Source organism: Thalassophryne amazonica, chromosome 20 (assembly GCF_902500255.1).
Source record: "Thalassophryne amazonica chromosome 20, fThaAma1.1, whole genome shotgun sequence".
Classification (NCBI taxonomy): Eukaryota; Metazoa; Chordata; class Actinopteri; order Batrachoidiformes; family Batrachoididae; genus Thalassophryne; species Thalassophryne amazonica.
In genome coordinates, this window is record NC_047122.1 from 63,967,736 (window position 1) to 64,544,451 (window position 576,716).

The 576,716-nt window shown below is 41.2% G+C and overlaps 7 protein-coding genes and 2 long non-coding RNA genes across 16 annotated transcripts; 4 read left to right on the top strand and 5 right to left on the bottom strand.

The window, feature by feature from the left end:
* Window positions 1–21,381: 21,381 nt before the first annotated feature.
* On the top strand, window positions 21,382–88,277 carry LOC117501614 (solute carrier family 66 member 2). Of its 2 annotated transcripts, XM_034160533.1 has the most exons (5): window positions 21,382–22,200; window positions 23,957–24,090; window positions 34,307–34,357; window positions 49,021–49,237; window positions 87,273–88,277. In XM_034160533.1, the coding sequence occupies exons 1-5, from the start codon at window positions 21,998–22,000 to the stop codon at window positions 87,481–87,483; spliced, it is 816 nt and encodes a 271-aa protein (XP_034016424.1). In that variant the 5' UTR covers window positions 21,382–21,997; the 3' UTR covers window positions 87,484–88,277. The 2 variants fall into 2 exon arrangements, with proteins under 2 accessions (XP_034016424.1, XP_034016425.1); XM_034160534.1 differs by lacking the exon at window positions 34,307–34,357 and having other exon boundaries at window positions 21,385–22,200.
* Window positions 88,278–104,457: 16,180 nt separating this feature from the next.
* Window positions 104,458–235,612, bottom strand: kcng2 (potassium voltage-gated channel, subfamily G, member 2). Of its 2 annotated transcripts, XM_034160532.1 has the most exons (3): window positions 235,382–235,612; window positions 165,565–166,459; window positions 104,458–105,719 (listed from the first exon to the last, which is right to left on the bottom strand). In XM_034160532.1, the coding sequence occupies exons 2-3, from the start codon at window positions 166,336–166,338 to the stop codon at window positions 104,889–104,891; spliced, it is 1,605 nt and encodes a 534-aa protein (XP_034016423.1). In that variant the 5' UTR covers window positions 166,339–166,459; window positions 235,382–235,612; the 3' UTR covers window positions 104,458–104,888. The 2 variants fall into 2 exon arrangements, 1 of the variants encoding a protein (XP_034016423.1); XR_004558050.1 differs by lacking the exons at window positions 104,458–105,719; window positions 165,565–166,459 and adding an exon at window positions 191,051–191,516.
* Window positions 235,613–264,420: 28,808 nt separating this feature from the next.
* On the bottom strand, window positions 264,421–348,817 carry ctdp1 (CTD (carboxy-terminal domain, RNA polymerase II, polypeptide A) phosphatase, subunit 1). 3 transcript variants are annotated; one of them, XR_004558158.1, is made up of 14 exons: window positions 348,342–348,817; window positions 342,227–342,310; window positions 341,069–341,162; window positions 336,457–336,585; window positions 334,028–334,178; window positions 330,889–330,979; window positions 330,212–330,378; window positions 327,941–328,981; window positions 323,771–323,912; window positions 323,347–323,577; window positions 320,536–320,689; window positions 301,763–301,971; window positions 266,083–266,309; window positions 264,421–266,030 (listed from the first exon to the last, which is right to left on the bottom strand). XR_004558158.1 is itself a non-coding variant. In XM_034160992.1 (13 exons), exons 1-13 carry the CDS (start codon window positions 348,617–348,619, stop codon window positions 266,138–266,140), a joined length of 2,940 nt encoding a protein of 979 aa, XP_034016883.1. In that variant the 5' UTR covers window positions 348,620–348,817; the 3' UTR covers window positions 264,421–266,137. The 3 variants fall into 3 exon arrangements, 2 of the variants coding, with proteins under 2 accessions (XP_034016883.1, XP_034016882.1); XM_034160992.1 differs by having other exon boundaries at window positions 264,421–266,309; window positions 327,941–328,978; XM_034160991.1 differs by having other exon boundaries at window positions 264,421–266,309.
* Window positions 348,818–355,312: 6,495 nt separating this feature from the next.
* On the top strand, window positions 355,313–366,375 carry adck5 (aarF domain containing kinase 5). 2 transcript variants are annotated; one of them, XM_034161543.1, is made up of 15 exons: window positions 355,313–355,429; window positions 358,504–358,595; window positions 358,697–358,849; window positions 359,045–359,120; window positions 361,170–361,370; window positions 361,450–361,590; window positions 361,921–362,034; window positions 362,109–362,240; window positions 362,327–362,410; window positions 362,481–362,562; window positions 363,777–363,855; window positions 363,948–364,039; window positions 365,569–365,821; window positions 366,071–366,187; window positions 366,254–366,375. In XM_034161543.1, the coding sequence occupies exons 1-15, from the start codon at window positions 355,406–355,408 to the stop codon at window positions 366,354–366,356; spliced, it is 1,743 nt and encodes a 580-aa protein (XP_034017434.1). In that variant the 5' UTR covers window positions 355,313–355,405; the 3' UTR covers window positions 366,357–366,375. The 2 variants fall into 2 exon arrangements, with proteins under 2 accessions (XP_034017434.1, XP_034017435.1); XM_034161544.1 differs by lacking the exons at window positions 355,313–355,429; window positions 358,504–358,595 and having other exon boundaries at window positions 358,798–358,849; window positions 361,175–361,370.
* A 2,214-nt stretch (window positions 366,376–368,589) lies between these two features.
* Window positions 368,590–401,631, bottom strand: cpsf1 (cleavage and polyadenylation specific factor 1). Its single transcript, XM_034161538.1, is given in 38 exon segments — window positions 368,590–368,756; window positions 368,835–368,973; window positions 369,655–369,784; window positions 370,035–370,077; window positions 370,079–370,191; window positions 370,280–370,327; window positions 370,899–370,965; window positions 371,337–371,513; window positions 371,606–371,758; window positions 372,867–373,008; window positions 373,748–373,832; window positions 373,921–374,011; window positions 374,214–374,330; window positions 374,415–374,567; window positions 377,981–378,127; window positions 378,369–378,458; window positions 378,654–378,860; window positions 383,055–383,235; window positions 383,330–383,469; window positions 388,305–388,483; window positions 388,649–388,790; window positions 389,606–389,788; window positions 389,913–390,008; window positions 390,399–390,479; window positions 390,633–390,707; window positions 390,797–390,870; window positions 393,713–393,764; window positions 393,892–394,029; window positions 394,290–394,377; window positions 394,453–394,546; window positions 396,026–396,136; window positions 396,229–396,368; window positions 396,563–396,709; window positions 396,914–397,065; window positions 397,243–397,323; window positions 398,956–399,089; window positions 399,958–399,985; window positions 401,488–401,631. Coding segments are annotated over 38 exon segments (4,410 nt in total). The 3' UTR covers window positions 368,590–368,708.
* Window positions 401,632–404,938: 3,307 nt separating this feature from the next.
* parp10 (poly(ADP-ribose) polymerase family member 10) lies at window positions 404,939–420,670 on the bottom strand. Of its 3 annotated transcripts, XM_034161542.1 has the most exons (12): window positions 420,572–420,670; window positions 415,511–415,686; window positions 414,551–414,793; window positions 414,236–414,466; window positions 413,334–413,511; window positions 412,439–413,279; window positions 412,079–412,291; window positions 410,987–411,125; window positions 409,910–410,914; window positions 407,458–407,585; window positions 407,170–407,344; window positions 404,939–405,827 (listed from the first exon to the last, which is right to left on the bottom strand). In XM_034161542.1, exons 2-12 carry the CDS (start codon window positions 415,683–415,685, stop codon window positions 405,529–405,531), a joined length of 3,627 nt encoding a protein of 1,208 aa, XP_034017433.1. In that variant the 5' UTR covers window position 415,686; window positions 420,572–420,670; the 3' UTR covers window positions 404,939–405,528. The 3 variants fall into 3 exon arrangements, with proteins under 3 accessions (XP_034017433.1, XP_034017432.1, XP_034017430.1); XM_034161541.1 differs by having other exon boundaries at window positions 411,002–411,125; window positions 412,439–413,511; XM_034161539.1 differs by having other exon boundaries at window positions 412,439–413,511.
* A 26,948-nt stretch (window positions 420,671–447,618) lies between these two features.
* LOC117502223 lies at window positions 447,619–471,088 on the top strand. Its single transcript, XR_004558234.1, has 3 exons — window positions 447,619–447,630; window positions 449,821–449,825; window positions 471,009–471,088. It is a non-coding gene; the product is annotated as an uncharacterized LOC117502223 (long non-coding RNA).
* On the bottom strand, window positions 449,012–505,978 carry LOC117502222 (CMP-N-acetylneuraminate-beta-galactosamide-alpha-2,3-sialyltransferase 1-like). The gene is given in 7 exon segments (XM_034161256.1): window positions 449,012–449,282; window positions 450,389–450,508; window positions 451,363–451,408; window positions 457,255–457,434; window positions 492,862–493,055; window positions 505,645–505,715; window positions 505,718–505,978. Coding segments are annotated over 7 exon segments (1,002 nt in total). The 5' UTR covers window positions 505,935–505,978; the 3' UTR covers window positions 449,012–449,108.
* A 71-nt stretch (window positions 505,979–506,049) lies between these two features.
* Window positions 506,050–519,581, top strand: LOC117502224. Its single transcript, XR_004558235.1, has 3 exons — window positions 506,050–506,178; window positions 508,173–508,179; window positions 519,569–519,581. It is a non-coding gene; the product is annotated as an uncharacterized LOC117502224 (long non-coding RNA).
* The last annotated feature ends 57,135 nt before the right edge of the window (window positions 519,582–576,716 follow it).

The window sequence follows — 576,716 nt, forward strand, 5'->3', positions numbered from 1 at the left end:
TTTTGAGACATATTGCTTTAAGTTTTCTGTCTTGACGCTTTGATGTCTTCCTTGGTCTACCAGTATGTTTGCCTTTAACAACCTTCCCATGTTGTTTGTATTTGGTCCAGAGTTTAGACACAGCTGACTGTGAACAACCACATCTTTTGCACACTGCGTGATGATTTACCCTCTTTTAAGAGTTTGATAATCCTCTCCTTTGTTTCAATTGACATCTCTTGTGTTGGAGCCATGATTCATGTCAGTCCACTTGGTGCAACAGCTCTCTAAGGTGTGATCACTCCTTTTTAGATGCAGACTAAAGAGCAGATCTGATTTGATGCAGGTGTTAGTTTTGGGGATGAAAATTTACAGGGTGATTCCATAATTTATTCCTCAGATTTGAGTGAGTCCATATTTTTTCCTTCTGCTTGGTCTAAAAAAAGTAACCTTACTGACTGCCACAATTTTTTTTTCCTGATTTCTTATAGTGTTTCTTAAAGCCAGAAAGTTGCCATTTGAAATAACTTAGTTTTGAGTCATGTCTGTGATCTGCTCTTTTTCTACAAAATTAAACAACTCAATGAACATCCTCCGAGGCCGTGATTCCATAATTATGCCAGAGGTTGTAGATGCCTTACTCTTTTTTCCGAATACACCATGGGTTACAAAGTAGACTGAGCTGGAAAAATGTTGGTCGTCAAACCTTGGAACTTTCAAGCAAAAAACAAATAGTGCGCATCCTTTGGCGGATATAATAGAGCCGATATATCGGCCGGCCAATATTATCACCCAATATAAGCCCTTTTCAAGTACACACTATCGGCTGAAATTTTGCCGACAGAACGCCAATAATTTCTCATAAACAGACCAGTTACTGAAATAATGTTTGTGTCGGCAATGTAAAATGTCCTTGCACCATTTGTCCAGTAGATGGAGCTGTGACTCCATCAACTGAGAGCTGCTTACACCCCTGCTTAAATGTGTTCATCACTGGCCCCCGTAGTTCGCCATCACACTGCACTGATCGGCTGACAAAAGCATAAAAGTAAATTTATAAGGATGTTGTTTGTAATAACTTTGCGATTACATTTTTACGTAATTATTGTATGGCCTTGCCTTACAATATAAAGCGCCTTGGGGCAACTGTTTGTTGTGATTTGGTGCTATATAAATAAAATTGATTGATTGATTGACCCCATTTCTCCCATTTCGGTTCAACTCAGTTTTGATTAACTCAGTTTATGTAGTAATGTGTCAAATGTGCTTCATTGCGTCGGTCACGCTTTTTTATTAAGCCCACGTTGTGTAGAGCTTATTTCTAGCATGAAAAACTTTCATTTACTGCTAAGAGGTTGAAACATTCAGATTCACTGGTCGTTCGGAAGGGTTCTGGGAATTACTGCCATTCGCTATTAACCCTCTGGGGCCAACGCCATCATATACGATGGCTGGGGCCAAGCTTTACTAAATTGTAAATGACTTTTTAATGATATGAGATAGAAGCGTTTTTTTTTGTTTGTTTGTTTTTTTGCTGAAAAGTTGACTCAGCAGGCTTTCAATCCAACATCGGCCATCTTGGTACTTCTCATAGAAGATGTGTGATGATGTGCATAATATGAGTGTCCAATCGGAATTGGTTCCGTCACATGGTTTGCCAAAATCCAATCATAGGGCAGATTTACCTCACGTGATATGGCAGAGATCATTTTCAGGAGTGATATCTTACTAGTTGGCCCGTTTGAATAGCCCCCCTAACTGCTCCAATTGCATTTTTTGAACTTGAAAATTCTTCTCTGTTATAAAGTTAATAAATATTAGGACAAAGCTTCAGCTTTTAGCTCATACCTTTTTTGTTAAGGGTCCAAAAAAGAACATTTTATTCATTAAAAAAATAATAATAATATTGGCTGATTTATCGGCTATTGGCAAGTCAGCCAATTTATCGATTATCTGCATTTTTTTTTCATCCAAATATCGTTATTGGCATTGGCCTCAAAAAATCCATATCGGTCGGCCTCTAGTATATAAGTACCTATATGCGGTAGGGAGAATCATCAAAGGTGAGCAGAGCCCTCATTGATTTGATGAAAAATGTTTTCATTTGATTAAAGTTGTTTAGAAAAGTGAAACTGTCCTGTAACTATAAAACATCACTGGTTTATAGCTGCAGTAACGTGAAGCAGATTATGTGATTCAGGGGAATAGAATCAACTCAGTTCATGCTTTTTTTTGTCAGTTTATATTTTCAGTAACAAAACAAGAGCAAATTATGTGTTATTTTGTGCTTTTGGTTCACTGAGAACTAGTGAAAGGTTAAGAAATGATTCAATTTGTACACTATAATAAGAGTGATTAATTTTTACCCTTTAAGCCTCATCTTGTGCCCCCCACCCCTCCACCCCAAGGCCGTGAAAGAACGTCTGTGACGGAACAAAGCTGAAAATCAATTTTCTATTCCGGAGGATATAAATGTGTGACAGCAGAGAGAAAGTGATGTATGGTACTGAGGTCCAAAAATAACCAGTCGGGGTAAAATTAGGTGCCGCCTGCCTTTGGCGCGATGAACAGAATATTGGAGTTAGGTTGTTGGATGAGCTGTGAGAACATGTTTAATGTAACAGCTGGTGGTCATTTGTGTGTTTGTTTGTGTGAAGGGAGAGCGAGCGAGGTGACAGGGATTTTCACTTCAAAGGCACAGCACAGATTAAAGCGCACCAGGAATCAAAGGCCCTCAGGTCTCAGGTGGTCAGCCGACACACAGGTGGAGCATGCATGTGCACATGGACATGCGTGTGCACGTTTGTATGACATAGCAGAGAGCATGTGTCTATTTCTACCTTTTATCTCTCAAACGCAGTTCTTCTCCTATCTGTTCTGTCAACGATGCATGATTCCTTTTTTTTTTTTTAATGGAAGAGCTGCTGTCAGAAATAGAGAATTTCATACAGGCATGATGGTTATCTGTGGGAACTACTACCGGCGGAGTGTTTGACCCACTTTGTAAACTCAGTAACACACACATACACACACACACACACACACACACACACACACTGTTATGGATTCATCTACACCACCAAAATTGGATGGTTCCAATTTTATGCCTGTTTGTCTTCAGACACCAAGTGCCAAAAAGCAATGACAACTTGTGCATAGCAGAGATAACCAATGTTCTGTGAAAAATGATCTGAAAAAGTATTCAGAAACTGAAAAAAGTTGAAAAACAACAAAAAAGTGACAACACCACAAAAAAATTGGATTCAAGTGCATGAGCTAAGAACATCCTCCTGACATTTCATCGCATCTAATTTAGATTTGAAAAGCCACTTCTACCAGGACTTTGACCTTGAAAATTTTTTCCAAATTAAAATATTGTGGAATTGGAAACTAGTGTCAATGGAGGTTTGCGCTCTACAAGTGTGGTGCTCTGTCTGTTAAGTACTTTGATATGTGGGAAAGTGCTATGAAAATAGTTATTTAAATACTGGATTTAAATTTTCGCATAATTTCTGTTAAGTACTTTGATCCGCGGGAAAGTGCTATGAAAATAGTTATTTAAATTTTAGTATCATTTCTGTTAAGTACTTTGATCTGTAGGAAAGTGCTATGAAAATAGTTATTTAAATACTGGATTTAAATTTTAGTATAATTTCTGTTAAGTACTTTGATCTCTGGGAAAGGGTTATATGAATAGCATTATTTTAGTATTGTTACATACCTCTGGATTTGACAGTCGTACAGTCTTAATTCTGTCAAATTATTTATGAGATATAAGTTGCAATAGGCTCTGCTCAAACATTTTATCAAAAACTGATGTATTACCAAGGTGGTTGTAACAGTGTATAAATTAACTGTTACAACTGTTGACAATTAATTGTATATTTTGTTTCCCATTTATACAACCAAGTTATGAGGAATCAGATGACACAAATAAATCAGTAAATAGAGCATTTCTTTTTTTCAAATGCAATTACGGTACGGTACGGTACATGATCCTGGCCAAAGTGACATATCTTCTTTATGTAATTCAGTGATGATGTATTTCAATTTTCAGTTTCAATTTATTTTCATTTATATAGCGCCAAATCACAACAGAGTTGCCTCAATGTGTATTATCTGTCCTGCTAAATAGATGTTGGTTCAAAATGCATTTTTCAATAAATAAAAGCTTATTTTTCCAAATTTTCTTGATATCTGAAATTTGTGTTGTGAAAGTGTAGGAACACGGACCCACAACAGGGGCGCAAATGAACGGACAATGGAGGAGTCAAATAACACTGTTTTTACTGTGTGAAAACAGGCACAACAACACAGCCGATTACAATATTGAGACTGAGTCCAATTACAACGGTGTCGTGTGGGCAGGCTCGATGATAGGAGACGTCTGTCCAAGTCGAACCGGAACCAACCCGATTTCCTCTGCCACCGAACCCTGGGAATACTGGAGCCGCCAAGTCCCGAAATCCCAGGTGGCCACTGCCTCCGCTCGTCGGATCCGGTACTGCTGGCAAGGAACAAACACAGTCAGGTGTGGATGCGGCTGCACCCAGCAACACGGAGGGTGGAGAGTCCACCTCCACCTCTCGTTAACAACAATACAGGAGTGTAGGAAGGTGAGTACTTATCCAACTGTTGTCCAGTAGTCAGCTGTCCTACGAATACTCAACAAGAAATACAACAATGGTTATTTATATGTTTGGGCAGAGATTGTTACCTCTTTGATAGGCGATATCTCGGCAAATGAGGTGGAGATGCCGTCCTGCTGATATACCTCCCTGTTGATTAGAATCAGCTGTCTCCAGTGATGGGTGACAGCTGTCATCCTGGCTGCTCCTGAAGGCGGCAGCGCCCTCTGGTGCCTGGAGCCCGCACTCCAGGCAGGGCGCCCTCTAATGGTGGTGGGCCAGCAGTACCTCCTCTTCAGCGGCCCACACAACAGGACCCCCCCCCTCAACGGGCGCCTCCTGGCGCCTGACCGGGCTTGTCTGGGTGGCGACGGTAGAAGTCGGCCAGGAGGGCCGGGTCCAGGATGAAGCCCTTCTTCACCCAGGAGCGTTCTTCGGGGCCGTACCCTTCCCAGTCCACCAGATACTGAAAACCCCGGCCCATCCGTCGGACGTCGAGGAGCCGGCGTACGGTCCAAGCCGGTTCTCCGTCGATGATCCGGGCAGGAGGTGGTGCCGGACCCGGAGTGCAGAGGGGTGAGGTGTGATGAGGTTTGATCCTGGAGACGTGGGACACTGGATGAATCCGCAGTGAGGCCGGAAGCTGGAGCCTCACTGCGGCGGGATTGATGATCTTGAGAATCTTGTACGGCCCAATGTAGCGTTCCTGTAGTTTCGGGGAGTCCACTTGTAGGGGAATGTCCTTGGTGGACAACCACACTTCCTGCCCAGGCCGATACGTGGGGGCCGGGGCCCGCCGCCGGTCTGCATGGTTCTTCGCCCTCGTCCGGGCCCTTAACAAAGCAGAACGGGCGGCACGCCACACCCGACGGCATTTCCGTAGGTGGGCCTGGACCGAGGGCACACCGACCTCTCCCTCAACCACCGGAAACAACGGGGGCTGATACCCCAAGCACACCTCAAAAGGGGAGAGGCCGGTGGCTGATGACACTTGACTGTTGTGGGCGTACTCGATCCAGGCCAGGTGGGTACTTCAGGCCGTCGGGTGCGCGGCTGTCACACAGCGTAGGGTCTGCTCCATTTCTTGGTTGGCCCGTTCTGCTTGTCCGTTGGTCTGGGGTGATACCCGGACGAGAGACTGACCGTGGCCCCCAGTTCCCGGCAAAAGCTCCTCCAAACGTGCGAGGAGAACTGGGGACCGCGATCGGAGACGATGTCTGATGGTATCCCATGCAGACGGACGACGTGGTGGACTAGGAGGTCCGCTGTCTCCTGGGCCGTTGGTAGCTTCGGGAGGGCCACGAAGTGGGCCGCCTTGGAGAATCGGTCCACTATCGTGAGGATAACGGTGTTTCCCTGGGACGGCGGGAGACCCGTGACAAAATCCAGGCCGATGTGGGACCAGGGGCGATGAGGGACGGGCAGCGGCTGTAGCAAACCCGAGGTCTTGCGGTGATCGGCCTTGCCCCTGGCGCAGGTGGTACAGGCCTGGATGTAACCCCGGATGTCGGCCTCTAGGGACGCCCACCAGAAGCGCTGCCGGATGACTGCCACGGTCCTACGCACCCCAGGATGGCAAGAGAGCTTAGAACCATGACAGAAGTCCAGGACTGCAGCCCTAGCCTCTGGTGGGACATAGAGTTTGTTCTTCGGTCCGGTTCCGGGGTCCGGGTCTCGTGTCAGGGCCTCCCGGACGGTCTTCTCCACGTCCCAGGTGAGGGCGGCCACGATAGCGGACTCCGGGATGATGGGATCCGGGGGATCCGACGACTCCGTTTTGACCTCATCTTCATGTACCTGGGACAAAGCATCCGATCTCTGGTTTTTGGTCCCAGGACGGTAGGTGATTCGGAAGTCAAAACGGCCGAAGAACAGTGACCAGCGGGCTTGCCTGGGGTTCAGCCGCTTGGCGGTCCTGATATACTCCAGGTTCCGGTGGTCAGTGAAAACCATGAATGGCACGGACGTTCCCTCCAACAGATGTCTCCACTCCTCAAGAGCCTCTTTCACCGCAAGGAGCTCTCGATTGCCGACGTCATAGTTCCGTTCGGCTGGGGTCAACATGCGGGAAAAATAGGCACACGGGTGAAGGACCTTATCGGTCTTCCCGCTCTGGGACAGCACGGCTCCTATCCCTGAGTCCGAGGCATCCACTTCAACCACTAACTGGCGACTAGGATCGGGCTGCACCAGAACAGGTGCAGACGAGAAGCGCCGTTTCAACTCCTTGAACGCGGCTTCGCAACGATCCAACCAGGTGAAGGGGACTTTTGGTGAGGTCAGGGCTGTCAGGGGGCTAACTACCTGACTGTAGCCCTTAATGAACCTCCTGTAGAAATTAGCAAAGCCGAGAAACTGTTGCAACTTCCTACGGCTTGTGGGTTGGGGCCAGTCTCTCACCGCCGCGACCTTGGCCGGATCAGGAGCGACGGAGTTGGAGGAGATAATGAACCCCAAGAAGGACAAAGACGTGCGGTGGAACTCACACTTCTCGCCCTTCACAAACAGCCGGTTCTCCAACAACCGCTGCGGGACCTGACGTACATGCTGGACATGGGTCTCAGGGTCCGGAGAAAAGATGAGTATATCGTCTAGATATACGAAGACGAACCGGTGCAGGAAATCCCGCAAGACATCATTAACCAACGCTTGGAATGTCGCGGGAGCGTTTGTGAGACCGAACGGCATGACCAGGTACTCAAAGTGACCTAAGGGGGTGTTAAATGCCGTCTTCCACTCGTCTCCCTTCCGGATCCAAACCAGGTGGTACGCATTTCTAAGATCGAGCTTGGTGAAAATTTGGGCTCCATGCAGGGGTGTGAACACTGAATCCAACAGGGGCAACGGGTATCGGTTGCGAACCGTGATCTCGTTCAGCCCCCTATAATCAATGCATGGACGAAGTCCGCCGTCTTTTTTACCCACAAAAAAGAAACCTGCGCCCATCGGGGAGGTGGAATTCCGGATCAACCCGGCAGCTAACGAGTCCCGGATGTAGGTCTCCATTGATTCGCGCTCAGGCCGTGAGAGGTTGTACAGCCTACTGGACGGGAACTCACTGCCCGGAACCAAATCAATGGCACAATCATACGGACGGTGGGGGGGAAGAGTGAGAGCCAGATCCTTGCTGAACACGTCGACAAGGTCGTGGTACTCCACCGGCACCGTCCCCAGATTGGGCGGGACTCTGACCTCCTCCTTAGCTTGGGAGCCGGGAGGAACCGAGGAACCTAGACACACCCGATGGCAGGTCTCGCTCCACTGAACCACTACCCCGGACGGCCAATCAATCCGGGGATTGTGCTTCAACATCCAGGGAAATCCTAAAACCACACGGGAGGTGGCCTGAGTCACAAAAAACTCGATCACCTCCCGGTGATTTCCTGACACCACCAGAGTTACAGGTGGTGTCTTATGCGTGATTGGAGGGAGTAGGGAGCCATCTAGTGCCCGAACCTGTACAGGCGAGGTAAGCGCCACCAGAGGGAGCCCTATCTCCCTGGCCCATCTGCTGTCCAACAGATTCCCCTCAGAGCCCGTGTCCACCAGTGCTGGGGCCTTCAGAGTTGAGTCCTCATAAAGGATCGTAACTGGGAGTCGTGTGGCAATGTGGGTGTGTCCCACGTGAATGTCTCGACCCACCCCTAGCCCAGTCTCTAGGGGCGGGCGTTGGAGTTTAACCGCTCGGGGCAGTCTCTCATACGGTGCTCTGTTGTACCAAAAACAAGCTCCCTGGGCCCGTCTCCTCTGTGCATCTGGTGCCCTAAATGTTGCCCTACTCGTGTCCATAGCTTCGTCAGCAGGGGGAGCTGTGACCCCACGGAGCGCAGGGGCCGTGGAGCGTGGGGAAGGCGGAGCGCGGTCGGAACCGGAAGGGAGAGGGACGGCGCGTGCCCGGCCACGCCCTTCGTCTCGTTCCCGCCGACGTTCTTCTAACCGGTTGTCTAACCGTATGACAAGATCGATGAGCCCGTCTAAATCCCGCGGTTCGTCCTTAGCCACCAGGTGCTCCTTAAGAACCAAAGACAGTCCGTTTACAAAGGCGGCGCGGAGGGAAGTGCTATTCCAGCCGGACCTCGCAGCCGCGATGCGGAAGTTGACTGCATAGGCAGCTGCGCTCCGACGCCCCTGTCTCATTGACAGCAGCACGGTTGAAGCAGTTTCTCCTCTATTAGGGTGATCGAACACGGTTCTGAGCTCCCTTACAAACCCATCATATGTCAGAAGGAGCCGTGAATTCTGCTCCCAGAGCGCTGTAGCCCAAGCGCGTGCCTCACCGCGAAGCAGGTTTATTACATAAGCTACTTTGCTAGCATCAGTCGCGTACATGACGGGACGCTGTGCGAAGACGAGCGAGCACTGCATAAGAAAATCTGCGCACGTCTCCACACAGCCTCCGTACGGTTCTGGGGGGCTTATGTAAGCTTCAGGGGAAGGTGGGGGAGGTCGTTGAACGACCAGTGGAACATCGCTGTTACGCACAGGGTCGACGGGAGGGAGAGCCGCAGCGGCACCCGGGGGGCGCGCTTCCACTTGTGCGGCGAGAGCCTCCACCCTGCGGTTCAGGAGGACGTTCTGCTCGGTCATTAAATCTATCCGAGTCGTGAAAGCGGTGAGGATCCGCTGCAACTCACCGATCACCCCTCCCGAGGACGCCTGCGCGTCCCGTTCTTCCATTGGCCGTTCAACAGCCAGTTGACGCCCCTCGGGATCCATGACGCGTGCCGAGATATCCTGTTGTGAAAGTGTAGGAACACGGACCCACATTATTATATATATTATATATTATCTGTCCTGCTAAATAGATGTTGGTTCAAAATGCATTTTTCAATAAATAAAAGCTTATTTTTCCAAATTTTCTTGATATCTGAAATTTGTGTTGTGAAAGTGTAGGAACACGGACCCACAACAGGGGGCGCAAATGAACGGACAATGGAGGAGTCAAATAACACTGTTTTTACTGTTGTGAAAACAGGCACAACAACACAGCCGATTACAATATTGAGACTGAGTCCAATTACAACGGTGTCGTGTGGGCAGGCTCGACGATAGGAGACGTCTGTCCAAGTCGAACCGGAACCAACCCGATTTCCTCTGCCACCGAACCCCGGGAATACTGGAGCCGCCAAGTCCCGAAATCCCAGGTGGCCACTGCCTCCGCTCGTCGGATCCGGTACTGCTGGCAAGGAACAAACACAGTCAGGTGTGGATGCGGCTGCACCCAGCAACACGGAGGGTGGAGAGTCCACCTCCACCTCTCGTTAACAACAATACAGGAGTGTAGGAAGGTGAGTACTTATCCAACTGTTGTCCAGTAGTCAGCTGTCCTACAAATACTCAACAAGAAATACAACAATGGTTATTTATATGTTTGGGCAGAGATTGTTACCTCTTTGATAGGCGATATCTCGGCAAATGAGGTGGAGATGCCGTCCTGCTGATATACCTCCCTGTTGATTAGAATCAGCTGTCTCCAGTGATGGGTGACAGCTGTCATCCTGGCTGCTCCTGAAGGCGGCAGCGCCCTCTGGTGCCTGGAGCCCGCACTCCAGGCAGGGCGCCCTCTAATGGTGGTGGGCCAGCAGTACCTCCTCTTCAGCGGCCCACACAACAATTTGTATCAATTATTTGTATGATCAGTTATTTTATATGTTAAATTAACATAATTGTTATGAAAGTCATCTTATGCAGTCCTTCATTCTTTCTACTGCAGTGGCCTCAGGTTTCTCTCCACAAATTATTTTCAAGAATTACTCTTTATGCAAAGACATTATTGGTTTAATATGAACAGAAATAAGTTTATGACCTATTTAATATGGAAATATGGCAAAGTTGGTCTACATATTTCAAATTTGTATAGACATTGCCAGTGCCTGACTTACAACATGATCATGTAAAAATAGAAGCATTCTTTTTAACATTAACTAAATACCCATTCAATGCTACTTGCAAATTATCTCATAAAATGTGCAGATTATAAACTTCATCAGATTTTGAAAAATAACATTTAAACAACAAAGACACCTTCAATGCCACCCATCTTAAAACTTTAGACTAGATATGTCCTGTCAGTTAATGAATTGTACAGCCAATGACACATATTGTCATGTTTATCCAAACATGTACAAATGCATGCATTTATGTTGTATGTAACAACTTAATAAATACATAAATAACAATAAATATATTTCTAGAGGAAGAAATAATTGCCTCATTAACGCAATCATTTGGTGTAAATATTCAAATGAACCTGTTTAAAGCAACAAATACGGTAATACAAGTGCACTGAGGTCATAGTTATTGATGAACAGTGACCATAATATGTATCCTGACTAACAAATTAGATTTATAAGCAATTGAATATGCAAAATACAGCTTTGCCCCAAAGCTCAGTGGATTCTACAGGGAAAATTATGTAAAAACCCACCAAGAAACCTTTGACCCCCCGACCGCCAATAAGGTCTACATAGGATCTGCCCCATCTACATCCCATCTGTTTAGATCAGCCACATCCAAACCCAAAATTATACGTCTTTCCAGAATAACTGACTGCTTTTGACACAACTTTTATCCATCTGATCAGGAAACTAAATGTTACAAAATCAAATAAATAAGCTACGTCTTTTAATTTGTACATTATGGTGACAATATGGAACTTTAGTTACTTGCTAACACCGTTCCTGCTTGAATGTTTTTCACAGCAATTAGAAGGTTGCGGAGGAAAAATGCTGACAGTTAATCACAGACACGTCAAGTATGTAGGTGTTCTGATTTGAAGAGCAGCATGAAAATGAAAACACACTTCCTTTGAAAGGCAAGCGCAAAGACTAAATGACTCACAGAATCTCAGTGACAGTTATTTTAGACATTCTGATGGTGTCTAAAATGTTGTATGGAGTTCTCTGTTATTCTGGACCTGAACTAATTGGGCGTTTGGCAGTTCCTCCCTTTCATGTTAAGGTGTTCATTACTGCTTCATTACTTCATCTACAATTAAGCAGATAAAGGGATGAGAGTTCAATTCAAGTGTAGAATTTGCATGTGAATGTGTTGCTGCTGACTGTTGGTATGAACTCAAACATCTGTCGCTGACGGAGAACTGGAACCATCATTACAATTTAAAAAAAAACAGAAAACAAACCGACCAGAAAGACAGTGAAAATAATGTGGGTCTAAATCAGCTAATCAGTACGAAAGAACAGGATGTGAGCTGAGGAACATCAGAAAACCCAGAATACTACATAAAAAAAGCTTTGGTGGTTTAGAGAATAACTATTCTGCCATTTTAAAAAGAAAAAAAAACCTTCCCAACAGCAGGCCAGATCAGGAACACCCTCCGGGAAACTGGGGTAGCTATGTAGAGGTCAAGAGAAGGTTCCACCAAACCGGCATGAGACAAAGATCAACATGTAAGAACAGAATGACAGCAGGAGAAAAGTGTTTTTGAAGGAGAGGCACCACTGATGAGTTCACGTGTTTAAGGAACATGCTGGAGGTCACGTTATGGAGTTAACGTGTCACTGCAAACACAATCGTTTACATTAAGGAGATCATATAATCACCAACCACTGTGTTTGTGTTTTAAGGAATCTTTGTTAAGAGGTGGGACATGGGCCAAAGAAGAACCCATTAAAATTTGGTACAAATGCAAATCAAGGAGCGAACCTTGACTTTGATCAAAACAGTCAGGATCAAAGGTCAAAGAAGAGTGATCAGGATTCAAGAACAGCAATAACTGACTGGAATCAAAGATCAGAATGCAGGCTCAAGGATTTGTGATAAGGATCCAAGTTCTGCCATCAGGATCAAAGATTCAGAACATGATCAAAGGATTGTAATCACAGAGCAGCAATGAGAAGCAAAAGTCATTGATAAGGATCAAGGTCATGATTTGGATTGTCAGTTCACAGGTGTACTGTCACAGTCGACCTGTGTGAGCGTCGTCTTCCTCATCCAGCAAAACATTTATGTGACATATGTTCAGATGTCATTGAAGTTTGTTTGGATGGTTTTTTTGACACCATATCTGGTCATGAATATTTAAGAGTTGTGTCCATTGTTTGTTTTCTGCTTCAGTTTAGTCCTTTTGGGGGTTTTTTGTTTGTTTTTTGCCACTTTCAGATGTGTAAAATAACCGCTTGGCCACATTAGCTAGAGAGGCACAGCAACCAGCTGCCATTCATTTTCAGTCAGGATGGGACATTTACAAATCAAATGAACTTTGGTTCTGTGAAGAAGTCAAGCACGGAGGAAAAGCTCATAGTGACCGTGTCCGGTTTCTCTTCCATTTATAATGTAACGTTAAACAACGTGCACGTTAACCCCAAGTAACCACAAGCTGGTCATCCCCACAATGAGGCAAATGGCTTACGTTGTGAGGGAACACAGACCAAAACACTGATCATGTCACATGCTTCTCTGAGCATCATCTGGTGGATAAGTGACTAATGGTTCAAAGGAAAAGGCCACGGGAACGCCCAGTAGATAACTGAGGTCAGGAGGTGAGGATGCAGGATGCAGGGTCAGTGGATACGGGCACGTGGTGCCAGGCCTAACCTGGAGGAATCCTCTTTAATCTACGCCATTTACTTTCTCAATATGAATGGTACAAATGTATCAGATGAATGTGCACGCCCACATGCACTTGGTGCATACAGCTCAGAGCACCCAGTGTGGGCCACAGGGCCAATTCTCTCGACCTCCCACTCACGGCCCTCCACACGCCCACTCAGCTCTCCACTGTGGGCGGCCTGAGCTCCGCTGGCTGCTTCTGAGGCCATAGCAGCCAACGGGGCGTCTCTCACAGGGTCACCGTGCAGAGCAGACTGCATCAAACGATAAACGCACTGCATGTACACACACACTGTCATGGTGCTGCCACGTAAGGACGCTCAACTGCACATTGGGAGCAACTTGGGGAACCTGGCACAAAGCTCCTTCATGATTTTCCAGTGTGATGCAGATTTGAACCCCGTCACAAGTCCACTACTTTAACCACCTGACCATCACCTTCTCATGGAAAAGTTCCCATCCAAAGTTACTCACCGACTTCCCCTCCAAAGTCTTAAACATCAGTTTAATACTTTTGTCTTCCTGCTGATGTTGTCTGTCTCCCAAATAAACACACACACACAGAGTATCACACATTATCACAAAAATACAAACACACACACAAGCTGACAAGTGTCTGTTCTGGTGCAGGCTGCCATAGCAACACTTTAACAACATGAGAGAGAGAGAGCGAGAGAGAGAGAGAGAATAACAGTGCGGATGGTTCGAGCTTGAAATAAAAACACACAGGGATGATTTTGCTCTTATTTGTGAATTCTTGCTGTGAATCGTCTCAATGACCTAAAACGCTCCTTTGAAGATGCTGCCATCTACAGGAGAAATGCTGCAAGTACAACAACCACATGACCTCCCATCATAACTACTTTCTTCTTCTTGGGGTCGTGACCTTGAATGAGGTTAACTAATATGCAGGTCTTGATGGGAAAGTATTTATTATATTTTAGATTCCAGTCAATATCATTGATTAGGTTTAAGTTGCCTTCTTCCATGTCAACCTATTTGTTGAAAATAGCAAATATAAAACACAAAAGTCAGTTCAAAAATAACTTTAAAATTCCAAATGCATGATTTATTTCAAGCGTAAGTTTTGCTATGACCTGTGCAGCTCAGCTGGCATCATGACATCATGTGATTATTGTGTCTGTTCACTCCAGGTGGCGCTGTTCCACCATGATAAGTTGAAGAGCGCCCATTCAATATTATTTCACTTTGAACTTTTTGTTGTAAAAACACAAGGTATCATGGACAGCATACGGCTGGAGCACCAATCAGCATAGACACAAAGAAATAATAATTATATACTTATTTTAATGTGTCCTGAAGGCACATCCACATGGTATCTCTTTGGTTTAAACCCTTCCCAAAGTATTCTAGTTATATTAGTTTCATTTCCATTCACTTCTTCAACAGAGTCTCTGCAGATGATGATGTTTGCATGGAGATGGACGATCTGCTGTAAGAACACTCAACGGGAGCAGCCAAAAGAAGATTTCAAATATTTATTAAATCTCTGGAGTGCCGACAAACAAAATAAAGAGTCTGTCTCTTTGCAGAAAAGACAAAGGAGACAAAATCTGTGAGGTGTCTGAGCAGCATGTTAAAAAGTGTTCAGCCGCACTTTAACGTGGTCACATGCTGTCAGGTCAGAGGTCCCACTCCGGTTGTTCTGATGTCTCCACGCCGTGGACTTTTGTGGTTCTCACTGATGCTCCTCTTGGAAAAGGAACAGGAGCCGTCCTCCATTTCTAGGTATTGCACAGGACAGAAGTCGTCTCACGGGTATCGACGTGCCAAAGTGCGGATCGAATCGGTCACTTGGAAACGGTCTTCTGCTCATCCGTGCCGGCTTGTGCCATAAGCTCACCCACATTCTTCTCAAGGTCGTCAATACGTGCTCCCATCTCATCTAGTGTCAAGGTTAAGGGGAGCGTCTGTTCTACACGCTGGGAAGAAAAACCACAGCGACCAACTTCACTTTGCAGGTCTTACAGCTGGTTTTTACCTCTGCACTGGTTCATTCTGGAAGACATACAGAAGACAAGCTGACTGATGTTACCGCAGTGGTCAGGAGTCATGTTGGATCCCAATTTCAAATCTGGTGCCGATGACGGCCGTAACTAGTATGTATACCAAGTTGACAAAGATGGATCAAGAAGTTACTGTAATGCTTCAAAACGTGCCCTGATTTGTTATTTGTTACGGAAGGTGCTCTGTGGAATACCTCCATATGATGTTCAAATTGACCGTCATTTTTGGAAGCTATGCTACGTGCTTCCAGTGTCTCAACGAAGCTCCAAACCTGATGTCCTGGCATAAGCAGGTTCAAAATTTCAACCATACCTCTGCTTCTGGACCACGGCTTTGCACATTTTCAGAATATTACGTACCGCGCCGTTTGACACTCTGAAATATTCCTGAATTGGACTTGGACCATATCAGAATTGTGCTACTGTGCAACACTCCAGGAAGTGCACAAAGCTGTAGTCTGGAAAGGGAACTATATTGTTCACACTTCCAAACTTTATTACACAAAAACTAAACTTTATCCAAGTCCTTATTCTACTGTCCATCAGGACGCCAGTCTGCCAAAGGAGATAAAAAGATAAATAAATAAATCTGACTTTGCCCCAGTTGGCAAACTCTGCGTAACAGTTGCACAGTAGCACTATTCAAATATGGTCCTGATTTTGGAATATTTCAGATTGGTGTTGTGAACAGAACAAGTCCCGTGGATCAGGGTTCGGGTGCACGACTGCATCTGGAGAAACTCGTGGAAAAGGGGCGGAGCCGGGGAATCGTCAGGTGATGACAATTAGCCAATCAGAGGCATTCTTTTTCGGTACCTGTAGCCACTGTCTTTATAAAAACTATATTGTGTTGAACTATTACGGAAATTATATATATATATATTTATATATATATATAAAGGATATTTTTTAGCTCCAGCTGTTGAGATATGATCTGGAATCGCCCCTGAAGTCGCTGCATCGTTTGTTCCATCTAAAACGAGACCAAAAAATGAATAAAAATCATGTTGCGTGTCACTTGTGTATGAAAAACACAGATTTACGGGATTAAACTGAACTCACCGTCTGCGTCATCTCCTTCGCCGGGTTCATCTCTGTTTTTGACATCCCACCTTCAATAACACACAAATGTGTGTCATTTATAACGCTAAATCCCGACCTTACAGGCTGACGAAACTGATTTATTTAAAGAAGACGTGACACAAAAAAACAAACAGCATGTTAGCAACGACTTTCACAACTTCAAGCAGGACAGTTCCGTCAGACTGAAAACGAGATGCATCCGGTTAAATGGTTCAGAATTTCACAATAAAAGCATGCACGCTTTCTGTTAGAAAATCTATTCCCTTCAAAATGAAAGCCACACACACACACACACACACACATATATATATATAGAGAGAGAGAGAGAGAGAGAGAGAGAGAGAGAGAGAGAGAGAGAGAGAGAGAGAGAGAGAGAGAGAGAGAGAGAGAGAGAGAGAGAGAGAGAGAGAGAGATGGTTTTGATTCTGAACAGGATTCAGTCCCAGTTGTTGAGTACAAAATTTAATTCTGTCTGGTGAGGAAAGGTTTACTGAGCTTGATCTTGCACATGATGCTGTGATCCTTGTGGAGTCAAAGTCCTGAATCAAGATCAGTGCTTTTAATGACTTGCTGCAGTGACATTCATACTGTATCTCCAGGTCCTTGGATATTGTTGGACGCCTAGGCAGAGCTCGTAGAATCACGAGGTCCTTGGACCAAGGTGTTTGGCGAAGATGGCACCATTGCAAAGGAAGGTCCAAGTCTTTCGATTCCTATTGCTTCCTGTTTTACGGAATAGTTTGCAAGACTTGGTTCCTAACCAGAGGCATATCACTTGGGTTAAATAGGTTTGATACTTTTATTGTGAAGGCAGACTTTAATAACTTCCCTGTCCCATTCAGTCTCACTCTCATTGGCTTGACTCCAACATCCGCATTGGTTGACATGCAGAGTTGCAGGAAAAACGTCTGGTTGACTGCAGCAAGTAAACCGCTTTATGACGTCAGTAAGTGTCTGTCCCTGCAGATATTTTAATTTGCATTTCGTTGGATCCATTCATACGTTACTTGGAGTGTGTCGTGTAAAAAATGTGGCCTGTGGTGTGTTTGCAGCAGCTCCATTCACCAGATTATATGAAATATTCAGGAACATATATACTGTATATAATATTACTTCTTAGAAAACAGTCGAACCTCATCTGCACTGGAAGAGAAGTAACCTGAGTCACAGCAATCACATTAACACATTCAAATGAGATGTGATCAACATCACATGAACTGATTTATTCATATATTAATTATTATTATTATTGTTGTTGTTATTAATATTGTTGTTGCTGTTGTTGTTGTTATTGTTGTTATTATTGTTATTATTATCAGATTCAGGCCACTTACAGATGTACATCTTCAGCAGATCTGATACAGATTTGACCTGTGGCAGTGTGACCAGTTAAGTCGGATTTGCATGTGTACATGATAAATCTGATGTTACCCTGCATGTCGGCGAACCATGTGTGTGAGTGTGTGCAGAATAACTCAAACACAGCTTGACTCATTTACTTCTAACTTGGTGGGCATATTGCTTGGATAAAATTCTAGAGGTGAATACCTTTTGGGGTACTTCGGTCAAAGGTAAAGGTAAATATAGTCAGAAAAACACTTTTTATGTAATGTCTTAACAACCGAGATGGCTACTTGGATAATCCAAAGCATATATTGATCAGCAAACTATTTGTAACTGATTGGTATGAATGAATTCATAATGAAGTCACATACAATGGTGTCAAAAACACCATTGTATACATGTTTAATGGCGTATAATGGTACTTGTACCTTTATATCATGATGTGTACCAAGCACAGGATCGCGCTATATATATATATATATATATATATAGAGAGAGAGAGAGAGAGAGAGAGAGAGAGAGAGAGAGAGAGAGAGAGAGAGAGAGAGAGAGAGAGAGATGACTTTCATTCCCCTTCTGTCCAGAGCATATCGCCACCTTTCCAGGCTAGACTCAACCTGCTCTCTACTCTCACTACAGATCACGTCATCTACAAACATCATAGGCAATGCAGACTCGTCTGATCTCAATAGTCAACCTGTCCATCACCATTGTGAACAAGAAAGGACTCAGAGCTGATCCTTGGTGTAATCCCACCTCCACCTTGAATGAATCTCTCATTCCTACTGCGCATCTCACTGCTGCCACACTATCCTTGTACATGTCTTGTACTACCCTCACATACTTCTCTGCCACTCCAGACTTCCCCATACAATACCACAACCCTTCTCTTGGCACCCTGTCATATGTTTTCTCTAAATCCACAAACACACAATTAAACAGTCTGGTTAGAAACTCCACTGCCATCTCTCCTAAACATTTCTTGGCCTCCACTGGAATGTCATCTGGACCAGTTGCCTTTCTACTCTTCATTCTCTTCATAGCTGCCCTCACTTCATCCATACTTATCCCTTGTACTTTTTGATTTACTCTCTCCACAACAACCAGCCTTTTCTCTCTCTCATTTTCTTCATTATATCATCTCCTCAAAATATTCCCTCCACCTTCTCAACACACTTTCCTAAACACTTTACCATGTGCATCGTTTACCACCCTAACCTGCTACAAAACTTTTCCAGCTCTGTCTGGCCAATCAGTACAAGTCCTTTTCACCTTCCTTCCTGTAAACCTTTTGTACAGCTCAGTATATGCCTTTTCTTTAGCATTTGCCACTTCTCGTTGTTCTCCAAAACTGGCTTTATAGTCCAGTCATTTTATGGTTTGACCCAGAACAAATTGCAACAGAAATGATTTTGGTGGCATTTGAACCGTGAAACTGTTTTATAAAACATACTAAAAGTCTAGAACAGGGGTGGCCAAGTTCGGTCCTCGAGAGCCACCTTCCTGACACTCTTAGTTGTCTCCCTGCTCTAACACACCTGAATCCAATGAAAGACTCGTTAGCAGACTTTTAATGAGCCTTTCATTGGATTCAGGTGTGTTGGAGCAGGGAGACAACTAAGAGTGTCAGGAAGGTGGCTCTCGAGGACCGAACTTGGCCACCCTGGTCTAGAAAGATAAAAATGGGGAACACTCCCAAAATCCAAGATGGCCACCCGAAAACATGCAAAAATTTGGTTTATGAATGAATGAATGAATGAAATGAATGAATGAATGAATGAATGAAAACTGTTTATTTCGAACATTTGATACAACAACAATTACAAGATAGATCAGTAAAGACAACAACAAAAAAGTTCCTACTGTGTACCCAACATGTCCGAAAAGGGGTAGGGTGAAGCATCAGCTTATTTATCCCTACCCCTTCTTCCCCACAACCAGTAATACCCTTTGCCACATATACACATAAATTCCTACACACCTAAACCGAAATAACTAGTTATCCCAAATAACTCAAAAAATATCAATATTTAAGCACATAAATGTATTGATGTTAAATATAAACTTGGGTATTGTGGACATTTTGATACCAAAATTAAGTCTCTATCTGTAATGGTTCTTGAGATACAGTCTATTTGTAGTTTTACATACACTCAAGGACGGCAATTTGGTTTGTGTCCTATTACGTTAAAAATATTGCAGTTAAGGCCCAGAAATGTATTGAAGTTGAATATAAACTTGTGTATTGTGGACATTTTAGCACCAAAAGAATGGCTGTAGCTCTTTGAGATACAGTACATAAGCCATCTACACTTGGCTAAAAATGGTGAAATTGTTATGTTGAAACCAAGTAACTGTTCTGAAATGTTCATTTAAAGAATGTAATAATAATATTCTTAGTGCTTGTCAGCTGCACTAAGTTTTTTAATGACACAGATGTAATCACACACTAATTTTACAGTAAAACCAATGAAGCATGATAATAATAAAAGTTCAGGTGAAATCAGTATTGTGTACATCATGACACTTGAAATTTTACTTGTTCAAATTTCAGTCTCATCATCCTGGTTATCATTGAGTTGGCCTGCATTTGTACACCCTGTACCTCTGCAGTTGCCACACGCTGCTGAGCAATCTAAGTTAAGTTTGCGACATGTACATCACAATGTACTACAGTCAGTACTGTAGTTACATCTCACAGCATGCAGAAGAGAATCTGGTGCTGCTTGCAAGTCGGTCATGATTGGGACAACTTGACTGTCAGAAACTTTCCATCCCCATTCTTGCAATGGCATGTTGTCACCTTCATCTTCACCTTTCCATTCCTGAACTTGCAAGTAAACTCTCAGACTATGAAACTTGGCAGCTGCCGAAGTGGGTGGCAAACACTGTGGCTACACATGAGTTGTCTTTGTTGCAACCTTATCACAAAAGCACCTGTATCTGAGAGAATTGAGGCTTTCTCCAGGTTGTCCACACAGCAGTGGTGTCACCAGTGTTGTGCATTGACATCCACTCTATTATACATAATATATGAGTAACTTCTCTATTCATATTCCAGTGAAATATTGACTCAAAAAGCTTATTATTACCTTCTACCTTCTTTAGATGACCATTTCAGAAATGGTACTTAGTTTTCAACATAACAATGCTCAGTTTTATCAATTTTTGTCGAATGTAAATGTATTTTTATACCATATCTCAAAAACTGTAATAGCTACAGCTGAAGCACCTGATGTAGCTATTTTTTTTTGGTGCCAAAATGTCCACAATGCACAAGTTTATATTCAACTTCAATATATTTATGGGCCTTAACTGCAATATTTTTAACGAAATAGGACACAAACCAAATTGCCATCCTTGAGTGTATGTAAACTACATATAGGCTGCATCTCAAGAACCGTTACAGATAGAGACCTAATTTTGGTGTCAAAATGTCCACAATACCCAAGTTTATATTTAACATCAATACATTTATGTGCTTACATATTGATATTTTTGAGTTATTTTGGAAAAAACTAAAACTTTGCATGTTTTTGGACGGCAATCTTGGATTTTGGGAGTGTTCCCGATTTTTTATCTTTCTAGACTTTTAGTATGTTTTATAAAACAGTTTCAGGGTTCAAATGTCACCAAAATCATTTCTGTTGCAATTTGTTCCGGGTTGACCCCCTTTTTTTTTTTTCATAAAATGACTGGACTATTAGTAGAAACCGAAACCTCGTTTCCTGGTGTGAATTATCTTCCTCATGTCGAGCATCTTTGTTAAACGGTGACGTATAAGGAAGTAAGCTATGTTGTTAACGTCGAAGTACAGTTTATTACTCGGAGGGTTCCTCTAAAGAAATAGTTTTTAATATTGTACAGAATCAATTAAAAAAACTCGCGTCATCTTTCAACTTTCGAGCTTTTTAAAAATACGCTTCCGGGAGTCCTATAATTACAGCTTCTTTTTATTTTAAATATTTTTAATTAACGCTAGCTGCTAGCATCACAGCTGAGGTGCTGAATGATGGTTTTCTTCACCCGGTCAGTAATTCAGTGATGATTAATTATGTCTCCTGCTTTACTTCACTGCTGGGTTGGTGATGTCGTGGCACTCACTCCTTCCTTTTCTGAGTGAACAATGGAGAGAAAATTCTCTGTTCATCCTGTCACAGAGACTCAGGAGAGGATCAGGACCTGGTAGTGGTTCCTCAGGTCCAAGGGACTGGACACCAGACCTGGTAGTGGTTTGTCAGGTCCAAGGCACAGGACACAGGACCTGGTTGTGGTCCCTCAGGTCCAAGACACAAGACCTGGCAGTGGTTCCTCGGGTCCAAGGACAGCAAACGATTGACTGGGGGTTTTTTGGATCAGGAGAACATGGAAGATGAGGCGTTTGAGCAGATTGTGTCCGTGTTTAACCAGTTGGTGTCGTGGATCGCTGGTGGTGCCATGGTCTTTGGAGGAGTTGTACCTTACATCCCCCAGTACAGAGACATCCGCCAGACCCAGAACGCGGAGGGCTTCTCCACTTATGTCTGCCTGGTCCTCCTGGTGGCCAACATCCTGCGAATACTCTTCAGGTACTCACTAATTTCCAAAACTCTGCAGACTGGACACACTTGGCCAGGTGCTGTTGGACAGTGACAGAACTGTTTAATTAGGTTCTGTTGGTCTGAACCCCTTCCAGCTGCTGTCAGATCCATAAGTTGTTGGACACTGATGATTTTTTTTTGCAATTTTGCCTCTACACCACCACAGTGAAGTTTAAAAGAAGAAAGTGGCTGTCCATACGTACCTTATTGATTCTGTCATATGTAACTGTATTGATGATATAAAATTCTGTAGCTGTATGTAGCCGTATTGAAGATTGTCAATACAGCAACTCAACAGAATTTTGTATTGATCAATGGTAAATGGACTGCATTTATATAGCACTTTTCCATTGGCATCAGACGCTCAATGTGCCTTACAAATAAATAATGCCTCACTTTCACCCAGATGTGAGGGTGCTGCCATACAAGGGGTTCACTACACACTGGGAGCAACTAGGGGATAAAGACCTTGCCCAAGGGCCTTTAGTGATTTTTCCAGTGAGGCTAAGATTTGAACTGAGGATCTTCTGGTCTCAAGCCCAATACTTTAACCACTAGACCATCACCTCCCCAATCATTAGACATATCACCTCCCCATAGTATTGATGATACAAAATTCTGAAAATGCAGATAATAAAATATTAGAATTAATAATTATTATAATAATATTGATAATATCCTGTCATACATAGCTTGGTTAATAATATAAAACTCTGTCGTACGTAGCCACACTGATTTTCGCTTTAAATTTTATTTATTTATTTTATTTAAATTTTATTTATTTTATTAATATCCATCAGTTGAAAACTATATCACCAAGGAAACTTTTATTAGGTTTAAAATAGACAATAGGTATAGGTGGAAAATCCTGCAAAAACCAACAAATTACCAGTTATACTTTTACAGATATGGCCCCTTCGAAGTTTTTTTGGACTGTCCTGGAAGGAAAATGATTTGGAGTGTGAACCTAATATTTTATGATTTTTCATATTGGGCCTACAGTCCACAAAAGATGTGAAAATAAAGTAATACGGAAAACGTTTTCTTTAAAGTTTGGTTTCATATGGAATGACCCCCTTATCCAAACCCTTTATCGGAACCCTAATCATAAGATAAAACAATTTGCAAGGATGCTAAGCGGCTGAGACATGTTTAGAGTCTCATTTCAACAGTGGAAGCACCCTTCCCATAGTGGTGATCAGATTCAGAAGTAAATGTATATAAATATGTCCGACAGTTTTTAAACTGAAACACTGACTTTGTCTTGGCTTTCATTAAGCAGTACAAACAGTACGGTACTGTGTAATGAATTTATCTAAAATTGGCAGCTCTCAAAACTGAGTGACCATGCAAAGCAAGAGACAAGTGCAGGAAGCCATAAAGTCATCCATGACAACTCTGAAGGAGTTCCAGACTTCTGTGGCTGTGATTGGAGAAACGGTGCATGGTTGCAACTTTTGTCTATTGCATCAACAGTTGTACAGTTTCATGGTAGAATTGAATTTTCTTGAAAAGATGTAAAACACAGGAAGACTCAAGCTGAGATGTAATGTTTTCTTGTATAAATATCTGCTAATGCAACTGACAAAAGTTGCAATATATACATTTTCTGCAGAAGGTTGTAGCTGCCGCTCTAGCTGACTCCAGCATTACTCGATAATGTACCAAATCAAATGTGTTGTTCTGTCGATTGACTGAGTGGCGCTTCGTGGCAACGCCCTGTTTTGTGTTTGTCTTCCATCAGGTTTGGTCGTTACTTTGAGACGCTGCTTCTGTGGCAGAGTATTGTCATGATTGCCACCATGCTGATCATGCTGAACCTGTGCACCAACGTCCGCACGGCCACTGAACTCACCACCAAAAGACGCTCCTTCATAGGTCAGACCCCCTCACCCCCAGCCTGTTTGCAGTGCACATAATGTTTTTAATACAGTGTGTGCGCTTTTCACTACAGCTGACACACGTCTGTGAACAGATGCACGGTGCGTGTGAGTGAATGTGTTTGAGTGCATAAATGTGGAGTGACCGCAGTGAAAATGACAGCTGGGCCACTCCTTCCATTTGTGGTGTTTGAACACTTCAGCTAAATCCACTTTAAAACAGGATGAAGTGATCAATTTATGATGTTGCAAACCTATAAAAATATCACCAGTTTTTTTTTTTTTTTTCTTTCTTCATTATTACATTTCCCATTTTCACTTAGTAGTCAGCTAGTCAATGTTCTGCCGGGTGGATTTTCCAACAATGAACGGAAATGTTGTTGAAAATGCACCAGTTCAATCACATTTCAAGCTTATGCCATCATACTTTTGTTTTATTTTGCAATTTTAACCAAATAATTAAAGAAATAAATATAGTTCTCATTTTTGTCGCATCTAAGTGCAAACAGCAGGGAGATCAGCAGTCAGCTGCTTTCTGCACTCTGTGAAGCTGCAGAACACTGAAACCAGAGATCAGAGCAGATAGAGACGCACTCTGCTCTGATTTAAAGGAAAAAAAATCAGGCATATATATATATATATATATATATGTGTATATGTATATATATATGTGTGTGTGTGTATATATGTATATACAGTGAGGAAAATAAGTATTTGAACACCCTGCGATTTGCAAGTTCTCCCACTTAGAAATCACGGAGGGGTTTGAAATTTTCATCTTAGGTGCATGTCCACTGTGAGAGACATAATCTAAAAAAAAAAAAAATCCGGAAATCACAATGTATGATTTTTTTAAATAATTTATTTGTATGTTATTGCTGCAAATAAGTATTTGAACACCTACCAACCAGCAAGAATTCTGGCTTACACAGACCTGTTAATTTTTCTTTAAGAAGCCCTCTTATTCTGCACTCTTTACCTGTATTAATTGCACCTGTTTGAACTTGTTACCTGTGTAAAAGACACCTGTTCACACACTCAATCAATCACACTCCAACCTGTCCACCATAGCAAGACCAAAGAGCTGTCTATGGACACCAGGGACAAAACTGTAGAACTGCACAAGGCTGGGATGGACTACAGGACAACAGGCAAGCAACTTGGTAGAAGACAACAACTGTTATGATTATTTATTTATTTATATATGTCCCCTTGTGTACAGCACTTTGTTTCAGCTTCAGCTGTTTTTTTTAAAGTGCTTTATAAATAAAGTTGATTTTATTTATTAGAAAGTGGAAGAAACACAAGATGACTGTCAATCTCCCTCGGTCTGGGATTCCATGCAAGATCTCACATTGTGGGGTAAGGATGATTCTGAGAAAGCTCAGAACTACACAGGAGGACCTGGTCAGTGACCTGAAGAGAGCTGGGACCACAGTCACAAAGATTACATTAGTAACACATGATGCTGTCATGGTTTAAAATCCTGCAGGGCAGCAAGGTCCCCCTGCTCAAGCCAGCACATGTCCAGGTCCATTTGAAGTTCACCAGTGACCATCTGGATGATCCAGAGGAGGCATGAGAGAAGGTCATGTGGTCAGATGAGACCAGCATAGAGCTTTTTGGAATCAACTCCACTTAGCATGTTTAGAGGATGAGAACAACCCCAAGAAAACCATCCCAACCATGAAGCATGGGGGTGGAAACATCATACTCTGGGGGTGCTCTTCTGCAAAGGGGACAGGACGACTGCACCGTATTGAAAGGAGGATGGATGGGGTCATGTATTGCGAGATTTTGGCAAACAACCTCCTTCCTTCAGTAAGAGCATTGAAGATGGGTCATGGCTGGGTCTTCCAGCATGACATTGACCCCAAACACACAGCCAGGACAAGTAAGGAGGGGAAGCATTTCAAGGTCCTGGAGTGGCCTGGCCAGTCTCCAGACCTGAACTCAATAGAAAATCTTTGGAGGGAGCTGAAACTCCAAACCTGAAAGATTTAGAGAACATCTGTATGGAGGAGTGGAGCAGAATCCCTGCTGCAGTGTGTGAAAACCTGGTGAAAAACTACAGGAAACGTCTGACCTCTGTAATTGCAAACAAAGGCTTCTTTACCAAATGTTAACATTGACTTATTTGCAGCAGTAACATACAAATAAATTATTTAAAAAATCATACATTGTGATTTCCGGATTTTTTTTTTTTTTTTTTTTTTTAGATTGTCTCTCACAGTGGACATGCACCTAAGATGAAAATTTCAGACCCCTCCATGATTTCTAAGTGGGAGAACTTGCAAAATCGCAGGGTGTTCAATCAATCAATCAACTTTTTTCTTGTATAGCGCCAAATCACAACAAACAGTTGCCCCAAGGCGCTCCACATTGCAAGGCAAGGCCATACAATAATTATGAAACACAGTCTACGTCTAAAGCAACATAACCAAGGGATGGTCCAGGGTCACCCGATCCAGCCCTAACTATAAGCCTTAGCGAAAAGGAAAGTTTTAAGCCTAATCTTAAAAGTAGAGAGGGTATCTGTCTCCCTGATCTGAATTGGGAGCTGGTTCCACAGGAGAGGAGCCTGAAAGCTGAAGGCTCTGCCTCCCATTCTACTCTTACAAACCCTAGGAACTACAAGTAAGCCCGCAGTCTGAGAGCGAAGCGCTCTAATGGGGTAATATGGTACTACGAGGTCCCTAAGATAAGATGGGACCTGATTATTCAAAACCTTATAAGTAAGAAGAAGAATTTTAAATTCTATTCTAGCATTAACAGGAAGCCAATGAAGGGAGGCCAACACGGGTGAGATATGCTCTCTCCTGCTAGTCCCCGTCAGTACTCTAGCTGCAGCATTCTGAACCAACTGAAGGCTTTTTAGGGAACTTTTAGGACAACCTGATAATAATGAATTACAATAGTCCAGCCTAGAGGAAACAAATGCATGAATTAGTTTTTCAGCATCACTCTGAGACAAGACCTTTCTGATTTTAGAGATATTGCGTAAATGCAAAAAGGCAGTCCTACATATTTGTTTAATATGCGCTTTGAATGACATATCCTGATCAAAAATAACTCCAAGATTTCTCACAGTATTACTAGAGATCAGGGAAATGCCATCCAGAGTAACGATCTGGTTAGACACCATGCTTCTAAGATTTGTGGGGCCAAGTACAATAACTTCAGTTTTATCTGAGTTTAAAAGCAGGAAATTAGAGGTCATCCATGTCTTTATGTCTGTAAGACAATCCTGCAGTTTAGCTAATTGGTGCGTATCCTCTGGCTTCATGGATAGATAAAGCTGGGTATCATCTGCGTAACAATGAAAATTTAAGCAATACCGTCTAATAATACTGCCCAAGGGAAGCATGTATAAAGTGAATAAAATTGGTCCTAGCACAGAACCTTGTGGAACTCCATAATTAACTTTAGTCTGTGAAGAAGATTCCCCATTTACATGAACAAACTGTAATCTATTAGACAAATATGATTCAAACCACCGCAGCGCAATGCCTTTAATACCTATGACATGCTCTAATCTCTGTAATAAAATTTTATGGTCAACAGTATCAAAAGCAGCACTGAGGTCCAACAGAACAAGCACAGAGATAAGTCCACTGTCCGAAGCCATAAGAAGATCATTTGTAACCTTCACTAATGCTGTTTCTGTACTATGATGAATTCTAAAACCTGACTGAAACTCTTCAAATAGACCATTCCTCTGCAGGTGATCAGTTAGCTGTTTTACAACTACCCTCTCAAGAATCTTTGAGAGAAAAGGAAGGTTGGAGATTGGCCTATAATTAGCTAAGATAGCTGGGTCAAGTGATGGCTTTTTAAGTAATGGTTTAATTACTGCCACCTTAAAGGCCTGTGGTACATAACCAACTAACAAAGATAGATTGATCATATTTAAGATTGAAGCATTAAATAATGGTAGGACTTCCTTGAGCAGCCTGGCAGGAATGGGGTCTAATAAGCATGTTGATGGTTTGGATGAAGTAACTAATGAAAATAACTCAGACAGAACAATCGGAGAGAAAGAGTCTAACCAAATACCGGCATCACTGAAAGCAGCCAAAGATAACGATACATCTTTGGGATGGTTATGAGTAATTTTTTCTCTAATAGTCAAAATTTTGTTAGCAAAGAAAGTCATGAAGTCATTACTAGTTAAAGTTAATGGAATACTCAGCTCAATAGAGCTCTGACTCTTTGTCAGCCTGCTTTCCCGACTGCACGGGGTCTGCCAGGGGGGAACTAACGGCGGCTAAGCTACCTTGGTCCGCACCGACTACAGGGGCCTGGCTAGCTGTAGAATTTTCCACGGTGCGGAGCCGAGCCTCCAATTCGCCCAGCCTGGCCTCCAAAGCTACAAATAAGCTGCACTTATTACATGTACCGTTACTGCTAAAAGAGGCCGAGGAATAACTAAACATTTCACACCCAGAGCAGAAAAGTACGGGAGAGACAGGAGAAGCCGCCATGCTAAAACGGCTAAGAGCTAGTAGCTACGCTAAGCTAGCGGATTCCCAAACAGGGAATCCGACACTAGACAGGCTGTGGAGCAGCACAGGTAACGCACAACAACAGTGCTAAAAAATAAAATAAAATAAAAATAAAAATCCACTGGACAGGCTGTGGAGCAGCACAGGTAACGCACAACAGTGCTAAAACAAAATAAAAATCCACTAGACAGGCTGTGGAGCAGCACAGGTAACGCACGACAACAGTGCTAAAATAAAATAAAAATCCACTAGACAGGCTGTGGAGCAGCACAGGTAACGCACGACAACAGTGCTAAAATAAAATAAAAATCCACTAGACAGGCTGTGGAGCAGCACAGGTAACGCACGACAACAGTGCTAAAATAAAATAAAAATCCACTAGACAGGCTGTGGAGCAGCACAGGTAACGCACAACAACAGTGCTAAAAAATAAAATAAAAATCCACTGGACAGGCTGTGGAGCAGCACAGGCAACGCACGACAACAGTGCTAAAACAAAATAAAAATCCACTAGACAGGCTGTGGAGCAGCACAGGTAACGCACGACAACAGTGCTAAAACAAAATAGAAATCCACTAGACAGGCTGTGGAGCAGCACAGGTAACGCACGACAACAGTGCTAAAACAAAATAGAAATCCACTAGACAGGCTGTGGAGCAGCACAGGTAACGCACGACAACAGTGCTAAAACAAAATAGAAATCCACTAGACAGGCTGTGGAGCAGCACAGGTAACGCACGACAACAGTGCTAAAACAAAATAGAAATCCACTAGACAGGCTGTGGAGCAGCACAGGTAACGCACGACAACAGTGCTAAAAAATAAAATAAAAATAAAAATCCACTGGACAGGCTGTGGAGCAGCACAGGCAACGCACGACAACAGTGCTAAAACAAAATAAAAATCCACTAGACAGGCTGTGGAGCAGCACAGGTAACGCACGACAACAGTGCTAAAACAAAATAGAAATCCACTAGACAGGCTGTGGAGCAGCACAGGTAACGCACGACAACAGTGCTAAAACAAAATAAAAATCCACTAGACAGGCTGTGGAGCAGCACAGGTAACGCACGACAACAGTGCTAAAACAAAATAGAAATCCACTAGACAGGCTGTGGAGCAGCACAGGTAACGCACGACAACAGTGCTAAAACAAAATAAAAATCCACTAGACAGGCTGTGGAGCAGCACAGGTAACGCACAACAACAGTGCTAAAAAATAAAAATCCACTGGACAGGCTGTGGAGCAGCACAGGCAACGCACGACAACAGTGCTAAAACAAAATAAAAATCCACTAGACAGGCTGTGGAGCAGCACAGGTAACGCACGACAACAGTGCTAAAACAAAATAGAAATCCACTAGACAGGCTGTGGAGCAGCACAGGTAACGCACGACAACAGTGCTAAAACAAAATAAAAATCCACTAGACAGGCTGTGGAGCAGCACAGGTAACGCACGACAACAGTGCTAAAACAAAATAAAATCCACTAGACAGGCTGTGGAGCAGCACAGGTAACGCACGACAACAGTGCTAAAACAAAATAGAAATCCACTAGACAGGCTGTGGAGCAGCACAGGTAACGCACGACAACAGTGCTAAAACAAAATAGAAATCCACTAGACAGGCTGTGGAGCAGCACAGGTAACGCACGACAACAGTGCTAAAACAAATAGAAATCCACTAGACAGGCTGTGGAGCAGCACAGGTAACGCACGACAACAGTGCTAAAACAAAATAGAATCCACTAGACAGGCTGTGGAGCAGCACAGGTAACGCACGACAACAGTGCTAAAACAAAATAGAAATCCACTAGACAGGCTGTGGAGCAGCACAGGTAACGCACAACAACAGTGCTAAAACAAAATAGAAATCCACTAGACAGGCTGTGGAGCAGCACAGGTAACGCACAACAACAGTGCTAAAACAAAATAAAAATCCACTAGACAGGCTGTGGAGCAGCACAGGTAACGCACGACAACAGTGCTAAAACAAAATAAAAATCCACTAGACAGGCTGTGGAGCAGCACAGGTAACGCACGACAACAGTGCTAAAACAAAATAAAAATCCACTAGACAGGCTGTGGAGCAGCACAGGTAACGCACGACAACAGTGCTAAAACAAAATAAAATCCACTGTGTTCAAATACTTATTTTCCTCACTATATATATATATATATATATATATATATATATATATATATATATATATAGATATATATAGATAGATATATATAGATAGATAGATAGATGTGTGTGCATGTATATATAGGACTGTGCAAAAGCTTTAAGCACATTTAATGCATCATAAAAGCATTAGAAGTTACAAAAGCCTGATAAGTATTCAGAAATAATGTGTGATGAATTTCAGCTTTAATAATAATCAATATGAAAATTGTGCTCTATTTGCGTGTGATTTTTCAGTATATAAGTCACACCAGATTATAAGGCTACAGGACCTCAAAAACTATTAAGAAAAATGTGACTTAAAGTACGTAATTGTGTTTTACAAGTACATTTATAAAGAATTTATTATTATGGAATAAGAAAAATATAGCTCACATATTCACTTTTGTTGGAACTGATTTTGTGTTGACACGCCATTAAAAAAGGAGGTTGGATCATCGTGGTGGGGGCATCAAACTTTTATTATCACTCTGGGATGCCTAAAACTTTCTTGACACTACCCATAGAGAATGTTGCCATGGTGGCCTTGAACCGGGGACCTTCGCTTTGGTAGGCAAATGCAAAGTGCTTGCACCATCATTCCTCCCTCACAGTTCAATATGAATCAGAGTTTGAAGGCCACGGTAGGGTTCAGATCATGGTATATTCCTGTCTGGTTTCTCCTGAGAAGTAGAGAACAAAAGACTTCCACAAAATAATAAAGATGGAATAATTTTTGTGGAAATGTTCAAAAACTAGGTGGAGGATCTTTAGCTTCCACATCCTGAATGTTCTGCTTGTAGGTCTTACATTGGCATTTTGAGTAATTTCATTAAAAACAAATGTCTGAACATGACACATGTAATTCAGACTTGGAGTTATAGAACATAACAGGTGCTGATGATGTAATATGTTAAGAGTTGAGATATATATATATATATATATATATATATATATATATATATATATATATATATATATATATAATCAGAAGAGAATCAGAATTGCCTTTATTGTCATTGTAATTTGCATTACGAGATTTGAGTGCAACTCCAAAAAGGTGCTTTCCGTGGTGCGAGTAATTTTTAGCCAAATAAAAAATAGTGAAATTTAACAGTAAATTATTCAGAGTATATGTACAACTAATATAAACATAAGGTAAAATAAAATTAAATGAAATGTGGACCAAGTAGAATGTAAAATGAGAATTATATACAACTGTGGAATCATATTGCATGGGAATATTGCACATGGTTTACAGATATTGCACAAGAAACTTGAAAGGTGCGGATTAGCGTAATTTGTTTTTATTCAGAATTGTGATCGCTCTGGGGAGAAAGCTGTCCCTAAGCCCGTTTGTCCTAGTTTTGATTTATCTATACCATTGGCCGGAGGGTAGTAGGTCAAACAGGTGGTTGCTGGGGTGGGATGTGTCTTTGCAGATGCTGGCAGCTCTGCTGAGGTAGCGAGAGCTGGCAATGTCTTCTAGACTGGACAGAGAGCAGCCAGTGATCCTCTGGCCGTTTTGATCACCCTCTGCAGCGCTCTCCTGTCTGCTGCTGTGCACCCCCCGTACCACACTGTGATGCAGTACATCAGGATGCTCTCGATGGTGGCTCTGTAGAACAACACCAGCAGCTCCTCCTCCAGACTGTTTCTCCTGAGCACCCTCAGGAAGTGGAGTCGCTGCTGGGCTTTCTTCACCACCACTGTGGTGTTGGCAGTCCAGGAGAGGCTGTCAGAGAGCTACACTCCCAGGAAACTGATGGAGCTGACCCTTTTCACACAGTCCCCTTGGATGTAGAGCGGGGCTGGGTCATCCCTGTTCTTCCTGAAGTCCAGGATTATTTGTTTTGTTTTTGTGGTGTTCAGCGCAAGGTTGTTAGCTGAACACCACACTGTCATTTGATTTACCTCGTCTTTGTAGTCGGTCTCATCCCCCCCCCCCCCCCCCCGAGATGACCCCAATCACGGTGGTATCATCCGCAAACTTTATGATGGTGTTTGTGGGGTGGGTCGGAGAGCAGTCGTGTGTGTGTAAAGGGTGAACAGGCGGACATGCGCACTCCACACAGAAAGGCCACAGGTGGGAATCGAACCCATGACTTTCTTGCTGTGAGGCAACAGCGCTAATATAGATAACAGAGTTAATCTCAATATGCTTACAAGTGCAACAGCAGGAATGCCAGATCTGCATCCATTTTGCACACTTTATCCTTTCATCTCTCACTATTCTGAGAAAGCCCAGCCGGGGTTGCCTCATACGTGTGTGTGTGTGTCCCCTCGCTTGGTCACACGCCCTTGTTCTCTTCGCCTCTTCCTCTGACAGTGATTTTCTTTATTTTTTCCTTAGCTCTGCCATAATGATCAACATGTAAGGAACAAACTCTCCGTTGGCTTGTTCTTAAAGCTGGTGCCTCGACAGGGGTGCAAGTATATATTGTTGTAGTGCCATAAATTGGTTCATGTTTCTCGCTAGACCCAAGACTCTCAAAAGACACTGGGTTGATGTCCCTAAAGTTGCATTCTGATTTTCTGCTACAGAGAGCGAGCCTCCATTCTCCCCAAAACAAGTCATTCAGTGATTACAATTACTCTGAAGCTGCAAAATTCAATCAATCTCCCTGATCTGAATTGGGAGCTGGTTCCACAGGAGAGGAGCCTGAAAGCTGAAGGCTCTGCCTCCCATTCTACTCTTACAAACCCTAGGAACTACAAGTAAGCCTGCAGTCTGAGAGCGAAGCGCTCTATTGGGGTGATATGGTACTATGAGGTCCCTAAGATAAGATGGGACCTGATTATTCAAAACCTTATAAGTAAGAAGAAGAATTAAAAGTATAAGACCATTGAGCTTTATAAGATTTAAGGCATGAGAAGAATTTTCACTGGCACCACTATAATTTTATATATTAGCCTTTAAATAGGGGATTCATAATATGACATTACTGATATGATCAAAATTTGTGTTGTCTAAAAAAAATAATAAGTTCCCCTGGCATGTGTCTGGGATTCCTGTAAATCAACACTGTACCGCCTTACAAAGCTGTCAAACACTACATGTTGAAACTTTGAGTTTTATATCTTTGCGTAACTTTTCATAGTCACAGGGGCGTGTTCATCGTGGTGTGATTACATAAATCGAAGTCAAACCAAAAGAGCACAAGTTCATGTGTGGAACCATGGCAGCAACATGAGGGAGGGTATCATTGGTCCTGTGTGACAATAATAACATCTTTGCTTCTATTGGTGGCACAGCAGGTCTGATTAAAAAAAAAATAAAAAAAAATGGGAATGCCAGTTCTTTTTTTTATGGCACTTTGGATCCATGAATATTCAAGAGAACCAGTTTGAGAACTAGAACCTTTTTGATGCAGTGAAGCTAGACAGGGAGTTCCACCAGTCCGTACGTGGCAGATCGCGGTTTACCTCTGGCTTTGCTGTAAGAAATAAGAACCAAAGCTCTTTCTGTCTTTCCTTTTTTCCCCTGTTTTTTTTTTGTTTTGTTTTGTTTTTCTTTCTTTCTTTTCTTTTTGTTGTCTGTAGCAACAGACATTAAGGATGAGGATGTCAGAATCCCTAAGAGGCTCTTTCTGGGTATGTACAGAATTTGATGTCTGCCCTCAACCTTCAGTTGTAGATCGTCTGTGTCTCATGCATGTTGCAGTGTGCGCTCCCTGCAGCTTAGCCAAAGCTAACCGATGACTAACACCCCTTTCAGCATGATTACTATGAATCCATGAACTCAACATTTGACTTATTGAGTGCATTTTTGCTATGTTACTTTCACTGCATGTTACCCTGCACAGTAGCATCCGTACAAATGATGGATAGGTTTTGCAAAACCTGTGTGGATGTGAGTTTTGCATGTATATTTGTGTGCTGCATGCATAAATCAATTTTAGTAGTTTTCAAAGTAATCACATAAGAAGCTTGTGTATTCTGAACTCACATAGTCATTAGTTAGAAACGATTAACACTAATCTGGTATAGATTTTGTTGTCATTGTAAGAGTCTTGCTGCCCTCTAGCGGTCAGTTGCCTAAACTAAAGTGTATTTTTTGCATTTTGAAATGACAGCACACTCATCTCCCAGCTCATAATGTAAGTTGGCTGGTGTATTTCACAGCTGTGTAAATATGAATGTCATGTGTCATACTACAGGCTGAATTACTTTGAAGTAACTTACTGTCAATTTGTTGTCCCTGTTGGGATTTGACGTAAAATTGTTGACACTTGAGACATTTTTGGGATTAGGCGTGGGGTAGCTAGTTTTTGGTTTCATGGTATTCTGCAGGTTTCAAATGACACAGTTCCGAAAGTGCTCTGTTAATAATCATGGTTCAGTCAGTGAGCTTCTCATAGCTAAATCCTTCTGTGGTGATCAGGGTTTTGTATACTTCTCTGTAATTTGTCTATTTTGTTTTGATTTTAAGGCTTATTGTGCTTGTATACTTGGTTGTAGTTGTGTACCTAACATGATTACCCGCATGGCATGAAACAGCCAATCACTCACTCACCTAAAACCTGTCATGGCTGAGGCCATGTGGGAATTTCAGTTGTTAAAAATAAAATAACAAAAAAAAAAAAAAAAGAAGAAGAAAGCCACCTAAAGTGCAAAATATGGTTCTGAAGAGCGACTGTAAGAGCAGGAAATACATGGCTCTATATCTGCACACCTATAGGAAGACTACCAGTAACTCCTTGCTGAATTCAAGGTAATATTTGAAATCAACTTCATCAAAACTATGGATTACTCTTCCCAGACATTCCCAAACCTAAGAACGCCACGGTCCATGTTGAAATCTTACACTTTTCTGTGGCCCAACAAAACCTGTAATCACAATTTGATCCATATGTGACATTAAAGTGAAGTATTTCTTCATATATATGTGTTAAATTAGCTCAGATAAATGATGGGTTTGTTTTATTACTTCTTTGAAAAATAAAATGGAAATTGTTGACTCATAACAGCAATGTTTAAATGAATCAACAAGCTGACTGTAATAGTGCAACGGAATGAGTCCTGCCAAAGGGAGAAAATTGTTGAGAACTTCACTGTTCCAGTTGAATGTTTTGGAAAGTCATTGTCAGTCATATAACATGTAGAAACATTAAAGTTCTGCATTAACAGCAGGTATGACACCAGTCTTTTCTGATCCAGGCCTTATTAATATCAGCCAGTAACCATGCTTGATGGAGCCTTGCTCCTTCCTTTCTTTGTGCCGGCTGTTGCACACATTTACATTGTGGTATCAGCTGATGGAACAATCCAGCATCATCTTAATCACTGTGGGCGATCTCTTTAAAGTGGGAACTTGGATAAAATCATATATGCTCAGCTGTGTTTTTGCATTTGAGCATGCTTTCACGTACTAGCTTTATCCCAAAGTACAGGGTGACACCCCCCCCCCCACCCCCCAAAAAAAACAGAACCCAAAAAAATTGTAATAAATCCTATCCAGTCGTCTTCCCCAACATGGAAAAGACGATTTACCCGGAGGCCTATATCGCCAACAAATCATACCATTTGGAGCATCATTTTGAAAGAACATGACTTTTATGTAAAGCGACCAAGATACCTGAAACTTTGGGGAATGTTCATACACAGACTGAAGTTTGTAGGATTTATTACAATTTTTATGGGTTCTGTTTGTTTTTTTTTGGAAGGGGGGGCGGTCACTGTATATCATTTTTATATTTCTTGAGCAACTGTAAGCTTTTGATGTTTTAAAGGTTGTGTGAATGGGAGCAGAAATGGCAGAAAAGGTCTGATTTACTGGGTCCAGATTGTCAGGTGTGCTGCTTTTTGCTCACACACACACACATCGGGTGTTTTGCATGGAAAATAAAAACTAGATGCCTACAAATGTTTCACTACGGTGTTGATGCAAAATACCGGACTTGCTTTTTATGCTTGATGTGTTTCACGGCAAATGTGATGAGCTTTGTTAACTATTTGTACTTTAAACAGTGAATGTCTACAAGCTCAGGTTGTCCTAAATTACAAATACTCAACATCAAATGACTGATATGACTAAAAGCCAATGCAGACTCAAGATTGGTGTGGTCTCTCTGGCAGTAAAGAAATAGCTGTTTTACTTTATATGAGCACTAGATGGCAGTGGGGAATCGCATATGGAGTTGGGTTAAAAAGTAGCTGGACAGTCAAAAAAGTCACTGTCTAAATATTTATGGACCTGACTGTACATTATGTGTCTTTGGTCAGTAGTTTATACTTTTGTTATAGGTAGCACAGTCTGTTCTGACTAATGCGCACTAGATAGATTAATATCAAAGTGCCTTTTTTTTGCTGTTGACTTTTAATTTATTAATGCAGTACTGAACATACCTTGTTCATGTCTTCTTTCTGTAATTTTCAGCTGGGTTGTTGTTTTCTGGCAGATGGTGAGGTGTTTAATGTTTGTCCGTCTTCAAGGTGTGATGTTCTTGTCTTCAGGTTGCTAATGTTTGAGCTTAACACACAAGCAGGATTATCGATCAGTGAGCTCTGCTAAGCATCATTAGAACTGACAGAATGCCCCGTTCTCTGATCACAGCTCATTGGTCTGATAGCTGAAATATCAAAGGTGACAATGCTGTAACCGTGTGTGGATGAAAAGAATGAAAATGCTGAGGTAGTAGAAGGAAACGTTCACCAGTGATGCTGAGCTGTGGATTAGTTACATACCCTTGCTCACAGCGTTTGGTCGTCTTCGAGACTCAAAGATGGAAATTGTTCAGAGCGAGTTACTGAGACTTTTTGCAGTAATTGATCTTCTTGTTATCTAGTCAGCAGGACTGATGCTGAACCTGTACTTTTGTCTGTTTGTGCACTTTATTCTTTTTTCATTTTGCCTTAATCACACCATATATTTGTTCTCAATGCAGTGCAGAGGCACAGACAGCGCCATTATCACAGCAGGCAGTTCCATCAAAACAGCTTGACAGTTGTACCAAAGAAGAAAAGCACAGTGCAGCTACAGACGGGTGACAAATCACAGGAAAAACCTGAATAATGGAGTGGAGAGACGCTGTGAATGCCCTCATTCATAGTGCCACAGTGGTCGTGGTAAAGTGGTTTGAATATGAAAATTCCACAGACGTTCTAGACTCAGTTGAACATCCTATGGGAGACTTTGGGCAGATGAATTGGAACTCCTTATCACCACCACAAAAACACCAAATGAGAGAATATCCCTCGGAAGAGTGATGTTCCATCTCTGTAGTAGAGTTCTAGAGACCTCCAGAATCAATGTCTGGTTGTTCTGGCTGCACATGGTGGCTCGATGCTTTACACTTTAGGACTTATCTTGCACCCCATGCAGGAAGCACACAGCACAGTGTTAGTGTTGCTACTAGTTCCAGCTGACACTGTTGTACTTGCTCTCATCACTGCACACTTAGGCATGTTGTGTAGCAATGGTGCATTACTGTTATGACACAGCAGATATCGATTGTGTTGTAGACCAACAAGAACCTGATCTTCGTGTCCACCACAGAATAGTTCTGCCTAAATTTATGCACCTGTCTAATTTTGTTTAAAGAATTATTGCACACTTTCTGTAAATCCTATAAACTTCATTTCACTTCTCAAATATCACTGTTTGTCTGCTATATGATATATTTAACTGAAATTGCTGATCCAGACAACCAATCATTTATAAAGGAGAATCATGGAAATCATCAGGGGTGCCCAAACTTTTACACGCAACTGTAGGTAGGTTCACAATGCTCGTACACACAGGAATACCTATAGGAGCATCATACAATACTGCAAAGACAATGAATTGAAAACAAACACCACCAAGATGGGTGTTGCCCCAACATGGTCCCTGTAAATGGACTGCATTTATATACCACTTTTCCATCTGCATCAGACATTCAAAGCACTTTACAAATAATGCCTCACATTCACCCCGATCAGTCGTTCAAAGCACTTTACAAATAATGCCTCACATTCACCCCGATGTGAGGGTGCTGCCATACAAGGTGCCCACTACACACCGGGAGCAACTAAAGAGTGATTTTCCCATCAAATTGGGATTTGAACCGAGGATCTTCTGGTCTCAAGCCCAGTGCCTTAACCACTAGAGCATCACCTCCACTAAATGATCCGATCCAGTGCTTTGACACTTTGCATCCAGATCTGTTTTCTCACCAGAACAGCTCTAACTAGATTTACTACTTAAATAGCACGTGACTCTTCGAGGCAGTTACAGATGCTCATCTGATTGGTTTAATTCATGTTGCACCCAAAACATACCAGTGATTAAGTAACTAAATACAACACCTTTGAGTCATCTGTGTTACTTTGCGGTCAGCTTACACTGTGTACATAGCAAAGGGGAGTTGGACACGTCCAAGTGCACTTATACTGTGTGCTATAGATCAACAGTGGATCTTTTTTTGTTGTTGATTTTTTGTTGGTCACTCATTGTGATCATTACCATTAATGCTTCACCATTACCATTTGTGCGTCACTGTGTGTGCTTTGTACCTGAGATAACCTCATATAATGTTTTTGCACCAGACAGTCAAACACAGATTAAGAAGTAAATTTCCCTTCCTGAAATACATTTGCTCAACCACAGTCACTCTGCTGGCCAATTCTGCACTGTAAATCTTGTGTTGTTCCACAGGTAGTCGTTAGTTTTCAGACAAGGGAATAATCTAATTGTTGTAGCAGCCCAGTGTGATTTATACAGAAGAGTGCCGGCTGAAAGCCTTAGAAAAGAATAGAAGATGCCATTATTTAGCTGTGTTAGAAAAGTTTATCGTCCCTCATGAGGAAAAAGGGTTTTAAATGAAAACCTTTAAAGTTAGAGAAAATGTTCTGACACTGATCACTGTGTATGACTCCCTTTTTTATTGAGCATTGTAGAGCAGGTGGATAAGGAACTGGCCTGTCAATTTGTAGACCTGGGTTTGAATCCTGCTCATGCTACCTGTCTGTGTCCTTGGACAAGACACTTAATCTGAGTCTTGTCTAGTCCACCCAGCTCAAAAAAAATGGGCACTGACCTTGGCATAAGGAAGTGACAAGGGAAGTAAATCTTTCTTCAAGTTCAGCACTTTTACCACGTACAGATACACTTCTGATGGCCAAATCCAGGGACTCGCTGTGGATCAGTGGATCTTAGATTTGATCCCGGGCAAATGAAAACCCAGACATTCTAATTCTTGGCTCAGTTTCTCAAGTGCTGCAATCAGGGAATCATCTGATAATCTCGCATGCAAACATTAGGGCGCCTGTGCTTTCTGCATATCTGTGATGCAGAGATGATCAGTGTCTGATCCTGGAATACAGACATTTTAATGACAATTCAGACAAAGAGACAGGATTTTTTTTTTCCTATTTTTTGGGGTTCCATGTAATTCTTCCAAAATTTGTCCCAACAGGATTTGAACCTGGAGCCTTACAGTACTGCTTACAGTAAATCAGATATTTCTGTTGATGCAATTACTCCGTTCTTAATGACAAGCAGAGGCTAAAGTTCCAACTTTCACTCCTTTCTTCCAGAACACAAATCACCAAGTCTAAATGGCAGTGCAGAAAAAAAATGCTATTTGTCTTGGTAATAAAAGCCTCTTAGTCAGTGTGACACAGCTCCATGTCCATATTTTAGAAAATCAATCCTAATGAAATCTGATGTTCAATTTCCTGGACTCTTAATATTTGTCCTCATTACTCTTGTCAACAAATATATCTTGTCACCTTTTTCCTTACGTGAAGCCTAATGAATCAGTTTTCAGGGAATGTGGAGTTGTGTAACGACACCCTTTTGCTTCTGTTTATGTTTGTGCATCTCCCAAGAGTTGTGAGTGACGTTGAGGCCTGATTTCTACTGTCCCTGTAGACGAGCAGTGTCTGGTCCAGACTGCTCTGTAAACAAGTGATTCAAAGCTCCAGCTATGACCTACCTCTTTCTACACATGTACCACAACTCTATGTGCTGCACACTGGCACTAACAGCAGAACGTTCTGTCACTGCAGGGAGTCCATTGTGTACACCTTCAGTCTTTCCCACACAGAAATGCTGGCTGCCACAGAACAAAGAATGCCTCAGGGTGCATGAAGTAGGCGCAGTATTGTAAGGGCTGTATGGCAGCATATGGCCAAGGTGCAGCGGTGTGACTAGCGTCCCACACGGTCAGTGTCTGTGTGGGCCTCTGTGTGACGCTGTTATGCTTACACAAGTTATTATTTTTGCACTTGTTGCTGCAAAGTGTTTTAGGCACATTTGAATTTGCTTCTATCTGAAGAAGAGACAATATAAGACCAGTATGAAGGAGGAGCTGTCCATGGTGCTGATATGATGTAGAGCACATTCATGTGGAGTTTTGCATTTAAACAGCTGTAAGTAGTGGTCCATATTTAAAAATACAAAAAAGACAGCATGTAAATGTTACAAACAATGTTAGAAATGTCAGATATGCTTTAATTGTGACAGAATTCATCATGTACATTGAAATTTTTAGTATGTTTAATGTGAAGTCAGATTTTCATGTGTGTGTTTATTGTGATACAGATTCAATGTAAGATTTCGTGAACCTCCACGCTGTCAGTTATACACTCAACAAAAATATAAATGCAACACTTTTGGTTTTGTTCCCATTTTGTGTGAGATGAACTCAAAGATCTAAAACTTTTTCCACATACACAGTATCACCATTTCCCTCAAATATTGTTCACAAACCAGTCTAAATCTGTGATAGTGAGCACTTCTCCTTTGCTGAGATAATCCATCCCACCTCACAGGTGTGCCATACCAAGATGCTGATTAGACACCATGATTAGTGCACAGGTGTGCCTTAGACTGCCCACAATAAAAGGCCACTCTGAAAGGTGCAGTTTTATTACACAGCACAATGCCACAGATGTCGCAAGATTTGAGGGAGCGTGCAATTGGCATGCCGACAGCAGGAATGTCAACCAGAGCTGTTGCTCGTGTATTGAATGTTCATTTCTCTACCATAAGCCGTCTCCAAAGGCGTTTCAGAGAATTTGGCAGTACATCCAACCAGCCTCACAACCGCAGACCACGTGAAACCACACCAGCCCAGGACCTCCACATCCAGCATGTTCACCTCCAAGATCATCTGAGACCAGCCACTCGGACAGCTGCTGAAAAAATCGGTTTGCATAACCAAAGAATTTCTGCACAAACTGTCAGACACCGTCTCAGGGAAGCTCATCTGCATGCTCGTCATCCTCATCGGGGTCTCGACCTGACTCCAGTTCGCCGTCGTAACCGACTTGAGTGGGCAAATGCTCACATTCGCTGGCGTTTGGCACATTGGAGAGGTGTTGTCTTCACGGATGAATCCCGGTTCACACTGTTCAGGGCAGATGGCAGACAGCGTGTGTGGCGTCGTGTGGGTGAGCGGTTTTCTGATGTCAATGTTGTGGATCGAGTGGCCCATGGTGGCGGTGGGGTTATGGTATGGGCAGGTGTCTGTTATGGACGAAGAACACGTGCATTTTATTGATGGCATTTTGAATGCACAGAGATACCGTGACGAGATCCTGAGTCCCATTGTTGTGCCATACATCCAAGAACATCACCTCATGTTGCAGCAGGATAATGCACGGCCCCATGTTGCAAGGATCTGTACACAATTCTTGGAAGCTGAAAATGTCCCAGTTTTTGCATGGCCGGCATACTCACCGGACATGTCACCCTTTGAGCATGTTTGGGATGCTCTGGACCGGCGTATACGACAGTGTGTACCAGTTCCTGCCAATATCCAGCAACTTCGCACAGCCATTGAAGAGGAGTGGACCAACATTCCACAGGCCACAATTGACAACCTGATCAACTCTATGCGAAGGAGATGTGTTGCACTGCATGAGGCAAATGGTGGTCACACCAGATACTGACTGGTATCCCCCCCCCAATAAAACAAAACTGCACCTTTCAGAGTGGCCTTTTATTGTGGGCAGTATAAGGCACACCTTTGCACTAATCATTGTGTCTAATCAGCATCTTGGTATGGCACACCTGTGAGGTGGGATGGATTATCTCAGCAGAGGAGAAGTGCTCACTATCACAGATTTAGACTGGTTTGTGAACAATATTTGAGGGAAATGGTGATATTGTGTATGTGGAAAAAGTTTTAGATCTTTAAGTTCATCTCATACAAAATGGGAGCAAAACCAAAAGTGTTGCGTTTATATTTTTGTTGAGTGTAGATGTAATTGTCTTATTTCAAGATATATACACATTGTTATAAAAGAAAAACACATATACAGTAGTGTTCAGAATAGGGCCATCACAACTAGTCGACTAGTCACGACTATGTCGACTATTGGAACCTTCGACAACTAATTTATTAGTCGACGAGTCGTTTATTTTATTTAAGCCTTTGTTTTTCTCTCCGTTCATAATTTTAGGCAGTGAGCTGTCCTGCTGTCGTTTGGACATTCAAATTTTGGGAAAGACGGCCGATTAAAACAGTGGCCGTCTTGTTCAAAGCCATTTAAAATGCGCAGTTTACTGACGGAACTGTCGGTGGGGGGGGGGAGTGTACGTGCATGCCCGCGCGGAGTCAACTGGCTGCAGACTGCGAGCGAGGGAACCATCAGTGCATTTGAGACAGCGAGCGCAGAGCAGAGAGAGGATTTTAACCTGAGAGAACATGTAAAAAAAAACACAACAAAACCAAACCATGGAGCTGCCTTTACTTCTCTTTCCACTTTCTCTACCCGTGCGGTTCTGATGCCACCGTCCTGTTCACACCATATGCGCAACGTATACTGAATTTATGAGATCATGAGATGAAATAAACGGTTTATGCAGATGTCACATAATAAAACAAAAAATATGACTTTCATTTATAAGATCACATTTAAAACACTTAAAATAGAGGAATGTGTCAATTAACAGGTTAGTATCAAATTCCGAGACAATGTATAAAAAATTCTTAACATTAAAAGAAGATAAAAGAAATAAAAGATAAACATCAAGACCTGCTAAAATGGAGCAGTAGACAGGAGCCTCTGACTCTACTCCAGTCCTTTTTCATTGCATGTCACATGGCAGTGTGCCACATCACCACAGGTTTCCTCAGTTTTCACCACAGATTTCACTGTTTGACATTCTGTATTTTACTGGCTATAAATTTTACTGGCTAAGGCTGCTGCACTGCTGGAGCATAAATACGCTAATAACAAGAAATGGACAATACAGTATCTGCTTTACTGTGATAAAAATTGTATGTCCTCAGTGGTCAGTGTTTTTGGGTTTTTCCAATGTGATCATATGTGTCCAGTACAGGCTTATGTGATGATGAACAGGAATATGTTGTCAGATATAAATCCTTCACAGGATACAAAGATTTTATACTAAGTAGCTCTTAGATGCACCTTAGATAAATTACTAAATTATTAAATTTTTCATTCCTACTACAGATTTTGATCTTCTGAAAACCTTGATGAATCAGTGATGGTTGGGGCGGAGACACAGGCAGTGAAGGGAGTGGACACAAAGTTGAATGTGGGAGGAAATGAGAATGCTGAGATTGAAGTGGAAAGATGGACAGAATAAGAAATGAGAGAATCGGGCTTCGGTAAAGGTAGAAATATCTAAATGACAGGAAATTCAATTGAGCTGTGACTCTTAACTGGAAATGGATGGAGGGTTTGGAGATGCGATGAGAAGAGATGATGAATATGCCAATAAAAGAATGATGAGAGTAGAAGTAAAGAGGAAGAGGGTAAGGCTGAAGTGGAGGTGAATGGATTGACTAAAAGAAAACTAGGAAAAAAGGAGAAGGCGTGTGAAGGAGGTTTATGACTAGAATGAACATCAGACACATGGGAAAAGATGAAATGACAAGGGGATTTCTCTTAAATTATGTACTGGAATGCTTTACTTTGCAAGGCCTCTGGTTCATCTGTCCGTCTGTCTGTAAATGTTGCTGTTTTTACCTCATAACTCCATAACATTTAATGCAGGGGTGGTGGCCAGGTGCACTTGGTTTCAGTGCGGAAGGATCCCTGTTCAATCCCCACCCCTGCTACATTTCTCTATGTAATGTGGAGTTGCATCCCCATTACATGACTGACTGACTGATTTCACCTGCTCAAAGTGATCAGTGAAATCACCTGCTGCACTGGGTGGTTACACAGAAAACCTGCACCCTCTCAGCCCTTTCTGACACCAGTTTGAGACCTCTGATCTATGGAGTATTTGTGTCGAGTTTGGTGCTTGTATCACCATTTGAAAGATTGTTTTGGTTATCTGCTGCACTATGACCTGCATCTCTTTAGAAGTGAGAGGAAGGCGGTGCACCCGGAGGGAACCCATGGGGAAAACATGCAAACTCCACACAGAAAGGACCAGGTGGGAAGCGATCCCACTAAGTGCTAACCACTAAGCCGCCCATGTTCTTTGTGCTTTTAAAGAAACTGACTTGCATTAGAGAGAAACGTTGTGTTATAACCAGCCACCTGTTAGAGATGGCCACATTTTGCTTTTCTTCATCTTGTGGATGAAATATTTTGGTGACAGTGACAAATGGAAAAGTCACGGACTTGCAGGACAAGCATTGATTCTAAAACTTTTTGTGTTATATTTGTAATTCCCTTTCTTGCATCACTTGGAACATTCTGTCAAATGATTTGTGTCTCTTGTGAAGCAGTGCGTGCCTTCAGTAGGCAGGTAGGCATTTAATGCTACTTTGTTGCCCCGATTACTTCTGTTTTTGTTTCTCTGTTATCTGTCAGAGGCAGGCTGGTAGTTGTTGGCCCCCACACAGTCGTACAACTCTGCTGCCAGCCAGGTTCCACACCACGTTTCTGCATCCTCAGCAGTGTTATATAGTGCAGCTCTCACAGTGTATTCTTTGTGGTTATTATACAGATTTGCATTCATTTATGTCTGGCTGGTTTAGTTTGACACATTAGTTACGCTGCACTTCTTCATGATTAGATTGGAATGTGTAGTATAGTGTGCCGCATGCTCACACAACGGCCGATAGGTGACCTGGTTGGAGTTTGTCTTTTGGATTGATTCAATTGCATTTATGGGATTTATTTAACTTCTCCAAGGAACAATTGGATTGGCCCATTGTTGCAAAGCTGGATTACCTTGCTGTCACATGTGCCTGCCATGCTGATTTGTTTAGAAATGTCATCTAAATGTCACAGTTCCTCACTGCTAACTGGCAAATTAAACAATATTTTATCGAGGCATCAGCTCAAATGTCATAAACCTTTATATTGCCAAGTCGCATAAAAATGAATTGAGTTTTTTTTTTTTCTCTTCTCCGCACTGTACGTCTGTGGGTTACGCAATAAACGTCTTTAGCATGTTTTGATGTGTTTGTTATACAAGACAGGCCTCTCGTTTCATCCGGAGCTAACAAATTCACGCCTGCCTGTTTATGACAGAGCAGTGCAGCGATATTTTTTTTTTGCTGTCATCCATGATTAAATTTTCTTATTTAACACTTGTTCAGTCTGCCTGGATCTCACACTGAACTCACAGATCCATCCACACTGCTTACACAGCTGTTGTGCCAAGAAAACCCACTTTTATTTGCATTAAATGAGAAGTTCACCCTCTGTAAAATCAAGGAATCATGCCCAATCCAAGAGAAGTAACAATACTTCAATATTACGAAAATCTCAAGTTCTTCAAGTTCATGACAACTAAAGTTCATGTTAATAGCAGTCTCTCACACACACACACACACACACATGCGCGCTTTGCTCATTGACTCCCTGTCCAAGTATCCAAAGTCAGTCGCTTCTAACCTGATTTTTGCTATGTTTAGCCTCTTCCCCTTCAGCATTCTCACTGTTGGAATCTTGGCGCAGATCTTCCCAAACTGGTATGGCTGTGCATTGTCATCCTAAAAACAGAAACTTTTTGATCATTGTGGTGAAGAAAGCTGCTGTGCAATAGTCCTGGCAACCCTGACACACGTGTAACATCAGCACTCCTGATCAAGTCATGTGACTATGGAAAATGTCCACATCCATTGTATCTGACGCACCAAACTGTTTGTGTTTATACACTCACATGCCACTTTATTAGATACACCTTGCTAGTACCGGGTTGGACCCCCTTTTGCCTTCGGAACGGCCTTAATTCGTCATGGCATAGATTCAACAAGGTGTTGGAAACATTCCTCAGAGATGTTGGTCCATACTGACATGATGGCATCACTCAGTCACCCATTCAGCCAGTCTGTCCATTCACCTCTGACATCAACAAGGCACTTTTGTCCACACAGCTGTCGCTCACTGGGTGTCTTCTCTTTTCTGACCATTCTCTGTAAACCCTAGCCATGGTTTTGCATGAAAATCCCAGTAGATCAGCAGTTTCTAAAATACTCAGACCAGCCCGTCTGGCACTAACAACCATGCCACGTTCAAAGTCACTTAAATCCTCTTTCTTCCCCGTTTTGATGCTCATTTTGAACTTCAGCGAGTTGTCTTCACCATGTCTAGATGCTTAAATGCATTGAGTTGGTCACATGTGATTGGCTGATTAGCCATTTGTCTTAAGAAGCAATTGAACAGGTGTACCTAATAAAGTGACCAGTGAGTGCGATTAATAACAACTCAGTGTTTGAAAAACAAATTTTAAAAAAATGTTGCAAATTAGTTGTCGTACAATGGGTGGAGGCAGACTGCAGAACACTTATAACTTAGTAAGTTAGTTATTATTTTGTACTGCTGAAGGAGCCGTATGTGAGATAATCGACAGTTAGCAGACTGGAGGTCAGTGTTACTTCTGTTGCTTCTTAAAGGAAGCCAGTTTAGAGTTCCAGGATCGAATCATTCATTGGTTTTGTAGTCACTGGCTAATATAAATGAGGCCACTTGTTTGAATCATTCATCGTCATGCTCTCAGTCCATTACTACCATACCCATATCAAAGAAGGCTTTAACTTGGGTGACTGTCACCCTGTGTCCCTTACTCTAGCTGCCTTCCAAAGTTCCCCCCCTGAAGACTTTGTATTGTCTGTATTGGAAGTGTGCCACATCTTGTGCAGCCCAACAGCATATTTGCAGCAGTGACACATAGTTCTTTCTGAATACGAGAGGGGGATTGTTGGAGTTGTGTGGAACTTTGCAGCTCAAGTGTGAAGATCCTCATTTGGTTCTTGTTATTCCAGTAATAGAGTTTCTATTTCCTTTTTTTAATAGTTGGAAAGAGCTTTAAAAAAGTGCATGAAGAAAATATTTCTTGCATTGTTGCAAATTGTGAGGAGATTTGATTGCATGCTGGTGTAAATCACTGTAATCTCCCACTGACTGACACAGCAGGAGAAACTGCTACAGTTAATATTGGAAACTGTAACTGAAGCATGCACTTTGTTATGATGCATCCATGATGAAGTTTTCCAAAATATTTGTAGATTTTATTACAACTATTTTGTTCAAAATTTGTAGGCTTTGGAAAAGTCTAGGCATGTACTTTTTATAAAATGCAAAATATAAAATTAGTGAGTAGATAGATAACCCAAAAAGAATAAGTGCTATCATGTTGTAGTAACTCACCAAAATTGAAAGGATATCTCATATAGATGTGTCTTTTTCCTGCTGGGTGGTGAGCGGGTGCTGGATTCATGATGGAATAGAAGCAGGTGTGGTTGTTAGTTTGAGACGTGGAGTGTTTCTACAGAAAAAAGCACTAAATTGAAAAAGTACATGTTACTTTCTGATTCTGCAGTTTCATTCTGAAATTGAAAGAATGCTGTCATACCTCCACACAAACCTGTGGAAAGGATTTATGAATTTTGCCACAAAAGGAAAAGAAAGCAAGGCAGATGGATCGGTGAGGTACACAGTGAATGGAATCCATAAGAAATAGTTATTTTCAGATTAACAGCAGTTACATTCCAAAAATCAAATAACATGAACATAACTCCACACAACCCCACGGAAATGATTTTTTTTACAGGCTACTCTTTGTTTTGTGTCTCTCGACTAATTATTATAGGATACGATGAATGTCACAACCTCTCCAGAATGGCTTTACAACTTTTGTAATTAAGTCATAGATTTATTTTTTATTTATCCCAACTCAGGAATGAAACTTTACTAACTCAACCAAAAACAATGCTATAGTGTGTTTCTTAATAAAAATAGTTTTACTTTAATGTGCAGCCTTCCTGTAAAATTACACTAATCTACTACCAGCACCAGCGTCGTCTCTCAATGGTTTTTATGCGGTTTGATGGGGGAAACTCTTCATCTCTGTGTCCTAATTTCTGGCATCTTCATGTTTTATACCTTTTTAGATTTTGACTGGAGTTACTTCTGGTTGTGGAGTCGCTTCGTGGACTATTTGCAGTGCGTGCTGGCCTTCACGTTGCTAGCGGCCTACATCACCTACCTCCTCTTGGATTCGGCATTGTTTGTGGAATCCCTGGGTTTCCTGGCTGTCTTCACAGAAGCAATGCTGGGCACACCGCAACTTTACTGCAATTATCAGAACAAGTCCACTGAGGGCATGAGGTACACATCAAATACAGCTGTTTGTTTGTTTGTTTTTGTTTTTTAAATCTAAAGGCTACAGTGTACATCCGACAAGAACTGTTGGCAGGTAACATGAATTTTAGTTTATTTTTTGCATTTAAGCCTAATTACGATTTCCGATATTACGATTAAAATCATGACTGTATGTATTTTTGATCAAGCTAATGTCGTGAGGAGTGCTGGTTTATTCTTCTTCCGTTTTTGTTAACCACAGGCATATATTAGAATGTTGTTGTACAGACGTCTGAGTAATGGCTTCACGTTTAAGAAAGACTGACATATGCCTGTGAGGCATTTCTGGCACCAATGTATCAGGAGTATTTTCTGGAAGGATAAAGGTTGTGACAGCCATTTATTACGCAATATGGTGGTTTAACTTTTGGGGTTTCATGAAACATCAATATGGAAATGAGACACCTGATTTGACAACTGCAGCTGATGCATAATATTAGCTCATTAGTGTTGTTTTCGCTGAAGTTAATAGAAATTTGATCATAAACCTGATTTTCAAAGATTATTCTGTTTCAATATTCAGTTTCTCCTTCTGCAGCCACAAGCTGGAAGAATGCTTTTCCGCATAGTATCTACTTCATTTATTACATCTCTTAAATAGTTCAGTAATCATCAGTTTCATAATTAAAGCTGTACAGCCTTTCAAATTTCATAAAACTGAGTGTCTACCAAAATCCAAACGTTATAATGTCTGTTTATTTTTGTAACATGTTGCAAAATTACAGCTCATTTTAATGAGAACATATTTATCTGGGGGAATTCCATAGTGAATATTTTCTTTTCCTTCTAACGCCATCGTGCAGATGGACTGCAGGAGGAAGCGTGTGCATGCATGCAAATACCACACCAATAACTTAGAATTGAACGCCACTCCGTTGCATGATGGGATGTTACAATATTTCTGTTTTATTTTTTGGTACTTTTATTTAAGCAAAAATTAAAATCAGTATTTTGGGATCCTGTTTAAAACAATGTTTAAACTTTATTTTTGCATACTTGGGTGGAGGCAGGGGGGGGGGATCTTAGGAAGTTCCTATTTGCAGTAATTTAACTGAGCACTATTTACCTACATTCTGTGACTATAATGGGTTTTAAAGGGTCTACGCAGAAATGTAGCCTAGGGGCCTGTGGCCACTTTAATCTGCACCATCCGCAACTCAGCATGAGCTAATATACAGTAAATGTCCACCAGGTACACAGATTATATTCAGGAGCGACAGAGATCAGTCTTCATGAGGCACAAAGGAGCCAATAGACTACAGAAGAATATAGAGTGAACTGAAATCAGAATAGCACGTCTAAGCTGAAGCCTATCGCATATTTTTTTTCATTGTGTGGCTCTTTTGTGTGGCTGTTCAACATCTCTTGTGGCTAATTGAAATTGCCACCAATAAGCCACGGTGGCTAATAGTTTTGAGCCCCAGATGGCACTCCATCAAGAACAGTCATTCATCAATAGCTGATATAACCACATGGTCAAGGGGAAACTTTAGAAAAACATTTGTCAAGCAGTAAAACATGGAGTTACAGTCACAAATGTCACTGAAAACTTTATTGTGTAAAAAAGGAAGCCTTAGGTTCATGCTTTCCAGAAGCAGCTTTGGTTTCTCTTGATTCATAGGCATCTGGGTTGTAACATCACACAGTGGAAATGTATTTTGTGGTTGGACAAATCAGTATTCCAGATCTTATTTTTGGGGGGCAGAAATGGATGCCATGTGCTCTGGACCAATATTGAAAATTATTATTCAGACTGTGATTAGCAAGAAGTCCAAATTCCAGAGTCTGTCATGGTATGGAGATATCAGTGCCCTTCAATCAATCAATCAATCAACTTTTTTCTTATATAGCGCCAAATCACAACAAACAGTTGCCCCAAGGCGCTCCATATTGCAAGGCAAGGCCATACAATAACCATGAAAAACCCCAACGGTCAAAACGACCCCCTATGAGCAAGCACTTGGCCACAGTGGGAAGGAAAAACTCCCTTTTAACAGGAAGAAACCTCCAGCAGAACCAGGCTCAGGGAGGGGCAGTCTTCTGCTGAGACTGGTTGGGGCTGAGGGAAAGAACCAGGAAAAAGACATGCCGAGAAGGGGGGCAGAGATCGATCACTAATGATTAAATGCAGAGTGATGCATACGGAGCAAAAAAAGAAAGAAACAGTGCATCATGGGAACCCCCCACAGTCTACGTCTAAAGCAACATAACCAAGGGATGGTCCAGGGTCACCCGATCCAGCCCTAACTATAAGCCTTAGCGAAAAGGAAAGTTTTAAGCCTAATCTTAAAAGTAGAGAGGGTATCTGTCTCCCTGATCTGAATTGGGAGCTGGTTCCACAGGAGAGGAGCCTGAAAGCTGAAGGCTCTGCCTCCCATTCTACTCTTACAAACCCTAGGAACCACAAGTAAGCCCGCAGTCTGAGAGCGAAGCGCTCTAATGGGGTAATATGGTACTACGAGGTCCCTAAGATAAGATGGGACCTGATTATTCAAAACCTTATAAGTAAGAAGAAGAATTTTAAATTCTATTCTAGAATTAACAGGAAGCCAATGAAGAGAGGCCAGCACGGGTGAGATATGCTCTCTCCTGCTAGTCCCCGTCAGTACTCTAGCTGCAGCATTCTGAACCAACTGAAGGCTTTTTAGGGAACTTTTAGGACAACCTGATAATAATGAATTACAATAGTCCAGCCTAGAGGAAATAAATGCATGAATTAGTTTTTCAGCATCACTCTGAGACAAGACCTTTCTGATTTTAGAAATATTGCGTAAATGCAAAAAGGCAGTCCTACATATTTGTTTAATATGCGCTTTGAATGACATATCCTGATCAAAAATAACTCCAAGATTTCTCACAGTATTACTAGAGATCAGGGAAATGCCATCCAGAGTAACGATCTGGTTAGACACCATGCTTCTAAGATTTGTGGGGCCAAGTACAATAACTTCAGTTTTATCTGAGTTTAAAAGCAGGAAATTAGAGGTCATCCATGTCTTTATGTCTGTAAGACAATCCTGCAGTTTAGCTAATTGGTGTGTATCCTCTGGCTTCATGGATAGATAAAGCTGGGTATCATCTGCGTAACAATGAAAATTTAAGCAATACCGTCTAATAATACTGCCCAAGGGAAGCATGTATAAAGTGAATAAAATTGGTCCTAGCACAGAACCTTGTGGAACTCCATAATTAACTTTAGTCTGTGAAGAAGACTCCCCATTTACATGAACAAACTGTAATCTATTAGACAAATATGATTCAAACCACCGCAGCGCAATGCCTTTAATACCTATGACATGCTCTAATCTCTGTAATAAAATTTTATGGTCAACAGTATCAAAAGCAGCACTGAGGTCCAACAGAACAAGCACAGAGATAAGTCCACTGTCCGAAGCCATAATAAGATCATTTGTAACCTTCACTAATGCTGTTTCTGTACTATGATGAATTCTAAAACCTGACTGAAACTCTTCAAATAGACCATTCCTCTGCAGGTGATCAGTTAGCTGTTTTACAACTACCCTCTCAAGAATCTTTGAGAGAAAAGGAAGGTTGGAGATTGGCCTATAATTAGCTAAGATAGCTGGGTCAAGTGATGGCTTTTTAAGTAATGGTTTAATTACTGCCACCTTAAAGGCCTGTGGTACATAACCAACTAACAAAGATAGATTGATCATATTTAAGATTGAAGCATTAAATAATGGTAGGACTTCCTTGAGCAGCCTGGCAGGAATGGGGTCTAATAAGCATGTTGATGGTTTGGATGAAGTAACTAATGAAAATAACTCAGGCAGAACAATCGGAGAGAAAGAGTCTAACCAAATACCGGCATCACTGAAAGCAGCCAAAGATAACGATACATCTTTGGGATGGTTATGAGTAATTTTTTCTCTAATAGTCAAAATTTTGTTAGCAAAGAAAGTCATGAAGTCATCACTAGTTAAAGTTAATGGAATACTCAGCTCAATAGAGCTCTGACTCTTTGTCAGCCTGGCTACAGTGCTGAAAAGAAACCTGGGGTTGTTCTTATTTTCTTCAATTAGTGATGAGTAGAAAGATGTCCTAGCTTCACGGAGGGCTTTCTTATAGAGCAACAAACTCTTTTTCCAGGCTAAGTGAAGATCTTCTAAATTAGTGAGACGCCATTTCCTCTCCAACTTACGGGTTATCTGCTTTAAGCTACGAGTTTGTGAGTTATACCACGGAGTCAGACACTTCTGATTTAAAGCTCTCTTTTTCAGAGGAGCTACAGCATCCAAAGTTGTCTTCAATGAGGATGTAAAACTATTGACGAGATACTCTAGCTCCCTTACAGAGTTTAGGTAGCTACTCTGCTCTGTGTTGGTATATGACATTAGAGAACATAAAGAAGGAATCATATCCTTAAACCTAGTTACAGCGCTTTCTGAAAGACTTCTAGTGTAATGAAACTTATTCCCCACTGCAGGGTAGTCCATCAGGGTAAATGTAAATGTTATTAAAAAATGATCAGACAGAAGGGAGTTTTCAGGGAATACTGTTAAGTCTTCTATTTCCATACCATAAGTCAGAACAAGATCTAAAATATGATTAAAGTGGTGGGTGGGCTCATTTACTTTTTGAGCAAAGCCGATAGAGTCTAATAATAGATTAAATGCAGTGTTGAGGCTGTCATTCTCAGCATCTGTGTGGATGTTAAAATCGCCCACTATAATTATCTTATCTGAGCTAAGCACTAAGTCAGACAAAAGGTCTGAAAATTCACAGAGAAACTCACAGTAACGACCAGGTGGACGATAGATAATAACAAATAAAACTGGTTTTTGGGACTTCCAATTTGGATGGACAAGACTAAGAGACAAGCTTTCAAATGAATTAAAGCTCTGTCTAGGTTTTTGATTAATTAATAAGCTGGAATGGAAGATTGCTGCTAATCCTCCGCCCCGGCCCGTGCTACGAGCATTCTGACAGTTAGTGTGACTCGGGGGTGTTGACTCATTTAAACTAACATATTCATCCTGCTGTAACCAAGTTTCTGTTAGGCAGAATAAATCAATATGTTGATCAATTATTATATCATTTACCAACAGGGACTTAGAAGAAAGAGACCTAATGTTTAATAGACCACATTTAACTGTTTTAGTCTGTGGTGCAATTGAAGGTGCTATATTTTTTCTTTTGGAATTTTTATGCTTAAATAGATTTTTGCTAGTTATTGGTGGTCTGGGAGCAGGCACCGTCTCTACGGGGATGGGGTAATAAGGGGATGGCAGGGGGAGAGAAGCTGCAGAGAGGTGTATAAGACCACAGCTCTGCCTCCTGGTCCCAACGCTAGACAGTCACAGTTTGGAGGATCCAAAAAAATTGGCCAGATTTCTAGAAATGAGAGCTGCTCCCTCTAAAGTGGGATGGATGCCGTCTCTCCTAACAAGACCAGGTTTTCCCCAGAAGCTTTGCCAATTATCAATGAAGCCCACCTCATTTTTTGGACACCACTCAGACAGCCAGCAATTCAAGGAGAACATGCGGCTAAACATGTCACTCCCGGTCTGATTGGGGAGGGGCCCAGAGAAAACAACAGAGTCCGACATTGTTTTTGCAAAGTTACACACCGATTTAATGTTAATTTTAGTGACCTCCGATTGGCGTAACCGAGTGTCATTACTGCCGACGTGAATTACAATCTTACCAAATTTACGCTTAGCCTTAGCCAGCAATTTCAAATGTCCTTCGATGTCGGCTGCTCTGGCCCCGGAAGACAATTGACAATGGTTGCTGGTGTCGCTAACTTCACATTTCTCAAAACAAGAGTCGCCAATAACCAGAGTTTGATCCTCGGCGGGTGTGTCGTCGAGTGGGGAAAAACGGTTAGAGATGTGAACGGGTTGACGGTGTACACGGGGCTTCTGTTTAGGGCTACGCTTCCTCCTCACAGTCACCCAGTCGGCCTGCTTTCCCGACTGCCCGGGATCTGCCAGGGGGTAACTAACGGCGGCTAAGCTACCTTGGTCCGCACCGACTACAGGGGCCTGGCTAGCTGTAGAATTTTCCACGGTGCGGAGCCGAGCCTCCACTTCGCCCAGCCTGGCCTCCAAAGCTACGAATAAGCTGCACTTATTACAAGTACCGTTACTGCTAAAGGAGGCCGAGGAACAACTAAACATTTCACACCCAGAGCAGAAAAGTGCGGGAGAGACAGGAGAATCCGCCATGCTAAATCGGCTAAGAGCTAGTAGCTACGCTAAGCTAGCGGATTCCCAAAAACACACAAAGTAAATAATGTGCAAATAATCCAAAGGTGATTCAGCAGAAGGAGTGCCCCAATCAAGGCACCAAACAGGCCATGAAGCAGCACAGGCAACGCACGACAACGGTGCTAAAATAAAATAAAAAAAAAAATAAAAACGAAAGCGTTAGCAAGCTAGTTAGCCTGCCAACGCTAATAAAAGTTAGCTGATAAAAGTGCTCCGTCGCGATGTTTCGACCGTTAGAGGTCTTCCTTAGGCGTTGGAGCACAGTAAAAAGTTAAAAAAAATTAAAAAGTAAAAAAGTAAAAAAGTCTTGAAAAAGACTGTTAGTTCAAGTCCAAAGCAGCAGGTAGCAGTCTCTGTGTAAACAGTCCCAACAGAGAGCCCTCCAAATCCAACCTACTACCCGAACCCGAACAAGACTCGTGGAAGGCTGGTAAGTGAACGTGGAAATACAACAAACTGCCCGAATTTGAGAGTTGTTTAGAAGCTCCCAAGTTGCTACTCATTACATGAGATGCAAAGAGCAAGAGCCCTTGGCAAAGATAATTTCCAGCTCTGTAATGGCAGCATTAGTACAGAAAACTACATTGAGGTTTTAAAGAAGCATATGCTGTCTTAATATTTTCCACTGATATCTGTGCATTTTTCAACAAGACAGTCTAAAACCACATTCTGCACACATTACATTGGCATGACTCCAACAAAAGAGGGTACGGGTATTGGACTGGCCTGGTTGCCTGCGGTTCTGACCTCTTCCCAAATGAGGATTTGTGCAGCTCTTTAATGGAGATGTCTACTATATCAAATTCAATGAACTTGACCACACAGAAAAAGAAATATTTTGGGCTCATACTGTCTGCAATAAAATAAAAGTCAAAGTAAATGCAGGAATCCCTGCATCTTTTTTATTTATTTGCATTTCCCGTACCATCCCAGCTTTTTTCTGATTTTGGGGTTGGAGATTCACAGAGCACACAGGCCTGATGAAAAGCTTTTCTTCGTGTTTGTCCTGCCTCTGAGCACTATGCATCTTCTCCAGTGCTTGACTTTCTGCGGCAGAGAGCTAACGGAGCTCCAGCAGGGCCACTTGTCCACTTAAATCAGCCATGACCGCCCCCATGCTGGGCCTTTCCTTGCCCTCACTGTCCCATGCTTTATTATCATTTTTGCACTTCCTATCACAGCAATACCTCATCTAGACATTACCCGGAGGATCTGTATGTGAGAATGCAAATGTGTGAATCAGTTGGACCAGACATTCATCTCATTTAACCATGCCAGCTCCCTCGTATGAAGCCACTGTAATGTGTGATTGAGCCCCTGTGGGACATGAGCGGGTTGTCCTCCCGGGGAGTTACTGTCCACCAGTGCAAAATAGAAAGACCGTAAACATCCGAGCGTGAAGAAGAGCAATTTACAAACCTTTCACCAGAGAGACAATGAGATTTCAGAAATTGTCTCAGTAAGGGTTGATGCCGAAATTGTTAGAAAAATTCAAGGAATGGTGAGAAACTGTTGTTTCAAAAAATGTCAACATGACTATGTGAATGCAGTCTAATCCAAGCAAAAGTACAGGTGATCAACAGACTAAAATTACTCAGAATGCAGTACCATCAGGTCATTGAATATAGCGGCCAGAGTGGAAACCGTAAAACATGGTCCTAAAATATTAGGTTGTGTGAGGCTGTATGTGGTTTGAGTGACTCAGGAAGCATGCAAAGATTTTATACCTTCATTTGCCTGGAGAAGCCATGACCTGAGTCTGAAGCACAGACTCAAGGCTGATGTTGATTGACGATTTGGTTTAAAATACAGAAAAGATTATATTTGACTATTGTTGCTTGTATCATTACTTGGCTGCTTGTGATTTGGAGCACAACAGGAGCAGTGGATAGTAGCCAACAACATTAGCTGTTTTTTTTTTTTTCTTTCAGCTGTTCCCGTTAGGGGTCGCCACAGCAGATCAATCATTTCCAGCTCACCCTGTCCTTTGTATCTTCCACTGTCTCACCAACTGCCGGCATGTCCTCCCTCAGCACATCCACAAACACCCTCTTTGGCCTCCCTCTTCTCCTGCCTGGTGGCTGCATCCTCAGCATCCTTCTCCCTATATACCCTTGGTCCCTTCTCTGCACATCCCGACCATCTCAGTCTCACCTCTCTGACTTTGTCTCCAAACCGTCCCACCTGAGCTGTCCCTCCGATATGTTTATTCCTAATCCTGTTCATTTTTGTCACTCCCAAAGAGAATCCTAACATCTTCAGCTTTGCTTCCTGTCTTTTTGTTAGTGCCACTGTCTCTAAGCCATAAACCATAGCTGGTCTCATTACTGTCTTGTAAACTTTACCCCTTTACCACAGATATTCTTCGGTCACAAATTGCTCCTGCCACCTTTCTCCACCCACTCCACCCTGCCTGCACTCTCTTCTTCACCTTTCTATCACAGTCTCCATTACTTTGGAAAGTTGACCCCAAGTATATAAACTTATGTACTTTCACCACTTCTACTCATTGTAACTGCACTATTTTGTCGGGCTCCTTCTCACTCAGACACATGTACTCAGTCTTCTTACTCCGACTGACTTTCATTCCCCTGCTCTCCAAAGTATATCTCCACATTTCCAGGCTAGACTCAACCTGCTCTCTACTCTCACTACAGATCACATTGTCATCTGCAAACATCATAGTCCATGAAGACTCCTGTCTGATCTCATCTGAGTCATATTTGTTTGTTTGTTTTAAGCTGCTGTGTTCTTGTAAACTGTGAATATGAAGTTGTGCACCTAAAGCAAGCTATCATTAAGCTAGGCTGAAAATGCTGAATAAATAAATTAAACACAACTTACTAATGTAGGACACACATGTGGAGTCAATAACTTGGTTCATTCTTAAAATGAACAGAACACTAAAAGATGCAGAACACCATAACTAACTTATGAGGTGAATGGCAAAAAAATTCTTGTTCTGGTGAAGGAAAAAACCCTTTCACCACAGATTGGTGGATAAAGAACACCCACTAAGAGGTAGATGTGTCTTTGTTAAAGTCATCAAACCAAGAAAGATTTCACCAGGGAAACGTCAGCAGGTCTACCAAAGTATGTAAAACATTGATAAACCTCAATACAATAATAATTTGAAAGGGCAGGTCAAGCCTGATGACATGCACCAATACCTGCAACCACCCAGGCAGACATTCGGTCCATTCCTACCTCCCGAAGTAACCATCTATCTGCCACAGCCAGGGGAAACGTGGTCATCCTTCTCCAGCCACTTGGGTTCTCAACTCTGAGATACCAGCATGCTGGATCATTCCCACACTACATGGCCAAAATGTTGCAGCTGACATTACTGCACAATGCAAGTGATACACCTGAACTTAGTCTCCCAAAGTTCATTTGACGTAGTCATTCCTTGGGTGCCCAAGGAGCCATCAAAGACAAAAGCATGTATTTGTTGACTTGGATCACTGGTTACCCTCCAAGTCTCATTTAAGTATCCTACAGAAAATGCTGCAATTTTTACACCTCTCACCTGATTTGTTTTCTTGAATGAAAACTGGAAGTCTGTACTTGAAGGTCATCATAAGTACTCATTTGTACTGTAGTACACAACAGTTCTGCGAATATATGTGGTTTGTTGGCACTTCCCCTGTTGGCTTCTTAGACTCCTGTGAAGTTCTCATAGGGGCAATAAATTATAAATTATATTATTTGCTTTCAACCACAATATGCTGTGGCCAACAACTAAAATGGCAACAACTCCGTCGATGTTCAAATATTTATGGACCTTGCTTTAATTCATTTTAGTGTAGAGTACTGTGGCTGCCATAAAAGCCTGAAACTACTATATGTTTCCCGTCAATTGCAGATCATGGAGCAAAAACCTTTAATATATGTATATTTTGTTAAATAGCCCTTGCATTCTTATTCAAAAGATCTGCCATCAATACCACTCACATTTAAAGTTGGTGTTTTAGGTAGCTTAACTATTTTATTTCATTTTATAGCACCCAAAAGAGTGAGTGTGTATGTATGTATCTATGTTAGCAAGATAGAGCAAGATATCATAAGGCCACCAAATCAGATTTTGATCAAACTTGATAGGTACATTGGGTCTATATATATATGGAAATATTTCAGAGATTTATATATTTTATATCGCAAATGTGTTTTTATGCTCACATGAGGTGGTTTTTCCATGTGATTCATAAAACTGCAATGGAAACACTTTTTTGCTATTACAGGTCACATGTCAAACAGAAAAAGTCACATAATATTCTAAGTATAACGTGATGCTAAAATACCCTCGGCTGTATGAGCATGGTCGTCTTTCTAATTTGCAGTTGTCTAATTGGTATTCCAGTGCAACACACACACACACACACACACACACACACACATATATATATATATATATATATATATATATATATATATATATATATATATATACACACATTTATTGTTATTTAAATTAATTATTCAGATCCTGTTGTCTTATGTACAATTTTTACATGTTCAGTCAAGCCCCTCTATTTTATCACATGATAATTTCACAAGGACCACAATGGAGCGTTTATGTTTTATTGTGTTATCAGTGTATCATTGATACATTCACCTCTGTTTGTTTATATTGATGTTGTAGAATCAACTCAATCAATCAATCAATTGGACAGAGGGAGAAACTGAGAGCTTCTTCAACACTGTAAGAGATCTTTTTATGGCAGTATTGTGTTTTTAAAAAAACAATGTAATGGAAATATTTAGCAGGACGTAGCCTTCCACCATCACCATGGTTTTGGTAGAGTCACAAAACTCAGCGGTCACATTGGAAATGCATGACTGGAAATACTGTTTTTTTTTGTTGTTGTTTTTTTTTTTTTTGTCAACATTCTGAAATATCTCTTAAATCTGTAATGGAAACTCAGCTGGGGTTTGTAAACTTGACTGTAACATTTCCCCTGCATGTCTGATACTAAGAAATGTTGATGTGGAATTGCTGTGAGCACTTTTGTTGTGATCATTCATTTTTAATAGCTGTGGGAGCAAACCGATATGACACAAGCATCGCATTCCGATCAGTGAGGAAAAAACCTTCCACAGAAGGGACAGGACATTGCCATATCCAGCTCTGTTTACTGTGTGCGTGCTACCTTTCCTCTGTGCACAACCTGTTGAGTCTAGCAGGCTGTTGCTAGGTTACTTTGCTTCAGTGATCTGTTCAAGGTTTAAGTGTGTGTGTGTGTGTGTGTGTGTGTGTGTGTGTGTGTGTGTGTGTGTGTGTGTGTGTGTGTGTGTGTGTGTGTGTGTGTGTGTGTGTGTGATGGGAAGGAAGATAAGGAAAATCCTTCAAATTGAGGTAATGCCACTGGCCTTCACGTGTTTTTAAATGCAGTTTTATGTTAGTTTTGCTGTTTAGGTTTGGCACACAGGAGGTTAAACGTGTGCACAATGCATTTGCAGCAGGGTAAAGACAAAAACCAGACAGACAGCAGAGAGTCCTTTCCTGTAAGTGACTGGAAGAGAAAACAATCCAACCACATCCTTCGGAGGGTAAACATCAATCTGACATCCTCCCAATTAATGTCCCAGGCAGCGCACGCCACCGTTTGAGTGCAGGAACATTTTCAATGTCAGATATATTCAGGCCCACAGTAAGGAGCTGCACCAACACTTCCCTTCTCCAAGTAAGTAGGCAGAGCAGGACACAGCTGCCAGTACAATGAATCATACCGATGTCGTCTGTGTGGATATATGGCAGCCCGGCACAGACACACACACACGCCTTCAGACAGTCAGTGGCAAAGCTGTTTTAATAATGAAATATAGACAGAGTCCAGAGGAAGGATGGTGAATATTGTCCAGGGGGGACATGAACACATTATTGGAGACACCTAGCAGGCTTAAGCCGGTCTCTCATCGGCAATATTTGACACCCAATTGTGTACACTTTTGCCGCAAAAAAATAATCAGCTATCCAATCAAGGCCTGAAAATCGGTGTAATTTGTGGTAAAAGTAGCATCATAGAACACTCTGAGCAATCAGGAAAATTTAAACCTGTTTTAAAAAAATTGTGTCGACGCATCGTGAGCCACAAAACATGAATATCAGATGTAATTTTATAGATAGCAGTAAAATTTAGCATAGGTCAGGGCAGGTGAGTGGTGCAGAGTGGAGAGGACAGATTTGGGTTCGGAGAGTGGTGCAGCATATTAGAAGAAGCTGCAGCGTCAAGCCTGAAACACATCTCACTCCACTTTTACTTCCCAAAGCAGTGCCGGACCAGCACACATCATGTGTTTTACTTTAATTTTACAGATAGCTTTGTTTGTTTGTTTTTTTTTTTTGTTTTTTTTGTTAATCAATCAATCAATTTTTTATATAGCGCCAAATCACAACAAACAGTTGCCCCAAGGCGCTTTATATTGTAAGGCAAGGCCATACAATAATTATGTAAAACCCCAACGGTCAAAACGACCCCCTGTGAGCAAGCACTTGGCTACAGTGGGAAGGAAAAACTCCCTTTTAACAGGAAGAAACCTCCAGCAGAACCAGGCTCAGGGAGGGGCAGTCTTCTGCTGGGACTGGTTGGGGCTGAGGGAGAGAACCAGGAAAAAGACATGCTGTGGAGGGGAGCAGAGATCGATCACTAATGATTAAATGCAGAGTGGTGCATATAGAGCAAAAAGAGAAAGAAACAGTGCATCATGGGAACCCCCCAGCAGTCTACGTCTATAGCAGCATAACTAAGGGATGGTTCAGGGTCACCTGATCCAGCCCTAACTATAAGCTTTAGCAAAAAGGAAAGTTTTAAGCCTAATCTTAAAAGTAGAGAGGGTGTCTGTCTCCCTGATCTGAATTGGGAGCTGGTTCCACAGGAGAGGAGCCTGAAAGCTGAAGGCTCTGCCTCCCATTCTACTCTTACAAACCCTAGGAACTACAAGTAAGCCTGCAGTCTGAGAGCGAAGCGCTCTATTGGGGTGATATGGTACTACGAGGTCCCTAAGATAAGATGGGACCTGATTATTCAAAACCTTATAAGTAAGAAGAAGAATTTTAAATTCTATTCTAGAATTAACAGGAAGCCAATGAAGAGAGGCCAAACCAAGAAAGATTTCACCAGGGAAACGTCAGCAGGTCTACCAAAGTATGTAAAACATTGATAAACCTCAATACAATAATAATTTGAAAGGGCAGGTCAAGCCTGATGACATGCACCAATACCTGCAACCACCCAGGCAGACATTCGGTCCATTCCTACCTCCCGAAGTAACCATCTATCTGCCACAGCCAGGGGAAACGTGGTCATCCTTCTCCAGCCACTTGGGTTCTCAACTCTGAGATACCAGCATGCTGGATCATTCCCACACTACATGGCCAAAATGTTGCAGCTGACATTACTGCACAATGCAAGTGATATACCTGAACTTAGTCTCCCAAAGTTCATTTGACGTAGTCATTCCTTGGGTGCCCAAGGAGCCATCAAAGACAAAAGCATGTATTTGTTGACTTGGGGCTGAGGGAGAGAACCAGGAAAAAGACATGCTGTGGAGGGGAGCAGAGATCGATCACTAATGATTAAATGCAGAGTGGTGCATATAGAGCAAAAAGAGAAAGAAACAGTGCATCATGGGAACCCCCCAGCAGTCTACGTCTATAGCAGCATAACTAAGGGATGGTTCAGGGTCACCTGATCCAGCCCTAACTATAAGCTTTAGCAAAAAGGAAAGTTTTAAGCCTAATCTTAAAAGTAGAGAGGGTGTCTGTCTCCCTGATCTGAATTGGGAGCTGGTTCCACAGGAGAGGAGCCTGAAAGCTGAAGGCTCTGCCTCCCATTCTACTCTTACAAACCCTAGGAACTACAAGTAAGCCTGCAGTCTGAGAGCGAAGCGCTCTATTGGGGTGATATGGTACTACGAGGTCCCTAAGATAAGATGGGACCTGATTATTCAAAACCTTATAAGTAAGAAGAAGAATTTTAAATTCTATTCTAGAATTAACAGGAAGCCAATGAAGAGAGGCCAATATGGGTGAGATATGCTCTCTCCTTCTAGTCCCCGTCAGTACTCTAGCTGCAGCATTTTGAATTAACTGAAGGCTTTTTAGGGAACTTTTAGGACAACCTGATAATAATGAATTACAATAGTCCAGCCTAGAGGAAATAAATGCATGAATTAGTTTTTCAGCATCACTCTGAGACAAGACCTTTCTGATTTTAGAGATATTGCGTAAATGCAAAAAAGCAGTCCTACATATGTTTAATATGCGCTTTGAATGACATATCCTGATCAAAAATGACTCCAAGATTTCTCACAGTATTACTAGAGGTCAGGGTAATGCCATCCAGAGTAAGGATCTGGTTAGACACCATGTTTCTAAGATTTGTGGGGCCAAGTACAATAACTTCAGTTTTATCTGAGTTTAAAAGCAGGAAATTAGAGGTCATCCATGTCTTTATGTCTGTAAGACAATCCTGCAGTTTAGCTAATTGGTGTGTGTCCTCTGGCTTCATGGATAGATAAAGCTGGGTATCATCTGCGTAACAATGAAAATTTAAGCAATACCGTCTAATAATACTGCCTAAGGGAAGCATGTATAAAGTGAATAAAATTGGTCCTAGCACAGAACCTTGTGGAACTCCATAATTAACTTTAGTCTGTGAAGAAGATTCCCCATTTACATGAACAAATTGTAATCTATTAGACAAATATGATTCAAACCACTGCAGCGCAGTGCCTTTAATACCTATGGCATGCTCTAATCTCTGTAATAAAATTTTATGGTCAACAGTATCAAAAGCAGCACTGAGGTCTAACAGAACAAGCACAGAGATGAGTCCACTGTCCGAGGCCATAAGAAGATCATTTGTAACCTTCACTAATGCTGTTTCTGTACTATGATGAATTCTAAAACCTGACTGAAACTCTTCAAATAGACCATTCCTCTGCAGATGATCAGTTAGCTGTTTTACAACTACCCTTTCAAGAATTTTTGAGAGAAAAGGAAGGTTGGAGATTGGCCTATAATTAGCTAAGATAGCTGGGTCAAGTGATGGCTTTTTAAGTAATGGTTTAATTACTGCCACCTTAAAAGCCTGTGGTACATAGCCAACTAATAAAGATAGATTGATCATATTTAAGATCGAAGCATTAAATAATGGTAGGGCTTCCTTGAGCAGCCTGGTAGGAATGGGGTCTAATAAACATGTTGATGGTTTGGATGAAGTAACTAATGAAAATAACTCAGACAGAACAATCGGAGAGAAAGAGTCTAACCAAATACCGGCATCACTGAAAGCAGCCAAAGATAACGATATGTCTTTGGGATGGTTATGAGTAATTTTTTCTCTAATAGTTAAAATTTTGTTAGCAAAGAAAGTCATGAAGTCATTACTAGTTAAAGTTAATGGAATACTCAGCTCAATAGAGCTCTGACTCTTTGTCAGCCTGGCTACAGTGCTGAAAAGAAACCTGGGGTTGTTCTTATTTTCTTCAATTAGTGATGAGTAGAAAGATGTCCTAGCTTTACGGAGGGCTTTTTTTTATAGAGCAACAGACTCTTTTTCCAGGCTAAGTGAAGATCTTCTAAATTAGTGAGACGCCATTTCCTCTCCAACTTACGGGTTATCTGCTTTAAGCTACGAGTTTGTGAGTTATACCACGGAGTCAGACACTTCTGATTTAAAGCTCTCTTTTTTAGAGGAGCTACAGCATCCAAAGTTGTCTTCAATGAGGATGTAAAACTATTGACGAGATACTCTATCTCACTTACAGAGTTTAGGTAGCTACTCTGCACTGTGTTGGTATATGGCATTAGAGAACATAAAGAAGGAATCATATCCTTAAACCTAGTTACAGCGCTTTCTGAAAGACTTCTAGTGTAATGAAACTTATTCCCCACTGCTGGGTAGTCCATCAGAGTAAATGTAAATGTTATTAAGAAATGATCAGACAGAAGGGAGTTTTCAGGGAATACTGTTAAGTCTTCTATTTCCATACCATAAGTCAGAACAAGATCTAAGATATGATTAAAGTGGTGGGTGGACTCATTTACTTTTTGAGCAAAGCCAATAGAGTCTAATAATAGATTAAATGCAGTGTTGAGGCTGTCATTCTCAGCATCTGTGTGGATGTTAAAATCGCCCACTATAATTATCTTACCTGAGCTAAGCACTAAGTCAGACAAAAGGTCTGAAAATTCACAGAGAAACTCACAGTAACGACCAGGTGGACAATAGATAATAACAAATAAAACTGGTTTTTGGGACTTCCAATTTGGATGGACAAGACTAAGAGTCAAGCTTTCAAATGAATTATCTCTGTCTGGGTTTTTGATTAATTAATAAGATGGAATGGAAGATTGCTGCTAATCCTCCGCCCCGGCCCGTGCTACGAGCATTCTGACAGTTAGTGTGACTCGGGGGTGTTGACTCATTTAAACTAACATATTCATCCTGCTGTAACCAGGTTTCTGTAAGGCAGAAGAAATCAATATGTTGATCAATTATTATATCATTTACCAACAGGGACTTAGAAGAGAGAGACCTAATGTTTAATAGACCACATTTAACTGTTTTAGTCTGTGGTGCAGTTGAAGGTGCTATATTATTTTTTCTTTTTGAATTTTTATGCTTAAATAGATTTTTGCTGGTTATTGGTAGTCTGGGAGCAGGCACCGTCTCTACGGGGATGGGGTAATGAGGGGATGGCAGGGGGAGAGAAGCTGCAGAGAGGTGTGTAAGACTACAACTCTGCATCCTGGTCCCAACCCTGGATAGGCACGGTTTGGAGGATCTAAGAAAATTGGCCAGATTTCTAGAAATGAGAGCTGCTCCATCCAAAGTGGGATGGATGCCGTCTCTCCTAACAAGACCAGGTTTTCCCCAGAAACTTTGCCAATTATCTATGAAGCCCACCTCATTTTTTGGACACCACTCAGACAGCCAGCAATTCAAGGAGAACATGCGGCTAAACATGTCACTCCCGGTCCGATTGGGGAGGAGCCCAGAGAAAACTACAGAGTCCGACATTGTTTTTGCAAAGTTACACACCGATTTAATGTTAATTTTAGTGACCTCCGATTGGCGTAACCGGGTGTCATTACTGCCGACGTGAATTACAATCTTACCAAATTTACGCTTAGCCTTAGCCAGCAGTTTCAAATTTCCTTCAATGTCGCCTGCTCTGGCCCCCGGAAGACAATTGACTATGGTTGCTGGTGTCGCTAACTTCACATTTCTCAAAACAGAGTCGCCAATAACCAGAGTTTGATCCTCGGCGGGTGTGTCGTCGAGTGGGGAAAAACGGTTAGAGATGTGAACGGGTTGGCGGTGTACACGGGGCTTCTGTTTAGGGCTACGCTTCCTCCTCACAGTCACCCAGTCGGCCTGCTTTCCCGGCTGCTCGGGATCTGCCAGGGGGTAACTAACGGCGGCTAAGCTACCTTGGTCCGCACCGACTACAGGGGCCTGGCTAGCTGTAGAATTTTCCACGGTGCGGAGCCGAGTCTCCAATTCGCCCAGCCTGGCCTCCAAAGCTACGAATAAGCTACACTTATTACAAGTACCGTTACTGCTAAAGGAGGCCGAGGAATAACTAAACATTTCACACCCAGAGCAGAGAAGTGCGGGAGAGACAGGAGAAGCCGCCATGCTAAATCGGCTAAGAGCTAGTAGCTACGCTAAGCTAGCGGATTCCTAAAAACACGCAAAGTGAATAATGTGTAAATAATTTAGAGGTGATTCAGCAGAAGGAGTGCTTTAGTTAAGGCACGTAAAGATTACACTGGGAAACAAATCGTAATCTAGATAACTAGATCAATCTAACTGCGCAGATTAAACAGCTAACAGATAGAGAAAAACACCGCTGTGCTCCGGAACAGGAAGTGATACAATACCGCAGTGAGAGCCAACCACCAGTTTAATGCATCTTTAAATAAATAATTTCTGCTTAAATGTGGATTTGGCTGCTCAAATCCACATTCCTTTTAAAGTAGTGGAGGTGCTGATTTTCATCCCGGGCGCTTCACACTTGGCTGCAAACCTCCCCAGTGCACGCTGAAGGTCCTGATTTGACAAAGCCAACAGAACCACATTGTCCGCAAACAGCAGAGACGAGATTCTGTGGTTCCCAAACCAGACCCCCTCTACACCCTGGCTGCGCCTAGAAATTCTGTCCATCAAAATAATGAACAGAACCGGTGACAAAGGGCAGCCCTGGCGGAGGCCAACGTGCACTGGAAACAGGTTTGACTTACTACCGGCAATGCGAACCAAGCTCCTGCTGCGGTCGTACAGGGACCGGATAGCCCTTAATAAAGGACCCCGGACCCTGTACTCCCGGAGCACTCCCCACAGGGTGCCCCATGGGACACGGTCGAACGCCTTCTCCAGATCCACAAAACATGTGGACTGGTTGGGCAAACTCCCATGAACCCTCAAGCACCCGATGGAGCGTGTAGAGCTGGTCCAGTGTGCCGCAACCAGGACGAAAACCACACTGCTCCTCCTGAATCCGAGGTTCGACCATTGGTCGAATTCTCCTCTCCAGTACTCTGGAATAGACCTTACCGGGGAGGCTGAGGAGTGCGATCCCCCTATAGTTGTAACACACCCTCCGGTCCCCCTTCTTAAACAGAGGGACCACCACCCCGGTCTGCCAATCCAGAGGCACTGTCCCCGATCACCACGCGATGTTGCAGAGGCATGTCAGCCAAGACAGCCCCACAACATCCAGAGACCTAAATACTCAGGACGGATTTCATCCACCCCAGGAGCCTTGCCACTGAGGAGCTTTCTAACCACCTCTGTGACTTCGGCCTGGGTAATGGTTGAGTCCGCCTCTGAGTCCCCAGTCTCTGCTTCCTCTTCGGAAGACGTGACGATGGGATTGAGGAGATCCTCGAAGTACTCCTTCCACCGCCCGACAACATCCCCAGTCAGGGTCAACAGCTCCCCACCCGCACCGTAAACAGTGCTGGTGGAGAGCTGCTTCTGCCTTCTGAGGCATCGGATGGTTTGCCAGAATCTCTTGGAGGCCGACCGATAGTCCTCCTCCATAGCCTCCCCGAACTCCTCCCAGACCCGAGTTTTTGACTCTGCGACCACACGGGCTGCGGCACGCTTGGCCTGCCGGTACCTGTCAGCTGCTTCTGGGGTCCCACCTACCAACAAAGATAAGTAGGACTCCTTCAGCTTGACGGCATCCCTTACTTCCGGTGTCCACCACCAGGTTCGGGGATTGCCACCGCGACAGGCACCAGAGACCTTGCGACCACAGCTACGAGCAGCCGCATCGACAATGGAGGTGGAGAACATGGTCCACTCGGACTCCATGTCTCCAACCTCCCCCGGGATCTGGGAGAAGCTCTCCCGGAGGTGGGAGTTGAAGACCTTGCCTACAGATGGTTCCACCAGTCGTTCCCAGCAGACCCTCACGATACGTTTGGGCCTGCCAGGTCTGACCGGCTTCCTACCCTCCCAGCGGATCCAACTCACCACCAGGTGGTGATCAGGCAACAGCTCTACCCCTCTCTTCACTCGAGTGTCCGAGACACATGGCCGAAGGTCAGATGATACGACTACAAAGTCGATCATCGACCTCCGGCTCAGGGTGTCCTGGTGCCACATGACTTATGGACACCCTTGTGCTCGAACATGGTGTTCGTGATGGACAAACTGTGACTAGCACAGAAGTCCAACAACTGAACACCACTCGGGTTCAGATCGGGGAGGCCGTGCTTCCCGATCACCCCCTCCAGGTCTCACTGTCGCCGCCCACGTGGGCGTTGAAATCCCCCAGGAGAACAATGGAGTCCCCAGTTGGAGCGCTATCTAGTACCCCTCCCAGGGACTCCAAGAAGGTCGGGTACTCTACACTGCTGCTCGGCCCGTAGGCCGAGACAACGGTGAGAGACCTGTCCCCGACCCGAAGGCGTAGGGACGCGACCCTCTCGTTCACCAGAGTGAACTCCAACACTTGGCGACTGAGCTGGGGAGCAGTAAGCAATGCGACCCCAGCTCTCCGCCTCTCCCCATGGGTGACGCCAGAAAAATGAAGTGTCCAGCCCCTCTCCAGGAGTTGGGTACCAGAGCCCAAGCTGTGCGTGGAGGTGAGCCCGACTATCTCTATTTGGTATCTCTGTATCTCTCAACCTCCCGCACAAGCTCAGGCATGACATTCCACGTCCCAACAGCCAGGGGCTCTCTGCACCCGACCCCCGTGGCCCCCTCTGCAGGTAGTGAACCCACAGGAGGGCGGGCCCACGTCACTCTTTCGGCCTGAGCCCGGCTGGGCCCCATGGGCTAAGGCCCAACCACCAGGCGCTCGCGCGCGAGCCCCTACCCCAGGCCTGGGTCCAGGGTGGGACCCCGGCTCCGCCATACCGGGCGACGTCTCAGTCCTTGATCTTTTACTGGTCATGGAGGTTCTGAACTGCCCTTAGTCTGACCCGTCACCTAGGACCTGTTTGCCTTGGGAGACCCTACTTGGAGCACAAAGCCCCCGACAACATAGCTCCTAGGATCATCCGGGTACGCAAACTCCCCCACCACGATAAGGTAGCAGCTATCAATCAATCAATCAATTTTTTTTATATAGCGCCAAATCACAACAAACAGTTGCCCCAAGGTGCTTTATATTGTAAGGCAAGGCCATACAATAATTATGTAAAACCCCAACAGTCAAAACGACCCCCTGTGAGCAAGCACTTGGCTACAGTGGGAAGGAAAAACTCCCTTTTAACAGGAAGAAACCTCCAGCAGAACCAGGCTCAGGGAGGGGCAGTCTTCTGCTGGGACTGGTTGGGGCTGAGGGAGAGAACCAGGAAAAAGACCTGCTGTGGAGGGGAGCAGAGATCGATCACTAATGATTAAATGCAGAGTGGTGCATACAGAGCAAAAAGAGAAAGAAACACTCAGTGCATCATGGGAACCCCCCAGCAGTCTAAGTCTATAGCAGCATAACTAAGGGATGGTTCAGGGTCACCTGATCCAGCCCTAACTATAAGCTTTAGCAAAAAGGAAAGTTTTAAGCCTAATCTTAAAAGTAGAGAGGGTGTCTGTCTCCCTGATCTGAATTGGGAGCTGGTTCCACAGGAGAGGAGCCTGAAAGCTGAAGGCTCTGCCTCCCATTCTACTCTTACAAACCCTAGGAACTACAAGTAAGCCTGCAGTCTAAGCGCTCTATTGGGGTGATATGGTACTATGAGGTCCCTAAGATAAGATGGGACCTGATTATTCAAAACCTTATAAGTAAGAAGAAGAATTTTAAATTCTATTCTAGAATTAACAGGAAGCCAATGAAGAGAGGCCAATATGGGTGAGATATGCTCTCTCCTTCTAGTCCCCGTTAGTACTCTAGCTGCAGCATTTTGAATTAACTGAAGGCTTTTCAGGGAACTTTTAGGACAACCTGATAATAATGAATTACAATAGTCCAACCTAGAGGAAATAAATGCATGAATTAGTTTTTCAGCATCACTCTGAGACAAAACCTTTCTAATTTTAGAGATATTGCGTAAATGCAAAAAAGCAGTCCTACATATTTGTTTAATATGCGCTTTGAATGACATATCCTGATCAAAAATGACTCCAGGATTTCTCACAGTATTACTAGAGGTCAGGGTAATGCCATCCAGAGTAAGGATCTGGTTAGACACCATGTTTCTAAGATTTGTGGGGCCAAGTACAATAACTTCAGTTTTATCTGAGTTTAAAAGCAGGAAATTAGAGGTCATCCATGTCTTTATGTCTGTAAAACAATCCCGCAGTTTAGCTAATTGGTGTGTGTCCTCTGGCTTCATGGATAGATAAAGCTGGGTATCATCTGCGTAACAATGAAACTTTAAGCAATACTGTCTAATAATACTGCCTAAGGGAAGCATGTATAAAGTGAATAAAATTGGTCCTAGCACAGATCCTTGTGGAACTCCATAATTAACCTTAGTCTGTGATGAAGATTCCCCATTTACATGAACAAATTGTAATCTATTAGACAAATATGATTCAAACCACCGCAGCGCAGTGCCTTTAATACCTATGGCATGCTCTAATCTCTGTAATAAAAGTTTATGGTCAACAGTATCAAAAGCAGCACTGAGGTCTAACAGAACAAGCACAGAGATGAGTCCACTGTCTGAGGCCATAAGAAGATCATTTGTAACCTTCACTAATGCTGTTTCTGTACTATGATGAATTCTAAAACCTGACTGAAACTCTTCAAATAGACCATTCCTCTGCAGATGATCAGTTAGCTGTTTTACAACTACCCTTTCAAGAATTTTTGAGAGAAAAGGAAGGTTGGAGATTGGCCTATAATTAGCTAAGATAGCTGGGTCAAGTGATGGCTTTTTAAGTAATGGTTTAATTACTGCCACCTTAAAAGCCTGTGGTACATAGCCAACTAACAAAGATAGATTGATCATATTTAAGATCGAAGCATTAATTAATGGTAGGGCTTCCTTGAGCAGCCTGGTAGGAATGGGGTCTAATAGACATGTTGATGGTTTGGAGGAAGTAACTAATGAAAATAACTCGGACAGAACAATCGGAGAGAAAGAGTCTAACCAAATACCGGCATCACTGAAAGCAGCCAAAGATAATGATACGTCTTTGGGATGGTTGTGAGTAATTTTTCTCTAATAGTTAAAATTTTATTAGCAAAGAAAGTCATGAAGTCATTACTAGTTAAAGTTAAAGGAATACTCGGCTCAATAGAGCTCTGACTCTTTGTCAGCCTGGCTACAGTGCTGAAAAGAAACCTGGGGTTGTTCTTATTTTCTTCAATTAGTGATGAGTAGTAAGATGTCCTAGCTTTACGGAGGGCTTTTTTATAGAGCAACAGACTCTTTTTCCAGGCTAAGTGAAGATCTTCTAAATTAGTGAGACGCCATTTCCTCTCCAACTTACAGGTTATCTGCTTTAAGCTGCGAGTTTGTGAGTTATACCACGGTGTCAGGCACTTCTGATTTAAAGCTCTTTTTCAGAGGAGCTACAGCATCCAGAGTTGTCTTCAATGAGGATGTAAAACTATTGACGAGATACTCTATCTCACTTACAGAGTTTAGGTAGCTACTCTGCACTGTGTTGGTGTATGGCATTAGAGAACATAAAGAAGGAATCATATCCTTAAACCTAGTTACAGCGCTTTCTGAAAGACTTCTAGTGTAATGAAACTTATTCCCCACTGCTGGGTAGTCCATCAGAGTAAATGTAAATGTTATTAAGAAATGATCAGACAGAAGGGAGTTTTCAGGGAATACTGTTAAGTCTTCAATTTCCATACCATAAGTCAGAACAAGATCTAAGGTATGATTAAAGTGGTGGGTGGACTCATTTACATTTTGAGCAAAGCCAATTGAGTCTAATAATAGATTAAATGCAGTGTTGAGGCTGTCATTCTCAGCATCTGTGTGGATGTTAAAATCGCCCACTATAATTATCTTATCTGAGCTAAGCACTAAGTCAGACAAAAGGTCTAAAAATTCACAGAGAAACTCACAGTAACGACCAGGTGGACGATAGATAATAACAAATAAAACTGGTTTTTGGGACTTCCAATTTGGATGGACAAGACTAAGAGTCAAGCTTTCAAATGAATTAAAGCTCTGTCTGGGTTTTTGATTAATTAATAAGCTGGAGTGGAAGATTGCTGCTAATCCTCCGCCTCGGCCCGTGCTACGAGCATTCTGGCAGTTAGTGTGACTCGGGGGTGATGACTCATTTAAACTAACATATTCATCCTGCTGTAACCATGTTTCTGTAAGGCAGAATAAATCAATATGTTGATCAATTATTATATCATTTGCTAACAGGGACTGAGAAGAGAGAGACCTAATGTTTAATAGACCACATTTAACTGTTTTAGTCTGTGGTGCAGTTGAAGGTGCTATATTATTTTTTCTTTTTGAATTTTTATGCTTAAATAGATTTTTACTGGTTATTGGTGGTCTGGGAGCAGCCAAGTGAAACATTAGCGGGGAATTTTTTAAAAATGTGCCAGGGAAACAATTTTTCTCTCCTTCCTTCACTTTATTTAACAACAGAACATTATTTGGAAACTTAAAATACTTAAAAATCAACATATCGTCAAATGTCCATTGGCTGTTGAAATATAAAATAATAAAGAATAAAACAGTTTATAATAAAGAACAAAAATAATTATTTCAAATGACAGTGATTTATCAAAGTGCTGAGATGCCATAAAACAACATTGAAACATATAATTGTTATAAAATATATGGTGAAAAAAGAGGTATTTTTGTTGCTGCAAATGAGCAATTAGCATAACCAGTTAACCATAAAACCTAAATCAAAAACTGTAGCCTGACTCATTATATGTGCAACATTCTCTGTATAACTTGTCAACTATGTGGTCATTTCACAATTACACATGTGACTCATGTCTCTTTCTCTAAAATTGTATTGTAGCATTATTATTTATTAGTATTACTATTATTATTGTTGGTATTATTATTAATATATAAATAAAAATAAATTAAATATTATAATTTGTAATATATTTGACTCTTTTATAACAACAAATGCTGAACCATTAATTATTATACAGAAAACAAATGCACAAACATGCTGAAATGCCAGCAGCTTAATGCTAACTTTAACATTGAAAACACCATAGACATGTTAACGCATTAGTATCGGCGTTAGCATAAAATACATCTATCAACTGTTTTAGAAGACCATAACAGGTCAGTTTAACATAAAAAAGGTAAATGTTCCTCACAGATATATGCTCTTTAGGGTTTTAGTGGAGAAAAATTAAGATAAAGCAAAATAAAACAAATGAAACCAACGAAGCAGCAGCTCAAAGCACTCCTTCATTGGTTCAAGATTCAGAGCAAAGCTCGGCTGATTATATGGAATAAACAAAACCTTTGCAGTAAAACAAAGTTATTTAGCTACTAATCGATGACTAAATTAGTTGACAACTATTTTAATAATCTATTTTAATCGATTAACTTGATTAGTTGTTTCAGCTCTAGTTAAAATCTCTCTGTACTTTTAAAGATAGGTACAACTACAAATGTCATATAATACCAGAAAAAGTGTAAGAAAGTTAATACTACATACTATAGTGTAAATGTTACTTGATTAGTACACGTGTCTCCAGGCCACCTGTGTCCTTTTCTCCTTGTACATCTGAAGTTGTACTCGGAAACACATCTGGCATAAAAGTTGTGTCAAATCAGTATGCAGATCCATACCAGATCAGCCGAAAGAAAATTCAGTCAGTGATAATGTCAACATTGAGTTGAATTATCAGTGACAGTTGGGTTGTCATCTGCCCATCTTGATTAGATTTGTTATGTTGGATATCAGACTGTTTAATTGAGTTCTAAACATGTTTGTGTCTGTTTCTGACAGTTATCCCACAGGGGTTAACCACACAATAGCATTGAGTTGATGAAGTTTTTACAGAGTACAGTCTTAATCTGAGCTGTTTGTTGGCTTTGGGAGTTTGCCGACCCCCACCCCAAATTTCACAGAAGATCGATTGAAAAAGCACAAGCAGACGAACAATAAAGGAGTAATACCAACAACAGCAGAAAAACTGCAAAATTAGTTTTAAAAAGTGCCACTCCTATAGAGCAAGTTGTAAAAAAGTTAGTTATATAAACCCTGCAGCTGCACACTGTTCACTTTGTTGCTGATCTGACAAAAAAAGACAATGTTTTTTGCAGCTCAGAGACTTTATATTTGAAGTAAATGAAACGATCTATACCAATAAAGACATAGAGTTTCCAGCCTCAAAACGCTACAAATATTTGCACTATTTGAGGTTCCAGCTCCAGTAATACATAAAATGTTGGCTATTATCAGGTTAGTTTGGACTGCTTCAAATTGTAAGCCACATAACTTCATTGTCCTTCCACACATTTTCTCCCAACGTCCTTTGATTTGGACACCACAGTATTTCTTCAGGCTATTTCCCAACTCTAAAAGCCTCTTAGTCGGTGCCTGATGATTCGGTGCTACTTTGATATTGAGTTTTTTTTTGTTTGTTTGTTTCAGAGCCATGTGCTCCCATATATCTGTGTAGTTCACCTGAATTCTTGAAGGTTCATTGAATAAAAGCTGTAGACAGACAGCATTTTAAAAATTAATAGCTGTCATATTTACAGGCATTTCTGCAGATTTGTAGAAGCCTGTGTAGAATGGGGAAAAATTACAACTTCCTTGGCAACACCGACTGTTCCTGGCAACTTCAAATTCAGGAGGTTTGAGTATAAAATAGGATTTGGCTTTATACCTGATAATCCCAAATGGCTAACTGCACATTGTGTTGGATTGTATTCATAGTAACAAGTTCAAAAGCAGTCAGCCTTTTTGTTACAGTACTGTAAAAAAAAAAAAATCTTGGCAGTTCTTTTTGATCTACTGCAGCTGCCATTCCCATTCTGGTGACTTGATGCTGTTCCAAAAGGTCTGTAGGTCTTTGCCAGTCAGTTCATCTTGGCCAAAAAATGTAATTTGCTGCCTTCAAGAATCAGTCGGTAACACAACATAAAAAGAGCTCCAGCCTTTGAATCATAACTCACATTGGCTTTCTGCAGCTGTTAATTCTTATCAACAATCATGAACATAAATTACTGAACAGGCTGCAAACAGTAACAGTGGCTTTATTGGCCACTAGGACCCAGGACCTTACATGCAACTTGATACGCCCATTTATTTTATGTTCATTGTTCATGTTGAAAGATGACAACATGGCCCAAAATAGGAGGTTCACTGGTCCTCATCTCTGTCTATTAGAACCCAAACGTTTAGCACATATTATATAGTAGTTACAAAGTTATGAGGGGCGATTGAGAAGTTTTGAGCCTGATCCAGGTTCAAATCCCAGCCTGACCGGAAAATCATTAAGGGCCCTTGAGCAAGGTAATCCCAGAGTTCATCCCGGTGTGTAGTGAGCACCTTGTATGGCAGCACCCTGACATCGGGGTGAATGTGACGCATTACTGTAAAGCACTTTTGAGCGTCTGATGGAAAAGCTCCATATAAATGCAGTCCATTTACCATTTACAGCTGTGTCCTGCAGCACACACCAAAAGATGTTGGGATGCGGAAGCATTTACCACTTTGTAATGTTGCTGCTCCTTCTCACAACACTCAGAACAGTTTAGCAATGAAGATACCAAACAATGCAGCTCTTCGTGCGTTATTTTGTCCCATTCTTTCTGTAAACATGTCTTCAGGTGTGCAGCAGTATGGGGCCATTGTTGCATTTTTTTGTTTAAAAATCCTCCCCACATTCTCTATTGGAGACAGGTCAGGGCTGCAGGCAGGTCAGTCCAGTATCTGTACCCGCTCTTTCTGTGGCCATGTGCGCAGAATGTGGTTTTGCATTGTCTTTTTGAAAAATCCATGGACATTCCTGGAAAAGATCTTGTCTTGAAGGCAGAATATGGTGCTCTAAAATCTCAACATACTTTTCTGCATTACCACTGACATTGCAAAAGTGTAAATTACCTTTGCCGAGGGCAGTGATGCAACCCTATGCCATGACAGATGCTGGCTTTTGGACTTGCTGCTGATAACAGTCTGGATGGTCTTGTTCATCTTTGGTCCCATACACATGGTATCCTTTTCTTCCAAAAATGATCTAGAGTACTGATTCATCTGAGCACAATACATGTTCTAATCCAGATGCCCCAAGCCCAGAGAAGTCAACGCTGCTTCTGGATAAGATTAACATAAGGCTTTTTATTTCCACAGTGAAGATTTTTTTGAGGCATTTGTGAATGTAACTCCATGATGTAGCGCTTGACAAAAGTTTCTCAAAGAAATTTCTTGCCCATGTGATTATATCAGCTATTGATGAATGACTGTTCTTGATGCAGTACTGTCTGAGGGCTCGGCGATCACAGGTGTTCCGCTTCGGCCTGCACCCTTGCCCTTTACAAACTGAAATCCCTCTAAATTCCTTGAATTGTCTAATGATTTTATCCATTACAAAGAGAGAAATATGCAAATCCTTTCCCACCTTTGAGGAACACCCCCCCCCCCCCCCCACACACACACACACCCATCTTCAACCGCTTAGTCCAATTAAGGGTCGCGGGGGGCTGGAGCCTATCCCAGCAGTCATAGTGCGCGAGGCAGGGTACACCCAGGCCACAGGGCCACAAACAAACACAGTCACACCCACTCGCACACCTACGGACAATTTAAAGATTCCAATCCACCTACCCGCGGGTCTTTTGATGTGGGAGGAAACTGGATCACCCAGAGGAAACCCACGCAAACACAGGGAGATCATGCAAACTCCACACAGAAAGGCGACAGGCGGGAATTGAACCCATGACCTTCTTGCTGTGAGGCCACAGTGCTAACCACTAAGCCACCGTGCTGCCCTCTTTGAGGAACATTGTTTTTACACATTTCATTCATATTATCATGTATTTATTGACAAATTGTAGATCCACTTTGTCATTGATTCTGAACCCCTCCACTGTGAAACTGGTGATGCAGTGTGATTTCGTTAGGACAATCTCTCCAGTCACAGCCACCGAAGCTTGGAACGTCTTCAGCATGGCTGTGGTTGTTTTGGTGGCTCCCATCACTAGATGTCACACTGCTTTTGTGGACATCCACATGTACCTTACTGTGCCGTACTGTTTCTGTGATTATGTTAACAGAACTCCACAGGGTTTGTTCAGCTCTGTCAGCAGCTGCTGGCGAACAGTGAATTTGGCACCTAATACACTTCTATCATCTGCTGTTTTTAGTCCAGTATTATGTATGTCAACTATTTTACTTTGCAATTTCTAACCACTAAAGATTTTTTGCATGCATATCCAGTATGCATGTGATACTCTGTCCTGCTTTCTTCTTTTTTTTACTCTGTGGATAACATATTTTCCTACATGCCCTTTAAAATGAAAGCATTTTAAAGTCAAAAGAGTGGCAGCTGCACGTTTAAAGAAGTGCATTGTGAAAGGCGGCACTCTGCCAAGCATTAGTAGATACTGGGATAATTTTAAGTTTGAGTATGATGGTTTACCATTTGCGCTGTTGTAAAGCTTTTTTGTACGGAGTTGTGAGGATGTTGTACCTGGAAAAGAAATGGCTTGAAAAATAAGTTGTTGCTTTTTGTAATGAGACTTTGACATTCGACCGGTTCTGTACAGAATTTGATGACTTTATTAGATTAGATTAGGTTCAACTTTGTCATTGTGCAAAGTACAGTACAGTACACAGAGTGCATGTATGCAGTTGACATCTAACCAGAAGTGCAACAAAAAAGCATTAAATACCAAGTGCAATCGATTAATATGTACAGTGAGGAGTGAGGTAGACAATCAGGATGGAGATGCTGTTCTCCTGGTACTGCAAACACTTTTTGTTTCAATCTGGCCAATGATAACATCTGGCAGCCCATAGAGATGTTATCATCTCTATGGGTTCATTACCAGCTACTTGCCACTCAGTGAATGGAACAGTCTGGCTTTGCAGTGAAGAAGTCAACAATTAATGGAATCCTACCTGTACAAGTATGCAACCATGAAGCAAGGACTTTTACAAAGCATTTGAGTCCATTGTCCGGGCTGCTCTTTTGAACATCTTGAAAACTTATAGTATCTGCACTAAGTTCTTAGAGATGATGCTTGGGTTATATAAAGGCACTGTAAGTGCTGTGCAGAGCAGGAGCAAAATCCCTCACTATCAGAGATGTGTTCGACTCCCACACTGTTCAATGCTTGCATGGTCTGGGTTTTGGGTAGGGTTGTGGAAACTAACAGGTTCACTGCCTTTCTTAGCAAGAAAAGGTTTACTGACCTGGACTTCACGGGCAGTACTGTGATCTCTGCAGAATTGATGGATGCTCTGATTGTTGCACTTGAGAAGTGCAACAGTGAGGAGTCAGAGTGTTTGTCCCGGATCAATAGTAAGATCCAGGTTTTCGATGGCTTCCTGCACTTCGCCAACAGAAGTGTTTCTGTTCGCAGGGAAAGAGTTGAAATTGTAGAAACATTCACGTTTCTGTGCAGTGGCATTCACGTCTCTGGGTTGTCAGCATTTGAGATCGAGTGATGTCTCAAAAGACTTTATGGAGCCAGAAGGTCATTGGACAGAGGTGTTTGATGATGCCAATACCTGGTTTCCCGATCTTTGTGACACTTGAATTCTAATTTTGACTTATTAGGCAGAACAGCCATTCGGAATGTTGATCCCAAATTTTGAGCTTGACTTTTAACCAGTTTTTCATAAAACCAACTTGCTTTCTCCTTGGCAAACCCTCAGTCATTCTACCAAGTTTGGTCCAAATGGGATAAAAATACAGTTATCTTGGGTATTACAAGATCTTTGCCCATGTCCAAATACACTCAACAAAAATATAAACGCAACACTTTTGGTTTTGCTCCCATTTTGTATGAGATGAACTCAAAGATCTAAAACTTTTTCCACATACACAATATCACCATTTCCATCAAATATTGTTCACAAACCAGTCTAAATCTGTGATAGTGAGCACTTCTCCTTTGCTGAGATAATCCATCCCACCTCACAGGTGTGCCATATCAAGATGCTGATTAGACACCATGATTAGTGCACAGGTGTGCCTTAGACTGTCCACAATAAAAGGCCACACTGAAAGGTGCAGTTTTGTTTTATTGGGGGGGGATACCAGTCAGTATCTGGTGTGACCACCATTTGCCTCATGCAGTGCAACACATCTCCTTCGCATAGAGTTGATCAGGTTGTCAATTGTGGCCTGTGGAATGTTGGTCCACTCCTCTTTAATGGCTGTGCGAAGTTGCTGGATATTGGCAGGTACTGGTACACGCTGTCGTATACGCCGGTCCAGAGCATCCCAAACATGCTCAATGGGTGATATGTCCGGTGAGTATGCCGGCCATGCAAGAACTGGGACATTTTCAGCTTCCAAGAATTGTGTACAGATCCTTGCAACATGGGGTTGTGCATTATAATGCTGCAACATGAGGTGATGTTCTTGGATGTATGGCACAACAATGGGCCTCAGGATCTCGTCACGGTATCTCTGTGCATTCAAAATGCCATCAATAAAATGCACCTGTGTTCTTTGTCCATAACAGACGCCTGCCCATACCATAACCCCACCACCACCATGGGCCATTCGATCCACAACATTGACATCAGAAAACCGCTCACCCACACGACGCCACACACGCTGTCTGCCATCTGCCCTGAACAGTGTGAACCGGGATTCATCCGTGAAGAGAACACCTCTCCAACATGCCAAACGCCAGCGAATGTGAGCATTTGCCCACTCAAGTCGGTTACGACGACGAACTGGACTCAGGTCGAGACCCCGATGAGGACGATGAGCATGCAAATGAGCTTCCCTGAGACGGTTTCTGACAGTTTGTGCAGAAATTCTTTGGTTATGCAAACCGATTGTTTCAGCAGCTGTCCGAGTGGCTGGTCTCAGACGATCTTGGAGGTGAACATGCTGGATGTGGAGGTCCTGGGCTGGTGTGGTTACATGTGGTCTGCAGATGTGAGGCTGGTTGGATGTACTGCCAAATTCTCTGAAACGCCTTTGGAGATGGCTTATGGTAGAGAAATGAACATTCAATACACGAGCAACAGCTCTGGTTGACATTCCTGCTGTCAGCATGCCAATTGCACGCTCCCTCAAATCTTGCAACATCTGTGGCATTGTGCTGTGTGATAAAACTGCACCTTTCAGAGTGGCCTTTTATTGTGGACAGTCTAAGGCACACCTGTGCACTAATCATGGTGTCTAATCAGCATGTTGATATGGCACACCTGTGAGGTGGGATGGATTATCTCAGCAAAGGAGAAGTGCTCACTATCACAGATTTAGACTGATTTGTGAACAATATTTGAGGGAAATGGTGATATTGTGTATGTGGAAAAGGTTTTAGCTCTTTGAGTTCATCTCATACAAAATGGGAGCAAAACCAAAAGTGTTGCGTTTATATTTTTGTTGAGTGTACTTTATGGACATCAATCAATCAATCAATCAATCAATTTTTTATATAGCGCCAAATCACAACAAACAGTTGCCCCAAGGCGCTTTATATTGTAAGGCAAGGCCATACAATAATTATGTAAAACCCCAACGGTCAAAACGACCCCCTGTGAGCAAGCACTTGGCTACAGTGGGAAGGAAAAACTCCCTTTTAACAGGAAGAAACCTCCAGCAGAACCAGGCTCAGGGAGGGGCAGTCTTCTGCTAGGACTGGTTGGGGCTGAGGGAGAGAACCAGGAAAAAGACATGCTGTGGAGGGGAGCAGAGATCGATCACTAATGATTAAATGCAGAGTGGTGCATACAGAGCAAAAAGAGAAAGAAACAATATCATCTGCGTAACAATGAAAATTTAAGCAATGCTGTCTAATAATACTGACATAACTAAAAAAATTTCATTGTTACACTGTTTTGGAAAGGTGTCAATCATTAGGTTGTTGTTTGTTTTGTTTTATACTTAGTAGTTTTTGTTATTCCACACTTCACGTTTGGCAAATTTTTCAAACCAGTGCAATGCTGGATTCCGAGCCGAGTTTTCCGCCCACCATTTACCATGTGTACTAAAAAGGTTCACCTGCATCCATAAATGATGCAAAGTGAGATTGAATAACATATTCAATCTCACTTTGCACGCGTTGCACCAGTGAGGCTGGGAGATTGACAGGCAGAGTCGAGGGATGGGGGGTTTAACTTTTAAACCCAACCGGAGCATTCTTTGCATTCATGCGTCGCATTGATTAAAGGTTTGTGGAAACAAAACTAAGAAGAAGACAGACTCCTGCTCCTGTTGTGTTTATTGTTATTATCCACTGTTTCACCTGCTGTTGCAATTGCAGATTTTATTCTGTGTTGCGTTGAGCACAGCTTGTTCCATCAAAGGATCTGCAGGGGTTTGGATATGTGATGAATTTTTGTAATGTATTTACAGGAAACACTCGTGTCCGCCAGGGGTTATTGCTGCCCCGATTAAGAGATTACAGCTGTGAGTGGCCTTTCCACCAACAGCAACATCATCTTCCAGACAAATGTCCACTGCAGAGCATTTGTCTGTCTCTGCACAAACACAGGCGGTACAGCGACAGTCAGTTCTCCAGCTCTGCCTATTCAAATAGCACTGAGCAACCAGGCTGACAGCAAAAAGGACCAGATTTAAAAAAAAAGAAAGTCCCTGCAATGTGTTTGTGGTGCTGTTGTTGTTGTTGACAGGTTGCTTTTGCAAGCACATCTGAAGGGTGTTCTGCGTGTGTGTTCGTCTGTATGTATGTGTGTGATTCTAACAAATGAAGTCCAACACATATTCAGTGACTTGGAAATGTTCATGTATCCATCCCCTGACTTGTTTATAGAAAACAGGCTGTAAAAGTGTTTATTTCTATGAATATTTATATTCAGTTTGTTCAGTAACATCTGGTAGAATGGAGGGACTTTCTTTAAAAGAGGCTGTAATTCCTAAATTGATGAAGGCAATATTTGGTTCAACCTCTAGAACAGGGCTATTCAACTGGCGGCCCGCGGGCCAGAACCGACCCTTTAACAAGTTTGGACCAGCCCGCGGCCCATTTACCCATAAATATTAATAAATACAAGATCAAAAGCCGCTACAAAGCACATTCGGCAATTTTCGGCATTTTATGACTCTTTGTGGCGCTTTGCGGCATGTTGAATCCTTTACGGCACCTCAGCACTGTTTCCAAACAGCCCCACCTCATGTGAAGGCATTGCGGGCACTCGAACAGTTGGTGGTGGTAATGTACCGTATTGGTTTGCAAACCGCCAGTAAACTTGAACAAAGAAGAAGACGACAACCGGGCGCATTCAAAGGAGAAGAGACGTAAAGTTGACAACGAAAATAGAAGATTTAATAATGACTGGCCTGGTAAATATGTGCACATAGAAAATGCCGAAGGCAATCCTATGTGCCTGCTGTGTTCTGACTGTTGCTCGGTGAATAAGGAATATAACGCGCAGAGGCACTTCATTACAACTCACTCCCGTTTTGACAGTGAATATTCACCGGGTTCTGATGCTCGTCAAATAAAAATAAAAGCACTTGATATGAACTACAAGCGAAGCACTGCAATATTCTCCCGTAGCTGCACTCTGCAACAGAAGACAACAGCAGCATCCCTGCATGTTGCGGGTTCAAGAAAATGCCGTTCATTGACTCCAGCAGCAGGTAATGACTTCAATCAAGTCAATCCCTCTGTCAGATACAACAGCTGCAAGACGACTGGATGTTTTAGCCACAGACGTTTTCGAGACTCTTCTTAGTCAGTTGAAGAAAGCTGAATTCATGTCGCTGGCTGTGGATGAGTCAACTGACAGCTCCAACTTTGTTTGTATGTGCGGTTTTTCAACGGTGACTGTTTCAAGGAGGATCTGTTGGGCCTAATTCCACTGGAAGGACAAACAACAGGGGAAATAATTTTCCAAAAGATTATTGCTTTTTAAAGACAATGGACTGGACCTGGAGCATATTAACCTGCTGGTTACAGATGGAGCTCCCTTGATGGTAGGAAGGGTCAAAGGACTGTCTGCACGACTGTCTACTGTTGCACCAAAACTACAGTCTGTCCACTGTCTCGTTCACCAGAGTGTCCTTTGCTCTCAGCTTAGTGGTGAGTTGAAAAGTACCATGGACTCTGATTGCTGCAGTGAACTTTATCAGAGCAACATCTAGTCTTCAGCACAGGTTGTTTCGCAGACTACTTGCTGATATGTCAGCTGAGCACTCTGACCTACTTTTACACAATGTCAGGTGGTTAAGCCAGGGCAATGCACTTCAGAGAGTCTGTGAACTGAGGGAGGAAATTATCACCTTTCTATGTGAATGCAAGCCCAAGAAGGCTGAAACATTTCTGACAAAAATGCTGGATGAGAAATTTGTCTCAGAAATTTGCTTTTTAAGTGATATCATGCATCATTTGAATGGTCTTAATCTGAGTCTTCAGGGGAGGGATAAACCAGTGGTTGATGTGCTTGAAAAGATGACTGCTTTTATAAAAAATTAAAAAAAACTAGACATTTTCGCATGTGATCTTAATGACAGCCTGCTGCACTTTCCCCACACTCAGTGACTTCATTAGTATATACTTTTGATGTTCTGTTAAATAAAAAGGGAAAAAGAAATGCAATAGCATTTGTCTCAAATGTACATCTAAGAGTAATAGTACAGGTCACGAGAATGTCCGGCCCACAGATCATAGTATTCTGACAAATTTGGCCCCCGGAAAAATATAGTTAAATAGCCCTGCTCTAAAATAAAAGGTGAAAGTTGGCACTACAAGCACATCTTAATTGTGTGAATTAAACTCCGTTGTGGTGGTGTGCAGAGGCTAAATTACAAAAACGGTGTCACTGGCCAAATACTTATGGATCAGACTGTAAAGCTTTGTGTTTGGACCCTGGGGCTTGGTTTTCCTTTTTGTTCCCCTCGTCTTCCGTTGTTCTCTTTAAACTTCCTGTGCCGTCTCATTAGTTGAGCTGTGAGTGCCAGGAAGAGGACAAAACAAATGAGTTTTCCTTTCACAAATCACAGGGGGACTTTTCCGCATTGTCTTCTGAAACATGTCCTGGATCGTCTCGCGTGTCCTCTCAGTGTGAACCAGACACGTTTTAATTTGTTTTATGGCTGGAGATGGACCACAGGATATGCAGTTGATGCTCTGAGAAGATTGATTATTTTAATCCCCCTCTCTTGGTTCTTCTTTTGGATTATTTGTTTTGTATCTTTTATGCTTTTCCACACCTGATATTACATTTTCCTGACCTTTCTTGCACCTGTCATTAAGGGTCTGTCTGCTCAGCTTATAAAAATAGATTTTCTCATTTGTCCCTTGAGGTATTGCGACATGGAGCCACTTTTTGTTGTATTCAGTGGGATTTTTCGCTGTGAGAACATTGGAGTTGAATGGGATTTTGTTTGTCATGCTAACAGCATTAAACAATAGTGTTCCCATAAATCTGTAAATTCCACAAACTTCATTGGACTTTGTTGCTGTTGTTCTTATGATCACCACAAACACAGTCTCATTTAGCTCTTTTGTGTTGGAGGCGAGGCTGAAATCTGGGAGGTGTATTTCCACATCTGTCCACACAAAACCAAAACGATGTGCATGACTTCCGCTGCAGTTGGGGAATATTTGTTACAGTTACACATTTTCTAGCATATCTCTTCAACCGAGAGGGCTGTAGAGGTGATCTAAAGCTTCTGCTGACCAGCTAATTGTTTGTCACTACGTGGTATACCTGATGTCAACTTTCTTTACTTATTTACTTTGCTTAAAAAATGAAATTTCCTAAGGTCGTTGATATTTGATACGTCTCTCGCTTTATTTGACTGTAGCAGTTGGGCAGTTCTACAGTAACAGAATTACAATGAGAGCATGTTTTTAATAGTGAGCTAATGTATGTCATTGTCATTCTGTTTGAATAGAATTGCCCAGTAACACTCATATTTCAGTTGGTTTCCACAAAGATGACTGGACTAATTGATTTCTCCAAGAGACAATACTTTTTAAATATTTGTGTTGCAAGAAAAGTGGGTTAATCCCTGAATGAGATTTTACAATATGCTAATAAAATGTGCCTAATCTGTCTCTATATGGGCTTTAAAACATCATTTTTATCCAAGGTCAGCATATCGCCATCGGGTATTGCTTAGACCTGGTGTCTGTCCGTCTGTCTGTGCTCAGCATAAGTCCAGTTCTATTACTGCCAGTCTTCAAATTCACAGGGAACATTCTTGGGACACAGAGCTTGGACAAGTTCAAAGATGGCTAACCTTGACATATTTTAGGAGGTAAAAGTCACATTCTGTTTTGAATCTGTTCTCCTTTGTTTTTGAGTGGTGGGGTATGAGAGCCAATCAAAGTAGAGCTGCACCGTGATGTCAATGGCTGGTATTTTCAAAACCACTTTGCTTTGTGTTTATATGCGTGTCTCATATATTATGTAAAAGCTAGTGAGAAATAGACACTTCTAAAACCAAAAATGATGTTTTTGGAACCTGATAACACATCTTGTTAGCATGCACACTAATGTCCGCTAACTCAAAGCTAATTTCTTATGGAGTTAAATTTGTCTGATTAATACCAGCAAATACACAGAGGGTGATCTACAAATATTCTTTAATTTGCATAATTTCCACTTTGCTCATGTATGCACATGCAAAGCCTCCTGCAGACGCTGTTAAAACGAAAATATTGTTTTTGATTGACTGATTAATAGAAGGGGCTTCATTGAATATGTACAAATTGTACGTAAGACAACAGGATCTTAATAATTATAAAGAACACAAGGCTCATACGGCCGAGGGTATTTTAGCATTGCGTTATATTATATTGTTTTATATATACAGCATATATTCCATAACTCTGTGTAGGTTCATAGCTATTCAGATGAAGAACAGAAGCTTCCTGAAGTTGAGTCAAGGCAATTGGACTTCTTGTTTAGCTGGGAACAAAAAGTCCAGTTGCAACTAATCTTCTGGAAAAGTCTAGAAATTACATACTATTGTACTTAACTCTGTTTAACTTGTCTTTTCCGCCTTTTTTGCACACAGCAAAAAAATTCAAATATGTTGCTTTCAAAAGTTTTAAGAGACCAGTTTTCATGTTCACAGCTCAGTGATGCAGGCTGAGAGCGGAACCACAACACGCACACAATGGAACCCTGAAGTTGTCTCTACTATGACTGTCGTTCTTCTTCATATTATTATTATTATTAGTAGTATTATTATTATTATTAATATTTCACTCTCTTACTTCCTAGTATCAAGATGGTGCTGATGTGGACCAGCGGCGACACCTTTAAAACAGGCTACTTCCTGCTTACCAAGGCTCCCGTGCAGTTCTGGACATGTGGCCTCCTGCAGGTTATCGTGGACTTCGCCATCCTGTTCCAGGTTTACTACTACAGCCGTTACCCACAGAAACCAGTGTCCCACACGGTCTCCCACACCACCAGCGCCAAAGCTCTCTGAAAGCTTCACGAGGACGGCTGCGCACGTTGAACTCCAAAACAGCAGGGGGCGCTGTGGACACATGCAGTGTTAACACTCCGGTATGAGCCTTGCTCCGTCCAGACAGATAAGACCGGAACACACACAATCGGTAGTATTTGTGTCTATAGCATTTCTTCTTCTGCGCGGCGCTTATTAAAAACTAAAACACGTCGTTTTGTTTATTACCGTGATGATTTATTCTCAGTGCGCACACTGTGCTTGTGTTTTAATAAGTGGACTCCAAACGGGATATATCCTTGAATAAACGTGCATGTGAGGAACGTTATGCACATATATGGTTTGTAGGAACTGCACATGTTTGCACTGAAATCTGTACCTGGGCTAGCGCTATGATATGCTAATGCTTAACCAAGCCTTGAGCCACACGATGTATCCACGAATTGTACCAGCGGCATTAAAAGCCAAATTCACATGACAAAAAGTTTCATCAAAGGTCATTTGACTCGTTAATAACCCCAAAAACTAATTCACATGACCTGTGTGTGGCCGTGACAGACATTCTTAGCCACTGTGGCTAAAAGCATGCAAGTTCTTTTAACCACTTGGCGTTTCTCTTGGCATTTTGGTGCTACTCCATTGTGCTCCAGGAGATGTACACAAGCTTTCCTCGTCCACACATGCTGATGATTGTTGCATGGAGCCGTTGCCTTAAACACACATCCAGTCGAACACAAGTGTGCTGCACTATCAGCAATACAAATGTACCAGTCGGTCAGAATTCTGAACACACAACGCAGCTGAATGTACAAAAACAGCATTGAGTTTTCTCAACACTGTGGAGAAGCGCTGGTCAGTCTGCCACTTGGACATGTGGCAGCCATCTGCTGTGACACACAGGCACAGTATTATGAGGATATGAGGGAAAACGGGGTGATGGATTGAGGTGAGAAACTGATGATACAACCACATGTGACAATGGGAAGACTCAGGAAGCATAACGTGTGGTTTAGAGGAACTTGGTCACATCGTTACCTTTTTTCTGTGGTGAAGTATATTGATGGATTAAATCGAGCTTCTTACAGCCATCATTGCAACGTTTTGTCCAAAGCATCTGGAAGATGCAGTGAAGCACATAAACAGCAGGGGGCAGCGTGACCGGACGCAGCAGTAATGGCAGAACAGTTTTCTCAAGAGCAGCAGCAGTGGCACGTGTTCCTACGATCCCTGAGATCAGTGTGACCTGCTCGTGTTGGACCGGATGTCTTAACATGATGTGGTGTTGGTCCTGGTCTGCACCATATTGTGTATGTTTTTTTTAATATATATTTAATTATCACACATACAGAAAGCATGTGCACGATGCTATTCCTGTTATGCAGTGTTATATGTTTGCTCCTTCATGAAGGAAATGGAGATTTAGGAAACATACTAAGGGTGCTTTCACATCTCTCATTGCAATCTGTGGTGACTGGGCATTATTCATTTTGTTTGGTGTGGGGAGGTGTGAGCACACATTCAATCTCTGTTGTGCCGCAAACCGAGGTCCGCCTGGAAATGATGGACTTGGTCCAGGTCCTAGTGGACCAGAGTACAGTCCATTTATGGAAAGAACACAGTCCAAACCAACAGCTTGAAGATCCAAACTACTGTATTTTCAAGAGTATTTCTCTTTTTTTCCCTCTTTTTTTCTCTTTTTTAACAATAACATAATAAAAACAAACATGTTTGTCATTATGTTATTATTTGTAGTAGTCGTAATAGTAATAATTCTAAATTATAACTACTAATAATAATAATAAATTATCATTATGATTAATAACATAATAAAGACAAACGTGTGTCTTTATTATGTTATTATTTGTACTAGTCATAATAGTAATAATTCGACATTATTACTACTACTAATAATAATAAAATAATAATAAATTATCATTATGATTAATAACAAAATAAAGACAAACGTGTGTCTTTATTATGTTATTATTTGTAGTAGTCGTAATAGTAATAATTCTAAATGATTACTACTACTAATAATAATAATAATAAAATTATCATTATGATAATATAATAAAGACAAACATGAAACTCACAGTCGAGATTTAGACTTGTTTTTTTAGATATCGATCTCTGTATTGATAATGTCAATCACATTCTTTTGTATTTAACATTTTTATGCTATAAATCAAACAGGAATTTGTCTGTTACTCAGCCAACATTCCTAACGGGAAACAAGGGCGCTCAGGAATTCCCTTTAAAATAACAGTTTGCTTTTTAGACAAACTGATTCTCCTCGAAGTGAGTGAAACGTCTTCACTTCCATTGTGTTTGCTCAAGGTAAAGTGAAGCGGCCAGCAGATCTGATTCTGTCCTCCTTTCTTCTAGAAATACAAAAGAGCGTCTTTTTTTCCTTTTTCCAAGGGGCACAAGAATGAGATCCTACGAATGTTGGTTTTGTTACTAAAAGTCAAAAGCAGATTTGAGGACACGGATCTTTTATTTATTATTCCAGATGTTGATGATTACCTGAAAGTCCAAGTGAATATTTATTTTGCCAACTTCTTTTTTTGTTTCGTGATCATGCAGATGCAGATGTATTCTGTGTTTTCTTGATGAGACTGTTTGATGCTGATGAGGATGACTGTTGTTACTTTTTTACCAAAGCGGTTACGTGGGGTTTAGGGGTTGTTGCCTGCATCTGTTCAGTGAGATAACCGAGATGAGAAGGTTGTCAAAAACTGTTTGACCCAGAAAAAAACATTTCCAGAAAATGTAAAATAAATGAATAAAAATGTACATGAGGTTTGTTACCTCAAAGATTATTATATTGTTATTGTTATATTGTATAGTACAGATGCCAAAAAAAGTCAATCCTGGGATAGGTTCAGATAGGCGGCGCTAGGAAATCCTCAAGTGTCTTTTTTAGTTATGGTTAAGATGGTTTATTTTACTAGTTAACCGAATTAAGAAAACCTTGAAAAAATGTTGAGGCTGGCCTCAAGCAATTATTGTTAAGGTGTGTTCACATTATGCCAGTCTTGCCTTCCACGTGCCACATTCATCTGTGCTGATGTCAAAGTGTTGGTGGCGCTATGGAACATTTCTTAACCTTTGCTTCCACTGTGAAACACGCCATGATGTTTTGTTTTGTTTTTTCTTGTTGCACAGTTCTAGAAGCTGACAATTCTTTTGTGGGCATAGTCATCGCCATACTCATCCTCATTGGCTGTGTGCACAAAGGTCAGCTTGGTGCTTGTTCAACGTTCATCACATGTGACAAACAGGCAGATTTTAAGCTGTAGATGTAACTTCAAAAACACACACGTGTTGAAAAAGGCAAAGTGTCTGCTTGGCTGCATTCATATTAAATCCTTTCTTCGGGGTTATACGAACGTGACCATCTTATGAGTTTTAGAACATAACTGCTGTTAAACTGATTATTTGTCTGATTTAGTATATTTCTGTACCAAAACACTTTTTCACACACCCCATTCACTGCGTACCTTGCTAAACCATCTTTCTCTGCCTCTTTATTTCATGGCTAAATTCATACAAAAATCCTTTCTACAGGGTTGTGCAGATGTAGAGTACCGTGCAAAGGTTTAAAACTTTCCAGAGTTAAAATTAAAGTAGGTTTTGATGCCCCCCCCCCCCCCCCGTCCCCCTTTTTATTGGCATGTCAACAACACAAAATCAGTTCCAGCAAAAGAGAATGTGTGAGCTATAATTTTTTATTCCATAATAATAATAATAATTTCTTAGTAAGTGTACTGGCCAGTAGAATACCACACAAACACAGTTGCAAATGATTGTGCTAAAAAAAAAAAAAAGACACCAAACAAGGCAAAGTAAACAATTTTTTTTAGATAAGTTGTGAAAGTCAAACCAAAAGTAGTCAAAATGGCCAGTTATAACCCTGGACTCCAGAAGTCCAGGGTATAGTTTTTGAGGTCCTGCGACTTGTACTCTGGTGTGAATTATATACCGAAAAATCACACGTAAATAGAACCCGATTTTTATATCGATTATCAGTAAAGTTAAAATTCATCACACATTTAGTTTATCAGTTTGTCATCATTTTTAATGCTTTGATGATACATTAAATGTGCCTAAAACTTTTGCACAGTACTGTATGTTCGTGTTACTTCAGTTTTAGAACATAACCGCTTTCAAACAATTAGACAATAACTTCTCTGTTATAACTTGTTTGTTACATCTCTGAGCAGAAACAGCCTCTCTCTTGCTGAAAACCACACCTGCACCTAATCCATCATCAATTCATCATCCATTACTTTTCAGCAGGTGGCAGGCATGCCAGTGAGATATGACATTGGCAAAACAATGTTAATCACATTTACTGAGTTTGGCCCTGTTTATCCATCAACTGTTTATCATTTTACAGCGTACAAGTCAATGTGTAGCAAAAAAAAAAAAAAAAAAAATGTTGAAGTGCTGTAATGTGAACACAGCTTTGTAGTTTGGGTCAAATCTAGAGAAAAAGATGAAGCCAGTAAGTCAAAGATGTTGCTTCAGCTTATTTTCAGGTACAAGATACTGTTCTGTTTTAGGGGTGGAGATGTAGACTTTGCCATTCACCCATTAGCCACCCAGGTGTCCCAGCATGCAGTGAGGGAGAAGTGGGCGTGTTCCAGAAAGAGATTTTATTTTATATATATATATATATATATATATATATATAATCTACACACACATACTGCAGAATGGTGCAGTTTGCACCTGGGTACAGATTTGTATTCTGGGTTAATGTGAATGATTTACTGATTTATTGGTTGATAGTTTTTTGAGCAGGATCAAAGTGACACCTCAGAGTTTAATTATTCACCGTTTCATTCCAGGAATCAGGTTTTACTTATTTTTTTGGTTGATTTACTGTTTGGTTTTGTTTTTTTTATATGCATTTGTATTTTCCCACAGCAACTGCCAATCTTTACATTATGTGTGAAATATTTTGTTGTACCAAACAACTTTATATGATATTACCATTATATTTTTCACTGTTTTCTAAGTTGCATTGTATCTTTTTTTTCTTTTAAACTTCCTGTTATATACAGAATCCATTAATGTTGGAAATAATTAAGTGTAAAGCATCGGGGGAAAAAATTGAACATGGGTTTGTACCAAATAAAGAGCACATGGAAAGAGATGTTTGAGTCAGATATATTTCTTGTGAAGGCGTCTGTCTGCCTGCGGTTTCATCAGTAATGCAGCTCTGTGTGAAATCTGCAGAATAAAGGCCACCACGTTCCATCTGAGGCAATAATGATCACACAAAGTGTACCATGCTGTTTTCACAGCCTGCTCTCTCCTCCAGTGCAGAGAGGAGACATTATACACATAATGAATGGACCTGCCACAGAGGAGGTTAAAAAAACAAAAAACCCAACATTAAAATCCATTTTCTAAATGCAGAACCGCATTCAGTGTCATTAGCTGGAAAATGTCTCATAGATTACAAGAGAATCTCCAGCAGATGCTCTGGTCTTTTATTTTTCCTGTTTTTTTTTATTAATTTACATTAATAATGTGCAAAATAAAATATAGATATACATTTTAAAATCTAAACACAAAATATGAATACACCAACCATATATACACTCATGACCAGTAACCTTCATGACCAGTAAAAAAATCAAGGACCGAGACATCGCCCGGTATGGCGGAGCCGGGGCCCCACCCTGGAGCCAGGCCTGGGGTTGGGGGTTGGGGCTTGCGCGCGAGCGCCTGGTGGTTGGGCCTTAGCCCATGGGGCCTGGCCGGGCTCAGCCCGAAAGAGCGATGTGGGCCCGCCCTCCTGGGGTCGCATGGCTTATTGCTCCCCAGCTCAGTTGCCATGTGTTGGAGTTCACTCGCCTTCGGGTCGGGGACAGGTCTCTCACCGTTGTCTCGGCCTACGGGCTGAGCGGCAGTGCAGAGTACCCGACCTTCTTGGAGTCCCTGGGAGGGGGTACTAGATAGCGCTCCGACTGGGGACTCCATTGTTCTTCTGGGGGATTTCAACGCCCACATGGGCGGCGACAGTGAGACCTGGAGGGGGGTGATCGGGAAGCACGGCCTCCCCAATCTGATCCCGAGTGGTGTTCAGTTGTTGGACTTCTGTGCTAGTCACAGTTTGTCCATCACAAACACCGTGTTCGAGCACTAGGGTGTCCATAAGTGCACGTGGCACCAGGACACCCTGAGCCAGAGGTCGATGATCGACTTTGTAGTCGTATCATCTGACCTTCGGCCACATGTCTCAGACACTCGAGTGAAAAGAGGGGCAGAGCTGTCGACTGATCACCACCTGGTGGTGAGTTGGATCTGCTGGGAGGCGAGGAAGCTGGTCAGACCTGGCAGGCCCAAACGTATCGTGAGGGTCTGCTGGGAACGACTGGCGGAACTCTCTGTCAGCGAGATCTTCAACTCCCACCTCCGGGAGAGCTTCTCCCAGATCCCGGGGGAGGTTGGAGACATGGAGTCCGAGTGGACCATGTTCTCCACCTCCATTGTTGATGCGGCCGCTCGTAGCTGTGGTCACAAGGTCTCTGGTGCCTGTCATGGTGGCAATCCCCGAACCCGGTGGTGGACGCCGGAAGTAAGGAATGCCGTCAAGCTGAAGAAGGAGTCCTACTTATCTTTGTTGGTAGGTGGGACCCCGGAGGCAGCTGATGGGTACCGGCAGGCCAAGCGTGCCCCAGCCCATGCGGTCACAGAGGCAAAAACTCGGGTCTGGGAAGAGTTCGGGGAGGCCATGGAGGAGGACTATCGGTCGGCCTTGAAGAGATTCTGGCAAACCGTCCGACACCTCAGGAGGTGGAAGCAGCTCTCCACCAGCACTGTTCATGGTGCAGGTGGTATGCTGTTGACCCTGACTGGGGATGTTGTCGGGCGGTGGAAGGAGTACTTCGAGGATCTCCTCAATCCCATAGTGACGTCTTCCGAAGAGGAAGCAGAGACTGGGGACTCAGAGGCAGACTCATCCATTACCCAGGCCGAAGTCACCGAGGTGGTTAGAAAGCTCCTTGGTGGCAAGGCTCCTGGGGTGGATGAAATCCGTCCTGAGTACCTTAAGTCTCTGGATGTTGTGGGACTGTCTTGGCTGACACACCTCTGCAACATCGCGTGGCGATTGGGGACAGTGCCTCTGGATTGGCAGACCGGGGTGGTGGTCCCTCTGTTTAAGAAGGGGGACCGGAGGGTGTGTTCCAACTATAGGGGGATCACACTCCTCAGCCTCTCCGGTAAGGTCTATTCCAGAGTACTGGAGAGGAGAATTCGACTGATGGTCGAACCTCGGATTCAGGAGGAGCAGTGTGGTTTTCGTCCTGGTTGCGGCACACTGGACCAACTCTACACGCTCCATCGGGTGCTCGAGGGTTCATGGGAGTTCGCCCAACCAGTCCACATGTGTTTTGTGGATCTGGAGAAGGCGTTCGACCGTGTCCCTCGGGGCACCCTGTGGGGGGTGCTCCGGGTGTACGGGGTCCGGAGTCCTTTGCTAAGGGCTATCCGGTCCCTGTACAACCGCAGCAGGAGCTTGGTTCACATTGCCGGTAGTAAGTCAAACCTGTTTCCAGTGTACGTTGGCCTCTGCCAGGGCTGCCCTTTGTCACCGGTTCTGTTCATTATTTTTATGGATAGAATTTCTAGGCGCAGCCAGGGTGTAGAGGGGGTCTGGTTTGGGAACCACAGAATCTCGTCTCTGCTGTTTGCGGACGATGTGGTTCTGCTGGCTTCGTCAAATCAGGACCTTCAGCGTGCACTGGGGTGGTTTGCAGCCGAGTGTGAAGCTTCCGGGATGAAAATCAGCACCTCCAAATCCAAGGCCATGGTTCTCGACCGGAAAAAGGTGCTTTACCCTCTTTAGGTTGGTGGCGTGTCCTTGCCTCAAGTGGAGGAGTTTAAGTATCTCGGGGTCTTGTTCACGAGTGAGGGACGGATGGAGCGTGAGATCGATAGACGGATCGGTGCAGCATCTGCAGTGATGCGGTCGCTGTATCGGACCGTCGTGGTGAAGAGAGAGCCGAGTAGGGGGGCAAAGCTCTCGATTTACGTTCCGATCCTCACCTATGGTCATGAGATTTGGCTCATGACCAAAAGAATGAGATTGCGAGTACAAGCGGCCGAGATGAGTTTCCTCCGCAGGGTAGCTGGGCGCTCCCTTAGAGATAGGGTGAGGAGCTCGGTCACTCGGGAGGAGCTCGGAGTCGAGCCGCTGCTCCTCCACATCGAAAGGAGTCAGTTGAGGTGGCTCGGGTGTCTTTTCCGGATGCCCCCTGGACGCCTCGCTGGAGAGGTGTTCCGAGCACGTCCCATTGGGAGGAGGCCCCGGGGAAGACCCAGGACATGCTGGAGGGACTACATCTCACGGCTGGCTTGGGAACGCCTTGGGGTTCCCCTGGAGGAGCTGGGGGATGTGTGTGTGGATCGGGAGGTCTGGGCGGCTTTGCTTGAGCTGCTTGAACTCCGGAAGAAAATGGATGGATGGATATATACACTCACTGGCCACTATAGTAGGTACACTTGTTCAGTTGCTTGTTTACACAAATCAAGTAATCAGCTAGTCACATGGCAGCAACTTAATGCATTTTCGGCATCCAGACGTGGTGAAGACGACTTGCTGAAGTTCAAATCGAGCATCAGAATGGGGAAGAAAAGAAGATTTAATTTACTTTGAATGTGGCATGGTTGTTGGTGTCAGACGGACTGGTCTGAGTGTTACACAAGCTGCTGATCTACTGGGATTTTAACCCACAACCATCTCTAGAGTTTACAGAGAATGGACCAAAAAAGAGAAGACATACATTGAGAGGCAGTTGTGATGACGAAAATGCCTTGTTGATATCAGAAGACAGAGGAGAATGGACAGACTGGTTGACTGGGCGACTGTGTGATGCCATCATGTCAATATGGACCAACATCTCTGAGGAATGTTTCCAACACCTTGTTGAATCTATGCCATGAGGAATTAAGGCAGTTCTGATGGCAGAAAGAGGATCTGACCTGGTACTAACAAGGTGTACCTAATAAAGTGGCCAGTGATTGTATATATGCATACACACACCAATCAGCCTTTGCACTGTGACCACCTGCTAATTGTGAATTGTGTGGGTTCCTCTTTTGCCAAAAAGAAAACAGCCCTGACCCTTTGAGACGTGGACTACAAGTTGCCAGGTTGGGGCGTCCACTGATCGGACTCGTTTGTCCAGCACATTCCATGTCTCCAGTTCACCAGCTTTCCTTCCTTGGGCCACTTTTGGGAGATACTGACCACTACTCAACCAGGAACATCCCACAAGAGCTGTAGTTTTGAAGTAGCTCTGGCCCAGTCATCAGACCATCATAATTTCAAGTCTGGGAGCATTCACTGGTGCTTCACTTCACTGTGTCCACGACACCACAAAACCGCATTGGGTTCCTGGATGGCAGCCGCCCATACAGGCAACTCGTCCATTCCCGCATCTCTAAAATAACCATCTATTTGTCACAGCCAGGTTAAACGTAGGTATCCCCTTGGGGACTTGTCCAGCTGCTGGGTCTTCACCACACTCTGGATTATGCACAGAGAAACATGCCACATGGCCAAAATGTCGACACAGTCATTCCAGCAGTAGCCAAGGATCTTCTGAAGAGACCCAGTACCAACGACATCTAGTCATCGCCTTAGCTAGCACCAGGACTCTAAAGATTTGAACCCTCATTCTCTTGCAAAGATATCGGCATCACAAACACCTCTGTCCAGAGATCTCATGACTCCATAAGCTCCTCTCAGGCACTTCTCCATCTCAAAGGCCAAGAAGCCAGAGACATAAATGTACTTACTGCTGAATATATCCCAACCCAGTGACACATGCCAATAAAACAAGATAACCAATGTTACTTACTTCGGCTGTCAGTGGTCACGATGTTGTTACGGCTGACCATGTGATTGGCTGATTACCTGACATTGACCTATATATATATATATATATATATATATATACATAATATTGTAATACTTGTATGAGCTCTTGGTGCAGAGCTTCTGCCATAATTTGAGGGTAATTACATCCACATCAGGTGACGACGAAAGGAATTAAAGGCAATTTTAGTTTTTAAGGGATCCAAAAGTAATTGGACAAGTGGCTCCATTGCTATTTCACAGCTTGTTGGGTCTCATTACCGCATTATTTCAGTGATTTAATGGAACATTGCTAATGAGATAATGATATATTAACACACTTAGCCATGAAGCAGCTCAGTCAACAACCATCTACTTTTAACAACTACTTTTAATTCCTGTATATATATATATATATATATACACACACACACACACACACACAGTGTCATGTATTAAGACACTGAACAAAAAATGTTTTATATTGGTTGTGGAAAAATATAAATGCAAAAATATAAATGCAACACTTTTGGTTTTGCTCCCATTTTGTATGAGATGAACTCAAAGATCTAAAACTTTTTCCACATACACAATATCACCATTTCCCTCAAATATTGTTCACAAACCAGTCTAAATCTGTGATAGTGAGCACTTCTCTTTTGCTGAGATAATCCATCCCACCTCACAGCTGTGCCATATCAAGATGCTGATTAGACACCATGATTAGTGCACAGGTGTGCCTTAGACTGCCCACAATAAAAGGCCACTCTGAAAGGTGCAGTTTTATCACACAGCACAATGCCACAGATGTCGCAAGATTTGAGGGAGCGTGCAATTGGCATGCTGACAGCAGGAATGTCAACCAGAGCTGTTGCTCGTGTATTGAATGTTCATGTCTCTACCATAAGCCGTCTCCAAAGGCGTTTCAGAGAATTTGGCAGTACATCCAACCAGCCTCACAACCGCAGACCACGTGTAACCACACCAGCCCAGGACCTCCACATCCAGCATGTTCACCTCCAAGATCGTCTGAGACCAGCCACTCGGACAGCTGCTGAAACAATCGGTTTGCATAACCAAAGAATTTCTGCACAAACTGTCAGAAACCGTCTCAGGGAAGCTCATCTGCATGCTCGTCGTCCTCATCGGGGTCTCGACCTGACTCCAGTTCGTCGTCGTAACCGACTTGAGTGGGCAAATGCTCACATTCGCTGGTGTTTGGCACGTTGGAGAGGTGTTCTCTTCACAGATGATGCGAAGGAGATGTGTTGCACTGCATCAGGCAAATGGTGGTCACACCAGATACTGACTGGTATCCCCCCCCAATAAAACAAAACTGCACCTTTCAGAGTGGCCTTTTATTGTGGACAGTCTAAGGCACACCTGTGCACTAATCATGGTGTCTAATCAGCGTCTTGATATGGCACACCTGTGAGGTGGGATGGATTATCTCAGCAAAGGAGAAGTGCTCACTATTACAGATTTAGACTGGTTTGTGAACAATATTTGAGGGAAATGGTGATATTGTATATGTGGAAAAAGTTTTAGATCTTTGAGTTCATCTCATACAAAATGGGAGCAAAACCAAAAGTGTTGCGTTTATATTTTTGTTGAGTATAGTTGTTAAAAGTAGATGGTTGTTGACTGAGCTGCTTCATGGCTAAGTGTGTTAATATATCATTATCTCATTAGCAATGTTCCATTAAATCACTGAAATAATGTGGTAATGAGACCCAACAAGCTGTGAAATAGCAATGGAGCCACTTGTCCAATTACTTTTGGATCCCTTAATAACTAAAATTGCCTTTAATTCCTTTTGTCGTCACCTGATGTGGATATAATTACCCTCAAATTATGGCAGAAGCTCTGCACCAAGAGCTCATACAAGTATTACAATATTATGTGATTTCAACTCAGTACTGAAATAATATAGTAGCAAAAACTTGAATGTCCAAATACATATTAGACGTGTACCCGGTCTGCATTTTACAGCCTGACTGCCCGTTTATGCAGTTGAAACAAAAACTGTAGAAGTGGTCTGGAACTGGAAAAATAATGCCAAGAACAAGTTCTCCTGCATTTCTTTTGGCAACACCTGAATGTTCTTCACAATAAAACCATTTCAAAGCCAAAGCAGGGAGATGCTGCACAATGAGAGCTTTATTTTGAAAGGGTAACAGCGATGTGCTCCACCTAACAGTGGCGTAATTGGGGAAACTTCCTGGTGAACCTTTCCATGTTAAGGGGTAAAACTAACTTTTCATTCATTCATTCATTCATTGGCCAAAACTTTCCTGAAAACAGACGTGTAACTACTCATTTTGTTGTTTCACCCTTTGAACATCCAAAATAGATTGTATTATGTATAGCGACGTGTTATAATCCATTAATATAAAGAATCGAATAGGGGGTTACCTGTTGGGGTGAAATACAGTGGGGACCTTGTGTGCCTCATGGTCACTATGGTAACCATGAAAACCCAATATGAATATGAATCAGCTAATGGGGCTCTGGTGAAACAAGAAGTCCTCAATGGTGGATCAGGCAGAGGAGGTGCTTTGTTGTCACCCAACAGTTTGTGAAGGTGCATGAAGGTCCTTAGACCTCGATCATCGGACCGAGCTAAGGATCTGTCAAGGACCATGTGTTTCTCAGTGTGCAGAAACATTTCCGCGTTAAACAAACTCAGGCACAGGTGTCTCTAGATCTACCATGGATGTAGATCTCCCATCCAGGAATCAATCAAGAGATGATCTTCCTCGTCACCGAGGGATTGCCACAATGATGGACAGTAAGCTGGTTTGAGTATTCTGGTTTTCTCACATCATTCGTGCAGCTAATGTTCTCGAGAGCACAAACGAGTCTCACTCAGACTTTGTGTTCATTCTGAATAATCCTAATAGCTGCATTACGAAATTCATGAAAAAGCTTCTTCTCAGAATTATCTCCAGAACATTTCCCCTAAATGTCTTAATGCTGTAAGATGTACCAGTATCTCGGACGCTGCCTTCCCTTCAGCCACTCCTGCGTTCCCTCAGAGCCTCTTAGCAGCTCGAAGACGTCTGGCAAAAACAGCATTTGATTTTAATCCATTGACATCTAGTCATCGCCTTAGCTAGCACCAGGAGGGATGTCTTTGGAACATCACACCAGGCAGCTCGTTAAGAACTGTTTTTTCCAAATTCGAAACATTTCCAAATTACGCAAAATGGTGGCTTTTAATGAGCTAGAGATGATTGTGCATGCATTTGTTTCTTCACGACTTGATTATTGTAACAGTCTCTTTACATGCTTCAGTAAGAAAGAGCTGGCCCACCTGCAGGTAGTGCAAAATTCTGCTGCACGACTTCTTACCCGCGCCCACAGGAGAATGCATATTACTCCAAGTCTTTACATTGGCTCCCTGTTTTTTACAGGATAAATTACAAAATCCTCGTGCTGACCTTTAGAGCTCTACATGGGCAGGCACCGGAATACATTAAGGACCTGATCCAGCCTTATGTTTCCAGCAGGAGTTTGAGGTCTTCCAATCAGAACCTGCTGATGGTTCCCCGAACTTGTTTTAAAACTCGAGGGGACAGATCTTTTAAAGCTGTGGCCCCTCGCCTCTGGAATGAGTTTCCCTGTTCTCTTCGCTCACTGGATTCTGTGGATGTTTTTAGACAGCAACTAAAGACATTTTTTTTTTAAACTGGCATTTTAGTGTCAATTTATTTTATTGTTCTATATTTGTATGTGTTGTTTTTATTGTCTATATCGTGTGAAGCACTTTGTGACCTTGGTCTGTGAAAAGTGCTATATAAATAAAGCTTACTTACTTACTTACTTACATTCTTGGTCAGAGGCCTTTTTAGCTTTTGGATTTCTGAAAAGTTGCCACTCATGACAGTCAGCATTTTTAGTTCATATCACAAATTCACACCCTGAGGATGAGCGTCATTTGAGAAATACTGTATAATAAAAATTATATTGAACATGTTCCACTCTGGGACTTACGCATTTAAAATGCATGAAATGAAAATTGGTGATTGGAGGAAAAAAGTGCACAGTGCATCTTTTGCATCACTAAACGTCATGGTGACGTGTCACAGAGAAGAATTTTTACCTTTACCTGTTACCTGAAGGCACACAGGAGGGTGCACCCAAGATTGGATCAGTTTTCACAGATGAAGATCCTCGGCTCCACTTATTCCACTCCAGCATGAAGCTGTTGACTGGCAATGCACCGGACAAAAATTGCACCATCCACAGTTTGTCTAGTTGCAGCTTCAGAAGCCGACATATGGTGTGTTTTTCTTGCACAGTCAGTTTTTGAGAATTGCCCAATCTAAACAGAGTACCGTACTAATTAGGGAATAACCCTGTTGTGTTTGATGATTTGCGGATGTTCATGCTGGAATTTACGGTCGCAAATTGAGTTTTATGTAAAACGGATATTTGCAACCATAAATTCCAGCATGAACGTCCACAAATCATCACACACAACAGGGTTATTCCCATTCTAATCCAATCCCATCGTTTGCACCGTTGATTTTTCTGTAAGCAATTCGGTCAGCGAATTGTTGTGAAAGGGTGTGGTCAGTTCACCAAGGTTATACCATAGCAACAGCGTCTTCAGGCCACACTGGAAATTCTGTGAGCAGACCCACAGATTTCTCCATCTCGTCAGCTTCACTGAGTTAAATCCATGGTAAATCCATCAATTAATCCTGTTAAATTGATTAAATCCATGCATTTCAGCATCGTCGTCGCGTAGTTTGTGTCGCTCTCCATTATTGACACCTGCACAGCAACACGGTCAGGGCGTGGAGTAATACATCAAATGTGAAACGGTCAAATATTTTTCAATCTACTCAATATTTTATGGTCTGAAATCTCACACGATTGACCTATCAGGTTTGCAGAACAAATGTAATTGGATTAGAATTGATGTTAAAGAAGTGCAAGACATATTCAGTGACTTAGAAATGTTCATGGATCCATCCAGTGAATTATCTAAAGAAACCAGGCTGTGAAAGTGATGATTTATGTTAATAATACTAGTATTCAATTGATCCAGTTACGTATGGCCTTTGAAAATGAAGGTTGCATTTAACCAGATAAAAGCCCATTGAGATCAAGACCTCTTTTACAAGGGTAAATGTTTGAAATGCCAAGTGTTCCAATACTTTCGGAGGGCACTGTACTTATATAGACTTTTAGCTTTAATACAAGGGGTTCAGCAAAAAAAGCCACACTAACCATGAAAGAATTACAGTAATTTTAATGCATACATTTTCTTAATTAAAAGAAGACCTGAAAGTTCAGCTGCAAATTGCCAGAAGGTGCATCTGACATGCAAACCTTGATGAAGAATGATGTTTTGGTGAAAGAAAATCCTCCTCTGTACCACCTCATCATGAAGCTGTATAACTGGTGATACAAAATGCAAAACATGCACTATGCACAATTTCTCCAATCACACCCAGAGAAATCTATAACTTCTGGGTTGTCTGGGTGTCTTGGTGGCTTTCCTCACTCTTCTCCTTCTTGCACAGTCACTCAGTTTTTGAGAACTGTCTACTCCACACAGATTTACCATCGAGTGTCATACTGTTTGTATTTCTTTATAACTGATGTAAATAAAGTCCAAGACATATTCACTGACTTGGAAATGTTCATGTATCCATCCCCTGACTTGTCTGAAGAAAACTGGCAATAAAACTGATTATTTACAGGTATTATACCAAAGCATTCCATTACTTTTGCAACCCATCATCTTTGCTTTTATATTGTTTAATTAAGTGATATCAAGTTGTAATTTGCTTTCAGTTTGAGTTTAAGGTAGATAAGTTTAGAACTGCTTTATTTATTTGTTTGTTTGTTTTGTATTTGTAGGGCACTGTATGGATCCATTGTTTCAATTTAACTCCATTATGGTTCTGAAAATTGTGTTGTCTAAATACATATGGACCTAAGTGTGTATGTGTGTGTGCATGTCAGTAACCACACCAGACCAGCCTTCCCCTTATGCATGTCTTGATAACATGCACTGCCAAAAATGTTTGTCAGGAGCACAAACAAAGTTGTGGAAACAATTTGTGTGGCATGCGTACGCAATAGCATTTGGAGTTCTCTCTCTCGCTCTCTCTCTCTCTCTCTCTCTTTCTCTCTCTCTCTTTCTCTTTCTCTCTCTCTCTCGCTCTCTCTTTCTCTTTCTCGCTCTCTCTCTCTTTCTCTTTCTCGCTCTCTCTCTCTCGCTCTCTCTCTCTCTCTCTCTCTCTCTCTCGCTCTCTCTCTCTCTCTCACACGTGTGTGTGACACACACACCCTAAATGTTGGAACTAAATCATCTCAGAATAGATACAAACAGATTGTGAGTCAGGATGGAGGAGGCAGTTCTCAAATCTGAGTGACTGTGCAAGAACAAGAAGTAGACTAGCGAGGAAAGCCACCAAATAGTCCATGAGCCAATCATCAATTTTCACCTAATCGGTAGCATTTAAGGTGATGAAACGACACTTAGAATCCAGCCTCAGTGTACCACGGTCTACACAAAAATGTATGACAGCCATCCCAGGGTGGCAGCTGTAGCCAGGTAGGTGTCAATGAAGGGTTACACAGAGGTCAAGATTTAAAAATGCTCCAATAATTTTGAAATCTATACCACATTATTTGTCTGATCATAGCGATTCCAAGAAAGGTATAGTTTGGACTATCTGTGACTGAATGTTCTGGAGTTATGGGGTAAAAACAGCAAAAAATTGTGACAAAGGTCAGTTTCAGTTTAGACAGGGGTCAAAAGTTAAATTTGAGGCTGGATTCTGTCGTTTCATCACCTTAAGTGGTACTGAAAACCTGCTTGGCCCATGGACTAATAGCAAGGACAACTCTGAAGGATTTATCAGCTTCTGTGACTGCAATTGGAGAAATTGTGCACAGTGCAACTTTTGTAGCCTGCAACCTGCGTGGTGGGAGATGATCATCTGCAGCTCCACAGTCACGTGTTGCATTTTAATGTGCACAAGCCAACATAAAGGTTTCCTGTTTGAGCAGCAAAAAAATATGGAGTTTTAAAAAAACGAAAAGCCCTCACACGTGCGTTACATTACAGCCTCGTATTTATTTATAAATGTGATATCGCAGTTTGACTTTTTTTTTTTTTAAAGTCTAAAACATTTCCACAGTACGTCGTCACACAGTAATTTGGGGAAATTTATGCATAATACGGCCCATTTAAAGAACATTTTCTTTTTTGTTAAAAATCAGTTCATTAAATGTTGAGTTTTTTTTCCAACAGTCCATCAGACACACATGGATGCTTCCTGTAATTTTCTGGGAGAATTAGGAAACATTTGTTTTGTTTTGTTTTTCAACTTCACTGTTTTTTTTAATATATTTTGATAATTGTGTCAATCTTTTGAAAGCTGTGAAAGAGACGTCTGTAGCTCCTCTGAAAGCTCAAAGCTTAGATTCGCTCTGGTGCCCAAAACAAAGGCACCGAGCTCCTGAAAAGAAAATCCTAGTTCACAATCCTCCAACGTTCCGACGCCGACAGGCGAAGCAGTTAGTTTTGCGTGGACCTGACCTCCGCTGCCCTCTGAGAGACCACAGCCATCGACTTCCGTCTCTGCGTCACAGACGCTGCAGCCTCGGCGACACCGTGGTAGCTGTCCGTCTCCTGCGAGTCGTCGCTGTTCTGGGACTTGGTGCTGTCCTGTGAGTCCGGCTTCTGCCTCAGCGCTCGGTTCTGCTCCTCCTTCAGCTCCACGTAGGAGCGGGAGAAGGTGTGAAAGATGGATGTCACGGGGAAGGCCATGAGCAGGATCCCGCTCAAGATGCTGCTGAGCGCAACCACTTGACCGGGGATGCTTCTCGGCACCATGTCGCCGTAGCCCACCGTCGTCATGGAGATGACCGCCCACCAGTAGCTGCCGGGGATGCTGGTGAATTCCTGCTTGGCCCCCATTTCACTCTCTGCTAGAAACACCAGCGGGGAGTAAAGGGCCATCGCTACACACAGGAACAGCAGCAGCAAGCCGAACTCTCGCGTGCAGCGCCTCACGGTCAAACCCAGTGTCTGCAAGCCCAGGGAGTGGCGAGCCAACCTCATCACGTAGAAGATCCGCAGAGCCCGAAGGACACGGAGGACAAGTCCCACCTTCTCCAGGTAGCTGTTCCCCGATCCTGCAGGTCTCCCTCCCACCGACAGAGAGTCCACGATGATGGTGACGTAGTAGGGCAGGATGGCCACCACGTCGATGACATTGAGAGGCGTACGTAAGAACATACACTTGCTCTGTGTCTGGATGAAGCGCAGCAGGAACTCCAGCGAGAACCAGGCGACGCACACCGACTCCAGCACGAAGATGTTGTAGCACCTCTGGGAGCACTCACCCTGCGGAAACAAACACACAGAGGCCGACACTGAGGACAGTTTCATGTTACGGAGAGTGAGTGGCGCCCGCCGTCAGTGTGACGCGCCAGCGCTCTGAACGATACGATGCTCAGATAAAAGCCACACAGTGAAACGTGAAATCCATCAGAAAGACAAGACTTCGAAGCCTGGATTCAGCATGTGGAATCAGCACCGATGGTACAAATGACCTCACAAATAAAAGCATGATGTTACAAAAAAGTGTTTAAAGATTTATGAAGCTCACACAGAGAAGAATAAAGCAAGAAGAGAAAAAGTCTTGATTAAAAAAAAATATATATATATATATATATATATATATATATATGGCTGTGTGTGTGTGTGTAATCTAGCACTTATAACCATCTGTTTATTAAGATCATAATCACCTGCAGCAACAAATATAGTCATAAGTTTCATCAGTTTAGAATGAGCCCTTCAAATCCAACACTGACAAGTGACAAATCTATAAATCTATAGGCTTCTTGGGGTCACCATGCTTAACACGCATAAAATGTTTGGTGAGAGTCGGACAAATAGGAAAGAAGCTGTTGAGCTCACATGATTCTTTTTTTTTTTTTTTTTTTTTTTTTTTTTTTGCAAAGTATGCTCTGATGTCCTTGACCTTTGACCTTTTGACCAAAAGCCAAAATAATTCTTCGGGTCAATATATGTAACATACTAAATTTGGTGTCAATCAGGCAAATAGGAAAGATGTTACTGAGCTCAGAAGACTTTTACAAAGTACACTCTAGTTAGTGGCCTTGACCTTTAAACCTTTTACTCTAAAAGGCAAAAGAATTCTTGGGGTCACTATACCTAACAAACATACTAAATTTGGTGTCAATTAGGCAATTAAGAATGGATGGAGCTTTTGCGCTCACAAGATTTTTACAATGCATGCTCCAGTAATATTGACCTTTAAAAAAATCTTTTTTGAGAAAATAACAATTGGTCAAAGTATGAATATACGAGGGCTGTCCGTAAAGTATAGGTCCTTTTTATTTTTTTCAAAAACTATATGGATTTCATTCATATGTTTTTACGTCAGACATGCTTGAACCCTCGTGCGCATGCGTGAGTTTTTCCACGCCTGTCGGTGACGTCATTCGCCTGTGAGCACTCCTTGTGGGAGGAGTCGTCCAGCCCCTCGTCGGAATTCCTTTGTCTGAGAAGTTGCTGAGAGACTGGCGCTTTGTTTGATCAAAATTTTTTCTAAGCCTGTGACACACATCGAAGTGGACACGGTTCGAAAAATTAAGCTGGTTTTCAGTGAAAATTTTAACAGCTGATGAGAGATTTTGAGGTGATTCTGTCACTTTAAGGACTTTTCACGGTGCGAGACGTCGCGCAGCGCTCTCAGGCAGCGTCATCAGCCTGTTTCAAGCTTAAAACCTCCACATTTCAGGCTCTATTGATCCAGGACGTCGTGAGAGAACAGAGAAGTTTCAGAAGAAGTCGGTTTCAGCATTTTATCCGGATATTCCACTGTTAAAGGAGATTTTTTTAATGAAAGACGTGCGGACAGGTCCGCCTGTCGGGACGCAGCCGACGCGGCGCGGCGGCACAGGAAAAACACCCCCGTGTTGATAACCATTTGTTAAAATCCAGTTGGCTTTTGATGGCTTTCAGTGGAGTGAGTATATGAGAAATTGTTTATCAGCTGGAGATGTTCTAACTTGTCCTTAAGGCTTCCAGCAGAGGTGTTTTTCCTGTGTCGCGACGCTGCAATCCGCCCGCACGTCTTTCATTAAAAAAATCTCCTTTAACAGTGGAATATCCGGATAAAATGCTGAAACCGACTTCTTCTGAAACTTCTCTGTTCTCTCACGACGTCCTGGATCAATAGAGCCTGAAATGTGGAGGTTTTAAGCTTGAAACAGGCTGACGACGGCGGCTGAGAGTGCTGCACGACATCTCGCACCGTGGGAAGTCCTTAAAGTGACAGAATCACCTCAAAATCTCTCATCAGCCGTTAAAATTTTCACTGAAAACCATCTTAATTTTTCGAACCATGTCCACTTCGATGTGTCTCACAGGTTTAGAAAAAATTTTGATCAAACAAAGCACCAGTCTCTCAGCAACTTCTCAGACAAAGGAATTCCGACGAGGGGCTGGACGACTCCTCCCACAAGGAGTGCTCACAGGCAAATGACGTCACCGACAGGCGTGGAAAAACTCACGCATGCGCACGAGGGTTCAAGCATGTCTGACATAAAAACATATGAATGAAATCCATATAGTTTTTGAAAAAAATAAAAAGGACCTATACTTTACGGACAGACCTCGTAAAAGAATTCTCATTTTGAATATCTGAAAAACTAAACAAATGGAATTCTGTGGAAGAAGAAAAAAAAATCAAAACAGAATCAACCACAGTAAATTAAAAGTAAAAAGCTACATACTAAATATGTATTATTACTAATAATAATAATAAACAATACTGAATAAACACACCACACTCCGGCTCAGTCCAACCAATGTGGAGCTAACAAGAATCACAGAAATGCAGATCCTTGCAAAAATACATTGAACCACAGATTAACTGAACTGCAGATTAACAGATCCTCATATTATTTGAACCACAGATTAACTGAACTGCAGATTAACAGATCCACATATTATTTAAACCACGGATTAACTGATCCGCATTTCTGAACTACAGATTAATTGAACTACAGATTAACTGAACCACAGATTAACACAACCGCATATTAACTGAACTGCATATTAATTGAACCACAGATTAACAGATCCGCATATTAATTGAACCACAGATTAACTGAACTGCAGATTAACAGATCTGCATATTAATTGAACTACAGTTTAACTGAACTGCAGATTAACAGATCTGCATATTAATTGAACTACAGATTAACTGAACCACAGATTCACACAACTGCATATTAACAGAGCCGCATATTAATTGAACCACAGATGAACATAACCGCATATTAACTGAACCGCATATTAACTGAACCACATATTAACTGAATCACATATTAACAGAACCACAGATTAACAGAACCACAGATTAATTGAACCACAGATGAACATAACCGCATATTAACTGAATTACATATTAACTGAACCGCATATTAACAGAACCGCATATTAACTGAACCGCATATTAATTGAATCACATATTAACAGAACCACAGATTAACTGAACCACAGATTAACTGAACCACAGATTAACTGAACCGCATAATAATTGAACTGCATATTAATTGAACCATATTAACAGTGCCGCATATTAACTGAACCACATATTAACTGAACCGCATATTAACTGATCCACAGATTAACTGAATTGCAGATTAACTGAACCACATATTAATTGAACCACATATTAACTGAACCGCATATTAATTGAACCACATATTAACTGAACTGCATATTAATTGAACCATATTAACAGAGCTGCATATTAACTGAGCCATATTAACAGAGCAGCATATTAACTGAACCACATATTAATTGAACCACAGATTAACTGAACCGCATATTAATTGAACTGCATATTAATTGAACCATATTGACAGAGCCGCATATTAACTGAACCGCATATTAACTGAACCACAGATTAACTGAACCGCATATTAACTGAACCGCATATTAACTGAACCGCAGATTAACAGAACCGCAGATTAACAGAACCGCAGATTAACTCCACCTTCCTGATGGTTATGACTTCCTGACTTCCTCTCATTTATTATTTCTTTTTCCACTTTTTTTTTTTTTTTTTTTTTTTTTTTTTGCACTGTTTATATTGATGTCACAGTTAATTGGCTAAATTTGCACTGCAAAAAAACGATGCCTCAGACTGTGTCAAGACTTTCACTCCCTCGTCTGTGCACAGGCATCTCCATCAGCGTCAAGTCAACATGTGGTAATCAGGACTGGCGTGATTTTTGGACAGCCCCACAGAGAAGACAGACTGAGGTGCAGACCCCTCCCCACCCGTGCTTACTGACCTTGTTACACCGTGCACCTCCTGCTGCTGTGTGAATATGGCCAGCTTCACCAACCACTCATTTACTTTCGTTTTACATCTCGGGGGTAATAAAAAAAAAATGAACCGTAAACATGCAAAACGTAGTGTTATACGAGGTCTATTAGAAAAGTATCCGACCCTATTATTTTTTTCAAAAACCATATGGATTTGATTCATTATTTTATTTATTTTATTACAGAGATTAGAGCATGCCATAGGTATTAAAGGCACTGCGCTGCGGTGGTTTGAATCATATTTGTCTAATAGATTACAATTTGTTCATGTAAATGGGGAATCTTCTTCACAGACTAAAGTTAATTATGGAGTTCCACAAGGTTCTGTGCTAGGACCAATTTTATTCACTTTATACATGCTTCCCTTAGGTAGTATTATTAGATGGTATTGCTTAAATTTTCATTGTTACGCAGATGATACCCAGCTTTATCTATCCATGAAGCCAGAGGACACACACCAATTAGCTAAACTGCAGGATTGTCTTACAGACATAAAGACATGGATGACCTCTAATTTCCTGCTTTTAAACTCAGATAAAACTGAAGTTATTGTACTTGGCCCCACAAATCTTAGAAACATGGTGTCTAACCAGATCCTTACTCTGGATGGAATTACCCTGACCTCTAGTAATACTGTGAGAAATTTTGGAGTCATTTTTGATCAGGATATGTCATTCAAAGCACATATTAAACAAATATGTAGGACTGCTTTTTTGCATTTACGCAATATCTCTAAAATTAGAAAGGTCTTGTCTCAGAGTGATGCTGAAAAACTAATTCATGCATTTATTTCCTCTAGGCTGGACTATTGTAATTCATTATTATCAGGTTGTCCTAAAAGTTCCCTAAAAAGCCTTCAGTTAATTCAAAATGCTGCAGCTAGAGTACTGACGGGGACTAGAAGGAGAGAGCATATCTCACCCATATTGGCCTCTCTTCATTGGCTTCCTGTTAATTCTAGAATAGAATTTAAAATTCTTCTTCTTACTTATAAGGTTTTGAATAATCAGGTCCCATCTTATCTTAGGGACCTCGTAGTACCATATCACCCCAATAGAGCGCTTCGCTCTCAGACTGCAGGCTTACTTGTAGTTCCTAGGGTTTGTAAGAGTAGAATGGGAGGCAGAGCCTTCAGCTTTCAGGCTCCTCTCCTGTGGAACCAGCTCCCAATTCAGATCAGGGAGACAGACACCCTCTCTACTTTTAAGATTAGGCTTAAAACTTTCCTTTTTGCTAAAGCTTATAGTTAGGGCTGGATCAGGTGACCCTGAACCATCCCTTAGTTATGCTGCTATAGACGTAGACTGCTGGGGGGTTCCCATGATGCACTGTTTCTTTCTCTTTTTGCTCTGTATGCACCACTCTGCATTTAATCATTAGTGATCGATCTCTGCTCCCCTCCACAGCATGTCTTTTTCCTGGTTCTCTCCCTCAGCCCCAACCAGTCCCAGCAGAAGACTGCCCCTCCCTGAGCCTGGTTCTGCTGGAGGTTTCTTCCTGTTAAAAGGGAGTTTTTCCTTCCCACTGTAGCCAAGTGCTTGCTCACAGGGGGTCGTTTTGACCGTTGGGGTTTTACATCATTATTGTATGGCCTTGCCTTACAATATAAAGCGCCTTGGGGCAACTGTTTGTTGTGATTTGGCGCTATATAAAAAAAATTGATTGATTGATTGATATGTTTTTACGTCAGCCAAGCTTGAACCTTCGTGCGCATGCGTGAGTTTTTCCACGCCTGTCGGTTACGTCATTCACCTGTGAGCAGGCTTTGAGTTAGGAGCGGTCCACCCCCACGGCGGATTTTCATTGGCAGGAAATGGCGGAATGATTTGGGCTTTTTTTCTATCAGAATTTTTTCAGAAACTGTTAGAGACAAGCAGCTGGAAACCATTTGACAAATTTATCTGACTTTCGGTGAAAATTTTATGGGCTTCACAGAGAATAAGGACTGTTACTACAGCTTTAAGGACGCACCACAATGGCGCACGGCGCGCCGCACTCCGAGCTGCCATCAAGAGGCAGAAACCACCACATCATTTCTAAACGGATGGCTGTGTGGAGCTGGGACCGTCGTGAACAATTTCTCTGGTTATCACAAGAGCTGGACATCAGCCATTTTCCGGCAGATTTCACTTTTAACAAGAGATTTTGTCATGGAAAGCCGCGCGGAGGCTTCGCGCGTCACGACTGATTTGCTGATCAAGCAAGACAAAGGAACACCTCCGTTTCGGAGTGCCAGGGGACAAGTTGGGACATGCCCAGCTCTCCACAATTTCTCTTATACAACCCCTGGCAAAAATTATGGAATCACCGGCCTCGGAGGATGTTCATTCAGTTGTTTAATTTTGTAGAAAAAAAGCAGATCACAGACATGACACAAAACTAAAGTCATTTCAAATGGCAACTTTCTGGCTTTAAGAAATACTATAAGAAATCAAGAAAAAAGATTGTGGCAGTCAGTAACGGTTACTTTTTTAGACCAAGCAGAGGGAAAAAATATGGAATCACTCAATTCTGAGGAAAAAATTATGGAATCACCCTGTAAATTTTCATCCCCAAAACTAACACCTGCATCATATCAGATCTGCTCGTTAGTCTGCATCTAAAAAGGAGTGAACACACCTTGGAGAGCTGTTGCACCAATTGGACTGACATGAATCATGGCTCCAACACGAGAGATGTCAATTGAAACAAAGGAGAGGATTATCAAACTCTTAAAAGAGGGTAAATCATCACGCAATTTTGCAAAAGATGTTGGTTGTTCACAGTCAGCTGTGTCTAAACTCTGGACCAAATACAAACAACATGGGAAGGTTGTTAAAGGCAAACATACTGGTAGACCAAGGAAGACATCAACGCGTCAAGACAGAAAACTTAAAGCAATATGTCTCAAAAATTGAAAAATGTACAACAAAACAAATGAGGAACGAATGGGAGGAAACTGGAGTCAACGTCTGTGACCGAACTGTAAGAAACCGCCTAAAGGAAATGGGATTTACATACAAAAAAGCTAAACCAAAGGCATCATTAACACCTAAACAGAAAAAAACAAGGTTACAATGGGCTAAGGAAAAACAATTGTGGACTGTGGATGACTGGATGAAAGTCATATTCAGTGATGAATCTCGAATCTGCATTGGGCAAGGTGATGATGCTGGAACTTTTGTTTGGTGCCTTTCCAATGAGATTTATAAAGATGACTGCCTGAAGAGAACATGTAAATTTCCACAGTCATTGATGATATGGGGCTGCATGTCATGTAAAGGCACTGGGGAGATGGCTGTCATTACATCATCAATAAATGCACAAGTTTATGTTAATATTTTGGACAATTGAAAGGATGTTTGGGGATGATGAAATCATTTTTCAAGATGATAATGCATCTTGCCATAGAGCAAAAACTGCAAAAACATTCCTTGCAAAAAGACACATAGGGTCAATGTCAATGAGCAGATCTGATTTGATGCAGGTGTTAATTTGGGGGATGAAAATTTACAGGGTGATTCCATAATTTTTTCCTCAGAATTGAGTGATTCCATATTTTTTTCCTCTGCTTGGTCTAAAAAAGTAACCGTTACTGACTGCCACAATCTTTTTTTCTTGATTTCTTATAGTGTTTCTTAAAGCCAGAAAGTTGCCATTTGAAATGACTTTAGTTTTGTGTCATGTCTGTGATCTGCTTTTTTTCTACAAAATTAAACAACTGAATGAACATCCTCTGAGGCTGGTGATTCCATAATTTTTGCCAGGGGTTGTACTCACTGGGCTGGTAAGCATTGAAAGCCGAGATAGGCATGTCCCAAGCCTCCGCGCGGCTTTCCATGACAAAATCTCTTGTTAAAAGTGAAATCTGCCGGAAAATGGCTGATGTCCAGCTCTTGTGATAACCAGAGAAATTGCTCACGACGGTCCCAGCTCCACACAGCCATCCGTTTAGAAATTATGTGGTGGTTTCTGCCTCTCGATGGCGGCTCGGAGCGCGGCGTGCCGTGTCCCATTGTGGGGCGTCCTTAAAGCTGTAGTAACAGTCCTTATTCTCTGTGAAGCCCGTAAAATTTTCACCGAAAGACAGATACATTTTTCTAATGGTTTCCAGCTGCTTATCTCTAACAGTTTCTAAAAAAATTCTGATGGAAAAAAAGTCCAAATCATTCCGCCATTTCCTCGCAATGAAAATCCAACGAGGGGGCTGGACCACTCCTCCCACAAGGCGTGCTCACAGGCGAATGATGCAACCGACAGGCGTGGAAAAACTCATGCATGCGCACGAAGGTTCAAGCTTGGCTGACGTAAAAACATATGAATCAAATCCATATAGTTTTTGAAAAAAATAATAAGTTCGGATACTTTTCTAATAGACCTCGTATTTCCAATCTGAGCGGGAGAAATGTCCTGTGTCCTCCCCATTTTGGGTGAAGCATCACTACAAACTGCACTAAATAAAATGTTTTCTGCACGACAGTGCCTCAGACACAATTCACTCATATATTCACTAAGGCCAGTCTCCGAGGACATCCTGATTCCAACATATTTTACAGAACTATCCCACAGGGCGCCGTACTGCTATGATTACCTACGATCCAAAAAAGTGCAAAAACAGGATGAAAGGGCCTAATCCGTCTTGCATCCAAACAGACTGCCTTATACAGTGCAGACCTGGCAACTGGCTGGAAACGAAAGGAGCTGCACCCTCTGCTAGACATGACCAAAAAGCGCTGCTTCTGCGACAGGTTGGTACCCCAATGAAGCACGATCAAACCAGTTTCATCCATACACTGTTGTTGGAGTTATTCTGTAGATACACTGTTTTATTTTATCATGCATGTTTTGTGTTCTCTGCTCTGGTAGAATGTAGTTCTCTCTGCTCTGATAAAGTGTATTGTACTGATGTGATGGGTGAAGGTTACTTAAGATATGTGACATGACGTGTTTCTGCAAGTTGTGGTATCTCTGTGTGCACGCTAAGCTCTTTTTAGGACATGTGAAGATGACTCATGCAGGACGCAGCCGAAGCTGAGCAGTAAGATAAAGAATAGAGAATTGAATGTTCCAACCACAGTGTGATTGTGATACATCAGTCCTTTTGTCAGAAGAAGTGTGATTAATCGTTAGATGTCTTAAACACATCTTAACCGAGCCCAAGATTAAAAAGGTTCTGAACATCCTGAATGTATTGTGCAATCAGCAGTTCTGCGGCAACAGCTCATGCGCTATCACTCTTCCCCTCAGGAGCTGTACCGCCCATGTATGTAGGGAAGTCCTAAATAAAAAGAGCGGGAGCGCAGGCCAGACTTTAGTGTAGCTTTGGTGTACAGCCTGACTGCACTCCTCGCGAGCTTAAATTGAATTCTATCTCTCACTTGTTTTATTGCCTGGTTGTCTCTTCCTCTTATCAAAGGTACAGTATTCTAAACCCGACAAAGACTGGGGGCTCGTCCGGGATCCCAACAGACCTGACGGATCCAGCGAGCGTGATCGACACCAGAGAAATCCTTGGCCAAGGTAACTCAGACCCTTTGACGGGACTGGCTCAATCCGTTGGCTGGGATCTGAAAGGTTGACGGGATCACCGAGAGGGAAAGAGACTGACGGAGTGTGAGTATAGAATTTGATTCTGATAAAATTGTTGTTGTGAATGGTGGCAGTAGGCTGCGTAAAATAGAAATGTTGAAATAGTGAAATAGTGACAGAAAGTCACGGTTAAACAGGGAAATAAGTGCACAGTGAAAAGGCAGTTAAACCTCGCAGGGATGGTGGAGTCCCCTAATGCAGGACATTAGTTAAATTCCACGGGAGGGCGAGCTCCCCTGACCTAAGAATACGCGTACGGTTATTAAAAGTGTTTCTATGTATTTGTGTAAATAAAATAACTGTGTGTGAGTGTAATAAAGGTGACTGAGTGAGAGTGTGGAGTCACTTCGACTCCCCTCTATGAAAATCTCACAGGAAAGTAAGTAGTAAATTTTGAGAAGAAGCAAAGGCAAGGCCTTCCCGTGCCCTCCGGGGTGGCGAAAGGGAACGCACTTCTCAGAATAGTTGATTACTACCCTGTGATTGTAACAACACCAGTGGATTAGGACCCTGTAGGGGCAAAACCATCACTGGTCTAAAACGTTCTGAAAACACAAAATGGGAAAATCTAACAGTAAAAATGAGAGGCCTAAGTCCCGGGACGATCTAAAAACAAAAGATTGGATATACATGAATAAAATTGATCCAAATTCAACAAAACACTTAGATAAGTGGATAAAAGATCATGGATTTGATGGACGCCTGCAGAAAGAGTCATTAACTAAACTAAAGAACAGTATTGAGAAGAAATGTGGAACAAGTGAGAAAAAAAAAAAGAAAAAGAAGGTCAAGGTGAAATTGTAGCATGGGAAAGAGAAGTTGAGAAACGAAAGAAGGGCCTTAGAGAAGCAAAGGAAAGATAGAAAGAAACAGTAAATGATAAGAAGGAGCAGGGGAACGTGATGTTTCACAGACAAGAAGATAATGAGACAGGGCCTGCGGCTCCAAAAGTAGAAATGGTAGTAAAATTGGATACTACAAAACACAGTCAGCCAGAAGCTGAAATAAAGGAGAATAAACTCTATCCAGATTTGCCACAGGGACAACCCCCATCATATGTAGACCCTACACAACACGTCATGAGAACACGATCCAAAACACCAAAAGATGAAGAAAAACAACCTGGACCATCAGCCCCACTGGCTGATCAGGAACCAGGTGGATCAGGAGTCTATCCAATGATTCATGTGGCAAATCCACATACGTCAGGACCAAGAACTATTCTTGTGTACCGAAGTTGGACACAAGCAGACGTTAAGGCAGCTGTGGAAGGTGTAACTCCCCCACGAGAAGATGTAGCCCAGTACATTATTGACATAACCGCTTTGGTTAAATCCTACAATCTTAGAGGGGATGAAGTTCAACAAGTCATAATGGCAACTGTGACAAAGGATTGGGCTGATGTAAAAGGAGATTGGGATCCTGCAGAGGCAGACCACACTCCATTAGCCCATGATAGTCAGGAATTGGAAGATCGATTGGCCGCACTACTGCTGAGAATTAAGCAGAAATACCAGCAGAAGTCAAATTACACAGAAATAAATCGCACAAAACAGAAAGATGATGAACCATTCGAAGACTATCGACATCGAATGGAAAAAGTTTTTAAAGTGCACAGTGGTCTTCTACCACTGAAAAATGATAGCGTGTATGAACAACAATTGAAAAATGCACTCCATGCCAACTCCAGATCAGATATCCGAGCATGGGTAGACAAACACATGATAACGCTCCCAACAGCTGGGTTACAAGAGTATGTAGACCACGCCATACACGCAGAAAGAAATCTGAAAACAAAAAAGGCAGCCCCAAAAAGGAAACAGGTGACTACCTTCTATTCTGATGAGTCTGAATGGCAGGAAGGCCAAGTCTTTTTTTCAAGGCAGAAAATTCAGACCACCTCGTGGGCGGGGCCGTTTAGAGGCCCACCCCGAGGACGTTTTCAATCAAACCCCCAGAGGCGGAAGCGGAATTTGTGCAAATCAAAGTCTGGTGTCTAGCTCGGCTCTAGCCCTACCAAATTATGACAAACCATTTGTTCAAACTGTCGATTGCAAAGGTCATTTTATGACTTCTGTATTGACGCAGCAATATGGAGAAAGGCTTCGCCCAGTTGCCTACTATTCTTCCAAATTAGACAGTGTTGCTTGTGCACTTCCTCCGTGCGTACGTGCAGTAATAGCAGCCTCTATGGCTATAGAGAGTTCTGCCGGAGTTGTGCTTTTCCATTCATTAATACTAAAAGTACCCCATGCAGTGTCAGCATTGCTGCTACAAACAAATATGACATTTCTGTCTCCAGCACGTCATCTTTCTTGTATGGCTACGCTCCTATCTCAACCCCATTTGACTATTGAACGCTGCACAACATTAAATCCTGCCACACTCTTGCCCATCCCAGTGGATGGAGAACCACATGACTGTGTGGAGGAAGCCCAACGAGTATCTAAATGTAGACCCGATTTAAAAGATACATCTCTTTCAGAGGTCACAGTGGTATTTGTGGACGGCTCCTCAAAGAAAAATCATCTAGGAGAAACGATGACTGGGTACGCGGTAGTGACACATGATAGTGTCCTACAAGCTGTCAAGCTACCTGCTAACATGTCGGCACAAGCGGCCGAACTGGTAGCTCTCACCGTAGCCTGCCAAATTTTCAGAGATCAATCTGTCACAAGCTATACTGATAGCCAATACGCATTTTCCACGGTGCATGTGTTCGCTCAACAGTGGAAAAATCGTGGAATGGTCACTTCAACAGGGAAGCCTGTCACACATGCCACTCTGCTCACCAAATTATTAGAAGCAGTCCAGCTACCCAGTCAATTGGCTATTTGTAAATGTGCAGCGCATACAAAAGGGATTGATCTTATTTCCCAAGGTAATGCGTTCGCTGATGAATCTGCAAAAGCTGCTGCTGAAGGCCATCTTCATGTGGTTGCTGATCCTAACACACTTACAATTGATAAAGCAACTGAAGTAACACCTGATCTCTTGGTAGAAATGCAAAATCAAAGCCCGGACAGTGAGAGGAAATTATGGGAAAAACATGGAGCCGTCAAACACAAGGACGGTCTCTACATGTGACCCCTTAACAAACCTGTGTTGCCCAAAAATTTGTATAAATGGGCAGCTATTTCAAGCCATGGTGTTTCCCATGTCTCGACAGGGGGGATGATTAAACAAATCGAAACAGTGTATACAACATTTGGATTTAATAATTTTTCAAAACAATTTTGTAAAGCATGCATGATATGTGCAAAACACAACGTGCAAGGGAATTTGAGACCTCTACGAGGAAAGTTCCCTGAACCACAATATCCATTTCAGACCATACACATGGATTATATTCAATTGAACAAAAGTGAAGGGAAAGAATTCTGTTTGGTCATTATTGATGCATTTTCAAAATGGGTCGAGATCTTCCCCACAAAACATGCAGATGCATTAACAGTGGCAAAAGCACTGTGCAAAGACATAGTACCTAGGTATGGTATACCAGAAAAAATATATAGTGACAATGGACCGCATTTTGTAAACCAAGTTGTGAGAAACATTGGACAACTGTTTTGCATAAACCTAAAAAACCACTGTGCATATCACCCCCAAAGCGCAGGACTAGTGGAAAGAATGAATGGGACAATTAAAAATAGGCTAAAGAAGGCGATGGAAGAAACAAACAGACCATGGACACAGTGCGTGGACTTAGTAAAAATGTAAACATCACAAGTACAGCAGGATTAACACCATATGAGACCCTTTTTGGCCGACCGTACAGATTACCTCAGTTCAGAAATCCATGGGAAATACCAAAAAGAAGCAAACCTAGCTGATTATATGAGAAAGATGCTGGAAAAGCAAAAGGACAGGACCTCAAACATTGATGATCCCATCTCTCCACAGGACGACCCTAAAGTGGTACCTGGAGACTGGGTACTGATAAGAAGCATCAAGAGGAAACACTGGCACTCACCTAAGTGGGAAGGTCCATTCCAAGTACTGCTCACTACACCCACAGCTTTAAAAATAGGAGAAAGACAAACGTGGATACATTTAACACATTGTAAGAAAGTGATCTCTGTAAACCCAGTGTAAGTACGGAAAGTGAGCAAGTCTGATAATAGTGTGTGGCTCTGGTGTTAAGATCCAGGGCAGACACGAAAATCAGCAGAAGAAATTACAAGCCACTGACCAGAAACTTAGGACACTGACTTTAGGGAGATCCTGACTATGTCGCGCCATACACCATTATGGATGAAAACAGCATTGTGCTGCTGGGCATTAGTGTTAGGAGCCATAACAGTCACTATATGGGGAATGCACGTGTGGACACCATTAATGAAAAAGGGAATTGACTTTGGGGAAGTAGAGAACATCATAACCAGAACAGACGAAACTACAAGTGGAAATTCAATCCGCCACGTTAAACGATATGTGGTTACCTCAAAGGCAGTAACCTGCTACAATCATGGGAGGCAGATACTATGCAGACTAAATCCTTGTGAAGACCAGGAAACATCCTACCAATGGTTTTATGCCTGTTACACCACGCCCAGGATCTATTATGTTGTACAGATACCCTTTTTGGCCCTCAGACAAGATAGCTGGATTGGTGATCCTGGACAATGGCTGGCTTATGATTTCTACATGACTACGGGTTTTCCCCGTGCCAGTCATTGGTGGGGAAATACCTTTCTGACGAATGGCTACCCGTCCGCCTGGCCACAAAATTCCTATGGGTGGACAGACAAAGCGTATAGTTGGAAAAATATCATATCAAACCTAACAGTCAGCGGCCGAACCAAAACAGTGACATTCACAATAAACTCGTTAAAATTCCTGATAAGCAGACCAATCGAACGGATATGTCACACGTTTGCACTGTGTGCATACAAAGCGGGGTATGATCCTTGCTGGAAGATTGTGCTATGGCCAAAGACACCAAATACAAATGCCTCAAGAGACACCACGAATCAAACAATACTTCTCCCCGGACCGGGGTCTGTAAGAGCCAAGCAGGCCCGCTTGCATAAAGGGCCTCTGTCAGCAGATGATTGGTTTTTGGTAACTACGGGAATTAGCGGACAAAATAACAATTGGCTCCTGATGGCGGAGCAAGCAGTAAAATCCACAAAACAGGATTGCGTAGTATGTATGGGGCCCCGACCAATTTTACAGGTGATTCCAGCAGCGATATCGGACGACTGCCTATTGGTGGTAATGAAAAATACAACAATACACCGAAACCACAATTGTTCAGTATGGGACCACATTTACCCCGTTGCGGCTGCGGTAAAAAACAAACCAATATTCTCAGAAAAGGTAGCTTTGGGAAATTTCTCCTGTATCAAACTGCCCGGAACAGGGAAACCACTGGGAAATCTGAACGAGACTAAGTGGTGTAGTCGAATAATACAGATAAACGGTTCATTTGTACCAGTCAGCCGAAGTGACGTGTGGTGGTGGTGTGGAGATAATAGAATTTTTGACAGATTGCCTAGGAATGTGTCAGGCTACTGTGCTTTAGTGTCCCTACTCCTCCCAGTAAAAGCCATTCCCATTTTAGCCAAGGACTTGCTGACGCACCTAAAGTCTGTGGTGCCTGAAAATTGGCATAGAGTAAAAAGAGATTGGAAAGGAGTGGGAGATCCAACATATATTGACGCAATAGGAGTCCCCAGAGGAGTGCCTGATGAGTACAAACTGGCTGATCAGATAGCAGCTGGATTTGAATCCTCCATCTGTTGGTGGTGCTCAATTAATAAGAACGTAGACAGAATAAACTACATCCACTACAACGTGCAGAAATTGGGAAATTGGACAGAGGAAGGTTTTAAAGCGGTACATTCCCAACTGGCAGCCACCTCACTGATGGCCTTCCAGAACCGCATAGCCCTGGACATGCTACTCACTGAGAAAGGAGAAGTCTGTGCAATGTTTGGAGAACAGTGTTGCACATTCATACCGAACAACACAGCAGCCGATGGAAGCCTGATCCAGGCCATTGAGGGCCTGCGGACACTGAACAAGAAGATGAAGGATCACAGCGGCGTTAATGCCAAATTCTGGGACTCGTGGCTGGACGTGTTTGGGAAGTATCGCACTTTGGTCTCCTCTGCGCTTATATCTATAGCAGTTTTTGCTGCAATTCTGACCTTGTGTGGATGCTGTTGTATTCCTTGTCTACGTGGTCTAGTCAATAGAATGATAACCACTGCTATCTCACCAGCCAGACAGGATTCAGCTCAGGCATACCCCCTTCTGGGTAACCATCCAGGCGATGACGATGATGAAACTGATGAAGAAGACGACTACGACCACTATCTTCCAGATCTGTTCCCTGATCCAGGTGATTATGGTGAACCTGACGATGACCTCAACACCAACGATAAGACCTCCCGAGTGTAAATGTATTCTTACCATTGTTTAATGACCCTGCAGCTGAAAATCTGAATAAGAAGTGGTTGCTTAGTAACAATTGTTTACTTTTAGGTGAAGATGTAATACCGTTGGAATGCATGATAAACAGGGGGGAAATGTTGGAGTTATTCTGTAGATACACTCTTTTATTTTATCATGCATGTTTTGTGTTCTCTGCTCTGGTAGAATGTAGTTCTCTCTGCTCTGATAAAGTGTATTGTACTGATGTGATGGGTGAAGGTTACTTAAGATATGTGACATGACGTGTTTCTGCAAGTTGTGGTATCTCTGTGTGCACGCTAAGCTCTTTTTAGGACATGTGAAGATGACTCATGCAGGACGCAGCCGAAGCTGAGCAGTAAGATAAAGAATAGAGAATTGAATGTTCCCACCACAGTGTGATTGTGATACATCAGTCCTTTTGTCAGAAGAAGTGTGATTAATCGTTAGATGTCTTAAACACATCTTAACCAAGCCCAAGATTAAAAAGGTTCTGAACATCCTGAATGTATTGTGCAATCAGCAGTTCTGCGGCAACAGCTCACGCGCTATCACTCTTCCCCTCAGGAGCTGTACCGCCCATGTATGTAGGGAAGTCCTAAATAAAAAGAGCGGGAGCGCAGGCCAGACTTTAGTGTAGCTTTGGTGTACAGCCTGACTGCACTCCTCGCGAGCTTAAATTGAATTCTATCTCTCACTTGTTTTATTGCCTGGTTATCTCTTCCTCTTGTCAAAGGTACAGTATTCTAAACCCGACAACTGTAAAAAAATAAATAAATAAAAAAAATAACTTAAATTAACGGTGAAATTCTGTGAAATCACAACATAAAGAAACTGTAGAGAGAAAAACAATGGAGTGGTGTTTAATTTACAGCAATAATATGTCAAATGTGGAACCAAACTGAAGTGTAAATTTAACAGTACAAATATGTTAAAATAATAATATACCATTGTATATTTTACAAATGGCTGTAGTTTAAACATAGAAAAACCATAATACCAAAAACTGTCCAATACAGTGAGATTTTACAGATGAGAATTTTCACAAATACAGTAAAATACTGATAATTAAAGGTTTGAAAAAAGAGGTGATGTGTCTGTTTAAACTATATTTTGAGGGTAATTAAACATAAGGTGACCGTTTTGCAGAGATTTTATGTTCTAAATAGACAATAAAATTACAACAGGTTTATACTATAAAATTTACACGTTTTATGTAAAACCATTACATATTCTCTATAAGTTTTACAAAATTATCCTGGTAACCACAGCTGGCAGAATTTTTCCGTAAAAGCAAGGGAATTTTTTACAGTGTAGTCGCTACGAATACCCCATTTAAAGAAAGTGGAACTTGATTTATCCCGTCAGGACTATGAATACCTGGAAGTTACCACATACTCTGGTGCCAGTGATGACTGTAAGTATTACACATACCGAGTTTGTCCAAGATTGACGAAGATGGATCCAGAAATTAAGCTGTGATGCTTCAAAGTGTGCCTCAGTTTTCTATTCGGGATTCCGTGCAATCACTCCATTACACCAGAGGTCTTAAATTCAACAATCAACAGGCCATTGATGAGCCGTATCAGAACTCATCCTATATAGTCTCTGAGGCCATTACATCACGATCAGAAGACTTTAATAATCCCAAATTTTGGGGGGCGGGGATTTCTTACAGCTTGTTGCACAAATAAAGACACCAGTCAACACAAAGATCCGTGTATATAAGAAAAGTAAGTATATACGAATAAAACAGAAACCAAATGTCTAAATACGACCACCATAACATCCTGATAACATTGTTCATAAAAATGATATGTTGCACATTCTGAGAGTGAAACAATTTTGCACATGTGAGGAGCTGTAGACGAGTTATTATTCCACATCTGAGTAGTAAGAAACGGAGTACTGGGAGATACAATAAGGCGCAGGGCAGGGAGGGAACAGCTATTGTGTGGAGGAACGGCAGAGGGAGGAGTTGTAGTCTGACACCGGTGCTCATCCCGGACACCAGAACATGAATCAGATGAGGGTGCAAGGCCATTTGGGGCTCATTCCTGTGCACTTTATGGGATAATCGGCAGGAAAGCCGGGACTGTGTGCAAAGAGTTGGGTTTGCCGCGCGCGCTAATGTTAGCCATTATGTCGTCCATATATGATGTCAACTGAACATGATGGCACCTGTCTTTCCCTATCTACTCCACCGCAGCAGATCATCCGTCTCTGTCACACCAACCAGCTGCCTGGCGACTTCATCCTCAGCATCCTTCTCCCTATATACCCTCCTCCCTCCTCCACACGTGCATTAAATGAAGCCAATGTTGAAAATAAGCAAGAGGAAATATTTGTATATTTTTGTATAATTGTTATTTGCATACTGAAGCCATGGCAATGGCGCGGATGGGCGTTACTGGCTGTTTGCAGGCTACCACACAAATTTTTGTATCTCAATAACCAATATTGCACTTTCAGAAAACCTTCCTGTGATGGCGTAACTTGTATGATAATGTTATGAGCTCTGCTGAAATGCAAGAATTCCCAAAGTATGTCATAGTTCATGATGGAAAAATACATTTTGGAAAATTTTAAACATTCCACCAGTTACAATAAGATCTGACTCATTCATGTCATTTTTTTTCTAAGATAAAACAAGAATGACAGAATAATCTTGTTCATTTCACTCCCCTGAACCCTCTAGGGATTTCCAACATATGGACAAGTTTCCAAACGTTGACCTTCCTGGATCCATGTCCATGAAAGTGAGAAGAGTGATTTATCGTCCATCACCCCATGTGTGGTGGATGTTGACAGTGCGGTGAAGCAGTGGTAGTGCTCTTTACCTCTCAACAAAATGGTCCCCTGGTTCAAAGCAACTCATGGCCTGAGCACCAAATATAGTGCTCAGGCCATATAGTTGCCTGAGCACTATATATATAGTTGCGTTACATCAGGACGGACGTCCAACAAAATCAACATGGGGATCTGTGCAGCAGGGGGGGAAAAAACAACAAAAAACGGGAGTGGCCAACAGAATAAGACCATGACCATGTGGTGAACACGCATCAGTACACAAAATATTGTCAGATTATTCGACACACACCCCGTGGGTGCTGTAGACAACATGCACCCACGTTTTACATTCAGATCCTCAGAACACCTCCGGAGTCTGTCAGTACTTTGTGTGCTAGTACGAGCTGCAGACCGGAGGCAGGTCAGTCTCAGGCCCCTTGGAGTGTCATCTGTTTGTAAGTTCTTGGCATCATCCACTGTGGCTACGCGGTCTGATGCATAGCGCCACTTAGAAGAAAAACACTGGGAAGCCCGGACTGCAAAGGAAGGTTTGTTTCTTGGGGTCCCTTTTATGGACTGCAAGCTGACGTCTGCACACATCTGCATCTGTGATGCCTTCACCAACAGCCTGATGCCAGGCATCAAGAGCCAAAGCTAGAATCTCCCAACTTTCTAGAGTGGCATTGCGAGATTTTAGCCATCTTGTATCAAAAGGGAAATTCGACATGCTGCAGGATGTGGGATGTGATCCTGCCAGCTGATGCCAAGGCGGTTTATAACGGCAATAACTGCCATCTGTCCATGAAATTCTCCTCTTTCTGAGAAATGCAGTCTAGTAATGAAGGGTGTCATATTATGGACAATGTAAAACCCACACTTTGGGATGGATGGATGGATGGAGTATTGGAACTTGAAAACTCATCATTATGATGAAAAGTATTCCATCTGCAGAAGGCAAACTTGCTGTAATTACCTGCTTGCTGATACGTGATCCAGGGGAAACAAGGACATATTTTCTATTAGTCACAGTCGCACGGTGACGTGTGCGTTGCAGAGATTTACACTGAAAATGAAATTCACATTGGAGCATGATCTCTCAGCTGCAGCACAGCTACACCAGCTGTCTTCTCCATCACAGTGGCCCCTGTGGATCCGTATGCACTCGGCATTATTGAGTGACATGATGAACAATTGGAAACTAAAAAAACATGTATTTGAAGATTTAAATCAATTTTTTTGAAGAAAATAGGCTGGCACCATAATGTCCACAGCTTACTTTGGTACCAAAAAAAAAAATCCTGAAAATTAGTGCTCCAGTCCATTATATCTGCATTTGGTCATTAATAAATTGGCTTATATTTTTGAGTTCCTAAGTTTGTTAATGTCCAGTCATGATGGTAATAATAATGGTTGACTTTGTTGTTATACTGTATTACTGATCTAATTTTAATGCAAACTTTCTGAGCAGGAGGACTTTCCTGACGTGAAAGATGTTGGCATCAAGATTAGGTTTTCCAATTTAATAGCGTAATTTTGGACTTTACTGGAGTATTTCTGCATAAAAATAAACCATGATAGCCAATGGGGCCGAGCACAATCAGTGACTTGGAAATGTCCATGTGTCCATCTCCTGACTTGCCTGAAGAAAACGGGCAGTAAAAGTGTTTTGTATTTGTAATAATCACTAAATCTAAATTGTTCAATTACTTGTGGCATCTGAAGATGGAAAGACTGTTAACACGAGCAATTGACATCCGCCAATCCAGATCCGAAATGCAGCGGAGTCTTCCTTGCCCTCATATGTATCTGTGGTGCAAATTTGGTGAGAATCTGTGAAGTAGTTTTGACGTAATCCATCAGGTGACCCTGAACCAACCAAGTGAAATCTTGATTCAGAATCCAGATTCAGATCTGGATCACCTCCAAAATTTAATGGAGTCTCCCTTGGCCTAATAAGTATCCCTGGTGAAAATTTGGCGAGAATCTGTGAAGTAGTTTTGACGTAATCCGTTAAAAGCGTATATGGAGCACAGCGGTGTTTTCCTGTATCTGTTAAATCTGCGCAGTTAGATTGATCTAGTTATCTAGATTACGATTTGTTTCCCAGTGTAATCTTTACGTGCCTTAACTAAAGCACTCCTTCTGCTGAATCACCTCTAAATTATTTACACATTATTCACTTTACGTGTTTTTAGGAATCCGCTAGCTTAGCGTAGCTACTAGCTCTTAGCCGATTTAGCATGGCGGCTTCTCCTGTCTCTCCCGCACTTTTCTGCTCTGGGTGTGAAATGTTTAGTTATTCCTCGGCCTCCTTTAGCAGTCAATCAATCAATCAATCAATTTTTTTATATAGCGCCAAATCACAACAAACAGTTGCCCCAAGGCGCTTTATATTGTAAGGCAAGGCCATACAATAATTATGTAAAACCCCAATGGTCAAAACGACCCCCTGTGAGCAAGCACTGGGCTACAGTGGGAACAGTAGCAGTAACGGTAATTGTAATAAGTGTAGCTTATTCGTAGCTTTGGAGGCCAGGCTGGGCGAATTGGAGACTCGGCTCCGCACCGTGGAAAATTCTACAGCTAGCCAGGCCCCTGTAGTCGGTGCGGACCAAGGTAGCTTAGCCGCCGTTAGTTACCCCCTGGCAGATCCCGAGCAGCCGGGAAAGCAGGCCGACTGGGTGACTGTGAGGAGGAAGCGTAGTTCTAAACAGAAGTCCCGTGTACACCGCCAACCCGTTCACATTTCTAACCGTTTTTCCCCATTCGACGACACACCCGCCGAGGATCAAACTCTGGTTATTGGCGACTCTGTTTTGAGAAATGTGAAGTTAGCGACACCAGCAACCATAGTCAAATGTCTTCCGGGGGCCAGAGCAGGCGACATTGAAGGAAATTTGAAACTGCTGGCTAAGGCTAAGCGTAAATTTGGTAAGATTGTAATTCACGTCGGCAGTAATGACACCCGGTTACGCCAATCGGAGGTCACTAAAATTAACATTAAATTGGTGTGTAACTTTGCAAAAACAATGTCGGACTCTGTAGTTTTCTCTGGGCCCCTCCCCAATCAGACCAGGAGTGACATGTTTAGCCGCATGTTCTCCTTGAATTGCTGGCTGTCTGAGTGGTGTCCAAAAAATGAGGTGGGCTTCATAGATAATTGGCAAAGCTTCTGGGGAAAACCTGGTCTTGTTAGGAGAGACGGCATCCATCCCACTTTGGATGGAGCAGCTCTCATTTCTAGAAATCTGGCCAATTTTCTTAAATCCTCCAAACCGTGACTATCCAGGGTTGGGACCAGGAAGCAGAATTGTAGTCTTACACACCTCTCTGCAGCTTCTCTCCCCCTGCCATCCCCTCATTACCCCATCCCCGTAGAGACGGTGCCTGCTCCTAGACCACCAATAACCAGCAAAAATCTATTTAAGCATAAAAATTCAAAAAGAAAAAATAATATAGCACCTTCAACTGCACCACAGACTAAAACAGTTAAATGTGGTCTATTAAACATTAGGTCTCTCTCTTCTAAGTCCCTGTTGGTAAATTATATAATAATTGATCAACATATTGATTTATTCTGCCTTACAGAAACCTGGTTACAGCAGGATGAATATGTTAGTTTAAATGAGTCAACACCCCCGAGTCACACTAACTGTCAGAATGCTCGTAGCACGGGCCGGGTCGGAGGATTAGCAGCAATCTTCCATTCCAGCTTATTAATTAATCAAAAACCCAGACAGAGCTTTAATTCATTTGAAAGCTTGTCTCTTAGTCTTGTCCATCCAAATTGGAAGTCCCAAAAACCAGTTTTATTTGTTATTATCTATCGTCCACCTGGTCGTTACTGTGAGTTTCTCTGTGAATTTTCAGACCTTTTGTCTGACTTAGTGCTTAGCTCAGATAAGATAATTATAGTGGGCGATTTTAACATCCACACAGATGCTGAGAATGACAGCCTCAACACTGCATTTAATCTATTATTAGACTCTATCGGCTTTGCTCAAAAAGTAAATGAGTCCACCCACCACTTTAATCATATCTTAGATCTTGTTCTGACTTATGGTATGGAAATAGAAGACTTAACAGTATTCCCTGAAAACTCCCTTCTGTCTGATCATTTCTTAATAACATTTACATTTACTCTGATGGACTACCCAGCAGTGGGGAATAAGTTTCATTACACTAGAAGTCTTTCAGAAAGCGCTGTAACTAGGTTTAAGGATATGATTCCTTCTTTATGTTCTCTAATGCCATATACCAACACAGTGCAGAGTAGCTACCTAAACTCTGTAAGTGAGATAGAGTATCTCGTCAATAGTTTTACATCCTCATTGAAGACAACTTTGGATGCTGTAGCTCCTCTAAAAAAGAGAGCTTTAAATCAGAAGTGCCTGACTCTGTGGTATAACTCACAAACTCGTAGCTTAAAGCAGATAACCCGTAAGTTGGAGAGGAAATGGCGTCTCACTAATTTAGAAGATCTTCACTTAGCCTGGAAAAAGAGTCTGTTGCTCTATAAAAAAGCCCTCCGTAAAGCTAGGACATCTTTCTACTCATCACTAATTGAAGAAAATAAGAACAACCCCAGGTTTCTTTTCAGCACTGTAGCCAGGCTGACAAAGAGTCAGAGCTCTATTGAGCTGAGTATTCCATTAACTTTAACTAGTAATGACTTCATGACTTTCTTTGCTAACAAAATTTTAACTATTAGAGAAAAAAATTACTCATAACCATCCCAAAGACGTATCGTTATCTTTGGCTGCTTTCAGTGATGCCGGTATTTGGTTAGACTCTTTCTCTCCGATTGTTCTGTCTGAGTTATTTTCATTAGTTACTTCATCCAAACCATCAACATGTTTATTAGACCCCATTCCTACCAGGCTGCTCAAGGAAGCCCTACCATTATTTAATGCTTCGATCTTAAATATGATCAATCTATCTTTGTTAGTTGGCTATGTACCACAGGCTTTTAAGGTGGCAGTAATTAAACCATTACTTAAAAAGCCATCACTTGACCCAGCTATCTTAGCTAATTAGCTAATTATAGGCCAATCTCCAACCTTCCTTTTCTCTCAAAAATTCTTGAAAGGGTAGTTGTAAAACAGCTAACTGATCATCTGCAGAGGAATGGTCTATTTGAAGAGTTTCAGTCAGGTTTTAGAATTCATCATAGTACAGAAACAGCATTAGTGAAGGTTACAAATGATCTTCTTATGGCCTCGGACAGTGGACTCATCTCTGTGCTTGTTCTGTTAGACCTCAGTGCTGCTTTTGATACTGTTGACCATAAAATTTTATTACAGAGATTAGAGCATGCCATAGGTATTAAAGGCACTGCGCTGCGGTGGTTTGAATCATATTTGTCTAATAGATTACAATTTGTTCATGTAAATGGGGAATCTTCTTCACAGACTAAAGCTAATTATGGAGTTCCACAAGGTTCTGTGCTAGGACCAATTTTATTCACTTTATACATGCTTCCCTTAGGTAGTATTATTAGATGGTATTGCTTAAATTTTCATTGTTACGCAGATGATACCCAGCTTTATCTATCCATGAAGCCAGAGGACACACACCAATTAGCTAAACTGCAGGATTGTCTTACAGACATAAAGACATGGATGACCTCTAATTTCCTGCTTTTAAACTCAGATAAAACTGAAGTTATTGTACTTGGCCCCACAAATCTTAGAAACATGGTGTCTAACCAGATCCTTACTCTGGATGGCATTACCCTGACCTCTAGTAATACTGTGAGAAATCTTGGAGTCATTTTTGATCAGGATATGTCATTCAAAGCGCATATTAAACAAATATGTAGGACTGCTTTTTTGCATTTACGCAGTATCTCTAAAATCAGAAAGGTCTTGTCTCAGAGTGATGCTGAAAAACTAATTCATGCATTTATTTCCTCTAGGCTGGACTATTGTAATTCATTATTATCAGGTTGTCCTAAAAGTTCCCTAAAAAGCCTTCAGTTAATTCAAAATGCTGCAGCTAGAGTACTGACGGGGACTAGAAGGAGAGAGCATATCTCACCCATATTGGCCTCTCTTCATTGGCTTCCTGTTAATTCTAGAATAGAATTTAAAATTCTTCTTCTTACTTATAAGGTTTTGAATAATCAGGTCCCATCTTATCTTAGGGACCTCGTAGTACCATATCACCCCAATAGAGTGCTTTGCTCTCAGACTGCAGGCTTACTTGTAGTTCCTAGGGTTTGTAAGAGTAGAATGGGAGGCAGAGCCTTCAGCTTTCAGGCTCCTCTCCTGTGGAACCAGCTCCCAATTCAGATCAGGGAGACAGACACCCTCTCTACTTTTAAGATTAGGCTTAAAACTTTCCTGTTTGCTAAAGCTTATAGTTAGGGCTGGATCAGGTGACCCTGAACCATCCCTTAGTTATGCTGCTATAGACGTAGACTGCTGGGGGGTTCCCATGATGCACTGTTTCTTTCTCTTTTTGCTCTGTATGCACCACTCTGCATTTAATCCTTAGTGATCGATCTCTGCTCCCCTCCACAGCATGTCTTTTTCCTGGTTCTCTCCCTCAGCCCCAACCAGTCCCAGCAGAAGACTGCCCCTCCCTGAGCCTGGTTCTGCTGGAGGTTTCTTCCTGTTAAAATGGAGTTTTTCCTTCCCACTGTAGCCAAGTGCTTGCTCACAGGGGGTCGTTTTGACCGTTGGGGTTTTACATAATTATTGTATGGCCTTGCCTTACAATATAAAGCGCCTTGGGGCAACTGTTTGTTGTGATTTGGCGCTATATAAAAAAATTGATTGATTGATTGATTGATAAAGTGAAATCTTGATTCGGAATCCAGAATCCGGATCCAGATCACCTCCAAAGTTTAATGGAGTCTTCCATGGCCTAATATCTATCTGTGATGAAAATTTCATCTAAATTTGTGCAGTAGTTTTGACATAATGCTGCTAAACAGTAATCCTTCAAAGCCTATATTAAGTAAAGTTTGATCTAGAAACCAGATCCAGATCACCTCCAAAATTTAATGGTCTTCTGTCTCCTAATATGTATCTGTGGTGAAAATTTTATCAAAATCCATGCAATATATTTGACGTAATCCTGCTAACAGGCAGACAAATACATGCCAATGATGTTAATACACTCCCTGGCAGATGTAATAAAAACAGCTATAATTTCTATATGGTTAAAGCCGTACCGCCTTTCAAATTTCACAAAACTGACAAAATTTAGTTTCTGAAATCCAAGCATTATAATGTCACTTTATTTTTGAAATGTGTTGCAAAATTGCAGCTCATTTTAATAAATAGAACATATTTACCTGGAGGGAATTCCATAAGGAATTCCATTTTATTTTCCTTTTAATAATATCTGCAAGGAAGATGTGCATGTGCGCATGCATGAGCTTTCAAAATTATCAGAAGTGACCTCGCGTGATGCACCTGCACAGGGGGTGCACGCTAACATCCGGAAGATATCTTGTAAATCCCTTCAGATGTGTTATTTGGTTTCAAAAACAGCATTTTTAGATTTAGAAGAAGTGTTTATTTCTTGATAACGTTTGCAAAATATATGAGAAACATTCGATTTATAGAGAAATAAGCTGTTTCAGAGAATTTTCTGTCATCTTTGATTATTTTGTTTCAGCGAACAACCAGCTGATATCACTGTGCATCTCTACTCTGATTGGCTATCACACAGCATCCCTTACGCAAGTCAGGGGAAGCCCTCCGCGTGATCTATGACGTCGCTATCATAAACTTTACGGGTCACTACCATAAGTAGTTCAAGGGAGGTGATGGTCAAGTGGTTAAAGTTTTGGGCTTGAAACCAAAGGATCCTCGGTTCAAATCCCAGACTGACCGGAATATCACTAAGGGCACTTGGGCAAGGCCCTTAATCCCATAGTTGCTCCTGGTGTGTAGTGAGCACCTTGTATGGCAGCACGCTGACATTGGGGTGAACGTGAGGCATGATTTTGAGTGTAAAGCGTTTTGAGCGCCTGATGCAGTTGGAAAAGCGCTATATAAATGCAGTCCATTTACCATTTAAGGCTGTCTGTTCATCTGAAATTTTTCCCTTCAGGGGAATTATTTAGTAATTTTTTCCAGACAATGTGAATTTTGATCATATTGGGAATGTGATATTATGAATCCCCTAATTAAAAGCAAAATAAAGAAAATAATAGTGGTTTGCCAAAGAAAATTCTCACTCACTCACCTTCAACCATTTACTCCAAGTGATGGTTGCAGGGGGCTGGAGCCTATCCCAACGGTCACAGGGCGTGAAGTGGGTTCACCCTGGACAGGACGCCAGTCTGCCGCAGGGTCACATGCAGACAAACAAATACATTCACATCTACGTACAATTTACAGTTTCCAATCCTGTTAACCTGCATGTCTTTGGATGTGAGAGGGAACCCACACAAACACGGGGAGAACGTGCAAACTCCACACAGAAATGCCACACGTGGGAATCAAACCCATGACCTTCTTGCTCTGAGGCAACAGTGCCAACCACTAAGTCACTGTGCTGCCAAAAAGAAAATTCTTTTATGACTTCAACCTTAAAAATTTGAAAGGCTGTACGGCTTTAATGCTGCTGCCCAAATACTTATAGACCTGACTGTTTGACTGATTTTTTGTTTCAATTTCAAACTGTTCAACTCCAAACTGCTTGCAGGACACACAATCGATTCACAACTCATCCTGCTCCATTTCTTTTCTCTTTTTTTTTAAGCACATTTCAACTGTTTCTTTGCACCATTGTGCCTGAAATACTGTGAGATAAAAAAAAACCTCCACTCTGCAGACACGGCGTCACTTCAAAGTGCTTAAACTCTGAAGTCAACACAAATAAATGTAACCCAAAGTGGTAAACGTGCTCAGTCATGTCCACAGTTGGACACCGGCCCGTCCCTCGGCGGAGCCGTGTGTATTTGGCTTTCTGGCTGAATGCACTTCCTGCTCGCTCCGCCATCCTCCTCACTGATGCACACGGAACCACAGAGGATCAAATTAAAAGCTCAGGATTATCCGACTCGCTGATCAGGGGGACTCTGACCCCGTCAGCGTGGAAGACAAGCGTGTAAAAACCAAACGCAGCAGGAAGCGACGCCTCACCTCTGACCCCGACACACTTTGGAGCAGGTGTGATCCGCAGCGTTTGGCACGCCGATGTTATGTGTCGACGCGGGTTGAGGAGCGGACCTGCGTCAGACGGAACCCAGCGCTACAAACAACCAGAAAAGCGGTTCCAAAAACAATATATTTATTTCACCCACTGGTGCATAAAAAGTGTAAAAACTGAAATAGCATCCTTCTGGTGGAGTGAAGGCTGGCACGCTCTCCAGCACCCAAAAGGATCGAAGCCCGGCGCTCCTGGACCCACTACCACCGCCAAACACCCCCCAGGTGGACACGACAAACCGACTCTCTGCGAAGCATAGAAGAGGTGAGGTAAGTTAGCAGTTACAACTAATATCCTTCAAAAGACACACACTATCAGCAACACATACAGGTCTGTATTTTAAGCTTTATGCAAATAAGCAGCTTCTCACAACAGGTGGAGGACCACTTGTCCGCACGCCACAGCAGTGAGAAGCGAGCTGCACAATCCTCATCACAATTCAAGTATACTGCGTAACAAAATACCAAGTTACTATCAACAATTAGTCAAACACTTAATCACCTTTGATGTGTGCTGACAGCATGTGTCCCTCACCCTTCCTTGCTTCACGGGCTCGATGTGTCAAACCCAGGCGCGGTCCTCAGCGTCTCACAAACGAACATCACAAGGTCGAGTTCCCGGCAGTTCTGCTTGAATCACACATGACTTAAATGCAGAACGCCATCCAATTATCTGCTTCAGCTGAAAGTCTTTAAGGTTGCATGTGAGCACCAGTCACAGGTGCTACACATGATGTTGATAAGGGTGAAGGATTCTTCAGCCAGCACCTTCTCCACAGACAAATCAGTTCTCATGCCACCTGGAGAGCAAAGAAAAGAAAAGAACACCAAAATATCCAGCCACACCCCCCAACACACAACAGCCGAGCCTTTAATGGCTGAATTGATTAACCGGTCTCATTTCTTCACCTCGTGCCGAGTGTGTGCTTGTTCTGATGCCCATATTGAGTTTCATCACTTTACCCTCCTCTCCAGAAAGCTCTTCATGCACTTTGCAAAATAAGAATCTTATTTCCCAACACTAATGTGATTGTGAGTAAACCCTGAGGATTTTTTTAAGGTAAAGACGACTTCAAACCAATGAGAGTGTTTGATGAGATGGAATTCTATATTTCAGAGGAGGGTCCACTGGTCCTAGGGTCCATTAGTCCTAGAGTCCACTAGTCGTAGGGTCCACTGGTCCTGACATCTGTATATTATTTGATGGTGTATATTACAACCCAAAACTCATTTTAAAGTCCAACCCTAACCTAACCCCTAACCCAGATTAATGGACCCTACGACTAGTGGAACCTGGTAAATGGACTGCATTTATATAGCGCTTTTCCATCTGCATCAGACGCCATCTGCATAAGTGCTTTACACACTAATGTCTCACATTCACCCCGATGTAGGAGTGCTGCCATACAAGGTACTCACTACGCACCAGGAGCAACTAGGGGATTAAGGACCTTGTCCAAGGGCCCTTAGTGATTTTCCAGTCAGGCCGGGATTTGAACTGAGGATCCTCTGGTCTCAAGCCCAACGCTTTAACCACTAGACCATCACCTCCCCTAAGGACTAGGACTAGTGGACCCAAGGACTAGGACAGTGGACCCTGGGACTAGTAGACACTAGGAATAGTGGACCCTAGGACTAGTGGAACCATAGGACTAGTAGACCCTAGAACTGGGGGACCCTAGCACTAGTGGAAAGTTCCCAAATTTCACAGGGGTAGAACAATGCATGAGCTCCACGATACAGTACGTATCGCACTACATAATTACATCGCTGTTCACACGCATAATGGAGGAAGTAATCTGTAGTGAATGCTTAACGTTTTATAAATCATTTACGATTCTTCTGCAAGAGGTCGTTATTACTTTCGCCAAGGACGTAACAAAATCATCATCATTTATTAATTTATTTGTCTGTCTGTTAGCAGGATTACATCAAAATTATTGCACAGATTTTGATTCAATTTGCACCACAGATACATTTTAGGCCATGGAAGACTTTTGGACGTGATCCGGATCCAGATTGGCAGACATCAGAAATGTCAGATTGCTCTTGATTTCTCCATGCAGTCATTGACTTTTCATGGTGTCACGATACGATACAATTACCAGGACACACGATGTGCCGTTCCACCCTGCACAACAAAAACTGGTGTGTTATCATCACTGCAAAATATGCATTTGTTCATTTAATTATTAAATGTTAGATTTTGTTGTTGGCAGGTTTTCGTTGTTGTCCTTAAACAAGAGATGATTCAATGCCACTGGATCCATCAGTAACAGCGGCCGGTGGCAAAACGTGAAGTAAAATTCCAGCAATGCTGCCTCCTTCTTCTCACAGGTCTGGGTTTGGAATTGACCAGGATCAAGACAAGATCCAGGCGTTCAATAACTTCATTGAACTTTTACAGACATTCACTTATCTCTGCTGTGACGTTCATGTCACTGGGTCTTGGCCTTTGAGAGTGAGGGAGGTCTGAGAACTTACAGAGTCATGAGGCATGGGGGGGTGTTGGTGTTCCCGTTCCCGATATCTTTACAGGAATATGAAAGTCTAAGCCATTAGGGTCCCGACACTAACCAGTAACAACTGGATGTCTTTGACCTCCTGTAGGTCTCTTCAGGGGATCCTTAGCTATCACTGGAATGACTGTAGCTGTGTCTCTACTCAGGGGCCACATCCTTTGAAGGCTGTGTTCTATAAAGACCTGGCCTTCTGAGACAGCGGAGGCCGAACCAACCATTCTGAAATGTGACCCTTGACCCATGAAGCACTTCACGATTGTATCATTGGCTTATCAGATGCTCAAAGCGCTTTGAGCGTCTGATGCAGATGGAAAAGCACTATATAAATGCAGTCCATTTACCATTTATCCCACCCCTTCCCACCAATGCTTACCAACCAAGAACGTAGTCTTCCAAGGGGATTTTCTCAGCAATGTACAAAGATTTTTTATACACAAGTGAGAAAACAGACGGCACAGCAGCGGAATGAGGATAAACGATCACACACTGGTCTAAATGTGACCAGATAGTGGAATATATAAATCAGCTCAGCAGAACCCCAAACTCCTGCTGCAGGCAGCAGTGGGGAGATGGCTTACTTATGACTCTGAGACTTTGACTGGATATTTGCCAGGACAGCTTCAGCGCACACGCAAGATCATGGATCAAAGTTTCCAACGCTGCAAAAAAAAAAAAAGTGTGAAAGAAATTGAATCTACAAAGAACTCAGTGACAAATCTGCTGATTTTTTGTGCGACCATGAGCTTCTTTTGAAAAGATAAACTCAGCAAAAAGTACTGGATGATTGTGTCACTCCCTTGTCACTGAGCCTGCAGGCGGTGCATGCCGCGAGTGCGCGACGGAACTGTCGGCAGTTTGCTCACTGCTGTTTTACACACATCTTCTAATTATAATTATCCACTTTCATAATTATATATGGTGCTGTGAGGTCAATGAATGATGTTTTCTCTATTTTTTCATGCACATGCACACACACACACACACACACACACACTGTACTGACCTCAGTTCAAGCTGTTTTGCTAATTGCCAACATATATTTATTCCAGTGTCTTCATAGGATAACAGAACTTAATTTCCAGTCGTTTCTTCTCTTTCTCAGACAAAAACAAAACAAATCCTTTACAGTGGCAACAAACAAACCCGCAGCGTTCAGAATACATTTCTGCATAGTTACGTATTTCGTCCATAAAATCAAATAATCACATTTACAAACAGCGCACGTGCGCAAGTGTGATGGAGTTTGTCTGTCTGCATGTGATGCGATAGACTGGCGTCTTCTCTCAGGTGCTACCCTGCGTCTCTCCCTAGGACTGCTAGGACAGGCTGCTGCACCCCTCCTCCAGGTGAGCCTTGATTGGAAAAAGCAGATATAGAAAATAAATGAATTAATGAATTTTTCAAACTTTAAAGCTCTTTATTTGCTCGTAAATGTTACCGGATTGAGCTACATTGGTGTTAATCTGTTTGTAGTCAATGGCCTCTTGTGATAAAGCCAAATTGGCCACAGTGTAGTTAGTGTTTCAACGGTAACCCAACCTAGACTAAGGACAGCTGTTGGGTATTGACTATGCTGCCTCGGGAGAGATTATAACATATTAATAGGTGTCAGTATTTGCATTATACTTTCTTGCAGATATCAGGTGTCCCTACACCAAAAATGCCTCTTGCACAACAACCTCATGATTCCAGAAGCCCATCCTCGTCATCTCTTATCCTCACTGGCCTCATGTCCCAGACACATGAACGTCACGGCTGAAATAAGTGAAAATTGCAGTAAAATGCATGCAGTATTGTTTCGTATCCACAGAATATGCGCTGAAAAATGCAAAAACAAAACCACAACTAACGTGTTTCTGTGTTATTGAGAATGTGAAAACAACAAGAAAATTCTGGGTTGTTAGACGGCAAGTATTTTGTACACAGTGTTCATCAAGGACTTTCTTTAATCAAAGACTCTCTAGTCGGGAATCTTAAAATGGCTCATAGCACAGTTATTGTTACATCTGATGCTAAATTTTAACCACTGGTCTAGTGAGGTTTGGGTTATAACTTAGCCGAAGACTTTTTAGTTCCGCTTCATGAATCTGGGCTCCGCCTCTTCTGTGCAGTACAAAATTTAAGATGTGGAAAAAATGTGATTTAAGTTAACTTCGAGCTTCCTACAGGTTCCCCATTGTCACAGACATCCATGTATTTCCTTTTCATCAATTTGTTGTTGGGGGGTACTATTTGTCTCACACAACACAATTTTCAAAAGTGTGTCAAGCTAACTTTAACACTGGTGCAAGGTTGATACAAACAGTATATAAGAAAATGCTACACTGAGCTGGCCGTATTTTTCTGATAACACTAAAGTACCGAACAATTTGCTGCTTCGTCGTTGTGAATCTCACACCGTGACTCACCTGAGGGGTCGGTTTCAGCAGAGTTGCGGTTCAGGGCACAATGTAAACAAACCTTGTGAAGTGTGGACAATAAGACAGCATCAGGGCACAACAGAAAGTCGCTGAATCGGCGCCATCCACATCCTCGTTAGCCATTGTTTACATGCGCTGTGAGACGCTGGCACTCTGCTGGTGCCACAGTACATTCTGGGAAGCACAGGAGGCTGTCAGGGGGATTATGGGAAACATTAAAGTACCAAATCACAAAGCATCTTTTGAGTGTTCATTCATTTTTTCCTTCATTTTGAGCATATGCTCCATTTTTCTAACAGCCCTGGATTACTGATCTCAGAAGAGCTTCTCAATTGCTGAAATCAAGACATCTATTGATTTCACAAAAACCACAGCATCGTCTGTAAAGGCAAAGACAATCAAGCTTTCTTGTTCAAAAAGGCACCTGGACACTGGATCTGGGTGCTTTTTTCTCTCCCATGTCCAGCAGCGACTCACTTAAACCTCCTGTACCACCACTTATCAGGGACTGGGTCTTGTGTCTTGATTTCCTCCCTGTTGATCCCACATATGTATATACCCGTACACTCACTGATGGAGTCGGAAATGGTTCAAGCAGAAGAGCTTCAACGGTTTAGTCAGTACAACACAATTTCCAAAGGAGTCAGCTCATGTGATCCACAAAGTGCTTGTTTCATTATGCAGCCATTACAGTCAGAGTTTATTTGCTTTAACACTTAGCAGCAAACCTAATGAAGCTCAATGGAGCTAAACGTGATTTCCTTAAAAGAAGAAGAGCGAGGGAATAAACATCATTAATGATATTCGACTTGAGCGGGACTTTAAAGCACATTCTCGAGTGTTTCAGACTCCTTACTTGTTGTAACTGTATATCCCCGGAGAATCCTCTCTCAATATCCATCATAATGCTCATGGAGCAAACTTAAGAGCTTCTTTCATGGTTATATTTAAAAAAGACATTTCACAAATTTTTATTATAAATGAACAACTGTTCAGTTAATGACAGTAGTGTAGATGCTGCCATGGTAACAGAACTCCTATATGAATTAAAGTATTCCTCCCTCATGTATTGAGTGGTTGTGCAGCAGCACCACAGGGGAGGAGCCATTACGGTAAAATAAACTGATGCATTTCCTTTATTATTTGAACAGAAAATGAGGATAGAAATCTATTTTGTTTGTTCTTGCTCATTTAATCTTGCATCTGTATGTGTAATTCTTGAAGCACTGATCTTCTAATGTTTAAACATACAGTTATATATATATATATATATATATATATATATATATATATATGTATATATATATATATATATATATAATTATACAGTAGTGTTCAGAATAATAGTAGTGCTATGTGACTAAAGAGATTAAACCAGGTTTTGAGTATATTTCTTATTGTTACATGGGAAACAAGGTACCAGTAGATTCAGTAGATTCTCACAAATCCAACAAGACCAAGCATTCATGATATGCACACTCTTAAGGCTATGAAATTGGGCTATTAGTAAAAAAAAAAAGTAGAAAAGGGGGTGTTCACAATAATAGTAGTATCTGCTGTTGATGCTACAAACTCAAAACTATTATGTTCAAACTGCTTTTTTTAGCAATCCTGTGAATCACTAGTATTTAGTTGTATAACCACAGTTTTTCATGATTTCTTCACATCTGTGAGGCATGGAGTCAACCAACTTGTGGCATCTTTCAGCTGTTATTCCACTCCAAGATTCCACAATTCATTCACATTTCTTGGTTTTGCTTCAGAAACAGCTTTTTTGATGTCACCCCACAAGTTCTCAATTGGATTTAGGTTCGGGGATTGGGCAGGCCACTCCAAAACATTAATTTTGTTGGTTTGGAACCATGATTTTGCTGGTTTACTAGTGTGCTTGGGGTCATTGTCTTGTTGAAACACCCATTTCAAGGGCATGTCCTCTTCAGCATAAGGCAACATGACCTCTTCAAGTATTTTGACATATCCAAACTGATCCATGATACCTGGTATGCGATATATAGGCCCAACACCATAGTAGGAGAAACATGCCCATATCATGATGCTTGCACCACCATGCTTCACTGTCTTCACTGTGAACTGTGGCTTGAATTCAGAGTTTGGGGGTCGTCTCACAAACTGTCTGCGGCCCTTGGACCCAAAAAGAACAATTTTACTCTCATCAGTCCACAAAATATTCCTCCATTTCTCTTTAGGCCAGTTGATGTGTTCTTTGGCAAATTGTAACCTCTTCTGCACGTCTTTTATTTAACAGAGGGACTTTGCAGGGGATTCTTGCAAATAAATCAGCTTCACACAGGCGTCTTCTAACTGTCACAGCACTTACAGGTAACTCCAGACTGTCTTTGATCATCCTGGAGCTGATCAATGGGTGAGCCTTTGCCATTCTGGTTATTCTTCTGTCCATTTTGATGGTTGTTTTCTGTTTTCTTCCACGCGTCACTGTTTTTTTTGTCCATTTTAAAGCATTGGAGATCATTGTAGATGAACAGCCTATAATTTTTTGCACCTGCATATAAGTTTTCCCCTCTCCAGTCAACTTTTTAATCAAACTACGCTGTTCTTCTGAACAATGTCTTGAACGTCCCATTTTCCTCAGGCTTTCAAAGAGATTGTATGTATTGTTGTACTATTATTTCTGTCTGAGTTATTTTCATTAGTTACTTCCTCCAAACCATCAATATGTCTATTAGACCCCATTCCTACCAGGCTGCTCAAGGAAGCCCCTACCATTAATTAATAAAATATGATCAATCTATCTTTATTAGTTGGCTATGTACCACAGGCTTTTAAGGTGGCAGTAATGAAACCATTACTTAAAAAGCTATCACTTGACCCAGCTATCTTAGCTAATTATAGGCCAATCTCCAACCTTCCTTTTCTCTCAAAAATTCTTGAAAGGGTAGTTGTAAAACAGCTAACTGATCATCTGCAGAGGAATGGTCTATTTGAAGAGTTTCAGTCAGGTTTTAGAATTCATCATAGTACAGAAACAGCATTAGTGAAGGTTACAAATGATCTTCTTATGGCCTCAGACAGTGGACTCATCTCTGTGCTTGTTCTGTTAGACCTCAGTGCTACTTTTGATACTGTTGACCATAAAATTTTATTACAGAGATTAGAGCATGCCATAGGTATTAAAGGCACTGCGCTGCGGTGGTTTGAATCATATTTATCTAACAGATTACAATTTGTTCATGTAAATGGGGAATCTTCTTCACAGACTAAGGTTAATTATGGAGTTCCACAAGGTTCTGTGCTAGGACCAATTTTATTCACTTTATACATGTTTCCCTTAGGCAGTATTATTAGACGGCATTGCTTAAATTTTCATTGTTACGCAGATGATACCCAGCTTTATCTATCCATGGAGCCAGAGGACACACACCAATTAGCAAAACTGCAGGATTGTCTTACAGACATAAAGACATGGATGACCTCTAATTTCCTGCTTTTAAACTCAGATAAAACTGAAGTTATTTTGCATTTGCGCAATATCTCTAAAATTAGAAAGGTCTTGTCTCAGATTGATGCTGAAAAACTAATTCATGCATTTATTTCCTCTAGGCTGGACTATTGTAATTCATTATTATCAGGTTGTCCTAAAAGTTCCCTGAAAAGCCTTCAGTTAATTCAAAATGCTGCAGCTAGAGTGCTAACAGGGACTAGAAGGAGAGAGCATATCTCACCCATATTGGCCTCTCTTCATTGGCTTCCTGTTAATTCTAGAATAGAATTTAAAATTCTTCTTCTTACTTATAAGGTTTTGAATAATCAGGTCCCATCTTATCTTAGGGACCTCATAGTACCATATCACCCCAATAGAACGCTTCGCTCTCAGACTGCAGGCTTACTTGTAGTTCCTAGGGTTTGTAAGAGTAGAATGGGAGGCAGAGCCTTCAGCTTTCAGGCTCCTCTCCTGTGGAACCAGCTCCCAATTCAGATCAGGGAGACAGACACCCTCTCTACTTTTAAGATTAGGCTTAAAACTTTCCTTTTTGCTAAAGCTTATAGTTAGGGCTCGATCAGGTGACCCTGAACCATGCCTTAGTTATGCTGCTATAGACGTAGACTGCTGGGGGGTTCCCATGATGCACTGAGTGTTTCTTTCTCTTTTTGCTCTGTATGCACCACTCTGCATTTAATCATTAGTGATTGATCTCTGCTCCCCTCCACAGCATGTCTTTTTCCTGGTTCTCTCCCTCAGACCCAACCAGTCCCAGCAGAAGACTGCCCCTCCCTGAGCCTGGTTCTGCTGGAGGTTTCTTCCTGTTAAAAGGGAGTTTTTCCTTCCCACTGTTGCCAAGTGCTTGCTCACAGGGGGTCGTTTTGACCGTTGGGGTTTTTCCGTAATTATTGTATGGCCTTGCCTTACAATATAAGGCGCCTTGGGGCAACTGTTTGTTGTGATTTGGCGCTATATAAATAAAATTGATTTGATTTGATTGTGAACACCCCCTTTCCTACTTTTTTTTTTACTAATAGCCCAATTTCATAGCCTTAAGAGTGTGCATATCATGAATGCTTGCTCTTGTTGGATTTGTGAGAATCTACTGAATCTACTGGTACCTTGTTTCCCATGTAACAATAAGAAATATACTCAAAACCTGGATTAATCTTTTTAGTCACATAGCACTAATATTATTCTGAACACTACTGTATATATTATATATACGTGAATTATTCAGTATTTAGTGTAGATTTATACCTGCCATACAGAGAGGGTGCAGCTCAGCCGAAGTCTTGTATGCTGTGGATACTTGGTGAATAAAAGCTTCTGATTCTGATTCTGATGTTGAAACAAAGTTTTTTTTTTTTCTTCATTTTATTTTAGGTGTTGAAAGAGCTTAAATAACTTCATGAATGCAAGCTTAAAGTGTAGCTTGGCAACTTTAATTTGAAGTTATTTGCATCCAAATTGGGTGAATGGTGTTTGGAATGACCATATTTCTTGTGTGACGAACATTTCTAAGGATCAATGAGACAAGCAGCCTTTGAACTTCACAGCCTCATTATTTTATCAGCTTTAATGTCTCGAAGTGATTTTGAATGTTACATATCTCTTGGAGTTTAATTAATCACTTGTGAAGTGTCGTTATCTGGATTGTCTCTTCTTTTGGTTTCTAAATCATTAGATGCTGCCTGAGGTAAAAAAAAAAAAAAAAATCCCTGACACACCAGAGAAGGGTCACTCCAGGGCTCCAAATACTCTGTCTTCAACACATGTCGACGTAGATCAGCAGAGGCCGACGTTTGGCGACAAAGTAGCATAAATGCACTTTTATCATAAAAGTCAGCATTCACCATCAGAGGGTGGGCGCATTGGTAGCGCACTCCGTGGAGCAGCGGCGTAGCTTGGCAGACCTGATGGTCGACTTATCGTTTGTGACGTCACATGATGTAGCCTATATAAACTCATCGTAACTTGGCAATAGCGTTACTCAGTACTGGTGCATCATCGAGACAGGTTCTACACATTCCTTCACATTTCTTGACATTTCTTCATGCGCAAAGGTTCCAGAGAATGTGGTGTGCCCGACGTTGGCCAATGGTGACCAGCAGAGGGGAACAGCGTACTAGCGGAGGTGACAGTGTTAGCAGAGCTCAAATCTTGCCGGTGTTTTAGCATGATTTCAAGCATGTTGAAAATTTTTCAAGGACCATGACAAATTTCAGTGTTGCCCAACTGACTTTGACTTATCTCCTGCAGAGTCTGGTGTACTTCCGGTGTACTGAATGCAGCATTATGAGCTACTTTAGTTATGTGTTCTTTTTGACTTTCTCTGTTTTTGTCCAATGGTTTCACCTCCTGTTTTTACCCAAGGCCAATATATGGCCATCAGGTATTGCGAAAATTTTGCATTCATCCATCCATCCATCCGTCTGTGCACAGTATAACTCCAGTCCTATTACTGCCAGGGTATTCAAATTCACAGGGAGCATTCTTGGGACACAGACCTTGGCCACGTTCAAAGACGGCTAACCTGGACCTATTTTAGAGGTCAAAAAGTCACATTCTGTTACCTATTTTTATGCTCATATGGCTGAGAGTATTTTGGCATTACGTTATATTTACTTTTACTTTGGTTAAAGAACAAGGAAGTTCAAACCTCGACCCTTTAATGATTTATCGCATTCTAAAATTGTGCTCAGAAGGCTGGATGTATTATAAAAAGTGAAAATCCTGCTTAAAACACAAATCATCGCCATCAAGATGGATAATGTATTTCTCAAAGCATCATTACAGTAAGTCATCAAGACTGACGGATATTAATCTGGTGCCTTTTCAGCAGTGATCGAGACAAAATTCTATTTCTTGGTGCACACTTATCATGTGTCCACACTCTGCTCCTCACCCCTTCATACTGATATATAACTATGGTCATGGTGCAGTTTAAAACGGCAGGGATTTTCATCAAAACGGATTATATATGGCTGTGAGGCAGAGTCACCTAATGGTTGATCCACCGCTGGGGCTCTGGCTCCAGATAAATGGAACCTGAACACTTTCCAAAGATGCTTACGTGAGCAGAGCAAGCAGCTCTGAGGACAGAATATACAAAAATCGACAAGACACTTGACAGGCTTAATCCTCTATTCATCCAGGGAGTGGAGATGAGAGACCATAAAAAGTGAAACGCAATATGTCTTTTATTTTGCCATTGTTCTTTTGTTTCTCACTAATGTGTGAGAGAAAGAGAGTTTCTCTGCCACCGAATCCTCCAAGAGCCACATTAGATTAGACAGTCGGGCTAAGTGCTTTCAATCGTAGCCAAATCCTTAAAAACATTTAGTCAATGTCAAACTCACTTCTTGGGCTCAAGTGTCCAAACTCTAGAGAGACGTTGGCACTGCCAAAACAAAATGAAATATGTCAATTAGGCCAGAATCTGCAGGCCTGGCAGCGACATAATATAACTAAACAAACTCATAAATTAAAATGTTACTTTGGACAACTGGCACCAAGACTAATTTTCTTGATATACTCCTGTTTGGATGCCTTGTTCATTTGTTTAATTATTTATTGTTTCCTTCATGATCTGTAAATACTGTAAGACAAATATACTATGTTATAATCTAGAACGTGCTTCAGGACAGAATAATATCTTCATTACCAAAGATCTGAGCAAGACAAGAATTGGGGTATGAACCCAAACTGAAAGAGTTCTGTGGAATTATGAGGGTTCATAATTGTAGAAGTTGATAAGTAAACATGCCAGTAATTGTGAAACAGATCCGACATTGTGAATACGCCAGTCTTTTTTTTTTTTTATTAGACTTTTAAGGATTTCTTACACGATCCTAGATCGATACACATCTGATCTTGATGTACACCATGTTGGATTTCACAGATTGTGCCTTTCAAAAGTTAAAGAGAGAGTGTGACATTTTTCAAACAGGGCTCTATTTTTTAGAAGTTGTGGAGTTCATGTTTTCACTTTTGAAAAAAGTTAATCAGTGTGTTATTGATTCAGAACACAAACACTGTCAGGGTCTAACTGGCTAATTGCCATCATGGCATGGAGCAAGCTAAAAAAACTCATTAAACTGCTACCTGTTGCCATTGAATAGGCCAAACATGTCATCAGAAGAGTCTGGTAGCGGGGAGATGGTCCGTACGGAGGTAAACTGCTTCACAACCAAAGTTATTTTCAGATACTATTAGCATTAGTCCCCTGGGCAGCACAGTGGTTAGCACTGATCCTTCACACCAAGAACAACCTGGGTTCAAGCCTGTGTTAGGATGCGTCAGGACTGAACCCAAAAATGCAGACACTGAGCAGACAGGTGTAGGGAAAAAAGTCAAGAGCAGTCCAAAGAAACAGGAGCACAGGATGATAATAAGCAGCAAAACCAGGGCAAGCAGACATAAACAACACAGGAAAACCAAAATGACAGGAACACAATGAACCAGAAAAACCCAGCAACTGAGAACTACACTGTGACAAACTTAAATAGTGACACAAAGACAAGTAGACAAGCGTCGGATGGTGTGACTGGGAATGTCAAACAGCTGTGAGGGAGAACCGGTGACAGAGACATGACTACACACACACACACACAAACACACACGCACAGGGCTGACAAAGACAGGGTGAAACAAACCATAAAGAACACTGGGGATGAGTTGAACCTAAAACACACCATAAAAAATAATCAATATAAAGGGAAACCACAAAGTAACTAAGTACAAAACCAAGGAAGAAAGGCAGAAAACTAAAGTGGAACTCAAGACTGGCTAAAGTGTGTAAAATAAGAAAACAACACAACTAACACGTAACTGCTCTCCTTGTCTAAATGAAAGCAAAACAGAGATTGTGGTCTTTGGTGACCTTGACCTTTCTGCCCTTGGTTCACTCGCCTCCTACTGTCGTTCATCTGCTAAGACCCTTGGTGTTTTTATAGACAGCTCTTTTAAATTCGAGAAGCAGATCAACACAGTGGTCAAAACAAGCTTCTTCCAACTTAGACTTTTAAGTAAAATCAAGCGTTACCTGCCCCCAAATCAGCTGGAACAGGTTGTGCACACCTTGATCACATCTCGTTTAGACTACTGCAATTCTTTGTATGTTGGTCTTAATCAGTCGTCTCTGCATCGTCTCCAGATGGTGCAAAATGCAGCTGCGCTTCTGCTCACTGGAGCCAAACGGCACCAACACATTTCTCCTGTTTTATCTTCACTGCACTGGTTGCCAGTTGCTTTTACAATTGATTTTGTTGCTTGTTTTTAAATCAATTCGCCCCATTCTATTTATCTGATATGCTGTCATTGCACACTCCAGGAAGAGCTCTGCGCTCCGCGGACCAGAGTTTACTGGTCTGTCCCAGATCTAAGCTAAGGACCAGGGGAGACAGAGCCTTTGCTGTTGCGGGGCCTAAGCTCTGGAACTCTCTGCCATTGAATGTCCGACTGCCTCCTTCAATTGACTCTTTTAAAGACATATCTTTTTGCACTGGCTTTTAATACAAGATGAGCTGAACATCTTGTTGTTTTATTTTGCTCTTGTATTTAACTTGATATAATTTTAATTCCTTTTATTGTACAGCACTTTGGGGCAGTGTTGACCGTTTGTAAATGTGCTTTATAAATAAACCTGACCTTGACCTTGACCTTGTACATGTGGAGATGGATGCTGAAGGGTATTTGTAATTACAAATCTGCTTTGTATGACTAAATGTGTAAACATTTACAGCTCTCTTCAAGCTGTGAATGGGGTCAAACTGCAATTTAATAAATCATGCTCTCAAACTGGACGGCACAGTGCCTTAGTGGTTAGTACTGTTGTTGTTGGGATCGCTTCCTGCCTTTTCCTTTCTGTGTGGAATTTGCATGTTCGCCCTGTGTTTGCATGGGGTCCCTCCAAAGACAGGTTAGGTGAATTAGAAACTTTAACTGTAGGTGTGCATGAGAGTGTGAATGTGTTTGTCCGTCTATATGTGGCCCTGAGATAGACTGGCATCCTGTCCAGGGTGTACCCCGCCTCACGCCCTATGGCTGCCGGGATGGGCTCCAGAACACACACACCTCCACCCCCAGTGACCCTTGATTGGAGTAAGTGGGTGTAGAAAATGAGTGAATGCTCTCAAACTGCAGATCTTGTTCTTGAATAAAGAGTGTAAATAATGTAACCTTCATACTTCTCAGCACTCTACTTGTTTGCACTTTGTGGGACAGCCAGAACAGCAACAACGACAGCTAGGTGAAGGTAAAGATACCTATAATGGTTAATAAATGTATAGGAATTTTAAAATGTTTTCCAGTTAGTGAGGTAAACGGGCATGTTTAGTGACAACAAGAGGAAGTTTACTGTTGAGTTCTTTGTGCCTCAATAACAATAACAGTAATTAGCCCATTAGCTTCTTCTTACTAATGTGATGTTTGTTTCGTAAACAAATAATGAGTTGATAAATCGATGTTGCCTTTTGTTACATAACAAAATAGCACCATGTTTTGAAAAAAGTCACTTCTACACCGGTGTGAGATGTTTTTTTTTGTTTTTTTCTTCTTCATGACACATTTTGGACAGATGCGACTAATACTCCAGTGTGACATATTTCTTGAAAATATGGTGGTTAACTAAGTTCATCCAATAACATTTGCAGAGACTTACATTTCACCACATAGGGCACCTTTGGTGTTATAACGCCTCACCAGACTCAAGACTTTAATGTTAGAAAAGGGACTTTTGTTTTAACTTACCGTCTCTCACACTCTGATACATATAGAAGTGGTCGTACAAGCATCTGTCTAAAACGTGGTGACGCCGCGTGACAAATTTACCCTTCCAAAAGAAACAACACTTTGGTTGTTTGAACCCCGAATAGGTTTTAGAATCCTGGTAGAATCCTAAACCTATAGAAAATTAGGTATAGTGGCCAAGAGTGATAGTCTGTGCCAAATTTCACTGACACGTACTGCAGAGGAATGAAGTAGACACTCCAGCATAACAATAACACTCAGACATGGTATGTGCTGTAAACAGACAGCGAGTAGCAGGATACGTTGAGGAATCACTCAGCACCACTTGGGAAGGACCTCTCTACACTGAGACAGCATTTTCTCAAGTGGGCATCTGAAACTTGGTCTAGTAAAGACAGCGCGCTCCGTTTCCACTTGGCCAACTGTTGTGCAAATGTCACTGTGAAGTGGTTAACTGTCAGAGTACAGACACACACGGACAAACAACGTGAGACTCGTTGCAAGACATGGGGCTATTTAACCACACAGAGCGGTCTGAAAACACCACAGTTCCAAAATCTTTAAGATTTACCATCTTATGGCATTAGCGCCAAAGATAAACCCAACAAAAGTCCAATAGGTTTAGGTTTAGCTAAAATATGTGTGTTAATGTTATTTTGAAATAAATTCAATTAAGAATCAGAGAAGTAGCTGCACTGGCTCTGTTAGCAAAATAAATACCTTATGCTAGCTAACAAGGCAGATGCATGGCTAACTGGCAAGCTAACATCAGCTAGCTATGATGTTTTCTAGTTTTATCACGTTTTACAGAGTTTGATAGCTTATGGATTTAATTTTTACTGTTTCTTACAAAGCTCTTTGCGATTTTTATCTGTGATAACTGTAAATAAATCTTATTGACGGTACTTCCTAAATTCTACAGAGCCAATGAGCTTCTTAACAAAACACATTATGCTTTTGGCTCATGAAAGATTCAAACATAAATAATATTATTTCTGTCTGATGTATAGCGAGTAAATTAATTTCAAAATACATGAGTTTATAGTATATAGTTGTTTTCCAAATTACAATACAGTTAGTTAAATGATGCTGTGCTTCTGTGGCACTTTGGATTTAATTAATTACTTTCAACAAATTTCAGTAGTTAGCCCCCTGATTCCACATCAATAAATAAAAATAAAACAAAAAATCTGTAAATTTTATATATATATATATATATATATATATATATATATATATATATATATATATATATATATATATATATATATATAAAATTTACGGAAAGTATATATATATATATATAATTTACGGAAAGTATATATAAGTTACGGAGAAATACCCCCAGGGATCCCCGAGAGGGGGGGAGGATGAGGATCCTACTCGGACGGACCAAGGAATGACGATACTAGGCAATGGAAACACGACAATAAGTGCAGAATGCTTTTGTGGCAAAGTGTGCAAAAACCTACGTGGCCTGAAGATCCACCAGGCCAAGATGGGATGTGTGCAGATGGTGCAGGTGTCACAGCGTGCAGGGACCCCCCCTGGTGAGACGCAGGAGGAGCTAGGCCCGGAGTCAAACCACAGTGCTCAGAACCTCCAGGTGTCACAAACACCAAACCCACACAGACCACCAGAACATCGTCGGGTTAAATGGCCCCAAGCAAATAAAGAGCAGGAATGGTGCCAGTTTGATGAAGACATCAATTCCATCTTGGAAGCAACAGCCAAGAGGGAAGTTGATCGACGTCTCCAGACCATGACTACCATCATCATCAGCTTAGCAACTGAGAGATTCGGCCTGGAGGATTAGAAGGTGGTAAAGCTTCCCTATACCAAGAGCAACCGAGCAAACAAGATCCAGCAGCTCAGGCAGGAATTGAGGGTCCTGAAGCGGCGGTTCAAGGAGGCAAATGAGGAGGAGAGGGGACCTCTGGCAGAGCTGCGAAGCATACTCCGTAAGAAGCTCATGACCTTGAGGAGGGCTGAGTGGCATAGGAGGAGGAAGAAGGAAAGAGCCAGGAAACGCACTGCCTTTCTAGCAAATCCGTTTGGGTTTACAAAACAGCTGCTGGGGCAGAAGCGCAGCGGCCAACTTACCTGCCCTAAAGCAGAGACTGACCGCCACCTGGCTGCAACCACAGATACATGCAGGGAGCAAGAGTTGGGCCACTGTCAGGCCTTGATTGACCCACCTGTACCAACACTGGACTTTGATGGGAGGGAGCCCAGCTGGAAGGAGATCCAAGAGGTGGTCAAGAAGACAAGATCAAGCTCAGCCCCAGGACCTAGTGGGGTACCTTATAAGGTGTACAAGAACTGCCCAAAGTTACTCCACAGGCTCTGGAGGATCCTGAAGGTGATCTGGAGGAAAGGAAAGGTTGCTGAACAGTGGCAGTTTGCAGAAGGGGTATGGATTCCAAAAGAAGAAGAGTCTAAGAACATCGACCAGTTTAGATCCATCTCCCTGCTCAGTGTTGAAGGGAAACTATTCTTCAGCATTGTCGCCAGGCGTCTGACAGACTACCTCTTCAGGAACTCCTACATCGACACCTCAGTCCAGAAAGGAGGGATCCCGAAGATAACGGGGTGTCTGGAACACAACGGGGCAGTCACCCAGCTGATAAGGGAAGCCAGAGAGAACAAAGGTGACCTAGTCGTGCTGTGGTTGGACCTCACAAATGCGTATGGGTCCATACCTCACAAGCTGGTAGAAGAGGCACTTCACCGGCATTATGTTCCAGCCAAGTTTAGAGACCTCATTCTGGACTACTACAGCAGGTTCAGTCTGAGGGTCTCAGCAGGGTCCACAACATCGAACTGGCATAAGTTGGAGAAGGGAATTATTACTGGATGCACAATTTCAGTGATCCTCTTCCCACTCACCATGAACATGCTGGCGAAGTCTGCCGAGGTTCAGTGCAGAGGGCCCCTAACTAAGTCCGGCATCAGGCTGCCTCCCATCAGGGCCTTCATGGACGACCTGACTGTGACAACACCAAATGTCCCAGGGAGCAGGTGGATCTTGAGGGGGCTGGAGGAACTAACCACCTGGGCCCGTATGACCTTCAAGCCTGCAAAATCCAGATCCCTTGTGCTGAAGAAAGGAAAGGTTACCAACAAGTTCCACTTTACACTTGGAGGCACCCAGATTCCATCCATCACCAACAAGCCAGTGAAGAGCCTGGGGAAGGTTTTTGACTGCAGCCTGAGAGATACAGCAGCCATCCAGTCGACCAACCAGGAGTTAGAAGGTTGGTTAACCACTGTGGACAAGTCAGGTCTCCCGGGCAAGTTCAAGGCCTGGGTGTACCAGCATGGTATCCTCCCAAGAATTCTCTGGCCCCTTTTAGTGTACGAGGTACCGATTTCCACAGTCGAAGGCTTTGAGAAGAGGGTCAGTAGGTTCCTGCGGAAGTGGCTGGGTCTGCCGCAAAGTCTGAGCAGCATCGCCCTGTATGGGAAAAACAACATGCTGAAGTTCCCCATCAGCAGCCTGAATGAGGAATTTAAGGTGAGCCGCACTAGGGAGGTGCTGCAATACAGAGAGTCATGTGACCCAAAAATCTCTCAGGCTGGGATAGAAGTCAGGACCGGGCGGAAATGGAAGGCAGCAGAGGCTGTAGATGTCGCTGAATCATGGCTGCAGCACAGAGCTCTGGTGGGGACAGTGGTGCGGGGAAGAGCAGGCCTGGGCTGCAGAACAACACCTCGCTACGACAAGGCAAAGGGGAAAGATAAGAGAGTACTGCTCCTGGAGGAAGTGCAAGCGGTAGTTGAAGAAGAGAGAGCAGGCAGGATGGTGGGAATGCGGCAGCAGGGAGCCTGGACGTGATGGGAGCAGGCAGTGGAGCGTAAAGTCACTTGGACCGAGCTGTGGAGAGTCGCGCCCCAGTGCATAAAATTTCTGATCCAGGCTGTCTATGACATACTGCCAAGCCCGTCCAACCTGTTCTTGTGGGGGAAGGTGGAGTCTCCAGTGTGTGCTCTGTGCCAGAAGAAAGGGACCCTGGAGCACATCTTGAGCTGCTGTCCGAGAGGCCTGAGCGAGGGGTGCTACCGTTGGCGGCATGACCAGGTCTTGAAGGCCATAGCAAACACCATCTGCATGGGGATTACGCAGTGCAAACGTCTTCACCCAGTGAAAAAGACCATTTCGTTCGTCAGAGCTGGGGAAGAACCAATAGCTGCCACCAGGACCTCTTCTGCTGGCCTTCTAGCATCGGCACAAGACTGGGAACTGAAAGTGGACCTAGGAAAGCAATTAAGGTTCCCAGAGAATGTAGCCAAAACATCTCTAAGGCCAGATGTGGTGCTGACCTCAGTGAGCTCCAAGCAGGTGGTGCTCCTAGAACTTACGATCCCCTGGGAAGATCGTATCGAGGAGGCCAATGAGCGGAAGAGGGCCAAGTACCAGGATCTGCTGGAGGAGTGTCGTCGCAATGGATGGCGAGCAAGATGTGAGCCCATTGAGGTGGGATGCAGAGGGTTCGCAGGCCAGTCCCTCTGCAGGGTCTGCACTAGCTGATGTATGTTACAAGTATATATATGGTTTGCTCAGCCCTGCTGTTGACCAAGGCAGGGATGTACATCTGGAGCTGGTCCCCGGGCGCCTAATGGCGACTTCTGCTCCTACTGGCAAATAGGATGGGTTAAATGCAGTAGCCACATTTCATTGTGCAGGGAGGATGTTCTTCTGTACTGTGCATATGACAATAAAATTTCTTTGAATCTTTGAATATATATACAGTTTTTTTTGTTTTTTTTTGTTACACAAACTGTTATACAAGCTGTTGTTATACAAACATATCCACAAACTGTGGATATGTAAAGATATGTATGTGCGTACATCTGTATTGTTCCATTAAAATATCGTACCAGCCCATGTCCACATCTATGTATATATTAAAAACTAAGTGGCCCCTGTGTATGTGTGTGTAACTTCAATCACGGAGAAACTGTGGAGAGCTGACGTTTTCCGTTTGGTGTGTTTATGTATATTGGGCCAAGGATGAACACCGTAATAACGGAAAGTTGATAGGACTAATATTTTTGGAGAAATTGGGGATACTGTTGTCAATTAGGGATGTTGATATCACCATGAATCAGTCCCTGGTAATCAGACAAGCTCATCTCAACCTTGCCAGTAAAACATGACATCAATTAAATGTGACAAATAATAAATACAATTTTTCACAAAACATGCTCATTTTAATTTCCTGCACTTTCAATTAAAATCATTATAGAAACTTTGCATAATTTATTACCACCCTTGAAAAGTGTCAGCTACCCATTTTATAAACACGACCCAATCTAGAGCTCATGGATCCCCACAGGTCTAACACTAGTAATTGTTCATTAACATAAAAGGAATAAATAAACTGTCACTCCAAGAGCTTGTCCCCCCCCCCCTCCCCCCCGTCATGGTCTCACTGGTTTGCATTTGTTCAGATGTCCCTTGCAGGCAGACTCTTCCTCTCCTGAGCAGGTTTTGATCTGCCTGGTTCGGGTTGTCTTATATGTCCGAGCGTATCTGAAAACAACTCACCTGTTGACTCTAAATAGAACCTAGTGGACTGAAGAACTGCTCTCGTGCTGCACGAGCAGCTGACACTGCACCACAGCTGTCATCTCCCTCGCCCTACAGTCGCCCACAAACTGGGTGTCAGTGATGTGGCGAGTTGAGCCTGATCCCAATTCCTGTTACCCTGGTGTTATCCAAGACCGAAGCCTCCACCATCACACTGCTGTAGGTGTCTGTAAGACTGCTGTCAGTCTCTTGAAATGTGGACTGTTCAACCAAATACTGTGGGGGGTTGTCATAGTCACAAATGATTGATATATGGATTGGTGCTGTGCAATATGTATTTCAGAAAAACAAGCTGCTCCACGGCACAAAAACAAAAAATGTTTCAGAGTATGAAAAAAATAATCATGTCATATTGTGTCTCACTCACGTTATATTTTAACCACTTCATTTTGCATCTCTCCCACACACATTCCCTTTTTTCATTTTTAGTCCTTTCCCTACTGTGACATCCCAGGATTTGAACCACAGACATTCTTTTTGCAAAGCACTTGCATGGCAAGCATGTGACTGTTCTGTTACTGATCAGAGAGACCGTTGTACAAATAAACACATTACCAAAACAGTACGGTGTACAACCCTGGTTACTGTCCTGGGGGGTGCCGAAGGTTTTTGTCTGCTCTGAGGTTATCAAAATGAATTAAATTCTATTAAAATACTATAAAGACATTTTGGTGATACGGTACTTTAAGGATAAGGGCGTAGATAGTACAGCAGCCCCCCCCAACCCATCGATCCACCCATTCATTTTCTACACCCGTTTACAACAACAAAGGGTGATGGGGGGGGGCTGGAGTCTATCCCAGCAGTCAGGGTACACCACGGACATGACACCAGTCTGTCACAGGGCCACATATAGACAAACAAATACATTCACACTCGCTGCAGAATTCCCAGACGGGATTGCGGGAAATGGATCATTACTCTTAGCTTCATAGTGGAGTAGAGCAGAGAAGGATTTTCTTTCATCAAAACAGATCAAATCCAGGCTTGCATATCAGATATACCTTCTGGCAATTTGTAGCTAAACTTTCAGGTCTTCTTTTTAAGAAAATCCTCCTCTATACCACTTCAACATGAAGATGGATAACTGGTGATACAAAATGCAAAGCTTGCACTGTGCACAATTTCTCCAATCACAGCCACGTAAGCCTATAACTTCTTCTGGGTGGTCTGGGTGTCTTGGTGGCTTTCCTCACTCTTCTCCTTCTTTGCACATCCACTCAGTTTTTGAGAAGTGTCAATTCCATGCAGATTTACCATAGAGTGCCATATTGTTTGTATTTCTTTGTAATTGATGTGAATAAAGTCTGAAACATATTCAGTGTCAGCTTTACCCTCAGAGGCCTCGTCCACAACCACCACAAAAGACTCCAAACTGTCACTGATGTTAAAGGGGGCAAAACACAGTATTAAGAACAGGGTTATGTAAACTTTTGATCAGGTTCATTTAGGTAGTTTGTGTTGTCATTTTGATTTAAAAAGAGGGGAAAACACTGTTGTTTGACAATAAATGGCTTCACCCAACCACTAACCATGAGTGAAAAAGAAGTTTTTGTGTTGTGATTCATAATCTCTTAAAAATGGCCAAAAAAAGCAAAAATTCTGCCAGGGGATGTAAACCTTTGAGCACAACTGTGTGTGTGTGTGTATATATATATATATCAGTATACTGTACGGATTTCATATTTAAACATTTTTTGAGGTGTATAAGATGTATTTTTTTCTTTTATTGTGTTGTACAGTAGCTCTGCGGGAGCGCCCCCAATTTCATTGTACACTCCCCTGTTATGTGTGGGACGCAGCTCGGAGAAACCGACCAGCGTTTGAAGGACCCAGTATGAATAAGCAGAGCACGGTACAAAGGCTAACTGAATTTAATACATAACAGTGATACAAAAAAATAACAAAAGAAAGTGCGGTCTGGCGTGGTTGAGCTCCCAGCAGCGCTAACGGTCCGGAGCCAGAAGCTGTTCGGACCCAAGGACCCCGCCGACACCCCCCAGGTGGCCGCAACAAACCGAGTCTGTGAAAGAAGGAACCATTATGTGAGTCCACACTCTACACACAGAGAGAACACTTAAAGGTGTACAAACAGCAAACACTTCCTGGCTTGATTACTAATCAGCTTCCCAACCTGCAGGCATGGAACATCCAGTTCACAAAACTCCACTGCAGTGGAAGCCGATACATGACTAACATACAGCTCAATATAAAAAGGTGTGAGGGACACCACATTTACTGACTGTATAATGTTAGTCACAAAATCTACGTACCTCAGGAAGTGTGCTGACGAGCGTGAGACCTCACCCACTCCTCTTTCACAGACCGTGCATCAAACCCTGGACGTTCTCTGCATACACTGATGATGAGATGGATCCCGAGACGACGATCTCACCCGTCTGGTCACAAGGTCGAGTCTCTGGCAAATACACACTGTGCACTCCAGTCTTAAATGCCACCATGTTCCAATCCATATAGATGCACCTCAGCTGTGAGTCCTGACGAGCCGCAGGTGATCAGGGTGAGGTCCTGATAACCTCAGCAACACAGCCACTCAGTCCCAAATGCAAGCCACCTGGAAGGAAAAACAAAAGACAGAAACAAAAAGGCAGCCAGGGCCCCCCAGCCATACAACACTCCCCGTACAATGACAATAAAGACTATTTCTAAACACCAATCTGACACAGTCATGGTACCTGTCTTCTGTATCCTTGGACAAAACACATCTGCATCAGCTGGGGAAGTAACCTGAGAATCAAACCAATGTCTGCGTATTGGTAGCCCAACTTATCCCACTGAGCTACCTAACTACATTCTACATCCTATTTCTGAAAGTACCATATCACCAAAATCTCTTGCAAGGGTCGAATCATGACACTTTTAGTGCAAAGAGAAAATCTATAAATCAGATCACTGACCACAGGCACTTTAGTTTACAAGCTTTTCTGCTACCCAGCATCTTCACCTGGATCTGGACAGCAAATACTTGGGCAGCATCATCCCAAACAGAATTCACAATGCTAATTCCAGAAAACCCCCTAGGATGGATCTCCCTAAGTAAAACCTTTGTAACCTGCATTAAAATTAGATCAGGCATTCAAGAACCAAGCAGGACTTTGACACAGGACCTCAGGTTTACAGTACGTATGGAGAGTTGGGCATCAATGAAGTCAGCACAGTCTGGTTGACCAGTTGAAAACAACCATCTTGTGGTGGTCTCGTGTTTCTATGACCTGGTGTCTCGTTCAAACAAACAAGAGAAAAAGGTGTGAATAAAGATGGTTGAGTTCATCTGTTGGTGTTGTTTGTTTGTGGGTATTTTTATGGGAATGGGATCTTTACATATCTCCTGGGACTGTGCGACTCACACAGGTCTGGTCCTGGTTCTTGACTTGGTCTGGACTCATTGTCTTGGTCTCAATACACTCTGATCTTGGTAATGGATGTGCTCTCAGTTTGGGTGGTCTTGACTGCAGCCTGGTGTATACTAGAGCAGGAATTGTTGGGCTTGTTTCATGACTGATTTTTCTTGACAGGCTTGTGCATTTGACAGCAGAATCAGCTTGTCCCTGCCTGCTGATGAACGTAGCGTATAACTGACAATGAGAAGCTGCAGGGCTTCACTTCAGTCCCGATCTGCTCTGTTGACATCAGTCAAGAGGTCAATTAATGTGAAGCAAAGTCGATCTGGAGCGTGATCTCCAGGGCTCTGTGAAGTCGACATGAAAAGACTCCGGGAATGACATTGTCAGCTTTCAAATGCCGTTTTGCTCTACTTGTCACACGCGGTGACGTGTGTAGTTAGCTGGAGCAGAAGCCTTTAGGAAGCAACATTCTTCATCCTGAAAGATGAAAGTTCAGTGCAGCGAAGGTGCTTCAGTTTGAGACATAATTAGAGACCAGACAGCGTAGGTTAGATGTATCAGCTTTTTATTTCAAATTTCTTACCTAAGGAGTTCCAGCGTTTGCGTTGTCAGCTGCGTTTTGATGGTATTGCCATGACAGTAGTTGTTGTTATTCTTGGAGTATATTGATACTGCAAATTAGTCATTTCCCAACAGGGTAAAAATTTCAGCATCTGGCCGTAAGTGCCCTGAGCATTTTTTTTTTAGATGGTAATATCAAATGTACGTTTATTAAGCCTTTGTGTGCACGGCACCACAGTTAAAGTTTGCATCGCCCATTTTTACTAGTCCACCAATAAAGTGAGGGTAAATAAGCTTGAAGACTACAACTTCACATCTACACAGTAAATTTACTCTGCCAGGATAACATTTGGTCCCAGTCCAAACAGAGTAAAATATACTCTACTATTGAGTGAAATCAGCTCTACCGTCTTGACAAATCAAGTGTTTCTACTCTAATAAGAGTTTATTTAGCACTGTGATAGAGTATATTTAACTCCATTTGGACTGGGACCAAATGTTATTCCAGCAGAGTAAATTTTACTCTGCAAAATTGACTGGGTTGGTTTGCATATTCATCATAAGACGTAATGATAAAAAGTAAGCCCCTTCGGCTGCTCCCTTGTTTGCACTCAGATGGTTTCACATTAATTTGCTGGACGCGGCTCCAACCAGCAACCTCCGGTGCTATGAGATAAAGTCAATGCGGGAGTGACAAAACCTGCAGTTCTTTGAAAGACCTCTTGGGGCTGGTTCCAAAAACGAGTCAATCTCCACAGACCCCCATGTTAAAATGCTACAGCAGAAATAAATGCATTTGCAGCCTGGTACAAAATAAGGTTTTGGTCTTTATAATTAGTTTCCCTATTCATGACAACTGTACAGGGGCGGGAGGGAGATTTTCATATATCTCCTCACCTTAAGCTATTTTAAGACATAAAGTTATGAGTAATTAGGGGCATGGTCACTTTGAGTGACAGCTAGTGTGCCGGTGGATTAATGGCCCCGCGAGAAGTGGCTGCTAGCTGCTGTGGACTTGACTGTGTTTTTCCTTTTGGGCATTTTATTACAAATATCTGAGATAATACAGCTTACTGTGAAGTTAACTGCATTAACAGACCATCTAACAAGTCAGTGCTCTTGTAAATTTTAGTATTATTTAATTTAGATGTTAGCTTCATTAGTACTAACTAGCCAGTATTCACCAAGGTCCACTGTGAGAGACATAATCTAAAAAAAAAATCTGGAAATCACAATGTATGATTTTTTAATAATTTATTTGTATGTTACTGCTGCAAATAAGTGTTTGAACACCTGTGAAAATCAATGTTAATATTTGGTACAGTAGCCTTTGTTTGCAATTACAAAGGTCAAACGTTTCCTGTAGTTTCTCACCAGGTTTGCACACACTGCAGCAGGGATTTTGGTCCACTCCTCCATACAGATCTTCTCTAGATCTTTCAGGTTTGGAGTTTCAGCTCCCTCCAAAGATTTTCTATTGAGTTCAGGAGACTGGCCAGGGCACTCCAGGACCTTGAAATGCTTCTTACAGAGGACCCTCCTTAGTTGCCCTGGCTGTGTGTTTGGGGTCATTTTCATGCTGGAAGACCCAGCCATGACCCATCTTCAATGCTCTTACTGAGGAAGGAGGTTTGTTTACCAAAATCTCACAATACATGACCCATCCATCCTCCTTCAATACGGTGGCAGTTGTCCTGTCCCCTTTGCGAAACAGCACCCCAGATGTATGATGTTTCCACCCCATGCTTCATGGTTGGGATGGTTCTTGGGGTTGTTCTCATCCTCTAAACATGGTAAGTGGAGTTGATTCCAAAAAGCTCTATTCTGGTCTCATCTGACCACATGACCTTCTCCCATGCCTCCTCTGGATCATCCAGATGGTCACTGATGAATTTCAAATGGGCCTGGACATGTGCTGGCTTTAGCAGGGGGACCTTACTGCCCTGCAGGATTTTAAACCATGACAGCATCATGTGTTACTAATGTAATTTTTGTGACTGTGGTCCCAGCTCTCTTCAGGTCATTGACTAGGTCCTCCTGTGTAGTTCTGAGCTTTCTCAGAATCATACCTTGCCCCACAAGTGAGATCTTGCATGGAATCCAAGACTGAGGGAGATTGACAGTCATCTTGTGTTTCTTTCCACTTTCTAATAAATAATCATAACACTTGTTCTCTTCTACCAAGCTGCTTGCCTGTTGTCCTGTAGTCCATCCCAGCATTGTGCAGGTCTACAGTTTTGTCCCTGGGTCCTTAGATACAGCTCTTTGGTCTTGGCTATGTGGACAGGTTGGAGTGTGATTGATTGAGTGTGTGAACATGTGTCTTTATACAGGTAACAAGTTCAAACAGGTTAATACAGGTAAAGAGTGCAGAATAAGAGGGCTTCTTCAAGAAAAATTAACAGGTCTGTGAGAGACAGAATTCTTGCTGGTTGGTAGGGGATCAAATAGTTATTTGCAGCAGTAACATACAAATAAATTATTAAACAAGTATACATTGTGATTTCTGGATTTTTTTTTTTTTTTTAGATTATGTCTCTCACAGTGGACATGCACCTAGATGAAAATTTCAGGACCCTCCATGATTTCTAAGTGTGAGCACTTGCAAAATCACAGGGTGTTCAAATACTTATTTTCCTCACTGTAGGTTCCACTGGTCCTAGGGTCCCCTGGTCCTAATCTCTTTATATTATTTGATGGTGTATATTACAATCCCAAACTGATTTTAAAGTTCACAAATAAATGTAATACTTTCAAATAGCGAACAAACCAGATCCAGTTTTGTTCAATTTACAAAAATAAAACACAATTCTATTTTCATTCACCATTACTCACCTTAGTTGTACTGTTGTCTATAAATCTGTTGAATTAAAAATCAACAAATCATGGTAATCCCCATAATTGAAAGGGTTTCTTTTTTAATTGTCATTAAAGACCTACTTACTTAACCTACTTTAGTACAACATACGAGGTCTATTAGAAAAGTATCCAACCTTATTATTTTTTTTCAAAAACCATATGGATTTGAATCACGTGTGATTACATCAGACATGCTTGAACCCTCGTGGGCATGCGAGAGTTTTTTCACGCCTGTCGGTTCCGTCATTCGCCTGTGGGCAGTCTTTGAGTGAGGAGTCGTCCACCCGCTCGTCGATTTTTTTCATTGTTTAGGAATGGCCCAGAGACTGTTGCTTTGTTTGATAAAAAATTTTTCAAACTGTAGGCACAACTGAGTGGACACCATTCAATAAATTCAGCTGGTTTTCGGGTAAAAATTTTAACGGCTGATGAGAGATTTTGGACGGTCCACGGTGCCTGACGGCGATCTGCGCTTCGAGGCGGCAGCGTCTCACGTTTCAAGTTGAAACTTCCACATTTCAGGCTCTGTTGACCCAGTAAGTCGTTCAGAGAACAGAGAACTTTCAGAAGAAGTCGGCATGAGGAGTTTATTCAGACATTCCATTGTTAACGGTCATTTTGTAATGAAAGAACGTGCGGGCAGAGTGCATGTCGGGCTGGACCCGACCGCGGGGGGTCGCGGCAGGAAAAAACACCTCCGTTGGAAATCTTAACGGGCAAGTTGGAACATGCCCAAGCTGTTAAACAATTTCTCAGTTACTCACTTGTTGAAAGCCATTAAAAGCCGCCTGAATTCTACAAATGGTTTTCAACACGGAGGTGTTTTTCCTGTCGCGGTGCACACAGATTTGCCGAGTCGTCACGGAAACGACTCGGCGAATTTGCGCGTACGTCTTTCATTAAAAAAATGTCCTTAAACAGTGGAATGTCCGCATAAATTCCTCATGCCGGCCTCTTCTGAATCTTCTCTGTTCTCTCACAGATGTCTGGGTGAATTAAGCCTTAAATTAGGATGTTTTCAGCTCGAAACAGGCCGCCGACAGCGCCTGGAAGCGCTGCAGGACGTCCCGCTCCGTGGGAAGTCCTTACACCGACAGAAACACCCCATAATCTCTCATCAAGCCGTTAAACTTTTCACAGAAAACCAGCTTAATTTCTCGAATTAGTGTCCACTCGGATATTCCTCACAGGTCCAGAAAAAATTTTGATAAAGCAACGCGCGCCGTCTCGAGCAGCGTGTGAAACAAAGGAATTCAGCCGAGAGGGCGGGACCACATCTCACTCAAGGCCTGCCCACAGGGAAATGACGTCACCGACACGCGTGAAAAAACTCACGCATGCGCACGAGGGTTCAAGCATGATTGGTGTAATCGCATGTCATTCAAATCCATATAGTTAAAAAAAAATAAAGGGTCGGTTTATTATCTAAGAGACCTCGTATAGTCTACCATAAATGTAAAAACAACTTCAACATGCTCTCCTGAAATACTAGGAGTAGTGGGAACTTCCCGGTATTCATAGTTTGGCGATTGTAACTATATTGATATTTGGCACCATTTAAAGAGGCAATATGCCAGTCATGGTTTTTAATAACTGCACCCAAGTCACCCAACCCAGTCCACAAAAAAATATGTGTTAATCAAACACCCAATCCAAGGTTACGTAGTCTTTTATCCTTAGCTAGCTTGATAACTTAGAGACAGGTCAGTGTGTTTGGGCTTCATTCATCTTGCCCAGGTGCCAGTCTTGCTGATGCTTTGCCCCTTTACCCATTTGTGGGTTGACTCGGAAGTTAGGCCGGCATTATGCCACTGCCAAGATGGCGAGTTCTGGAGTCACCCCATTTGACCTTCAAACCACTGTTTCCAAAAACCTATGGATGCAGTCACGGAGGGTTTGTCCAATCTCTGAGCATCTCAAAGTCAACACCATTCGGGAAAATACCTGAGTTCCCAAATATGGAACTGAAGCAGAATGCAAAGACAACTTTCATTCACTTAAAGATTTTGGGAATGTACACCCGTCAGTTTTGTGTATGCACCATATCAGTTATTACATAAGTTGAGGAAAACATGACTGTGGCGTGTCTGGCAGAATGCATGTTGCAGGGAGAGTGAGAAGAGATGCAGGGGAAAGCTTCTGCATCTGTCACGTCGATTTACACACAGATCAGGAAGACTGAATGTGGGCTGCCGCATGAATATAATCTGAATTTTACTATAGCAGCTCAGAAGAACAAGAAGGAATGGATCCCTGAGGCTGACGAGGAGAAATGGTGTGTACATTGTTATTGGGTTTCTTACTGATTACCATTAATGCATATTAACACTATTATTTAGAATTTTGTTAAGATCTCTGAAATAAAATACACCTAAAATGAGCATCTCCCAGGGAGAACTGCTTTTTGTGCTGAGATGAGTAGGTGCAAACTTTTTTTTTGTATTTTTTGTTGTCAAAATGTTACAACATAGCAAACAGCAACCGTTCCTAAGGTTATAACAATCCTACCGCATGCCATGTACCAGATTGCAGCCATGAAGCTGTGACTGGTTGAATCAACAGACAAAATTTATTGTCCTCATGATCTCTCCAATCACAGCGGTTTGGACAGAGGACCCCAGTGCAGAGAACCACAATGATGGTCAACAAAAGTTGGTTTATTGTGCACAGGCACTTAATGACAACAGTTGCCTTGTCAGCAACGGTTGTCAGGGGTAGATGAACGGCTCCATCACTTACTCAGAGCGAGGTCGGGAACACATGAGATACAATGACAATAGGCAACGGTCACTTAGGAGGCAGTAGCAGAAGAATTATCTGAAAACACATGCAGAGGGTCAGTGCACAGAGGTCAATCACAAACAGGCGACCAAATCAAAAAGACGGCAGGAAACAACAGAATGGCAACGTGGGTCTATAACACAGAGGCAAACAATGTCAGCGGCGCTGTGAAGAAGTAAGGCACTGTGAGAGGTTACAAAGGCCGGCAAATAATTAACCACAGAAGTGCAGAGGCACATGAACCACGAAACATGTAACAAGAAGAAAAGCCACAAGGCACAAACACAAAAGAGATGTCAGAGTAAATGCACCAGAGATAATCTGAAACAAGAGAGGATACCAGAGGACACAGGCAAAAGCTAACGCAAGGGAGAATAACGCTAGCAAACACGAAGAGATCTGATATTTACTAGAGAGCAATGAACACACAGTGATAATACTACATGGAACTAGAATAGCACATCAGAATCGGACCCAAGAACGTGACCCATGACAGAAATATAGTCACCAATACCAATGGAATCAATTCAGGTGTGTGCTGAGACTACCTGTCTGTACCCTTAGAGAAAACAATACCATCCACCTGTCTGTAAGTGGGGGCCGGCCTTGGCTGGGGACGTTATATGCAATGAACAGATGTCCAATCCAGGGTACCTTGGAGACCCTTATCTGCTTCACATGGCAGCATCCGGGGACAAACACAGGGCCTGTCCAGAACTTCTTCCAATTGAATGAATGCTTGTATTGTATGTAGATAACTGTTTTTAAAGGCTATGAAAAATGCAGTAATTGTATGACCTTGTAGATACTAACAGTCAGACTCTGGCTTGAGTACCATATAAATATTCCTAAAAATATGTAAACCAGTGATTTAAAAAGGTCAGGTCAGGTCTGGGAGCATGTAACTGCACTGATCACGTATAAGTCTCACGACCATAAAGTAAAACAGGAAGCACCCGGACCCAAAAGACTTGGAGCTTCATTCTTCTGTAAAGGTATTGGCATCTCCAAACACCTCTGTCCAGTGACCTCATGACTGTAAGCACTTCAAAAGTTGAACTCAAAGGCTGAAAAAGAAAATGATCTAAATAGTCTTGTTAAACCAGATATATGAAGTGTTTGGTTTGCACAAATATATTTTCCTCAAGCCTACAGTTCATATTCATGTTCCACGTCGGCCCAACTTGAAGAAGAACATTTAGGCATTTTTGTGGTTTGATGTAATGTTTGGTCAATCAGCATTTCGAGACATACTTACTTTAATACTTGAAATACGGATTGATATAGTGTTTAAATATTTTAATTTTTATAAACTTCAATTTATTTTAAAGGCAACTGACCCAAACAATGACTTGACTCCAGTTGCTTGATTCTCATGAAAGTGACTTGAGACTTGCTTAAGACTTGAAGGTAAAGACTTGTGACTTACTCTCGCTTCTGGTGACAAGACTCAAGTGAATATTATCAAGTCAATAGGATTCGTGAGTCTTTGCATATGAATTAGCAGGTACTGTCTCAGTGTTGTTACTGAGTCGAGTAGCGGTGTGAACTCACCCTCTCCTCTTCCGCTCTGAGGTCTGGCATGGTGCTAACACACAGCGTCACAGCAGTGATGGCTACAAATAACACTGACAGGCAGGCAAAGATCTTCCCTGGCAGTCCAGAATGGGGGTTCTCCACCATGTCTCTCAGTCTCCGCATGCAGTCCCCCGTTTGTCCCTCCTCCTGGCTCCCGGCCGAAGGAGGCGGTTGGCTCTCCTCACAGGACTGCGGCGAGGTCAGCTCAGCGTCCTCCTCTTCGAGCCTCTGCTGCTCCTTGTATTCCTCTTGCCTGAGCCGCAGCTTTCTGAGGCAGCACCAGTCCAGGTTGGTCTCCTCGACCCCCCAGTAGAGCAGCTCCTCCTGAAAGGACAGGGCGCACATTTCCCTCAGCAGCCTCAGTTTCCCCGCTGCCAAGAAACTCACGATGGTGCGGAAAGCCGATGGGCTTCTGTCAAAGAAGTATTCGTTGCGACTGCCGTCGTAATCATCACACACGTCCATGATCTCCGCCTCATTGCTGCAGCTGCGGAGCTTTCCCAGGCGCGTCAGCGGGAACTCTTCCAACGTGGACCAGGGGATGCAATACTTGATCCCTCCAACGTTGATAATAGCCGCCCCATCATCAACTTCCTGCTGGCAAGCCTGAGGCTTTTGCAAGAACTGGACACGCTTGTAGAACACACCCTTCTTGGAAGTGACCTCCTGTGGATTCTCCACGTGTTTAAAGCGGAAAGTGGTGAACTGGTGATCTGTGTTACCTGCCAAGAAAGCCACCTCCTGGTACATCCCTGCAAGTCCGTCGGGGGAACCTGTCCTGCACAGTGCGATGGGAGGGGGGAGGGTACGGGGGGCTCACGTGGTAGGTGAAGAGACTGGGACCTTGTCACCCATTCAGCATGTTATGTCTCTGTGGGACAAAAAAAAAGACAAGTCATTGATTCTATTCTATTTATTTAAGTGCACACTTAGTGTAGTGTCCTGCGGCACATCGTCAACAAGAAACTCACGTGGCTGGTTGGAGACGTGTCAGCAGATCATTCATTCATGTCATTTCATGTCTGTGACCATGGGTCATCTACCAGAGGAACAGACGGATCTTATTTGCTCAGTGGTAAAGTCCCTGACTGGTAATCAGAGCTTTTGGATGGTGTGGGTTCGCATCCAGTGGGTCATATGTTCTTTTTTTTTCACATAAGTGGCACGATGTGGTCCCACAGGTACCGGCTGTTTTTGTATATTTCCTCCACATAAACGTCACAATGTGCCACAGCTGGCATTGTGGGTTCCTGCCTGAAAGACACCGGTGCATGCACAAACTCTCACCCCGTGTTCGTGCATGCCTGCCCATCGGCACGATGTTTCATAGTGCGCTAATTTCAAACTGTTTCACCATTTTTGTCCAAACGCCGTCCAAACTTCACACGATGTGTGAAGGGGCCATAACATTAGTTTGGTAGGTTCACTTTCTTTGACTCTGTTCCAGTATGCACTGTAATAGAAGAAGGAAAACTAAGGTCTCTTTCTTCTAAGTCCCTGTTGGTAAATGATATAATAATGATCAACGTATTGATTTATTCTGCCTAACAGAAACTTGGTTACAGCAGGATGAATATGTTAGTTTAAATGAGTCAACACCCCCGAGTCACACTAACTGTCAGAATGCTCGTAGCACGGGCCAGGGCGGAGGATTAGCAGCAATCTTCCATTCCAGCTTATTAATTAATCAAAAACCTAGACAGAGCTTTTATTCATTTGAAAGCTTGTCTCTTAGTCTTGTCCATCCAAATTGGAAGTCCCAAAAACCAGTTTTATTTGTTATTATCTATCGTCCACCTGGTCGTTACTGTGAGTTTCTCTGTGAATTTTCAGACCTTTTGTCTGACTTAGTGCTTAGCTCAGATAAGATAATTATAGTGGGCGATTTTAACATCCACACAGATGCTGAGAATGACAGCCTCAACACTGCATTTAATCTATTATTAGACTCTATCGGCTTTGCTCAAAAAGTAAATGAGTCCACCCACCACTTTAATCATATTTTAGATCTTGTTCTGACTTATGGACTTTTTTTGCTCCGTATGCATCACTCCGCATTTAATCATTAGTGATCGATCTCTGCCCCCCTTCTCGGCATGTCTTTTTCCTGGTTCTTTCCCTCAGCCCCAACCAGTCTCAGCAGAAGACTGCCCCTCCCTGAGCCTGGTTCTGCCGGAGGTTTCTTCCTGTTAAAAGGGAGTTTTTCCTTCCCACTGTGGCCAAGTGCTTGCTCATAGGGGGTCGTTTTGACCGTTGGGGTTTTTCATGGTTGTTGTATGGCCTTGCCTTGCAGTGTGGAGCGCCTTGGGGCAACTGTTTGTTGTGATTTGGCGCTATATAAGAAAAAAGTTGATTGATTGATTGATTGATTAAACCCTTTCAGGGACATGTGAGACAACACTCATCAAAAACACATAAAGACATTTCATCTCTAGGTTACAGACCCTATCAACACAGTCCCAGCAAAAAAACATCTTGGGTTTCAATCTGTCATGCCCCGCCCTATTCTGGGCTCCTATTGTGCATTTCCATCTGCCCCAGCTTTGTATTATTAATTGTTATTTTTATCATGTGTGTATTCTATGTTTGCTTTGTTTCTTTGTTACTTTTTACTTTGGATCATTTCTTGTTTTCTTCAGTCAGTTGTGTATTCATTTATTGTTCAGTAATTTATCACTTGGTTATTTAGTTTCTCTCTATTGTAATATTTGCTGTGCTTAATGTCAGGTTTTGTTTCCTGTTATGGTTCTTGCCACTGCTTTTCTTATGGTTTGTTTTACCACCTTGTTCTCTTAGTCAGCTTCTGTTTAGTTTTAGTATTTTTCTCTAATTATGCTTATTTAGTTTTATTAGGTTATCACTTGTTTATTTTGTTATCAGTCATGCTTTCTTTTCCAATTTTGCTTTCTGTTATAAGTAGTCTTAGATTAGTTGTTCTGCCTTAGTTCATTGTTCCCTGTAGTCCTTCACATCATTGCTCCTGCCCCATGTCTCTCACCGTGTTCTGTCTGCCGTTTCTCTCACTTTGTTTGCTTTGTGTTTTTATTTCACTCCTGCTCACATATCTCTGTCTTGTCATCTCTCCATCTTGTGTTGTCCTCCCCATCTTGCACTATGTATCATCTTGGATTCACCCGGCCACACCCCTATCTGGAGACCTCTCCTCACATGTGCAGCTTGTTTGTTAATCACTTCCTGTTCCATTTAAGTCCATTGTGTTCACCTCCTCACTGCTAGTTCATTGCACTTCACCGTCTTCGTCCCAGCTCTATTTTTGCCTTGCCTGATTTGTCAGTCTGTGTTTGACCCTGCTTTGTTTTTGGACCACGCCTTTGTCTTGCCCTCTGATTATCATGACATCGTGTTTTGGATGACCTTCGCTTGTTGAATGACCACGCCCCAGCCTGTCGATTGTCTGTACTGTTGCCACGCTGACTGACTATCTGTGTACCGTACCTTAATCTGAGTTTTTTGGATAAAGCCTTTTTCATATATACCGCTGTCTGTGAGTCCTGCATTTGTGTCCAGCCACCCAGTGTCTGTGGTCGTGACACAATCCACTATAAATATATATATGTATGTATGTATAGCCCGCATTAGTGGTATTTACATCTCGATGTGTTAAACAATACAGAACATAGCACATTATGTTTCAGACCACCAAAATTTGAAATGCTCAAAAATATTGGCACATGTGACTGACAGATGTTTCTTTCTTATGGTTAGACATTAAATACAAACCACTGCAAAAATTATGAAATCAACACATGTAGATGGTGATCAGCTAGTTGTTGTGTTTTTTTCCTAACTTTGTACTGTAAAGTGTCCAATGGGTGCTGTGCATTGGGTACGCCTCCCTACCAACACCTAAAGATGTCCTAGCAGTAGACCCTGCAGCCTTCGTGTGTTAGCCTCTTTGTTCGAGCATTCGCCTGCAGTGCTCAAGGTTGTGAATTTAAGTCCAGTCCTGCACAGAAATAATGCCAGTGACATTGGTGGTGCGACCTGGAGGACAGTGAGTTTTTTGAGGATGAGGGTCATAGTGTCCAGCACTGACACTCATTGCTAAGGCATTGGGCTTTACCCTCCTTGTTAGAGCATCCAGCTCCTATGCCTGAGGTCATAGGTGTGAGTCCAGTGGAGGACATGACACAACACAGGCTACTGCAGCAAATAAACAAACCACAGATATGATACAAAACCATTTTAGTTCAATAGAAGAACATTCTGATTTTCTAAAAGCTGCCTCAGAGAAACTCTTAAATACCTAAAACAAGTAAGGGTGGCTAAGACCCAGTAAGTCCAAAACCACAGATTTTTTTAATTGAGGCCAATGTGCACTTGGCTGCTTAGGCAACAATCAGTGTGCAAAATAGTAAATAATCCAGACCATTTCCATTTCACTTAAGGAAATCTATGCATTTTCCTTTAAATTCCCATTTCAGACTGTATATTGCTCTATTACCAAAAGCTGGACCTACCAGGTTTTGCATCTGAATCTTTCAAGTATTGGCACAAGTCTAAAGAAGTGCACCAGTCTGCAGTTAAAATCCTTACAGACCTTAACAAGCTGTTTGAGATGGCTAATTTAAAGAAACATGACCCCAACAGAAGAGTCCTCAATTGAAACAAATGAAAGGAATATACAGTGTGCCTTGAAAATCGAAAAGTATAAGATGAATGGGTACATACAGGAGTCAATGTTGGAGGCAAAACTGGAAGAAACTGGCTGGATAAAACGAGATTCATATGTAGAAAAACTTAAAAAAAAACAACAACAAAAAAAAAAAACAGCACTAACACCTAAACAATCAACTCAATCAATCAACTTTTTTTTATATAGCGCCAAATCACAACAAACAGTTGCCCCAAGGCGCTTTATATTGTAAGGCAAGGCCATACAATAATTATGAAAAACCCCAACGGTCAAAACGACCCCCTGTGAGCAAGCACTTGGCTACAGTGGGAAGGAAAAACTCCCGTTTAACAGGAAGAAACCTCCAGCAGAACCAGGCTCAGGGAGGGGCAGTCTTCTGCTGAGACTGGTTGGGGCTGAGGGAAAGAACCAGGAAAAAGACATGCTGTGGAGGGGAGCAGAGATCAATCACTAATGATTAAATGCGGAGTGATGCATACAGAGCAAAAAGAGAAAGAAACAGTGCATCATGGGAACCCCCCAGCAGTCTACGTCTAAAGCAGCATAACCAAGGGACAGTCCAGGGTCACCTGATCCAGCCCTAACTATAAGCCTTAGCGAAAAGGAAAGTTTTAAGCCTAATCTTAAAAGTAGAGAGGGTATCTGTCTCCCTGATCTGAATTGGGAGCTGTTCCACAGGAGAGGAGCCTGAAAGCTGAAGGCTCTGCCTCCCATTCTACTCTTACAAACCCTAGGAACTACAAGTAAGCCCGCAGTCTGAGAGCGAAGCGCTCTAATGGGGTAATATGGTACTACGAGGTCCCTAAGATAAGATGGGACCTGATTATTCAAACCTTATAAGTAAGAAGAAGAATTTTAAATTCTATTCTAGAATTAACAGGAAGCCAATGAAGAGAGGCCAACACGGGTGAGATATGCTCTCTCCTGCTAGTCCCCGTCAGTACTCTAGCTGCAGCATTCTGAACCAACTGAAGGCTTTTTAGGGAACTTTTAGGACAACCTGATAATAATGAATTACAATAGTCCAGCCTAGAGGAAATAAATGCATGAATTAGTTTTTCAGCATCACTCTGAGACAAGACCTTTCTGATTTAGAGATATTGCGTAAATGAAAAAAGGCAGTCCTACATATTTGTTTAATATGCGCTTTGAATGACATATCCTGATCAAAAATAACTCCAAGATTTCTCACAGTATTACCAGATATCACGGAAATGCCATCCAGAGTAACGATCTGGTTAGACACCATGCTTCTAAGATTTGTGGGGCCAAGTACAATAACTTCAGTTTATCTGAGTTTAAAAGCAGGAAATTAGAGGTCATCCATGTCTTTATATCTGTAAGACAATCCTGCAGTTTAGCTAATTGGTGTGTATCCTCTGGCTTCATGGATAGATAAAGCTGGGTATCATCTGCGTAACAATGAAAATTTAAGCAATACCGTCTAATAATACTGCCCAAGGGAAGCATGTATAAAGTGAATAAAATTGGTCCTAGCACAGAACCTTGTGGAACTCCATAATTAACTTAGTCTGTGAAGAAGATTCCCCATTTACATGAACAAACTGTAATCTATTAGACAAATATGATTCAAACCACCGCAGCGCAGTGCCTTTTAATACCTATGACATGCTCTAATCTCTGTAATAAATTTTATGGTCAACAGTATCAAAAGCAGCACTGAGGTCCAACAGAACAAGCACAGAGATAAGTCCACTGTCCGAAGCCATAAGAAGATCATTTGTAACCTTCACTAATGCTGTTTCTGTACTATGATGAATTCTAAAACCTGACTGAAACTCTTCAAATAGACCATTCCTCTGCAGGTGATCAGTTAGCTGTTTTACAACTACCCTCTCAAGAATCTTTGAGAGAAAAGGAAGGTTGGAGATTGGCCTATAATTAGCTAAGATAGCTGGGTCAAGTGATGGCTTTTTAAGTAATGGTTTAATTACTGCCACCTTAAAGGCCTGTGGTACATAACCACCTAACAAAGATAGATTGATCATATTTAAGATTGAAGCATTAAATAATGGTAGGACTTCCTTAAGCAGCCTGGCAGGAATGGGGTCTAATAAGCATGTTAGTGATGAGTAGAAAGATGTCCTAGCTTCACGGAGGGCTTTCTTATAGAGCAACAAACTCTTTTTCCAGGCTAAGTGAAGATCTTCTAAATTAGTGAGACGCCATTTCCTCTCCAACTTACGGGTTATCTGCTTTAAGCTACGAGTTTGTGAGTTATACCACGGAGTCAGACACTTCTGATTTAAAGCTCTCTTTTTCAGAGGAGCTACTCTGCTCTGTGTTGGTATATGACATTAGAGAACATAAAGAAGGAATCATATCCTTAAACCTAGTTACAGCGCTTTCTGAAGACTTCTAGTGTAATGAAACTTATTCCCCACTGCAGGGTAGTCCATCAGGGTAAATGTAAATGTTATTAAAAAATGATCAGACAGAAGGGAGTTTTCAGGGAATACTGTTAAGTCTTCTATTTCCATACCATAAGTCAGAACAAGATCTAAAATATGATTAAAGTGGTGGGTGGACTCATTTACTTTTTGAGCAAGCCAATAGAGTCTAATAATAGATTAAATGCAGGTTGAGGCTGTCATTCTCAGCATCTGTGGGATGTTAAAATCGCCCACTATAATTATCTTATCTGAGCTAAGCACTAAGTCAGACAAAAGGTCCTGAAAATTCACTAGAGCACTCACAGTAACGACCAGGTGGACGATAGATAATAACAATAAAAACTGGTTTTGGGATATCCAATTGGATGGACAAGACTAAGAGACAAGCTTTCAAATGAATTAAAAAGCTGCTGTCTAGGTTTTGATTAATTATAGCTGGAATGGAAGATTGCTGCTATCCGCCGCCCCGGCCCTGCTACGAGCATTCTGACAGTTAGTGTGACTCGGGGTGTTGACTCATTTAAACTAACATATTCATCCTGCTGTAACCAAGTTTCTGTAGGCAGAATAAATCAATACGTTTGATCAATTATTATATCAATTACCAACCGGGACTTAGAAGAAAGAGACCTAATGTTTAATAGACCACATTTACTGTTTTAGTCTGTGGTGCAGTTGAAGGTGCTATATTATTTTTTCTTTTGAATTTTTATGCTTAAATAGATTTTTGCTGGTATTGGTGGTCTGGGAGCAGGCACCGTCTCTACGGGGATGGGGGTAATAAGGGGATGGCAGGGGGGAGAGAAGCTGCAGAGAGGTGTTATAAGACCACAGCTCTGCCTCCTGGTCCCAACGCTAGACAGTCACCGTTTGGAGGTCCAAAAAAATTGGCCAGATTTCTAGAATGAGGCTGCTCCATCTAAAGTTGGGATGGATGCCGTCTCTCCTAAACAGACCAGGTTTTCCCCAGAAGCTTTGCCAATTATCAATGAAGCCCACCTCATTTTTTGGACACCACTCAGACAGCCAGCAATTCAAGATAACATGCGGCTAAACATGGCACTCCCAGTCTGATTGGGGAGGTGGCCCAGAGAAACAACAGAGTCCGACATTGTTTTTGCAAAGTTACACACCGATTTAATGTTAATTTTAGTGACCTCCGATTGGCGGTAACCGAGTGTCCATTACTGCCGACGTGAATTACAATCTTACCAAATTTACGCTTAGCCTTAGCCAGCAATTTCAATGTCCTTTCGATGTCGCTGCTCTGGCCACGGAAGACAATTGACAATGGTTGCTGGTGTCCGCTAACTTCACATTTCTCAAAACAGAGGCGCCAATAACCAGAGTTTGATCCTCGTGCGGGTGTGTGTCGTCGAGTGGGGGAAAAAAACGGTTAGGAGATGTTGAACGGGTTGACGGTGTACACGGGGCTTCTGTTTAGGGCTACGCTTCCTCCTCACAGTCACCCAGTCAGCCTGCTTTCCCGCTGCACGGGATCTGCCAGGGGGTAACTAACGGCGGCTAAGCTACCTTGTGTCCGCACCGACTACAGGGGCCTGGCTAGCTGTAGAATTTTCCACGGTGCGGAGCCGAGCCTCCACTTCGCCCAGCTGGCCTCCAAAGCTACAGAATAAGCTGCACTTATTACATGTACCGTTACTGCTAAAGAGGCCGAGGAATAACTACAACATTTCACACCCAGAGCAGAAAAGTGGCGGGAGAGACAGGAGAAGCCGCCATGCTAAATCGGCTAAGAGCTAGTAGCTACGCTAAGCTAGCGGATTCCCAAAAACACACAAAGTGAATAATGTGCAAATAATCCAGAGGTGATTCAGCAGAAGGAGTGCCCCAATCAAGGCACCAAACAGGCCATGAAGCAGCACAGGCAACGCACGACAACGGTGCTAAAATAAAATAAAAATAAAAAAATAAAAACGAAAGCGTTAGCAAGCTAGTTAGCCTGCCAACGCTAATGAAAGTTAGCTGATAAAAGTGCTCCGTCGCGATGTTTCGACCGTTAGAGGTCTTCCTTAGGCGTTGGAGCACAGTAAAAAGTTTAAAAAAAAATTAAAAAGTAAAAAAGTAAAAAAGTCTTGAAAAAGACTGTTAGTTCAAGTCCAAAGCAGCAGGTAGCAGTCTCTGTGTAAACAGTCCCAACACTGTCTAAGAAACACGATATTTTGTAAAGATGAAAGGTCAGTGATGAGGAAGAACTCTGCAGTAATCAAAATGATGCTTTTGTCTGGTGCTATTCTCATGGAATACAAAGTTAAATGCATGAATTCTGCACTCGTTTATGATACGGGGTTGCACGACAGGTAAAGCACACATGTAGGCAGAAATATTTTGCACACTTTCCTCATTCCAATATTTGACAATTTTTTTTTTAAATTTTTATGTGGCATGAATATGCATGAGACAGCGAAATCTTTAAAAACTTGGTTGATCCAGCAAAGCTGACCTGTCAACCGCTGTGTGAGACAGTTCCGAGTGTTTCTTGTGTAAAGTCCATGTCTCAAAGAATTTAGACTCTAATAAAAGTTCGGTGTGATTATTTCTGTTGATGAATCCAGAATTTTTTCCTCATCGACAATTCAATCATTTCTTTTACCTGTACTTCATCTGGAAAGATGAGTGCTATTAATGACAACTAAACTTCTAACATAATTAGAGAACCTGACCCAGAAAGATAAAAGGTGGACTATGAGAGGGCAAAAAGAATTTTAGAAATGAATGGAAGCTGATGTTGGCACATCTGAACATAACTAAAGACAACATTTTTCATTAAAATCAGCACCTTCGGACAACACCACATCAAAATTCATGAAAAGCATTGACAACACGTCAACTTTTCATTGTGCTAATGACTTAAAATTTATTGAAGTTTAAAGTTAAGGGAAGAAAACTTGTGGAAAATTTGCTTCTTTTGAATTGTTTTTAAATAGGTTGACATTTGGGCCACCAAAAATGTACTCTGGCCACCAAATTTAATAGATTGATGGCTCGTGGGGCCAGTGCTTAATAATACCAGAGTATATTCTGAAAACAAAGAAACCACTGGGTTTTCTGAAACACAGCGACTTGTTCAACCACCTACAAGATGAACAACAGCTCACCAGCAGCAAGAATCAGAAAGACAAGATTATAATTTTCAAAAAGCACAGAGAGGAGCCACATCGGTTCTGGAACAAATACCTTATGAAACGTTGAGACCAAGATTAACCTCAAAAAAAGTGATTGAAAGGCCACATATCATGTTATTAACTTTAACATTCATCTATTCCCAAATTTCTGCTCACCCACAAGCTGAGAGGTCTTCTACAAAAGGAGGTGTTTTCCAAGTTAAACAGAACTAGAATTACAGTAGTGTTCAGAATAATCGTAGTGCCATGTGACTAAAAAGATTAATCCAGATTTTGAGTATATTTCTTATTGTTACATGGGAAACAAGGTACCAGTAGATTCAGTAGATTCTCACAAATCCAATAAGACCAAGAATTCATGATATGCACACTCTTAAGGCTATGAAATTGGGCTATTAGTAAAAAAAAGTAGAAAACTGGGTGTTCACAATAATAGTAGCATCTGCTGTTGACGCTACAAACTCAAACTATTATGTTCAAACTGCGTTTTTAGCAATCCTGTGAATTACTAAACTAGTATTTAGTTGTATAACCAGTTTTTCATGATTTCTTCACATCTGCGAGGCATTAATTTTGTTGGTTTGGAACCAAGATTTTGCTCGTTGACTAGTGTGCTTGGGGTCATTGTCTTGTTGAAACACCCATTTCAAGGGCATGACCTCTTCAGCATAAGGCAACATGACCTCTTCAAGTATTTTGACATATCCAAACTGATCCATAATACCTGGTATGCGATATATAGGCCCAACACCATAGTAGGAGAAACATGCCCATATCATGATGCTTGCACCACCATGCCTCACTGTCTTCACTGTGAACTGTGGCTTGAATTCAGAGTTTGGCGGTTGTCTCACAAACTGTCTGCTGCCCTTGGACCCAAAAAGAACAATTTTACTCTCATCAGTCCACAAAATATTCCTCCATTTCTCTTTAGGCCAGTTGATGTGTTCTTTGGCAAATTGTAACCTCTTCTGCACATGTCTTTTATTTAACAGAGGGACTTTGCGGTGGGATTCTTGCAAATAAATTAGCTTCTCACAGGCATCTTCTAAAGCCCCGTTTACACATAGATGGTAAACTCTCCCGGAAGCATCCCGGCAGAGAGTATGCCCCCTCCGGGCCGTTTTAGGGATCACACGCCGTAGTTAACTCCGGCACACGGGGGCATGGTTTGGTTCCGGCTTCACCGGGAATCCTCGAAAAAATTATTCAACATGTCGAATAATTCCGGGAGCGCTCCCAGAGAAGTGGCCTGATGACGGAGACAACGCAAACAACGGCGTTTGATACTTTTAATCGCCGTGTCATCCCGCCCCTTCCTGTAGTGCCGCAGTTTACACCGCCGTAATTGGCTGCCGGCGTTGTATCCCTAACCAATGGCGTGTAAAACGGCGATAGAGCCCACATCGGTGTACTCAAAGCCGTTTTAACCAGCGACAGAGGCAGACAAAACGGCGGTGCTAGCGGACAGTACGCTGTTCTAAACGCCACCTCCCAGTTAACGGCGTTCCAAACGGCCGCTAGGCGGCGGTCAGTATAAAACGCTAGCGCACTGCATGCAGGTGTCTCACTCGCGGCCAGCTCCAGATATTTTTGCAGAGAAGCTCCAAGATATACCTCCTAAAATAAATTTGGCAGCGGCAAGGACTTACCAAGAGGTCTGGTTTAGGGGTAGCCCTGTGGTGGAAACGAGCAACACATTGAGGAGGGGAAAAAGAGAGAAAAGAAAAGGCTGAGAGGTGAGCTCCCTGTCACTCCCTCCCCCTGCACTGACAGCTGCTTCAGCCTATTATACTCTGGGGCGGTGCCTATAAGCAAAAGTTCCTGGAGTAATGCAGGATTTGCCTGGATAAATCCAGCGGTACACAGGGCATGCAAAGGGAAAGATAAGAGAGTACTGCTCCTGGAGGAAGTGCAAGCGGTAGTTGAAGAAGAGAGAGCAGGCAGGATGGTGGGAATGCGGCAGCAGGGAGCCTGGACGTGATGGGAGCAGGCAGTGGAGCGTAAAGTCACTTGGACCGAGCTGTGGAGAGTCGCGCCCCAGTGCATAAAATTCTGATCCAGGCTGTCTATGACATACTGCCAAGCCCGTCCAACCTGTTCTTGTGGGGGAAGGTGGAGTCTCCAGTGTGTGCTCTGTGCCAGAAGAAAGGGACCTGGAGCACATCTTGAGCTGCTGTCCGAGAGGCCTGAGCGAGGGGTGCTACCGTTGGCGGCATGACCAGGTCTTGAAGGCCATAGCAAACACCATCTGCATGGGGATTACGCAGTGCAAACGTCTTCACCCAGTGAAAAAGACCATTTCGTTCGTCAGAGCTGGGGAAGAACCAATAGCTGCCACCAGGACCTCTTCTGCTGGCCTTCTAGCATCGGCACAAGAGGAACTGAAAGTGGACCTAGGAAAGCATTAAGGTTCCCAGAGAATGTAGCCAAAACATCTCTAAGGCCAGATGTGTGCTGACCTCAGTGAGCTCCAAGCAGGTGGTGCTCCTAGAACTTACGATCCCCTGGGAAGATCGTATCGAGGAGGCCAATGAGCGGAAGAGGGCCAAGTACCAGGATCTGCTGGAGGAGTGTCGTCGCAATGGATGGCGAGCAAGATGTGAGCCCATTGAGGTGGGATGCAGAGGGTTCGCAGGCCAGTCCCTCTGCAGGGTCTGCACTAGCTGATGTATGTTACAAGTATATATATTGGTTTGCTCAGCCCTGCTGTTGACCAAGGCAGGGATGTACATCTGGAGCTGGTCCCCGGGCGCCTAATGGCGACTTCTGCTCCTACTGGCAAATAGGATGGGTTAAATGCAGTAGCCACATTTCATTGTGCAGGGAGGATGTTCTTCTGTACTGTGCATATGACAATAAAATTTCTTTGAATCTTTGAATATATATACAGTTTTTTTTGTTTTTTTTTGTTACACAAACTGTTATACAAGCTGTTGTTATACAAACATATCCACAAACTGTGGATATGTAAAGATATGTATGTGCGTACATCTGTATTGTTCCATTAAAATATCGTACCAGCCCATGTCCACATCTATGTATATATTAAAAACTAAGTGGCCCCTGTGTATGTGTGTGTAACTTCAATCACGGAGAAACTGTGGAGAGCTGACGTTTTCCGTTTGGTGTGTTTATGTATATGGGCCAAGGATGAACACCGTAATAACGGAAAGTTGATAGGACTAATATTTTTGGAGAAATTGGGGATACTGTTGTCAATTAGGGATGTTGATATCACCATGAATCAGTCCCTGGTAATCAGACAAGCTCATCTCAACCTTGCCAGTAAAACATGACATCAATTAAATGTGACAAATAATAAATACAATTTTTCACAAAACATGCTCATTTTAATTTCCTGCACTTTCAATTAAAATCATTATAGAAACTTTGCATAATTTATTACCACCCTTGAAAAGTGTCAGCTACCCATTTTATAAACACGACCCAATCTAGAGCTCATGGATCCCCACAGGTCTAACACTAGTAATTGTTCATTAACATAAAAGGAATAAATAAACTGTCACTCCAAGAGCTTGTCCCCCCCCCCTCCCCCGTCATGGTCTCACTGGTTTGCATTTGTTCAGATGTCCCTTGCAGGCAGACTCTTCCTCTCCTGAGCAGGTTTTGATCTGCCTGGTTCGGGTTGTCTTATATGTCCGAGCGTATCTGAAAACAACTCACCTGTTGACTCTAAATAGAACCTAGTGGACTGAAGAACTGCTCTCGTGCTGCACGAGCAGCTGACACTGCACCACAGCTGTCATCTCCCTCGCCCTACAGTCGCCCACAAACTGGGTGTCAGTGATGTGGCGAGTTGAGCCTGATCCCAATTCCTGTTACCCTGGTGTTATCCAAGACCGAAGCCTCCACCATCACACTGCTGTAGGTGTCTGTAAGAATGCTGTCAGTCTCTTGAAATGTGACTGTTCAACCAAATACTGTGGGGGGGTTGTCATAGTCACAAATGATTGATATATGGATTGGTGCTGTGCAATATGTATTTCAGAAAAAACAAGCTGCTCCACGGCACAAAAACAAAAAATGTTTCAGAGTATGAAAAAAATAATCATGTCATATTGTGTCTCACTCACGTTATATTTTAACCACTTCATTTTGCATCTCTCCCACACATTCCCTTTTTCATTTTTAGTCCTTTCCCTACTGTGACATCCCAGGATTTGAACCACAGACATTCTTTTTGCAAAGCACTTGCATGGCAAGCATGTGACTGTTCTGTTACTGATCAGAGAGACCGTTGTACAAATAAACACATTACCAAAACAGTACGGTGTACAACCCTGGTTACTGTCCTGGGGGGTGCCGAAGGTTTTTGTCTGCTCTGAGGTTATCAAAATGAATTAAATTCTATTAAAATACTATAAAGACATTTTGGTGATACGGTACTTTAAGGATAAGGGCGTAGATAGTACAGCAGCCCCCCCCCAACCCATCGATCCACCCATTCATTTTCTACACCCGTTTACAACAACAAAGGGTGATGGGGGGGGGCTGGAGTCTATCCCAGCAGTCAGGGTACACCACGGACATGACACCAGTCTGTCACAGGGCCACATATAGACAAACAAATACATTCACACTCGCTGCAGAATTCCCAGACGGGATTGCGGGAAATGGATCATTACTCTTAGCTTCATAGTGGAGTAGAGCAGAGAAGGATTTTCTTTCATCAAAACAGATCAAATCCAGGCTTGCATATCAGATATACCTTCTGGCAATTTGTAGCTAAACTTTCAGGTCTTCTTTTTAAGAAAATCCTCCTCTATACCACTTCAACATGAAGATGGATAACTGGTGATACAAAATGCAAAGCTTGCACTGTGCACAATTTCTCCAATCACAGCCACGTAAGCCTATAACTTCTTCTGGGTGGTCTGGGTGTCTTGGTGGCTTTCCTCACTCTTCTCCTTCTTGCACATCCACTCAGTTTTTGAGAAGTGTCAATTCCATGCAGATTTACCATAGAGTGCCATATTGTTTGTATTTCTTTGTAATTGATGTGAATAAAGTCTGAAACATATTCAGTGTCAGCTTTACCCTCAGAGAGCCTCGTCCACAACCACCACAAAAGACTCCAAACTGTCACTGATGTTAAAGGGGGCAAAACACAGTATTAAGAACAGGGTTATGTAAACTTTTGATCAGGTTCATTTAGGTAGTTTGTGTTGTCATTTTGATTTAAAAAGAGGAAACACTGTTGTTTGACAATAAATGGCTTCACCCAACCACTAACCATGAGTGAAAAAGAAGTTTTTGTGTTGTGATTCATAATCTCTTAAAAATGGCCAAAAAAAGCAAAAATTCTGCCAGGGGATGTAAACCTTTGAGCACAACTGTGTGTGTGTGTATATATATATATCAGTATACTGTACGGATTTCATATTTAAACATTTTTGAGGTGTATAAGATGTATTTTTTTTCTTTTATTGTGTTGTACAGTAGCTCTGCGGGAGCGCCCCCAATTTCATTGTACACTCCCCTGTTATGTGTGGGACGCAGCTCGGAGAACCGACCAGCGTTTGAAGGACCCAGTATGAAATAAGCAGAGCACGGTACAAAGGCTAACTGAATTTAATACATAACAGTGATACAAAAAATAACAAAAGAAAGTGCGGTCTGGCGTGGTGAGCTCCCAGCAGCGCTAACGGTCCGGAGCCAGAAGCTGTTCGGACCCAAGGACCCCGCCGACACCCCCCAGGTGGCCGCAACAAACCGAGTCTGTGAAAGAAGGAACCATTATGTGAGTCCACACTCTACACACAGAGAGAACACTTAAAGGTGTACAAACAGCAAACACTTCCTGGCTTGATTACTAATCAGCTTCCCAACCTGCAGGCATGGAACATCCAGTTCACAAAACTCCACTGCAGTGGAAGCCGATACATGACTAACATACAGCTCAATATAAAAAGGTGTGAGGGACACCACATTTACTGACTGTATAAATGTTAGTCACAAAATCTAACGTACCTCAGGAAGTGTGCTGACGAGCGTGAGACCTCACCCCCTCCTCTTTCACAGACCGTGCATCAAACCCTGGACGTTTCTGCATCCACTGATGATGAGATGGCTCCCGAGACGACGATCTCACCCGTCTGGTCACAAGGTCGAGTCTCTGGCAAATACACACTGTGCACTCCAGTCTTAAATGCCACCATGTTCCAATCCATATAGATGCACCTCAGCTGTGAGTCCTGACGAGCCGCAGGTGATCAGGGTGAGGTCCTGATAACCTCAGCAACACAGCCACTCAGTCCCAAATGCAAGCCACCTGGAAGGAAAAACAAAGACAGAAACAAAAAGGCAGCCAGGCCCCCAGCCATACAACACTCCCCCGTACAATGACAATAAAGACTATTCTAAACACCAATCTGACACAGTCATGGTACCTGTCTTCTGTATCCTTGGACAAAACACATCTGCATCAGCTGGGGAAGTAACCTGAGAATCAAACCAATGTCTGCGTATTGGTAGCCCAACTTATCCCACTGAGCTACCTAACTACATTCTACATCCTATTTCTGAAAGTACCATATCACCAAAATCTCTTGCAAGGGTCGAATCATGACACTTTTAGTGCAAAGAGAAAATCTATAAATCAGATCACTGACCACAGGCACTTTAGTTTACAAGCTTTCTGCTACCCAGCATCTTCACCTGGACTGGACAGCAAATACTTGGGCAGCATCATCCCAAACAGAATTCACAATGCTAATTCCAGAAACCCCCTAGGATGGATCTCCCTAAGTAAAACCTTTGTAACCTGCATAAAATTAGATCAGGCATTCAAAGAACCAAGCAGGACTTTGACACAGGACCTCAGGTTTACAGTACGTATGGAGAGTTGGGCATCATGAAGTCAGCACAGTCTGGTTGACCAAGTTGAAAACACCATCTTGTGGTGGTCTCGTGTTTCTATGACCTGGTGTCTCCGTTCAAACAAACAAGAGAAAAAGGTGTTGAATAAAGATGGTTGAGTTCATCTGTTGGTGTTTGTTTGTTTGTGGGTATTTTATGGGAATGTGGATCTTTCATATCTCCTGGGACTGTGCGACTCACACAGGTCTGGTCCTGGTCTTGACTTGGTCTGGACTCCTTGTCTTGGTCTCAATACACTCTGATCTTGGTAATGGATGTGCTCTCAGTTTGGGTGGTCTTGACTGCAGCACTGGTGTATACTAGAGCAGGAATTGTTGGGCTTTGTTTTCATGACTGATTTTTCTTGACAGGCTTGTGCATTTGACAGCAGAATCAGCTTGTCCCTGCCTGCTGATGAACGTAGCGTATAACTGACAATGAGAAGCTGCAGGGCTTCACTTCAGTCCCGATCTGCTCTGTTGACATCAGTCAAGAGGTCAATTAATGTGAAGCAAAGTCGATCTGGAGCGTGATCTCCAGGGCTCTGTGAAGTCGACATGAAAAGACTCCGGGAATGACATTGTCAGCTTTCAAATGCCGTTTTGCTCTACTTGTCACACGCGGTGACGTGTGTAGTTAGCTGGAGCAGAAGCCTTTAGGAAGCAACATTCTTCATCCTGAAAGATGAAAGTTCAGTGCAGCGAAGGTGCTTCAGTTTGAGACATAATTAGAGACCAGACAGCGTAGGTTAGATGTATCAGCTTTTTATTTCAAATTTCTTACCTAAGGAGTTCCAGCGTTTGCGTTGTCAGCTGCGTTTTGATGGTATTGCCATGACAGTAGTTGTTGTTATTCTTGGAGTATATTGATACTGCAAATTAGTCATTTCCCAACAGGGTAAAAATTTCAGCATCTGGCCGTAAGTGCCCTGAGCATTTTTTTTTTTAGATGGTAATATCAAATGTACGTTTATTAAGCCTTTGTGTGCACGGCACCACAGTTAAAGTTTGCATCGCCCATTTTTACTAGTCCACCAATAAAGTGAGGGTAAATAAGCTTGAAGACTACAACTTCACATCTACACAGTAAATTTACTCTGCCAGGATAACATTTGGTCCCAGTCCAAACAGAGTAAAATACTCTACTATTGAGTGAAATCAGCTCTACCGTCTTGACAAATCAAGTGTTTCTACTCTAATAAGAGTTTATTTAGCACTGTGATAGAGTATATTTAACTCCATTTGGACTGGGACCAAATGTTATTCCAGCAGAGTAAATTTTACTCTGCAAAATTGACTGGGTTGGTTTGCATTCATAAAGACGTAATGATAAAAAGTAAGCCCCTTCGGCTGCTCCCTTGTTTGCACTCAGATGGTTTCACATTAATTTGCTGGACGCGGCTCCAACCAGCAACCTCCGGTGCTATGAGATAAAGTCAATGCGGGAGTGACAAAACCTGCAGTTCTTTGAAAGACCTCTTGGGGCTGGTTCCAAAAACGAGTCAATCTCCACAGACCCCCATGTTAAAATGCTACAGCAGAAATAAATGCATTGCAGCCTGGTACAAAATAAGGTTTTGGTCTTTATAATTAGTTATTCATGACAACTGTACAGGGGCGGGAGGGAGATTTTATATCTCCTCACCTTAAGCTATTTTAAGACATAAAGTTATGAGTAATTAGGGGCATGGTCACTTTGAGTGACAGCTAGTGTGCCGGTGGATTAATGGCCCCGCGAGAAGTGGCTGCTAGCTGCTGTGGACTTGACTGTGTTTTTCCTTTTTGGGCATTTTATTACAAATATCTGAGATAATACAGCTTACTGTGAAGTTAACTGCATTAACAGACCATCTAACAAGTCAGTGCTCTTGTAAATTTTAGTATTATTTAATTTAGATGTTAGCTTCATTAGTACTAACTAGCCAGTATTCACCAAGGTCCACTGTGAGAGACATAATCTAAAAAAAAAATCTGGAAATCACAATGTATGATTTTTTAATAATTTATTTGTATGTTACTGCTGCAAATAAGTGTTTGAACACCTGTGAAAATCAATGTTAATATTTGGTACAGTAGCCTTTGTTTGCAATTACAAAGGTCAAACGTTTCCTGTAGTTTCTCACCAGGTTTGCACACACTGCAGCAGGGATTTTGGTCCACTCCTCCATACAGATCTTCTCTAGATCTTTCAGGTTTGGAGTTTCAGCTCCCTCCAAAGATTTTCTATTGAGTTCAGGAGACTGGCCAGGGCACTCCAGGACCTTGAAATGCTTCTTACAGAGACCCTCCTTAGTTGCCCTGGCTGTGTGTTTGGGGTCATTTTCATGCTGGAAGACCCAGCCATGACCCATCTTCAATGCTCTTACTGAGGGAAGGAGGTTGTTTACCAAAATCTCACAATACATGACCCCATCCATCCTCCTTCAATACGGTGCAGTTGTCCTGTCCCCTTTGCAGAACAGCACCCCCAGAGTATGATGTTTCCACCCCCATGCTTCATGGTTGGGATGGTTTTCTTGGGGTTGTTCTCATCCTCTAAACATGGTAAGTGGAGTTGATTCCAAAAAGCTCTATTCTGGTCTCATCTGACCACATGACCTTCTCCCATGCCTCCTCTGGATCATCCAGATGGTCACTGATGAATTTCAAATGGGCCTGGACATGTGCTGGCTTTAGCAGGGGGACCTTACTGCCCTGCAGGATTTTAAACCATGACAGCATCATGTGTTACTAATGTAATTTTTGTGACTGTGGTCCCAGCTCTCTTCAGGTCATTGACTAGGTCCTCCTGTGTAGTTCTGAGCTTTCTCAGAATCATCCTTGCCCCACAAAGTGAGATCTTGCATGGAATCCAAGACTGAGGGAGATTGACAGTCATCTTGTGTTTCTTCCACTTTCTAATAAATAATCATAACACTTGTTCTCTTCTACCAAGCTGCTTGCCTGTTGTCCTGTAGTCCATCCCAGCATTGTGCAGGTCTACAGTTTTGTCCCTGGTGTCCTTAGACAGCTCTTTGGTCTTGGCTATGGTGGACAGGTTGGAGTGTGATTGATTGAGTGTGTGAACAGGTGTCTTTTATACAGGTAACAAGTTCAAACAGGTTAATACAGGTAAAGAGTGCAGAATAAGAGGGCTTCTTCAAGAAAAATTAACAGGTCTGTGAGAGACAGAATTCTTGCTGGTTGGTAGGGGATCAAATAGTTATTTGCAGCAGTAACATACAAATAAATTATTAAACAAGTATACATTGTGATTTCCGGATTTTTTTTTTTTTTTAGATTATGTCTCTCACAGTGGACATGCACCTAAGATGAAAATTTCAGACCCCTCCATGATTTCTAAGTGTGAGCACTTGCAAAATCACAGGGTGTTCAAATACTTATTTTCCTCACTGTAGGTTCCACTGGTCCTAGGGTCCCCTGGTCCTAATCTCTTTATATTATTTGATGGTGTATATTACAATCCCAAACTGATTTTAAAGTTCACAAATAAATGTAATACTTTCAAATAGCGAACAAACCAGATCCAGTTTTGTTCAATTTACAAAAATAAAACACAATTCTATTTTCATTCACCATTACTCACCTTTAGTTGTACTGTTGTCTATAAATCTGTTGAATTAAAAATCAACAAATCATGGTAATTCACCATAATTGAAAGGGTTTCTTTTTTAATTGTCATTAAAGACCTACTTACTTAACCTACTTTAGTACAACATACGAGGTCTATTAGAAAAGTATCCAACCTTATTATTTTTTTCAAAAACCATATGGATTTGAATCACGTGTGATTACATCAGACATGCTTGAACCCTCGTGGGCATGCGAGAGTTTTTTCACGCCTGTCGGTTACGTCATTCGCCTGTGGGCAGTCTTTGAGTGAGGAGTCGTCCACCCGCTCGTCGATTTTTTTCATTGTTTAGGAATGGCCCAGAGACTGTTGCTTTGTTTGATAAAAAATTTTTCAAAACTGTAAGGCACAACTGAGTGGACACCATTCAATAAATTCAGCTGGTTTTCGGTAAAAATTTTAACGGCTGATGAGAGATTTTGGACGGTCCACGGTGCCTGACGGCGATCTGCGCTTCGAGGCGGCAGCGTCTCACCGTTTCAAGTTGAAAACTTCCACATTTCAGGCTCTGTTGACCCAGTAAGTCGTCAGAGAACAGAGAACTTTCAGAAGAAGTCGGCATGAGGAGTTTATTCAGACATTCCATTGTTAACGGTCATTTTGTAATGAAAGAACGTGCGGGCAGAGTCGCATGTCGGGCTGGACCCGACCGCGGGGGGTCGCGGCAGGAAAAAACACCTCCGTTGGAAATCTTAACGGGCAAGTTGGAACATGCCCAAGCTGTTAAACAATTTCTCAGTTACTCACTTGTTGAAAGCCATTAAAAGCCGCCTGAATTCTACAAATGGTTTTCAACACGGAGGTGTTTTTCCTGTCGCGGTGCACACAGATTTGCCGAGTCGTCACGGAAACGACTCGGCGAATTTGCGCGTACGTCTTTCATTAAAAAAATGTCCTTAAACAGTGGAATGTCCGCATAAATTCCTCATGCCGGCCTCTTCTGAATCTTCTCTGTTCTCTCACGATGTCCTGGGTGAATTAAGCCTTAAATTAGGATGTTTTCAGCTCGAAACAGGCCGACGACAGCGCCTGGAAGCGCTGCAGGACGTCCCGCTCCGTGGGAAGTCCTTACACCGACAGAAACACCCCATAATCTCTCATCAGCCGTTAAACTTTTCACAGAAAACCAGCTTAATTTCTCGAATAGTGTCCACTCGGATATTCCTCACAGGTCCAGAAAAAATTTTGATAAAGCAACGCGCGCCGTCTCGAGCAGCGTGTGAAACAAAGGAATTCAGCCGAGAGGGCGGGACCACATCTCACTCAAGGCCTGCCCACAGGGAAATGACGTCACCGACACGCGTGAAAAAACTCACGCATGCGCACGAGGGTTCAAGCATGATTGGTGTAATCGCATGTCATTCAAATCCATATAGTTAAAAAAAAAATAAAAGGGTCGGTTTATTATCTAAGAGACCTCGTATAGTCTACCATAAATGTAAAAACAACTTCAACATGCTCTCCTGAATACTAGGAGTAGTGGGAACTTCCCGGTATTCATAGTTTGGCGATGTTAACTATATTGATATTGGCACATTTAAAGAGGCAATATGCCAGTCATGGTTTTTAATAACTGCACCCAAGTCACCCACCCAGTCCACAAAAATATGTGTTAATCAAACACCCAATCCAAGGTTACGTAGTCTTTTATCCTTAGCTAGCTTGATAACTTAGAGACAGGTCAGTGTGTTTGGGCTTCATTCATCTTGCCCAGGTTGCCAGTCTTGCTGATGCTTTGCCCCTTTACCCATTTGTGGGTTGACTCGGAGTTAGGCGGCATTATGCACTGCCAAGATGGCGAGTTCTGGAGTCACCCCATTTGACCTTCAAACCACTGTTTCCAAAAACCTATGGATGCAGTCACGGAGGGTTTGTCCAATCTCTGAGCATCTCAAAGTCAACACCATTCGGGAAAATACCTGAGTTCCCAAATATGGAACTGAAGCAGAAATGCAAAGACAACTTTTCATTCACTTAAAGATTTTGGGAATGTACACCGTCAGTTTTGTGTATGCACCATATCAGTTATTACATAAGTTTGAGGAAAACATGACTGTGGCGTTCTGGCAGAATGCATGTTGCAGGGAGAGTGAGAAGAGATGCAGGGGAAAGCTTCTGCATCTGTCACGTCGATTTACACACAGATCAGGAAGACTGAATGTGGGCTGCCGCATGAATATAATCTGAATTTTACTATAGCAGCTCAGAAGAACAAGAAGGAATGGATCCCTGAGGCTGACGAGAGAAATGGTGTTACATTGTTATTGGGTTTCTTACTGATTACCATTAATGCATATTAACACTATTATTTAGAATTTTGTTAAGATCTCTGAAATAAAATACACCTAAAATGAGCATCTCCCAGGGAGAACTGCTTTTTGTGCTGAGATGAGTAGAGGTGCAAACTTTTTTTTTGTATTTTTGTGTCAAAATGTTACAACATAGCAAACAGCAACCGTTCCTAAGGTTATAACAATCCTACCGCATGCCATGTACCAGATTGCAGCCATGAAGCTGTGACTGGTGAATCAACAGACAAAATTTATTGTCCTCATGATCTCTCCAATCACAGCGGTTTGGACAGAGGACCCCAGTGCAGAGAACCACAATGATGGTCAACAAAAGTTGGTTTATTGTGCACAGGCACTTAATGACAACAGTTGCCTTGTCAGCAACGGTTGTCAGGGGTAGATGAACGGCTCCATCACTTACTCAGGCGGAGGTCGGGAACACATGAGATACAATGACAATAGGCAACGGTCACTTAGGAGGCAGTAGCAGAAGAATTATCTGAAAACACATGCAGAGGGTCAGTGCACAGAGGTCAATCACAACAGGCGACCAAATCAAAAAGACGGCAGGAAACAACAGAATGGCAACGTGGGTCTATAACACAGAGGCAAACAATGTCAGCGGCGCTGTGAAGAAGTAAGGCACTGTGAGAGGTTACAAAGGCCGGCAAATAATTAACCACAGAAGTGCAGAGGCACATGAACCACGAAACATGTAACAAGAAGAAAAGCCACAAGGCACAAACACAAAGAGATGTCAGAGTAAATGCACCAGAGATAATCTGAAACAAGAGAGGATACCAGAGGACACAGGCAAAAGCTAACGCAAGGGAGAATAACGCTAGCAAACACGAAGAGATCTGATATTTACTAGAGAGCAATGAACACACAGTGATAATACTACATGGAACTAGAATAGCACATCAGAATCGGACCCAAGAACGTGACCCATGACAGAAATATAGTCACCAATACCAATGGAATCAATTCAGGTGTGTGCTGAGACTACCTGTCTGTACCCTTAGAGAAAACAATACCATCCACCTGTCTGTAAGTGGGGGCCGGCCTTGGCTGGGGACGTTATATGCAATGAACAGATGTCCAATCCAGGGTACCTTGGAGACCCTTATCTGCTTCACATGGCAGCATCCGGGGACAAACACAGGGCCTGTCCAGAACTTCTTCCAATTGAATGAATGCTTGTATTGTATGTAGATAACTGTTTTTTAAAGGCTATGAAAAATGCAGTAATTGTATGACCTTGTAGATACTAACAGTCAGACTCTGGGCTTGAGTACCATATAAATATTCCTAAAAATATGTAAACCAGTGATTTAAAAAGGTCAGGTCAGGTCTGGGAGCATGTAACTGCACTGATCACGTATAAGTCTCACGACCATAAAGTAAAACAGGAAGCACCCGGACCCAAAAGACTTGGAGCTTCATTCTTCTGTAAAGGTATTGGCATCTCCAAACACCTCTGTCCAGTGACCTCATGACTGTAAGCACTTCAAAAGTTGAACTCAAAGGCTGAAAAGAAAATGATCTAAATAGTCTTGTTAAACCAGATATATGAAGTGTTTGGTTTGCACAAATTATTTTCCTCAAGCCTACAGTTCATTCATGTTCCACGTCGGCCCAACTTGAAGAGAACATTTAGGCATTTTTGTGGTTTGATGTAATGTTTGGTCAATCAGCATTTCGAGACATACTTACTTTAATACTTGAAATACGGATTGATATAGTGTTTAAATATTTTAATTTTTATAAACTTCAAATTTATTTTAAAGGCAACTGACCCAAACAATGACTTGACTCCAGTTGCTTGATTCTCATGAAAGTGACTTGAGACTTGCTTAAGACTTGAAGGTAAAGACTTGTGACTTACTCTCGCTTCTGGTGACAAGACTCAAGTGAATATTATCAAGTCAATAGGATTCGTGAGTCTTTGCATATGAATTAGCAGGTACTGTCTCAGTGTTGTTACTGAGTCGAGTAGCGGTGTGAACTCCACCTCTCCTCTTCCGCTCTGAGGTCTGGCATGGTGCTAACACACAGCGTCACAGCAGTGATGGCTACAATAACACTGACAGGCAGGCAAAGATCTTACCCTGGCAGTCCAGAATGGGGGTTCTCCACCATGTCTCTCAGTCTTCCGCATGCAGTCCCCCGTTTGTCCCTCCTCCTGGCTCCCGGCCGAAGGAGGCGGTTGGCTCTCCTCACAGGTACTGCGGCGAGGTCAGCTCAGCGTCCTCCTCTTCGAGCCTCTGCTGCTCCTTGTATTCCTCTTGCCTGAGCCGCAGCTTTCTGAGGCAGCACCAGTCCAGGTTGGTCTCCTCGACCCCCCAGTAGAGCAGCTCCTCCTGAAAGGACAGGGCGCACATTTCCCTCAGCAGCCTCAGTTTCCCGCTGCCAAAAACTCACGGATGGTGCGGAAGCCGATGGGCTTCTGTCAAAGAAGTATTCGTTGCGACTGCCGTCGTAATCATCACACACGTCCATGATCTCCGCCTCATTGCTGCAGCTGCGGAGCTTTCCCAGGCGCGTCAGCGGGAACTCTTCCAACGTGGACCAGGGGATGCAATACTTGATCCCTCCAACGTTGATAATAGCCGCCCCATCATCAACTTCCTGCTGGCAAGCCTGAGGCTTTTGCAAGAACTGGACACGCTTGTAGAACACACCCTTCTTGGAAGTGACCTCCTGTGGATTCTCCACGTGTTTTAAAGCGGAAAGGGTGAACTGGTGATCTGTGTTACCTGCCAAGAAAGCCACCCTCCTGGTACATCCCTGCAAGTCCGTCGGTGGAACCTGTCCTGCACAGTGCGATGGGAGGGGGGAGGGTAGGGGGGCTCACGTGGTAGGTGAAGAGACTGGGACCTTGTCACCCATTCAGCATGTTATGTCTCTGTGGGACAAAAAAAAAGACAAGTCATTGATTCTATTCTATTTATTTAAGTGCACACTTAGTGTAGTGTCCTGCGGCACATCGTCAACCAAGAAACTCACGTGGCTGGTGGAGACGTGTCAGCAGATCATTCATTCATGTCATTTCATGTCTGTGACCATGGGTCATCTACCAGAGGAACAGACGGATCTTATTTGCTCAGTGGTAAAGTCCCTGACTGGTAATCAGAGCTTTTGGATGGTGTGGGTTCGCATCCAGTGGGTCATATGTTCTTTTTTTTTCACATAAGTGGCACGATGTGGTCCCACAGGTACCGGCTGTTTTTGTATATTTCCTCCACATAAACGTCACAATGTGCCACAGCTGGCATTGTGGGTTCCTGCCTGAAAGACACCGGTGCATGCACAAACTCTCAACCCCGTGTTCGTGCATGCCTGCCCATCGGCACGATGTTTCATAGTGCGCTAATTTCAAACTGTTTCACCATTTTTGTCCAAACGCCGTCCAAACTTCACACGATGTGTGAAGGGGCCATAACATTAGTTTGGTAGGTTCACTTTCTTTGACTCTGTTCCAGTATGCACTGTAATAGAAGAAGGAAAACTAAGGTCTCTTTCTTCTAAGTCCCTGTTGGTAAATGATATAATAATTGATCAACGTATTGATTTATTCTGCCTAACAGAAACTTGGTTACAGCAGGATGAATATGTTAGTTTAAATGAGTCAACACCCCCGAGTCACACTAACTGTCAGAATGCTCGTAGCACGGGCCAGGGCGGAGGATTAGCAGCAATCTTCCATTCCAGCTTATAATTAATCAAAAACCTAGACAGAGCTTTTATTCATTGAAAGCTTGTCTCTTAGTCTTGTCCATCCAAATTGGAAGTCCCAAAAACCAGTTTTATTTGTTATTATCTATCGTCCACCTGGTCGTTACTGTGAGTTTCTCTGTGAATTTTCAGACCTTTTGTCTGACTTAGTGCTTAGCTCAGATAAGATAATTATAGTGGGCGATTTTAACATCCACACAGATGCTGAGAATGACAGCCTCAACACTGCATTTAATCTATTATTAGACTCTATCGGCTTTGCTCAAAAAGTAAATGAGTCCACCCACCACTTTAATCATATTTTAGATCTTGTTCTGACTTATGGACTTTTTTTTGCTCCGTATGCATCACTCCGCATTAATCATTAGTGATCGATCTCTGCCCCCCTTCTCGGCATGTCTTTTTCCTGGTTCTTTCCCTCAGCCCCAACCAGTCTCAGCAGAAGAACTGCCCCTCCCCTGAGCCTGGTTCTGCCGGAGGTTTCTTTCCTGTTTAAAAGGGAGTTTTCCTTCCCACTGTGGCCAAGTGCTTGCTCATAGGGGGTCGTTTTGACCGTTGGGGTTTTTTCATGGTTGTTGTATGGCCTTGCCTTGCAGTGGTGGAGCGCCTTGGGGCAACTGTTTGTTGTGATTTGGCGCTATATAAGAAAAAAGTTGATTGATTGATTGATTGATTAAACCCTTTCAGGGACATGTGAGACAACACTCATCAAAAACACATAAAGACATTTCATCTCTAGGTTACAGACCCTATCAACACAGTCCCAGCAAAAAAACATCTTGGGTTTCAATCTGTCATGCCCCGCCCTATTCTGGGCTCCTATTGTGCATTTCCATCTGCCCCAGCTTTGTATTATTAATTGTTATTTTTATCATGTGTGTATTCTATGTTTGCTTTGTTTCTTTGTTACTTTTTACTTTGGATCATTTCTTGTTTTCTTCAGTCAGTTGTGTATTCATTTATTGTTCAGTAATTTATCACTTGGTTATTTAGTTTCTCTCTATTGTAATATTTGCTGTGCTTAATGTCAGGTTTTGTTTCCTGTTATGGTTCTTGCCACTGCTTTTCTTATGGTTTGTTTTACCACCTTGTTCTCTTAGTCAGCTTCTGTTTAGTTTTAGTATTTTTTCTCTAATTATGCTTATTTAGTTTTATTAGGTTATCACTTGTTTATTTTGTTATCAGTCATGCTTTCTTTTCCAATTTTGCTTTCTGTTATAAGTAGTCTTAGATTAGTTGTTCTGCCTTAGTTCATTGTCCCTGTAGTCCTTCACATCATTGCTCCTGCCCCATGTCTCTCACCGTGTTCTGTCTGCCGTTTTCTCTCACTTTGTTTGCTTTGTGTTTTTTATTTCACTCCTGCTCACATATCTCTGTCTTGTCACTCTCTCCATCTTGTGTTGTCCTCCCCATCTTGCACTATGTATCATCTTGGATTCACCCGGCCACAACCCCTATCTGGAGACCTCTCCCTCACATGTGCAGCTTGTTTGTTAATCACTTCCTGTTCCATTTAAGTCCATTGTGTTCACCTCCTCACTGCTAGTTCATTGCACTTCACCGTCTTCGTCCCAGCTCTATTTTTGCCTTGCCTGATTTGTCAGTCTGTGTTTGACCCTGCTTTGTTTTTGGACCACGCCTTTGTCTTGCCCTCTGATTATCATGACATCGTGTTTTGGATGACCTTCGCTTGTTGAATGACCACGCCCCAGCCTGTCGATTGTCTGTACTGTTGCCACGCTGACTGACTATCTGTGTACCGTACCTTAATCTGAGTTTTTTGGATAAAGCCTTTTTCATATATACCGCTGTCTGTGAGTCCTGCATTTGTGTCCAGCCACCCAGTGTCTGTGGTCGTGACACAATCCACTATAAATATATATATGTATGTATGTATAGCCCGCATTAGTGGTATTTACATCTCGATGTGTTAAACAATACAGAACATAGCACATTATGTTTCAGACCACCAAAATTTGAAATGCTCAAAAATATTGGCACATGTGGACTGACAGATGTTTCTTTCTTATGGTTAGACATTAAATACAAACCACTGCAAAAATTATGAATCAACACATGTAGATGGTGATCAGCTAGTTGTTGTGTTTTTTTTCCTAACTTTGTACTGTAAAGTGTCCAATGGGTGCTGTGCATTGGGTACGCCTCCCTACCAACACCTAAAGATGTCCTAGCAGTAGACCCTGCAGCCTTCGTGTGTTAGCCTCTTTGTTCGAGCATTCGCCTGCAGTGCTCAAGGTTGTGAATTTAAGTCCAGTCCTGCACAGAAATAATGCCAGTGACATTGGTGGTGCGACCTGGAGGACAGTGAGTTTTTTGAGGATGAGGGTCATAGTGTCCAGCACTGACACTCATTGCTAAGGCATTGGGCTTTACCCTCCTTGTTAGAGCATCCAGCTCCTATGCCTGAGGTCATAGGTGTGAGTCCAGTGGAGGACAGACACAACACAGGCTACTGCAGCAAATAAACAAACCACAGATATGATACAAAACCATTTTAGTTCAATAGAAGAACATTCTGATTTTCTAAAAGCTGCCTCAGAGAAACTCTTAAATACCTAAAACAAGTAAGGGTGGCAAGACCCAGTAAGTCCAAAACCACAGATTTTTTTTAATTGAGGCCAATGTGCACTTGGCTGCTTAGGCAACAATCAGTGTGCAAAATAGTAAATAATCCAGACCATTTCCATTTCACTTAAGGAAATCTATGCATTTTCCTTTAAATTCCCATTTCAGACTGTATATTGCTCTATTACCAAAAGCTGGACCTACCAGGTTTTGCATCTGAATCTTTCAAGTATTGGCACAAGTCTAAAGAAGTGCACCAGTCTGCAGTTAAAATCCTTACAGACCTTAACAAGCTGTTTGAGATGGCTAATTTAAAAGAAACATGACCCCAACAGAAGAGTCCTCAATTGAAACAAATGAAAGGAATATACAGTGTGCCTTGAAAATCGAAAAGTATAAGATGAATGGGTACATACAGGAGTCAATGTTGGAGGCAAAACTGGAAGAAACTGGCTGGATAAAACGAGATTCATATGTAGAAAAACTTAAAAAAAACAACAACAAAAAAAAAAACAGCACTAACACCTAAACAATCAACTCAATCAATCAACTTTTTTTTATATAGCGCCAAATCACAACAAACAGTTGCCCCAAGGCGCTTTATATTGTAAGGCAAGGCCATACAATAATTATGAAAAACCCCAACGGTCAAAACGACCCCCTGTGAGCAAGCACTTGGCTACAGTGGGAAGGAAAAAACTCCCGTTTAACAGGAAGAAACCTCCAGCAGAACCAGGCTCAGGGAGGGGCAGTCTTCTGCTGAGACTGGTTGGGGCTGAGGGAAAGAACCAGGAAAAAGACATGCTGTGGAGGGGAGCAGAGATCAATCACTAATGATTAAATGCGGAGGTGATGCATACAGAGCAAAAAGAGAAAGAAACAGTGCATCATGGGAACCCCCCAGCAGTCTACGTCTAAAGCAGCATAACCAAGGGACAGTCCAGGGTCACCTGATCCAGCCCTAACTATAAGCCTTAGCGAAAAGGAAAGTTTTAAGCCTAATCTTAAAAGTAGAGAGGGTATCTGTCTCCCTGATCTGAATTGGGAGCTGGTTCCACAGGAGAGGAGCCTGAAAGCTGAAGGCTCTGCCTCCCATTCTACTCTTACAAACCCTAGGAACTACAAGTAAGCCCGCAGTCTGAGAGCGAAGCGCTCTAATGGGGTAATATGGTACTACGAGGTCCCTAAGATAAGATGGGACCTGATTATTCAAAACCTTATAAGTAAGAAGAAGAATTTTAAATTCTATTCTAGAATTAACAGGAAGCCAATGAAGAGAGGCCAACACGGTGAGATATGCTCTCTCCTGCTAGTCCCCGTCAGTACTCTAGCTGCAGCATTCTGAACCAACTGAAGGCTTTTTAGGGAACTTTTAGGACAACCTGATAATAATGAATTACAATAGTCCAGCCTAGAGGAAATAAATGCATGAATTAGTTTTTCAGCATCACTCTGAGACAAGACCTTTCTGATTTTAGAGATATTGCGTAAATGAAAAAAGGCAGTCCTACATATTTGTTTAATATGCGCTTTGAATGACATATCCTGATCAAAAATAACTCCAAGATTTCTCACAGTATTACCAGATATCACGGAAATGCCATCCAGAGTAACGATCTGGTTAGACACCATGCTTCTAAGATTTGTGGGGCCAAGTACAATAACTTCAGTTTTATCTGAGTTTAAAAGCAGGAAATTAGAGGTCATCCATGTCTTTATATCTGTAAGACAATCCTGCAGTTTAGCTAATTGGTGTGTATCCTCTGGCTTCATGGATAGATAAAGCTGGGTATCATCTGCGTAACAATGAAAATTTAAGCAATACCGTCTAATAATACTGCCCAAGGGAAGCATGTATAAAGTGAATAAAATTGGTCCTAGCACAGAACCTTGTGGAACTCCATAATTAACTTTAGTCTGTGAAGAAGATTCCCCATTTACATGAACAAACTGTAATCTATTAGACAAATATGATTCAAACCACCGCAGCGCAGTGCCTTTAATACCTATGACATGCTCTAATCTCTGTAATAAATTTTATGGTCAACAGTATCAAAAGCAGCACTGAGGTCCAACAGAACAAGCACAGAGATAAGTCCACTGTCCGAAGCCATAAGAAGATCATTTGTAACCTTCACTAATGCTGTTTCTGTACTATGATGAATTCTAAAACCTGACTGAAACTCTTCAAATAGACCATTCCTCTGCAGGTGATCAGTTAGCTGTTTTACAACTACCCTCTCAAGAATCTTTGAGAGAAAAGGAAGGTTGGAGATTGGCCTATAATTAGCTAAGATAGCTGGGTCAAGTGATGGCTTTTTAAGTAATGGTTTAATTACTGCCACCTTAAAGGCCTGTGGTACATAACCAACTAACAAAGATAGATTGATCATATTTAAGATTGAAGCATTAAATAATGGTAGGACTTCCTTAAGCAGCCTGGCAGGAATGGGGTCTAATAAGCATGTTAGTGATGAGTAGAAAGATGTCCTAGCTTCACGGAGGGCTTTCTTATAGAGCAACAAACTCTTTTTTCCAGGCTAAGTGAAGATCTTCTAAATTAGTGAGACGCCATTTCCTCTCCAACTTACGGGTTATCTGCTTTAAGCTACGAGTTTGTGAGTTATACCACGGAGTCAGACACTTCTGATTTAAAGCTCTCTTTTTCAGAGGAGCTACAGCATCCAAAGTTATCCAAAGATACTCTATCTCACTTACAGAGTTTAGGTAGCTACTCTGCTCTGTCTTGGTATATGACATTAGAGAACATAAAGAAGGAATCATATCCTTAAACCTAGTTACAGCGCTTTCTGAAAGACTTCTAGTGTAATGAAACTTATTCCCCACTGCAGGGTAGTCCATCAGGGTAAATGTAAATGTTATTAAAAAATGATCAGACAGAAGGGAGTTTTCAGGGAATACTGTTAAGTCTTCTATTTCCATACCATAAGTCAGAACAAGATCTAAAATATGATTAAAGTGGTGGGTGGACTCATTTACTTTTTGAGCAAAGCCAATAGAGTCTAATAATAGATTAAATGCAGTGTTGAGGCTGTCATTCTCAGCATCTGTGTGGATGTTAAAATCGCCCACTATAATTATCTTATCTGAGCTAAGCACTAAGTCAGACAAAAGGTCTGAAAATTCACAGAGAAACTCACAGTAACGACCAGGTGGACGATAGATAATAACAAATAAAACTGGTTTTTGGGACTTCCAATTTGGATGGACAAGACTAAGAGACAAGCTTTCAAATGAATTAAAGCTCTGTCTAGGTTTTTGATTAATTAATAAGCTGGAATGGAAGATTGCTGCTAATCCTCCGCCCCGGCCCGTGCTACGAGCATTCTGACAGTTAGTGTGACTCGGGGGTGTTGACTCATTTAAACTAACATATTCATCCTGCTGTAACCAAGTTTCTGTTAGGCAGAATAAATCAATACGTTGATCAATTATTATATCATTTACCAACAGGGACTTAGAAGAAAGAGACCTAATGTTTAATAGACCACATTTAACTGTTTTAGTCTGTGGTGCAGTTGAAGGTGCTATATTATTTTTCTTTTTGAATTTTTATGCTTAAATAGATTTTTGCTGGTTATTGGTGGTCTGGGAGCAGGCACCGTCTCTACGGGGATGGGGTAATAAGGGGATGGCAGGGGGAGAGAAGCTGCAGAGAGGTGTATAAGACCACAGCTCTGCCTCCTGGTCCCAACGCTAGACAGTCACAGTTTGGAGGATCCAAAAAAATTGGCCAGATTTCTAGAAATGAGAGCTGCTCCATCTAAAGTGGGATGGATGCCGTCTCTCCTAACAAGACCAGGTTTTCCCCAGAAGCTTTGCCAATTATCAATGAAGCCCACCTCATTTTTTGGACACCACTCAGACAGCCAGCAATTCAAGGAGAACATGCGGCTAAACATGTCACTCCCAGTCTGATTGGGGAGGGGCCCAGAGAAAACAACAGAGTCCGACATTGTTTTTGCAAAGTTACACACCGATTTAATGTTAATTTTAGTGACCTCCGATTGGCGTAACCGAGTGTCATTACTGCCGACGTGAATTACAATCTTACCAAATTTACGCTTAGCCTTAGCCAGCAATTTCAAATGTCCTTCGATGTCGCCTGCTCTGGCCCACGGAAGACAATTGACAATGGTTGCTGGTGTCGCTAACTTCACATTTCTCAAAACAGAGTCGCCAATAACCAGAGTTTGATCCTCGGCGGGTGTGTCGTCGAGTGGGGAAAAACGGTTAGAGATGTGAACGGGTTGACGGTGTACACGGGGCTTCTGTTTAGGGCTACGCTTCCTCCTCACAGTCACCCAGTCAGCCTGCTTTCCCGACTGCACGGGATCTGCCAGGGGGTAACTAACGGCGGCTAAGCTACCTTGGTCCGCACCGACTACAGGGGCCTGGCTAGCTGTAGAATTTTCCACGGTGCGGAGCCGAGCCTCCACTTCGCCCAGCCTGGCCTCCAAAGCTACGAATAAGCTGCACTTATTACATGTACCGTTACTGCTAAAAGAGGCCGAGGAATAACTAAACATTTCACACCCAGAGCAGAAAAGTGCGGGAGAGACAGGAGAAGCCGCCATGCTAAATCGGCTAAGAGCTAGTAGCTACGCTAAGCTAGCGGATTCCCAAAAACACACAAAGTGAATAATGTGCAAATAATCCAGAGGTGATTCAGCAGAAGGAGTGCCCCAATCAAGGCACCAAACAGGCCATGAAGCAGCACAGGCAACGCACGACAACGGTGCTAAAATAAAATAAAAATAAAAAAAATAAAAACGAAAGCGTTAGCAAGCTAGTTAGCCTGCCAACGCTAATGAAAGTTAGCTGATAAAAGTGCTCCGTCGCGATGTTTCGACCGTTAGAGGTCTTCCTTAGGCGTTGGAGCACAGTAAAAAGTTTAAAAAAAAATTAAAAAGTAAAAAAGTAAAAAAGTCTTGAAAAAGACTGTTAGTTCAAGTCCAAAGCAGCAGGTAGCAGTCTCTGTGTAAACAGTCCCAACACTGTCTAAGAAACACGATATTTTGTAAAGATGAAAGGTCAGTGATGAGGAAGAACTCTGCAGTAATCAAAATGATGCTTTTGTCTGGTGCTATTCTCATGGAATACAAAGTTAAATGCATGAATTCTGCACTCGTTTATGATACGGGGTTGCACGACAGGTAAAGCACACATGTAGGCAGAAATATTTTGCACACTTTCCTCATTCCAATATTTGACAATTTTTTTTTAAATTTTTATGTGGCATGAATATGCATGAGACAGCGAAATCTTTAAAAACTTGGTTGATCCAGCAAAGCTGACCTGTCAACCGCTGTGTGAGACAGTTCCGAGTGTTTTTCTTGTGTAAAGTCCATGTCTCAAAGAATTTAGACTCTAATAAAAGTTCGGTGTGATTATTTCTGTTGATGAATCCAGAATTTTTTCCTCATCGACAATTCAATCATTTCTTTTACCTGTACTTCATCTGGAAAGATGAGTGCTATTAATGACAACTAAACTTCTAACATAATTAGAGAACCTGACCCAGAAAGATAAAAGGTGGACTATGAGAGGGCAAAAAGAATTTTAGAAATGAATGGAAGCTGATGTTGGCACATCTGAACATAACTAAAGACAACATTTTTCATTAAAATCAGCACCTTCGGACAACACCACATCAAAATTCATGAAAAGCATTGACAACACGTCAACTTTTCATTGTGCTAATGACTTAAAATTTATTGAAGTTTAAAGTTAAGGGAAGAAAACTTGTGGAAAATTTGCTTCTTTTGAATTGTTTTTAAATAGGTTGACATTTGGGCCACCAAAAATGTACTCTGGCCACCAAATTTAATAGATTGATGGCTCGTGGGGCCAGTGCTTAATAATACCAGAGTATATTCTGAAAACAAAGAAACCACTGGGTTTTCTGAACACACAGCGACTTGTTCAACCACCTACAAGATGAACAACAGCTCACCAGCAGCAAGAATCAGAAAGACAAGATTATAATTTTCAAAAAGCACAGAGAGGAGCCACATCGGTTCTGGAACAAATACCTTATGAAACGTTGAGACCAAGATTAACCTCAAAAAAAGTGATTGAAAGGCCACATATCATGTTATTAACTTTAACATTCATCTATTCCCAAATTTCTGCTCACCCACAAGCTGAGAGGTCTTCTACAAAAGGAGGTGTTTTCCAAGTTAAACAGAACTAGAATTACAGTAGTGTTCAGAATAATCGTAGTGCCATGTGACTAAAAAGATTAATCCAGATTTTGAGTATATTTCTTATTGTTACATGGGAAACAAGGTACCAGTAGATTCAGTAGATTCTCACAAATCCAATAAGACCAAGAATTCATGATATGCACACTCTTAAGGCTATGAAATTGGGCTATTAGTAAAAAAAAGTAGAAAACTGGGTGTTCACAATAATAGTAGCATCTGCTGTTGACGCTACAAACTCAAACTATTATGTTCAAACTGCGTTTTTTAGCAATCCTGTGAATTACTAAACTAGTATTTAGTTGTATAACCAGTTTTTCATGATTTCTTCACATCTGCGAGGCATTAATTTTGTTGGTTTGGAACCAAGATTTTGCTCGTTGACTAGTGTGCTTGGGGTCATTGTCTTGTTGAAACACCCATTTCAAGGGCATGACCTCTTCAGCATAAGGCAACATGACCTCTTCAAGTATTTTGACATATCCAAACTGATCCATAATACCTGGTATGCGATATATAGGCCCAACACCATAGTAGGAGAAACATGCCCATATCATGATGCTTGCACCACCATGCCTCACTGTCTTCACTGTGAACTGTGGCTTGAATTCAGAGTTTGGCGGTTGTCTCACAAACTGTCTGCTGCCCTTGGACCCAAAAAGAACAATTTTACTCTCATCAGTCCACAAAATATTCCTCCATTTCTCTTTAGGCCAGTTGATGTGTTCTTTGGCAAATTGTAACCTCTTCTGCACATGTCTTTTATTTAACAGAGGGACTTTGCGGTGGGATTCTTGCAAATAAATTAGCTTCTCACAGGCATCTTCTAAAGCCCCGTTTACACATAGATGGTAAACTCTCCCGGAAGCATCCCGGCAGAGAGTATGCCCCCTCCGGGCCGTTTTAGGGATCACACGCCGTAGTTAACTCCGGCACACGGGGGCATGGTTTGGTTCCGGCTTCACCGGGAATCCTCGAAAAAATTATTCAACATGTCGAATAATTCCGGGAGCGCTCCCAGAGAAGTGGCCTGATGACGGAGACAACGCAAACAACGGCGTTTGATACTTTTTAATCGCCGTGTCATCCCGCCCCTTCCTGTAGTGCCGCAGTTTACACCGCCGTAATTGGCTGCCGGCGTTGTATCCCTAACCAATGGCGTGTAAAACGGCGATAGAGCCCACATCGGTGTACTCAAAGCCGTTTTAACCAGCGACAGAGGCAGACAAAACGGCGGTGCTAGCGGACAGTACGCTGTTCTAAACGCCACCTCCCAGTTAACGGCGTTCCAAACGGCCGCTAGGCGGCGGTCAGTATAAAAACGCTAGCGCACTGCATGCAGGTGTCTCACTCGCGGCCAGCTCCAGATATTTTTGCAGAGAAGCTCCAAGATATACCTCCTAAAATAAATTTGGCAGCGGCAAGGACTTACCAAGAGGTCTGGTTTAGGGGTAGCCCTGTGGTGGAAACGAGCAACACATTGAGGAGGGGAAAAAGAGAGAAAAGAAAAGGCTGAGAGGTGAGCTCCCTGTCACTCCCTCCCCCTGCACTGACAGCTGCTTCAGCCTATTATACTCTGGGGGCGGTGCCTATAAGCAAAAGTTCCTGGAGTAATGCAGGATTTGCCTGGATAAATCCAGCGGTACACAGGGCATTATCGGGGGCAGCAGAACACCGGCGTTCTCATGCGCGTCTTAACCTGCAATTGTAAAGGATACAACCGAGTATTAACCCCCGTTGCCTGACATGTGCCGGATGCTACGGTGTCAAAACTCCGCTTTATTCGGCGGATTTAGCGGCGTTTTATCTGCGTATTTGCGGCTAGTATGCCGCTCAAAATGCCGGCGAAATGCTCCGCCCCTTTCCACCGTGAAAACAGCTGGAACTACCGCAAACTTCGGTCAATTGTACTACCCGCGGACAAAACCGTCTATGTGTAACCTGGGCTTAACTGTCACAGCACTTATAGGTAACTCCAGACTGTCTTTGATCATCCTGGAGCTGATCAATGGGTGAGCCTTTGCCATTTTGGTTATTCTTCTATCCATTTTGATGGTTGTTTTCCATTTTCTTCCACACGTCTCTGTTTTTTTTTTTTTTTTTTTTTTGTCAGTTTTAAAGCATTGGAGATCATTGTAGTTGAACATCCTATAATTTTTTTGCACCTGCGTGTAAGTTTTCCCCTCTCCAATCAACTTTTTAATCAAACTACGCTGTTCTTCTGAACAATGTCTTGAACGTTCCATTTTCCTCAGGCTTTCAAAGAGAAAAGCATGTTCAACAGGTGCTGGCTTCATCCTTAAATAGGGGACACCTGATTCACACCTGTTTGTTCCACAAAACTGACGAACTCACTGATTAAATGCCACACTACTATTATTGTGAACACCCCCTTTTCTACTTTTTTTTTTTTACTAATAGCCCAGTTTCATAGCCTTAAGAGTGTGCATATCATGAATGCTTGGTCTTGTTGGATTTGTGAGAATCTACTGAATCTACTGGTACCTTGTTTCCCATGTAACAATAAGAAATATACTCAAAACCTGCATTAATCTTTTTAGTCACATAGCACTACTATTATTCTGAACACTACTGTAAATACCATGAAATATAGTCACCATTCCTATTTGTCTTTTGAGCTCAAACTCAAATGTCTTCAGTGTGATCTAAGATCACCTCTACCAAGTACAAAGAATGTGTGGGTGGATTAAATCAAAAGTTATTTCAAGTTTCCTGAGTGAATGAGAAACTGTTAATTCATCTGGCTCTGGGTTCTGCTGGCAGCAAGAGAAGCAAGAAACCAAGACAGACTTCTTCCATCTCCTCCAGCTTGGATATCTGTCAACCAGATGGATACATACATACAGACAATGCCAAGATTCTGCCAATATCCAGAACAGTTCTACAATAAAAATCGCAAAGAAACTCAAGCAGTAAGAAGTGTCTCTGTTAGTGATCAGAGCATATCCACAAATCAGTAAGCAATCAAACAGTGACAATAAACGACTATTATAAATAATTAACACGCTGATATTATGTAGTATAGTTACATCATATCTTGGTTATTCGTGCAAATTGTGACCGTAGCTGTTATACATGAACGTCATCATATTTGTGCCACCATAGCACACATTCTAACTATAAAGTCTGTCTCATAAAGTACAATACTGCAACCCAGTTGGACCCCCTTTTGCCTGCAGAACTGCCTTCACTGACATAATTCTCTGTGGCACAGATTCAACAAGCTGGAATCACTCCTCAAGGAATTTGTTCCACACGGACATGACAGCATCATACAGTTATCGCACCATTACACCGCCAGCGCCAGCCAACTGAATTGCTGATAAATGACAGGATAGATCTGTGCAGTCATATTGGTTATACCAGTGGCCCCACCCCCATCACCTTGTTACATTAGATTAGATAGAACTTTATTAATTCCTTGGGAAGACTCCCTCAGGGAAATTGTCTGCAAATATCAGTCTAGTTGGAGTTACAGCTGTCTTGTACCGTTAAATCTATGGTGAACCAGGATATTCTGTCCAAGTGCTGTGATCTTGTTTCCTCCCTGAGTGAATTTTCAAAATGTATTACATTAGGAATACATTTTTCCATCTCGACGTTTAATATATGTGATTCTGTGATTTCCTTTGGGAGTGATGATGATGATATATATATATATATATATATATATATATATATATATATATATATATATATATATATATATATATATATATATATATATAAAATAAAATTTTGGAAAGTGAGAGGATGCCTAAGGAGTGGAGACAAAGTGTGTGAGCAGCAATATGGTTTCATTCTGAGAAAGAGCACTACAGATGCAATGTTTGCTTTGAGAATACTGATGGAGAAGTATAGAGAAGGTCAAAATGAGTTACATTGTGTGTTCGTGGATTTAGAGAAAGCTTATGACAGGGTGCCAAGAGAAGAGCTGCGGTATTGTATGATTGTTATGCTATAAATATATCATATTTTAAGGAATTTCATCCAGTGTGCACAAGACTGTTGTGCGTGAGAAATTATTTTACCAGTGTAATTTTATGCTTTTAAAGTACAGTATGTCTCCAGTCAGACAGCACAGACATAAACAGTTTTGTTTGGAAGAAACTGCTTCTGTATTCATCCATTATACAAGAGTGAAAGCACAGGCCTGAACTGAAAAACACAGAAAAACAAATTAAACAACACATTCAAACAAAATGTAAACAAAGAAAACAAATGGTCCAAAATGATTTGTTGTACCTAAAATGCTCCATGCCACCAGGGGGAGCGATCACGCATTCAGCAATTGCAGTGACACAGATTAGCACTGAGTGGAGTTTCTTGCTGTTTTGTTTGTGAATATGTTACAGTCAGGAGCAACAAAGCCCAGCGGGTGAGACTAACACACGGGTTGAGTGTGCAGTGTCGGCACAAACCGTTTGGAGGATGGGGTGTCAGCAGAAGGTGGCAAATATGCTGTGGCTGAAAATGGCCAATAGTAATAATAATAATAATAATAATACCTCCCTCATTGGGAAATTGCCTTTGTAATATGAATTAACATAAATTTCTAGCACTCAGTTCATGTCATTCTGGAGAATTCATGGGCCTGGTTCTTCTTTCCTGAAACTTGTGGCCATCAGCAAGATGCTTTTTTAAATTGAACACAATAAAACAGAATATAGAAGAAAACATACATCATCTCGTAGAAACTATACAGTTTCATACAATAAAAGTGTACAAAATACAGATGATTATAAAATAAGAATTACAAAACAAAAAGAACAAAAAATGCAAGGAGGTCCTAGAAAGCAATATCTTGGGTATGACTCAAATAAGCAAGAAATGAGATATATCTCCACAGATCTTTCTAACTATTTTTGTTGGAGCAGCAAGACAAGCTGCTCATATAAGAGACAAGTTCCAAAGTTCCGGTGCTGAATCCGTGACACCGGGCCCAGCTCACTTTGGCACGTTTGACGTGCTGGTTAAAAATGGTTTCAGCTGACACCCCCATCCTCCGAATGGTTTGTGCTGACACTGCACACTTAAAGCGTGTGTTAATCTCACCCTGTCCCAGGTGCCTACCAACCTTACAAATTACTTTTTGAACAATACTTCAAGATGTGTGCAACCAAAGTTTTACACGGTAGCAGAATTCCAATGTGAGCCAGTCCACTTACCAAATTTTCCAACTTCACATACTGCACAGAACATATACCAATAAATTCACTGATTCCAACTCAAAATCAACTCAGCACTCCCTCCTAGAGACCTGGAGTCAGTATAGCAGTTCCTTCTGTTGCGTAATAGACAAACTCAAAATCAGCTTTTCTCTCCCCTTAGCTATCTGAACCAAGTGTAGCGGTTCCTTTTGGTACTTGATGACTGTTTCATATATTTTGCAGAGGTCACTGTACAGAGATGTGTGTTGATGCTGATACCTTTGCAGGAGAATGAAGGTCTAAGTTTTCATGTTCCTGGTGATTCCAGTCTGACTGATTGTGAGACTTAGACCCCAATCAAAGACCTCAGGCAGGGGTCACCAACCCTGATGTTTGAGATCACCTGCCCTGCATGTTTTCCAGCTTTCCACTGCTGATTAACTAAATCAGGTGTGATCAGCCAATGAAGTGCTAGGAAACATCAGACTTGACTAATCAGCCGGGGTGGCAGCAGATACAAGTGGAAAGCCAACCAGAAGCTGGGTTGGCGATCCCTGAACTAAGGCATTACCTTGATGACTTTGATTCTAGGGTTCTCTGGAAGATCCTGACTTATGGAGACTCACGTCGAGTATCTCCATATCTCTATCTGCATTCTAGGACATAAACTAAGACAATATGACCATGTGGTGGACTTCTCTGGGCATGATGCAGGATGCAGGTACTTAGTACTGAGAACCTCAGTTCCTCGAAAAGGTCAAGGGGATGTTCATCTGTTACCTGGATGCAGCAAATAGATAACAACATTCTGAAGGCAGGAATGGACCCATTGTTTGGCTGCACGGTTAATAACCAGGATCCAGGGGTGGTTCCGTAGTGTGGTGCATGCAGAGACACATGAAACATCTCATGCTACCTGACCTGGGGCTGGTGCACGTGTTGGAATACCGTATTATGTTATTGAAGGAAACATTTTTATAATATCAGTCTCTAAGAAACATGAATTAATCCACAGCTGTCTTGTCCTGTTGATAGCTGATCTACTAGTTAACACCAGTACCGGTGCTGGTTGTGAGCCTGTTGGTCAGAGCATCTTGCTCTCTTTGGTTCTTGGTCTTCTTATTGGGATGTGAGTTCAAACATCCTAGAAGCAGCCACCCTACAGACATTGCATTTGTCACATGGATTCAGTTTTCTATACCTGTGGCATCAAGTGGGTCAAAGTTCAAGTATAGCTGATATTTGTTTTGTACTTCCAATATATTATCACTTTCTGATTTAAAGTGTGTATCCTTTGATGCTTGTACTTTAATCTTACAGATGTTTTGTATAGATCATGCTACCAGCCCCCAGGACAACAAAGACTTCAGTTCAGTTTGCTGATGCTGCACGTGGTCGAGTACATGTGATTAAATATGATTTTTATTTGTTTTTTTATTCTTAAGTGTGCGCTGTGTTTTCACTGAAAGAAAAAGAACAGCTTGAGAAAATGCATGAAAGAGGCCAATGGCACAATATGACAAAGTAACAAGATGAAAGAAAAAAGTTACAAATGAAAAATAAATCAATTTACTCTTGGATGTGCATAGTGAGAGTGTCAGTATGACATAAAAGAAAAGACAGGCAGAGGAATAACTGCATTCAGGATAACTGAATGCACTGTTGTGTATTAATGTTATTCATGCACAACCTTTCATTTTTTCTGCCAAAAGCTTCTTATTTCTGGTTGGGGTTTTTTTTATTATGGATTCCAGGATTTTGTAGAAATAGATGCTACCTTTTGCGCCTGTATGGAACCTGATCCAGCAAAAGCAAAAAAAAACAGCACTCCAGCAAACATAAATATATAAGAATTTGTTGCACAAATTTTGATTTATCTTTGGTTTTCTGACATTAACACATGGTCAAAATTATACATGCATACTTACTGTTTGGTTAACAAGCGAGGTTATCACACTGTGAGGGAGATTTTTTCTGTATTGTATATTCAAGGTGGTGTCACTCAACAAAACTCTCTCTTGTCATCAGCACAATTTCCACACAAACTGCTCGTGTGTAACCTGACTGACTGACTGACTGACTGACTGACTGACTGAACAGAATAAATGGATAACAGGTCAGAAACAAATGTGGTGTACCTCAACTTCACTACCTCAACTCTAATCGCGGGGTGCCTCAGGGTTCAATTTTGGGACCTATGTTGTTACTCCTTTATGTGAGTGATATTCCTGCCATGGGCACAGTGTTGCCTTAGAGGCTAGAAGTGTAACCTCAGAGCAAGAAGGTTTCAGGTTTGCTTCTGACCAGGGTTTTTCTGTCTGGATTTTACATGTTCTTTTTAATGTTTGTGTGGGTTCCCGCTGGGTATTCCGGCATCCTCCCCCTTTCCAAAAATATGCAGGTTAGGTGAAGTAGCAATTTGAAATTGACTATAGGTGGAAGTGAGGGTTAGTGGGTATATCCCGCCTCTCACCCAATGCTCCCCCACCACCACCACCACCAACCCGTCAACCTTAACTGGAATAAGCTAGTATAAAAATGAAAGAACAACTTGCCCAAATTTCAACTGTCTAGGGCTGAGACACTGCAGGTTGTCCTTGCAACCAATCATCTCAGCAGGTGGGTTGCTGATGAGCTTCTCCCATGAACATAAACACCTGATCATCAATGAAATCACCTGCTGAGACACCTGATCATTAATGAAATCACCTGCTGAGGTGATTGGTAGCAGGAAAACCTGCAGTGTCTCTGCCTTCATGGCACATGATTGCCCACCCCTGGTCTAGGTGATGGTTTCAGGCTTTTTTTGCTGAAGAATTCTGAGGTTGTCCTCCTCTTCCATTATTCCTTCCACTTTGTGCAACCCAGCAGTTTCACTGCCAGTAAAACAGCACCAGACCATGATGGTGCCACCACCATGTTTAACAGTTAGTATAGTGTTATTTGGATTGAATGCTTCACTGTTACTCCCCCAAACATACATCTGGGCCTCATGGTCAAGCAACTTAACCATTGTCCCATCTACCCATAAACATTCCTCCACAAAGGCTTTTTTTTTTTTTTTTTTTTTGTCCATGTGGTCAGCTGAAAATTTAGCCAAGCATGTAGATGTTGATTTTGGAGTAGGAGTCTCTTCCTTGGATGTCAGCCTCTCAGCTGTTATAAACCTTATTCCAAAAGTTTGCAGTTCTTGGCAGACCTGTGCCTTAGAGATTCCTAAGCATCCAAACTTATTTCCTCTCAGGTGAGAGTCCCAGTTTGGGTCTTCTTCCAGAACTCTGGAAAATCAGCAATGTTGTGGAATTTCTGTGATGATGTCAGCACAGAATGAGACAGGTGAGCAAGGAGCACTCAGGATTCAGATATACGTTGCAGAGAGATTTACAAATTTTGTATAATTTATATTTTAATACTATTATATTTTTGTAAGGACGAGTTAAGGGAAAGTTCATTATACATTGTATAATGACTGGACTGTACTGTTGATTAAAAACAGCACCAACAGGCATTCCTAATTTGTGTAAATCCATGATCCTCTTTCTCAGATCTGCACTGACCTCCTTGGAAGTTCACATTGCCCTGTGCAATTGTTAAGTGCTGTCAAACAAACCGTTTTCATGTTGGCACAGAGAAGCTGCAGCTGTACATTACACACACACACACACACACGTGACATGCTGTGATATAACACTGGAGCTAGCCAGCCTTTTATGCTTGTTCTCTCTATCCAAACTTTCATAAAAATTGGTTAATAACGTTTGAGTAATCCTGCTCACAGGTAATTCAGCTGGACACAGTGTGAAATCAATGATGTTCAAGTAAAAATGGCTTTTTTAATAATTACTGGCAGTGATGTGCAGTTCTTTATTGACTGGATCAGAATAGTTTCTTCACTCTGAACAATCAGAGAAAACCACTTCAGTCTGACTGACTCTTTTTAAACACGCTTTTTGTAGATCCGCTTCCATTTCAAGATGTGTTTCATGGCACATTGGACATTTGTTGCTTCTACTTCACAGAGCCACACGTGTCCACAATCCAGAGCAACAGGCTGTAAATCACACAACGGACAAGCGATCATTCAATCGTTCATTTCTCGGTGTGATGTGTTGGACTTGAGGGCGTCAAGACGCCCGGCACGTCATCCTGACAAATTACGAGTCCGGAGAGGCAGTTAGAGAGCTGCGTGTCCACAGAGACTCAGCAGAACTTGACAGGAGCAGTTTTACTGAGTATGACGGTGCACCCAGAGGTGGTTTGAGGAGAAAATGAATTCAGCTTATACAGGAGGAGGTTAAACAACAGGGAGTAAAGTGTCAAAGACTAGTGAGCTTTCAACTTAGACATGAATAAATGTGCAGGCATTGCATTTGCAGGAGGACTTTAATGTCAGGTTCAGTTCAGTCTTCATGGAAAATTACTGCTGTGTCAGATGATGGTGATTCACACAAACGGAGCTGCACAATATACAAAAAAAACACCATCACTGAATTGCAAATCTTGTTGCATCATTAAATGCCGTTTATAATCGTTCTTTTAGATTTAGACCTTCACTCCTTCACTAACCTACTTTAGTGCAAGATATAACCTACCATAAATGTAAAAACAACTTCAACATGCTTTCCTTAATACTAGGACTAGTGGACCCTAGGACTAGTGGGAAGTTCCCCAGAATTGTACCTGATGTTCCATCACCATGTAATACTCCAAGTCTCACACAGTAACGTCTCCTTTGACACAAAGTTATTCCTACAGTAACCCAGGATTAAGATCAGAAGATGCTCAGGTTGATTCCAAGTCACACAAGAAACTCACAGTGGTATTCTAGAGCAAGACCAATTTAGGTCCATAATCCCTAAATTAGTCCTGCTGTGCAGTTCAGCACCTGGCACACTTAGTGTGTGAATATGAGGTATCATTATAAAACACTTTGAGCATCTGCATTGGATAGAACAGTGAAATACAATTCCGTCCATCTACAATCCCAAATTTGAAAAGTTGGAACAGGATGTAAAATGCAAAAAAAAAAAAAAAAAAAACTGTGATTCTTACATTTACTTTGACTTCTGTTTCACTGCAGACAACATGAACCCAAGACATCTTATGTTTTGTGTTGTCAGCTTCATTTAATTTATTAATACACATCCATTCCTGCATTTCAGGCCTGCAACACATTCCCAAAAACATTTTGCATAGGGGCAATTTAGGGATAGTAATGAGGTTTAAAATAATTAAATAATGATGTTATTTCAAACAGCTGATGTCAGCAGGTGATTGTGATTATGATTTGGTCCAAAAGTAGGATCCAAGAAAGGCTGAGTCTTTGAAGAGCAAAGATGAGCAGATGCTCGCCAGTTTGTCAACAAATGTGTGAGAAAATTATAGAAATGTTTAAAAAAAACAATATTCTTCAAAATAGATTGTAAGGGATTTACATGTTTCTCCCTCTCCAGTGCATAATCATTAAACTATTCAAGGACTCTGGAGGAATTTCAGTGCATAAAGGGCAAGGGCACAAGCTGAAAGTGAACACCTGTGATCTCCAATCCCTCAAACAACACTGCATCAAGAACTGTCATTCATCAATAGCTGATATATCCACATCGGCAAGGGATTACTTGAGAAACCTTTATTGCACACTACAATATGGTGCTGCATTCACAAATTCCACTTAAAATTTTACTGTGCAAAAAAAAAGCCTCATGTTGGCCTTGTCCAGAAGCAGAGATGACTTCTCTGAGCTCAGAGTTATCTAGTTGAGACCATCACACACCGGAAAAATGCAGATGAATCAGTATTCTAGATCTATTTTTTCATGGTCTGTATGAAGGGTCAAAGTGATCAAAATTAATTTAAATATTGAATGTGGTAAATATGTGTTAAAGTAATGTTGTTGTCTCATGTATGCAGACACAGTGAGCTACCTGGCTGCTAACTAGCGAGCTAGCTAACTCTGTGCTCCACTTTAAAGTATTAACTTCTGACAGAAAAACACCTAAAGTCAGCATGACAACAAACGTTACATCTAATTTAGTGCCATTACTGTATTTTTTTAACATGTCGTGATTTTGTGTTTTTGTTGAAGAATCCATTTCCATAAGCGAGGAGGGTTCGACCATCAACGTCCAGCATCACACAGCAACATGTCATCACTGGGAAGAATAATGTCTCACATCACGTAGCTTTTAGCTCCAAAATGTATTTCCCAAATACAGTGTGTGTGTGTGTGTGTGTGTGTGTGTGTGTGTGTGTGTGTGTGTGTGTGTGTGTGTGTGTGTGTATATATATATATATATATATATATATACACACACACACACACACACACACAGGGTGACATCCCCCAAAAAGAAAAGCCATAAAAATATTGTTTAAAAAAAAAAAAATCCCACTAAGGTCCAGCAAATTTTAAAATCACATTCAAAAATCACAGCAAATTTTGCTGGACCTTGTCACTCTGTATGTATGTACGTACGTGTGTGTGTCAGTGTGTATGTTTACAGTGGTCCCTCGTTTATCACAGGAGTTACGTTCTAAAAATAGCCCGCGATAGGCGAAATCCGCGAAGTGGCCAGCATTATTTTTTACAATTATTATAGACGTTTTAAAGCGTCTATAATAGTTTTCCTAGTTTTCCAACTAGACGTTTTAAAGCTGTAAAACCCCTCACTACACACTTTATACACTTTTCTCAATCAGGCATGAACATTTTCTCACTTTTCTCTCGTGTGTAAACACTCTCAAAGTTCAAACCTAGTAGAAAATAAGACCAACCTGTTTTCAGGCCCAAACATTTGTTTGAGAAATAAAAATAGAACGTTTTCCTATAAATAATTATGATGGCATTTAGAACTAACAAATTTCATTTTAACGATCAACGTACGAGGTTGGGACACATAGAAATTATTAATAGTGACTGACCAGTATTTCACAGTTCCTCTGATCGCGCCTCTTCGTCCTGGCACCGCTGCGCTGTTGTGTCTTTTTCCACTGACACACCTCGCTGCAGTGTCTTTTTCCGAGTGACGAACACAGTTATGGGTAGTTGTTGGCGCTCCTTTTTCTTCTGGGCGATTCTTATAAACAGACACGCAGAACACAATGCGCGTGCTCTCCCTTCACGGTGCCGCGACCGGCTGCTTGATGAGGCCGCGGAACACAATGCACTGTAAAACAAAAGCATGCAAAATTGGACAAAAACAATCCACGAAACAGCGAGGCCGCAAAAGATGAACCACGTTATAGCGAGGGATCACTGTATATATAATTTTTTAAAACTTGCTTTTGTTAATCACTTCCCATTACTACTTTTATTATTGTCCAGGCAAGAGTAAAAGGAGCCTGTTCCAGCATGAGAATCTGTCCATCCAGCGATGTTGAAGTTGAACTGGGTTCAGTGTGATCGACACATCCGACTGATCCTCGAAGAAGCAACGGAGGTGGAAGCTGCATTTAATCGGGCAATCCTTGACATGTTGGGCGAGCTTATCCACGCGATGCATGACCGGGGCATGTGTCCTGCACCCCCACCCCATGAGTATAGACACATGGAACTTTTGTATAGTTTGTGTTGCACAGATTTTTTTTTTTTTTTTGGTATTTGCTCTTCTTTTAGTTGCAGTAAACATTTTGACTTATGTGATTGTATCATAATTTGTCATTTCTGGCTGAGTCAACAGTAAAAAAACATTTTTTTCATTGGGTTTTTGATACGATGATGGTTAATTTTTAAGAATTTTAATTTGGGATTTGCTACTCCAGAAGACACTGCACATTACACCTGACTAAATCTTTACAAAGATGCTGAATAATCATTTCTAAACTGAGATTTTAGCAAATGGTATTCAACATGAAAAGGTTTAGTCACTTCAGTGATAGCACCATTACATCAAGGAATTCTGGCTATACTAGGTTTAGGGTTTGATGTAACATTTTACCACAAACTATTGTACTGTGGTGTATAATTCTGCTGGATGACTTATACCAACCCAGAAGTAATTTATTCAGATATTTTGAACAACCAGTTTTACTGTCTGTTTACTTCAATCAATCAATCAATTTTATTTATATAGCGCCAAATCACAACAAACAGTTGCCCCAAGGCGCTTTATATTGTAAGGCAAGGCCATACAATAATTACGGAAAAAACCCCAACAGTCAAAATGACCCCCTGTGAGCAAGCACTTGGCAACAGTGGGAAGGAAAAACTCCCTTTTTGTTGTGAAAGTGTAGTGACACGGACCCACAACAGGGGGCGTAAATGAACGGTCAATAGATGAGCCAAAAAGTAACAATTTAATGTTGTGAAATGTGCACAACGAAATACAGACAATCTCAGAATATAATTACAGTCAAATCACAAAGGTGACGTGTGGGCAGGCTCGAGGATAGAAGACGTCTGTCCTGAGAAGAGCCGGAACCACACGATTTCCGCCGCCTCCGAACCTGGTGAATACTGGAGCCGCCAAGTCCCGAATTCCCAGGTGATCACCGTCCCCGACTGTCGGATCTGGTACTGCTGGCGAGAACAAAGACAGAGTCAAGTGTAGGTGTGTGCACACCCAGTAACAATAACGGTGGGAATGCCACCTCCACCTCTCACTCAATATGTAGCAGAGTACCGCAGTGATCCCTCACAGGAAAAGAGTGCCGTCCTGCACTCACTCAGCCTCCACAGGAAGAGGGACCGGTACTCCTGCAAACACTCACAATATACAGCTTATTAGTAACACAAATGGCTGAGGATATTACCTCCAATGAAGTACGATATCTCAGCAACGAGGTGGAGATGACGTCTGGTCTTTATGGAGTGAGATGATGTTGAGTAGATGGGTGACAGCTGTCAAGAGATAATGAGTGACAGCTGTCACCCCCGGCTGTGTCCGTGGCAGCAGCGCCCTCTCGTGCCTGAAGCCCGCACTTCAGGCAGGGCGCCCACTGGTGGTGGGCCAGCAGTACCTCCTCTTCTGGTGGCCCACACACAACAGGACTCCCCCCTCAACGGGCGCCTCCTGGCGCCCGACCAGGCTTGTTCGGGTGATGGTGGTAGAAGTCAGCCAGGAGGGCCGGATCCAGGATGAAGCTCCTCTTCACCCAGAAGCGTTCTTCGGGTCCATACCCTCCCAGTCCACCCAAGTACTGGAACCCCCAGCCCATCCGACAGACGTCCAGGAGCCGGCGCACCGTCCAAGCCGGCTCCCCGTCGATGATCCGAGCAGGAGGCGGTGCCGGTCCGGGAGCACAGAGGGGTGAGGTGTGGTGAGGCTTGATTCATGAAACGTGAAAAACCGGATGGATCCGCAGTGAAGCCGGGAGTTGGAGCTTCACTGCGGCAGGACTGAGGACTTTGAGGATCTTGAATGGTCCGATATATCTGTCCTGAAGTTTCAGGGAGTCCACCTGGAGGGGGGATGTCCTTTGTGGAAAGCCACACCTCTGCCCGGGCTGGTAAGCAGGGGCCGGGGATCGCCGGCGGTCTGCATGGGTCTTCGCCCTCGTCTGGGCCTTCAACAAGGCAGAACGGGCGGAGCGCCACACCCGACGGCACTTCCGCAGGTGGGCCTGGACCGAGGGCACCCCGACCTCTCCATCCACCACGGGAAACAACGGGGGCTGATACCCCAAACACACCTCAAATGGGGAGAGGCCAGTGGCAGAGGACACCTGGCTGTTATGCGCATACTCGATCCAGGCCAGATGTTTACTCCAGGCCGTCGGGTGTGTGGACGTCACACAGCGCAGAGCTTGCTCCAAATCCTGATTGGCCCGTTCTGCCTGTCCATTGGTCTGCGGATGATACAGGGATGAGAGGCTCACAGTAGCCCCCAGTTCCTGGCAGAAGCTCCTCCAGACGTGTGAGGAGAACTGGGGACCACGATCTGAGACGATGTCGGTGGGTATCCCATGCAGACGGACGACGTGGTGTGGACCAGGAGGTCTGCTGTCTCCTGGACTGTTGGGAGCTTCAGGAGGGCCATGAAGTGGGCCCGCCTTGGAGAATCGGTCCACTATCGTGAAGATGGTGGTGTTGCCCTGGGACGGCGGGAGGCCCGTGACGAAATCCAGTGCCGATGTGGGACCAGGGGCGATGAGCACAGGTAAATGGCTGGAGAAGTCCTTGGGACCTTTTATGGTCTGCCTTGCCCCTGGCACAGGTGGTGCAGGCCTGGATGTACTCCCGGACGTCGGCCTCCATAGACACCCACCAGAAGCGCTGCCGGACAACTGCCACGGTTCTTCGCACCCCTGGATGACAGGAGAGCTTGGAACCGTGACAGAAGTCCAAGACTGGCAGCTCTAGCCTCTGGTGGGACCGTACAACCGGTTCTTCGGACCTGTTCCTGGGTCCGGGCTCCGTGCCAGGGCCTCCCGGACGTCTTCTCCACGTCCCAGGTGAGGGGGGCCACGATAGTGGACTCAGGCAGGATGGGCTCCGGTGGATTCCGACAGTGTAGTCTTGACCTCCTCTTCGTGTACCCGGGACAAGGCATCCGACCTCTGGTTCTTGGTCCCGGGGCGATAAGTGATCCGGAAGTCAAAAACGCCCGAAGAACAGTGACCAGCGGCTTGCCTGGGGTTCAGCCGCTTGGCGGTCCTGATATACTCCAGGTTCCGATGGTCAGTGAAAACCGTGAACGGCACAGACGCTCCCTCCAACAGGTGTCTCCACTCCTGAAGAACCTCTTTCACCGCAAGGAGTTCTCGATTGCCGATGTCATAGTTCCGTTCAGCCGGAGTCAACCTGCGTGAAAAGTAGGCACACGGGGTGAAGAACCTTACGGTCTCTCCGCTCTGGGTTAGCACAGCTCCTATCCCTGAGTCAGAGGCATCCACATCAACCACGAACTGGCGGCTAGGGTCGGGCCTGCACCACAACTGGCGCAGTAGAGAACCGTCGGTTTCAACTCCTTGAACGCGGCTCGCACCGATCCGACCAGGTGAAGGGGACTTTGGAGAGGTTCAGGGCTGTCAGGGGGCTAACTACCTGACTGTAGCCCTTAATGAACCTCCTATAGAAATTAGCGAAGCCGAGGAACTGTTGCAGCTTCCTACGGCTTGCTGCTTGGGGCCAATCTCTCACCGCCGCAACCTTGGCCGGATCAGGGGCGACGGAGTTAGAGGAGATGATAAACCCCAGGAAGGACAAAGACGTGTGGTGAAACTCGCACTTCTCGCCCTTCACAAACAGTCGGTTCTCTAATAACCGCTGCAGGACCTGACGTACATGCTGGACATGGGTCTCAGGATCCGGAGAAAAGATGAGAATATCGTCCAGATATACGAAGACAAATCGGTGCAGGAAGTCCCGCAAGACGTCGTTAAACCAAGGCTTGGAACGTCGCGGGGGCGTTGGTGAGGCCGAACGGCATGACCAGGTACTCAAAGTGACCTAACGGGGTTGTTAAAATGCCGTCTTCCATTCGTCTCCCTTCCGGATCCGAACCAGGTGATACGCATTTCTAAGATCCAGCTTAGTAAAGATTTTGGCTCCATGCAGGTGGGGTGAACACGGAATCCAACAATGGCAACGGGTATCGGTTGCGAACCGTAATCTCATTCAGCCCCCTGTAATCAATGCATGGACGGAGTCCGCCATCTTTCTTGCCCACAAAAAAGAAACCTGCCCCCATCAGGGAGTGGAGTTCCGGATCAGCCCGGCAGCTAATGAGTCCCGGATGTAGGTCTCCATTGATTCGCGCTCAGGTCGTGAGAGGTTGTACAGCCTGCTGGACGGGAACTCAACGCCTGGACCCAAATCAATGGCACAATCGTACGGACGGTGCGGGGGAAGGGCGAGTGCCAGATCCTTGCTGAAGACGTCAGCAAGATCGTGGTACTCAACCGGCACTGCCGTCAGATTGGGAGGGACTTTGACCTCCTCCTTAGCCTGTAAACCGGGAGGAACCGAGGATCCTAAACACACCCGATGGCAGGTTTCGCTCCACTGAACCACCACCCCAGACGGCCAATCAATTGTGCTTCAACATCCATGGGAAGCCCAAAATCACGCGGGAGGTAGAAGGAGTTACAAAAAACTCAATCTCCTCCCGATGGTTTCCAGACACCACCAGAGTTACTGGTTGTGTCTTGTGTGTGATTAAAGGGAGGAGGGTGCCATCTAGTGCCCACACCTGCAATGGCGAAGGAAGCGCCACCAGAGGGAGCCCTACCTCCCTTGCCCATCTGCTGTCTAGCAAAATCCCTTCTGACCCTGTGTCCACCAGTGCTGGGGCTTGAAGGGTTAAATCCCCGCTCAGGATTGTAACTGGGAGTCATGTGGCAATCTGTGTGTGTCTCACGTGAATGTTTTGACCCCCCCTTAGCCCAGTCTCTGAGGGCGGTTGTTGTTGTGGCCGTTTGGGGCAGTTTTTCTGTGTGTGCTCCTTTGAGCTGCAGAGAAAACACTCCCCACGGATCAGCCTCCTCATTTTGGCCCTGTTGCGTTTCCCTATCAACGTCAGCAGGGGGAGCTGTTGCCCCACAGAGCGCTGCGGCTGTGGAGCGTGGGAGGGGCGGCCCCTTTTCGAACCCGGAAGGGAGAGGGGCGGCGCGTATCCGGCCACGTCCTTCGCCTCGCTCCCGACGGCGTTCCTCCAACCGATTGCTAATCGTATAACGAGATCGATAAGCCCATCTAAATCCCGCGGTTCCTCCTTAGCTACCAGATTGCTCCTTCAGGACAAACGACAGTCCGTTTATGAAGGCGGCGCGAAGCGCAACGTTATTCCAGCCGGACCTCGCAGCCGCGATGCGGAAGTCGACTGCATATTCGGCTGCACACCAGCGCCCCTGTCGCATTGACAGCAGCATTGTTGAAGCGGTCTCTCCTCTGTTAGGGTGATCAAACACTGTTCTGAACTCCCCCACAAACCCAGTGTATGCTGATAACAACCGGTGAGTTCTGTTCCCAGAGCGCCGTAGCCCAGGCGCGTGCCTTACCCCGAAGCAGAGCAATCACATAAGCTATTTTACTAGCATCTGACGCATACATGACGGGACGTTGTGCGAAGACGAGCGAACACTGCATGAGAAAGTCCGCGCACGTCTCCGCACAACCTTTGTACGGCTCAGGAGGGCTTATGTATGCTTCAAGGGATGGTGGGAGGGGTTGTTGAACCACCACTGGAACGTTCATATCCTGCACAGGGTCGGCAGGAGGAGGAGCTGCAGCAGCGCCCTGAGCGCTCGCCGCCATCTGCGCGGAGAGAGCCTCCACCCTGCGGTTCAGGAGGATGTTTTGCTCGGTCATTTGATCCAACCGAGCCGTAAAGGCGGTGAGAATGTGCTGCAGCTCACCAATCACGCCTCCTGCAGACGCCTGCGCTCTCTGCTCTCCCATTGGTCGTTCAATAGCCGGGTGACGCCCCTCGGAGTCCATGACGCTGGCCGAGATATCCTGTTGTGAAAGTGTAGTGACACGGACCCACAACAGGGGGCGTAAATGAACGGTCAATAGATGAGCCAAAAAGTAACAATTTAATGTTGTGAAATGTGCACAATGAAATACAGACAATCTCAGAATATAATTACAGTCAAATCACAAAGGTGACGTGTGGGCAGGCTCGAGGATAGAAGACGTCTGTCCTGAGAAGAGCCGGAACCACACGATTTCCGCCGCCTCCGAACCTGGTGAATACTGGAGCCGCCAAGTCCCGAATTCCCAGGTGATCACTGTCCCCGACTGTCGGATCTGGTACTGCTGGCGAGAACAAAGACAGTCAAGTGTAGGTGTGTGCACACCCAGTAACAATAACGGTGGGAATGTCACCTCCACCTCTCACTCAATATGTAGCAGAGTACCGCAGTGATCCCTCAGAGGAAAAGAGTGCCGTCCTGCACTCACTCAGCCTCCACAGGAAGAGGGACCGGTACTCCTGCAAACACTCACAATATACAGCTTATTAGTAACACAAATGGCTGAGGATATTACCTCCAATGAAGTACGATATCTCGGCAACGAGGTGGAGATGACGTCTGGTCTTTATGGAGTGAGATGATGTTGAGTAGATGGGTGATAGCTGTCAAGAGATAATGAGTGACAGCTGTCACCCCCGGCTGTGTCCGTGGCGGCAGTGCCCTCTCGTGCCTGAAGCCCGCACTTCAGGCAGGGCGCCCACTGGTGGTGGGCCAGCAGTACCTCCTCTTCTGGCGGCCCACACACAACACTTTTAACAGGAAGAAACCTCCAGCAGAACCAGGCTCAGGGAGGGGCTGTCTTCTGCTGGGACTGGTTGGGGCTGAGGGAGAGAACCAGGAAAAAGACATGCTGTGGAGGGGAGCAGAGATCAATCACTAATGATTAAATGCAGAGTGGTGCATACAGAGCAAAAAGAGAAAGAAACACTCAGTGCATCATGGGAACCGCCCAGCAGTTTAAGTCTATAGCAGCATAACTAAGGGATGGTTCAGGGTCACCTGATCCAGCCCTAACTATAAACTTTAGCAAAAAGGAAAGTTTTAAGCCTAATCTTAAAAGTAGAGAGGGTGTCTGTCTCCCTGATCTGAATTGGGAGCTGGTTCCACAGGAGAGGAGCCTGAAAGCTGAAGGCTCTGCCTCCCATTCTACTCTTACAAACCCTAGGAACTACAAGTAAGCCTGCATCTGAGAGCGAAGCGCTCTATTGGGGTGATATGGTTATATGAGGTCCCAAAGATAGATGGGACCTGATTATTCAAAACCTTATAAGTAAGAAGAAGAATTTAAATTCTATTCTAGAATTAACAGGAAGCCAATGAAGAGAGGCCAATATGGGTGAGATATGCTCTCTCCTTCTAGTCCCCGTAGCACTCTAGCTGCAGCATTTTGAATTAACTGAAGCTTTTCAGGGGAACTTTTAGGACACCTGATAATATGATTACAAGAGTCCAGCCTAGAGGAAACTAAATGCATGAATTAGTTTTTCTGTTGTGAAAGTGTAGTGACCGGACCCACAACAGGGGGCGCAATGACGGACAATAGAAGGAGGTCAAATTTGAACACTTTACTGTGTGAATGGCCACAACCATACACAGCAGATTATAGAATGATATAAAGTCCAATGATAAAGGTGTCGTGTGGGCAGGCTCGACGATAGGAGACGTCCGTCTATAGAAGAACCGGAACCACACGATTTCCTCCGCCACCGAACCCGAAGGATACTGGAGCCGCCAGGTCCCGAGTCCCTCAGGTGGCCACCGTCTCCGCGTGTCGGATCTGGTACTGCTGGCGAAAGCAAAGACAGTCAAGTGTGTGTGTGTGTACACCCAGTAACAACAACGGTGGGAATTCCACCTCCACCTCAAATCACACACTCGTGCAGCTCCTGTTTAAACACTTATCTGGAAAGAGTGAGAGGCGAAGACATCGGCACTCTCACAAACCACCAATCAGCTGACAAGGCACCACAGGACAACGGTTGCTAACAGAGCACACGTAAGTTATAATTCCTTTAGTACGGCAGAGAATATTACCTCCTTACAAGAACGATATCTCGGCGACGTGGTGGAGGTGTCATCCTGCTTTTATCCGGGATGAAGTGCAGATGATCGGTGACAGCTGTCACAGTTGATGAGTGACAGCTGTCACCTCGGCTGTTCCTGTGAGGCGGCAGCGCCCTCTAGTGCCTGAAGCCCGCACTTCAGGCAGGGCGCCCTCTGGTTGTGGGCCAGCAGTACCTCCTCTTCTGGTGGCCCCACAACATTTTCAGCATCACTCTGAGTCAAGACCTTTCTAATTTTAGAGATATTGCGCAAATGCAAAAAAGCAGTCCTACATATTTGTTTAATATGCGCATTGAATGACATATCCTGATTAAAAATGACTCCAAGATTTCTCACAGTATTACTAGAGGTCAGCGTAATGCCATCCAGAGTAAGGATCTGGTTAGACACCATGTTTCTAAGATTTGTGGGGCAAAGTACAATAACTTCAGTTTTATCTGAGTTTAAAAGCAGGAAATTAGAGGTCATCCATGTCTTTATGTCTGAAAGACAATCCTGCAGTTTAGCTAATTGGTGTGTGTCCTCTGGCTTCATGGATAGATAAAGCTGGGTATCATCTGCGTAACAATCAACTTCAATCAATCAACTTTTTTTTTATATAGCGCCAAATCACAACAAACAGTTGCCCCAAGGCGCTTTATATTGTAAGGCAAGGCCATACAATAATTATGAAAAAACCCCAACGGTCAAAACGACCCCCTGTGAGCAAGCACTTGGCTACAGTGGGAAGGAAAAACTCCCTTTTAACAGGAAGAAACCTCCAGCAGACCAGGCTCAGGGAGGGGCAGTCTTCTGCTGAGACTGGTTGGGGCTGAGGGAAAGAACCAGGAAAAAGACATGCTGTGGAGGGGGGCAGAGATCGATCCTAATGATTAAATGCGGAGTGATGCATACAGAGCAAAAAGAGAAAGAAACAGTGCATCATGGGAACCCCCCCCACAGTCTACGTCTAAAGCAGCATAACCAAGGGATAGTCCAGGGTCACCTGATCCAGCCCTAACTATAAGCCTTAGCGAAAAGGAAAGTTTTAAGCCTAATCTTAAAAGTAGAGAGGGTATCTGTCTCGGTTCCACAGGAGAGGAGCCTGAAAACTGAAGGCTCTGCCTCCCATTCTACTCTTACAAACCCTAGGAACTACAAGTAAGCCTGCAGTCTGAGAGCGAAGCGCTCTAATGGGGTAATATGGTACTACGAGGTCCCTAAGATAAGATGGGACCTGATTATTCAAAACCTTATAAGTAAGAAGAAGAATTTTAAATTCTATTCTAGAATTAACAGGAAGCCAATGAAGAGAGGCCAATATGGGTGAGATATGCTCTCTCCTTCTAGTCCCCGTCAGTACTCTAGCTGCAGCATTTTGAATTAACTGAAGACTTTTCAGGGAACTTTTAGGACAACCTGATAATAATGAATTACAATAGTCCAGCCTAGAGGAAATAAATGCATGTCCTACATATTTGTTTAATATGCGCATTGAATGACATATCCTGATCAAAAATGACTCCAAGATTTCTCACAGTATTACTAGAGGTCAGGGTATGCCATCCAGAGTAAGGATCTGGTTAGATACCATGTTTCTAAGATTTGTGGGGCCAAGTACAATAACTTCAGTTTTATCTGAGTTTAAAGCAGGAAATTAGAGGTCATCCATGTCTTTATGTCTGTAAGACAATCCTGCAGTTTAGCTAATTGGTGTGTGTCCCTCTGGCTTCATGGATAGATAAAGCTGGGTATCATCTGCGTAACAATGAAAATTTAAGCAATACCGTCTAATAATACTGCCTAAGGGAAGCATGTATAAAGTGAATAAAATTGGTCCTAGCACAGAACCTTGTGGAACTCCATAATTAACTTTAGTCTGTGAAGAAGATTCCCCATTTACATGAACAAACTGTAATCTATTAGACAAATATGATTCAAACCACCGCAGCGCAGTGCCTTTAATACCTATGACATGCTCTAATCTCTGTAATAAAATTTTATGGTCAACAGTATCAAAAGCAGCACTGAGGTCCAACAGAACAAGCACAGAGATAAGTCCACTGTCCGAAGCCATGAGAAGATCATTTGTAACCTTCACTAATGCTGTTTCTGTACTATGATGAATTCTAAAACCTGACTGAACCTCTTCAAATAGACCATTCCTCTGCAGGTGATCAGTTAGCTGTTTTACAACTACCCTCTCAAGAATCTTTGAGAGAAAAGGAAGGTTGGAGATTGGCCTATAATTACCTAAGATAGCTGGGTCAAGTGATGGCTTTTTAAGTAATGGTTTAATTACTGCCACCTTAAAAGCCTGTGGTACATGGCCAACTAACAAAGATAAGTTGATCATATTTAAGATTGAAGCATTAAATAATGGTAGGGCTTCCTTGAGCAGCCTGGCAGGAATGGGGTCTAATAAACATGTTGATGGTTTGGATGAAGTAACTAATGAAAATAACTCAGAACAATCGGAGAGAAAGAGTCTAACCAAATACCGGCATCACTGAAAGCAGCCAAAGATAACGATACATCTTTGGGATGGTTATGAGTAATTTTTTCTCTAATAGTCAAATTTTGTTAGCAAAGAAAGTCATGAAGTCATTAATAGTTAAAGTTAATGGAATACTCAGCTCAATAGAGCTCTGACTCTTTGTCAGCCTGGCTACAGTGCTGAAAAGAAACCTGGGGTTGTTCTTATTTTCTTCAATTAGTGATGAGTAGAAAGATGTCCTAGCTTTACGGAGGGCTTTTTTATAGAGCAACAAACTCTTTTTCCAGGCTAAGTGAAGATCTTCTAAATTAGTGAGACGCCATTTCCTCTCCAACTTACGGGTTATCTGCTTTAAGCTACGAGTTTGTGAGTTATACCACGGAGTCAGACACTTCTGATTTAAAGCTCTCTTTTTCAGAGGAGCTACAGCATCCAAAGTTGTCTTCAATGAGGATGTAAAACTATTGACGAGATACTCTAACTCCCTTACAGAGTTTAGGTAGCTACTCTGCTCTGTGTTGGTATATGACATTAGAGAACATAAAGAAGGAATCATATCCTTAAACCTAGTTACAGCGCTTTCTGAAAGACTTCTAGTGTAATGAAACTTATTCCCCACTGCAGGGTAGTCCATCAGGGTAAATGTAAATGTTATTAAAAAATGATCAGACAGAAGGGAGTTTTCAGGGAATACTGTTAAGTCTTCTATTTCCATACCATAAGTCAGAACAAGATCTAAGATATGATTAAAGTGGTGGGTGGACTCATTTACTTTTTGAGCAAAGCCAATTGAGTGTAATAATAGATTAAATGCAGTGTTGAAGCTGTCATTCTCAGCATCTATGTGGATGTTAAAATCGCCCACTATAATTATCTTATCTGAGCTAAGCACTAAGTCAGACAAAAGGTCTGAAAATTCACAGAGAAACTCACAGTAACGACCAAGTGGACGATAGATAATAACAAATAAAACTGGTTTTTGGGACTTCCAATTTGGATGGACAAGACTAAGAGTCAAGCTTTCAAATGAATTAAAGCTCTGTCTAGGTTTTTGATTAATTAATAAGCTGGAATGGAAGATTGCTGCTAATCCTCCGCCCCGGCCCGTGCTACGAGCATTCTGACAGTTAGTGTGACTCGGGGGTGTTGACTCATTTAACTAACATATTCATCCTGCTGTAACCAGGTTTCTGTTAGGCAGAATAAATCAATACGTTGATCAATTATTATATCATTTACCAACAGGGACTTAGAAGAGAGAGACCTAATGTTTAATAGACCACATTTAAAGGCTGTCATTCTCAGCATCTGTGTGGATGTTAAAATCGCCCACTATAATTATCTGAGCTAAGCACTAAGTCAGACAGGAGAAGCCGCCATGCTAAACCGGCTAAGAGCTAGTAGCTGCACTAAGCTAGCGGATTCCTAAAAACACACAAAGTGAATAATGTGTAAATAATTTAGAGGTGATTCAGCAGAGGGAGTGCTTTAGTTAAGGCACGTGAAGATTACACTGTGAAACAAATTGTTATCTAGTTAACTAGATCAATCTAACTGCGCAGATTAAACAGCTAACAGATACAGCAAAACACCGCTGTGCTCCAGAACAGGAAGTGATACAATACCGCAGTGAGAGCCAACCACCAGTAGAGGCAAGCAATCAGTCAAGTTAATCTAAATGACTCATTTAATTGCAGGTATGTTTAAAAAAAAATCTGTGTGTTTGGGGCATTTAATAATCTGGTAAACAGGGTGTGGGTTATTTCTGTTACACATCAAGCAGGTATTAAGCTGTAAATTGATCTTAAATTGGGAGGTGTCTAACTGTAATTTGGATGGTTTAAATGCAGACAAATTTCATTGTATTTATGTGTACAATGACAATAAAAGGCTTTATTATAAAGAATGCCTATAAAAACAGATTTTGGAAAAACAGGAGTTTGGAAACTGATTCTTTCTGCACAATATGACTCCTTTAATAATTATCTTGAGATTTCATATTTAAATTTGTCCATTGAACATTAAAATCTGGATGAAAAACAAATCAAACGTTTTTAATGCGTTTTAACCTGTTCGAGTTCAGTGACGATGTTAATTAACGGTCATTAAAACCGAATTAACATTTTGTGCATGAACGTCAGTAAACGCACAAACTCCCACGTTTGATTTTTAACAATAGTTGGGTGATTCTTAGACTATGGCCACTTTTATGTCCCTTGATCATATTTTATGAAAAAAAGAAGAAAGGGGAAATTTCACACTTTTATAGTTATCTTTACTATTGAAAGTGTTTTAAGAAATTTGTTCTAGTAGTCTATGATGACTTTTTCACCTTTTTTCAGCATCATTATATGCAAATATTGCCGTTTTGTGCTTGTCCCACACCCAGACCTATGATCTTCAATGATAAAAATGAATAGTAAACAAACGTTTTTTTCTAATGTTTTAAAATATCTCTGAATAAAATATCAGTAAAATAATCAAAACATAATTGGGGTATTCAATGTCATACAACTGTTGTGATTTTTTTTAAACGAAATGTAGTTGTCCCACACTATTGCCGTAATTTCCACCACAACAATAATGTCCCTTTAAAAAGTTTGTATGAAAGATTGTGTGGGTAGTTTCTATGGAGATAAACAGTAACATCAGAGCACATGTATATAGCGCTAAATCACAACAAACAGTTGCCCCAAGGCGCTTTATATTGTAAAGCAATGGTGTGGTGGAAATTACATTTACAAGGCCAATAGTGCCCGTAGTTAAAGAATCACCCAGTTATCAAAGCAAGTTACTTCAGTATAAAAAGTAATGACATCCAACACATTTATTGCTCTCAGAAACGTGTCTTCATTTACAGACCAAGTCACTGACATCTAAACAAAATGGAGCAAAGTGTGACAGGTGCTGTAATTAATTAATCTAAATTAACGCTTTATTTTGACAACCACAATTTTAATACTTAATAGCGACAGCCTGCAGTTATTACTTATTTATGAGCTAACGATTAGCTTACCATCATGCTTTGTCTCTTCGTCTCTAGCAGCTCGTATCTTCTCGTCTTCATATTGTTGTATGAATTCCCAAAGTCTTCTGTACTTTTCAAGCATGTTTCATCTCATCACCAGCAGCTTTCTCTTAAAAACTCAGAGCAGTAAACACACAAAGTCCGCCAGTGTTTATGTTTGTGTCACGTTTAAAACGACGTCACTGCAGTTTGCTCTGCTGACCCCGCCCACATTGAGGAGGTAGTGGAAACGTTGTGTAGTGGAAAAGGACGCGCCTGGAACCAAACCAAGTAGAGTCGAGCCGAGTAGTGCTACTTTTGTGAAGCAGAAAAGCACTTTAATTAGATTTGGGCACTCTTTGCCCGCGACTCCCAATGGCGCCACCCCGTGGTCAGTGACATGCGCAGTGGCTCTGGACTACAAATTTCCGCTGTCGCAACAGTAGCTGCTGCCGTATTCCCATCCAGTGGAAGTGAGCAAAATTGCACAGTTGACGCAGTGAATGATAAAACTGAAGTGGGTAAAGTGGACCTGCTAAAATCGAGGCAGTGAATTAAATTAGCCAATGTTATATTTTTAAGACATAATATTTATGAGATTAATATTTACCATAATGTGATTTTAATGTGATCCAAATTTAACGATTCTAATTTTCAAAGGGGCGATATTAATCAAATGTTGTTTTTTACGTCATTTTCATTTTAGTACTTCACACCTTCCATTTTTATCAGGTCCAGTTTTACCCTTTAATGATTTTTTAACCACATTCGATATTTACTGCTTTCACTTTTAACCACATTCAAAGTTTTACTGCTTTCACTTTTAACCACATTAATTGTTTTACTGCTTTCATTTTCACCACATTAAAGTTTTACTGCTTTCATTTTTTACCACAATCTATGTTTTACTGCATTCATATTTACCACATTCAATATTTCAATTAATTTTGATCACTTTGACCCTTCATAGGTCTGGGGTTGTGTCAGTGCCCTCAGCAAAGGTAATTTACACTCTGTGATGACAATATTAATGCAGAAAGTATATTCTGCCTTCAAGATGTCATCTTTTCCAGAGATGTAAATGGATTTTTCAACAAGACAATGCAAAACCACATTCTGCACACATTACAAAGGCATGGCTGCAGAAGAAGTGGGTACAGGTACTGGACTGGCCTGACCGCCACCTTGACCTGATCCCAATAGAGAATGCATGAAGACCTTTGAAATGAAAAATAGAACTATGATCATCCTGCACTGTTGCATCACTTAAGACATCTTTGCAAGAAGAATGGAACAAAGTAACACATGAAATGCTTCATCATATGTATCCTCAATGGCAAAATGTCTCTTAAATGGCAACATTACAAAGTAGTAAATGTTTTAACATCTCAATGTTTTTTGTTTGTTTGTTTGTTTGTTTTTTTGGAATGTGCTGCAGGCCTGAAATGTAGAAATGGATGCATATTTAAAAATGAAGTTCACGACACAAAACTTGGAATATCTTTTGTTCATACCACATACACACACACACACACACAAATGATATGAAAAAACTATTAAACAAACAATCTGTTAATTTGGCTTTCTCTCAGTATTTGTTTTCATGTTAAGTGCATTGGTTCCATCTCTTGCTCAGGTCAGTTGAGGCGATCACACGAGGTCACATTACTTCCTTTCATCCACAACACAAAAGGCTTTTTGCTGCAGAGCTGCGAGTCTAAATGATTGTTTGTGTTCCAGATACTGAATGTGGGCAGCTGTTTGATATGAGGGACTGTGTGAGCTATAATTTGTTCTTAGACTCTCACATACTGTAAATATGTTCTCCACCAAAAAACACACACATTTTAGTCATAGATTTTTTTTTACTCTCACATACGTATATTTATACATTCATGAAGTCCTGCCATCACAGATGTATGTATACATATATTTGTACACACACACACACACACACACACACACACACACACACACACACACCGGCCACTTTATTAGGTACACCTTGCTAGTACTGAGTTGGACCCCCTTTTGCCTTCAGAACTGCCTTAATTCTTCAGGGCATACATTCAAACAAGGTGTTGGAAACATTCCTCTGAGATGTTGGTCCATACTGACATGATGACATCACACAGTCACCCATTCAACCAGTCTGTCCATTCACCTCCGACCTCTGACATCAACAAGGTATCTTCGTCAACACAACTGCTGCTCACTGGATATCTTCTCTTTTTTGGACCATTCTCTATAAACCCTAGAGATGGATGTGGTTTAAAATCCCAGTAGATCAGCAGTTTCTGAATCACTCAGACCAGCCGTCTGGTACCAACAATCATATCATGTTCAAAGTCACTTAAATCCTCTTTCTTCCCCGTTCTGATGCTCAGTTTGAACTTCAGCAAGTCGTCTTCATCACGTTGAGATGACTAAATGCATTGAGTTGCTGCCATGTGATTGGCTGATTAGCCATTTGTGTGAACAAGCAATTGAACAGGTGTACCTAATAAAGTGGCCGGTGAGTGTAACACATGCTGAAGTGGTTTGCAGTATGTGTGTGAGTGTGATAATATATATATACACAGACCTGTCCACACATTTGAGGATCATTTGTCAAGTCAAGATGTAGGTAATCTGTTTTTTCAGCCATGAAATTCCAGTAAGGTATGTCTTCTATAATACATTCCAATTCTAAGGTTGTTATTTATTTATTGTTCATGTTATTATTTTGTGATCACAATCAACTCTTTTTGTGTTATCACACACTGGGTGGTAACTAACTGCATTAAGAGGTGTTTGACTTACGTGTGCAACAGAACAGAAAACTGAACAAAGCTTTTTAATCCACACATTTATCCTCCACTTCCTCTCAGGACACACCATCCCCGAGACATCGGCAGACAAAACCCTGTTTGACTCCAAACAGTTAAACCTTGTCTTTGCCCATTCAGGGGTATCAGATAAGAATGTTGTGAAAATGAAGAAAGTTTCTGCTTAGTAATTGATACTATCGTATTTAGCGCCTTTGTTTGGATGCGGAAGGTCATGTGATGTTGCCACTTAACCATCAGATAGTACAAATCTTAATGAAGACACTACGGCAATCTGACATTTGACCCCAATGATTGACCTTTGGCAAATTTGACCTTGACTGAGCAATGTCAACACCTGCCTACATATCAGTGCAAAATTTGGTGCAAATCAGGGTGAAGAGTTTAATTTTTTATTTTGACCCCAAAAGCCTTAACCCCCGATTATTGTCGGGGGTATAGGGGAGATGATGATCTAGTGGTTTAAGGTGTTGGGCTTGAGACCAGAGGATCCTTGGTTCAAATCCCAGCCTGACGGGAAAATCACTAAGGGCCCTTGGACAAGGTTGTTAATCCCTTAGTTGCTCCCGGTGTGTAGTGAGCGCCTTGTGTGGCAGCACCCTGACACTGGGGTGAAGCGCTTTGAGCGTCTGATGCAGATGGAAGTGCTATATACGAGGTATCTTATAAAAACTAACCGGCAGTTTTATAAAAAAAAAAAAACTATATGGATTTGATTGACATGCGATTACACCAATCATGCTTGAACCCTCGTGCGCATGCGTGAGTTTTTTCACGCGTGTCGGTGACGTCATTTCCTTGTGGGCAGGCCTTGAGTGAGATGTGGTCCCGCCCTCTCGGCTGAATTCCTTTGTTTCACACGCTGCTCGAGACGGCGCGCGTTGCTCTATCAAACTTTTTTCTGGACCTGTGAGGAATATCCAAGTGGACACTATTCGAGAAATTCAGCTGGTTTTCGGTGAAAAGTTTAACGGCTGATGAGAGATTATGGGGTGTTTCTGTCGCTGTAAGGACTTCCCACGGAGCAGGACGTCCTGCAGCGCTTCCAGGCGCCGTCGTCGGCTTGTTTCGACCTGAAAACATCCTAATTTAAGGCTCTGTCGACCCAGGATGTCGTGAGAGAACAGAGAAGATTCAGAAGAGGCCGGCATGAGGACTTTATGTGGACATTTCACTGTTTAAGGACATTTTGTAATGAAAGACGTGCGCGCAAATTCGCCGAGTCGGTGCCGTGACGACTCGGTGAATCTGTGTGCGCCGTGACAGAAAAAACACCTCCGTGTTGAAAACCATTTGTAAAATTCAGGCGGCTTTTGATGGCTTTCAACAAGTGAGTAACTGAGAAATTGTTTAACAGCTTGGGCATGTTCCAACTTGTCCGTTAAGGTTTCCAACGGAAGTGTTTTTCCTGTCGCGACCCCCCGCGGTCGGGTCCGGCCTGACATGCAACTCTGCCCGCACGTTCTTTCATTACAAAATGACCGTTAACAATGGAATGTCCGAATAAACTCCTCATGCCGACTTCTTCTGAAAGTTCTCTGTTCTCTGACGACTTCCTGAGTCAACAGAGCCTGAAATGTGGAAGTTTTCAACTTGAAACGGCGAGACGCTGCCGCCTCGAAGCGCAGATCGCCGTCAGGCACCGTGGGCCGTCCTTACGGCGACACTACCAGACCAAAATCTCTCATCAGCCGTTAAAATATTTACCGAAAACCAGCTGAATTTATCGAATGGTGTCCACTCAGTTGTGCCTTACAGTTTTGAAAAAATTTTGATCAAACAAAGCAGCAGTCTCTGAGCCATTCCTAAACAATGAAAAAAATCGACGAGAGGGTGGGCGACTCCTCACTCAAAGACTGCCCACAGGCGAATGACGTAACCGACAGGCGTGAAAAAACTCTCGCATGCCCACGAGGGTTCAAGCATGTCTGATGTAATCACACGTGATTCAAATCCATATGGTTTTTGAAAAAAATAATAAGGTCGGATACTTTTCTAATAGACCTCGTAAATGCAGTCCATTTACCGTTTACTATATTGGCAAATTTGCCCTCACCTGGGCCAACAAGCCACCTTCATATGTGCATTGGAGTGAAAAATCATAACTTTGACCTTTGACACCAATGACCTTGATCTTCGCCAAAACAAACCCTATAAGGGTAATTTTGCCGTCAAGCCACATGCACACAGCAGGTTTGGTGGAAACTGGCCCAAGGGCTTTTCTTTTTTTAGCCAATACTGACAGGTCAAAGTGTACCTTTAAACGCTGTCTTGTTGCTCTCGTACCAGTTGCTCATGCAAAATAATGTATAATTTACATGACCTGTTTTTGCATAAATCCACTGAGATACATCAGCTCTGCCCGCACCCACTCAATTTTCATCTTTTGAGATTTTAAGACACAAACTCGCTGTTTTCAAGCTCCTGCCTCAGTGCTGATTGTCTTCTCAGAATGACTTTCAGACTTTTGACATTCATCATTTAAATGAGTGCTGACTTTTGTTTCTTTGGGGGTTTTTTCCTCTTGTGCAAAATCAACCCAGCAATCAGCGGAGAGAAAGCAATTACCACAGTGACGCAAAACGTCTCTCTTGAATTGCAATAATCATGAAAAGAGTACTTCTAACAATATAATCACACATGAAAGACCCTGGGAGGAGAGAGAGAGAGAGAGTCTTCAGAATGTGAGTCACAGGAAAGGATAATTATTTTCTGACCAGCTGAGTCTTTTCCAAGTAAAAAGATGTTTCTTTCTGGATTCCGTCCCATCGAAAATGATTAACCTCATTAAAGATTCTCATTTACCCAAATAGAAACACTTATAACAGCAACAATGTGAGGACAAAATCAACGTATGTGACCTCATTTGAAAAGCATCAACATCTATTTCCACAGCATCAAACAGAAACACACGGTCTCACACAGAGAGGAGAGTTCGTTTTTCATAACCTCCTGCAATGACTTTTGACGGTGCTCAGGGATGTGGGGTTGGGTTCAACGTATTCATTAGTGCTTGCACATTTTCATTTCATTTCATTTATTTAAAAGGGACAACACATAAAGTGTAAATATGTCAGATTATATCGTGCGCTAATTTCCATGTGTAGTCCCTGACAGACTGTAAAAATTTAACAATTTACAGTAAAAACACACAAACAACACAGGAGATTACAATACAACAACAGACTACATTACATAGGGGTCACTAAGTACAACAACAACAAGACACAGACTGGACAAAAGACAGGAAACAAGAGGACACTGACATGATCTGAGCATGAAGGTTATCTTAAACTCAGTCAAAGGAGGGCACACATAAAAAAAACTACATGTACAGTTCAACTGGAATAAGTTAATTAAAACTGCAAGTCTAATTACATTTATATATTTTAAAAACCATAGCTTTAAGAACAATAACTTATAAAGTACTGTCGTGCATTGCACATTCCCTACAGTTCTTCTTAGTTTCTACAATTGAGTTCATAATGCTCACATTTTTTATTTGATCTGAGCCACTCCTTTAAGTGACTTTTGAAGGCTTTAAAGCTTGGGGCCTCCCTCACTGTAGTTGTCAAAGCGTTTCATTGGACACTGCCTTTGTAGGGCAGAACATTTTGTGCAAAAGCTGTTTTTTGCACAGACTCCTCATAGTCACCTCTACTCACGGCCCTGGTGACCCTCACACCAATTGTTGTATATTTAATATAATTTGCAGGAGGTGGAGGAGCCGACCCAGCCGACAAAGTTTTATATATTAGATAAGCATTTCTAAATTTGATAAAATTTTCAAAACTAAATAAGTTATACTTTGATAAATTTTACAAAGATAATACGAAAATGGTCTTTCATCTAAATTTTTTAGAATTTTTTTTAGAATTTTTTAGAATTGTCACAAAACCAGCTGTCAAACCAGCTGGTTTTGCAGTAACCTACATGACAAAAAATCATACAGTGCAAGAACATTATAGCCGCTTCATCTGTCCTTGACCTCCATATTTGGTTGAAGTTAAACACATTATATTTGAATATTTTAGTTATCATTTTAATATGATTTTTAAAGGAGAGTGTCGAGTCCAGCAACACTCACAAGTATTTGAATTCTATAACTGCAGTTCCTCATCTCCAATGTATGCATTGGAGTGCTCAATATAGGAAGCCTTTTTTGAAAAATACATACAGACAGTTTTCTGTATGTTTAATTTCAGACATGATCCGTTAAGCCAATTAAAAACATATTTTAGGGCTGACATAAGAGTTTGAGCTACTGCCTCAAGTGATCATGCACTTGTGTAGATTACCGTGTCATCAGCGTAAAGTTGTATGTCCACATCCTCACAAACATTTGGTAGGTCATTAATGAATAATGAAAATAAATGGGCCCCAAGATAGATCCTTGGGGGACTCCTAGTGCACAATCTAAGTAGGGGAATTTAATACCATTAACCACGGTGGCTTGTTTTCTATTTGATAAAGACTCCAGTTTCATTTCATTTTCAGGACAAAGTGCATCCCTGGAATTAAGGTTTTTAAGGTTTTTATCTTTTCTTGTCTTAAATATCTTATTCTGTGTGTTGTTTGGTGTTTTCTTTTTTCCTTTTTTTGTGGATGTGTTTGATGTGTTGTCAAAAAATGGGTTGTTGTATTTGAGTTCTCAGTTTCCTTTTAGTCAGACCAGAGAAAACATGCAAATTACTTACATGTGTACTTATTTTTGTTTATCAATAAGCATTTTATAAGACAAACAAATTAATAAATGAATATTGCAACAAAGCACCGTATTAGTAGTAGTAGTAGTAGTAGTAGTAGTAGTAGTAGTAGTATTCCAAATAATGAGGCTTGTGTCATGTGTGGGTTTAAAATAACAGATTTGGGCTCCTTCAGGTGGCAGTGTGAACGTTTCCCAGGCGCCCCTTAAACGCAACTGATGTATTTTTGTTTGCAGAAACATCAAGTCCTCGTGGAAGAGTTCTGATGTCAAAGTGAAATATTTAAAGGTACCACGAGGATATTATGGATTGAAGGCACTAAGTGGACCTCCTCGGCTGGGGTGTAACAGGGGAATTCTGCAACTTTAGTAAATAGTTGTGGCATTTAAAAGAAAAGAGAAGCAAAGAGGAAATTAAACAGTTTTTGCGCGCACTCACTGTGCGCCACTTCAGATCCTAAAAAGATCTCCTGCTTTCAAACACAAACCAAACTACGTCACTCATTCTTTTAACGTGAAAATAAATAACAAATATCTGCAGACAGCAGATCTTACCCAGCGCGTGTGCGTTGTGTCCATCGCTCGCGTGGCGTGTCCGTAAGTTTTCCCCGCAGATTGTTGTGGCGCATCGCAGGAGGAGCTCAGCACACTCCGAGTTTTAAGGTTCGGACCGAACAATCCATTCCACAGCGCGTGAACGCAGAATCCGTCACGGGGATGTTTAGTCTCCGGGTCTGGTCAGGTGCGTCCGGAGCTGCGCGCTGCGTCGCGTGCGCTCCGCTGTGCCGAACCACTGCCGTTTCGCGCTCCAGTGCGTCGGTGCGTGTGCGCGCGTGCGTGTGTGTGTGAGATGGTGGTGGTGGGGGGGCGCAGGATGTTATGAGTCCTCACCGTGCGTGTGGAACTTCACGTGTTTTGTGCACAGACCGGATTTCCTCAACTGTGCCAACATCACCATCTGGCACCAAAAAAAAGTGATGAATAAACGGAGTCTGTGCCACAATTTTACAATTTTAGGATACTGAAGCATCATCTGACAGGGAACAATGTTCCAGAATGTTCATCTAATGTGCTGTTTCACATCCGAGCTGATGACAAATGGAGGATTTTTGGAGTTTTTGACTTTTAACGCGCAACAGTGAGGCGTTCGCGGTAACCACGGTGACCAAACGCGCGACACACCCAGTGGCAGACGGAGCCGCTGTAAGCCCGTTCTGTCCCCTCAGCGTCAGTTCCGCACAAACTGCGCAGTTTGGCGAAGGCAAATATACACTTGCGCAATTTTCCGAATAATTGCGAAAATATCTCGTTAAATTGCACACAAGGTGGCGCAAATAAACCTGATCAAGTATCTGCATCACTGAACATGTTTTTTTTTTTCTTCTCCATATACACACTCCGGTCCATAAGTATTTGGACATCGACAATATTTACCATTTTGCCTCTATACACAATATTCATGTACAAATCATCACTTTTACAGCCATCTTTCTTGGGACCAATTAGGGAATGGATACATGAACAATTCTAAGTCACCAAATACGTCTTGGACTTTATTTCCATAAGAAATACAAAGAGTACAATGCTGTGTGGGAAATCAGGAGATATTTGAGGGAAGCCACTAAGACACCCATGACTCAGACTTAAAGGCTTCTGTAGCTGTGATTGGAGAAAATACATTGTGCAAGTTTGTCCATTGCATCACTGCAAACAGCTTCATGGTGCCCAGTTTCTCCAATCACAACCACAGAAGCCTATAACTTGTTCACAGTTGTCACAGGTGTCTTGGTGGCTTCCCTCACTCCTCTCCTTCTTGCACAGTCACTCAGTTTTTTAGGAACTGCCTCCTCCAGACAGATTGGTTAACGTGATGTATTTATTAAAATTGGTGAAAAAAAGATGAAACGTTACACTATGATTTTGTTTCCACACTTTAAATAGTAAACCGGTTGTTTTTCTCAAGAGCTTTTTTCTCCCCATCTGATGCAGACAAAAAAGTGCTTTACAATTATGCCTCATCCATTCACCCACACACTCAGACACCAATGTCAGGGTGCTGCTGAACTGCACACTGGGATCAACTTGGGGATTATTTAACCTGCCAAAAAACTCATTCATTCATATACCTCATTTGCAACATCAATCTGTTTGTCTGTTTCACACATTTTTTTTCTTATTGCACATTTTATTTTGCTTGCACATTTTATTTGCACATTTTTACTGTGAATTACTCAGTGTTTAGTGTATATTTATACATGCCGTACAGACAGAGTGCAGCTCCAACCAAAGTCAAAGTCCTTGTATTCTTGTGGATAACGGCTACTCCAGTTCTGATTCAGATACTGATTCTGATTATTACATTTCTCAAGGGCATGTTTGTGATTTTTCTTTCTGATCTGAAAAACACTCTGGTCACAAGAGCAAAATATTGATAAACCTCTGAAAGTCACAACTACAAACAACAAAGAGGGAGGAGTTATTGCACTGAGGGAATGAACTGGTGAAACATGGCAACAAATGAACAGAAATCAGGGAACAAACTGGTCAAATATGCACAAACAAAATCCTAATGCATGACCATATTAATTCATTTATACATTTTCTGTACCGACTTACTGCAATCAAGGGTCGCAGGGGGTGGAGCCTAAATGTCATAGTACAGCTTTTGTTTTTATGAGTCTGTGGATTGTGAAAATACCTCATTATAGTTCCTCAAATTAAATAATCTCTATATCACCTTCTAGTGGCTAGTTGCATTACCGTTCCTTAATGCTGCGAGAAATGGGTCAAAGAAATTCAGAGTACTCATACAGCACATGTGTACATACAGTCGTTTTTTTTTTATAAAGATAACCTGCATTATTTTATAGAGGGGTGATTCTTAGACTACGGGCACTTTTATGTCCCTTGATCATATTTTATGAAAAAAAAGAAAAAAGGGGAAATTTCACACTTTTATAGTTATCTTTGCAATGAAAGTGTTTTAAGAAATTTGTCCTAGTAGTGTATAATGACTTTTTCACCTTTTTTCAACATCATTATATGCAAATATTGCTGTTTTGTGCTTGTCCCACACCCAGACTTATGATCTTCAATGATAAAAATGAATAGTAAACAAATGTTTTTTCTAATGTTTTAAAATATCTCTGAATAAAATAGCAGTAAAATAATCAAAACATAATTGGGGTATTCAATGTCATACAACTGTTGTGATTTTTTTAAACGAAACGTAGTTGTCCCACACTATTGCCGTAATTTCCACCACAACAATAATGTTCCTTTAAAAAGCTAGTATGAAAGATTGTGTGGGTAGTTTCTATGGAGATAAACAGTAACATCAGAGCACATGTATATAGCGCCAAATCACAACAAACAGTTGCCCCAAGGCGCTTTATATTGTAAGGCAATGGTGTGGTGGAAATTACATTTACAAGGCCAATAGTGCCCGTAGTTAAAGAATCACCCAGAGACTTCTAGAAACATGTCCCAGCATCAATCACATCCACGGGACGGGAACATTTGTGACTGAGCTCAGCTCACCCATCACCCTCTTTGCTGGAGGACTGATTAATTTATATATATATATATATATATATACATAACTTATTTTCACCTGTTATATGGTGAGTAACAGCAAAGCAACTTGTAATCATACTGTAACTGGACAAACAAACATTTATCTGTTTGTCCTGATTTCTGCCTAAATTGGTGTGTGGATGAAGGTCAAGCTCGGTATTACTTTTGTGGGGTTTGTTTCAGCAAAGTTCAAGGTCACTGAGGTCAAAGGTCCTCTGCCAATGTTCACCAAACTTGGCACACATATGGTTTAGAGAAGGTGAAGTGGAAAGTAGTCTCTGGAATTGCCCAGTGTGATGTCCAATTTGCCTAAAAAGGGTCAATCATTGGGGTCAAGGTCATTGGGTCAAAGGTCAAAAAAATTCACTCCTATGTGTACAAAACCTGGCACAAGATCAAGTTTATGTAAGGTCAGTCACTGGGGTCAAGGTCATTAGTGTCAAAAGTCAAAATTTAAGTTTTTCACTCCAGTTTGCACATGTATGGATGTGAGTTTTGCAATTGTTCAGTGAGGACCAGTTTGCCAAAGGTCAATTATTGGAGCCACGGTCATGTCTGTTTGTCTCCTGTCTGTCTGTCTGTCTGTCCCAGGTCCTCTTACTGATTTTTAACAAACTTGGTGTATTAATGAGGATTGACCCTGAAGGAATTTGATTTTAAACCTGATGCCGACGCGTCCTCCTCCTGGTAGTTTTTGGCTTCAGTTCAGTATTGTAACAGTTGTTGTCACAGCCAGATTAACCGTTAACCAGTATGAGTTTCTTGCAAAAATGTAATAAACATTTTGTCCTCCAAACTTGAAAATGTTGCTGTTGTCATCAGGAGCAGATTTAATTCAGCCAAGGTTTGATTTTTTAAAGCAGCAGAGGGAGAAAGAGTTTGTCTTCAAGGTTACCCAGAGTGGAAAACACAATTACTTGACACTCGGAAAATCAAACCATGTTGGGGAGAAAGACCCTAAAGATGATCGTAAAAGAACCTGTGAAATTTCTGAACCTTAATTGGATTTTTTTTTATAGACCAGAGACACACAGTCAACTAAAAAAAGAAAGTCTTCAAAATACTCAATGTCCTGATGTCCGTTGCTGTCAGAGTGTCATCATAGAGGTAATTCATATTCATGTTTCTCATAGTTCACTTTTTGGAACCTTTTTTCAGACTTTTCTCCTGGATTTGTTATTTGCCGTCTTCACACTCCACAGCGTCTGACAAAAAAATGCAAATGGAAGGTTGTTGTTGTGTAAAATCATATTTAATTCATCCGTCCTGAATCAGTCGGCTGTTGTTAACAGCTTCACGTTTTGATGGAAAAATATCAACAAGGTGGAAAAAGAAAAAAGAAAAACCATAAACTCTGAGAGCTGGCTCGCTATGAATAACAGCGATACAGCCATTAACGGATCACCACCTGACAGTGATGAATTATCACACCGCTGTGCTGAGTCAGCAACACGGCTACAAGCGCTGACTCCATCATCTCAGATACCTCCAACCTCCCCCACGAGAGGCGGAGCCACTAGGACAAAAACCTGAGATTATGGTCACATGGTGTCAGCTCAGACGTGGAAATACTGAATGTCCCAGAGATGAAGACTCAAAATCATGTTTTACTCAAATTGTGCCACTCTGCAAGAGGTTACTGATCCCACTGTGCACAAAAACAGCCTGCAAGGATCATCAGCCTCGGCTTCCAACGTGGCTGTAAAAATCTACCAATAAATAATAGACCCTCGATAAAAAATAGACCTCAGATGTTGGACCTGGAATCTGCTTCACACTCTCAAGACCTCCAGTAACCATTAAGACCACCTTAACCTTCCACGTCTTTTCTAGTTCTTCCTTCAGGTCCTGGTTGTTCTCAGTCTTCTTATGGTCTTTCTTTCTGATGTTGTTGTCAGTTGGAATTGGTACATCCACCACCACCATCATGTCTGGTTGGTTGGGCCGCACCTGTATATGTGGAAATTGAAGTCCCACTTACTTTTGTTCTTCTTATCCGCCTTTGGTAGCGTTCCCCGTTTGAACTTTGGAACTTCCACAGGTAACAGGAAGACAGAGGTTGGGAAGAAGAGGAACGGTAGTAGCCCATAAACCAGTATTGATCAGTATGTCTGGTATTTATATTTATATTTTCAAACTGTTTTTTCTTTTTTGCTTTCACTTTTGATACTCTGTGTGCTTCTTACCCTGTGTGCTGCTATACAATGCTACTGGAACCTCAGTTTCCCTGAGGGTGTCTTACCAAGGGATCAGTAAAGTTCGATCTAATCTAATCCCATGGAGTGGTCTCATCTTCCATGACATCGCCTCTTCTTCCTCACCACCTTCTGTTTTGTGCTATTGGAGGGAACTTACTCTGATTTGTCACTGGGAGCCAACTTTTTGAAGTACTCTTGGATGTTACTGAGTAGTCCCCAGCCCCCTACTTTTAAAGAATCATACAGTCTCAGGGTGCTGGACCTTCAGTCGAACCCTCCATGCATTATGAGGAGTTTACATGTCTTGATATCTGTGGCATCTATATCTTCCTTCGGCCGGCTTATTGTTTCCAGCAGAGGATCCTATTTCTAGCACTCAGGTGGGTTCTTCGTACTTGCTTTACTCCACTTGACTCTAGCTGCCCTCCTGGCTTCCTCATCATGGGTCCAGCTAGTCTGTGGGATATCAAGGTCCTTGTAACTGTTCTGTATGTCTTCAAACATGTCTTCAGGGAACTTCACTCCTCCACGTTCCCCCACTTCCCACTGCTGAACCAGTCTTTGCAATGATCTAGATGAGGGGATTCAAGCCTGTATGTATGTATGTACGGATGGATGGATGTATAGATAGATAGATGTTCAGACTGTCAGCACTTACATCCTTGTTCTAGGGTGTAAATTATGAATCAGGTAATCGCGGCTTTGGCCTCGTAGCAGTGACCACCTTATTAATGAGATGCCAACCTTGTGCAAGATCTTGTCATGAGCTGAAGTCACTGGGGCCCATTTCAATATTGATGATACAATCTGTTGATGTCCATCTGCCCTTCAGTTCTCTCCGTTGCTGCTCTGTTGATGTCATAGCTGAAAGATAAAAGAAAGAGAATGAGCTCAGGCTTAACAAATGTAGCATCCTCGCCCAAGTTATCTTTCGTTTAGTTTTAGGAAACATTCACACGGGTGGGTTCAGGTTGTCTGGGCTGGTGAGAATGACTGAGCAATAACAGTGGCCACCAGGACCCAGTGATTAGCAACAAGACTTCATAAATCGCATGCAAACAAGAGACCTACTTTGCATGTGGCTGCCTGAATAAACTCAGGTGTCTCCCTCTGTGCCTGCGTTCCTATAACATTTACTCGTATCTTTCATTGCAGACAGTAAGATCTTAAGGTATTTCATGTTTTGTCTGGCCAGTTTTGTTTTATTTGCTCCTTCCATTCATGCATTTAAGACCTGCACATTCCAAAAACCAAAAAAAGTTGGAACACTAAAGCATTTACCATTTTGTAATCATACCTTCTCACTACACTTCAAAGATGTTTTAGCACTGATTATACCAAATGATGAAGTGATTCAGGTGTTATTTTGTTCCATTCTTCCTGCATGTCTTCAGCTGTGCAACAGTGCAGGATCATTATATTGTTGCTTTTTTCAGTTCAAAACTAACCTCACATGCTCTGTTGAGGAAAGGTCAGTCCTGCAGGAAGACCAGGTGGGTATCCATACCTCCTTTCTCCACAGCTATGCCTTTGTGATGTGGTTCAGAATGTGGTTTTGCATTGTCTTGTTGAAAAAGGCATGACTGCCAAGGGCCTGGCACAACCCCATACCATGATGGATCCTACCTTCTGGACTTGTGGCTGATCATCTGCTGGATGGTCCTTTTTAATCTTTGGTCTGGAGCACACACTGTTTATTTCTTCTGAAAAATATCTAGAATACTCATACATCTCACCACAATACGTGTTTCACTGTGTGTGGTCCAACCCAGATGCATCCAAGTCCAGAGAAGTTGATGCCACTTCTGGACAAGGTTAATACAACCCCTGGCAATTACTTTCACAAATGTCACTCAAAACTTTACTGTACCCAAAAGAGGCCTTATACAACCCCTGGCAAAAATTATGGAATCACTGGCCTCGGAGGATGTTCATTCTGTTGTTTAATTTTGTAGAAAAAAAGCAGATCACAGACATGACACAAAACTAAAGTCATTTCAAATGGCAACTTTCTGGCTTTAAGAAACACTATAAGAAATCAAGAAAAAAAGATTGTGGCAGTCAGTAACGGTTACTTTTTTAGACCAAGCAGAGGAAAAAAATATGGAATCACTCAATTCTGAGGAAAAAATTATGGAATCACCCTGTAAATTTTCATCCCCAAAACTAACACCTGCATCATATCAGATCTGCTCATTAGTCTGCATCTAAAAAGGAGTGAACACACCTTGGAGAGCTGTTGCACCAAGTGGACTGACATGAATCATGGCTCCAACACGAGAGATGTCAATTGAAACAAAGGAGAGGATTATCAAACTCTTAAAAGAGAGTAAATCATCACGCAATGTTGCAAAAGATGTGGTTGTTCACAGTCAGCTGTGTCTAAACTCTGGACCAAATACAAACAACATGGGAAGGTTGTTAAAGGCAAACATACTGGTAGACCATGAAAGACATCAAGGCGTCAAGATCAGAAAACTTAAAGTAATATGTCTCAAAAATCGAAAAATGTACAACAAAACAAATGAGGAACGAATGGGAGGAAACTGGAGTCAACGTCTGTCACCGAACTGTAAGAAAACCGCCTAAAGGAAATGGGATTTACATACAGAAAAGCTAAACGAAAGGCATCATTAACACCTAAACAGAAAAAAACAAGGTTACAATGGGCTAAGGAAAGCAATTGTGGACTGTGGATGACTGGATGAAAGTCATATTCAGTGATGAATCTCGAATCTGCATTGGGCAAGGTGATGATGCTGGAACTTTTGTTTGGTGCCGTTCCAATGAGATTTATAAAGATGACTGCCTGGAGAGAACATGTAAATTTCCACAGTCATTGATGATATGGGGCTGCATGTCAGGTAAAGGCACTGGGGAGATGGCTGTCATTACATCATCAATACATGCACAAGTTTATGTTGATATTTTGGACAATTGAAAGGATGTTTGGGGATGATGAAATCATTTTTCAAGATGATAATGCAACTTGCCATAGAGCAAAAACTGCAAAAACATTCCTTGCAAAAAGACACATAGGGTCAATGTCATGGCATAGGGTCAGTGTCAATGAGCAGATCTGATTTGATGCAGGTTAATTTTGGGGATGAAATTTACAGGGTGATTCCATAATTTTATCCTCAGAATTGAGTGATTCCATATTTTTTTCCTCTGCTTGGTCTAAAAAAGTAACCATTACTGACTGCCACAATCTTTTTTTCTTGATTTCTTATAGTGTTTCTTAAAGCTAGAAAGTTGCCATTTGAAATGACTTTAGTTTTGTGTCATGTCTGTGATCTGCTTTTTTTCTACAAAATTAAACAACAGAATGAACATCCTCCGAGGCCGGTGATTCCATAATTTTTGCCAGGGGTTGTATAAGGCCTCTTTTGGGTACAGTAAAGTTTTGAGTGACATTTGTGAAAGTAATTCCATATCGTCCTGCTTGACAAAGGTTTCTCAAAGTAATCCCTTGACCATGTGGTTATATCAGCTATTGATGAATGACAGTTCTTGATGCACTGCCATCAAAGGGATCAGAGATCACGGGTGTTCTACTTAGGTTTTTTCTCCAGATTCCTTGAACCATTTAATGATATTGTGCACTGCAGGGGTAGAAATATGCAAATCCCTTCAACTCCTTCATTGAGGAACATTGTTTTTAAACATTTCAATCATTTTATCATGTACTTGTTGACAAACTAGAGATCCTCTGCCCACTGTTCCCCCCGAAGACACATTCTTTCGTGGATATTGCTTTTGTACCAAATCATGATTACAATCACTTGCTGACATTACCTGATTTTTTTTTATTTTTTTTATATATAACTTCATTGCCCTTGTTGCAATTTTTTTGGGGGGGGGGGGGGGGGGGGGATTTGTTGCAGGCCTTAAATGCAGGACAGTTGCAGGCAATAATGTTATCATCACATGCATGATGGGAATTAGGAGCAGGTGCGTTTGAGTCCCACATGGCTTGAGAGCTTGTTTGTCAGTTTGTTTCATCTCCAAATGCTTGTTTCAGCAAAACTGTTGCATTAAAGGTATTTAAAGAATTACAGTTCAATCTTTAAAAGCGTCTTAATGCACAAGGGAAATGGTTTTATACAGATTTTTTTTTTAATAATGTGACATTTAAATACAGTCTATAAACATGTTTAGGCGAACGCAGCTTGCAGCAGATTGAACACTGTCGAGAAAATTTTCCTGTTTAAATGATTACTGTCGGTGTTCATTTAGAGTTTGCAGTGCAGCACTGTGACAGCAAAAGAGCACATTCATTAAGTCATTTGCAGCCGTTACACAAGAATGAGCACGTTTACGTGGCACAGTGCAGAACAGCGCAAGTGACAAAGGTCTACACACAAATAGACCTGCAGACAGAAACTGTCAAACATCATAGGCTGGAGATGTTCTATTAGTTTTTCATGGTGATGCCCCTCCAGTGACAAAGAGCACACACCGAGGCAACATTAGGATCTGATAAGAGGATAAAGGCAAAATGCTTGTGTAGGAAAAAAAAAAAGGCAAAATGTCACCATGAAACGGCATTTATTCCCAGATGAGTTTTTGTTTTTTTTCCTTCTTCTGCAGTCGCTGAAATGATCTCCTGCTCCAGCATCCAGCTAATGATCCATAATCATCAACACAATTCAGAAACAGGCCCTTTAGAATAAAATGCATGCATGCCAATCATTTTGTGCTCTGTTTTCTTTTCACAGACCTTCTGTCAGAATGCCATTCCACTTAGAAAAGGAGGCGGGGTCAGGCGTCAATCAAGGCCAGAGCTCGTCGCTGGAAGGAGCTGGAAGAAAGATGCTGAATCCAGCCAAGGCTGAGCTGAGAGAAGAGGGAAAAAAATGCAAAGGAGAACCATGACAGAGTCATCCATATGGATGATCTAATCCCCTGGCATGAAACAAACAAAAAACATAAAAGGATTATCACACTGTTAAGGCTGTAAAAACGAAGCAGAAGCTCTCACTGGCAGAAAAATGCTTTTACTAACTCACACATCATTTCAGACCTATTTGTTGAAATAAATACATTTGTTTCCAACGGATAAAACAAAGTTTGTGTTTTACATTTTTATATCAGCTTTGTCATAAAAATTACTGTGTAAAAAAGACATTTAACAGCGGTTTACATGAATGGCGTCTTTAAAAACACATTGTTGAGGATGTGAGTGCACACTGAGATAAAAGTGCCTGATGGTCCCGTGGAGCCGTCTGTGAGTTTGGCGTTATCTCTGCCAAGCAGATAAACACGTGTTGTTTTTATTTCTATCACGGAAACACGTCACGTCTTTTTTCTGCTCATCTGTAACGGGGAAGAAAACACACTGTGACATTTTTTTCTCTTTTATTAGGTAATGACACCACAGGCAAGAAGACAGAAAGGACTACTGACATTTCTCATGCATGACCTTGACCTTTATCCACACCTCTAGCTGACCTTGTCAAGCCAGTTGTGGAGTGTGTGCCACACGTGGTCCAAACCAGGGTGAAAATCAAATTCCTTGACCCTTGCCAAAATTAATTATATTTTGGGAATTTTCGGGGTGAGTTTGGGACAATTTTTTTTAAGCACTGGGGAAGAGTACAGACTGGCAGGTATGACCTTGACCCCAGTGTTTGACCTTTGGAAAATTTGACCTTGTTAGATTAGATTAGATTTGATAGCTCTTTATTGATCCCTTGGCAAGACTCCCTCAGGGAAATTGAGGTTCCAGCAACATTGTATAGCAGCACACAGGGTAAGAAGCACACAGAGTATCAAACGTGAAAAAAAAAACAATTTGCAAAGATAAATACCAGGCAGATCTAATCAATACTGGCTACTACTGTTCCTCTCCTTCCCGTCCTCTGTCTTCCTGTTGCTCCTCCTCCCCCTGAGTGAGGAGTTGTACAGTCTGATGTCCTGAGGGACAAAGGAGTTTTTCAGTCTGTTGGTCCTGCACTTGGGAAGGAGCAGTGTGTGGCTGAAGAGGCTCGTCTGGCATCATCATTCTTTGGAATGTTGCTCCCCCGAGAACACCATGGTGTAAAAGGACAATTGCTCTTTGTTGGTCCATTCCAGAAATTACTTCTATATGTGTGCCAAGTTTTCTGCAGATCAAAGTGAAAAAAAGCTTAAATCTGGACTGTTGATCCAGCAGTCCCAATGACCTTGACCCCAGTGACTGACCTTTGACAAATTTGACCTCACTTGGACAATTGCAAAACTCACCACCATGTGTGCTGAGTTTGGTGGAAATCAGAGCGAGAAAAAAAAAAAAAAAACACTTCAATTTTGCATTTTTACTCCAGTGATTAACTTTTGTGAATTTGATCTCATCTGGCCATTTCCAGACCCGAACCCAGCCATATGTGTGCCAAACATGGCGCAGATATGGCTTTTGACCTCAAATTCCTTTGACTTGAAGTGCCTTGCCATTTGAAAAAAAAAAATAATAATTTAAGGGCAATTCAGGGGTCAAAGTTGATCCATACGCCAGATTTGTAGGAAATCAGAGTGAAAAACTTAAATTTTAAACCAGAGGGAACAATAACATCTTCAAAACACTACAAAGGTTGAAAAAAAGACATCTGTGCACTCAACACAGAACCATACAAGTGGTATTTAAGGATGGAAATGTTGTGGCATTTACCGGGCCTTCGTAATGACGGCCTTGACGTCTTCGTGCCTTAGAATGATTTGATTTGATTTGAAAAGAAAAGGAGTTTGAATTGGATTTGAGCATCTTCTGATTTAATTTGGGAGGAGGAAAAGGAAATGTCAAAGGAAACAAAGCATCTGCAGCGTTTGAAGAGCAGCGCAGTGTTCTCCTGTCAGCACGTCTTCAAACACGCCACCGACTCAAAACACACGGAATCACACGGCCCTTATCAGACACTGCGGGCAAACAGGAGTTCTGCCAGGATCAAGCAGCATCCGCATGGTCCTCGTGGACCCGTGAGCGCGCACACAACACGCTGATGCAGCAGGAAAAAAAGGAGAAAAACGTTCAATGAAACATTTGGTTTAACAGCTCTTTGTGTTTCAGACTCTTACAGTATGAGGAACCCTCATTTTTAAATATTCAAAACATTTTAAGAAATAAATGCAATAGAAGCAGTGTTATTTAATCAGTATATTTAAGAAAATATCTAGCAAAAACAGGAAAAATTCACTTCAGTTTGATAATCCTCTCCTTTGTTTCAATTGACATCTCTCATGTTGGAGCCATGATTCATGTCAGTCCACTTGGTGCAACAGCTCTCCAAGGTGTGTTCACTCCTTTTTAGATGCAGACTAACGAGCAGATCTGATTTGATGCAGGTGTTAGTTTTGGGGATGAAAATTTACAGGGTGATTCCATAATTTATTCCTCAGAATTGAGTGATTCCATATTTTTTTCCCTCTGCTTGGTCTAAAAAAGTAACTGTTACTGACTGCCACAATTTTTTTTTCTTGATTTCTTATAGTGTTTCTTAAAGCCAGAAAGTTGCCATTTGAAATGACTTAGTTTTGTGTCATGTCTGTGATCTGCTTTTTTTCTCCAAAATTATACAACTGAATGAACATCCTCTGAGGCCGGTGATTCCATAATTATTGCCAGGGGTTGTATTAACATAAAATGTTTTGAAAATATCACAAATGTTTAAAATGAAGTTACAGTACCCACCTGGTAACTCTCACTGCCAGTAGGGTACTGTAACTTAAAATGGAAATTTGTGACAAGTGCAATTATCTGCTCATTTGACACAAAGTCAATCAAGTGGCACCATGGATTCTTGGACGAGACCTTCTACCAAAAGACATCCAGTCAACAGTGGTTAACTCACAACCATTAGACAGGAAACAACAGGACCATCAGTGATTGAGGCACTTTTGATTAAAGATATAATGCAAAATGTACACCAAATGGACTTTTCAGTATTACATTCAAATGTCCACAAAATCTGTAATCTGGATCAGATCCGGATCAAACTTTGTCAGGTGATAGTGAGTGCCAGTCTGCACCTCACTTTCAAATATGAGAGTGATTGAGGCACGTTTGATTAAGATATAATGTAAAATATACATTAAATGGGGTTTTAATGTTAAATTTAAATGGCCACAAAATCTGTAATCTGGATCCAATCCGGATCAAACTTTGTCAGGTGATAGTGAGTGCCAGTGTGCACCTCATTTTCAAATATGAGAGTGATTGGGGCACATTTGATTAAGATATAATGTAAAATATACATTAAATGGGGTTTTCAGTGTTAAATTTAAATGGCCACAAAATTTGTAATCTGGATCAGATCAGGATCAAACTTTGTCAGTCGATAAAGGATACCATATTCTCAAATATAAAAGATTTTTTTTTTTTTGACAGAGTTATGAATTTCTAAAAAAAAAAAAAAAAAAAAAAAAAAATCAATATTAAAGGATATTAAGGGATTTTTCTAATTCTTTCCTGATCTTGACCTTTGACCTTGAAAATTTAATCAGTTCTTGCCTTTCAGGATATGAATCCTCTGATAAAATTTCATAATGATTTTTGAAGAATTGTGGGTTCCAGGCTGTTCACAAACAAATAAAAACAGGAGTGAGAAAGCATAACCTCAACCTAACTTCACTGGTGGAGGTTATGATGTTTTACTCTCTTCTTCATATTTGGGAGAAGAACAATTTATCCAATAGAACGATGGAAATACGCAAAAGATGTCACGTGACACAGTGTGAGTGGAGATGATCAGAATGTGTGTCGTGGATTCTGGTTCCAAAAGTCAAATGGAGATGGTCCATAAAGCCTGTGGAGGCCCCGAGAGCCACAGATCCTAGTTTAAAAAAACACAAAACAAACCTGATCCTCTTATCTACACAGAGAAGGAACTCTCATCACAAAGTCAAACTAGCCATCCACATCAGCAAGCACGTTCACGGCTCAGTCACACGGACGACACCGGCGATAAATCCAATGTGCCCATACGGAGCAGATTTTCTACTTCGACTCAGATGAGACTGATTCCTCTGAAAACCAGTCAGATGGTCTCATTCTTCTTTGGGCATTTACATGGAGAATGTGGACGGCAGCTATTGGAACTGGGGGTCAGTTTGTTTGTTTGTTGTTCACTAAAACATTTATGTTTTTAGTCACATATCTGTTTACTGGTTTCTTTATTTTCTGCCCAGTTTGCCTCCTTGTCTCTTAGTGAGGTGACTCAAAAACTGTTAAACCAGTTTCCATGTAGCTCAAAGTTGGGACACTTTGCTTTAACATTGAAAAATAAGATATTTTTCTACATATGATAAGTAAAACATTTACATTATTATTACAATATTATTATTTTTTTCCTTGTAGCCTATGTTGATTTTTGGTTTTGGTTTATTAGTTGTCCAGGCTGCTTTCTAGGCCATCCCGAGGACTGTCTTGGTTCATGTTCATTTTGTAATCACTTTGAGTAATTTCCAATCGTTTTATCTCCATGCCGTTTAATGGTGTTTACAAGTAGTGCTCTTATTTTGAAGATGACCACTTCCCCCCAACACAACCACCACCCCATTGGATTTGACTTCCACGTTGTTGACCTTCATGTTTGCATGTTCACGCACTTCTGAATCTCGTTAATTTGTGTCCTTTATAGACTCAGTGAAAACATTGCCGAGTTGCCAGATTTAGGTTCTGCCCTGCACTTTAGTCTTTTAGGTCTCCATGTTTTCTGTCTACATGTTACTGACCTTTATATAATTTTGGACCTCTGTTTTTGCCTCCTGTTTTGTGATGAAGTTGCAGTAATTTTGGATGCCCGGTTATGCCTGCTCTAAGGTCCTCAGCCTTTGAGTTTGAGAGACACACGGGAAGAGTTTATGAAGTCCTGAGGTCACTGGACAGAATTGTTTTTTGATGGTCAAACCTGCATGTTAAGATGGATAGGGTGTTTTTTGGGGAGGGGGTCGGCTCTAGAAGGAGCTCAGTAGTGTTTTGTTTCCTTCTTAAGCTACAGTGGAGTTTTTATAAATCTGTTACATAAACATCACAACATGCAGCCGTAAAAATGTATGAAATCTACAAAAGACTCTGATGCTTTGAAAAAGAAACTTCAAAAATCAGCTGGACAAAAATACCAGAGTAAGTGCCGAACTGTAGGAAGGAAATGATCTGCTGAGGGGTTTTGATGAGTGTGAATCACCGAGGAGCAGACAGTGACTGATAAAACCGGCTGACCCTGTGAGAGCTGCAGGAGAAATATGGAGGAATATTCAGTATGATTCATGCAAAAGCATCTTTGTGATATTTCAGTGTCATTTAAGGATTTCATCACTGAAAATTAATACTTAAATGGTTTAACAGTTGTTAGTTTTTCTTTTCTGTTTTTTGGGGGCAGGTACACTGTGGACAGAACCCCAGTCTGTTATCTATATTACTAACTGAGTTACCTGTTCTACGCACAGGCAGAGAGGATTTATAGCCATGTCAATGTATATTTCATGTCACTTTAGTTTTTTTTTTTTTATTTTAATTTAGTCTCATTGAGGTTGAGCTCTCTTTTGCAAGGGAGACCGAGAATGTGATGTGACTTGAATACATTACATTACATTACATACATAACCCTAACCCGAACATACATACATACATACATACATACATACATACATAACCCTAACCCAAACATACATACATACATACATACATACATAACCCTAACCCGAACATACATACATACATACATAACCCTAACCCAAACATACATACATACATACATACATACATAACCCTAACCCAAACATACATACATACATACATACATACATACATAACCCTAACCCAAACATACATACATACATACATACATACATAACCCTAACCCGAACATACATACATACATACATAACCCTAACCCAAACATACATACATACATACATACATACATACATAACCCTAACCCGAACATACATACATACACATACATACATAACCCTAACCCGAACATGCATACATACATACATAACCCTAACCCAAACATACATACATACATACATACATACATAACCCTAACCCGAACATACATACATACATACATAACCCTAACCCAAACATACATACATACATACATACATACATACATACATAACCCTAACCCGAACATACATACATACACATACATACATAACCCTAACCCGAACATACATACATACACATACATACATAACCCTAACCCGAACATACATACATACACATACATACATAACCCTAACCCGAACATACATACATACATACATAACCCTAACCCAAACATACATACATACATACATTACCAGAACCCTAACATACATACATAACCCTAACCCCAACAGACCCCTAACCAGTAACCCTATTCCTAAGATACATACATACATAACATTAACCTAACCCCATCATACATACATACATACATACATACATATGTATGTATGTAACCATAACCCTGCCCGACATACATACCTATATATAACCCTAACCACACCCCGAACATACATAAATACATACAGACCCCTAACCCTAACATTCACACACACATACATTACCCTAACCCTACCCTACATCCATACCTAAATACGCAACCCAAACCCTACCCCTAATCCTTATCCTAACATATACTCAACAAAAATATAAACGCAACACTTTTGGTTTTGCTCCCATTTTGTATGAGATGAACTCAAAGATCTAAAACTTTTTCCACATACACAATATCACCATTTCCCTCAATATTGTTCACAAACCAGTCTAAATCTGTGATAGTGAGCACTTGTCCTTTGCTGAGATAATCCATCCCACCTCACAGGTGTGCCATATCAAGATGCTGATTAGACACCATGATTAGTGCACAGGTGTGCCTTAGACTGCCCACAATAAAAGGCCACTCTGAAAGGTGCAGTTTTGTTTTATTGGGGGGGATACCAGTCAGTATCTGGTGTGACCACCATTTGCCTCATGTAGTGCAACACATCTCCTTCGCATCATCCGTGAAGAGAACACCTCTCCAACATGCCAAACGCCAGCGAATGTGAGCATTTGCCCACTCAAGTCGGTTACGACGACGAACTGGAGCCAGGTCGAGACCCCGATGAGGACGACGAGCATGCAGATGAGCTTCCCTGAGACGGCTTCTGACAGTTTGTTCAGAAATTCTTTGGTTATGCAAACCGATTGTTCCAGCAGCTGTCCGAGTGGCTGGTCTCAGACGATCTTGGAGGTGAACATGCTGGATGTGGAGGTCCTGGGCTGGTGTGGTTACACGTGGTCTGCGGTTGTGAGGCTGGTTGGATGTACAGCCAAATTCTCTGAAACGCCTTTGGAGACGGCTTATGGTAGAGACATGAACATTCAATACACGAACAACAGCTCTGGTTCACATTCCTGCTGTCAGCATGCCAATTGCACGCTCCCTCAAATCTTGCGACATCTGTGGCATTGTGCTGTGTGATAAAACTGCACCTTTCAGAGTGGCCTTTTATTGTGGGCAGTCTAAGGCACACCTGTGCACTAATCATGGTGTCTAATCAGCATCTTGGTATGGCACACCTGTGAGGTGGGATGGATTATCTCAGCAAAGGAGAAGTGCTCACTATCACAGATTTAGACTGGTTTGTGAACAATATTTGAGGGAAATGGTGATATTGTGTATGTGGAAAAAGTTTTAGTTCTTTGAGTTCATCTCACACAAAATGGGAGCAAAACCAAAAGTGTTGCGTTTATATTTTTGTTGAGATGCATACATAACCCTAACCATAGCCCACATACATACACAACCCTAACATATATCCAGACATACATATATAACCCAATACCTAACTCTAAGCCTAACCCTAACATACATACAGACCCCTAACCCTAAACCTAAGATAATACATACATAACATTAACCCTAACCCTAACATACATACAGTGGCTTGCAAAAGTATTCAGCCCCTTGGTATTTCACACAATTTAATTTGTTTATGGCATTTCAAATACAAAAGTAAATCAGGCTTCTCAGTATAAAAAAATTCTAAAATTATCTTCCTTAGACTCAAACTGAAAGTAAATCTCTACAACTTGATATAAATTAATTAAAAATATAAAAGCCAAGATGATGGGTTGCATAAGTAACCAGCCCCTTTGGTATAATACCTGTAGATAATCAGTTTAATTGCCAGTTTTCTTCAGATGAGTCAGGGGATGGATACATGAACATTTCCAAGTCACTGAATATGTCTTGAACTTTATTTACATCAGTTATGAAGAAATACAAACAGCATGTCACTCTATGGTAAATCTGTGTGGAGCAGACAGTTCTCAAAACTGAGTGAAAAACTGTGCAAGAAGGAGAAGAGTGAGGAAAGCCACCAAGACACCCAGACAACCCAGAAGAAGTTACAGGCTGCTGTGGCTGTGATTGGAGAAATTGTGCACAGTGCATGTTATGCATTTTGTATCCCCAGTTATACAGCTTCATAATGAAGTGGCACAGAGGAGGGGTTTCTTTCACCAAAACATCAAATCTAGGTTTGCATCTCAGATGTACCTTCTGGCAATTTACAGCTGAACTTTCAGGTTTTCTTTTGAAGAAAATCCTCCTCTGTACCACTTCATCATAACCCTATAGGAGTTTCCTGCAGATGTTAAACCAAACCGAAATTTGCGTTCAAAAATCAACAGGCAGTATCTTGTTTTGACTTACAAAGTTAATGTCATGTGTAACACTGTCAGCATAACTGATATTGGTGGTAGTAGTTATTTTTTCTTTTTTAATTCAGTTTGTCTTGTTTTGGAAATAAAATCTTCATATACTGCATCATACAACCCCTTGCAAAAATTATGGAATCACCGGCCTCAGAGGATGTTCATTCAGTTGTTTAATTTTGTAGAAAAAAAGCAGATCACAGACATGACACAAAACTAAAGTCATTTCAAATGGCAACTTTCTGGCTTTAAGAAACACTATAAGAAATCAAGAAAAAAAGATTGTGGCAGTCAGTAACGGTTACTTTTTTAGACCAAGCAGAGGAAAAAAATATGGAATCACTCAATTCTGAGGAAAAAATTATGCGATCACCCTGTAAATTTTCATCCCCAAAATTAACACCTGCATCAAATCAGATCTGCTCATTGACATTGACCCTATGTGTCTTTTTGCAAGGAATGTTTTTGCAGTTTTTGCTCTATGGCAAGATGCATTATCATCTTGAAAAATGATTTCATCATCCCCAAACATCCTTTCAATTGTCCAAAATATCAACGTAACTTGTGCATTTATTGATGATGTAATGACAGCCATCTCCCCAGTGCCTTTACCTGACATGCAGCCCCATATCATCAATGACTGTGGAAATTTACATGTTCTCTTCAGGCAGTCATCTTTATAAATCTCATTGGAAAGGCACCAAACAAAAGTTCCAGCATCATCACCTTGCCCAATGCAGATTCGAGATTCATCACTGAATATGACTTTCATCCAGTCATCCACAGTCCACGATTGCTTTTCCTTAGCCCATTGTAACCTTGTTTTTTTCTGTTTAGGTGTTAATGATGGCTTTCGTTTAGCTTTTCTGTATGTAAATCCCATTTCCTTTAGGCGGTTTCTTACAGTTCGGTCACAGACGTTGACTCCAGTTTCCTCCCATTCGTTCCTCATTTGTTTTGTTGTACATTTTTCGATTTTTGAGACATATAGCTTTAAGTTTTCTGTCTTGACGCTTTGATGTCTTCCTTGGTCTACCAGTATGTTTGCCTTTAACAACCTTCCCATGTTGTTTGTATTTGGTCCAGAGTTTAGACACAGCTGACTGAACAACCAACATCTTTTGCAACATTGCGTGATGATTTACTCTCTTTTAAGAGTTTGATAATCCTCTCCTTTGTTTCAATTGACATCTCTCGTGTTGGAGCCATGATTCATGTCAGTCCACTTGGTGCAACAGCTCTCCAAGGTGTGTTCACTCCTTTTTAGATGCAGACTAACGAGCAGATCTGATATGATGCATGTGTTAGTTTTGGGGATAAAAATTTACAGGGTGATTCCACAATTTTTTCCTCAGAATTGAGTGAGTCCATATTTTTTTCCTTCTGCTTGGTCTAAAAAAGTAACCGTTACTGACTGCCACAATCTTTTTTCTTGATTTCTTATAGTGTTTCTTAAAGCCAGAAAGTTGCCATTTGAAATGACTTTAGTTTTGTGTCATGTCTGTGATCTGCTTTTTTTCTACAAAATTAAACAACTGAATGAACATCCTCCGATGCCGATGATTCCATAATTTTTGCCAGGGGTTGTACATGACACAATGAAAAAGTAAGGACATTAGTGCTGGTATAAAAGTAATTATCTGCTTATCAGTTTTCTGCAGAATGAGCTGTAGAATGTATGAGGAACACTGGCTCTGTGTGTGTGTGTGTGTGTGTGTGTGTGTGTGTGTGTGTGTGTGTGTGTGTGTGTGTGTGTGTGTGTGTGTGTGTGTGTGTGTGTGTGTAATGACAAATTTTAGCTCATTCATTTTCATTTTTACGACACTCTCATTGGAACAGATTGAAGCAATAACTGTGGCTGGAGTTATCACTTTTATAAATCACAGTAATCAGTGCCATTTCTTTCACTTATTAAATAAGTTTCCAGTGATTCAGCTGCCTCTGCTGTCCTGTTTTCTGCGCACAGAGCGCCTGCTCAGGATCTGAGATCTGACAACGTTGGTACACTCTGATTAGCTGATACAAACTGATTGACAAGAGTCAATACATAATCATTTGCCCCAATTGCTTTTGAGTCAAAGATGTAAAGAGGAATTTATGGAAAGTATATGTTCTACTGGATCAGACAGAAACTTAATCTGCTCTCAGGCCTTGGTCATTCTGGGAACTTCCCACTAGTCCTAGGGTCCACTAATCCTGGTTAAGGTTAAGGGTTTGGGTGAACTTTAAATCAGTTTAGGGTTGTAATATACACCATCAAATGTAAATAGGTTAGGACCAGTGGACCCTTGGACCTGTGGGCCCTACCTGTGGTTCCTGGGATCTGAGTTGTTGTTGAATTTTGTTTGGCGGTTACCATGCATTCCATTTAGCCTATATATTAGAGCCTATGCAATCCTTTGTAAATAATACTACACCCCAATGTTAACAGACAGATGGGTGGAATGTAATGCATTTGCATACTTTTAAATTTTATTTTATTTTCTCCCACACATGCATTCAGCTGGTTGTGGCAGATGGCCCCACCATAGGGTCTGGTTCTGCTTTAGGTTTCTTCCCACCCTCACTTTTGCCACATATTTGCTCCTGTAGAAATGTTGGCTCTCTGTAGTCTACTGAGAGAACATCTGTTGTCACTGGGTGATTTCCACACATGAAGATGAATGCCTCCTTAAACAACATGGATTCCAGAAATGTATGGAATAAGTAAGAGCCACTGGCATTCACATAATTAACTGGGGAACCTTTGGCTGTACTAATGAGCACTCGTGCAATGCCAGTAGGAAGATTGTATTCCTATAGCAAATTGGGAGCTCAAGTAGATTTTTCACGGATGGACGTATGAGGCTGTGTTTGAAGATGGGATGTACAAAGAGGTTTACTTATGTACAGGTTCTTGGAAGAGAGTCAGAAACATTTAGAATATTTGAAACAGAAAATCAGTTTCCCAGCTCCTGAACACAGTTTATTTAAACTTAAACTCACAGCAAATATAAGATTTTATTCAGCTTATGTACTTACTGAAACATTGTACAAATTGTGGGAAATTTGTTGGTGTAATCAAAAACGGATTTTAATTAACGTCTCCTCAGTGTTGTCAAGTTAAACTCAGTCACAAGGAACACTGACAGCATATTTTTCACAGTATAAGTATTTGCTAGAATGCTGGCATTAAACATTTTATTGTGAAACAGTGGAAGCAACATGAACTGTTTGATGTGGAAAAAGTGAAGTGCTGTGAATCACTCCTGATGCACAGTAAGTCTTATCATTGTGTCAAACCTTTGGTGACACAAAAGATTAAAAAGGAACAAACCAGCCACAGCAGAAGTGAGATGTGAGGGAGAGTCGCAGAGGGTCTGACTATCCAACATTAGAGAGGAAAATGTTCTTTGGCTCATCCTGCTGTAAAGGCACCAAAATGTTTGCTTTGCAGCAACTTTGTCTACATTTTTCTCTGTTGTTTTGAGTTAATCCAAAGGTTCATGTTTTTGTTGAAAAAACGTTTGCATCTATATCCTTATTTTCCTTCTTTTTGTAGCGACTGCTGACATCCATGGCAAGAAAATCAGCTGTAGGCAAGTGGAGAAAGATGCTGGCCTAGAGGGACAACAAAAATAACAGTTATTATACGAACGAAAGGACACGCAACGGCGCTAAGCTCGCTCATGGTACACTGTGGCCCAAACAGGAAGTGCCAAATTCTTAATCCACAGTGAAACAGGAAATGTCAAACATTTCCTGGATCAACAGACGAGATCCCATGGAATCTCCCGGGAACTCATTGGCAAGCTCACACTGAAACAGGAAGTGCCTAATTACTCTTGTAGGATTGTTGGATCTCTGTAGTGTGTTGAGATAACATATCTTGTCATTGGGTGGAGCTAGAGCGGAGGCCAGGGTTGCACTGGACTCCCCTGAATTCTGACTGGACACAGATGATTGGCATGTCACAGCACCGCATGTCTGGTTGACAAGAGCTACATTTTGAAATCAGTGACACATATTGACTGCTAGGCCCCTCCAGTACAGTAGCTGGTGCTGTGTACCATAAAATGTTCTAATCGACCTGAGTAGAAAAAGAAAAATGTTTGACTCAGATTTTAACTGAACATGTCATTTGAACTATGGACTCCAAATGACATCAAATTTATATTGGTGAGTAAACAAACGTATTTTATGCCAGAAATGAGGTCCAGGTTGTTAAAAGCAGCATTTTTCCTTTAATTCTGGTTGTCTTATATATACACGTTTCTCCATTGATTTCTTTAAACAACCAGGCAGCTGTTGATTCATGAGATAAAATGTGAAGATGCTCAGGCTGAAAGAAATGCAGGTAATTTACTCCTCCTCTGTTCTGTATAAAACCTGTGTACCCTCTTAATTTTGCTCTCTGAAGGACTTATTTTAAAATAACCTCTTAATTTTGCTGTCTGAGTGACACACCAGTGACACAAATTTAGATAAATCTAAAGTTATTTTCCTTAAACTCAAACTGAAAGCAAATTTCTATAACTTCATATAAATTAATTAAAAATATAAAATCCAGCTTCCCGATGAAGTGGTCGAGAGGAGGATTTTCTTATAAAAGTTCAGCTACAATTTGACAGAAAGTACATTTGAGATGAAAGCCTAGATTTGATGTTTTGGTGAAAGAAACTTTATTTCTTCATAATTGATGGTAATAAAGTCCAAGACATATTCATTGACTTGGAAATGTTCATGTTTCCATCTCCTGACTTGTCTGAAGAAAACTGGCAATAAAACTGATTATTATTTACAGGTTTTATCAAGTTTTAGAGATCTGCTTTCAGTTTGAGTTTGAGTAAGATCATTTTGGAAATTTTTATTATTTATTTTTGTATTTCTTGTATTTGAAAAGGCACGATCAAATTAAAATGTGTGAAATTCCAAGTGTTCCAATACTTTTGGAGGGCACAGTATCCTAACCTTATGATGATTGCAAAATGAGTGTGGTATTATTACTGTTTTAAGAATGTTTAATTTTCACTGTTGCTGCCCTTTGTGTGCCCTCCAAAAAATATAAAAAAATAATAATAAAAAAGAAAAAAACATTTGCAAAGGCTGTAAATCTCATGACTGTTTGCATATTAGACGTTCAGGCTATTTAATTCATGTTGGACTTTTTTTTAATTCACTAAGTCACCATAGCAAGATCATCAGTAAAGAATGGACATTTATTGACACTGAAACGTGGAATCGATTAGTGAAGCGTGCACTATTGCCCTGTCAACAGGTGCAATTTCACCCTAAAGAAAAATTCTTGGCACAGAGACAGATATGTCTGATGTGAGATCAACAGCTCTCGGTTTATTGCTGTTTACTTTGTCTTTTAATGCAGCAGCTCTCTGGTCGTTCCGGGAAAGAAAAGCAGCAGAGGTGTGCTTTTAATAGACTTTATGACTTTGATTTATCCTGCTGTTTCCAGTGTCATCAACATCTTAACTGAATGTCCATTACACTGGCTGGACATGATGGACTCACAAACGTGTCTCCGTCCCTGAACAGCGATCCGCCCACGATTTCCAACAAATATTCAGGCTAAACTGTTTGGACGTCTGTTGAGGAGGTTTCGCGCCGTCTCTTTTTTTTTTTTTCTATTTACAGGATGATTTCAAAACTAACAAGACAGGTTTTACAAATCGTGGTGGAAAGTTTGGTTGTGGTGAAGATGAGCTGGACTCAAATACAGGTGATGAATGTTAATTTAACACAGATGGAACACATTTCAAGTTTTCCAGAGTATCACTGGCAGGTTTTTTTTTTTTTACTTGTTTCTAAGGTCCTGCGACTTACACTCTGGTCTGACTCACCATATCTGCTAGGCATGTGGATCTCATCACTGATGAGTCAGTACAATACATATAAAGATACATGACGATACGCTGCAATTCAACATGATGCAAAGAAGTTATACCAAAAATTTAAATAGAAAATAAGAAGCTGCAATTCAGTATAGTACTACGGTATTCTTCTTTCTTTTTCTGCGGTTTCATCACACTGTCAGAACTTAAACAGTAAGACATCACTCTCAGCGAGTGACTTAAAGTGAGCCACTCAACACTTTCAGAGTACCGCCTTGGCAAAAGTAATTTGAGTAGGGTGACCATATTTTGATCACCAAAAACCAGGACACTCGGCCAAACAAAATGAGATACTCAAAAAAGGGTTCCGGTTGGCAGAACCGGAATGATAATATAATTGACGGAACAATGGACAGAACAGTACCTTATTATGCCCCCTACCTCCCAAGCTCCATGTATTGATCACCAATATCAAGACATTAAAACGAGTCTCCAGACAATGAAATAAAATGTTATCATACGAACTAGAAAGTCCCCCCCCACCCCCACCCCCATCATGTTCAAAGCATAAACTTAACATTTTTCAAATCACTGGAATGGCAGATTGCCATATTGGAAAATTTACCCTCACTAACACTAGATGGTACCACACAACCTGTTCTGCCATTCTGTCACTGTTCTGTCAAGAGTTTGGGGCTTCTAATGCTGACCTAAAGGTTCATATAGTGGCTAAATAACTTGATTAGTTTAATGTTGAGACCCGATCATCTCAATACTTGTTTTGCATTTGCTTACACGTAATGTAAGCAAAAATGACCCACTCTGCCAACTTACCAGTTGTTCCAGTTCCATTCCGCCTATAGTTCTGGCAATTAGTAGCTCCCATACTCAAATAATACTAGACGTTTCATCAACGATGTCCAAAGATGAAAAATAATGAAAACCAGGACGTTTACATCACTTTCTAAAAAAAACAAAAACAAAAACAGGATGGCCAGGACAGGATGTAAAAACAGTACATGTCCTGGGAAAACAGGACGTTTGGTCACCCTAAATTTGAGGTACCTTCTCTCCAGTTTTGCTGGAGCTCGGGTTACAATCTGCGGCCATGTTGATACCTTTTAGCAGCACAGCATTCTTTACAAATCAATCAATCAATCAATTTTTTTTTTATATAGCGCCAAATCACAACAAACAGTTGCCCCAAGGCACTTTATATTGTAAGGCAAGGCCATACAATAATGATGTAAAACCCCAACGGTCAAAACGACCCCCTGTGAGCAAGCACTTGGCTACAGTGGGAAGGAAAAACTCCCTTTTAACAGGAAGAAACCTCCAGCAGAACCAGGCTCAGGGAGGGGCAGTCTTCTGCTGGGACTGGTTGGGGCTGAGGGAGAGAACCAGGAAAAAGATATGCTGTGGAGGGGAGCAGAGATCGATCACTAATGATTAAATGCAGAGTGGTGCATACAGAGCAAAAAGAGAAAGAAACAGTGCATCATGGGAACCCCCCAGCAGTCTACGTCTATAGCAGCATAACTAAGGGATGGTTCAGGGTCACCTGATCCAGCCCTAACTATAAGCTTTAGCAAAAAGGAAAGTTTTAAGCCTAATCTTAAAAGTAGAGAGGGTGTCTGTCTCCCTGATCTGAATTGGGAGCTGGTTCCACAGGAGAGGAGCCTGAAAGCTGAAGGCTCTGCCTCCCATTCTACTCTTACAAACCCTAGGAACTACAAGTAAGCCTGCAGTCTGAGAGCGAAGCGCTCTATTGGGGTGATGACCTGTGTCTTGTCAAGTTTCCCGTCTTTTTTTTTTTTAAGCCAAAATATCGCCAAACACCTGATTTAAATGTTTTAGGTGTGTCAAAAATCTATTCCGACTGCTTGCTGTTGTTGTCGCGGACCTCCATGTTTGTTGCAGTAGAATTGTGCTTTCTGGCTTCCGTCCGTGTTCAAAACAAAAGTAGCGATGCATCGCGCACGTTTGTATCTAGATACCGATTCGTATTGATTAATCTCCACATGCCTAGTAGTCCAGCAGATGAGACTATTTAGAGTGGAATCCTGCAAATGGTGATAAAAGCATCAAATTCTGCAGAAATACTCCACAGACAATCCTCTTTTGAAAAAACCGACTGGCCGACAGATTCAAGTTGCTCCAATTTTGGTAAAAAGTGATGCAAATTACTAGTTAACACGGTTTTAAAAAGGAAGTTTGGACCATGTATCATCCTTACTTATCACATTACGGGGTAACATATGTCACATGTCATAGAATCCAATAGACGTAGACCTTGTTTGACCTTTAGCATTTAGCACTGTCAAAACTATTCCATTTATTAATCCTATTAGCTCAACCAATAACTTACATCACTTTTTACCAAAATTGGAGCAACTTTAAATTTTGACCCCTGTACAAAATGAAACTGACCTTTGTCACCATTCTTGCTGTTTTTATCCCGTAACTCCATACTAGAATTCAGTCACAGATAGTCCAAACTATACCTTTTTGGAATCTTTCTGATCAGGCAAATAATGTAGAATATTTTTCAATATAATTGGAGCATCTTTTAATTTTGACCTCTGTGTAATTCTTCAATTGACCCCTACCTGACCACCGATTGAAGTCAAGTGGCCAATCGGTTTTTTCAAAAGAGTAGTGTCTAAGGCAGGGGTGGGCAACCTGTTCCAGAAAGAGCCAAGAGGGTGCAGGTTTTCTTTGCAGCCACTGACTCCACCAGGTGATTTCACTGATTAACTGATTCCATCTGCTCAAAGTGATATTAATCAGTAAAATCACCTGGTGGAGTCAGTGGCTGCAAAGAAAACCTGCACCCTCTTGGCTCTTTCTGGAACAGGTTGCCCACCCCTGGTCTAAGGAGTATTTCTGCCGAATTTGATGCTTTGTTTTCACCATTTGCATGATTGTTTCAGTTATCTGCTGCACTATAGTTGGGTTATGCTGTTTAATACACATCTAAATTTTCTGTCAGATTATAGAAAATTACAAATTTAGAATATGAAGTTTTACAGACACACTGGCCAGGACAAAAGCATTTAGACAGAACCTGGGTGGCGTGTGCACCCACCGTCACTATTCCATTGTCCTTCCACTCATTCACACACATGTACTACATCTCACCTCTACTTTCATTCACCTTTTCTCCAGTGTGTACCTCCTCATCTCCGGGCTCATCTTAACATGCCCCCTACTCCCACTACAAATCTCATCATCTGCAAACACTGTGGAGACCCCTTCTTGATCTCATCCGTCCACCTGCCCATCACAACAGCAGATAATAAATGACTGTAGCTCCTGTTTATCATTCCTAATAGACACCCTACCAATAACACACTGTCCTCAGACATATCCTGTATCACCCTCACATACTCCTCTTGTCTGTACTTCAACAACACCTGAGCAAATGTTTATGTTCTCAACATGAAGGCATAGTGCTACACTCGGATCATCTATTCTTGGCTGAGCTTCCACTACTCTTTCTTGTAATTATACTCCTCAATCATTTTGCATTCCATTTATTGAACAATTTGGTTAAGAGCTCAACTGCCATCTCTCCTAAAGATCTGGCATGTGATCTGGATCAACTACCTTTCCACTCTTCTTGGGTGTACATCTTTACTAATCTCTTACACGTCCTGATTCACCATCTCCACATTACCCCTCTCACTCATTTTCTTCATTCATCTGCTCCTCAAAGAACTCCATCTTACCACCACACTATCCTCACTTATCAGCACATTTCCATCAGCATTGTATTAATCAAAGCTAGTACTCCAATTGTCTGAGATTGGAGCAGGTTTGCATTTATTTTATGCAGTTACTTTATATTTGGAGTGTGGGTTACTTCATGCTAACATAACCATAAGAAATCAAATTTAAAATGGCAAAGATGGCAAAAAAAACAAAACAAAAGACACACACACACACACACACAAAAAACCCCAAAACTGATTGCTTTTCTGTGCAGAAACTACGGACTTCATTTAACCGTCTCTACAATTCAACAATTTCTCAATACAGGCTTTTAAAATATTTTCAGGGTGCATATCTTGTGACTTTTATTAGTCCACCTGGCAAACTGCTGAGACCGAAACAGTTCTGGTTGTCATATGACAGCTCATTTTAATTGAGAGTCCCTAAAGTCCCAAAGGAGCTCAAACACCTTCATTAAAATGTTAAAAACCCAGCGGGTGAACAGAAAAGTAGCTGAAAAAGGCTAATGACTTTATCTGGACATAACACCTCAAACACATCATGCAAACTAGTACCTATTTGAGTTTTGTTTTTTTTTCAATCCCAATCAAGCATTGATAAACAACATCTTTATTGAATCAAAGTATCTTTTCTCTCAGGGTGAAATAGTAAATAATTTACAAATATTTCACATGTCAGTTCCTTGAAAATGTGACAAAACCACCACTAAGGAAACAAGAATATAACAGGATTATTGTCACAACAAATCGGTGGCGGTGGTTTTTTTTTTTGATGCATTCATGGTTTAAGAAAGCAGCAAACCACACACACAAAAAATATGGAACTCGACACATGCTCTCCTGTGTCTGGACAGTTGCTGTTTGTGACCCAACAAAAATGTCTAAAATATGTGATATTTGTCTGGTTGGAGCTTCTCACAAAAGCCTACAAATGAGATGTGAAATTAAAATTGCAGCACCAAGCAAATGTATGTATATGGGGGGGGGGGGGGGGTTGATTGTTCAAAACCTACATATGCAAATGGGGATGTCAGGAAAGTACAATGGTCAAACGGTGTCTACTACAATCATTTTTCACGTATGACCAGTACGCATGTGAAACAAACTGAGTACAGCTGCTGATACTATATTAATTTTACAACCATGTTTAGACTTTATAAAGACACTAAATTATTGTGATTAATAAACATCAAGTAAATAACGACCTCAAATCGCTCAAAGTGAACATGCTACTGTGATTTAAGAGTAAACAATATGTTGACGATTGAATTCTGTCAAACAACTATGGCCGTTAGAGGTATTCTAGGGTTTTTAACGGTATTAAGCAACTTTGTTTTTTGCTGTGCAGAAGGTCAGTTCCTGCATTGGATAAATACAATCACAGTCTATTAATGTCACACACAGCAACCATGAAAACATGCTCCTGGATGTAAATTTGTACAACAACATTCTTTGCTAATTAGCAATCAGACAGATGATGGGACTTTTGCACTCCTAAGCTTCAATTTATTCCTTTCTGCAGGAAACAATGAGGATTTAGACTGTTTGTTTGAATCCTGTAAGAATCTTCCCTTGTGCAACCTTAATGGAACAATCGCTTGACTGTTGAGAAACTCCTGTGTAAATGAGTAGTGGTCTACTTAAAAAGTGACTGTTCTGAATAAACAGCACTCTCAGTGGGATGATGTACCATATGGACCCCCACTCCCCCTTCCAAAAAAAGAAAAACCACTGAATAGGACTAAATTTGGGTTTTACGAGAAACATTACAAAAGACAAAGAAGCTTATTTTACCAGTACGACAACAAATGTACATATGCAATCGCCACAAAAAGTTGATGAAAACATTCAAATGTCCACACCTGCTGGTTGCAATAACAATCCTAAAAACAATCGAAAAGGAAAATAAAACCAGAAATAGAGTAAAATATTTAGCTGCACACCTTAGCAAATGTACTCCGAAATCTTTGGCATGTACAAACAGCAAATTTTACAATTTACAACAATTTTTTGTTCTCATTAATATAAAACTTGAAATAGAAAAAAGATGTATCAAAAGTCAGATTTCCTATAGTATGTTATCTCACAATAAAATGTTATTTTTTTTAATGCCAAAAACGCCAACCCTAGAAAAAACAAAAAACAAATGAAGACCTATTTACATCGTAATATATCATAGAGACAGAATTCTGTACAGAACATTCATTCATGACAGCACACGTGTGGCTGAAGCGCTCACACCGAATCTGAAGTGGAGAGAAATAGGATACAAACGCAGCCGTTTCAGGTGTCCCTTCATTTATTCGTCACATGAAGTCATTGAGCTCCGCCTCCAAGGCAGCAGCCATCTCATCTGCCTCCGAGCTGCTGCCCTCCTCCTCCTCTTCCTCCTCGTTGGAATCTTTGGCAGGCTCCTCAGCAGAGTCCAACAACTCCGCCTCGTCCTCATTAACGTCATCATGCTTACGTTTGTGGGGTCTGGGAAAAAAAAAAAAAAAAAATCATGTACAAAGTAATTAACGGTAAACCTCTTGCAACAAACATTGATGAGCACCTCAGATGAAACAGATCAGCTTAGAAGAGAAGAACATTTGAGGAGAAAGAGAAGGAACCATAAATACATCAGACATACAGGAACACCACTCAGCTCTTTGAAATAACCCTCATTTACAGGGCCATCCTGCAGGCTGCCGTTCTACTACGATCACCCGTGATAAAACAAAACAACAACAACAACAACAACAAAACATGCAAATGCAAGCTGAAACGGGTTAATACAACTTGCTTAAGAAGGCTTATAAAGTGCAGACCTGGCAACTTGCCCAAAAATGAAAGAAAGGAGCTGCACCCTCGGCCAAAAATGGCAACAAAAGTTGCTTAGGCTTCAAATATTTATCCCGATGGAGTCCTAGTATAGTGCTTTATAAATTAATATTACAGCAATTTCATCCATTCTGCAATTATGCAGCAGGGCCTTGAAATTAAACTTGTGAAATTAGAGGAAAATTTCGAGTCAGGGTTTAGGGCCCGCGGGGCCCAGAAAACAAATTATTTTTGTATCTAATGATACATTTTCAGCATATCCTGAGAGAAAAAAAATATCAAAAGAAGTGCATATTAAAATGATCCTAGACTCAATCTTTCATTTAAACTGTCAATGATAATGTTGAAATAACAATATGATGTGGAAGTAGGACCTGGAATGATTTTCCTTTTAATTGTAAACCAAATTATACATTAACTCAGAACAATTAAACTACATGAAATTCAAAAAGACTGAAAAGAATGTTACAGCATTTCAAAAACTACAGCTAAAGCTTGTAGAATATTTTGAAAATCAGGGTAAAATATCAATAACACACCTTATAGTATAAAGTCACACATTCTTGTGTAAATTCCTGTAAATCCAGTGTCTTTTTTCCCATGAAAAAAGTCTACATTAATAAAAACTTTACATTCTTGTGTAAATTCATGTAAATCCATTCAAAGCCACAATGTCTGTTCTCCAATAAAAGAAAGTCTTGATTAATAATAAAAAGTCACATAATACTGTCTAAAATCCAGTTTGAGCATCACAATGTTTATTTTCCAGGGAGAGAAAAATTATTACCGTGCTTCCTGATATCATTGTACACTTTTCCCTGTTTATCTTTCAGGTGTGTTCATGAAGCCAGTGACAATTCCACGGATTCTTGTCCTTGTCAAACTCTTTCAAACTGTCTTTCTCACCATCTTCGCTCTGTCCGACGTCGGTCCGTGGCACAGACAGGCTGCACAATTCTTTTAAAAACATGAGCCACACAGCGTCGCCACAGCAACCAACCAGTCCCGCTTTACGACAACTGTCATAACAGCTACGCTTTGAGTGGCATTTTTTTCTCCGCAAAGTTCCGCGGATCCGAGGACACAGATTTATCTGTAACACACAGATCAGTGTCCGCAGACTTATAAAACCTGCACGATGTCACAAAAAAAAAAACGCGTTGCATTAGGCAAAAGTCAGTGATGATGACAATTACAGAGTACAACACTAACACACACCCCCCCATGATGAAATCCGTGGAATTCCTTGGATCCACGGAGTTTTCACAGCCCTGATGTAGTGATAAATGTGACATACTCCAGTGCAACTTCTATACAATATTTTTTTTCCTCTTAAAGAGACATTTTGGACTGATGTGTCTTATACTCTAGAAAATATGGAACGTTCGCCATCACTCACTGCTCTGTGAAATATGGATCATACACACACACTTCTTCTTCTTTGTCTTTCGGCTGTTCCCGTTAGGGGTCGCCACAGCAGATCATTCATTTCCATCTCACCCTGTCCTCTGTATCTTCCTCTGTCACACCAACCACCTGCATGTCCTCTCTCAGCACATCCATGAACCTCCTCTTTGGTCTCCCTCTTCTCCTCCTGCCTGGTGGCTCCATCCTCAGCATCCTTCTCCCTATATACCCTGGGTCCCTCCTCTGCACATGTCCAAACCATCTCAATCTCGCCTCTCTGACTTTGTCTCCAAACCGTCCCACCTGAGCTGTCACTCTATGTTCATTCCTAATCTTGTCCATTCTTGTCACTCCCAAAGAGAATCTCAACATCTTCAGCTCTGCCACCTCCAGCTCTGCCTCCTGTCTTTTTGTTAGTGCCACTGTCTCTAAACCATACAACATAGCTGGTCACTACTGTTTTGTAAACTTTCCCCTTCACTCTTGCTGATATTCTTCGGTCACAAATCACTCCTGCCACCTTTCTCCACCCACTCCACCCTGCCTGCACTCTCTTCTTCACCTCTCTACCACACTCTCCATTACTTTGAACAGTTGACCCCAAATATTTAAACTCATCTACTTTCACCACTTCTACTCCTTGTAACTGCACTATTCCACTGGGCTCCCTCTCATTCACACACATGTACTCAGTCTTGCTTCTACTGACTTTCATTCCCCTTCTCTCCAAAGCATATCTCCACTTCTCCAGACTAGACTCAACTTGCTCTCTACTCTCACTACAGATCACAATGTCATCTGCAAACATCATAGTCCATGGGGACTCCTGTCTGATCTCATCTGTCAACCTGTCCATCACCACTGCAAACAAAAAAGGACTCAGAGCTGATCCTTGGTGTAATCCCACCTCCACCTTGAATGAGTCTGTCATTCCGACTGCGCATCTCACCGCTGTCACACTATTCTTGTACATGTCCTGCACTACCCTAACGTACTTCTCTGCCACTCCAGACTTCCTCATACAATGCCACAACTCTTCTCTTGGCACCCTATCATAAGCTTTTTCTAAGTCCACAAACACACAATGTAACTCTTTCTGTCCTTCTCTGTACTTTTCCAACAGTATTCTCAGAGCAAACACTGCATCTGTAGTGCTCTTTCTCGGCAAGAAACCATATTGCTGCTCACAGATCTTAACCTGTTTTCTAAGCCTAGCTTCTACTACTCTTTCCCATAACTTCATGCTGTGGCTGATCAGCCACAGCATGAATGTAGTTACTGCAGCTCTGCACATCACCCTTGTTCTTGAAAATAGGAACCAGCACACTTCGTCTCCACTCCTCAGGCATCCTCTCACTTTCCAAGATTTTATTAAACAATCTGGTTAGAAACTACTGCCATCTCTCCTAGACATTTCCATGCCTCCATTGGAATGTCATCTGGACCAACTGCCTTTCCACTCTTCATCCTCTTCATAGCAGCCCTCACTTCGTCCTTGCTAATCTCTTTTACTTCCTGATTTACTCTCACCACATCATCCAGCCTTTTCTCTCGCTCATTTTCTTTATTCATCAACTCTTCAAAATATTCCCTCCACCTTCTCAGCACACACTCCTCACTTGTCAGCACATTACCATGTGCATCTTTTACCACCCTAACCTGCTGCACATCCTTTCCAGCTCTGTCCCTTTGTCTGGCCAATCGGTACAAGTCCTTTTCTCCTTCCTTACTATTCAACTTCTTGTACAGCTCGCAATATGCCTTTTCCTTTGCTTCTGCCACTTCTCTTCTCGCCTTACGCCACATCTCCTTGTACTCCTGTCTACTTTCTTCATCTCTCCGACTATTCCAAAACGGTTTCGCCAACCTCTTTCTCCTTATGCTTTCCTGGACCTCTTCATTCCACCACCAAGTCTCCTTGTCTTCCTTCCACTGTCCAGATGTCATACCCAGTACTGCCCTAGCTGTCTCCCTCACCACATCTGCAGTACTTTTGCAGTTGTCCAAAACTGCTTCCCCTCCAACTAGTGCTTCTCTCACCTGCTCGCTAAATTTCACACAACAGTCTTCCTCCTTCAGCTTCCACCATCTGATCCTTTGTTGAGCTCTCACTCTCTTCTTCTTCTTTACCTCTAAAGTCATCCTACAAACAACCATCCTATGCTGTCTAGTGACACTCTCTCCTGCTACCACCTTACAGTCTGTGATTTCTTTTAGCTTGCATCTCCTATAAAGAATGTAGTCCACCTGTGTGCACCTTCCTCCACTCTTATATGTTACCCTGTGCTCCTCCCTTTTCTTAAAGTAGGTATTCACCACAGCCATTTCCATCCTTTTTGCAAAATCAACTACCATCTGTCCTTCCCCATTCCTATCCTTGATACCATATCTATCCATTACTTCCTCATCACCTCTGTTCCCTTCACCAACATGCCCATTGAAGTCTGCTCCTATCACCACTCTTTCATGCTTGGGCACACTCTCCACCACCTCATCTAACACACTCCAGAAATCTTTTTTAGTGTGTGTGTGTATGGATAATACACAAACACACACACACTGTGTATATATATATATATATATATATATATATATATATATATATATATATATATATATATATATATATATATATCAATCAATTTTATATAGCGCCAAATCACAACAAACAGTTGCCCCAAGGCGCTTTATATTGTAAGGCAAGGCCATACAATAATTATGTAAAAACCCCAACGGTCAAAACGACCCCCTGTGAGCAAGCACTTGGCGACAGTGGGAAGGAAAAACTCCCTTTTAACAGGAAGAAACCTCCAGCAGAACCAGGCTCAGGGAGGGGCAGTCTTCTGCTGGGACTGGTTGGGGCTGAGGGAGAGAACCAGGAAAAAGACATGCTGTGGAGGGGAGCAGAGATTAATCACTAATGATTAAATGCAGAGTGGTGCATACAGAGCAAAAAGAGAAAGAAACACTCAGTGCATCATGGGAAAAAACCACCGCAGCGCAGTGCCTTTAATACCTATGGCATGCTCTAATCTCTGTAATAAAATTTTATGGTCAACAGTATCAAAAGCAGCACTGAGGTCTAACAGAACAAGCACAGAGATGAGTCCACTGTCTGAGGCCATAAGAAGATCATTTGTAACCTTCACTAATGCTGTTTCTGTACTATGATGAATTCTAAAACCTGACTGAAACTCTTCAAATAGACCATTCCTTTGCAGATGATCAGTTAGCTGTTTTACAACTACCCTTTCAAGAATTTTTCAGAGAAAAGGAAGGTTGGAGATTGGCCTATAATTAGCTAAGATAGCTGGGTCAAGTGATGGCTTTTTAAGTAATGGTTTAATTACTGCCACCTTAAAAGCCTGTGGTACATAGCCAACTAATAAAGACAGATTGATCATATTTAAGATTGAACCATTAAATAATGGTAGGGCTTCCTTGAGCAGCCTGGTAGGAATGGGGTCTAATAGACATGTTGATGGTTTGGATGAAGTAACTAATGAAAATAACTCAAGACAGAACAATCTGAGAGAAAGAGTCTAACCAAATACCGGCATCACTGAAAGCAGCCAAAGATAACGATACGTCTTTGGGATGGTTATGAGTAATTTTTTCTCTAATAGTTAAAATTTTATTAGCAAAGAAAGTCATGAAGTCATTACTAGTTAAAGTTAAAGGAATACTCGGCTCAATAGAGCTCTGACTCTTTGTCAGCCTGGCTACAGTGCTGAAAAGAAACCTGGGGTTGTTCTTATTTTCTTCAATTAGTGATGAGTAGTAAGATGTCCTAGCTTTACGGAGGGCTTTTTTTTAATAGAGCAACAGACTCTTTTTCCAGGCTAAGTGAAGATCTTCTAAATTAGTGAGACGCCGTTTCCTCTCCAACTTACGGGTTATCTGCTTTAAGCTGTGAGTTTGTGAGTTATACCACGGACTCAGGCACTTCTGATTTAAAGCTCTCTTTTTCAGAGGAGCTACAGCATCCAAAGTTGTCTTCAATGAGGATGTAAAACTATTGACGAGATACTCTATCTCACTTACAGAGTTTAGGTAGCTACTCTGCACTGTGTTGGTATATGGCATTAGAGAACATAAAAAAGGAATCATATCCTTAAACCTAGTTACAGCGCTTTCTGAAAGACTTCTAGTGTAATGAAACTTATTCCCCACTGCTGGGTAGTCCATCAGAGTAAATGTAAATGTTATTAAGAAATGATCAGACAGAAGGGAGTTTTCAGGGAATACTGTTAAGTCTTCAATTTCCATACCATAAGTCAGAACAAGATCTAAGATATGATTAAAGTGGTGGTTGGACTCATTTACATTTTGAGCAAAGCCAACTGAGTCTAATAATAGATTAAAGGCAGTGTTGAGGCTGTCATTCTCAGCATCTGTGTGGATGTTAAAATCGCCCACTATAATTATCTTATCTGAGCTAAGCACTAAGTCAGACAAAAGGTCTGAAAATTCACAGAGAAACTCACAGTAACGACCAGGTGGACGATAGATAATAACAAATAAAACTGGTTTTTGGGACTTCCAATTTGGATGGACAAGACTAAGAGTCAAGCTTTCAAATGAATTAAAGCTCTGTCTGGGTTTTTGATTAATTAATAAGCTGGAATGGAAGATTGCTGATAATCCTCCGCCTCGGCCCGTGCTACGAGCGTTCTGGCAGTTAGTGTGACTCGGGGTGTTGACTCATTTAAACCAACATATTCATCCTGCTGTAACAAGGTTTCTGTAAGGCAGAATAAATCAATATGTTGATCAATTATTATATCATTTACTAACAGGGACTTAGAAGAGAGAGACCTAATGTTTAATAGACCACATTTAACTGTTTTAGTCTGTGGTGCAGTTGAAGGTGCTATATTATTTTTTCTTTTTGAATTTTTATGCTTAAATAGATTTTTGCTGGTTATTGGTGGTCTGGGAGCAGGCACCGTCTCTATGGGGATGGGGTAATGAGGGGATGGCAGGGGGAGAGAAGCTGCAGAGAGGTGTGTAAGACTACAACTCTGCTTCCTGGTCCCAACCCTGGATAGTCAGGGTTTGGAGGGTTTAAGAAAATTGGCCAGATTTCTAGAAATGAGAGCTACTCCATCTAAAGTGGGATGGATGCCGTCTCTCCTAACAAGACCAGGTTTTCCCCAGAAGCTTTGCCAATTATCTATGAAGCCCACCTCATTTTTTGGACACCACTCAGACAGCCAGCAATTCAGGGAGAACATGCGGCTAAACATGTCACTCCCGGTCCGATTGGGGAGGGGCCCAGAGAAAACTACAGAGTCCGACATTGTTTTTGCAAAGTTACACACCAATTCAATGTTAATTTTAGTGACCTCCGATTGGCGTAGCCGGGTGTCATTACTGCCGACGTGAATTACAATCTTACCAAATTTACGCTTAGCCTTAGCCAGCAGTTTCAAATTTCCTTCAATGTCGCCTGCTCTGGGACCCGGAAGACAACCAACTATGGTTGCTGGTGTCACTAACTTCACATTTCTGAAAACAGAGTCGCCAATAACCAGAGTTTGATCCTCGGCGGGTGTGTTGTCGAGTGGGGAAAAATGGTTAGAAATGTTAACAGGTTGACGGTGTACACGGGGTTTCTGTTTAGAACTACGCTTCCTCCTCACAGTCACCCAGTCGGCCTGCTTTCCCGGCTGCTCGGGATCTGCCAGAGGGAAACTAACGGCGGCTAAGCTACCTTGGTCCGCACCGACTACAGGGGCCTGGCTAGCTGTAGAATTTTCCACGGTGCGGAGCCGAGTCTCCAATTCTCCCAGCCTGGCCTCCAAAGCTACGAATAAGCTACACTTATTACAAGTACCATTACTGCTAAAGGAGGCCGAGGAATAACTAAACATTTCACAACCAGAGCAGAAAAGTGCGGGAGAGACAGGAGAAGCCGCCATGCTAAACCGGCTAAGAGCTAGTAGCTGCGCTAAGCTAGCGGATTCCTAAAAACACACAAAGTGAATAATGTGTAAATAATTTAGAGGTGATTCAGCAGAGGGAGTGCTTTACTAAAGGCACGTGAAGATTACACTGTGAAACAAATCGTTATCTAGGTAACTAGATCAATCTAACTGCGCAGATTAAACAGCTAACAGATACAGCAAAACACCGCTGTGCTCTGAAACAGGAAGTGATGCAATACCGCAGTGAGAGCCAACCACCAGTAGAGGCAAGCAAGTCCAAGTCAAAACTTCTTCACGGATATATATATATAGTCCTCAGTCAGTCTTGTTATTGCTTAGGATGTATGTGTCATGAACGGGTCATGGGAAAACACACAGTGCTGGACTTTAGACCAGGTATTTATGGTCACATGTGCACAAAAAAAAAAAGGACATTTTGGTGATGCTGCCCCTGACGAGTCTTACTTTTTACATCGCAACAACCATGTGTCCCAAAATGAGTATAATTCATGTTGCTACTGAGAAAATGTAGGTGTTGGGTGAAAATAGTAACTGCCATTGTTCACCAAGTGAAAGACAGCGAGGGCTCTTGGCCATCATAACAACAAAGTAAAAACACTAGAAACATTGATTACTTACTAATATTGAAACCCATGAAAATTAGTGATGCAGCAAAAAAAATATAAAAAATTCCAAAGTAAATATCTGTTGTAAGAAAACATTTTCAAACTGAAAAGAAAGTTAGATTTTATACGGTACAGTGGAGAAGATTCATTTCTGTTCCTGGAAACAAAGTCCAGATGTTTGAGAGGCTGAACACTGCCGTCTGTAAACATGACACTATGGTTTCACCCTCCTCTGACACCTCCATGACATCCTCTGGAGACGGCCTTTTATCCAAGATGCTAATAAGATGTGTAGGGGCTTCGTACGGTTATTGTGGAGGGCTGACGCCGGCCCCGCTGAGAGCACCTCGCTCATTAAACCGCGGGGCTGTCAGACAGCATCACGTATCGCTGTGGCAGCAGGGCTCCGGTTGTGCGTTCATTAAAGGTCGGCCGTCGGCTAACATCAGCGGAGAGGCTGTGTGACGCGACACTTGCCGACACAAATTACGCAGTGTGACTGGTGTGTGCTGTGTTTGTGGTAGAACAGCACAATTATGACTTTTCAAAATGAAGTAAACTCGTAAAGTCCTAAGGTCGAGGCTCACCTGAAGCAGTGAGGACTCAGAGAGGATTAAAGACTCCGAACACGCCCCCCCACCAGTGACACTGCCATACCTGGGTGGGTCGGTGACACTGTGTGAGTCTCTGCAGGTGAATGTGTATTTGTACATGTGTATCCCGTCGTCCCTCTACCATTTCCAAATATTAACAGTCCAGGCAGCAGGAGCGTTTGGACTGGAGCTGAGCTCCTTCATTGCTTTTCCGTTTCCCATCATTACATCCAATCTAACTCCTATTAATCCAAACTCCCACTGACTGAAACAGACACACCCACCTCCCCGAGGAGTTCGCTTGTGTCAACTCTAAAGCAGGCTTTGATTAGCGTTTCTTTCTTGTACACTTTTGAAATGACGCCGCTATAAACAAAGCTTCATGCCATCAACTGATTTATCTGTTTGCCATTTATCTAAAAAAACTGCTGACAAAGAACATAATTAGTCTTATTAGTTGATTGACAGAGCCATAGGATTTATTTACTTTATTTTTCAGTGTCTAAGGCCGCATCCACACAGAAATGGCCTAACTGACACTGCTAATGACCCTGCTGTTACTTTCTGAAAAGGGCCCCGGTGTGGACAAATCTGAAAACGTTAGCTTTGTGTTTTCATGTGGACAGCCTATATGGAACATTTCTGAAATGTTGATGTCATAGCCCTGCCTCTCAAACCTCAACTGCTTATTTTGAAGGACATGATGCTGTTGTTAGTGCAATTTAACATACTTTATTTTTTGTCTTGACGGATCATTAATGGGATTTATTTTAATTGCAAGCAGAATGCTGAAGAGATGAAGAATGTCTGTGGTGAACGCTGGTGTGAATAAATGAAGCGCTGTGACACTAATAAAATAATTGCAGAAAGGACTTTCAACTTTTAAAACAAGTTTTTTTTTTTTCTTCTTATGATAAGCAATTAAAGTATTTCCAGATGGCGTGTTCCAAAACAAGGGCGTCTTATGTAGATAACACTTTTCATCATGCTGTGATGATGAATGGGGTTTGAACAATGCAACAGGTCAGACTGAGTCCTTATATTCGAGCCTCTACTGGTGGATGGCTCTCACTGCGGTATTGTATCACTTCCTGTTCCGGAGCACAGCGGTGTTTTGCTGTATCTGTTAGCTGTTTAATCTGTGCAGTTAGATTGATCTAGTTAACTAGATAACGATTTGTTTCAGTGTAATCTTCACGTGCCTTAACTAAAGCACTCCCTCTGATGAATCACCTCTAAATTATTACACATTATTCACTTTGTGTGTTTTTAGGAATCCGCTAGCTTAGTGCAGCTACTAGCTCTTAGCCGGTTTAGCATGGCGGCTTCTCCTGTCTGACGTAGTGCTTAGCTCAGATAATTATAGTGGGCGATTTTAACATCCACACAGATGCTGAGAATGACAGCCTCAACACTGCATTTAATCTATTATTAGACTCAATTGGCTTTGCTCAAAATGTAAATGAGTCCACCCACCACTTTTATCATATCTTAGATCTTGTTCTGACTTATGGTATGGAAATTGAAGACTTAACAGTATTCCCTGAAAACTCCCTTCTGTCTGATCATTTCTTAATAACATTTACATTTACTCTGATGGACTACCCAGAAGTGGGGAATAAGTTTCATTACACTAGAAGTCTTTCAGAAAGCACTGTAACTAGGTTTAAGGATATGATTCCTTCTTTATGTTCTCTAATGCCATATACCAACACAGTGCAGAGTAGCTACCTAAACTCTGTAAGCGAGATAGAATATCTCGTCAATAGTTTACATCCTCATTGAAGACAACTTTGGATGCTGTAGCTCCTCTGAAAAAGAGAGCTTTAAATCAGAAGTGCCTGACTCCGTGGTATAACTCACAAACTCGCAGCTTAAAGCAGATAACCCGTAAGTTGGAGAGGAAATGGCGTCTCACTAATTTAGAAGATCTTCACTTAGCCTGGAAAAAGAGTCTGTTGCTCTATAAAAAAGCCCTCCGTAAAGCTAGAACATCTTACTACTCATCACTAATTGAAGAAAATAAGAACAACCCCAGGTTTCTTTTCAGCACTGTAGCCAGGCTGACAAAGAGTCAGAGCTCTATTGAGCCGAGTATTCCTTTAACTTTAACTAGTAATGACTTCATGACTTTCTTTGCTAATAAAATTTTAACTATTAGAGAAAAAATTACTCATAACCATCCCAAAGACGTATCGTTATCTTTGGCTGCTTTCAGTGATGCCGGTATTTGGTTAGACTCTTTCTCTCAGATTGTTCTGTCTGAGTTATTTTCATTAGTTACTTCATCCAAACCATCAACATGTCTATTAGACCCCATTCCTACCAGGCTGCTCAAGGAAGCCCTACCATTATTTAATGCTTCGATCTTAAATATGATCAATCTATCTTTATTAGTTGGCTATGTACCACAGGCTTTTAAGGTGGCAGTAATTAAACCATTACTTAAAAAGCCATCACTTGACCCAGCTATCTTAGCTAATTATAGGCCAATCTCCAACCTTCCTTTTCTCTGAAAAATTCTTGAAAGGGTAGTTGTAAAACAGCTAACTGATCATCTGCAGAGGAATGGTCTATTTGAAGAGTTTCAGTCAGGTTTTAGAATTCATCATAGTACAGAAACAGCATTAGTGAAGGTTACAAATGATCTTCTTATGGCCTCAGACAGTGGACTCATCTCTGTGCTTGTTCTGTTAGACCTCAGTGCTGCTTTTGATACTGTTGACCATAAAGTTTTATTACAGAGATTAGAGCATGCCATAGGTATTAAAGGCACTGCGCTGCGGTGGTTTGAATCATATTTATCTAATAGATTACAATTTGTTCATGTAAATGTGGAATCTTCTTCACAGACTAAGGTTAATTATGAAGTTCCACAAGGTTCTGTGCTAGGACCAATTTTATTCACTTTATACATGCTTCCCTTAGGCAGTATTATTAGACGGCATTGCTTAAATTTTCATTGTTACGCAGATGATACCCAGCTTTATCTATCCATGAAGCCAGAGAACACACACCAATTAGCTAAACTGCAGGATTGTCTTACAGACATAAAGACATGGATGACCTCTAATTTCCTGCTTTTAAACTCAGATAAAACTGAAGTTATTGTACTTGGCCCCACAAATCTTAGAAACATGGTGTCTAACCAGATCCTTACTCTGGATGGCATTACCCTGACCTCTAGTAATACTGTGAGAAATCTTGGAGTCATTTTTGATCAGGATATGTCATTCAGTGTGCATATTAAACAAATATGTAGGACTGCTTTTTTGCATTTGCGCAATATCTCTAAAATTGGAAAGGTCTTGTCTCAGAGTGACGCTGAAAAACTAATTCATGCATTTATTTCCTCTAGGCTAGACTGTTGTAATTCATTATTATCAGGTTGTCCTAAAACATCCCTGAAAAGCCTTCAGTTAATTCAAAATGCTGCAGCTAGAGTACTAACGGGGACTAGAAGGAGAGAGCATATCTCACCCATATTGGCCTCTCTTCATTGGCTTCCTGTTAATTCTAGAATAGAATTTAAAATTCTTCTTCTTACTTATAAGGTTTTGAATAATCAGGTCCCATCTTATCTTAGGGACCTCATAGTACCATATCACCCCAATAGAGCGCTTCGCTCTCAGACTGCAGGCTTACTTGTAGTTCCTAGGGCTTGTAAGAGTAGAATGGGAGGCAGAGCCTTCAGCTTTCAGGCTCCTCTCCTGTGGAACCAGCTCCCAATTCAGATCAGGGAGACAGACACCCTCTCTACTTTTAAGATTAGGCTTAAAACTTTCCTTTTTGCTAAAGCTTATAGTTAGGGCTGGATCAGGTGACCCTGAACCATCCCTTAGTTATGCTGCTATAGACTTAGACTGCTGGGGGGTTCCCATGATGCACCGAGTGTTTCTTTCTCCTTTTGCTCTGTATGCACCACTCTGCATTTAATCATTAGTGATTGATCTCTGCTCCCCTCCACAGCATGTCTTTTTCATGGTTCTCTCCCTCAGCCCCAACCAGTCCCAGCAGAAGACTGCCCCTCCCTGAGCCTGGTTCTGCTGGAGGTTTCTTCCTGTTAAAAGGGAGTTTTCCTTCCCACTGTCGCCAAGTGCTTGCTCACATGGGGTCATTTTGACCGTTGGGGTTTTTACGTAATTATTGTATGGCCTTGCCTTACAATATAAAGCGCCTTGGGGCAACTGTTTGTTGTGATTTGGCGCTATACAAATAAAATTGATTGAAATTGATTGATTGATATTTACTCAGTGTGCGTATGTAAGTAAGCCCCTTCAGCTGCTCCCTTGTTTCGGAGTCACCACGGCAGATCTGCATGTTGATTTGGCACAACTTTCAGACAGAATGCCCTTCCTGACACAACTCCATTATAACATGGAGAACAGGCAGGGGTGGGATTTGACCCGGGGGCATAACAGTAACTTTGAGACCCGTTCATTCTGAAACAAAGCCAGTCAAGAATGCTAAACTGAAATGCTCTCTAACTGAGTGCCGCACCGTTCCAATGCACACATTTATCATGTTGTGGTTACTCCGATCATGAGCTTTTATAAAACATCTCTTATCTGAATTTCCTCATTACTGGATCTCGTATCAGGCAAAAATGTGACACTACTGATCCAACTGAAACATGACGCCAAACCAAAAGTCTAATCTTCAAACGTTGCCCAGAAGTTTTAGAAAATGAGAATCGGACAGGAAAACAAATTCCAAACCCTCATCTATTCCTCAAAAAAACTTACCAGTTCACACATTATTTGTCTACATTATTATCTCTGGGCACTGTGGCAGTGTGACTGCACTGGAGATGTCAAGAGGATACGTTACAGAGTTCCCGGTGGTGAACAAACAGCCGGCAGCTACAGCCGCCTCATCACATCATTAGCGATACATAAGTGATATAAAATGACGAATATCGCTCATGAAAACGGCATCTGCCCCAAGTCGAGACACATGCACACACGTGCGTCATTCAGACTCTCCAGACATCCTTAATCGCGCCCAGGGGAGCATTTTAGTTGGGCTAAGACTTTACAGAAATGGGCCAGACTGCAGTTTAAGCTCATGATGCAGTGCACATGGCACGGCGCAGTGACTTTCCCTGCTGATTAAGTGGTTACAGCGAGGTTTCACTTAAGTGTGCGGCTGCAAACTCTACAGAAACACAATGATGAAGGCTGCAGAGTAAAAAGGCAAACGCAGGAAACACGGTACGAAAAGAAAGAAGTAGAGCAGAAGACACAGATGAGAGAGGTAATGAACTAAGTCAGGAACTCAACTCTTCAGGCACAAATGTAGACCAATGTTGGAGAGCTGAAATGCTGCAGGGTCAATTCAACAAGGCCTCGCCCTAAAACCAAAAAGAGACGGAATCTGCTGCTGAAAGATCGAACAACATTCATCCACACTCATCACTGATTAGTAATCATTCGCCATCAAACGGTTATGATACCTGCTTGTGAAGGCGGAGCAAAACAGATGACAACACATTAGTGAGACTACAGCATTGAGGTTTAATTTCTGTGACTCATGATAACTCGTGGTAAGTGTTAATTTGTTTCGATTTGTTTAAATAACACAGAACAAACAGCAGTGAACACGTACAGTCGCAGATTTTCAAGTGCATGACTCAGAATATCTTCAGAAATAAATGCAAAAGCACCAATTTTGTAAAATCAGAAAATGTAGTAAAACAACCAACATTACTGAACAAACTGGAGGAGGGAGATCTGCATAACAATGAAATAACTCAAACACAAAATGAAGCCCAGACAAGTATTGGCACCTTTGAAAAGCACTTAGATTCTACATTCCTCCAAAGGTTTTCTCCCAGTGGGATTTAAACAAACGCCATCTTCACATGTGGAAAGCGACCACGTGCCACAGTGACTGTACCCACCTTTAGACCTTGTGTGGTATTTTATTACCTCTGAGAACAAGTGGTGGGCACAGTTCTGCTACTCCGCTAAGTAGATGGCAGTGTTCTATGCATTTTGAACCCGTTTATATCAGACAGTTGTCTAATCACAACTTGACTTTTGGCTTTAGGCTTTTTTTAAATATATGAATAAAATGGCATATTTTACAAATGCACATTTATATGTAAATACCAATATGTCACATCACATTAACATGTTGGTTTTTACATAAAATGAATGAGTCAACCAATCAGTGTTAGTGGAGGCTCATTTTTAACCATAATCCTTTTGGTATCTGTCTGTTACAAAACTACAGAATTAGTGCATTATTTAAAATTAAAAGATATGTGTTATTTTAACTTTGTACAAATGACAGAACTGACATTAATGGAGTTATTCTATCCAGATAAATTTGATTTTAAATCAAAACCATAAGTCAAAACTGCTTTATTTTCCAAGACCTCTGCCTCACGGTGGCATCAAAGGTGACCGCAGACCCAAACAATGAGTCAGCACGTCTGTCTTTGTGCGCCCTGCCCACTGCTAAGCTCAACTCTACACATGCACAAAACAAGCCATTATTCCTTAACAGGTTATAGCAGTGCCCACCACTGCTGAGAACATGCCAAATTAGACTGTTATAAGTCAGAGCCTTAAATCATACTGATGCTGCATTCACATGCTGACTGTAAGAGGCAGATGGCAAACCAGATGTTGTGTTATTTTCAATGAGAGGATGGCGGAAATGATGCTACCGCTGCTTGTGACCACAGCAACTGCGCACCTCGAAGGCACTTGACATCAGAAGTTAAAACATTTCAGCTTTTACTGCTTATCACAGCAACAAGCACAAACCAAACTGCTGTTTTAGCCTTAATGAAAAAAAAAACAAAAATATGGGCAGTGAGCGATGGACTATTCAGAGTCACAACAATAAACTCCTTTTCCCAACAGTTCTGTATATTATTTGTTGCAGATACAGTATGTTAAACACACACACACACACACACACACACACACACACACACACACACCAACCAGCTCTACCAAATTTATTCTGCAGCTCAATATGCAGAGAACTGATAATCAGATAATTGCTTTTGTACCAAAATTTATTTTCCTTATTTATTCTTGTATTTTCTTGTTAAGAGCACGCAGTCTTTTGCAGATCTGGACTGTACTATGACAAACGTGTCAGCTTGGATTAGCTGTACTTCAAATGCATGGACCTTCAAAAGTATTCGGGGAAGTAAGACAGAACATCATCCACAGGCCAGTCCCGCATGATTTTAACAACTTGTGATAAATGGATGTTATGAGAAGTGTGTACGGGGTTCTACCACTGTCAACAATTTAGACACGTTTGAGAGCAACACTGTACGGTACAATACAGGGTGGCTGTGATTTAAGGGTCAGATTTTAAACTGAATTCTAAACTGGATTTTAAGTTGAGCTCATATGGGGCACTGGATTTTTTATTTATTTATTTAAATAAGTCTAAAAGTGGCAAAGTGAACAGACAACATTTCATCTCGTCTTGAACTGTATGTGAAAATCTTGTAAGAATTTGGTGCGTTAATTTCAAATCTGGTTGCACAATATAAGCAGATTTGGTTCTGATTGTGGGGGATTTGAACATACATAGATTTTACAGCAATTCTGGATATGTTTGAGTTTCATCAATATATGCAGGAGCCCACCCATGTTAGGCCAGAGGTGTTGATGTTTTCACTGCTGCGGCACTTCCTGTTTCACCTGTCCTTCTGTATCACCTTCACTTTTGTTAAATTTGGAGCAATTTTTTTCTGTGCAGTGAGTCATGAGTCATTACAAGGATCACACAGGTACAATCTTTCTTCTACTAATGCTCGAAGGTTATAAAATAAAGGATTTTACTATTGACAAGATGTGGGATTCCAACTTTACTTTGGATTATTCACTGATGTTAATTTTGTTTTCCTACAAAATTGCTGGACATTTGTAATTTTCTGAATCTGTATAAGGGAACCCTTTAAATGAACTTAAAACAGTGGTGGAAGATGAATTCGGAACTTCTCAAATAAAAGTAGTGCGCCACACTGTAGAAATAATGCACTGAAAATGTTGCAAATATCAGCATCAAAATATAATTGGAGTACCAAAAGTGATTATGATAATTCAGGAGAAACTTAAAAAAAAAAAAAAAAAAATATATATATATATATATATATACATATATATATATATATATATATATATATATATATATATATATATATATATTTTTTTTTCTTTTCATTTTATTTGCTTTTATTTTGTCAGTTAGTAGATCAACAATACAAAATATAAAATTTGAAGAATACAAGAATATTTGTACAAAATATTCTAAAATTTTAAGATACAAATTGGGCGAGGTGGGGTAGCTGTAGACCATAACAAAAAACAAAAACATGTTTTTATTTTATATGTGGAAAAATTTGGGTTTTTGACAGAGTTTCCTTCTTACTGCATAGAAGTATGAAAAATGCTTTCACCAGGTTCTGGTCTAAAGTTAGATTGTGCGAGCATCAATTTTACAAATAAGCATCTCGCTTTCTCTGAGCTGAAGTGACAGCTTGCTATGCATCAATGGAGTGAGGACACAAACACTTTAGCAGTTCAAGGGAAATGGTAACTTTTGCCCCAACCACAGCATAAGCTGTAAAACGAGTCGCAATATATTGCATACCTTTGACTTCATATATATTGTAGGAGGTAAGGCCGAAGCAACCCTGTAAATCTACTAATCAGCTCCTTTCAGTGGGTGGGCAGCACTGAGCATTGTCTGAGCTCATTTGAGACCTAAATGTCTCACTGTGAAGCAATTCCTAATGAGGTTATTATTCCTCTCCTAACACCTCCACTCTTGGCAGCCTTCTGCTCAGGGACGTCATTCAGAGTTTCTGAGCAACAGCGATTCACCTATAAAAGTGACCGAATTTGCTTGTTTCGATCATCCAGCATAAATAGATTTAAATTTTTTTTTTAAATGGAATCTTTTAGTAGCCATCATGACCTCAATAGGTATATTCAAAAACAGTAAAACAAACTGTAAGACTGTATAATGCAAACTTTTATGCTACATGTGTTACTTTTACTAATAATTTATGATGCACAGTCATGCTCAAAAGTATACATACCCTGACAGATTTTTGGTTTCTTGGCCATTTTTCAGAGAATATGAATGAAACACAAAAACATGTTTTTCACTCATGGTTAGTGGTTGGGTGAAGCCATTTATTGTCAAATAACTGTTTATTCGGTTTAAATCATAATGACAGCAGAAACTACTCAAATGACCCTTATCAAAAGTTTACATAGCCCTGTTCTTAATACTGTGTATTGCCCCCTTTAACATCACTGACAGCTTGGAGCCTTTTGTTGTAGTTTTGGATGAGGCTGTCTGATGGTGAAGCTGCCACTGAATATGTTTTGGACTTTATTTACAATAATTACAAAGAACTACAAACAGTATGGCATTCTATGGTAAATCTACATGGAGTAGACAGTTCTCAAAAACTGAGTGACTGTGCAAGAAGTAGAAGAGTGAGGAAAGCCACCAAGACACCCAGACAACCCAGAAGAAGTTATAGGCTTATGTGGCTGTGACTGGAGAAATTGTGCACAGTGCAAGCTTTGCAGGGTCATTTGGGTAATTTCTGTTGTTATTATGATTTGAAAAGAGTAAACGTTGTTTGCCAATAAATGGCTTCACCCAACAACTAACCATGAGTAAAAAAAGTGTTTGTTATTGTTCATATTCTCTGAAAATGGCCAAAAAAAAAAAAAAAAAAATCTGCCAGGGTATGTAAACTTTTAAACCTTTGAGCACAACTGTAGGTCTCTGATGAGTACAAGAAACATTAGTTAGTTAGTTGGTGCTTTTATTTCAAGCAAATGCCAAGTGCAGGCCAAACAAAACTGTAACAGGAGTCAAGTCCAAAATCGACTTAAATCTGTACTTAAATCAGACAAAACAATAGCAATATTGCATTGATGCTCGAAATGGAGTGGGAAGAATTTAAACTTATTAAACCCCACCCCAATTTACAAAATAATACACTCACAAAAAACAAGTCGCTTCCTTATCAAATCACTTCAGAAAACCTCATAAACAACCAGTAGGAATCTTATGCACATGTGCAAAATCACACATACATAATAACTTGCATCTTATATCAATCAATCAATCAATTTTTTTATATAGCGCCAAATCACAACAAACAGTTGCCCCAAGGCGCTTTATATTGTAAGGCAAGGCCATACAATAATTATGTAAAACCCCAACGGTCAAAACGACCCCCTGTGAGCAAGCACTTGGCTACAGTGGGAAGGAAAAACTCCCTTTTAACAGGAAGAAACCTCCAGCAGAACCAGGCTCAGGGAGGGGCAGTCTTCTGCTGGGACTGGTTGGGGCTGAGGGAGAGAACCAGGAAAAAGACATGCTGTGGAGGGGAGCAGAGATCGATCACTAATGATTAAATGCAGAGTGGTGCATACAGAGCAAAAAGAGAAAGAAACACTCAGTGCATCATGGGAACCCCCCAGCAGTCTACGTCTATAGCAGCATAACTAAGGGATGGTTCAGGGTCACCTGATCCAGCCCTAACTATAAGCTTTAGCAAAAAGGAAAGTTTTAAGCCTAATCTTAAAAGTAGAGAGGGTGTCTGTCTCCCTGATCTGAATTGGGAGCTGGTTCCACAGGAGAGGAGCCTGAAAGCTGAAGGCTCTGCCTCCCATTCTACTCTTACAAACCCTAGGAACTACAAGTAAGCCTGCAGTCTGAGAGCGAAGCGCTCTATTGGGGTGATATGGTACTACGAGGTCCCTAAGATAAGATGGGACCTGATTATTCAAAATCTTATAAGTAAGAAGAAGAATTTTAAATTCTATTCTAGAATTAACAGGAAGCCAATGAAGAGAGGCCAATATGGGTGAGATATGCTCTCTCATTCTAGTCCCCGTCAGTACTCTAGCTGCAGCATTTTGAATTAACTGAAGGCTTTTTAGGGAACTTTTAGGACAACCTGATAATAATGAATTACAATAGTCCTGCCTAGAGGAAATAAATGCATGAATTAGTTTTTCAGCATCACTCTGAGACAAGACCTTTCTGATTTTAGAGATATTGCGTAAATGCAAAAAAGCAGTCCTACATATTTGTTTAATATACGCTTTGAATGACATATCCTGATCAAAAATGACTCCAAGATTTCTCACAGTATTACTAGAGGTCAGGGTAATGCCATCCAGAGTAAAGATCTGGTTAGACACCATGTTTCTAAGATTTGTGGGGCCAAGTACAATAACTTCAGTTTTATCTGAGTTTAAAAGCAGGAAATTAGAGGTCATCCATGTCTTTATGTCTGTAAGACAATCCTGCAGTTTAGCTAATTGGTGTGTGTCCTCTGGCTTCATGGATAGATAAAGCTGGGTATCATCTGCGTAACAATGAAAATTTAAGCAATACCGTCTAATAATACTGCCTAAGGGAAGCATGTATAAAGTGAATACAATTGGTCCTAGCACAGAACCTTGTGGAACTCCATAAATTGTAATCTATTAGACAAATATGATTCAAACCACCGCAGCGCAGTGCCTTTAATACCTATGGCATGCTCTAATCTCTGTAATAAAATTTTATGGTCAACAGTATCAAAAGCAGCACTGAGGTCTAACAGAACAAGCACAGAGATGAGTCCACTGTCCGAGGCCATAAGAAGATCATTTGTAACCTTCACTAATGCTGTTTCTGTACTATGATGAATTCTAAAACCTGACTGAAACTCTTCAAATAGACCATTCCTCTGCAGATGATCAGTTAGCTGTTTTACAACTACCCTTTCAAGAATTTTTGAGAGAAAAGGAAGGTTGGAGATTGGCCTATAATTAGCTAAGATAGCTGGGTCAAGTGATGGCTTTTTAAGTAATGGTTTAATTACTGCCACCTTAAAAGCCTGTGGTACATAGCCAACTAACAAAGATAGATTGATCATATTTAAGATCGAAGCATTAAATAATGGTAGGGCTTCCTTGAGCAGCCTGGTAGGAATGGGGTCTAATAAACATGTTGATGGTTTGGATGAAGTAACGAATGAAAATAACTCAGAACAATCGGAGAGAAAGAGTCTAACCAAATACCGGCATCACTGAAAGCAGCCAAAGATAACGATACGTCTTTGGGATGGTTATGAGTAATTTTTTCTCTAATAGTTAAAATTTTGTTAGCAAAGAAAGTCATGAAGTCATTACTAGTTAAAGTTAATGGAATACTGAGCTCAATAGAGCTCTGACTCTTTGTCAGCCTGGCTACAGTGCTGAAAAGAAACCTGGGATTGTTCTTATTTTCTTCAATTAGTGATGAGTAGAAAGATGTCCTAGCTTTACGGAGGGCTTTTTTTATAGAGCAACAGACTCTTTTTCCAGGCTAAGTGAAGATCTTCTAAATTAGTGAGACACCATTTCCTCTCCAACGTACGGGTTATCTGCTTTAAGCTACGAGTTTGTGAGTTATACCACGGAGTCAGGCACTTCTGATTTAAAGCTCTCTTTTTTAGAGGAGCTACAGCATCCAAAGTTGTCTTCAATGAGGATGTAAAACTATTGATGAGATACTCTATCTCACTTACAGAGTTTAGGTAGCTACTCTGCACTGTGTTGGTATATGGCATTAGAGAACATAAAGAAGGAATCATATCCTTAAACCTAGTTACAGCGCTTTCTGAAAGACTTCTAGTGTAATGAAACTTATTCCCCACTGCTGGGTAGTCCATCAGAGTAAATGTAAATGTTATTAAGAAATGATCAGACAGAGGGGAGTTTTCAGGGAATACTGTTAAGTCTTCTATTTCCATACCATAAGTCAGAACAAGATCTAAGATATGATTAAAGTGGTGGGTGGACTCATTTACTTTTTGAGCAAAGCCAATAGAGTCTAATAATAGATTAAATGCAGTGTTGAGGCTGTCATTCTCAGCATCTGTGTGGATGTTAAAATCGCCCACTATAATTATCTTATCTGAGCTAAGCACTAAGTCAGACAAAAGGTCTGAAAATTCACAGAGAAACTCACAGTAACGACCAGGTGGACGATAGATAATAACAAATAAAACTGGTTTTTGGGACTTCCAATTTGGATGGACAAGACTAAGAGTCAAGCTTTCAAATGAATTAAAGCTCTGTCTGGGTTTTTGATTAATTAATAAGCTGGAATGGAAGACTGCTGCTAATCCTCCGCCCCGGCCCGTGCTACGAGCATTCTGACAGTTAGTGTGACTCGGGGGTGTTGACTCATTTAAACTAACATATTCATCCTGCTGTAACCAGGTTTCTGTAAGGCAGAATAAATCAATATGTTGATCAATTATTATATCATTTACCAATAGGGACTTAGAAGAGAGAGACCTAATGTTTAATAGACCACATTTAACTGTTTTAGTCTGTGGTGCAGTTGAAGGTGTTATATTATTTTTTCTTTTTGAATTTTTATGCTTAAATAGATTTTTGCTGGTTATTGGTAGTCTGCGAGCAGGCACCGTCTCTACGGGGATGGGGTAATGAGGGGATGGCAGGGGGAGAGAAGCTGCAGAGAGGTGTGTAAGACTACAACTCTGCTTCCTGGTCCCAACCCTGGATAGTCACGGTTTGGAGGATTTAAGAAAATTGGCCAGATTTCTAGAAATGAGAGCTGCTCCATCCAAAGTGGGATGGATGCCGTCTCTCCTAACAAGACCAGGTTTTCCCCAGAAGCTTTGCCAATTATCTATGAAGCCCACCTCATTTTTTGGACACCACTCAGACAGCCAGCAATTCAAGGAGAACATGCGGCTAAACATGTCACTCCCGGTCCGATTGGGGAAGGGCCCAGAGAAAACTACAGAGTCCGACATTGTTTTTAAGTGTCTGCCATCATGGTTGCAGACACAGATGTCGTCTCTCATTTTACAATCTTTGTTCAGTCATTCCACCAGGCAGGAATAAACACAGCGGCTCAGCCTAGCCAGCAAATAAGGTGAACACAATTTCTTTCCATACACAAAACAGTCAATGGTGATGTATGACGACTCGTGAGCTACTAAATCAAGACGCAAAGAACCGATGGCACATTTCCAAGAGTTTTGTGAGTGCGAGCATTTCAAATAGCAGCACTGCACCACGGAAATTCTAACGCATTAACAGAAAGCGCATGATGTGCATAAGGAAAAAGAAGGTTGAGAACATCAAATCGACTGTATAAAATGCTAAATCAGCACAGATAACTGAGGAGTGCTGCTAAAAAAAACAAAAATTAAGACACAAGAAAAAGAAGCAGTACGTACACTGTGCTGCATAGTGTTCACTTTTGTTTTAACATCAGGGGACCTTTTGGTTAAACCCAATTCCAAAATGTGCCCCGGGTTTATTACTCTGGCACAGAAAGCATCAACTGGGGGAAAAGTGGACAGGCACTATTATGAGAAAGATTTCCCCGGGTGCCTGTTATGTGCAAACAGCAGAGGTGTCAAGTAACAAAGTACAAATACTTCATTACTGTACTTAAGTACACTTTTTAGGTATCTATACTTTACTCCATTACTTATTTTTCTGCCTACTTCTGACTTCTACTTATTACATATTCACACAAGTATCTGTACTTTCTATTCCTTACATTTTTAAAACAAACAGGCTCGTTACTCTTGGCTTCAGCGCTGGTGGATGTGCGCAGTGCAGCGCAGCGCACATCCACCGGCGCGGCTCCACCTGAAGCCCGAGGCGCCAGCGCAGTTCCACCGGCGCGGCTTTACCGAGGTGCCAGCGCGGAGTTATCTGACCATGGGTCCGAAGAAGGCACTGACGGCGGAGGAGGGAGACGATATCAAGAAGTCCCTGGACTTTTTGTCTGAGGAAATCTCTGTTGTTAAAATGCAGCAGAAATCCATTATGGAGCTGGTGGAAGAAGTGAAGGCTCTCCGGATCCAGAATGCCGAGAAAGACTGGCGTCTGGTGTACCTGGAGAACCGTGTTGCGGAGTTGGAACAGTACACAAGGATGAACGACGTTATTATTACAGGAATTCATATTAAACCTCGATCCTATGCACGGGCAGTGTCAGAAGACAGCGGAGGGGAGGCCAGTGAGCAGGAGGCCAGCTCAGTGGAACAACAGGTGGCTGACTTCCTGCAATCTAAAGGTATTCAAATGGACTGTAATAACACTGAAGCATGCCACCCCCTGCCCAGGAGAGAGGATGGAGACAAGTGAGCAGTTATAATGAGGTTTGTCAACAGAAAACATAAAATGGCATTGTTAAAACAGGGACGGAAACTCAAAGGAACAAACGTATTCATCAATGAACATCTGACCAAAAGAAACGCAGACATCACCAGGAAAGCTCGTCTCTTAAAAAAAGCAGGGAAAAATTCAACAGACATGGACATCCAACTGCAAAACATTCATCAAACTGAACGGAACACCAGAACAAGCGAAGGTTATGGTAATCAGGAACATCGAGGAACTGGACAAATACGATCAATAAGGTATGAGGCCACAAACACATCACAACACCATGACACAGACCAGAGGAACCTATTCATCTACTACATCATCTACATCTGGAGACAAGGAGGATATAACTCACAGGATTGCTGATCATGGAAAACTAGAACTGAGAACATTTAAATACACAGACCACAATGTACTGGACTTGGAGCACGATATAGACCCGGACAATAATTTCTTCTCAAATATCAATGACAGTTGTTGCTATTATACAGATGAACAGTTTAATCGTATCATTAAAACGGATAACAAATTATCAATAATCCATTTCAACAGCAGAAGTCTGTATGCAAACTTTAACAACATTAAAGAATATTTAAGTCAATTTAAAAAATTTTTTAACATAATTGCTATATCAGAAACATGGATCAATGAAGATAAAGGAATGGATTTGAATCGATCGAAGCAGTGGTTCGCAGATTGAAGCAATGCTTCGACCTATTGTTTCGTTTATTCTTTCTTTCTTTCGCTTAATTTTCCCCCGCTAAAACCCTAAAGAGCATACTTCTGTGAGTATTATTTACCTTTTCTATGTTAAACCGACCTGTTATGGTCTTCTGAAACAGTTGATAGATGTATTTTATAACTTAAAAACGTTAGCATGTCTATGGCATTTTCAATGTTAAAAGTTAGCATGAAGCAGTTCCAGCTGTCTTCACGTTCGGGTGCATTTGTTTTCAAATTGGAATATTTCTTAAATTTATTTTTGTTTATATATTAATAATCTAATGATTATTATATACAATTTCAGTGAAAGAGACAAAAAGAACCTGAATAGAAACACAACAGAAAATAAAATATAAAAGCAACTAACAATGAACATACATACATACATACAGAAATAAATGTTTCCTGTGAACACCTAGTGACTCTCACACCTCCATTTCATCCCTGTTTTATTTAAGTTTAATGACAGTTTGTTTCGGTCAAACCATATTTTCAATGTGTTAATTTCTTCAGTGATTTCCTCCTGAACTATCTGACAAACTAGAAAACTGCTGCATCCTAGTAAGAGCAGAATACTACTGGAATGAATCTGAATAAGGAAAGTTGTTTTTTTTTTTTCCTCACTAAATGGATGCTGCACTCACTGCAGTTTATTGTCTGGAATAGTCCCAGATTGCATTTCAGAGCTTCTAGAATTGAAACATTTTCATGCAGGTGGTGCTGGGGGGTAATTTTGGGTTTTGGGTCTTGGGCCACATGTAGAACGAATCAGTTTTTAAATTAAGCTTTCAATTCATCTACCTTTTTTTTTTTTTTTTTTTTTTTTTTTTAAAGGTTACTTTATACTTTTATACTTTAAGTAGGTTTTGGAGCACATACTTTTTCACTTTTACTTGAGTAAAGAGGTCAAGTTGATACTTCAACTTTTACCAGAGTGTTTTTAAACTGCAGTATCTATACTTCTACTTAAGTAACAAATGCGTGTACTTTTGACACCACTGGCAAACAGCATGTTACTTAAGAGGAGTCTCCAGATCAAGATGCAGAGGCACATGCTGACCTTGCGCTAAATATGCTCTCAGGAACTGTGGGCCATGCAAACTATATTTATTTTAGTTGACAAAAACCTTATTTGAGACTTAGATAACAATAATGATTTTTTTTTTTTTTTTTTTTACTTAAAAGGAATAAGATTTACTGGAAGCTGTCAAATGCATCACTGTGGTTTTATTGTAAGTGAAATATTGCTTTTGTTAAAAATAAATAAAGCAGGCGCAACCTTCATCATGTTAAAATTATGTTGGATTAAAACTTCCATGTGGTGAACTTGGTGTGGTGCACAAAGAAAAGGTTTTAATTTGCTTCAGATGTTATTCATGAAATTGAAGGGAAGGGTAGTAATAGGTGTCACAAAAATCCACTGTGTGCTGAAAGGAGAAACAAAATAAGGCTGACAACTAACTTATTTTTTTATGATCATCAGTACATCTGTGACAAAAAAATGTCCGGAAAAAAAAAAAAAAAAAGGCCAGCTGCTTGTTCGTTTCTGTTTATATCAACCTCAGCTCTATCTGGTCAGTAACCAGATAAAGGCTGAACTGATTCATTGAGTGCTGGAGGTCACAGGCCGATGAAGCCAACAGTACCACATCATCTGCAAAAAGGAGTATTGAAACCCTGAGCCCACCAAACAGAAGACCCTCCTCTCCCCGAGTATGCCTCGATATCCTGTCCATGAATATCACAAACAGGATAAGTGACAAGTTGCAGCCCTGGCGGAGGCCAACCCCCACCGGAAACGAGTCTGTCTTACTACCGAGCACCCGAACACAGCTCTCCCTTTGTGAGTAGAGATTGGACGGCCCTGAGAAGGGACCCCCTCAATCCATACATCTCCCACAACATCTCCCGGGGTACCCAATCACGCCAATACGCCTTCTCCAAGTCCACAAAACACATGTAGGTGTCATCCCGATATTCATTTAATATCACCTGCAACATACACTGTAAGTAATAACAACCATTAACAGTATTAATAACAAACAAAAAAACAGAATGTGCCTTTTTGACACTTCATTCTCACATATGAGAACTGTCAAAGGTGAGTCGAACACTTTGATAACATTTTAACATGATCAAGCTGTAACACACACACACACACACACACACACAAAATTGGACCTATGATATTTTTTGTCCCATTTGAAGATATATTGGTAGAATACCCTGAACTATTTTTTTTTTTTTTATCCCAAATGAAAATATGAAACAGCAAAAGAAAAAAATACATAGATTTTAAGATAAGCACCCAATCCCACAGCATCATTACGAGCGGTGACAGAAAAGAGGCTTCATTATCAGGTTTCAGAAATGTTCAGCTGCCAGTCTGCAGGTCTGGACTCTGCCGTTAATACTGCAAAGAAAAAGAAAAACTCTTCCTCTCATCTGCTCATGCATGGATTCAATTCCCACCGGAATTACAGGCTGATATCACTGCAGGCCTCCGACAACAGAAAAGGAAAACGCAGGAGGATCTCAGGGGACAATTACGGCTGTTAATCTGGTATCAACAGGAGCTCATTTATAAAGTTGCTGGATTTCACTGGTATCGGGCAGGAAGTCGTGGTTAAATCTGACACCTGAAAAATGGATGAAGTTGATGAAAAATTCAGTGAGATCAAAAGTTCTTTCCTTTATTGTGATTCCCACTCACGCTACCCGTCTGTGTCCTTGGACAAGATGCTTCGTCTTCACTGTCCTTCATTCACCCAGCTGACAATAGGTAAGAGTCCGGTCTGGGGAAGTAATGTGCAGTGATCTGGCGCACTTGTCTGGTTTGGACCCCAGTTTGATCCGGTTGGACTCTGTCGCAACACTTTGAGCTTTATGTCCATTTTTCTTCACTACTGCAGCATCAGAGCAATTTTCATTCAGACTGTTTGCGTCAGAGCAACTGCAGTGAGTAGCAGTAGGTATCGAACGCTACATTGAAAAGTCGTGTTTGAAAGAGAGAAAAAAAATTCTCAAAGTTGATTATAAAAAGATGGACTAGGGATGGACTGGCTGCCCGACTGTAATTCCTAAATGGTTAATGTTAGATTTTTGTTAAACCCCTTGAATTGAAGTTAAATGTCTACATGCTAGAAGCCGATCAAAACTGTTTAATTTTAATGCCGTTATGCTGGTATACAGACATATAATAAAAAAAAAAAATAAAAAAAAAAAGAAACAAAAAAGTGACATTGTCTAAATACTTATGACTGCAAAATTACAAAATTAAATATTTACTATACTGCAAATGAAAATCCCTACATTTTTATAGAATAATCAGAGAATGACTTTCATTAAATCATGCAGTATTAATATCGGGGATAAACACCAGCACCAAAGGGTCTCTGGGTTTAAACAGGAGTTCCTTTACTTGTTATCACTCGTCACACGCATGATAAAAAAAAAAAAAAATGCTTTTTGTATCTATACTCCTGAATCCACATCTCTTCTCAGCCAGAAAACCATAAAATCACCTTATATATCAAACTTAATACTTCAAAATATGGGTGATCGGGTAGCCATTGTTTTAATAATAATAATAATAATAATAATAATAATAATAAAATGCAATATATTCCACAAGTTGGTAAATATTAACCAGCGGAGTGACAATGTGTTTGGAGGTGTGTGTGTGTGTACAACCCCTGGCAATAATTATGGAATCACCGGGTTCGGAGGATGTTCATTCAGTTGTTTAATTTTGTAGAAAAAAAATCAGATCATAGACATGACACAAAACTAAAGTCATTTCAAATGGCAACTTTCTGGCTTTAAGAAACACTATAAGAAATCTGGAAAAATAATTGTGGCAGTCAGTAACGGTTACTTTTTTAGACCAAGCAGAGGGAAAAAAATATGGACTCACTCAATTCTGAGGAATAAATTATGGAATCACCCTGTAAATTTTCATCCCCAAAACTAACACCTGCATCAAATCAGATTTGCTCGTTAGTCTGCATCTAAAAAGGAGTGATCAGACCTTGGAGAGCTGTTGCACCAAGTGGACTGACATGAATCATGGCTCCAACATGAGAGATGACAAATTAAACAAAGGAGAGGATTATCAAACTCTTAAAAGAGGGTAAATCATCACGCAATGTTGCAAAAGATGTTGGTTGTTCACAGTCAGCTGTGTCTAAACTCTGGACCAAATACAAACATGGGAAGGTTGTTAAAGGCAAACATACTGGTAGACCATGAAAGACATCAAAGCGTCAAGATCAGAAAACTTAAAGCAGTATGGCTCAAAAATCGAAAATGCACAACAAAACAAATGAGGAACGAATGGGAGGAAACTGGAGTCAACGTCTGTGACTGAACTGTAAGAAACCACCTAAAGTAAATGGGATTTACATACAGAAAAGCTAAATGAAAGCCATCATTAACACCTAAACAGAAAAAAAAAAACAAGGTTACAATGGGCTAAGGAAAAGCAATCGTGGACTGTGGATGAAAGTCATATTCAGTGATGAATCTCGAATCTGCATTGGGCAAGGTGATGATGCTGGAACTTTTGTTTGGTGACGTTCCAATGAGATTTATAAAGATGACTGCCTGAAGAGAACATGTAAATTTCCACAGTCATTGATGATATGGGGCTGCATGTCAGGTAAAGGCACTGGGGAGATGACTGTCATTACATCATCAATAAATGCACAAGTTTACGTTGATATTTTGGACTTTTCTTATCCCATCAATTGAAAGGATGTTTGGGGATGATGAAATCATTTTTCAAGATGATAATGCATCTTGCCATAGAGCAAAAACTGTGAAAACATTCCTTGCAAAAAGACACACAGGGTCAATGTCATGGCCTGCAAATAGTCCGGATCTTAATCCAATTGAAAATCTTTGGTGGAAGTTGAAGAAAATGGTCCATGACAAGGCTCCAACCTGCAAAGCTGATCTGGCAACAGCAATCAGAGAAAGTTGGAGCCAGACTGATGAAGAGTACTGTTTGTCACTCATTAAAGTCCATGCCTCAGAGACTGCAAGCTGTTATAAAAGCCAGAGGTGGTGCAACAAAATACTAGTGATGTGTTGGAGCGTTCTTTTGTTTTTCATGATTCCATAATGTTTTCCTCAGAATTAAGTGATTCCATATTTTTTTCCCTCTGCGTGGTCTAAAAAAGTAACCGTTACTGACTGCCACAATTTTTTTTCCTGATTTCTTATAGTGTTTCTTAAAGCCAGAAAGTTGCCATTTGAAATGACTTTAGTTTTGTGTCATGTCTGTGATCTGCTTTTTTTCTACAAAATTAAACAACTGAATGAACATCCTCCGAGGCCGGTGATTCCATAATTTTTGCCAGGGGTTGTATGCCCCCTGACCATCTTTTTACTTCTATTTTCTATAAAATTGTGGTCGGGACGAAAGAGGCTGAATTTGTTGACATTATAGAGGAGGCTGGTCAATTAATGAGAGCAAGAGAGATTTTTCACAGTTCAAAGGAGGCTGGAATTGAGATTTAAATAACCATTTTCTCCACACTCAAAGTCCCACACACTTCAAAATATACACTTTATATTACTCCTGACTGAGACCAGTTCCTGTGCAGAATCTAGCTGAAAATGAAAATATATTGCATCACAGAAGCAAGAGATGACATTCTGTCATTTTATAAAAATTTAAGGGAGGGGAAGAAACAATATGAGTGGAAACATAAGCATGCTTCTTTATAGATAAAGTGTGTTTTGCTGAGTTCATTCATGTTTAATCAGTTCTCAGACAACAAGCACTGCTTTGATATCACTCAGTGGGTGCAAGAAAAAGACAGAGAGAGAAAGAAAGGGGAGGGGAAAAAAAAAACCCTGTCATGCTTCATACAGTGCTGCACATCTATGCTTTCATCAGCTCCAGACTTGATTATTGTGATGCACTTTATTCGGGCATTAATCAGTCGTCTCTTGCACGTCTCCAATTGGTATAGAATGCTGCTGCTTGTCTTTTAACAAACACTTTTAGACATGAGCATATTACGCCCGTCCTGTACTCACTCCACTGGCTTCCAGTTTGGTTTAGAATTGATTTAAAAATTTTAATGTTTGTTTTTAAAGCTATTTATGGCCTTGCACCTCCCTACTTGTCTGAAATTTTAACTTTGCGCACCTACAGTAAGACATTAAGCGCGTCTGGTCAGCTTTACTTAGATGTTCATTGATTCATCATTGATCTAAAATTTCAATGATGTCGAGTACAGTTATAGAATATATATATATATATATATATATATATATATATATATATATATATATATATATATATATCTCCTGATACAATGACAATGAAGTCTCGTATCTCTTGTCCTTGAAAAATTCTGGTTTCTCGGAATACAAAAAAATGGAGAACACGCTCTGCTTTTTCTGGGTCAGGTGCAAAAGGTCTCAGTCTCTCCTCATATCAATCAGACCACTGTGACCTGACAAGTCCACAGCATCAAGCTACAACTGCACTGCTTCCATCAGGATGGAATCAAGAGTTTCTGATCACTGGTGGGCATAAAATGAAGGTGACTTCAATTCACATTTTGTATCGAATTAAAAACTATCCTAAATCAGTGGTAACCAAAGATATGCAGAGGTAATGGCTAATAAGTCATCCTCAGCATCAATAAAATATCAGAAATGTATGAAATATTAATGTACATCTGATCTGCTTGGAACACATCTGCTCAAAACAGAGAGCAGTGATAAAGACCTGCCATTTCTTAATAGAGTCTCTACACAAGAAGTACCCTGTCAAAGTGCACATCACTGCATTTCCAATTCTACTGCTGTGTTTGAGCTTGAAAGGCTTATAGTAAAGCAGTCAGGCAGGAGAGGAACATGAACACATTGTTTTTCTTTTTGGATCCCAGAGAAGGCAGAAGGAGCAGCAGCTGATAAGTGATGGTAAGAACAAAACAGACAGGCTCATCTTTACAGTATCTTAGCAACAGATCGGATATGTATTTTTTTACCAAATAATAGCAAGTGTTGAAAGGATGGCTAATGACAGAACATTGAGATAACGTTGAATGGAACTGGAGGTTTCCCAGGGCTGCCACTGAGGCAATATGGCTAAGTCTGAAACTAATTTGTCGAGGGGTTTGGGGGTGCCTAGGTCCCCAGTGGGGTCCAGGGGCAAAGCCCCGGGCTGGGGGCTGTGATTTTAGGCCTTTTCAAACCTGTTTGGAAAGCTCTAAGGAACACCCAATATTAAAGATTTTAAACAATCATTACCATCTTTGAGGTCAAGTGGTTTGTGTTTTACAATGCAGTTTTCTAAAGCAAAAATAAAATAACCACAAACAATGAAGCTATGAGAACTGTAATACAATAAAACAAACATCATCATTACTGTAGTTAATCAGGACATCAGAGCAGTGTTTGTAATGAACTAAACTTTACAGACTAGAATATAAAATGGCTTTTCAATAACTTTGTTCATGTAGATACACATATTTGACACCAGTGGTGTCAAAACATAGATAAAAAAAAACATAATACTACTTACGACAATCAGCTGCACTGGTCAAAGTCATATCCACTAAATAATCTCTTTCTTCAATTTGATCGCTTTGTCTAACAGGCGCCTGCAAAATGCTAAGAAAAGATTTTTGTTCTGATACAGATTGAGCCACATCAAAACACGCTCAATATGAAGCCTATAACTTTGAAACGTGTACTGCATGTGGGGAACATTTCTGGCCTGCTCTGACTAAACGTTTAATACATCATTGGACACAAAGAGTGCATTTGGGCTGTGTTGGTGGGTCTGGGTTGGTAAACAAAAATAAGACTACTCTGGATGGATGACGTCCACTCGTCATCTCAGCAGTGACATTGGTGATCCCAGTACCCATGTGAGAGTGGATTATTTTAAAAATCACATAGGCGATGGGTATTTTTGAAACGTGCCGCTATCAAAAAATTTTCACCGTCTATCAGACTTTCTGTATGTTTGCTTGGACATTTCTTGTCGTGATGACTATAGTGACAATTATTTGTGAAATAGCAAAAAATAATGCAAGTTCTGCCCTTTCTATTGGTTCTAGGATGCTTAAAAGGAATCTTGAGAGACAGACAGAGCAGAACGGAGGAAAGGACTCAAGAGACTAAAGGAACAGAATTCCTCAAGGTTACCAGCCATTTTTTGCATACATTTTGTTTAAAAACATACCTTGGTATCTCGAGATAGAACTGGCTTTATTAAACAATTCACTTTTTTTTTTTAGTATCTGTTGCCTGTTTAACATTATGTATGCTCCTTGTCAAAATATGTAAGAAAACCTTCTCTCCATGAAAGCAGAGGAGGCATTGGATAGAACGGAATGGGAGGACCTCTTCGAAACTTGAGATAGATTCAGATATGGGGAAAGATTCATATTCTGTAATAAACCACAGTGTTCCAGCCCCTTAGAGACGGTTTGAGCAACTTAAATTCAAAACCTTTTTGTCTGCCCCAAGAACTCAACAAGGATGCCCTCTGATCCCTCATTTTTGCCTTGGCCATCAAGCCCCTGACTATAGCAATAATGTCCAACAGTTCTATACCTGAGAAAAACAGTATACGGAGTATCCCTTTATGCTGATGACCTTGTTCTTCTTGTGCCTGTTACAACTGCTATCCTTGATAGGTTCTAAAGGTATTGTGAGACCTCAAGTTACAAATTAAACCTGAATAAAAGTGAGTTGTTCAGACTACATTTGGACATTTCAACACTTTAAGACCTTTAAAGATGTTTGTAAACAAAACAAAGATTCAGCAAGTCCCTATCTCATCTCACTTTTAGGTAATGTCACCGCAATCAAGATAACTGTGCTCCCAATGTATCTATACTTGTTTCTTTGTTTGCCTGTTGCTAATTTCAAAAGTTAGATTTAATAACATCACTGTATGTTGAGAATAGTAAACTGCCACATTTATTTAAGATCAAAACACAATGAAAACATGTCCCTTCCAACTTCCAGGTTCTCAAGACCAGACACCTAAGTGGCTCTACTCTTCTTTTTTTTTATTTTTATAAGGCATTTAGATGTGCCTTAGTATATACTAGTAAAGTTCCACCTTATATGTGGAATGTACAATAGAAGATATACCATACTGAATTTTCATGTGTGCTCAGACAATGAAAAGCTAAGAAACAGACTTGACCTATCAGCTGGAGCTCCAGTAGGTCCACATGGAAAACAAGAAGAGCAAAGCACCAGGGACCTCCAATTAAGACAAGATCTGTCCACCATAGTGAAAGGTCAGAAACACAGCTCTTTCACTCAGTTTCGCAAAAAAAAAAAAAAAAAAACAACTTCATAAAACTTGTTATTCTCAGACTCTGTGCATTGAGGCTGAAGATAGGATTATAAAGGAAAGGGAAAAATCTCTAAAAAAAGGTTCATTGTTGGACCAGTCATGGTCTTCAGCAGTCACACCTAACTTAAAAAAAAAAAAAAAAAAAGTAGTAAAAACTTTAAACCTTAAGAAGAGGTCCGGTTGTTTTTGAATAAATGTCAAGATACTGGACCTCCTACCTGAATAACTGAAAATTTCTCAGCTATCCAGCTACTGATGTAAAAAGCTCTTAAGTCAAACTTGCTAAAAAAAAAAAAACTTGTGAAATACAAACTACTCTGTTTCTAAACAGAGCAACAATTTTCTCAACAATCTATGAAACTAGAAAACGTTCCCGAAACAGTCTCTAAATTAAAGGGTTATTTTCTAAGCTACAAACCTCCATTTCACAGTGTTTTATGAAAACAGACGTAGCGGTGCTGCTAACGGCTCTGTTGTCTGTTTAGTAATGAGTGTGATTGACTTGCTTTCTGAGTGCAAACCTCCAGTTATTGTTCAATCAATACTTTCAGCAAACATACGCAGGCGTAATTACATCTGGCAGAGACAAAGTGCAAGTGTCTTTTAGGTACTACAATATGTTGTTTTTTTCCCCCCATTTATTATACGGAAAATATTACATTTAAAGAAAGCAACAAGTATATGTATGTAAGCAAGGTCACAAAATGATACTCCTGCCCCTACGACCAAAAAAAAAAAAAAAAAAAAAAAAAAAATTTCTCCTTCAAGACATCAGATCATTCATGCACATCTTCACATACTGTGCTACCATTATAGGACAATATAATTTAAATCCAACAGTTTGGGAGAGGATGTGCCAGACAAACAGACTGGGTGATTCCTATAGAACACTCAAACCTTTGCTCGTGGGGGGTATAATATTCTTTCATGAAAACTGAACTCCAACCACTCATTTTATGCCTGTTCTTCACCAGGAACAGACTTGTTCAGAGGCTGTTAAGTGACTACTGGCTGCTTGGATTTGTCTCCACGGCAATCCACCGGGAGGTCTGGATTGAGTACAGCTGCACTGGTGATAATAGTTACTCAAATTTTCTATGTCAGTACAATTTCAATTTCACCTACACAACACACATTTCACTCAAAGAGGACTGCTGAAGGAGCAGTAGACTGGCACCTAATGAGGTTCTGAGAAGTGGGCGCACGCACACGCACGCAACACACCGACAGAAAGGTCCATAAGTCTTAGAAATCCAGCAGTGGGTTTTGCTGTGTGTTCCTCTCACCTCCGTTCCCCAGGCAGACTGGCTTGGCCGGACGCACTCTGGATCCTCTCCTCCGACCTCAGTGCCTGAGGACTGGACCCCGGTCCTGTTCTCTGTGATGCTGCTGGCTGCTGCTGTTCTTCCTCTTCATCTACCTCCTCATTATTTGGTTTCTCCTTCCCGCGCTCTTCACTCTCATTGTCACTCTCCTCGCCTAGGATGTCATCCACCTATTTAAGGAAAACGGTTTTGTCAGTGACGGTTTAATTGTTCTTCAATGACAACTTCAGTGACGACCAGATGACTTTGCACGCGCAAATGACTCAAACCCCATCAAATCAAAGTGAACACCTGCTGCACCAAAGTTAATTTTATGCACAAGCTATAAGCAGTCATGAGTGCATGCTTTTGCTAAATACTTTACCGTTGAAAGTTAAGGATACAGCTTAATTTTTTTTAAAGTATTTCTTTATCCATTCACTAATGCTGAAAGCAGCCTCAATAATTTCTGAAATTGTTGGGCCTGCAGAACATGAAACTGCAATCAAGGAATTCACCACATGGCCTCAGAGACAAAAGCAAATCACTCAATCTCCCACAAGCCCTTGCAGCTGGACATCAAGAGACAGTCTTTTCTGACGACTTCACAGTGGGCTGCAAAACTGGTCACACGCGCGCGCTCAAAGCTTTACTCACTGCCAAGGAGTGTAACTGCAGTTATAAGCTCTGAGCTGTGAGAAAACTGACCGTTTCTCTTTCCATCGCAGCCTTGCACGCTGAGGACAGACAGCCATTCAAACGTATTTCTCCAGCAGGAGCTAGAACATCTCACAGTAAGCTGACCGTGTCTGGGCAAAAGGTTTTTACGGCCGTTTTGAACATGAGCTGAGCTACAGCTAATAAACTGCTAGCCAACAGCCAGTTTACACATACACTGCGGTATTTGTACATATGTTCTCCTGTGCATAAAGTAGTTGGGTAGTAGCTTTAGTGAGTACTATCACTGTGAATACTGATGCACACTCTTATTGTGATAATTGCAGGGTGAGATGGTCTGTGCTGAATTTACACCCTTCACTGCTCATTAACACTGTATTAACACTTACACGTGAGCCCCTATTTTCAGACTGTTATTTTTTTTTAAGGTTGGTTATTCGTCCACGTCAACAGGAACAAGTCCTGTATAGACCCTGAGGCCTGCTGGAGCTGGAGCTCCTCTCTGGATTCTGTAGCATGAAGCAGATGCGAGTATGACTTCCTTTGGACTGGTAACAGGGGGGTGCCCAGAACTTGATAAATTCTTTATGATTACAAACAGGCTTAAAGCTGTCACACTGACCTGTCTCTGGACATGACAGTCAGCGGTTCTTGTTACACGGGATTTGTTCTCGCATATTACGGATATACAAAGTGTTACTTTCTGTGAAGTTACAACATCCCTTGATTTTCCACACTGAACTTGTGTAGAAGCGTTCTGTATTTACTTTGAGAGGAAGCAGAAAGATGGATCAGCTTTTGTTTGTGTGTCAGTCGCTCAGTCTTTTGTTTACACATAAAACCAGAAGAGAATATGAACAGAGGGTTCAAGTCTTTGATATCAAGTGTGAAAGGGACTAAAGAATTTATGTGGACCAGACTGGGGCATGCAAAGCGGTTACTATAAACCACTGGATGGCTCTATCTTGAAACACCATCTAAAAATCACTCAATTATTAATCAACGGATCGGTGCTCCCATCTTTTGTCTCTCAAACTTTCATCACAAACACTACTGCACATACATTCATGCATGCAAATAAGGCTGACGACATTCTGACAACTCCTTTGATGAACTGGAGTTAGTCTGAAGACACAGATGTAAAAAGCTCTTAATATTTTGTCAATTCCCTATCTGCAACATAACGCCTTCAAATACCATGCAAGGACTCTGCAACTACCGCCGAAAACCAACAGCTTGTGGAGACGTGACCGGCTTCTGATGCATGGCAACCTCGCAAAGAACGTCCAGTCGGTGAACCAACACAGATGTCACTTTCAGAATGTTCTGATATTTCTTTATTAATACACTTTCATATCAGGAAGGGTTTGCTTGGTTTGGTTTTCAGTAGACAGGAGAGACAGTTTGACAAAGATACTAATAACCACTCCAACACCGAAGTCAAGTGAGGCCAAGCACACTGCATGGTATTTATCTGATGGGGGTTAACTGTGCATCTGGGGGTCAAACTGTAGTTGAAGACTCACATCAATGCACAATTCTCTTTATACCGCAACATATTCAATAAAGACTGAACTCCTTCCAAACTGTGATGAGAAAGTATGGTAGTGAGAAACAAGTTGTGTTGAAATGAAGGAGAAAATCTGCATTTTTGACAGGCACGGGGGAGAATACCTACCTACCTTTGTTTAGTACTTTGTGACTTGATTTTACCTATGGGGTCATTCCAGGTCTTCCCTCAGTCCTGAGTTGCCAATTTGATATGTTGTTCCTCTGCCAGAGTAATGGTGAAATGCCAAAAATTAGGTCTAAATCTTGAAAAGTTTTGCAGCTACACCTCAATATTTGTTGGATTTTCCACATTTTATGAAAATGGTGATTTCTAGCAAATGTAGACATTTGTAACTAGCCTGTCATTAGCTTCCCAGCTTTGAAACTACACATTCTAGCTTAGTTTTTGGTGTAGAGTTGGAATATGAAGTCGGTTTTAGTGTATCTGGTGTGTATATCTATCTTTATTAGTTGGCTATGTACCACAGGCTTTTAAGGTGGCAGTAATTAAACCATTACTTAAAAAGCCATCACTTGACCCAGCTATCTTAGCTAATTATAGGCCAATCTCCAACCTTCCTTTTCTCTCAAAAAGTCTTGAAAGGGTAGTTGTAAAACAGCTAACTGATCATCTGCAGAGGAATGGTCTATTTGAAGAGTTTCAGTCAGGTTTTAGAATTCATCATAGTACAGAAACAGCATTAGTGAAGGTTACAAATGATCTTCTTATGGCCTCAGACCGTGGACTCATCTCTGTGCTTGTTCTGTTAGACCTCAGTGCTGCTTTTGATACTGGTGACCATAAAATTTTATTACAGAGATTAGAGCATGCCATAGGTATTAAAGGCACTGCGCTGCGGTGGTTTGAATCATATTTATCTAATAGATTACAATTTGTTCATGTAAATGGGGAATCTTCTTCACAGACTAAGGTTAATTATGGAGTTCCACAAGGTTCTGTGCTAGGACCAATTTTATTCACTTTATACATGCTTCCCTTAGGCAGTATTATTAGACGGCATTGCTTAAATTTTCATTGTTACGCAGATGATACCCAGCTTTATCTATCCATGAAGCCAGAGGACACACACCAATTAGCTAAACTGCAGGATTGTCTTACAGACATAAAGACATGGATGACCTCTAATTTCTTGCTTTTAAACTCAGATAAAACTGAAGTTATTGTACTTGGCCCCACAAATCTTAGAAACATGGTGTCTAACCAGATCCTTACTCTGGATGGCATTACCCTGACCTCTAGTAATACTGTGAGAAATCTTGGAGTCATTTTTGATGAGGATATGTCATTCAATGCGCATATTAAACAAATATGTAGGACTGCTTTTTTGCATTTGCGCAATATCTCTAAAATTGGAAAGGTCTTGTCTCAGAGTGACGCTGAAAAACTAATTCATGCATTTATTTCCTCTAGGCTGGACTATTGTAATTCATTATTATCAGGTTGTCCTAAAAGTTCCCTGAAAAGCCTTCAGTTAATTCAAAATGCTGCAGCTAGAGTGCTAACGGGGACTAGAAGGAGAGAGCATATCTCACCCATATTGGCCTCTCTTCATTGGCTTCCTGTTAATTCTAGAATAGAATTTAAAATTCTTCTTCTTACTTATAAGGTTTTGAATAATCAGGTCCCATCTTATCTTAGGGACCTCATAGTACCATATCACCCCAAAAGAGTGCTTCCCTGTCAGACTGCAGGCTTACTTGTAGTTCCTAGGGTTTGTTAAGAGTAGAATGGGAGGCAGAGCCTTCAGCTTTCAGGCTCCTCTCCTGTGGAACCAGCTCCCAATTCAGATCAGGGAGACAGACACCCTCTCTACTTTTAAGATTAGGCTTAAAACTTTCCTTTTTGCTAAAGCTTATAGTTAGGGCTGGATCAGGTGACCCTGAACCATCCCTTAGTTATGCTGCTATAGACTTAGACTGCTGGGGGGTTCCCATGATGCACTGAGTGTTTCTTTCTCTTTTTGCTCTGTATGCACAACTCTGCATTTAATCATTAGTGATTGATCTCTGCTCCCCTCCACAGCATGTCTTTTTCCTGGTTCTCTCCCTCAGCCCCAACCAGTCCCAGCAGAAGACTGCCCCTCCCTGAGCCTGGTTCTGCTGGAGGTTTCTTCCTGTTAAAAGGGAGTTTTTCCTTCCCACTGTTGCCAAGTGCTTGCTCACAGGGGGTCGTTTTGACCGTTGGGGTTTTTCCGTAATGATTGTATGGCCTTGCCTTACAATATAAAGCGCCTTGGGGCAACTGTTTGTTGTGATTTGGCGCTATATAAATAAAATTGATTTGATTTTGATTTATATGCCTTCCACAAGACCGTGAAAATGGTAGAATTTCCAAAATTTTACATGTCGTCCATATATCTGCTTACTCAAAAATCCCTCAAAGATACCATAGCATCTTTGAGGGATACCATAGCTGTCTGGATTGAGTACTGGAGGTAAAATTCTTTTTACCATGATTTATGATGTGTTCGAGCATATCTATGAAGTGAAATGTCTGTTTGGAGCAAAATGTCAAGTTGTAAAACATAATATTTTGAAAACATGAAAATGGGCCATTTTCGGCACCCCAAAAGGCAATGTGGGTATTTGAGCATCATATTCATATAATCTATTTTTACATATCTCAAGATGGTCTGTTCCAAAAATGGTGTTGAGTGATAAAGACCTCATATCCCAGCTGGACACTACAAATTAGGCTCTGTAGTTTCAAAGCTGGGAAGCTAATGACAGGCTAGTTATTAATGTCTACATTTGGCAGAAATCGCAGTTTTGTTTTGTTTTTGTTTTTTTTGCTTTTTTTTATGTGGAAAATCCAAAAAATATTGATTGGGCCGTAGCTGCAAACTTTTCAAGACTTGGACCTAATATTTGGCATTTCACCACTGCTCTGCCATAGGAACAACATATTAAATTAGCAACTCAGGACTGAGGGGTGACCTGGGAATTTTTTTCAGAACTGGGCGATTTGACATGGAATGACCCTATGTGGTTATTCCCATTTAAATTGGAGCCCATAAACAGGATCACACCACGACCACACTAGAAAAAAGGGGTGTCTAAAAACAAGATAAAAACACTAAATCTGAGGGAAAAGGAACTCAAAACAAGTGAAATTATCTGTCCACGCAGCAAGATAATTTCACTTGACAAGATTCTTGATTTAAGATTGTTAAATCTAGAAATAAGCATGTCAAACACTTAAAATAAGAAATTAATTCTTAAAACAAGATAAATTATCGAGCATTTCTAAATCTAAGGAATTTTGTTTTAATCTTGGTAAGAACCAAATAATTTGCAGTGCGGAATTTGGACATTTACTCTATTATACCAAAAAGCACTGTTGTCCTATGACTTTCTGACATAGACGCCAGCCAGCCAGCCAGCCCGCGGTGGGCTGGCGTGTTCTACTGCTGGTGTGCAGGGTAAACAGAAAACGTGTGAAATCTAGACTAGAGTTTGCCCAAAGGCCTTTGGAAGATGACTATACATAAGGACCACACTGTCCCTTTAAGGACCTCTGTGGCTGTCCAAAGAACCAATAACAAGGATTTAATGAGCCCAGTCTGATGCCAGGAATGATTTTCTCTCTGACCCCAAGAGAATGTGCATCTGCATTAATCTCAGTTTCCCCTCAGTGCTAAGCAAAGCGACGTCTCAGCTAATAAGTGACTGGATGAGAGCCTGCATACGTATCGGTGCAATAGTCACCTCATGTAGAACGTTAGGTGATGAATATCAATTACGTTATCTCTTCTAAATTGCCAGCAGCCTGTGTTAATTTTCAGTGTATTTTGCTCACTCACTCATCTTCAACCGCTTATCCCGGATCAGGTCGCAGGAGCAACAGCTCCAGCAGGGGACCCCAGACTTCCCTTTCCCGGGCCACATTGACCACATCTGACTGGGGGATCCCGAGGCATTCCCAGGCCAGTGTGGAGATATAATCTCTCCTCCTAGTCCTGGGTCTTCCCCCAGGTGGATATGCCTGGAACACCTCCCTAGGGAGGCGCCCAGGGGGCGTCCTTACCAAATCTCCAGACCACCTCAGTATATTTTGTTTTAGTTTTTTTTATTCAGTCTTGACTGGGGGTGTTTGGGGGAGGGGGTGGATTCACATCAGAATTGCAATTCTTATCTTTAATCAATTCAGAACTTTCAAAAATAAATTTTTAAAATAACATTTCTGTTTCAGTCAGTTTCTCCTCGCTGCTGTAAATGTGGAGTTGCTGTGGTCTATCCCTCTCTAACTCACTCTACCAACATTAAAACCAAATGTCTGGGTGCACTTTGAATTCTACAATGTCCCGGAGAAGAAGGAACATGATATTTCCAACTGTGTGCAAACGTGTTAAAAATAAAATGTCAAGCATTTCAGAAACACAACAAATGCTCAAACACATTGAGCACTTCATCACCTCGAGGTGAAAGAAGTGGAGCTACTGCAGCGGCTAACACAGGCAGCCACCCAGCAACAAACTTCCAGCCAATTCAGAATGTACAAAAACAAACAAAACCTAAATCCATTTCCTGTTTCATTTCAAAAGACCTGCAGCCCTACAGTGTTGTGGAAAATGAAGGCTTCAGAATTATGAAGCAGACAAATGAGCCAGAGTACGCTTTTTGAAGAACACAGCTTGCCTGTATCTTTAACCCCACGTGTCTGCATGAGAAGAGATCTTAAAAAAAAAAAAAGAAAAAAAAAGTAATAATTGTTTATTTGGGTTGGTCATCATATCCTTTATTTAACCAGGTAAAAGCCTCACTGAGACACTGAGATCAAAAAATCTTTTTTCTTAGAGTGACCTGGCCAAGAAGACAACACATGGTCACAAAATAACACAATACAAACAAGCACAAACAACAGGCAGTGTCTCCTTAGTTGGCATGTCATGATGTATGCCACAGTACATCATTTAGGGAACTCTTTGTGCCATCTTGGATTAATATTTTCCATGCTCAAAATGAAAATTGGACACCAGAGTGGTACAGTGTTTGACCCAGAGAGATAACTTCACAGCACTTGGCCTCCCCTTGGTCCACCACATGCTTGGCTCATGAACAGTCGGCAAATTGCCAATTTTATTTATTTATTTTTTAATAAACACTCTTTGGGTTCCACTCCTTTATGTAAATAATCAGTGTTCAGTTTTATCTATGGGGAAAGTTCTTGTTGTCCCCCATTATTATTTTTATTTTCTTTTTTCTTGAGGCATTTGAAATGGAGGTGATGTCATATATTTCTTAGATTACAATACCTTTCACCCTCTGCTGAATCAAAGTCTTACTACATTTCCACATCATTTAAATCAGAAATGGAATTATATAAAATCTGGACTTTAAAAATCAATTCTCACAATGTCAAATTATATATTGCAATATCATGATGAGCTTATCTTCCCCCCAACCCCACCACACTCCTAGCTACTTTACTACTACTGAACAGCAAATTAATCAAGGAATGAACAACACTGAATAAAGAAATCAAATCAAATCAATTTTATTTATATAGCGCCAAATCACAACAAACAGTTGTCCCAAGAAGACTGCTTCAACTGAATCAGGAGCTGATATTCAGTCCACCATGACCATATCCACAGCAGGTCTTCTGAAATTGTGTTTAGCAATGACTAGCTAATCACACCAGCTCAGTGTAAGGGCATCTATGCAGCAAACACTTCCAATCAATACAAAAGTGTACATGCTTTACACAAAGTGATCATGGTAACATCATAAGACCACCTTCTATCCTAAAATAATCTATTGGTAAGTCAATAAACACATCAAACAGAGACTTAAGATGTCAGGAGAACAGGACAGAACTGATGACAGTGTCACACCCTTTCCCTTCTTATTTTCAGGTAGTCGTAAAATACATAAAAATGGCCAAATGCAGTCTCTCACAGGGTAGCACTATCACAGTATAATCACAAAAGATTCCACTGTCAACTGGCAAATACCACAGAGGTACTGTAAGCTAACTGGCAAGGAGCCATATCTGCTTCTTTTCACCACTCTTTGGAATCCTACAACTGCAGTTCACCATGTCAGAAAGTGTGCTGCACACTTGTCAGAAATAGAAGCAATAACAAGCTCCACAAACAGGGTATCAAACTTTCATCATCATTCATTCCCACGCAGTAATCAAAGTCCAAACAAAGAACACACCATGAGTCTTCCCCCGACCCCAGTGGAACTAGCCTTGAGACAACCATTGGTCTGATTGCTATCTGAAAGTTTCATTGGTCCAAGTAGCAATTCAAGGGCACAGATTTTCCCCCGCAGCTAGTGGCTTCAATTGATACACCACTGTGCTAAGTCTAATTTTAAGCCCAGTCAAGGTCAACTGTCAGACTGGTCCATTTGGAGAATGCTGTGCCAGGTGACATCTACAGGTTTATCTAAAAGTGCACTTCGTATTAACCTTCAACAGTCACACAATGACAAAGATGAAATATAATTTATGAAAATAGAACATGTAAAAAGTCCTATTCTATATATCCACAAATGTACTGAACATTGTTCATTTGCTTGAGCCATTGGTTGCGATTTGTATCCATCAAGAATTCACACTTGACTGGATCTTTGAGATGTAAAGCAGAGATTACTTAAGTACTGCACAAGATACAGTTCTCACAAAAAGTATCGGTGTTAAAACATGTTTTCTAAATTACATGAATATTAAAATTTGAGGACATAAAATTGTGAGAGTGCAAAACTAATAAAATTTTATATTTAGAAAAATGTAGAGCCAAAAAAACAAAAACAAAACAAAACTTGGCACACAGTGAATTTGAAGTTCTAGAAAACAATTTGTATCGCTATGTAAGGTCATGATCCAAGGGATGGAGATTATATATATATAAATATATATAAATTAATTTTTAAGAATATACAGTACTGTGCAAATGTTTAGGCACATTTAATACATCATAAAAGCATTACAAATAATGAAAACCTTAAATATTCATAAATTCATGACGTGTGACTTTCATGATAATTGATATGAAAACTGGGATCTATTTACATGTGAATTTCAGTATATAAGTTGCACAAGAGTGCAAGTCGTAGGACCTCAAAAACTATTAAAAAAAATGCGACTTAAAACATGAGTAAATGTGTTTTACAATCATTTATATATTGCACGATAATTTGCAACTGTGTTTGTGTGTTATTCTACTGACCAGTACACTTACAAAGAAACTACATATATTTTGTTATTTTTATGGAATAAAAACAAAAATAGCTCACATATTCACTTTTGTTGGAACAGATTTTGTGTTGACATGCCAATAAAAAAAAAAAAAAGGGGGGGGGGGGGGATCAAAGGTCACTTTTAACTCTGGGATGCCCAAAACTTTTGCACAGTACTCAGATATGAAGATACTGACTGAGCATGAACACCGATAAAGTCAGTCTCCTCATAACTGTGTTCACACAAGTTGTTCATTCGCCAACATTCACATTAAAAGTCATCTTTGTGAATCCCAGAAGAAAACCACATAACTAAAACAGAAATACAAAAAAAAAAAAAAAACAGCACCGCAATGAGCAAAGGGGCTTTAAACAGTCGACATACTACTTCAATTTGATTTAATTGGCTCAACTCTCATTTGGCTTAAATCCAACAACATTCCTACAGCGGAGCTGAAGAGCGCGGCTTTGAAACAAAGTTAAATTGGAGTTATTCTGCAAAACCTGTCTGGAATAATGCAGTCCTTGTGAGCTGCCTGAGCACCAACCATGGTGAAACTGAGACTAAATGAGACAACAGCACAAAGAACTTCTTCCTCTCGCTGTTCATTCAGCGTTGGTGCTGTGCAACAAGTAGAATTATGTGGCTAAAATGGTTGGTGACGTTCTTGTGCCAATAAACACACAATAATCAACTTCAACAAAAATGCAAATGCACACAATTACTCACAAATTGCAAAGAGGGTATTATTAAATGCACGCGAACAGCTTATTGTTCAACCATTTCTCAACACCATTTACATTTCTGCAGCACTTTTTTCCACCTGCATGCTATTTCTAGTGCCATTCTTGGAAGCAATTTCCGCCCATCACTACAGAGTATCAGACCGCATGAAATGCACTACACCAGAGTCTTGGCAGTTCTATTATTGAACTGTCACAGCAGTACAACAGGAACTGTACAAAACTACAGTAATGATGAAACAGTAACTCCAGAAAAATCACCATAACCATAAGATTTTATGTCAGAGTTTTTATATTATACTGTACATTCTCAAAGTTGATCAAATCTATGAAAATGCTGGAAAATTAACTTCCAATGATGATAAATGAGCTTGTAATTTGTGCATAAACTGCCAAAATCAACTGCAGAGACAGTTTAAGTACAGAGAAAAAGTATATCCTGTTTATATCTTTTCTGAAAATGAGTTGGCCTTTGGTTCGTAAAAAGACAGACCATTACATTTTGTCACTTATATGTCCAACTAATTGTACAATTAGGGAAGACCACTGTCAAAGAAAGGTTAACCAGCAAGTACAGTGTCATGATTGCTGGTCCACTCTACAAATGTTGCTGGAACTAAACAGACATATGTAACTACCGGTGACATTTAAATTTGAGGTTGTCTAACCCAACTCAGAAGAGCACCAGAATCACATTAAAAAAAAAAAAAAAAAAAAATCACATTCAGAATCACCACTTGAAATAAATAAATAAATAAAAATAAGACACTCAGCTCAGATGTCTGATATGAACAGGACAGGCAACTGAGAAGGTGATTTAAAGCACCAAAGGAATGGAGCTTTTTATGAAAAAAATCTGCAGGGTAAAAATGTTTTTGGAGGTGGAGAATAACAAAAGATGAAGAAAAAAAATAGTCTGTGGAGTAGATGTCAGATTCTGACATCTGACACCTTCTATTGACAACTTTACTTTGATGCTGACAGCAGGAGGTGTTTTCTGCAACATATCAACTGACTATATGACTGGCATCATATCCCCTCCCCCCAAAATAAATAAATAAAAATCAGATAATGTCAAAAACTATTAGTCAATACTACACTTCCAATGCAACAGATAATACTCTGAATATGGTCAATACACATCCATTCCATGCTTTTCACTGTACTTTGTACTTTTTAAAATCCCTTAGATATCAGGTTCTTACTGGTTTTACTCCCTCGCAGTCCCCTAGCATTATGCTGACATTCTTATTATGGGGCGAGAAAGTATTTCCCTCCACTTTGTACACGCGTCACATTTTAAAATCTCATACTTTTGTGTTTAATGGTTTTTCATTGGATATTGCACGACATTACAACAGGTACAGTCACCAGAAGAAACGTGACTTCACTTCAGTTGCTGTCATGTTACAGATCATGGTGCATATGAACATGCAACAATGCGCATCCTTCAGAATAACTACTTGTAGAAAGTACCCTGACAGACCTTAAGAATCTGATGCATTAGCAGAACTCAGACTCTATTAAAGAGTATGTCAGGGTCCATTAAAATGTATTATCCAAGCAGGTGGTGCAGCAGTTTCAGACATTAATCACTTCACCTTCCGTGCAATAACTGAAGCAGAAAAGAGTATAAAAAGCAGAGAGTAGACCGACTTGACAGCACAGATTCAACTATCAGAACAAAGGTTGGGAGGTGAAGATATAATACTGAAAAATGACCTGCTCTGAGCTTTTTACCACATCTGAATGGACGTCATTACTGACAGCCACCGAAACCTGCTGGAATTGATTGACCACCGAGCATTAAGCACATTTCTGGGGAATAACTTGGTTGGAGCAAGTGCTGACTCTTCACTTTCCTCACACCACTCCATCTTACCACTCTGCAAAGTTGACCCTCATGTGACAAGTCTGCTTCTCAAAGCCAGTTGTGGTCCTGAGCAAAGTAAAAATGTCATGAATAATGATTCATATCATCTTCTCCAGTATGGCTCATTCCTGAACAAATTAATTCACATCATGAATTCATTGGTGATATTTTTAAATACATGTTGGACAGGTGAGTCACATTTGTGTTCTTGTGACTCATGGCCTGCTTACAGAACAATCAAAGCGCAACATCCCTCCAAACCTACACTCCGTCTCACCGCAGCCACTACAAATGCCGGCACGGTCCTGACTGAGGACTCTGCTGTGCCGGCCTTTAGGGTTGGTTATTTTGAGCAACTGTACAAAGGTTATCCTCCTGCCAGAGGATACTGGATATCTGTTGTGACAGGGATCTGGCGATTCCTCCAGCCAATCAGCCAAGTACGAACACAGACAGAGTGAGAAGGCTGAGGGCAGGTAAAGCTGCAGGAATCTGTGATATTGTGACAGAACTACTTCAGGCAGGTGGAGATGCTTCTCCTGGCATTAAAAGCAATCTTTGCTTCCATTCTGCAGATGGCTATCAACCCAACAGACTGGATTAAGTGACTTGTCTATCTGTGGAAAGGAAATGGTGATTACCTGGATTGGAGCTAGAGGGCTATGACACTGCTCTTCATAAGATGGCAAGACACAAGAATCATTCTCCACAGGACTGAGTGCCAGGTGTTGCTGCGCAGCAACCAAACAATCCATTTTCACACACAAAAAGTCAACCATCAGCTGCATCTTAGCCTCTGATGCTGCTCATTAACACAACTGTGAATATGGACAGGGCTGGTTTATGGCCTATGGTGATTTTCAGAGTGTTTGATTTAGCTGATCGGGTTGGTTTGTGGGACATCTTGAAAACTGGCAGGATCCGGAATAGGGCTGTGCCATATCAAATCGTCCATGATAACACTGGTATAAATATTTATGTGATAAAAAAAAGTGTCACACTGCGATATAAATATCTGGGTTTCTACTACAGAATAAGGAAGTAGCAAAATGGCAGAGGTGTGGCTTGGCAAGCCATTGCTTTACTACATTTTTGTTTGGTTGACAACGTTTCTCCTCTCCTCCTTAACATCAAGGGAAAGCATTGGCAGGTTCTTTTCTTAACTGGCATCATTCTAAAGAAATGAGTGAGATGTTTTCTGCATTTTTGTCAGCTGTGTGTATGTGTGTGCGTGTGAGAGAGAAAGAGAGGGGAAGGGGAGTGGCAGTGAGCAGCAAAATAAAAGTCAAAATAACTTTTATCTTGTGAGGACAAATGCTGCACTTTAGGGGAATGTAGTTTGTAACCCTTTACAATTCACCCACTGTCCAGGCTGAATGGTTTTAAAGTGTGACAGATCGTCCACAAACAGGCTCTGATGTGCGCATATGTAAGTACAGTAGTGTTCAGAATAATAGTAGTGCTATGTGACTAAAAAGATTAATCCAGGTTTTGAGTATATTTCTTATTGTTACATGAGAAACAAGTAGAGAAGCTTGAATCTTCGACTGGACTGGATTGCTTGATGCGAGGACGTTTCGTTTCAAATCGCAGAAGCTTCCTCAGCTAAAATTCTTGGTCTGGTAGTCTGACTTCTGTCTTGACTCTTGTAGAGAAGAATAAACAGAAGCCACAAAAGCTGGACAAAGTGCAGAAGTCCCAGAGAACAAAGACCAGATAGACAGGAGACGGAGACAAGAAGAAGGAGTGTCTCTCCCTTATTTAGCAGAAGTAGGGGAAAAACTACAGAGGATCTTCAGACAGCACAAAATCCCAGTTTAATTTAAACCTGTTAACACCTTGAGACAGAAATTAGTTCACACTAAGGACAGGATCCCTAGTTACAAACAGAGCAATGTAGTGTATTCTATCAGATGTCAGGAAAACTGTAATGAACACTACATAGGGGAGACTAAGCAACCTTTACACAAAAGGCTATACCAGCACCGCAGAGAGGGCGCAAATGGACCTCAGTCTGCAGTTCATCTCCACCTGAAAGATACTAACCACACGTTTGAGGACAAGGAAGTTAAAATCTTAGCCAGAGAGAAGAAATGGTTTGAGAGAGGGGTCAAAGAGGCATTCTATGTGAAACAGTTGAAACCCAGCCTTAACTGGGGAGGGGGTCTGAGACACGCTTTGTCCCCTGTGTACAATGGTGTACTCAGGTCAAAGCAGTTTCAGTCTTTTGTTGATGGTAATGAGTCATTCACGTCATCAGGAGAGTCGTCAAGGGAGCCATCAGGAGAGGCTGCCGTCCCATCATTAGGAGGGACAGCTGCCCTGTCATTAAGAGGGTGCTTACTAGAGCACAATAGGTGCTAATTAGAGCTATTGTTTAGTCACCAGCCTATAGCAGTCGGCCTCTCGGTAGGAGGGGTCTGGTTAGGTTTAAAACGCCAGCTTTTGTGGCTTCTGTTTATTCTTCTCTACAAGAGTCAAGACAGAAGTCAGACTACCAGAGCAAGAATATTAGCTGAGGAAGCTTCTGCGATTTGAAGCGAAACGTCCTCGTGTCAAGCAACCCAGTCCAGTCCAAGATTCAAGCTTCTCTACTATGGAAACCACCTGGACAACTGAGAGCCTAAACAGAAACATGGGAAACAAGGTACCAGTAGATTCAGTAAATTCTCACAAATCCAACAAGACCAAGCATTCATGATATGCACACCATCACAGTGAAGACTACTGCGATTACAGGTTATACAGTTACAGGTGATTTAGTCTACAGTCATCTTATTTTAATAAGTCTAAAAATAATGTCAGTGCTGACTGACTGACACAGATCACTGGTGTCAGTTAAGGACATCAGTTTTACAGCTCTGAGTCCTCTGTCCAAAGGTTTTAAATGGGGGTCGGCGCCTTCACATAAACAATTCTGCAGTCCGCCAGTGCATTTGTGCTGGTTTCAGATCCAATTTGAGCGAGTGTCGCTCTTCCTACCATCTGAAAGCAGTCAGTTTGACTGATTGCAGAGCTGAGATACAGTAGTGTTCAGAATAACAGTAGTGCTATGTGACTAAAAAGATTAACCCAGGTTTTGAATATATTTCTTATCGTTACATGGGAAACAAGGTACCAGTAGATTCAGTAGATTCTCACAAATCCAACAAGACCAAGCATTCATGATATGCACACTCTTAAGGCTATGAAATATTAGTAAAAAAAAGTAGAAAAGGGGGTGTTCACAATAATAGTGTGGCATTCAGTCAGTGAGTTCGTCAATTTTGTGGAACAAACAGGTGTGAATCAGGTGTCCAATATTTAAGGATGAAGCCAGCACCTGTTGAACATGCTTTTCTCTTTGAAAGCCTGAGGAAAATGGAACGTTCAAGACATTGTTCAGAAGAACAGCGTAGTTTGATTAAAAAGTTGATTGGAGATGGGAAAAACTTAAAATACAACCCCTGGCAATAATTATGGAATCACCGGCCTTGGAGGATGTTCATTCAGTTGTTTAATTTTGTAGAAAAAAAGCAAATCACAGACATGACACAAAACTAAAGTCATTTCAAATAGCAACTTTCTGGCTTTAAGAAACACTATAAGAAATCAGGAAAAATAATTGTGGCAGTCAGTAACAGTTACTTTTTTAGACCAAGCAGAGGGAAAAAAATATGGACTCACTCAATTCTGAGGAATAAATTACAGAATCACCCTGTAAATTTTCATCCCCAAAACTAACACCTGAATCAAATCAGATCTGCTCGTTAGTCTGCATCTAAAAAGGAGTGATCACACCTTGGAGAGCTGTTGCAACAAGTGGACTGACATAAATCATGGCTCCAACACGAGAGATGTCAACTGAAACAAAGGAGAGGATTATCAAACTCTTAAAAGAGGGTAAATCATCACGCAATGTTGCAAAAGATGTTGGTTGTTCACAGTCAGCTATGTCTAAACTCTGGACCAAATACAAACAACATGGGAAGGTTGTTAAAGGCAAACATACTGGTAGACCAAGGAAGACATCAAAACGTCAAGATCAGAAAACTTAAAGCAATATGTCTCAAAAATTGAAAATGCACAACAAAACAAATGAGGAACGAATGGGAGGAAACTGGAGTCAACGTCTGTGACCGAACTGTAAGAAACTGGCTAAAGGAAATGGGATTTACATACAGAAAAGCTAAACGAAAGCCATCATTAACACCTAAACAGAAAAAAAAAAAAACAAGGTTACAATGGGCTAAGGAAAAGCAACCGTGGACTGTGGATGAAAGTCATATTCACTGATGAATCTCGAATTTGCACTGGGCAAGGTGATGATGCTGGAACTTTTGTTTGGTGCCGTTCCAATGAGATTTATAAAGATGACTGCCTGAAGAGAACATGTAAATTTCCACAGTCATTGATGATATGGGGCTGCATGTCAGGTAAAGGCACTGGGGAGATGGCTGTCATTACATCATCAATAAATGCACAAGTTTACGTTGATATTTTGGACACTTTTCTTATCCCATCAATTGAAAGGATGTTTGAGGATGATGAAATCATTTTTCAAGATGATAATGCATCTTGCCATAGAGCAAAAACTGTGAAAACATTCCTTGCAAAAAGACACACAGGGTCAATGTCATGGCCTGCAAACAGTCTGGATCTGAATCCAATTGAAAATCTTTGGTGGAAGTTGAAGAAAATGGTCCATGACAAGGCTCCAACCTGCAAAGTTGATCTGGCAACAGCAATCAGAGAAAGTTGGAGCCAGATTGATGAAGAGTACTGTTTGTCACTCATTAAGTCCATGCCTCAGAGACTGCAACCTGTTATAAAAGCCAGAGGTGGTGCAACAAAATACCAGTGATGTGTTGAAGCGTTCTTTTGTTTTTCATGATTCCATAATTTTTTCCTCAGAATTGAGTGATTCCATATTTTTTTCCCTCTGCTTGGTCTAAAAAAGTAACCGTTACTGACTGCCACAATTTTTTTTCGTGATTTCTTATAGTGTTTCTTAAAGCCAGAAAGTTGCCATTTGAAATGACTTTAGTTTTGTGTCATGTCTGTGATCTGCTTTTTTTCTATAAAATTAAACAACTGAATGAACATCCTCCGAGGCTGGTGATTCCATAATCTTTGCCAGGGGTTGTATTTTGTGGACCGATGAGAGTAAAATTGTTCTTATTGGGTCCAAGGGCCGCAGACAGTTTGAGCCGACCCCAAACTCTGAATTCAAACCACAGTTCACAGTGAAGACAGTGAAGCATGGTGGTGCAAGCATCATGATATGGGCATGTTTCTCCTACTATGGTGTTGGGCCTATATATCGCATACCAGGTATCATGGATCAGTTTGGATATGTCAGAATACTTGAAGAGGTCATGTTGTCTTATGCTGAAGAGGACATGCCTTTGAAATGGGTGTTTCAACAAGAAAATGACCCAAAGCACACTAGTAAACAAGCAACATTTTGGTTCCAAACCAAAAAAATTAATGCCTTGCAGATGTGAAGAAATCATGAAAAACTGTGGTTATACAACTAAATACTAGTTTAGTGATTCACAGGATTGCTAAAAAAAAAAAAGCAGTTTGAACATAATAGTTTTGAGTTTGTAGCGTCAACAGCAGATGCTACTATTATTGTGAACACCCCCTTTTCTACTTTTTTTTTTTTTTACTAATAGCCCAATTTCATTGCCTTAAGAGTGTGCATATCATGAATGCTTGGTCTTGTTGGATTTGTGAGAATCTACTGAATCTGCTGGTACCTTGTTTCCCATGTAACAATAAGAAATATACTCAAAACCTGGATTAATCTTTTTAGTCACATAGCACTACTATTATTCTGAACACTACTGTACCCCCCAGATTTGTGTTTGCAGGGTATAACTATACCAGCAATTGCAAATATAGATGTTTGGGTGTTAAAAAATACACGTTTGTCGTTATAACTTATCTATCCCAAGAATGTTTCAAGTATTGGCAAGTTGCTTTTAGTAGTGTGCAAGAGCTGAACCCAGTGGAACTTCAGAAAGATACTGTAGTGATAGTAGTTTTAACTCCCCCCCCAACCCATATGAAGCAATTTCCACAGAACAAATCCAAAGCATAGAAGCAACAGATTGTAGGGAGGTGTCACAAAATTAAAACCTTGAATGCTACACAGGGAATTAAGGTAGCTCGATATTCCTGATATATTTATACGTATTACGTACAATCAAGGTTAAGAACAATACCACTGCAGATTTCAGACATATGGATCTACACTAAAGACATTTGTTTGACCTACTAAACTGTTCTCGTCCAAACAAAGTGGTCACATCAACAAATGACCACAACTGATGTGTCTGTCATGAACACAAACTAACATTTGTTGAACTACCCGAAATTAGCAGTGTAGTTTTATCACCTAAAATAAATGTAAATTTTTTTAAGGTGAAAAGTAACCACATTTTAGTTCACAATTTCATAACAATATTTTACTTTTTTTTTTTTACCTATAGTACATAAAATAACCACAGCAGACAGCGAGAGTACAAGTACTTGGACATTAAATTGTTAGAAACAAAGACCTGATGCACAATAAGACCTGATCCTGCCAGACAAGACTTGATTGAATTATTTATTTATTATACATGATCTGAACAGGAATTAATTTATTAAAAACTGAGTAGACCTGTTGTGCAAACGAACTGCAATTGCAGGTCCCTCAATTCCTTACCTCTCTGTCCATGCTCTCTAGGTCCTCTTTGCAAAGCGTGTATAGAGGCATAGTTTCAGACATGCTCGGCTGTCGTTTTCGTCGAGATGGGCCTGGCTGCTCTTGGTCTAGGCTGCAGCCCACAGTCTCACCTTCCTGACTATTGGAGCTTCCCCTAAGGCACAAAAACAAAAACTGTAATGACAGAGATGTCAAGTGTAGAGTACAATGGACTCTCATTTCTTTAACTCTACAACAAAATTAAACTATCCTAAATCCCTCACTTGTCTCCTGTCTGTTATTTTTCCTGTCTGTTGTTTGGCAAGAACACTTGGTGACAAAAAAAAAAACAAACAAAAAAAAAAACTAGACATTCATCACGAAATGCCCCGCGTGCAGTACTATTTTCCATGTAAAGTGCAGTAATACAGTGAGGAAAATAAGTATTTAAACGCCCTGCAGTTTTGCAAGTTCTCCCGCTTAGAAATCATGGAGGGGTCTGAAGTTTTCATGTCCACTGTAAGAGACATAATCTTAAAAAAAAAAAAAAAAAAAAAAAAATCACAACGTATGATTTTTTTAATTTATTTGTATGTTACTGCTGCAAATAAGTATTTGAACACCTACCAACCAGCAAGAATTCTGTCTCTCACAGAGCTGTTAATTTTTCTTTAAGAAGCCCTCTTATTCTGCACTCTTTACCTGTATTAATTGCCCCTGTTTGAACTTGTTACCTGTATAAAAGACACCTGTTCACACACTCAACCAATCACATTCCAACCTGTCCACCATAGTAAGACCAAAGAGCTGTCTAAGGACACCAGGGACAAAACTGTAGACCTGCACAAGGCTGGGATGGACTACAGGACAACAGGCAAGCAGCTTGGTAGAAGACAACAAATGTTATGATTATTTATTAGAAAGTGGAAGAAACACAAGATGACTGTCAGTCTCCCTCGGTCTGGGATTCCATGCAAGATCTCACATTGTGGGGTAAGGATGATTCTGAGAAAGCTCAGAACTACACAGGAGGACCTGGTCAATGACCTGAAGAGAGCTGGGACCAAAGTCACAAAGATTACATTAGTACCACATGATGCTGTCATGGTTTAAAATCCTGCAGGGCAGCAAGTTCCCCCTGCTCAAGTCAGCACATGTTCAGGCCCATTTGAAGTTCACCAGTGACCATCTGGATGATCAAGAGGAGGCATGGGAGAAGGTCATGTGGTCAGATGAGACAATATAGAGTGTTTTGGAATCAACTCCACTTACCATGTTTAGAGGATGAGAACAACCCCAAGAAAACCATCCCAACCGTGAAGCATGGAGGTGGAAACATCATACTCTGGGGGTGCTCTTCTGCAAAGGGGACAGAACGACTGCACCGTATTGAAGGGAGGATGGATGGGGTCATGTATTGCGGGATTTTGGCAAACAACCTCCTTCCCTCAGTAAGAGCATTGAAGATGGCTCATGGCTGGGTCTTCCAGCATGACAATGACCCCAAACACACAGCCAGGGCAACTAAGGAGGGGCTCTGTAAGAAGCATTTCAAGGTCCTGGAGTGGCCTGGCCAGACTCCAGACCTGAACTCAATAGAAAATCTTTGGAAGGAGCTGAAACTCCAAACCTGAAAGATCTAGAGAAGATCTGTATGGAGGAGTGGAGTAGAATCCCTGTTGCAGTGTGTGCAAACCTGGTGGAAAACTACAGGAAACGTTTGACCTCTGTAACTGCAAACAAAGGCTACTGTACCAAATATTAACATTGATTTTCACAGGTGTTCAAATACTTATTTGCAGCAGTAACATACAAATAAATTATATATAAAAAAAAAAAAATAAAAAAAAAAAATATATACATTGTGACTTCTGGATTTTTTTTTTTACATTATGTCTCTCTCAGTGGACATGCACCTAAGATGAAAATTTCAGACCCCTCCATGATTTCTAAGTGGGAGAACTTGCAAAATCGAAGGGTGTTCAAATACTTATTTTCCTCACTGTATGCACGTGTGGGGTAGGTATTTGGTTGAACCCTCATGTGTTTGATGTAAACTGGCATAGACAGTGGAAAAATTGGAGCTTGACATTTATTTAGAGGATGTGGCCAACAGTGACCATAAAAAGTCGGTAGCCTTCGAACAAATGCAACTATTGGTAATTTTTTAAACGTAGGTCAAGGTCACCGGCCTTCGAACCCATGCAAAGTACTTCTCCAAGGCATGTACCCACCAAATATGAAGTTTTTGCAAGCAATAGGTGCCAAGGTACATTGTGACCAACAAATTTCAGGCGAAGGATTTGATAGTTGTGACCATTGGTGACTTGAAAAGTAGGTCAAGGCCACCGACCTTCGAACCCATGCAAAGTACTCCTCCAAGGCATGTACCCACCACATATGAAGTTTCTGTGAGCAATAGGTGCTGAGCTACGTTGCGGCAAAGGATTTGGTAGTTGTGACCATTGGTGACCTTGGAAAGTAGGTCAAGGTCACCAGCCTTCAAACCCATGCGAAGTACTCCTCCAAGGCAAATACCCACCAAATATGAAGTTTCTGCAAGCAATGGGTGCCGAGCAATGTTGGGGCAAAGGATATGACAGTTGTGACCATCGGTGACCTTCAAAAGTAGGTCAAGGTCACTGGCCTTCAAACCCATGCGAAGTACTCCTCCAAGGCATGTACCCACTAAATATGAAGTTTCTGTGAGCAATAGGTGCCGAGCTACGTTGTGTGAATGAATTGCAGCCGGACGGACCTAATCACATTTTACATCATGACATGAATTCAAGATTCTATCGCGTATACATTACAGTTCTGCACTCGCAGTACCTGAGACCAGAGTTATCTCTGTGATCGGACAGCAACAAAGACTCTGAAGTCTGGCAGTAGAGGGGTGGACGGGATGTCTGACAGCCCCTGCGGATCAGCTTCCCTGTGACGGGGTCGTAGGTCCGTATTTCAGGGGGTGGTGGTGGAACTCTGTGCTGGACGGGAACATGCTGAAAAACCTGGTTCTGCTGGGACTCCTGACTGTCAGGGAAAGATGCTGGACTGTTGCTCCTTGGAATAAACAAGAATATATTCATAAAGTCGAGCCATCTTTGTGTGTGTGTGTGTGTGTGTGTGTGTGTGTGTGTGGGGGGGGGGGGGGGGGAGTATTTTAAGGATTTCATAATATGTCAATTTTTTGTGAAGTTTGACGTCTTTATGTTTACGTGTTCCTGAAAAGCCGTGGCACAGTCACTACTGTTACCGTGAAGTCTTGGAGTAGTCTTCTTTTAGCGGGTACAGGATCTCCGCCACTTTCTCCCAGCGTTCCAGGCAGGTCCACAGCCAGTCAGGGTTGATGACGTGGAGGTGCCTGCAGCCCTGTGCCTGACGCACCTTCTCGGTGCCTAGTTGACAGGAGTGAAAGTGGTAAAGGTGAAAATAAACTCACCCATGGCAGGTCTACAGTATAACGAGCAACTAGTCACGAGTGATTTAGTTTGCTTTCCAGGAAAAAGAAAATAACCGCCTGTGAAATATACAGAAAACAAGAGGCACATGAACTGGCAACTTTGTTTTGCTGCGGCCCGCGCCTTCACGTGGAGTAACAATTTAGCATCTACGTGGTCAAATACAGGATGAAATATCCATAAGAATGGAAAAGTAAAACCAGAATTCAAGAATGGATAGAATGTGTGACTGGGGATGATATAAAAACTCGTCACTGGTACTAACAATTACTCACTGCAAACAAAGATGGGAACTGATTTTATCGACACTGATGGCATTACCCACAATGCTTAGCGGTCCAATTCTTTAGCAATTCCCTTAGCGATTCCTGATGACACTTCTGTGTTGAAAAATGTGAGCCAATACAGGTTTTCGCTGTCCATGCAGTCGCTTCATTTGTTGCTAGATGCAGAGTTTGAATTCATGATGTCTTAAACAAAAAGAAACTAGAGCACCGCAGTCATAATGTGCAAATTACATGTAATCAAATGTCATGAACATGTATTTAGTTCATGCACTTGAATCTATGTTTTTGGTGGTGGTGTTGTCAGGGTTTTTTTGTTTGTTGTTTTTTTTTTTTTTTTTTTTTAAGTTTTTTTGGTGTCTGAATTCTTTTTCAGATATTTTCACAGAACATTGGTTATTTCTGCTATGCACAATTTGTCATTGCTTTTGGCACTTGGCTTCCGATCAAACTTTGTAGGTCGATAAAGGATACCATCCCACATAATGCTCCCAAATATAAAAGAAATGAGATCTTTGACAGTTATGAATTTCTGAAAATTTGTTCAATGTTAAAAACAGGAATTTTCCCAATTTTCCAAGATTTTTCCTGACTTTGCCCTTTGACCTTGAAAACTTAAGCAGTTTTTGCCTATCAAGATATGAATTTTCAGTAAAAATTTCTAACATATATGAAAAATTGTGGGCTCTAGGCTGTTCACAGACAGAAACAAACAAGGGTGACAACATAACCTCATCCAACTTCGTTGATGGAACTAAAAACAAAAGTCCTGTTGTACATTTGTTTTTGAATTACGGACTGTCTCTCCTCCACTTCGCACACACAACACACACAACACGGGCCGTAGCAGTCAGTGATAGAACCAATAATCCTGGTACACTTTAACACCTGGTGTCATACGACTGTGTTGGGATTAATTTATTTATATTCTCATGTCTGTAAATATTGTTCTACAACCCCTGGCAAAAATTATGGAATCACCAGCCTCGGAGGATGTTCATTCTGTTGTTTAATTTTGTAGAAAAAAAAGCAGATCACAGACATGACACAAAACTAAAGTCATTTCAAATGGCAACTTTCTGGCTTTAAGAAACACTATAAGAAATCAAGAAAAAAAGATTATGGCAGTCAGTAACGGTTACTTTTTTAGACCAAGCAGAGGAAAAAAATATGGACTCACTCAATTCTGAGGAATAAATTATGGAATCACCCTGTAAATTTCCATCCCCAAAACTAACACCTGCATCAAATCACATCTGCTCGTTGACAATGACCCTATGTCATGAAATTGACCCTATGTGTCTTTTTGCAAGGAATGTTTTCAGTTTTTGCTCTATGGCAAGATGCATTATCTTCTTGAAAAATGATTTCATCATCCTCAAACATCAGAAAAGTGTCCAAAATATCAACATAAACTTGTGCATTTATTGATGATGTAATGACAGCCATCTCCCCAGTGCCTATACCTGACATGCAGCCCCATATCATCAATGACTGTGGAAATTTACATGTTCTCTTCAGGCAGTCATCTTTATAAATCTCATTGGAACGGCACCAAACAAAAGTTCCAGCATCATCACCTTGCCCAATGCAGATTCGAGATTCATCACTGAATATGACTTAAATCCAGTCATCCACAGTCTACGATTGCTTTTCTTTAGCCCATTGTAACCTTGTTTTTTTCTGTTTAGGTGTTAATGATGGCTTTCGTTTAGCTTTTCTGTATGTAAATCCCATTTCCTTTAGGCGGTTTCTTACAGTTCGGTCACAGACGTTGACTCTAGTTTCCTCCCATTTGTTCATTTGTTTTGTTGTGCATTTTCGATTTTTGAGACATATTGCTTTAAGTTTTCTGTCTTGACGCTTTGATGTCTTCCTTGGTCTACCAGTATGTTTGCCTTTAACAACCTTCCCATGTTTGTATTTGGTCCAGAGTTTAGACACAGCTGACTGTGAACAACCAATCTTTTGCAACATTGCGTGATGATTTACCCTCTTTTAAGAGTTTGATAATCCTCTCCTTTGTTTCAATTGACATCTCTCATGTTGGAGCCATGATTCATGTCAGTCCACTTGGTGCAACAGCTCTCCAAGGTGTGATCACTCCTTTTAAGATGCAGACTAACAAGCAGATGTGATTTGATACAGGTGTTAGTTTTGGGGATGAAAATTTACAGGGTGATTCCATAATTTATTCCTCAGAATTGAGTGAGTCCATATTTTTTTCCCTCTGCTTGGTCTAAAAAAGTAACCGTTACTGACTGCCACAATCTTTTTTTCTTGATTTCTTATAGTGTTTCTTAAAGCCAGAAAGTTGCCATTTGAAATGACTTTAGTTTTGTGTCATGTCTGTGATCTGCTTTTTTTCTACAAAATTAAACAACTGAATGAACATCCTCCGAGGCCGGTGATTCCATAATTTTTGCCAGGGGTTGTAGTATGATTCAAAGCTGCTTCATACCATTAAAAACAGGTTCAAATTTTAATAATGCAATAGACTGCTGCTGTTTTACTTCTTTCTTTACTTTAAATTGGTAATGAAGAAAATGTTTATGACCCAGACAAAAACTGTGTCTGGGTCATAAACAGTGGGGAAAACAGACGGTGGTTGCATGAGTGCCACATAGCAGGTGGGTCCCCTTTGGCCACATAGAGAGCCCCAAGCCATGGCAGGAGTCCTGTAGCAAATATGTCAGATCCAACAGGAGTGGACAGACAATGAAGCCACAACAACTGTCCCCAGCTGCTGAGCAACCATCAAGAGGGAACATCACCCTCAACCACCCACAGAACCATCAAATAACACCACACCAAGAGCCTATGTACACAGAGTGAATCCACGTGTGAGGGCACTGATGGAGGGAGCACCCAAGGACCACACCCAGAGACCCAAAGACGTAAACTCCAGGACTCTCGGTTGGACCCCAGACACCTCTGACCACTTGGACGTGAGTACTAACAGTGAAGATACCCCACAGCTGCAATCAGGTCCCCGAAGTCTGTTGAGGGTCATTCCATGCCAAATCAATTTTCAGAAAAGCTCCCAGGTGACCTTCTAGATCAGGTTAAGACCTCAACAGAACACACACATTGAGGGGTCTAAGGAAAATCTCTAAAGGTTCAGTTAAAAAAACAAACAAATATATTGTTTGTATCCATTCAGCTGGTGGCAAGGAGGTTAGTGATTCCCTAATTTTATTCTTTAATATGAAAAATACTTGTGTATTTTCTGTGGACTGGAATGACATAAATAATAAGCACATCGGTTAACTTTATTTTTTTGAGTGTCTCCTTTTCTCCAAACAATGCACCTCACAATTTGCACGCTCAATGTTTCAGAGTCTGGTGGCCATAATCGAAACACACTCGATGTCAAACTTGTGTGCCAAGTTTCACCTTGATACAACTGAAGATGGAGTGTACACATCCGCTGCACAGACGCACAGACCGACAAGCACTTTCTAAACCTGCTCTGCCTTTAATAATGCAAAGAACAAATACATATCAAATACTGTCAATAAAATTGAGCAGAACGACTGAAAATAAAATATTGTACCTTCCTTTGAATACAAATATCAAAATGTGTGTCATTTCTGTATCAATACACCCATAATAAATAAAACAGTAAACGTATGAACTCAAAGGACATACAAAGCTACATGGACATACATTTTCACATACCAACTCTTGCTGCGATGAGATGCGTTGTCCGGCTGGGATCTTGGGAACTAAGAATCAGATTCTTGCCAATCTTGGCCCCTAGCGCCTTGGCGTGGTAGTACTCACGGGTCCTCTCCATGGGGTAGTTAGTTGGGTAGAGTCCACTAAACACTATGGTGGTGCCCTCCAGTGTCCTGCTTTTCAGCTCAGGAACAATCTTGCGCATGTCTGGCATTTCTGAGGCCTCTTTCCTCAGATATGCCTCGTAATGCACATAGTACGCTACATGGATCCTTTCCAGCACTTCCTCCAGGTAGATCAAGTAGTCGTCCTCGTCACTGTCAGCTTCTTCCTCTACTTCATCCTCCATACTCTGGTCAAGTAATTCCTCACCCGTGGTGACTCCAGATTGTTCACTATTCTGCGACTCTGTTTCTGTTTCCCTTCTATCAGAGCAGCCATTCCCCAACTCTTGGCCTGGGAGGAGAACTCCTGAAGGTTCTGCTACATCAGACGTGTTCTGAGCTTCACTTTTATCTGTAATGTCCCCTTTGCTTGCCTCGGCTCCATCACTGAGTTGCGTCACTCCTCCCTGTCTTGATTTCGACTGTGACCTGTTACCTTCATCACCATGCTGTAATGAAGGAGGCTTCTCTGTGATGGAGTCACTGTCACTATCACTAGAAAGGTCAAAGTCTAGGTTATTGGCATTGGGACTTGAATTTGACTCTACAGTGTCCTGCGACTCTTTTGTCAATGTCCTACTACTATCATCTTCCTTCACAATTGTTCTGTCATCAGCCTGATTATCTTTCAAACATACCCCAGAATCATTCTCAGTTTTAGACTCTTCATCCTGACCCAGTTTGTCCTCCTCAAAGCCTGCAGAATGTGTCCGTTCATTTGTAAGTACTCCCTGAGAAGACTGGGATGCTGTGGACTCATCCTTCCCAGGAGTGTTGTGGTCTTTTTCCCTTTTATGAAAGCCGTTATTTTGCTCATCTGCATCATGCATCCCTGCTGGCTCTATGCCCTCTGCTATCCGGCTTGGCAGGACACCTGCTAGAACAAATGAAGATAAATATACATTCAAATAGATGCACCACAATCTTACGTTAGGTGAATTGGAAACTTTAGAATTGTCCAGGTCTCCCTTATAAAAGAGTTCTTGATCTCAATGGGACTAACCTGGTTAAATAAAGGTTAAATTAAAATTACATCATTCAACAGCTACAAAAAATTATTGTGTCAATAAAACCAACCTACAAAAAGAATTAGTGCTCCTGCCAACAATGAAAGACCAAAAATAAAAAGCTGGATCAGGGATAATGGTTATAAAAACTGTAGTGCTGTATTGGTGATAAGTAAGATCAACTTTATTTATCCTGTTCAAGATAAACAGAGTTGATCTTTTCTTGTTTCTGTACTCTGGCAAAATTTACCAAAGTACAAAAATAGTAGCTGAACAATGCTTTTGTTTATATATATATATATTTTTTTTTTTTTTTTTTTTTTTTTTTTTTTTACAATGAGTACAACAAATTTATACAAAATGACTGGAAAACATCTGCACAATATGTTTGACAATACTGCACATAGCTCTGAATAACTCTGTTCATTATGTATTCGTCCTGCACAAAGGGGAGGAATTATACAGTCTGATTGATACAGGTAGGAAAGGCCTCCCATGGTGTTCTGTGGTGCACCTCCGTGGCTGAAGGTGCTCTGACAGGATGTCAGTGAGGCATGCAGGGTGTGGGACGTGTTGTCCAAGATGCTGAGCAGTTTCCTCAGTATCCCCCTCTCTGACACCTCCACCACAGACTCCAACTCAACCCCAGATAAACTTTATAAATCGACTAAATTATTCGATGTGTAACGATTTTTGTACTCTGTCGACAATCATACTGCAATGTTTATGCAACTCCATATTTTCCTCCATAATCAAAAAGATCTGTTCTGAAGGCCCAGTAGCTCCCACCAAAGTGGTAATGTATAGTAGTGGAACAGGTGTTCAGGAAGGAACTGAATTTTTTTCAACGTTTGAATTTACCTGACATTACTCAGAAAAGGTATGTAAAAATTGGCATCCTCTGAACTCACAAGAGGGTTGTGAAATGAACTTGTACTCCAAATATATGAGGAATGCGACATAGGACAGTATGCAAAACACTGTAGAAGGAATTCTGCACAATACATGAATATTCTTTGGTACACTGACCAACTCACCCATCTCATCATGATAGACATTCTATATCAAGCCATCAAGTCAAAGAATCATAGGCACTGTACCTCTCTTGGCCGTTTGAGCTTCTCTGGATCCTGGTGGAGCATTGATGTCCCCTGTACCCTGGAAGTAGATGTATTTCTTGACAGTGATGAGGTTAGGTGCAAACTTCCAAACATCTTCTCGATCATCAATGATGCAGACCATTGAATCGCCACAAGGGAAAAGATTCCTGTCAGGAAAACAATACAAAAAAATAAAATTAAAATGAACTCGAGTACCTTCTGCAGCATCTGTGCTTCAATGAAATGTGGTTGGAATACATCTGCCACTTCCGTATGAGTAAAACATCATTTGCAACATTTTTATGACAATTATTATTACTACTACTTTTAAAAATTATATTTAAAAAGTCACTGGGAACATTTCAAAAGAGGCTAAGACAAAATATTCAAACAATTGTCCATTTATCAACAGTCACTTTACATAGAAGCAGACTGTCTACTGTGTGCAGTAGATGATATGCAAGATACACATTTAATTATTTAATAAATCTTTCTCAATCTTTTTAATTTCAAAACACTTGAAGAAATCAAATAAATTATTTTACCTATTCCATCCTGATCACAAAGTCTCTCTTTAATTTAGTTTAAATCACGAGGGCTTAAGAGCAGATAAGTGGAGCTGCAGACTAAAGTGAAAGAAATTGAGTTAACTGATCTGAACATAAATCAATTCCCACCGAAGATTCCCAGTCTTGGAGAAAGGGTCAATGCATTCATCTCTCGAAAGAATCCGATGAGAGAAAAGCTTCTTTTCTGGATCCAGAAAGCCTGGGAAAAAGGAGGAATATGGGGCATGAGAACAGAAAATTGGCATCTTTAATGCAAATCTGGAGACTTACGTTCAATCAAAACCTTGTGTACACTGCATTTACTACAAAACATGTTTAGATATCCGCTAGAAAATAAAGCTACAGTGGACTGATTCAATTCAATTCACTTCATTTCAATTTATATAGTGCCAAATAACAACAAAGCTGCCTCAAGGCGCTTCACACAAGTAAGGTCAAACCTTACCAACCCCTAGAGCAAGCACACAGGAAACAGTGGTAAGGAAAAACTCCCTCTGATGATACTGAGGAAGAAACCTGAAGCAGTCCAGATTCAGAAGGGGTGACCCACTGCTTAGAGCATTCTAACAGTTACAAAGTTTTTACAAAGTTTTACAAAGCTGAAAAAACGTAAACGAGGAAATCAAAACAACATAACAAAAGAAGATGCATTTGATGACAAGTCCACCCAGGTGTTTGTTCCACAGGCAGGGGTCATCCTGCATTCCTCATGACAACAGTGGGTCTGCTCCCGCAACAGAGTCCATTCCAAGCACAGGCTGTAGTAGGCTGCATCAGCTTCAGGCGTAGCATCTTGCGGTCACTCCGGCACCCTGCTGTCTGTAGCCATCAATCCTGCTATCCTATGCAACGTTATCTGCACCTCGGACAAGGGGGGAAAAAAAGAGCAGAATCAGTCGGCTGGAAAAACCACATCTAAGGTATAATTCTGAGCAGTAAATCGACAGGAAAGCAGAGAAAATACTAAGGTGATCACCGGCCACTAGCCCTAAGCTAACAGACCCCAAATTTAGATAAAGTTGAGGCTGAGACCTGTTCCGTTAGTAATAAAATGAGTTTAAAAGGATAGAAAGCATAGTTCCATACTATGCCAGGATGCTAGTCATACGAGAGTGAGAATAAATGTGTCTTAAGTCTGACTTGAAAGTCTCTACAGAATATGACCGTTTTATCTCCATAGGGAGATCATTCCACAAAACAGGGGCACGATAAGAGAAAGCTCTGTGACCTGCAGACTTTTTATTCACCCTAGGGACACAAAGTAGTCCTGCGCCCTGAGAACAAAGAGCCCAGGCCAGTACGTAGGGTTTAATTAGGTCCACTAAGTAGGGAGGCACTAGCCCATGAATAATTTTAAAGGTTAAGCACAGACCCTTAAAATCTGATTTCACAGAGACAGGAAGCCAGTGAAGAGATGCCAAAATGGTTGTAATGTGGTCAAACTTTCTGCTTCCTGTCAAAAGTCTAAACCAATTGAAGACCCCCAATGCTGGACTATGGTAAACCAGAAAATAGGACATTGCAGTAGTCCAATCTAGAAGAAAGAAATGCATGAATCAGGGTTTCAGCATCAGCCATAGACAGGATGGGATGAATCTTTGCTAGATTTCACAGGTGGAAGAAAGCAGTCCTCGTAACATTTCTAATGTGGAGGTCAAAGGACAATGAAGGATCAAAAATTAAGCCAAGGTTCCTCACTTTGTCAGTGTGATGTATGACACACAAGCCTAGTCTAAACGTTAACTGTTCAAATTGATGCAGATGTCTCACTGGACCAACAAAACATCATTTCAGTCCTGTCAGAGTTTAACAGTAAGAAATTACTGTACATCTGTGTGGAAATGCACAAATTCACATTCCTGGAGAGAATTCAACTGGAAATGCTTGATTAGATTTTTTTATTACTTCAAAGCGAAACACTCATTATAACGGGGAGGGGCTTAAGTGCTCGAGACAGCGTGGAAGCCAAGATGCCAATCATTGGCACATATTTTGGGACTGCCCAATAACAATTCTGGAAGGACATACACAACCTATTCTTGGAAAATGGATAGAAATTGTGAATGAAATATTCCAGATGGAAAGAGTGACTTTTTCCACTCAGATTACAAATGAAAAAAATTTTCAAAACTATGGTCAAAATGGTCATTTCATGTTCAGGCCAACCAAAGTCAATATGTAGAATCCTTGAATGCACAAGACATGTCAATATAAAGAAAAGCTACTTGGAAAGGTAAGAATTTTTTTCTCATTTTATTTGTGTTTATTTATTTATTTTATTAGTCTTATTAGCAATTTTTGTCCAGGGGTCACATACTAGTTCTGTGGCCAAGAGGAAATATCAATGTATGTCTTGCAATTTTCTCAATGTTTCAAAAAAAAAAAAAAAAAAAAAATTGGAGAAAAAAAAAGAGTAAGAAATTGCTGGACAGCCAGCTTTTTGAGGCAACTCTGTTGTAATTTGGCGCTATATAAATGAAAATAAATTGAAAATTGAAACTGTAAGGCAATCCTCTTGATTATCCAACAACAAAGAGCTTTTGCTCACACAGACACTTTTTCAGCTTTCATTGAATGTCATAGGCCATTCCAGCAGTTTTCAGTTTATAGAGAATTTACTTTTTTTCATAGCTTCAACCACAAAATAAATAAATAAAATCCCTCAATAACTAGAGCACTCTTCTGAAACATGCTGACCTCTGAGCACCAAGGCAAGCAGTAAAATCCAATTCAGAAATCATTAAATCTTTATCAGACAGATGCATAATAACAGAGAAATATGGATGCCTCTTTCATATAGAATATATATGACAACAGTGAAAGACCAGTGTGAATGCCACACTGATGCAGAATATGACAAGGCACACACCTCAGCATCATCAAAACAGTTTTGGTTTTCAATTATGAAACCTGAAATATTTAAACATAAATAAAACAAACAGCACTCAAAATCGAAGCTGGACAGACTGCTTTTACACCTCAGCCACCAATTTGGTAAGTAACGATCATAATTTGGCAGCTCAATATTACTGCACACTGCAAAATGTTAACTTGCCCTCAGCTACAACAATGGCCAAATACCTCCCCCTTATGGACAGCAGCAGGCAATACAAGCAGAAAAACAAACTTTAAAATGGAAATAAAGTGTATACATAGGCTGTTGTTGCATTGTTGCATTTTTTTTCCTTTAATACTGTTCACAATGTAAATAAATGTGTTTTAAAATGTATGAGAGTGAGCTAAATACCAGCAATGGTGTGTGCATAAAGGCGGCTTCCAAATGTGAAGACGTGCAACTCGTACAGTTTGGCGATTTTCTCCAGAAATTCCTTGCAGTGCGGACGCAGACGTGTGTGAAGCATAGGCTCGCCTCTGCTGAGCTGGAAGTGGAAAATACCCTGAGGAGAAAAATAAAAAGTGAATTTAAAAATCAATGGCACACTTACAATAAAGGATATGCATCTTTACCACTCCAAATGGATATCAACATTCAACATTCTCAGCCTTAAAAGAGAATCTGCTAGCTCAGTCTATGTATCACTGCTTTTAGGCTGTTTTTTGTTACAGATTTCTGGTTGATTTTTGACTGCAATAAGGCTGCTTTAGACAGTGATCTTTACCATTTTTGAACTGACATAACACAAACAGAATTTAACTCAGTTACTCCGGCTATCTTGGCCAGGACAGTTTTGAAGAAGAGATTTGTGATTTCAGTGAGGTTTGTAATTACAATTTAAACTAGGACTGCAAGCAGTCATATACGGGCCCTCGTTCCGCGCAACCGCCTACCCAGGCCACTGGGTGCCCTTGTGAGCACATGTGGGCATGTGCACGCAGGGGCAACCACTCATCACACAGTTAAAATTTTAAACAAATCACACAATGCATCAAGGAGTTATGACATGTTGATTGTCATCCACTAGGGGGCGCTCAGTGTACAAACAGAGGGGCTGGGTGTGTTCAGGGGCCAGGTGTGTTCAGGGGCCAACCGTCATCATACATGTGAAGTTTCAAGTCAATCAGGCAAAGCATGAAGGAGTTAACATGACTTGACGTTCCATGGCAAAGGGTCAAAATGGCGGCACCATAGCGGCCACACCCTTCAATATAGAGAAAAGCTTTCGATAACTTTTGGTCAGTATCATCTTTGGATGCTGTCAAAGAAATTTGAAGTGCATTGGACAAAATCATTTCAAAATAAGAAAATTCAAAATGGCCGACATCCTGTTTGGAGTAGACTCATGGTGCAAGAGACTTTTTTGTACGTCTATGCAAGTCACACGTGTACCAATTTTCATCTCCCTACTCCAAAAAAAACCCCTATGTGGAGGGGTTTTTGAAAGTTTCAAGGGGGCGCTACTGAGGCATTTTGCCCCACCCATCGGCGACGCCCTTATGAATTGTAAGAGGCTGTCGTGCTCGACCTGTGTATCAATTTTCATGATGATGTGACAAAATTAAAGCCGTCAAACTGAAGAACGTAATTTCATGGCGAATGGGCAATATTTGGCACGCCGCCACACGGATGCCGTTACTCGTAACTTCACGGCGTTCATAAAAATAGGACATTTCCCACCACCACCGGGGGGCGCTATGGCGCAGGTGGGAACTTAAGATATGTAGACGTTCAGGGCAGAGCCCTCATCATGTCCAGCAAGTTTGAAGGATCTACGATGATGTATGTGGGCGTGACAGCTATTCGAAGTGAAATGGCATGCTCCGAAAAGCTCGCCAAAGTTTGACGACCCCTAGCAGCCATGCCTTTTGACTTAATTAGAATGTTTTAATAAGTTTTGATCACCATTGTGTTGTGATGATTTTCACCAAATTTGAAGACAATTGGATAAAATCCCTAGGATGAGTTCGTTCAAATGTAAGTAGTGGAAATGGCCAAAAATGGTAAAAATTTGCTCAAAATCGAAACTTAAAATCAAAATGGCCGACTTCCTGTCGATATTTCACCATGACAGTAAGAGACTTTTTCGTGCGTCCTGGCATGGTAAACATGTGTACCGAATTTCGTGAGGCTACGACGAAAAAAGCCCAATGCAGAGGGGTTTTTGAAAATTCCTAGGGGGCGCTATTTCGTGATTTTTCTGCGACCATGTGCGACGCCCCCAAAATATCGAATTTCGGATCCGGCCGGACGACTTTGGACAGTTTGGTGAGTTTTTGAGCATGGGAACAGGCCAAAATTTCGATTTCAAGAGTGAGAATAGTAATAATAAATAATAATAATAATAATAATAATAAACAGCGCAATTACAATAGGGTCCTCGTAGGACGTTGCCTACTCGGGCCCTAATAAATAATAATAATAATAATAAACAGCGCAATTACAATAGGGTCCTCGTAGGACGTTGCCTACTCGGGCCCTAATAAATAATAATAATAATAATAAACAGCGCAATTACAATAGGGTCCTCGTAGGACGTTGCCTACTCGGGCCCTAACTATTTTTTATTTTCTCACATTTTACAGTGTAAATTCACTGAGTCAAAAAAGATCATTATTGACTACATTAATCAAATTCTGAATATAGTCAGCAAACTGTTGATTACAATATATTGCTGTGAAAATAAAGCTCAGCTACCAACTATGTTTTTTTTTTCATACACATTGAAGTCATTGCTCTGTCAATCATGAGATGTACGGGAAACTATCATAAAAAAATACCTTATTGGACATATGCTGGCAGTGCTGTTCAGTGGTGTGGATCAGGGTTTGATCCAGATCCACCATCAGGACCAGCTTTTTGTTGCGGTGGAGTCTCTGCTGGTCTTCTCTACCCAACTGTTCTGCTTGCTGTCAGGTTAAGAAGAACAATAAGATCAATCAGAGTTCATACTAACACTAGATGAGCCTAAGTCAACAGGTTTTATTTGTTTTTAATAGAAAGCAAATGGAGGGGTCACTTTGTTTCAACCTCACAGCTGGATCCATTATATACACATCATATACTCACTGTAGCCAAAAAGGCCACGGCAACATTGGCCTTGCAACTGTTATTTTTAATTAGACCCAATGGCTGTAGTGCACTGTATCTTTAATAGGGAAAAAAAAACAGTGCACAAGTTTTCATCTACTTTTGGATTTCCTGAAATCAACAAGGTCAAAATTCAAATTGTTAAATTGTTATCTTTGGAACATTCAAGTTCTTTAATAATTTTTAATACTTCTCCAGTTATTTTGTCCAGTTAAAAATGGGTTAGTCACAGTTTAGAAAACTGATTTGTTATTTTGAGCACACTATTTAAAAAACAATCAAAGTATTTGCTATTTTTTAGGATCCTTCTCCAGAACATTATCAATATTTAACTCAAAAGTGTTGTCATATTTGCTATTTTTACCAAGTAATTTATTTAGTGTCTCCCAAACTTTCTTCCCATTACCCTTTGAATCCTCAATAACTGAGATGAAAAAAAAATTGTCTTTGGCTTTCCTTAAAGTTTGAATAGCTTTGTTCTGCAAATGAGTGAATCTTAACATATCTGTGAGCAGTCAAGTTTTCAGATAGAGCTTAAGCTGCATGTCTCTAGATCTCATCAGATCTTTACAGGTTTGATCTAATTGTGGGAGTTGTTTTTGACCTTTCTTGACCCTGAAGTTGAACTTCCTAGTAAAAGCAGATATTACATCTTTGATTTTGTTAATAAAAAATTCACTGCTAGTGTCTATGGTACATGATGTGACAGTTTCCTCCAATTAATTCTGTTTATTGCTTCACTAAAATTTTGCAATTGTTTTTTGGTATTACATTAACATAGGAGGGAGAGGAGGTTTTAAGTAATCTTGAAAATCTTGAATTAGTGAGCTTCCTAGACAAAAATAGGCAATTGTGATCTGAAATGCCAGTAAGAAAATTATATGTCTTTGCAATTCTATCAGGCTTATTTGTAAACAAAAGGTCTATTCTTGTTTGTGATTTAGGAGTCAGTCTGGTTGGTTTGTCTATTAAATGTTTAGGGCTAAAATTTTCTGTTGTTAAAGTTTTTTCCTTTCTCGTTTGTCATCCCAGTTGACATTAAAATCACCAAGGATAATTAGTTCTTTGTTTGGGTTAAATGAGTTTAACATTGTCTTTAGCTCATCATAAAACACAGCCTTGGCATTCCAATTACAAACCCTAAATATTCTGGAGAACAAAAAGCTCTTTACTCTTTGAAAAGGTATACCTGCATTATCAGATGAATAAAACTTTCTTAGTGGCAATAACACTGTTCATCAAGGGTTTTTCTGGTACGGTATACTGTGCCACAGAAAAATATCTCGACAAGCCAACTATTATACTCTGGGGCTGTTTTGCTAGCAGTGGAACTGGTGCATTGCATTAAATGTATAAAATAACGAGGAAGGAAGGAGGAGGACTGTCAAAATTCTTCAGCAAAACCCCAAACCGTCAGCTAGACAGATGAAACATGGACACAATTGGGCCTTACAAAAGAAAAACAACTCCAAACATACATCAAAGCTGACTGTGGAATGGATAGTCGGCTAACATTAAAAGCTTTTGAAATAGCCTTCCCAAACTCCTGAACTCAGCCCTGTCTAGAATACCTGGACTGTGCTTGAAAGCTGGGTCAGTGCCAGAAAAACCAACAACTTTAACTGAACTCTACCAATTCAGTCAAGTACAGTGGCCAAATGTTCAACCAGAATTCTGCCAGAAGCTTGTTCATGGCTACCACAAGCATCAGGTCAGTGTGAACTTGCAAATGGCTATTCATCATGTGCTGCACGTATACTTTTGGCCTTTCATAATATTGACGCCATGTTGATTTCAGAAATCCACAAATAAAGTTGCATGAAATTCTTGTTTTATTTTTTCTATTCCAGATGTATACTAACAAATCATCCTCCCCCAGAAAAAAAACATTGTTTTCTTGTCCATGGTGACTGTATGTAAAGGCCCCTTCACACATAGTGCAAAGTTTGGTCGAATACGGCGAAAAGGTTCCAATTAGCGCACCACGAAACATTGCAGCGACGGGCAGGCGTGCATGATCCCGGTGCGAGGGTTCATGAACGCCACGGTGTCTTTCGAGCAGGAACACAGTACGAGGTGTACCACATCCCGCCGCTGATGTGGAATAAATAAAAAATAAAAAACATATCACCCACAGGATTCGTACCTGCACTTTACTGATTGCCAGCCCAAAACTTTACCGCTGAGCTACCATCACTGGCCTGCAAACAGTGCAGGGAAAATGCCTGAAATCAGAGAGATGGATGTATTTAAAAAAAAAAATAAATAAAACCATACACCATAAAATAACAGCATTTTATATTGAATCCATCTTATCAAGCGGGCAATACAAATATGATCCATCTGTTCCTCTGTAGATGACCCATGGCCACAGACATACAGTCATGAAATGACATGAATAAGAAGCAGTTCGCTCTTCTTATGTCCACATCTGCTGGTGAGTGTCCAGCCAGCCAGCATGTGTGTCCTGCCCGACACGTGTGTCTTGGGGACGCCGCGTCAGAACTGACACCGCTTCATATGGAACAGAGCTCACATGGGTGACCTGACAGTCAGATCGCCCGCTGTATGTTATGATCTGATGATCTGTTTCAGCCTGGGGGCAGCCTATCAATGGGCTGCAGCAAGAGAGCACATGCACACTGCAGCCCATAGCATACGAGGGCTGTCAATAAAGTATAGGTCCTTTTTATTTTTTTCAAAAAGTATATGGATTTCATTCATATGTTTTTACGTCAGACATGCTTGAACCCTCGTGCGCATGCGTGAGTTTTTCCACGCCTGTCGGTGACGTCATTCGTCGCACAGCACTCCCAGGCGCCGTCGTCAGCCTGTTTCAAGCTGAAAACCTCCACATTTCAGGCTCTATTGATCCAGGACGTCGTGAGAGAACAGAGAAGTTTCAGAAGAAGTCGGTTTCAGCATTTTATCCGGATATTCCACTGTTAAAGGAGTTTTTTTTAATGAAAGACGTGCGGACGGGTGCGCGCGTCGGGACGCAGCCGGCGCGGTGCGGCGGCACAGGAAAAACACCTCCGTGTTGATAACTATTTGTAAAATCCAGGCGGCTTTTGATGGCTTTCAGTGGAGTGAGTATATGAGAAATTGTTTAACAGCTGGACATGTTCCAACTTGTCCTTAAGGCTTCCAACAGAGGTGCTTTTCCTGTGGCGGAGCGTCGCAGCGGCTGCGAGCCGACGCTGCAATCCGCCCGCACGTCTTTCATTAAAAAAATCTCCTTTAACAGTGGAATATCCGGATAAAATGCTGAAACCGACTTCTTCTGAAACTTCTCTGTTCTCTCACGACGTCCTGGATCAATAGAGCCTGAAATGTGGAGGTTTTCAGCTTGAAACAGGCTGACGACGGCACCTGGGACTGCTGCACGACGTCTCGCTCCGTGGGAAGTCCTTAAAGCGACAGTATCACCTCAAAATCTCTCATCAGCCGTTAAAATTTTCACCGAAAACCAGCTTCATTTTTCAAACCGTGTCCACTTCGATGTGTCTGACAGGTTTAGAAACAATTTTGATCAAACAAAGCGCCAGTCTCTCAGCAACTTCTCAGACAAAGGAATTCCGACGAGGGGCTGGACGACTCCTCCCACAAGGAGTGCTCACAGGCGAATGACGTCACCGACAGGCATGGAAAAACTCACGCATGCACACGAGGGTTCAAGCATGTCTGACGTAAAAACATATGGATGAAATCCATATAGTTTTTGAAAAAAATAAAAAGGACCTATACTTTATTGACAGACCTCGTATATCCCCACAGCAATATACGTTTCAACAGACACACGCACGTCACAGTGGGTAGTTATTAGTCCATGTCTGTCCAAACATAGTATGTGTTGTTCAGCTGGCATGTCCAGAATGACAGATCTCCACCTCCGCTTCAGTAGGCAGACACACCTCCCATCAGTTCAGTGCACACACCAAAGCTACACTTGTGGGGAACTTCGACAAATTTCACTGCCAGCACGACAGTGATTGTCTGCAGACTGTTGTTGTGCCAAGAGCACGAATGGCCATACATTTTCCAAGTACCATGCAAGCGGTGTTAGATGTTCATGTGTGTCAGCTGGAATTTGGCCGACACCTGCCACGAGAGGGATCGATGGGCTCTCACACCGCACACTCTGTCTTTCAGCCTCTGTTGTGAGCAAATAGTTGTAGCAACAGGTGTACGAGGAATTCGAGGCAGGGACGATTTTACACACGATGCCTGTTTCATGCGCATTTCGACCAAACTTTGCACTATGTGTGAAGGGGCCCTAAACCTGTGACAAGTGCACCTCACCTCTGAGCTGACCATCAACTCAGGCACACTGTGCACCATGGAGACAGTTGCTATGGAGATGGGAGTTTGCTGGTTCCTATTCGTGCTCTGCAACCTGAAAAGAAAAATAAAAGGGTTGGAGCCATGCATTATGCGGTCTGTGTATTCTGTGATCCTTGAACGTATTAGGACTAAAAAGAAATATCTTTCACAAACATGCAAATCACATTTGTGAGGCTGCTGCTGCCTGAATCAAGAAAAAGACTGACTGGCTTTCTGTCTGATCTGTTGCCCCCTCATAGCATTACTTATCAATTAATCAACTAACTAAAATCTTGTCTTCAACTGTTTTTAATGGGATTAAATTTGGGACTTTAATTTTGTTCATACAAAAAAAAAAAAAAACACACCTTAAGTCCAAGAATTTGATTTTGCACTTTTTTTTCCCAGCTCAGTGAAACAATAATAAATCAATAAATGGTGGAGAAATTAAATTCTCAGTTTGAATATGTGACTCAGACTTGGAACTTTTTTGGAATGCCTCTGGCATGCTCAGAGGAGACTCAGTAGTGTTGGGAATTCAGTCTCCTTGAAAAGACCAGGATCTTGTCGTATCTTGTCTCCCGTTGTGCAGAATGCTCACTCACGCTCTCTGAGCATTTAGCCATTATCGTAGTCTTCTGGGATTTCCACCAAAGCAGTGAGCACAAACTCCGAGCAGTCTCTCAACGGCTCAAAGGAGACAACGTCATACTCTCACCCATTAATACACGCTCCTCTCAGGTAACACCACACCTCCCAAGTTAAAAAAAAAAAAAAAGAGGATCACAAATCAAAGTATATATATATATATATATATATATATATATATATATATATATATATATATATAAGTTTTAAATTAAATTAAAAAAATTCCAGGTCTGAGTCCAATACATGCCAACTAAGGGGAACAAATGCCAGCACTTTCTATTTTTAAGATGACATTTTTTAAATGCAAAAATAAAAAAAAAAATACACTTTCAGGCCCCCACCACCCCACTTATGCACAAATTAAAGCCCCAAAGTTAATATCATATGTTCTGCCTCTCAGTTCCGAACACTAAGAAAAGCTTGAAACCTGTTTAGCCAAATATTCAAATATACAAGAAAAAAACACAAGTGTTTATATTTGCTTACTGCGTGAGATCCTGACCACATTCAGCACACAAACCCTTCATCACGACTGGATGGCTGCATCCTTCTATTTTAACAATGACACCCCTGGGAAGAAAAAAAAATACATTTTTTTTTTTACAGCAGATTCTTAGAATCCAAGTAAACAAACAAGAATTACACCATCTTGCTGCAGGATTTTCATTATGGTGAAAGTAAATTTTGCTTTTATGACACAACACTGACTTAAATTAATTTAACATGCAGGGGTGGTGGCCAAGTGGTTAGTGTGCCAAAGGGACCAACTTCAATGAATCCAGCAGTTTAGCAAAACATGTTTTGTCACTTTAGCTCAGTCACCAACCCTGCTCCTGTTTTTCATGTGTACCTACTGTAACCTCAGCTAATTTGTTCAGTCTAATGTTTCCTAGCTCTTGATTAGTTAAGTACACCTTAGCTGGTTAATTAGCATTGTGTGGAGCTGGCAGAATTGGTAAACATGTTAGAGATCTGCTGATCTCCAACGGGATTGTTGAACCCTGCTTTACATCGTGTCTGTCAAGTCTGGGTTTATATTAATGGCCATAATTGAGTTTCTACAATGAGCTGTCCATTTATTGAGTGAATTTCTCATCCCATGCGTCAAAGTGCTCAAAAGCAAGACAATGAACCTTTAATTGCTGTTGGCGTGCAAGTTGTTACCTTCCAAGCTGCTGGCATTAGTTTGTGAAAATCCATTTGAATAAATGGATCTGCCAAATGCATAATGATAAATAAAAGAAGGGGCACTCAGAGAGTGCAACACCCACAGCTTACAAAAAAAAATCATGTAAATCAATTCTTTGTGAGAAACACTACGTGTTGCTGTGTGACCTTGACATCTGATCATTGCTGTCCTAACCAGAACCACTTCGTGTTTGAGTGGCACACAGCACGTCCACCACTTTTAATCAATATTAACTCAAACGTGTTCGAGATAAACATCCATGACCCTGAGCTTGATATTTCAAGATTACCCAATTGAATGTATATGATGATGTATAATACTTCCCATTAGTGTTTAATCATAACCTTACATATACTGAACCAATTCTTTGAAATCCCTAAATATCAAGAATGTTTACCCCTTTTATGATTTGTTCCTTAATAACAATGTTCTGCTATAGTTATTTATTAAAAATAATGCTTTTTTGGATACCATATAAGTTACAGCTTACGTACATTGATCTTTTTCTTCATATCAAATGTGCAAAGAAGCCAAAACTAAATCAAATCACATGCACAAAAAAGTAGCATACAAATTTTATATATATATATATATATATATATATATATATATATATATATATATATATATATATATATATATATATATATATATATATATATATATATATATATATATATATACACACACACACACAGGGACCTAAAAGGGTCGGGGTGGTAGTGTTGGGACAGAATTCTGTCTTGAAAAAGTGACTAAACACAATTTATGATTAATTCTGTAATTTTTTTTTTATTTCAAAGCAGCTGATATATACTTTGCACTTTAGAATTAACTTTTCAGCAAAACACCAACAAAAACATTTCCATCTGATAGTTTGTTCTCCTTTGGGTCCACTATGGAAATAATTCGTGATTTTGTGACTTTCTCATACTCCCTGCTGAAACAAGTTTTAAACTACTGGATGATGCAGTGTTTCTACAGTCTTTTTTATTTTATTTATTTTTATCCTGGTAACATAAAATCAATCAATGACAGTGAATATGTTGAAGGCCAATACCTCAAATGCTCTGTGCCGTATTAAAGGGGCAGTTCTTCAATTTCATACAAACACTAATTAAAATCATTTCAAACTAGACATTGTTGTTTTTATTTTTAAGCAGTGACTGTGATGGTAAATACTGCTCAGTTTTTGGCGTAGGTTCTTTTGGATTCATTCACAAAGTTTCATTCATGTGCCGATGTCATTTACATTCTGAAAGCTTCCCTCCTTCATTCATGGGGGGAAATAAAATACGGTTCCGCTCAGGACAATCTTTTTCCAGCATTCCTGTCAATGGTCATTACGACATTCCCTTATGGAATAACTTCTGTTTGTAAATCCACTGCATTGACAGAATGGCAAAGAATGTACAGGAAGTCGAATGGTTCGTCTCATTTAGCGCGCCGTTAGACAACAATGTGTGAATGTGCAACACTGAGTCACACAATATTGTTGGCTGATTGGTTTGCCTGGCCCATAGCATTTTTACCTCCATGCTCATTGAATTTTTCAAACCATTTCTGCTAAACCAAAATGAAAAACTGAAATGCTGGGGAGTATTTTGAGCAACACAATCCGTTATCATACTACAACTGCTTGTTTTCCCTCCCCAAAAATGCAGTTTCTCTGAATCGTTACACACCAGATGAAAATTATGGATTTACAGATTACAAACAAAGGGAGCTTTTCCCTCACTGGTGAGATAAGACACACTCAGTGTCTGTAGAATAATGTAACAAACAACCAATGATGTTGGGAGACAAAAACAAACAAAAAACAAAACAAAACACAAACACACTCCAGAGACAAATTTCCATCCAGCCATTTTCTGAACTCACTTATTCCAGTTAAGGGTCCCGGGAGTGAGCCTATCCTAGTAGTCATTGGACTAGACCCTGGACATGCCGCCTGGCTATTACAGTGCTGGACTGCAACCACTGAAGTCCATATGTGCCATTCTGTCTCATCCAAAACATGGACTGTGCTCACACTGACAGCAAAGCTTTGTTTTTGTTGGTTTCACAAAATTACAGATAAATTAAGTGCATTACAATAACTTGAGGAGTCAATTAGTAATGTTGAAGTTAGTTTCGAAGACATCTAGTGGTAGGGTTTAATACTACAGCCCAAGTCAACAACCAGCACAGTAACCAGGTTACCAAAAACCCAGTTACCCACAGTGGAACAGAGGTGGACTTTGTGGACTACTACAAGTACCTGGGTGTCCACATAGACAACAAAGTGGACTGGACTGTAAACACAGATACTGCGTATAAGAGTCAGAGCCGAATGTACATCCTCAGGAGTTTCAGATCTTGCAACGTCTGCGGAAATATGTCTCAGATGTTTTATCACTGGGTGATCTCCAGCATCATCTTCTAAGCTGTAGTGTACTGGGGCAGCAGGCTGAAGGCAGCGGGCATGAAAAGACTCAATAAGTTCATCAGGAGAGCTGGCTCTCTCCTGGAGTTGAGCTGGAGTCTGTGGTGGAGATGTCAGAGAGGAGGAACACCACCTCCCACCCCTATTGCAGCAGATAAGTGAATATTTACTGAGGGATCCTTCAAATGGTGATGCAAACACCAAATCTGGCACACATACTCCTTAGACATTACTCTTTTAAAAATGCCGGGTACCCATGTGAACTTTCAATAGGCAGCCAAGAAGGGGTCAATTGAAGTATTACACAGGGGTCAACATTTAAAAATGCTCCAATCATATTGAAAGGTATTCCATATTATTTATCTGATCATAAATATTCCAAAAAGGTATAGTTTGGACTATCTGTGAATGAATGTTCCGGAGTTATGGGGTAAAAACAGCAAGAACAGTGACAAAGGTCAATTTCAATTTATACAGGGGTCAAAAGTTAAAGTTGCTCCAATTTTGGTAAAAAGTGATGCAAATTATTAGTTGGGTGAATACGGTTTTAAAAAGGAATAGTTTGCATCATGTATCATGCTTAGTTATCATGTTACAGGGTAGCATACGTATGTCACATGTCATAGAATCCAATGGATGCTGATATTGTTTAACCTTTACTTTGCAAACCAAGCACGCAACACAGTCAAAACTAGTCAATTTATTAATCCTATTAGCTCAACCAGTAATTTGCACCACTTTTTACCAAAATTGGAGCAACTTTAACTTTTGACCCCTGTACAAACTGAAATTGACCTTTCTCAGTGTTCTTGCTGTTTTTACCCCATAACTCCAGAACATTCATTCACAGAAAGTCCAAACTATACCTTTTTGAAATCTTTATGATCAGACAAATAATATGGAATACCTTTCAATATGATTGGAGCATTTTTAAAATTTGACCCCTGTGTAATACTTCAATTGACCCCTTCTTGGCCGCCTATTGAAAGGTCACGTGGGTACCCGGCATTTTTAAAGAGTAATGTCTAAGGAGTACAAGTATGTGTGCCAAATTTGGTACTTGCATTACCATTTGAAGCATTTTTTTCAGTTATCCACTGCACTACCCCTGCATGCACACTGACGATAAAATCTTATCAATACCCATCCCTAAATTCACTACAAAGTGTATTTTGACCACTTCATGACTGGTACATGCATTTCAAAAATGCTACACAAGGATAGTTGTCATGTTTTCTTCAGTTTCCACACAGCGGTCTTTTATATTGACGTATACATAATATTGTGTAATCAGAAGCAGTATGAGGAGTCAAAGGACGGTGTGAGATGTAAGACAGAATGTGAGAAAATGTGGATTTGAAAGAAAAGATCAAGTTGCCAAGGTAATGAGCTGAAGTCATCCCTTCTAGAGGTTCTCAAGACTTTCTTTTAGACTTTTCTGTATCACTCTTTGCAATGCTTAGGTTTCATGATGAATTAAGCTGTTCTCGCTTCGCTGACTAATAACAATGACAACTTGACCATCAAGATGGCCAACCGCGGGGTTTGAGGGTAATTGAGGACCCAATGGAAAACAATCTATATAATGGGTTGCATAGTGTAGATGATATACATCACACAAGACTGAAACCAACTGCATTAGGCCTAAATTTTGCTTGATTTGGCAGAGTCTATGTGTAATCAGAATCATGGTGGGACTGTAAATGCTTTTAACACAAACCAAACTCATATGTAGCCATTAAAAAGTAGATTAAAACAACTTTACTTTCTTTCACCCCTTTAATAACAGTTTGGTGAGGCTGTCTGTGACAACAGTCAAAACTCGAAAATAATGTGAGTAAAACGTAAAAGCACCACAAATGTTACTCATACAAAAATACATCAACTAGAAGCACTCAGAGAGTGCAAACCTCAGCGAAGGCCATAAGGTCACTGACCCTAAAGAGATTCCCTCCTTGGCACAATTCAATGTTACAACCAAAACTATGATACATACACTTTTCTTTCCTGTATATTTGACATCATTGACCATGAAAACATACCACTTCAACTTGGAATCACTTTTATGTCTTTATTAGTTGAAAAGTTATTGTATAAAAACGATTTTTCGGTAATGGCAGTTTTCTTCTGGATCTAGCGCCATAACATTTGAAGCTACATCAAATCTGATTACACCTTACTGAATCAGTACAGATTCAGCTACAATTTGGTGTTAGTTGTGCATATCTAGCTTCATTTGTCACCTCACACTGACACATTTTCTATTTTCCCTATATTTTTGCATATTCCGGATCACCAGATCCGGAATCCGGATCCGATCATCACCAAACTTTGTTGTTTTGTTTGATAGAACATTTGACTATGTTACACCTTAATTTTTTTCAAGCCTTTCTGCCTTGTTTTTGTGGAGTTACAAACTAGAATGTCAAAATTCCCCCTATCCCGCAATGGTGAAAAATCCTTTAAAAAAAATTCCTGGATCCGGATCACCACTAAAATTTAATCACTTGTTCCTCTTGTCATTTTCAACCACTACACAAAATTTCATCAAAATCCGTTCAAAACTTTTTGAGTTATCCTGCTCACAGACAGACAAACAAACGCCACCGAAAACATAACCTCCTTGGCGGAGGTAATTAAAACGCAGAAATGTAGAATTTCCAGCTCGAAAACCGGAACATATCAGTTTTGAATACTTTCAAAATAATAGCCTAGTCATTTTTAGCATCTGCAAAATTAGTCTAGTTTGAGATTATAGTCTACCGCTACTTATAATTTATTTAGTGACCATTTTAAACCACATGGGGAAGAGACAGAACAAGAATTGTAATGCAAACGCTTGAAATTAACGCGAGTGTTTAACTAGCCGTCATGCTAATGTTATTAGCAAAGTTAGCTTGTTTGCTAGCCAATCGTTAAGTATCGAGGCGCTGGTGAAACGCCACTTGTCGCGCTGTCGGGACGTTAGTTTTGTTTCTTTTACGCACCCTGGAGGTACGACCTGTCCGAGCTGCCAGCATAGCTCCTTCACCACTCCGGCACGGTCCGACTTCAGCTTCCTCTCCGGCTGCCGGTTAGCCTTCTCCTGTGGTACGGGCACACACAGCGCCAGCACCGAGTCCACGTTAACCAGAGAGCCCGGTTTGACCTTCCACTCCAGCAGCCGGACAGCTGGAGCTCCAGGCGGCCAGCAGATATCGGTCACCTGCACCGCGGGGCCCTCCGCCGCCGCACCGCCGCCGGAATCCGCAGGAGGCTCCTCCATCAGGGCTGCACTCTCTCCAAGTGGGAAAGGAAGAAAAATAAACTTTTAGTTTTAACAAACGTCCCACTTAAAACGTTTCTTCCTGACCTTCGTGTGCCTTTAAATTAAACACTGACATTTAAAAAAACAAACGCGCCGCCAGTTTAAGCACGAGAGCAACAGTCAGCTAAGGTTCGCTCTTCCCGCCCGTAAACAGGAAAACGCAACACTGCAGCGGAATCAGGCACCGGAAAAACACATCTAGATGCCTTTCAAAATAAAGCCCACCATGTAACCAACAGAGCCGCGATAGACTACGTACGTCATATTCAACACCAGCAAAGTACGCGGGCTTGCTTCAGCTCTGATGATTTGATATACACTCAGGCCCATAAATATTTGGACATCCCCCCATCCCACTCTGCTTATTACGTGAATGGTTTCTTGGCAAGCAACGCTTTAACTGTCTTTGATTAAAGCCATCGACAGCATAAAAGGTGTAATGTTGAATCTTTCTCACTGAACTTTGATCTTATTAACATTAGGAGTTAATGTTTGGTAAGTATTTGGACACTGGACAGACAGGAAGGAATGATGTGTATGGAGCCATTGTAGGATGGGGGGGGTTAATTCCCTGTAAGGCCACCTGTCTATGTCATTGCACAAGATGCTTAATTTGCATTATCTTCAGTCCACCCAACTTTAAATGGCTACTGGGGCTGGGAAAGTAATCTTCATCAGATTTAGACTTGAATACCAGATGGGGGGAGTTGTAGACTTTCAACCACTTCACATCAGGAAATTTGGGGTAAGTACCTGCGCCAATCGTTCTCAGGGCCTGTACATATATACTCGTATATTGAACTAACTTTTGGATGGAGAGCAGGTAGTTCTACAGGACAGGCATTGGACTACTCATATATGTAGAACTGGGTTTGATTGTTTCCTTCACACTATCAGTCTGTGTCCTCAAGACACTTCATAGTAACCTGCAATGGGCACTTGTTCCATTCAGGGGTAGTTGTAGATGTTCATTCTGATCATGCTATGGCTTCTGGGATACCATATTGGCCTCAGTGCCTATGTTGGACTTATTTCTTTGGTCTGGATTGGTCTGGAAGGCACCAGACTTCTACACAATACTCAAAATGTGCTTGGACCAGCAACTTGTACAACTGTAACATATTCTCACAGTCCCATCATGCCAGTGTTTAACTCCGGTATCCATGGCATGGAGCGGACGAGAGTCCATGACTCCCCCTGGATGGAATGCATGTCCATCGCAGGTTACTTCCCCAGCCAAGGCCAGCACCCATTTTACAGCTGGGTGGACTGAGACAATGCTGAGTAAGTGTCTTGCCCAAGGAGACAGATAGGTAGCACAAGTGGGATTTGAACCTGCATATTGGCAGGCCATATCCTCATCTGCTCAGATACCTCCTCTGCTTGTTCTTGCATATTCTGTATATATTATGCCCAAGGCTATCTTCACCACAATGGCACCATTTACGCTGGGGCTTAGTGAGTCCTGAATGCTGACTCCTGGGGCTTTTTCCTCATGCATGGCACATGCTATGTATGAGCCATGTGCTTTGGTGTGCATATTTTTACTTACAACTGGACAGTATCCATACAGATGTGACTTTTTTCAATACCATTGTCAATAAAACCAATAGCACAGTAACATCACTGATTCACATTAAGCATACTGCTCAAAATATCTGTGAAACTTACCAATATTATCCTGGCTGCCACCAAGAGCCACCTATTGGCCAAGTGAGGGACTGAATGATGTAGTCTTTCAGCAATGGAAAATCTATTGTTTGGTAACAACACTGACATGAGACCTTAGGGGACACAGGTAATAATGAAGAAAAAAAAAAACTTTATTGGGGGAATTGCATACTTAATGCAGTGGAGTGTGAATTGACACCACTATTCACATTTTAAATGGTAGCTTTATTTACAAATTTTTAAAAAATCCTTGAATAGAACTCAATTTTCAAGCAAGGACTGGGGGCATCACTATTTTTCATCCACCTTCAGTTCATCCTATTAAAATGTATTAATCGTGGAGAGGGGTCTTTATTTCCATTAATTCTTAAGAACATGCCTTCTACATCATATTTATACTAATTATGGACCTGAATAGAAAAAATAACCTTATCTTTTGGGGAGGTTCTATCAGCCAGGACACAAAATAGTCAATTACAGTGAAATGACCCAGGTTTGCAAACATTATTTTATTCAAGTGAAATACATGGTTGGGGGCACGGGGAGGGGGATGGTTCTACAATTCTAAAGGTCCAATGTGTATATTTGTAATTGGACTCTAAGATACCAAATGTTTTTTGGTTCCATGTTGATAATTTTAAAGAAGTCATATTGGGTCAGGTGTCATTTTAAAAATCATTAAAGTCACACAAGTCTCAGTCCATTTAGAAATTCACTTGATATGCACAAAATTTAGGCCTGCAGCAACTCATCTTTTGTTTTTAAAATATGTTGGTGAATGGCCAAGCAAAGTAATAATAATGACACTGCCCAGTCCTATAAAATCAAGTTTTTGTAATATACTGTATTTTTGACAATCCGTTTCAAAATGTAATCATCTGGAGACACTCATCCAAGGAATATTTGCTATCCATATCTGATTATTTTGTGCACAAACACATGAACATTTATAATACTGTGCACGCCGGCGCCAGCAAGAACACAAATTGGGCAACAAGGGTGACAAATAATTATCCCACACACGCTAAGTTGGCAATTGGTAATAATTACATTTCTTTTTCACTTTTACAATTTATAAAGTGCTTGCCACAAAGGTATAGTGTGCAAGCAACGTTACCACTTTTATTCTGAAGGCTAAATCAAAACAGTTCCACCTTTGCATTGTCTACATTGTCACAAACCTGACGATGTCGGTGGACTCACCTTGTACCGTGGCAGAAAATCAGGAACCAAAGCAGTTTAAATTATGTTGGCAGCCAGTTTCTAAAGCATAAATCCAGAAATACAAATGAGTGTCATCCTGTACTCTTGTTTTCCGACCCTTCTGGGTTTGAGGATAATGGGGCCCACAGAGGGCCACCTGACGTAAGATGATGTAACACAGAAATAATAATTGTCTCCTGTGGCATCATCACCTGCAATGTTTGGGTACTTGCATGTTACATGTTCACTTACACACCAAAGAGTTCCTTCAATTTTACATGAAAAATCAGAAGGATGCTCATCTGTAAGAGGTATTTTCATCCTACGCCAACAGGATCCAACAAGCACCAACGATCTTGTTCAGATTCAGTGGATTTAGTGCAGTTTAGTGGTTTGCAAAGTTTTTGAGTCATGCTTTATTGGTGAGGTAGAACATGATCACCAATATTGAAGCAAAATGTTAAAAATAAGATTGTACTTGTGGAATGATCACATGAATAATCCACATGGGCCAAACATTTTTTCCCTGCAGGGTGGCGAACAAGATGACTAAAAAAAGAAGAAGTTAGATGGATGTTCACCGAACTTGGTGGCAATATTACTTGGGCTGATATCTCGATATGGTTAACGTTGGGATAGGATCAGGCAAAGTCAAGGTCAAATAAAAATGTGTAGCAAAGATATATTTTCTGCTATATCTCCACAACCAATAAAGTTGAGAAATGATCTAAAGTTGATATTGATCACCAAAATATTTGTTATTAACTGGTATAAGCAGTGTCATTATGAAGACGCTTGTTCAGAGTGTTTGCATCAGTCCCATGATGCCTTTCATTATACACTCAACAAAAATATAAACGCAACACTTTTGGTTTTGCTCCCATTTTGTATGAGATCAACTCAAAGATCTAAAACTTTTTCCACATACACAATATCACCATTTCCCTCAAATATTGTTCACAAACCAGTCTAAATCTGTGATAGTGAGCACTTCTCCTTTGCTGAGATAATCCATCCCACCTCACAGGTGTGCCATACCAAGATGCTGATTAGACACCATGATTAGTGCACAGGTGTGCCTTAGACTGTCCACAATAAAAGGCCACTCTGAAAGGTGCAGTTTTGTTTTATTGGGGGGGATACCAGTCAGTATCTGGTGGGACCACCATTTGCCTCATGCAGTGCAACACATCTCCTTCGCATAGAGTTGATCAGGTTGTCAATTGTGGCCTGTGGAATGTTGGTCCACTCCTCTTCAATGGCTGTGCGAAGTTGCTGGATATTGGCAGGAACTGGTACACGCTGTCGTATACGCCGGTCCAGAGCATCCCAAACATGCTCAATGGGTGACATGTCCGGTGAGTATGCCGGCCATGCAAGAACTGGGACATTTTCAGCTTCCAAGAATTGTGTACAGATCCTTGCAACATGGGGCCGTGTATTATCCTGCTGCAACATGAGGTGATGTTCTTGGATGTATGGCACAACAATGGGCCTCAGGATCTCGTCACGGTATCTCTGTGCATTCAAAATGCCATCAATAAAATGCACCTGTGTTCTTCGTCCATAACAGACGCCTGCCCATACCATAACCCCACCGCCACCATGGGCCACTCGATCCACAACATTGACATCAGAAAACCGCTCATCCACACGACGCCACACACTCTGTCTGCCATCTGCCCTGGACAATGTGAACCGGGATTCATCCGTGAAGACAACACCTCTCCAACGTGCCAAACGCCAGCGAATGTGAGCATTTGCCCACTCAAGTCGGTTACGATGACAAACTGGAGTCAGATCGAAACCCCGATGAGGACGACAAGCATGCAGATGAGGTTCCCTGAGATGGTTTCTGACAGTTTGTGCAGAAATTCTTTGGTTATGCAAACCGATTGTTCCAGCAGCTGTCCGAGTGGCTGGTCTCAGACGATCTTGGAGGTGAACATGCTGGATGTGGAGGTCCTGGGCTGGTGTGGTTACACGTGGTCTGCGGTTGTGAGGCTGGTTGGATGTACTGCCAAATTCTCTGAAACGCCTTTGGAGACGGCTTATGGTAGAGAAATGAACATTCAATACACGAGCAACAGCTCTGGTTGACATTCCTGCTGTCAGCATGCCAATTGCATGCTCCCTCAAATCTTCCGACATCTGTGGCATTGTGCTGTGTGATAAAACTGCACCTTTCAGAGTGGCCTTTTATTGTGGGCAGTCTAAGGCACACCTGTGCACTAATCATGGTGTCTAATCAGCATCTTGATATGGCACACCTGTGAGGTGGGATGGATTATCTCAGCAAAGGAGAAGTGCTCACTATCACAGATTTAGACTGGTTTGTGAACAATATTTGAGGGAAATGGTGATATTGTGTAAGTGGAAAAAGTTTTAGATCTTTGAGTTCATCTCATACAAAATGGGAGCAAAACCAAAAGTGTTGCGTTTATATTTTTGTTGAGTGTAGTTGCAGTAGTGTGATGGAATATATGAGTCAATTACAGATTGGAATGAAAAAAGGTCCATGAAGGGAACAGCTGGACAAACAATGTTCCAGGTGCTGGTTTGCAGTCGATGAACCCTCAAGAATTATGAGGTCAATGGACAGATGTGTTTGGTGATGCCAATACCTTTGTAGGAGAATGAAGGTTCAAATGTTTAGGGTCCAGGTGCTTCCAGTCTTACTCATGTCTTACTGTATGATTATGCGACCTGGATGTTAACTAGTGCTCTAAGGTGATGACTGGATGTCTTTGCTACCAGGTCTCTTTGAAGGATGACTTTGTGTCAAATGAGTGGCTATTTAAGGAGACTAAGATGAGGAGTGTCGTTTGCATTGTGAGGGAGCATCAGCTTTGACATTCTGGCCATGTGGTGCTTTTCACTAGGTGTGATCCAATGCATAGGTGCCTGAGTGTTGAGGACTTCAGTTGTTGGAGAAGGTCAAGAAGACACCCATGCTTCATCTGGCTGCAATGGCTAGATGTTTACCATTGAGAGGTGGGAATGTACCGGTTGTGTGCCTGAGAGGTTTGGATCCAGAACACAATTAGTTCCACAGTGTTGTGAATGCAGCAGTAAAGCAGGGGAGGTGATGGTCTTGTGGTTAAGGTGTTGGGCTTGAGTCCAGAAGATCATGGGTTCAAATCCCCACCTGACTGGAAAATCACTAAGGGCCCTTGGGCAAGGCCTTTAATCCCCTATTGCTCCCGGTGTGTAGTGAGCGTGTGTAGTGTGTATGGCAGCACCCTGACATTGGGGTGAATGTGAGGCATAATTGTAAAGCGCTTTGAGCATCTGATTCAAATGGAAAAGCGCTATATAAATGCAGTCCATTTACCATTTCCATTTAAGCACTGTACCAAGGCACGCTCCCATGTAGGGAGCGTGCCTTGACTTGGGGGAATACCACCCAAGGTGGTTGAAAACTCTTGAGTTAAGGTGCCATTCCCCCCCCCCCGCCGACACACAGCCACACACATCTAGGAGACAAAAGTATCATGGAAAAAAAAAAAACTGTGTGGGTGTGCAGCATTGTGACTCCCATGCCTCCAAGTTTGTGGGAGACACAGCCAGCACCATCCAAAAGAAGGATATTGGGTGGTGGTGGTGGTAGTGGGGTGGGGGAGTGAAAAGGGGACTTCTAGTTTAAAAGAGAGTTAGCGCGGGAGCTCACTGTACCTCTCTAATATGGCGGCACTGTTGACCTGTTCACGCGAGAGGTCCATACGGCGTGTGTGGCGCTCTGTGAGTCACGTGATGTGTCTGCGCTCCTCCGTCCAGCAGCAGCCCCGCAGGGACTCTGGTTTTTTTTTTTTTTTTTTTTTTTTTTTTTTGTTAACCCGGCGTAACGTCACTGTTCCGAACGCTCGGAGAATGACAGGGGACACCCCCAAAGTGGTAAATTATTAAACACTTCTAAATCATTTTATTTTTTTTTTTTCCCGCTCCGGTTTATTGTAACTTATTTTATTAGCTCATGTGTTAGCCGGTTGTGTGCTAGCTAACTAGCCGCTCTTGTTAGCAGCAGTAGTGTCAAAAGTACAAGTTGAATTTCTGATTTAGTAGATGTGTGCACACGCCTGCTAAAATATTCAGTGTGATAATTTTAATATATATATATATAATATATGTTTGTGGTTTGAGCTGTAACGTGGTTAATTAGGAGAAGTTTGTCGTGTTATTACAGTTTGGATGAGATCAGAGATGAGGGAGGTTGTGTGATATTTGTGTGCTCAGGTCCCTGACATTGCTGCTATCTGTACATCAATTTGTCAGCAGCGGAGACATTCTGTCCCTCAGAAGCAGACAGCAAATGAAAACAACAAAGTACATGTGCTGGTCACCATAGCCTTGATCCAGACCACCTTCATACACACTACATCATGTTCCTCAAACACTCTGTTTCAGGCTCATGACAGGAAACAAGTTTGATATAAAAACACTTGGTACCATTGAAGATTTCATATTGTTTGTCTCTAAAGTCATGCACCCTAATAAGGAACTGGTTCTGTTCGTGTTTAGATAAGGTTACAGCGCTCCCCCCCCCCCAAATTTAAACTGAATATTCTAATTGAGTGCATCTTTAACGAGGTTGAGTTTGATCATAATAAACCTGTAAGGACCGCCCACTTTACCAAACAGAGTATTGATTATTGCAATCCACGAAGTGGCTACTGATACAATAATAAAGGATTATTAACTGAGTGCGAGGTCTGTATGGGAAATTATCAGGCCAGGGTCGTGAGGTCAGTGCAAAAAACACTGAGGTTTGATGTTCCCATACAGATGGAGCAAGCGAGGTTAATAATTTGTTTATTATATGGCTACTATATGTATAAAAACATGCAAACTTGCGGTATTGCCTGACTATGAAAGCTGCTTTAGCTCATAGTCAGATCTGTTCGCTTCACCTCTGTGAAAACTTGCTAACAGATGGTCCAGTTGTTAACTGGTAAGCTTTCAATCTGCGTGTTTTTTTCCGATGCTGTTTAGATATTTATGGATTATGTTCATGTCCGACTTGGTTTTTCTAATCGTGTTTTTAAACTTTCTGGTTTGTAATGAATGTGATATGCTTTCTGGACGGATTGTCATGGTAACCAGTCTGATATTTTCGGAAATATTTATGCACACTCAGCCACACAACAGGACATATTGCCTCACAGCCACTTCTCTACACAACCATACCACTTATTTCGCTGCTACGTCCGTGTCTTCACACTCTTGTAAAATGTCAAAGGTCAACACAAGACTAGTCATACGAACGTTAAACTTTGCAAGTTTAACCTCTCTGTTGTGTCGTCACCCCCCCCCCTTGTGGCGCAAACACATGATCTCCCGTATGGGAGGCAGGTACTCTGACCACAAGGCTAAAACCCGTGGGCTCTAGCATCATTTGGTGTTTGGGAGTGAAGTTTAATGACTTAAAATGTGCTCCTGCCGGCCCCGTCACACAAGTTTAAAACAAAACATATCCAAAAGTAGTAGGCGGGGCAATAGGTAAATGTGGGAGTTTCTCTATGATCGGAACATGGCAGTAAAATGGATGGTTGCCAACTTTCCAGCATGATTTTTTTTTTCCCCAAACTGAGATTTATTTACTAAAATTTTCACATATAGTATGCAAAAAAGATTTCATAGCACATACCAAGGGTGACAACAGGGAAAATTGAAGTTCCATTGTTTATTTTTTACAGGAAAAAAATAGGCTTGTTGTTGTCCCCAACTTTTCTTTTTGTGTATTTTTGTGACATAAGTACAGCAACTTTTTAAGCCAATATTAAGATATATTTAAAAGCCATAGATTTCACTGAATTTGTCATCAATTATTAGATACTAGATATAATGATAATCCATATGCAGATTTGATCGCCACATACCTTATTGCGATTCTCTTTTTTGACTTCAAAGTTTGATGTTCATGATGTAAGATTTGGTGTCTCCTTGATTCCACTGTAATTGCTTAATTTGGATTTGTGTGAGAACAAAACATGATGAGAAATTCACATTCACAAAGTGTATTTTTATTTACTTCCTGATTATTTATTGAGCAGAAAATAATAAATACACTTGCAGAATAGCTATTGTACATTTTTACTCTTGTTTACTGAAAAAACACCAATTCGTGTCTGGCAGGAATTTTTACATTGTGACCAAAGCTTATAAAGCGCCAAGCTCTGCCTGGGAATTTATCTTGATTATAAATATCAAGTTTCTGGTCATGGAAGTGAATATTCTGTTGGATTCTTGTTTTTAAGTAGCTGTTATGGCCTGTGGCAGTGGACCTGTACCTGCTCATAGTTAACATGTAACTCTGTCATGTCCAAAGTTCACATCTGTGTTGGTTTGGGAGTTTTGCTGAATAGACTATTGATAGACTGTCTTTTACTTTCAAAGTAGGCAAATAATCATGGAGAGTAAAATCCCCATCATTCATAATTGTTTTACATCTTTGTGTCTGGTTGGCTGGAAATCCCAATTTTGTGTTGTAATAATTTGAAAAGGAGCCAGTAGTATAAAAATCAGGGATAAATCCAAAGTTCACTTGAAAACACAGACTCGATAATCTCACACTCAAGAGACAGTTTCTTGGTTACAGGTGAGTTATGTCTGTTACAAATACAATTAAGACTGGATTTGAGTTATTTATTTGTCTGTTAGCAGGATTGCGTCAAAACTACTGCACAGATTTTGACAAAGTTTTCGCCACAGATTAGGCCATGGAAGACTCCATTAAATTTGGGAAGTGATCCGGATTCAGATATAGACTTTGAAGGATTACTTCTGAACTACTTCATGGATTCTCACCAAATTTGCACCACAGATAGATATTAGGCCATGGAAGACTCCACTGAATTTTGGAGGTGATCTGGATCCAGATTGGCAGACATCAGAAATCTCTGATTGCTCTTGTTTTTTAAATTTATTTTTTTCTGTACCTGATTCTTATGCGGTGTTGTTCTATTCCTAAGTTAAGGTTGTGTTTGCATCATATGGCACTCCTCCGTCGATATCCACATCCAAGCTCTTCACAGCAAGCAACCAGATGCTTCAGCTCACTCAGGTGAATGATGACCCCCCAAAAAACAAAACAGAAACTTTATCATCTTGTGTTTTTTAAAGCTAATTTTGTCCCGATGAAATTGGACTGTTTGTTCCTTTCAGGGAGGGAAAGCAGCACCGAGGAGTGCTGTGGAAGACGATTATTGGCGTGTGTGTCGGCGTCCCTGTGGCAGTGGGCGTCCGGTACGTGGCTTCAGAGCCCAGAGAGAGGAGGAGAATGAGGGTTGTGATAGAAGGATTTGGTCGCTTCTTCAGGTCGGTTTCTGCTCCCACACTCTTACAGTTCACCCTCAAAAAAAAAAAAGATGTTTTCCAGAAGATCCTTAAATAACACAAAGTTTGATACTTATTTGTTACTAGGTTATGAAATTTGTTTAAGCCAGCCGTCACCGCTGTGCCAATGTCACACTGAGAACTAAACTTGAGTAAAGTTTATTCCTGTGTGTTCAGATCTTTGTCTGTTGGACTCTATATCTCTGTGGACTACTGGTGGACCACACATGTAGCGCTCCGCGGCCTGGATGAGGTATGTTCCATTTAACTCCCTGGACTGCAAAAACAAGAGTATATATATATTTTTTTCACAAGCAAGAAACTTTTAGTCAAATTTCAATTTTAATACACAAAACGGTATGTTGTAGTAAATTATTTGCAGAGTGAAATATTGTGAAAATTCAATGCGAAGCTTCAAACGTGGGCGCACTTATATAAAGATCAACTGATGGGACAACAGAAAACAACATATATTTATACACATTATGCAGTAATGAATTATGCAGAGACTCTTTACAAAATAGTTATATAATAATTGTACACATATAAAAATGGTATGTAACGTCAGGCTTTGGGTCAAGGACAAATCAAATCAATTTTATTTATATAGCGCCAAATCACAACAAACAGTTGCCCCAAGGCGCCTTATATTGTAAGGCAAGGCCATACAATAATTACGGAAAAACCCCAACGGTCAAAACGACCCCCTGTGAGCAAGCACTTGGCAACAGTGGGAAGGAAAAACTCCCTTTGGAGTTGGTCAAGTTGATCAAATTATTTAATATCAACTAAATGCAGTGAATCATGATATTGTTTCCACAAATCAGCTACATAAGGATTTGAGGTTTTGTGGTGGCAGCTAGTAGTTGGACATCGTTGTTAACCGGATACTTGAGTTTATCTGTATCTCTCTTTATGTGGCTGTTGGAACTCTTGTTTGCTAGTTCCTTTATTACCTCCGCCAAGGAGGTTATGTTTTCGGTCGCGTTTGTTTGTTTGTCTGTCTGTCAGCAGGATAACTCAAAACATTTTGAACGGATTTTGATGAAATTTTGTGGAGTGGTTGGAAATGACAAGAGGAACAAGTGATTAAATTTTAGTGGTGATCCGGATCCGGATCCTGATGCTAACGCGTTAGCATGTCTATTGCATTTTCAGTGTTAAAAGTTAGCATTAAGCAGTTGCAGCTGTCATCACGTTCGGGTGCATTTGTTTTCAAATTGTAATATTTCTTAAATTTATTTTTGTGGAGTGGTTGGAAATGACAAGAGGAACAAGTGATTAAATTTTAGTGGTGATCTGGATCACGATGCTAACGCGTTAGCATGTCTATGGCATTTTCAATGTTAAAAGTTAGCATTAAGCAGTTGCAGCTGTCATCATGTTAGGGTGCATTTGTTTTCAAATTGTAATGTTTCTTAAATTTATTCTTGTTTATAGAAATTATGTGGAGTGGTTGGAAATGACAAGAGGAACAAGTGATTAAATTTTAGTGGTGATCCGGATCACGATCCAGATCCCGATGCTAACGCGTTAGCATGTCTATGGCATTTTCAATGTTAAAAGTTAGCATTAAGCAGTTGCAGCTGTCATCACGGTCGGGTGCATTTGTTTTCAAATTGTAATATTTCTTAAATTTATTTTTGTTTATATAATGATTATTATATACAATTTTAGAGAAAGAGACAAAAAGAAATAGATCACTGTGCCAAGGAGGGAATCTCTTTGGGGTCAGTGACCTTATGGCCTTGTTTAGAGAAGTATTTCATCAATGTTAAAAAATTCATATGTTTGCAGTTTAGTTGAATAATAAATTGAATTTTGTCTCTTATTTGTTTTTGTCTTTTGTTAAGCACATGCAATATCAATATCAGTGCTCAGATGACAGTAGCTTCTGGGAAAGGTGCAAGTTGCAATAAACTGTGATGCCAAGCGCTAAGGATACATGCTATCCAGTCACAGCAGATGAACTGTGATGGAATGATGAAACTTTTTTTACTACTGAGCAAACATCGTTAGACTTTTTTAGGTTCAATGATTCCACGGCGTGTAGATGTTATAACGTCAGTGACCCCACGGCCTTGGCGGAGGTTTGCACTCTCTGAGTGCTTCTAGTTGTCAAATGTCTCCTTCTGAGATCTTCTGCAGCTGTGTTAGGCAAATATGGGATATGTGCATTTTCAATGACCAGTACATATTTTTGTTGTATTTTGAAAACAAGGCGACCGGCTGATTTATATAATGCTGATTTTTTTTTAAATTTATTTATGTAATACAAAACACAACCGTCTCCCACTGCTAGAGCAGCCCATCCTATTTGGACGAAATGTCAGCCTGCCACCAGAGGGCAGCGGACTGCATGCTGGAAGGAGCTGTAAGAAACGGAGGAGTGTACATCAAACTCGGCCAAGGTCTGTGCTCCTTCAACCACCTCCTACCGCCGGAGTACATTCGCACCCTGCGAACGCTGGAAGACAAGGCCTTGAACAGAAGATACAAGGAGGTGATAACCCAAACGGGAGCAATGTCGTTTACTCAGCCAAGGGGTACAACTAGAAATGTCTCACACCGTTTTTCCACAGGTGGACGCTCTCTTCCAAGAAGACTTCAACAAATCTCCGCAGCAGCTTTTTAAAACATTTGACTATGAGCCTGTCGCTGCGGCCAGCTTGGCCCAAGTTCATAAAGCTGAATTGTTTGATGGGACTCCTGTTGCTGTGAAAGTGAGTGTTGGTTTTCTTTGCAGACAACATTATGATACAAGAAACAAGTGTATCGATTGTTCACAGTTTTGTAACAACACATTACAAGTGGATGCTCCATACGTTTTACTCCCTGCAGCCTACAAATGAACATTATCCTCAGGACAGCCTCAGTATTGTTACAAAGCATGTGCTGCTTCTTCGTCATTTCCAGTTTTTTAAAAAATAGTCATATATATAGTCATGCTAAAATTGTCACTCTTGATTTTCAAGTACATAACTCACAATATCTTTCTGCATAAATGCAAACAAACAAATAGTGTGGAATTCCGTCTCTTTTCCTTACTGCAGGTGCAGTACATTGACCTCAGGGACCGGTTTGATGGAGACATCAGGACATTGGAGATCCTGCTGGATATTGTTAAATTCATGCACCCCACTTTTGGATTCCGATGGGTGCTTAAGGTGTGGAGCTGGACTAACCCTGCTGCATTTATACATGCAGACTGTATACACAGATTTCAATCTCATTTCTGTAGGACTTGAAGGGAACGTTGGCTCAGGAACTGGACTTTGAGAATGAGGCCAGAAATTCTGAGAGGTGCGCAGAGGAATTGAAAGGCTTCAGATTTGTTGTTGTCCCCAAAGTGTTTTGGGAGCAGACAAGTAAGGTGAGTTTATGATTTTAGGACGTCGTAGAATAAGTGTCCGTATTAGTTTTCCTCGACTAAATCTTCTTTTACTCCCCCATCCAAAGAGAGTTTTGACGGCAGAATTTTGTGAAGGCTGCAAAATCAACAACATAGAAGAACTTAAAAGACAAGGATTGTGTTTGAAAGATGTAAGTTGATGCTTTCTGCACAGTTGAGTGTTGTCATGACACTGTTGTTAATCAAATATTTGTCTGTTAGATTGCAGACAAACTGATTCAGATGTTTGCTGAGCAATTATTCTACACAGGTTTTATTCATGCTGACCCACATCCTGGTAATGGTGAGTACTTAATATATCTGAGTATGTGTGTAGTAGCAGTAGAAATTGTTACACACTCATAGTACTGGAATTATTGTGGTGGCTGATGGGTTGCAGTTGACATGGCGTTTAAAAGTTGCACACAACTGAGTGAAACGATCCAGGGTCATTGTTTTCTTCATGAGCAGTAGGTGTCGCTTCGCCAAAGGTCTTGGAATGTTCAACACTAGTTTGATACCAAACATTAACAAAAGGCAAACAGTGGTTGTTTTTCTGCAGAGATGGTTTTATCCAATCGAAACTAGTTTTCAGGGTGTAACTGATTATCAAACAGGCTTGGGGGCTCAGTGTGCTATAGTGGAACAGATAATGAAGAAAAAAAAAATTGTGCATTTATTAGAACAAGTACCAAATTTGGTTGGTGATTCTCATCATATCTGGTCCATTGGCCACTTGAAAATTCAAGGTGGTGCCCATTTTCCAAAATGACATTGAAAATCAGTTTTTGCATTGAAATGCTCCTATTTGATGGATTAAAATGATATTGATGTCAAATTACATTTAATTATATTTTATTGTGTGTGCCATTTATTGTGTTTTATTTGCTTATGTTTAAAATTAGAGTGAAGTTTATTACATTTAGTATGAACGGTTTCTACCCAGCACACGGTTTGAAAGTATTCATCTCTTAACCACCTGGACAACTGAGAGCCTACACAGAAATATTCATCTCTTAAAACTCTTAATATTTGCAGGCATCATGATCAAATGGTAACTTATAGCACTAAGGGTCTTACATTGTTGTTGAACATGAAGTTAAAAATCAGACCGCAAAACCTACAATTTGACACAAAGGTCACATGAATCAAATAAGTCAAGACATTTTTGGTGGTGGTGAGGAATTTGGGGGTTGATTTGGCGGCCATCTTGAAATTAGCTGCCGTCGTGGATTTCCCTGATGCTGCAAAACAGATCTATTGTGATCTTTGCATTTCAGTGCAAAAAGTAATTTTCAGTTGGTCACTTTGGCGGCCATCTTGGAAAATGAGCACCATTTTTAACACCCATCTTACTCTTGTAGTGTTAAAACTTTATGAAGACGTTACGGTGCCGCTGTTAGAACTCGGATCTGTGTAGTCATTTGTGCTAAACTTTAAATCTACAATCTGTTTGTGGTAAATTTAACACATTGAAAACCTTTAAGAGATCTTTGTGCTGAATTAACTTGTTGGCAGTTCTCGTGAGACCCGGTTCTGGTAACAAGGCCGAGCTGGTGCTGTTGGATCACGGGCTGTACGAGTACCTGAGTCCACAGTAAGAATACAATGAGTTTCTTTAAAATAAATAAATAAACAATTTCTTTATCCCAGTTATCGTCTTACCAGCTGTCACCTTTGAACTTCCAGTGACAGAGTGGCTCTGTGCAAACTGTGGAGGTCCATCGTCCTGCGAGACGAGGCTGGAATGAAGACGTACTCCAACGCACTCGGGGTGAAAGGTGAAGACAAACATTCATACGAGGTCTATTAGAAAAGTATCCGACCTTATTATTTTTTTCAAAAACCATATGGATTTGAATCACGTGTGATTACATCAGACATGTTTGAACCCTCGTGGGCATGCAAGAGTTTTTTTCACGCCTGTCGGTTACATCATTCGCCTGTGGGCAGTCTTTGAGTGAGGAGTCGCCCACCCTCTCTTCAATTTTTTCATTGTTTAGGAATGGCTCAGAGACTGCTGCTTTGTTTGATCAAAATTTTTTCAAAACTGTAAGGCACAACTGAGTGGACACCATTCGATAAATTCAGCTGGTTTTCGGTAAAATTTTAATGGCTGATGAGAGATTTTGGTCTGTAAGTGTCGCTTTAAGGACGGCCCACGGCGCCTGACGGCGATCTGCGCTTCAAGGCGGCAGCGTCTCACCGTTTCAAGTTGAAAACTTTCACATTTCAGGCTCTGTTGATCCAGTAAGTCCTCAGAGAACAGAGAACTTTCAGAAGAAGTCAGCATGAGGAGTTTATTCGGACATTCCATTGTTAACGGACATTTTGTAATGAAAGAACGTGCGGGCAGAGTCGCATGTCGGGCTGGACCGCGGGGGGGTCGCGACAGGAAAAACACCTCCGTTGGAAACCTTAACGGACAAGTTGGAACATGCCCAAGCTGTTAAACAATTTCTCAGTTACTCACTTGTTGAAAGCCATCAAAAGCCGCCTGAATTTTACAAATGGTTTTCAACACGGAGGTGTTTTTCCTGTCGCGGCGCACACAGATTTGCTGAGTCGTCATGGAAATGACTCGGCGAATTTGCACGCATGTCTTTCATTAAAAAATGTCCTTAAACAGTGGAATGTCCGCATAAAGTCCTCATGCCGGCCTCTTCTGAATCTTCTCTGTTCTCTCACGACGTCCTGGGTCAACAGAGCCTTAAATTAGGATGTTTTCAGGTCGAAACAGGCCGACGACGGTGCCTGGAAGCGCTGCACGACGTCCTGCTCTGTGGGAAGTCCTTACAGCGACAGAAACACCCCATAATCTCTCATCAGCCGTTAAACTTTTCACCGAAAACCAGCTTAATTTCTCGAATAATGTCCACTCGGATATTCCTCACAGGTCCAGAAAAAATGTTGATAAAGCAACGTGCGCCGTCTGGAGCAGCGTGTGAAACAAAGGAATTCAGCCGAGAGGGCGGGACCACATCTCACTCAAGGCCTGCCTACAGGGAAATGACGTCACCGATACGCGTGAAAAAACTCACGCATGCGCACGAGGGTTCAAGCATGATTGGTGTAATCGTACGTCATTCAAATCCATATAGTTAAAAAAATAAATAAATAAAAGGGTCGGTTTATTATCTAATAGACCACGTACATTAGAGTAGTTTTACAACAAATGGACAAATATTAATTTAACTGAGACGGGGCACGTACCCACCGCGGCCTTCAAGAGAAATCTGTAAATGTTCAGAGGTATCAAGGTGTGCAGAGGTTTCAGTATACATACACATCATTTGACTTTCCTCTGCAGAGTACTTCCTGTTTAGCGAGATGCTGTTACAGCGTCCAATCAACATGCGGGAGTTCGGTCTGGCTAACATCCTGAGTAAGGAGGAGATGGCCTACATGCAACAGATGGCCCTCCATCAGTTTGAGAGCATTATGCAGGTGTTGAAGTCGATGCCCCGCCCCATGCTGCTGGTCTTCAGGAACATCAACACCGTCCGCAGCATCAACGTCGCGCTCGGCGCGCCTGTGGACCGCTACTTCATCATGGCCAAGAGGTGAACACACCCTCTGACCCCGAGTACTTTGTTGAATTATTGATGAGCATGTGTGGGGGGGACCCACCTTCTCAGAGGAACATGGTAAGGTCCAGGCTGTTTTACACACTGGGCACATTCTGGGCTTGTCCAGTTGATCTCACTGTTGGAACAGAATCGACTCGCGTTCATGAATGTCTCGGCTACGCTGTTAGTGAACATTCAGACGCTTCAAATCGTCACCCTAGCACGAGGCTTTTGGTTTTTCAGTGCAGTTCGAGGCTGGGGGAGGATCCAGGCTGAGGGGGCGGGGCTGCTACAGAAGCTGCGTGTTTTCCGCTGGGCGTGGTCTACTTGGGAGAGCCTCAAGTTTGAGCTGGCTTTGAGGTAAGGAGAGTTTTACACAGCGATAAGAGTCTTTGGTGTGTGTGAGACCATCTGTCTGTGTCGCAGGTCAGAGATGCTGATGATGAGCATGACGCGCTCACTCCTCAATTTTCTCTCTTACTTTGGACTTGTATCGCTGGATGCCGACATGTATGAGTACCTGAGATGAAGATGGGATTGAGCGCTGCTGAAATGCTAAATGCTTCCAGATTGACACCAAATCACTTCCTGTACAGTTACAAACAGGGACAAAGTTGAGTCTGGGTGCATGCACCGGCGCCACACCACAACAGAACCACTTTGGGTCCTGGATTGCAACCACCCAAGCAGACAACTGGACAATCCCTTGTCAGAGTGGGCTTCCTCTTGGACTTCACCAGCCACTGGGATCCACAACATTGATGCATCAAAAACTGGTCTGCTCGGTTGCCGAGCCCAGCGCCTGAACAAAGTGTTTTTTGATTTTTAATGCAACATCTTTTTTGTATCGTAATGTGAATAAAGATAGTTTCCAAACGAGATCATGTTAGTTTGTGCTGTTTTCTCAGAGTTGTAGCTTCTGCTGGAGGCTCACCAAGCAAATGTTGAGTCATTCTGAGATTTAATGTTGATGGTGTTTGTTTGTAGTTCTCTGAAGGAAAATGTTTTGCAAAGGAACAGTTCAGTACTAAGTTTTTAAATTATTTGAAGTGATAATCAGCTTTATGACTGCACACTGAAGTCAAAAAGAACTTAGTGATAGTGATTGTCAGTCCGAACCTCACCTTCAAATATGAGAGTGATTGGGGCACATTTGATTAAGATATAATGTAAAATATACATTAAATTGGGTTTTCAATGTTACGACAGATCAATATGGCTTTGTCGATAGCAATTTTGACAGCTTCATCCTCTACCAGCAACCAGCCTGTACTCTGCTCACCCCTTACATCCTCACCCCAGCCCCAATGGGGCAGCCTTCACCCTGAAGGTCCAACCACACCAGAACATGTATCTGTATCACTTACGGCCTGCCTTCTCTGGACCCAGAGCTCTTCAAGCAGAACCTGCAGGAGCTCAACTATCAAGACCTTTTGAAAGTGAGATTTGTGTTTAGCGCAGTACCCCATGTCGCCTGCTAGGAGGCGACAGCTGCTCCAGAGGATGATGGAACACCTCCAATCAGCAGCAGTTGGACTGAGTTCTTTTCAACATCACACCTACACACGTGTGTGTGTGTGTGTGTATATATATATATATATATATAGATAGATGCATATCATGTCTCTATACAATTACTTTTCCTTATGTATACTCAAAGGTTACAAGTTTCAGATTCTAATTCAATGCTGCATGAAAAACAAATGTAGAGAAGGTTCATTAATGTGCAAATATACTCAGAAACCCAAGACAATCATATCCACTCCCCAGGTGTACCTCTGGTATAAGTATCAAGTGATTACCACTTATTCTGAGGTATCGTGTTCAAGGTGACCACATTGTGTCTGTCTCCATATTGGTAATAAACTGATTATGCTACAGATTAATATCACATTAATTTAGGCTGAAATTTGTTATATAACCATGTACACTCACAGGTCACTTTATTGGGTACACGTTGCTCTCAGTAGGTTGGACCCCTTTTACCTTCAGAACGTCCTTAATTCTTTGTGGCACAGATTCAACAAGGTGTTGGAAACAGTCCTCAGATGTTGGTCCATTCAACCAGTTTGTCCATTATCCTCTGACATCAACAAGGCATTTCATCCACAGAACTGCCACTCACTAAATATCTTTTTGGTCCATTCTCTGTAAACCCTAGAGATGGTTGTGGGTTAAAATCCCAGTAGATCAGCAGTTTGTGAAACACTCAGACCAGCCCGTCTGGTACCAACAACCATGCCACGTTCAAAATCACTTAAATCCTCTTTCTTCCCCATTCTGATGCTCAGTTTGAACTTCAGTGAGCTGTCTTCACCACGTCTGCATCCTTAAGTGCATTGACTTGCTGCCATGTGATTGGCTGATTAACTATTTGTGGTAACAAGCAGTTGAACAGGTGTACCTAATAAAGTGGCCCGAGTGTGTTAACTCTTCAACAGCTGTTGGTGATTTACACTCAGCCAAAGATCACTGGTGGAGATGAGCTGTCACTCCACTGCAGGTTTAAAATGTGCAGCACGTCTTCTGTCATTAACTGGGCGACCTTTGACACCCCCCCCCCCCCCCCCCCCCCACACACACACACACAGCAGAGGTGCAGATTGTTTCCTCATCCAAATATCTAATAAATATAAACTTCTTGCACAAAACATAATTCCACCTCAAACAAACAACTGGAAATCCTGGATTTTCAGTGTTAACCTCCTTCCTGCTGTGTCACTGCACACTCACCAAAGCCACATTAAGAACTCACTCTGGCTTATAAAGCTGTTTTTTAATGATTTTTCTATACAAAATAATAATAAAAAAAAAAAACTAAATCTGACAGGTCTTGAATGATGTCCTCGTCCCCTTGTGGATGTAAACAGGAACGTGTTTCTCAGAAGTGAGCCGTCACTCTGTCGATCTCCAGCAGGTCATCCAGGACCTCATATGGAAATAAAACCAGAATGAGAATCAACGTGAACCAAACAATTTTTTTTTTTTTTTGTCTTTATGGACTTACGATTTCGGGGCTGGTTCCAATCTTCTTGGCCAGCTCGCTGCGCTCCATGGTGCTGAGGTAGAGATACTTGTTGAGGAGTTCTCCGTCCAGGATGTTTCTCACAGCGTTCTGCAGGCTGCGTCTGTCGCTGTGCAACATTCTGCACACAAAACATCCAAAATCAATCACAAAGTGCACACGCAGTGGAGCAAAGATTAATGCTTGAATTAAACCGACACACTCGTCATGGTCACACCCAGCGTCCATGTTGTGTAAGGAGCTCATGTATTTAAGATCATCTGTGCGCCCGTGAATGTGGTGCTGCTGGACAGCCACTGTGAGGCAGCAGAAAGCCACCGTGCCTCACAGTCCACCAAAAACCTGATCTAAAATTTTTCTGCCGTTTAAACGGCAAAATAGTAACTGCCAGGTGCATTTTTACACAAAGAAATGGACATTAGTGCATCAAAGTAAAGCAAAACTGAAAACAAATGTTTGAATAAAAACAAACCCTTATGTAAAAATCCGGGGGGGGGGTTGGACAGGACTGGAAGGAGGAGCTTTGTGCATACGTCATGCATCACGGTGGCTTTCACAGAACCAAACGGGTACCCGCCCATCAAGACGTATGTAGAAAGGAGGTGTGAAGGCACCTGCACTATGTGCTGTAGATGGACAGCGCTAGGGGCACCACAGGTCATCTGCTCAGTCACTCTGAGGACATTACGTTTGGAATCATTCCTTTAATGAATTTGTAACTTTGGTTCAATCCCGTCTTTAAAAAGCAGCTTCCAAAAGCAAGTAAAACTCATTTTCAGCCCCACGTGTCGGCAGTAAGAACCTGAAGGCCTTTGGGTTTAATCCGGCGTGATGAGGCAACATGGTGGTGAGTCCGTTCTGCAGCATCAGCAGCCGGCGATACGTTTTCTCGAACATGGGAAGGAGCAGACCTATCCCTCCGTCCAGTGTGGCTGTGGAGACAGTTCAAACCCAGCTGAAGAGAGGTTCAACCACACAATCTTCTTTAAGCAACACTCTTGGTAACGACTTCACTGACGGTGAGAAACTGTTACTGTGACGGTCCGACAAAGGCCAATGTTTAACATTTTTCTTGCTGTGGTTATTTAAAAAAACAAACAAAAAAAAAACTAAAGATAAAAAAGTGACTCCCGTCATTTTACGACGACATCAGTTTCTACCCAGCCACAGATCACCACCTACCAAACCATGTGATGTGTTTGTTGTCCCAGGTCACGGTTTTTTTTGCTGGTCGTGTCCAGCGCTCCTCTGCATGGCATCCGCCAGAACGTGTTGATGTGAGCGCCCGCGTTGAAGTCCGCCCGCCTCAGCAGGCGCATCCCTCCGAAGCTCTCTTTGGCTGCAAACACAGACCTCGTGCTTCAATACGTGAACGTGAATTCATGGATTTACTTAACCCAAAAAAAAAAAAAAAAAGTCCCACTCACCTTCAGGTAAATACATGTATACAAAAAGGTTCTGGTCTCGATCGGACACTAAGAAACAAAAAGACATTTTAGTAACAAAAAGAAGAAAACTCTCCCAAAGGGCAAGTTTATGATCAGCGCCCGACTGATACAGGATTTTTTAAAACAGATACAGATGTGGTGATTCTAAAATCTGACAGATTAATGGGTTACACCCCCACCCCCCGACAGAAACACAGCATAAACCAACATTTCCCCTGATATTTATTTTGACACTAGCCATCACCAAGATAATATAATGAAGTCTGAGATGAAACCATGATTCATATCTCAAGAGGGTGGTGTGGGTTCATGGCCCCTCAGTGCCTGAAGTAATGGGCCATTTATTCCATATGATGAGACACCAATGGGTGTATGTGGAGCAGAATGAAATAAATACTTGAATATTGGTAATTTTTTTGTAAGAGCCATAATTTGAGCCAATTTAAGTTAAATATGATGCAAATTTTGTATTTCACATAATTTAAAGTTATGCATAGATCATACATTGTTTAAATGTCAAAAACATTGATATTAGAGGGAGATAGGATTCTTCAAAACTTTATCGGTTGGGCTCTAATTATGATAATTCTTTTTATACCCAAGAATCCAAGCTGGTTGTTATCCACCATGAACTCCACGCTGTAAACCTCCAAAGGTTTTGCATCCTGTGACCACAAAACAAGAGGAAAAGTATGAAAGACAGTGGCGGCTGAGGAACGACTAATTATCACATTTATATATTAAACAAGTACTGTATTTTACAGAGTATATAAGTCATACCGGTCCAATAATGCCTCTTTAAGAAATGAAAAAAAAAAAAGAAGAAAAAAAAATAGCTCCTCGTCCTCATTAATATTCCGATATATGCACCATACAACACTAAAATCTATCCAGCTCATCTGAGCCTAGTGTGTAACAGGTCCTGTTAGCGAGTTAGCACATCCACAAAGGAAGCAGCTACTGAACAACGTGATCTACAGCCGACAGCTGGACTGCGTGGCTGAATGTGGCCTGCTTTGTGATGTCACTTCCTCACCCGGCTGACGAGCGACAGCGTCTTGCTGGACTCCTGGTACCGAAGCAGTGAGATGCTCTTCATAACGTCAGCAGCTAAGATGAAGTTCTTGATGCTGAACATCTGGTGGATGTAGAGCTGGGTGTCGATGAAGGCCATGCCCGTCAGGTCGTTGTCCTTCAGGATCCACAGGAAGATCTGCACAAACACACACATGAATAAATAAATAGAATCCATGCAAATCACAATATTCCAGCTCGGTGCTGTATTTGTGAGAGGGTGATGGAGACCTTCTGACCGATGGCTGACACGAGGTAGCCGTTACAGTGACACAGAGCCGTCACTGGACCTTTCTGCTCCTTCTCATACAGGACTTTGAACTTGTTCTTGGTGAGGGGCTGACCTGGTTCTGGAACCACTTCGATCACGTCGAGGATCAAAATCTGACAAGAACAAACAAATACCCAGAAGATCAGAACAAATTACAGGCTTCAACGTTTAATTAAAGTCTCAGAAGATACTTTTAGCAGTCGGTTCCTCTTGAAATGTGTAAATTTGACTGTGTTGACTGGATGAAACCACAACAGGTACATTTCCAAGGAACCCAAGAATCCATTAATAACCAGAATATCAACAGTGTAACGCCCAGACTGCCCTCTACCGGTGTGACATTCTGCAAATGCTCATCGCTTCCTTTCTGACACGTGATTGGCGACATAGAAAACGAATCTCCAGGAAGCTTTCAGGTGCTAGAAGTCCTTCAAGCTTTTCCTGTAAAGGCACGAGGGAAGTCTACCCTAGACCGCACGCTGCTCAGCCACACAACACGGACCCAGATTAACACCCTGGGATTACTCAGAAGTACTGGGTTAAATTCCTGTTACACAGTTAATGTTATATTTCAATCACTACCTATCATGGACAGTTGTTCCAGAATGTTCAGTTCTTTGTCTGAACTCAGGAGATTATTCATTGATAAATACATGCACCATTTCTTCAGACTGTCCAGTAAAAAGAGACAATGATTTTATGTTTTACTTGATAAATTTACTTGATAATGCCACCAGTGACGGGCAGCACTCTACATTAAAAATACTCTAAAAACTCCAGAAGAGGGTGACATTCAAGAAAAATAAAAAAAAATGCCCTCAAATGCATTCAAAAATGCTCAAATTTCATGAGTATCTCTCAGGCTCCTGGGCATTTTTAGAGTTTTTATTTGTTTTCCAAAAGCCATTGTCATGCCTGATATGAACTTCCAATAATAAAATTCTTATTTCATATCTCAATTCCCCATGTGTGTTTTGGCGGATTGGCACGCTTGTGTGTGCAGTAAATGCGGGGAATAATTAAGTATTTTTTACACAGAACAGTAGTCTGAGCTCTGAATACTATTTATATTTATACCCAGTATTTCATGATCAAATCACTGCTTTGTATTTCTTCAGTTTCACAGAGGAAAAAAAAAAGAAAAGAAAAAAGCAAATGTGAACTGATAATTTAATTTGTGGCATTAAGCCCACAGCACGTGATGCTTGTGGGAGCTCTCACCCGCCCCCTACAGGTGACCTCCTCCCCCTGCATCACACAGGTGCCTGCAGCCACGTAGCCTTTCAGTCCAGACACCGTCTCCTGACTCTTCAGCGCCACCGTCTTCATACAGGTCACATGCTCCCACTCCTCCAGGTCGATCCTGTGGGACACAGGGAATCATGAAAATACTAATACTAATTTTGACCAGCTGGAATAAAATAAAGCAACATTATTAAAGACCAAAAGCAGTTAGAAGACTTTCAATTAACCACACTTCTTTTTAAATCAGTCAAAATTCGTATGTAATTGCATTTTGTCACCTACTAGTTCATATCAGATTACATAAGAACGATTATTGGCCGTTATTACATATGATTCCCAATATCTGATTTTTTTTGCACATATAAAATCTTGCTGCGATTTTTCCTCAGTTTTTCAAAATGCTAAGAGCATGACATGTTTTTCAAGGGTTTCATGTGGTGCAAGACCAGAAAACGGCTTCTGCTCAGAGGACAGCACACACAGATTAGCACATATTTTACCTGTTTGTCTTCTTTCAGTCTGCACCAATTAAATTAGATTATTAATTATAGATTACTTTTTTGTATCTCTATTCCTCCCAAAGTCACAATTTTTTAAAAGATGTTTAAAACTTTCCTCATTGCTCACAATGTTTTATGTTACTTTTTTTAAACCACAAAATACACCTGGTTTGATTATCAATTTATTTATTTATTTCCCTTTCTGAAATTGAAGACAACTGGGCATCAAAAATGGGGGACGGGAGACAGGCTTTATTTGCTCAGCAGTGCTCTCTGCTGCATGGAACCAAAATGCTGCCTCATGCCTGAAACACAAATCTTAATATTTATTTAAATACAAATTAAAACTGGTATTACCGTGTGTTGGGTATGGCCTCCCAGCTCACCGGGGAGATGAGCTGGATGGAGAATTTTTCCTGCTGAGGGTTTATGTAACGCTCATCTGTAGATTCACAAACAAAACAACATTATTTAAAACAGTTAGGAGCTCTGGTGGTGTTTAGGCGAGCATGAACCAGAACGTGTGTGACCTCTGTCTATGGTCTCGAACTCCTTCTCCTCTCCCGTCATCCGGGGGATGCGTGTGCACGGCTCTTTCACGCTGGTGCACACAGCGTATACCTGAGAGGGTGAAAAACCCAATAAACCAAACACCAAAAAAGAATCTCTTCGTATTTTTCTTTTTTAAAATCCATTCAACAGAAAAGTTTGGAACTACAGCGGTTTCACCTCAAACTTCTGAAGCCATTTTTTTTTATACCAAACTGTGTCGGTGTGTGAGGATTCAAACTTTAATCTCTGGCGTGTCTTTGAGGAGCCTTGCCTTAGACTCCACGTGGTAGGAGACGTAGTGAATGGTGCACCTCAGGGGGATTTTCCTGACAGGCCAGGGGGCGTCGTAGGACAGATAGGTGGGCAAGACACTGATCCTCAGCTCCCCCTTTGGGAGAAAAAAAAACACAAAAGAGATGAAAGAAAAAAATCAAAACATGCACATTATCCCTACAGTGAGAAGTCGTCCTACCTGCTTGTTGAAGTAGAGGAAACCTTTCGGGCAGTTGACGTTGTGGAACGGACAGAAAGACTCAATGGTTGCGTCGATGGTCATGGGGTGAAGCCTCATGGCTCCCCGAGAGGTGACGATCATCCAGTGAGGAGACGGACCGCAGATGAACACCTGAGCCAACGGCAACACGTCAGATGTTCCACGACTCACAGCTGCTGCCATATGTTTACATACACCATGTTCAATCTCCAATAATCCATTTTATCAAACAAACAGGGGTGGTGGTCAAGTGGTTAGTGTGCTTGGTTTCAGCGTGGAAGGTTCCTGGTTCAAACCCCACCCCTGCCACATTCCTCCATGTAATGGGAGTTGTGTCAGGAAGGACATTCGGCGTAAAACTTGAGCCAAATCAACATGCAGATCCACCTTGGATCTGCTGTGGTGACCCCGAGTGAAAAACAAAAAAAACAAGGGAGTATCCGAAGGGTCTTACTTACTACACGTATTAAGATATAATATCCACTTTACTTACACATGAACTTTATTTAAAAATAATAGTTATACAATATATTTATTTCAGTTAATGTTTAGTTTTCTTTGAAAGGAAAAACAAATAAACAAAATGATAAATAAATAGCTTGGAAACACCTCGGGATCCCGTGGGAAGAGATATAGGACTTGGCCGAGCATGGGGAAGTGTGGGTTGAGCTGCTCAGTCTGCTGCCACCATGACTCAGATCCAGATAAGCAGCAGAAAATGAATGAATGAATGTCAGACTAGCAAGGTATCGTTGCATGTGACTGTCGCAGAATTTGTTGTAAAAACAGTCAGATTTTCACTGTCATCAGATGTTTAAAATAAACACCAACCTATGTTTTGGGTCCCCCCCAAGCTACCATTGGAAGCAAACAACATCTTGGGGGAGAGTGGGAGTAGAGGTCCAACAATGCCTGATGATCACAACTAAAGAATTAATGAAGGAGTTGATAGGCATCAATTAGGAATGCGACACCGTCCATCTTGAAGCGAGGACTCAACTACATGAAAGGCCCTCGACCAAACTGCTTATATATATTTTTAATAATTGAATACACAGTTGTTCATGATCTCATGAACCTTTTGCAGGTGGCTCTTAAGGATGAACCTTTCTTGCAGAAACCAAAAACTGTGCTTTGGAAGCCTTGGCTCCTCCACTTTTACACAGAAGAAGGTCTGGGTCTACATTTCGGCACTTACAGAGAGCTACAATTAACCGAAGTAACCCCAAATTATGCCACTGAGTCATTCAGAAGCTTTTAAAAGTCATTCCTTTAATTTCTGGAATTTTTTGCAAACTCCCATACTGTTTAAAGAGGTAATTATGTTGGTGTATATATAGTAGTGTTCAGAATAATAGTAGTGCTATGTAACTAAAAAGATTAATCCAGGTTTTGAGTATATTTCTTATTGTTACATGGGAAACACGCTACCAGTAGATTCAGTAGATTCTCTCAAATCCAACAAGACCAAGCATTCATGATATGCACAGTCTTAAGGCTATGAAATTGGGCTATTAGTAAAAAAAAGTAGAAAAGGGGGTGTTCACAATAATAGCAGTGTGGCATTCAGTCAGTGAGTTTGTCAATTTTGTGGAACAAACAGGTGTGAATCTGGTGTCCCCTATTTAAGGATGAAGCCAGCACCTGTTGAACATGCTTTTCTCTTTGAAAGCCTGAGGAAAATGGGACGTTCAAGACATTGTTCAGAAGAACAGCGTAGTTTGATTAAAAAGTTGATTGGAGAGGGGAAAACTTATATGCAGGTGCAAAAAATTATAGGCTGTTCAACTACAATGATCTAAATAATCTACAAATATATCTTTACTCTTGCCACTGATAAGCAATCTATAAATAAAGTCTGAAGCCAGTCCATGAACTTCATCCAATCAAGTCAAAATTATGAATAAATACACTGCTGCAACAGCACCAGAGATTTGTAACTAAAATGAGCACATAGGCATCCAGAAATAGGTCCAGTGTGCACAGCTTGGAGTCTCGTGTTCAGTATGTGGTCCCATGATGGATCACCACCACTGAAGTCCACTGAATGCAGTGTGCCAACTAAAGAAATTTTACATTATTAATCCACAATATTGAAAGATTAGCATTTGTTCAAAATTCACAAAACATTTACAGCAGAGTTAAGTTTTTTTTTTTTTTTTAAATTGGAAACAATTCCCAATAATCCCAAATTAAAGAGCTGATAATACAGAAAAAAAGGCACTTCAATGCCTTTGCCATTCTAACCAGAATGGCAAAGGCTCACCCATTGATCAGCTCCAGAATGATCAAAGACAGTCTGGAGTTACCTGTAAGTGCTGTGACAGTTAGAAGACGCCTGTGTGAAGTTAATTTATTTGCAAGAATCCCCCCCAAAGTCCCTCTGTTAAATAAAAGACGTGCAGAAGAGGTTACAATTTGCCAAAGAACACATCAACTGGCCTAAAGAGAAATGGAGTAATATTTTGTGGACTGATGAGAGTAAAATTGTTCTTTTTGGGTCCAAGGGCCGCAGACAGTTTGTGAGACGACCCCCAAACTCTGAATTCAAGCCACAGTTCACAGTGAAGACAGTGAAGCATGGTGGTGCAAGCATCATGATATGGGCATGTTTCTCCTACTATGGTGTTGGGCCTATATATTGCATACCAGGTATCATGGATCAGTTTGGATATGTCAAAATACTTGAAGAGGTCATGTTGCCTTATGCTGAAGAGGTCATGCTCTTGAAATGGGTGTTTCAACAAGACAATGACCCCAAGCACACTAGTAAATGAGCAAAATCTTGGTTCCAAACCAACAAAATTAATGTTCTGGAGTGGCCTGCCCAATCCCCGGACCTAAATCCAATTGAGAACTTGTGGGGTGACATCAAAAAAGCTGTTTCTGAAATGTGAATGAATCGTGGAATGTTGTTAAAGAATCTTGGAGTGGAGTAACAGCTGAAAGGTGCCATAAGTTGGTTGACTTCATGCCTCGCAGATGTGAAGAAATCATGAAAAACTGGTTATACAACTAAATACTAGTTTAGTCACTCACAGGATTGCTAAAAAAGCAGTTTAAACATAATAGTTTTGAGTTTGTAGCATCAACAGCAGATGCTACTATTATTGTGAACACCCCCTTTTCTACTTTTTTTTTTTTTTACTAATAGCCCAATTTCATAGCCTTAAGAGTGTGCATATCATGAATGCTTTGTCTTGTTGGATTTGTGAGAATCTACTGAATCTACTGGTACCTTGTTTCCCATGTAACAATAAGAAATATACTCAAAACCTGGATTAATCTTTTTAGTCACATAGCACTACTATTATTCTGAACACTACTGTATGAACTAATGGCTGAAAATCTGAATTAAATCTATCCTGGAGACAATATGTTTAAATAACTAAGGCAGACATTATAACAGACTTCAACACACACAGTTTGATAAAATGAAATATGTTCAGTTGGGGAAAACTATGTTTGGATGTTTTCAGCTACATAAACTTCTGACTGTAACTATGTTCATGGCATGGACTGGAAAAAAGAAAAGACAGATTTACCCCCGAGTATCCAGCGATGTCCTCAAAGTATCTGAATCTGGCAACCCGACCTTTCTGAGCTGAACTGTCTTCAGCGAGGCCGCTCTCTGTCTTCTTGTCTTTCCTAAACCTCGATTTCTTTTCTCTAAAGTTTACATTGTGCGCCACCTATAAAGAGTCAAGCACAAAAACGGCCATGTTTTTATTTCACCTCATGTGGAATTGTGTTCATCAATACCATCAGGATGGTTTGGCCTCCTAAAAGAGCCATGCTGTCATCACAACAACCCAGATGATATTCAGGGGCAGGAAGTCATCCACATCCTTTAGATCTCAATAGATTTTGCAGCCTCGAGATGCAAACTGTCATATTTTTGCATTTCCGTCATCGAGTAGTCTTCAGACTTACTTTTTTGAAGCGCACTTTCAGATTATTTTGAGGCTGCTGTTGATCATAAGGGAATGCTTCATAGATCAGAAGCTCCTGTTCCACATGTACCTAGTAAACAGAAACACTGCCTGTCAAATGCTGTTTCAACAAATCTTTCTCAGAAACGCACGAAAGCAACATTTTCCCCAAAGAGAGGAAATTAAAACCAACACCAAAATCAAAATAACAGACTCATCGAACCAAACAGCTCAGAGATATGGAGGGACGAAAACAACAACAAAAAACCCCCAAAACCCAACTCACCAACAAATACGGTCTGCTGTGATTGTTACCAAGTGCCACTAAGGACACTTCTTTGACCAAAGGGATGTCCCCCTGACGTGTCAGCTCCTCTTTTTTACTGTCCCCCTGCGTTGCCGACTGGCCAGAAGAGCTGTCAACCAGAACTCTTTGGCCAACTGGGAAGTTCTTGACCAGGAACACCAGCCGCCATTCTGGTAACTGATAAATCTATCAAAAACACACACAAAAGAATTAGAAATAATATTTGTCAAATATATCTTTACTCTTGCCACTGATAAGCAATCTATAAATAAAGTCTGAAGCCAGTCCATGAACTTCATCCAATCAAGTCAAAATTATGAATAAATACACTGCTGCAACAGCATCAGAGATTTGTAACTAAAATGAGCACATAGGCATCCAGAAATAGGTCCAGTGTGCACAGCTTGGAGTCTTGTGTTCAGTATGTGGTCCCATGATAGATCACCACCACTGAAGTCCACTGAATGCAGTGTGCCAACTAAAGAAATTTTACATTATTAATCCACAATATTGAAAGATTAGCATTTGTTCAAAATTCACAAAACATTTACAGGAGATTTAAGTTTTTTTTTTTTTAATTGGAAACAATTCCCAATAATCCCAAATTAAAGATCTGATAATACAGAAAAAAGTCACTTCTATGTTTTCAAGGGGGCTGCAAAGGCCGCGAGGTTACATTAACAACCTAACCTCATTTGTAAGGTTAAGCGTAGAAACCAGTGTATATAAATAGGGTTTTTTTTGGGGGGGTCCCCCTCCCTGATGGGAGGGCATCCAGAAATGCTTCATTCTAGCCTTTTCTTAAAAATATAAAGTGATCCTTGTGGGACCAGTTTCTACGACAACAATACCCAGCCAACAACTATCTTATAATGTACTGCAATAAAATGCACTCACCCTAAGCAGGAACACTGCATCTGTCCAATCTGCTACCACAAAGGACTTTTTATTTTCTCTCAGAATTTGTGTGACATTACACTGAATCTACAAAAACAAATTTCTTCCGTGAGAGTGACAAGTTTTGCTGCGTCTGACTGGTTGCCTAAATAGGCACTGCAGTCACGACATACCCTTCTGAAATGTTCTGCTTGGTGCCGCCACACAAAAAAGATAAGTGCAGCGCATTTTCTCAAGGTGGCCACATACGCTCCGTTCCCATCGAGAGCAATTTAAAAAAGAAAAAGCGCCACATGGACACGGCATCTCGGATGATCTGCAGTAATATTTAACCACATTCACAATGTGGTGACAGATTTATACATGGTAGAAGCAGATATGATCGTACCCTCAGAGATGCCAAGTCTTGATCCACAGCAGGTCTTTATTATCCATCCTGAGTACCTTAAGTCTCTGGATGTTGTGGGACTGTCTTGGCTGACACGCCTCTGCAACATCACGTGGCGATCGGGGAGAGTGCCTCTGGATTGGCAGACCGGGGTGGTGGTCCCTCTGTTTAAGAAGGGGGACCGGAGGGTGTGTTCCAACTATAGGGGGATCACACTCCTCAGCCTCCCCGGTAAGGTCTATTCCAGAGTACTGGAGAGGAGAATTTGGCCGATGGTCGAACCTCGGATTCAGGAGGAGCAGTGTGGTTTTCGTCCTGGTCGCGGCACACTGGACCAGCTCTACATGCTCCATTGGGTGCTCAAGGGTTCATGGGAGTTCGCCCAACCAGTCCACATGTGTTTTGTGGATCTGGAGAAGGCGTTCAACCGTGTCCCTCGGGGCACCCTGTGGGGGGTGCTCTGGGAGTACAGGTTATGGGGTCCTTTGCTAAGGGCTATCCGGTCCCTGTACGACCGCAGCAGGAGCTTGCTTCGCATTGCCGGTAGTAAGTCAAACCTGTTTCCAGTGAAGGTTGGCCTCCGCCAGGGCTGCCCTTTGTCACCGGTACTGTTCATTATTTTTATGGACAGAATTTCTAGGCACAGCCAGCGTGTAGAGGGGGTCTGGTTTGGGAACCACAGAATCTCGTCTCTGCTGTTTGGTTCTGGTGGCTTCGTCAAATCAGGACCTTCAGCGTGCACTGGGGCGGTTTGCAGCCGAGTGTGAAGCGTCCGGGATGAAAATCAGCACCTCCAAATCTGAGGCCGTGGTTCTCGTCCGGAAAAAGGTGCTTTGCCCTCTTCAGGTCGGTGGAGTGTCCTTGCCTCAAGTGGAGGAGTTTAAGTATCTCGGGATCTTGTTCACGAGTGAGGGAGGATGGAGCGTGAGATCGACAGAAGGATCGGTGCAGCATCTGCAGTGATGCAGTCGCTGTATCGGACCGTCGTGGTTAGGGATGGGTATCGAGAACCGGTTCCTTTCGGGTATCGTTAAGAAATGATTCGATCCACCGACATCAATAACCTTTGTGCTTAACGATTCTGTTATCGGTCCTTCAGAGTGGCCGTTGTTTTGGGGGGTGTTTGTCAGGAAAATGATAATTTCTCTACATTGATTACAGACCCTGTAGTGGCTCCGTAATCAACTTTTCTGCAGCGCGGCTTTGCTTTGAACCTTGAACCAATCGAAGCAGTGGTTTGCAGACTGAAGCAATGCTTCGATCTATTGCTTTGTTTATTCTTTCTTTCTTTTGCTTAATTTTCTCCTGCTAAAACCCTAAAGAGCATACGTCTGTGAGTATTATTTACCTTTTCTATGTTAAACCGACCTGTTATGGTCTTCTGAAACAGTTGATAGATGTATTTTATAACTTAAACGGGAGCGATGCTAACACGTTAGCATGTCTATGGCATTTTCAATGTTAAAAGTTAGCATTTAGCAGTTGCAGCTGTCATCACGTTCGGGTGCATTTGTTTTCAAATTGTAATATTTCTTAAATTTATTTTTGTTTATATATTAATAATCTAATGATTATTATATACAATTTTAGAGAAAGAGACAAAATGAACCTGAATAGAAACACAACAGAAAATATAAAAGCAACTAACAATGAACATACATAAATAAATAAATACAGAAATAAGTGTTTCCTGTGAACACCTAGTGACTCTCACACCTCCATTTCATCCCTGTCTTATTTAAGTTTAATGACAGTTTGTTTCGGTCAAACCATATTTTCAGTTTGTTAATTTCTTCAGTGATTTCCTCGAGAACTATCTGCCAAGCTAGAAAACTGCTGCATCCTAGTAAGAGCAGAATACTACTGGAATGCATTTGAATAAGGAAAGTTGGGGGGGGTTTTCTCACTAAATGGATGCTGCACTCACTGCAGTTTATTGTCTGGAATAGTCCCAGATTGCATTTCAGAGCTTCTAGAATTGAAACATTTTCATGCAGGTTGTGTTGGGGGGTAATTTTGGGTTTCAGCTTTTTTTTGTTTTTCACCACTTTCATCCCTGAATATGATTTGTGATTCCCTGAATATGATTTGTGATTTAAAGTTACTAACTGGGACTCCTGTCTTGTTGCGAGAAAGAAACGAGAATCGTCCTCCGTTCTGTTCACACAGCTAAAAACGCTGCGCGACTCTCTGCCGAGTCAAAACAATAGAGTCCAGTCGGAATTAATAACTTCAAAGCGAAACACCGTTTTGTTTATTTTTATTTATGTCGAGAGATCAAGGATACAGTGACCAATTTCATATTTATTTACTTTAAGACTCAATGAAATACATAGAAAACCTGTAAAGCCTACTTTTAGTACAAAATTCACGAGGTATCGATAAGGGAATCAATAAGGAATCGGATCGATAAGCAGAATCGATAATGGCATCGATATCGATAAAATCTTATCAATACCCATCCCTAGTCGTGGTGAAGAGAGAGCTGAGCAGGGGGGCAAAGTTCTCGATTTACCGATCGATCTACGTTCCGATCCTCACCTATGGCCATGAGATTTGGCTCATGACCGAAAGAACAAGATCACGAGTACAAGCAGCCGAGATGAGTTTCCTCTGCAGGGTGGCTGGGCGCTCCCTTAGAGATAGGGTGAGGAGCTCGGTCACTTGGGAGGAGCTCGGAGTCGAGCCACTGCTCCTCCACATCGAAAGGAGTCAGTTGAGGTGGCTCGGTCATTTTTTTCAGATGCCCCCTGGACGCCTCGCTGGAGAGGTGTTCCGGGCACGTCCCATTGGGAGGAGGCCCTGGGGAAGACCCAGGACATGCTGGAGGGACTACATCTCTCGGCTGGCTTGGGAACGCCTTGGGGTTCCCCCGGAGGAGCTGGGGGATGTGTGTGTAGATTGGGAGGTCTGGGCAGCTTTGCTTGAGCTGCTGCCCCTGCGACCTGACTCCGGATAAAGCAGAAGAAAATGGATGGATGGAAGGTCTTTATTAGCCAATCTGGTTTGGCGAGAGCGGGCAGAGATGGAAAGTACAGAGTCCAGGGTGTTTATCCACACAGTACAGAGTCGGGAACACCTAACATGGATCATACCTCCATTACACTGTTTTCCCTGACGATAATGCACCAGTGGGTGGGGTCTGCTTTGCCAGAGCTTCCCTCACTCCCAGAAGGAAGCGATGGTCCAGAGATGCGGCTGAAGTCATCCTTTGCAGGTGCTGTACTGGTGCCGGAGTCTCCATACAGCATTTCCTCTTCATCATACACCGTGCTACTAAAAGATAAGAAGATCAGGGAGCCACTGAGTCACTCTGACGTCTTTAGAGAGACTGACTGTGCTGCAGTGTGGAAATGAGGAACATTCTTACCTGAGATCCTGGATGACGGTCTCAGCTTCAGACTGACTCTCCATGGCTGTGCTCTCTCTGGCAGAACACCTCACTTTATTTTCGGTTGTAAACATGCCACTCACGTCTTGGTATGCACACAGTGCAATCACACGCGATTGCTGTGGAAGGAGAGAATTGAAGCAATTTATAAATATCTGCAGCATGCACATGCACTTGCAATGCAAAAGATGTTTTTGAATGAACATACGAGGCTACACTGCGTCTTACGCTCAAATTTCGATTCTCATGTTGACTGATGACCAGACTTGAGCTGCAATGTCTACAGTGTCCACATGGTGTAAATCTGTTTTCGGATGTGAATTTACATACAGGACACCCCCAAAGCCTAATCAGTACTGGATGCTTCTGCTGGCAAGTGTCTAAGAAGTACCCATCTTAGATTTTTGTCCAGAAAGACATGAATATTTTGACTATCTTCTCTTACGTCTTGTTGGCATGTCATCGTAGATATTCACAAAGTGAAACTTTTCCCGGCACTGGCATCAGCGTTTGGCTCAAACAGCAAAAAAAGTAGATGAGTGAGTGGGTGGGTGGGTGAGTGAGTTAGCCCCTCCCAGCTAGAATTTACAGACAAGAACTCAAAACGAATAAATGCCTTCATATCGCAACTCAAGAAGAACATATAATGGAGACAAAGCATATTATATGTCTATTGTAGGAATATATACATAATCATGGGTGCAAGCAACTGAAAAGTTTTTGACTGAACATTTTCTCTAAGTGGACAGCCGAGCACCAAAGGTGCGAGGTCCCCTTGGGGGTCCAGGGGCAAGCCCCCCTGGAAATTTCGGAAAAAAAAAAAAAAAAAAAAATCATGCAATTTGGTGCACTCTGAGAGCACTTTAGTCAGTTTTTGTTGGTTTAAATCAGTGGTATTTGACTCTTATACTGGAACAAAATATGTCTCAAGTCTTAATTTCATTAAAATTTATTTTCTATCTTGTATATTTTGTCAGTAACAAGTTTCCACAGATGGACTTACCGTCTGTATTAACTGACTAATTCTGCTTTCATTGTTTTCATTCTACATTTATCAAAAGAGTGTCTTATAAAACAAATCAATAATTACACACTTTCTACAGTAAATAATACACTTAAAGCTACATTTTAAGTAATTTAAAACTGATGCAATAGTTAAAAAATGAAATTAAAAAAAGACCATCACCAGATCAAGACCACATATTAATGCCAAATTCAACCATATAAACTATATAAACAGTTCTTGAAAGTTAGAACTATGGAATATGAAAAAAAATATAAGGTATACAAAAATAAGTTGACCACAGTACTAAGAATGAGTAGGAAGTTGTATTTTGAAAGGTTAATGAATCAAAACAAAAACATTAAAGGAATATGGAATGTAATTAATGGATTACTTAAAGATAAGGCAGATATCATGGACACCTATCCAGAGTATTTTATTGACAGAAATGCTGAGAATTATAATATGCAAAATGTGGTGAACAAATTTAATGAGTTTTTGTAAATGTGGGCCCAGATCTAGCGGCTGGAGTCCCTGCAAGTAATGAAGGTCAATCACTAATTGAAAGAAATCCAAAAAGTATCTTTTTCTCAGGAGTAAATGAAACAGAAATTAAAGAAATTGTTCGTAAGTGTAAAAATAAATGCTCCACTGACTGTTTTGACATAGACATGAAATTAGTAAAAAAAAAAAAAGTCATAGATGGCATAACAAAACCATTAACGTATATTTGTAATATTTCACTGCAAAATGGGATATTCCCAAACAAAATGAAAACTGCTAAGGTAATTCCAATTTTTAAGACTGGTAACAAGCACATCTTTACTAACTATAGACCTGTCTCTCTCCTCCCACAATTCTCAAAAATACTTGACAAAGTATTTAATGACAGACTTGAAAATTTTATAGAAAAATATTGCCTGTTAAATGAAGGCCAGTATGGTTTCAGACCTGGAAGATCTACATCTATGGCCATTATTGATGCAGTAGAGGAAATTGCACAGTCATTGGAAAAGAAAAAAAAAATGGTATTGGAGTTTTTATTGACTTAAAAAAAGTGTTTGACACAATTAATAATTTAATTTTACTAGAAAAATTTGAAAAGTATGGGATTCGAGGAGTAGCATGGGAATGGATCAAAAGTTATTTAACTGAGAGGCAGCAGTTCGTAAAAATGGGTAAGTACGAATCTTCATGCAAAATTATCACATGTGGACTGCCACAGGGTTCCATACTGGGTCCAAAATTATTCAATCTGTATATAAATGAAACTGGTCTTATTCGCTGACGATACAAATATTTTCTATGCAGATGATGATTATGACGAGGTTATAAACACTGTAAATGAGAAATAGGCAAAAATTAAAATATGGATGAAACAATAATAAATTGTCACTTAATCTTGAAAAAACAGCAAGGAAAATCCAAATATATCTATAACTATTGATGGTAAAGTAATAGAAAAGGTAACAGAAATCAAATTTTTGGGAATAATAATAGATAAGAATTTAAACTGGAAATCCCACATTAATTACATACAAAAGAAAGTATCAAAAAATATAGCCATTATAAATAAAGCAAAGTGGGTACTTAACTATAACGCCCTGTACGTTTTATACTTTTGTTTAATTTATCCTTATTTATCATATGTTATAGAAGTTTGGAGTAACAATTACAAGAGTACTCTAAGGCCACTGGTATTACTTCAAAAGTGTGTAGTACACGTTATCCACAAAACAAGCTACCTGGAACACAAAAATGCACTCTTCTTACAGTCCAAATTATTGAAATTAATTGATTTGGTGGATTTCTGCACAGCTCAACTGCTATACAAAGCCAGTAAAAATTCTCTACCGGCCAACATTCAAGCCGAATTTATAGAAAGGGAAGGCGGCTACAATCTGAGGGGAAATGGTAAATTTATACCAAAAGCTGTAAGAACCACGAGAAGAAGTATGTGTGTTTCAGTGTGTGGAGTGCGACTGTGGAATAGTTTAGAATGGAATTTAAAACAATGTCCAAACACTTACCAATTCAAAGCCAAGTACAAAGAAAACATTTTACTACGGTACAGTATACAGTGAAAATTCTTACTATAGTCATTATAGTATTTAGATCATAAAATATTAAATCATTTAGTAATAATAAGTATATCAGAGTTAAGGTATTGTATTGTATTGAATATTGAATCTACTAAATTATTTAGTATTTGTAGTATATTGAGTGATTGAAGAGTAAGCATATTCACGGGCACTGGAATTGTAAGTCCATTCATGAGCTATTGAAATTGTAGGTATATTGATAAGTTATTGAAATTGTTGTCTATTCATGAGTTATTGGAATTGTAAATATATTTAGGTATTGTAAATTAACTGCAGTTGTATTTACTGTCAATTAAGCAACCACTGAAGATATGTGCACTGGGGGTGGGATTTAAAAAGTATTTACTTCTTCCCCACTCCCTTTCGAACTTTCTTGTTGTCATTTTTTGTTTTGCTTCTTTTTTGATCTTGTTTATTTTTTCATATGAGTGTAGAGGTACAGAGAGTACAAAGAAGCTTTGTTCATTTGATGTGCTTATATTGTGAACTGCCATGATACTGGAATTGACAACTAAGTTCGAAATAAAAAAAATTTGATTGATTGAACCACCAGACCAACTGAATTTTAAATAAAGTCTTGTGAAATACTGTCACCAGAATCCAGCACTTTCAAATGCCACAAGTTTTAATATAAATGATAAAAATTATAACCAATGAACACCTTTACAGTATTAGCATTTTATTTTTCTTCAAAATGTTTTATTTTACAAAATATATCTTGTCATTTTTGAATCGATTAAAGAGTAAAAACTTAAATCAATTGTAAGTACTAAAAGAAGTTTATGTAGAAAGCAATTTAGCCAGAAGGTCGAGAGGGTGAAGTGTTGACTTTTTGAGGCCCCATTTAGCACAAGTCATTATGATAATGACTTGTGCTAAATGGGGCCTCAATGTGTCACCAGCTGATTCAAAACAAACGCGGAGAAACGTTCCTGTTGATCAGGTGTTGAAACATATTAAAGCACAAATGAATGAACTAAGATGACAGTTTTTTTTGTTGCTTTTTAAATTTCATATTCACAGTCTGTGTGCATGAGCACAGACCTTGCTTGTTTTAACAAAAGTTACAATTTAAACTGATTATTTTCCATCACTTACATTCAGATTACATGGTTAATTTCCTTCCAGGGTTTTTTTTCTCCCCCTCCTTCCAGGAAAATCAATCACCAATTTAATTAATTTTTTGATATATACCGTCCAGGTTAGTACACGCGGTGTACCATCATATACAACACTACTTAGCCATTATCAAATGTTGTGATGATGTTGACTAGTGACAGTATATTTAACCCCAACAGCTCCATAGGTGTCTACAAGATGAATGGTTGGGGGATTTGACTACAAGCAGCACTGGGACGGATTATCTCTATCTTTTATTGTGACAACCACCCACAAAACTACATTCCCACGCCTCAATATAGTAGGGCCTGTAAAATACGTACCTCAGTAGTACTGCATGGTACATCATTTCTAACGATTACAACTATTACTCAGAATAGACACATATATTCCATTAGACATATGACATTGGAGGAGACATCCAATGGTTTCTTTGAATTACAAAGGCTCAGTGTCGAGAGTCAGATTAAGATACTGGGGTGGTTATTAAAACTGCTTATATTTCTGCTATGGGGCATTAATTATCTGAATTACTTCATTGGCTGCCGGTTGTGTTCTTGCAGATGTGGTTCTTATTCTCCCGGGTAAATAGAATACTCCTCAGCAGGTAAAATGCGTACATTTTCAGTATCGACCAATCGATGATTTGAGAACAAGATGCATCACTCTGTTGGAGTTTTGAATAGAAATAGATGATCGTTACGAAGGCACTGATGGCTGATTTACTCACGGTGGAGAGCTGTGGTTTCTGCAAGTACAGCCGGTGCATCTTTCCCATATACGAGTCACTCTTCAGCACAAACATAGTGACCACGCCCTCTGCTGTCATGATGACCACGTAAGGGTCAGCCACGGAGCAGTGCACTATGGGAGATCCCAAGTCCACTGGGATGAAGTGGATTTGTGTCACTGGAAGCATAAGTAATGAAAGAGCACAACCCAGGAAAATAAGGGCCACTACTCAACAGAAAGATGCACACTGATATTTTAATGACATATCTGTTTCATACCGTCTATATTCTAAACTACTACTACTTTTTTAATATTTGCATTGTATATTTTGTCTTATTTTACCTCCTTCCAGCAGACGGATGCCAAGAGGTGAAACCTGAATGATGTATTTGTTTTCACCAATGTTCCCAGCAAACACAGTTGGTCCCTGAGTGGCGAAACCGCTGGTGTCCAACTCCATGATCTCCTGCCCCGTCTGAAGGATCTGAAGGGTGACAGGGTCACTCACAGCTTAGCTTAAGATCCTCACTATTTTTTTAGTTTTAAAAAACAGTGATTTTAAAGGTTACATTTAATGTTTTGCACAACTCCACTGTGCTACTGAACATTCCAGTCTCTACAAATGACTTTTTGGGGTAGAAAATGAGCAACAAAATCCTTCCGATTTGTCTGAGAGGAACTTTGTTTACAGAGTTCTCAATTATTTACTGATGCATCTGATGGAAAACTGGGGCACCTCAAACTCATCTTTTCATCTGAAGATCTAGGCCATTTTTGGAGGGACCTATACTCTTGCATGTTCTATTACCAATACAAAAACGCACCTATGCCAACTTTTTGAAATATGTTTGAAAATCAGTATATTTACATAAAGCAAATAAAAAACAATCACACATATGAAGTCACATTGCATTAGAAATTACACATTGAGGTATTTAATATACTACAAATGTGAATGGACTGTGTAAAACTAGGTCTATCATGATAATTAGATTTCAATTTATCGTACGTTATATGGACATGACCTGGATTGATTGTGCCGAATTTAATATTGCCCTTCTGGTATGTTTGTTTACAAAATGATGCCACAATAAACAACGAGGTTTTCACTACCATAGTGTGACACTTTCACAGTGCCTAAACTGAATAAACAGAAAAAATTGTTCTGGGTGTTTTCTCAAAGCTTGCATATTTTCCAACCAGAAGGTTTGGAAGAATAAATTCAAGTAATCTTGGTTTCAAAGCAGCTGTGGTCAGCAATTCACTACGGTGCCAACTTTTGTAGTTTTGGGGTTATACCATGGTTGACTCTTCTCTGCTCAGAATCAGGAAACCATGTGTCTTCGTGTCCTCCTCTGGAGACGGCTCAGTCTTCTTCTCCTCCACCTCTTTCTCCTTTTCCTCCGTGCCCTTATCTCCTTCATCCCCATCTGTGACTGTATTTGTTTCTACTTTGTCATCAGAATCCTCATGTGTTGCAACCTGACACAGAGGGAAAAAAATAATGCATGAAATGCTTCACTGGAATAATGGTTCAAGTGCAAATCACGGAGCATTGAGACAAGAAAGTGAAAGCATTGTGATCTCCAAAGGAAATATGTTGTACTTTTTTGCCTTTCTTGACCTCACTTGAGATGACTGTCCACATGTCATGGCAACCTGGCAACTCAAATGTGGTGACTACTTGTGGTCGGATGCTTCTCTGGTAAATGAAAACCACACACACACACACATATATATATATATATATATATATATATATATATAAAATTACAGTGAGGTATAAATTGCATCGGATATCTCTGAAATGATTTATACATTAATTCTGATGTCAAATAAAATTAGCTCATGAGGTGTGTGTCCCCCACCTTCTCTAACATGTTACAGTTTAACTATCCTAGCTTGTATCTGGGGTGTTTACAGGCTGCTCCACTGATCTCTGAGGCAGCCCTGGTAGACCCAGACGCCATTATAGCACCGTCACATGACCTGTGACCGACGGTCCTCACGACCACAGGATTAGTGACAGTGCAAGGACACATTCACGTGCAAATACGGAAAACCAGCACATAAACTCCTCAGGAAGACTTACCTGGAGTACAGACAGTGCACCGTTCTTGCCATAACCAGAACACACCACGATCTCCAGGTCAGGTTCAGGATTACTCTGAAACTATTAGCAAGAAAAAAAAGCACACATCTTAGAAAAACAAACAAACAAACAAACTGTAACATAGTTAGTGATACAATTCAGAAGTGCCAAAGACACAAAGGGACACAAAGCATAAATTACAGAAGCCACAGATTGACCTTCACACAGCTATACCTCTTCAGATAAGAAAGCAGGTTCACCCATGGACGCGTACGTACAAGGTCCAATATTCAGTATACTGTCGCACACCTTAAATAAAACAATAAAAACCACCTGTCACCTATTAAAAACATAAAATAGATTCAGAAATAAATAATGAAGAGGTCAGGTTTTAGTACCTCAAAGGAATAGATGGCCAGCTGAGTGCCTGACTGAGCCTCACTGCCGTAGACCTCAATTTCATCCACCTCATCTGAGAAAGACAAGGACATATGTGCGTGCATAATTTAACAGCTTATTAATAACAAATGCAACTCCTTTAGTCATTTTTACTTGCCAAGTTCCCTTTAGCAGTTCCGATGTTCCAATACTGTACCCAAGGTTCCAGACATTTTAAAGACTGGATCAAGTACTAACAAATTTTCTTGGAAACTGTTTGCCACCCAAAAGGGGTGCTGTATTTATTAGGTGTCTTTTTCAGCTAGAAGTTATTATTTTTAAAAGGTTGTCATCATCATTTTAACAAGTTTTAGTATCAGTACTGCCATGTAACCACTGACAGAGGACCTATTGTCAAATAATAACCACATCTGTCAATAGGGATGGGTATTGATAAGGTTTTATCGATATTGATGCCATTATCGATTCTGCTTGTCGATCCGATTCCTTATCGATTCCCTTATCGACACCTCGTGAATTTTGTACTAAAAGTAGGCTTTACAGGTTTTTTATGTATTTCCTTGAGTCTTAAAGTAAATAAATATGAAATTAGACATCTGGACATAAATAAAAATAAACAAAACCGTGTTTCGCTTTGAAGTTATTAATTCAGACTGAATTCTATCATTCTGTCTTGACTTGTCAGAGAGCCGTGCAACATTTGGAGCTGTGTGAACAGAACGGAGGATGATTCTTGTTTCTTTCTCGCAACAAGAGAGGAGTCCTAGTTAGTAACTTTAAGCCGCACAAAAGTGAATCACAACTCATATTCAGGGATGAAAGTGGTGAAAAAAAAAAAAAAAAGCTGAAACCCAAAATTACCCCCCAACACAACCTGCATGAAAATGTTTCAATTCTAGAAGCTGTGAAATGCAATCTGGGACTATTCCAGACAATAAACTGGAGTGAGTGCAGCATCCATTTAGGTGAGGAAAAAAAAAATATATATATACAACTTTCCTTATTCAAATTCATTCCAGTAGTATTCTGCTCTTATAGGATGCAGCAGTTTTCTAGTTTGTCAGATAGTTCTGGAGGAAATCACTGAAGAAATTAACACATTGAAAATATGGTTTGATCAAAACAAACTGTCATTAAACTTAAATAAGACAGGGATGAAATGGAGGTGTGAGAGTCACTAGGTGTTCACAGGAAACATTTATTTCTGTATGTATTTATTTATGTTAGTTGCTATTATACTTGTATATTTTCTGTTGTGTTTCTATTTAGGTTCATTTTGTCTCTTTCTCTAAAATTGTATATAATAATCATTAGCTTATTAATATATAAATAAAAATAAATTTAAGGAATATTACAATATGAAAACAAGTGCACCCGAACGTGATGACGGCTGCAATTGCTAAATGCTAACTTTTAACATTGAAAATGCCATAGACATGCTAACGCGTTAGCATCGCTCCCGTTTTTAAGTTATAAAATACATCTATCAACTGTTTCAGAAACCATAACAGGTCGGTTTAACATAGAAAAGGTAAATAATACTCACAGACGTATGCTCTTTAGGGTTTTAGCGGGGGAAAATTAAGCGAAAGAAAGAAATAAACGAAGCAATCGACCGAAGCATTGCTTCAATCTGCGAACCACGCTTCGATTGGTTCAAGGTTCAAAGCAAAGCCGCGCTGCAGAAAAGTTGATTAAGGACCCGCTGCAGAGTCTGTAACGGCCACTCTGAAGGACCGATAACAGAATCGTTAAGCACAAAGCTTATTGATGTCAGTGGATCGAATCATTTCTTAACGATACCCGAAAGGAATCGGTTCTCGATACCAATCCCTATCTGTCAATGACACAAATTTTAAAATTTATGCAGTAAAACCCACACACAGACACAGTGCAACCTACAGAACAACGAAACCACAGTTACAAAAAAGCTTATGTGGAAGCCCCGCTGACAGCTCCAATCGCCAATCCTTCGCTCTAATCCTTTGTGCCCTTCTCAACCCCCCCACCCCCCAAAGCTAAAATTGAAATTTAGAATCCACATTGGTATAAAAATCAAAATTTCTCCCAGCACCAAAACATAAAACTTTACCCACAATTTTTCAGGTTACCAGGACCACAGAAAATAAAGAGAGTGACATCAATTTCAACAACCAAGACTGGGACCCATTCAGAAATCAATTTGATTTATATAGCACCAAATCACAACAAACAGTTGCCCCAAGGCGCTTTATATTGTAAGGCAAAAGCCATACAATAATTACAGAAAAACCCCAACGGTCAAAACAACCCCCTGTGAGCAAGCACTTGGCGACAGTGGGAAGGAAAAACTCCCTTTTAACAGGAAGAAACCTCCAGCAGAGAAATGAGTCCACTCTGGGTTCAAATGCTTCATATGGTGTATTTTCACTTCAACTCATGTATAATTCATGCAGCAGATGGTTCAAACAGCTGAGCAGTACGGTCACAGTAGCAAAGCGCAAACTTTTTCAAAGCCATGCTGTTTGAAATATTTACTTTATTATATTTACTACCCAGCTTTATCTATCCATGAAGCCAGAGGACACACACCAATTAGCTAAACTGCAGGATTGTCTTACAGACATAAAGACATGGATGACCTCTAATTTCCTGTTTTTAAACTCAGATAAAACTGAAGTTATTGTACTTGGCCCCACAAATCTTAGAAACATGGTGTCTAACCAGATCCTTACGCTGGATGGCATTACCCTGACCTCTAGTAATACTGTGAGAAATCTTGGGAGTCATTTTTGATCAGGATATATCATTCAATGCGCATATTAAACAAATATGTAGGACTGCTTTTTTGCATTTGCGCAATGTCTCTAAAATTAGAAAGGTCTTGTCTCAGAGTGATGCTGAAAAACTAATTCAAGGAACAAGATTAAACATACCTGTCCAGTTGGAAGAAGACTCCACCCGTTTCTTTTTGTTTGGTGGTTCCTCCTGGAATGATTAAACAATCACACCATTTAATGCATAATTATGACACAAATCTAAAACAACTGTTGGCCGTTGGGTTCACTGGCCCTTCATAGATAAGGAGACACATCACAATGACATTTCAACTTACCTGCTTCTCTTTGTCCTTCTCTTGTTTTTCTTTGCCCTCCTCTGGGGGTGTGTCCTGCAGCTTCTCTGTGTACTTGAGAAGCAAAGAGTTTCCAAGGCGGGAACCCAAGAAAAGGTATCCTGGCTCCATCGTCACCATCTGGAGGAGGAAAGACCAAAAAGAGGCAGGAATGGTGGTGATTAGTGGGAGCAAGGGGGAGAAAATGTCGATTCTGAGCTCACTTTTTTTTCGGGTGCATTTTCAGAGCAAACAGCACTTTTTCCATTTGATTCCAGATAGTTCGTTGTCTGCTTTTTCTCTGGCTACATCATGACTTTCACAGTTTCACTTGTTGGAATAGGAAAAGCGTCACCATTTATAGAAAACATCTTCAGTTTCAGAAACAAGTGTGCACTCACGCAGGTAGTCAGGACGCTGGCAGCAGCTTTGTCAAAATGAAAAGCTCGGACGCTCCGCATGCCATCGGTTACAAGGGTCAACACGTAACTGAAGGACAGCAAAGACACAGTCAAGAGAAGTCACACATCACAGTCGTGGTTGTTTTGACTGTGTGACACTCACATTTCTCCTCCTTTCAGAGAGATGACCATCTTATCATGGGCAATAAAGTCAGACTGTGCGCAGTCCAGTGTGATCTTCACTTCATCCTGTACACCTGCAGACCCAAACATCCACATACCACATGAGGTGTGCAAGACTGAGACTGCATATGACAGACGAGCAGCGGTGGCCCTGGCTTTGACCACCACACCTGGGCTTTGGAAATGAAACAAACCGACAAATGAGCTCAAGTTTCATGTAATTTCAAAATCACGTATGTTGACAGACAGAGAAAGAAAAAGTGTCTGCTCTTTGCTACATTCATACAAAATGTTTGGGGTTGCACGGTTCTGTGAGAGTTATTTGTGTTATAGTGATGGTCTAGTGATTAAGCGTTGGGCTTGAGTCCAGAGGATCCTTGGTTCAAAACCCTGTCTGGCCAGAAAAAAGATCACTAAAGGCCTTGGGCACAGTCCTTAAACCTTAAGTTGCTCCAGGTGTGTAGTGAGAGCTTAGAATGGCAGCACACTGGCATCAGTGTGTGTGTGTGTGTGTGTGTGTCGGGGGGATGTGAGGTGGAAAAGCGGTATATAAATGCAGCCCATTTACCATTTCTAGAAAGGAAATGAAGATGAAAACTCACTAATGAATAGTTTACGCCTCTGATTTAGCACATTTATGTGCTCCTCAATCATTTGTTAAAACCAGCAAAGCCCACACACAAAACACTTGTCTTCCTTAAAAAACCAAAAAAATAAGTATCAAATGTTGATGATTTGTTTGTAATTTGAAATGAATTAAATTGAATAATATGCTGTGTAAAAAGGGTACGCACAATAAGCTGCAGCTTCAGCCTACACCTTTTTGGTCAAAGCTTTATTTATCATTATTATTATCATCAATATTTCAATACTTTCTTTTTCAGTATTTATTATAATGTAAGTTCCTATAGTATTTTTATTTGGTGTAATATATTAATAATAGTGAGCAAGACCAAAATAAACTGAGTTGAACTGAAAAAGTGATAACGTGTTTATCCTTTGGGGAGGAACTGAAGCATGCTGTGTGATTCTCACGTGTGTGTAATGAAATAAGTGTGGCTGGAGGGTGGATAGTCTATGTGTCTGCTGTAAAATTACATCATTATTTCATTTTTTAAACCTTATTACTTGCCCTAAATTGTCTCCGACCCAACTTTGTTTTAGAATATGTTGTGGGCCTGAAATGCAGAAATGGATGGATATTAACAAATGAAATGAAGTTGACCAAACAAAACATGAAATCTCTTTGGTTAATACTGTCTGCAATAAAATGAAAGTCGAAGTAAATTTACGAATCACTGTAGTAATTCTTTTTTTAATTTGCATTTTCCATATTGTGTCAACTTTTTCTGATTTGGGGTTGTACACAGGGAACACATAGCTGTTTTTTTGGTCAATGGATCAGGTGCATAGCAAACATTCCCCAGATTTTATTGTTTATCAACATGGAGGCAATTAGATTTGTTCATTTATCTATTTACAGGATACATGACAAGGTTGTTCCAAACCCTAGGAATGCAAGTGTAGGGGTGTGTGTGTGTGGTGTCTCTTACGCAGTGGAAATGCAGTGGTTCCAGTTGTTAAAGAATTGAGAGAAACGCCATATGGTGGAACACTCTGGTTTAAATACAGCAACGAGTTCACGGCAAACACCACTACGCCACCTGGAGAGATTTGTTGTGTGATCAGCCCTCAGACCAAACATCAATCAACTGGACGCAACACGGTATTCATTTTTAGTACTTTCAGATCTCACCGATGGGTTTGGGAACAGCCATGACCTGCGTACAGTCAAAAGGCAGATTACTGAGAGACCAAATGACGGGATGGACCTTCTGCATGATGTTGAGAGAAATGGCCACGATGCTACACGTGTCCTGCCGCACAGCCACACGCCTAGCAGAGTGAAAGGACAAAAACAAGAATAATTTGAATTGCGAGCAAAATAATCTGGCAGGTTTAGATGCAAGAAATATAAATCATTTTCTTTCACAAATTGTTTATTCACACAAAAATAATGTCTCGTTATGTTAACAGGTCAGAATCTCAAGACAATCTGGTCATAAAAGCTAAATGTGTGCTCGACTGACCCAGGCCAAGTCTGGTTTGGCTCAAAAAGAATGAGCAAGGTGGGCTCATAGTAGCCATGAAGGAACTTCATATCAATGATGTTTAGCAGCTTCTCGTCCAACTCGCGCACATCAATGATGTAGCTCGGTAGGAAGCTGGATTTAGGTCTGCGGGTAGAACACAGAGATGGCTGCAATTAGAAGATTACAATATATATGGGGGGGGGGGGGGGGGGGGTTCAAATACTGTATTTTACACAGTTCGGATGACAATCTAGTATCAGTGTGAAAAGCAACAGAACAAAAATGGTGCACGTTTTTTGGAATCTGAGTGACTTAATGAGGAGATTGTTCGTGAGACGGCAGACGTACCCTTCCCCAACACCACCCTCCGCCTCGTCTGCCAGAGTGTCCTTTCGGAATGGCAACACCACAAGTTTGGTGCCATAAATCAGCATGACAGCACAGCGATTCTCTGGATCAACACGGACAATCGGGATGTGAACATTCTGTACGAACCCATCCTGAATATCGAAAAGAAGGCAGGATCAGTTTAGAATATACATTTTTAAGCATTAGAATCGTTCATTTTTCACATGCGTGTAAAGGTTTCCTCGAGTTACCAAACAGTTTTTAATTTATGGTTGATGGACAATACAGTTCAACTTTCTTATATTCAGAATTTTATTGTGTCGTCATACCCTGAGCTCCGGCTCTTCAAAGAAGTGAAGAGACAGTGTTTTGAGGTCATGTGTCCCTGGATCATACTCCACCACCGACAACTGGTGAGACAACACACACACACCCAGAGAGCCGTCAAAACCAACACCTACCAAGAGTCAAACGCTGACAGATGCTCTGATGTCAACAAAAAACTGTGGAGGAAGGTTGGAGAACTCATCACGGCACACGCAGACGGTGGTTTGTTGGTCAGCCCAGTTCCAACTGGATTAGCCGTGAACCAAGTAGGATCTTTGTAATCCTCACCTCCAACTCTGTGTACTTTTTCCCATATAAAGATGTTAATTTTATTATAAAAAAAATCAAGAAACTTTAACATGAACGTGGAAGGACATGACACAAGATGGCTATTCATCTGTTATCACCAATATAGAAAACCAACTTTTACTGATTAGAAAAGCAAGGGTACAAATACCAGAGTATAATCTAACACATCAGTCTAAGTTCATGAAGATCTTACAAGTTCAAAGCTTTATATGAGCAAAACAGAAGGTGTTACCTCTGAGGGACTCACAGCAGCCTACATGTACTATAAAATATTTCTAACAGCTATGCAAGACTGTGATTATTTATGTAAACCACCAAGAGCCTTTGGGAATTCCACTTGATCTAAGGTGACCAGACAGATAATGTGAAAATACAACAAAACTGATACCTTGCAATTCAGTCAGAGAATACCAATTTAAAAAGACTAAATTTGCTTTTATAATACCCCAAAAGCTATGCCCAGAATGAAACAGGCCCATCTATGAAAACACTCACTTTTTGAATCAAACATAAGACCTTCACTTGAATTATCTTGACTTAGAGAATTCCCAATGATTATTTTAAGACTGCATTTTTGACTTGTCCCTCATATTTACTGTTGAATTTGTGTATTATGTCAGCAGCAACTTTCACATTGTAGTATAGAGACTTCCAGCCATCATATAACTAAATCAGTTGCTAATTCCAAAGTTTTACAGACACAAATGCATTTAGGTTGCTGCTTCTTAAACAGTGCACATAAAATTTTGCTCAACGGTTTTCTCAACTGACTTTTAACTTGGATCACAAAACTCATTCAGGGTTTTAGCAGCTAATTTTACTTGCTTTATATTTTATTTCATTTATTTAAAACAATGCCAAATCACAACAAGCTGCCTCAAGGTGCATCACACAAGTTTATATATATATGTTACTTTACATATTGCTGGGTGGCATGTGCATTCCCCAAGGTGGACTAATAAAACCTTACTAATATAATGTCATTTCGTGTAGGGTTGTATATTGTATTTTTAATCTGAATATACAAAGTATCTAGTAATTAAAACTGTCTCATAAGTGTAGCAAAACAAAAACATTTAAGATGTAGTGAAATAGAAATATTCAGGGAATATATGGTATCTGACAAAATATACTTCATTACCCCACACCACCATGTAACACACATGTAACATGGCCGTGTAACTTTTGTGACTAAGTTTACAAGGATTATTTAAACTCACAAATCTGCCACGCCCCTAAAATTTTACGTTCAATCACTGCCTTTTTTTCTGCCAAAAATGTTCACAGCTCCACAACACACAATGTTAAAAAACTGACATTAACATTCAAAACAAAGAGCAGCTAAAACATCTTGTTCTGCAAAGGTACCTACAGCACATTAAGCAGTACAACAAAAATTCTTATACCTTGGCATCTTTAAAACTCAGCAGTAGTGCATCTTTGCTGGCTCCCACGAGCTGCACACTTGCCATAGACATAACATTGCCAAAGAGCGTAAAGGCAGCCACCTGCTCCAGCTTCTCCTTACGAGTTTTGCCATCTGAAGAAGAAAGAAAGTGCTTAATACACCAAAAGATGCATACTTTAACTTTAAATTATAGCGGGTCACCCTCTCAAAGTACACCTAATAAAATACACAGCCACTCCAATACCACACTTATGGAGAAATCCCAAATATTAGGTCTGTATCAAACAATTTTAAACAACAGTGCTTTGAGAAAATTTTAATTTCAGGCAATTTTAAACATTTTGCTTAATGAGCGGTTCAGTTCAACTCCTGACATTTATAGCTCCTGTGATACAGCGTGTACATCTTGAAACTTGGGTCAACTCTTTTTGCATTGTAAAATTCTAAAATGTCATCAGACCAGGTGCATCTTACTGAACTTTTGCTGTCTTAATTTATAACTACAGTTTTAAATTTTTTTCTAGTATTTGAAGCAGTCTGTGTGTCCAACGACACACCTGGAAATGTTTAGGCTAATTACTTAAGTAAACTGTTAAATACTCCCAAATATCAGTACAGCACAGAGTAAATAACTCATTTTCATCCTTGAAAATATTGAAGGATAACTCAAGCATAGGAAGTCCTCTCACATTAAGACAGACTGCAAACAGAAAAATGTTTTGAAAAAATTTTGTGATGTATTTGTCATTTTTATTATGAATACAGTTAAAGCCAGAGAACCAGCTCAGAGCCAGATCACATCTCTCTCTCACTTTTTTTTTTTTAGACCAACACCAACACCCACACACACAAACACACAGGAACACAAAGTGGTATTGCTATTTAAGCGACATCGGCACTAGGTGTGAAAAAGAACAACTGCATTGGGTGGAAAATAGCAGTGACACTTGTGCTGGATATTCAATAGAGCTCACAGTACATATAAGATTTCAAGACATACCTGAAGACTTATCAACCTTGGATGTACTCTGAAATGACAAAAATGACATTTTAGTGTAATGCTCTTCCATTTGGTTAAATCAAAAATACCAACAACCACCTACAGATTGTTCAGAACTGACTACTAAGTAAGACCAGAAGTAAAGCACGCACAAGAAAAATGTTTAAATTCATAAAATGGTTACAAGAGAAACTACATGGTTTTGGTTATTTTGCCAAAAGGTTTTTAATGTGTGAACCAGGATGGCACCATTTGTTTTCTGCCACTTATCCAGATCCAGGTCATGTTGCCAGCTAAGCCCACAGTTCTCAATTCCCAGCCAAGTCCTCAAACATTTTCTGGGGATCCAAAGTTGTTTCCAAACCAGGTGGGAAATATAATCCCACCAGCATTTGTTGGGTCTTCCCCAAGGCCTCCTTACAGTTGCACATGCCTGCAAGACCGCCCAAGGGAGATGACTGTCATTAGATGCTTGAACCACCTCAGCTGGCTCCTATGGATGTGACGAAGCAGTGGCTCTCTTCTGAGTCCCTCCTGAAGATCTGAGCATCTCACCCTGTCCACGAGTGTAAGACCAGGTACCCAACAGAGGAACCTTATCCTTGGCCTTGTTCTTCGGTTTTACCCAAAGCTCACGACCACAGGTGAGGATAAATCGACTGGTAAATCACAAGTCTCAGCTCTTTCTTCACCATAATGGTCCAGTAAAGAGTCAGCAGGACCTTAGACGCAGCCCCAAGCCATCTATCAATCTCATGCGCCAACTTAACTCCATTTGAGAAAAAGACCACAAGAGACTTATACTCCTCCACTTAGGGCAATAATTTTCCCCTGACCCAAAGGGGAGAATCCACCATTTTCTGAAAGAGGACCATGGTCTCAGATTTGGAGTTGCTGGTCCTCATCTCATCCCATCCTCTGGTTACTTTATCTGCTCCAAAAAGCAAAACTAAAGCCTCAGGTATTTACTGCATGCCGATATATATGGTAAGTAAGTCCTTTCGGCTTCTCCCCCTTTTCACTCGGAGTCACCACAGTAGATCAGAGGTGGATCTACATGATGAGCTGGCACAAGTTTATAACAGATACCCTTCTTGACGCAACTCCACATTATATGGAAAATGGCCTTGATCCAGGAACATTCCATACTGGAAACAAGTGCGCTTAACCACTTGATCCTTGTGTGTGACTTGACAGTAAGAAAAGTACCTGAACATGTTTCACAAAAGCCAAATGCAACAAAGCCAACATCAAAACAGTGGAGTTCTGGAAACAACAGAGATGAATCCCCACCATTACAAGGTGCTAAACATAGTTTGAACTGCAGTAAAAATGCAGAGGGAGCAAAGGCATAATTTTCTTACAGAGAAGACATGCAACTTCATCTCAAGTTTGCCAAAAGGCACATGAGAAATTGGACCCAAGATTTGATTGGTTTTCTTGTGTGAAAACCTATCTTTCACTCCACCGTCAATCTGCTACTGGTAACAAAACAGATGACAGAATTTCTCTCATCTGAGCCCACATTACCTCCACATCGTGAATAATCCTGTAGACATAGAGCTGAGATGTCCCAGCAACAACCAAATTCTTCTCCTTGTTGGAAATGAAGTTGCAGTAGACAGAAAACTCCACTGCAGTGGGCGTGTGGGCCTGTCTGAACACAGCATACATCCTGCAAGAACCTCAGCATCTGCAACACAAGGACACATACACTGTTCAATCAACCCCACAACCCAATCCCTCGTTTTACAGCCCTTTGCATTCATTTATGCGAACATAATCATTACATAAATCTATCTGATCGCTTGCCATGGATGACAATTGATGCTTCTATGTGAACATGCTAACTAGCATCTTGCCGAATGTAGCTAGTCTAATTAGCTTAAAGTTGATTGCAGTAAATACGCATGAACACTAAGCATTAACTCGCGTTTTTAAATCGCAGAGCAGCACAGAACAAACGGATAAAAGCCGGTACACTTAAAAGTTAGCAACGTGGCTAGCATCCATTACTTATGTTAATTAGCACGACACAGTACCCGTCTTAACTTTCACATGTTAAGACGGGACATGTTAACATACCTAGAGCAGATACATTAATTGAGTTCGTTGACTTTTTCCTCTTTCTTCTATTCACATTTAACAGGTCATATTATAAGATGCTCAAACAGCGATCAGTAAGCTAACACAAATGAGCTAATATGCACCAATGAGCTTGTACTGTGGTTCCACCAGACGTCTTCTTCTTCTGTGACTTTTACTGGCGGCTTGCAATCTCAGTGCACTACCGCCATCTACTGGACTGAGGTGTAAACACATTGGGATGGCAATGGACAACTAAACTAAAACAAACAAACAAACAAAAACCCTAAAGTCTCCTCGCAAGTTGAGTTCTTTTCAGAAAATCTATAACTGCTTTGGCTGTGGACTGAGCACCGGGTAAACTAAGTAAGTGGCGTAATGAAACAGAGTTCTGCGTTCTCTCTCTCTGCAGAGTACTGGCTAGAGGTGGGCGGATCGATCCTAATATCGATAAGATCGATGCCAACGCTGGTATTGATATTGAACGATCCTCGTGTAAAAAGATCGACACTCAAGCTTTTTTTCTCTCCCGCACGCTCTGACTGCTGCGCACGCAGAATAAAGAAAGTCTACTCTCTGTCTGTAAGAGCAGCGCTGTGTTGTGTCACACAACACAGAGCAACGCACCCGTGTATTGCGGTTTGTCAGCCCTCTACTTCAGGTGATTTTAAGTTGTGTTGAGTGATTGTTTTTAAACAAAAATGTTGATTGTGATAAAGTATTTTGTTGTCACGTACAATGTTTGGCAAAATTCTATTTTGGATCCTTTGCGTCTATGAAGCTTAAATATGGAAAAGTATCAGTATCAATATCGATATCAGCGATACTGGCCCTGTATTTACTTGGTATCGGATCAATAACAAAATTCCCGGTATCGCCCACCTCTAGTACTGGCTACATGTCAGGAGTACATAACACCAGACGTCGAATGCGTCATAACTGGTGCCATATTAGAAAGGTATATGTGTTTTTTTTATGAACAAGAGGTACTGTACAAAATCTTAAAATTGCTGCACACATAAAATAAAATAACACAAGGGGCCTATTTTATATGATTTGCATATAAAATCAAATATAGGGCAACCGGATATTTACCTAACAAAAGAAGCTAGTTTTTAAGCATTACTGGATTGAATCAATGATAAATACTTTAACTCATTTCTCCAATGAATAATGTTTGGTTTTGTCTTGAAAAAAAAAAAAAAAAAACATTTGTGTATGTAATGTTTGCTTAGTAAAATTATGTTATTAATACCAGCCACTTCTTAGTTTAGGGCTAGTGGCCAGCGACCACCTTAGTATTTCCTGTTTTTTTCTTGTTAATGGTGACAAATTATACTGTATTTCTTGTTTCTGATGCCTGATTCTTTTGTCTCTGTTTAAGGTGCAGCTCCATCCAGAGATGGGTGTGGTATTTGGGCTGGAGACCCTCCTGTCCTGTGCACCAATATTTCCTGTATATTCGTTTTGTGAATTGTTCTGTAATTTATGTCTGTATCGTGGCCCAAGCATAAGGTCACCCCTTTGAGTCTGGTCTGCTTGAGGTTTCTTCCTCAGAGGGAGTTTTTCCTTACCACTGTTGCTCTGGTGGTTAGTAAGGTTAGACCTTACTTGTGTGAAGCACCTTGAGGCAACTGTTGTGATTTGACGCTATATAAATGAAAATAAATTGAAAAACTGAGTTGAAAAACTTCATCAACTGACTGCTGTCCGATCCACAGACCACCCACCAACTTATGTAGGTTACAATAGATTCATGTTTAGAACCCCGGGGCTGTAGAGCCAGCAAATCAGTGCACCTTCCTTTATCCATTCATTACTTGAATCCCCGTATTCGAGTTCAAAAATAATTAAAGGCCATATTGCAATGATGTGGAACATAAAAAGTTGAGTTGTGGGTTTGGAAGATTCTCCTGAATTTGATTAACATCAATTGAAAGATTAGTCCACCAAAGCAGGAGCACGATAAATTAAACCTCTCCAGACTACCACCTTCTTTTTAGCCTGAAAATGCTGGATATGATGCTTCTCAAGCTTCAAGTATAATATGAGGGTGCACCACGCATTCCCAATGTAAAACCAAATTTGACACACATACGTTCGGGAACTGCCCAGGTGAAATCAGTCCCTGCAAGGGGTAAAATTTAAGTTTTTCACACCAATTTGCACCAAATGTGGCACATATATGGAGGTCGATGAGAACTTTTCCAAAGGTCAATCATTGGGAGCAAGGTCACTGAAGTCAAAGGGCAGTTCAATGTCACTTGTGGTGAAAATTTGACTTTTCACCCCAGCTTGCACCAAACATAGCACATACATGGGGGTAGGTTCTGGCATTGCCCTATACAAGTTCAATTGTTTGGGTCAAAGGGCAGAAGTGTTTCTACTCTTATTACCATCAAACTTGGCACAAATATATATAGAGGACGGTTCTCAAATTGCTCAGCAAGGTCAAATTGACCAAAGGTTTGATAACTTGGTAGAAATTACCCAACAAACCTGAACGGAGTAGGTCAACATACTTGGAATGTCAATGAAGGTCAACCCCAGAAAATGTCCTTCCAGAACAGATTTGTGAATTTTCAACTTGATTTAACCTAAATGTGACACAGGTGCACGTTGTTGACATTTACCGAGCTATAGCTGTCAGTGTAAATAAGCGCGTATGAATGGTTGATAAATGAGGTCCGTGGAGTCTAAGGCCAATTCAAATCAATATTGCAGTTTATGATTCATGATCAAGCAATACAATATAGAAAGTAAAATAGGTACCTAGATCAAGCTACTAAACCCACTCAATAACCGTTTTACTTTGATTGTAAACATTAAAAAAAAAAAAAAAATCATGCCAACTTCTTCACGATTAATACATTCACAAAAAAAGCTTTCTCAAGCATTTTCAATATTCCAAAACCACACAGGCATTTTATTATATCTGCAATTAAATGAAAAGTGAAAACCAAGATTGTCAAATATAGTCATAGCAGTGCGCTCACCTATCAAGAACAAGAAGTTTTCATGAAAAAGAGCATGACCTTTTATGATAAATTAAGCAACACTGCACACATGTACACTCCAGCAAGTCAAGCACATCGAACTTAAGGCACCAATTATTTTTTTTAATCAACACAATATGTTTATCAAATGAGCTGTAGATGTACATGTGCCTGGTTTACGACCCACCAAACAGGAGTTGAAATGTCAATCTACTGAATCACAGAGTTGAGAAAATAAGAGTAATTTCAGGATCTCTCTTGCTGTTTCTTTAAAGGGATCAACTTGAGTTTCTTTCTTGACTATATTGAGGAAATCTGCCAACACCAACATGTGATTTGATCAAAAACTTTGTCACACCAAAAATGTATAACCTGAAACCACCCCAACTACACCATCATTTAGTAGCCCCTTTCAAAATAAAAGAGATCAAGACAGAAAGTTAAACATTTTTCTACAGCTTTTATGGAGGTAATGCACAAATTCATTTTTTCACTTGTAAATTTTCTGACATGTAATGAGATAGTCAGGGTACGCCTGGGTATCGTTGAAGATGACGAACATTGATGGCTCATTAATGTCATCCGTCACGCTGTCGTATCTGAGCGGAATATCACTCGTCTCCTTCAAAGGGGCCGTCTTCATTGAATGACAGCCTCTCGTGTAGTCTCCTGTCAGAACTCTTGACACAAACACATACTTGTGTCCATCCGTATTTGGAGGAGAATACTGGTCTTTGACAGACAGCGCAGAGTTGACGGCAAAATACACCCCCTGACCGTAGACGGTGGCTGTGTAGAAAAATCATTATATCAGAATTGGATATTTGAGATGAGGATGGCCATAAACCTTTTATCCATGAGCCCAAAGCTCATTGGTACCACTTAAGGTGACTAAACAACACTTACAATCCAGCCTTAGTGTACCATGGCCTACATAGAAATATGTCAGCCTTCCCAGAGTGGTAGCCCAAGCTAAGTATGGGGTCAATGAAGGATTAAACAGGACAACGTGTAGAAATGCTTCAATCATATTGAGAAGTATACCACATTATTTATCTAATCATAAAAATTCCAAAAAGGTGTAGTTTGGACTATCTATGGCTGAATGTTATGGAATTACTGGGTAAAAACAGCAAACATGGTGGCAAAAGTCAATTTCAGTTTGTACAGGGATCAAAAGTTGCTCCAACTGTGGTAAAATATGATGCAAATCGTTGGTTGAGCCCATAGGATTAATAAATGGAATAGTTTTGACTGTGTTGAATGCTTGGCCTCCGAAGTAAAGGTCAAACAAGATGAACATCTATTGGATTCTGACTTATGCTAAACCTTAATGTGATAATTAAGCATAACAACCTCAGTCACTCACTAATCTTCAACCTCTTACTCCAATTAAGGGTCACGGGGGAGGTGGGGCCTATCCCAGCAGTCATAGGGTGTAAGGCAGGGTACAGCCTGGACAGGATGCCAGTCTGTTGCAGGGACACATACAGAAACAAACACTCACACCTGCACGCACACCTACAGATAATTTCAAGTTTCCAATCCACCTAACCTGCATGTCTTTGGATGTGGGAGGAAGCCGGAGCACCCAGAGGGAACCCACGCGAACACAAGGAGAACATGCAAACTCCTCACAGAAAGGCCACAGGTGGGAATTAATCCCATGACCTTCTTGTGAGGCAACAGTGCTAACCACTAATCCACTGTGCTGCCCAGCATAACCACCTATTCCTTGTTAAAACCATATTCACTCAAGCAATAACTTGTATCACTTCTTTTTTTTTTTAACTACAATAGGAGCAACTTTTAACTTTTGACCCCTGCACGAGCGACAAATGACCTGTCACCATTTTTGGAATTTTTACCCATAACACCATATACATTCAGTCATCGATATTTGTAATCTTTATGATGAGACAAATATTGTGGTACATTTTTCAATATCATTTAATTTTACCCATGTATAATCCCTCATTGACCCTAACCTGGCACAGACTGTGTTGGCCATGGTAAACAATTCACTGAGGCTGGATTGCACGTGTTGTTTAGTCACCTTAAGTGGTACTGATATCCTGCGTGGCCCATGGACTATTTAACAGACAAAACTACTGGAATTCAATAATCATACCATTCTTTCCGCAGAAGCTTCTGTTGAAGCCATGAATGCAGATCTCCTTCACGCTCCCCTCACTTGTGCCGTGATAAAGAATCCGCTCCACCTCTGGATAAATGGCATGCTGCACTATGCTCGCCTTCTTCAGCTTGTACTGACTGTACAGCAGTTGATTCATGATTTTCTCCACCTGAAGGGGAAGGGTTAAAAAAAAAAAAAAAAAAAAAAAAAAAGGGACTACAAAAAAGCCAATTACTTAATTGTAAAAAAAAAAAAAAAAAAAATGCAGTTTCATTATTTTACCTTTATGATTCGGATCTTGTTGTGGTGTTCCTTTATGGTTGCATAGAAATCCTTCACCACATTTTGAAATTCTTCTGACTCCTCATGGACGACGGTCGCTTCTGGCAGGTTTGACAGCAGCGAGTAATCTGTTAAGAGAATGTTTTATAATTATTATGCACTATATACATGTATAGAGACAAAATTATATTTATAGATTACATACAATGAGGAACAAGCTTAATGTTCCGGGACATTTTCACAGGCACTAAGGTTTGAAAGTGGTTTTGGGATGCCTGAAAAATGTCTTTGGTGTCCCCCTCCATAGTGGCAGGCGAGTTCAGAAATGGTCCAATCCCTTGTAACAATTCACTTGGCTTGCTACACAGAGTTGAAAAATATACAGTGTACTCCATTGCTGACCTTGAATGGACTCTTTATACAGCACTTTTCCATCTGCATTAGATGCTCAAAGTGCTTTACAATTATGCCTCACATTCACCCATTCACACAAACACACTCACTCACCGATGCAGGATGGTGCCATGCAAGGCGCTCACTACACACTGCAAACAATTTAGGGATTAAGGACTTTGCCCAAAGGCCCTTAGTAATAGTTCAGTGACCTTAATGACCTTCAGTTTAGTCACAATTACTGCAAACAAGGGTCAGTGTACGTGTGGTCTTTTTCATTTGTGAAGTTCCCATTGGGAGTCACCACAGCAGATCATCTGTTGCTGTCTGTACCTTTTTCTGTCACACCAACCATCCAACCACCAACTCTCTATACACAATACCCCATAATGACAATGTGAAAAAAGTTTGAGATTTTTGCACATTTACTAAATAAATAAAAACTAAGAAATCACATGTATTTAAGTATTCACAGCCTTTGACATGAAGCTCAAAACTGAGCTCAGGTGCCTCCTGTTTCTACTGATCATCCTTGAGATGTTTCTTAATTGGAGTTCACCTGAGGTAAATTCAGTTGACTGGAGATTATTTAGAAAGGCACACACCCGTCTACATATAAGGTCCCACAGTTGACAGTGCATGTCAGAGCACAAACCAAGTACGAAGTCAAAGGAATTGTCTGTAGACCTCCGAGACAGGATTGTCTGGAGGCACAAATCTGGGGAAGGATACAGAAACATTTCTGTTGCTTTGAAGGTTCAATAAGCACAGTGGCCTCCATCATCCGTAAAAGGAATAAGTTAAGATCCACTAGGACTCCTCCTAGAGCTGGATGCCTGTCTAAACTGAGCAAAGGGTGTGAATACTTATGTACATGTGGTCTTAGTTTTTTTTTTTTTAAATAAATTTGCAAAAAATAAATAAATAATGTTGTCATTACAGGGTGTTGTGAGCACAATTCTGGGTGGGGGTGGGAATAACGCTGTAACATAAAATGTGGAAAAAGTGAAGCACTGTAAATACCTTCTGGATGCCCTGTATCCTGTTTCCCTCTTCAGCCCAAACCATCTCAATCTACCCTCTCTCATGTTGTCTATAAACTCACTTCACCCCTGTGCTGTCCCTCATTCTTAATCCTGTACATACTCATCACTCCCAAGAAGATCACAGCATCTTCTGCTCTGCTTCCTGCCTTTTTTAAATCAGCACCACTGCCTCTCAGCCACATAACCTAGCTGGTCTCACGATTAACTTGTAAATCATCTGCAAACATCATAGTCTGTGGAGAATCCTCCTTGATCTCATCCATCACCACTGCAAACATAAATGGGGTCAGAGCCCATCCTTGATGCAATTCCAACTCACCGCTATCACACTCTCCTCATACAACTCCTGCTCCACCCTCACATACTTCTCTGCCACTTCCTCATAAAATAACATCTCTTCTCCTGGCACCCTGTCATAAGCTTTTTTTCTGAATCCACACACCCACCAACTCATTCTGGCCTTCTCCATGTTTCCATCAGCATTCTCAAAGCAATCACTACATCTGTAGTGCTCTCTCAGTATGAAACCCTGCTACTGCTAACATGTCTGCACTTCTCATCCCAACAAAATGTGTTGACGTTAGGTTAAGGCTGCCATTTTAGCATGCGACGGTAGCTCAGTCGAATTTGTAATGTCATAAATACTTAATTCGCCACTAAAATTGCTCAAATATGACAAACTTAACAGGACTGGTAAATTTGACCTCTGGCCGAAAGGTCAAATTCACTTTTCCAGTCGTAAAGACTGAACATATGTTCAGAGATGATGTCAAGTACAGATTCTGTATGACCACTAATTGGGCATACTGTTTCAACATACTGGGGCCTTTTCGAATTCTACAGTAATTAGCATTTGACCCCATTCTGACCACGACTAAAAATTTACACCTTTGAATAAGATATTTGTTCAATATCCTCCAGGCAACTGAAAACCACTTTCAAACTTTGGTCTCTGCGCAAGTATCACAGAACAATTACTTTGCGTCTCTATTAATATATCACGTTTAATGTACCTGACACATCCTCTTCTTCTGCAGTCAGCAACTGTCTGCAGATTTTCATAGATTTTCCTGAAGCTACGTTGTATTCTTGCATCTTCTCAAAGTTAATGATGTGGGGCTGATTGTCAAACAAAACATTAACCTTTTTCTGCTTCAACCTCCAAGCATTATCAATGAATACTGTAGCACCTGGTGAATAAGGTGTCATGGCTGAGGACACTGGGTCAGTGTGCATCCACTGGACCGTCTTCAGGATTTCCTGCTCTGAAGGAGAACGGGAAATCTTTTCCAACAGCAGTTTTACTTGTGGAAGTGCTTGAGCCACGTAGTCTTTAAACCCAGAAACAATAACTATGGTGCCCTTAATCTCAATCTTGACTGCATGCTTCCTCTCGATCACCTCCAGACACTTCTTGTGGAGCACAGACATGTTTTTCATACTCTTGTGCTCCAATTTCTCCTCAACCTGTCTTTGGGAGACCTTCTTCCCAAAAGCAATGTCCACTCGAATCAAGTCACAACTATATCCCGCATATACAAGTAGCTGTATTGTGTTTGCTGCCTTTATGGCTTCCTCCAACAGCGTGCAGCTTTCTGTTTCCAGTGGCTGCACCGGTGGATTGTTGGCTTTCTCATTAGAAGAGTTGCCATGTTGGATCATTTCCTTGGACAAGGCCAAGGCTTTCTGCAACTGTTCTTCCTCATCAGCCAGGGACCACTGACTTGACTCCATGGAGTACTGGATTGCTAGAGAAAGTTGGGCCTCTTCATCCAAATTGTTCCAAGAAAGGGCTTCAACACTTGGCAAGACTAAGCCACTATGAGCATCGTGTTCAGGTAATGGATGGGAACCACTGACAAAAACAACATTATTATCCTGATCCAACAGACTGGCAGGCTGCTCAGCACAATACAGGTCCAGGTCATCCATGTCATCATGTGTGACGAAACTGGGCTCAAGCTCTTCCGTCCTTTGATCAATGGCTGACACAATCCTTTTGGCCTCCTCTAACAGGCCTATAAAAGACAAAATACTGTTTTAAAGTGTGTAGAAACAAGAAAATGTGTTTTTAAATCAAAGATAATTACCACTTTGTGGAGTACCATTATTGTTGAAATTCAAATCAGTTAGCATTAAATCAGATTTTATGTCTGCCGCAGATTCGTCCAGTTCCACTTTTGGGAAGTTATTGAGGGGCATTGCTTTAAGTGCCACTTCGTAAATGTCCTGCAAAAACACACACACACACACACACACACACACACACACACACACACACACACACACACACACACACACACACACACAGCGCTTTACAATTATGCCTCACATTCACCCTGATGTCAAGGTGCTGCCATACAAGGCGCTCACTACACACCGGGAGCAATAGTGTTTAAAGGCCTTGCCCAAGGGCCCTTATTGATTTTCCAGTCAGGCGGGGATTTGAACCCATGATCTTCTGGACTCAAGCCCAACACCTTAACCGCTAGACCATCACCTCCCCAAATGAGTTTAAATGATGAATGAAATGTCTGAATGCATTTTAGACAGTTTTTCCATTTTCAACAGTAGTTTACATTATGGTGTACGTAGCAACATCTTTATATAGCAACAGAGCACAATTACAAAATGATATTTTTGTTACATAGCCAAGCAGTTTGCTTCATACCATACCTATACTGTCTAAATATACAGTAAGACTCTGGTACTGGCTGAAACCAGTGCATGTCTGAAAATCTATATTTTTCAAATACCATACACGCTTTAAAAAACAAGAACATAATCTGCAACACGGCAGTGTGGATAAATGTTGATAAGCATACCACTGACAAGTCATGCTTTTCTGCAGAAAGCTTTTACAAAGTCCAGTTCAGTGATTTTGACCTTTGACCCCAAATTTCATGGAGGTCACCATGCCTAACACACATAGCAAGTTTGGTGACAATCAGGCCAGTACAACTGCAGTAATCTCACAAGTGGAATGTTGCACGATTGATGGACAGACTCACTGCACACGGCGACATCCAGCCCGCTGGATGTCGCTGTGTCCTATTTGTGCTATTTGGTGTTCATGTTAAGAACTCAAACTGCAGCTCGGACTGTAGCTCTTGAACGCTGTTCTTGGACTCAGGATCAGGTTTCTGTACAACTATAAAAGTTCCCTTGTCTCATTACTTTACCTCAGTTTGAAGTGTTTCCCACGGCACAAACTTTGGAAGGACAAAGACCTGGAATTTGGTCTCCATCTCCTTCATGATACGCTTGCAATCCGGGTCATCTAGAAACCGGGCTATTCCGGGAGTGTTTACTGTGATGGTTCTTGTGCAGACAGAGGAGACAACGCCTTGCAACACCTCCTCGGCCATTTGGCTAGCAACAGCATTGCCATGGATCTAGTAGTTGCATTGATAAAGAAGCAAAAAGTAAATGATACCAATGAAATAATCAGTTAAACATCAAAATTTCCCCACTGTACTGAAATATTCTGACCGCTCAATTCAAGCACTTATTTCTAAATATGAAAATGATGCAGAGCACACCTTTAATCCACACACATCCTCTGCTTCCAGTGGAAAAATAGATACTTCGCTCATGTCAGCCAACAGCTGATGACAGTGGACCTGGATGTATTTCAGCATGCCTGGCTCCATAGAGATAACTGTTTCCTTTGTAATCGGCATACTAAGAAACAATAAGATTGCAGTCTGCTTCTCTGAGTCCATCCCTTTAAGAGTCAAGAGGTCAACATCCCCTCCATGTTCAGAAAGCCGGACAGAGCAGAAATCCAGAGTTTTGATAAACTCCGACCACTCGGTGGTATATAGCATGCACTCATATTCCTTCTCCACTTGCATGCGGACTTCACAGAGTTGGGACTGCAAAACACTGCATGCCTGGCTAGCTAAGTTCAAAGACAGTGAGGTCACAGTGACATCACAGTCTGACACAGTGTACGTAGCGGGCAACCCACTGCCATTCAAGGTTTGCAGTAGGGCTTCTCTGACTTCTTTTTTCTTAAGAAAGTCAGCCTTCACAGGATCACAGGTGAAAACAGTCTGAGCCATACTGCTCAGAATCTTCAAGACAGCGTCTTTTAGTTTCTCTACAACCATGGCGTTGGGTCCTGCAACGTGTACACCATTGTCTATTAGCTGGATGTAGACATGTGGGTGATCCTTTTCAATATCTTGAAGAACATGCTGTTGGAATATTATGAATTTATCTGGGTCACTGATGGTAACGTTGCATGAAAGCCTGTCTGCAACCCGTGCTTGGATTTCCACAGTGTCCACTGGCGCTTCAGCCTCTTCAAAAACAGGAAGAGGTTCTACATCAACAGGAGGGGAGGAGTCGCTGTTTGAAGCGACCGCCACAGGAGGACTGACCACCACGGGAGCACTGACCGCCACGGGAGAACTGACCGCCACGGGAGAACTGATCTGTTTTAGAGAATCGCTGAGGTCCGGCTCATCTCTGTCAGTGGCATGTGGTGTGAGAATGTCAGCGTGTGGGGTTGGAAAGCTTTCTTGTGGTTGGAGAAATTCAAAGTATGGACGCAGCACCAGGTCAGCGCCCTCCAGTTTGTGGGTTTGTTGGAGAACATTGTCCACAGCTATTGGAGGACACACAGGCATTTTTTTGATTACAAAAGCAGCTATGAAACAGCAAAGCAGACATTCATATAAAATAAACAATGAGTTTATGGGATGATTTAAAAATAGGGCAACATTTCACACAAATAAGAGAATAAATTTACAATAATCTGACCAAGAAGTTAAGAGAATAATGTTACAATTTATTAAATAGGTTTACAAGAATAAACTGTAAATTAGGCACTAAGGAGAATAAAGACTACTGTGCATCGTCAACGAGAAGGTGCACCTGAAAAATGGTAGTTTGGGGATAATCATCTTGTTTAAGGACACAAGCAACAATAAGTTTTGTCAGAAATTGCATGATGATGACAGCTATCCTATCAAACAGAATTCTGATTGGCTGCTTATCTCAGTTTTTGTAGGTTATAATGCCAAAACTGGCTGCTATGTCTGCATCAGGAGAAGTATGTGATCTTCAAGAGTCCCTATCTAGTGGACTTTATTGTTTGTATAAATATAAAGTTCTAATCTTTTTTCTTATATTACATTGATTCAATTATGGATTTTTTTTCTTAAAATACTACAACTTCATTCTTCAAATACTGTTACAATTGTTTTCTCATAACCATGTGACCTCACAGTCAAACTACACATCACAAAATGTTTCTCCCCTTCACCTCTAGCTCCCCCTCCCGATTGTTCTCCTAAACTATTTTGTACAACAGTGATGCACAAACCTACATTTAAATTCAACGAAGGACACCCTGGCCATGCCCTCTGACAGCATAACGACATCCTTCACCTCGTGATTTCCACCTCGCTTGCTCTCAAAGTACAAAGTGAGGTGGTCTTTGGAAGTGTCGGGATGCAGGTTCTCCACCAAGATGGAGTCCGTTTGTTCAATCTGTTCAAGAGTTACCTTGGACCTGTTCAGTGCCCGACTGGAGACCTTTTCTTTAAGTTGGTGAAAATCTGTAAAAGAAATGAAAAAAGTCAGATTCAACAGGGTGGAGCAGGGAGACACACTCTGGAAATTGTAGATCACATTGCCCTGACCTTCCAGCAGTGGGTAACGCAGTTGAATGAGGATGACATCTCTCTCCGGTGTGGGATGCAGAGTGTAGTCTGGCATGCTTACTCCCACCATGTTCTCCACGAAGAGCTCAACCAAGTCACTGCTGGTGTTGGGGTTGACCCCTCGCAGCAGTAGTCTATGTCGGTCCCTTGAGGCCGGCTTTCTCACAGTCATGTCAATATTATGTAGAGCATGATGCCCTCTAGACAGCACCTGGGCTGCAGCTGTCAAAGATACCAGGTCAGGAAAAAGAAGAAGGTGTATTTCATCTCACCAGGCTGATTCCATTTATTGTGACAAATGTTTCAAAAGAATGTCTTTGATATCAATATGCACTACCCAACAGCTGAGCTGGTCATTAAAGTAGTCAACATTTTAGTGATGTCTGACATTGTTTCTTAAATAAAGGTGATCACTTTGTTGGAAATCTGTAGTAAACATTTAGATCTTGTGGGAGGAAATACGTGTTTTCAAAAGTGTCACACAAATTGAGCTGCTAAGATCTTAAATTGTTCTGGATAGTGTATGAACCAGACCAATTAAATGTGGCTCATAACTACCATAATGGGGAGGGGGAATTACATTTTTAATGGAACCTTTTTTTTAACCAGGTTAGTTCCACTGAGATCAAGACCTCTTTTACAAGGGAGACCTGAACAATTATAAAGTTTCTAATTCACATAACCTGCATGTCTTTGGATGTGGGAGGAAGCTGGAGCATCTGGAGGGAACCCAGGCAAACATGGGGAGAACATGCAAACTCCACACAGAAAGGCCACAGGTGGGACTTGATTCCATGACCTTCTTGCTGCGAGGCAACAGTGCTAACCACTAATCCACCATGCTGCCCTAACATACATACTGAATGATGTGCAAAAAAAAAAAAATGATGGCAATTACAAATGTTCTCTGTATCTCCCAGCACTAATGCTTCCACTTGCCTTCTGCTTTTTCAAACACCAACAAGGCACGGCAACCCTGTATCTCCACAGAGACCAGTGAACCTCCTCCAGAGCGCCGCTTATTCTCAAAGTACAGCGACAGGAGCTCCTCGTCAAATCCATCAGGCAGCCCCTGCACCTCCACTGTCCTCTCCTCCTGAGATTCATCACACATCCTGATGCATACAGAGAATAAATAAGAGACAATTAAAGCTGCACAAACAGACAAGACAAAAAAAAAAAAAAGAAACTTTGCAGCAGATCTCACATTCTGTTCTTGCCATATTGACGGGTTTGGGTAGATTTAACTGGGGCTGGAAGATAGTTCAAATTTTTTCATCAATATTTTAAAAATAAAGCCAAAGTGGATTATAACTGCTGCTGCTAAAGGAAAGACATCAAGGAAACAAAAGCAACTCTACAACAAAGGAAAGAATGTGTGCACCTCTTGAGTTTGAGGGAGGGATTAAAAAAAGACAATATCCAGCTTGTTTCAAAGCATAACAACAGCTATTTATTTAGTAATTTTTTATAATGAGTGTCGCACTGTGTAAACTGACTGGGAAAATGGTTTTACATTTTTCCTCATTTATTGCAGCCGCAATACTTTTTTATACTGCAGTTTTGCACAATAAATATTCCAATATACCTCTGTATTATGTAAAATATTAAATAGTAATGACTTCTTCAGCAGAAAGGAAACTAACTAAAGTGCCCTTGAGCAAGGTGCTTGAGGTGCAAAGTGCAAGCAAGGTATTTCGAGTGTGTGAATATGATGGAAAAGCACATCCACGTGATTGACGCTGTATTAATGTAATCTACTTTGATTTGCCTCTTAAATTTAAGAGGTACCCATTTACAGCTGTAAAAGGGTACTGGCCTTAGCTTGGGAAGTAACCTGCATCAGACTGGTGTCCTGTCCAGAGGGAAGCTATAATCTCATCTACTTCACAATACAGAATATGGAGACTTGCACCAATGGGCTTCAGGTCCTAAAGGACTTACTTCTTATTCCCCTAATATGAACAGCAGCTACAACATGGTTTGTATTAAATATACACACTCTGTATAAAATTTTATATGTATACTATTCATTCATCTTCTGCTGCCTATTGGGGTCTGGGTTGCTGTGGCAGCAGACCAAGCAGCTCATTCAGGGTGTTATCTAGAACTTGAAAAAGACCAAACAGAGCAAGGTCCCAAATGCGCAGGCTGGAGCACCTGCGAGGGGGTTGTCCCTTCCTTGGGAAAATTTGAAATATTGAAGCAAATTTGGGCCCTCGGTGAACTCTTGGCATGAAAAAGCAGTTTAGATATTTATTGTTTCCTAACTGGACTCTGTGTGTGTGTGCGAGAAAAAATTTGAATATTGTGGATAAAGTCCAGTATTTTTTGCCAGGTATTTCAGAAAGTGAAACTTTCTGAAATATGTAGTGTAGAGTCACTATATATATATATATATATATATATATATATATATAAATCTCAAATGTTTCATGAATTTTTTTTTATTTTAATTATTACAGCCTACAGCTCAAAAAAATAGATCATATCTCAAAATATTAGAATTTCATCAAATAAGTTAATTTCTAATGAAATAATGTCAAATCTCTGAAACGTGTGTTTTTGCACTCAATACTTGGTTTGGGCTCCTTTTAAACAAAAACTGCATCAGTATGGTGCGGCATGGAGGCGATTGTTTTGTTGTTTTTGATGACCACCATGTACAGTACTTTGTTTCAGTTGGCTGTTCAAAAGTGCTCTATAAATAAAGTCGAGTTGAGTTGATCATGGAGGTGTTATAGAAGCCCAGGGTGATTTGATAGCAGCTTGTCTGTATTGTTGGCTCTAGTGTCTCATCTTGACGATACCCCACAGAGAATCTACGGGATACTGTCCATGTGGCCAATCAAGTACAGCAACACCATGAACAACAATGCAGCTACTAGCAGTTTTGACACTGTATGCATGTGCCCAGTCCCGCCGGAAAAGGAAATCAGCATTTCCATAAAGCTTTTCAGCAGATATGTAAGAAAAAGACAGCGCTCCAGAGGGTCATCGACTGTGCTCTCCTCTCCTGAGAGGAGCTGTACAGGTCCTGCTGCAACAGAAAAGCCCGCAGTATCCTGAAGGACACATCTCACCCAGCACATCACCTGTTCCACCTATTACTCACAGGGAGGTGATACAGCACAATAAAAGCTAAAACAAACAGACTGACAACAGCACATATCCCAGGGCTGCTGCAATAATAAATGAACACTGAAGAGCATGCCTCCTTCATCACCCTGTGCAATCAATACTGTTCAGTTATCAATTACTGTGCAAACAAAATTTTTTGCACACATGTATGCATACTTTAATATTGGTTCCATTTATTTTTTTAATCTTTACATCAGACAAATGTTTAGTTAGGACAGTTGGACTGCTCTCTTTCACTGAATGGGACTGCATACAATTTTGTTACACTTTTTATATGATGACAATAATGATTCTGCTTCTGAGGCCTCTGGTTCAGGAGTGGCTTGACATAAGGAATACAACACACCCAGCCCATTTGCTGGACACATTTTTGTTTGGTGGCTCCCCACCAATTCATACTGACAGTGTTTTGATAAAAAATACGCCTTGTGTCATCTGAAGAATGCTGGTCTGTGTGACCTCAAAAGGTCAGGTGGCGAAAAAGATCTGATTATTTATTTAAAATGTATATTGTTTTTAATTCTTTTTGTTTTTCTATGTTATTTCCACTATTGTGTTTTATAGATTGTGCCTCGTTACCCTCCGCCAGTGAAGTTGGAGGAAGTTATGTTACTGCCCGTTTGTTTGCAAACAGCCTGTAACCCACACTTTTCATATATTGTTATGATATGTTTTTTTTTTAAACAGAGGATTCATAGGTCAAAGTCAGGAAAAATCTTGGAAAAATTCCTATCTATTAACATTGAATGAATTTTCAAAAATTCATAACTGTCAAAAAACATCTAATTTCTTTCATATTTGGGAGCATTATGTAGGATGGCATCCTTTATCGGCTAACAAAGTTTGGTCTGATCCAAATTACAGATTTATTCTTTGTTTTATTTTTTTTATAATTTTTATTTTTCAAATGCAAGTCAGACTTAAGGTATGAGAATGCAAAACTACAGTTTTTTCCCCTTACAGCAAAAACCAAACAGAACCTCATAATTATCCTTAACTCCCTCCCTCCTCCCCAACTCATGATCTGCTAATCTGTATAAGCAAATCAAAATTAAATGAAAATAGAATCTAAAACAAGTGACAACCAGAAAACCATAAGACAAAAACTTATAGACATGTCACAAATTACAAATCTGACTAAAGTAAAATACAAAAAATAAAAATGAAATACAAGCCCTGTTTTGTTAAAGTGATGAAAGTAAAGAATTCACTTGTATAACTATTATTACTATAGCTGCTCGCTTTGTAGTAAAGCAGCATGATGTGGCATTTAAGACCACTAAATTCACTATATTCTGGAGGGGGCAGGGGGTAACTGTATTAGTGAGAGTCTGGCACAAGTGAATGAAGAGTCAACTGCCCCCATAGCTCTCTCCCAGTCAGCCTCAGAGAAAACAAGTTGGAGTTCTGATTCCCAACTCGTCTTGATCTTGCGTAAATTCGTGTCCTCAATTGGCGAGAGCAAATTGTAGAGGTAGCTACATAATGTGGCCCTTCTTTAAAGTTTTAGCCTTGAGAGCCAGGTCAAGCCCACTGTGTGTTGGTACATAAGGGAATGATGCGGTGTGCTTTTTTTTTTTTTGCAAAGATTCAAAGTTGCAGATTACAGATTCTGTGGCCATTTAACACTGAAAACCCCTTTTAATGTATATTTGACATTAGGCTATATCTTCAACAAACGTGTCCCAAACACACTCATATTTGAAAGTAAGGTGCAGACTGGCACTCACTATCGCCTGACAAAGTTTGATCTGGATTATAGATTTTGTGGGCATTTTAATATTTTTTAATGTTGAAAAGCCTATTTGGTCCATATTTTGGAGTATATTTCAATCAAAGTGCCTCAATCACTCTCATTTTTCTATTATGGATTTATCTACCCCACCAAAATTGGATGTAGGTTCCAGTTTTATGCCTGTTTGTCTTCCAGTTATCAGTCAGAACACAAGTGCCAAAAAGCAATGACAAAATGTGCATAACAGATACCCAAAGTTCTGTGAAAATGATTTGAAAAAGAATTCAGAAACAGAAAAAGTCACGACTAACAGAACTTTGCCCTTGAAAATTTTCAAAGATAAAAATTTATGGAATTGGAAACTAGTGTTGGTGGAGGTGCTCTAGTTATTTTACTTTTTAAGAAGCTTTGCAACTTGGAGAAATGCACAAGAATTCTAATGTGCTTGTACTTAAAATGCACTTGCGCAAATAGCAAAAAAATAATTCCATTCTTAAAAAAAAAAAAAAAAAAATCTACATCAAATCATCATAAAGGTTTCTTACAAAAACAAGCCTTGTCGTTTGACAACAACTTAAGAGGTCAAGATGCCAAATGGTGTCTTGTTAAATGACGAAAAAAGAAAATATATATAAAAAAAAACTATTTAAAAAGCAATTAAAAAGGGTCTTAGGACATATAACAGGGGAAGAAACGTATACATCCCAGCTTGTTTAACATCACTGCAACTTTGGAATATGTATTTTTTTTAACATGTCGAATATATCGTGTTGAAGACTAAACTAAATTTACCTGGTTGATCAAAATCTTGTGTAAACTATTCAAAACTGAAAAGCACCTAAACCTGTCACACAAACACTCCACACTGTTTTAAGCAGCTGTGATAACATCTGGCGTTTCACGTTCGGGGAAACCCTTTTTTACTAACAATTTCGTGAACAGAAATAAATGCAGCTGTGGTCGTTGTTAGCAGTTAGCATGAAGTTAACGGATAGTGAAACCAAACTGGCTAATCATGTTGTCATGCTTGTATGCAAAAGACTCAAAATAATTATTGAGGCGAGTACTTGACCAGATAAAGAGATAAAAGCAAAGTACCAACATCTTTGGAAAGATGGACTTACGTATTTTTGTAATAAAGGAAACATTTGCTCGTGTTGTCGTTGTGCTCAGTCTGAAGACCTCGACTGCCACTTCCTCATATTTCTGACAGCTGAACAGCAGGTGGCGACAAAACGCAGACGCAGAAGCAGCAGATGGCGACGACGACGATGATGCAAATGCATTCATAATGACATATTTATTATTACTACTTTTTTAAATGCTATTTTTACTTGGTGTGCCTATGGTAAAAATTGTTTCGTAAAAATCTGGTTTGTCTGTGTTTTTGTCTTAACGTTTCAATCTCAAATATTTTTATTTATTATTATTTTTTTTAATTTACATTTGTGTTGTCTTTAAATCTTGTATTTGAAGTTGTTTGAGGACCACATTAAAAGTAAGTGTTTTTATGATTTAATATGCTATCCTTTGTTTTTGTTTTTTTAATCTGTATGTTTTCATTTTTTTTTTTAATGGTATGAATTTTACCAATCCAATCCAATAGTGATGACAGAGGACTGCATTAAAAGTGAATACATTTTAAAGTATTATACAAAAATGTTACATGTGCATTTACACAGTAAAGTTCACTAACAATATAATAACTGCACAATTAGCGATTTTCAGATATATTAGAATTGGACCTGAAATTTGACCTTGACTTCTGACCCTGATCATTGACCAAGCCCTACAAACGATAAATAAAAGACAATAAAAACAATAAAAAATCACTTCTTCCCATCCATAGGCCCAATGTAATTACCAAAGTTGACCGAAACTGAATTATGCTAGATAGCTGAGGAATGGTCTATTTGAAGAGTTTCAGTCAGGTTTTAGAATTCATCATAGTACAGAAACAGCATTAGTGAAGGTTACAAATGATCTTCTTATGGCCTCAGACAGTGGACTCATCTCTGTGCTTGTTCTGTTAGACCTCAGTGCTGCTTTGATACTGTTGACCATAAAATTTTATTACAGAGATTAGAGCATGCCAAAGGTATTAAAGGCACTGTGCTGCGGTGGTTTGAATCATATTTATCTAATAGATTACAATTTGTTCATGTAAATGGGGAATCTTCTTCACAGACTAAGGTTAATTATGGAGTTCCACAAGGTTCTGTGCTAGGACCAATTTTATTCACTTTATACATGCTTCCCTTAGGCAGTATTATTAGACGGCATTGCTTAAATTTTCATTGTTACGCAGATGATACCCAGCTTTATCTATCCATGAAGCCAGAGGACACACACCAATTAGCTAAACTGCAGGATTGTCTTACAGACATAAAGACATGGATGACCTCTAATTTCCTGCTTTTAAACTCAGATAAAACTGAAGTTATTGTACTTGGCCCCACAAATCTTAGAAACATGGTGTCTAACCAGATCCTTACTCTGGATGGCATTACCCTGACCTCTAGTAATACTGTGAGAAATCTTGGAGTCATTTTTGATCAGGATATGTCATTCAAAGCGCATATTAAACAAATATGTAGGACTGCTTTTTGCATTTACGCAATATCTCTAAAATTAGAAAGGTCTTGTCTCAGAGTGATGCTGAAAAACTAATTCATGCATTTATTTCCTCTAGGCTGGACTATTGTAATTCATTATTATCAGGTTGTCCTAAAAGTTCCCTGAAAAGTCTTCAGTTAATTCAAAATGCTGCAGCTAGAGTACTGACGGGGACTAGAAGGAGAGAGCATATCTCACCCATATTGGCCTCTCTTCATTGGCTTCCTGTTAATTCTAGAATAGAATTTAAAATTCTTCTTCTTACTTATAAGGTTTTGAATAATCAGGTCCCATCTTATCTTAGGGACCTCATAGTACCATATCACCCCAATAGAGCTCTTTGCTCTCAGACTGCAGGCTTACTTGTAGTTCCTAGGGTTTGTAAGAGTAGAATGGGAGGCAGAGCCTTCAGCTTTCAGGCTTCTCTCCTGTGGAACCAGCTCCCAATTCGGATCAGGGAGACAGACACCCTCTCTACTTTTAAGATTAGGCTTAAAACTTTCCTTTTTGCTAAAGCTTATAGTTAGGGCTGGATCAGGTGACCCTGAACCATCCCTTAGTTATGCTGCTATAGACTTAGACTGCTGGGGGTTCCCATGATGCACTGAGTGTTTCTTTCTCTTTTTGCTCTGTATGCACCACTCTGCATTTAATCATTAGTGATTGATCTCTGCTCCCCTCCACAGCATGTCTTTTTCCTGGTTCTCTCCCTCAGCCCCAACCAGTCCCAGCAGAAGACTGCCCCTCCCTGAGCCTGGTTCTGCTGGAGGTTTCTTCCTGTTAAAAGGGAGTTTTTCCTTCCCACTGTTGCCAAGTGCTTGCTCACAGGGGGTCATTTTGACCGCTGGGGTTTTTACATAATTATTGTATGGCCTTGCCTTACAATATAAAGCGCCTTGGGGCAACTGTTTGTTGTGATTTGGCGCTATATAAATAAAATTGATTGATTGATTGATTGCTCGCTAAAATAAAAAAAAAAATACTTAAGTAGAGACCAAAATGATCACAAGAGGTCATGTCTCTCTCACATATAATATAATATAATATAATATAATATAATATAATATAATATAATATAATATAATATAATTTGCAGTTTCCTCATTCTTTCAGAGAAATTAGACACAATGAGAGCATTTAAGAAAAATGCTGCAATAATTATTTTAAAAATAAAATCAAAGAGAACAACAAAACAATACACAGCTAATTGGCCTGTCCACCTGTGTGTGTGTGTTTCGGTGGACATTATAGAGTATCTCAGGAACTTAGAGGTCACACCGGCCTTCTATCTCTCTAACGAAGCTCTTTGAATATTTGCTCTCCGATGAAAGGCAGTTATATACATCTTGCCTATTTACACTTTGTCAGAAAGCAGAAATATTACCATGGCAAAAGTCAAAGAGCAACAAACTTTACCCACTATACAGATCTCGATGCCCTCCGAGGTCAGGCCGAATCTTCTTTTTAAATTACTTGGCAACCACAAGTTTCTTTTTAATCTAACAGAATTCCCCCCCATGCCTGAAAATAAGCAGAAAGGAATTTCACCTTTGACCCTGATGGAATGACCCCTTCCTGTCTCTTAGTAATTACTGAGGCTGGTGTGAAAGGATAAGCTGACTTCTTTTTTTTTTTTACCATATCGAAACATTGTTAGCATTCATGCCTGTGAGAGTTCGACGAACCTTTGACTATTGCATAGTTTGTGGCAAATCCTTTAAAAAAATGTTTAGGAAGAAAATAACAGAACAACTACAATGAGAATAATAAAAAAAAATCCATTCTATAGAGTAAATTTTGCAGCGTAGAACAGATTCTACATTGACCTGGTTGACAAAGGCCAAATTAAGAGAAGGACACCACCAAATGTTGTTTTTACCACTTTTGGCATGAAGGGGAGGGGAGCAAAATATTTATTTGTCATTCTTAACTGTAAATCTAAATTTCCTACATTCATGGACTGGAAGAGACTTTGAATATGATTTCAGACAAGTCTAAAGTAATTTCTTAATGTTTGTAGAACATTTACTCTATCTGTGTCATTCCCATGTCAAATTGTGTAACCTTCTGTCAAAGATAGAGCTGAGAACTGACTCATTCTGAGCTCTGTGAACACAGCATTCTATGCACCTGTTAGTAAACAGCTCTGTCACTATTTAAGCAGGAACTCACACCGTGTCAGGTTGTCAGATTATTCCCCATGCTTCCCAAAGCTTCAAAGTTTGAGCCACAGCCACGTCTCCATGCTCTGTGAGATGATATCAAGTTTTAAAAGCCACAGCAAGAATCACAGTCCACAGGAACTCCAGACTCCATATTTCACTGCTCAAGCCCAGGACGGCCAGGTAAGGAAGATGCTGCACAAATTGCTTATTTAATTGAATTAATTCACAATCAGCAAAGTCCAGATCATTCCATTGTCCACTGTCTGTTGTTTAATATGGTTGCTGATGGACCTAATTCTCTCTGTTTTTCACAGTTTCATCTTTTGTCTTTTTGGTGACACTCAGGATAATCCATCAGAACAGCTGTAAGGCGAGGCACTCCCCACCAGATGGCGTCATAGACTTCTTTTCCCTCTTGTACTACATGTATTGCACATTTTTTACACTATACAATACATGCCATCTTGCTTTTGCCCACATCTCCTCTGTCTCAGCTTGGTCTGTGGTCAGATGTCTGGAGTTCCTAACACCTTCATACAAACTTCAACACATCCTTACGTTAGCACATATGAAGAAAAAATATCCACTGGATGGTACTGAAGACTGTCTTGACAACATCAAACATGGCAATATTCAATGAAATTGTAATAGCATTTCTACTGCAAAAAAGGTGGTAATGTAGATATTGGTGCCCATTTGTTAAATTATTCTGGTTGTCTTTGTATCCTGTTGTTTTAAGGTTGCGTCTCACTTGAACTTTGTCTAAACTGCTCCCATGATTATCTGGGGTACAGCTCTTTTTCATCCATGAGTAAGCTTTCAGAAATTAGACAGAAATACAAAGGAAATGTACACAGAGCATGGACAGAAGGCTCTGCCTGTATTTAACGTTGAGCCTAAATGAACCTTAGATTTGTGGTCCAGTGTGTGACACAACCCAAAGGATACTGCGGTAGGCTAATGCATGTGTAGTGAGAAGGCTCCTGGTTCAAGACTACCCAATATCCATGTAATGTGGAGTTGCATCAGGAAGGGCATCCGTCAGGTGTCAAATCAACATGCAACACCATATTGGATTTGCTGTAGTGACCCGAAGTGGAAAAATTGAGAAGCTGAAAGAACTTTCATACCTTCAAAGGTGCTGAATTAGATTGGAACTAGTATTTATGCATTCATTCTAACATTAAGTACTTGTTACACTTCAAGTAGCTATCATTAGCTACCTAAAGCTAATATTTGCCTGCCTTAAATAACCTTAGCAAAGTAATATTAGGTAAGGTTTATAATATTAGGTATTAGGTAATATTAGTTTTTTTTTTCTTAAATCCTCCAAACCGTGACTATCCAGGGTTGGGACCAGGAAGCAGAGTTGTAGTCTTACACACCTCTCTGCAGCTTCTCTCCCCCTGCCATCCCCTCATTACCCCATCCCCGTAGAGATGGTGCCTGCTCCCAGACCACCAACAACCAGTAAAAATCTATTTAAGCATAAAAATTCAAAAAGAAAAATAATATAGCACCTTCAACTGCACCACAGACTAAAACAGTTAAATGTGGTCTATTAAACATTAGATCTCTCTCTTCTAAGTCCCTGTTAGTAAATGATATAATAATTGATCAACATATTGATTTATTCTGCCTTACAGAAACCTGGTTACAGCAGGATGAATATGTTAGTTTAAATGACTCAACACCCCCGAGTCACACTGTCAGAATGCTCGTAGCACGGGCCGAGGCGGAGGATTAGCAGCAATCTTCCACTCCAGCTTATTAATTAATCAAAATCCCAGACAGAGCTTTAATTAATTTGAAAGCTTGACTCTTAGTCTTGTCCATCCAAATTGGAAGTCCCAAAAAACAGTTTTATTTGTTGTTATCTATCGTCCTCCTGGTCATTACTGTGAGTTTCTCTGTGAATTTTCGGACCTTTTGTCTGACTTAATGCTTAGCTCAGATAATTATAGTGGGCGATTTTAACATCCACACAGATGCTGAGAATGACAGCCTCAACACTGCATTTAATCTATTGTTAGACTCGATTGGCTTTGCTCAAAATGTAAATGAGTCCACCCACCACTTTAATCATACCTTAGATCTTGTTCTGACTTATGGTATGGAAATTGAAGACTTAACAGTATTCCCTGAAAACCCCCTTCTGTCTGATCATTTCTTAATAACATTTACATTTGCTCTGATGGACTACCCAGCAGTGGGGAATAAGTTTCATTACAGTAGAAGTCTTTCAGAAAGCGCTGTAACTAGGTTTAAGGATATGATTCCTTCTTTAAGTTCTCCAATGCCATATACCAACACAGGGCAGAGTAGCTACCTAAACTCTGTGAGTGAGACAGATTATCTCGTCAATAGCTTTATATCCTCATTGAGGACAATTTTGGATTAAATAAGAAGTGCCTGACTCCATGGTATAACTCACAAACTCGCAGCTTAAAGCAGATAACCCGTAAGTTGGAGAGGAAATGGCGTCTCACTAATTTAGAAGATCTTCACTTAGCCTGGAAAAAGAGTCTGTTGCTCTATAAAAAAGCCCTCTGTAAAGCTAGGACATCTTACTACTCATCACTAATTGAAGAAAATAAGAACAACCCCAGGTTTCTTTTCAGCACTGTAGCCAGGCTGACAAAGAGTCAGAGCTCTATTGAGCCGAGTATTCCTTTAACTTTAACTAGTAATGACTTCATGACTTTCTTTGCTAATAAAATTTTAACTATTAGAGAAAAAATTACTCATAACCATCCCAAAGACATATCGTTCTCTTTGGCTGCTTTCAGTGATGCCGGTATTTGGTTAGACTCTTTCTCTCTGATTGTTCTGTCTGAGTTATTTTCATTAGTTACTTCCTCCAAACCATCAACATGTCTATTAGACCCCATTCCTACCAGGCTGCTCAAGGAAGCACTACCATTATTTAATGCTTCGATCTTAAATATGATCAATCTATCTTTATTAGTTGGCTATGTACCACAGGCTTTTAAGGTGGCAGTAATTAAACCATTACTTAAAAAGCCATCACTTGACCCAGCTATGTTAGCTAATTATAGGCCTATCTCCAACCTTCCTTTTCTCTCAAAAATTCTTGAAAGGGTAGTTGTAAAACAGCTAACTGATCATCTGCAGAGGAATGGTCTATTTGAAGAGTTTCAGTCAGGGTTTAGAATTCATCATAGTACAGAAACAGCATTAGTGAAGGTTACAAATGATCTTCTTATGGCCTCAGACAGTGGACTCATCTCTGTGCTTGTTCTGTTAGACCTCAGTGCTGCTTTTGATACTGTTGACCATAGGGTTTGTAAGAGTAGAATGGGAGGCAGAGCCTTCAGCTTTCAGGCTCCTCTCCTCTCTTCATTGGCTTCCTGTTAATTCTAGAATAGAATTTAAAATTCTTCTTCTTACTTATAAGGTTTTGAATAATCAGGTCCCATCTTATCTTAGGGACCTCATAGTACCATATCACCCCAATAGAGCACTTCGTTCTCAGACTGCAGGCTTACTTGTAGTTCCTAGGGTTTGTAAGAGTAGAATGGGAGGCAGAGCCTTCAGCTTTCAGGCTCCTCTCCTGTGGAACCAGCTCCCAATTCAGATCAGGGAGACAGACACCCTCTCTACTTTTAAGATTAGGCTTAAAACTTTCCTTTTTGCTAAAGCTTATAGTTAGGGCTGGATCGGGTGACCCTGAACCATCCCTTAGTTATGCTGCTATAGACTTAGACTGCTGGGGGGGTTCCCATGATGCACTGAGTGTTTCTTTCTCTTTTTGCTCTGTATGCACCACTCTGCATTTAATCATTAGTGATTGATCTCTGCTCCCCTCCACAGCATGTCTTTCTCCTGGTTCTCTCCCTCAGCCCCAACCAGTCCCAGCAGAAGACTGCCCCTCCCTGAGCCTGGTTCTGCTGGAGGTTTCTTCCTGTTAAAAGGGAGTTTTTCCTTCCCACTGTAGCCAAGTGCTTGCTCACAGGGGGTCGTTTTGACAGTTGGGGTTTTTCTGTAATTATTGTATGGCTTTGCCTTGCAATATGAAGCGCCTTGGGGCAACTGTTTGTTGTGATTTGGTGCTATATAAATGAAATTGATTTGATTTGATTTAAAGCCCCCACCCCATTGTTATTGTAGAATTCACACTTTGTATCAAAATATTGTATGAACTAAATGATAAACGTTAAGTATTCGTGACGTAACACCTTACCTTCAGACAGCAGCGCCAGCAGGGATTTTGGGCCCCATGAAAACAAATCTTACTGGGCCACCCCTATATTATTTTGTCAGTATTATAATTATATTGGGGCCCTCTCTGGGCTCCTGTCAATGGGCCCCTAGAATCCTTTTCCTTATTCTCCTCTTTTCGGCACCCTGCCTTCAGATACCTTAGAATGATACTGGGTGCAGGCAGAAGTTGCCTCAGTAACACTTGTAACACTTCAGTTTGTGACTTAGAAATCAGCACTTGGCTTCAAATCATAAATGCTTATGTCTTCTATGCCTCAATCATAGAGTTGGCAAGCCTGGTTTCTAGCCTTTCACCATAAGATAGATTATTCAGATTACTAACTAGCCCAGTAGCTCTCCTCTGTAGATCTATTGTTTTTTCTCCATTTTATAAAATTAGTTTCAAACTAATTAGGCATACTCAAGTATGTTTTGTTTTCTTTATCAAGATTAATAAAAGTGTGCTGAATAACACTCACTTGATTTGCTTTGGTGATTTAAAAGTGATATGAGATCCTAATCTATAATGACACCAAGAGCTTTATTTTGACACAGTTTCATTTGTGTTGAACAGTTTGGGAAGTGTTGTCTGTCTGCATATAATAAAACAAGTGATGGTACACATTAATGCAGATCATTTATGAATAAAACAAATGGCAGTGGCCCTAACACTGATCCCTGAGGTATGTCACTTGTTGCTGGATAGTTTCCTGATGTGGCACCATTTACTATAACTTTTTGACCTCTTTCCAAGTGGAAGGAGTTGATCCATTTATTCATTTTTCCATATACACCATATTGCTTTATACTTTTCTTATAAGCCTCCTATGAGGTTATTTATTTATTTTAATATTAATTTCATTTATTTAAAAGAAAAGAAAAGAAAAAAAACAGAAAAGCAGAAATAAAGCATCTCAATTACCAGAATGAAAAGGAGCAGAGAGAAGAACAAGTCTTATATTTTCTGCCCCTTTTTACAATATAGTCTTTCAATATCCAGCGTCAGTATTCAACATTATTTAACAGATTGTATTTCTTTAACTTGTCAACTCAGCCACATGGGGTGTACAGTCAGTACATTCTGAGTGCCGGTCCCAAACCCGGATAAATGAGGAGGGTTGCGTCAGGAAGGGCATCCGGCGTAAAACAAGCCAACCCAACTATGCAGACTCAGAATCGAATTCCCATACAGGGAGCCGGTGGAAATTGGGCTACTGCTGGGCGAAGACGACGAAGAAGAGGAGGAAAACGTTGCCACGAACAGCGTGAGAAGAAGAAAACTAGAAGGGTGGAAATGAGAGTGGGGACTTTGAATGTTGGTAGTATGACTGGTAAAGGGAGAGAGCTGGCTGATATGATGGAGAGGAGAAAGGTAGACATATTGTGTGTGCAAGAGACCAAGTGGAAGGGAAGTAAGAGCAGGAGCATCGGCGGTGGGTACAAGTTGTTGTACCATGGTGAGGACAGGAAGAGAAATGGTGTTGGGGTCATTTTAAAGGAAGAGTATGTTAAAAGTGTGTTGGAGGTTAAGTGAGTGTCTGACAGGGTGATGAGTGTGAAGTTGGAAATTGAAGGGGTGATGATGAATATCATCAGTGCATATGCCCCACAGGTAGGTTGTGAGATGAAGATTAAAGAAGATTTCTGGAGTGTGTTAGATGAGGTGGTGGAGAGTGTGCCCAAGCATGAAAGAGTGGTGATAGGAGCAGACTTCAATGGGCATGTTGGTGAAGGGAACAGAGGTGATGAGGAAGTAATGGGTAGATATGGTATCAAGGATAGGAATGGGGAAGGACAGATGGTAGTTGATTTTGCAAAAAGGATGGAAATGGCTGTGGTGAATACCTACTTTAAGAAAAGGGAGGAGCACAGGGTAACATATAAGAGTGGAGGAAGGTGCACACAGGTGGACTACATTCTTTATAGGAGATGCAAGCTAAAAGAAATCACAGACTGTAAGGTGGTAGCAGGAGAGAGTGTCACTAGACAGCATAGGATGGTTGTTTGTAGGATGACTTTAGAGGTAAAGAAGAAGAAGAGAGTGAGAGCTCAACAAAGGATCAGATGGTGGAAGCTGAAGGAGGAAGACTGTTGTGTGAAATTTAGCGAGCAGGTGAGAGAGGCACTAGTTGGAGGGGAAGCAATTTTGGACAACTGCAAAAGTACTGCAGGTGAGGGAGACAGCTAGGGCAGTACTGGGTATGACATCTGGACAGTGGAAGGAAGACAAGGAGACTTGGTGGTGGAATGAAGAGGTCCAGGAAAGCATAAGGAGAAAGAGGTTGGCGAAAAAGTTTTGGGATAGTCGGAGAGATGAAGAAAGTAGACAGGAGTACAAGGAGATGCGGCGTAAGGCGAGAAGAGAAGTGGCAAAAGCAAAGGAAAAGGCATATTGCGAGCTGTACAAGAAGTTGAATAGTAAGGAAGGAGAAAAGGACTTGTACCGATTGGCCAGACAAAGGGACAGAGCTGGAAAGGATGTGCAGCAGGTTAGGGTGGTAAAAGATGCACATGGTAATGTGCTGACAAGTGAGGAGTGTGTGCTGAGAAGGTGGAGGGAATATTTTGAAGAGTTGATGAATAAAGAAAATGAGCGAGAGAAAAGGCTGGATGATGTAGTGAGAGTAAATCAGGAAGTAAAAGAGATTAGCAAGGAAGAAGTGAGGGCTGCTATGAAGAGGATGAAGAGTGGAAAGGCAGTTGGTCCAGATGACATTCCAATGGAGGCATGGAAATGTCTAGGAGAGATGGCAGTAGAATTTCTAACCAGATTGTTTAATAAAATCTTGGAAAGTGAGAGGATGCCTGAGGAGTGGAGGCGAAGTGTGCTGGTTCCTATTTTCAAGAACAAGGGTGATGTGCAGAGCTGCAGTAACTACAGAGGCATAAAGCTGATCAGCCACAGCATGAAGTTATGGGAAAGAGTAGTAGAAGCTAGGCTTAGAAAACAGGTGAAGATCTGTGAGCAGCAATATGGTTTCATGCCGAGAAAGAGCACTACAGATGCAATGTTTGCTCTGAGAATACTGTTGGAAAAGTACAGAGAAGGACAGAAAGAGTTACATTGTGTGTTTGTGGACTTAGAAAAAGCTTATGATAGGGTGCCAAGAGAAGAGTTGTGGCATTGTATGAGGAAGTCTGGAGTGGCAGAGAAGTATGTTAGGGTAGTGCAGGACATGTACAAGAATAGTGTGACAGCGGTGAGATGCGCAGTCGGAATGACAGACTCATTCAAGGTGGAGGTGGGATTACACCAAGGATCAGCTCTGAGTCCTTTCTTGTTTGCAGTGGTGATGGACAGGTTGACAGATGAGATCAGACAGGAGTCCCCATGGACTATGATGTTTGCAGATGACATTGTGATCTGCCCAGTGGAATAGTGCAGTTACAAGGAGTAGAAGTGGTGAAAGTAGATGAGTTTAAATATTTGGGGTCAACTGTTAAAAGTAATGGAGAGTGTGGTAGAGAGGTGAAGAAGAGAGTGCAGGCAGGGTGGAGTGGGTGGAGAAAGGTGGCAGGAGTGATTTGTGACCGAAGAATATCAGCAATAGTGAAGGAGAAAGTTTACAAAACAGTAGTGAGACCAGCTATGTTGTATGGTTTAGAGACAGTGGCACTAACAAAAAGACAGGAGGCAGAGCTGGAGGTGGCAGAGCTGAAGATGTTGAGATTCTCTTTGGGAGTGACAAGAATGGACAAGATTAGGAATGAACATATCAGAGGGACAGCTCAGGTGGGACGGTTTGGAGACAAAGTCAGAGAGGCGAGATTGAGATGGTTTGGACATGTGCAGAGGAGGGACCCAGGGTATATATCAATCAATCAACTTTTTTCTTGTATAGCGCCAAATCACAACAAACAGTTGCCCCAAGGCGCTCCACATTGCAAGGCAAGGCCATACAATAATTATGAAACACAGTCTACGTCTAAAGCAACATAACCAAGGGATGGTCCAGGGTCACCCGATCCAGCCCTAACTATAAGCCTTAGCGAAAAGGAAAGTTTTAAGCCTAATCTTAAAAGTAGAGAGGGTATCTGTCTCCCTGATCTGAATTGGGAGCTGGTTCCACAGGAGAGGAGCCTGAAAGCTGAAGGCTCTGCCTCCCATTCTACTCTTACAAACCCTAGGAACTACAAGTAAGCCCGCAGTCTGAGAGCGAAGCGCTCTAATGGGGTAATATGGTACTACGAGGTCCCTAAGATAAGATGGGACCTGATTATTCAAAACCTTATAAGTAAGAAGAAGAATTTTAAATTCTATTCTAGCATTAACAGGAAGCCAATGAAGGGAGGCCAACACGGGTGAGATATGCTCTCTCCTGCTAGTCCCCGTCAGTACTCTAGCTGCAGCATTCTGAACCAACTGAAGGCTTTTTAGGGGACTTTTAGGACAACCTGATAATAATGAATTACAATAGTCCAGCCTAGAGGAAACAAATGCATGAATTAGTTTTTCAGCATCACTCTGAGACAAGACCTTTCTGATTTTAGAGATATTGCGTAAATGCAAAAAGGCAGTCCTACATATTTGTTTAATATGCGCTTTGAATGACATATCCTGATCAAAAATAACTCCAAGATTTCTCACAGTATTACTAGAGATCAGGGAAATGCCATCCAGAGTAACGATCTGGTTAGACACCATGCTTCTAAGATTTGTGGGGCCAAGTACAATAACTTCAGTTTTATCTGAGTTTAAAAGCAGGAAATTAGAGGTCATCCATGTCTTTATGTCTGTAAGACAATCCTGCAGTTTAGCTAATTGGTGCGTATCCTCTGGCTTCATGGATAGATAAAGCTGGGTATCATCTGCGTAACAATGAAAATTTAAGCAATACCGTCTAATAATACTGCCCAAGGGAAGCATGTATAAAGTGAATAAAATTGGTCCTAGCACAGAACCTTGTGGAACTCCATAATTAACTTTAGTCTGTGAAGAAGATTCCCCATTTACATGAACAAACTGTAATCTATTAGACAAATATGATTCAAACCACCGCAGCGCAATGCCTTTAATACCTATGACATGCTCTAATCTCTGTAATAAAATTTTATGGTCAACAGTATCAAAAGCAGCACTGAGGTCCAACAGAACAAGCACAGAGATGAGTCCACTGTCCGAAGCCATAAGAAGATCATTTGTAACCTTCACTAATGCTGTTTCTGTACTATGATGAATTCTAAAACCTGACTGAAACTCTTCAAATAGACCATTCCTCTGCAGGTGATCAGTTAGCTGTTTTACAACTACCCTCTCAAGAATCTTTGAGAGAAAAGGAAGGTTGGAGATTGGCCTATAATTAGCTAAGATAGCTGGGTCAAGTGATGGCTATATAGGGAGAAGGATGCTGAGGATGGAGCCACCAGGCAGGAGGAGAAGAGGGAGACCAAAGAGGAGGTTCATGGATGTGCTGAGAGACGACATGCAGGTGGTTGGTGTGACAGAGGAAGATACAGAGGACAGGGTGAGATGGAAACGATTGATCTGCTGTGGCGACCCCTAACGGGAACAGCCGAAAGGCGAAGAAGAATTTCTTTAACTTGTCACATACCACTGACTTATTTCATAATTATGACCATTATTTAATAGATTACATCTCTGACAGGTTACATTTTTAAACTTAAAACATTTTAAACATTATTAACAAATTACCTTTTTGACTTCCTTACAGCCCACTGACTTATTTCATAGTTTTATACTTAATACATTTAGTTTAATACATTTTTAAAATAATTTAAGCGACCTTAATTCTTTAATTTCTTTATTGAGATAGTTCCATAATTTTACACCATTTACTGCAATACTCAGTTCCTTTACTTTGGTTCTAAATCTTGGTTTTCTAAAGACTTCTATTCCTTTCAATTTATAACTACTTACTCTTTTCTCAAACATATTTTGAATGTTTGTTGGTAAAGTATTTTTATTAGCTTGGTACATTGTTTGTAATATTTTCAAATCGACCAAATCACGAAATTTAAGTACCCTATTGCTTTCATAAACTCCAGGAGTAACCTTCATCAAGTACAATAGTCTGAATGTCAATGGATTTCAACAGCTTCACTATTGATCGGTCTGAGATGAACCTGCACTGCCTGTCACGGAACAGCTGATTGTTTTTCTTATGCTTTATGGTTCCATATCTGATCAGTGATTCCACAATTTTACAAAGGACAGAGGTGAGACTTACAAGCCAATAATGCTGGATAAGGATTTTTTCTCCTTCTGTAAAGATAGCAGTTATATTCGCCTGTTTCCATATCATTGGGAGTGTTGGCGATAAGTATCTCGGGGTCTTGTTCACGAGTGAGGGACGGATGGAGCGTGAGATCGATAGACGGATCGGTGCAGCATCTGCAGTGATGCGGTCGCTGTATCGGACCATCGTGGTGAAGAGAGAGCTGAGTAGGGGGACAAAGTTCTCAATTTACCGATCGATCTACGTTCCGATCCTCACCTATGGTCATGAGATTTGGCTCATGACCGAAAGAACGAGATCGCGAGTACCGGCCGAGTGGCCGAGATGAGTTTCCTCCGCAGGGTGGCTGGGCGCTCCCTTAAATCAAATCAAATCAAATCAATTTTATTTATATAGTGCCAAATCACAACAAACAGTTGCCCCAAGGCGCTTTATATTGTAAGGCAAAGCCATACAATAATTACGGAAAAACCCCAACGGTCAAAACGACCCCCTGTGAGCAAGCACTTGGCTACAGTGGGAAGGAAAAACTCCCTTTTAACAGGAAGAAACCTCCAGCAGAACCAGGCTCAGGGAGGGGCAGTCTTCTGCTGGGACTGGTTGGGGCTGAGGGAGAGAACCAGGAAAAAGACATGCTGTGGAGGGGAGCAGAGATCAATCACTAATGATTAAATGCAGAGTGGTGCATACAGAGCAAAAAGAGAAAGAAACACTCAGTGCATCATGGGAACCCCCCAGCAGTCTAAGTCTATAGCAGCATAACTAAGGGATGGTTCAGGGTCACCTGATCCAGCCCTAACTATAAGCTTTAGCAAAAAGGAAAGTTTTAAGCCTAATCTTAAAAGTAGAGAGGGTGTCTGTCTCCCTGATCTGAATTGGGAGCTGGTTCCACAGGAGAGGAGCCTGAAAGCTGAAGGCTCTGCCTCCCATTCTACTCTTACAAACCCTAGGAACTACAAGTAAGCCTGCAGTCTGAGAGCAAAGTGCTCTATTGGGGTGATATGGTACTATGAGGTCCCTAAGATAAGATGGGACCTGATTATTCAAAACCTTATAAGTAAGAAGAAGAATTTTAAATTCTATTCTAGAATTAACAGGAAGCCAATGAAGAGAGGCCAATATGGGTGAGATATGCTCTCTCCTTCTAGTCCCTGTTAGCACTCTAGCTGCAGCATTTTGAATTAACTGAAGGCTTTTCAGGGAACTTTTAGGACAACCTGATAATAATGAATTACAATAGTCCAGCCTAGAGGAAATAAATGCATGAATTAGTTTTTCAGCATCACTCTGAGACAAGACCTTTCTAATTTTAGAGATATTGCGCAAATGCAAAAAGCAGTCCTACATATTTATTTAATATGCGCATTGAATGACATATCCTGATCAAAAATGACTCCAAGATTTCTCACAGTATTACTAGAGGTCAGGGTAATGCCATCCAGAGTAAGGATCTGGTTAGACACCATGTTTCTAAGATTTGTGGGGCCAAGTACAATAACTTCAGTTTTATCTGAGTTTAAAAGCAGGAAATTAGAGGTCATCCATGTCTTTATGTCTGTAAGACAATCCTGCAGTTTAGCTAATTGGTGTGTGTCCTCTGGCTTCATAGATAGATAAAGCTTGGTATCATCTGCGTAACAATGAAAATTTAAGCAATGCTTTCTAATAATACTGCCTAAGGGAAGCATGTATAAAGTGAATAAAATTGGTCCTAGCACAGAACCTTGTGGAACTCCATAATTAACCTTAGTCTGTGAAGAAGGTTGCCCATTTACATGAACAAATTGTAATCTATTAGATAAATATGATTCAAACCACCGCAGTGCAGTGCCTTTAATACCTATGGCATGCTCTAATCTCTGTAATAAAATTTTATGGTCAACAGTATCAAAAGCAGCACTGAGGTCTAACAGAACAAGCACAGAGATGAGTCCACTGTCTGAGGCCATAAGAAGATCATTTGTAACCTTCACTAATGCTGTTTCTGTACTATGATGAATTCTAAAACCTGACTGAAACTCTTCAAATAGACCATTCCTCTGCAGATGATCAGTTAGCTGTTTTACAACTACCCTTTCAAGAATTTTTGAGAGAAAAGGAAGGTTGGAGATTGGCCTATAATTAGCTAAGATAGCTGGGTCAAGTGATGGCTTTTTAAGTAATGGTTTAATTACTGCCACCTTAAAAGCCTGTGGTACATAGCCAACTAATAAAGATAGATTGATCATATTTAAGATCGGAGCATTAATTAATGGTAGGGCTTCCTTGAGCAGCCTGGTAGGAATGGGGTCTAATAGACATGTTGATGGTTTGGAGGAAGTAACTAATGAAAATAACTCAGACAGAACAATCAGAGAGAAAGAGTCTAACCAAATACCGGCATCACTGAAAGCAGCCAAAGAGAACGATATGTCTTTGGGATGGTTATGAGTAATTTTTTGTCTAATAGTTAAAATTTTATTAGCAAAGAAAGTCATGAAGTCATTAGAGATAGGGTGAGGAGTTCGGTTACTCGGGAGGAGCTCGGAGTCGAGCTGCTGCTCCTCCACGTCGAAAGGAGTCAGTTGAGGTAGCTTGGTCATCTTTTCCGGATGCCCCCTGGACGCCTTGCTGGAGAGGTGTTCCGGGCACGTGCCATTGGGAGGAGGCCCCAGGGAAGACCCAGGACACGCTGGAGGGACTACATCTCTCGGCTGGCTTGGGAACGCCTTGGGGTTCCCCCGGAGGAGCTGGGGGAGGTGTGTGTGGATTGGGAGGTCTGGGCGGCTTTGCTTGAGCTGCTGCCCCTGCAACCCGACTCTGGATAAAGTGGAAGAAAATTGATGGATGGGTTTTTCTTGAATTGTTTTTCATTACGTCTTGTTTTGCAGAAATTTCTCTCCCTCTTTTGTTTCTAGAAGTCTCTGCCACATTCTGTGCTTCTTCTTGACTGTCCTGTGGTCCTGTTTAGATCATTTGTAAGGTGTGTGCTGGCGTGAACCATTGACTACCTTTGATGGTATGCATTTATTTCGAAGTTCAATCAGTTTAGAGAAAAAGAAAAAACAAATATATTTGGTCTGGGTTATGGTTAACTTCCTTCAAAAGGTCCCAAGGGACACTTTCAAATTCACCTTCCATATTACAATCCCTTCAGTCAAAAAAAGTAACTTTGGTTGTGGTCAGATCACACGATGATGCTCACATGGATGGTCCTTCAGTACTTTGTCTTCTTGTCGGCTCAGTTACATGCTGAATACAGTCAAGAAAACCAGTGTTGTTGATTGAGTCTTTCCTGGCAACACGACATGTTTTCCAGTCAATGTTTCTGTCATTAAAATCTCCAACCATGAAGATGTGATTTGATCTTTCTTGGTTTAATGCAGGGGTAGGCAACCTGTTCCAGAAAGAGCCAAGAGGGTGCAGGTTTTCTTTGCAGCCACTGACTCCACCAGGTGATTTTACTGATTAATATCACTTTGAGCAGATGGAATCAGTTAATCAGTGAAATCACCTGGTGGAGTCAGTGGCTGCAAAGAAAACCTGCACCCTCATGGCTCTTTCTGGAACAGGTTGCCTACCCCTGGTTTAATGCTTTTACAGTTTTAAACAATGTATTTTTTTTTCATTTTCATGAGTGATATTAAGTCATCTGTAAATATAGAAAGGTGTTGTAGTTAATTTGCTTCAAAATCTAAATTGCTGACACCAGAATTCATCTGCTCTTGGAGTTTTTAATACTGTAGAACACCTAAAAATGCCAAACATAACAGAATCCACACAAGGACATAAAATACCTGCTGTTTTTTTGTTTTTGCCTTGGTAATTGCTGTGATATCTGGTTTGTCAGTGTCATGTCCTATCTTCCCCTTGGACAGTATTTGTATTAACTCTGCATTTTGGATACATCACTTTGACAATTTGAAACTAATTGATAGTTTTTGGGTTTTTTTTTTGCACATTAGCACTTTCATTTGTTTTCATTGTGTGTTCCTACTTTGTCTCTTCTGTTCGTGATATTCTTTGAATTCTTGTTTTTACAATTTTATGTTATTTTTATTTCTGTTCAGATCCCCCCCCCCCCCCTCATTTATATGGTTTGGGCATTCTTCCCTTGATTTATGCTGTGAACATGGAAAAAACAAAACAAATTCAATACATTCATTCATCTTCAACCCCTTTTTTCGGGTTTGGGTCAGGGGGGAAACAGCTCCAGCAGGGGACCCCAGACTTCCCTTTCCCGTGCCACATTGACCACCACTGACTGGGGGATCCCGAGGTGTTCTCAGGCTAATGTGGAGATATAATCTCTCCACCTAGTCCTGGGTCTTCCCTGGGGTCTCCTCCCAGATGGACGTGTCTGGAACCTCTCCCTTGGGAGATGCCCAGAAGGCATCCTTACCAGATGCCCGAACCATCTCACCTGGCTCCTTTCAACGCGAAGGAGCAGAGACTCTACTCCAATTCAATACAACCACTCCAAAAATGATTGGTGTGAAAAGTAGAATGTTGTTGCTTCAATATGTGATGAAAATGTGTGTTCACCACACACAGTCTCCCATAAAAGTCAGCATCAATATTATAACCTGTAAAAAATAAAATACACATAATTACTTCCAGACTGTGTGTGTTTTCTAAACCATTTTAACACGATTTATTCAGATGTGACACCAGTATTTAATTATGACTCAACATTAGAGATAAATCATCACATCATTGCAGAGAAATCAGTGACAATAACTGTTCTTTGTCCACCAGGTGTCGCTGTCCCCCACAGTATGCTCTTTTCATGCAGAGCCACAGTAAGTGACAAACTCATTTGAATTCAGCAAATATTAAGGTCCATCATCTGTCTTCTTCTTATCAATGACTACAGTCTTCTTTCATACAGGAAAGAAAAAGATCATAAAGACAACGGCGGGTCAAAAATCCCATTATGTCTAAAGGCACATGGAGCAAATCACAGCCTATGAGATCAGCACCACTGAGCTTAACTCCTTACACATCTCAAATAACACTTTTGACATTTCAGATTAGTGATGTGTTGGCGGTACGAGGGCCTGGTAAGTGCTTTTGTGTTTCTACGAGCAGCAATAAAACATTCATGTTCATGTGGGTGCAATGACTTTACAAGATCAATAAGTGCGTTGAATAAATTCAAGGCTGGACAAAGGGTACAGTGCCCTGAAAAAGTATTCAGCCCTTTGGCATTTTAATTTTACACATTTTAATTTGTTTATGCCATTTCAAATAGAAAAAGTAATTTGGGCTTATCAGTATAAAATTAAAAATGATCTTTCTTAAACTCAAACTCAAAACAAATCTCTATAACTCGATATATATTAAATAGAAATATCAAAGCTAAGATGATAAGCTGCATAAGTAATCATTCCCTTTGGTGTAACACCTGTAAACAATCGGTTTTACTGTCATTTTTCTTCTGACAGGTCAGGGGATGGATACATGTACATTTCCAAGTCACTGAATATGTTTTGGACTGAATTTGCATCAGTCTTTAAGAAATGCAAACAGTATAGTACTGCATGGTAACTGTCTAGAGGAGGCAGTTCTCAAAAACTAAGTGACTGTGCAAGAAGGAGATGAGTGAGGAAAGCCACCAAGACACCCAGAAAAAGTTATAGGCCGTGACTGAAGAAATTCTGCAGATTACACAATTTTGCATCACCAGTTATACAACATCATGATGAAGTGGTGTAGAGGAGGATTTTCTTAAAAATAAGACTTGAAATTTCAGCTACAATTTGCCAGAAGGCACATTGGAAACGGAAGTCTGGATATGATCTGTTTTGCGGAAGGAAAAATCCTTCTCTGCTCCACGCCACCATGAAGCTAAGACTAGATGTTATGTGTCGACGCGGGTTGAGGAGCGGACCTGCGTCAGACGGAACCCAGCGCTACAAATAACCAGAAAAGCGGTTCCAAAAACAATATATTTATTACACCCACTGTGCATAAAAGGTGTAAAAACAAAAACAGCGTCCCTCTGGTGGAGTGACTGTTGGCACGCTCTCCAGCGCCCGCAAGGATCAAAGCCCGGCGCTCCTGGACTCACTACCACCGCCAAACACCCCCCAGGTGGACACGACAAACCGACTCTCTGTGAAGCAAAGAAGAGGTGAGGTAAGTCAGCAGTTACAACATCTTTCAAAAGACACACGCTATCAGCAACACATTCAGGTCTGTATCTTTTTTAACTTTATGCAAATGAGCAGCTTCTCACAACAGGTGGAGGATCACTTATCCGCACGCCACAGCAGTGAGAAGCAAACTGCACAATTCTCATCACAATTCAAGTATACTGTGTAACAAAACACCAAGTTACTATCAACAATTAGTCAAACAATCACCTTTGACATGTGCTGACAGCATGTGTCCTCACCCTTCCTTGCTTCACGGGCTCGATGTGTCAAACCCAGGCGCGGTCCTCAGCGTCTCACAAACGAACATCACAAGGTCGAGTTCCCGGCAGTTCTGCTTGAATCACACATGACTTAAATGCAGAACGCCATCCAATTATCTGCTTCAGCTGAAAGTCTTTAAGGTTGCATGTGAGCACCAGACACAGGTGCTACACATGATGTTGATGAGGGTGAGGACTCTTCAGCCAGCACCTTCTCCACAGAAGAATCAGTTTCCATGCCACCTGAAGAGCAAAGAAAAGAAAAGAACACCAAAATATCCAGCCACACCCCCCAACACACAACACTAGACTAGTGATGCAAAATGCAAATGTGTTCACTATGCATAATTTCTCCAATCACAGTCACAGAGGCATATAACGTCCTGCTTGTCTGGATGTCATGGTAGCTTTCCTCACTCGTCTCCTTGCACATTCACTTAATTTTTGAGATCTACCTCTTCCACATAGTTACAGTGCTACTGTATACTGTTTGTATTTCTTAAAGACTGATGCAAATTCAGTCCAAGACATATTCACTGACTTGGAAATGTACATGTATCCATCCCTTGACTTGTCTGAAGAAAAATAACAATAAAACTAGTGATTTGAGTGTGTTATACCAAAGGTGCCCACTACTTATGCAAACCATCATCTTGACTTTGATATTTTTATTTATTTTGCTTCAAGTTGTAGAAATTTGCTTTGAGTTTGAGTTTAAGGAGGATCAGTTTAGAAATTTTAATACTGAGAAACCTGAATGACGTTTTGTACTTGAAATGGCATAAACAAATTAAAGGTCTAACAAAAACTAGTGATAACATGCATATATATTTTTTGTTTTAATTACATGATGGCACAAACCTGTAAAGGTTCCTGATGATAGTGATGATTTCAAAGAGCAAGACTGGGGAAATTGGTCTGAAAACATTTATTCAAAGGCACTTGACACCTCATTTTCATTTCCATGTACATTACACTGCACATAAAAAATATACATCGCTGATAAGGCACTGTGCACTTTTCTGAGATGAACATTAACTAAAAAACAGGTTCATCTGCTAACTCCAGTTTTTGTGTGATTTCTCAAATATCACATCGAATGAGCCTAATCTCATCCATTCCTTCACTTAGCCATCAATTTGCTCCAGGTCTCTGGAAAACTGTTCAGAGCAAATACTCAGAAAGATACACATCACCAAAACAAGATCATCATCATCCTGCCATAGAGCGTTCTTGAACGGCTGTTACAGTGGGTGCCTTTCGAAGCTCTTAATTGCATCCATATTTCTTCATATTACTTCCTTGCATCTTAGGGCCCTGTCCCACTGGCGTTTAGGAGGATTTGCATATGGATTGCGCACAAAATTGGCTCATATTCGCTTAACATCCGCAATATGCATGAAACATGCTTGTATGAGTCAACCGACACCCGCACATGCCCGCAATTATCCACAGAGGCATGTTTTTCCGTTTCCAGGATTTTTGAGCTGCACAAAATTTTGGCTGCGGATGACATCCGCCTTACATACTCCATACATACTCAATACATACACAAACATACTCAGTCTATGCGCTGTATATTCGCCGTCATCTGCTGATATCCGCAACTGACAGGAATTTGTGGCTTGGCAGCGGACTGGGACAGTGTGTAAAATGGATATTTTGCGTGTCCATCATGTCCACATCACAAACTAAAAGAAGTTGTAGTGACTGCATACAGATTGGCCACGAATAAAGCATTTTTATTACGTCTACTTTGCATCTGATTTGCGGCGGATGCTGGAGTTTGACAAAAGGCACCTGAAGGACTCTCAGACCATGAGAAACCAAATTCTCTGGTCTGATGAGAGAAAGATTGAACTCTTTGGTGTGAATGCCAGGGATCATGTTTGAAAGAAACCATGGTCACCATCCCTACAGTGAAGCATGGTGGTGGCAGCATGGTGTGGGGATGTTTTTCAGAGGCAGGAACTGGGAGACTCGTCAGGATTGAGGGAGAGATGAATGCAGCAATGTACAGACATCCGGGTTGATAACCTGCTCCAGAGCGCTCTTGACCTCAGGCTGGGGTGACGATTCATCTTTCAGCAGGACACTGACCCTAAGCACACAGCCAAGATATCAAAGGAGTGGCTTCAGGACAACTCTGTGAATGTCCTTGAGTGGCCCAGCCAGAGCCCAGACCTGAATCTGATTGAACATCTCTGGAGAGATCTGAAAATGCTTGTGCACCGATGCTCCCCATCCAACCTATAGAGCTTGAGAGGTACTGCAAAGAGGAATGGACCAAACTGCCCAAAGATAGGTGCACCAAGCTTGTGGCATCATATTCAAGAAGACGTGAGGCCGTAAATGCTGCCAAAGGTGCATCAACAAAGTATTGAACAAAGGCTGTGAATACTTAAGTACATGTGATTTAAATTATTAATAAATTTGCAAAACAAGAACAACAACAAGAACAACAAAACAAAAAACAAAACTTTTTTCATGTTGTCATTATGGGGTGTTATGAGTAGAATTTTGAGGGAAAAAAAATGAATTTACTCCATTTTGGAACAAGGCTGTAACATAAAATGTGGAAAAAGGGAAATACTCTGAATATGGATGTATTGTATTTTCTGTGGCCTCATTTGTCATACACTATTCAAACAATGATAATAGTAATTAATTAAGGCAACAGCACTAAATTTAAACATCCGCCCACATGACAAAGCAGACCGTGTGAAATAATGAAATGTCTGTAAATGGTTCCTTAAAATGTCATAAAGCTGCATGTGTAAAACAATCTCCCTCTTTCCATTTTAATGACAAGAAGAAAAAAAAAGATTTTCATCCTCTTTAAATGTTCTCATGCATAAATTGCAATAATGTAATTATCTGAGCTGTAAGTGTGTAATTAACTATCCCCCAACCCTTCGACTGTGTTTAATCCATATTGTTTCCAAACAGTTTGAGTTCAACAGCTATGACCTTGAGTGTGACCTTTCAAGATCACTGTAGCTAGACCAATAAAAAAGGTGGTATAGCACATCATCTTAGTGTTTAATAGTAATCATCGGTATATCTTTGACTAGTTCCTTGAAATAGGCATTCTAAATATCCCCGAAACAGAAGCATTGGGCCAAAAAACTTTGAGACATCACTTCAAGATCAGGGGGGTGTGTGTTTGTGTTGCAATGATCATGATAACACACAACTAGCTATAGGGTGATGATGTGGTTACACGTGGTGAACATGTGGTAGCCTTTTGCTTTGCACAGGATCCCCCAGCAGCTTTTGTTATTATTCACAGTCAAACTGCACCCACCCCCTCCCCGATACAAACAAAGAAACACGCATATTGTTTGGCCACAGATTTCTAGACATTTAGACTCTGAACATTATGGCCAGCTGGTGGACTGAGCTGGAAAAGTATGTTTCCAGCTACAAGAATTTCAGAAAATGAGGTGTACTCGAATAACGGATGTTTCAGGTTAGTTGAACCAAGACCAGACAGTGAGTCTGGGGTTTTGGGTATAAGCCTAAAACTCTACGATGGAATGTGTGTGCTGGCATACTCAACTGTACCCAAGGATCCTCGATATCACTGGAATGGCTTGTGTCCAGTGAATGGTTGGGCATACCCAACTGTACCCAAGGATCCTCGATATCACTGGAATGGCTTGTGTCCAGTGAATGGTTGGGCATACCCAACTGTACCCAAGGATCCTTGGATATCACTGGAATGACTTGTGTCCAGTGAATGGTTGGGCATACCCAACTGTACCCAAGGATCCTCGATATCACTGGAATGGCTTGTGTCCAGTGAATGGTTGGGCATACCCAACTGTACCCAAGGATCCTTGGATATCACTGGAATGACTTGTGTCCAGTGAATGGTTGGGCATACCCAACTGTACCCAAGGATCCTTGGATATCACTGGAATGACTTGTGTCCAGTGAATGGTTGGGCATACCCAACTGTACCCAAGGATCCTTGGATATCACTGGAATGACTTGTGTCCAGTGAATGGTTGGGCATACCCAACTGTACCCAAGGATCCTTGGATATCACTGGAATGACTTGTGTCCAGTGAATGGCTCAGCCCAGCTGCTTTTCTTTGTGCTCCTGCCATGAAATGAGTCACATTTTTGTGACACATTTTTTTGATTTTACTATTTGTAACCCTCTCCCTTCTCCCAACCCTAACCATAAGAGCAAAGGAACCACACCCCCCTGTGAAATGAATTTGTGCTCCCGTCACAGAAATGTGGCAGTTTTCGTGATGTGTCATGAACCATTAGATTAATTTACTTTTCGTGATGCCATCATGGGTTGGACCAGCTGGGTATACAAGCATCCCCAACCATCACTGGTTGTGTCCAATGAACGGTTGGGTACGTTGGGTACTGTTGGGTATTTTGAGAGACTGAGATGACATTTTGGCCATGTGGTACACTCTGGGCATTACCCAGGCCCAGGTGCCTCTGTGCTAAGGACTCCAACAAATAGTAAAAGGCTATTAGTACCTTCCTGCACAGTATCATGGTGCTGTAGGTGGTTACTTTCGTGATGCATGGGATGAACTGGCTATCTGCTTGGGTAGTTTCCACTCAGGACCTATGGTGGATCCGTTGTGTGGAGGATGTACGGTACATGCCTCAGACCTGATGTGACCTGACATACCACAGAAAAGTGATGAATGGAAAAAATAAATAAATGTTGCCTGATGTGAGGGCATGAACACTCTCATTGGATCCCAGAGCAGTACCTCAACAATATCTCATGGGTGCTTTGGAAACTGGAGACACTGGAAGAACCAATCAGACACAAAATGAGAGAAACTGAGACTGAAAATGGTTTTCATTGGCAAATGACATTTTTGGTGGGGTTTAGGTTTGGGGAGGGGGTGTGCTACTGAACCTTGTGGTGTGTGTGTGTGTGTGTGGGGGGGGGGGTGTACTATAGCGTTGTTGTACTTATGAATGAGATTACAAAAAAATGCCATAAAATAGCACAAATGTTGCACTCAGTTGATCTTGTATCAATTAGACCTACAACATTTAGCATACACGAATTTTCATAAATTAATGAGTCAGTGGAATGAACATTATCTCTGAGTTAATTATAATATTTATCTCCATTTGTGGTAAATTCACACTGTGATCTGTGAGGACACATTTTTTTTATAATGTGCAGCATAATCTCAGGAACAGAGCTGAAGGAAACAAATGCTTTGGTCTTCCACTGAGATGATCTTATGCTTCTTCCTCACTCTATTTGTGATCCTACAGATATCATTAAGACAAATTGAGTGGTCAAGTGAGAATCAAAGAGCAAGCATTGATGAAATAAGAGCTTCGGAATGCACTGATTAGGTTTTTTTGCTTTACCTTCGTGCTCCAGCTAAAACCACAAGCTGTCAACTTTACAGAAACAGTATCAATATTAAAATATGCAGGATGGAGTGGATTCTGCAGTGTCCATTTCACACATCAATCCATCAAGTAAAATGGAAGGTGGTTAAGTGGCACTTCATCACATTTTGAGCAGAACCACTCAGGGTGACTCCTAAAAAACAAAGTGCCACCTCCACGCACGTTGGTTAAGGTTTATTCTGAAGACATATTCACAGCAGATCAACCTTTCTTCTGCTCTAAGGCTCATTAAAACACTTTTATGTATATGTTTGTGAGAAACAGTTGTGTAATTCATGCCCGGTGTACATCGGCACGGCTCAAACTGACCGTGAGACATTCCTCGTATGACAAAACTAGACTTAATATTCTCTGCGGGTAATCATGGCACTCTGTCGAGGTTTGCCAACGAAACTAGTCAAAAACAAAACAGAATATAAAAAATGTCAGCACTGTATACAGTGACATCAAAGCCTTTGATCTGCCCGTAGACTGACTTTCTCAATGTTTTTGGGGGTCATCTTCTCACTCGGGACAAAATTTATTTAATCAAAGTGTTATTTACTTAGAATGCAAACATCCCTGCAGCAAGGCCAAACTAACCGGCTAGTTAATGTTACTGGACGAGGAAATAAGAACTCAGAGTAAAGAGCTTCCTGTCGCCACTGAATAGGCGGAAATGTTGTTAGAAGTGTTCAGCTGCACGGACCATGACCCTGTGGAGGTAAATAGTATGCAGAAAATGTTTTTTTTTTTTTTTTTTAAGTTTTCAAAATGACAGATTAGACTGTTAGAAACTCATCTTAGCCTTTCAGTCTCCGGCTGGCAATGCTGTCCACTCAGACATTACAAGTTGATAGCAGAGAGGGGGGCTGGGTCTGACAGAACTAGTCATGCCTCAGTAGAGGTGAAAGTTCATTTTTGACCCGAGTGAAAACATGACCCCGCCCCCACCAAAAAAAAAACAAAAAAAAAAACTAAAATTAGAGCCGAGATTGAAAAATGTTACTTTTTTTTGTTACAGACTTTGGCATATTAAAAGGTTTGTGATCAGTCAAGCCTGTGAGTGTCCTACACACCTTGACAGCCATATTCTAGTGTAAGAGAAATTCTGTACCCCGCAGAGTCTACACACCACAATATAAAAATAAATCTATATGTCTGTAATGGTGTTTCTCTAAAAAGTAATTCAGTGGCTTTGTATATATCACAGTAAGAAACAGCTATACTGACTTAATAAAATCTCTGAAACACATTCAATTGATTATCTGAGTCGGATTTACCAAATGAAATGCCTAAAAATTTTAACAATTAATTCTATCTTAACTTTACATTTGAGTTTATTTCATTGAAATAAAGTAATATTTGCTTAACAAATTACATTTTATGAAATATACTTAATTTGTTTGGTAAATTTCATTCAAAATATTTGTCAAGGACTAATGTACTTAATATTTGTACTTAGATTTACCAAGATCATCAAGTGTATTTAAATGATTTCACAGCCTTTTTAATTTACTCAATATTTTTAAGTGTATAATGTTTCACCAAAAAAAAAAAAAAAAAAAAAAAAATGTAAAACAGTTTTTAGAGTGTATGTAAAACGTTGTCATATGATGTCTGTGTGACTTCATTATGAAGTCATTCATGTCAGTCAATCACAAATATTTTGCTGATCAGTATACGATTTAATTAACCACCTGGGCTTCTAGGTGTTTTTTGGACTATGTTTTCCTTCCATGGTTTTCTTTCCGTCTTGGCTTTTTGGTTATTGGTCCATGTTTTCCTAGACTTTGACCTTTGGCCAAGCTACCCCAAAATCTATTTATCTATCCAAGTAATATTCTCACCAATGCGTCCAGCTGTTTTTGAGTTATCTTGTACAAACACACATCATTGAACACAGTACCCAGCTATCACCGCTTTGCTGACATGCAGGATAAAAACAGCTGAAAAAGTAATAAATAGGGATTAATGGTGAACCTGCAGAAGAGCTCTAAGTAAACTCAGAATCTTATTCTCCTGAACCCTAAAATTGCATAGTGTAGTTTTTAATGCATGCTTGCATTTTACAGTAACTTACAACATGTGACAGTTATATTAAATTCCTACAGGGATATTTACCATGTGTGACATTCATGGTACAGAAGCTGACTGGAACTACTCATTTAAGAATGGAACAGGGTCGATATAAACTCAAATACTGGAAAAATCTGTCTAGCTGCACATTTATATTCAGATGTTTTGTACCGCTAACATTATTCCGTTGCTGTTTTGAGCATGCTCCCAGGAGAACTGCCACTATTTGTTCTGAAACTAATAATAATAATGACAAATAAAAGATATCACACAAATGAAACAGCTGTTGATTGTGAGTAGAACAGTCAGAGGCTTGATTGGTAAAAATGTTTCCTTATGACTCTTGTTATAGGGGATTATGATGAGTGTTATACGCAAATCATTTTATCCTTTAGAAATGTGTTGTTGATGGTTTGTTCCTGTCACACAAACCAGATGTAATTGGCTGCTGGTTTCTTGTTAAAAATCACGTCAGAAGCCTGCGAGACAAAATAAGAACTGATACGTGAATGCATTATTGGAAATCATGACAAGTCAACATCCAATAGTTTAAAAAGAAGCATTACAGGGTGGAGGAGGTTCATCATCTTCCTTTAAACATTCGGATTTTGTTCTTGTCTGCAAGCAGCAGGGTGACATTATACTCATAGTCTCCATCGTGGACCCCTGTGTGCCGGAACGCTCCGGACAGGTTGTTCTCCTCCCAGTAGTGATGCCAGTTTCCGTGCTGGTCTGCACCAAAACCAAACACACTGACCTGTAACAGACAAAAAAAACAAAAAAAAACAAAACCCCACCAGCAGGAGTAATAAGAAAACACGAGAAGCACTCCAACATTAACACACATGACAAAACATTTCAGAGGTGATTTAAACTTTGAGAGTGTTACATCTTTGCAGATTGATTTTGGACGCCCATAATCTGACTGTTGTTTCACTACATGTGTTTTTGCTGTTCTTGTGTATTTGGTACTGCGCTAACATAGAGCCAGATAAAAGAACTAGAGCATGCATACATCATGTGAGTGAATACCAGGGGCGCCATGAAAAGAAATCTTACTGGGCCACCCCCATATTATTTTGTCAGTATTATAATTGTATTAGGGGCCTCTATGGGCCCCTGTCAATCATAGGCCCCTAGAATCCTTCTCCTTATACTCCCCTTTTCAGCACTGCTGCTGAGTAGCACTCAGAAGGCAGCGCTGCCATGTCCGAATGGGACAACTTGCACAAAGTCAACCAGAGAGTTAGCGAAGATCGCAATGTTAAGATCATCTCAACTCGTGTGTTTGTCAGTCTGTGTGCACACTATGTGTCTGTGTGTTCAATGCTCATAGACTCAATGTTTCCTGACGTCCCTAAATATCTTCTGGAAATATAACAACCATAATCCCGTGAAAGGTGTGCAGAACTCCTCAGCATAAAGGCACTTTTTCAGATGTTAGCAGATACTTTTTTGTATTGCAGTAACGTGTTGTTGCAGACATTAGTCTATAGACTGCACGTAGTACCATTGTAAGTACTATGTGCAGTAGCTCCCATATCATGGTGATGCATTCAGTGTCGCTTGTCATCGGCAGTAACTTTGTGTATAATTATGTACAGTACTATGACACACAACTTCAGTCTGCTATTGGAATGAATCTGGCTCAATTTCCTTATTTTTTATGTCAGTAATGAGAGATCGACCTTCCTCAAGATTCACATAATTTAGCTTTTTAAAATTTCACAAATAAAATTCCATTAACTATACAAAAAATACAACTTGGCCTTACTAATGCTTTCTGCTACGGAATTCTGAGCATATTTGGAAGTCGTGTTCTACCTCTTAAAGCAATGACACAAAGCAGAATTAGTGCATTACCTCATCGCATATGTGAACAGCGAACAGTAAAGTGAGGAAGCCTGTGGATGGATATCGTCCATGACCATCAAGCCATGTCTCATGTACGTATTTAAAAAATGATGGACTGTAAATCAACACCTGAAAAAGAGTTCAAAGAATTTTTGACACTGTCATATACAATAGAAATTGCAAATAAACCATTCAACAGTTGTCCATGCACCACATAATATACAGTATTAATGAGCAATTGTTTGGCTTCATTAGAAAAAAAACATCATACTCAACATGAGATACGGTTCATGAGACAAAAAATTCCATCATATTAAAATACTATAACAGTGCAAACTGGCCAACGACGGCTCCTCAGATCATGTCTGTTGGTTCTCCACATGAACTGAGAGAAAAGCAACTACAGAGATGTTAAAAGATGAATTAAACTTTAGCCTTTTTGATGTCCATCATTGGGTGTTTGGAACATTAAGTGAGTAATTGTCATTTAATGTGCATGAACTCTGTAGGAGGAGCTCTCTCTTTTGAGATGAAAAAGGAAGATGTAAAGTACGCGTGACGTGGTGAGATTGTGCTGCTCACTTTATAAAGATATAATCTCTCCTGATGCAGTTTGAGCAGCAAAAATAATGTAGAAATAAAATTGCTTGGGTGGGTGGTGGTGGTGGGTGTTTAACAGCTTTGTGTCAGTATGAGCAGTCAGGAGGAGTTCATTGACAGGGGAACGCAAAGGCACAAAGGCTCATGGGAGGACTGTATTTAATGACAAATAATTGGGTTTGGGATTCATGTTATTTTTAAATACTAATTTTTGGTTGATAAGTGATATATAAAACATAAAGTGTAGTCTGGGAATTATTTAAAACAACTTTTTGAAAAAAACAAATCTTGTCTAACTGTATTTGGACCAATATGACAAAAGTTATATTAGTTTGTTCATGTTTAATAATAATGTGTATGACTCAGACTTTTCTTTGACTCACCTTGTCTTTGTTTGCCTTGATCCTGGACATTACAGCTGTATATGTGCTGCAACACAAGATAAAGGTGGTGACTCAGAATCTGAAAATAGGTACTTTATACATCCATAGTAACGGAAAAGCAAATGCACATTCATGACTGCAGTCTGCATTTGACCGAGGATATAAATATAAATGTTTGGTGCCAGGAACACGATGGCTGTGCATAAAATGTTAATTAAATGTGAGCACAGTAACACGTTCACAGTCAAATATTTGCATATATCACACGATGACGAGCAATGTCATGCATGCTGAGCAGTTTTGTAAAGCAAAAATGGTGTGGCAGCCATGTGCAGTTCCCATATAAAAAATGCACACATTCAAAAACAGATTCAAACAGGAGTCAGACACGGAAGAAGTGCACATGCAATTATTATGTGCACACAATCATTTGTGCACACACAAAGTTTAAGAATGCAACACTGTTGTAATGACAAAATGCTTTAGTGCATGCAAATGTTCCACCAGCCTTCTGCAGGCTCAAAAGTCAAAATGAGCCAACATACTAATTACTGGTGTGAAAAGTATTAATAAGTCCAGGCAAAACTTCCCCATTAATGCAAAGTTCATCAGTATTATTTCCTCTGCAAAAGTGCATCCAGCTGAAAGTCAACAAGGTACAGCAGCACTATGCAACACAGCTGAACCATGGTGAGGTAATGTCACCAAAACATCCCTTTAACACATAAAATTTGTTCAATAATTTCCATCATACATGTGATGAAGATTATTTCCTGTAACAATTGCAGGCATGTCCATCGGGCGGATGACATGAAAAAGGACCCAAAATGGTTTAAAACACGAAAGGGGACTTATTAGAGTGCTACAAGTCCACCTCAGCCTTCAGCTGACCAATGTAATCTCAGAGGAACTGAACAAGTTAACAGAGGCATGAATATACAAATATAAAACTTTCAAAACAGAACTGTTAATTGAAAATGTGCTCATATTCTTCACCTTCAGAGTCCTTATTGATTTCAGAATTTTGCCCTTTTCATAGCTCTGTTTATAGTCAAAGTGAAAATAAAGTTAACTTTCATCAGTCTTAGATGTGGGTTGTCTTTTCATGAAAATTCTAAAATTTGGAAACAGACTGACTCTAGTTTAGACAAGTGTTGTGTTCAGAACCCTCAGAAGCTTGGAAAGACCCAACATAAAAAACCCCATACTGCTGGAAAAAGTGCGTTCATGAAATTATCTTGTAGAAAACTATCAACTGTTCAAATTTGTAATATGTATATGTCACAGACATGAACGAGTGAAGCTCTCAGCATCACATCATGTCAATTAGGTCCTTCAGACTTTTTTTGAGTAAATTATTCTGGAGAGCATGAGCATGGCAAATCAGCTTCTGGGGGGGGCCTCACCCCTCACCCCCCCCAACTACGACCCTCTTTATTTGCAGTCCCACATGCTTGAATAGAGTCCTCACCATCTCATTTAGGTCCACCACACTTTATTTTCAGTAAATATGCTGGGAGCATAATCATGGCAAAAAATCTTGTGCGACTGGGGTGCTTTGCCCACAATCCCGCTATGGTCTCCTATTTTGGTTATGATTTAAAAAAATAAATAAATAAAATTGAGCCAGACTTGTTCAATTTTGTAATCAGGACAGAAACTTGGACCAAATATCAGCAATGAGAGACCACCCTAAGAGTAGAAATACAGGTTTAAGAAAGTGTTTCATTAATTATGTGAGTTACATGTACATAGTGTGTTAATAACCCACCCTTCGTTGCACACCAATACAAATTAATATTTCACTCTAAAAGATCTACATGACAATACACATCTGTTTTATTACAACATATTCTAAACAGTTCTGAGAAACTGATCAAAATGCTGAAAATGGCCCACGTTGCAGGTATATTCCACAAAGTTTTATGGAGAGCAGCCGAAAACATTTAGAGAATTGGTGCTAACAGTCAGATGGACAAAACAACAACAACAAAAAAACAAAACACAAACATCATGGTCCTTAACTGGATGTAAGACTGCAGGGTTCTGTAGAGACTCAGTTAATTGACAATGAATGAAATTGGACCTGCAGAGCAAAATGTGCAGGATTTTGCTTTGCACAAATGATTGCAGAATTCTGTAAAAATAAAAAGTTCTACTTGTGTAAAAGTTTAAACTGTGATGCTAATCCCTGTTAATGAATGTTTCATTAAAAGTGTGCTATTGTATACCTTTCCAGCAGCCCTACGTAGTACATGTGGATTACATGTATGTATGTACGAGGTCTGTTAGAAAAGTATCCGACCTTTTTATTTTTTGCAAAAACCATATGGATTTGAATTACGTGTGATTGCATCAGCCAAGCTTGAACCTTTGTGCGCATGTGTGAGTTTTTTCACGCCTGTCGGTTGCGTCATTCGCCTGTGAGCAGGCTTTGTGTGAGCAGTGGTCCACCCCTCTCGTCGGATTTTTATTGCGAATAAATGTCTGAACAATTTGGAGCTTTGGGAGGGGAGGGGGGAGGTGATGGTCTAGTGGTTAAGGTGTTGGGCTTGAGTCCAGAAGATCATGGGTTCAAATCCCCACCTGACTGGAAAATCACTAAGGGCCCTTGGGCAAGGCCTTTAATCCCCTATTGCTCCCGGTGTGTAGTGAGCGCCTTGTATGGCAGCACCCTGACATCGGGGTGAATGTGAGGCATAATTGTAAAGCGCTTTGAGCATCTGATGCACATGGAAAAGCGCTATATAAATGCAGTCCATTTTATTTACCATTTGCTGCATCAAATTTTTCCAGAAACTGTGAGAGACCTCAGAAACTGTGAGAGAAAATTCAGATGGCTTTCAGGGACGATTTTATGGGGATTACACAGATTAAGGAGTGCTCCAGCCGGTTTAAAGACCACCCACAGCGTCTGAGAGCGCGGTGCACTCCGAGCGCCGATCGACAGGCTGAAACCCCGCTGAAACAACCAGATCATTTCCAACATGAAGGCTTTGTTGATCCGGGACGTCGTCTGACTTCCACAAAAATGGCAGAAGACATGGACATCAAGACTTTTTTGGCACATTCCACTGTTACAGGAGTTTTTGTCATGGAAAGAGAAGCGGACGGATGCTCTGTGTTGGTCTCACAGGACGGCTTTCAGATGGCTTTTCAGTCGTGTGACTATCCGAGAAATTGTGCATGAGCTAGACATGCCACAACATGTCCTGTGAGGCTTCATCACGGCGTTGCTTTGCGCCATGTGGCTCCACTGCGACGCGCGGAATTGCTCTGCTCCTCTTTCCATGACAAAAACTCCTGTAACAGTGAAATGTGCCGTTCATTTCACACAAAGCCTGCTCACAGGCGAATGATGCAACCGACAGGCGTGAAAAAACTCACGCATGCGCACGAAGAGTCAAGCTTGGCTGATGCAATCACACGTGATTCAAATCCATATGGTTTTTGCAAAAAATAAAAAGGTCGGATACTTTTCTAACAGACCACGTACATACACTTGGATTACTTGTAATCTGATTACTTTTGGATTACATTTCAAAGTAATCCTACCCAACCCTGCATATGGCCACCAGTGAAATGTTGGTGTTGTACATCGTCTAGATCATCATCACCATTGATGTCATTCACTAGGCCATTGCAAATGTTTTCTCGATTATCAAACTCTATTTGTGTAATCTTTGATAATCTGAACACAAATCCTGGTATTTTACATTCACTGTGCATCGTTTCAAAGCAGGATTAACTCAGACTTTTATGCCATGGCTTCTTGCAATTAGGACGTGACATCGCCAGCTACCCCCACCCCCGGCAATTTTTCAGGCGTCTGCAGGCCCCCTGACACTTGCATGACTTTGATCCGCACACTTGCACACACTTTGCCGTGCACAAGAGTAAACTTGTCTTAAACTCGCTGTAAACTGGTGTAAACTGTGTGCAGCTTCATGCAAGTGCGCAAAGAAAATTTTGAAATGTTCAAAATCTTCATCCCGCATTAATTACGTGAACATTATGCAAACAAGTCAAAAACACTGCGCGTGAGTGCGAGTGAGTGCGTCAGCACACTGCATCACAGCGCAGCTCGTCTGAATGATTATAAAGAGATGTTAAATCTATCATAAACATACTTTTACAGGTGCACACAAGAAGGGATAAACATGTAACTGTTTTACCAAACTATTACAATATAAACATGACAAATAATTACCTATTTAGATGGCCCCAAATACGTTCTCCACCTCAAAAAGCGTGTGCGAGAAAAGCAGCAGCTGGAGTGCTCCTCTGTAATTCCGGAAGCGATTAGATCCGTTTTCAACAGCCAACTCGGACAGAAAATTATTAATCTGCTACAAAATAATTATTTTATATACACAGCGTCCAGCGCACGACGTGTGGCATCCAGTGGAACAAAGCACACCATCCTGCTGGGAAAACACATCCTGCTCACAACGATGTGAATGCAAGTGCGTGGATCAAAGTCATGCAAGTGTCAGGGCACCTTGAGAAATGAACTGTTCTGTCTCCATTACTTTAAATGGAAATAAGGTGCCACTGTTTTCAAGGGGGGGGGGGGGGGTGTAATAGTTCCACCTCAGTGACACACAGAGGACATTTTCACAGCAAGCCAAAGGTCAATAGTCTTGATCGTCTACTTCCTTCTTTTAAACTCCACGCATTAAAAAACAAGTCCAGTCTGATGAGGGCCCTATCTTGCTTGTTGCCTCACCATCGGGTGCTGATTGGCTGATAGCTCATATGTCATCATCTGGACCAGGTTGACACACTAGCAGGATGATGTTGGAGATACGAGCCTAAATAAGAACTTATGTCACACAATATGGATCAGGTGACCCACAACCATCCCTTAGTTATGCTGCTATAGACTTAGACTGCTGGGGGGTTCCCATGATGCACTGAGTGTTTCTTTCTCTTTTTGCTCTGTATGCACCACTCTGCATTTAATCATTAGTGATTGATCTCTGCTCCCCTCCACAGCATGTCTTTTTCCTGGTTCTCTCCCTCAGCCCCAACCAGTCCCAGCAGAAGACTGCCCCTCCCTGAGCCTGGTTCTGCTGGAGGTTTCTTCCTGTTAAAAGGGAGTATTTCCTTCCCACTGTTGCCAAGTGCTTGCTCACAGGGGGTCGTTTTGACCGTTGGGGTTTTTCCGTAATTATTGTATGGCTTTGCCTTACAATATAAAGCGCCTTGGGACAACTGTTTGTTGTGATTTGGCGTTATATAAATAAAATTGATTTGATTTGAATATTCACCCTTTATGAATCAGTGATTGTCATGACTGAATTGATGGTTTAGTGCTCTGTGTACTTACGTTCTATCACTATAACCATCCCACCAGACAAAATGCACAGGTAAATTGTGCATACAAATCGAGTCTCTTTGGTGCCCTGTATGACTTTTCTGTCCTCTTATGATGTCATGATGTGCTATGATGTCATGATGTCAATATAATAAAGACATGTACAAGAATCGGTGAAACGTTTATTGTGACGATGCTGAAATGACTGTTCCAAAACATGTCATTTAATGTTGTTGACAGATTCCTACGAAAGAACGGGAAAACAACTGCATATTTATGGAAAAACACTTTGGATCTACACCTCCTTCAACAGTGAAACTTACTTTTTTATTGACTTTTGTTTGCAGTAGCAGACACTGAAAATTTACTGGAAGATAAAAATTGAGTGGCTGCAATTTGACAAACATGAACATCCACATGATCTGATCGAGAGCCTGTTTTCTGAGGATGTGAATTCATGACACGACACACTATGATGCATTTAGTGAAAAGGTGGGTTGGAAACGAGAGCAGAACCATCATCTCCACCCCAAATGATGAGCACAAACACACCAGGCGGTGCGTTCACTTACTGTTTAATGGTCCCTGTGGTCAGTGCACTAATGATCCACTGCAGGTCCAGAGTCTTAAACGGGATCAGGACCAGGCTGGTGGTGTTGTCCAGGTCTACGGCGCTTTCAGGGTACATGACGTGATGAGTTGTTCTGCGACCCACATCCTCTTCAAAAGCAGTTGTGGGAGCCTGATTCATTCTTCAGTGACAAAGAAAAGTTGATTAGTTTGTTTTTCCAGCCTAAATTAGGGTAAATGAGCCAATAACGAACAACAATTTACACATGAAAGCAGGCAGATGTGACTCATCTGGTCTTAGCAGACAGGTTATTCCAGAGACAATTACCACATGACCTGCCGACTTCTTTTTCACCTCTGAGATGCAAAGTGCACACAGGAATGCAGACGAGGCTTGACAAAAAATCTATGTGATTAGAAGGTGCTTAACTCATCAAATGTCATCTTGAGCTTCATGAGCAAGCTTTTGTTATAAAATACCTCCATTAACAATCTGGTCAACTTCTGTGCTGAAGAGCCCAACAGGTTTGTTTAAACATATAACTGACACACATGATGTCCTGACAGTGTACCCGGGTGAGACTTTGTCGACATTTGTGATTGCTTTGTCTTTATCAGTACGGTTGGAAATGTGGAATGATGTAGGACTTTTAATTTTGATGCATAAGTATTTAGACATTCCCTGTCGCACCCCCTTTCTAAATAATGAATCAGTTGCCATGGTTACCATTTTTTATGCAAATCTTCATATAATGTGCTAGCATTGCTTGCAGTTCCCATAAGGTGATAATAGAGGTGTTGCGATTACAATGTCAATATCATATGAGGGGTGACTGAAAAGTTTTGAGCCTTGCCCAGAAAAAGTAGGATGTGGTTCTCCATCTTCCATTCTGAGAAACAGGCATTTCTCAAGAATATGTTAAGTTTTGACTCCCTGGGTACAATGGTGACATATGTTGGTTTCTCAGAATGCAAAAGATGGAGAACCAAAAGATAGAGAACCTGAGCAGCCTACTTTTTCTGGGTCCGGCTCAAAACATCTTGTTTGTCTTTTGGCTGTTGGGGGGAGCAGGACAGAGCCGCACTGGGATTTAGCACAAGTTTCATGCCGGATTCCCTTCCTGATGCAACTCCAGTGTTAACTGGAGAAACACATGCACACACACCTGGCTCGCATCCCAGTACTAATCAGGACCTTCCACTGTTTAAATTCTGATCTGACAGGATCGGATGCAGAGCAGCTGTGGTAACAACAGCATCATTTGATGCACCAATTAAGAAGTTCAATTATGTCCCCTTGAAGACGGCAGATTGGAATGATTTTCCTTCACGCACATCTTGATATGGTGTGCTACCACTGCGTCAAGTTTCACTGAAAGACATGAGGACGGACAGGATGATTTCTATCTCCCCATCAAACAAACGTTTTGGTTGGGGGACGGTTAAACAAGAAAATCTTAAAGTCTAACTCCACATATGCAGGAGTCCATGAAGTGTAGCTGGTGACAGAGTGACAGTCAAAGGATTCATGCAAAATATAAGACAGCCAAATGAGATGGCACTAGACCAGTGAAAAAGATGGAAAAAGAAACAATTAGCCATGTTTTGCAATGTTTTGGACATCCACACCGCATTTCAAAACAATTCTGTGTGCATTTAGAGAGATGTGTTCAACTATTACAGCCTGTCAAGATCAGGGTGCCAATTATTACATCCAGCAAAGCTCAGCCAGGCTGCTGAGGTAATAGGCTGCAGTGGAGTTGGACAATACCAGTTGGCTCCAGTGAAAGGAAGGAAATAACAGTGCTGTGAAATCCACCTGAACCTCTGTGTGATTGGCAGGTCCTGCTTGGGTGCTCTGGCCATGGCAAGATCATTTTAATCACTACTTACTTTAAGAAAACAACTTTTTTTTCCCCAGAAATTTGACGTTTTCAACCTGAGCCCGACCCCTTAAGAAGCATTTGGCATCCTGTCAGTAAATTTATCATTGCATGTGTTAAAAATACAGTATGCATTTCCTTTTACAGCCAATGAAGCCTGTAGCTTCTTCAGAGTTGCTTCCCTCAGTATCCTGCTCTGGGCAGATTACCATAAAGTGTCAAACTCGCTGAAGTTCTTCATGACCAATTTAAATGACACCCAGATGTCACTGCGTGGAGAGTGTCTTTTATCTGTCCCAACTTAAGTCAATCGGCTGTAAAAGTGGTGACTTAAGATTTAAGTCTCCCATTGCTGATTCTTGATCATGCACTTTTTTGGTGCAAAACAACTGGGCAACCAATCGGGGCATGACATGTAAGTATTGTGTGGTAATAGTAGCATTGTAGTATGTTGTGACTGTTTGGGTAAAGTTCTGAACATGTTCAACAATATTTGTCGAGATGAAGCATGAGCCATAAAACATGAATAACCCCTAATTGGAGTAAGCAGGTATAAAAAATGGAAGAATGGAAAACTTGAATAATCAAATGTAATCTGTACAGACAGGGAGTAATATCAGTCTTTTCCTGTTATTTTTTCAGATGGCTTTGGTTTTTATTTCGTTAGTGCAGCTTGAAATAAATCATTGCTGCTTGAATATGGATTTGGCTGCTTAGTTATTTTGATGTCAGGCTACAATTAAAGACTAAAAATTAAAATACAATGCAGATTGTAGCGAGTGGTGAGCATTTTATTGAATGGAACTAACAGTGATCGTGCACAGCAGTATGCAGTGGTTGTGCATGTGGGAGTGGGGGGAGATTAGCACAGCTCTGTGAGGCACACTCCACTCTTCATTCTGGCATGTGGCAAAAGTAGATGATGGTTGACATGTGGGGAGAACATGCAATGAAAGCGATTATTAACTTTAATCCTCCTTCTGCAACATTAATCCAATGAAATGTACGTTGTGCTCTTCAGCAGAAGACAATTTTGAGACTTTTACATTTTAGTGTTTTCTAATACAGCAGTGTGATAATAATCACCAGGTTAGTGCATAGGCTAACCTTGAGTTTTTGCTCCATCTCGTGGACACGTGTTTGTGTGCAAAAGCCCTTGTGTCATGGGCTGCGTCCATGTTCATGTGTAGTCTGCACTAACCGGCTATCATCAGTACACAATTGTATGACACATGAATTTGGACCACTATTGTAATAAATCAGGAACAATTTACTATTTTTTTGTAATCTGGAAGACAATCGGGGCCACCAATCGGTAACAGCAGACCCGCTTTACTTAACTGTTGGTATTACTGGGGGTTAGTACTTACAGTTAGCACCATAAAATTTTATTACAGAGATTAGAGCATGCCATAGGTATTAAAGGCACTGTGCTGCGGTGGTTTGAATCATATTTATCTAATAGATTACAATTTGTTCATGTAAATGGGGAATCTTCTTCACAGACTAAGGTTAATTATGGAGTTCCACAAGGTTCTGTGCTAGGACCAATTTTATTCACTTTATACATGCTTCCCTTAGGCAGTATTATTAGACGGCATTGCTTAAATTTTCATTGTTACGCAGATGATACCCAGCTTTATCTATCCATGAAGCCAGAGGACACACACCAATTAGCTAAACTGCAGGATTGTCTTACAGACATAAAGACATGGATGACCTCTAATTTCCTGCTTTTAAACTCAGATAAAACTGAAGTTATTGTACTTGGCCCCACAAATCTTAGAAACATGGTGTCTAACCAGATCCTTACTCTGGATGGCATTACCCTGACCTCTAGTAATACTGTGAGAAATCTTGGAGTCATTTTTGATCAGGATATGTCATTCAAAGCGCATATTAAACAAATATGTAGGACTGCTTTTTTGCATTTACGCAATATCTCTAAAATTAGAAAGGTCTTGTCTCAGAGTGATGCTGAAAAACTAATTTATGCATTTATTTCCTCTAGGCTGGACTATTGTAATTCATTATTATCAGGTTGTCCTAAAAGTTCCCTGAAAAGCCTTCAGTTAATTCAAAATGCTACAGCTAGAGTACTGACAGGGACTAGAAGGAGAGAGCATATCTCACCCATATTGGCCTCTCTTCATTGGCTTCCTGTTAATTCTAGAATAGAATTTAAAATTCTTCTTCTTACTTATAAGGTTTTGAATAATCAGGTCCCATCTTATCTTAGGGACCTCGTAGTACCATATCACCCCAATAGAGCGCTTCACTCTCAGACTGCAGGCTTACTTGTAGTTCCTAGGGTTTGTAAGAGTAGAATGGGAGGCAGAGCCTTCAGCTTTCAGGCTCCTCTCCTGTGGAACCAGCTCCCAATTCAGATCAGGGAGACAGACACCCTCTCTACTTTTAAGATTAGGCTTAAAACTTTCCTTTTTGCTAAAGCTTATAGTTAGGGCTGGATCAGGTGACCCTGAAACATCCCTTAGTTATGCTGCTATAGACTTAGACTACTGGGGGGTTCCCATGATGCACTGAGTGTTTCTTTCTCTTTTTGCTCTGTATGCACCACTCTGCATTTAATCATTAGTGATTGATCTCTGCTCCCCTCCACAGCATGTCTTTTTCCTGGTTCTCTCCCTCAGCCCCAACCAGTCCCAGCAGAAGACTGCCCCTCCCTGAGCCTGGTTCTGCTGGAGGTTTCTTCCTGTTAAAAGGGAGTTTTTCCTTCCCACTGTTGCCAAGTGCTTGCTCACAGGGGGTCGTTTTGACTGTTGGGGTTTTTCCGTAATTATTGTATGGCCTTACCTTACAATATAAAGCGCCTTGGGGCAGCTGTTTGTTGTGATTTGGCGCTATATAAATAAAATTGATTGATTGATTGATTGATATGTTATGTACACCTTGGTTAAAACTTGTGAAAAACAGTTTTCCCAACTACACACATTTCATCTTACCAAACAATATGTGTTAAACCAATTAAGAATGTCTATGTCATTTCCATAAAATTTGAAGTCAAGTCTGGGGGCATTGCACTAGTGCTGCGTGTTCTGGGGTCTACTACATCACGGAGCTGCCCTGTTTTCTGGAGGACAAGCACCCAGGCGGAGAACTGATCCCCCCTTTTGATAGTGACCATTTATCTACTGCAGGTGTCCCCTTGGTTCTCTTCAGCCGCTGGGCTCCTGAGCACTGAGGACGTCCATATAGAGTTACTCGATGCCCTGTTGTGCTTCTTACAGCCATTGATGGACTGGTTAGACGAGATGATAGTATCCCTTAAATGGAATACTAATTGTATCTGATGTCTCATGAGCCCAACTGCTTAATCTTAAACATTAGCATTTTGCTAATGTTTAAGATTTTTCAAAATTTTATTGCCCAGATGGCATTTCCTGTGGTCTAATGACATCCGCTCCACAAGGTCTAGGACTCAAATCCCCCCAAAAGCCAGTGGACAACATTAAAGCCACTAAAAGACTTTCAAATTGTGGATCAGCACTGAATGCCTCGCGGGCTAATGTTTTGCTCGTAACATTTGGATGCTGTGAAGAGCGTGAAACCAGGCAGTCCAAGCAAACAGAGCAGCATAAGGAAGAAAACAACCAACACCAGCTTTTTTTTAATGATGCAAAGTCTCAGTAGAGTGTTTTTGACAAGGATTCCATTTTGGGATTTAATTGTAAGTTAAAATTTAACAATTATGAAGCAAATGGATCCTTGTCTTCCAGAGCAGATGGGCAAATACAGCAGCAGGGATGGAGGAACACCACGGCACATACACAATGTGTACACTCATCACTACAGCACAACACTCAGTCCTTGCATCCAGAAAGTATTCACAGTGCTTCACTTTTCCCACATTTTGGTATGTTATAGCCTTATTCCAAAACAGATAAAATAATTTTTTTCCCCCCTCAAAATTCTACACACAACACCCCATAATGACAATGTGAATATATTAAAACACACAACACCCCATAATGACAATGTGAATATATTAAAAATAAAATTTATTAAAAACAAACAAACAAAAAAGAAATCACATGTACAGGGTGACCCCCCCAAAAAGAAACTCAACCCATAAAAATTTTAATAAATCCTACAAAGTCTGCGTACAATCATTCCAGTTTCAATTATTTTGGTTGCTTTGTATAAAAGTCATATTCTTTCAAAATTATGCTCCAAATGGTATGATTTGTTGGTGAAATAAACCTCTTGGCAAAATGTCTTTGTTGGGGAAGACTACTAGAACCAAGACATGGACCAAGACATGCTACGGAAGAATATTGGAACAATAGTTTTCCCAAACATATCTTTGTTAATTTCAAAAAACTTTTTTTATGTTGTCATTATGGGGTGTTGTGAGTAGTTTTTTGAGGGAAAAAATGACTATACTTCATTTTGTAATAAGGCCGTAAAAAAACTGAAGTGCTATGAATACTTCCTGGATGCGCCATATCACTGAACACTGTATGATTTTTGTTGGTAATTTTAGCGTGTCTTAACACTGAATTCATTCCCCTTCATTAGACAACTGCACACAAAACTGCAGGAGGTGAGAAAAAGATTTTATACAACTTCCATGTCACACTTTACACCCAAAATGACACCAGTCTTCCTCGTTTACTTGCTTTTTCAATTTCTCACTTCTCAATTAATTCCACTATTGATGTGTTTTTTTCTCTTCTTATGTGTAAGATATCTGAAAAAGACATCAATAAATTTAGACGGGGATGGGAGAGGTAGGCCTTTGGTCAAGAAAGAGTGGATTCAGTCTCGACACTGATGCAGATTCAGGTTCAGTTTTCGAGCAGCTGCTGGAGGCGTGCACTCTGTGACCGCTTTGGTCTCTATGTAATTATCTTTTTATGTATGCACATTACAATAATCCAATATTGATTAACCTTGTTAGGTACACTCGGCCTGTGGATGGGAAGATGTGATTTGATTTTGGCTGGGATTGGTCAACCATTAAGGTCAGAGGTAATGCTATTATATTGAAAAATGGCCAGTTTTATGGAAATGAGTTCAGATATTGTATTGTTAGTGAACATGACTGTTTGAAAGTCTGTGGAATGTTTTCTGTATATGGCTGATACTGCCACACTGACTGTGGAGCAGGTGGATGAGCGGATACGGAGCTGGCCTGGCAATATGTAGACCTGGGTCCAAATCTCACCCATAGCACTGATCTGTGTCCTTGGACACTTAATCTACATTGTCTACATCCACCCAGCTGTAACTGGGTACCAGCCAGTGCAATGCTGAGTGGTTGTATTCAGCATTTATTTAAGTTAGGGTGTCAAAGTCCAATCCGTCATCTGTGTCGTGACATCTGGATAATGGATTAAGTACTTGCTGGGGTTGTGAAAGCCCAACGGGAACCCTGGACAGGAGATGGCTAATAAGAAGTCTTCAATGGCGGGTCAGGCGAACGTAGGTGATGGCTTGTAACCCAACAGCTGTGAAGGCGGGTGAAGGCTGCAGCAGGAACTCAGACCCTGATTGTCTGGGATTTCCCAGCCATTGGACCGGGCTAAAGATCTGTCAAGGACTGTGTGTTCGTTGATGTGTAACAACATTCCTGCGTTAAACAAACTCATGCACAGGCATCTCTGGAGTGACCCTGGATGTAGAAAAGTGGATGATTCTCCCTGGACATCTGGCACCTTGTGCATTTCTGATTTGCCGTAAGAAGACTTGGGACCCAACATGAGCTGAATGAACTCTCTCCTGGGAAATGCCTACCGTACTGGGTATGTGGGTAATCTTCTGTTAGCAAGGACCACATCATGGATCTTCTGCATCATATTGATCGAGGTGGTAGTTCTGGGTCTTCCTGATCTTGACCATCTGCGATAGTCTGCCTCTCTTGCATTTGGCTGACCAGAGTTTAATTGGAGCACAAGACGGGGCATCCTCCCCTAATGCCATCACCATGACCTCATGGATCTCCTTTGGAGATATTCCCTTTTTCGTGAGATACTGAATCACAGCATGGTCACCAGCTTGGTCCATTTTGCCAATCTGCCACACCCAGACTCACGTCACTGAAATATTGTGTCTGTAACACTGAACCCACTGTGCCATGATACTTCACTGCCATATATGATCACTTAACATCTGACCTTGAAAGACCTGGAAAAGTTCACCTGAAGGTAATTGTTCATCTCAAACAGTTTTGAGACAATATGGATTAAACATGATGGAACTTCTGTTTATTACCAGAAACAATTTATTTGTATGAACTGTGTCAAGCAGTGGTGCTCCTGGGTGAGATATACACTTACTTTGTCCACACACAAATTTACACTCAAAACAGGAATATTTGCAGCCATAACTGTTTCATAAATCATGATAGAGCTCAGATATTTGCCATAATTACTCACCATCTGGGCATGATGTACAAGAAATTAATATTGCTGAAATAAACAAAAGAATGTTATCTCAGTTTTACTATTAATACACATTTTTCCACTATGTATCCTTTCAATGTGAAGTGCCCACATAAAAAAAATCCATAATAACTGGTAAACAGAATCAATAATGGTATTGATATCAATAAAACCTCATCAATTCTCATCTCTGTTTGTAACACAATCTGTGCAAAAGGTTTGGTTTCGTGTCAGTGAATTTTCTTCTGGATATGAGCAGATGTTTGATGTTTGCTCTCTGTGTTCATGAATGAGCTAAACACGTTTATCTTCCTGCTGCTGCTGATTTCAGATGAGCTGCTTCAATACAGTAAGGTCACAGGCAATGAGAAAAGGAACTTGACCCCCCACCCACCTCGCACCCCTGTTTTGCGTTTTGTGTAGTGACATCCTGCCTGGCAACAGATGTAAATGAAGTTCTAAATAGAAAGTTTACATTGCACCAGAATATAATGTGACTGCGCGTGCAAGGAAACAAATGCAACGCAGGAGAAAATTGCAATGTGCAAAATCTTGTTTTCTGCATTTATTTCTCATGCTTGTGTGTGCATGTTATTTGGCCAGTGGAAAAATGCTCTCTGGACCAACACTGTTTGCTATTCTTGCATGGAGAAAATGCCAGAAAAAAGTTCCCATCATTGGCTCCTTCATTTTGCAAGTGTAATATTAATATTAATTCTATAGATTAGTTCAGACAATGTATGGTATTATTAGCATGTATTTATTTCTTTTGTAAGATGATGTGGTGTTAGTAAAAGATTGTAAAGAATTTGATGCTTTGAGACACTAATTCAGAGTTCAGAGAACATTTTTACACAGTGATCCAATAATGGTTTGGTGCTTTTTCTGTTGTTTAACAACAAAATGATGTAAGCGGACAATAAACTACCCCTCTTTGAAAGACCAGCAACCGCCACTGGTAGTGACATATGCTATTGAACATTGTAGTAGTAGTAGTAATAGCATTAGTAGTAGTTGTAGTTGTTAAGAGAGGAGGGATACTTTTTGCTCCATTACAATTGGCAAGTGTGCTAAAAGATTGGTGCCATAATATTCTATTCTCTTTAATTTCCTTTGAACTTGTTTTTTCTTAATTTTTCCAGCTGCATAGCAGTATTAGCAGTAGCAGTAGTAGTAGTTAAGAGAGTAGAGATACTTTTTTGCTCTATTACCATCGGCAAGTGTGCTAAAAGATTGTTGTCATAATTTATTATTCTCTTTTATTTCCTTTGAACTTGTTATTTCTTCATTTTTCCAAGTAACAGTTGCATAGTAGCAATAGTAGTAGCTGTCTCTTCTTGAGTCAGCTTTAGTCATGCCCTAACAGTTCTCTGGAATCCGGGATAGGTGGGAGGTGATAGCTTTGTTGGTGAAGATAAACCCGACCCGGTCCAGAGAATCAGTTTGTACATCTTCTACAACCCCTGACAAAAATTATGGAATCACCGGCCTCAGAGGATGTTCATTCAGTTGTTTAATTTTGTAGATAAAAAGCAGATCACAGACATGACACAAAACTAAAGTCATTTTAAATGGCAACTTTCTGGCTTTAAGAAACACTATAAGAAATCAGGAAAAATAATTGTGGCAGTCAGTAACGGTTACTTTTTTAGACCAAGCAGAAGGAAAAAAAAAATGGAATCACTCAATTCTGAGGAAAAAATTATGGAATCATGAAAAACAAAAGAACGCCTAAAGAATTTCCTTTAGGCAGTTTCTTACAGTTCGGTCACAGACGTTGACTCCAGTTTCCTCCTATTCGTTCCTCATTTGTTTTGTTGTGCATTTTTGATTTTTGAGACATATTGCTTTAAGTTTTCTGTCTTGACGCTTTGATGTCTTCCTTGGTCTACCAGTATGTTTGCCTTTAACAACCTTCCCATGTTGTTTGTATTTGGTCCAGAGTTTAGACACAGCTGACTGTGAACAACCAACAACTTTTGCAACATTGCGTGATGATTTACCCTCTTTTAAGAGTTTGATAATCTCTCATGTTGGAGCCATGATTCATGTCAGTCCACTTGGTGCAACAGCTCTCCAAGGTGTGATCACTCCTTTTAAGATGCAGACTAAAAAGCAGATCTGATTTGATGCAGGTGTTAGTTTTGGGGATGAAAATTTACAGGGTGATTCCATAATTTATTCCTCAGAATTGAGTGAGTCCATATTTTTTTCCCTCTGCTTGGTCTAAAAAAGTAACCGTTACTGACTGCCACAATTATTTTTCTTGATTTCTTATAGTGTTTCTTAAAGCTAGAAAGTTGCCATTTGAAATGACTTTAGTTTTGTGTCATGTCTGTGATCTGCTTTTTTTCTACAAAATTAAACAACTGAATGAACATCCTCCGAGGCCGGTGATTCCATAATTTTTGCCAGGGGTTGTAATAGTATTTTCTTTGAAGATATGTTGAGCTGTTTATCAGTGCAAATGTTATTCCGTACGTATATGCACCACCAGAAGGTTTTAAGATGTGTCGATGCTGTATGGCTCTCACACTGCATCACTCAGGACAGAGGTCAATGCTACAATAGGGGCAAATCTGTACAGGCTCTCAAAATGTTAACTTAAGGCGTTAAGTTGATTCACTGGGCAGCTTATTTGCTGTATTTTGTGGAGGCGGGCAGCGTCAACTGCTGTAAAGTGGAGAATATTTCACATGGGCCAAATCAATATTCAACTTCAGCCATAACTCCCCCCTCACTGGCAGTGGAAAATTATAGCAGATGGAGCTGAAACAAACTGAAAAAGATGTATTGAGCAACTGAAAAGCTGAGCAGTCGAGGCCCTCGACCTGACACACATGAAAACGAGAATCTGAGCAAAATCACCAAAGATGCAGCGGCATTAAAATGCACTGACTAGCACCAAAATGTTCTTGTAATACATATCCTAGAAAAACTGTTTCACTTAAGCAGTGGGTCCCTGCAATAATAATAATAATAGATTTGGGGAATTGTGATGCTCAGAGCAACAGAGATTCAGGTCTGTAACACCCTTCTAGAGAAAGTGTGAAATCAGGACAGATGACTCATTCTCAGCCAAGGAGAGAAACGCAGCTTTATTTTTTCTCCCCTTTTACTCATGACAGATATCTGAACAAGTGATTTATAGCATGACTATAGGAAGCCTGATTGGACAACGCGTCGGTACGTCAAGCGTGAACAAAGTTCAATGTAAAAGTTTAAAAAATACACAAAGTAAAAAGACTGAAGCTTAGTGATTTAAATCAAAAATTGTCAGATGAGTCTCATTGGGTTTTTTCTTTTTCCTGTCAAGTTTTGGTCACTATTTTTAACCCTAACAATAACCCCAAGGCATCCCCTCCCTCCTCCGTGCCACTCCAGATGTCGTAATACCAATGCTTGCTATATTTTTCAGAAAACTATGTAGCTCTAGAATTCATTCAGCATGATGAAAGCAACCAACATTATGTAGCTTCTTGATTTTACAACCTTTCAAACTGACCCCTGATTAACCAAAATTTAAAATAACCATACAAAATATCATAGTTGAGGTGCAAACATATGCAAAATAACCACAAATACCAAAGTAACAAAAAGCAATATGACCGCCAATATCCAAGATGCCACAGGGTGAGACCGGAGGCAGCAGTACCTCAGAGACTTGGACCTTCATTCTCCAGCATCACCAAACACCTTTGTCCAGCAACTTCAAAATTCTTCCCAGGCATCTCCTGATCTCATCGGCTTCATGCTCAGGCACAGTGAATGTCACTGCCAAGATAAGTGAATCTCACAACAAATTCTACACTTTTGCCACATACAGAGTGACGGTGGAATCACCGAAGATCTGGATCATAGCCCTGATCTAGGGTAACCACAAACCCTGACACACCAACCATTCACTCATCTTCTCAAGTACCACAATTAGGGCATGACAGCATCATACAGAAAGTCAAGGTCAGAGTCAAAGACCTTACCCAACATAAAGTCCATGCAATCACTGAAACCAGAACTCATTCCCGCCCTTATTGACTGGGAACAAGTCAGAGATCCACTCGACATTGGACATTGCATTCAATGAGGATTCGCCGAGACAGGATGCAGTTGGTGGCGATCACCCTTCTCTGTCCAGACAGGAGCAACAAGTCCTTCTAGTGTGATGGGATGATGCCTTTATTTAGAGCTCTGCATTTTTATTTATTTATTTTTATTCATTTAAATGAGAACTCATCGTTGTCAAAGGTTACTGTAGGCTGTTGAACATTTTTGAATAATTTTCACTCATTTGTCCAACAACAGGCCTTAAATTGGTCTAAATATTCCATTACACACACAGTGTGTTCGAGTGAAGTCAGATCACTGTATGTAAAAAGTGGCTCACGCTTTTAAAGGTCAACAATATTCCAGTCTGCTCTCATTTCTTCACACGTTCACTAGGTTTTATATGAATACTGTGTTACGCAGTGTTGTTGGTTTCGTGGGTTTTTCTTCAGGTGAAACTGCAAGAACACAGGGAAGTAAACAACAGGCGCTTTGAAAAAAAAAGTAATATTTTACACTTTCTGTACTGCCAAAACAAATGCAGCACAGACTGACCTGTCACAGCTAAAGAAGGATATAACTCGGAGTGTTTTTGGTGGTTTCTCTCATTACTCTCCTTGCAGGATCACTCAGTTTTTGAGAACTGCTGTTTGTTTGTTTAGGCTGTTTGTAGTCCCTGGACAGAAACAAGTCAACTGTTTTTTAAGAATTAACATCTGGACTTGAGAACTGAAGAGTTTATTTTGTTTTTTTTCTACTTCTGAGGTTTATAAATAATTGAACCGTATTGAACTCGGGCTGACCATCCTGAGGATGTTTAGGTCTGGCGTGGAACCCAGAACAGGACTCCCAGTCGGTGATCCCTGTCTGTCCTTCACTCTGGAGCGCTTCACTCCAAGTACACCTGCAAATAAAGACTTTGATCTTTTGTTGGCATTGAGGTTGAATCATCTGCTCCTTGATTGTATCATTTTCAGGCTTAGAAACATTTTTGACAATTAAATTTTATTAAAAAAAAGGTTTAGTTGAGTTAAGTTGTAAAAAGAATTTTCTTGGGCACTGCTGTAAGTTTATTTATTAGCTTTTAAATAGTGGATTCATAAGATGACATTGCCAATATGATCAAAATTCAGAAAAAATTAATAAATAGTTCCCCTGAAGAGGAAAAATTCAAATTAACAGATGGTCTTGAACTACGTTTGGTAGCAATCCGTACACTCTGTGACTGAAACATTATAGATCATGTGGGGGCTTACCCTGACTTGCGCAATGGATACTGGGAAGCACATGGCAACAGCTAATCAGAGCAGAGATGCATGGTGATGTCAGGTGGTTGCTCGTTTGAACAAAACAATCCAATATGGCAGAAAACTCTATGCTTATTTCTGTATAAATCTAACATGTTTCTCAACTATTTTGTAAAAGTTAGCAAGAAATAAACACTTCTAAATCTAAAAACGCTGTTGTAATCAGATAACACCTGTGAAGTGATTTACAAGACATCTTACGCCACCCTGTATGCACATCATGTGTGGTCAAGGGTAACCTCCGGTAAATTCAAAACCTTATGCATGCACATGCACATCCTCCTGCAGATGGCGTTAAAGGTGCGTTTACACATAACGACGACAAGTCACGAATGCCATGAAGTATATATTCTTGGCGGCTGATCACAAATGTGATGATTCGGTGCAGAAGCGTCAGGTCTCCCGAGGAACTGCTGCAGCCTATTACCACGCGTTACAATTAATGGCACGTGTTGCTGGAGAATGATCAGGAACCATTACGCACGGTCAAGTATAAGTTTCCACGTTGTTGCACGCTATCGTGCGTAACAGCATATCGTTAAGTTCTGTCACATTGTGAATGAGGTGAATTGTTTACACACACACACACACACACACACACACACACACACACACACACACACACACACACACACACACACACACACACACACACACACACACACACACACACACACACACACATTCATCCATCAGCTGCTAAACAATTCAGATCGCTCCAGTTTGCTCCTCAAAATCCACAGCAGAAGAACTTTGTGACTGCATGCTTAATTGGGTTCTGTGCCATGGAGTGGCACAGAGAGGAGGAGGAGGACAGAGCCAGATGTGTGGCTTCATACGGCTCTCGTCTCATGCATTTTCCTAAACATCAGGCACATGCAGCAGGTGGAACACCTGCAGGAGCGTGCTGAAAGTGGTTGGAAAATGCACCAAATGGGCTTGTGCTATGTCCTGTAGGACATGTGACATAGCTCCAGATAGGGCCCCTATGCTCATTCACTGACTGTTATGTGGACTCGCATGAAGTGAATTCTTTATTGCAAATTTTTCGAGGGTGGATTTCTGAAACACTACTCGTGATGAATAACGCAGCTGATGTGTTCATACATCTGAGTTCTGTTTAAGCTTGAGGGCAGTGATTCCAACACAAAGTTATACCGATCTGCAGTCAGAGGATGCTAATAAACAGGAGAGCACTCCGGTCATTCATGCACCAGGGATATTCTCATAAAGCTCTCACCAAGTAAGGAAAAAACATTCAGTTCTCAGAATCTTGTACACAGCTTGATAGAAGTAATTACTGGAATAGCGGAAAAGCCACCATGATCCTTAATAGCTGGATGAAAAAGCCTGAATTAAGTGCCAATTTCAAATCGGGATTTTGAGACATAAACGTGATTCACCTGCTTATTAAACACGCGGGGTGTGTGATCCATCTTAATGAAGTAATTTGCGAGGGTTTACATCATCATTTACAGTCCGGACTGAACTGATCCTCACTTCTGCAGAGTAAATATAAAAGATGAGATGATCACAAACACAGTCCTTTTCTGGATCAACAACCAGTCAGTAAATATGAGTGTGTCATTTTAAACATCAATACCTCATTTAGAGTTTCTCCAAAACTACATTCTGCACCCAGTGTTGCCCTCAAGCATATCAGCCAGATTTTGTGAAATATGTATTTCACACCTTCACATTCTGCAGTTTGTTCCGCTGTGGCGAAGGTGACCCATTGGCTTCACACTGCGGCTTCCAGCCAAGCATGATGCGCTGGTGTGAGGCACAGCTGCATATTTCAGCAGTATGCTGCCGCAGCACAGCGAAGTAATAACGGTCATCTGCGGTGGCGTCTGTGTCGTGTGATAATTGAATTGGTAGACACAGCCGTGCTGCTGTCACAGCGGGGACCGGCCTAGAAGATAAGTGCAATAATGTGGCTTTGTGCAGAGGCAGCGTGGCGCAGCAGGTCCACCAAAAACCACACTGTGATAAATGAAGAGACATGCAGGAATAGCCCAGTGCATAAAAGGTTCTTTTCGATTATTTAAGCAGCTCTGCAGATCATCGTCTCAGACACTGCATCATGAAGCCCATCTGTCATTAATCTGACAGAAGCCTCATCTTACCAGGAAATCGCTGAGGTTTGTAGTGCAGCCACTTCAAAGTGAAGTTGTATTTGAGATGCAGGCAGACGTTTCCAATTCCTAGTTCTTCGAAATAAAATAGCACTGACTCGATTATCTGCACAATACAAATAACTTGCAGAATTCACATTGTCTTTTATAGATTCTGTGCTTCAGTGCCCTAATGCTGGATGCACTGTGTGGACATTTTTTTCAGGTTTTATATGTGACAATCATTCAATATTACAACAACAAAAACAGCTTCCGTGGACATGATTATCCTTTTGACACAAGCCTCGAGGCTGCGTCGCTGTCCAAGGTGCTGAAAATACACACTGTGGGTCTGTGCTGCATTACAGCGCAGCGCTCTGACGCTCATCACTATGGAGGTCACGTCTGATAACATCTCCTCTCTTTTTTTTTAAAAAAACCTGTGTGTCAGATTATTTTTGGGGGAGGGGGGATCTCCCCAATATATATGAGGTCTATTAGAAAAGTATCTGACCTTATTATTTTTTTCAAAAACCATATGGATTTGCATCACGTGTGATTACATCAGACATGCTTGAACCCTCGTGGGCATGCGAGAGTTTTTTCACGCCCGCCGGTTACGTCATTCGCCTGTGGGCAGTCTTTGAGTGAGGAGTCGCCCACCCTCTCGTCGATTTTTTCATTGTTTAGGAATGGCTCAGAGACTGCTGCTTTGTTTGATCAAAATTTTTTCAAAACTGTAAGGCACAACTGAGTGGACACCATTCGATAAATTCAGCTGGTTTTCGGTAAAAAATTTAACGGCTGATGAGAGATTTTGGTCTGGTAGTGTCGCCGTAAGGACGGCCCACGGTGCCTGACGGTGATCTGCGCTTCGAGGCGGCAGCGTCTCGCCGTTTTAAGTTGAAAACTTCCACATTTCAGGCTCTGTTGACTCAGGAAGTCGTCAGAGAACAGAGAACTTTCAGAAGAAGTCGGCATGAGGAGTTTATTCGGACATTCCATTGTTAACGGACATTTTGTAATGAAAGAACGTGCGGGCAGAGTCGCATGTCGGGCCGGACCCGACCGCGGGGGGTCGCGACAGGAAAAACACCTCCGTTGGAAACCTTAACGGACAAGTTGGAACATGCCCAAGCTGTTAAACAATTTCTCAGTTACTCACTTGTTGAAAGCCATCAAAAGCCGCCTGAATTTTACAAATGGTTTTCAACACGGAGGTGTTTTTCCTGTTGCGGCCTCACACAGATTCACCAAGTCGTCACGGAAACGACTCGGCGAATTTGCGCGCACGTCTTTCATTACAAAATGTCCTTAAACAGTGGAATGTCCGCATAAACTCCTCATGCCGGCCTCTTCTGAATCTTCTCTGTTCTCTCACAATGTCCTGGGTCAAGAGAGCCTTAAATTAGGATGATTTCAGCTTGAAACAGGCCGACGACGGCGCCTGGAAGCGCAGCAGGACGTCCCGCTCCGTGGGAAGTCCTTACAGCGACAGAAACACCCCATAATCTCTCATCAGCCGTTAAACTTTTCACCGAAAACCAGCTGAATTTCTTGAATAGTGTCCACTCGGATATTCCTCACAGGTCCAGAAAAAAGTTTGATAAAGCAACGCGCGCCGTCTCGAGCAGCGTGTGAAACAAAGGAATTCAGCCGAGAGGGCGGGACCACATCTAACTCAAGGCCTGGCCACAGGGAAATAACGTCACCAACACGCGTGAAAAAACTCACGCATGCCAACGAGGGTTCAAGCATGATTGGTGTAATCGCATGTCAATCAAATCCATATAGGTTTTTTTTTATAAAACTGCCGGTTAGTTTTATAAGATACCTCGTATACCTGGAGTCTTGCCACTTGTGTTGGGTGTGCTGTGTGCACACCACACAGCACACGCACCCGTGCAATGACGGTCATCGCAGAGCACCTACTAGCCATGCTCCTGACTTGGATCAGGTGTATGATAGGAGTACTGGTCTCATGCATGCTGCATGCGTTCTTGATTTTTCGCTCAACCCATAGAATTTGCATGTGCAGGACAAAAAGCCTCCACGGGTAATCTGCGACATTCTATGGTGCTGAAACAAACACGATTTTTCACACCATTGTCCCCCCATAGACTGCAGGTAGCAGCACGTACAGAGGGCTGTGAGTGAGGCTTTAAAAGAGTTCATTACACGTGCATGTGAATGCATGTATGGGGGAATTGTTCCTTCCTGTGTAAGAAGGTGAGAACAACATAACGTCCATGTGCATATTCTCCTCTGGTGCAAATATGTGCACAAATCCACACACAGTTGTGGTTTTCACACCCAGTGCCCATTTCATGTAAAACACAAGTAGGATTGTACTTTCGTTGACATTTTGTTGTTGTTTGCGTGATACATGTCCTGTTTCTGTGCCAAAGGAGCGCAAGCTGTCCAATTCCATTCCTTCCCTTAATCACAATGCAACAGCCATCCTGCCAACTTCTTCATGAATTCTAATTATTTTATAAATGTGTACTGCCCTACAGGTTAATTTAAATTTATTTTTGCATTGCATTTTTTTATTAACTGGAGCAAGTAGCCTGAAGATCTTGCATCCTTCTCTAAAGCCCCAGTAACTTCTTGGTTGAAGACATTTTAAATTTATATATACACTTTATGGTCACTTTGAGTGACAGCTGCTGAGCTGATCCAGACTCTTACTGTGTCCGTAACAAGCACTTACACAATGAACGTGCATGCACACATTGTGTGTCCATACAGACAAAATGCAGCAATTTGTGTGTGTTTGACAAAGAAACAATTGTGGGCAGACAGCTGTTCCTCAGCCTACTGGTGTGACTCTAAAGCTTTCTGTGACCCCTCCCTGAGTGTCAATTTTATGAACAGTTTATGGTTTGGGTGTGCAATGTCTCAAATACGGCTCTGTATCCATGTCCGATGGATGTCCTCAATACGAGGGAGCTGGGTGCCAATGATTGTCATGAGCCAAGCTTTGGAGTTTAGTTCTGATCTCTGCATGATTCTGTTCCTGGGATTATTCTCCAGATTAATTCTGTCCCGTGTCACTCGTGCTGGTTTCTTCTACATTCATTCCATGTAATTTAGCTTCCAGGTTCCAGTTTTCTGGGGTCACATGCCCCAGCATTCTGCATTTCATTGTTTGGTTGCACTTGTAACCATCATTTGAGTATTTGTTCATTGCCAGATTGTCTAGTTTCCTTTTGCAGCCTCGCATTGTAATCCCAGTGTTTTTCCCCCAATGTTTTTGCCTCTCTGTTACAGACCTTTGCTCCTGTTCCAAGTTCCTGACCTGCTGCTTGTGTTTTGGATAACCTCTCAGCTGAACCCTTAGATAAACTGTTACCTGTTAGACTGATTGCCTGTGTTTATGATCTCTGCCTGTTTATGAACAAGCCTGTTTCCAGCTTGATTAAGTGTGCCATTATCCCCGGAGGACAATAAACATTGAGGTCCTTTGCCTAGTCATTACAGTGAGGTGTTGGGCATTTTCATTACTCATTGTCTTCTTATCAACATCTGAGCAGTTCCCATACCACACTGTAAAGCAGTGGTTCAGTATGCTATTGACTGAGTAAAAAAGTTAACATATTGATTTGGCACAATGCCCTTCCTGATGCAACTCCAGATTAAACAGAGAAACCTTTTGGGTATTGGCTATAACTGGATTTGGTGTTTAAAATAAGATTCATTTTGATTATAACAAACTGCGGTCAGAGATCACAAGCATATCTGATGGAGATGGATCAGCACGTACGACTAGAAGTGTGCAAAACTGCTGACGAAGTCATAAACAAAAGACTGCCAAGTGCGGAGGAGTACATGCTAGGTTAAAGGCTACCTCACATAGAACATCGATCCTAAACGTTTGGCTTATTGGCCATTAATATACTAAAAATGACAGAAGCTTTTCGCAGCACATACCAAGATAGATACAGCCCGAATGTGTTTGACAAAAGTTCATTCGAGTGGACCCCAAGGTCATTTGAATAGTCCGAGTATCAGAGACAGCTAGTTGTACAGTAGTGTTCAGAATAATAGTAGTGCTATGTGACTAAAAGATTAATCCAGGTTTTGAGTATATTTCTCATTGTTACATGGGAAACAAGGTACCAGTAGATTCATTAGATTCTCATAAATCCAACAAGACCAAGCATTCATGATATGCACACTCTTAAGGCTATGAAATTGGGCTATTAGTAAAAAAAGTAGAAAAGGGGGTGTTCACAATAATAGTAGTGTGGCATTCAGTCAGTGAGTTCGTCAATTTTGTGGAACAAACAGGTGTGAATCAGGTGTCCCCTATTTAAGGATGAAACCAGCACCTGTTGAACATGCTTTTCTCCTTGAAAGCCTGAGGAAAATGGGACGTTCAAGACATTGTTCAGAAGAACAGCGTAGTTTGATTAAAAAGTTGATTAGAGAGGGGAAAACTTATACGCAGGTGCAAAAAATTATAGGCTGTTCATCTACAATGATCTCCAACGCTTTAAAACGGACAAAAAAAACAAAAAAACAAAACAAAACAAAACAGAGACATGTTGAAGAAAATGGAAAACAACCATCAAAATAGATAGAGGAATAACCAGAATGGCAAAGGCTCACCCATTGATCAGCTCCAGGATGATCAAAGACAGTCTGGAGTTACCTGTAAGTGCTGTGACAGTTAGAAGACGCCTGTGTGAAGCTAATTTATTGCAAGAATCCCCCGCAAAGTCCCTCTGTTAAATAAAAGACGTGCAGAAGAGGTTACAATTTGCCAAAGAACACATCAACTGGCCTAAAGAGAAATGGAGGAATATTTGTGGACTGATGAGAGTAAAATTGTTCTTTTTGGGTCCAAGGGCCGCAGACAGTTTGTGAGACGACCCCCAAGCACACTAGTAAATGAGCAAAATCTTGGTTCCAAACCAACAAAATTAATGCCTCGCAGATGTGAAGAAATCATGAAAAACTGTGGTTATACAACAAAATACTAGTTTAGTGATTCACAGGATTGCTAAAAAAGCACTTTGAACATAATAGTTTTGAGTTTGTAGCGTCAACAGCAGATGCTACTATTATTGTGAACACCCCCTTTTCTACTTTTTTTTAACTAATAGCCCAATTTCATAGCCTTAAGAGTGTGCATATCATGAATGCTTGGTCTTGTTGGATTTGTGAGAATCTACTGAATCTACTGGTACCTTGTTTCCCATGTAACAATAAGAAATATACTCAAAGCCTGGTTTAATCTTTTTAGTCACATAGCACTACTATTATTCTGAACACTACTGTAGGTGTAGGTCACTGGTTAGTGTCCAAGTCTCACAACTATCGTATTTTCCGGACTATAAGTCGCACCGGAGTATAAGTCGCACCAGCCACTTTATCATTATAAAGAAAAATAAACCATAAATAAGTTGCACTGGACTATAAGTCCCATGGACATACAGGTATGTTAACTTAACATGAAAAGTTCAGATGATAATATTGTGATGGCTACCGTTTTCAGATGCATATTTCACCAGTCGTAACTTACAATCTGCAGAGTATGATTTTCTTTTTGGTGGCATTTTTTCGGGCCTTCTCCGTTGTCTTGTTAAGTTATCAGTAACGTTGAAATTTTTATTTTTCTATGGTAGTCAGAAGTCGCAGGAACAGTCACACAAGCCTTGAGTGCCCTCTCGTGAGCTGCATTTTACCTACAGATATGTTTGTATTTTGCGGACCACATTGCGAGCCGAACCATGCAGCACCTACCTGCGCAGCGCTAATCCTCCGCCGTCGCTCAGTGCTCCCATGCAGCTCTCAGCGTCAACTCTGCTCACACTGATATCCAAGGGTTGAAGCTGTTTTGTTAGCCGTCCCAGAATAAACACCATGTTCGTCTGCTTCAAACGCTATTCACAATCTTCGACGCCAGCTCCTTCCAAGTGCACACACTAATCCTCCGCCGTCGCTCACCCGGTGCTCCCACGCAGCTCTCAGCGTCAACTTAAACACTCTGCTCACACTGATATCCAAGGGTTGAAGCTGTTTTGTTCGCCATGCCGGAATAACAGCAAGCACCGTATTCGTCAGCTTCACACGCTGTGGGTGAGGTGAGGAATACGCGTCCAACGTTCTGTTCTCTGATTGTTATCGCGACCAGAGTGACTTATAGGATGGCCGCCATACTACAGTGTCCATGATGCATTGCATTTCCTTTTCTGTTGGCCATTTTAAAACATAGATCGACTCTGTCACGTAAAATTGTTTTGTTACAGTAAATTAATTGAGATCCTACCGGTATATTTTTCATTTATAAGTCGCACCGGAGTATAGGTCGCACCACCGGCCAAAACATGTAAAAAAGTGCGACTTATAGTCCGGAAAATACGGTACACAGTGAGATACGAAACACCAGGACATTAAAGTACCTTTGTTCTCCTGCATATGTATTGGTATTACCAAACACCTCTGTCCAGTGACCTTAGGACTCCATACTCTCTTCTCTGGTGTTTCCTGATGTCAGACATGAATGTCACTGCTGAGATAAGTAAATGTCTCTACAAGTTCAACACTTTTCCTGCATACAGATACACCTCAGATGGCTGAGGCCAGGAAATTATTAAAAGCTTGGATCTTAAGAAAGAAGAAGCAAAGAGCTTTCATGTGCTGAATCTACTTCACCAATGCCCACTGCAATCTGCTGAACAAACAAGAATTGATAGGTCCACGCTGTTCAATCAGGTCTACAAAAGGAGGCTTTATTGCATTGGATTTTAAAGCATCGGTTTTCTCTCTCACTAACTTAGATACTGCACACCGCAGTTGTTCCAGAGCTGATACATTCCATTTGTGTCATTTAAAAATGAAAGTAGATGATTTTTTTAACCTGCTGTTCAGACTAAAAAGTCACCCATCATGCTAATTTGTAACAGCTTTCCTGAGATGCTGACTGAATTTTTACATCTTAATATAATACCTGCATCAGAGCTAATATGACTCAGGTGACTGTAATCTACAGATCAGCAGAACAAGTGCTACTTGTATGTGCATAACGCGTGAGTCACTAACTACAATGTGAATGAGCTTCATCTTTCCTTTAACATACTGTGCACATTATCTCTGTTTTCTTACGCCACCGGCGGTTTTGCAGTGGTAAGCACACCCACAACCCTGCACGAAATCCTCTTCATCTTGTTTTCCATCTTTTCCAATCCCTTCAGTGAAGATGGAGAGACACATTACAGGCTGCAACAAACTCCTCTGCCATATCCATGCATCTGCCCAAAGGTGTTCACGTCACAACATCTGAAAACGACCACTTTTATCTTCTGCTTTTATTAATATTCTTAAATGTTGTGAAGTGGAAAATTACTCGCACCTGTAAGCAGAGTTTAATCTGTGCATGCCGTGCAACAAAGTTCAATAAACAAATGGCTGCATTCATTCAATACGAGGGGTGGAAAAGAGCACAAATCCTACATCCTGCATGTTAAAATTCATCCTGATGCTCTCTGAAAAATCAACCTGAAATCTCATAATTATGCTGTTAACCTCCTCTGTACCGATGTGTCTCGAAATTCAAATTCACTTCCAGGTATTGCTCAGTATCTCATCAGTGTTGGTACAAGTCAATTACTCATCAAACCAGGAGGTAACTGGAACAAGAGTCATGACACCTGATGATTAGGAGGAAGTGACACCCTCCTTGTAGTTTCTCTTTCATTTAATTTGTTCAAAACTGCCCAAACGGGAAAACAGTTAAAAAGAATCATCTTACCTTAACTGAATTCAGATATGTATGTCCTGTGCCACATTCCAGTTTCATTAATTTTGTTGTTTGGAAAAATGTAATTTGAATAAGGGGAGTTTGGGGGGTGAGTGGAGTAATACCACCCCCAAAATCAACAACAAAAACTTTATTCTGCAAAGTTTCATAAATGGTGTCCAAAATTCTAGGCATGATGAAAGTCCAAAATTGTAGAGGATGTGAAGGAAGTCTCCCATTCCTGATTTTTGCATCATAAAATTCACACAAAAAACTGAACAACAAATTAAAAACAAAACTTGATAACAAACTGAGGCATGAAAATGGGTGTATTCTGTGGTAAAAGTAGGCCTGTAGAACACTGAGCAACTGGGAAAGTTTTAAACATGTTTAAAAAAAATTGTGGTGCTAAGTAAAATTATTATCCACAAAATGTGAATAACTGGTTTTAAGTGGTAAAGACTGGGGATAAACTTGTGTAAAAAGTAGGTTAAAGTGGAGAAGCGGGTACAATATACAGTAATCTGGACCTTCTGTTTTCTGAGCAAAAGCCTCTTTCTGATCCTTGGCAACATGAAACCCATGAAAAGCATGTCACGCTCTTGAGATATTAACAGACATTTTAGCTTTTTGGAAAAATGTGTGGAAAAAAGAAAAAATAGGGTATGTGTATCTTACAACGTTTGTGTGTATTTGGTTATATTCAGTTACACTCCATATATATATATATATAAAAAAAATAGGTAATACAAATTTTAACAACTACTTTCTTGAATTTTGGAATCAGATGGAAACTAGAGCCAAAAAATAGGCAATGGGAGAATGTTTCTCTGTCTGTCCTTAAGAAACCATAGCATAAAATCTGCAGAATTCAACATGACTAACCTGTCATATATGTCACAGAAATCTAAATTGAGCATTTTCAGGCTTAGATTTTGTGAACAGCAGGATAATTTCTACATGTACAGTCATCACACTGTGGGCCTTGGGGGTGTCTAATACAAAATTCCGGCCATACTTAACTGTGAGGATTGACATTTTTGCAAGATTTTTTTTTTTTTTGCATGACACCTTCAAACGTAAGTCTTTTTACTTGAATTCTTTCAATTTTGATCTGAATTTGATAGACAAATTTGAGCATGAGCATCAAGTCTCCATTTTTCATGCAGGAAAGTAAAAGATCTATGATTTCTTCTTTGCACATTAAAGGCTGATTTGTCTCGAACTTTGTCACAAATGTATTAAAATTTGTAATTGTGAGGACTTTGAATGGTGATTGCAGGAATGTTCACAGAACAGTTATCTGTGAACTGAATGTTCATTTCACTCTCATAAGCTGTCTCGAATGTTGCTTCAACCTGTCTCACAACTGTAGACCACATGTAACTGTGCCACCTGAGCATCAAGTAAAGATCTTTTATCAAGATCAACTACACATTTTAGAGTGGCCTTTTATTGTGAATGAATGGATTTATTCGGCACACACACAAATCCGAAAGAACAGAAACATACCAATAATATGAATGTTATATAAACAAGCCTGTGAGTCCGAAAGGGTGTGGGCAGAAGCAAAGCTTATCAACGCCCACCCCTGCTAGAATGAGTCCAACAATTATAACAGTCATAACAACATATACACAAATTCACAACACACTACATATCAACACAGACATACACTTCAATATTCAATTACATTTCAATTCATGTATAAGTATGTTATGTATAAAGCGCCAAATCACAACAAACTTGGCCCATGTCACTCCATATTAACCCTGGCAACCCCCAGAGCAAGCACTAGGCAACTGTGGTGAGGAAAAACTCCCTCTTAGGAAGAAACCTCAAGCAGACCAGGCTCTAGGGCAGGGGTGGGCAACGAGGGCCGAGACACTGCAGGTTTTCCTTGCAACCAATCACCTCAGCAGGTGGGTTGCTGATGAGCTTCTCCCTTGAACATAAACACCTGGTTGTCAATGAAATCACCTGCTGAAACACCTGAACATTAATGAAAGGTGATTGGTAGCAAGGAAAACCTGCAGTGCTTCGGCCCTTCATGGCACATGGTTGCCCACCCCTGCTCTAGGGGGTGACCCTCTGCTTGGGCCGTGCATATATACCCGTATACGTACATACATACACACACATTATATACATATTTACACTTATACACACACATATACACACTCACATATATACCTATATACATACCCACTAACACATAAATAAATATACAATACATATATACACATACATACATTTATACCTACACATACATATACATACCCCTACACATACACACACACACACACACACACACACGCACATGTATACATATATACACATACATACTACATATATGCATATACATATATACACACACATATACATGTACATATACATACATATTGACTGATTGATCATTTATTTGAGTTTTACAAAATAAGCATTTCTTTGACATCTACATTTACCCACATTGGGTTGAAAAGAACAGGAGATACAAACATACATGCATACATACCCGCGCACTGAAGACGAACTTATTTAATCCCACCCCCAAATACCCATACGTTATTATGACTACCGAGTGTGACAATATTCCTTTTTTATTACTATGTAATTGATATCATATATTAGTGATGAGTATCTATAATAATAATAATAATAATAAAAACAATTCCCACCATAATAGACAGTAATAATGACAATAATTATTGTCAATCAAAAATTGTTTTTTTTTTTAAATTTCTATTATTATTATTATTACCATTTTTTTTAATTGCTATTGATATTGCCGGTGTCATTCCTTAAGCCATTTTCATATGTCAATAAATTCCCCTCATTTACTCAGAAAATGACTATTTAAAAGGACTATTCTTGTGTGTGTCGATGGTAATTCTGTCTCTCTCTCTCTCTCTCTCTTTCTCTCTCTCTCCCTCTATATATATATATATATATATATATATATATATATATATATATATATATATATATATATATATATATATATATATACACACATACACATCATACATGCGAACATACATACACAAAATACACACATACTTCACCTATACACACATGTATACACATAATACATATACATATATACAATTATGCTACATTCATTTTATTATTTTATTAATTTAATTACCTTAACTTTTTTATTAATTTATCATTATCATTATTATTATTATTATTTTCTCCCCCCCCCCTTCCCCTCCTTCCCCATTTGTCATGTGTGTGGTGCATTAAAAGATGCAAAGTATTTTGTAAACCTGCTGCAAGAGAGGGGTCGCCCCCTGACACAGGTCCACCCTTTGCTGAATGTCCTAGGCTCTGCATTAAAAGACAAGGTTTTGGAGTCTGCTGGCAGAAGGGGGAGACCTTTGAGCAACAGACCCCCACTTGCCGACCCTGATCTGGAGATAATGATGTAAGTGATGTAAGAGGGGGAAACAAGGAGGAAAGAAAAGGAAAAGTATTTTTATGTATCAATAAACTTACATATGTACATATTTATATAAATGTAAACATAAATATACATATATGTATATATACATACATACACACCCACATATACATACATATTATACATACACACACACACACACACACATATATATATATATATATATATATATATATATATATATATATATATATATATATATATATATATACGTACATACATACACACACGCATACACATATATATACGCATACATATATACATACACACATATACATGTTTCCCCCTCTCTCTAAGTTATTACCATCATCACCATAATTCTATTTGACTAGCATTTCAACTACAGGATCATGATGTATAAAAATAATACTTTTGACCATGGTTACGACACCGGCAATAACAGGTATTATGCAAATATGTTAACATCTATTATATTAACAAACATATAGTAAGATTTTATTATCATTATTATTATTATTTTTTTATAATATAGTTTACAATTATGGCTATGATATATATAATTAAATTGATGTACAGGATAATTCCAGGTATTTTATGAAAGTTTGTGTGTCCTAGCGAGACCCCTTTTATTGCTGACAAGGCAAAAAAGCAAAGGTAAATTAACTAGAAATAAATTAAAAAGACGTGACGATCACGCACCTCTCTCCTCATTCATGTATTTCAACAGAACCATTTCTTTGTATCTTTTTTTGAATTGATGGATGTTAGGACATCGCTTGAGCTGAGGTACCAAGCTATTCCACAGCTTAATGCCACACACGGACACACAGAAACCTTTCCTGGTAGTTCTCACTGCCTTGACTTTAAAGTTACCACATCCCCTCAAGTTATAGCTTTCTTCTCTCTGGGTGAAGAGACTCAGAATATTACTGGGTAATGAGTTTTTACTGGCTTTATATAATAATTGTGCAGTGTAAAAATTAATCAGATCTGGCATTTTCAACAATTTGGATTGCAAAAGTAGACTATTTGTGTGATCAAGATATCCTACCTTATAGATGATTCTTATTGCCCGCTTTTGGATTATACAGAGGGGATGTAGCAAACATTTGTAATTGTTACCCCAGATTTCTATACAATATGTTAAGTAAGGAGAGATTAAAGAACACTACAATAAATATAATGCATTATGATCCAGAAAATATTTTGCTTTGTACATAATAGAGACATTCTTGGAAACTTTTTTATGTATGTGGCTGATATGAGACTTCCAGCTTAATTTACTATCGATGGTTATCCCTAAAAATTTGACTTCTGACACTTTATCTATTTCGACACCGACAATATTTATTGGTAAATTAAAATTGACATTATGATTTCCAAAAAACATGACTTTAGTCTTATTTATATTTAGGGATAATTTATTAATATTCAACCAAGTTTTCAGCTTAATTAATTCACTATTTACCACATTAACAAGTTTGCTATAATTATCACTGGAATAGAATATATTGGTATCATCTGCAAATAATAATAATTTTAATAATTGTGACACATTAAATATGTCATTTATATAAAGATTAAAAAAATGTGGACCCACTATGGATCCCTGTGGGACCCCACAAGGGATGCCCAAACACCCAGATTTAAATGCACCCATCTGCACAAACTGATGTCTCTCCTTTAAATAGCTTTGAATCCAGTTCCAAGCCACTCCCCTGATACCATATCTTTCCAATTTATTGAGTAGAATTGAGTGATTAAGTGTGTCAAACGCTTTCTTTAAATCAATGAATATTCCAACTATATAGTTTTTTGCTATCTAAGGTGTTTGTAATCTCTTCTATTGCTTCAATTATTGCAAGTGAAGTTGACCTACCAGACCTAAACCCATATTGACATTCGTTAATTATGTTATATTTTTCTATAAAGGATCCTAACCTGTTGTTAAAAAGATTTTCTAAAATTTTGGAAAATTGTGGAAGTACAGAGACCGGTCTGTAGTTTGTGAAGATGTGTTTATTTCCATTTTTGTATAGTGGAATAACTTTTGGCATCTTCATTTTGTTCGGGAATGTCTCAGTTTGAAATGACAAGTTACATATGAGTCAGGGGTTTTGATATGCTTTTGATTATTGTTTTTACTAGCTTCATATCTATGTCATAACAGTCAGTTGATTTTTTATTTTTACATTTATTAACAATATCTATTCGGCTTCACTAACACTGGAGAGAAACGTGTTTGGATTGATTTTTATGAGTGATTCCTGCTCCTTGTTACAACCATCGGGAATTTTTGCTGCCAAGTCGGGTCCAATATTAACAAAGAAGTTATTAAAACCATTAACTATGTTATACATATTATAGATGTCCTTGTTCTTATCAATAAAATAATTTGGATAAGAATTACCTCTTACCTTATTTTTGATTATAGTGTTAAGAATTTCCCAGATTCTCTTGGTGTCATTTTTATTATTATTTAATAGATTGGTATAATATAATTTCTTGCTGGCTCTGATTATATTAGTTAGTTTGTTTTTATATAATTTATATGTATGTTCAGATTTTTTTGTCCTTAGTCTAACAAATTGTCTGTATAATGTATTCTTCTTTTTACAAGCATTTTGTAGACCTTTTGTTAACCATGGACTTTTGGCGACAGTACTGTTTTTGTTGACTTGGCGTATTGGACAGTTTATCTCATATAATGAATTGAAAATGTCTAGAAATTTATTGAAGGCACAATCCACATCATTCTCCCTATACACAGTGCGCCAGTCCTGTTTTGTTAAGTTATTATTGAGGTGATCTATTGCTTTTTGGGTTCTTACTCGTTTAAATGCAAAGTATTGGGGTTTTACCTGAAAATTACAATTGGAGTCATACACAGTAAACACAGGAAGATGGTCAGTTATGTCACAAATCAATAAACCACTTATATTTTTAGTTTCTATGTTGTTTGTGAAGATGTTATCTATTAGAGTTGCACTATTCAGTGTGATTCTGCTTGGCCTGGTGATAACTGGGTATAAGCTCATGCTGTTCATTGTGTTTATAAATTCGTCAGTTGATGTGTGTCTATTGGGGTTTATTAAATCAATGTTATAATCTCCACATATAAATATTTTTTTGTTATTTATTGATGAAAACATTCTATCCACCCAGTTTGTAAATGTAGCCATATTTGAGCCTGGCGCCCTAAATAAACAACTTATAATAATGTTTTTCTTGTTTCCATTATAAATTTCTATTGATATACATTCTAACACATCTTTTATTGTTAACGTCATACTTTCTATTACCTTAAATTGAATATTTTTCCGCACATATATAGCAACACCTCCACCTCCTTTATTCACTCTGTTGATGTAGTTTAGATCATAACCATCCAACTCAAATTGTATTCCTTTTTGCACATTGAACCATGTTTCTGAAATTGTTATTATACTAAAGGGTTTTGTAAACTGCTGAAGAAATTCTTTGATACTGTTAAAGTTTGTGTACATACTTCTGCTGTTAAAGTGGATAATTGATAATTTACCTTCTGTTTTAACTGTATTATTGTAATCCTGTTCTGTATAGTAGTTGCAATGAACGGTATCAGTCGAAAAAAACATATTATCCGGGTCTATTTCGTTTTCCAAATCCATTATCTTATGTTCGGTGTACTCAGTTGCTTTTAATTCCAATAATTCCTGGTTTATTATCCTCTGTTGTATTATTTCATCTCCTGAAGTAGAGATTATGGGTTTTGATTCAATGGTTTGTGAAGTAGAAGTAGTTTTTTTTTTTTTTACTTTTTTATTTCTCCATATATTATTGACTCATATTTCATATTTTTTCCAGCTCTTTTATGTCCTTAACAACCAGCACCTTAGCTACTTCAGGAGACCCATTCAGTTTAATGAAGACTTTACAATTCCTGACCCATGTATTCTGAATTTTGCTTGTTTTCCTTAAGTATCTGGCTTTTTTAGCAACGTCTGCATTTGTTTTTGTCAAGTGATCATTCAAATAAACATTCATACCTTTCAATTTTCTTCCTTGCCTCAGCAATGTGACCTTATCCTTTCTGTTGAGAAACTTCATGATAAGCACAGGAGGAGCGCCTTTCTTCGTAGGGAGAGGATGACAAGCTTCAAGACAATTTACGTCCAAATCAATGTCCCTGGACGCCAGGAATGCGGCGACCTGTTGTTCCGCAGAGCTCTCCTCCATCTCGCCAGGTTCGAGATCACTGCCCGCGGCCACTGCTTGGGCATATGAGCGGGGTTTAATCTTTAAACCAGTCACAACCACATTGTTAATCCTTGAGTACTGCTCCAAGTCCTCAACTCTCTTCTCGAGAGCCTCGATCCTCTTGTCCTTGTCCTCTAATAAGGCTCGTAGTCGCGCGACTTCCTCCACTAGCTTGAGTATCTTGTCCTGCTTATTCTTTATGTCAGCTACGTCCAGTGACACTAACTCAAGTGCCTTTTTATCCTCCTCCAACTCCTCCACCACCGAGCTTTTCTTTGGTCCCATTTTGTAGTGATTTCATCTTCGGCTGTTTACCCTGCTCGGTACCTCACCTGGTAGCAGCGTGGCTAACCGCTAGCCCCGGTCCCAAACTGCACTGAAAGTTACTGTTTTACGTAAGTCCAAGGTCCAATATCCTTTTTTTTACGTTGTATTTTTTATCCATAGCCATTGTCCGTTTAGTCCGATTCCGAAGAAAAAAATTATACGATGTCTGTCCGTAAAGTATAGGTCCTTTTTATTTTTTTCAAAAACTATATGGATTTCATTCATATGTTTTTACGTCAGACATGCTTGAACCCTCATGCGCATGCGTCAGTTTTTCCACGCCTGTCGGTGACGTTATTCGCCTGTGAGCACTCCTTGTGGGAGGAGTCATCCAGCCCCTCGTCGGAATTCCTTTGTCTGAGAAGTTGCTGAGAGACTGGCGCTTTGTTTGATCAAAATTTCTTCTAAACCTGTGAGACACATCGAAGTGGACATGGTTCGAAAAATTAAGCTGGTCTTCAGTGAAAATTTTAACAGCTGATGAGAGATTTTGAGGTGATTCTATCGCTTTAAGGACTTTTCACGGTGCGAGACGTTGCGCAGCGCTCTCAGGCGGCGTCATCAGCCTGTTTCAAGCTTAAAACCTCCACATTTCAGGCTCTGTTGATCCAGGACGTCGTGAGAGAACAGAGAAGTTTCAGAAGAAGTCGGTTTCAGCATTTTATCCGGATATTCCACTGTTAAAGGAGATTTTTTTAATGAAAGACGTGCGGGCGGATTGCAGCGTCGGCTCGCAGCCGCCGCGACGCTCCGCCACAGGAAAAACACCTCCGTTGGAAGCCTTAAGGACAAGTTGGAACATGTCCAGCTGTTAAACAATTTCTCATATACTCACTCCACTGAAAGCCATCAAAAGCCAACTGGATTTTAACAAATGGTTATCAACACGGAGGTGTTTTTCCTGTGCCGCCACGCCGCGTCGGCTGCGTCCCGACGCGCGGACCCGTCCGCACGTCTTTCATTAAAAAAATCTCCTTTAACAGTGGAATATCCGGATAAAATGCTGAAACCGACTTCTTCTGAAACGTCTCTGTTCTCTCACGACGTCCTGGATCAATAGAGCCTGAAATGTGGAGGTTTTAAGCTTGAAACAGGCTGATGACGCTGCCTGAGAGCGCTGCACGACGTCTCGCACCGTGAAAAGTCCTTAAAGCGACAGAATCACCTCAAAATCTCTCATCAGCTGTTAAAATTTTCGCTGAAAACCAGCTTAATTTTTCGAACCATGTCCACTTCGATGTGTCTCACAGGCTTAGAAAAAATTTTGATCAAACAAAGCGCCAGTCTCTCAGCAACTTCTCAGACAAAGGAATTCCGACGAGGGGCTGGACGACTCCTCCCACAAGGAGTGCTCACAGGCGAATGACGTCACCGACAGGCGTGGAAAAACTCACGCATGCGCACGAGGGTTCAAGCATGTCTGACGTAAAAACATATGAATGAAATCCATATAGTTTTTGAAAAAAATAAAAAGGACCTATACTTTACGGACAGCCCTCGTATAAATAAGTTTTCAAAGTTTCTTTTGCCTCTTCTCACACTGCTCACACTCGGATAACCCGGAACTCCTCCTCTCTTCCCAATCCAATACCAATACCAATATTGTTACCAGTCAAATGTACATATATGTGAAATAATCATACTATTTAATCAGCACCTCGATATAACACGTCAGGTGGAAGGATCATCTTAGCAAAGGTGAAATACTTACTTTAGGTCCCCATCACACTTCTCCTGAAAATTTCAATGAATGTAACTGGGATGTGGTCAAAATGGAAAAATGTGCACTTTCCAGGTTTGTCCTTATGTTCTCACTGCAGCTTGTTGTGTGTTGGGGGTGGTGGCTGGATATTTTGGTGTTCTTTTCTTTTCTTTGCTCTTCAGGTGGCATGGAAACTGATTTGTCTGTGGAGAAGGTGCTGGCTGAAGAGTCCTCACCCTCATCAACATCATGTGTAGCACCTGTGTCTGGTGCTCACATGCAACCTTAAAGACTTTCAGCTGAAGCAGATAATTGGATGGCGTTCTGCATTTAAGTCATGTGTGATTCAAGCAGAACTGCCGGGAACTCGACCTTGTGATGTTCGTTTGTGAGACGCTGAGGACCGCACCTGGGTTTGACACATTGAGCCCGTGAAGCAGGGAAAGGTGAGGACACATGCTGTCAGCACACATTAAAGGTAATTAAGTGTTTGATTAATTGTTGATAGTAACTTGGTGTTTTGTTACACAGTATACTTGAATTGTGATGAGAATTGTGCAGCTTGCTTCTCACTGCTGTGGCGTGCAGATAAGTGATCCTCCACCTGTTATGAGAAGCTGCTCATTTGCATAAAGTTAAAAAAGATACAGACCTGAATGTGTTGCTGATAGCGTGTGTCTTTTGAAAGATATTGTTGTAACTGCTGACTTACCTCACCTCTTCTTTGCTTCACAGAGAGTCAGTTTGTCGTGTCCACCTGGGGGGTGTTTGGCGGTGGTAGTGAGTCCAGGAGTGCCGGGCTTTGATCCTTGCGGGCGCTGGAGAGCGTGCCAACAATCACTCCACCAGAAGGACGCTATTTTTGTTTTTACACCTTTTATGCACAGTGGGTGTAATAAATATATTGTTTTTGGAACCGCTTTTCTGGTTATTTTTAGCGCTGGGTTCTGTCTGACGCAGGTCCGCTCCTCAACCCGCGTCGACACATAACACAGCTAACATGTTGCCACTTCTTACAATGTGCACGATCATGCACAACACGTCCATTGCATTTTTACTGTGACCAGTCAGATCACACAGCACACTGACTACGTTCTCACAGAATGCTTTAGCCCTTATAAATACTGCATTATGCACTGCACTATTCCATTCATTCTGCAAGTTTTCTTGTGTCCACAGCTACAGTCTACAGTGATGAGCTCCTGAAATGTTGGCAGTTATGCTTGTAAAAGACGGACTACCACCAGTGTAGCAAGAATGCAGTGAGAACGTGTGCAATCTTTCACATCCCTGCCATGCTTCTACTGTGTCAATGAAGTCCCTACTAGGTTTTAGTTATGTCGTTACTATGTTAGGGTGATTCTTAGACTACGGGCACTTATTATGTCCTTTGATCATATTGTATGAAAAACAGAAAAAAGGGGAAATTTCACACTTTTATAGTTATCTTTACAATGAAAGTGTGTTAAGAAATTTGTTCTAGTAGTCTATGATGACTTTTTCACCTTTTTTCATCATCAGTATATGCAAATATTGCCGTTTTGTGCTTGTCCCACACCCAGACTTTTAAAGAAACGTTTTTTCTAATGTTTTAAAATATCTCAATAAAATATCAGTAAAATAATCAAAACATAATTGGGTATTCAATGTCATACAACTGTTGTGATTTTTTTTAAACAAAATGTAGTTGTCCCACACTATTGCCATAATTTCCACCACAACACTGTAATGTCCCTTTAAACAGTTTGTATGAAAGATTGTTTGTGTAGTTTCTATGGAGATAAACAGTGACATCAGAGCACATGTATATAGCGCCAAATCACAACAAACAGTTGCCCCAAGGCACTTTCTATTGTAAGGCAATGGTGTGGTGGAAATTACATTTACAAGGCCAATAGTGCCCGTAGTTAAAGAATCACCCGTTAATGCCTTCATAACTACAATACATCCTTATTGAGTGCTCACATCCTGATTTGACCACTTCTTCACTGCATTTATTTTTGGACATGTCCAAAGTTTGACCACGTCCATGGAGATCATATTATGCCCTTATCAGTTTCTGCTGTGTTGCTATTAAGTTGCACACGTTCTTACTGAGTCCACCCATTTTTTTGAGGATGCAGTGGGAACGTGGCTGAATGCGATGAGGTTTAACAAATTAGTGAACAAAACTCAAGGAAACTAAACAGATATTTGACTTCAATTTGCAAAAAAAAAAAAAAAAAAAAAAAAAAAAAAAAAAGGATCAAAAACAAAACTGGGTGTTTGAAGGTAAATTTTCTAACTCAGAATTAAAATTCACTTAAAACTAATAAAAAAAATAAAATAAAAATTCAGTTACTTTTGATCCTGTTGTTCAACACTTCGATCCCAGCCAAAATCACACCAGAGAATGAGGTTAGTCTAAGTCACCTTATGATGAGATCATTGGAGTCAATCAGGCTGCCGTACTGGGATCCCTTCAGGTTGCCGGAGTTGCCCACCACAGCGCAGGACCTGCATCGTTCAGGGCCGGCGTCAATGTAGAGCAGCTCATCTGGGATGAGTTGGAACAGCTCCTCAACCACTTCGCTGAAGTTTGCTGGCTGCTTCTCTGACTGCAACCACTGGTGAGACAGCAGAGACGGGCTTCAGAGTGCGCCACCGCTCCAGGGGCACTTTAAGTAGAAATAATTGAAGAAGGGCACGGGAGCTGCTGCTGTGCTCGAGACAAAGAACACATTTCAAAAATAACCTCCGAGGCGGTTTGGCGCCGTCTGCGGGGGCTCTTTAGGCCTGTCTTTCTGCTGGAGCTATTTGAACCCAGAGAGATGACAAATAAATGCCTGTGCACGGAATGTTGCTCTATGTTCACCTGTGGCAGCTGGAAAGAGAAGGCGGTGAATGTGAACAGATACAGAATGTTTACCTTCCAAACGTACATGGCCTCATTATTATTATTGTTTTAGAAACTTTAAACTCAACGGTATACTTAGTAAAAACAGCAGCACCTAAGAATGGATGGCTGTTCTGTTTTCCAATTTTAAATTAGAAGTCTAAAATTGGCTTTTGTGCCATGGCACCCATAGGCTTTCTGAATAGTACGTTTGAAGCTCCAATGAGGTGGTTCCAAATATTGCCATTGTGGCAAATATCTGAACACCTGGGCAATAAATGGGCAAAAATGTGGAGCCCGCCCTGCGGGGTTACACAAGCTAGCGCTACGCTAACCTTGATTTGGGTGTTTTATTCATGAATTATCTTTTTGTGGACTGGGTGGTGGTTTTGGCAACAAGTTTCTTAGTTGTGGGTATTAAAAATTATTTTGCATGTTGTAGCTTAACTGTGGAGATAACTTCACAAAGCTCTCGATACCAGCTAATTTGTATTAGCATTGCTAATATACAAGTTAAAGAATACTGAAATGTCACCCAATGGAAATATAGACTTCTTAGATGGTTTGTTCATAAAATTAACCACAGAGAAAGCCGTATTAGCTCTGATATTTAACTAAAATACTCAGAAGAGACAAATGCCCTTAGGTTCACAGCAACCGACTGCCCGCTGACTCTGCCTAAGTCCTGGCCAACTCATAAATGGCTACAGAGGCTGAACATGCTCAAGACTTGACATGAATACATCTGAACATGTCCCCATCGCACACTTTTATTAAAAGTATATTTTTTATTTACCTGACCATGCCATGCTGCACTGATGCACTAATTCATGCAAAACAACCCCAGCTAAGTATTGAGTGCATAAATTAACATACTTTTCAGAGGGTGACATTGGTGTATTATAAATCCTTTTTTGGATTTATTTTTTGACATATTGTAATATTTTGAGATACGCATTTTCAGATTTCCTTGAAGATGTAAGCAGTAAGTATGAAAATAATAATAATAAAAAAATGCTTAAAAACATTTTGGTTTATGTGTAATGCTTTGAGAATATAGAAAATTTTCACTTCCTGACATATTTGACAAAAAATATCAAACTTTTTCATCAGCTTCTAATTTTTTCTCTTTTTAGACGGGCCTGTATATTTGGCCCGATAGTAGTCATGTGCTGGAGTGCAGAGGCCACACAACCGGATCTAAGCTTTTTATTGGCAATATCCGGGATGTAACCATTTATGGTTTTACACATTTCAGAGTGACCATACACTTTGTACACTGTTTATTTGGAACAAGAATTTAATGGAGAATTGCTTTATTAGATCCCTGTATTAAAAGCCTGCAGGAATGGATGTATCATAACAAATTAAATAAAGATATCCAAAACAGAGTAAGGTTCACCATCTATACAGCAAACACACAAACACATATTGCATAGTACAAGTAGTCTCAGGTAGATCACTAAGTGTGACGACACTTATGGCCCCTTCATACATAGTGCGAAGTGTGGACGAAAATGGTGAAAAAGTTTGAAAATTAGCGCACCGCGAAAAATCTGCCGATGTGAAGGTGTGCCTAATGCCAGTGCGACAGATTGTGGCATGCGACGGTGTCTGTCAGCAGGAACAGCAGCTCAAGCTGCTGCAGCTGCTCACTTGTGTTCCATGGGTCAAGCTGCACCACATCACGCTGCTGATTTGGAGGAAAAGGAAATAAAAACCAGCTGTATAACTAGTGAATATCACTGGGTTGATATAACATCACAGGGTTTGAACCTGCACATCCTAATTACCAGACAGCAACTTTACCCACTGCACCACAATCACTGTCTTATAAAGGAGTGTGAAATGGCTCCAATCAACAAACAGACAAAGTATTTTCTCAAAAAAAGAAAAAAAAGCGCTGTGATAACTGACCAAACAGTGTTTGCTAAGTGTATTTCTGCTGATATGTGACTGAAAGTGGTGTATTTGTTGTACTGTGGCCTGTTGTATGGTCCTGCGTGCCCTGCTCACTGTCCCTGTCAGACAGGCGTGACGTTCAGATCGCCTGCTGCATGTCCACATAAACTGACGGTCCTGTTGTGAAAGTGTAGTGACACGGACCCACAACAGGGGGTGCAAATGAACGGTCAATAGATGAGCCAAAAAGTAACAATTTATGTTGTGAAGGAGCACAACGAACATACAGACAATCTCAGAATATGATTACAGTCAATCCACAAAGGTGACGTGTGGGCAGGCTCGAGGATAGAAGACGTCCTGTCCTGAGAAGAGCCGGAACCACACGATTTCCGCCGCCACCGAACCTGGTGAATACTGGAGCCGCCAAGCTCCCGAATTCCCAGGTGATCACCGTCCCTCGACTGTCGGATCTGGTACTGCTGGCGAGAACAAAGACAGTCAAGTGTGGGTGTGTGTACACCCAGTAACAATTATGGTGGGAATGCCACCCTCCACCTCTCACACAAATCCTGCTGAGTACCGCAGTGATTCTCGGGAAAAAGAGTGCAGTCCAGCACTCAATCAGCTCCGCAGACAGAGGATACAGGTACTCCTGCAAGACTCACATATACAGATTGATGTGTAAATACACAACCGGCTTGAGTATACTACTTGAATGAAGTAAGTAATATCTGGCGCTGAGGTGGAGATGACGTCTGGGTTTTATGGGCAGTGCGATGATGAAGAACGTAGTGACAGCTGTCAGGAATTAATGAGTGGACAGCTGTCACTCCCGGCTGTAGTCCGTGGCGGACAGCGCCCTCTCGTGCCTGAAGCCCGCACTTCAGGCAGGGCGCCCTCTGGTGGTAGGCCAGCGTATCTCCTCTTCTGGCGGCCCACCACACAGGACCCCCCCCCCCTAAACGGCGCCTCCCTGGCGCACGCCCGACAAGCTCTTGTCCCGGGTGTCGATGGTAGAAATCGGCCAGGAGGGCCGGATCCAGGATGAAGCTCCTCTTCACCCAGGAGCGTTCTTCGGGTCCATACCCCTCCCAGTCCACCAAATCTGGAACCCCCGGCCCATTCGACGTACGTCCAGGAGCCGGCGCACTGTCCAAGCCGGCTCCCCGTCAATGATCGGGCAGGAGGCGGCGCCGGACCAAGGAGGCACAGAGGGGTGAGGTGTGGTGAGGCTTGATTCTGGAAACATGAAAAGACCTGGTGGATCCGCAGTGAAGCCGGGAGATGGAGCTTCACTGCGGCAGGACTGAGGATCTTAAATGGTCCAATGTATCCGTCCTCAACTTAGGGGAGTCCACTTGGGAGGGGGATGTCCTTTGGGACAGCCAACACCTCCTGCCCGGGCTGGTAAGCAGGGGCCGGGGATCGCCGGGTGGTCCGCATGGGTCTTCACCCTCGTCTGGGCCTTCAACAAGGCAGAAACGGGCGGAGCGCCACACCCGACGGCACTTCCGCAGGTGGGCCTGGACCAAGGGCACACCGACCTCTCCCTCCACTACGGGAAATAATGGGGGCTGATACCCCAAACCACACCCTCAAACGGGGAGAGGCCGGTGGCAGAGGACACCTGGCTGAGGACACAAGACTGCAGCTTGGCCTCTGGTGGGATGTACAAACGGTTCTTCGGACCTGTTCCTGGGTCCGGGCTCCATGCCAGGGCCTCCCGGACGATCTTCTCCACGTCCCAGGTGAGGGTGGCCACGATAGTGGACGCAGGCAGGATGGGCTCCGGTGGATCCGACAGTGCAGTTTTTGACCTCCTCTTCGTGTACCCGGGACAAGGCATCCGACCTCTGGTTCTTGGTCCCGGGGCGATAGGTGATCCGGAAGTCAAAACGCCCGAAGAACAGTGACCAGCGGGCTTGCCTGGGGTTCAGCCGCTTGGCGGTCCTGATATACTCCAGGTTCCGATGGTCAGTGAAAAACCGTGAATGGCACAGACGCTCCCTCCAACAGGTGTCTCCACTCCTCAAGAGCCTCTTTCACCGCAAGGATGTTCTCGATTGCCGACGTCATAGTTTCCGTTCAGCCAGGGTCAACCTGCGTGAAAAGTAGGCACACAGGTGAAGAACCTTATCAGTCTCTCCGCTCTGGGATAGCACAGCTCCTATCCCTGAGTCAGAGGCGTCCACTTCAACCACGAACTGGTGGCTAGGGTCGGGCTGCACCAAAACTGGCGCAGTAGAGGAACCATCGTTTCACTCCTTGAAGGCGGCTTTCGCACCAATCCGACCAGGGTGAAGGGGACTTTTGGAGAGGTCAGGGCTGTCAGGGGGCTAACTACCTGACTGTAGCCCTTAATGAACCTCCTATAGAAATTAGCGAAGCCGAGGAACTGTTGCAGCTTCCTACGGCTTGTTGGTTGGGGCCAATCTCTCACCGCCGCAACCTTGGCCGGATCAGGGGCGACGGAGTTAGAGGAGATGATAAACCCCAGGAAGGACAAAGACGTGCGGTGAAACTCGCACTTCTCGCCCTTCACAAACAGTCGGTTCTCTAACAACCGCTGCAGGACCTGACGTACATGCTGGACATGGGTCTCAGGATCCGGAGAAAAGATGAGAATATCGTCCAGATATACGAAGATGAATCAGTGCAGGAAGTCCCGCAAGATGTCGTTAACCAAGGCTTGGAACATCGCGGGGGCGTTGGTGAGGCCGAACGGCATGACCAGGTACTCAAAGTGACCTAACGGGGTGTTAAATGCCGTCTTCCACTCGTCTCCCTTCCGGATCCGAACCAGGTGATACGCATTTCTAAGATCCAGCTTAGTAAAGATTTTGGCTCCATGCAGGGGGGTGAACACGGAATCCAACAATGGCAACGGGTATCGGTTGCGAACTGTAATCTTATTCAGCCCCCTGTAATCAATGCATGGACGGAGTCCGCCATCTTTCTTGCCCACAAAAAAGAAACCTGCCCCCATCGGGGAGGTGGAGTTCCGGATCAGCCCGGCAGCTAATGAGTCCCGGATGTAGGTCTCCATTGATTCGCGCTCAGGTCATGAGAGGTTGTACAGCCTGCTGGACGGGAACTCAGTGCCTGGAACCAAATCAATGGCACAATCGTACGGACGGTGCGGGGGAAGAGTGAGTGCCAGATCCTTGCTGAAGACGTCAGCAAGATCGTGGTACTCAACCGGCACTGCTGTCAGATTGGGCGGGACTTTGACCTCCTCCTTAGCCTGTAAACCGGGAGGAACCGAGGATCCTAAACACACCCAATGGCAGGTTTCGCTCCACTGAACTACCACCCCAGACGGCCAATCAATCCGGGGATTGTGCTTCAATATCCAAGGGAAGCCCAAAATTACGCGGGAGGTAGAAGGAGTTACAAAAAACTCAATCTCCTCCCGATGGTTTCCAGACACCACCAGAGTTACTGGTTGTGTCTTGTGTGTGATTAAAGGGAGGAGGGTGCCATCTAGTGCCCGCACCTGCAATGGCGAAGGAAGCGCCACCAGAGGGAGCCCTACCTCCCTTGCCCATCTGCTGTCTAGCAAATTCCCCTCTGACCCCGTGTCCACCAGTGCTGGGGCTTGAAGGGTTAAATCCCCGCTCAGGATTGTAACTGGGAGTCGTGTGGCAATCTGTGTGTGTCCCATGTGAATGTTTTGACCCCCCCTTAGCCCAGTCTCTGAGGGCGGTTGTTGTTGTGGCCGTTTGGGGCAGTTTTTCTGTGTGTGCTCCTTTGAGCTGCAGAGAAAACACTCCCCGCGGACCAGCCTCCTCATTTTGGCCCTGTGCATTTCCCTAACAACGTCAGCAGGGGGAGCTGTTGCCCCACAGAGCGCTGCGGCTGTGGAGCGTGGGGAGGGCGGCCCCTTTTCGAACCCGGAAGGGAGAGGGACGGCGTGTATCGCCTCGCTCCCGACGGCGTTCCTCCAACCGATTGTCTAACCGTATAACGAGATCGATAAGCCCATCTAAATCCCGCGGTTCCTCCTTAGCAACCAGATGTCCTTCAGGACCAATGACAGTCCGTTATGAACGGCGGCGCGGAGCGCAACGTTATTCCAGACCGGACCTCGCAGCCGCGATGCGGAAGTCGACTGCATATTCGGTCTGCGCACCGGCGCCCCTGTCGCATTGACAGCAGCATTGTTGAAGCGGTCTCTCCTCTGTTAGGTGATCAACACTGTTCTGAAATCCCCCCCACAAACCCAGTTGTATGCTGATAACAACTGTGAGTTCTGTTCCCAGAGCGCCGTAGCCCAGGCGCGTGCCTTACCCCGAAGCAGAGCAATCACATAAGCTATTTTACTAGCATCTGACGCGTACATGACGGGACGTTGTGCGAAGACGAGCGAACACTGCATGAGAAAGTCCGCGCGCGTCTCCACACAACCTCCGTACGGACAGTCAAGTGTGGGTGTGTGTACACCCAGTAACAATTATGGTGGGAATGCCACCTCTACCTCTCACACAATATCCAGCTGAGTACCGCAGTGATTCCTCAGGGAAAAAGAGTGCAGTCCAGCACTCAATCAGCTCCCGCAGACAGAGGATAACAGGTACTCCTGCAAAGACTCACAATATACAGATTGATGTGTAAAACACAAACGGCTGAGTATACTACCTCGAATGAAGTACGATATCTCGGCGATGAGGTGGAGATGACGTCTGGGTTTTATGGAGTGCAATGATGAAGAACGAGTGACAGCTGTCAGGAATTAATGAGTGACAGCTGTCACTCCCGGCTGTGTCCGTGGCGGCAGCGCCCTCTCGTGCCTGAAGCCCGCACTTCAGGCAGGGCGCCCTCTGGTGGTGGGCCAGCAGTACCTCCTCTTCTGGCGGCCCACACAACAGGTCTGGTCCAGTTGGATCTGTCAGTGTGTGCGCTCTCCAGCCCGTTGCAAGAGATATATTCTTTTATGTTTCCCATGTGAGTACAACAAGCCCCCCCCCCCCCACACACACACGTGTGTCCGTCAACACATGGTGCATGTTCTGCAGCTCTGATGTCCAGGACCAGAGATGTCAACAACTGCCATGCCCCTGTCTGTTCAGCACACAGACCAAAGTGTCCCTCTGTGATGAGATAAGGTGCGCCTCACCTGCGAATCACACGCATGCACGCGTTAGGGGGGAAGCGGGGGAGCGCGACACACACACACACACACACACACACACACACACACACACACACACACACACACACACACACACACACACACACACACACACACACACACGTTGTGGGGGATCTGATGGCACGCCACATCTCGGCAACTCCACAGTCTTGTGGAACGTAGACAGATTTCACAGCAGTACGACAGTAGTCATCTGCAGTCTGCTATCATACCAAAAGTGCAACTGGCCACACATGTGCCATGCGAGCGGTGCTAGGGGTTCATGCGTGTCACCTGGAATTTGGCCAACACCTGCCATGAGAGGGTGCGATGGGTTTGCATAGCTCACAGTTTGTCTTTCAGGCGCTTGTGTGTGCAAATAGTTGTAGCAACAGGTGTACGAGGTGTTGGCGACAGGGAAGACATTACATGGTTTACACACGATTCCTGCATCATGTCCACTAAGTGTTCACTTCATCCAAAGTTCACACTATGTGTGAAGGGGCCCTTAGGGATTATAGCATTTTTTTTCATTTGTTAAGAAAAAGGCATTTGCAAAACTGAAAAGTCTGTTAAGTTGTGATTCAGGTCGACATAACTGGGCACCAGTAGATGGCAGTGTTGTATGCATTTTGACCCCGGTTATATCACACGGTTGTTGACCTGAATCACAACTTAACAGACTTTTTGGTTTTGCAAATACCTTTTTTTTTTTTTTATACATATGAGATATTTTACAAAAGCACATTTATTTGTAAACACCAACACACACTTTACATTCACTTGTGTTGGTTTTTACATAGAATTAATTAGTCAACAAATCAGTATGAGCAGAGGCTCAGTGTACCCATAATCCCTTTGGGCATCTGTGTGTTAATGTTCTAATCTTGAGAATTAGTGCATTAATTTCAAATGAACAGATATGTTATTTTCACTTTGTACATTTTAAGAGTTGACATTAATGTAGTTATTCTATCCAGATTAATTTGATTTATAAATCAAAACCATAAGTCAAATCTGCTTTCCTTTTCAAGACATCTGCCTCATGGCTGCACCACTGTATGCTTTCAAGGGTAATGACTCTGATTTTATTTTTTCTTTGTAGCAGTTGTTGGCCAAGCTCCTTCTGCTGGGGTAGAATTGAGCTCAACTCCTCTCAGCTGCCTCGCTGCTGCAAAATACATAGCAGACAAGAGTCAACAGGGTCTAAAAAGTTTTTCACCATTGTTAACTATGTAAAAAAACATTAGTGGTCTAAAAGTTATCGGAACTAAATTTATCAGAAGCTAATTGGTTCGCTGATGGTTTTTGAAGTTAGCTGAAAAGCTAATCTGCTAACAAAAAGTTAGCTTTGCTAATTAGCAGTTAGTAGATTAGAGAAACTGCAGCTGCAGAACACATCCCGTGTTTTGACAGACACACACTGTGTGCTTGCTGTCATCATGTGGAAATACATAAAAACACATATCGCTTTTGCGACGGGTTGGAGAAATGGACCGTCAGTTCATGTGGATATGCAGCAAGCGATCTGAATGTCACATCTCTCTGACAGGACAAGCCAACAGTGCAACAAATACGCCACTTTCAGTTATGTATCAGCAGAAATACACCGTAACAAATGCCGTTTGGTCAGTTTTCACAGCGCTTTTTCACTTTTTTTGAAAAATACATTTATCTGTTTGTTGATTTTAGCCATTTCACACTCCTGTTAAAAGACAGTGAGTGTAGTGCAGTGGTAAAGTTTCTGTCTGGTAATTAGAGCTTATGGGTTCAAATCCTCTGAGTGACATTTATTTTTTCTTTTAATCAGGGTTATTTAGTTGTGGGGTTCTGTATTGTGTCCCCTTTTATTTATTATTTATATCAACCCAGTGATACGCTCTAATTATACAGCTTGTTTTTATTTTATTTTCCTCCACATCAGCAGCGTGATGTGGTGCAGCTGCTCACACTGTGTTCCTGGTCACACGACACCGTTGCATGCATGACACTGTCACACCGGGATCGTGCATACCTGCCTGTCGGCTTGATGTTTATGTGGCTCGCTCCTACGAGCTGTTCTGCCGTGTGTCACCATGATGAGTACTTATTCGTACTATGTGTGAAGGGGCCCTTAATGAGTCACTTAATGGTTAATCATTCCCTATTTATTTATTCTTATTGAGACTAACGCATGACAGTGTGGGCTACACTTAAGGTTCACAACCAGTCAGGCAAAACAACAAAATCATTGGCTGGTTTTGGGTTGCCAGGTTTGTCCCAGTTGCCCGATGTCCTCTCATATGATAAGAACACTGGTCCCCAAAACATGAGGGAAAATGCTCATCCAGTACACTAGATCACAAATGACTCCCGTCTGTTTTTAACAACAGTGAGGGCAGAGTTTTATAAAGTCGCTGTTTTGCTGCCATAGTAACCCGGCATACTGAGCACTGTGGTGCGTCAGCCACAGGATCTACTCGCGGGTACTGGTGGTTAAATCTACCAACAAAGGTCACTGTTTGAGAAACGGCATCCAGCTGGCACTGCTGGGCTTATTTTATTGTTTGGTGTGTGTTTCTGATTCTGTGATTAGCTGGTTCAAACGTCGGCACCGTGACATCCATGACATCCGTGACTTCCACATCTCAAATGGACAGTTTGAGCACAAGCAAATCAGCTGCTTGGAATCTGGTGATTTGTGCTCAGAGCATCTATGCAATTTTGACATTCAGCAGTGATGCACACAAAACCTATCAGCAAAGATGCACAAATAATTCCTCCATGACAGTAATGCCAGACCAAACCACTGTGCATCTACACAACGCCGTGCATCCACACCACGCCATGCATCTTGAGGGGACAAAGCTCCTCACTGCAATATCATTACCTCCATGTGCACTCCCAGAGATTTACACTTGATATGTTGGTGGATGTTCTTTTTTCCCCACCTGTAGTATCTTCCAACAAAGGCTCGAGAATCTAAATATTATTATATGAAAAAGAGTAATTTACATTATCTGCTTCAATCATCTGAGTCCACATATCAAACAATCTCTAATTTCTCCTGTGTTCGAACACCTCAGTGTGTATTTTTACATCAGTGTTGCTGCTGCTGTGACTTGTTGATTCGGCCACCTTCATGCACAACCTACATCGAACACAAAAACCAAACAAACAAAAAAACCTCTGTAATCGTACCCTAGACATTTCAAAATGACCTGCTTCCACCCCCCCCCCCCCCCATTTTTTTCCTTAAATTTGACACAGTTCTTGGTAGAATTCACTGAACTGACACCAGAATTTGCTCCTTGGTTGCTTCAATTTTGTAATCTGGATGAAAGGTCAACTCTGAGACTCAAACATTACTTATCAGGATGTCAAAGGTCAATCAGGATCACAGTTCAGCAATCGAGAACAAAGCAGAATAAACAGGGATAAAATGTCAAATGATCATAATCATAGTTCAAACAGGATTCATCACAATGAGGATCAAAAGTCAGCAGTCAGGATCAAATGTGGAGAAACTTGCTTTGTTTTCTTGTTTCCATAAGCACTCAGCAAGTCAAAGGTTGGAATTCCACCGAAACAATCTCTGGCAGAGTCACCCTCAGATTAAAGTGTCTTATCTCCACCTTTTATTTATTCTAATGAGTTAAGTTCAGCACTAATATGCCAAAACAAAACATGACAATAATTCATTTTTGGTAAAGCTGTCAAAATATCATGTTAATTTAGATTAATTAATTACAACACCTATAACATGTTAAATTTTTTGATTTTATTTTTGTTTTGATGTCTGTGGATAAAGAGTGTTTTTCAGAGCAGTAACTGCTTTGGATGTCCATGCGTTTTTGCACTTGTTTTTCACAGTTTAACAGCACCAGACCAGAAGTATATTTTTCTTTTCATAGCGCCAAGGAAAACTAATGCATTCAGCACATCAAGAGAATAACTTTGCTCCAACAACGGGAATAAAAGCTGCTTAGTGACACTTCATACCAAAGTAACCTCCTTTATTAAACGTCATTGTTATATCTCAAGTGTGGTGGTCCAGCTTTTAATGATCATTAATTAAACAGCCACACGGAGCTCTTTCAGGTTTCAAACTTTTAAAAATGCTGTTTTTCATCCAGATTTTAATGCTCAGTGGTCAGATTTGAAAATGAAATCTTTTTGGATCCCGTAAGATAAGTTTTATCTTTTACATTTTCATGTGTTTCATATTTAATGTTAAACATTTTGAAAGTCCAACAATTCTGAAACCTTTTACAGATGTTCTGATTTAAGATGAATTTATGTCACAGATTGTTTAGTACCTCTGACATATGTAACAGAAATAACCTCACACCCTGAAATTCTACCTCAGATTATGAAAAGCCACCCCCCCACACTTTATCTATAGGTGCTGTATTCCAAAAATAATAAAAAATCCTAATATCCAAAGTGAAAGTTTTTACATCACACACACACCATCTCAAGTCCAGCAATAAATCATGCTCAGTATTTTGATGATGCCCCATTTTTACAAAGTTCATGGACTGCAGTTTATTTTTTTATAAATTAAAATATTTCTGGAATTGTTTAAGAGTGAATTTTTTCTTCATTATTTTTGTGTTTTTGTTTATATATATATATATATATATATATATATATATATATATATATATATGCAATTAATTTAGATTAATAAATATTTAATTTAATTCAATTCATTTTTTAAATCAGAGGACGGCACCCATTTTTTTTGATAAACACATGTAGATGTACCTAACTGTAAAACTAGCTGTGTCTGTGGTTGTGGAAAAAAATTTGTAACAATTGTGAAGCAAAAAAAAAAAAAAAAAAAGCACAAAAAAAAAGGGCCAAATTCACAACACAAATAAAATGTTGAACAATATTTGTGTTATTCTGAAAAACAGTGCTGTGGGTTTCATCTTCTGCTTCTTTCCAACATCACATACACACATTTCATTGCATGTATGTATGTTAATGACAATAAAGGCATTTCTTCTAATTTTAAGCAAATAAACACTGATTGTTTCACCATTTTCATATAAATTCGTTAGATTTGACAGCAGTGATGAGAGAAAAAGAACAACTTCCACGGCCACTATCTCACTTGTTTAAAATTTGAAGGTGGCGCTAACTGTTGGATTTGAAACAATGTGGCTAAATCAAACCCCTTCGTGAGGAGCGCTGCTCCAGCATCTGGTCTTCTCAGCGCCTTGTGTGCTTCTCTCTAGGCATTGCCCTTATGAAAAAAACACTAACATTTTTCCCCAAACACATCTCCTGGTACTACCTGCCACCACCTGAAGGTTTCGTCAGAGAGGACGCTGTTCTCTCTGGTCATGAGAGGGTGAATGGACTGATGAAGCGCTCGGTAAACCAGGGGTCGTCCTCCGGCTCGATCATACAGCGTCGACAGGCGCACTGTCCTTTGGAGAAGAAGTTGTCTGGCAGGTGAAAAGCGTGCTTAAAGAAGTGCAGCGAAGGGTCTCGGAATGTGTACCTGAACAGGAATGTCGTGAACGTGATGATGCAAAACAGGAGAACAAAAGTCCTGAGTTTCCTCCATCTCAGCAGAGCCATGTCCTCCAGAATTAGTTTGTTGGGAACTTCGTACGTGCCACCGACAAAAATGGGACAGGCATCGTGATAAAACTAGGTGAGCTCAGACACGTCTTGTTGGGTGGAGAACTCAGAATCCTGCTCATCCTCAATAAAATCCATCCGCCCACTGCTCCAGTAAGAGATAAACGGATTCTCCCCTCTGATGGCTCTGGTTAATCAGTCAACTGTCCACTGTGACTCTGCAGGGTCACCAGCAGATGTTGTCATGTACGCTGTAATAGTCAACCAAAAGGCAATGAGGACACTTTCATGAATGACTGTGTGTAAAAAAAATAGCTCATGTGTGTAAACTGAATTGATCACTTGTACGACTGGGATGAGAATGCTTTACTGCTCTGTGTTTCAAGGTTCAGTTACACAGACTGTATCGTAGTTTTGCATCTGGTTAGAAAACAAACACAAAGACCTTCTTAATTTATAAATGTTATACTGTATTATGAGCCTGGATTGCCCCTGTATGCCACAAACTGATAACCGTGAGAAAACTCGGTGTGCAAAATCGAGAATCTGCCACTTTGTCAAACCCATCCCCCTTGTGGACATTAGTTACAAGAGACAGAGGACAAAGGCTCCAAACTGTCACATGGCTTGCACCCCATCACCCCTTGGTCACATTAAATCAAATCAATTTTATTTATTATAGCGCCAAATCACAACAAACAGTTGCCCCCAAGGCGCTTTATATTGTAAGGCAAGGCCATACATAAATTACGGAAAAACCCAACGGTCAAAACGACCCCCTGTGAGCAAGCACTTGGCAACAGTGGGAAGGAAAAAACTCCCTTTTAACAGGAAGAAACCTCCAGCAGAACCAGGCTCAGGGAGGGGCAGTCTTCTGCTGGGACTGGATGGGGATGAGGGAGAGAACCAGGAAAAAGACATGCTGTGGAGGGGAGCAGAGATCAATCACTAATGATTAAATGCAGAGTGGTGCATACAGAGCAAAAAGAGAAAGAAACACTCAGTGCATCAGGGAACCCCCAGCAGTCTAAGTCTATAGCAGCATAACTAAGGGATGGTTCAGGGTCACCTGATCCAGCCCTAACTATAAGCTTTAGCAAAAAAGGAAAGTTTAAGCCTAATCTTAAAAGTAGAGAGGGTGTCTGTCTCCCTGATCCGAATTGGGAGCTGGTTCCACAGGAGAGGAGCCTGAAAGCTGAGGCTCTGCCTCCCATTCTACTCTTACAAACCCTAGGACTACAAGTAAGCCTGCAGTCTGAGACTGAAGCGTCTATTGGGGGTGATATGGTACTATGAGGTCCCTAAGATAAGATGGGACCTGATTATTCAAACTCTTATAAGTAAGAAGAAGAATTTTAAATTCTATTCTAGAATTAACAGGAAGCCAAAGAAGAGAGGCCAATATGGGTGAGATATGCTCTCTCCTTCTAGTCCCCGTCAGTACACTAGCTGCAGCATTTTGAATTAACTGAAGGCTTTTCAGGGAAACTTTTAGGACAACCTTGTAATAATGAATTACAATAGTCCAGCCTAGAGGAAATAAATGCATGAATTAGTTTTCAGCATCACTCTGAGACAAGACCTTCTAATTTTAGCGATATTGTGCAAATGCAAAAAGCAGTCTCTACATATTGTTTAATATGCGCATTGAATGACATATCCTGATCAAAATTGACTCAAGATTCTCACAGTATTACTAGAGGTCAGGGTAATGCCATCCAGAGTAAGGATCTGGTTAGACACCATGTTTCTAAGATTTGTGGGGCCAAGTACAATAACTTCAGTTTTATCTGAGTTTAAAAGCAGGAAATTAGAGGTCATCCATGTCTTTATATCTGTAAGACAATCCTACAGTTTGGCTAATTGGTGTGTGTCCTCTGGCTTCATGGATAGATAAAGCTGGGTATCATCTGCGTAACAATGAAAATTTAAGCAATGCCGTCTAATAATACTGCCTAAGGGAAACATGTATAAAGTGAATAAAATTGGTCCTAGCACAGAACCTTGTGGAACTCCATAATTAACCTTAGTCTGTGAAGAAGATTCCCCATTTACATGAACAAATTGTAATCTATTAGATAAATATGATTCAAACCACCGCAGCGCAGTGCCTTTAATACCTATGGCATGCTCTAATCTCTGTAATAAAATTTTATGGTCAACAGTATCAAAAGCAGCACTGAGGTCTAACAGAACAAGCACAGAGATGAGTCCACTGTCTGAGGCCATAAGAAGATCATTTGTAACCTTCACTAATGCTGTTTCGGTACTATGATGAATTCTAAAACCTGACTGAAACTCTTCAAATAGACCATTCCTCTGCAGATGATCAGTTAGCTGTTTTACAACTACCCTTTCAAGAATTTTTGAGAGAAAAGGAAGGTTGGAGATTGGTCTATAATTAGCTAAGATAGCTGGGTCAAGTGATGGCTTTTTAAGTAATGGTTTAATTACTGCCACCTTAAAAGTCTGTTGTACATAGCCAACTAATAAAGATAGATTGATCATATTTAAGATCGAAGCATTAATTAATGGTAGGGCTTCCTTGAGCAGCCTGGTAGAAATGGGGTCTAATAGACATGTTGATGGTTTGGAGGAAGTAACTAATGAAAATAACTCAGACAGAACAATCGGAGAGAAAGAGTCTAACCAAATACCGGCATCACTGAAAGCAGCCAAAGATAACGATACGTCTTTGGGATGGTTATGAGTAATTTTTTCTCTAATAGCTAAAATTTTATTAGCAAAGAAAGTCATGAAGTCATTACTAGTTAAAGTTAAAGGAATACTCGGCTCAATAGAGCTCTGACTCTTTGTCAGCCTGGCTACAGTGCTGAAAAGAAACCTGGGGTTGTTCTTATTTTCTTCAATTAGTGATGAGTAGTAAGATGTCCTAGCTTTACGGAGGGCTTTTTTTTATAGAGCAACAGACTCTTTTTCCAGGCTAAGTGAAGATCTTCTAAATTAGTGAGATGCCATTTCCTCTCCAACTTACGGGTTATCTGCTTTAAGCTTCGAGTTTGTGAGTTATACCACAGAGTCAGGCACTTCTGATTTAAAGCTCTCTTTTTCAGAGGAGCTACAGCATCCAAAGTTGTCTTCAATGAGGATGTAAAACTATTGACGAGATACTTTATCTCACTTACAGAGTTTAGGTAGCTACTCTGCACTGTGTTGGTATATGGCATTAGAGAACATAAAGAAGGAATCATATCCTTAAACCTAGTTACAGCGCTTTCTGAAAGACTTCTAGTGTAATGAAACTTATTCCCCACTGCTGGGTAGTCCATCAGAGTAAATGTAAATGTTATTAAGAAATGGATGCCGTCTCTCCTAATAAGACCAGGTTTTCCCCAGAAGCTTTGCCAATTATCTATGAAGCCCCCCTCATTTTTTGGACACCACTCAGACAGCCAGCAATTCAAGGAGAACATGCGGCTAAACATGTCACTCCTGGTCCGATTGGGGAGGGGCCCAGAAAAAACTACAGAGTCCGACATTGTTTTTGCAAAGTTACACACCGATTCAATGTTAATTTTAGTGACCTCCGATTGGCGTAACCGGGTGTCATTACTGCCGACGTGAATTACAATCTTACGAAATTTACGCTTAGCCTTAGCCAGCAGTTTCAAATTTCCTTCGTCGCCTGCTCTGGCCCCCGGAAGACAATTGACTATGGTTGCTGGTGTCGCTAACTTCACATTTCTCAAAACAGAGTCGCCGATAACCAGAGTTTGATCCTCGGTGGGTGTGTCGCCAAGTGGGGAAAACGGTTAGAAATGTGAATGGGTTGGCGGTGTACACGGGGCTTCTGTTTAGGGCTACGCTTCCTCCTCACAGTCACCCAGTCGGCCTGCTTTCCCGGCTGCTCGGGATCTGCCAGAGGGAAACTAACGGCGGCTAAGCTACCTTGGTCCGCACCGACTACAGGGCCCTGGCTAGCTGTCGAATTTTCCACGGTGCGGAGCCGAGTCTCCAATTCGCCCAGCCTGGCCTCCAAAGCTATGAATAAGCTACACTTATTACAAGTACCATTACTGCTAAAGGAGGCTGAGGAATAACTAAACATTTCACACCCAGAGCAGAAAAGTGCGGGAGAGACAGGAGAAGCCGCCATGCTAAATCGGCTAAGAGCTAGTAGCTGCGCTAAGCTAGCGGATTCCTAAAAACACACAAAGTGAATAATGTGTAAATAATTTAGAGGTGATTCAGCAGAGGGAGTGCTTTAGTTAAGGCATGTGAAGATTACACTGTGAAACAAATTGTTATCTAGATCAATCTAACTGCGCAGATTAAACAGCTAACAGATACAGCAAAACACTGTTGTGCTCCGGAACAGGAAGTGATACAATACCGCAGTGAGAGCCAACCACCAGTAGAGGCAAGAGACATTAGCTACAAGAGACAGAGGCAAATGTTTATTGTTTGTTTGTTTGTTAAATTTACAGTTATTTATCATAACATTCATGTCGACACTGTAAAATATCAAGCCCCAGTTACATTTCCTTGCCAATGTTAGGAATCATTGTGGTTTTTTTAACGTATGTATCGGCATATATAGGTATCATAATTTTTTTACCTCCTAATATCACTATTAGTATCGCACCATCTCCCCCCCTTGAAATTCATATTGGTCAGACTCTTATATGGGTTGGCCAGGAATAAGGAGTCCCAAGATGGGGGCACTTGGGCTTCAAACCAGGTCTTCAGAGCACTATGCAAAAGTTTAAGGCATCCCAGAATTGTAATAAAAGTAGCATTTTCTGCTCCTCCCCCTTTTTCATGTCAACACAATCAGTTCCAACAAAAGCGAATATGTGAGTGAATTTTTTTTCTTCCATAATTTTGAGGTCCTGCAAGTTATACTCTGGTGTGCCTCAGGTTCTAGCTAGGACCATTTTAGTGCCAGGTAAATTATGTGATCGCGGCTCACAGGATCCAGGGGCCCGTGGCCCCCCAAAGCTATATGATTTTATACCACTAAAACATTCTTGGCAAGCCTTATTTTAACTTAATTTCGGTGGTTTTGGATGCATTAAATGCAAAAAATAATAAAGAAAAATTATATTTATGTTGTAATATATGTAAAATCAAAGTTATTTTTTTTGCATGTTTCTGTCAAAGTCTAAGTTAATAAATTAAATAACACTGAAAATGTTCAAAACATTAATATTTAATGGACAAAGCATTTAATCTTCAAAAATGACACACAGTAGTTTTTAATCCAGTGAAGCAGGCCAATTTTATCTATCATCCTGACAGTTTTGTTTTTTTTTTCCAACAATTTGAGTGGGATTGCATTACTTTTTCTTTTTAAACAATATAACACCTAATTGCCTTGTTTGAACAAGAGCTGAATCTGGGGTTGATTTGTCAAACTGGGTGTTTTAAATGAAATAGTTTGTGAATAAGTTTCACTTTCCTCTCACTGGCGCTGTATGCCCCTCCCCTCCTCCTCCACTATCCCCCCCCCCCCCCCCCCCCCCTCGCAATCGCTGTTTTTCAAATTCTGATCTTTTTGGAAACACGAAGCCTTTCAGCTGTAAAATAAGCCAAATTTCTCAATGTATTTTCAGATACGGATACAGAAGGACCTGGATTAATGTCGTTTTTTTCATAGCGGGGCTTTTTTCCTTCAGCTCAGAGGAGAGACTCTGTTTCCAACTGCTGGTCTTCACAGCTCTGTGGAACGCGCTGACTCTCTGATCTCTGCTGTTTGCGATTTGATACGAGGAAAATGAGAAATATATTTCTTATCGCTTTAATTATTGGTTTAAAATTGCAAAACTATGACTGAAATCTGATTGAATTGGTACATTTTCAGCAACATTTCACTTCATTTTTCAGAAATTCTGTGCTGGGTGGCACAGCCATGACCCCAAGAGCTGGGTGGAAATTTGCAGTACCGGGTGAGGCCGTCCACCGTGGCTAGAACCCTGGTGCGATTTATATACTGAAAAATCACATGTAATAGAACCCAGTTTTCATATCATATATATATATATACTTAAATTGCAACTGACAACAGAAATATGCTGGTGAACAAAAATTCCTAGAATAAAATTGAACAGGGTACGTTTTTCATGACCGACAAATCATGTAGTCCTCTGAAGGTTTTATTTTCATCACACAAAGACCAGTTACTTTAAACACAGCCTAAATCTCACTGCAGTGCATTTACATCTCTATTTGGCTGATAGGGGAGACATAAAATACTTTCATCACAACACAGAGTGGGACATAGATAGCAGAAAAATGAGTCCAAAGACTACCTGCCCTTTGCTCTCAACAGTGTCTGAGGAGGCCTCCACACTGAGGAATCGAGGCGAATTCCATTAGTTAGGAAGAAAGCTGTGGGTGTTTACTGATTAGAAATTGATCAGGTCATTTAAATTGTTCCTTGAAGGGAAGCAAAGAGGATTGGGTTTAAAGCTGGCTGGAAAAGACTTGCAAAGACAAAGTGGTCCGGTTGATTCCAGTTTTTTTGCAGCGAGAACAGAAAAAAACCCCCCCACAAACTAGAGTGGCACTGATACAAACCGATGCACCTGAAGAACCCTGACCTTCAAAGAAGCACACAGCACAGCAAGTATTCCTGATAGTTTCCACCAGGACACACGTCCATTTCCACTTCCTTTAAGTCACAAGCACTATTGCACTACCTGTGTGTCCATGGGCAAAATGAGGTGTGGTCAGGCACTGTGCTTGTGCATTGGTGTTGTGTTGAAGGAGAAAGCGACTGCGTCGTAGATGGACAAAAAACCTGGTTGAAACTCAAGCACAGCATGTATGTGGTATTTAAGTAGTGCTGTACTCAGATGTGTCTTACACAAGTGGGTTCATGACTCACTCACTGCCTGTATACACAATGAAACAGTACTGAAAAAGGCCATTCAACAAAATAAAAAGAAACACTTGTGGAAAAACACGAAACGGCACCTTATTGCATAACTGCTTTACCAAAGAGAGTTTTGGTGGTTCGTTATCCACTGGTGCACGCTCACATGTTGGCACAAATCTGTTAACTCACTAGAAAGACCCACCACTTTACCCCACTTTCACTAAAGTGATGTGCTGTGTGGAGGGTGACCATGTTCAGCCATGGCCAGATATACGTCGGCTACTCATGAGTGAAGTCAAAGAAATTGTCATGAACTCTGCACTGAAGGAAAACTAAATACTTGTTTTTTTTCTGAGTTTCTGCAAAATTTGCCAGTGAAGTATTTAATGTCCACTTATTAATTACTGGCTGATTTATTCTTCACCTGGGTGAAGTTGGGTCCCTCTGCCAGAACATAATATAATGACAACCTGATTAATGTAGGGAATAGATCCAACCCTACTGCACTTATATTACTGTATCCACATGTCAGAATGCTCAGGGCATTCAGTCAGATGTTTGGCCTGAAAACTAAGTGGTCAGACGCACAATATTACTTTCATTGGTTATACTTCAATAAAATGTCTGATTTCTTCACAAATAACTCACCCGTTTCATGCCTGGTGGGGCCAGATTCATTCCGTTTTGTGCGCAACTCTTTCACTGCAAACTCTGAAATTGACGTCACTGTCATGATACGACAATGGATTAAAAAAAAAATTGTGTATAAAATAATTAATTAGTTGAAAAAGAAAAAAACCCCAACAGTTATTATGAGTTATTATTATGAGTTTTTATGAGTTATTCAGAGTCATAAAATTAATTTAATTTAGCATGGGTGTTTAAGCAACTTTGGTTACAGTGTTTGACAGTGTGACTGTGTCAGGTTTTGGTCACTATTTTCAACTCTAAGCATAACCCCAGTGCCAAAAATCTTTATGAAGGTATCACAAACTACTACACAAAACCATCTTTCATGATGGTATCATGTTTTTGTCTTGTGATGGGTTGGGAGTTGTCTGGTCAGGTCTGGTCTGGGAGCATTGGTTGGTTCATTCTAGAATGGCCGTACAAAAAATATATGTTAAATAATGAATGTTTATGAGTGCAATGGTGACAATATTTCATGAGGTGAAAGATGGAATGTTCCATTGCCCGAATGAAAAAAACATTAATTATTTGTTTTATATAACACCTAAAATAGATCCTTGTCATTTGATATTATTTTAATTTATAAACAAGAGAAAAGGGACTTGCATTTTGGTGTGTGTTGCTGGTCCTTTGAGGTCAAGAGGTTCCAAACAGTCCAACACAAATTTTAAATAGAAGTCCAATTCAAAATAGTTCTCAGTCAACTTGCAAAAACAGTCAAATAGTTCCAAAACAATCCTGATGATGTAGACTGTATATGATGCCAAGCACTGACTTCTTTGTTTAAATTGTCATCTTTCACCGATACAAGCCCCGCCATGTTTGTTTTTAAGCTAAGTGTCGTCACCACTAATGTGAGCATGCGGTGGTTGCAGTGTGCAATGGTTCAAAATGTTTGGAACCAAAATTGCATGGTAAATGGAAAACAATGGCAAAATATGAGTGATCCATATCATGTGACATACAACCTACCAATCAAATGACAAGGATCTATTTAGGCGTTTCTCTAAATTCAAATAAACAAGAATGTGGCAGCACTTTGAACAATATCTCTGAAGCACAAAGACACAGCTTATGACTAAATGAAGTATGAACGCAAGTACTGATCACTTGAAGGAGTCACCTTGTGAAAAATTAGTTTTCAATGCATATTTTACATTTAAATAACATCATTTGAATGTTTCTTGCATTATCTCCAGAGTGTTATTGTAATATTTGCTCTCTCTCTCTCTCTCTCTCTCTCTCTCTCTCTCTCTCTCTCTCTCTCTCTCTCTCTCTCTCTCTCTCTCCTGCTTCCACTCAGCATTCATTCATTTCTGGGTTTAGTGTGGCTTTGAATGCGTCTCATACAGGGGACGAGTTTGCTCCTAATCCAGCAGAGAGTGACCCATCACAATGAGGTAGACTTCAGATTCTCTGGAACTCCACCTATCTGTGGTGTCAGTCCTTTTACATTTTCTCTTTGTAATATTTCGTGGAGTTTGAAAATTATTTTGATGCTGAAATGTGGCAAAGAGAGAACATTGAAACTCAGTTTATTATTTTTCCACCAGGTTATGAAATCACGCCTCAGCAGCTATCAAATGAAACTGCAGTTTGGCTGTGAATACTCTCACTGCTGGATTTTTTTCTCCCTGAATTTGTCACAAATTGTTTTTGGAAGGCATCAGTGAGAAAACAGCAGTTCCAACATCACAGTGGAAATGACATTGGGACTGCTGTCACATGGTGGCAACATGCCGCAGAGAGCAACAAACAAACTAATAAGATAGCACAGAGCTGTTTAGGATACAATGCCTCACAAAAGTATTCACCCTGTTGGGCTTTTACACATTTTAATTTGTTTATGTCATTTCAAACACAAAAAGTCATTCAGGCTTCTCCATATTAAAAGTTCTAGAATTATCCTCCTTAAATTCAAACTGAAAGCAAATTTCTACAATGTGATATAAATTAAATAAAAATATCAAAGCCAAGGTGATGAGTTGCATAAGTAATGGCAGCCTTTAGCATAACAAAAGTAAATCTTTGCTTTGACACTGAGTTTACTTTAGACAAGTCAGGGGATGGATACATGTACATTTCAAAGTTGAGTTTACTTTAGACATGTCAGTGGATGGATACATGTACATTTCAAAGTTGAGTTGACTTTCGACATGTCAGTGGATGGATACATGTACATTTCAAAGTTGAGTTGACTTTAGACATGTCAGTGGATGGACACATGTACATTTCAAAGTTGAGTTGACTTTAGACATGTCAGGGGATGGATACATGTACATTTCAAAGATGAGTTGACTTTAGACATGTCAGTGGATGGATACATGTACATTTCAAAGTTGAGTTGACTTTAGACATGTCAGTTGATGGATACATGTACATTTCAAAGTTGAGTTGACTTTAGACAAGTCAGTGGATGGATACATGTACATTTCAAAGTTGAGTTTAGACATGTCAGGGGATGGATACATGTACATTTCAAAGATGAATTTACTTTAGACAAGTCAGTGGATGGATACATGTACATTTCAAAGTTGAGTTTACTTTAGACATGTCAGGGGATGGATACATGTACATTTCAAAGTCATTGAACATGTCTGACTTTATTTAGACCAATTATTAAGAAACGCAAACAGTATGATACTCTATCGTAAATGTCTGTGGATTAGATAGTTCTCAGAAACTAACTGTGCAAAAAAGATAATAGTGAGGTAAGCCACCAAAAACGTTCCAACAGTTACAGCCTACAGAGCTGTCTATATTGATGCCACTGGCATGTCCCTATGGCAGTAAAACATAACGTTGCCATTTCAGGTTACTACAGTTCACAGAGAGACCTCTTTGGAACCCCAGCGGCTGTGTGTGCTTCTCCAGGTAAAACTGGAGTTGCGTTAGGAAGGGCATCTGACATAACACCTGTGCCAAATATCAATGCGGATCTGTCTGTATATCCGCTGTGGTGACCCCAAACAATACGGGAGCAGCTGAATGGACAACAACAACTACAGTTCACAGAGCACCAGATGTTGGGAAATGGACACATGATAAAATAAGAGTAATGCCCAAATGATGTAGGTTGACAGCTGGAAAATTCTGGGACCATTTTTGGTGGATGAGCCTACACTTCTGCAGTGACTCTGAAGGCTCACATGGAGGAGAGCTCCTGTTTGTGAGGTGGTTTTGGAGAGGATGTCTCTATCCCCTCCCATTTCTTGGGAGCCTTGTTGGATATTTGTCCCCACTTCCACGGCACTGACTGAGAGGTAACTGCAAGCTGCCCTGGGAAGGCCCCTGATGGTTTGTCATGATGTTTCGACAGGCGGTTTTTCAGCCAGACAGGCCCTTTGACCACTGCTCAGAAGGATGCCCCCCCACCTCCCAACGCCTGGCTGTCATCTCACAGAGTTTGCTGAGTTTGATGTGTAGACAGCCTTAGGCTGTTATGGAGATTGACTTTCCCTCAGGGATGTGTGCAAGTAGCAGTTTAATCAAGACTGAGAGCATGCGGTGGTGCTGCACTTTGCCACATGCATGGCACCACAAAACCACCTTAGGTCCTGAATGGCAACCACCCAGGCAGACAAACGGTCCATTCCCACAACTGCAAAATAACCATCTATCTGCTGTAGGCAGGTGAAACGTGGGCACCTGCTTCTGGAGTCATATGGGTCTGTGAGAAAGGTTGGTGGTGTGTTTCAAGAGTGACAACAAAATATGTCAGATTATCAAGATGGGAACTACTGGGGACTGGTCTGTTTGTTTGTTATTTTTTTCTTTTGTAGACTAGACGTGTGGGCAGTAATCAATACGAATAGATATCTAGATATAAACGTGCGCGATGTGAGGGCATCGTTTCATTCAGTGTGCATTGATTCAATTGACGGGTTGAATCATGTTGGATCGCTCGCTGCCTGTTTGCACTGATATTTTCTGAGGCACACTGAATGCACCACAGATGGTTCAGGATTCCGGAGTGGCCGTTGTTTTGAGGGTGTTTATCGAGAAAATGATTATTTTTCAACGTTGATTGCAGACCGCCATGGGTCTGCTCGAAGCAACGAAGCAGTGCTTCCAGTCTTGTATAAAGTACCTCAAAGTATCTTACCATAAGATTACTTTGGTAAAAGATAAAGTCTCCTTTAAAAATTTTACTTGGAGTAAAAGTCTTAAAGTATCTGACATTTCTGTACTTATGTATCAAAAGTAAATTGTGGTTTAAGTAAAAGTACTGAGTAAAAGTAAAAAAAAAAAACGGTCAAAAAAAAAAACTGCGGTGGGTTGTTCCTGACGGGGGAGTTCGTGGGTTACGTTACGGCAGAGCGCTCCCCCATCTCACCTCTCGTGTTAGGTGAGCAACGCTGCACAGTGCAGAGTTTGTGCAGGGGGAAGGGGGAAGCATTCAATGTTTGGACGAGGAAGTGGTCGAAACAGAGTAAGACATAATCATTGGATAGGAAACGAGTCTATGGGGCAGTGGGCGGGCCTCGGCTGTCCCGGACGCTCAGCTTCTGCATGATGATTGGATGATCTGTCTGAGGCTGAATCCCTTTTTGATTGACACAGGCGGACACACTTCACACTAGCCTCGCGCCAGTCCCAGCTAGCGAGCTAGCTAGGTAGCAAACTGCACATAATGGCAGACAATTTGAATGTTGTGGACCGGATTTTGGCGAAGCCATTTGAAGCCGTGGCTGCTGTCATGGCTTCAGCTCCTCAATGGTTTGCAGGCCAAAGTTAAAGCAACAGCCCCCAGGTTATGTTTGTGCATTGCTCTGCACACAGACTGAATCTGGTTCTGTCTCAGGGGGCTAAATGCTTATCTGAGTGCAGATATTTTTTGTGCATCACTCTCTGGGTTTGCCACATTTTTCTCAAATCCACAAAGAGGATGTCTTTTCTTGAGTCTGCAGGCTGCTCAAGGTTGCCCAGAAATGCTCCTACTCGATGGAATTTCACATCACAGATAGTGAGCACTGGGGCAAACAGTTATGATGCCTCCTGCAAACTTTTGTATATAGACTGTTTTCCTCTTACTTCTTTTGCACTTCTTGTTATTTATGACAAATTATTGTGGTTTGCCATTTTTGCCTTTAAAGAGTGTTAACTTCTTCACTTGTTGCTTCCTGTTACTTATGATACACAATAGTGTTTGTTATTTCTTCTTATGTGTACAGTAATGGGTATAGAATTTACCTGTCTGTCGTTAGTTCATTTATTTATGATACATGATTGCGCTTTACCATTTTTGACACTTTAATGTATAGGGGTTTTTTTTTGTACATTTTTTGTCACTTCATGGTATTCTGTAATATACAGATTGTTTAACTTCTTTTGTTATTTATATGGTGTGACTTTAATGGCGGTTTAAGTCTTGTTTGGTTTCAAGATGGCGCCGTTGTATGTGGCCTGCCGTCGGCACTCGCTTCTTTTAGTGTTGTTTTTATACTTTGTTGCATGGAATCTGTCACCGCTCCTGGTGTATGATCGCCAGACTCTTATCAGCGTTCGGGCTTCGCTGGAGAATTTCGCTGTTTCTGGCTCGGGCGGACGGCCAGGGACGCGGCTGCCCCCGCCGCCTGTCTCTGCGTCGCAGAGGACGTGGGAAGAGAGGAGGAGTCTGTGTTCGGCTCAGAGTGTGCCTGGCTGTTTCCTGCAAACATGCTCCACGACAATTCATAGCCGGATTCTTCACACCATATGACGGCTACGACGTGCGGCGTTCTCTGACTTTTCGCTATCGGTGGCTCCGGCCGGTTGTCCGGGGTGCCGGGTCTCCACTTCCTCGTCGCCGTCCTGTGAGGAGCTGCAGTCGTGGCTGCGTGCAGGAGAACCTGCGCCCGCTCGGTCGTGTCTCCCAGCAGACTGACGTGCGCTCAGTCCGTGTGGCACTCGTCAACACAAGGTCACTCACAAGTAAGACTTTCATTTTGAATGACTTTTTCTCCAGTCGTGATCTGGACTTTCTCCTGTTAACGGAGACCTGGTTGAAACCAGGTGAAAATAGCGCCTTTTCTGAGCTCCTCCCCCCCAGCTGCTCGTTTTTCAGCTCCCTGCGAGCATCAGGTCGAGGCGGGGGTGTGGCCACGGTTTTTAAAGACAGTTTTAAATGCAGATTTTTATCTTCTAATGTCTACTCCACTTTTGAACTTCAGTTGTTTGTGATGGAGTTCGACTGTCCTGTGCTCTGTGCTGTTGTTTATCGTCCACCAAAATTTAATAAGGATTTTATTCAGGAGTTTTCTGAGTTTCTGGCAGATTTTATCCCAAAATATGACAAATTTTTGGTCTGTGGTGATTTTAATATTCATATCTGTTGTCCTTCTAATCAGCTGGCTGATGATTTTAAAAGCCTCCTGAACTCTTTTGGTCTAACACAAGTTGTGGATGGACCAACACATAATCTTGGACACACCTTGGACCTGGTTATTTCTTTTGGGCTCTCAGTTTCACTTAAGGACATATCAGACATTGCTATTTCAGATCACTTTCCTGTTATTTTTGAATTTATTGCTCCTCCATCTGCTAGTAAGCCACTTGTTCCTGTTGTGTGGCTGGGGGGGCCTGGCTGCCTTTTGTTTCTGTTTTCTGTCCTGTCTTTTGTTTTTCCTTCCAGGTGGCTTGCATTTGGGACTGAGTGGCTGTGTAGCTGAGTTTATCAGGACCTCACCCTGATCACCTGAGGCTGATCACCTGCGGCTCGTCAGGACTCACAGCTGTGGTGCATCTACATGGATTGGAACATGGTGGCATTTAAGACTGGAGTACACAGTGTGTATTTGCCAGAGACTCGACCTTGTGACCAGACGGGTGAGATCGTCGTCTCGGGAGCCATCTCATCATCAGTGGATGCAGAGAACGTCCAGGTTTGATGCATGGTCTGTGAAAGAGGAGGGGGTGAGGTCTCACGCTCGTCAGCACACTTCCTGAGGTACGTTAGATTTTGTGACTAACATTTATACAGTCAGTAAATGTGGTGTCCCTCACACCTCATTATATTGAGCTGTATGTTGGTCGTGTAATCAGCTTCCACTGCAGTGGAGTTTTGTGAACTGAGTGTTCCATGCCTGCAGGGTGGGAAGCTGATTTGCAATTAAGCCAGGAAGTGTTTGCTGTTTGTACACCTTTGAGTGGTCTCTCTGTGTGTTGAGTGTGGACTCACATAATGATTTCTTCTTTCACAGACTCGGTTTGTCGCGGCCACCTGGGGGGTGTCAGCGGGGTCCTTGGTCCGAACTGGTTCTGGCTCCGGACCGTTAGCGCTGCTGGGAGGCGCACCGCAATCCACCACGCCAGACCGCGCACTTTATATTTATCACATCACTGTTATGTTTATTAAACTCAGTTATCCTTTGTACCGTGCTCTGCTTATTTTATACTGGGTCCTTCAAACGCTGGTCGGTTCTCCGGGCTGCGTCCGACACATAACAGTAGTCTCTGGCCAAACATCACGGACCCAGCGGTAGCAGAGACGGTAATGCGCCGGGAAGGCGGCAGCAGACGTTCAGTAGTTATCCGGATCAGTTGCGGGTGCTCTCCGCCCGGATGGTGCATGTTTGAGAACCCATTACTGAATACTGATTTGAGCTCTCTTGCAGCTGTGATCCTGTGTTGTGCCTTATCCGAGGGTCGTGGTGGAGTGTGACTGGCGACGGCTTCGCGTCACGCTCCGACCGGATAAGAGGTTTAAACGGGAGCTGCAAGAGTGTGTCTGTAATGGGTGAACGCACACGGCGGAGCTCTGTGGCACGGGTCGCTGAGCTTCCTGTGTTACAGTTGTAGCCGCGTTTCCCCGGGTGAAGATAACTGCTGCGTCTGTTGTGTCAGCTCCGGCGTAATTTAGTTGAATCACATTTTTGGTTGTGTGTTGCACACAGCTGCGCACAGAAAAGCAGCTTGTTTGTTTTCTCTGTCACCAAAGGGGGTTTTTCATTTTTAGCACTCTGGCTCCCTCTTGTGGTGACCGAGTCACATTACCGTTAAGCTCTTAAGTTGGAACAGGTGTGTTCGATTTGTTTGAGCTTGACGGTATAAACCACTGATTAGTTTTGTGTTGGTTCATTTCTTGTGGGTGTTTTTTGAGTTGGTTTTTGTGTGGGATTTTATTTATTTTTTTACACTATTAGTGTCTGGGGTCGTGTCCCTGCAGTCTGTTTGGAGCAAAAAAAGGACCCAAGCAACTTTATGTTAGTCTGTTAGTCTTTCTTTTTATTTCTTTCAGTTTCACCTCCCAGGGTTTGATGGGACGGTCCCCTGGGGGGTGATTGGGGGGTAATTGGGTTGTTTTTTCTTTTTTTTTGTTTTGTTTTTTGTTATGCCCTCTCTTCTCCTCTGACTCCAGCCGGGTGAGCCGTGGAGTCGGCGTTGCTGGAGTGGTGCAGTTTGGTTATGCTGGGCGTTTCCCAGGTAACCTCTGCACCCAGGAGGGGAGGGGGGGGTTTGGGGTATTTTCTTTTTGTTCCCTCTCTTCTCCTCTGGCTCCAGCCGTGTGAGCCGTAGTGTCGGCGTTGCTGGAGTGGTGCAGTTTGGTTATGCTGGGCATTTCCCAGGTAACCTCTGCACCTGGGGGGGGGGGGGGGTGTTTTTGTTTGTTGATTCCCTGTTCCACCTCCGGCTTCAGCGCGCCTTTGAGCCGTCTGCCATCGGCGTGGCTGAGGTTTGGGGCAGTGGGATATACCCGCAGCTGGTGGCTGGTTTGGAAGTCGGAGGAGTGGCGCCGTTTTGTGCCGTCTGCCATAACCGCTGTTCCACTCCTCCCGGTTGGCTTCTGGGGTATAGTCACGGTTGGTGATGCTGGACATGCTTCCAGTTTCCACTGCGCCAAGGGGGTGGGGTTGGGGTTGTTTTGTTTGTATTTTTTTTTTCTTTCCTTTTGTTTTTCCCCCCAGTTTCCGCCCTCAGGGTTTGACTGTGGTGTCCTCTGGGGGGGAAAGGGCTGTTGGTCCATCTAGCCGTGGACGGCCGGGGCTGGGTCCGTTGGTCATGAGGGGAGGCGTCTCCTGGGGTTGATGGAATGGTCCTCTGGGAGGCGCTGGGAGTCCCCGTGGGTGACGTTGGATCCCAGAGGGACCTCGGCTGTGGTTATTACTCCTGGAGCTGGCGGGATGTCCTCTGGGGGGTGTTGGTCCCTACATGTTGTTGGGGGGGGGGTGTTAGCATTGTTGTTTGCAAGCTTAAGTTTGGGTTGTTTTTCTTTTCTCCCCTTCCCGGGGTTTGATGGGACAGTCCTCTGGGAGGGGGGGGGTGGTTTGGTTGTTTATGTTTGTCTTTTTTGTTTTATGACTAATCAGACTGAACATGGTTGGACAAAGGCTGACCGCACAGGTTTAAGAACTCCTGGCCACACCTGTGCTAAGTGACTGACAGAAACAAAGGCAAAGATGCAGCCAGAGGAGAAGACATCAACCATTCTGTTGGAAGACGAATGCAGATACGGTTTCGAGCCATGGCCCCTGGAGGGGGGTGTTTCTCCTGGGCCGGGTTTGTGTGGTCGCCGGGAGGCTTCCCGTGAGGGTGGGGTGCTGTTGTGTGGCTGGGGGGGCCTGGCTGCCTTTTGTTTCTGTTTTCTGTCCTGTCTTTTGTTTTTCCTTCCAGGTGGCTTGCATTTGGGACTGAGTGGCTGTGTAGCTGAGTTTATCAGGACCTCACCCTGATCACCTGAGGCTGATCAGCTGCGGCTCGTCAGGACTCACAGCTGTGGTGCATCTACATGGATTGGAACATGGTGGCATTTAAGACTGGAGTACACAGTGTGTATTTGCCAGAGACTCGACCTTGTGACCAGACGGGTGAGATCGTCGTCTCGGGAGCCATCTCATCATCAGTGGATGCAGAGAACGTCCAGGTTTGATGCATGGTCTGTGAAAGAGGAGGGGGTGAGGTCTCGCGCTCGTCAGCACACTTCCTGAGGTACGTTAGATTTTGTGACTAACATTTATACAGTCAGTAAATGTGGTGTCCCTCACACCTTATTATATAGAGCTGTATGTTGGTCGTGTAATCAGCTTCCACTGCAGTGGAGTTTTGTGAACTGAGTGTTCCATGCCTGCAGGGTGGGAAGCTGATTTGCAATTAAGCCAGGAAGTGTTTGCTGTTTGTACACCTTTGAGTGGTCTCTCTGTGTGTTGAGTGTGGACTCACATAATGATTTCTTCTTTCACAGACTCGGTTTGTCGCGGCCACCTGGGGGGTGTCGGCGGGGTCCTTGGGTCCGAACTGGTTCTGGCTCCGGACCGTTAGCGCTGCTGGGAGCGCACCGCAATCCACCACGCCAGACCGCGCACTTTTATATTTATCACATCACTGTTATGTTTATTAAACTCAGTTATCCTTTGTACCGTGCTCTGCTTATTTTATACTGGGTCCTTCAAACGCTGGTCGGTTCTCCGGGCTGCGTCCGACACATAACAGTTCCTGTCTCTCGCCGCCGTTTGGTCACCTCCTCGACAGCGGGGGACTTTGCTGCTGCCTTCATGGACTCTCAGTTTTATGCCATGAATGGACTGGTTTCTCCATTACTCCCAGATAACATCCTCTCTTCTTTCCACTCTACATGCACAGTCATTTTGGACTCTGTTGCACCGATGTGCTGCAAATCCAGGAAATCAAAATCCGACCCTGGTTAATGCCACGACCCGTGCCCTCAGGCAACGTTGCAGACGGGCGGAGAGAAAATGGAAAAAGGACAAACTGCAGGTGTCTCTGGGTTTTCTGAGGGACAGTCTAACTGACTATCAGAAGGCTGTGAAGGAGGCAAAAGCACAATATCTGTCTCATATTATTTCAAGCAGTTGTCATCGTCCCAGTGTGTTATTTCAGACTATAAACTCAGTTGTAAATCCACACACCTCTGTTTTGTTGGACGCTACAACCACAACCTGTGAGGAGTTTCTTCAGGTTTCATCAGTCAGACAGAATGCTGATCAGAACTGTAATGTTGAGTTGTCTGCTCCTCGTTCACATTCTGCTGTGCTCGAACAGTTTGAGCCCATTTCTTTTGCATCTCTCGCTGATGTTGTAAAACACATAAATCTACAAGTTGTCCTTTTGATGTGTTCCAGCTAAGGTGCTGAAGGAGGCTTTTAATACTGTTGGGGCGGGTCTCCTAACTTTTATCAATGCTTGCCTTAGATCAGGGTCTGTTCCAGCTGCTTTTAAACATGCTGTGGTTCGACCTCTTCTTAAAAAACCTCACCTGGACTCATCAGTTTTATCCAGTTTTGGACCTGTCTCTCATCTGCCATTTCTATCTAAGGTTTTAGAAAAGGTTGTCTTTTTACAGTTACAATCATTTTTAGAAGACAATCTCATCCTTGAAAAATTCCAGTCTGGGTTTAGATCGCGACACAGCACTGAGTCAGCACTTTTAAAAGTTCATAATGATATTACTCTGTCAGTGGATGCAGGGAATCCTGCTGTGCTGGTTCTGTTGGACCTCACAGCAGCCTTTGATACTGTGGATCACACAGTACTTGTTTCCCGGTTGGAACATTTTATTGGCATTCATGGTATTGCACTTGAGTGGTTTAGATCATATTTGGCTGAAAGGAGCTTTTCTGTCATGATTGGGGACTTTTCCTCATCAACTGCTCCTCTGTGCTGTGGAGTGCCGCAGGGATCTGTCCTTGGGCCGATTCTATTTTCTTTGTACATTCTGCCATTGGGGTCAATTATAACCCAGCACAATTTGTCCTTTCATTGTTATGCAGATGATCTGCAAATCTATCTGCCTGTGAGGACTAATGGGAGTGATGCTTTGTCATCATTATTTAATTGTATTCGTGATGTAAAGCAGTGGCTGTCCCGAAACTTCCTTTACCTGAATGATGGTAAAACTGAGATCATGGTGTTTGAGCGCACTGGCATACCAAATGTGGTAACACCAATTTTGGTGCTTTGGCTAACTATGTAAAACCAGCTGTCAAGAATTTGGGAGTGATATTTGACAGCTGTTTGAGGTTCGATCAACAGATAAATTCTGTTGTCAAAGCTAGTTTTTTCCAACTTCGCCTCTTGGCTAAAATAAAGCACTTTCTCAGTAGACGTGATCTTGAGACGGCCATTCATGCTTTCATCAGCTCCAGACTTGATTATTGTAATGCACTTTATGCGGGCATTAATCAGTCGTCTCTTGTGCGTCTCCAGTTGGTGCAGAATGCTGCTGCTCGTCTTTTGACAAACACTTCTAGACGTGAGCATATTGCGCCAATCCTATACTCACTCCACTGGCTTCCAGTTCGTTTTAGAATTGATTTTAAAATTTTAATGTTTGTTTTTAAAGCTATTTATGGCCTTGCACCTCCCTACTTGTCTGAAATTTTAACTTTGCGCACCTACAGTAGGATGTTAAGGGCGTCTGGCCAGCTTTACTTAGATGTTCCAAGGTCAAGATATAAACGCTGGGGTGATCATGCTTTCGCAGTAGCTGGCCCCAGACTGTGGAATGAGCTACCTCTTGAGTTACGTACTATTCCTGACCTAGCACTTTTTAAATCTAAGTTAAAGACTTATTTATTTAAACTGGCTTTTAACACTTAGTGGGGAGGTGACATGTTCTGTTATTTTTATGTTTTTTTTTATGTGTTGTTTTAAAATTTTATTTTATATGTGTTTTATTTTGTAAATTTGTGTTTTTAATGTTAAGCACTTTGGACACCAGTCGGTGCTGTAAAGCGCTTTATAAATAAATGTTGATTGATTGATTGATTGTTCATTATGGTGAATGGTACTCTATGATAATACAAAGTGCACTCTGTTGGTAAAACTGAATGACGTGCAATATTTTGACCATCGGGTGGTGCTGTAGTGTAGTTGTGCTTTCTTAAATACCTGTACTGTATATAGTTGTAATGTGAAGTCACTGAGTCATGTTTTTTATGTTCAAAAACTTTATTGAAGTAATTATTGTTTATCTTTGTGTTTGTTATTGCAGTAGACATTAAAACCAGAAATTTGTTCTTGAAAATAGCTGTTGTGAGTTAATTTGTGGGATTGTGGGTGTTCTGGATGAAGTTAGTGTTTTCATGGGTGGTGGGGCGGAGGTGGTGGCCACGTTAGTGTGCGCGGTGGGGGGGCGCACGCAGGGGGTTCGCCGGGGAGTAAATCACTCTAGGACCGCCACTACCCATGGAAGCACGTTATGAGGAATGAAAACAAAACACACTGTGTGAATTAAATGGCGGACGACTCTTTTCTTACCTGCAACAACAGAGTCCTGGTAGTCATGATTGACATCTTTAAACGGCTTTGACAGAGGCTGATGAATAAATTGTGGACACGCTGTTTCTACATCAGAACCAGTGCGTCCACAATCAAAGTAGAGAAATGATCATTCTTCCATTTGAAACCGCCACACCGGCAAGTTTTATCAGTGGAAGGCACTGCGCTCCGGCTGTAGTGGACTGTATATTTGACCGCTGTACTCCTGCGCCTGCAAACAGGCATTGCCCAGTCAAATTTCTTCTATTTTTATACTGTGGTAATGAGTAACGAAGATGTTTAAGGGAAATGTGTCGCAGTAAAAGTATACATTTTATTGAAGAAATATAGTGGAGTAAAAGTGAAAGTCGCCAGAAATGTAAATAATGAAGTAAAGTACAGATACGTCAAAATTCTACTTAAGTACAGTAATGAAGTATTTCTACTTCAATTTCTACAAGGTTCAGTTTTGGGGCCGTTGTTGTTTCTTCTGTATATTAATGACATATGTTCTCCTTGAATTGCTGGCTGTCTGAGTGGTGTCCAAAAAATGAGGTGGGCTTCATAGACAATTGGCAAAGCTTCTGGGGAAAACCTGGTCTTCTTAGGACAGACGGCATCCATCCCACTTTGGATGGAGCAGCTCTCATTTCTAGAAATCTGGCCAATTTTCTTAAATCCTCCAAACCGTGACTATCCAGGGTTGGGACCAGGAAGCAGAGTTGTAGTCTTACACACCTCTCTGCAGCTTCTCTGCCCCTGCCATCCCCTCATTACCCCATCCCCGTAGAGACGGTGCCTGCTCCCAGACCACCAATAACCAGCAAAAATCTATTTAAGCATAAAAATTCAAAAAGAAAAAATAATATAGCACCTTCAACTGCACCACAGACTAAAACAGTTAAATGTGGTCTATTAAACATTAGGTCTCTCTCTTCTAAGTCCCTGTTAGTAAATGATATAATAATTGATCAACATATTGATTTATTCTGCCTTACAGAAACCTGGTTACAGCAGGATGAATATGTTAGTTTAAATGAGTCAACACCCCCGAGTCACACTAACTGTCAGAATGCCCGTAGCACGGGCCGAGGCGGAGGATTAGCAGCAATCTTCCATTCCAGCTTATTAATGAATCAAAAACCCAGACAGAGCTTTAATTCATTTGAAAGCTTGACTCTTAGTCTTGTCCATCCAAATTGGAAGTCCCCAAAACCAGTTTTATTTGTTATCTATCGTCCACCTGGTCGTTACTGTGAGTTTCTCTGTGAATTTTCAGACCTTTTGTCTGACTTAGTGCTTAGCTCAGATAAGATAATTATAGTGGGCGATTTTAACATCCACACAGATGCTGAGAATGACAGCCTCAACACTGCATTTAATCTATTATTAGACTCAGTTGGCTTTTCTCAAAATGTAAATGAGTCCACCCACCACTTTAATCATATCTTAGATCTTGTTCTGACTTATGGTATGGAAATAGAAGACTTAACAGTATTCCCTGAAAACTCCTTTCTGTCTGATCATTTCTTAATAACATTTACATTTACTCTGATGGACTACCCAGCAGTGGGGAATAAGTTTCATTACAATAGAAGTCTTTCAGAAAGCGCTGTAGGTTTAAGGATATGATTCCTTCTTTATGTTCTCTAATGCCATATACCAAGACAGTGCAGAGTAGCTACCTAAACTCTGTAAGTGAGATAGAGTATCTCGTCAATAGTTTTACATCCTCATTGAAGACAACTTTGGATGCTGTAGCTCCTCTGAAAAAGAGAGCTTTAAATCAGAAGTGCCTGACTCTGTGGTATAACTCACAAACTCGCAGCTTAAAGCAGATAACCCGTATGTTGGAGAGGAAATGGCGTCTCACTAATTTAGAAGATCTTCACATAGCCTGGAAAAAGAGTCTGTTGCTCTATAAAAAAGCCCTCTGTAAAGCTAGGACATCTTACTACTCATCACTAATTGAAGAAAATAAGAACAACCCCAGGTTTCTTTTCAGCACTGCCGGTATTTAGTTAGACTCTTTCTCTCCGATTGTTCTGTTTGAGTTATTTTCATTAGTTATTTCCTCCAAATCATCAACATGTCTATTAGACCCCAAGAGTCAGAGCTCTATTGAACCGAGTATTCCTTTAACTTTAACTAGCAATGACTTCATGACTTTCTTTGCTAATAAAATTTTAACTATTAGAGAAAAAATTACTCATAACCATCCCAAAGACGTATCGTTATCTTTGGCTGCTTTCAGTGATGCCGGTATTTGGTTAGACTCTTTCTCTCCGATTGTTCTGTCTGAGTTATTTTCATTAGTTACTTCCTCCAAACCATCAACATGTCTATTAGACCCCATTCCTACCAGGCTGCTCAAGGAAGCCCTACCATTATTTAATGCTTCGATCTTAAATATGATCACTCTATCTTTATTAGTTGGCTATGTACCACAGGCTTTTAAGGTGGCAGTAATTAAACCATTACTTAAAAAGCCATTACTTGACCCAGCTATCTTAGCTAATTATAGGCCAATCTCCAACCTTCCTTTTCTCTCAAAAATTCTTGAAAGGGTAGTTGTAAAACAGCTAACTGATCATCTGCAGAGGAATGGTCTATTTGAAGAGTTTCAGTCAGGTTTTAGAATTCATCATAGTACAGAAACAGCATTAGTGAAGGTTACAAATGATCTTCTTATGGCCTCAGACAGTGGACTCATCTCTGTGCTTGTTCTGTTAGACCTCAGTGCTGCTTTTGATACTGTTGACCATAAATTTTATTACAGAGATTAGAGCATGCCATAGGTATTAAAGGCACTGCGCTGTGGTGGTTTGAATCATATTTGTCTAATAGATTACAATTTGTTCATGTAAATGGGGAATCTTCTTCACAGACTAAGGTTAATTATGGAGTTCCACAAGGTTCTGTGCTAGGACCAATTTTATTCACTTTATACATGCTTCCCTTAGGCAGTATTATTAGAAAGCATTGCTTAAATTTTCATTGTTACGCAGATGATACCCAGCTTTATCTATCCATGAAGCCAGAGGACACACACCAATTAGCTAAACTGCAGGATTGTCTTACAGACATAAAGACATGGATGACCTCTAATTTCCTGCTTTTAAACTCAGATAAAACTGAAGTTATTGTACTTGGCCCCACAAATCTTAGAAACATGGTGTCTAACCAGATCCATACTCTGGATAGCATTACCCTGACCTCTAGTAATACTGTGAGAAATCTTGGAGTCATTTTTGATCAGGATATGTCATTCAATGCGCATATTAAACAAATATGTAGGACTGCTTTTTTGCATTTGCGCAATATCTCTAAAATTAGAAAGGTCTTGTCTCAGAGTGATGCTGAAAAACGAATTCATGCATTTATTTCCTCTAGGCTGGACTATTGTAATTCATTATTATCAGGTTGTCCTAAAAGTTCCCTGAAAAGCCTTCAGTTAATTCAAAATGCTGCAGCTAGAGTGCTAACAGGGACTAGAAGGAGAGAGCATATCTCACCCATATTGGCCTCTCTTTATTGGCTTCCTGTTAATTCTAGAATAGAATTTAAAATTCTTCTTCTTACTTATAAGGGTTTGAATAATCAGGTCCCATCTTATCTTAGGGACCTCATAGTACCATATCACCTCAATAGAGAGCTTCACTCTCAGACTGCAGGCTTATTTGTAGTTCCTAGGGTTTGTAAGAGTAGAATGGGAGGCAGAGCCTTCAGCTTTCAGGCTCCTCTCCTGTGGAACCAGCTCCCAATTCAGATCAGGGAGACAGACACCCTCTCTACTTTTAAGATTAGGCTTAAAACTTTCCTTCTTGCTAAAGCTTATAGTTAGGGCTGGATCAGGTGACCCTGAACCATCCCTTAGTTATGCTGCTATAGACTTAGACTGCTGGGGGGTTCCCATGATGCACTGAGTGTTTCTTTCTCTTTTTGCTCTGTATGCACCACTCTGCATTTAATCATTAGTGATTGATCTCTGCTCCCCTCCACAGCATGTCTTTTTCCTGGTTCTTTCCCTCAGCCCCAACCAGTCCCAGCAGAAGACTGCCCCTCCCTGAGCCTGGTTCTGCTGGAGGTTTCTTCCTGTTAAAAGGGAGTTTTTCCTTCCCACTGTTGCCAAGTGCTTGCTCACAGGGGGTCGTTTTGACCGTTGGGGTTTTTCTGTAATTATTGTATGGCTTTGCCTTACAATATAAGGCACCTTGGGGCAACTGTTTGTTGTGATTTGGCGCTATATAAATAAAAATGATTTGATTTGATTTGATATGTTTGGTTTCCAAGTCCGTCAGTTGTATTTTGTTTGCTGATGATACGACTGTGTTTTGTAGTGGGGATCACTTGGGACAGAGCTTGGTCATGATGGAGAAGGAACTACAGAAGTTTAAACACTGGTTTGATTCAAACAAATTATCGCTCCACCTTGGTAAGACAAAGTGTATTATACAACCCCTGGCAAAAATTATGGAATCACCGGCCTCTGAGGATGTTCATTCAGTTGTTTAATTTTGTAGAAAAAAGCAGATCACAGACATGACACAAAACTAAAGTCATTTCAAATGACAACTTTCTGGCTTTAAGAAACACTATAAGAAATCAAGAAAAAAAGATTGTGGCAGTCAGTAACAGTTACTTTTTTAGACCAAGCAGAGGAAAAAAATATGGAATCACTTAATTCTGAGGAAAAAATTGTCGAATCACCCTGTAAATTTTTATCCCCAAAACTAACACCTGCATCATATCAGATCTGCTCGTTAGTCTGCATCTAAAAAGGAGTGAACACACCTTGGAGAGCTGTTGCACCAAGTGGACTGACATGAATCATGGCTCCAACACGAGAGATGTCAATTGAAACAAAGGAGAGGATTATCAAACTCTTAAAAGAGAGTAAATCATCATGCAATGTTGCAAAAGATGTTGGTTATTCACAGTCAGCTGTGTCTAAACTCTGGACCAAATACAAACAACATGGGAAGGTTGTTATAGGCAAACATACTGGTAGACCAAGGAAGACATCAAAGTGTCAAGACAGAAAACTTAAAATAATATGTCTCAAAAATCGAAAAATGCACAACAAAACAAATGAGGAACGAATGGGAGGAAACTGGAGTCAACGTCTCTGACCGAACTGTAAGAAACCGCCTGGGATGGGATTTACATACAGAAAAGCTAAACGAAAGCCATCATTAACACCTAAACAGAAAATAAACAAGGTTACAATGGGCTAAGAAAGCAATTGTGGACTGTGGATGACTGGATGAAAGTCATATTCAGTGATGAATCTCGAATCTGCATTGGGCAAGGTGATGATGCTGGAACTTTTGTTTGGTGCCGTTCCAATGAGATTTATAAAGATGACTGCCTGACGAGACCATGTAAATTTCCACAGTCATTGATGATATGGGGCTGCATGTAAGGTAAAGGCACTGGGGAGATGGCTGTCATTACATCATCAATAAATGCACAAGTTTACGTTGATATTTTGGACAATTGAAATGATGTTTGGGGATGTTTCAAGATGATAATGCATCTTGCCATAGAGCAAAAACTGCGAAAACATTCCTTGTAAAAAGACACATAGGGTCAATGTCAACGAGTAGATCTGATTTGATGCAGGTGTTAGTTTGGGGGATGAAAATTTACAGGGTGATTCCATAATTTTTTCCTCAGAATTGAGTGATTCCATATTTTTTTCCTCTGCTTGGTCTAAAAAAGTAACCGTTACTGACTGCCACAATCTTTTTTTCATGATTTCTTATAGTGTTTCTTAAAGCCAGAAAGTTGTCATTTGAAATGACTTTAGTTTTGTGTCATGTCTGTGATCTGCTTTTTTTCTACAAAATTAAACAACTGAATGAACATCCTCTGAGGCCGGTGATTCCATAATTTTTGCCAGGGGTTGTATTTGGAAACAAGTCCAGGATTTCCTGCAGAAATTTATTATTAAATGATATTGAAATTGAAACTGTAACTGATACAAAATTTCTTGGTGTTGTTATTGATGATAAACTGAGCTGGAAAACGCATATTCATTTTGTTAAATCCAAAATGTCAAAAGCCATTGCAATTCTGCATAAAGCACAAGATTTAATTTCCCAACACTCATTAACTATTTTATATCACTCATTGCTCGTTCCATACATGACCTACTGTATTGAGGTATGGGGAAATACATATAGAACTAATACTAATCCAATATTTTTGTTGCAAAAGAAAGCTGTAAGAATTATTTGTAACAAATCACATTGTGAACCAACAAATCCATTGTTTACCTGTTTACATATTCTAAAATTCTGGGACTTGGTTGATTACTTTACAATACAAATGATGTATAAAGTCCGCTGGTTTTCAGAAGCGTCAAGTCCACTGGTGTGACCACCAGTCATTTTAAATCAAATGACACCTCTTTCCAAATGTTATAATACAAACAATAAACTACAACCAACCAAACCCGGGTTTTTTCCCCAAAATGACACGTCCTGCATTGATAAGTCCTAACGATAGGACTTTGATGATGAGCTCAGCTCAGAGTGAGTTACATTTGTGCCATTAATATCTGAAAGGAAATGCTTCTGACAAAAACTACAGATTTTGTTTATTGCTATGTTTATTTCTTTTATTATTTATTTATTTTTTTGTTTTATGTTGTGTAAAGTGCCTTGAGACGATTTCATTGTGAATTGGCGCTATATAAATTAATACATTTAATTTGATTTGATTTAGATCAAGGATCCATCATGTAAATCAAGGATCCAGTGACCATGTACAGATTTTATTGATTTTTATTTATATCCAGAGATCAAGGATCCAGTGAACATTTTCATATTTATTTACTTTAAGACTCAATAAATCATTGTTGAGATAGAAAACCTGTAAAGCCTACTTTTAGTACACAGAAAATTCACAAGAGGTATTGATAAGGGAATTGGTAAACAATCGGATCAATAAGCAGAATTGATAATGGCATCTATATCGCTAAAATCTTATCAATACCCATCATTAATCATATTGCACCAAATCGGAACAGGGGTGAATTGTGTTGCATCGTATAGTCAGTATCGTCATGTATCGTCATGTATCACTATATGTATCGTATTGTTGGTAGTGTATCGAGGTGCGTATCGAATCATTGTCAGTGATGAGATTCACGTGCCTATTGTAGATGTTATCTTGTATATTACGCACCTCAGTGGGATAAGAGTCTACCAATGTTTAGAGCTGGGTTTGATTCCCAGTCATGTTATCTGTCCTTCATTCATTTACCTTCCCCACTTCCCTGAGTCAAAGATCACGGGGTGGAGCCTATCTCAGAAGTCCCTTGACGTGAGGTGGGGTACACCCAGGACAGGGCGTCAGTCTATCATAGGGCCACATATAGACTCCTACCTGTGTTTTATTTGGAAAGACACTACACCTGCATTTTCCCTTTCAACTGAGCAGTAAACGGGTACAGTCCTAAGCTGCAGAAGTAACCTGTGTTTGACTGGCATCCTGTCCAGAGGTCGTCATAGATTGATATAGACCTTGACAACCATTGGTAGCCATGATTATCCCTGGATTCCGTAGTATGAACAGATGACAGACTTACTTTTATTTTTGGCCGCTGTTTATTTACATGATCTGAAATGTCAGTAATGTCAAGACAGCTTGTGATTGGTCATCAACACAAACTGTTTGCATCAAAGTCAACTAAATGTTGATCTTGAATTGTGCTGGAATACATTGAAATAATTTAGAATTCACTCCATAATGCCGGTGTCACCAGCTGCCGAGACGCGCTCCTGTCTTTCTTTGAGCTCACTAACTCCCAGCAGACTGCAGATTTGCATAAAGTTCAAGGTTGGTTACAGTGTAGTGCGACGGGTTTGACAAGTATACCAGGGGACACTCATAATAGACACTTCAATAAACAGGCCTCCTCTCTGAAACAGGAACTTGACTCCACTCAGCGTCAAGCTTCTCGCCATTAAAGGACCAGGTAAATGAGAGAGCGAACTAAATTTACTCAAACAGGTTGCAGCGCGCCCCGACATGACCCCCCCCCCCAGCCCATCATCTCGTTCCCTGACCTTGTCTGGCGGACAGCTGGTAAGCGTGCGCTGATCAAAGTTGGATGAGCTGAGACAGCAAAGTGTCTGTTTGCACAAAAGAGCGGGAGAGAGAAGAGGCGGCGAAAGGACGGCGAGCAGCCGAGAAACGAAAAGTATGTGCTGTGATTCACACTTTAATCTTCGCTTTTGGGAAGTCATCATCTTTTCAGGGTGTAGTTACAGTAAAGTGTTTACAGATTGTGTTCCCTGGAATTTTTTTCCCCTCCTTCTTTGGCTTATTTCAGCTTTGTGAGGGCAACAAATCAAAAAGTTGCAGACATCTGTGTATTATATAAGTGAAATAAAACAAAACCTTGCTGCATTGGAGCTAAGCTCCAAATGTACACAACCACAAAGCCAGAAATAAAATAAAACACAGACATAAAACTGTACAGTTAATAACGTGAAATATTTGAAACTCCGTCAGACAGAACGACTGTTTGAGGCAAAGAGAATCCACAGAGAGTTTTCCTTTATAACTAATAACATAACTCAGAGAAGAAGAAATAAAAAACAGCTTCACATTTTACGTTTGGTGGCATCACATCTCAGTCTGCATGTTGTTGGTGGAACATATTTCATTTTCACAGATATTGACTTTCACTCAGTTTTTCATTTTAATAATAAAAAAAGAACTTGCCAAGCACATCAAGAAGTGTTCGGATTTTGAACACTGCGGGAAATAGATAAAAAAAAAAACAGAAGAAGAGAACTGGCTCAGGCATGCAAATGATAAAACAAAGCCAAGATGTCCTCTAAAAAACAAGAAAAAAAATCATAAATAAATCAATCTGAATTTTGTAAGTGCTCTGTGGCACAAGAATTGGACTACCAACTAATAGACCAGTGCTTAAACTACAGACTGCATATTAGTCAGGGTTGTTATGTAATTTTGTTGGAATTTTATGTAGATTAGTAAAACTATAAATTGTCTGGAAGTGCATTCAGAAAATGGATGATTCCATTTTCCTAGAAGCCACCATGGTGGCCTTCTTACATTTGTAAAAAGAACATCTCAAAGTGGAAATTCTTCCCAGTATCTCAGCTTCTAGATAGGACTTTGATTCCAGTGATGAAATACTTGTTCTCAGGGATAAGGGATCCAGTGGTGTTCTTTACAAAAATATCAGGCTTCAGGCTGTCAGACAGCAGAGGCCAGAACAAACCATTCTGAAGTGAGCTGGTCTAGCCCAAGGAGCGTTTTCTTGTTGTGTCATTAGGTCACCCCCCCCCGTCACCTGGTAACCTTGACAGCTGCATGCACCAATCTAGCACAGTGGACATAACCTGTAGTTTAGTAATTACAGTTTATCCAGAAAGTATTCACAGCGCTTCACTTTTTCCGCATTTTGTTATGGCCATATTCCAAAATTGATTAAATTCAGGTTTTTCCTCAAACTTCTACACACAACACCCCATAATGACAATGTGAAAAGTTAGACTTTTGCAAATTTATAAAAAATAAAAAAAATTGAGAAATCACATGTATATAAGTATTCACAGCCTTTGCCATGAATCTCAAAGTTGAGCCCAGGTACTCCTGTTTCCACTGATCATCCTTGAGATGTTACTACAGCTTAACTGCAGTCCATCTAGGGTAAATTCAGTTGATTCAACATGATTTGGAAAGACACACACCTGTCTACATATACGGTCCCACAGTTGACAGTCAGAGCACAAACCAAGCATGAAGTCAAAGGAATTGTCTGTAGACACAAATCTGGGGAAGGGTACAGAAACATTTCTGCTGATTTGAAGGTCCTAATGAGCACAGTGGCCTCCATCATCTGTAAATGGAAGAAGTTCAGATCCACCAGGACTCTTTCTAGAGCTGGCCAACCAACTAAACTGAGCGATCAGGGGAGAAGGGCCTTAGGGAGTTGACCAAGAACCTGATGGTCACTCTGTCAGAGCTCCAGCATTCCTCCAGCATTATGGAGAGAGGAGAACCTTCCAGAAGGACAACCATCTCTGCAGCAATCCACCAATCAGGCCTGTATGGTAGAGTGGCCAGACAGAAGCCACTCCTTAGTAAAAGGCACATGGCAGCCCACCTGGAGTTTGCCAAAAGGCACCTGAAGGACTCTCAGACCGGGAGAAACAAAATTCTCTGGTCTGATGAGACAAAGATTGAACTCTTTGACGTCATGTTTGGAGGAAACCAGGCACCATCCCTACAGTGAATCATGGTGGTGGCAGCATCATGCTGTGGGGATGTTTTTTAGCAACAGGAACTGGGAGACTAGTCAGGATTGAGGGAAAGATGAATGCAGCAATGTACAGAGACATCCTGGATGAAAACCTGCTCCAGAGTGCTCTTGACTTCAGACTGGGGAGACAGTTCATCTTTCAGCAGGACAATGACCCTAAACACACAGCCAAGATATCAAAGGAGTGGCTTCGGGGCAACTCTTTGAATGTCCTTGAGTGGCCCAGCCAGAGCCCAGACCTGAATCTGATTGAACATCTCTGGAGAGATCTGAAAATGTCTGTGCACTGACGCTCCCCATCCAACCTGATGGAGCTTGAGAGGTGCTGCAAAGAGGAATGGACCAAACTGTCCAAAGATAGGTGCACCAAGCTTGTGGCATCATATTCAAGAAGACGTAAGGCTGTAATTGCTGCCAAAGGTGCATCAACAAAGTACTGAACAAAGGCTGTGAATACTTATGTACATGTGCTTTCTTAGTTTGTTATCTTTAATGAATTTACACAAATTAAAAAAAAAGCATTTTTTTCCGTGTTGCCATTATGAGGTAGTGCGTAGAAGTTTGAGGAAAAAAATGAATTGGAATAAGGTTGTAATATAACAAAATGTGGACAAAATACTTTCCGGATGCACCGTATAACAGTACTTATTTACATTACACATGAAGCCTGAAAGTGTCCTTTTGTCTTTTTGTAAATTTACTGTCCATTCGCTCAATGGCTGATGGGATTGTTTGGGTGGTGAAGGATACACCTGTTGTATTTTTGGTTTTCAGGGTAAAGAAGGCTCCACACGTCGGCCGCTTTACAAGCTGCCTTTGAAATGGAACAGTTTAATCACAACACTTATGATGTAAGTCATAAGTGTTCAGATCAGGGAGACAGACACCCTCTCTACTTTTAAGATTAGGCTTAAAACTTTCCTTTTTGCTAAAGCTAATAGTTAGGGCTGGATCAGGTGACCCTGAACCATCCCTTAGTTATGCTGCTATAGACTTAGACTGCTGGGGGGTTCCCATGATGCACTGAGTGTTTCTTTCTCTTTTTGCTCTGTATGCACCACTCTGCATTTAATCATTAGTGATTGATCTCTGCTCCCCTCCACAGCATGTCTTTTTCCTGGTTCTCTCCCTCAGCCCCAACCAGTCCCAGCAGAAGACTGCCCCTCCCTGAGCCTGGTTCTGCTGGAGGTTTCTTCCTGTTAAAAGGGAGTTTTTCCTTCCCACTGTTGCCAAGTGCTTGCTCACAGGGGGTCGTTTTGACCGTTGGGGTTTTTCCGTAATTATTGTATGGCTTTGCCTTGCAATATAAAGCACCTTGGGGCAACTGTTTGTTGTGATTTGGCACTATATAAATAAAATTGATTTGAATTGATTTTGATTTAAATGGACAATGATTGCAGCCTCAGAATCGTGCGTTCTCCAAACTGGGACACAGCGTGGGTCATTTACTTTGATCAGTGCAATTTTTTGGCTATTTCCTCTGCACACTTTCCAAACTTATCACTCTGAACAGTGCCCAAGTGAACATGCGGAGCCATGGTTACCGTGGATTTTTACAGCCACTATTCTTAGTTGCATCTGCTGTATGTGGGACTGAACAGACACAAATCACTTACTGCATATGTTTGAAACATGCCGCCCTTGACAGTGGACAATGAAGACATTGATTATAATCAATGTCTCCATTGTTATACAGGGAACAAAATCTACAAATAATTATTTGTAAATTTTGTTCCCTGTATAACACCGTGAGGGAACAGATACTACAGCTAAATGAGTCCATTCAAAACAACACTTTTATTCTGAAATAATGCTGAATTTATGTGAAAATGATTGTTGTATAAAAGTGTCAGATATCTGTTGCTGAAATAGATGATGACTGGAGTGCATTGTGTAGCAGAAACGAGGTGATAATCCATGAATCGCTGCTGACGCTCAGAAATAATGCATGCGAGGCGGGGGGGGGGGGGGGGGGGGGGGGGAGGACCGATTTTGAGGTGGGACCATTCTGTCGCGATACGGGAATAAGCATCAGAAAATGAATGAATGACTATATAGCCAGTGTGATGACCCACCCTGATATTAGTGCAGGTTTTAACAGTTCTCTTGACTTTGACATCTGGAGATGAAACTTCATGATTGACACAAGGTGAGAGAGAAGTTGTCTTTGTAGTATTTGTTGGAGACCAAACCTCTTGAAATATCATAGATTTATTTACTCTATGACATAGAATGCATCGGGACAATATTTGCAAAATGTCTATGGCATCACGATCTGTATAATCAAGCCAAGTCACACCAGCGTAGCTAAAACATGCCCTGAAAATTCCTTCTGAGGTTTACTGTTAAATGGAAAATCTTCAGCAGTTTGAATTCAGTCAAACATTTTTCTTCCTGTGTGATAGCAAAAGCAGACCGAACGTAAAGCAGCCATGGTTATTGATGTTTGCTGTCAACCACACTCTCCATCAAAATGAGCCGTCTGACCTATTCATCATTAACAAGGAGGAAGCCGTGGGATGCATCAGATGAAACAGGCGCACCATTTTCACATTTGTCACCACAGATGATGTGACACCCCCATTTCCTATGTTTCCATTTTCATTTTCGGGTGATGCCATTTTGCATACAGACAAATGTTTGTTCTGCTCTTCTGATAGCAGGAAGCAGCCTGGAAGAGAATGTAAAATAGGTCTGAGTATTAATGTTTTGTCAAAAAAAGTTCTCCATCCAGAAAAGGAGATGTCTATCCTATTCATCATGGTCACCGGGAAGGGCTCAGAAGAAACACACAGATTATTACTGTTATAGTCAACAAGAAATATAGGAGAGAGGGGAGCAATTTAAAGCATGATTGGATCTGTGGAAATGCACCCGTTCCCAAATTCCAGGTGTTTTGAGAAGAATGTGTAGCCACCTTTAGTAGTATGACCAAAAACCAAAAGTCTTGCTCATCATAGGAGCTGGTTGAAGTTCAGCTCAGGTCTGGGAGGATGCATGAGTGGTATATGTTGCTGCATCCACCATGTCAAGGATTTTATATAGTTCATGCTTATATTATCATTTATTTTATATAGTTCATGCTTATATTATCATTTATTTCCTTTTATGACTACGTGTACTTTTCCTCTTGGTGTGAAGAGGAGGTTTTAAAAAGAAAGACTTGGTGTCTGCATTTTTCATGATTGAGCAAACTATTTTTCATTTTGCACAAGTGCCTTATCCTGCTTTTGACGAGCCACAAGGCTCATGTCGCAGGAATGGAAGGTTTCAACTGCCACCTTGCCTTGCTATCTTCCTCTTGCAGACATGACTCATGTGTAACCTCTCCCCGACTGGCCTTGTTTGTTTTTTCTCATGTTGGTGAACTAAATAAAAAGCCGAGCCAGAGGAGGGGATTTTAGGAGAGCTTTGGAGCTGAGCACTTACAAGCTGCTACTGCCCGCTCTCCTCCTCTGCGCAGAGCATAAAATATATTTGTCTCTCTCTGACTGGCTTCTTTACAGTGTCTGTGCCTCTCATTACTTTAAAACAGGGTGCAAACCCAACAGTTTTTCCTGGCGCCCAACGTGGGGCGTCGACAGATCTTCTCGAGTGAACAGAGGAAGACACACCTCAGACCGGGCACGGCCAATTCCACTAGAGGGATCGAAGGAAAGTCCTGAGGAGTGAATTCTCCGTTGGGCCGGTGACCATAGCCGTCAGCCTCTGCTCGCCGCAGTAGATTGATGACGCCTCCGAACCAAATGAGAGGCGCAACAAATTAACGTAAGTAATTACTGCCTGCCTGTGAGGATAAAATATGTTAATGTGGGTAATAAAGTGCGGGGGAGGGAGTTAGAGTCTCCGGTCCTGCCGGCACATTTGGCGGAGGGGTTCGAGTCCCCATCCGGAATAAAGTGCGGGGGAGGGAGTTAGAGTCTCCGGTCCTGCCGGCGCATTTGGCGGAGGGGTTCGAGTCCCCATCCGGCTAAGAAATACAGGAGGAGTAAAAATAAAATTCAGGAGAAGCAGTTAGAGAGACGCAAATTAATTGAATATTCCAAAAGTGAAACTAAGTGTGTTTGTGGTATGAATGTAAGAGAATGGGACTGTGAGTGACTGAAGCACGGACAGCTTGATATCCCATCTTATCAGGGGACAAAAGTGAAGCTGTCGTCTGCAAAGTAGGTCATTTTAAGTTCATACGCACCACACTCACATATTCCCGACGAGTCTGCAAAGAAGGGGATTCCAAGGAAGGTCCGCCCCACGGGGTAGAAGCTTGACCTGAACTTTGCAGAGTGAAGGGGAATAGGTGACCAACATGGGAAACACATGCACAGAAAATAAGCCGCAATTTCAGGGCGACGAAAAATACATGCACAAACGCAATCCGGAAAATCTGAAGTACATAACTAAATGGAAAAAAAAATATGGCTTTTCAGGTAAATTGGTTATGCCAGATTGTGAAGGTTTGGTGTTAAAACTTACAGCAGCAGTAGCAAATAAAAAGGGTAACAGGAAAGCAAGAAAAGAAGGAGAAATAGAGTGTGCAAAAGTATGGCTCAGTGAAGCACAGATGAGAGTAGAGGCCATAAAGAGGAAGAAAGACCTGTGGTGACTCTAAAGGTAAATGGACAGGACATGGATTTTCTCTGTGACACAGGAGCATGTAGGACAGTGATAACAGACAGACCTCCCGGAACTAAATTTGCAAAAGAAGTTGTTTGGGTAAAATCTGCAAATGGACAGGTGAATTCAGAGAAAATATTGAAGTTTGTCAATTTCGAAGATCCTAAAACGAACCAAACTGCTTGTGTCTCTGTGGTTTATTCGCCCCATTGTCCAGTAAATCTACTGGGGCGAGATTTGATGACTGCCTTATCTATAGGAGTCACACCAACAGTAGGTGGTATGAGAGCTGTGAGACAGCCCGCTACTGTATATACGAATTTGAAAAGGGCCTGGCAGTACTCTTTGGATCTGTCGGAGTTGAGACAAACTGAACAATTATTGGAGGAAGGTCTGATAACCTGTGAAAACAGAGAACATGTAGTAATGATGTCACCAAAAGATCTACACATAACTATGCTATTCACTCCATGAAAGGATGAAAGGTATGGAGCAGGATTTCTGAAAATTCCATCAGAATTACAGATAGTAGCACACCTATACACAGACAGAAAAACCACCTCTGTGTGTATTGTAGTGCTGACCCAAAGTGCAGACAAATGGTACAGAGGAAAACCTGAGGCTGTGCCGCATATTTCACTGACAAGGGCAGACACTCAGTGCTGGAAGGACCTTGAAGGAATTGCTAAAATAGCTGAGGAAGCGACTGATTGGCACGAAGCAGATGCAATGTCGGTGTGGGATTTCAGTCCATCCACAGGCTTGTATCGGAAATACATGTTTGTAAGTGCTTGGACGACACCGGTGATACATGAAGTAGATCTGGACGATTGAAATTTAACAGCATCTGTGTTGTTGACACAGGAAGATGAGACTTTATTGACTAAATTGCCTCCTCATCTCTGGGTGAATGCACCCACAGATGTAGGACTGTTGAAAAATATTCTGCCAGTCAAAATTAAGCCACGATCTGATTGGAGACCACGGATCAAACAATATCCATTAAAACCTGAAGCAGAAAAAGGAATTGAACCGGTTATTGCAAAATTACTGGAAGCAGGAGTCATCAGGGAATGTTTAGATGCATCCTGTAACACTCCAATATATCCTGTGAAAAAAGCAGACAATCAGAATTGGCGAATGGTACAAGACCTACGTGCAGTAAATGCTGCAGTAGAAACTAGTGCCCCTCTGGTCCCAGACCCACATATGCTGCTAAATAGGCCACGTCCTATCAGCTGAGGGGAAACGAATACAAGATGATCGAAAGCACGCTATTCTCAAAGCGTCTAAACCGTCAACAAAAAAGGAAATGATGACTTTCTTAGGTATCTGTAATTATTGTAGAGCTTGGATTCCATGTTATGCAGAGAAGGTGCAGAAATTGCAGGATTTAATACACTCTATACCAATGGCTATGACTGACAAAATACAGTGGAATAAAGAAGCTGAAGAACAGTTTACAGCTCTTAAACAAGAACTTGTGAGTTCCACAGTATTATCTCTGCCCAATTATGCCAAGCCATTCACTCTCATGGTGGACACAAAACAGGGATTCATGTGTGCAGTCTTGCTACAACAACATGGTAATAAAAATAAACCAGTTGGCTATTATTCCAAACATTTGGATCCAGTGGCACAGGGCCTACCTCCCTGTGTCCAAGCAGTATGTGGAGTAGCAATGGCAGTGGAAATTACAGCGGACGTTGCTTTGTTCCACCCATTGACTGTTAAAGTACCACACACAGTCAGTGTGTTACTCCTGCAAACAAAGATGACATTCTTATCGCCTGCTAGACAGATAGCTTATACAGCAATGCTATTGTCTCAGCCACACATTACCATTGAAAGATGCAACACCTTGAATCCCGTCACGCTCCTACCTACTGAGACAGATGGTGAACCGCATGATTGTTTGGCAGACACAGAGAAACAACAATTACCTCGACCAGACTTAACAGATGAACCATTTACAGATGGACTACATTACTTTGTGGATGGCACATGTTTCAAAGATCAGAAAGGACAGACATTAACAGGCTATGCTGTGGTTCAATTACCAAATACTGTTATTGAAGCAAAACAGATTGATCATTTTAAATCAGCCCAAGCTGCAGAACTCATTGCATTAACCAGAGCTCGTATCTTGGCTAAAGGACAGAAACTGACAGACAGTCTATACAGATAGTCAATATGCATTTTCAACAATTTGGTTCTTTTCAAAACAATGGCAACAGCGAGTTATGATAACCTCTACAGGGAAACCAGTGACACATGCAGGCTTACTCACAAATTTGCTAGAAGCAGTGACATTACCATCATACCTGGCATTATGTAAATGCGCAGCCCACACCAGAGGCACAGATTTTGTCTCCAGAGGAAACTGTCTCGCAGACAAAATAACAAAAGAAGCAGCAGCTGGTCGATATGGCACTTCTTCTATTTACACAGCTCAGACAGACAGTGAACCATTAATAGACTCTGACCTTTTACTGGATATGCAAAAACAAGCACCAACACAAGAACAAAATCTGTGGTTGAAAAATGGGGCAACCCCAAACCCCAAAGGACTTTATTGTGTACATAACAAACCCATCCTACCCAAAAGCTTATTCAAAGCAGCTGCAATTGCGACACATGGGTTAACACATGTGTCGACAGGGGGGATGGTACATATGGTAGACCGACACTTTACTACCTATGGATTTAATTTATATTCAAAAACTTTTTGTAAAGCCTGTGTTACCTGATTGAAACACAACCCACAGGGAAATATAAGACCCCGGAGAGGGCAATTCCCAAAACCACAGTATCCTTTTCAAATTGTTCATATGGACTTTATTGAACTAAATCGATGTGGACCTTATCAATACTGTCTAGTATTAACTGAGGCTTTTTCAAAATGGGTAGAAATCGTTCCATCACAAAAAGCAGATGCTTTAACAGTAGCAAAAGCACTGTGTAAGACAATTATTCCGTATTATGGAATACCAGAGACATTGTACAGTGATAATGGAACACATTTTGTAAATGAAGTTGTACAAAGAGTAGCAGAACACATGAAAATTAAGTTAAAACATCATTGTGCTTACCACCCACAAAGTGCAGGATTAGTGGAAAGGACAAATGGCACAATAAAAACAAGATTAAGGAAATGTATGGAAGAGACAAAACGAACCTGGATTGAATGTTTGGACCTAGTAAAATTGTATATGAGAATAACACCAACACCATCAGGTTTAACGCCATTTGAGATACTTTATGGACGACCATATTGTCTACCAATTTTTGATATGGATACTAAAACAGCAGATGAGGAACAAACATTAGCAGATTTTATGAAAAAGACATTAACACAGAAAGAGATAACTCAAACACATTTACTGCCGGATAATTCTGATCTTCCACAGGACGGCCTTCCAGTAGTCCAACCAGGAGACTGGGTGTTCATCAGAGTGATTAAGAGGAAGAACTGGTCCTGTCCTCATTGGGAAGGTCCATACCAAGTGCTGTTAACAACACCAACTGCAGTAAAGATAGTAGAGAGATCAACGTGGATACATCTAAGTCACTATAAGATACAGCTTGTGTTTGTCAGGATTTGGGTCTTGCCAGCTTTTATTTCTTGGCTCTGTGTTCTTCAGTTACTTTTGTTTTTTCTGTTGTGGGGTTTTTGTTCTGTTTGGGTCTGTCTTTCCTGTCTGTCTCTGCTGGCTCTTGGCCACGCCCTCCTTCTGGTGTGTTCCACGCACACCTATTCTCTATCTGCACATCATCACCTGGGTGTATTTAAGCTCTCCATTGTGCCTTACTCCCTCGCCAGATTGTAGCGCCTTGTGCCTCTTTCCAGCTCTGTTCGTGTATTTCCTTGCCTTGCTTCGTTTGCCTCATCGTGTTTTTGACTACCTGCCTGTGTACCTCAACCACACCAAGCCTGATGTATTTGTTACTGTTGCTCTTTTTGGACTGTCTATCTGTGTACCGACCCCAGCCTGTTTACAGAGTAAACCTCTTATCTCCACTGAGCTGTGTACCTGCGTCCTGCATTTGTGTCCAGCCCATCAAACCTGATAGTGTTGGCTGCCTCCACAGTGTAAGGGGAAGTCTGGCCACAAAGGGAGTCTCTTTAATTAGCAATAGATTATCTCAACGCCAGTGAAGCAGGGAGATCCTTGCACTATTAGGTGAGGTTGGTCAACAGCACTGTATCCTAGCAATCATGACTGAACTACAGCAGACCCCGGAGTGGCGTGCTCAGCGCTGCCGTTGCCGAACTGTTGGTAGGGCAGCCGGTTGCGCTGTGACCTTAGTGTGTTTTGTGCTCCTTGGATTCCTGGCCTGGTGGTTGACCCAAGAATTGAAGCTCACTGTGGACCGAGCCAGAGAACAACGGAAGCAACGTCAGAAGAGGTTTATTCATAATGTGAATGAGACAGATGGACACCCTCATATATACCATACTAATTTGTGGTACAGATATGTTCATTTATTGGCTATGGAATTACATGTTACTAATTGTTATGTTTGTTCGCAAATGCCTATATCCTCAACACACCCAGCTCTGACGGCTAAACCGTACCCTGCTAGGGTGACAGAATGTCTTATCATACGGATGCATAATCAAACTGTATTTCGGGGACAACAGTTCTCAGCTAATCTGATAAGACGTAATACCACTTGTCTCAGTGCAACCACTTATATGATAGGGGCTTCAACAGACGATGTACAAGCATGCCCAAGTGCTGCTCCATTGACAAGACTGAAGGGAAACGCAAAAATATCATCACACGTTCAATTGTCATCACAATGGCCATTCCCGATTTGCTTTTACGGGACAGGGAATAAAACTGGAGGTAAAATTAGGAAATGTCTGTGTACCCAAACTTATGTTTTATCAAATGATTTAAGCCTAACCAAAATATATTTTGCGAATGATACTTATTTTCATCGCATGGGGAACGGATGAATCATGTGCTTATGTTAGTAACTTTTTGCTACCACCTATAAATGGTACTCCGGTGTATGATGACATCTATTGGCTTTGTGGTTCCAGGCTGTACATGAGTCTCCCACCAAATTGGGGTGGTGTGTGTGCACCTACCCAGGTGACTGACCATACATATGTGTTAGTGCCAAGGACCTCCACAGAGAAGAATGGCAGCACCAGATGGAGGAGATCGATATACCCAGATGTGTTGCCACATGATCACATGTGGGGCTCGGATGTACCGGAGAACCAAAAGTTGTGGTGTGTAGGAGATAAAATTGCACATTCACTGTTCCCCTGGATAGCACATTCACTGTTCCCCTGGATAGGAGTGGTAAAAAAAATTAATTAATGATTGAAACTCTGAATTATCGACTGGGTCTGTTCATGAATGTAACTGAAAAAATAGTAGCAGCTCAAAATACTGAAATAAATGCCTTACGTACCATGGTGATGCAAAATCACATGGTTTTAGACTTGCTTACTGGTTCACAAGGAGGAGTCTGTGTGATGCTTAACACCACTTGTACTTTTATTCCAGATTCAATACATTCTGTTGATGTACAAGATGCGTTACAAGAACTGACCAAGTTACGTGATGTAATGCACAAGGACACTGTAACTGTTACACAGTGGGATCCCTGGTCCTGGTTGACTTCAGGACCATGGTGGCAGTTACTATTGAAAATAATGACACCAATTATTGTAGTCCTAATTCTGATTGGACTTTGCATGTGTTGTGTGATCCCTTGTATCAAAACAATGGTTGGCAAAATGGTCTCAAATACATTTGTACAGTGTAATCTGGCTTTCCAACAAACTATGCCAAAATATCAAGCATTGAAACAGTCAGACCTTAGTGGAGAAAACTATAATGACTGTGTTGAGAATTATGATGATATTGAAAAGCTCACAACTCCAGTTTAAGCTTGAACTGTTGACGTGATGAGTTAACACACTCTTAGCCTATGAAGCTTTAGCTGAAAATGTAATAAGACAAGTGGTTAAAGTGGACAAATTTTCTATTGAAGTGTGTTTTGGACATGACAAACTTATGTAAATAAACGATAAACAGGGAGGATTATGTCAAGGATTTTATATAGTTCATGCTTATATTATCATTTATTTCCTTTTATGACTACGTGTACTTTTCCTCTTTGTGAGAAGAGGAGGTTTTAAAAAGAAAGACTTGTCTGCATTTTTCATGATTGAGCAAACTATTTTTCATTTTGCATAAGTGCCTTATCCTGCTTTTGACGAGCCACAAGGCTAATGTAGGTTTCAGCTGCCACCTTGCCTTGCTATCTTCCTCTTGCAGACATGGCTCATGTGTAACCTCTCCCCGACTGTCCTTCTTTGTTTTTCTCATGTTGGTGAACTAAATAAAAAGCTGAGCCAGAGGAGGGGATTTTAGGAGAGCTTTGGAGCTGAGCACTTACAAGCTGCTACTGCCCGCTCTCCTCCTCTGCGCAGAGCATAAAATATATTTGTCTCTCTCTGACTGGTTTCTTTACAGTGTCTGTGCCTCTCATTTCTTTAAAACAGGGTGCAAACCCAACACACCACATAATGGAATTTCTTAGGCAGGCAGACCACCGGTCCATCTCCACCTCCCCTTGGCCTGTTCCAGTTAATGGAGTCCTCAGCACTGAGGTGCCTCTAGGATGGATCATACTCACGAATGCACACCGCACGGCCATAGTACATCTCATCTTAGTCTCCCAGTAAACCGCTCATTTGATGTTTGAGGTCTCAAAGGGATGCCCAACTATTCTCCAGAAATACCGAGTGTTAAAGTCAACCAGTTCCTGCCTTGGGTCACTGTTGAGATTCCAAGTCTCATAACCACATAGGAAGATTAGAAGCAACAGGACCCTGAAGATTTGACATGTCACATGACTCAAAAGATAACAGAATCAGCAAACTCCTCTGTCCAAATACCAGATTACATTATATCATTCCCAGATGTCTCTCAGTCTCATAGGTGGAGCTACCAGAGACATTTTTGTCACGTCAAGCAACCCAGTCCAGTGGAAGATTCAAGCTTCTCTACTGTTCTCTACACTCACACATCTTCTGGATGAGGTGTTGCCAGGAGCTGACCATCCTGGGGAATGCTGTGAACAACTTAGGGCTGATTCTGACAGTTTGAGTTTGTGCCCAGAACCTGCAAATTTCTTCACAACGTATACAAAACCAGCCTTCTAGAATAAACCAAAGGGCCTACAGTCAAAGTGGAAACTCAGAAATTGGCCACCGTCATGCCCGTAATAATGATAGTGCAGCAAACCAATCTGTCGCCCTGAGTGATTCTCAAATTGCTCCCTTCAGACAGCGACAGAAGCTCCTGGGTGTTGAAGAAATAAAAGCTCAAAGAGCGGAGGAAATTAGAGCTACTGAAATATGCTAACAGTTCGATAAGAAGGCAACAAACGTACTGAAGGAAGTTGTGATACTCATAAAATAAATGTCACTGCAAACACAGCTGAGAAAAAAACAACAACATGGGTTTGAAGGAGAACCGTATGTTAATGTCTGCACAGAAGAGAAAGAGATATGACGAGATAGATTCCATGTCTGCAGTGCTTCCTTCTGCAGTGAAGTACTTTCTGTAACCACATGGGCGAGGGATTACTTTGGAAAACCTTTTTCAAGCACTAAAATACAGAGTTGTATTCACAAATGCCATTTATGCATCTGGGTTGGACCCGACCAAATCTCACGCCATTTCGTGATGGAACCACGAAAAGTAGATTAATCTGTTGGTTCGTGATACCGTCACAAAAAGTGCAACATTTTCATGACGGGATCACAAAATACAGGGTGACGTGGGGGGGGGTGGGGGTGTCTGTAGGGGTTATGGTTAGGGGAAAGGATAGGGTTAGAAATATATATAAAAAAAAGGCTTCAGTCATGAAATGAGTCACGTTTTCATGAGAGCACAGAAAAGAAGTGTGAGACTGGGCTGGTTGGACATCACACAGTGGGAACGTATTGTGGTCAGATGAATCAGTATTCCAGATCGTTTGGGATGAAATGGACACCTTGTGCTCAGGACCAAGGACAAAAAAATACCATCCAATATCAGCGACACATTCAAAAGCCAGCGTCTGTTGTGTCAGTGTCCTTGGCAAAGGTAATTTAAGCAGAAAAGAACATCACACACATCCATGCAATTTCCTACAAAACAATGGGACATTTTGCACACATGACCATGCATTGCTGCGGCAGAAGTGGGTATGGATACTGGACTGCAGTCCTGACATGTCCCCAACAGAGAATGTGTGGAGAATGTAACAAAAGGAAAAAATGCAATAACTTTGGTCCCATACTGTTGTACCCCTGATGCTGTGTTTGCAGGAAGAATTAAATAAAATAACTTGAAAGTTACAAAGTAGTAAATGCTTTAGCGTTCCAATGTTTTTTTTTTGTTATTAGGGAATAACCCTGGCGTGTCTGATGATTTGTGGATGTAGCCGACTTTGTGTCAGCAATCAAAAAGAATGCAGTGCAGCAGGGTTTAATTGTGCACGCGCTTCTTCCTCCGCGGGACTGGAGGAGGTGCAGAGATGTCTGGCTGCATGTGAGTCTCCTCTCGTTCCTCTGTTTCCTCTGGCTCAGACTCGTTCTCCTGCTCATCGGTTACAACAATCAATCAATCAATCAATCAATCAGTTTTATTAATATAGCACCAAATCACAACAAACAGTTGCCCCAAGGCGCTTTATACTGTAAGGCAAAAGCCATACAATAATTACGGAAAAACCCCAACGGTCAAAACGACCCCCTCTGAGCAAGCACTTGGCGACAGTGGGAAGGAAAAACTCCCTTTTAACAGGAAGAAACCTCCAGCAGAACCAGGCTCAGGGAGGGGCAGTCTTCTGCTGGGACTGGTTGGGGCTGAGGGGAGAGAGTCAGGAAAAAGACATGCTGTGGAGGGGAGCAGAGATAAATCACTAATGATTAAATGCAGAGTGGTGCATACAGAGCAAAAGGAGAAAGAAACACTCAGTGCATCATGGGAACCCCCCAGCAGTCTAAGTCTATAGCAGCATAACTAAGGGATGGTTCAGGGTCACCTGATCCAGCCCTAACTATAAGCTTTAGCAAAAAGGAAAATTTTAAGCCTAATCTTAAAAGTAGAGAGGGTGTCTGTCTCCCTGATGTGAATTGGGAGCTGGTTCCACAGGAGAGGAGCCTGAAAGCTGAAGGCTCTGCCTCCCATTCTACTCTTACAAACCCTAGGAACTACAAGTAAGCCTGCAGTCTGAGAGCGAAGTGCTCTATTGGGGTGATATGGTACTATGAGGTCCCTAAGATAAGATGGGACCTGATTATTCAAAACCTTATAAGTAAGAAGAAGAATTTTAAATTCTATTCTAGAATTAACAGGAAGCCAATGAAGAGAGGCCAACACGGGTGAGATATGCTCTCTCCTTCTAGTCCCTGTTAGCACTTTAGTTGCAGCATTTTGAATTAACTGAAGGCTTTTCAGGGAACTTTTAGGACAACCTGATAATGAATTACAATAGTCCAGCCTAGAGGAAATAAATGCATGAATTAGTTTTTCAGCATCACTCTGAGACAAGACCTTTCTAATTTTAGAGATATTGCGTAAATGCAAAAAAGCAGTCCTACATATTTGTTTAATATACGCATTGAATGACATATCCTGATCAAAAATGACTCCAAGATTTCTCACAGTATTACTAGAGGTCAGGGTAATGCCATCCAGAGTAAGGATCTGGTTAGACACCATGTTTCTAAGATTTGTGAGGCCAAGTAAAATAACTTCAGTTTTATCTGAGTTTAAAAGCAGGAAATTAGAGGTCATCCATGTCTTTATGTCTGTAAGACAATCCTGCAGTTTAGCTAATTGGTGTGTGTCCTCTGGCTTCATGGATAGATAAAGCTGGGTATCATCTGCGTAACAATGAAAATTTAAGCAATGCCGTCTAATAATACTGCCTAAGGGAAGCATGTATAAAGTGAATAAAATTGGTCCTAGCACAGAACCTTGTGGAACTCCATAATTAACCTTAGTCTGTGAAGAAGATTCCCCATTTACATGAACAAATTGTAATCTATTAGATAAATATGAATCAAACCACCGCAGCGCAGTGCCTTTAATACCTATGGCATGCTCTAATCTCTGTAATAAAATTTATGGTCAACAATATCAAAAGCAGCACTGAGGTCTAACAGAACAAGCACAGAGATGAGTCCACTGTCTGAGGCCATAAGAAGATCATTTGTAACCTTCACTAATGCTGTTTCTGTACTATGATGAATTCTAAAACCTGACTGAAACTCTTCAAAGAGACCATTCCTCTGCAGATGATCAGTTAGCTGTTTTACAACTACCCTTTCAAGAATTTTTGAGAGAAAAGGAAGGTTGGAGATTGGCCTATAATTAGCTAAGATAGCTGGGTCAAGTGATGGCTTTTTAAGTAATGGTTTAATTACTGCCACCTTAAAAGACTGATGAGTAGTAAGATGTCCTAGCTTTACGGAGGGCTTTTTTATAGAGCAACGGACTCTTTTTCCAGGCTAAGTGAAGATCTTCTAAATTAGTGAGACGCCATTTCCTCTCCAACTTACTTGGCCAACTTCGCGTCACTGTTGCTCTTCGGCATACTGCATCAAACTGAACGCTGTGGAGCCGAGTTTAATTATGCACATGTGACAGAAAACTGATTCGTCGTGGTGCGTAGTGAAATGTGATGCCGTGTTACAAGTCGTGTCAAAACTTGACAGTTTCCGTGTCACTTCGTAATAACGCGTGGCAGTCTGGGCTCCAAGAACCATCACGGGAACCACTACAAACATTGTCACGTTCTATTAAGGATCAATACTCATCAAGACGGATCAACGCGCTCAGCTGCGACCTCCACAACGTGAGACGAAATGAGGGTGGTGTGTGACATGTGACATTCGTGGAAGATTTTTTGATAGGCAAAAACATGCTCCACGAATATCAAGAATAACTCACACTATTAAGAAACCTATTCAGATGCGTTAAGTCACATTAAGAATGTCAGGAATGTGTCACGAATGACAGAAAAATGACATTCGGAACGCGTCTTGCTTATGTGTAAACGTACTTTAATGCTGGATTTTACGGTCACAAATTGAGTTAGATGTGTTAGAGGAGTTTTACTGTAATCCAGCATTAATGTCAGCAAATCATCAGACACAAGAGGGTTATTCCCAATCTAATCCAATAGCATCATTTGCACGGTTTATTTTTCTGTAAATAATTCTGTCGGCGAAGCTTTCCGTCGCTACAGCGCCATTGTTGACATCTGTGTAGCAAAGCGGTCAGGCCACGGACTAATACATCAAATATGAAATGGTCAAATATTTTGCCACCATCAAATTGATATTTTATGGTCAGAAATTTCACACGATTAACCAATCAGATTTGCGGAACAAATGTAATTGGATTAGAATATGTTGTAGTAATGAAATGAAGTTGGTCACAAAAAACTTGAAATATCCTGGGTTCATACTGCAGATTATGATTATTTTTTTATTTATTTGCACTTTCTATACCATCTCAGCTTAATTTATACATTTTCCAATTTCTGAAATAAATAGAAATTTTTTTTTACCTTTTCTACTTTTTAAAATGCACTTGTGTGTATTAATGAGACACAGACGTGGCACACAGGAGGATGTCGCTTGTCAGCTTTGGTACAATCTCTGCTCCAAGCTGCTGTGCAGTTTATTTGGATGGTCATCTCCAGTATTTTGGAATATACTGTAAATTCAGTGTCAATTATTTTTTTTCCCTTGTTCCACATTAGCAGCTGTTCAGACATCAGAATATCTTTTAATATGCAAATTCTGCAAGAAGTGTTGAGTTCCAGCCTGGTCTCATTCCCCATGTGCCAAACACTTCAGCTGTGTCACAGCATTTTGGTTGTCACTGTGCCGTATGCAAGGAGAAGGTATTAAACACCTCAGCACAGAGACCTGACAACCTTTTGTGAATGTCCCATCCCCATCACGTTCATGGTGCCTTCACATGTTGGTGGTGTGTGTGTGAGAAATGCTTCTATTCTTTTCAGTGAGAGGATGAAGTGAATCCCCTGCACAAATAGAGGCACAAATAATTATATATATATATATATATATATATATATATATATATATATATATATATATATATATATATATATATATGTATATATATATATAAAATGATAAACATATAAACAAAAATAAAATATTGAATAAATAAGTGTATATAAAAACCCAACAAATAAACATTAAATAACTAAATAATTAAATAAACAAAGAACACAAATTGGATGACACCTTGGAGCTGATGCGTGCCTTGCAGTTGAAGCTGAAGGTTTTGGAGGCTGGTGAATATTCTTAATTCATAATTGGGAATATTCTAAATTCATAATTGGGATTTGGCTGTTCAAATGGAACTGTTAAAAGTGTTTTTCACTGCTCAGCTACAACACTCCACTCAAGGACAAATTGCGCACTGTTTACCTCCAGAGGAATTTATTCAGGCCTTGGTGAGATTATTTGGCTCCATTCTTATCTCAACCCACAAAGACAATAAACTCACAGACTTACACATGGACTGAAGCATGCTCCAGCTTTTCCCTTTACCTCCCTTCCTGCCCCCCCGCGGCAGGCCCCCGTTCTTCCCAAGCTGGCAGGAGGCGCGACTCCAGTTGCAGCGGCTACCACACACTCACATTGCCTCAATTTGGAAAACAGACTGTTTCAAGTTTAGTGCACATAAACAATGTCAAATGTATATGTGTTGTCTTAATTCTGATGTGTGCCACTATTATAGTAAACAAGTAATAATTGTGGATTAATTGCTGTTTGTCTGTGGCAATCTCGTTGTTGTAATGACAATGATTATAAAGCTATCCATCCATCCATCCATCCATCCATCCATCCATCCATCAAACACATAAATCATCATATGGCATATAAACAAACTAGGACTGCAAGTAGTCATGGACGAGCCCTTGTGTCCACACCACTGCCTCCCCGGGCCACCGCGTCCCCTTGTGACCAGATGTGGGCAGGGGCATGCAGGGGCAGACACTCATCACACAGTTCAAGTTTCAAGCAAATCAGACAATCAATCAACCAATCAACTTTTTTCTTATATAGCGCCAAATCACAACAAACAGTTGCCCCAAGGCGCTCCACATTGTAAGGCAAGGCCATACAATAATTATGAAAAACCCCAACGGTCAAAACGACCCCCTATGAGCAAGCACTTGGCCACAGTGGGAAGGAAAAACTCCCTTTTAACAGGAAGAAACCTCCAGCAGAACCAGGCTCAGGGAGGGGCAGTCTTCTGCTGAGACAATGCATGAAGGAGTTATGACAAGATGATGGTTCATCCACTAGGGGGCACTCCGAGCACAAACAGAGGGGCCAGGTGTGTTCATGTCCGACCCTCATCACACATGTGAAATTTCAAGTCAATCAGACAAAGCATGGAGGAGTTATCATGACTTGATGTTCCAAGGTTGAAGGGTTAAACTGGCAGCGCCATAGCGGCCACACCCTTCAACATAGAAAAAGCTTTTGATAACTTTTGATCAGTATCATCTCTGGATGATCTGAAAGAAATTTGAAGTGCATTGGACAAAATCCCTAGGAGGAGTTTATTCAAATACAATATGTGGAAATCATGTGAAAATGACACAAAAATTTAAAATGGCCAACTTCCTGTTTGGAGTAGACCAATGGTGTAAGAGATTTTTTGTACGTCTATGCAAGTCACATATGTGTACCAATTTTCATCTCCCTACTCCCAAAAAAAAAAAAAAAAAAAAAAAAAAACCCTATGGGGAGGGGTTTTTGAAAGTTACAAGTGGGTGCTATAGAGGCATTTTGCCACGCCCATGGGCGACGCCCCTATCACATGTAAGACATTGTCATTCTTGACCTGTATATCAATTTTCATGATGATATGACGAAATTAAAGCCATGAAAAGGAAGAACGTAATTTCATGGCGAAGGATTTATATTCGGCACGCCGCCACATGGACGCCGTAGCGTAGCTTGACGGTGATCATCATGTATGTTCACCAACTTGTTCTGCATGTTTCAGAAGTGGAATGAAGTTGATAAGGTTAACTATGTGACATCAGTACCTGTTAAAGTATAAATAGGACATTTCCTGTTACCACCAGGGGGCGCTATAAGTTAGGTGTGTATTTGTATAATTTGTTTTTGCATCGATTATTTTTTTAATACTTTTCATCATCCACTGAAAATGTGGGTGTGAAGTCTTGACAGAAAGGAGCGTTTGAGTCTGATACAGTATAATTTCAATTTCACTGAGTTTGCACGACAATAAAGCTGCTGAATCTGTATTAAAAAATAGGATTTTCCAAAAATACGAAAACAAAAAGAAATGGAAATTTAAAATGAAGTCCTGACTGCAGGTCATCAATCAACAGGATTTCGGTGTGACGATGTACAGTAGTCAGTTGTCAGTGTGCAGTGAGCCGCCCTTGCAAAAGAATGGTTTTGTGTCAGTTATGAATTCATGAGTGATCATGTGATGTCCCAATAAGAGGCTCTTAAACCAACTCAGACAGCAAATGCAGAACAGGACCATTATTTCAATCATCTGCATGTTTTATTTTCTGCTCCGTGCTGTGAGTGGTGATAGTGCTCGCCTTCTTCTCTGCTATGAATATGTGACATTCTGTGCCATTTACAGAGAAGAGATGGAAAGTGGGAGACAGCATCGAGGACTTGTGTAGGACGAGATCTTTCCTCTTCGTACAGCTTTTGCTCATCTGCCACAAATCCACGAAGACCATAAGTTAATTCATGAGCTATCAGTTCATTAAAAACAGGGCTTTTTGTGTGGTTGTCCCCCTAAGAGTCTAATATACACAGACAGACAGAGACAGATTGGTTGGTCCAAGGGTGTATAGTATACAAATAATGAATGTTTATGAGTTCAATGGTATGGATATTTAATTCAGTGAAAGCTGGAACAAACCATTCAACGACCAGCTTTCACTGAATTAAATATCCGTTCCATTGAAAGAATGCAAAAACATTCATTATTTGTTTTATATAACACCTAAAATAGATCCTTGTCATTTTATATTAATTGACAAGTAACAGAAAAGGGACTTACATTTTGGTGCGCCTTACTTTGTGTACTTCCAAAAAACAAAACAAAACAAAACAAAAAAAACAACAAACCATGTACCTCCTCAGTGCAGCGAAAAAAAAAAAAAAAAAAAAAATCAGGTCAAAAATTAGTCCAGCTTTTCATTCTAACTTCCTCCTAACAGCGCTTCGTACCTCCAGATGACTAAGAGCACAGTGGATTTGTTTGTGTGTGTGCGTTAGAAGAATTAGCACCGTCAATTAGCTCCTTCAAATCGTCATCAGCAAAACAAACGCAGCATGTTTAGCTAAGCCCTGCCCCCACTCGAGGGCGGGGTTCGCAGAGTGCAATGGTACCAACCGTATGGAACCAAATTGCACTCTCAATGCAACAATGGGAAGAATAATCCATGTCACATGACATACAAAGCACCAATCAAATGACAAGGATCCACTCAGTCGTTATATAATCACGTATAGTCACCAGCCACTGTATTCGCCCTATTGATGTATCCCATAATCTCTTGTGTGCCAGAAAGTCGCTGCAGTCAAAACAACATAGAGAATCCACATGATGACAATTGTAAATTAATATTATGCTACAAAAATGTAATTTTTTATGCTTTTCATCACGTTAATAAGAGACCGCATGCATGATACCCTGAAAACTTGCTAAAACAATTATAGCGAATAATCCATGTCTGCTACATTTAATCTGCATGGAATTTAATAAATGCAAACTGAATTTCAGACATATTATATATATTAGTCTGGAACAAAGAGGACAAACAGTAAACAAACGCAATAACAACATGAGAGTTTTAGGCACAATATAAAAAAATAGTTTTATGTTGCGATGTTAATGGTGTTGTCCGTGTGCAGTGGTTAAAGTGCAGCCTGATCAGAGCGTCTCAGTGCAGTTCTTAATGTTACTGAGATCTCGCAGCGCGGCGACCTCTCCAAAGTTTTGCGGGATTTGAAACTTTAATAGGGCGAATTAGGTACACCTCTTCAACTGCTTGTTAACTCAAATATCTAATCAGCCAATCACATGGCGGCAGTGGCGGTGCCAAGGGGGAAATAATTAGCCAAGCCCCCCCTCAGCCTCCCCAATAATTCTGCCAATAATGTGAATAGCAACTGACATATTTGTGGATCCCAACTGCATAACTGAGCAAAGTGATGAATGCAATCATTCTAAATGATGTGTGTGTGCATTGATACCACATTTTAGAGGAGCACGGCTGACTAAAACATATACCTTGGTATTTCTAAAGCAATTTACTATATATTGTTCATTTCAATGACATTTTGTGGAGCCCCTCCAACTTTTACCCCAGCTCTCCCTCAGTCCCCCCAACAAAAATTTCCTGGCGCCGCCACTGCATGGTGGCAACTCAATACATTTAGACATCTAGACGTGTTGAAGACGAATTGCTGAAGTTCAAACTGAGCCTCAGAATGGGGAAGAAAGACAATTTAAGTGACTTTGAACGTGGCATGGTTGTTGGTCTGAGTGTTTCACAAACTGCTGATCTACTGGGATTTATATGGGGTTAAAATTGTCTCATTAATATTTGTAAATGCACGTAGGGTGATCTACAGATAATCATTGATTTGCAAATGTGTTCAGATATCCACAAATGCAAATTTCATATTTGTAACTTGTAAACTGGTTATTGCAAATAATATTGTATTTGCAAATATAAAACTTAATTTGTAAAAAAAAAAAATTACATTTGTAAAAATGGAAATTGTATTTGTGAATTGAGTTTCAGCATTTGTGGATCACCAATTACACGCATTCATCGCTTTCCTCTGCAATGTAATTTTGAGACATTCTTTTCGCGCACAAATCCACAATCAAATGCTGACTGATTCACAAATACACACTCACGCCACTGGATATCCACTAGATGGCAGTGTGGTTCCATTCATTGATGTGGCAAGCTGAAACTATATGCTCCCGGATGAGAGAAGACCGACATTTCAGAATAAATCACTTCACATTACCGTAATGAAGGCGTTTGATGGATGGGTATGTATGTGGTGATATTGTCTGCAAGGTCAATTGTTTTTTTAAAATTATGATGTGTTGTATAAAATGATGATGACCTAGCTAGCATCAGGCTCTGGTAAAACACCCGTCATCGTGTCGGTCTTCTCTCATCCGGGAGCATATAGTTTCAGTTTGCCACATCAATGAATGGAACCAATGCTGAAACTCAATTCACACATACAATTTCCAGTTTTACAAATGTAATTTTTTTTTTTTACAAATTAAGTTTTATATTTGCAAATACAACATTATTTGCAAAAAACAATTTACAAGTTACAAATATGAAATTTGCATTTGTGGATATCTGAACACATTTGCAAATCAATGATTATTTGTAGATCACTCTGCGTGCATTTACAAATATTAATGAGACAATTTTAACCTCATAGATTTACACCCACAACCATCTCTAGGGTTTACAGAGAATGGTCCAAAAAAGAGAAGATATGAGAAAGAAAAAGTGAGTGACGTGTGGACGAAATGCACACACACACACACACACACACACACACACACACACACACACACACACACACACACACACACACACACACACACACACACACACACACACACACACACACACACACACACAAAAACAATAGATGGCCACCAGTGAGTTACATTAACTAATTACATTGTCCTCACCTTCAGACAAGAGATGAACAATAATTCAAGCTATTTTTAGGGATTTTGTAGACAAGCAGATTTCGGACTTCAGAAATAAAATAAAATGACAAATAAGCTCATTTTAAGTATGTAATGTCCTTGTAAAAGCACCTGTTCCTGTGTGATCAGTTATTCTCTGCAACAAGTCCCGGCATGTCCATCAGGTGGCTGATTAGTTTATCATATATTCCAGAAGCAAAATGAAAATTAGAAAAAAAGAAAAGAAAAAGGTTTTTGGATTAATCTGGTGCATCAAAGTGACCCAACCTTCTAATCACTTTGGAAAAACCTCAAAATAAATGGCAGCATTTTAAATCTAATTTACTGGGTACTTTCCCTGTGACTACAGGAGAGGATAGTTTCCTGCAGCAAAGCATATAATTATGATTTATACCTGCTTCATAATTACAGCCTGCTAATATGATTTCAGTTCCTTTCAGGTGCTTCTGGTGCAGGCTGCCCTGATTAATCTAACTTGAGGAATGAGATGGAAAATAACAATTTAGATGCTTTTTGTAGATGTTAATCCTGTAAAAGGTCACCACATTTTTTTCCACTTCAGCGCACCGTAAAAACCTCAGACACCAGTCTTTGCTCCCTGTCTGAGATGAACATCTATTTTTTCCCCACATATCTGCTCCACGATGTGATTAAAGTAGCACTGTAATTTCTTTACGACCGACTGCAGAGTTCGACCCTCACATCCTTCTGCTTTCTTGTTTTATAGCATCTAACAGAACAAGGGGCGAAGGATCCATTTTATTGGTTTCTTTTCAGCAGGCAGCGGTGGCCTTGGTAGCCTTTGGAAAGAAAATGAGCTGGCAAACAAATTCAGTTTGAAAAAAAAAAGCCACGTGTAACTTCAAAACAGCACGTATGTTGATAAGATAATATCAGCAGCTGCTCCTAATTTCCATCATGTGTGTGGTGATAAGATTATTTCCTCCAACAAGCTCACACATTTCCAGGGAAAGGATAGGTATATTGTAATTTAAATAAGTAAAACAAAGTTGTTTTTTTTATCTTGATCTGGTGCATCAGTATGTCTGGTGTTTTATATTGTGTAGCTGTATTTATATTTGCAAACTGTTTTTTGTTCTTTCTTTTAAACTTTGATACTCTGTGTGCTTCTTACTCTGTGTGCTGCTATACAATGCGACTGGAACCTCAATTTCTCTGAGGGAGTCAGTAAAGTTCTGTCTAATCTAATCAAACTCAATCAAATTTTCATTCAGCTGTCATTATTATAAGCTGTTTTAGTTGAGAGATTTCTAAGATAATGCGTGTGGATTGAGTGGATTGGTTAATCCAGATGACAGGATCCCTTGAATAGAATTCTTCTCTCTGACATCACACTGCTCCAATTAGTCTATAAATAATGAAAGTCTGAGTACAACAGAAAATATTTGTATGAGCTGAAAGCTGGAACATGGCGTCAGTCAATATATTTGATTGATTAGTATATTCTATCAACAAATTAACATATTCTTTCCATTCCATGAATAGAAAAGATTCATTATTTGTTTTATATGACACCTAAATAGATCCACGTCATTTTACATATTTTATTAATAGTATACTTAAAATTAGAGAGGCATTTCTTCTCGAAGCAGGAATTGGAGGACAGCAGGACCAAACAGTCGACTCCAGCTGGTAACCAGCTCGGCTGACACACTGTTGAGCAAAGTGAGAACCAGATGAGCTTAGTGGTGTGCGTGGAAATGTCTGCTTTCGTAAATCCAAGGAAAAAACTCTTCATTTGATTTTAACAGTCACTAACAGATTTTGCTTCCTTGTATAATGGAAGTATTTTTATGAAAAGCTAATGGAGCTGTGCAATGGGACAAAAAATGCACTGCAAATAGTACAAAAATGCACGGTAGTGAAGTCACTCATACAATGGGACAAATAATTAATATCATGTGACATACTATCACCGATGAAATTACAAGGGTCTATCGCTATAACGTGGTTCACCCTTCGCGACCTCGCAGTTTTGTGGATTTTTTTAGTCCAATTTTGCATGTTTTTTTTTTTTTTTTACGTGTGTCCTCATCAAGCAGGCACAGAACACCGGTCGGCATCACCGCAAAGGGAGAGCACACGCATTGTGTTCTGTGTCTGTTTATAAGAATCTTCTCACCCAGAAGAAAAAAGAGCGCCAACAACTACCCATAACTGTGTTCTTCACTTGGAAAAAGACACCTGCACCGAGGTGTCACTCAGTGGAAAAAGACGCTACATTTGACCGACGCCAGGACGAAGAGGTGCGATCAGAGGAACTGTGAAATACTGGTCAGTCACTATTAATCATTTCTTAAGGTGTGTTTACACATAAGCAAGATGCGTTACGAATGTCATTTTTCTGTCATTCGTGACACATTCCTGACATTCTTAATGTGACTTAATGCATCTGAATATGTTTCTTAATAGTGCGTGTTGGTGCGTGATATTCTCGATATTCGTGGAGCATGTTTTTGCCTGTCAAAAAATCTTCCACGAATGTCACACACCACCCTCATTTCGTCTCACGTCGTGGAGATCGCAACTGAGCATATTGATCCATCTTGATGAGTATTGGTCTTTAATAGAACGTGACGACGTTCGTAGTGGTTCCTGTGATGGTTCTTGGAGCCCAAACTGTCACGCGTTATTACGAAGTGACACAACTTGTAACGCGGCATCACATTTCACTGCGCACCACGACGGATCAGTTTTCTGTCACGTGTGCACAATTAAACTCTGCTCCAAATGCTGGTCCAAAGTTCCTGATGAAGCTCCTCAGGATGCTCCTGCAGGTGTTCCACCTGCTGTTGTAACCGATGAGCGGGAGAACGAGTCTGAGCAACCAGAGGAGCGAGAGGAGACTCACGTGCAGCCAGACATCTCTGCACCTCCTCCAGTCCGGCGGAGGAAGAAGCGCGCGCACAATTAAACCCTGCCCGACCGCATTCAATTTGATTGCTGACACCAAGTCGGCTAAAATTCAAATTTCAGTGCTCTTCAATGTGCTTCTGCAGGTGTTCCACCTGCTGCATGTGCCTGATGTTTGGGAAAATGCACGAGACGAGCCGCATTAAGCCACACATCTGGCTCAGTCCTCCTCCTCTCTGCACCACTCCATGGCACAGAGCCCAACTACGCATGCAGTTACAAAGTTCTTCTGAAAAACCGGAGCGATCTGAATTCGGTTGGATGAATATGGGTGTGTGTGGAGACAATTCACCTCGTTCACAACGTGACAGAACTTAACGATGCGCTGTTACGCATAACAACACGGAACACTATTCTTGACTGTGCGTAATGGTTCCTGATAATTCTCTGGCAACATGTGCCATTAATCGTAACGTGTGGTAACAGGTTGCAGCAGTTCCTGAGGACACCTGACACCTCTGCCCTGAATAATCACATTCGTGATCAGCGGCCAAGAATGTGTACTTCGTGGCATTCGTGACTTGTCGTCGTTTTGTGTAAACGCAGCATTATGTGTCCAACCTCATTAAAATTTAATTCGTTAGTTCTAAAAGCCATCATAATTATTCATAGGAAAACAATTCTATTTTTATTTCTCAAACAAATGTTTGCGCCTGAAAACAGGTTTTGATCTTTGGTTTCATTCTATAATACTGGACTTATTTTTTACTAAGGTTTGAACTTTGAGTGTTTACACAGGAGAGAAAAGTAAGAAAATGTTAATGCCTGTTTGAGAAACGTGTATAAAGTGTGTAGTGAGGGGTTTTGCAGCCTTAAAACATCTATAATAATTGTAAAAAATAACGCCAAAACATGGCCATCGGGTATTGCGAAGACTTTCTATCCATCTGTCTGTCTGTGCTCAGCATAACTCCAGTCCTGTTACTGCCAGGGTCTTCAAATTCACAGTGAACATTCTTGGGACACAAACCTTGGATAAGTTCAAAGATGGCTAACCTTGACCTATTTGAAGAGATTAAAAATGTCTAATTCTTTCTACACACTCAGTGATTACATGTTTACATGGCCGAGGGTATTTTAGCACTAAGTTATATTTTTTTAATTGTCACGCTTTTGTAACACTACTTAAACTTTTTTAGTGCAACATATAGCCTACCATAAATGTAAAAAACAACTTCAACATGCAGGACTAGGACTTAGGGGAAGTTCCTGTGTTGATAGTCAATTTTGCGATAGAATTTCTATTTAGTTCACACGTGAAACAGCCCTAGAAACTCCATACTATGCACCACAGTTATGCCACGCCACAGGAAGAGTACCCCCCCCCCCCCCCCACACAGAGATTAAAACAGATAAGGTGAGTTATTTTTATGTTTGAAGCTCCAGTATTAAGGATTTAGGGGCAGTTAGCAGCAGAAATGGAACATAGCATCATAATTAGATATAGTGTTATTTACCGGCAGCAATAAGTCATTCATATCTACATGAGATCGGGCCCCCTCATGGAGGCCGCCGTGTTGCACTGCCACATTACTACAGTAGCCCAAAAGGGACATATTTATCCCACCTTTTGCATTTTGCAGCACAGCTGAACGACTGAAGAAAAAAGAACATGCATCACGTTGCTCACGTAAACGTTGTTTACTGGTTGCTTTGAAAAACCAAAATTTTTTTAAATGGAACATCAGACATATTGTTTATCACAAGAGGTGTCAATGTAGCATAAATCCATAAAGCTGTGAAAGTGTGTAAGGAAACAAAGTCATGACTGGTGAAGGCTTAATGCAATCTGAAGCCTCGCCACTAGAGGACTCTCTATTCTGCACACTGTAACTTTAATGAATTAATCCTCAGATAGAATCCTCAGATAGAATTTCGCCTGATTTTTTTTTTGCCTGGAGTGGTTGGTGTTGCTGATTTTTGTGTAGCGTTACAGTGTTTTTATGTTGCTGTACTGTTGCTCACTTCAGAGCTGTATTACTTGAATTTACCATAAATTTCACTTGAAACATACCTCAACATCAACAAAATACCCGAAGGACTGAACGCTTCAACAGCTCTAACTACACGGAATTAAATAGTGATTGTAGTTGCAACACTGAAGGACAAAACACAGACGAAGACAACAGCCATCACTAAGTACAGTAAATACGTTCTTTTAACCTCATTACAGCAAATCCATCATGGATCTGCATGTTGATTTGGTATAAGTTTTATGTTGGACATTACATGGAGAATGGGTGTGGCTGCACTCAAAAAAACTGACTTATTGGATTGGATTTCCATCTAATAAATATATGTAGTCCCAACTAAATTAAATTAAATTACCTTGCATGGAGGTGCTTTTTTGAGTTGGGGCTACACATATTTATTAGATGGAAATCCTGCTCATAATTGAATTGAGTTCATCCAATTTTTTGAGTGTGGCTTTGAACAGCGATTTTAGAAGTAATAAAATTGATTATTTTCTCGGAATCATGCTGACAAACTGTGCAGGTTTGATTTATTTATCTCCTCACCTGCTGTATCTTACTAGGTACATGCCTAGGCTTTTTTTTTTTTAAATATCCAAAGTCTAGAAATAAAATGTGATTGTATGTTTGAAACATTAAAAATTGCTATATTTTGTTAGACCATTAAAATGCAAAAGAAATGTTTAATGTTATTTTAGGATTTTTTGAAAAAATAAAATATACATCAAAGAATGTAAAACTTAAAAGTCTCAGAACTTGGCAGACTACTTTAGCAAATGTGTTCTGAAACATTCAGTTGCAGTGTGTGTGTGTGTGTGTGTGTGTGCGCGCGCGTGTGTGGGATTAAGATGGGCTGCATTAAATATCCTGAGTTTCCACAGGAAGAACAGGAACCTCCATCCTGGCTAATCTTTTTCTTGTTATCGGACCGCTGCAGGATGTTAATAAAGTGAAAGCCCCTGAGTAGCTCCCAGTCTGCCGCCTGGGCACCGGAATGGTCTGGAACCTTTTGAATGTGTTGACTTTGGTACCAGCGGTTTGTACTGTCTCCACGTGATAAACAGCAACAACATCAGTAATTAAGCGTCTAATTAAGAGTCTGTTAAGAAATGATGTTGCCTCACACTTACTGACCTGCGCAAATGTACAACCTTATAACATTTTGTATGAGCCAGAAAGCAAACCAGAGCTCAGCGTCATTACATCAGCTTGCAATTAGGGCAGATCGATAACCCAATTAACGCACCGCGGATACGTTCTGCCTCTTTTGTGCTGAATGTCAGTTAAGTACACACTGAACTTTCAGAAGGATTTAGTTTGGAGGAACTGAAATTAAATGTCAGTTTTCCATATACATGTATATTGGAATCACTTACAAAATTCAAATTCCAAACCACACCAGCTCCCACTTCAATGCAGCCTTGTGGAATTAGAAAACCGCCTCACGTTTTTAACCAGATCCTACCCCAACGTCTCCCACGTGGTCTCAAAGGGACACTTCAGCCTGGCTTACTCTGGTTTCTGTTCTGAAAACATTCCCCAGAAAAGAGAACCTGTAGAACGTTCATCGACATCATTGCGCTTTGAAAAATATGCAGAGTTCGAGCGTTAATCATTGTACATCAAAGGAGCACAATCAGAAATGACACCATTACTGAAGGCTTTTTGTTTTCCATTAATCAGTCACATTTTTACACCACTGAATCATATTTCTTGGTAATACCCACATTCTACTCTAATTTGATTTGAAGATTTTGTTCCCTAACTTCAACCAGGTCCTTTGGCCAGTTTCTACCAAAATTTGTATATGGATGGTCAACTTTGGAATTGCCCTTAAAGGGTTAATCTGGGTAAAGATCAAAGTCAAAGTCTAGATTTTTCACACCCAACTTGGCACAAATATGTAGGTGCGTTCTGGAAATGACCAGGTAAGGTCAAATTTACCAAAGGTCAACCACAGGGATCAAAGATCAAAATCAAAGTTGTTCATTCTGATTTGCACCAAACTTGACACACATATGGAGGTTGGTACTGGAACTGCCCAACAAGCTCAAATTTGGTAAAGTTCAATCACTGGTGTAACAGGTGGAGACCAAGATGGTCTGGTGTAAAATAACAGTGTTTACTGTAGCACCAAGAAGAGGTCAAAAGTCACTGAACAGGAGATCAGTCAGACAGTGAGGGTGACAGTGTCCAAGAGGGGATAGACAGATGGATGGTCCAAAAAGTGAGCTAGTGGTCAAGGCATGGAGAGCAAACAGAGTAAATGGTGACAGAATCCAAAAGCAGGTGGCAAGCTCAAAAACACACTCAGAAGAAGAAGAAGAAGAAAAACAGGTTCAACAACAAAAAGTCAAGCCACAAGGAAGCATTCAAAAACTACACATGAAAGGGAGGGGGGTACACAACATTCAGGCAGTGCAGGAGAGGAACACAGGGGTATAAATACACAGGGATATGATCACGCAAATGGGAGACAGGTGAGTGTAATCACTGATTGAAAACAGCTGGGCAGAGACACAGGAAGAAAGTTAACAAAAACACAAACAAACATGACCATCAAAATAAAACAGGAAGTGAAAGAGAAAGAGAACAGTGACAACACAAAGAACCAAACCCAGGAATGGTCACAAGGGGGAGCCAGAGGACAAGAATAGACAGTCAGGAATCATGTCTGCCTGTCTGATTGTTGGTCTCCTCCTCCCAGGTTATTTTGTTGATTTCTATCCTTCTTGGTATGTCAATAAAGGTTGATGCTGAAATTGCTACTAAATAATTTTCTTTCACCAAAACATCAAATCCAGGCTGGCATCTCAGAAGCGTTCAATTACTTATGCAACCCATCATCTTGGCCAGTGGTCTCCAAACTATTCCAGAAAGGGCCGAGAGGGTGCAGGTTTTCTTTGCAGCCACTGACTTCAGCAGGTGATTTCACTGATGAACTCATCCCACCTGCTCCAAGTGATGTTAATCATCCCACCTGCTCCAAGTGATGTTAATCAGTGAAATCACCTGCTGAAGTCAGTGGCTGCAAAGAAAACCTGCACCCTCTCGGCCCTTTCTGGAATAGTTTGGAGACCACTGATCTTGGCATTTATATTTTTAATGATTTTTTTTTTATATTTTGAGAATCCTGATTTATTTTTTGTATTTGAAATGGCATAAACAAATTAAAATGTATGCAATTCCAAGGAACTGTATATGTCTGTATATCTCTCTGTATAGAGATAAACAGATATACGTATTAGTTTAATTATTTGTTGAAGGACTGATATAATGAGGATAAACTTATTAAAATCTAGCAAACCTTGATGCATCAGATTTATTTTTCTTATGTAATATCCCATAGATGCACGATGACTTGATGATGGATTAGGAGCAGGTGTGGTTGTCAGTGAGAGATTCAGACCATATCCACACAAAAACATACCACAAATACACCTTGGCTTGATAAAACAAAGACAATGAAAACAGCATACACCTTGGAAATCCTTGCGTAGAATAATGGAATAAAAAAAGAGTGGTCAGAGTTCCTCTTTAAGGTGAGTCTTTAAGGTGGTTGTAATCTGAGTTCAACTAACAGGTAAAAGAACAATGCTGTGAGGCCAATCCTGGAGTCAGCGGGTAAAACACAGTAGTAGATTGTAACCCCTGTATCACCCACACCTTGTCCTCCCACAGAACAACAGCAGCTAAACGCTGCTGGTCACAGTACTATCAGTATAATCTAAATGGGAGTATTCGCTGTGGGCCAGCTGGGTGACGGTATTGTGTCAGCCTGGGAGGCAGACGGCAGTGTTCAGGAGAAATGAACCACTGCTGTACAGTCTGTCAAATAATCAATGTTAACCTGATCGATGAAAGCCTGGCTAAGAAATTATAATTAAACCTCCGCCATCTGATGGTTGTAATTACATTAAGTAACCCTTTACAATTACTAAATGTAAGATGCATCACAGAGGTCACAGTGTACGGGACATACATCCAAAATGTTCCAGGATGATATACTTATTTAGCACAAGCACATCACAGTGGATAAAAGCAGAATAAATAAGCGGCATTGAGAAGGACCAGCAGCCATCACGGTACATTAAACACAACAAAGTACAACAGAAATGCAGGGCAATAGGCCTAATTTGGCTGGTGATGGTGGTAATACTGATGTTAAAAATAGTAGTAGTACTGGATATGAATATTGTATATGATGACATCATGTGGAGAATACGTAGATGCCAAATATTAAGTTGACATGGATTTAATGTTGATATGTTTGTTCCTGGCGCTTTTCAACTTGTGCATTTATTTTGATATGTCTGTTCCTTGTGTGTTCCATCAGCTTTACTTCCTGCTACCGGTTCATGCGCACTCATTTCCTCATACATTGAGCCACTATATAGATGTTCACAGCCACTTACTCCAGTGCCACATTGTCTAGCTTCCAGGCCCACTTTCTTGCATTCCACTCTTGTGTTTGATATCCTGTTACCAACCCATATGACCCCCTATAATTCCTCAAGACTTGCCTGCCTATTATTGGACTGCTTGCCTGGTATGTGATGAATATGTTAGGAGCATCTGTCTGTTCATCTGGTTAACCTGAATGCTGCTTCCCTTATGAACACTGTTGCCTCATGGACTGCCTTCTTGTACACTGAACCTCAGCCCGTGTTCATGGTTAGCCCACCGGCCGGTTTCCCCACGGACTCTGTTACCAAACAGACTACTCTTCCTGTGCATATTGAATTCTCCAGTTTCTTTGGCTCTGATCTCACATGTGTAGATTGTGAGATGAACTCTTCTGAAATATCTTCTGTCTGCAACAATTTGGCATAGAGTAACATTGCAGCAAAGGCCTATTTTTCCATGTTTACCCAATTCTGACCAAGAAGACGTAGGTCAAAGTTGGTACCCACTGAACTCATGTGAAATAGTTGTGACGTGCACGTACCTAAAGACAAACACATACACATAGACAGAGCCCATTTCTACAGCTCCTGTACTGTGGTGGTGGAAAGTAGAGGAAATCCTGTTAAGGCCCAACCATATACTTTAATGGTCAAACCCTCTGTGATTTGGGTTTAAAGCTCAAATGGGTTGGCTTTGGCTCTTGGCAATATCTGACTCCACCATCTAACTCCTGGCCAACCCAGAAATGGGTAAAGGAGTGGACTGTGGGCAATACCAGTATGATTTGAATTGGAGCAATAAAGCCGAAGCTTACCCACCTATCGTAAAGTTACCCAGGCTAACAGTCTAGGTCACCTGGGTTCCTGAGATTAATGTATATTGTTGCAGCCTCGGGGGTGGCTCTAATAAATGATGGCGCTGGGTGCAGTTAATAAAACCTTTAATTGACATATAGCCTTAGTAAGCATGACACCATCAATGTAGCTAACATTACCACGCTATCAATACCTGCTAATTAGTGTTAACATGCAAATGAAATAACACTAAAATTTCACTCCGCTAATTACTGGAGCACAGGTTTCTTAGACAGTGTATTAGTACAATTAACTACACTGAGTCATATTATCCCCGAAATTTGAAATAAAACACTTGGAATGGACAAACACAATCAACTCCACTAACAGAGGCTACTAGCAGTGGCCAGTTTTTATCACAGTCTGTAAACATTATTTTTACTGTAAAGTTGAGAAATTTTTATGGGCTTCTCTGGGGAATGACTAACTTTTGAAGCCAGCCTCAAGTGGCCATACAAGGAACTGCAGGTTTTTGGCACTTCCACACTGGCTTCATTTTTAAGCACTGGAGGATGCCACTTGGGCATAAAAAGGACTTCAACTATATTAAGGCCAACCTATACATCACCAGTTTGTAACATTTTTTTTTCTTCTATCAGTCAAGTTTGATTTTGAATTTTTGTGGCAATAATAAATGCAGGTGACAACGCAGCCTCTTTACCAAATTTAGAGAGAATTAGTGCTGTGAAATTGAATTCCATACATTGCTTCTTTAAATGAACCCATCTCTAGAGCTAAAATATAATGACCAGAGGGATGATGTAGCTGCTGTACAGAGAACAATGCTGCTGCCAACACTTTTGCACGTGAACCTGATTTTCATTAATTCCCCTCAGGAGGAGCCCTTTGCATAAATGTGGCACCTAAAGTCTAATAAATGCATTTCATTCTGCAGCACTGAACATTTATTATTTATTTATTTATTGTTATGGATGGGTGGTGGCGCTGCAGGTGGAGGGTACTCAATGTGTTTTTATACATTTTCACCAGTTTGATTTCTCTAGAGCTGCTTTGGCATAAAATTAAACAAAACAGGGAATGCAAAACTGATGCGTACATGAGCAGCTATCTGAAGTGTTGAAAGCACTTGTGCTTTTTTGCATATTTTCCACCTATGCAGTTTTTTTTAACTGCACTGCAGATGAGTGTCTGTCTTCTACACGCCGTTCTGACCATACATCACCACTTTGACTCACCGCACTACTCATCATGACAGTGACTATGTGAGCATGGTGCGTAGTTTTATCCGCGTTTCTCTTTTCTTGTCCTTCTCAAGTCTAAAAATGACTTTTCATTTTCGGCACAAGTGGTAGCAGGGGTTTCTGAAGACACTATGCACTGTTTATTCAAGGAAAACACGCGCTCTTCCATTACTCGCTTAAACCCGGCATAATAACATGCTTCCAGCTGTTGGGCTGTCCTCAATGTTACGCTGATTAAAGTTGACAAAGATGATGACATTAATAACTTCTTAAGTATAATGGAAGGCATGAATATTCAGAAGCGTGTTTGTAATGAATAACAACTGCATTATTAATAAGGTCATGATAATTGCTGCTTGTGAGGTAAATTTTATGCATCAACAACTTCGGAAACATGACGGCGTGAGCAGTCACTTAAAATTCATTGTCAATGCCCAAACATGCAGGCCCATTTGTGATGGCTGCCCTGGGAACTGTAATGCATTAACATAATAATGATAGCATAATTAGCTTTTCTTGAATCCCTGTGGATAATCAGCCTGTTATGATCATATCCATCAAGGCATGTTGTCCTCACACACAAAAAAGCAGTTCAAACCCGTTGTGATTAGGTTGACGACAGAAGAAAACTAGACTTCAACGAGGCTCAAAGCGAACTGCTCTCAGGGGACGACGGCTCTAAAACAATCTCTATGTCGTAAGCTGCCAGTTTACTACAAGCCTCTTCTTTTATTCTGTTATATCAGCTGATGCACATGCACGATACTGATATATCTGCTGATGCAAATGAATGATACTAATATATTTGCTGATGCACATGCACAATACTGACATATCTGCTGATGCAAATGCACAATACTGACATATCTGCTGATGCAAATGCACAATACTGACATATCTGCTGATGCAAATGCACGATACTGATATATCTGCTGATGCAAATGCACAATACTGACATATCTGCTGATGCAAATGCACAATACTGACATATCTGCTGATGCAAATGCACAATACTGATATCTGCTGATGCAAATGCACAATACTGACATCTGCTGATGCAAATGCATGATATTGATATATCTGCTGATGCAAATGCACAATACTGACATATCTGCTGATGCAAATGCACGATACTGATACATCTGCTGATGCAAATGCACAATACTGATATCCGCTGATGCAAATGCATAATACTGACATATCTGCTGATGCAAATGAACAATACTGACATATCTGCTGATGCAAATGCACAATACTGATATCCGCTGATGCAAATGCATAATACTGACATATCTGCTGATGCAAATGCACAATACTGACATATCTGCTGATGTAAATGCACAATACTGATATCTGCTGATGCAAATGAACGGTACTGATATATCTGCTGATGCAAATGCACAATACTGATATATGCTGATGCAAATGCACGATACTGACATATCTGCTGATGCAAATACAAGATACTGACATATCTGCTGATGCAAATGCACAATACTGATATATCTGCTGATGCAAATGCACAATACTGACATATCTGCTGATGCAAATGCACGATACTGACATATCTGCTGATGCAAATACACGATACTGACATATCTGCTGATGCAAATGCACAATACTGATATATCTGCTGATGCAAATGCACAATACTGACATATCTGCTGATGCAAATGCACAATACTGACATATCTGCTGATGTAAATGCACGATACTGATATATCTGCTGATGCAAATGCACAATACTGATATCCGCTGATGCAAATGCATAATACTGACATATCTGCTGATGCAAATGAACAATACTGACATATCTGCTGATGTAAATGCACGATACTGACATATCTGCTGATGCAAATGCACGATACTGACATATCTGCTGATGCAAATGCACAGTACTGATATCTGCTGATGCAAATGCACTATACTGACATATCTGCTGATGCAAATGCACTATACTGACATATCTGCCAATATAAATACACAATACTGATATATCTGCTGATACAAATGTACAATACTGTATATTTTCCAAAATAAATACATGCTGCTGTTATATCTGTTGTTATACAGTGGGGAAAATATGTATTTGACCCCCTGTCAGTTTTGCAGGTTTTCCCACCTACAAAGAATGCAGAGGTGTGTAATTTATATCATAGGTACGCTTCAACTGGGAGAGACAGAACCAAAAAAAAAAAAAATCTAGAAAATCACATTGTATGATTTTTAAATAATTAATTTGGATTTTATTGCATGAAATAAGTATTTGAACACCTACCAACCAGCAAGAATTCTGGCTCACACAGACCTGTTAATTTTTCTTTAAGAAGCCCTCTTATTCTGCACTCTTTACCTGTATTAATTGCACCTGTTTGAACTTGTTACCTGTATAAAAGACACCTGTTCACACAATCAATCACACTCCAACCTGTCCACCATAGCCAAGACCAAAGAGCTGTCTAAGGACACCAGCGACAAAACTGTAGACCTGCACAAGGCTGGGATGGACTACAGGACAACAGGCAAGCAGCTTGGTAGAAGAAAACAACTGTTATGATTATTTAGTGATATCGCGATGTAAGTCCACTCGGATGCAGAAGTGTAAGAAGAAAATGTTCCGGTTTGCTCAAACCCTCTGTGTGTGTGTGTGTGTGTGTGTGCGTGTTCGTGTGTGTGTGTGTGCAGTAATTATATGTGTTGCCCTACTCTGCAATGACAAAATAGTCATTAGATCAAGAAAAATGAATCGCCAAGTGCACTATGAGAATATGGCTATTAAACGGTCATTCAGCTGTCTGGTAGCAGCAGATACAACGTAAAGAAGAACAACTGAGCTGTGTGTTGTTGTGTTCAGTCAGAGAACTCAGCAGCGGTTTAACCAGCTACAGGCTGTTTTATGTTTTAGAATACAGGAACACATCTCTGTAGACCTACACAGACAAAAGTGTTCAGGGTGTGTGGACGGAGCACAAACTCACACATGTGCCAGAGCTGGCAACTCTCAGCATGTTGTGTTTCAGACGATAGTCGTATTTACCTGTCAATCAGAATGACTGACAGTCTGAACGGATGTTGCATGTTGCCTCATTCACCACAACATGGAAACACCCCGGGTCCTGAATAGCAACCACCCTATCTATCTATCTATCTATCTATCTATCTATCTATCTATCTATCTATCTATCTATCTATCTATCTATCTATCTATCTATCTATCTATCTATCTATCTATCTATCTATCTATCTATCTATCTATCTATCTATCTATCTATCTATCTATCTATCTATCTATCTGTCTATCTGTCTGTCTGTCTGTCTGTCTGTCTGTCTGTCTGTCTATCTGTGTATCCATCCATCCATCCTTCCATCCATCCCTCTATCTGTGTATCCATCCATCCTTCCATCCATCCCTCTATCTGTGTATCCATCCATCCTTCCATCCATCCCTCTATCTGTGTATCCATCCATCCTTCCATCCATCCCTCTATCTGTGTATCCATCCATCAATCAACAAATCTCTCAGACATCCAAAAACTCAAATATTTTTCCATGAAGGAAGAGACTGTGGGCAGCACAGTGGATTAGTGGTTAGCAGTGCTACCTCACAGCAAGAAGGTCATGGGGTTGATTCCCACCCGTGGTGATTCTGGGTGGAGTTTACATGTTTGCGTGGGTTTCCTTGTGGTGCTCCGGTTTCAGTTTCAATTTCAATTTATTTTCATTTATATAGTGCCAAATCAGAAGAGAGGTGCCTCAAAGCGCTTCACACAGGTAAGGTCTAACCTTACCAACCCCCAGAGCAACAGTGGTAAGGAAAAACTCCCAAGCAGACCAGACTCAAAGGGGTGACCCTCTGCTTGGGCCATGCTACAAACATAAATTACAGAACAATTCACGGACAAATATACAAGAAATGCTATTGGCGGTTTCCTTCCACATTTAAAGATGTGCAGGTTAGGCGGACTGGAAACTTTATAATTGTTCAGGTCTCCCTTGCAAAAGAGGTCTCGATCTCAATGGGACTAACACAGTTAAATAAAGATTAAAATTCCTTTTATTTTAAACTAACAACAAACCATTTTTTCCAATGTTTTTTCTTATTTTGTTTCACGGCCATTTCAACTCCAATTTTATTCTGGATTTATATATTTTACAGCATATAATGTTTCCTCGGGCAGCATGGTGGATTATACACAAAACAAAAATGGTGCTAAAAAGCACTAAAATTCTCATAATCATAGGGGAACCACTTTAGGTGCTACATAGTTCCTATACAGTTCAACACAACGCCTTTGCTATTGACCAAACCTCATTTTTAAACCAAGTGGTGTTGTGACTTAGAGGTTGTAGGTGCTCAGCGAAAAATGACATCAGGACATTTAACTAGCTGCAAACAACTGCAAAATGCAATTAAACTTTTACTATAATTGTAAGTAGTTGACTACCACTCAACACAGGGCCATAAGTACGACCCCTTTTTCCTTTAAGGGCCATTTACCATGACTAGGTTTTTGGACCAGATTTCTGTACTAATTTCAAAATTGAGGAAATTGTCCCTGATTAAAAAAAAGAAATCATAGGCAAAATTCATATATAATCACAGTTCTTACTGTATCCTGCTATTTTATATCCAATCACATACAACTGTAAGCCATTATTGTTGATTACACCCGATTAGGTATGATTCCAGTGCATGGCCAAAACTTTACTTCCCCTTATCTTCAAAAACCCAGAAGGTCCCGATTGCTGCTTATTGTCCACTTTTGACTACTTTTACAAAGATTACTCCTGATCTGCACCCATTAATTCCAACTATTCATTTTATTAGATCACAATTTAACCAGCATCACAAATCTTATAAATATGTTTAAAACTTTCCCATTTGCACCAAATGTTCTGCAATGCTACTACTGACGATTACACCCAATTTGAAGCCTTGATTGGGTTTTGGGATTTTTTTTACTGAAATTGGAGAAAATTTGGTATGAAAAATTGGTAAAGGGAGACAGACAGGTTTTAGAGGTCACACACCAAAAAGTAGAGGAACTGTTCCTATGGATAAATAGCATGAAGAACACAAAGATGAAGACGGTCTATTTTGAGTTTGTGTTGCTACTACTTGCTGTTCCTGCAGGGGGTGCTATTTTATATAATCCTTACATTATACTCCTTTGGCAGGGGTGGTGAACAAGCGGTTAAATGCACCTGTTTCCACTAAGGAATGCTCCCAGTTCAATCCCTGCTCATAGCCCAATGGGGAATTGCATCAGGAAGGGCATTCGCTGTAAAACTTGTGCCAAATCAACATGCAAATCCACCTCGGATCTGGTGTTGCGACTCCGAGTGAAAACAAAGGAGATGCAGAAAGGACTTACGTTACATAGTATTCTTATTAGCCACAAAATCAGCAGTTTTGTTGAATTTCTGGAAGTAATACTTGCCCGGAAGAACAGTATTAATTCCGAGCAAGACTGTACTTTTCCAAGTCTGTCAGCACTCTTGCATACTTTGCCTTCCAGAAGCTCATATATTCTGAGTAACACTATCCTTCAGCAGCACATTCAAAAGAAAAAAAATAGTACGGTGCTTTCAGGGCACTTCAAAGTTTGAGGCGCTGTGAAGGATCCAACAATAACCCTCTGAGGCTGTGCAGTTTGGTTTGAGGAGAACTTTGCTTTTCTGCTTACGTTTCCATTCATATGAACTTTTAGCACAACTTTAATACAGGTACAAGCACTCTTAGTTCTAGTCTGGGCTAATGTTCAGGAACGTGCATTTGTGTTTTGGGTAAGGTGAGACTTATTGCTAGGTTTAGGGTTGGAATAACGATAATAATATGCACAACGTACCATTTATTTTATTTTCATTCGGATGATCCACCATCTTGGTGTCGGTGATGTCATCAGTGCCCCCTGGTGGAA

What these genes read in the sequence shown, in the direction of transcription:
- ctdp1 (XM_034160991.1), bottom strand. Translation starts at nt 348,619, where the DNA reads ATGGAGGAGCCTCCTGCGGATTCCGGCGGCGGTGCGGCGGCGGAGGGC. An exon ending in TGTGGTCAGGATCTCACGCA is followed by an intron (nt 341,163 to 342,226) that starts GTAAGCAAATAT and finishes TTTTCTTTTCAG; the next exon opens with GTTGCAGAGCACGAATAGGA. An exon ending in GACTACTCCAAGACTTCACG is followed by an intron (nt 323,578 to 323,770) that starts GTAACAGTAGTG and finishes GTTTATTCCAAG; the next exon opens with GAGCAACAGTCCAGCATCTT.
- kcng2 (XM_034160532.1), bottom strand. Translation starts at nt 166,338, where the DNA reads ATGTACCAGGAGGTGGCTTTCTTGGCAGGTAACACAGATCACCAGTTC. An exon ending in TCAGAGCGGAAGAGGAGAGG is followed by an intron (nt 105,720 to 165,564) that starts GTGAGTTCACAC and finishes TTGTTTCCGCAG; the next exon opens with GGTGAGTGCTCCCAGAGGTG.
- adck5 (XM_034161543.1), top strand. Translation starts at nt 355,406, where the DNA reads ATGACAGGGGACACCCCCAAAGTG. An exon ending in TACTTCATCATGGCCAAGAG is followed by an intron (nt 365,822 to 366,070) that starts GTGAACACACCC and finishes TTGGTTTTTCAG; the next exon opens with TGCAGTTCGAGGCTGGGGGA. An exon ending in AAGTTTGAGCTGGCTTTGAG is followed by an intron (nt 366,188 to 366,253) that starts GTAAGGAGAGTT and finishes TCTGTGTCGCAG; the next exon opens with GTCAGAGATGCTGATGATGA.
- LOC117501614 (XM_034160533.1), top strand. Translation starts at nt 21,998, where the DNA reads ATGGAAGATGAGGCGTTTGAGCAGATTGTGTCCGTGTTTAACCAGTTG. An exon ending in ATCCTGCGAATACTCTTCAG is followed by an intron (nt 22,201 to 23,956) that starts GTACTCACTAAT and finishes GTCTTCCATCAG; the next exon opens with GTTTGGTCGTTACTTTGAGA. An exon ending in CAAAAGACGCTCCTTCATAG is followed by an intron (nt 24,091 to 34,306) that starts GTCAGACCCCCT and finishes TGTTGTCTGTAG; the next exon opens with CAACAGACATTAAGGATGAG.
- parp10 (XM_034161539.1), bottom strand. Translation starts at nt 415,685, where the DNA reads ATGTGTGATGAATCTCAGGAGGAGAGGACAGTGGAGGTGCAGGGGCTG. An exon ending in GCGTTACCCACTGCTGGAAG is followed by an intron (nt 414,467 to 414,550) that starts GTCAGGGCAATG and finishes TTTCTTTTACAG; the next exon opens with ATTTTCACCAACTTAAAGAA. An exon ending in GGGAAACACTTCAAACTGAG is followed by an intron (nt 411,126 to 412,078) that starts GTAAAGTAATGA and finishes GTGTTTTTGCAG; the next exon opens with GACATTTACGAAGTGGCACT.